Source organism: Hemitrygon akajei, chromosome 16, assembly GCF_048418815.1.
Source record: "Hemitrygon akajei chromosome 16, sHemAka1.3, whole genome shotgun sequence".
Lineage (NCBI taxonomy): Eukaryota > Metazoa > Chordata > Chondrichthyes > Myliobatiformes > Dasyatidae > Hemitrygon > Hemitrygon akajei.
The window spans coordinates 81,687,304-82,203,824 of NC_133139.1; the positions used below are offsets into that span (position 1 = coordinate 81,687,304).

A 516,521-nucleotide genomic window follows, 5' to 3' on the forward strand; every position below is an offset into this window, starting at 1 on the left:
AGATACAGGGCTGGAGAAGGGGGAGTCTGATAGGAGAGGATAGAAGGCCATGGAAGAAAGAAAAGGGGGAGGAGCACCAGAGGGAGGTGATAAGGTGAGGGAGGAAAATGGGAATGCAGAATGGTGAGGTGGTGGGGGGCATTACTGGAAGTTGGAGAAATTGATGTTCATGCCATCAGGCTGGAGTCTACCCAGATGGAATATAAGGTGTAGCTCCTCCAACCTGAGTATGGCCTCATTGTGACAGTAGAGGAGGCCAAGGGCAGACAAGTTAGAATGGAAATAGGAAATTGTATTAAAATGGGTGGCCATTGGGAGATCCCACTTTTTCTGGCGGATGGAGTGCAGGTACTTGGTGAAGCGGTCTCCCAGTCTGTGTTGGACCTCACCAATATACAGGCAGCCACATTGGGAGCACCGGATACAGTAGATGACCACAACAGACTCACAGGTGAAGTGTCGCCTCACTTGGAAGGACTGTTTGGGGCCCTGAATGGTAGTGAGGGAGGAGGTGTAGGGGCAGGTGTAGCACTTGTTCCGCTTGCAAGGATAAGTGCCAGGAGGGAGATCAGTGGGGAGGGACAAACAGACAAGGGAGTCGTGTAGGGAGTGATCCTTGTGGAAAGCAGAAAGCGGGGATGGCGGGGGGGGGGTGGGGCGGGAGAAGATGTGTTAGGCGATAGGATCCTACAGGAGACAACTACCTCACTAATTTGTAGTTTTATTTTTTGCACTACTCATTCAATTTAACTGCTGAAATATTTACTGTAATTCAGTTTATTTCTCTAATATTATGTACATTGTATTGCTGCTGCAAAATTGACAAATTTCACAACATGTGCCAGTGATACTAACTCTGATTCTGAACTTAGAGAAAGTACTATTTTTAAGGAGTGTTTTATAGTGGAAAAATTAAAGTAAGCATATCATAAAGGGCCTAAATTGGAGGAATTAGAAACCTTGAGGAAGTTCCATTGGTATGGAGGTTAGATACTGTGGTGAAATTTGTAATTTGGGTTGAAATTTGAAAGTTATGATATTGTCTAATTTAGCCATTATATATGAACATCAGAATTCTAAAGAAGCATGACATGGAAGTAGAAGTAGTCTATTCTTCCTTATGACAGTTGATCTGTGGACAACACTGGCACTCTTCCATTTTCCTTATTAAGCAATTTGTGTTGGAAAATAATTTCAAATTATTTTTAGCCTTGGATTCATTCAGCATGGAAAAAGACCATTCAATCCACCATAACTACAATGACCTCTGAACAACCATTGTTACTAATCCCATTTTCCTTGGCCTGGAGCCTTTAATGCCTAAATGACTCAAGTGCTCATCTAGACATCCCTTGAATGCTTTTGTGGTTCTGCTTCCATCACTCTCTTCAGCTATGCTTTCCAGATACTTACCATAGTATTTAATACAACATTTGTCTATATAATCTTTCTTTGTACTTTAAATTATGAGGGCACAAGTATAGTAATGGTACTGTAAATGTTCTTGGCATTCCTCCCAAGGCCAATGTATGCTTCCTAAGATGTGATACTTATATACAATGGCCCAACCAGTGATCTGTGTAACAGTAACAGAACTCCTGTCCTCTTGTTTTTTAGTTTTTTAAATAAGAGGGATAGAATTTCAGTAGTCTCATTATCTCTGAACCTTTCTGTGTCATTTTTAATGCTAATATACATGGGTCCTTCATTACCTTTGAGTCTTATTTGTTTAATGCTTTACAGCATTTAGTAGGTATTTTGTCCTACACATCTTAGGTTCAAAGGCTTGATCTCTCATTTATTTATTTTATTGTTAGTTTTCTGCAGTATTGCACAGTCATTTATACCTTATTTTTATGTTTCCTTCTACACTATTTGCAAAGCCGTTTAACTTTCTGTCTTCAACAATCTTAGACTAAATGGCTTTCTAACCCATCATTTACATCAGATAGACTCTTGACCTCACAATCTACCTTGTTGCGATCTTGCACTTTTATTGTTCATCTGCACTGCACATTTTCGGTCGCTTTTACACATTATTCTGCATTGTTATTGTTTTACCTTATTCGATCCCAATGCACTGTGTAATGGTTTGATCTTTCTGAACAGTAGGCAAGACAAGTTTTTCAATCTATCTTGATACATGTGACAATAGTGAATCAATAACCATTGAGTAAAATAATGGAAAGTTGACTTTGCTGGACACTGCTAGTTACATCCTAAAATTTAAGCATGTGCTCAATTCCTGCCTCCGTGGAACCAGTCAATTTCCTACCAAGTCACTAATTTGTCACTTGTGCAGTGAACTTCAACTTTTACTAATCATTTATATCTGACTTAATCAAATGCTTTCTGGAATGCTGGGTTTCTAATAAAACTGATATTTTCAAGTTGTTCAGTCACTCTTCTTGGTTGAATATTCTATTAATTGTCACTCTAATACTGTTATTAAATTAGTTGGTGTATGGTTGACTGATTATTGTCTCCATTTGTGTTAGACAGCAAACAAATATGTATAGTTTTCTAAACTGCAAGGATTGGTTATTGAATTAAAGTGTCATAGTTTCAGAGTCTTCAAAATTCTTGCATGCTTGTTTTAAAGCTCTGAGATAAAGAGCTGTGTGGATGAGAGTGGGGGCTGTAGGAAGGATGAGCATCCTAACTGTGGCACCGTGGTACAGGAAGCCATTCAAGAGGGGGCAGTGAAGAGAAATATAGTGGTAATTAGGGATAGTATAGTCAGGGCAATAAACAAAGTTCTCTGTCATGAGGATAGAGCATCCCAAAGGCTGTGTTGCCTGCCTGGTGCCCGGATTCAGGACATCTTATCTGAACTGCAGAGGAATTTGCAGTGGGAGGAGAAAGATCCAATTGTCATGGTCCATGTGGGTATCAATGACATAGGCAGAACGAAGAAAGAAGTTCTGCTGAGGGAATTTGAGCAGCCAGGGACTAAATTAAAAAAACAGATCGAAACAGGTGGTAATCTCTGGATTACTTCCTGAGCCACATGCAAATTGACACAAGGTTAAGAAGATTAAAGAGTTAAATTAAAGAGTCAAGGATTGGTGTGAGAGAAATGGGTTTGAATTCATGGTAAACTGGCACCAGTATTGGGGAAGGAGGGAACTGTTCCATAGGGGTAGGCTCCACTTGAACTGTGATGGGACCTGGATCCTGGCGAATTGCAAAACTAGGGTTGTGGATAGAACATTAAACTAAATAGCAGGGGGTGGGTTCAACAGATTGGAGAAGTATGGATAAAGTAAAAGAGAAAAGGAAAAGAGAAAAGTGTGGATAATGATAAAGTTAAAAAAGAGAAAATTAAGGATGGAGTGTAGAAAGTCAAGTGTATAAGAGACAAAGATTACTAGATTTTAAAAGCACAACTTTATCTGAATGCCCATAGTGTTTGTAACAAGGTCAGTGAACTTGTGTCACAAATCAGTATAAAGGAGTATGATTTAGTAGCCATTACAAAAACATGGTTGCAGTGTGGAGAGGATTGGGAATTAAATATCCAAGGATATCAGTTAATACGGAAAGATAGGCAGGGAGGTGGGGTAGCACTCTTAATTAAGGATGAGGTGGGGGCGATAGTAAGAGACAGTATAAGATCTAAGGAGCAGAATGTTAAATCCATCTGAGTCGAGATTATGAATAGTAAAGGGGAAAAAATCACTGGTGTGAGTTGTCTATCAGCCACCAAATACTGTAACAACATTACAGTGGCACAGGCAATAAACCAATAAATCAATAAATATCAGAGACATGTAAGAATGGAACAGCAGTTACCATGGGGGTCTTTAACTTGTACATAGATTGGATGAATCAAGTTGGTTGAGGTAGTCTTGAGGAGGACTTCATAGAATGCATCCATGATAGCTTTCTTGAACAGCATGTTACTGAATCTACAAGGGAACATGCTATCTTGCATCTGGTCCTGTGCAATGAGATATGTAAAATTAGCAATCTTGTAGCTAGGGATCCTCTTGGAAAGAGTGATCACAGTATGATTGTGTTTCTCGTACAAATGGAGGGTGCAATAGTTTGATCTAAAACTGGTTTATTATGCCTAAACAAGGGAGACTACAATGGGATGAAGGAGGAGTTGGATAGGATAAACTGGGAACGCAGGCTATATGGTGGAACAGTTGAGGAAAAATCAAAGAGATTTTTCACTGTGCTCAACAAAAGTATATTCCAGTTAAAAGCAGGGACAGTAAGGGTGGGGAGAGCCAGCCATGGAAATAAAGGAAGGCATCAAGCTAAAAGCTGGTGCATACAGTCGCCAAGAGTTGTGGGAAACTGGAAGACTGGGAAAACTTTGAAAAGTAACAAAGAACCACTAAGCGAGCAATAAAGAGAGGGAAGGTAGATTATGAAAATAAATTAGCACATAATATAAAAACAGATAGTAAAAGTTTTTATAACTATATAAAGTGGAAAATGGTGGCCAAAGTGAACATAGGTCCCTTGGAGGATGAAAAGGGGGAATTGATATTAGGTAATGAGGAAGTGGCCAAGGCTTTGAATATTCTTCTGATTCCTGGACTACCTACTACAGATATTTCAGGGTGCTGGAAAATACCACAGTTGGCTATGATGAACAGACCATATCATTTGCATGCCTGATGCTAAACTCCTAAAACAGATACTCACTTCCTAACTCTCATTGTAAGAAGGCTTCCAGATGGCAGAAGAACAATCAACAGTGTGAACAAAATATCCTTGAAGAAATATAACATCTTCACTGATTTATGGGAATCTCTGACTACTCACACAACTCAGAGTGGAGAAGGATCATAGGGTGTGGTAGTAAAAGTTTCAAGGCCATGTATCAGAGCACACACATGTTCTGTGTAAAAGGTAGAAGGGACACAGCATCTTGGAAACTACCTGCCAGGTACCCAATGGCCATCTTTTGTTCATCTTTGAAGTTCTCTGCAGTTCCTACACAGGGCTCATTAACCACCTCAGAACCCACAACATTTGAGTGAAGGCTCCAAATCATCCTCAATCTTAAATGACTGCCTAAGAAAAGAGAAGAGAAACATGAGAAAGTCTACAGATGCTGGAAGTTCAAAACAACACACATAAAATACTGGAGGTCAGGCAGCATCTATGAAAATGAAGAAACAATCAACATTACAGACCAATACAGACCTATATCAGGACTGAGAAGGAAGCGGGAACGGAGAAGATAGATTTTTGCCTATCGAAGGATGAAATCAGTGTCTAGTGACCAGAATCCATGGTGGGGAAATATGACAATGGATACGTTTCCCCCCCTGTTATTCTGTTGGAGAAAATATATATTTAATCACAATGAGAAGCTCGATGAGGTGTGCGTCACAAAGATGGAAAAAGGATGAAGAGTTGTGAGGATGGTGAGGAAGAACTGGGAGTTACATGTACACTTTGACTCTGATTTTGTGTTTTTTTCTGATAAGGTTCAATAAAAGAGATTACTTTGTAGATCTTTTGGGATACTGCAGAAGTACTGACTGAATTAGAGAGGGAGGCCATTACAAATGAATTTTCTGATTAACCATTCAAAGTATTAGGGAGCCACAACTTAAAAAAAAGCACAACAGAAGGAAACCAGAGATTGAGTACCATATAAATTTAGCAGGCAGACATGGTTGTCAAGATTAATCCTTTTAATTGACCCAAATAATGAAGATGAATGTACAGAATGATGTTGTGATACTTGGAGTTAGTACTGAGTTCCCATTGAGAAGGCAAATCCAAGCTATTTAAATTCAAACACTGTCCTCTGCAGACATTCAAGTGTTTGTTTCAATTTCATTAAAATGATTTCAAAAGCTTGCCACTTCTGAGATGAAACTTGATGAGCTTGTTTCAGCCTATCTCCTTCACCCTAGAGAGAACTTACACTTAATTTCAATTTTTTTTGTTAAGATTTTGCAGTCAAAATTGGATAAGCAAATCTAAGTGAGGAGATTTGTCCCTTGTGCCCTTTGGATGGAAAATTGGACCAAATTATGCGTCAGTCTTCTACAGATACTCTGGCCATTTAATGGACAATTTTATTTTGATTTCTCATTGCCCAGATGATCACAATTTGTTAATAAAAATCTTGAAAGAAACATTGTTTTAATCTTACCCCTGGTTTCAATAGCCTCATTGACTCTCAAAAATTTAACAGGTTGCATCACCGTCTGGTATGGGGGCGAGGGGGGTGCTACTACGCAAAATTGAAACAAACTTAGTCAGTTCCATCATGAGCATTAGCCTCCAGAGTATCCAGGACATCTTCAAGGAGCGATGTCTCAAAAACGACCCCCACCACCCAGGACATGTCCTCTTCTCATTGTTACCATCAGGAAGGAGGTACAGAAGCCTGAAGGCACACACTCAATGATTCAGGAATAGCTTCTTCCCCTCTGCCATTTGATTTCTGAATGGACACTGAATGATGAACACTACCTCACTAGTTTTTTATATATATTTTTGCACTACTTAATTAATGTAACTATTTAAAATACAGTGTATATGCTTGCTGTAATTCAGTTTTTTCTCAATTATTATTGTGCTGCTGCTACAAAGTCAACAAATTTCCAACAATATGCCAGTGATATTAAACCAGATTCCAATGCAATCCCGCAATTTAATCCTAGCCTAATCACGGGACAATTTACAATGACTAATTAACCTAGCAAACTTTGGACTGTGGGAGGAAACTGGAACACCTGGAGCAAACCCGGAGTACATTCACGGGGAGAATGTACAAACTCCTTATAGGCAGCGGCAGAGCTGAAACTGGGACGTCTGTGTTGTAAGGCATTGTACTAACCACTATACTACCAGGCTGCCAACCTGGGCTCCATTTCTGCCAGCTATGCATCTAAAGTTATTACTGCCAGAGATATATTTTCAGATTTAACTCATTGATTCAATTGATTTATGATAGTTTAGTTTGTTTAGCATTACAAAGTTCAAACGGGAAAATGGTCGTGGAAGAGCAAATGGCTATGTTGGACTCAGTTAAGCCATCTAGAAAATGACAGCTAAAGCTCTGCCACAAACAGGAGAAAATCTGCAGATGCTGGAAATCCAAGCAATACACATAAAATGCTGGAGGAACTCAGCAGGTCAGGCAGCATCTATGGAAAAAAGTACAGTTGATATTTCGGGCCGCGACCCCTCGGATTGGATTACTACATTGCAAAGTCTCTTCCAGGGATACCAATCCTGAAGGAGTTTAAATATTCCCTTCCAAAGGGTCTTGGCCCGAAATATCGACTGTACTTTTTTCCAATGATGCTGTCATTTTGTGTGTGTTGATAAAGCTCTGCCAAATGGTTTAATCATTTTACTTTGCCTTCTAGCTGATATTTCTGGAGTCACTAACTATGCCTGACCATACTATCATAACTATAGGGCATAGAACATAGAACACTTCTGCACAAAAATAGACCCTATGATCCACACTGTTTTCCTGAATGAATTAAACCAATTATCAAAAGCCTAACTAAATAGCTCCTTCTGCCTCACAAGTCCATATCCTTGTATTCATATGCTTATCTTGAGCCTCTTCAATGCCTCTATCATACTTAACTCCACTAGTACCACCAGTAGTGCATTCCAGGCATCTACTTGCCTCCTTCTCACATTTATTCACCTCCTCACTTTAAATGCATGCCTTCTAGTATTAGACATTTTGGTCCTGGTTAAAAGATACTGGCTGTCTATCTGTGCCCCTCATAACCTTATAAACTTCTATCAGTTCTCTCCCCAGTCTTTGCTGCTTCAGATAAAGCAGCCAAAATTCTTCATAGCACATGTCCTCTAATCCAGGCAGTATCTTCTTCAGCACGTTCTATTCTTCCTATAACAGGGTCATAAAATTGAGGGCCACTGAATCCTCACCTGCTCCTGGATTGCTTTTTTCATGTTAAGGCTATTTGTATGGGCTAGCTTTCACAGGCAGAAGTTGTTGCATAAAGTCTGTGCATTTCTTTGTCACGTAAGTAGGAAGACTACTTTCCTTAGAATAGAAGAATAAAACTACAATCACAATCTCACAAAGGGAACAATTTCTGAACCTTCTGAACTGGGTTTTACTTAAATTACAATCAAAATGTCCATTGCTACAATAGTCTCAATTGTGTTTTTCAAAAATTGAATTGTACAAACCTTATGAATTGATTTAGTGGGCTAGTATTTTTTCCTGACATTGTTGCTAACACTTCAGAACTCCTTTCAAATTTTTTTCTCCTTTTCTTTAGGTTATTTATTGTCACAAATCATTTCATAAACAAAGGAAGTGTGCCAATAGTCTGCCGTCTCTCTGTTTGAGGGTGCATTTGATTCGGTGGTTTAGAAATTGGTTTATGTCTGTGACATTAATCTCATTTCCTCATGATTCAGATCCAACTCTGAAAGATGGATAACATGACAGACGTTTTCAGTTTGGGCAATTTGATCTTTGCTAATTATGTGCTAATCACATTCTGTATTTTGATTGAAGGTTATGGAAAATAACCATAACCATTTATCTACGAGGAAGGGAAGAGCAAGTGATACTTTTGAATGAAGCATGACTTTAGTTGCTGCATTTATTTGTATTCACCAAGTCACACAGAGAAGACTGTTTACTTAGATTATTGAATCCATCAGTGTGCAAAACAATAAGGGAATGAGTCGTTGGCTTCTGCTGTATGATTAAAAAGAGCAGAATTTGGAGTTCAGAAAGTTACACAGTGTGTGAAGAGCAGAAGTCCAGACCTCTGGTTACAACTGTTAGAAGGATTTACCTAAAACAGTGGCGGTCGACCTCTTTGAGAGCATGTGCCCAAATTGACGAAGATACTCTGTAAAAGTTATTTTGTGTGCCATGGTAATTTTGAGCAGAGATTATCATTGACTAATGAAATAGAAAGAACCAATGGACTTTTTCCTTAAAAAAGGATGAATCTTGTTGCTTATTTATATGTATTCACTTTTTTTTTGCTATGAATGGAAGTATAACAGACAGACTGAAATAAATGATGCATTTTAGAATACCTGTTCAAAAATTATTACCTTTTCAAAAAGACAATTGAACAATAATATCATTTCTAAATAGTATTGTTATTTTACTTCATATGTGACATAAGAAATGTGAATATGAAATTATAAACTTTGGTACATGTTAATAAAAGATCAAGGAAAGAAAAATAAATACATTTTACTCTCAGTACGACTGGTTGTTGCACTAACAATGACAAATATTTTATATCTGGTTTGTATTTGGTTTCATCATACTCCTATAATTTGACTTGACCAAGTTCATCACTGAAAACATGAACATGTCAGTGAAAATACTGTTAACATTGCCAATGGGAGATTTTTCAGACAGTTAAAAATTTCAGTAAAGGAATTTCAGGATTATAGGTCTTAAAGTCAGAAGAATTTGCCTCCAAATTGAGCTGCTTCATAAATTAATCAATTGATTTCAAGATTATCCACTGATCAATCCATTGCAATGTTTTTAGAGTCATAGAAAAAAATATAGGATGAAAACAGGCCCTTCAGCCCATCTAGTCCATGCCAAACCATTTAAACTGCCTGCTTCCATCAACCTGCACTGGGACAATAGCCTTTCATACCCCAATCGTCCATGTATCTAAATTAAAAGATTAATTTTAAATTCAATTTGTCTAATGTTACACAGTCTGCAAACTTTATGAATTCTGCAGTTTCTTTAACTTACTAGATCTTAAAAGAAAATTGTTCAGTACACCACTCTGTCTGCAAACTTTATGAATTCTGCAGTTTCTTTACCTTACTAGATCTTAAAGGAAAATTGTTCAGTACACCTCTGCTGTTTCTCCCATCATTTGAACATGTTTATTTCTATGCTGGTGTAACTGACATTCTGAACAAGCTGAAAAAGATAAATACTGTTTTAACGTATCTCACTGAAAAACTTAAATAACATAGTTTTACTAATATAGATAAAACCTATTTATTGCAAAAAAATTCATGGTGGTGCTAAACTACACACAGTATTTACCATTATTATTACTGAATATCCAGTGTTCATTCATGAACGACAAGAAAAAAATAGAAGCAGAGCAAAGCCAATGCTACTGGCCCAACCATTTACAATCCGAACACTGATTTTACATCTGGTCTGTGAAGATTTCAAAACATATCTTCCAACGTTACTTGTTCTCACAACCATCTAGCTGCTGCCAAGCTGGCGTGAGACATTCCTGTGAAAACATCTCACTGCTCTCAGGTTGTAAAAGTTCATTCGCTGCTTCATTTGGCAGTAAAGATAATCATTATGTGTCTTTTTATTATGGGTTGAGTTTAAAGAATTGAGGGTGGCACTGCATACAGTGTGCCAGCAATATTTTTGTGTGCACCATCTTGGGTGTGTGTGCCATAGATTCACCACCCCTGCCCTATACCAATGTTCATGGGCACCCCTTGAACATGACAGTCTCCTGATCTATTTATTTTAATTATCATTTGCATCACTCATGACTCATATTTCTACTCAAAACACTTGAACACATCTGGCACAAAAATGGGTGCCCATCTATTTACAGTTCAATCTGTTTTCATGCCTGTTAAACAAACTTTCCTGCTAAAATCATTCCGTATAGAGAAAGCTTCCAGCTTCATTCATCTGCCTTTAAAAGGCTTGTTCACCTTCTTACTGTTCACCTTGCATTAACCCTAATGCTGTTTTTTTTCTGACATCATCCAGCAGTGGTCTTGTACCAAGTTTGGATCCTTTGAAAGTTCAGATAAGTCTCCAAGAAGATCCAGATTTGGAGGAAACGCTGATTACAGTTCAATGTTACTGGCCCTACAAAATAAATGTATACTCACTGTACATTGAACAGGGTAACAAAAAGAAAGGATAGAGAGAAGGGTGGAGGCTGACAGTAGACGATCAATGCAAACAGTCTGAACTATGAATTCCAGTTTCATTATCAACTCTGAAATAAATATTTTGTATATTACTGCAACATACACAAACTGCTGGAGGAAGTCAGCAGATCAGGCAGTGTCCATGGAAATGAATAAACAGTCAACATTTTGGGCCGCAACTCTTTCTCAGGGAGTCAGGAGACGTTAGAAACCTACAGCAGCACACCCAAGATGCTGGAGGAACTCAGCAGGCCAAATATCATCTATGAAAATGAATAAACACTTGACATTTTGGGGTGAGTCAATTCATGGATGAATAAACATCGACTGTATATTCATTTCCAAAGAATCTACTAAACCAGCTGAGTTCCTCCAGTTGAAGGATGAATGGATGAAGGGTCTCGGCCTGATACGTGGACTGTTTATTTATTTCCATAGATGCTGCTTGGCCTGTTGAGTTCCTTCAGCATTTTGCATATGTGTTTCTCAGGAAATACAGAGTGATAGCTGGCAGTGTCCAGCTGCTTTTCAGCTGTACGTTTCAGAAGAGAAAGGTAATCTTGCTTCCTGTGTCTTTCTAGATGGTGTTGGGTCCAGTCCCTGGGCTTTCGTATAATCTTTACCCTAAATCAATCCTATTCCTAACAATGAAATAGTTTTAAAGCAGCAATCAGATAGTTTTCAGGGAGTTGACTTCAAGGTTCATAAAATTTGAGGTAAATGCACAAAATACAAGACAATTTTTTCTCCTAATGTCGTCAGCTGTGTTTATGTGAATGGAAGGCACTGTCAAATGTGGAAAGGCTGACAAGACATTCCAGCTGTGGCTGCATAAAGGAAAAAAACCTCAGGGAGCAGCAAATTCAGTTTGAGTTCAGGAAGTTCGCAAGCAACAGATTTGGATAAGTACATGAGCGAACTGGAACTTAAGTTGCTCACATCATCTTGCATATATAAGAATATGCAATTTATTATTAAGCTAAACAATTAATAGGATTTTTTAGGAGTTGATGCATAGAACACAGAACATAGAACTGTACAGCACAATGCAGGCCCTCCGGGTGATGGTGTGCCGATCCTTTGACTCCACGATCAATCTAATCCTTTCCTCCCACAAAGCCTTCCATTTTTCTTTCATCCATGTGTCTAAGAGTCCCTTAAATGTTCCTAATGTATCTACCTCTGTCACCACCCCTTGCAGACTGTTCCATGCACCTACCGCTCTCTGTGTAAAAAAACCTGCCTCTGACATCTCTCCAATACTTTTCTCCCAACACCTTAAAGTTATGCCCCTTTGTATTAGCCGTTTCTGCTCTGGGAAAAAGTTTCTGGCTGTCCACTTGATCACTACCTCTTATCATCTCCATTAAGTCACCTCTCATCCCCCTTCTCGCCAAAGTGAAAAAACCTAGATCTGTCAACCTGTTTTCATAACACATGCTTTCTAATCGAGGAATAATCTTGGTAAATCTCCTCTGCACCCTCTTTAAAGCTTCTACAGCCTTCATATAATGAGGTGACCAGAACTGGACAAAGTATTCCAAATGTTTTCTAAACAGAGTTTTATGGACAGTTCTTGAACTCAGTCACCTAACTAAGGAAGTAGTTAAAAGATTGCTTTTCAGATTATCAGTATTCAATTTCCTGAGCTTCCAGCCTACTATCATGGTCAACTATTCGCCATTTGCTCCCACTTTAACTTCTCTACTTCTGGTCTCTTTCACTGTTCCATTGAAGTCCAGAGGGATCACGTATAATTAACAAATATTAATTTCCTTCAATTAGAAGGCATCAAAAGTAATTGTGTCACCTACACAACCTTTCTTTCCATCCTGTCATAACATTTCCTTTGTTCTCTCCGTTACACTCATCTCCGCAACTTAAAACACTTTTCCAGTTTTAATGAATCATTAACTCTGGTACTCTTTCTGCAGATCATGACTGACATGCTGAGAGTCCCTAGCGTTTTCTGCTTTTAGTAGTGAATCAGATGTACTTTTATGACAGCCTGGTAGTTTCATGGTTACTCTTAGTCTGCATATTTCTTTTAAACTTCCAGACTTATTTAATAACCTGAATTTAATTCTCACTGCCACCGTGGTGGGGTTTAAATTCATGTCTTTCAATCACTTGTTCTGTCTGCTTGTGCACTAATGTAACCTCTGCACCATACTACAGTTGGAGTTTGTTAGAACCCAATATGAATTCAAATATGACAGTAAATATAATTACATCGGATGCTGATTTCCAGCATTTGCAGCTTTTCTCTTGTTTGTGTTAGAATCAGCATGTGTATTGTAGACAATTCAGGTCACCATTCGATTTGAAGTTATTAACATCTTGAGAGGGAGTATACCAAAACTAAATACAGGATGCTGGAAATCTAAATAAAAAATCAAAGATGCAATATATATTACAAATATATATTTGCAAGTCCCATTACTGATATCTTTAGTATGCCACTGATCATTATGGCTTTGGTTATCTGTAGAGATAGAGGTCTAATTGATACAAAAACTGCAGATGCTAGGAATGTGAAACAAAAGCAGAATTGTGAAATTTCAGCAGATCAATCAGGCAGCATTTAGTGGGGAGAGAAACTAAGTTGTCCAGGGCCCTTCTAAGCTGGAAGAGAGAGGTCGACCATGGTTTCTGCAACTTAAAACATATTTTTCTTAACACATCTTTTTCAGTACTGATGAACGGTTGTTTCATTCAAAACTTTTACACTGTTTCTATCTCTGATGGTACTGAACTGGAAGATCTGGTGTGTTCTCCATAAAGCACAGAACATTTAAAAGATGTTTGATAGAAGTGTTGAAAATCATGAAAGAAAAAAAATAGGAAGAATTTTTTTTCATTGGGAGGCAGGAGGACATGAATTTGGAGGATTAAAAGAAGAAAAAGAGGAAGAATAAAGGGAAATTCTTTAGCAACAAATTGCTAAATCAGGATAAAATTTCCCTGATATACTTAGAGCATGTGATGATGCCATTACAAACTAACAAACTGATAGGTATTGTATCAAAGGGTTGTGAATTGTGACTGTTAAACAAGGATCAGATCAAATTAAAGTGACTCCACTGGAACACCTACTTTGTAAGCACACATTGACTTTGCAAGCATTACCCTTCGGAAGTTATAACAATTGTGGTAAGTGTTAGGCTCCACTTGGACCCCATCACAGTATTGTACAAAATTCCTAGGCACACACACACATGTATATAGCTAGGGAGCTTAAGAATTTTGCACAGTACTGTAGTAATTTTGCGTATTGCACTGTAATGCTGTCGCAAAGAAAAATTGTTGACATACATGAGTGATGATAAACCTGATTCTGATTTGGGTTTCTATTGTGGACTGAGAGTGGGAAGGGGGCAGGAAGTACCAGAGAGACACTCTGTAATAATCAATAAACCAATTGGAATCAAATGAGCTTGCCTGGTGTTTCAGGGCTGGGTGTGTCTGCACCTGCGTCACACCCTGCCCCGGCATTTCTTCTCTGCCAGCTGAACCGCATCCCTCCCACGGCACGTCCACTCTGCCATTCCCAATATCCTTTGCTGCTGCCTGATTTACAATCTTGCTGTCCGCTCTACATTAGCAAATGCAGTACCATGCAAAAGTCTTAGTTACCCTAGCTACATCGTGTGTGTGTGTGTGTTTTAAATATGTCCTTAAGACTTTTGCACAGTACTGTATTTAAACTTTTCTCCCAATTTCCCCTCTCTCTCCATTCTGCATCTTAGAATTTCCTTACACTCTATGACAGTGCATATGCATATGGCTGCCATGGAAAGAGCTATGTCATGTTGCTGACCTGCTTTTCAGCAGGAATCATGTGCTTGATACGGCAGATGTGAGCTAAGCCAGAAGCTGCTTTATGTGAACCTGTAGAGGGCAGGGATTTACTACTTCTAAAGGAAGAAACCGTAACAGCAATTTCTTGATATGTGGCCCAATTTTGTGGATGTTTGTTTGATGTGTGATGCTCCTTTATTTGTGCCCATCTAGTCACAACAGTCTTGTGAAGTTAAGCAAACTCAGTGTAAGCTTATATTTGCAGTGTATGAGCATCTATACCAAACGTCACTAATCATCTGAAGGAATAACTATTGATGGATTCAGTGGCCTTTCATGTGATTGCATATGAGCTTAGGTTTCACTTTCATGAAATTTTTTTGATCTGCTATTGAATGGCAGAGTGGGGGGGAGGTAATTATCTACTGGAAAAGTTCTGAAAATTTAGTTAACATAGAAACATAGAGCCCAGAGGGTTCATCGTAGGATAATTAAGCAAATCCCTCTGAACTGTAATTATTTCTTCATCAGTCTTAACACAACGTGGGAATAATAAGAGCAGGTATATTTTTGATTAAATCAGTTTACTGATGCAGACATACGAAGTAGGTTAACACATACAAAATGCTGGAGGAACTTAGCAGGTCCGGCAGCATCTGCAGCGTGGAATAAAGAGCTGATGTTTCGGTCCAAGCCAAGACCCTTCATCAGGACTAAGTAGATATTTGCTTTTAGTGCAAACACAAGAAAATCTCCAGATGCTGAAAATCCAAGCAACACACACAAAACTCAGCAGGTCTAAGGAAAAGAGTAAACAGTCAACGAATCAGTCCTGATGAAGGGTCTCAGCCCGAAATGTTGACTGTTCACTCTTTTCCATAGCTACTGTCTGACCTACTGAGTTCTTCCAGCATTTTGTGTGATTTGCTTTCAGTGTGTTATTCTACACTGGACTTAGTTGTCAGCCACAATTAATTGAAACAAGATAGGCAAGGTACTGGAATACAGGGAGAAATTCCTGTTGCAATGGTAAAGAAGTTGAAAATTTCATTTCTGCCAAAGGTAGGTGAAAAATAACGATAATATGAAAGATACAGAGCCTGATTTCTGGAGGGAAATACAGGCTCTTTTAACTCTAGGGATATATAGAAACATAGAAAACCTACAACACAATACAGGCCTTTCAGCTCACAATGCTGTGCTGAACATTTACTTACTTTAGAAATTACCTAGGTTACCCATAGCCCTCTATTTTTCTAAGCTCCATGTACCTATCCAAGCGTCTCTTAAAAGACCCTATCGTATCCGCCTCCACCACCGTCACCGGCAGCCCATGACACACACTCACCATTCTCTGCGTAAAAGACTTACCCCTGACATCTCCTCTGTACCTACTTTCAAGCACCTTAAAACTGTGTCCTCTCTGAAATGTTAGCCATTTCAGCCCTGGGAAAAGGCCTCTGACTATCCACACGATCAATGCCACTCATCATCTTATACACCTCTAATCAGGTCACCTCTCATCCTCTGTCACTCCAAAGAGAAAAGGCCAAGATATGAATAAATACTTTTTCCTTCAGCCTTATCTGAAATGATCCACTCATTGTTCTCTGTATTTGAACATATAAACTGTGAATCATTTGGCTCTGAAATCTTATGTAAGATACACGTCATCTAAGGTGAGAGTTTTTGGTGGCTGAATTGAAGTTCAGTGCGAAGATAAGTAAAGATCAGAGGCTTACCTCTCCACTTCAGCTGTTAGTGCTGACCTCACCTAGAAGAACAAAGGGCATTTATTAATAGAATCAGAATCACTGTCTTAAATGACATGACATTTGTTGAACTTTGAACATGAAATTTGTTGTTTTGCAGCAGCAGCCCAGTGTAAAGACATAAAATTACTCTAAATTACAAAATAACTAGAGCAAGAAAAGGAATACTGAGATAGTGTTCATGGTTCATGGACTGTTCAGAAATCTGATGGTGGAGGGAAGATGCAGTTTTTGAATCATTAATTGGGTCTTCAGGCTCCTTTATCTCCTCCCTGATGCTAGTAGCAAGAAGAGGCCATGTCCCTGAAGGCAAGGGCCCTCAGTGATGGTTGTCACCTCCTTGAAGTTGTCCTCGATGGTGGGGAGGTTTGTTTCCATGATGGAGCTGGCTGAATCTACAACCCTTTGCAGCCTCTTGCAAACCTGTGCATTGGATCATCTGTATCAGGCCATGATGCAACCAGTCCGAATGTTCTCCAAAGTATATCTGTGGAAATTTGCCAGAGCCTTTGGTAACATACCAAACTTCTAACAAAGAATTTCAATGATAAGGTTTAAGATAATGATTGGGAATAATAGTCATAGTAAAAGAATGGTAATAAAGCATCTCCAGAGATAGAAATTGATATTAGGAAGATAAACAGAATACAAGGGACCCAAATTTCTGAACAAGGTTAGTAATTGTACATTGGGAAGAAGACATAGCTGCATAAAGACCGTATAGTAATAAACAACTTGAGAGGAATATAGGAACAGAGGATAGGTAGAGATGGATGTCAACAGCATTCATGTGAAAAGTGATCCCAGAATTTCAATCATCTAGAATGCTACAAGGTTTATGTGCATATGACATAGAACAGTACAGCATAGGAATAGGCCCTTTGGCCCACAATGTTGGTGCCAAACCAATTAAATTAGTGATAATGAACTTGTTCTGTATTCTGAGATCATGATCTCTCATTTTAGATGCCATGGCTAGGAAAGGCATCTTTCCTTCATTTAGTTTGTTTAATTTTGACAGAATTCTGTAGGTTTCAATTCAATCCTCCACATTCTTCTAAACATTAGTCTGTCCTACTGTCCCTGGAATCTCACTGGTGTACCTTTGGCGGGCACGATCTAGGGAACGTATATTTTAGCTTAAGTGAGGAGACCAACCTTCTGTAGTACCCCACAGTTGGTCTCACCAAGGTCCTGCATATTTGAAGTAAGACATCTTGCTCCTGCTCTCAAATCTAACTATGATCTTTGGCATGTCATTGTTTCTTTTACTGCTTACTGCACCATTATGTTTGCTTTTAGAGACTGATATACAAGAACACTCAAGGCTTTTGGTACGCCACTATCTCCCAAACTAATACTATTCAAACAATGCTCCACATTTCTATTTTTCCAAATGCAGTGAATAATTGCTTATTTTCTACTTTGTATTACACCTACCAATCTATCTAAGTCTGGTTGAAGCCTCTTTGCATCCTCCTCACAGTTCACAATCTCACACCATTTAGTGTCACAAGAACTCTTTGAATTACCTCTTGTAATTCAAAGAGGTTGCGGTGCCACAACGATAGCCTCCTACTCAATGTCAGGAAGACCAAGAAGCGGATTATTGATTTCAGGAGGCGGAAACTGGAGCTCCATGAGCCAGTCATCATCAGGGTATCAGAGATGGAGAAAGTCAGCAACTTTAAATTTCTCGGTGTTATCATTTCTAAGGATCTGTCCTGAGCCTAGCAGTTAAGTGCAATTACGAAGAAAGCATGGCAGTGCCCCTACTTCCTTAGGAGTTTGCAAAGATTTGGCATGCCATCTAAAACTTTGACATTATTCTGTAGATGTGTGCTGGAGAGTATATTGACTGGCTGCATCACAGCCTGGTATGGAAATACCAATGCCCTTGAATTGAAAAATCCTACAAAAAGTAGTGGATGTGGCCCAACCCATCACAGTTAAAAGCCCTGCCCACCAATGAGCACATCTATATGGAGCATTATCGCTGGAAAGCACCATACATCATCAGGGATCCCCACAATCCAGGTCATGCTCTCCTCTCACTGCTGCATCAGGAAGATGGTTTAGCAGCTCAGGACTTATACTACCAGGTTCAGGAACAGTTATTACCCCTCAACCATCAGGTTCTTGAACAAGAGGGAATAGTTTCATTCTTCACTTGCCGCATCACTAAACAAGTCGCACAAGTTGAGACCTGGAAACACCAACTGTACTCTTCTCCATAGATGTTGCCTGGCCTGCTGAGTTCCTCCAGCATTTTGTGTGTGTTGTCAATATGATGCCTGCTCTGTCTCATTTTGTTAAATAAAGAGACAATAGACAATAGACAATAGGTGCAGAAGTAGACCATTCGGCCCTTCGAGCCTGCACCGCTAATTTGAGATCACGGCTGATCAACTACTATCAATACCCGGTTCCTGCCTTGTCCCCATATCCCTTGATTCCCCTATCCATAAGATATCTATCTAGCTCCTTCTTGAAAGCATCCAGAGAATTGGCCTCCACTACCTTCTGAGGCAGTGCATTCCAGACCCCCACAACTCTCTGGGAGAAGAAGTTTTTCCTTAACTCTGTCCTAAATGACCTACTCCTTATTCTCAAACCATGCCCTCTGGTACTGGACTCTCCCAGCATCTGGAACATATTTCCTGCCTCTATCTTGTCCAATCCCTTAATAATCTTATATGTTTCAATTAGATCCCCTCTCAATCTCCTTAATTCCAGCGTGTACAAGCCCAGTCTCTCTAACCTCTCTGCGTAAGACAGTCCAGACATCCCAGGAATTAACCTCGTGAATCTACGCTGCACTTCCTCTACAGCCAGGATGTCCTTCCTTAACCCTGGAGACCAAAACTGTACACAATACTCCAGGTGTGGTCTCACCAGGGCTCTGTACAAATGCAAGAGGATTTCCTTGCTCTTGTACTCAATTCCCTTTGTAATAAAGGCCAACATTCCATTAGCCTTCTTCACTGCCTGCTGCACTTGCTCATTCACCTTCAGTGACTGATGAACAAGGACTCCGAGATCTCTTTGTATTTCTCCCTTACCCAACTCTACACCGTTCAGATAATAATCTGCCTTCCTGTTCTTACTCCCAAAGTGGATAACCTCACACTTACTCACATTAAACGCCATCTGCCAAGTATCTGCCCACTCACCCAGCCTATCCAAGTCACCCTGAATTCTCCTAACATCCTCATCACATGTCACACTGCCACCCAGCTTAGTATCATCAGCAAATTTGCTGATGTTATTTTCTATGCCTTCATCCAAATCGTTAACGTAAATGGTAAACAGCTGTGGTCCCAATACCGAGCCCTGTGGCACCCCACTAGTCACCACCTGCCATTCCGAGAAACACACATTCACCACTACCCTTTGCTTTCTATCTGCCAACCAGTTTTCTATCCATGTCAATGCCTTCCCCCCGATGCCCTGAGCTTTGATTTTACCCCCAATCTTCTATGTGGGATCTTATCAAATGCCTTCTGAAAATCGAGGTACACTATATCCACTGGATCTCCCCCGTCTAACTTCCTGGTTACATCCTCAAAAAACTCCAACAGATTAGTCAAGCATGATTTACCCTTGGTAAATCCATGCTGGCTCGGCCCAGTCCTATCACTGCTATCTAGATATGCCACTATTTCATCCTTAATAATGGACTCTAGCATCTTTCCCACCACCAATGTCAGGCTGACAGGTCGATAGTTCTCTGTTTTCTCCCTCCCTCCTTTCTTAAAAAGTGGGATAACATTAGCCATTCTTCAATCCTCAGGAACTGATCCTGAATCTAAGGAACATTGGAAAATGATTACCAATGCATCCACAATTTCCAGGGCCACCTCCTTTAGTACCCTAAGGTGCAGACCATCTGGACCTGGGGATTAGTCAGCCTTCAGTCCCATCAGTCTTCTCATCACCGTTTCCTTCCGAATGTCAATCTGTTTCATTTCCTCTGTTACCCTATGTCCTTGGCCCATCCATACATCTGGGAGATTGCTTGTGTCTTCCTTAGTGAAAACAGATCTAAAGTACTCATTAAATTCTTCTGCCATTTCTCTGTTTCCCATAACAATTTCACCCAATTCATTCTTCAAGGGCCCAACATTGTTCTTAACTATCTTCTTTCTCTTCACATACCTAAAAAAGCTTTTGCTATCTTCCTTTATATTCCTGGCTAGCTTGCGTTCGTACCTCATTTTTTCTCCCCGTATTGTCTTTTTAGTTAAGTTCTGTTGTTCCTTAAAAACTTCCCAATCATCTGTCCTCCCACTCACCTTAGCTCTGTCATATTTCCTTTTTTTTAATGCTATGCAATCTCTGACTTCCTTTGTCAACCACTGTGGCCCCTTTCCCCCCTTTGAATCCTTCCTTCTCTGGGGGATGAACTGATTTTGCACCTTGTGCATTATTCCCAAGAATACCTGCCATTGCTGTTCCACTGTCTTTTCTGCTAGGCTATTCGTCCAGTCAACTTTGGCCAGCTCCTCCCTCATGGCTCCATAGTTTCCCCTGTTCATCTGCAACACTGACACCTCCGATTTGCCCTTATCATTCTCAAATTGCAGATAAAAGCTTATCATATTGCATTACTTCTGCCAGTACTTCTCTCCTGTGACTTTGTTCACATGACAACAATTATTATTTCTTTCATTTTGTATTTCTACAGTTTGTGGTCTTTTGTACATTGGTTCTCTGCCCTGTTGGTGTGGACTTTCAGTAATTCTTTTATAGTTATTGGATTTATTGAACATGGCTACAAGAAGATGAATCTCAGGTCTGCTGTATATGGTGACATATATGTACTTCGATAATAAATTTACTTTGAACTTTGAATTATTATATCTTATTCACTTCCGATCAAGGTGGCACCTGCATACAATGCTCCTTCAGTCGACATCTTCTGGAAAGATCATGAAACCATATATTTCACTTCTTTTACATTTGTTTTTCATCCTGGATGTGATTTTGGAATTGTTGGAGCCTGTGATTTGCCGTTTGGAGATCGTTTGGGTGTTTCAGTGCTCTGCAATCTCCAAGATTTTTCTGGGACACAGAGGCAGCATGCGCAAACCTCGTGGCAAGAAGATTGTGGGATGGGGTGTGAGCTGATGTTCAACTGATTTTTGCTGAGTAAAGCAACGAGGGAAACTGAAACTGAGGTGAATGTGGAAGGTGAGCGTTGGCTTCCTGCCTTTTGATTGCTGATGGGATCGCTGTGCTCCCAAAGAGGGGAGACTGCCTTTTGATTGCTGATGGGATTGCTCTGCTGCCGGAGAGGGGAGACTGCCTTTTGATTGCTGATGGGATCGCTCTGCTCCCAAAGAGGGGAGACTGCCTTTTGATTGCTGGGGGATCACTATGCTGTGGAGACTGCCTTTTGATCATTGGTGGGATCGCTTGCTACAGAAAGGGAAAAGCCTGCTGCTGTGCCCAGAGAATGTTACCCAGGTTTTCTGTGTTTTAGATATGGACTTGGACTATAGATGTTTTTCAGCCTTACAGTTTTTTATATTCTTTGAATTTTTTGCTAGGGCCAAACACTGATCCTTATGGTACCCCATGAGGTGTGTCAATTCATTATTCCCAAAACTCTGCCCTCTTAAGTAGGATTTTATCAGAGTATTTCTGAAAATCAAAGTACAATACATCACTGGTTTCCCCTCTTCTATTCTAACAGTTACTCCTTCAGACATTTCCAATAGGTTTGTCAAATGGCTTCTCACTTCCCAGTTACATTCTGTGAATTGTAGGGGAGGCTCACAGTCAACCCCTGGAAAATCCCTAAGGCAGTTTTCAAAGTAGGCTTGTTCCTTTTTTGGGAAAGACAGAAAGGAATTTCATTGGTTTTCTAAGCAATAAATGAAAATTCTCAGGAGATCTATGGGTATCTGTGATGAGAAAAACAGAGTTACTACCTCCCATTGATGTGTCCTAATGAAATCTGAAACATTTTCTCACCCCACAGATGCTTTGTAATCCACTGAACATTTCCAACATTTTTTGCTCTTAATTCAGATTTACAGCAACTATGGTATTTTTCTTCAGTGTATATATAGAGTTGATCACCTTAATCAAAGCAACTGCTGAACATGGAAGAATTCAAGCATTAAATTCTTGCTAAAAATAGTAGTGTTTAAATTTTAATATTCAGCCTTTTCCAGTTTCTGAAAATGCTAAAGAAGGAAGGAGGAAGGAACTGGTATTTCATAAGGCCGCGTCCTCAGCTCCCTATTTACTTCCCGATACACTCATGACTGTATGGCCAGATTGACCTTAATTCCATTTACAAGTTGCAAGTGACACCCTTGTAGTGGGCCAAATCTCAAATAATGATGAGTCAGAGTACAGGAAGGAGAAAGAGAAGCTCATGACATGGTGTCATGACAACAACCTTTCCCTCAACGTTTGCAAACACAGAGCTGGTCATTAATTTAGGAAGTGAAGGTGTGAAGCACATGCTCCCTTTGTAGTTGTTGAAAGGGTTGAAAGTTTTAACATCTTAGGAATGAACATTTCCTACATCCTGTCTTGGTCCTCCTGTGGACAAAGAAGCTCACCAGTGTCTCTACTTCCTCAGGAGGCTAAAGAAATTTAAAATGTCCCCTCTGTCTCTCACTTATTTTTATTGATGCAACGTAGCAATTGTCCAGATACATCATGGCATTGTTTGGCAGGTGCTCTGCCTGTGACTACAAGAAACTGCAACATAGAGGCATAGAAAAGTACAGCACAGAAACTGGCCCTTTGGCCCATCTAGTCCATGCTGAAACCATTTAAGCTGCCTACTCATATCAACCTGCACCAGGACTATAGCCCTCCATACACCTACTATCCATGTACCTATCCACATTTCACTTGTGTTGAAATTGAGCTTGCATGCGCTACTTATGCTGGCAGCTCATTCCACACTCTCATGACCTTTTGAGTGAAGAAATTTTCCCTAATGTTCCCCGTAAACTTTTCACCTTTCACCCTAACCCGTGACTTCTGGTTGTAGTCTGACTAACCTCAGGGAAAAAGCCTGCTTGTATTTACCCAACGTAACATTGGTGGCTCAACCAAGTGACACCGGAAGACAAAACATTCTCAAAGCTAGGACCCCACACTAAGCACTAAGGAACATCCACTTAAATAGTACAGGTGACCCAGAATACCTGGAGCTTATCAAAATAAACTAAACAAGGTTAAACAATTAATAATAGAATTTAAACAGCAATTAACCATTTAAGGGCTTTAGAAACCTCAGCGCCAAATGCTCTCCAGCTCCCCACACAGGCCTGGAGAGCTCATTACTGTACCTGTCCCCATCCCACGCCCCGCTGGCCAGCACCTGACAGCCCAGGGAGACCTGGAGAAGTCAAGATCCAGGGACTACTAGAGACAGACCTGGTGATCTCGAGACAGGAACTTGAGAAAGACCTAGTGATCCCAAGACAGGCCTAGGGAACTTGAGAAAGACCTGGTGATCCCAAGACAGTCCTGGTGAAATTGAGACCATAAATAAACTTAGGAAACATTGAATAAACCTCGGAAACATGAGGACCATGTGAGACTTAGTGAACCTTGTTGACCTGAAAACCTTGGAAAAGTCTTGAATGTAGACTGGAGAAGTTCGGAACGTGAGCTTAGAACATGGATTAGAGGAACTCAGAATGACGACTAGAGACATTCATAACGTAGACTTGAGAATAGATGGTATCCTTGCCTCCAGCCGACAGATGTCCAAGCCAGTATAAAACCTCCACAGGGTTCATTATATCACAGGGCCTGTCCATCACGGTGTGCACTGTCAATGGTGGAACCCAAGTGCAGAGGAAAGACGGACTTCCATGTAGAGACAGCGCTCTAGAAACCTCAGAGCCAAACACCCTCCAACTCGTTACACACATACTCCACACATTCTTTCCTTCCCCATCCCATCAAGCAGAACATACAAAAGCCTGAAAGCAAGTACCATCAAGCTCAAGGATAGCTTCGATACCACTATTTGAAGATGAATGAATGGTCTCCTCGTATTGTCTGTATGCACTTACAGGCCTGCACATACAGTCTCCCCCCAGTTTACACCCAGCTAACAGTTGTCACTTGTTTCCAACTCAGCTCCTGCAACCTATTAAATCCACGTCTCACTCACAATCCTTGTTCTCTCATCAAACCAGCCAGCCTCAACCAGTTCCTCCCAGCGTTCAGTTATCTTGTTGCCTTATCTTTTGTGGCCCCTCACAGCCCCTCATAGCTTATTATTTTGCAGTTTATTAGTAAAGTTATTGCTCACCGTTAAACTGTCTCTGCTGCTTTGCATTTGGGTCAAGCCTTTACAGTTCCTGACATGCACTGCACTTCCTATGTAACTTTATTCTGCTTTCTATTACTGTTTTTGTACTACCTCAATACACTGTTGAAATTAAATTAAATTCATGGATGGCATGCAAAACTATTTTTTTTCACTGTACCTCTGCACGTGACAATAATAAACCAATTTACTTAGAGGAATGTAAAGCTACAATAGAAAATGAGATTCCAGATACTGAAAATTAACAAACTTAAATTTGCTACTAGTGGTTGTGAGATGATCTTATAAAATTATCAACACATGGAAACCCTGGAAGCTGCTTTTAGTTTCTCAAAAACAAAGTACAGTGGATGCTGAACCATCCTCTAAGCCTGCTGTGTGTATGGAGACAGACAACATTAACATTTCAGAAAGATGACTTTTCATCACAACTGTACTTTTTCAGTTTATTTAATAACAGACATTTCTTGATTTAAGATTGATTGTAAGCTTCAAGGAATATTGAATGGTATCACACTGATATCACTGATATCCAGTGTGACAATATTAGGGGTGCATAAGATGTATTTCATCCAGTGTTTCACCCTTAATGATAAACCAGAAAACAAAATAAATATCTGTTTCAACCCTGGGTAGAGTTCCTGCCAATGGAACTGAATTTCAGAAATGGAGAATACCTTACAGGGAAATAAATGGGAAAATAGGTTTGACAGGAATGTTTTATTTGCAGGCATAGACTTATTATATGGAAAAATATAAAAATATGAACAACATATCACAAATAAACTCTTCTCGGGCTTACAACTGGGTACAGGCATCAATTATAACCAGCATTTTGATGACAAACTCCACCATCTTCATCAGGGATGATGCTGGGGCATGTCTAGTCCAGTGGTATTTATACCCCTGTAGTCCATCCCTCCTGATTGGTTATTCCTCATCCAATCAGGTTTCTGCTCTTCCACCTTGTTTACAATCGAATTCCAATTTTTCGATTGTTAAAGTTCCCACACCACCAGGTTTAAGGACAATTGTTATCCCTCAACCATTGTGCTTCTGAACCAGAGTGGATAACTTCACTCACCCTAACACTGAACTGATTTCACAACCTGTGAATTCACTTTCAAGGACTCTACAACTCATGTTCTCAATATTTATTTATCTATCTATTTATTCCGGTGGCCACCCGTTTCATTTCTACTTCCCACTCACATTCGGACATGTCAGTCCATGGTCTCTCATCTTATCTCCTTACCTGCCCATCACCTCCCTCTGGTGCTCCACCCTCTTCCCTTTCTTCCATGGCCTTCTATCCTCTCCTATCAGATTTTATCTTTTCCAGTCCTTTACCTCTTTCACCAATCACTTCCCAGCTCTTTACTTCACCTCCACCCCACCCCCCCCCCCACCTTCTTACTCTGACTTCTCATCTTTTTTTCCAGTCAAGATGAAGGGTTTTGGCCCAAAATGTTGACTGTTTACTCTTTCCACAGATGCTGCCTGGCCTGCTGAGCTCTTCCAGCACTTTGTGTGTATTACTTTGATTTCCAGCATCTGCAGATTTTCTCTTGTACATGATGGTATATATGTACTTTGATAATAAATTTACTTTGAACTTTGAACTAAAGTTAGATCCCATAGTACTATTTCAGAGAATAATAGGCGAATTTTCACTAGTATCCTGAATAGTATTTCCTCAGTATTAGAAAATTGAATTAACTGGTCATTATCAAATTACAGCCTGAGGATGCGAAGATTGGTTATATACGTTGCCACATATTTGACAATACAATAACAACCATAATTCGAAAGGACCTCAATAGTTGTAAAGACCTTCAGGGTGACCTGAGAGATGCCATATTTTGAATGTTTATCTTTTTTGAAGTATCATTGCCATCTACAATAATTTCCCATACTAATATCCTGTCATCTTCCCACCCTCACTCCATGTTGCTGGATATGAGCTCTGGCTGTATTTTCATGTTATATATGCATTTTATAAACACACCCCAAGATAAAAGCAAAGATTAAGTGGACATTTCCTCCCGGGCTTCTTCACATAGCTCCACTTTTGAGTGGCAGATGGAATGATGTACCAGAGACTTTAAGAAAAGTGAAGAATTTAATTACAGATATCCACTCAGTGGCCACTTTATTAGGTTGCTCCTCTACCTACTAAAGTGGCCACTGGGTGTATGTTCAATGGTCTTCTGCTGCTGTGGCCCATCCATTTCAAGGTTTGACCCATTGTGCATTCAGAGATGCTCTTCTACAAACCACTGTTGTAACATGTGATTATTTAAGTAACTGTTGCCTTCCTGTCAGTTTGAACCAGTCTGGCTTTTCTCCTTTGACCTTTCTCATTACCAAGGCATTTTTGCCCACAGAACTGCTGCTGATTGATTTTTTTTTTGTTTTTCGCATCATTCTCTATAAACTCTAGAGACTTTTGCATGAAAATCCCAGGAGGTGAACAGCTTCTGAGATACTCACACTATGCCCTCTGGCACCAACAATCATTTCACAGTCAAAGACCACTTAGTTCTTCTGATGTTTGACCTGAACAACAACTGAACCTCTTGACTATGTCTGCACGCTTTTATGCATTGAGTTGCTGCCTCATGATTGGCTGATAAGATATTTACATTATCGAGCAGGAGTACAGCTGTACCTATTGAATTGACCACTGAGAACATAATGACTTGCGTTAATAAATTCAGTGAACAATGGTGGATGGCTGCCTATGGGAAAATTAGTTGAGAAGTTTGCTCCTAATTCTGTGCCCCTATTTCAATGGAGTTATTATTTCATCATGACAAAGGAAGAGTATGCCTTCAGTTCCATCATTAGTTGAGGATTTTTAAACAAAAATGATTCAGTAGTGAAGTTATTTATTGCAGAACGAATATTAAGAAAAGAGTAACAATATAAGTTAGCACCATCACACTTCACCTCCTCCCTATCCAGCAAACAACTGTTTCATCAAAATTGATTTCAACATTATTATTAAGTTATCGATCTTACTGAGACAGTTGGGTAGGTGTGGTTCTTTGCTGAATTACTGAATTTTGCTGCTAAGCCTTTTTGCTGGGGAGTTGCTCGGAAAGCTATTATATTCTGGGCTGAAGTCCTATATAGGGTAGTTATAAACCTTACGCATGTTAAAGCAAATTCAGTAATTTCTCTCAAGATTTCCTGGTTTTTTTTTCAAATGACCATTCTTCATTTTGAAGTTTAGGTCGTGAACATCGTTGGGATATTCACCAAGGAACAGCATCTGAACTCGGTCCAAGCCTTGATCTACATGGAGCAGGTATTGCTGGGTAGAGATTAGGAACAGCAGCCCAGGCTTTCTTAAGATCACCTACAACAATCCACCATTGCCTGTGGGATATATTTGATGCATCATTTCCTTAACTGGATAAATCTAAGAACTACTGTCAATTACATAAGCCTTGCTCATTATGTTCGGAAAGATCATGTCTTCTTTGGTAATTAGGTGGCTAATTTCCAAAGGAGCAAGTGGTAATCTAAATGAGCATTTTCTTAAATTGATTTATATCTTTAGATATTTTATACATATGTTCTGAATGGATAGATGCGATGATGTAAATACTTCCTCATGGCTTCCCAGGTGAGCTCTCATGGGAAGTGACTCTATGAGGAGCACAGCAGGAACCTCTCTATGTAGTTAGACCATCTCCCCTAGACACAGACACACACACACAGACACACACAGACACAGACACACACAGACACAAAACACAGCTCTTTCTTTATTCACACCCCTACTTGATCTGCAGTCTTTCCTTGCTTCTGTCTTTTTTTTCTCTCTCTCTCTCCCCCTCCCTCTCTCTCTCTCTCCCCCTCCCTCTCCCTCTCTCTCTCTCTCTCTCTCTCTCTCTCTCTCTCTCTCTGTTTCTCTCTCTCTCTCTCTCTCTCTCTCTCTCTCTCTCTCTCTCTCTCTCTGTTTCTCTCTCTCTCTCTCTCTGCACACAGTGATTAACTGAGCTGTCACATCGTCAGGCTGCGCACGTTGATAAACAAAGAGAAGGTTCTGTGAATGGGGTTCTCCTGTGCGAGAGCTGGGGATTTTATTTTTGGACAATCTTTCCTTTATAGAATATCTCCTTGTAACAGACTGACCCATCTATTCTCAGTTATTATAAAGGTGAGCCTCGGTTTTATATAGCTACACGGTTTGTATTTGAATCTCATAGTGAGCTACTGCAGAGTCTGGCTGGATTTTAACCAATGATGTTGATTGTATGTTAGTCTTGTATGTTTATTTTAATCATAAATATTTTTCTGGTCTTTGCAACCTATTAATTTCTTGTGTGTCTCTTGTATATTTCAATCTATTTTTATTATGTATTTCACTGCAGCCACTGATTAGCTGTTTGAAAGTCATGTTGCAGTTTGAATATGAGGCAATAGGCAAGAGGTTTCACTGTGAAAAACTGTACGGTTCCTCCGTAGCCCATGGGGTGTGATAGCTGGTTGAGGAGGGTGAGGGGTGGTGGTTAACAAATTTTATAATGGACCACATTTTCTCTGTGGCTTCACTCTGTGTATGTTACATGCCAAATTCTGTATATAAAACAGCACTCAAATTGGGTAGAAATGTTCTTGTTTCTCCCTGATGGGTTATTTAATGAAATCAGTTGGTAATTGAATCATACAAACCAGGAACTCCTCAGATCTCTTTTCCAATCTCTGCTTAGTTAACTGATTGCAGTGAGAGCAGTGGAAGGGGTGATATAATCATTTACCTCAGAGGTAAGGTGGTTAAGTCATGTAGGGCGCTTTCTCCAGAACACTGTTCGGTGGCTCAGCCAAGCAGAGAGCTTGTGAAAGCAGTGTTGGGCTTGATCCCAATCTCTCCTGCACTTAAACAGCCTGTGGACATTTAATCAAGAGTAACCCGCATTTGGAGAAATAAATTATTTGCAGGTTCTGTAAACACTGTGTGAACAAGATTCTGTTTCTTCAAAGAGAAAATAAATGGATACAACTGACATTTGCAAAGAATGGACTCATATTCCACATATTTAACAAAACAGAAGTAACCGTAAATACCCTGAGCATCTGCAGTGCAAGGAAAATACCATCTAGCTATTATTGAGATATTAATGGGAAAACTCCGATGCGTGTACAGAATGCCTTTACTTACGGAGTTAGTAACCTTGTTAAAGGAAGTTGAACTATATGCATGGATCAATAGACAATAGATAGACAATAGACAGTAGGTGCAGGAGTAGGCCATTCGGCCCTTCTAGCCAGCACCGCCATTCACTGTGATCATGGCTGATCATACACAATCAGTACCCCGTTCCTGCCCTCTCCCCATATCCCTTGACCCCACTATCTATAAGAGCTCTATCTAACTCTCTCTTGAATGCATCCAGAGACTTGGCCTCCACTGCCTTCTGGGGCAGAGCATTCCACATATCCACCGGTCTCTGGGTGAAAAAGTTTTTCCGCATCTCTGTTCTAAATGACCTATCCCTTATTCTTAAACTGTGGCCTCCAGTTCTGGACTCACCCATCAGCGGGAACATGCTTCCTGCCTCCAGTGTGTCCAATCCCTTAATTATCTTATATGTCTCAATCAGATCCCCTCTCATCCTTTTAAATTCCAGTGTATACAAGCCCAGTCGCTCCAATCTTTCAACATATGACAGTCCCGCCATTCCGGAAATTAACCTTGTGAACCTACACTGCACTCCCTCAATAGCAAGAATGTCCTTCCTCAAATTTGGAGACCAAAACTGCACACAATACTCCAGGTGGGGTCTCACCAGGGCCCTGTACAGCTGCAGAAGGACCTCTTTACTCCTATACTCAATTCCTCTTGTTATAAAAGCCAGCATGCCATTAGCTTTCTTCACTGCCTGCTGTACCTGCATGCTTGCTTTCATTGACTGATGTACAAGAACACCTAGATCTTGTTGTACTCCCCCTTTTCCGAACTTGACTCCATTTAGATAGTAATCTGCCTTCCTGTTCTTGCTGCCAAAGTGGATAACCTCTCATTTATCCACATTAAACTGCATCTGCCATACATTTGCCCACTCACCCAACCTGTCCAAGTCACCCTGCATTCTCATAACATCCTCCTGACATTTCACACTGCCACCCAGCTTTGTGCCATCAGCAAATTTGCTAATGTTACTTTTAATCCCTTCATCTAAATCATTAATGTATATTGTAAACAGCTGCGATCCCAGCACCGAACCTTGCGGTACCCCACTGGTCACAGCCTGCCATTCCGAAAGGGACCCGTTAATCACTACTCTTTGTTTCCTGTCAGCCAGCCAATTTTCAATCCATGTCAGTACTCTGCCCCCAATACCATGTGCCCTAATTTTGCCCACTAATCTCCTATGTGGGACTTTATCAAAAGCTTTCTGGAAGTCCAGGTACACTACATCCATTGGCTCTCCCTTGTCCATTTTCATAGTTACATCCTCAAAAAGCTCCAGAAGATTAGTCAAGCATGATTTTCTCTTCATAAATCCATGCTGACTCGGACTGATCCTTCTACTGCTATCCAAATGTGTCGTAATTTCCTCTTTTATAATTGACTCCAGCATCTTTCCCACCACTGACTTCAGGCTAACCGGTCTATAATTCCCTGTTTTCTCTCTCCCTCCTTTCTTGAAAAGTGGGACAACATTAGCCACCCTCCAATCAGCAGGAACTGTTCCTGAATCTATAGAACATTGGAAAATGATTACCAATGCGTCCACAATTTCTAGAGCCACCTCTTTAAGTACCCTGGCATGCAGACCATCAGGTCCTGGGGACTTATCAGCCTTCAGACTCAACAGTCTATCCAACACCGTTTCTTGCCTAATATAAATTTCCTTCAGTTCATCCTTTACCCTAGTTCCTTTGGCCACTATTACATCTGGGAGATTGTTTGTGTCTTCCCTAGTGAAGACAGATCCAAAGTACTGTACAGTACAGTGTACAACACTGTACAGTAGCCACAGGCATATGATTAAGGAGCAATATTGATAAAGTCATTGGACTATGCAGGTAGCCTGACATCAGCAACTCAGCAGTGGTTGGAAAACAGACCTTGGGACTTTGTATCTTCCGACTTCTCAAAATGCATGAACTGTGTAATGGTGTGAGATTGGTGAAGAGGGGCTAGGTACCGGTGAGAGGGTGTAGAGGTGGGTCTTGACTTGAAGGAGCTGGCTAATTCTTAGAAATTCCTTTGCAAAGAATATCTAAAGCCATTAAAACAAGAAGGAGCGGAAAAAAATTAAACATGGGCCAACTGAAAAATCTGTAATTTGTAATGTTTTGCTGGTGTTAAGATTTGTTTAAGGCATGGTGTCTAGAAAGTGGATCGCATAATACTGTATTTTAATGTCCCACACACCCAATTTGGAAAAGAAAGATGAAACACGATCAAAAGTGTGACTTCACATGAGTTGTACAAAGTGGTTGATTTTCATTTAGAGTTCTCTATGGCCCTAAGATGGTGACATGTAGAGTACCTTTGAAATATATTGCAGTGTCCAAATGTGCACAATAAATGTCCAGATAGCTTTTGATATGTGGCCATTCGTGCAGGAGTGGGTTTTCACAGTACCTTGAGCGTTATCTCGCTGTTAGAGCACAAACAGGCTACCTGACTTAGGCAGGTCCTCTTTACTGTAGGTCCTTACTCAGCTCTCTTCCACATTCCCTCTGAAGTGACCCAACCCAGCCTCCCCTTGTTTGTGAGCCTTGCCTGATCTAACCACTCACTCCCTCCTCCGTATCCATCAGTCTAGATACCTCTAATTCCTTGGTACTCTGCCCCTGCAGCCACCATTGCCCTTGACAATCTGTATTCTACCCCCCCCAACCCCCCCACTGTGATTTTTGACCCTTTGGCTTCTAATCTTTTTTGCATACTTAGCAATGGCAGCACCTGGGAATTAGAGGCCTTTAAATGTGCACAGTCCTTCCATTGCAGATGAAGCTTTGAACTTCATGCAAAGCTGTTTCATGCAAATCAAAACAGAGCTGTTAGATTGCCAGCCTGTAAAGAAAACATCCACTAACAATTGGGCAGTTCTTTAAAGCATTGTCTAGTTCTCAGGCACAGGATTCTATCTTGCAGTGGATTTTACCACATTCAGTGTGAGCTTTTCTCTCTAGGCTACATCTGATCGCTTCATCTTATTAAGTTATGAAATAGGATAAATTCCCACCTTGCCTGAGGAAGGATATAACTTAAGAGGGTAATTGAGACCATATGATCATACTATACCTGATATATTCCAGATGCCAACAAATCCTGGAGCTTGCTACACTGACACCAAAGGTTTTCATTGGAAGTTGTGAGCTAACTCTGTCCTCAAAGTTCAAGGAGCTGGCTAAAAAATTCAGCCCTGAGTTTGACAGGAAAGGTTCTTTATCTGTTGGTCACTTAGGATCATTCTGAAAAAAATTAGTAGCTCTTATGCCCTGGTGATGAGCAGGTATGAGTTTGTCCATGTAACATCTCATTGGCTCAACATCTCATCTCATCTCAATAGCTATCTCATTGACACTTCAATTACCTGCATGAAGTTCTGCTAGCAGTTGCTTTGATTGATGTTCTGGATTAGAAATTCTGGATCTGACAGTTTGCAATAAGGCAGAAATCAGATTTGTTATACTAGTATGTACACATATGGACATCTAATATGACATGTAGATACATACAGTATACACAGGAAAATTAAGACTGGACTGTGTCGCCAGGCTTCTCAACCATGCACAGCCATTCATCATGATCATAGCTGATAACCACTGGCCTTAACTTCTCTTCTGTGACAATTGCCAATATCCTTCAATTCCTTAATTCTTCAAGTATTTATCACCAGCTTAAATGCAGTATGTCAAATGATCTGGCCTGCACAACCTTTGGGAGCAGAAAATTCCAGAAATTCACTGCCCTCTGAGAGATAAATTTCTATAGACTTCAGTTTTAAATGACTGGATTCCCAATTTGTAGCTATATCCCATTGCTTGTGACTCTCCCATCTATGAAGGCCCCTCTAAACCGTCAATTTGAGGTCACCCCTCATTCTTGTCATTCCTAAGAAATACAGATTCAGACTTCAGAGCCTCTCTTGACAGGAATTAGACTGGTGACTCTCATTTGGACTAGGACCAAAATTGTGCATAGTATTCCAAATGTGGCCTCAGCAACACTCTGTACAACGGCAATATAATAAAATTTCCCTGTTAAACTCAAAGCACTGCACAATAAAGACCAACATGCCATTTTTGCCTTCTTAGCTACATGTTGGACTTGCCTGCTAACTTTTTTGTGATTGTTGAACTAGAGCTTTCAAATCCATTTGAACTTCAGTCACTTGCATTCTCTGTTTAGATAATAATCTGTCATTTTTTCAAATCGTGAGTTCACAGTGTCCTACATTAAACACTACTTGCCAGGTTTTTGAACAATCACACAATTTACTTTTCAAGATTCAAGACTCAAATTTATTTGTCACGTGAACATCTAAGTATACAGTGAAATGTGCCATTTGCCTTAACAACGGACACACCTTTGGTTGTGCTGGGGCAACCTGCAAGTGTCACCACACATTTCTATGCCAACATAGAATGCCCACAATGCTCTGCAGAACAACACAGAACACAACAAGTGACATAACAGCAGCAAAACTAATCACTTTCTTCCTTCTGACCCAGTCCTCCAACCCCAGGACTGGCATCTTCAGCCTCCAACAGGCCTAGACTCAGGCTTGCCAACATTGGGCTTAGACTTCTGCAGCAGATTCGCAGAGATTTGCAGACCTGGGCTCTGGCCAATGGGCCTCGATTTCCAGACTTCTGCTTTGACCCTCAGGTCTTGATCTTCGGCAATGTACCCAGGATCTACTGAATTCTGGACTTGCTAATGACAAGACCCCAAATACTAGGCCTCAAACTCAGATCTCATCAATTTGTGTACCCAGCGAGTCATCAGATCTCATTCCTTCTGCCTGTGTGGAACTCAGATTCTGCAACTCGATGACCTGGGAGTGGGGTGGGGGGGGGGGGGGTGGGGGTGGTGTTGGGGAGAGGGTTGGCCACCAGCCCTCATTCACAGCCTGGTCTGCCTACGTAAATCTTGTTGCAGAATCACAGTTCCTCATCACAATATATCCGTCCACCTATTTTCGTATCATCTGCAAATTTGGAATCCTTACATTTTGTTCCCTTCTTCAGTTAATTAATGTAAATAGAAAACAATTAAGGGCCAAGAAATGATCCCTGGATACTCCATTAGTTACATCCCTACAGCCTTCAAAGGACCCGTTTAATTCAACTCTTTGCTTTCTGTGTGACAGACAGTTTTCAATCCATGTTAACACAATTCCTCCAATATTTTATGTGGTACCTTGTCAATGCTTTTTGCAAATATAAATACACATTACCCCATTATCAACTCTTCTTGTCAGATCCTAAAAAAATGCAAGTAAATTTGTCAAACATAATTTACCTTTCATAAAACATGTTGACTAGATTTGGTTATATTTAGTTTTCCTAAATGATTAGTTATACTTTTTGTTGGCGAGATGGTAGAGTGAAAGACCAACTAACTGTTAAACTAACTAGCCTAAAGATGCTTGCCTTCTATCTTACTCCTCCCTTTTTAAACAAGGCAGTTGCATTGCTTGTTTTCCAGTTGTCTAGGACCCTCCTAGAGTTTAGTGAGTTTTGAAAATGTTCAACTTAGTTCCTTTAAAACCCTTAGGTGTCAGTTTTCAGATGCCAGCAACCTGTCGGTCTTTAGTTCTATGAATTTCAGTAGTACTATATTCCATATGATTGGGATTTTTATGAGTTCTTACCTGTTATTTGAAATTAGCACATCTTGTCTTTGGGGTAATTGCAGTGTCCTCCAAGGTAAAGACTGATGCAAAACAAATTGATTCAACATATCTGTCTTTTCTATACTTCATGTTATTAATTCACCAGCCTGCCTTGTTCTCTAGAGATTCCACACGTTCCCTAGCTACTTTCTTCCTATTTATATATCCATAGAAACTCTTACAGTTTGTTTTGATATTTATACTCAGGTTTTTTTTGCAAAATCAATTTTCTTCCATCCTGTGAGATTTTTAGCTTTTTGCTGATCTTAAAATTTTTCCAGTTTATCTGGTTTATTGCTAGCCCTTGCTACTTCATATGTCCTCATTTTCAATTTAACATTATCTACAACCTCCTTTATTAACTATGGATTGTGCTTCACTTTCCCATGAATTCCCTCTTCCCAATTGGGACAACTTCCTGCTTTTTGAACATGTCACTGTATATCTACTGACTTGCCTCTAAGCTTATTTTCCTAGTTCACCTTAGTCAATTTCATATTCACACCATCATTATTGCCTTTATTTAAGATTACGTCAGCGGTTTTGCTCCTTTGGTGTTCGCCCTCAGACTGCATCTGGTATTCTATCAATTTGCGGCCGTTACTTCCAAGAGGATCTTTAACCACAGTATTAATCCTTTCTTATTACTCATGATCAAATGCAAACTAGACTGTTCCTGGGTGGATTCGAAGAAATAATTCCTGACACACTTCATAAATTCTTACACAGACCACACCCCAGTGTACACAGGGAGCAAGAACCTTGTATCAGGCAAGGGTGAGGTTTGGCAAGGTGTCTGCTACCTATTTTTGCAGTCATACCATCCTGTCCTTGAGCAATTGCCAATACAGAGATAGTTAATCTAAGGGGTGTTACTGCTTTCTGGAATACCACATCCAGGTTCCCACATGTTGCAACTACAATACAACACTCTCTGAACCACCTTTCCTAATTAATTAGTTTATCCATTCACCTAAATATGCACATGCATAAACATACGTATACAGACCTACACATGTAGTTAGAGAACATAGGTAAATGTGTACGACTATTGAAAGTTGTAGACATGCATCATACATACATGTACACACACACATAGAGAAATCTATATCCATTCATGTCTTAATATTTAGTCACTTGTATGTACATAAATGAGGGTTCATAAAAATATGCACAGATAGAAAAATGTTCAATTCTCTACAGCAACATCACCATCTGACTGTTGAAAATGCAAAGCATTTGTCATGTTATTTCGACAGGTAGGAAGCTAATTCTGTTGCATGTAGTGGGAATTAATAATTGTGACTGACTAGCCTTGACATAGTGATTTATAATCTATTTTAGGGCAGCAAAATATACCATAAGCTAAAATAGAAAACGATCTTTATGGTGTCAAGATGCAAGCCATTCATCTTAAAAGAGTGGGAGCATTTCTAATTTGCTGTTTGACCCTGATTTATATTTTCACTAGCACATCATTGATATTTTATGTATGACGTCAAAGCAGGAATTCCAGTGGGATGGTTGATGCGGGCAATTAGACCAAAACCTAGTCACATCTGTTTCTTGGTTCTGAAGGCAGCCCAAGCTGATTCAATCAATATGTCCACTCTCTAAAGTCTTCAAGGATACAAAACACTTTATCAGGCACATTGCTCCCACGCAGGTGTAATATTTCACCAAAGACATACTCCTCGGAGGCCGTCACTCCTCTGAAAGGAACTTGCAATTTGCTTAAATGCTGGTGTGCTTAAATCTTCTGCTCTCCCCATCACCCAGGACATGCCTTGTTCTCATTGCTACCATCAGGAAGGAGGTACAGAAGCCTGAAGCACACACACAACGATTCAGGAACAGATCCTTCCCCTCTGCCATCTGATTTCGGAAAGGACATTGAGCCCATGAACACTACCCCATTACTTTTATTTTTGCATAATTGGATACCACAGAAAATTACAATACACTGAGAGAACTTTTCTGAATGGAGGATTACTGGGACAGTAGAAAAGGAACTCTGTTTTTAACCTCTGCTTGGAAGGTTTGATGATATAGTATAGGTAGAGGTTTACCCATATATAACCTGTGTTGCAGCTGCTTTGGAAGCTCCTGATAGCACAATGTAGACATTTTAATTCTATATTTTCCCAGTGTAGCACCTACCCTGAAAATATTTGATGGTACAGTATTATACATGCAATGGCCACTTTATTAGGTACACCTGCTTGTTAATGCACATATCTAATCAGCCAATCATGTGGCAGCAACTCAATGCACAGAAGCCTTCAGACATGACCAAGAGGTTCAGATATTGTTCAGACCAAATAGCAGAATGGGAAAGCAATGCGATGTAAGTACCTTTGACCATGGAATGTTTGTTGGTGCCTGATGGAGTGGTTTGAGTATTTCAGAAAATGCTGATCTCTTGGGATTTTCACACACAGCAGTCTACATTGTTTCACACACAACAAATGAGTTTACAGAGAATGGTGCGAAAAACAAATAACATCCAGTGAGCAGCAGTCTGTGGGCAGAAAGCACCTTGCTAATGAGAGAGATCAGACAAGAATGGCCAGACTGGTTGAAACTGACAGGAAAGCAACAGGATCTCAATAATCATGTGTTACAACAGTGGTGTGCAGAAGAGCATCTCTGAATGCACAACATGTCGAACCCTGAAGTGGATAGGCTCCAGCAGTTGAAGACCTCAAACATACATACATTTGGTAGCCACTGTGTGTAGGTAGAACTTTGCTCAATATCTGACCTATGTTATAACTACTCTGAGAGAGTAAAGGGAGTGTTATTCTGTATTTAAGCTGTGCTGTTAATGTACTGGGAAAATCTAGTCCTACGTGGAGGAAGTTTTACTCTATATCTAACGAGCACTATGTCTGGTTAGAATAATTTGATGGGAAAGTGTGGAGGGAGCTTTACTCTGCATCAAGCCCATGGTTCAAATCAAACCAAGCCTCAAACCTCTCAAACCTCTCTGACGGTGGTGTCTGCAAAGAGGATGCTGTCCAAGTTGCATGCCATCTTGGACAATGTCTCCCATCCACTTCATAATGTACTGGTTAGGCACAGGAGTATGTTCAGCCAGAGACTCATTCCACCAAGATGCAACACTGAGCGTCATAGGAAGTCATTCCTGCCTGTGGCCATCAAACTTTACAACTCCTCCCTTGGAGTGTCAGACACCCTGAGCCAATAGGCTGGTTCTGGACTAATTTCCACTTGGCATGATTAACTTATTATAATTTAATAATTTATGGTTTTATATTGCTATATTTCTACACTATTCTTGGTTGGTGCGACTGTAACGAAACCCAATTTCCCTCGGGATCAATAAAGTATGTCTGTCTATCTGTCGAATTATCATTCAACCATACATGGATATAGCCGAACGAAACAACACTCTTCTGGGGCCAAAGGTGAAAAATATACACAGCACATTCAAAACAGCGAGCAAAAAAAAAATAGTCACACAAAAAAAAAACACATATGTAGTCCAAGGCCCTGAGCGACATGTTTTGCAAATTAATGGTACAGTCTCCCAGCAGTGTGCAGATGCACGCAATCCAGCCTGTCATTCTGTTGATTGAACACTGGAGGGCAGCACCAATGGGGAGACCAGCCTCCAACCGAGTACAGATGCCACACTGCACCATCTCTAGCGTCTGCACACCTGGACTGCAGCAGCAGGCAAGCCTGCAGCTAGTCCTAGCTACAAACGAGGCTATGCAGCTCCCACTCCACCTGTCTAGCCACCAACGAAGGGAAACATGCCTGCAGCATCTTACTTGTGCAGGAAGGCACAGAGTCGAATGTACTTCCTAAGAAGGTTGGCGTCATTCAATGTCTGCAGTGAGATGCTGAATATGTTCTATAGGTCAGTTGTGGAGAGCGCCCTCTTCTTTGTGGTGGCGTGTTGGGGAGGAAGCATTAAGAAGAGGGACGCCTCACGTCTTAATAAGCTGGTAAGGAAGGCGGGCTCTGTCGTGGGCAAAGGACTGGAGAGTTTAACATCGGTAGCTGAGCGAAGGGCGCTGAGTAGGCTACGGTCAATTATGGATAACTCTGAACATCCTCTACATAGCACCATCCAGAGACAGAGAAGCAGTTTCAGCGACAGGTTACTATCAATGCAATGCTCCTCAGACAGGATGAAGAGGTCAATTCTCCCCAATGCCATTAGGCTTTACAATTCAACCGCCAGGACTTAAGAACTTTTTAAAAGCTATTAATGCTTTTTGAGACGGTGATTTAGATGCATATCATATGTTTTTTTTTACTGAGTTAAGTATTGTATGTAATTAGTTTTGCTACAGCAAGTGTATGGGACATTGGAAAAAAAAAGTTGAATTTCCCCATGGGGATGAATAAAGTATCTATCTATCTATCTATCTATCATTATCAATGCCCAACAGGGTCTTGCGATTGCAAGAGGAACTTCCAAGGTATTCGTTCATGGTTACACTGATCGCGCCTTTGCATACTAACTCCGATGCCTTTGAGTAGCAGGCAGCTCCTCCAACCAAACCCAGTCTGGCCAGCTCCATCAACATGTCAGCTGGCTCCTTGGAAACCCTGGATAGATACTCCGATCAGCAAGCAGCTCACTGATGCAGTAGACCTGCTGTATCTGAAGTTCTTTGAGCCCAGTATAGTCTTGCAAGCATAAAAAAAACACATTTAACAAAGGAAAAAAACATCTTTGGTTGGCCCCAAGAGGCCGCCATCTTACTGGAAGTTATTATTTCTTCAGTAGTGTTTGATTGGATGTGATGGAGGGAGGTTTACTCTATTTTTAACCTGTGCATTATTTGAATTTTGAATGTTTGATGGAACCATATCAGTTAATATGTAACAACTCAAGATTCAGATGTGAGGTGAGAGTGATTGCCCTAGACAAAAGGGGCAGCACTTGAATGAATGGGGATTATGGAATCCTGGTAAAATTAAATGTAGTAGATCATTAAGGGAAAATACTCAAATAGTTGGGAGTCATACCTCCCTCAAAATTAGACGTTATAGTTGGTGGAAATCAATCATTTTAGGCCTAAGGCGCCATTGCAAGAGTTCAGGTTTAGGATTAGTATTATTAACACTGACATATGTCATGAAATTTGTTATGCTAGCAGCAGCAGTACGATGCAATGCATGATAATATAGAAAGAAAAAAATAAGTAAATCAATTACGGTGAGTATAAAATTAAAATAATATATAGTAAAAATAGTGAGATAGTGTTCATGGTTTCAATATCCACTGGAATTGTTGGGCAGAGGGCAAGAAGCCTCTTCAGGGCAGTACCCTGGACTCAGCCACCTTCAGAGAGTTCACTAATAATTTTATATTTGGTCAGAGGTGGAAATGTTCATTCGTGATTACACAGTATTCAATTCTAATTCCAGCTCCCCAGAAAATGCAACTGTCCATACCTGTATACAGATAGATCTAAAATAAGAAAACAGTATGAATGCTAGAAATCTTAATCAAAACCGGAAAATGATGGAAACACAGGAGAGGCAGCATCCATGGATGAAAAAATAATTAACATCTTGGGTCTGGAATCCTACAGTGAAGCATTAACTGTTTCTCTTTCTGTAGTAGATACTACTTAACTGATAGAGTACCACAGGCCAGAAATTCAACTGGACCAGACTTAGGAACATGAGAAAATAGGAGCAGGAATAGGTCACTTGGGCTTCAAACATGCACCACCATTCAATCTGATCATAGCTGAATTTACCCAGGTTCCATGTCCTCTTTAGTGCTGTTTCTCTATGGCCCTCAATTCCCTGATCTTTCAAATAATTATTTATTTCCCCTTTTAATATCCCAATAACCTACCCTTAACAACTTTCTGGGGGTGAAGAATTCCCAAGATTTATGACTCTTTGCTGGAACTCTGTGGCTTCAAGGGCAGGTCAGAGGTTTGATAATATCAGAATCAGGTAAAATATCACTGACATACAGTATGCTGTGAAATTAGTTGTTTAGTAGCAGCAGTACAGTGCAATAATTTTTTTTAAACTAAAAATTAGAATTTTATATATATATAAATTTAAATAAGTAGTGCAAGAATACAGCAAAAGTAATGAGGTAGTGTTCATGGATTGGTTCATTGTCTGTTCAGAGGCTGAGGAGACGAAAAGTTAAGCATTGATTGTCAGGCTCCTGTACCTCCTCTCTGATGGTAGTAATAAAACGAGAGTATGTCCTTAATGATGGATGCTGCCTTTTTGAGGAATTGCCTTTTGAAGATGGCCCTGATGCTGGGAGGCTAGTGGCCACGATGGAGCTGGCTGAGTTTGCAATCCTCTGCAGCCGTTTCTGAGTCTATGCCAGGCAGTGATGCAACTCGCTGTAATGCTTTCCACATACATCTGTAGAAATTTGGTGACACACTGAATCTCTTCAAACTGCTAATGAAATATAGCCACTGATGTTCCTTCTTCATAATTAGATCAATGTGTTGGGCCCAGGATACAGTAGATCTTCAGGGATGTTTGAAGCTGCTCACCTTTCCACTACTGACCGACCCCTCAATTAAACCTTCTTGAAGTCCACAGTCAGTTCCTTGGTCTTACTGATGTTGAGTGCAAGAATGTTATTGTGACATCACTCAACCAGCTGATCTGTCTCACTCCTGTACACCCCCTTGTTACCATCTGAGATTCTGCCAATGACAGTTGTGTCATTGGCAACTTTATATAGTGTTTGAGCTGTAGCTAACCATACAGTCATGGGTGTAGAGAGAATAGAGCGGCAGGCTAAGCACACAACCTTGAGGTGTGACAGTGTTTATTGTCAGTGAGGAGGAGATGTTCTGCAACAACTCTTGATTTTACAGTCTTTCCACCATTGAGAAGGCCCAGCAGGAATTTGATGGAACATTCTTCACACCTGGTTATAGCAGTCTGCTTGATTGGCATCCCATCAACCACCCCAATCATTCATTCCCTTTGTCACAGTGTATTGTGGCTGCAATGTGTACCATCTTCAAAATGCACTGCAATTACATATCTCAAATAACCTCCCAAATCTATAGTCATTAACACTAAAGAAGATATTGGCAATAGGCACCAGGGGGCCAGCAACACTCGAAGATCTCCTTCACAGTCACACTGATTTAGAAATGATCCTTCATTATACAGGGTGTCACGGTAGCATAGCGGTAATGAGATGACTGCATCAGTGCTGCTTCCTGCACTCATGGTGAGCTTGTCAATTTCGTCAACTTTGCCTCCAACTTCCACCCTGCCCTCAAATTTACTTCCTACATTTCCAACTCCTCCCTCTGTTTTCTCGATCTCTTTGTCTCCATCTCTGGAGACAGTCTATCTACTGATATCTTTTATAAACTCACTGACTCTCACAGCTACCTGGACTATACCTCTTCTTCCCACCCTGTCACTTGTAAAAATACCATCCCTTTTTTTCAGTTTCTGCAGCTGCACCACATCTGCTCTCAGGATGAGGCTTTTCATTCCGGAACTAATGAGATATCCTCCTTCTTCAAAGAAAAGGGCTTACCTTCCTCCAACATCAACAGCTGCCCTCACCTGCAATTCTTCCATTTTGTGCACATATGCTCTAACCCTATCCTCCCGCCACCACACCAGGGATAGGGCTCCTCTTGTCCTCACCTACCACCCCACCAGCCTCCGTGTCTAGCACATAATTCTGTGTAACTTCTGCCATCTCCAACGGGATCCCATCAACAAGCACATTTTTCCCTCTTCCCACTTTCCACTTTCTGCAGGGATCAGTACCTACGCAACTCCCTTGTCCACTCATCCCTGGCCATTGATCTCCCTTGCAAGCGGAACAAGTGCCACACCTGCCCATATACCTCCTCCCTCTCTACCATTCAGGACCCCAAAATGTCCTTCCAGGTGAGGTGACCCTTCACCTGCAAGTCTATTGGGGTTATCTACTATATCTGGTGCACCCGGTGTGGCCTCCTGTATATTGGCGAGACCCAGCATAGATTGGGAGACTGCTTCACTGAGCACCTTTGCTCCATCCACCACAAAAAACGGGACCTCCTGGTGGCCATCTATTTCAATGTACTTACCATTCCCATTCCAACATGTCAATCAATGGCCTCAGGTTGGAGGAGCAACGTCTTATATTCCGACTGGGTAGCTTTCAACCTAATGGCATGGACATCAACTTCTTGAACTTTTGATAATTGCTCTTCCTTCCCTTCACCATTCCTCATTCATGTTTCCTCCCCTCACCTTATCTCCTTACCTGTCCATCAGCTCCCTCTTCTCCCGTCCCTTTCTTCCATGGTCTTGTCCTTTCCTATCAGATTCCCCCTTCTACCTTTATCTCTTTCACTAATTTACTTCCCAGCTCTTTACTTCACCCCTTCCCTCTCTCCTGGTTTCACCTATCACCTACCACCTTGTATTTCCTCATCGCCTCCCCCACCTTCTTAATCTGACTTCTGCCCTTGCTTTCCAGTCCTGAAGAAAGGTCTCAGCCTGGAATGTTGACTGTTCTCTCTTTTCCATAGATGCCACTGGGCCTGCTAATTTCCTCCTGCATTTTGTGCGTGTTGCTTTGAATTCCCAACATCTGCAGATTTTATCATGTCTGTGCATCTACTGCCAGTCTTTGGCTCCACTCACAAAGCCAATGTGTAAACCAATTTACTGCCTCATCTTGAATGCTGAGTGACTGAACGTTATTGACCTACCTCCCATGCAGGACCTTGTCAAATTCCTTGCTAAAGTCCATGTAACAACATCTACTGTCTTGCCTTCATCAACTTTCCTGATCAGTTCCTCGAAAAGCTCTGCAAGATTGGTTAAACACAAAGCCATGCTGACTATCCCTAATCAGTCCATGTTTATCCAAATACTGATATATCTGGCCTCTTAGAATTCCAACAACATTTCTACTACTGATGTCAGGCTCACTGACCTATCATTTCCCAGTTTACTTTTTGAGCATTTCTTAAACAGCAGAGCAACATTAGCTATTTCCCAATCCTCTGGTACCTCACCTGTCACTAAGCATGATTTAAATAACTCTGCTAGGGTCCCTGCAATTTCTGCATTTGCATCCTACACTGCCCAAGGAAACACCTTGTCTAGCCATGGGGATTTATAGACCCTAATTTGCCTCAAGACAGCAAACACTTTTGTGTATGCTGCTTTGGATTTCTAGCATCTGCAGACTTTCTCGTCTTTATGCGTTTCTAATGTTCTGTTGACCTCAACATAGTTTTTGAATCATAACTCATTAATTAATAGGACGTCAATTCATCGGCAAAACAAATGATTATTTTAATATAAAGTAATCGACCAGTGTGTTTAATCTACTAATGTGAAGGGACAGATGTAGAGGTACGACAGCTAACTTAGACCCTCCGTTTCATTCGTCAGGGTTTCCATTCCTGAAACATGCCAGAAAATGCATACCTGCAAGTTCATATAAACAATAATATGATTATCAAATTAGTCATTTATTAGAGAATGGATCAAGGCATCAGAGAGATCTTTAATAAGTGCCATTAACACAAAAGATGTTAAGTACAACCTCATCTGAAAGATGTCATCTTATTCTTGTGGCTGTTTCTTAATATTACCCTTCAATGCTGCAGTACTTCCCTATTACTACCCAGCTTAGAGTGTAGTATTGTCCTTTCATAATTCCCTCTGTACTTTACATTTTCCATCTCCCCTCCCAACTTCTCATTTCATGCCCAGTCCTCCCTCTACCTACCTTCCCCCTCACCTGGCTTCAGCTGGATCTCCTTCCCCTTCCCCCTCCTTCTTATTCTGGCTTCTTCCTCCCTCCTTTCCAGTCTTGATGAAGGGTCTCAGCCTGAATGTTGACTATTCCTTTCCTGACCTGCTGAGTTCTTCCAGCATTGTGCCTGTGTTGTTCCCTCATTACAGTTTCCCAGACAATGTTCTATTTCTTCAGCATGACTCTTCTGACAGTGCAACATTTCCTTGTACAACGCGGTGTGTACAACGCAGGAGCGCCAGTGTAGATTTTTGTGTTCAAGTTGCTGGAGCAAGACTTGAATCTATGATCTAATGAGCAACGAATAATAATGTGACCAAGGCTCTATGAAAGATGGCACTCACAGGCGGTTTCATTGAGTATTACAGGAACAGGACTACAGCCATGATCAACAACTCCACAAGATGAAAGGAGAAAATCAAGTGAATTTGATTTATTAAAAATGGCAACATCTCAGCTAAATAGAAATCTCCCTGCTAACAAAAATAGGTGCCTTTGGCATAGCAGTGGTTACTTGAGCATGCATATGAATCACTATTCATAATAATCTCTTGGAGTATCAGCATTTTACAGGTGAAGGGAGTTTATGGGTTTATTTTTGTAAAATTGACTTAGTTTGGCAGTGGTTTCTAACTTCTACTGAAAAAGCAGAGAAGAGACCTGAAATTTCACTTCTTTCAGAGCCTCAGAACTGAAGATTAACTCTTTCAGCATCATTCCAGCAATATGGTGGAGATATGTTGTTTTTCGGAAAGGTCTGAAAAGAGCTGATACACTGCTGCAGAGATAAAAGATGTGTGGATGAGTGCTTTCATGTGTTCTCATGGCAGTGTTTGCAGGCGTGCATAGCAGAGCAAATTTATACACTTTTCCTTTCAATTTATCCCTCATATCTTCTGAAATTCAGATATTTTTACATGTACTCTCTGCTGACCTGTACCATTTTATGCTAATCTATTTAATTGAAAGGACACTGTGGCCCCACAAATATATTGCATCTCTCATTTCCTTATGTACTGCTAATGAATTGTCTTTGAAACAACTCACTCATTTCTTCACATTGTCCAAAGATTCAAAGTACATTTTTTATCAAAGTATGTATGCAGTATACAACCGTAAGATTCATCTTCCCACAGACAGCCACAAAACAAAGAAAACCTTGGAACCTGGTCAAAGAAAATGATCAAACCCCCAACATGCAACAAAAGACCAAATTGTGCAAACATCAAAAAAAAGAGCAAAAATACCCTACAGAATATAGCATCAAACCACTAATTGAAAAAGTCTAGGAATATTTAGATCATTTCATTTCAGTTCAATCTAGTGCTGTGTTGTTCGTTGATTGCAGACCGCAGAGCCAGTCTGCCCTGATCAGAAACGCACAAAATAGCAACAAAAAAGAAGTAATCAGAAACTAGAAACGGACCATAATGTGAACTATAGAGTCCGATCCACAAACTGTTTCGATTAAATCGTGCCCAAGACCCAAGAGAGAGAGACCAATCAATTGCAGGCACCTTCATCCAGGAGCAGTGAATGAGAAAGAGACCGGACACTTGCAGGCAGATGGTGCCGAACACCAGCTCATCTTCCGCTCTTGTCCTCGTTGACTTCACTATTCATCGATGCTTTAATCAGTAAGCTCAGCAAGAAATGGAGTCGATCATGGGCTCACATACCCATCTTCAGGCTTCTTGGCCTCCAGGCCTCTCACTTTGGTTGAAGCCTCACCAAACTCCGTCAAAGTGCCAGATCGCTCAATTGATCTGAACACAGACCATCAAAATGTAGATCACAGGGTCCAATAGTAGCAGAATCATATTTGAAAGAAGAAGTGAAAGGAGTAGTTTCATGAACTGTCAGAAAGGTGCCATCTTCTATGTTGCTATCCCTGTACCTCCATGCCATCATACTCATATAGTCAGATCAACCCTATTCTATGTCTTATCTATATACCTTCAGAATTGTACAATATGCACACAAATGCTCATTTTCTCAATCTTTGCACATGAACTCACTCTCATTCTCTTTCCTCTCTCTCTCTCTCCCACTCACACACACATGCACATTTCATTATGAGGGTTGAACTGGCTCTAATCTGTTCCCTGCCTCTGTCCCTTTCAGCGAGTTGCTTTCTTTAATGAAACACGTTGTTAGTTTAATTTACTAGCTGTGCTCCAATATCTTTGGAAATGATTTTGATATGTTGTCCCTATCCTCATTTGCATTCCCATTCCATCCTCATTCCATTCTGCCATATGTGTTAATCCTCATTCCCATCTCTCTCCCCGTCTTCATCCACCATCTCTTCACATAAATCTGCCTTGTCTAACACACATCCTCTTTCTGACTAAACATACTGCTCTCCACAATTTTAACTTTACCAGGACATTATGAATTTCATGAACTCACACATCCTGTGGTTACACATGGAGACCATAGCTGAGAGAATGTAGCAAATTTCAGATTGCACTTCCATGTGAGAGGAAATACTTCTGTGGGAAATGTTCATAAAAGCACAAGGAGCACTGTACTGAGGGAACATTCTGCTTCTCATTGTACAAGCTGAAGGATTTTACCATGCCTTTCAGAAGTAAATTGAAATCATTGTTTCTGTGCTTGGGTGCTTAGATCCGCTATCTCTCCAGCTGTGTGATTCAAGGAGCTGAGTGAATCATTGCTTCAATGGATTTCCGACGATTATTGCAAAAATTCTTTATATTCAATGACACAAGCGAATGGGTGGATTGAAGCTTGTGTCGGTAAAGTGTTGGCAACAGATACAACATGTTGGTCTGGCTGGAGTGGGTTAATTCGTCAGCTGGATTCTGCTGCTTCCCCTTTTGTTGATACAATTTTGATGCTGGTAACTGCAGTCTGTAGCTCAGAGATATCTCAGGTTTAAGAGTTTAAATGCAATTTTTTTGACAGGCGGAATGTCAATAAGATTTTCTTGGTCACCCTCTCGTGAACATGGGTGCCACTAACAAATAGTCGTCAGTGTCACTGCTTTGTTTTGCTTTAATTTTTTTTACCTTAGCGCTCAGCCAGTTATTAAAAGAATGCCAAGTCTCAAAGACCCTGAAAGAGGAATTCCTTCTCCTGTGTACTTCCATCTGCGTATCATCCCTCCTTTATCTGGTTCCACCATTTATCCACTAGGCTCTGCTTCACTCTTCCCTACACTTCTACAACCATACACAAAATGCTGGAGGAAATCAGTAGGTAAAGGCAGTATCTAGGGAAATGAATAGATAGTCAACATTTTAGGCTGAGATCCTTCTTCGGGACCCTTCTTCTATATACTGGCTGTTTTCCCTCTAAACTCCTGACCAAAAATGTCAACCATCACCTTGCTTTCACCAATGTTACTTGAATTTTTTTTCACACGGTTTGTTTTTCTATTGTTCCAGATTCCAGCACCTGCAGTCACCCTGTGTCTCAATGCAGTGGAGCAGTGCCAAAGCTAGTCTCAGCAGTCTAGAAGGATTCCAGACTCCAGGGCACATGGTCTCTTGGTAATTTACATAGACAACCAATGCTTATTACCAGGAGTCACATATGAATAGGATAAACAGTAGTAGCTAGCCTGGAAGGTTGGTCCTAGTAAGGACTCAGTAATTTAAGGAAGTGAATTTAAGGAGAGGATTGACAAAAGAAATGGAAGGTGGTATAAAAATAGAATGTGGAAATACTCAGCATCAATCAACATCTGTGAAGAGAGAAACAGTGTTAGCATTAACATGTCAGTTCTTGTGAAAAGTCAGTGGCCTGAAAGATTAACTTGATTCTCTGTGCACAAACCTGCCTGACTTAGTAAGTGTTTCTGGATTTTGTTTTGTTTTTGTTTTTTATTTCAGATTATTGACATTTGTAATTTTTTTTGCTTTCAAAATGAATTAAATATGTTAAAAGATGAAGCAGTGTTTTGATACGGTGCACATTGTGCAAGACTGCTGTTTGCTGTAGCTGACTAATTACAACCATCAGGAAGAAATCTGTGTGCTTTTTACAGCTGAGATGGTACTCCAAGAATCCCATCCACTCTGGGTAAGAGTAATCAACACATTAGAGAAGACCTCCCAGGAATTTTATGTTCTGTTCATCGGTCCAATAAATACCACATGCTACTTCAATCTGTTTGTTTAGCCAATGAAAACCTAACTACTGCAGTTGCTGGAAGTATGAATGATTTCTGTTTTTGTTTCAACATCTTCCATTTCCAGCATTTTCTGTAGTTCAGCCAATCTTGTCCTTACTACTGCACTCTGGTATAATGTATTGATGGGTTAATCCTGGATCAATGTTAGGTGCAGTTGCATCTAATGCAAAAGGATCTGAATTCAAGCTTCATTTCAGCATGTTACCTAGATTGATGTGTGTAGTTCTGAGGGAATTATCTTCTGTTTGAAGGAGAACAACAAAGCAGAGGGAACTCGATGCTCTTTCTAGGAGAGCGAGCCGCCAATGTCAGTGGCTGACGTGTGGTCAAGAAGCATTAAAAACTGGATGACAGGAGACAGCTTGAGGAAAATGAAGATATGTGTTTGAAGAGGGATTGTGAAAAGAAGGGAGTGAATTATGTGGGAACATTTGGGCAGAGGAGGCAAAAGGAAACCTATAAATGAAGTAATTCTTTGCTAGGCTTGGCTTTTGTGCTTTGGTAAGTTTTGCTCTTCAGGACAATCAACACCATTCATGTACAGTACATAAGTCAGCTTACCTCAAATCAGCCCATGTTGTCGCCACCATCTTGGCTTCACCTGATTGACATTCAGCCAGCAATTAAGATCAGATTCTGATGATATCATCAAATGATGATGTAACCAAGAGGAAATTGTGACTTGAATGACAGGATAGTAGTATAGTCAAAGGGAACAAGTAGATGAAGCATAAGGCAATGTGAGAGATGCAATTTATGCAAAAAGTTGTGTTGTTGAATGTGCTGCTTGATCATGCAGCAGAAGCATTTTCAGTAGAAGGGAACTGGACAATAGTTGAAGAGGATTTTTTTCCTTGGCTATGGAAAAACAGGTAAGAAAAATGAAATATTTAATTTGAAGAGCTGGCAAGGGCACAATGAGTCAAATGACCTCCTGTGCTTTGGGTCCATATTCTGTGATTCCATATTATAATTTATTCTGTTTAAATTTCTTCTCGTGGCACTACCCAGGCTTCCTCCTGGTTGACGAGAGTTGAACATGAACCTAATGACACTTTGACATGTGAACTTACTTTCACAGTAAAGCCTATTCAAGGGAAAGGCAGTTCTTCCCAGTGTTTTCCTCTATACTCACTTTCAAAGACTCCACAACTCGTTAGTCTACGACTTATGTTCTTAGTATTATTTATTCTTTCATTTGCACAGTTTGTCTTCTTTTGTACATTGGTTGGTTGTCAGTCTCTGTTTATGTATAGTTTTTCATAAATTCTTTAGCATTTTTATATTTTCCTGTAAATACTTGCAGGAAAAGGAATCTCAAGGTAGTACACGGTAACATATACAGTACATACTTTGACAATGAATTTACTTTGACTTTAAGTTATTCTTCCACCGTCAACAGAAAAAAACATAATCTGGTCATTATAGCAATATGCTTAGTGAAAATCCACTAGACAATTTGGCTTCTGTTTTCACAATATTAAAGAAATGACTTCAAATGTAGTTCATTGCTTTTGAAATACCTTGGTATGTCTGAGGTCTTGAGGTACCCCAAGGTTCAGAGGTTAATTAGAAACACAAGAGATTCTGCAAAAGCTGGAAATCTAGAGTAACACATGCAAAATGCTGGAAGAATTCAGCAGGTCAGGCAGCATCTATGGAAAATTATAAGTACAGTAGTCAATTTTTTGGGCAACCTAATACTTATCCCTGAAAGTGGAAGAAGTGCTACACCTGCCCATTCACCTCCTCCCTCACTTCCATTCAGAGCCCCAAGCAGTCCTTCTTGGTGAATCTTCACCAGTGAATCTGTTGTTAATTCTTTAAAATTTCCATGAGGCTTAAGATGAACTCAGTTCAAAATTCAAGGCTGAAGATGTACTGCTGGTGCTTACAACAAATTTCATGACATATACCAGTGATATTAAACCTGATTCTGATTCTGATATATGTGAGGAAGGTGTATTCCTAAACCTAACCCTAGTACATCAAACATTCTACCTGCTGTTATTATTTCTTCCAAATACTGTATTGTCAAACTGAACTCTTCATTTTATTTATTAATGCCTCTTTCATACAGATTGAGTTTTGTTCACGTATATTACAGGATTTGGTCACTAAAAGCTTGAATCCAATCATGTGAATAATCCCTGAGGAATGAAGTTCTTGGCAGTGTTCCAAACATTTTGTCTTTGCACTAATCTCAGAATTGTTGATGTCTTCTTTTAATACCTGCAATAGATTTTTTTTTACATTTTGTGTTATCTTCTTTTCAAAACTCTCTGCACTGAGGCATATTTTGTACTATTTCAGTAAGTCCACCAGGAGGGTTGAGTGGATCCTCCTTTAAGCAGTGCAGTCTTCACTAGATTACACTGGGGTGTGGCCATTTGACTCCTTCAAGTAAAACAGATGGATTGAGCAAGCAGTGCCTTCTGTTGCCCTCAAAGATTCAAATTCCAGTCCACTCTAAAACCATTCTTTGTTTTCTTTTATTTTCATGCCCTACTGGTTCTGCTTACACAGCTACAAATCAGAATTTTTTTGATCTTCTGTTGTTGTTCTCCATGATATCCCTGTCCTCTCTCAACTTCAGACAAACCACTTTTCCAGTGTAGCATTCTTCTTTAATGGTGTATTGAGCTTTGAACTAGGCTTGCAGAATCATTTATCTTCCTAGTGTGCAGCCTCTGTTTTGCTCTGTAGAGAATAGTTTATCCCTGGTTTCTAGTGTTATAAGATCTCTGTCCTATTTAGTTACAGGCAGTAACTCTGTTCATCATGCACCTTTCTGTCTGTTTCATAACTACATAAGTCAAGACTCATTGTTCTATCTCCTGTTTCAGTCAGCCTTTCCTGAATATATTGCTCTCGGCTTTCTCTTCCAAGTTCAAAAACAAGCTTACCATCAGCTAACATGATTTGCTGAACTGCCACATTTTCTTCTACTGGTTTCTTGGTATCTAGCGGAATAGCTCTGGAACTTCCCCTGGGTTCCTCAACAACAAGGAAAGAAACCTTATAAATAGTTGATACACATGCAGCTAGAATAAGGATGTTATATTTAATCAAAAATGATGTCTATCTATATTGAAGGTATTATATAAAAATTGATCAGAAAGTTGGCTTTTAAGGAGCATTTCGAAACATTTGCTCCCATTTTGTGCTTTCTGTTGTATAATAACTTTGTAGTACTACAGTATGATCTGTAAGCATCAATCAAAGTTCATGCTTCCAGTGAGGTCTTTTGAGCTCTAGGCTATCAAAGCTTTCATCCCCTGGCTGAAAGTGTAACCTTGCCAACCAGTTAATTTTAATATACTTGCAGTTATTACAGAGTGTTTCATTTGGGGCATCTCTTTCTTACAACTGGGATGCCACAACCAGAGAAGCAGGTCTTTGAATTAACTCTCTTGACATCTTCATGTCATTAAGTTGCTGCTTTTCATTTTGCAACTGTTTGACTAGATGATTTCTAAAATTGCAGTTGTGGCAATTTTCAATCTTGTCTGGCATTTGCTGCCTGTGTCCAGTTTGATGAGAGAAGCAAAGCTCCATTCCTACAAATGGGAGGCAAAACGTTGGATAATGCAGGAAGTCAAACCCAGGGTCTCACATTTCATTTCCAGTCTACATGCGTAGAACTAGAACTAGAATCTGAGAAGAAGGATTATAGAGTATTTTGAGTGCAGCTGTAAGCTTCCTTGCTCATCTGCTCCTGATGTTTCTGTGCTACATGAACCTTTTCTTCATACTTCTTCATGTTAGTATTCATTGTGTTTATCTTTCCTTCCTTTAATTTGTAATACTATCCACCACAATTCCAAATCTCTCGGTGATGAGGTTTCTCCAGAATTCCCTATGGGAGTTGCTAGTAACTAAATTTACCAGAGTTCTTGCTTTTCTATTGTATCTGATGAGACCTGATAGGATGTACAAGTAGGGTAGATGAAAGCAGATCTGGACTCAGGTGAAATACCCTTTTATCAAATAGCCTGTTGTCAACCAATATTTGCACTGCACATCTGTACTTTGAGATAGCTGAGACAATAAGCCTTCGTAAGGACATTCTGAAGACATCATGTTTTATTCACATCATCTGACTTGTGTACTTTTTATTTGGATTCTTGACGGATTTCTCTGCAGCTTTTTAATATTTGAGCTCCTGGAAATAAGTTTTCTTTTGCAAGAATTAGTAAGGAATCTGACAATATTTAAAGGGTTGTGATGAAGTTCTTAACATTTTGTGCTTTTCTAATCCTGCTTTGAAAGATATTCAGCAACACACACAAAATGTTGGGGAACTCTTCATGGCAGGCAGCATCTGTAGAAAAGAGTAAGCAGTTGACGTTTTGGGCCGAGACCCTTCTTCTATCCTGAGGAAAGATCTTGGCCAGAAATGTTGACTGCTTTTTTCTTTTCAGTACATGCTGCCTGGCCTGCTGAGTTCCTCCAGCATTCTGTGTGTGTTGCTTTGGATTTCCAGCATCTGCAGATTTTCTTGTGTTTTTGAAAGATATTAGTCTCTGTTTGCCATACAAGTCAAGAGGAGAGAAGAGTAAAAGAAGTAAAATTGCAGTTCTGTGGCCCTCCTTGTAAACCAGGAAACAATGGTTCATTTTTCACCAGGCCAGGTGGCGATCTATTGCTCAGATTTTATTGAAGAAAGATATTTGTATTGAGGCCATGGTAACTCAATACAATTTCTAAAGAACAGACGCTCCCATTCAGGCAATGAAAAAATATTTAAATGAATTTGATTAATGTGTGAGAGTAAAACAAGAGTCTGGCACTTGGCCTTGTGTTTATTAGATGTCAGGTTTTGTGCTACCTTTGGAGCACATGTTTTTACTGTTCTGACTCTAATTAAAACTCTTACCCACATATGATCATTTCAAACACGTAACTTTGCTTCAGTATCAAATGGCAATCAACAATAATCTTTATCACTTAACATCTGCAGAATATTTCATATCTCCAACCAAGTGGAAAATATCCTCCAATGCAATATCCATTAATTATACAATCAATACTGTACGAAGATTATCAACAGCTAGTCAAGAAAGATTTCTAGATCTGTTTTCCCTAAAAGATCCTTTCAAATGGATTTATTCTCAGACCATAAGAAATAGGAGCAGAATTAGGCCATTTTGCACATTGTGTCTGCTTTGCCATTCCATCATGGCTGATTTATAACCATATAACCATATAACAATCACAGCACGGAAACAGGCCATTCCGGCCCTCCTAGTCCGTGCCGAACTCTTAATCTCACCTAGTCCCACCTACCCGCACTCAGCCCATAACCCTCCACTCCTTTCCTGTCCATATACCTATCCAATTTTACCTTAAATGACACAACTGAACTGGCCTCTACTACTTCTACAGGAAGCTCATTCCACACAGCTATCACTCTCTGAGTAAAGAAATACCCCCTCGTGTTTCCCTTAAACTTTTGCCCCCTAACTCTCAAATCATGTCCTCTCGTTTGAATCTCCCCTACTCTCAATGGAAACAGCCTATTCACGTCAACTCTATCTATCCCTCTCAACATTTTAAATACCTCGATCAAATCCCCCCTCAACCTTCTACGCTCCAATGAATAGAGACCTAACTTGTTCAACCTTTCTCTGTAACTTAAGTGCTGAAACCCAGGTAACATCCTAGTAAATCGTCTCTGCACTCTCTCTAATTTATTGATATCTTTCCTATAATTCGGTGACCAGAACTGTACACAATATTCCAAATTTGGCCTTACCAATGCCTTGTACAATTTTAACATTACATCCCAACTTCTGTACTCAATGCTCTGATTTATAAAGGCCAGCGTTCCAAAAGCCTTCTTCACCACCCTATCTACATGAGACTCCACCTTCAGGGAACTATGCACTGTTATTCCTAGATCTCTCTGTTCCACTGCATTCCTCAATGCCCTACCATTTACCCTGTATGTTCTATTTGGATTATTCCTGCCAAAATGTAGAACCTCACACTTCTCAGCATTAAACTCCATCTGCCAACGTTCAGCCCATTCTTCTAACCGGCATAAATCTCCCTGCAAGCTTTGAAAACCCACCTCATTATCCACAACACCTCCTACCTTAGTATCATCAGCATACTTACTAATCCAATTTACCACCCCATCATCCAGATCATTTATGTATATTACAAACAACATTGGGCCCAAAACAGATCCCTGAGGCACCCCGCTAGTCACCGGCCTCCATCCCGATAAACAATTATCCACCACTACTCTCTGGCATCTCCCATCTAGCCACTGTTGAATCCATTTTATTACTCCAGCATTAATACCTAACGACTGAACCTTCTTAACTAACCTTCCATGTGGAACTTTGTCAAAGGCCTTGCTGAAGTCCATATAGACTACATCCACTGCCTTATCCTCGTCAACATTCCTCGTAACTACTTCAAAAAATTCAATAAGGTTTGTCAAACATGACCTTCCACGCACAAATCCATGCTGGCTACTCCTAATCAGATCCTGTCTATCCAGATAATTATAAATACTATCTCTAAGAATACTTTCCATTAATTTACCCACCACTGATGTCAAACTGACAGGTCTATAATTGCCAGGCTTACTTCTAGAACCCTTTTTAAACAATGGAACCACTTGAGCAATACGCCAATCCTCCGGCACAATCCCCGTTTCTAATGACATCTGAAAGATCTCCGTCAGAGCTCCTGCTATCTCTACACAAACTTCCCTCAAGGTCCTGGGGAATATCCGGTCAGGACCCGGAGATTTATCCACTTTTAAATTTCTTAAAAGCGCCAGTACTTCCACCTCTTTAATTGTCATAGGTTCCATAACTTCCTTACTTGTTTCCCACACTTAAACCATTCAATATCCTTCTCCTTAGTGAATACTGAAGAGAAGAAATCGTTCAAAATCTCTCCCATCTCCCTCGGCTCCACACATAGCTGACCACCCTGATTCTCTAAGGGACCAATTTTATCCCTCACTATCCTCTTGCTTTTAATATAACTGTAGAAGCCTTTCGGATTTACTTCCACCTTATTTGCCAAACCAAACTCGTAACTTCTTTTAGCTTTTCTAATCTCTTTCTTAAGTTTCCTTTTACATTCTTTATATTGCTCGAGCAATTCCTTTACTCCATGCTGCCTATATCTATTGTAGACATCCCTCTTTTTTCGAACCAAGTTTCTAATATCCCTTGAAAACCATGGCGCTTTCAAACCTTTAACCTTTCCTTTCAACCGAACAGGAACATAAAGATTCTGTACCCTCATAATTTCACCCTTAAATGACCTCCATTTCTCTATTACATCCTTCCCATAAAACAACTTGACCCAATCCACTCTCTCTAAATCCCTGCGCATCTCCTCAAAGTTAGCCTTTCTCCAATCAAAAATCTCAACTCTAGGTCCAGTCCTGTCCTTCTCCATAATTATATTGAAGCTAATGCTATTGTGTTCACTGGACCCGAAGTGCTCCCCAACACATACATCTGTCAGCTGACCTATCGCATTCCCTAACAGGAGATCCAACACTGCCCCATCTCTAGTCGGTACATAATAATATCTCTAGTATTATCCCTCTTAACCCCATTCTCCTACTTTCTACCCACTTTAAATATAGCCAATGATTTGAGCTGTCTGTGCAACTCTCTGGCTAAAGTAATTCCTCTTCATCTCTGTTATGAAGGGACATCCTTCTGTTCTGAGGCTGTGCCCTCTGGTCCTAGATTCCCCCATTGTAGAATATATCCTCTCCATATCTATGCTATCTAGGCCTTTCAATATTCAATAGCTTTCCATGGGATCATCCCTCTCCCCATTCTTTTAATCTCCAAGTACAGGCCCAGAGCCATCAAGTTAATCTACATTAACCATTTCATTCTGGGATCATTCTCATGAACCTCCTCTGGATTGTCTCCTATGCCAACAGATCCTTTCTTAGAACAGGGGCCCAAATCTAAATGTACTGTAATGAATGCTTCATAAAGCTGTCCTGTCCGTTATTTCCTCAAAGAATTCCAACAGATTTGTCAGGCAAGATTTCCCCTGATACTGACTTTGTCCTAATATATCACATGCCTTCAAGTAACCCTCATCCTTTATAATGGATTCCAACAGTTTCTTATCCATTTATGTTAGGCTAATTGGCCTATAATTTCCTTTATTTTGCTTCCCTTCTTTAAGTAGTGAAGTGACATTTGTAATTTTTTAGTACTCTAGAACCATTACAGAATCTAATGATGCCTCCATAATCTTTTCAGTTACCTCTTTCAGAACCATGAGGTGTAGTCCATCTAGTCCAGGAGATTTTGTCTACCTTTGTACCTTTCAGCTTCCCAAGCACCTTTTCCTTAGTAGTAGTAACTACATTCACTTTTACCCTGACACTTGAAATTCTGGCCTACTTCTGGTGCCTTTCACAGTGAAGACTGACACAAGATACTTATTGAGTTCATCTGCCATTTCTTTGTCTCTTTTTACTACCTCTCCGGTGTAATTTTCTAGCTTTCTGAATTTCACTCTTGCCTCTGTTTTACACTTTATATGTCTGAAAAAACTTTTGGTATCCTTTTTGATATTATTGGCTAGCTTACATTCATATTTCTCCTTTCCGTATTGATTTTGTAGTTGCCTTCTGTTGGTTCTTAAAAGCTTCCCAATCCTCTTACTTTCCCATGAATTTTTGCTGTATTATATATTCATAGAAACATAGCAAACATACAGCACAATACAGGCCCTTCAGCCCTCAAAGCTGTACTGAACATGTTCGGCTTTACCCATAGCCCTCTATTTTTCTAAGCTCCATGTACCCATCCAGGAGTCTCTTAAAAGACCCTATCATTTCCGCCTCCACCACTGCCAGCAGCCCATTCCACGCACTCACCACTCTCTGTATAAAAAACTTACCCCTGACATCTCCTCTGTACCTACTAGCAGGTCACCTCTCATCTTCCTTCACTCCAAGGAGAAAAGGCTGAGTTCATTCAACCTATTCTCATAAGGCATGCTCCCCAATCCAGGCAACATCCTTGTAAATCTCCTCTGCACCCTTTCTATGGTTTCCACATCCTTCCTATAGTGAGACAACTAGAATTGAGCACAGTACTCCAGTGGGGTCTGACCAGGGTCCTATATAGCTGCAACATTACCTCTCAGCTCTTAAACTCAATTGCACGATTGATGAAGGCCAATGCACTGTATGCATTCTTAATCATAGAGTCAACCTGTGTAGCAGATTTGAGTGTCCTATGGACTCAGACCCCAAGATCCCTCTGATCCTCCACACTGCCAAGAGTTACCATTAATGCTATATTGTCATCATATTTGACCTACCAAAATGAACTGCCTCACACTTATCTGGGTTGAACTCCATCTGCCACATCTCAGCCCAGTTTGCATCCTATCAATGTCCCGTTGTAACCTCTGACAGCCCTCCACACTATGCACAACACACCCAACTTTTGTGTCATCAGCAAACTTACTAACCCATCCCTCCACTTCCTCATCCAGGTCAGTTATAAAAATCACGAAGAGTAGGGGTCCCAGAACAGATCCCTGAGGCACACTGGTGACCAAACTCCATGCAGAATATGACCCGTCTACAACCACTCTTTGCCTTTGGTGGGCAAGCCAGTTCTGGATCCACAAAGCAATGTCCCCTTGCATCCCATGCCTCCTTACTTTCTCAATAAGCCTTGCATGGGTTATCTTATCAAATGCCTTGCTAAAATCCATATACACTACATCTACTGCTCTTCCTTCATCAATGTGTTTAGTCACATCCTCAAAAAATTCAATCAGGCTCGTTCTTTTCTTTTGTGCTGTTTTTGACTTCGCTTGTCAGTGACATTTGCTTTATTCTCCCTTATAGAATCCTCCATCTTCTTTGGGACATATCTATCTTGCGCCTTCTGAATTCTAGAAACTCCACCTATTGCCGTCATCCCTGCTAGTGTCCCCTTCCAATAAACTTCGGCCAGCTCCTCTCTCATGCCTTTCCTGCACTATAATAATGATACATCTGATTTTAGCTTCCTGCTCTCAAACTGCAGGGTGAATTTTGTCATATTATGATCACTGGCTCCTGAGACTTCCTTTACGGATTGAATGGCTTGTCACGTGAGGAGTGTTTGATGGCCTGGGCCTGTATTCTCTGGAATTCAGGAGAAAAGGAGTGACCTGATTGAATCCTATTGAATGGTGAAAACTCTTGATTGAGTGGATGTGGAGAAGATGTGTTCTATGGTGGGAGAGTCTAGGACCAGAGGACACAGCCTCAGAATAGAGGGAAGTCCTTTTAGAACAAAGATGAGCAGGAATTTCTTTAGCCACAGAGTGATGAATCTGGAATCCATTACCACAGGCAGCTGTGGAGGCCAAGTCTTTACAAATATTTAAGATAGAGTTTGATAGATTCTTGATTGGTCAAGGCTTGAAGGGATAAGGGGAGAAGACAGGAGATTGGGGCTGAGAGAATAATGGATTAGCCATGGTAAAATGGTAGAGTAGACTCAATGGGCCAAATGGCCTAATTCTGCTCCTATTTCTTCTGAGCTTATGGTCTTGTGGTCTTACCCTAAGTGTCCTGATCAAACCTGGTTCATTACATAAATCCCAATCCAGGATTACCTTCTGTCTAGTGGGTTCAACCACAAGATGCTTTTAAAAGCCATCTTGTAGGCATTCTGCAAATTCCTTCTCTTGGGATCTTGCACTAACCTGATTTTTCTATTCTACCTGCATATTGAAATCTCCTGTGACTCTCATAACATTGTCTTTTTACATGCCTTTTCTAAGTCCCATTGTAATTTGTCTCCCACATCCTGCTACTTTTCAGAGGGCTGTATAAAACACCCTTCAGGGTCTTTTTACCCATGCAGTTTCTTAACTCTATCCACAAGGATTCTACATCTTCTGATCCTATGTCATCTCTTTCTGTGGATTTCATTTTTTACCAACAGAGCTTATGTTTCCTGTAAGCTGTGTGCGTGTGCGCATGCACACATTTCTCAACCAGCACACAAAGGAAATTAATGTGCGCATAAAAGGTTAGTTACCTAACATAATGTAGTAATTAATAATTATACTTATCGAAAATAATCTTTTAGTGAAATGTTTCTGTTAACTAGTTAATCGGTTTTTCAAATACCACAATGCACGTCACTAATGTATGTCACCTCACCTTTCCTGTTCTGATTTGTACAGCTGCATCACGGCGGCAGCCGTCTTTGGTGGACAGTGTTTGTATCGTAAAGTTTACAAAGATCTGTTTCAAATCGTGTAGATAGCTTACTGAGGTTTTATTGAAAAAATATTGATGCACTATGTCGAATTCAAAAGAAGCAAAGGGCGTGAAGCGCAAAAGAACTGCAAATTTGTTTAAAGCTGAATGGCTTAACAAAATAGTAGAAACTGCTACGCCAAAAGCTCATGAGGTCATGAACGTGCAGCTAACAACTCAATCAACTCAAAAACAAGCTGAGAAACCGTTTAGATGAATGTCATTTGGATATGTTAATGAGAATCAAAAGCAATCAATTGGATGGAAGTTCTATTAGTCTAGATAGAGTTTACAAAGAATGGGTAAATGCCAAAGACAGGAGAGAGAAAAAATAACTGAGTGACTAAAATATGTATATTATTTTGTTATTCTGTGCAGTTTTATGTCAAATATTTTGTAAACTTAGGTTATCTGTGCCATGTGTGCATGTTAAGCTCCCAGCTGTAATCTTCTTTCAGCCACGATTAACTGACGTCTACAACTTCAGTCCAGCCAATTTCTAACTGCATTATAAAACCGTCTACTTTATTCTGTATACCATGTGCATCTAAATATAATATTTTCAGTCCTGTATTAATCACCCCTTTTAACTTTGCCTCCACATTATCGGAAGTTAAAATCTTATTATTTTCTAAACGTTTTGTCTTTTTATTTATTCTGGAGACATTTGTAATCTGTCCTGCACTCTCATACCTTTTATCCTCACTTTTTCAAGTTGTTGAACTGTTGAATATGTTATTTAATTTAAAGATATACTTCAGCCCTTTATCACATCAAGGATCCAGAAAGCAAGCCAGGCACTTGGAAGGCTCCGGGTCAAAGTTCTGCAGCACAAAGACATTCGCCTCTCCACTAAACTAAAGGTTTACAATGCTGTTGTGGTCTGATCACTTCTATATGGCTGTGAAACCTGGACACTGTATCGCAGACATGTCAAACAGCTTGAACAATTCCACAATCGCAATCTGCGATCAATCATGCAAATCCGCTGGCAAGACCGTATCTCCAACCTGACAGTCCTGGACCGAACCAATTCCACAAGCATTGAAGCCAAGGTTTTGAAGGTTCAGCTCAGATGGACCGGCCATGTGATCCACATGGATGAGTCCAGAATGCCGTGTCAGTTGTTCTACGGAGAACTGGAGCAGGGCAACCATGCCCAAGGTTGCCCAAGGAAGAGGTACAAGGACAACCTCAAGTCAAGCCTTAAGTGAGCCAAACTCCAGCCCCGCGATCTCGAACACACTGCTGCTGATCGGTCCAAGTGGTGCAATCTATGCTTCAAGGCAGCAAACAACTTCCAAGCCAACTGGCGCATGCAGCGCCTCAAGGCGAGTCAAGAAAGACACAGGAAGGCGTCCGCTCCTGCCCCAACAGGTGGTGCTCCTTGCCCCATCTGCAACCGTATCTGTGCTTCGGACTTCAGCCTCAGCGTGCCCACAGACGTTGACTGCGCAACGCATTCGACTTCCTCGGACTTTGAGAGACTACTACTACTATACTTCAGCCCATCCCACTGACTGCACTTTTGCTCTATCATCTCTTATCCTTCCTCATAGTCTCACTATGTGCTGCATCTACTTGTATACCAACTGCTCCGTTCTCTTCTGTATCACTCTGGATCCCATCCACTTGCCAAATTAGATTAAACCCTCTCGAACAGCTCTAGCAAAACTGCATGCCAGGATATTGGTCCCCATCAAGTTTAATTGTCCTTTTTGTACAGGTCATACTTTTCCCAGAAGAGATCCCAAAGATGCAGAAATCTGAAAGCCTGCTCCTTGCACAAGTTCCTTAGCCAAGCATTCATCTGCCAAATCATTTATTCTTACTCTCATTAGTATGTGGCACTGGCAGCAATACAGATGAGACTACTCTTGAGGTCCTGTTTTTCAGCTGTCTAGCTCCCTATATTCTCTCTTAAGGACTTCATCCCTTTTCCTATATATGTCATTGGTGCCAATATGTACATGACTTCTGGCAGCTCATCCTCCTCCTTTAGAATGCTGTAGACCAGATCCAAGATGTCCCTGACCATGGCACTTGGGAAGCCCCTTCGTTTGAAGAAGGAGGACATCTTAGTCTTCAGAATCCTCCTTTAAAAGAGAGGGGCTTCCCTTCCTCCACCATCAATGCTGCCTTCGAATTGTATTGAATTGACTTTATTTCTTACATCCTTCACATACATGAGGAGCAATAATCTTTACGTTATGTCTATGTCTAAATGTACAATTATAGTAATTCATGATAATTTATCATAAATAGAACAGTCAGTGTAACAGAAGTACACTCAAATCAGTGTGAATTAATCCGTCTGATGGCCTGGTGGAAGAAGCTGTCCCAGAGCCTGTTGATCCTGGCTATTATGCTGCGGTACCGTTTCCCGGATGGTAGCAGCTGGAATAGATTGTGGTTGGGGTGACTCAGGTCTCCAATGATCCTTTGGGCCCTTTTTTCACACCTGTCTTTGTGAATGTCCTGAATCATAGGAAGTTCACAACTACAGATGTGCTGGGCTGTCCGCACCACTCTCTGCAGAATCCTACAATTAAAGGAGGTAAAGCTCTCATACTAGGCAGTGATGCAGCCTGTCAGGATGCTCTCAGTTGTGCCCCTGTAGAATGTTCTTAGGATTTAGGGGCCCATACCAAACTTACTCAACTGCCTGAGGTGAGAGAGACACTGTTGTGCCTTCTTACCACACAGCTGGTGTGGTAAAAACAGACCACATAAGGTCCTTGGTGATGGGGATGCTGAGGAACTTAAAACCATTTACCCTCTCAACCCCAGATCCATTGATGTCAAAGGGGTTAGCCCGTCTCCATTCCTCCTGTAATCCACAGCCATCTCCTTTGTTTTTGCAACATTGAGGGAGAGGTTATTTTCTTGACACCACTGTGTCAGAGAGTTGACTTCTTCCCTGTAAGCCACTTAGTTATTGTTTGAGATTAGGCCAATCAATGTAGTGTCATTGGCAAATTTAATTAGCAGATTGGAGCTGTGGGTGGCAACACAGTCATGGGTATACACCCCCACCTCTTCCATTTCGCGCACATCTACCCTCACCCCATCCTCCCACCGCCACACTAGGGATAGTGTTCCTCTTGTCCTCACCTACCACCTCACTAGCCTCCACTTCCAGCACATAACTCTCCATAACTTCCATCATCTCCAATAGGATGCCACCACCAAGCTCATCTTTCCCTCTCCCCAACTTCCTGCTTTCCACAGGGATCGTTCCCCATGAGACTCCCTTGTCCACTCATTCCTCCCTACTGATCTCCTTCCTGGTACTTAGCCTTGCAACTGGAACAAGTGCCACATCTGCCTTACACCTCCTCTCTCATTACCATTCAGGGCCCTAAATATTCAAGGTGACACTTCACCTGCAAGTCTGTTGGGGTTATCTGCTGCATCCTGTGCTTCCAGTGTGAATGTGAAGGTATGAACATCCTATCTCGAACTTACGGTAATTGCCTACCACCTTCCTCTCCTTCACCATTCCCCTTATGGTTTCTCTCTCACACCTTCTCTTCTTACCTGCCCATTACCTCCCTCTGGTGTACCTCCTCATTCCCTTTCTTCCATGGTCTTCTGTGCTCTTCTCCAGCCCTTTATCTCTTTCGCCAATCAACTTCCCAGAACTTAACTTCACCCCTCCCATTCTCCCAGTTTCACCTATCACCTGCCACCTTGTACTTCTTCCTCCCCACTCCTCCTTATTCTTCCCCTTTCCTTTCCAGTCTTGATGAAGGGTCTCAGTCTGCAATGTCAACTGTTTACTCTTTTCCATAGATGCTGCCTGGCCTGCTGTCCCTCCAGCATTTTGTAGGTGTTGCTTTGGAAATCCAGAGCAACACACACGAAATAGTGGAGGAATTCAGCAGGTCAGGAAGCATGTATGGAGAGGAATAAAAAGTCAACATTTAGGACTGAAACACCAACATCCCTCAGCTCTATTCTGGACTATCAGCCTGTATTTATGTGCTATAGTCTCTGGAGTGGGGCTTGATCCCATAACCTCCTTGACAGAAGCAAATGTATTGCATACTGAGCCAATAGGAAACAAGGAATTCTCTAGGATCTAGAAGGCCCCAGGATTCTCCCTTTTTTCTGTTGTCTTTATTGCTGTCCTGTTACATGTTGGTCGCAGTTTGATGAAGGAAAGCAGATCAAGCATATGATTGTAGGAAGTAAGCTAGCAGGTGAACCCAAAGAGGTTTATTAGTATAGCTTTAAATGAATAATGTTTTTTTTCATACCTGAGGACCGAAAGAGGAAAGTGATGCTTGTTTGTTAAATTAGTCAAAGAACTTATTAATCAGCAAAAAGCAGTTACTTACAGTGACTAATGGTTATTTCAGATTTCCTTCAATGCTTCCAATCTAGTGATGCTACAATGGTACACAATAATTTAGTCCAGTTTTCCACTAACACAGCACAGCACTGAAGTAAACTGTATACAATGGTTTATAATGTCTTTATTTCTCGTTGCACTCATCTGTTATTGGGACAGTATATATAGGGGGCAATTATTCAATTTGCTTGATTTGTGATTTTATCTGCAATGTAATTTTCTCTAACCCATTTACATTATGTACACACAACTGAATTTTGATGACTGAGCCTATCTGCTAAAAGAATGACTGAACGCGGTGTATGATGTGGAGATAAATTAAATGAATGTGTCTGCAGCCTCAAATGCTATATTAATTGTGTCCTTTGGTCTGGAAATACAAAAGGATCTGATTTATGTAATTATATGCTGACATTTGATCAATTTCTTGACTATTGATTCCACATTCAGCAAAATCTGGGAATTACTGTGAAAGATGCAAGGAATACAAGGCTTTGTCCTGCTATCATCTTATTTCCATAGATGCCCTCTTTCCACTAATTAAGCATGCTTAAAAAAGCCTTTACTGTCCAACTACCTAATTGGATACAGGGCCATTTGTTAAAAGTAATTGGAGACACGGTCTTAAATCATTCAAGATTGGAACAGTTTGGATAAGAAGAGTTGCTCATTTCTTCTGAGGCAGTGTGATGCCTGTGGGTTTTCTGATCTTCAGAGAACATAAACTACATTATATGGAACACAAGTAGCTTAAAAGTTAACATCAACCTGGTGGTCCATGTACTGTAATTTTGATTGCCTCCAGTATTTCTTCAGACTTCCTTTTGTTAACCCTGTATTATTTTTGCCTTTCCAGGAGCCTGCTTGGCTGTGGCAAGTAGGAAGTCAAGCATATTGAATGGTGGGGTTTTAGCCAAAATAACAGCAACACACACAAAATGCTGGAGGAACTCAGCAGGCCAGGCAGCATCTATGGAAAAGAATAAACAGTTGATGTTTCAGGCCAAAACCCTTCATCGGGAGTGGAAAAGAAGAGGAGAGGTTAGAGTAAGAAGATGGGGAGAGGGGAGGAAGAAATACAAGGTGATAGGTGAAACCAGGAGAGAGGGAGGGGATGAAGTAAAGAGCTGAGAAATTGATTGGTGAAAGAGATAAAGGGCTGGAGAAGGGGTATCTGATAGGAGACAACAGAAAACCATGGAAGAAAGGGAAGAGGAAGAATACCAAAGGGAGGTGAAGGGTAGGTAAAGAGATAAGATGAGAGGGGGAAATAGGAATGGGGAATGGTGAAGAAAGGGGGGGGCAATTACCAGAAGTTCAAGAAATCAATGTTCATGCCATCAATTTGGGGGCCACCCAGACAGAATATAAGATGTTGCTCCTCCAACCTGAATGTGGCCTCACCACGGCAGTACAGGAGGCCATGGACTGGCATGTCGGAAGGTGAATGGGAAGTGGAATTGAAATGGGTGGCACCAGAAGATCCTGCTTTTCGTGGCAGATGGATTGAAGGTACTCAATGAAGCGATCTCCCAATCTGCATTGGGTCTCACTGATATACAGGAGGCCAAACAGGACCACCGGATACAGTAGATGACCACAACAGACTTGCAGGTGAAGTGTTGCCTCACCTGGAAGGACTGTTTAGGGCTCTGATTGGTAGTGAGGGAGGAGGTGTAGGGGGCAGGTGTGGCATTTGTTCTGCTTACAAGGATAAGTACCAGGAGGGAGATCAGTGGGAGGGATGAGTGGACAAGGAAGTTGTGTAGGAAGCAATCCCTGCAGAAAGTGGAAAGTTGGGGTGTGGAGGGAAGGATGTGCTTGGGATGGAATCCTGTTGAAGATGGCAAAAGTTACAGAGAATTATGTGCTGGATGTGGACACATGTAGGGTGGTAGGTGCGGACAAGAGGAACCCTATACTTGGTGGGGTGGTTTCCAGCATCTGCAGGATCTCTCGTGACTTCCTGAGGTGCCGTATTTTGGATAAAATGTTAAACCCAGACACCCTTTTTCCTCTCAATGGAAAAGGAGAATCACCCTGAGTATACAGTACTGATCAATATTTACCTTTTCAGCAAACCAGATTAAAATTATTACTAATGATAAAATTGTCACCTAACTAGATCTAATTTCACTAGCAAACACAAGGAAATCTGCAGATGCTGGAAATTCAAACAACACACACAAATGCTGGTGGAACACAGCAGGCCAGGGAGCATCTATAAGGAGAAGCACTGTCGACGTTTCAAGCCGAGACCCTTCGTCGGGACTAACTGAAAGGAGAGATACTAAGAGATCTGAAAGTAGTGGGGGGAGGGGGAAATGCGAAATTATAGGAGAAGACCGGAGGGGGTGGGATCCCGTCCCATGATCCTTTCCCTTCTCCAGCTCGGTATCACTTTCGCCAATCACCTTTCCAGCTCTTAGCTTCATCCCACCCCCTCCAGTCTTCTCCTATCATTTTGCATTTCCCCCTCTCCCCACTACTTTCAGATCTCTTAGTATCTCTCCTTTCAGTTAGTCCCGACGAAGGGTCTCGGCCCGAAACGTCAACAGTGCTTCTCCTTATAGATGCTGCCTGGCCTGCTGTGTTCCACCAGCATTTTGTGTGTGTTGTTCTAATTTCACTAGTACTGTTCTGTTTTTTTATTGTCATGGTAATACATTCTGTAACAAGGTAGATTAAATAATATGATAAATGAAAATAATTAAGTATTATCTAATAGAGATTGCAACATGAATAGAGAAAGGCAATATGTTGAGGATGAGTGCACATTTTAATAAAGATCGTTGTAGAGCAGGGGTACCCATCCTGGGGTCCACAGACTCCTTACTTAATGGTATTGCTGCATAGCATAAACAAGTCTGGAAATTGCTGTTATAGAGACAATAGAGAGAAAGGAGCTTAGCTAGAAAACTCAAGAAACAACATAAGGTTACAGAAGGCTAAAAACTTAAAGAAACACCGCTAAGATTTTTATAGTTTTAAACATTTCATGTTCCTCTAATTTTCCTCTTTGATGTTATATCATTACCCCTCTTTGGGGGCCTATAGATAGCTCTCATTAATGTTTTCTTCCCCTTGGTGTTACTTAGCTCCATTCATGCAGATTCCAAATTATGATTTTCTTTTAGTTTTCTGCATATTGATTTCTTTGTGTACTAACACCACCCCTCTTCCTTTTCCTTTTTGCCTATGTATTGAACACCTCTGAATTTTCATTTCCCATGCTTACTTACCCTTGAGTCATGTATCTGTAATAACATTATCACAACCATTTATTTCTATATTCTGCTAATATTTTTACCTCATTACTAATGCTCTGTGCATGAAAATACAATGTCATTTATCTTATTCTTTTTAACATTAGCCCTCATTTTTTCTCTTGGTACTATGGCATTTTTTTGTCTGTAGCTCTTGTTTCCTCCACTTTGTATTTTCACCACGTTTTATTGAATTAAATCTTTCTTTCACTCTTATCTCCTACTCAAGATCCACTCCCCTTCAAGTCTAGGTCAATGAATTGGATGAGGGAACTAAATATACCATATCCATTTTGCAGATGACACAATGTTTGGGACAATTTGAGCTGTTTGGTGGATGCAGAGAGTCTCCAATGGGCTTTAGACAAATTGGATATTGTATTACGTAGATAAGTGTCAGGTCATCCACTGTAATTCTATAAACCGAGCAGATTATTATTTGAATGGTCATGGACTGGGAAAGAACGATGTGCCACGAGACCTGGTACCTGAAGCTTGAGTTTTGAAAAGTATGCAGGTAGGAAGGCAAATAGCATGTTAGCCTCCAATGCAAGAGGACTTGAAAATAGGACAAAGTAAATCCTTCTACAGTTCTGAGAAACCATTAGAAGTTTTGTGTCAGCGTTGCTCTCTTTATTTGTGGAAAGATCTTGGGATGGAAGGAGTGCTGTTAAGGTTTACTTCATAAGGAGGGCAGGACTTACAGTATGTATGTGGAGCGTTGGATCAATTGCACCTATACTCAGAGAAATCAGTAAAATTCTCACAGGAATAGACATAATGCATGGAGGATGTTCCCAGTGGTGGGAAAACAAGACTAGGTTGTTAACCTCAGGATAAAGTGTATGCCATTTGGAGTCAAGATCAGGAAAAAATTATGCACTCAAATGGTGGTGAAATTTTCATCTTGTGCAGATCAAGTTACTAAATATATTCAAAAGAGGATACATGTTTCTTAATGTAAAAAGGATTGAGGGGTGTGAGGATAAAGTGGGATAAGGTAGATGAAATGGATGAAATAGAACAGTTGATCAACTACGATCATATTGAATAGTGCATTAGGGATGAAAGGTTAAACATTCTACTGCTGCTCCTATTTTCTAAGTTTCAATTCTAGTTGCATCCTAAGGGCTTCAAACAAGTGGCAAAGAATAGTGGTCATTAATTTTCAAATATTAAAGATTCAACAATAATTTGCATTGACGAGAAGGTGATAAATGTAACCCCAACCTAAAAAAGGAGGGAGAACTACAATGAAGAACTTCAGATCAGAGTTAAATGCAAGGGGTAGGGATAATGCTACAAGGAAGTCAAACAGGTCACCAATGAAAGTGCTGAACTTGGACTTTTCAAAAGGCACTTAGAAGATGCACAGGAGGTTAATAAACAAAAGGGACTGGGCTCATATAATGATGTTAGTTAAATATTAGTTAATAGATGGAAAGTAGAGCATTGGTACAAACAAATCATTACAGGCTGTGACTAGCAGATTGTTGCTGGAACTTCAGTTCATCACATTGTATATCAACAATTTGGACAAGAGAATCAAGCATAATATATTCAAGTTCTCTGATTAAAGTAATTTGGGATGTGTAAAGGATACAGAGAGGTCCCATTGCAATATTGGTGTGTTAGGTGTATGAGTGAGGATATGGCAGGATCCTCTCTGCCCATTCATGATCCATATTTCTTATAGCTTCTTTGTTCTATTGCTGTCTGCAACAGGGGAATTATGAGGCTATCAGGCAGGAAATTGGAGGCTTAAATTGGAAACAGATGTTCTCAGGGAAAAGTATGGAAGAAATGTGGCAAATATTCAGGGGATATTTGTGTAGAGCTCTGTATAGGTAAGTTCCAATGAGACAGGGAAGTTATGGTAGGGTACAGGAACCGTGGTGTACAAAGGCTGTAATAAATCTAGTCAAGAAGAAAAGAAAAGCTTACAAAAGGTTCAGAGAGCTAGGTAATGTTAGAGATCTAGAAGATTATAAGGCTAATAGGAAGGAGCTTAAGAAGGAAATCAGGAGAGCCAGAAGGGACCATGAGAAGGCCTGGTGGACAGAATTAAGGAAAACCCCAAGGCATTCTACAAGTTTGTGAAGAGCAAGAGGATAAGATGTGAAAGAATAGGACCTATCAAATGTGACAGTGGGAAAGTGTGTATGGAACCGGAGGAATTAGCAAAGGTACTTAATGAATACTTGACTTCAGTATTCACTATGGAAAAGGACCTTGGTGATTGTAGTGATAACTTGCAGCAGACTGAAAAGCTTGAGCATGCAAATATTAAGAAAGAGGATGTGCTGGAGCTTTTGGAAAGCATCAAGTTGGATAAGTCGCCAAGACCGGATGAAATGTACCCCAGTCTACTGTGGGAGGCAAGGGAGGAGATTGCTGAGCCTCTGGCAATGATCTTTGCATCATCAATGGGGATGGGAGAGGTTCCCGAAGATTGGAGGATTGTGGATGATGTTCCTTTATTCAAGAAAGGGAGTGGAGATAGCCCATGAAATTATAGACCAGTGAGTCTTACCTCAGTGGTTGGTAAGTTGATGGAGAAGATCCTGAGAGGCAGGATTTATGAACATTTGGAGAGGTATAATATGATTAGGAGTAGTCAGCATGGCTTTGTAAAGGGCAAGTCATGCCTTACGAGCCTGATTGATTTTTTTGAGGATGTGACTAAATGCATTGATGAAAGAAGAGCAGTAGATGTAGTGTATATGGATTTCAGCAAGGTATTTGATAAGGTACCCCATATGCAAGGCTTACTGAGAAAGTAAGGAGGCGTGGGATCCAAGGAGACATTGCTTTGTGGATCCAGAACTGGCTTGCCCACAGAAGGCAAAGAGTGGTTGTAGACGGGTCATATTCTGCATGGAGGTCGGTTACCAGATCCTCAAGGAGCTGTTCTGGGACCCTTACTCTTAGTGATTTTTATAAATGACCTGGATGAGGAAGTGGAGGGATGTGTTAGTAAGTTTACTGATGACGCAAAGGTTGGAGGTGTTGTGGATGGTGTGGAAGGCTGTCAGAGGTTATAGCGGATCATTGATAGGATACAAAACTGAGCTGAGAAGTGGCAGATGGAGTTCAACCCAGTTAAGTGTGAAGTGGTTCACTTTGGTAGGTCAAATATGATGGCAGAATATAGTATTAATGGTTAGACTCTTGGCAGTGTGGAGGATCAGAGGGATCTTGGGGTCTGAGTCCATAGGACGCTCAAAGCAGCTGCGCAGGTTGACTCTGTAGTTAAGAAGGCGTATGGTGTATTGGCCTTCATCAATCATGGAATTGAATTTAGGAGCCGAGAGGTAATGTTGCAGCTATATAGATCCCTGGTCAGACCCCACTTGGAGTACTGTGCTCAGTTCTGGTCACCTCACTACAGGAAGGATGTGGAAGCCATAGAAAGGGTGCAGAGGAGATTTACAAGGATGTTGCTTGGATTGCGGAGCATGCCTTATGAAGACAGGTTGAGTGAACTTGGCCTTTTCTCCTTGGAGCGACGGTGGATGAGAGGTGACCTGATAGAGGTGTACAAGATGATGAGAGGCATTGATCGTGTGGATAATCAGAGGCTTTTTCCCAGGGCTGAAGTGGTTGCCACAAGAGGACACAGGTTTAAGGTGCTGGGGAGTAGGTACAGAGGAGATGTCAGGGCTAAGTTTTTTACTCAGAGAGTGGTGAGTGCGTGGAATGGACTGCCGGCAACAGTAGTGGAGGTGGATATGATAGGGTCTTTTAAGAGGCTTTTAGATAGGTACATGGAGCTTAGTAAAGTAGAGGGCTATAGGTAAGCCTAGTAATTTCTAAGGTAGGGACGTGTTCAGCACAACGCTGTGGGCCAAAGGGCCTGTATTGTGCTGTAGGTTTTCTATGTTTGTATGTCAGCATTAGTCGCTGGCCCCATATTCCTACTCCTTTGACTCTATTCCTGGATAAGGAAATAATTCTGTATTTGCTCTCTGTATGCTCCTCTTCTTCTCAGTTTTCAGCCACACCACAATATATCTCTCACACAGTCTAGAAACTGATACAATTGCCTCATTGTTTACTGTTGTCTTTCCCTCAGGTGGCCAATTTCACAATTGAGGATTACTTAATAGACTGTTCATCTACTGTATGAGCTCAAAGTGATATGCTTTCTTCTTCATAATTGTGCATTCTTCACCCCCCCCCCCCATTTTGTTACAGCCAGAAATGAAATCAGTTTCAACTGCATTTCTTTCATTTAGGTATTGCTCTGTGAGCTGCAAACTAAAGCTCACTCTGCCTAACCCTGACAACATACCTCATGTATAACTATGCTTCACTGCTCTCCCTTGAGATATATTTGTTTCCTTTGTCTTCAAAATACCAACTGGGTGATGAATAGCAGAAAAATGGACTGTATTTTAACATGAGGTCATTCCCTCTCAAGCTAGATTGTGTAACTGCCTAAAACAGAAAATTGCATTTTGTTTCTGAACATGTAGATTACAGAATGAGGTTCTTTGGCCAACATGATTGCTCAGCTGAGCCGATGGCTGAACAGGTGTTTGTTTGAATCAATGGTGAATATTTTAATGCCAGGATATGAACTTTCTAATAGTTACATCCTATCTGTCAGCATTCTAGGGAATAACAATAATACTACCCTTCAAACAAAAAATAGATGACTTGGAACACCTATTCTTGACTATGCTTGTTTCCAGATATTTTACAATGTTGGGAAAGGGCTAGCTAGGGTGAAGTGGTGTGTATGGGGAGAAGATTCTACCCACCCATATATTGTGGTGTAATTACCAATGAGTGCCTGTTGAAATTTAGGTCAGGAACATGGAAAGTGAGTCACATTAGTTGAGAAACGGTAACTGTTCAATACAATGGGCAAACATATCATTTGTTTACATAATGCACCTCTGCTTGTTACACTGGACAACAAATTATTTCAAAAGTATTGATTCCTCAGAATTTTTCTTTTACTTTCTACTAGATCACTTGAAGCTCAACACAAATATAATTTCAGACTACTTGTATCATTTAGGAATTTGGAGAAAAAATAAATTAACTTTTATTGAATACAATACATTTTATTGCATAATGGTGTGATGCTTTGCAGTAGTACAACTGAGCTAAAAATGTTTTGTTAATGATTTTCATTTGTACTCAGTGTCTGAGGCTTCTCTCTTAAGTGTTCAACAATAATCAGCCAGTATTGATGGATTCCAGTTGCCCTGATACCGTTTCTCCATGACTGCAATGTCTGGTGAAACCTTACAGCATGCTCATCACTGACTGCACCAAGATTTGTAGGGAAGAAGTCTCGGTGGGAATGCAGGAGTTGAAGCTTTAGTGACATGTTGCACTTCATGGTTTTGTATGCTTGAAGCATGTTGTCAATCAGCTGCATGTAGTTTGGTGCTTGGTAGTTTCTAAGAAATTTTCAATAACATCCTTGCAATTTTCATGCAATTTTCTCCAGTCCCACTAGAAGTTTTTCAAATTGCCTGTTATTGATGACCTGTTTGATTGGCGGACCAACAAAAATGCCAAAAAGATTGGGCCTTCAGGCTCCTGTACCTCCTGTCTCATGGTAGCGATGAGAAGAGGTCATGTCCCAGATGGTGAGAGTCCTTAATGTTGGATGTTATTTTCTTGAAGCATTGCCTCTTGAAGATGTCCTTGATGATGGGGAGGGTTGTACCTGTATAGAGCTGGCTGAGTCCTACAACCCTTTGAAGCCTCTTTAGATTTATGGCATGGAGCCTTAATACTGAGTGGCGATGCAACCAGTCAGAATCCTCTCCATGATACAACTGTAAAAATTTGTAAGAATCTTTGCTGACATACCAAATTTCCTCAAACTCCAAATGAAATATAGTCAATGGTGTGCCTTCTTCATGAATGCATCCATGTGTTGGGCCCAGGATAAATTATCCGAAATGTTGATGCTCAGGAAGTTGAAGCTGCTCACTCTTTCAACATCTGACCCCTCAATGAAGCTTAGTAAGTGTTCTCTCAACTTCCCCATCCTGAGGTCCACAATCAATTCCTTGGTCTTATGACGTTGAGTGCAAGTATAAGGTCACTTAGTCAGCAGTCTATCTTGCTCCTGTATGCCTCCTTGTTGCCATCTGACATTCTGCCCGCAACAGTGGTGCCATTGGCGAATTATAGGTAACATTTGACCTGGTAATATAACAGGCTCTATTCCTGGTTTGTGTCAAGTTCATGATTTTGCTGATTTCCCTGGGAAAGTGAAGGAGAAATCAATTGGGGTTCATGTTCCTAATTGTTGTTTAGAATTTCCTGTTGGGATTTTATAGAGTATTGGGAGGGTCAGAGACAATTCCCAAAGACTCTGGATTCATAGATTAAAGAATGGCCTTTGAATTACTGGATAAGCCCAAGAGCTTAAGGCACAAACTAACGGAGATGGGAGTAGACTCTCACATGGTGGATTGGATAGTGGACTACTTGACAGATAGACCTCAGTATGTGCGGTTGGGAGACTGTAGGTCTGACACAGTGGTCAGCAGCACAGGAGCGCCGCAGGGAACCGTACTCTCTCCGGTCCTGTTCACCCTGTACACATCAGACTTCCAATATAACTCGGAGTCCTGCCATGTGCAGAAGTTCGCTGATGACACTGCCATAGTGGGGTGTGTCAGGAATGGACAGGAGGAGGAGTATAGGAAACTGATACAGGACTTTGTGATATGGTGCAACTCAAACTACCTGCGTCTCAATATCACCAAGACCAAGGAGATGGTGGTGGATTTTAGGAGATCTAGGCCTCATATGGAGCCAGTGATCATTAATGGAGAATGTGTGGAGCAGGTTAAGACCTACAAGTATCTGGGAGTACAGTTAGACGAGAAGCTAGACTGGACTGCCAACACAGATGCCTTGTGCAGGAAGGCACAGAGTCGACTGTACTTCCTTAGAAGGTTGGCATCATTCAATGTCTGTAGTGAGATGCTGAAGATGTTCTATAGGTCAGTTGTGGAGAGCGCCCTCTTCTTTGTGGTGGCATGTTGGGGAGGAAGCATTAAGAAGAGGGACGCCTCACGTCTTAATAAGCTGGTAAGGAAGGCGGGCTCTGTCGTGGGCAAAGTACTGGAGAGTTTAACATCGGTAGCTGAGCGAAGGGCGCTGAGTAGGCTACGGTCAATTATGGAAAACTCTGAACATCCTCTACATAGCACCATCCAGAGACAGAGAAGCAGTTTCAGCGACAGGTTACTATCGATGCAATGCTCCTCAGACAGGATGAAGAGGTCAATACTCCCCAATGCCATTAGGCTTTACAATTCAACCGCCAGGACTTAAGAACTTTTTTAAAGCTATTATTAATGCTTTTTGAGATAGTGATTTAGATGCATATCATATTTTTTTTACTGAGTTAAGTATTGTATGTTATTTGTTTTGCTACAACAAGTGTATGGGACATTGGAAAAAAAGTTGAATTTCCCCATGGGGATGAATTAAGTATCTATCTATCTATCTATCTATCTATCTATCTATCTATCTAGTCCTACTCCCTTCAGAAAGCGTGAAAAGGAGTCTGCCCCAAATCTTTCAGAAAGAAAGAGAGCATTGAAACAAAAAAAGAATCAAAAATTAGAACAAGGCAAGAGAAACAAAGAACATCCAGAATGGAATGGGTTAATACCTTTGTCATGAACATATTGTTTTGCCAGTTTCTTTCTGGGCTGAACAGGTGTTGTAGCTTTAATCCACATTGGAAGAAATCTCCCTCCCTGCTGGTCAGACTGCAGTGAAGCAGGCCCCATACTCAACCTGACAGATTGTTCACATCTAAAGGGCAGTGTCATGGGCAGTTATTGATGTAACAATTCTCTGAAGTGGCATTATTGGAATCTGGTTCCGCTTGTAAACACACTACCCAAATTATTGAAAAGTTGGAGATGAGTTAGAGTACAGAACTCAAGGAAGTGAAATACATTTGCAGACTGCACCTGCCCTGCGGAGATGAGTATAGGAGCTCACATTGAGATGGGTTCTCTTATGAGTCATGTGAAGAGAGATGAAGTAGACTGGATCTTTAGTCACCTAAATTTGAACAAAAATAATTCCATTGAAATTTACAAAATTCTTACAGGGCCGTCAGGGTAGGTGTACCCACTGGCTGGAGTGTCTGAAACCAGAAGTCACTGTCTCAAAATAAGGGCATGGTTCTTAAAGACAGAAATAAGAAGAAATCTCTTCAAGCAAAGGAGAGTGAATCTTTGGAACTCTCTGGGCAAGAGGCCTGTGGAGGCTTAGTTACCAATTATACTGGAAGTAAAAGATTTCTAGATAATAGGACAGTCACGGAGTATGAAGTTATCCATGAAAGTGGTGTTGAGCAATGTTCTTACTGCATGACAAAGCAGACCATCTCTTCTTTCTATGCAACAACAAAACCATCTTCCTTTACTGAGATTGCCCTAAATTGAGTGTAAAATGAACAGGGTGGGAGATAGTATAAAAAAGTAGGAACATTTGCAAAGGACAAATTAAATGGGAACAGAGAAGGGAGGTATAAGGAACAGGAAGGGACCAATTAATGGAGAATAAAATATAAGGGGGAGAAGAAAGAAGTGAATCATCAAGGTAAATTGCTTTGGTGCCAGTGGACATTTTTTGAAATGTTTAGTTATTCTCGGTTCTTAATCATTGTATTTTCAGTTTCTTAGACAAAGGAGTAAAGACAGAAAATGTCTGTTTAGTCATTTTATTTCAGATTAGCTTTAGATGCCTGGTGAAGTGGAGGGATTTCCGTATCAGTCATATTCTTTGAGTATATACTACTGCATTCATACCAATCAAACATTGTGTTCACTATTCTCACTGTCATCACATCACAGTGTTGACAATCATTGGTCAGTGCTCCAAGTATGGACGATTAGGGTTGGTGGGAGAGAGGAACCTCAACCATCTTGATCTCCAGCAGATGGCCAAGCGGGATGATGTATGGGGTGGATAACTAGCAGCACTAGCTTTCACCCATTGTGCTGAACCCACACCAGCAAAGACCAGTAAAGTAGCCTCACCAGAACACGGTGCAACCATACAGCTTTTTGCCATCACTCACTTCCCCTGGTCCAGCATTCAGTGGGTGATCATATTACTTTACAAACTTTTTTTGGAAGAAATTTATGTCAGTAGAACATCTCTATCTTTGTCATACTTTTTCTGCTCAAGACACCAGCGTTTTGTCACCTTTCTTTGTGTAATTCTTTTCCCTGAACATTGCCCATATTGCTTTATCAACTGTTTACCATTTCTAAATATTGTAGCAAGTTTTAGAAGAAGGCAATGCCGTAATGAAATTTTACAGATGTAACCCATTTTGCTTGCATTCCTTAAAGGCTTCAAAATCAATGAAAAGCTCAAAGATTTATGCCCAATCTTATGCGTTAGATAAAATAGATGGATGATCTGCTTCAGAACTCTACCTGATGGATGGTCAAGTGATGTGAATGTTATCTTGTAGCAATGTTAACAACTCTCTTGATTCCTGTCAGGCTCTACCAACCATACAGTCAGATGGAGGGGAGACCAATTCTGCTCCGTGCAATTCATAGGAGATTCTTCGCTCTCTCCATACTTTTCTTTCTGCAGTTGCTATGGTTACATGACTTGAGGCAGTGTAAAAATTGTCTTGTTGTTTGTTTCTTCTCTTGAATCAATGAACATTTCTGGCGCGGTGTACAAGTCCACAAAGGAAGCCAACATTAGAGAGCAACAATTCATCTCTCCCCACCATTCATGTCCTGAATAATAATGAGAGATCTGTTTACTGGTGCCTATTCTGAATGAATCCATTCTCCATTTACACCACAGTCCTGCAGAGAATATTTACATTGATTTATAACAATGAAAGATAATAAATTCAAATAATAATTTGCACCTAAGCAACATCCAGCTCTCTCAGCTTATCCCTGCTGTGGTGAATTCTATTCAAAATCAAATGTAGGCTCACAAATGATTCTGATGTTTACTTACTTGCTATGGCAGTAGATCTGTTTATTGGCTGGAAGTGTAATCTCATCCCATGGGCTTGTTCAAATTGGAAGTAGCAGGTGCAGGGTATGGAGCATTTCAGCAGATGATGGTGAGAGGTGAGGAAAACATTTCAAATATTGTGAATCTTTAAACTGTAACATGCTGTTGTGCTCACCATTCTGCCTGCCTACAGAAATTGCAACTTCAAAACTCCTTAGGTGCTTCATCAATTTATTTTAAATTCTGTGAGACAGATAAACAGGCCACCAGAAACAGAGGCTAAATAACTGGTCTGTGGCAAGATGATCCAACTCAGCTTATGGGTGGTGGCAGTATCAAGACTGGACTCAGTGAGGAGAGAAAATAAGATAGCATGTCTACTTCTAAGGTATACTTGCAGACTTTGCTGAGAATGTTTCCCACTTCTCCCCCAGTGCACCCTCAGGTTGCACTTCCCACTTTCCTACCTCACCAAAACAGATAGGTAAAGCACTGCATAGCACAATGGAATTCTGTGCTAACTTTTTTTTATTGTTATTCATCTCCTTAAATCCTGCTTCTGTCCTTACCTCTACTGAAACCTGAGACCATTCGTGCTCTGTCACTGCTGCTTTTCCCCTTTCTATTTGCGTATGAAACCAAATCACCACCCCACCACCCCCGCCCACATAAAACCTGCACTCATTTTATCTGTGGCACTGTCATTGACATTCCTTGTCCCTGTTCCTACTAAGATGCTGACCAACCAGCATCCTTTCCTGCTACCCTGTACAAGGTGACATTATAAATGATTTCTTCTGCTGAGGTGCCGACTCCTTGCTTTCAAAATCATTGTCTTCTCAAAAAAAGATGACTGTCTGTGCCCCTACCTTGTCCATGTTGTCTGGAATATGCTGTTACTTCTCAAATCTGTGCTCACCTTAGCCTCAACAGATAGTTTGAAGAAATTTTTATCCAAGCAGCTGTAATACAATTTATGGCTTGACATGTTGTTACTCCACATTATCAAATCAGGCTTAATATCACCAGCATATGTTGTGATTTTTTTTTTTGCTAATCGGCAGCAGTACATTGCAATACATGATAATAAAAACTGTGAATTACAGTAAGAAGTTGGACTGGACCCAATCAGTGAATGGGAGCATGAGAAAAGAGCTACGTTTTTACTTAATTTCGCACTCAGGATTAAAAAGGCAGTGCTTTGTGACAGCTTTCAGAGTTAGACTGCACTCAATCATGAGAAAGGATGAATAAAAATAAGGCAGGGGCAAGCGGAGTGGCTATTGTGTGAGTGGGCTAGTGTTGGAGAGGCTTTGGCTCATTAGGCATCGGCAAGATCAGGCTTAGGCAAGGTAAGCATCTGGTAAGTTTCTTTTTCTTCTTTATTTGTCATTCCTCATCTGTTAGGGCACAGTTAGTGCAATGAGAATGGCTCCATGGCTATTGTTTTGTTCTGTGTGTGAGATGTGGGAATCCCAGATTACACTGAGCTACAACTCCTCAGAGAAGGTGTTAAGAACCTGGAGCTGCAGCTCAATCACCTTCAGCTTACACAGGAGACTGAAGGGAAATGGGAAGCCAGTGTGGAGTATCCTGTGGCTGTTCCCCTCAATCGTAAGTATCACTTTGGTTACAGTTGAAGGAGACGGCCTACTGGGGAAGGGGAGCCACAGTAATCGAGTCTCTAGCACGGAGTCTGGTGCTATACCTCAGAAGAGAAGAGAGGTGAATAGGACTGCAGCGATGATAGGAGATTTCATAGCTAGAGGAATAGAGACACCCGGATGGTATGTTGCCTCCCGGGTTCCAGGGTCAGGGAAGTTTCAGATCAGGTCCACAGCATTCTAAAGAGGGAGGGTGAGTAGCCAGAATTTTTGGTACATATTGTCACCAATGACGTAGGTAGACATGGTGAAGAGGTTCTGAAGAGAGATTTTAGTAAGGTAGAAAGTTCAAAAGCAAGACCTCCAGGGTAGTAATCTCTGGATTGCTGCCCATACCACATGCCTCTGAGAGTAAGAATAGGATGATTTGGAAGATGAATGCATGGCTGAGGTACTGGTACATGGGGCAGTGTTGCAGATTTCTGGATCATTGCGATTTGGTAACATCATCATTTGATAAGGTCCCACATAGGAGATTGGTGGGTAAAATCAGAGCTCATGGCATTGGGGGGAAGATATTGACATGGATAGAAAACTGGTTGGCAGATAGAAAGCAAAGGGTAATAGTGAATGGGTGTTTCTTGGAATGGCAGGTGGTGACTAGCGGGGTGCCACAGGGCTCGGTATTGGGACCACAGCTGTTTACGATTTACAGCAACGATTTAGATGAAGGCATTGAGAATAACATCAGCAAGTTTGCTGATGATTCTAAACTGGGTGGCAGTGTGACATGTGATGAGGATTTAGGAGAATTCAGGGTGACTTGGATAGGCTGGGTGAGTGGGCAGATACTTGGCAGATGACGTTTAATGTGAATAAGTGTGAGGTTATCCATTTTGGGAGTAAGAACAGGAAGGCAGATTATTATCTGAACGGTGTAGTGTTAGGTAAGGGAGATATACAAAGAGATCTAGGAGTCCTTGTTCATCAGTTACTGAAGGTGAATGAGCAAGTGCAGCAGGCAGTGAAGAAGGCTAATGGAATGTTGGCCTTTATTACAAAGGGAATTGAGTACAAGAGCAAGGAAATCCTTTTGCATTTGTGCAGGGCCCTGGTGAGACCACACCTGGAGTATTGCGTACAGTTTTGGTCTCCAGGGTTAAGGAAGGACATCCTGGCTGTAGAGGAAGTGCAGCGTAGATTCACAAGGTTAATTCCTAGGATGTCCAGACTGTCTTACGCAGAGAGGTTAGAGAGACTGGGCTTGTACACGTTGGAATTAAGGAGATTGAGAGGGGATCTGATTGCAACATATAAGATTATTCAGGGATTGGACAAGATCGAGGCAGGAAATATGTTCCAGATGCTGGGAGAGTCCAGTACCAGAGGGCATGGTTTGAGAATAAGGGGTAGGTCATTTAGGACAGAGTTAAGGAAAAACTTCTTCTCCCAGAGAGTTGTGGGGGTCTGGAATGCACTGCCTCGGAAGGCAGTGGAGGCCAATTCTCTGGATGCTTTCAAGAAGGAGCTAGATAGGTATCTTATGGATAGGGGAATCAAGGGATATGGGGACAAGGCAGGAACCGGGTATTGATAGTAGATGATCAGCCATGATCTCAGAATGGCGGTGCAGGCTCGAAGGGCTGAATGGTCTACTTCTGCACCTATTGTCTATTGTCTATTATCTCTTCTGGGTGAGGTATGACCTGTACAAAAGGGACAGGTTGCACCTGAACCCAAGGGGAACCAATATCCTTGTGGGCAGCTTTGCTAGAGCTGTTCGAGAAGGTTTAAACTAATTTGGCAGGGTATGGGAACCATACTGAAAGGGTTGAGGAAGGGGTAGTTGGTTTACAATCAGACAGTGGCTAGTGAGTCTGCGAATAAGGAGAGGCTGATGATAAGGCAAAATTGCAGTCAACGGGATAAGTTGCAATGTAAAAGGGAGACAGAATCAAAAAATTGTGATGAATGCAGGACTGAAGGTGTTATATTTGAATGCACGCAGTGTAGAAAATAAGGTAGATGATCTTGTTGCACAGTTACAGATTGCTTTGATGTTGAGGGCATCACTGAATTGTGGCTGAAAGAAGATTATAGCTGGGAGCTTAATGTCCAGGAATATACATTGTATCAAAAATTCAGGCAGGTAGGCAGAGGGGATGGAGTAGCTCTGCTGGTAAAAAATGAAATCTTAGAAAGAGGTGACATAGGATTGGAAGGTGTAGAATTATGTGTTGAGCTAGGAAACTGCAAGGGTAAAAAGACCCTGATGGGAGTTATACTTAGACCTCCAAGCAGTAGCAAAGATGTGGTTTACTGGAGATAGAAAGTGCATGTCAAAAGGGCAATGTTACGATAAACACGGGGGATTTCAATATGCAGGTACATTGGGAAAATTATGTTGGTGCTGGATCCCAAGAGGGGGAATGTGTAGAATGCCTACGAGCTGGCTTTTTAGAGCAGCTCATGGTAAAGCCCACTCATGATCAGCTATTCTCTATGGGATGTGTGCAACAAACCTGGAATTGATTAAAGAGCTGAAGGTAAAGGAACACTTAGGAGACAGTGATCATATTATGATATATTTATCCTGCAATTTGAGAAGGAAAAACCAAGGTCAGATGTATCAGTATTACAGTGGAGTAAAGGGAATTACAGAGGCACGAGTAAGGAGCTGGATAAAATTGATTGGACGGGAACATTAGCAGGGATGACAGTGGAGTAGCAATGGGTAGAGTTTCTGGGAGCAATTCAGGAGGTGCTGGACAGACACATCCCGAAGAAGAAGTACTATAAAGATAGGATGACGCAACCGTGGCTGACATGAGAAGTCAAAGTCAGCATAAAGGCCAAAGAAAGAGCAATAATTAGTGGGAATTCAGAGGATTGGGAAACTTCCAGAAACCAACAGAAGGCAACTAAAAAAGTCATAAAGAAGGAAAAGATGGAATATGAAGATAAGCTAGCCAATAATATTAAAGAGGATATTAAAAGTGTTTTCAGATATATAAAGTGTAAAAGAGAGATGAGAGTAGATACCGTACCACTGGAAATAATGCTGGAGAGCTAGTAATGGGGGACAAAGAAATGACAGACAAACTGAATAAATATTTTGCATCATTGTTCACTATAGAAGACACTAGCAGTATGGTGGAAGTTCAAGAGTCAGGGAGCAGAAGTGAGTGAAATTGCCATTATTAGAGGGAAGGTATCTGAGAAACTGAAAGGTATGAGATGGTCTACATGCCAGGGTTCTGAAGGAGGTAACTGAAGAGATAGGGGAGGCATTAGTAATGATCTGTCAAGGATCAATGGATTCTGGTATGGTTCTGGACTGGAAAATTGCAATGTCATTCCACTGTTTGAGAAGGGAGAGAGACAGAAGAAAGGAAACTATAGGCCAGTTCATCTTACCTCAGTGGTTGTGAAGATGTTGAGGTTGATTGTTAAGGATGTGGTTTCGGTGTCCTTGGAGTCATATGATAAAATAGTTCAAAGTCAACACGGTTTCCTTAAAGTAAAATCTTGTATGACAAATCTGTTGGAATTCTGTGAAGAAATAACAAGCAGAATAAACAAAGAAGAATCGGTCGATGTTTACTTGGAATTTCAGAAAGCCTTTCAGATGTCACATGAAGCTGCTTAACAAGATAAGAGCTCGTGGTATTAAAAGAAAGATACTAGCATGGATAAAGCAATGGCTGATTGGCAGATGGCAAAGGGTGAGAATAAAGGGAGCCTTTTCTGGTTGGCTGCCTGTGACCAGTGATGTTCCATAGGGGTCTGTGTTGGGACCGCTTATTTTTGCATTATATGTCAATGATTTGGATGAAGGACTTGATGGCCTTGTGGCCAGATTTGCGGATGATACGAAGATGTGGAGGGACAGTAGTGTTGAGGAAGGAGAGAAGCTACCAAAGAACTTAAACAGATTAAAAGAATGGGCAAAGAAGTGGCAAAGGGAATACAGTGTTGGGAAGTAAATGGTCATGTACTTCGGTAGAAGAAATAAAAGCATAGACTGTTTTATAAATGGAGAGAAAATTTTTAAAACTTTGAGGTGCAAAGGGACTTGGGAGTCCTTGTATAGTTTTCCCTAAAGGTTAATTTGCAGGTTGAGCCAGTAATGCGGAAGTCAAAGGCAATGTTAGAGTAGTAGAATATAAAAGCAAGTATGTAATTTAAGGCTCTATAAGGCTCCGACGCGGCCTCATTTGGAGTATTGTGAGCAGTTTTGCAAATGCTAATATTGGAGAAGTTAAAAGGAGGTTCACAAACATGATTCCAGGATTGAAAGACTGTGAGTCTTTGATATCTCTGGAATTTGGAAGAATGAGGGAGGCTCTGTGAATATTGAAAGGCCTCGATAGAGTAGGTTTGGAGAGGATGTTTCCTATGCTGGGAGAGTCTAAGACCAGAGGACACAGCCGCAGAACAGAGGGATGCCCATTTAGAACAGAGAAGAGGAGGAATCTCTTTAGCAAGAGAGTAGTGAATTTGTGGAATTCATTGCTATAGACAGCTGCAGAAGCCAGGTCATTGGGTATATGTAAGGCAGAGGTTGATTCATGATTAGTCAGGGCATTAAGGGTTGCAGGGAGAAGGCAGGAGATTGGGGCTGGGAGAGAAATAGATCAATCATGATGAGATGCAGATCAGTCTTGATGTACCAGATGGCCTAATTCTACTCCTATATCTTGCATCTTATTGTCTAAATATATAAAAGTTAAATAAGTAATGCAAAAAAGTAGTGAGGTAGTGTTCATGGATTCAATGTCCATTCAGAAATCTGATGGCAGAGGGGAAGAAGCAGTTCATGAATCATTGAGCATGTGCCTGCAAGCTCCTTTACCTCCTCCCTGATGGTAGCAATGAGAAGAGGGCATGCTTTGGGTGATGGAGGTCCTTCATGATGGCTCTGTAGTGAGAGTCCTTGACAAGGAAGGTTTGAACCCAAATGCTGGAGTATCAGAAGCAAGGGCCAAACCATGGTTCAATCTGGATTGAGAACTGAGCACAAACAATCACTAGTTGGGCTTACAATTGAGCACTGAACCTCAATTCAGATGCTCTTTCAATACACAATTCTTGGCGCCCAAAATATGATTTCCAATTACGGAATTGTTCTAACCCCTTAAAGGGACTGCACCAGGTTTCCATAGTCCAGAGACTTAGAGTGTCAAAATCCCAGAAGCTTGCATGGTGTGGAGCATTTCATAACAAGACCCCCTCCCTGATGGCCCTGGCTGCTTGGAGAGGTGGTGATGGCAGTTGTGGATGAGAGCAGGATTCAAGATTTCTCTTTCAGGCACCCAGCTCCTCTCCTCAAAGCTGCAAGGTGTAGGCCATCAGCCTTACTTTCCTCAGGACTTTGAAGGGTCCAATGAATTTGGGCACCAACTTTTTAGATTCCACCAGGAGAAGCAAATCATGAATTGACAGCTGGACCTGTTGACCAGGCTGTAAAGTGGGTCCCTTTCTTCTCCTTTGGTTTGCCTTGGTCTCTGATTTCCAGGTTGAGGTCAGCAAAATCTCTCTTACCCTAATCCATTTTTGGTTGCAGTGCTGGATGAGATCTTCAGTTACAGGGACCTCAACCTCAGCCTCCTGTTCCAGAAAGAGAGTTGGAGGATATCCAAACTGGCACTTAATTGGTGACATCCCATGTACCAAATCCTGTAATAAGTTGTGGGTGACCTCTGCCCACATTTAATGGTCACACACTCATCAGATCTTTGTAAGAACGTACCATCTTAAGGTGTGTTCTAAATCTTGGTTTATTCCGTCTGGCCATTGGACTGTGTGTGAAACACAGAGGAAAGGCTTTCTGTTGCCCCATCAGCTTACAGAATGCCCTGCAGAAATGTGATGCGAATTGTGGACCATGATCCGAGACAATATCCTGAAGATCTGGTACAAGGCAATTTCGGCCATCTCTGCCGCAGATGGTAGCTTCCCCAAGGCAATGAACTTGCAGGTTTTCAAAAACTGGTCAACAATTACCATGATGACCATCTTCCCCTTGGATGTTGAAAGACCCATGACAGAGTCTAGGGAGACATGTGCCAATGGTCTTTCTGGAACAGGTAGTGGTTGGAGGAGTTCTTGAGGTCAATTACAGGCTCTTTGTTCCTGGCACACACCTTGCATGTCTGCTTGTACTGCCAAACTTCCTTCGTCATTCAGAGCCACCAATAATTCCTCTTGATAAACTCGAGCATCCTGGCAATCTCTGGGTGAGTGGTCATTCTCGATGATTGTCCTCATTGGAGTACCTGGAACCAGAGAGACCTTGGGACAAACAACTGACCCAGAGGACTCTTCCTAGGAATCTCCCTTGTGCTTGGGCTTTGTGAACAAGAGTCTTGATTCTCCAATGAATTGGCGCTACCACCCTGGCTTGGGACAAAATTGTGGTAGGCTGCTCTCCTCCTTCTGGTTTATCACACTGATGGGACAAGGCATCTAGATTCTGGTTCTTTGACCAGGTCAGGATGAAATCAAAGTGGTTAAGGAACAAAGACCACCTGGCCTGTCTGGAATTCAGCCTGTCAGCTTCCTGAATATGAGCCAGGTTCTTCTGGTCAGTCCAAACGATAGAAGGGTTCTTGGCCCCTTCTGGCCAGTAACACAATTCCTCCAAAGCTAACTTAACTGCAAGGAGCTCCTGATTCCCGATTTCATAGTTTCTATCTGCTGGGGATAGCCGCCTAAAGACGAATGCACACGGGTGCAGTTTACTGTCTGAAGGTGACTGTTGTGACAACACTGCACATACGCCTGATGTCTCAGGTGTCCACCTCCACAATGAAGGGAAGGTCCGGATTAGGAGAGACCAAGATGGGAGCTGTTGTGAACCATTGTTTAAGCTCTGCAAAAACAGCCTTCTCTTCAGCAGTCCAGACAAAAGGGCCTGTGGATCTCTTTGTTAGCGCCATCAGCAGAGCTGCCCCTGAGCTGAAGTTCATGATGAACTTCTGGTAGAAGTTTGCAAATGCCAGGAATTGTTGGACTTGTTTGAAACTGGATGATGGTGGTCAGCCTGGGTGTTGGTAGGGTCCACCTTGAGATTGCCGTTGGAGATGATGAACCTCAAGAATGGAATAGTCATCAAGTGAAATTCAGACTTCTCCAACTTGACATAAAGTCTATGGTCTAGAAGCCTCTTTAAAATGTCCCTGACCTGAACGACATGCTCCTCCATGGACTTCGAGAAGATTAGGATATTTTCCAAGTAGATGAAGGCATACTTATGGAAAGTATCCTGGAGCACGTTGTTTATAAAGGCCTGGTCAATGGCTGGAGTATTAGTAAGGTCAAAGGGCACAGCCAGGTACTCGTGCCCTGTCGTTATTTTGAATGCAGTCTTCCACTCATCACCTTCCCTTATATGGACCAGATTGTATGCACTTCGTAGGTCTAGTTTTATGAAAACTCTCGCTCCTTGAAGCATCCCAAAGGCCATATTCGTGAGTGGAAGGGATTAACAATTCTTGGCCATTATGTGGTTTAATCCCCTATAGTCAATTCATTGCCACAGGCTCCCATCTTTCTTTTATATGATGAAAAAGTCTGCACCAGCAGGTGAGGTGAGGGCTAAGTGAAGCCCATGGCAAGAGCCTCCTTTATATACTCTTCTATTGCACTTCTCTCTGGGCTTGAAAGCAATCAACTCCACAGGGGACTAGTACCGGGTAGCTGGTTTATAGCACAATCGTAGGGTCAGTGTGGTGGAAGAGTCAAGGCCTCTGCCTTGCTGAAGACCTCCTCCAAGTCATTGTAGATGGAAAGGATTTCAACTGGTTTGGGTGTTGCTGTCTCCTCCAGACCTTCCTTTGAGGATGACTCCTGAGGCTTTTTACGTGGCAGGGGTGATTCAACAGACCTCAGAGTCCCCTAGGCTCACAAAACTCATTCGTAGAAACAGTGGCCAACTCAGAGTAAAAATCCCCATCTGTGTCCTCAGGCAATGGCAGCAAGACATTACAGATGGTCTTTGCAGCTCAGGAATAGGCTTCAAGGATCTGTGTAAAGGAGTCTTTCCCTTCTTCAAGACCTGGTGGATGGTTTCCTTAAGCTTAGTTGCAAGTTTTCCAGATGCTCGGGCTTGGTCCTTTCCTGAATCAGAGATTCCCTCTCTCTAGTTCCTTGGCAGACCCGATTAGTCAGTGTTGGGACTTGCACTGTCCTGTTTGCCAGAACTGGCTTGTCCATCCTTGAGTGCAGGACTAGGTCTCCAGGAGGTCTCAGATTACCTCGCATTGAAGGCTGCCCCCTTATTGGTTGTTGGTCACAGGAGAGTCTAAGTGTCAGAACACCATGCTGCAAACAAACCTTACAATGAATGGAGCAAGCAATGGTTCTCACCTTCCTCCAGTCCACAGTTGGGTTATGCTGGGACAGCCAAGGGTATCTGAGGATCAGAGGTATGAGTGAAGAGTCAATAATGTAGAAACTAATGTCTTCACTTGACCCCTATCCTCACCTGCAAAACCATGGTCTGTTGCTGGATCTGCCCGAACCTGGCGGACGGGCATGGACTGGCTCAACTCTCACAGCAGTATATCAAACTGATGGGCGGTTCCTAAATCCAGAAAACCACCCACTGCCCAGAGTCCACAAAAACCTTCACCTGCCTCAAGTTCTTACCCCAGGTGAACTCCTCCTGCAGCATGAAACTAGAATCCATGGGACTGGGTGTAGTGGCTCCTACTGTCACAGTCCTCCCAACACTGGATGGTCTTAGCAGCTTTCCAGGTGGCTGTAGCTTCAGCCGTTCAACCTGCAGGTGACGTTGTTTCAGCAGGTGACGTTGTAATAGCAGCAACCTTGATTTCAACGCCAGGACCTCTCATCGGTTGAGAGCCTCGTGTAATTGATTTGCATGGGCTGACAGAGTCCTGAGCAAGAGACAAGCTGGTCATGGTCCGAGGTTGGGACTGGAACTGTGATGCATTGAAAATGAGCTCGGACTGGCTCTCTTCAACATCCCTAAGTTGTCCCACTCTCGCTTTACCAGGCAATTATCAAGACAAATGGGCCGGTCAACCAGAACTTCTTAAGTTCTCTGCTGGCTTTCCCAAGGCAAGGACATTCTTCAGTTCATTTCAGAGTTCACGGAGTAGCAAAGGCCACCCTGTTCCAGTCACTCTCTTGAGCCAAGGTCTGAAATTCTATCACGTAGTTGGCCACTGACCATCTGCCCTGTCATATCTTCATCAGGTGGCCTGAGGCTCTGCTAGCTCCGGCGGGGTGGTGGAAACCCTTCCGCGTGGTGGCCATGAATTCCTCTGAATTCAAACAAATCTCTGACCTATGTTCCCAATGCACAGTGGCCCAGGCCAGGGCTCTTCCAATCAGATAATGAAGGCCTCCTTTTCACACTCTGAAAGAAACCAGGATGGCTGGAGTTCTTTACTAATGAACATTGAACTAATGAACTAATCTATCTGGAAATCTTATCACTGTGGCTGACCACAGCAGATGAAAGACTCTGATACCCCACTGGGTCCATACTGGCTCAATCGTACTGTGATGAAAGTCCTTGACTACAGTATCAAACTGGATCGAAAACTGAGCACAAAGCAAATGCTAGATGGTATCACTAGTAGGGCTTAAGATTGAGTACTGAACCTCATTTTAGATGCTCTTTAAGTACTCAGTTCACTGCACCCAAAACATGATTGCCAATTAGCGGGACCGTCCTGAACCCTTAAAGGGGCTGCACCAACTATCCATACTCCAGAGAGTTAGAGCATCTAAATTCCAGAAGCTGGCGTGGCCAGGAGTGCTTCGTAACATGCTCCCACCTTTTTGAGGCATTGCTCCTTGAAGATGTCCTGGATGTTGGGAAGGCTAGTGCCCTTGATGGAGCTGACTGAGTTTACAACTTTCTGCAGTTTATTTCAATCCTGCCCCTTCTCCCCATTCGAGATGGTGATGTAGCCAGTTAGAATGCTCTTCACAGTAAGTACATCAGTAGAAATTTGCAAGTGTCTTTGGTAATACATCAAATCTCCTCAAACTTCTAATGAAATACAGCCGCTGTTGTGCCTTCTTTGAAACCTCATTGATTTGCTGTACTCAGGATAGATCCTCAGAGATGTTGACACCCAGGAACTTGAAATTGCTCACCCTTTCACTTCTGATCCCTTTATGAAGACCGTTGCATGTTTCCCTCGTCTTACCCTTTCTCAAGTCCACAATCAATTCTTTGGTTGTACTGACATAGAGTATGAGGTTGCTGTGACTCCACTCAACTAGCTGACATATCTTGCTCCAGTACACCTTTTCATCACCATATGAAATTCTGCCAATAATTGTGTCATCAGCAAATTTAGAGATGACATTTGAGCTGTGCCTAGCCTCAGTCATGGGTATAGCAGTGGATTAAGCACACATCCTTGAGGATTATCAGTGAGGTGGAGATGTTATTTCCCATCTGCACAGACTGTGGTCTTCTGGTGGGAAAGTCGAGGATCCAGTTGTAGAGCTAGGTACAGCTTGAGGTTTTGGAGCTTTTTGATTATTCTGAGTGCATTTTGTTCTACTATTGCAGCTCCACTGTTATCCATAGTGGGCTGGCTCTTGCATGGTTCTGATCCTGCTCAGCTAAATATTTTCATGGTTTCTTTGGGAAAGCACTTTATCCCAACTGCACCACTTCCTTCTAATAATACTTCAAGGATCAGCCATAACTTCTTATAATTAAACTTCAGAAAGGTAATCGCCATCAATTTGATCTTCCACCAGAATTCTGAGACTGCTCTCTTCTCTGGTCGCTGTATTTTCTGAAGTAGAGTGTCATGGCCTCAGCATCACCGTTGTTGGTTCCTGAGTTGTTTTGATCCAGTGGTTCTTCAGGAGTCAAGAATGAGGTAGAAAACTTTGTGGTTATAGCTGTTTTATTAGGTTCTCATAACAAAGACTATAACCATAACCAACTATTTTAACGTAAAGAAGGGGAAGAACAAAGAAAGAAGAAAGAAAAGCTGAGAACAAAGAAGTCATGGTTGTCTTATACTAGCTAGACATTCCATGATAAGAAGTACCCATGAATTAGTTGGGCTACTTCTACACTCTAATCCAACACTATTAACCCCAGGGTCACCCCAAATCTTTCTGATCAAAACGGTCATTTGACTTCCATCACCTATGTCTAACTATGCCTCAGTCCATCTGCAAGTGAATTCCTCATCCAGTTATCACTTCTGTGCCCGATAACTTCAATTGCTGACAACATCCAATGCACCTGTACCCAGCTGCAGATATCAGATCATTTTTCTTCAGAAAACATCTGGCCCAGATGGAATCCCCAACCATGTCCTTTTCAATCCCAGTCTCAAATTACCTTAACCCACTGTAATTAGCCTACCACTGAAACAGGTCCACAGTAGATGCCAATTCCCCAGCTCTACACATTTCTCTGGAGCATCTGGATAGTAAAGATCCAACTATTTGTTGACTACAGCTATGCTCTCTATACCATAATTCTAAGCAAACCCACCTGCAAACTCCTAGAACTGGGACTCAATGCCTCCCTTTGCAACTGCATTCTTGACTTCCTGACTAACAGACTGCAATCAGTAAGGTTAGGTAGCACCTCCACCACAAATGTATTCAGCCCTATTGGTCCACAAGGATGCATCCTCAGCACCCCACTTTACTCCCTATATACTCACGACTCTGTATACACTTGCAGATGACACCACCATTGTGAACCAAATTCTGAATAATGATGAGTCAGAGTACAGGAAGGAGACAGAGTGCCTAATGGTGTGGGGTTAAGGGGAGAAATAAGCAATAATGCTAAAATGGCATTGGTGTTCTGAGTGACAGCTCAGATATGTGGTCCAAGTTCAGCTTGGCTGTAGATGGTCTGGTTTAGTCACAGGTAGTTGCCATGGAGAGATATGGTGTCAGTGTCTGGGGAACAAAGACTTCCTTGGCTGCACACTCAGGAGCTCCTTCTAAATCTCTTCATCCCTCCCACACCCTCTTAGATAGTATTTTGTTGGAGTGATCATCAATTCATTTCGAACATCAGCTGTAATTTGAATGACTTGCCGATGCTACAAATTGTAGGCATGAGAAAAGTTAAGTATCAAGCAATTCCAACTGATTAAGCTGCAGAAAGGTAGATGACACACTGCTATGTGAGAAGCAGTTTTGTACTGCCCTTCACACAGAAGGGAAGAGCATCTTCGGTGAGTTTATTTCTGTGCTGTTGTAGTAACAGACTGACACTGTCACTGTGAAAGTCTCAGGTGAAGTGGCTTTGCATCAAATGATTTAACCATTTGTTTCAGCTGTCTTAATGAAAATGTTACCAGCAGGCAAAAGAATTTTACATAAATATGAAACTGTTCATTGCTAATTTATCTATGTGTAATTTCAAAACAAAATTAAGAAATTTTAATATGCAGTGTTAATTATGCTGAGGCTCCCACATGGCACTTAACCCCACCTCTTTTCAAAGACCTGTTAAGTATTTCTCATTTACACGTTTTTTATTTCTGATTTTTGGCTTTTTCCTTCTGTCTCAGTTTCTTCAGTGAAAATTGGATAATTGGAATTTATGGAAGGTGGGAACTGCCAATAAGGATGATGTACACACTGTCTATAGATACTACAAATGTAGTTAAATGCATTTAAATCATGAGAATTGGGATGGGTGAAGTGAGGAGTATGGCAAACGCACATTAGCAATGGACTGGATATGCAAATTTGAGTGGCAATGAGGCAAGTCAGAATCAGGTTTAGTATCATTGGCATATGTCATGAAATTTGTTTTTACAGCTGCAGTACATTGCAATACATAATAATAAAAACTGTGAATTACAGTAAGTATAATTAAATTAATTAAGTTGTGCAAAAATGTAATGAGGTAGTGTTCATGGGTTCACTGTCCATTCAGAAATCGATTGGCAGAGAGGAGGAAGCTGTTCCTGAATTATTGAGTGTGTGCCTTCAGGCTCCTGTACCTCCTTCTGGATGTTGGCTGGCCAGTGAGAGTGTTGGAGTCAATGACAAAGATACAAAGTTATTTTGATCTGAATAAAATGTGTTGACATTGGTGTCCTGATTCATATCTGCTTTGGTAACCCTATTCTTCCTCCATATATTCTGCCTAACTTTCTGACGCTTTCCAGAATTTTCTGTGGTCATTTCAGATTTCTAGCATTTGCAGATTTTTTGCTTTTCTGTATCATAATGTTCATATGAGGTCATGACTTTGTTCAGACAAGCTAAATAGAGGATGCTGGTTGTGCCGGTTCAAGGACCTGACTGATCAGATTTAAAATCATTCACAGGTGTGAGGAAATAGCGTCTTGGCTCAATGAATCGCTGTGATCTGGAAATCATTGTGTATAAAAACAGAAGTAGGCTCAATCAGGCCTTTCATAAAGAAATGGTGCAGGTACTTGGGGGGGGGGAAGGTTAACACAGAACTCTGAAGAAACGTCAAGAAAGTGAGATTGAAAAGATTACACGACTTGGAGCTGGTACATACTTGATGGGCCAAGTGGCTTTATGAATCTGTTTTTATCATATCCCCTCTAAGGAGTGATGCCTGCAACTCTGCATTTAACCAAGGGGCAATATATAATGAGGGGAAATTGATTATACCTTGGGAGGCTGGAAATCTTCCATCAGAAGCTAGAATAGGAACAGTAAGTAGCAGTGGGAATTGCAGGAAAGAAAGGACTTTAGATGGAGCAATGAACAGGAGCAGAAGGAATCGGGTAGAGAGTGGGGTGAAAACAAAACAAAAACTGAAATTTTAAATAAAAGCTGAAAATGCAAATTCTTCGCTAGTCAGATATTTTCTTGGAAAGAGAAACAGTTAACTTTTCAAGTCAAAGATTTTTTGACAAGATAATAAAAGATAATCAGCCTGAAATGTTATCCCTTTTTCCATTTCCACAGATGCTGCTCGACTTGCTGTGTATTTCTAGCATTTACTGTTTTTAAATTTGCTGACAATGAGGTGCTTCATCATTTCTGGTGTTGTAGAGAGGTAAAAGGGGAATAAAACACCATGGTCATAGTTGCAGAGCACATTACTGGAGGCTAAGAGTAGCATCTTTACTTTACTTTATTGTCACCAAACAATTGATACTAGAGCGTACAATCATCACAGCGATATTTGATTCTGTGCTTTGCTCTCCCTGAAGTACAAATCCAAGAAAGTATAATAAAAATTTAAATTATAAATCATAATTAGAAAATAGAAAAGGGAAAGTAAGGTAGTGCAAGTCAGGTCCGGATATTTGGAAGGCACGGCCTAGATCCAGGTCAGGATCCGTTCAGCAGTCTTAGCATAGTTGGAAAGAAGCTGTTCACAAATCTGGCCATATGAATCTTCAAGCTCCTGAACCTTATCCCGGAAGGAAGAGGGACAAGAAGTGTGTTGGCTGGGTGGGTCGTGTCCTTGATTATCCTGGCAGCACTGCTCCGACAGCTTGATGGTGTATGTTGGACAACCTGGAGCATGGGAATAACAGTGTTATGATACAACTTCAGGAATTTTGATGCTCTTAACTCTCTGAAGTATGGATAGTTAGTGTGGCTTCTTTACGGATTCAGGACCATCCCACTGATTGGCTACTGTGTTTTAGTGCCAGGATTTCAGTACTCAAGGAACACCTAAATGGAGGGTCAGTGCTCAGTTGGATTATTGCTAGCATTTTGTTTTAGTTTAGCATCTTGTTTTACTCAGTTCTGGTCTCAGTCTCATATCATGCCTCAATCCTAGTCTCAGATTCTTTAGCACTTGGGTTCTAACCATCCTCATCTAGGTCTCTCATCACATTCGGGTGTGGATGAAATTCCACCAGAGGTGAAGACAAGATCAGAGGGCAAGGGAAGTTAGACATACCTTGTTGGTAGAAGTGGATGTAAAGAGGATAGCTCTTTCAGGTATCAGAGTACTGCAAACAATTCTCATCATTCCCAATCAAACACATGCACAACAGTGACTTCTATATTTTGTTTTTAATTTTCAGGAGGTGACTTTAATACTAGGCATAGCAGGCCAAGGGTGAAATTGATGGCCTGTAGCAGGGTACCAGAGAACAGAACATTGATGTAGTGGAGCCTGGACAAGCTCATCTTTGCAGCTCGTTGAATTTGTCACTGAACTGGCCAATTCTTACACAGTACCAACTTTTCTCCTGTTGGAGGACTTGGCCAAGCTTGCCACGCAATGAAGAAGAGCACCAGTGTCCTGGCAGTGAATGCAGAAGATGTAAGTGTTTCAAATGTTAGTCAATGAATGCTATTACATAAATGGATTCTGGCTGGAGCTGTGCTCTCACAAATGGTTCTATATTTAAAAACAGATTTTTTCCATTCACATTTTCTTCTTCCTCACCAGGGGACAGTGCTATCTTCACCTATTGTAAGTAAGGAGGGGAAAACTACATTTCCCTAGACTGCTTTCTACAGGTGGGATGAAAGGTGGAGATATGTCAGTCTTCAAAGTTGCTGCTGTTGGGAATATTAGGGAGGGAAAAAAACTCAAAAACATCTATAGATGTACAATGGAGAGCATTCTGACGGGCTGCATCACTGTCTGGTATGGGGGAGTGGGTGGCTACTGCACAGGACCAAAAGATCCTGCAGAGGATTGTAGATTTAGTCAGCTCCATCTTAGGTACTAGCCTACAACTTACCCAGGACATCTTCAAGGAGCGGTGTCACAGGAAGGTAGTGTCCATCATTAAAAACCTCCAGCACCCAGAGCATGCCCTTTTCTCACTGTTACCATCAGGTAAGAGGTACAGAAGCCTGAAGGCACTCACTCAGCAATTCAGGAACAGCTTCTTCCCCTCTGCCATCCAATTGCTAAACAGACATGGAACTTGTGAACACTACCTCACATTTTAAATATATATTTCTGTTCCTTGCAGGATTTTTAATCTATTCAATATACGTATGCTGTAATTTAGTTATTTACTTACTTATTTCTTCTTCTTCGATATTATGTCTTGCATTGAACTGCTGCTGCTAAATTAACAAATTTCATGACACGTGCCGGTGATAACAAACCTGATTCTGAAACAGAGAGACCCTGGGCTGTCCTCTCTCCCAGTGGTTAGAATGTGAGGTGGGAAATATTGGCTCGAACATTGAACCCAAATTCAGTCCATATTGTCTAGTTTGCATAATAGGCATCTTGAATGAAGACGGAGTTAAGGTGAATCCTCCCATCAACTGAGCACTTACAGAATTGGTGACAAGAAGTTGTGCTGAGTTTTCTGACCATGGTCCAGGACATTCAAGACAAATATGGCCTTGCTGCTTCCTTGCAGTATCTTTCATCCTCAGAACTTTAAATCCTACTTCCATCTGTTACTGAAGTTCTACCCCTTCTTTTTCACTTCTGTTGCTAAAGCATTCTTAAGTAAATCCATGATCTTATCATCCTCATCTGGGAAGAGGGGGATATACTGGTGCACCTCAGAGATGCCATAACCATTTGACCATTTTTAGAAAGGAGGAAAGTCTGACTCTGATAGCTGTAAAGAGATATCTCTGCTACCTGCCATAAGGAAATTCATTACTAGGATAATTTTTGTTCTCCTCTTTCTTTGTGTGTGTGTGTGTGTGTGTGTGTGTGTGTGTGTGTGTGTGTGTGTGTGTGTGTGTGTGTGTGTGTGTGTGTGTGTGTGTGTGTGTGTGTGTGTGTGTGTGTGTGTGTGTGTGTGTCTTCGTGTGACATTGCGCGTGTCTCAGTTTGTGTATTTGCATGTGTGTGTGTCTTTGTCTGTGTGTCTGTAAGTGACCGTGTCGGTGTCTGAAAAAAAGTATGGATTCTGTCTATCTAGAAGCTCAATGGGCATGATCTTCATTATGCGATAACTCCAAGAAAAATGCATGGAATAGCAATAACAAGTATAAGTGGCCTTTTCCTATCTCATCAAAACCTCACACCTCATCACTCTGGAGGGAAATAGAACATCTTCCACATTTTGGCTGACCACAGTAATTCATCTCCATCTTATCTTTGCTTTACAATGGCATGCAAGCCAACAGGTCTACAACAGAACCAATCTCAGTGAAGACCAGAACAAAACCAGGCTGCTTCATTATCCTACAGTCTTTCTAGCTCCACTGTTGCACCTCACCTCCATCACACTTCACTTGGAGTGTAAGAGAATGATTCCAGTCTTGCTAATCAAAAAGATCTCTTTGAGTTCTGAGGAAGGATCTCAGACCCAGAACATTAACTTTTTTTTGCCATAGATCTTGCCTGACCTTCTTAGTTTTCCAGCATTTTCTGTTTTATTTCAATTTTGTTACCTAGCCTTTCTCCTTTAATATCTGAAGCATTTTTCAGATTTCCAACCATGTGTTTCCTATGAGCCCACATAACTGCATTTGACCTCAACAATGTCTGTTATTGTGAGTGGTTCTGGTCACCTACGTACAGGAAATATATCACTAATGAGGGATTGAGACACAAAAGGTGAACAAACTTAAAGGTCAATGGGACGAGGCAGAATTACAGTTTGGCATGACTAGAGGGATCTTCTGTAGTGATCTGGGTTGTCCAACTTGCTTCCAGGATCTTTGACCTCCACCTTGTCAACTTCTGGGGTTTGAGATCTCACTTGTTTTGCTGTCTGGCATCCAATCTCAGTGCTCAATACCTTTAAGATAGCCAAAGCAGTTATGTGGGCACAGTCAATCTCTACAGTATTCTGTACTGTGATAATCTATTACTCAATGACTCAAACATTAACATGTCCTCAATGTTTCTCTGCTTCCATCCCTCACCCCATAATCTGCATTTCTTTCCACCATAAGTGAAGAAAAAATTCCTTCTACTTAAAGTCATTTCCTTATAGCAAGCATATATTTTCACTTGCCACCCCTTTCAACATTCACACCAGGACCACTAGATTCAAAAACAGTTACTTTCCCCAAGAGGTAAAGCTGATCGACACCTCCACCCACTAATGCACTCCTCCACAACCCCCACCACCACTACTTCATCATTTCCTGTCAAAGTTTCTTTATATACAGACACTCCCATGCTTAGTGTCACTTTATGGATATACAATCAATCCAAGTTAATAAGCTATCTTATGTATTTATATTTCTTTTGATTTTTTATTATGCATTTTATCTTTATGTTTTTTTTGTGCTGCATCGGATCTGGAGTAACAATTATTTTGAGTAACAGAGGATGAGAGGTGACCTGATAGAGGTTTATAAGATGATGAAGGGCATTGATTGTGTGGATAGCCAGAGGCTTTTTCCCAGGCCTGAAATGGCTAACATGAGGGGGTATAGGTTAAGGTACTTGGAAGAAGGTGTAGAGGGGATATCAGGGGTAAGTTTTTCACACAGAGAGTGGTGGGTGTGTGGAATGCACTGGTGGAGGCGGATACAATGGGGTCTTTTACAAGACTCTTAGATAGGTACATGGAACTTAGAAAAATAGAGGGCTATGTCTTAGGGTAATTCTAGGCAGTTTCTAGTGTAGGTTACATGGTTGACACAACATTGTGGGCGGAACGGCCTGTAATGTTCTATAGATTTTTATGTTCTTTGTTCCATTCAGTGTATGGCTCCCAATACATGGTTGTGATGTAATGCAGCATGAGGACTGTCTCAGCTCCCCAAACCTTTTAACACTTTTTGATGTTCTAAGACATTCACAGTCACTTGATACCTGTTAATGAATACGCATATAATGCTTGAAGATTATTTAGAGATGGCGCAATGGCGTAGTGATTAGCATAACACTATACTAACCACGGTTACCGAGTTCATTTCCACTTCTGTTTGTAAGGAATTTGCGCACTGTCCTCATGACCTTGTGGGTTTTCTCCGAATGCTTTTGTCATCAGGTTCGGACATGGCCGAAGTGTGGAGTGAGGACACTGAAGCAGGTTGATAGTTCACAGACTTTAATGCGAACAATGTTAAAGGGAAAAGAAAACAATAAACACTAGGCCAAACAGGGCCATTGACTAAAACTCTCAAATGGAAAACGAAGCCTACACTGCGGCTGAAAAGAACAACTAAGAATAAAACAAATACCGCTAGCCTTCAGAGTCAGTTGACATGACAGTCCAATTTCTCAGTCAAGGTGGAAGGCAGACAGTGAAGCGTAGCTGTGTCCAAGTCTTGACAAGTACTACAATGGAATGAATGGAGTTAAATACTATCACAGTGAAGTATAATTAGCTGACACGTGCATATTCATGAGTGCAACTGTCGTATCTGCTACGCTGCCAAATCCGTGGTTGTGACAGCATTGGTTTCCTCTCACATTCCGAAGACATTGGGGTTAGTAGGATAATTGATCAGATGGATATAACTGGGTGGCATGGGTTCACTGGGCCAGAAAGGCCTGTTTCCGTGCTGCATCTCTAAATAAAATAAAATATTCCTAAAAATTAAAAATAAACCACTAAAATATACATATGTCCTCTTAAAATAATTCAAAGCTGTTAAACTGACTTAATTAAATCAAATAATAAGCTCTATCCAGCTAATTTGTTCCATTTGTTTTAATAGAATCTCTGTAATTTCACCAGACTCAACGAGCAGATTTCCCAATCTAAGAGGTGTGGGCATTGCCATTGTCCATTTGGATTCCACATAGAACTTACTGGTATAGAGCTGTCCCCAGTAGAAGGCTGTACTTCAATCTATGGTTAGAAGACAGAAGGTGGGGTGTAATATCCAATTAAGGCAGATCCAGGCAGATTTTGGTGGAATATTTTTCTTCTTGTGTTCTGAAGATCTGTTTTGATCCTGCTATGCCCATCACTCCAGCTCTATGCTCCCCTGTCAACATTATCTTTGTCAGATTCTCAACTTTCCATTTTTGTGCCTTACCATTATTGACAGGTCTTTTGGACTTAAAATTCTTTTACACTCTTCTAAATCTTTCTGGTTCTTCTTTAAAATCTCATGCCTGAGATTTTGATGACACTTTGCATCCCAGTGTAATAGACTTAATGCTTGATCTCCTGGGTACTTTTGGCAAAGATACAACAAATTGTCAATTATTCATTCGAAATTGCTGTGCACCATGCACGAGTACTGGGTAGGATTCAGCATCAGACTATGAACAATCAGAACTATAGAGCAAGTACACCCTCTGCTGAAAGGAGAACTGAAATGCAGTGGCTTTGATTTGGACGTCTGTTACTAAATGTTTAAAGGGTACCAAATGATTAAAGCCCAAGTATGAAACTAAATTGGAATGAATACATTTATAGATTGTGTATTTGAAGAAATAATACATCTTAGCTTCATATAACATATTTGGATCCGTGAGTAGTTTTGTTGGTTTTGCTTTTATGAGGAAGGCATGTCCTGAATGATATGGCTGGCTTTGCATCCATTGTCTCTCCCCCATTGTCTGGTAAGTTAGTTCCGGTGAGTCTTTTGATAGATTGCTCATCATTTCTGCTTCTTGTTGACAGTATGTCGCTATATTTGTAATCAAATGATGCTCCTAGAATCTTGACTTATGCTCAACATACAGTGACACAGTCAGCAAAATCTAAAACTTTGAAGCATTCAGCTTTTTGGTTTGAAGCTAGTTGATGAAAGTATCCAGCCCAATCGCAATTCCCAGCTCCACTCAGCTCATAATCCATAAGGTTATAAATCAGGGGTGGCCAAACTTACTTAATGTAAGAGCCACATACAATTAACTTAAGATGTTTGAGAGCCGCAAGACATGAACAAAATTCACAGACACGTTTTTATTGTTACATTCACATTTTGTTACAAAAATTTTATATAAATGTTAAGAAATACATGTACGCAATAATATTTATTCATGCATGTAGTTTTTTAAACTGTTAATTTGTATTAGTTTCAGTCATCATAATGTACATATATACCAAATGTTTTCGAAATCTTGACTGATGATTGTTTTAACTATACTGAGCGTATTTAACACGGTAATGGACTACTGGAACATCTAAATGTAACACTTACCCAACAGGCTGGTATATGTCTAGGGGAAAAGGAGATCCAGCCACTCACCAACCCCACCTCCCGTACACGCAGGTGCTGTGAGAATCAAGTTTATGCCACACGTGCACACACAATATCAAACTCACACCAAATACCGTTATGGAATACACTTTAAAGATTTTACTAAAACTAAAAGAGTACTATGCAATACAGTATATATGAAGGAAAAGAAAATAAAGTAAAAGGTGCCAACTTAGTTTAGTGCACATCGTTGGAGCTCAACCATCGAACCATTCGACCCCTCGTCACTTTCCTCTGACCTCCACGTCCTCGCACCTGGGACCACCCCGGTGGTCGACCGAGCAGGGCAGTGCACGTCCACCTTCCTCGGCGTCTCCTTCCCGCCTCCCCTCAAAAGACCGCGAAACCCCCCAAGCTCCCAGCCCCAGAAGGCAAAATAACATTCCCCATTGGTTAAAACATGAATACAATCCCCATATCAGCAAGTCCAAAGCTAAACAACTGCGAGAGTAAACACTTATCAAACATAAAAGCATTCCTACTCTAGCAAACTAAAGAAGCCATTTTGATTAACATACACAGTACATTGTACATAAGAAAAATATGCAAATTTGCATTTCAGTAACATAAGATTAGACTGTCAAAAATAAAAATAAAAGAGAAAAAACTGAGATTAATGATATTTATTTGTCTAAGACTTAGATTCATCAAGAGCTAAGCTGAATGCAAAAGAATTCTTTACATCATTTTGCCTTTTGCCTGCAACATCGGCACTGATCTGGGAGACAGTCCTCTCTGTAGTGTGGCATGAAACTAGTGTTTGTGCTATTAGTCGCTGAAGTTTTGTGTTATTTGGATCTAACACTGCAACAACTTCAGCTATATTCTTCTTAACAAATTTGCCATCAGAATATGGGCGTTTAGCACGAGCAATATTCCATGACATAACGAAACTAGCTTCAGTCATACTGGCTTCCTTACTGAACATTCTCAATAGAGTCTGCTGGCTATTTAGAGATGATTTTAACACAGTTAATTTGTTTTTCTGTAATTCGGATTTACGTGGATAATCAGCTGAAAAATTTTTGTGATTTGTTTCATAGTGGCGTTTAAAATTACTGGCTTTGTAATGATTGAGTGACACATTACAGATAAGACACAAAAGTTTACCCCCTTTAACAGTGAATGCAAAATCTTCCTCCCACTGTGGCTTAAAATGTCTGTTTTCATCTTCATATTTTCGTTTCTTACAATTTGATGACGCCATCTTCCTTCACAAAATTTTCACAGACACTTGTAAACAGAACTTGTATCCGCAGTGTACCAACTAGGTCTGCACAATTCAGTCTTCAAGCTGTCTTCAACTCTGTCTTCAAGCTGTCTTCAGCGCCACATAGCGATTCTCACCAACTCTTGAGCGATGGAATTAAGTCTCAAGGGATTTCCTGTGATTCTATTTATCACCAAAATGCTTTCCCATTCATTTCTACGCAATGGCAGCATGTGGTAAAAAGGAGGTCAACCAACATATTTCCCTGAGCCACACATTGAATGCCAAAGAGCCGCATGTGGCTCCAAGCCGCGGTTTGGCCACCCCTGTTATAAATGATCAAACTCTCCAGGAAGTTTTTAACTGGTGAGAGCTCTGGTGTCCATCAGCCTTCAAGGCAGTGAATTCCTAATGCTAGCATTGCTTGGGTGAAATACTTCTCATCTTCTGATCCTCCTACTCTTCTTAAATAAAAACAAAAAAATGCCAGAACCACTCAGCAGGTTAGCCACCATCTAATCCTGCTATTTACCAAAGGAAATGGAGCTTTCCTATTTGCTTTAAATAAAATAAACATCACAGAAGAATCATCAGAATTCTTATGTCATGGGAGGAGGCTCTTCAGTCCATGCTGGCTGTAGATCTGGTGTTCACTAAGCAATTTAAAATATATCACCGTTGCTTAATAACCTTAAAGCAAATGATTGGAAGGAAGTCCAGGCTGTTTCACCTCCTTCAACTTTGCGCCTTGAAGTCTAACAGTGCTGCCAACACAAAGTGATTTAGTTATTACTGAGTTCCTCCAGCGGTTTGTTTGCTTCCTGCTTCAGTTTCTAGCATCTGTAGTTTTCCTTGTGTCTCCATAGTTATCATTCCTGTTTTATTTTATATTTACATCCTGCATGTTTTGTTTCTTCTTTAATCCCAAACTGTGTTTTGTCCCAAGTTTGGCCTTTTGTGCCCTCCCTGTAGTTCTCCGCAAAGTGACCAGCAGAGTTATCTTTCCTGCATTTTAGTATATCTTTTTATGGCACTGGTCTTAGTACCAAGTTCTGGTCCTGTGGTGCTTTTTCAAGCGTTTTCTTCAGAAGTTGCACTCTAATGGAAATAATTAATATACAGCACTCTCCAAGAATGGTCTTAAGCAGTACATTCACTGTAATAAAACCTCCATTGTACTGGGCAAGATTCAGGGGAGCATGAGGGAAGACTGAGGGGAGCTAAGGTTCTCGTGTGAGTCGGGGAAGAGCAGGACCCAGCAAGAAATATATATGCATGAACCTTAGTTTTACTGCAAATTACTATGTGGATAAATAAAGTTTGATAACGTAACCTCAGGATCAAAATTACTCTGAGTACTTCTGTAACATATAGTTGGGAAAATGCTTGAAGCTATCGTTAAAGAAGACATAGTGAGGCATCTGGAAAGAAATGGATCCATCATGCAGACACAGCATAGAGTCAGCAAAGGCAGGTCCTGTTTGACAAACTTACTGGAGTTCTTTGAGGATATAATGAGAGCAGTGGATAGAAGGAAACAGATGGATGTTATTTACTTGGATTTCCGGAAGGCTTTCGATAAGGTGCCACATAAAAGACTTTATCAATAAGATAAGGATGTATTAGCATGGATAGGGGATTGGTTTACTGATAGAAAGCAGAGAGTTGGGATAGATGGGTGTTACTCTGGTTGGCAATCAGTGGTGAGCGGTGTGCCGCAGGGGTCAGTGCTGGGCCCAGAACTGTTCACGATATACATTAACCATCTGGAAGAGGGGGCTGAGTGTAGTGTAGTTTGCTGATGAAACTAAATTGAGTGGGGAAGTAAATTGTGCAGAAGATGAGGGAGTCTGCAGAGAGATATAGATAGGTTAATTGATTGGGCAAGGATCTGGCAGATGAAATGTGGTGTTGGAAAATGCAAGGTCATCCAATTTTGAAGGGAAAAATGAAAGAGCAGATTATTATTTAAATGGTAAAAAAAATGCAGCATACTGCCTTGCAGAGGGACTTGGCAGTGCTTGTGCATGAATCACTAAAGGTTGGTTTGCAGGTGCAGCAGGCTATCAAGAAGGCAAATAGAATGTTGGCCTTCATTGCTAGAGGGATTGAATTTAAGAGCAGGAAATTTATGCTGCAACTGTACAGGGTACTGGTGAGGCCACACCTGGAATACTATGTACATTTCTGGTCTCCTTACTTGAGGAGAGATATACTAGCTTTGGAGGCGGTGCAGTAGAGGTTCACCAGATTGTTTCCAGAGATGAGTGGGTTAGAGGTATGAGGAGAGATTGAGTTTCCTAGGACTGTAGTCACTGGAATTCAGAAGAATGAGGGGAAATCTTAGAGAAACATATAAAATTATGAGAGAGATAGATAAGATAGAGGCAGGAAAGTTGTTTCCACTGATAGGTGAGTCTAGAACTAGGGGACATAGCCTTATGATTTGGAGGGATAGATTTAGGATGGAGATGAGGAGGAACTGCTTTTCCCAGAGAGTGGTGAATCGTGGAATTCTCTGCTCACTGAAGCAGTGGAGGCTACCTCAGTAAATATATTTAAGACAAGGTTGGATAGATTTTTGCATAGTAGGGGAATGAGGTGTTATGGGAAAAAGGCAGGCAGGTGGAGATAAATCTATGATCAGCCATGATCTTATTGAATGGCGGAGCAGGCTTGACGGGCCAGATGGCCGATTCCTGCTCCTATTTCTTATGTACATTACCTTCTCCCCAGAGGTATTTTTCCAATCTGGGAAGCATGTAGGCAATATGGGAGAGGTAGAAGTGTTCAGCTCCCTTCAAGTGTGAAAATGCTAGTGTATTGCTCCCTCTCCAGGGATAAAACTGGTTATTAATTGGGAGGGGGAGAATGTTGAGGTCAATGTGAATAATCAGTTCCTTCCAACAGAAATCTGTGCTTCCACACTAACCCTTCCCCATAGAAATGAGTGGTTGAAGAGAAGCTGTAAAGTATTAGAAAACTCCCTTAAAGCCGATGATATCTAACTTTTCTTTTTGTACTCAGGGGGTGAAGAATTTGATGTGAATGATTCATAATAGAGAACCTCATTAAAATCATTGAATTACATACTCATAGCTACTCTATCCCTACAAAGACTGCTGCTTGTACTTCCTATCTCTCTCCCAATGGACCTGAAAATGTAACGGACTGGCTATCCAGTGGCATATGTTTGAATCTCACTGTAAGATCTGGGAATTGAAATTCAGTTAACTATGTACATCTGGAACAAAATGAAAACTATTAGCAGTAATGGTGACCATAAGACTGTAAGATATAGGAGCAGAATTAGGCCATTTGGCCCATCATGACTGCTGCACCATTTCATCATGACTGATGCAATTGTCCACTCAGCCCCTATCTCCTGCCTTTTCTCTGTATCCCTTCATGCCCTGACCAGTCAAGAATTTATCAAACTCTGCCTCGAGTATACATAACGACTTTGCCTCCCCAGCTGCCTGTGGCATAGAATTCCACAGATTCACCAGTCTTTGGCTGAAGAAATTCCTCCTCATCTCTATTCTAAAAGACACCCTCTATTCCATGGCTCTATCCTCTGGTCTTAGATTCTCCCACCATTGGAAACATCCTTTCCACATCTACTCTATCGAGGCTGTTTACAATTTGATAGGTTTCACTGAGGTCACCCCTTGATAGAACAGAGAACACAGAATAGTACAGCACAGTACAGGCCCTTCGGCCCACAATGTTGTGCCTCTCATATAACCCCCCACCTTAAATTCCTCCGTATACCTGTCTAGTAGTCTCTTAAATTTCACTAGTGTATCTGCCTCCACCATTGACTCAGGCAGTGCATTCCACACACCAACCACTCAATGAGTAAAGATCTTCTGAATTCGAGTGAATACAAGCCCAGGGCCATTAAACACTCTTCATATGGCAAACCATTCAATCCCGGAATCATTTTCCTGAACCTCCTTTGAACTCTGAAATTTCAGCACATCCTTTCTAAGATAAGGGGCCCAAAACAGCTTACAATACTACAAGTGAGACCTCATCAGTGCTTGATAAAGTCTGAATATTACATCCTTGCTTTTATATTCTAGCCTTCTTGAAAAGAATGCTAACATTGCATTTGCCTTCCTCGCCACAGATTCAACCTGCAAATTAACCTTTAGGGAATCCTGCACAAGGACTCCCTTGGTGCCTCATTTTATTTGTATTTTCTTTCCATTTAAAAAAATAGTCAGCCTTTTAATTTCTTCTATTCAATGCATGACCATAAACTTCCCAACACTGTATCCCATCTGCCACTTCTTTGCCCATTCTCCTAATCTATCTAAGTCCTTCTGTAACCTCTCTACTACCTGCTTCTCTAACTATCTTCATATTATTGCAAACTTGGCCACAAAGCCATCAATTCCATCATCTAAATCATTGACATATACTGTAACGTAAAAATAATCAGTCTCAACACAGACCCCTGTGAGACACCTGTAGTCACTGGCAGCCAACCAGAAAAGGCTCCATTTATTCCCACTCTTTGCTTCCTGCTAATCAACCACTGCTTTATCCATACTAGACTCTTTCCTGTAATACCATGGGTTCATAGCTTGTTAAGCAGCCTTATGTGCGGCACCTTGTCAAAGGCCTTTAAATCCAAGTACCCAACATCAACTAATTCTCCTTTGTTTATCGTGCTTGGTATTTCTTCAAAGGATTCCAACAGATTTGTCGGGCAAAATTTTCCCTTGGGGAAACCATGCTGACTGTGGCCTATTTTATTATGTGCCTCCAAGTACCCTGAGACTTCATCCTTAACAATCAATGCCAGCATCTTCCCAACCACTAGGGTCAGCCCTGGCCTATAGTTTCCTTTCTTCTACCTCTCTTCCTTCTTGAAGAGTGGAGTGACATTTGCAATTGTCCAGTTTTCCAAAACCATTCCAGAATCTAGTGATCCTGAAAGATCATTACTAATGCCTCCATGATCTCTTCAGCCACCTCTTTCAGAACCCTGGGTGTACACCATCTGGTCCAGGTGACCTATCTACCTTCAGACTTTTCAATTTCCCAAGAACCTTGTCTCTATTTATGGTAACTTCACACACTTCATGACCGCTAACACCTGTAACTTCCACCATACTGCTAGTATCTAACACAGTGAAGACTGATGCAAGATAATTAGCAGTTCATCCACCATTTTCCTGTCCCCCATTACTACCTCTCCAGCATTGTTTTCCAGCAGTCCGATATCCACTCTCGCCTCTCTTTTACACTTTATGTATCTGAAGAAACCTTTGGTATTCTCTTTAATGTTTTTGGCTAGCTTACTTTCTTATTCCATCTTTACTTTCTTGATGACATTTTTAGTTGCTAATATTAACATGTATGTTCTCTTTCCGAGCTGGAGTCACACACCACAGGAGCAGGCCCTTCAGCCCACCATGTCCATGTTACCCATTTGGAAAACTATCTGGATCACATTCCTCATCAGCTCCCCCAGATCTACCATTTCCCTGCCTACACAATAGAGGAAATTTACAGTGGCCAATTAACCCGTTGACCTACACATCTTTCGGTTGTAGAGGAAACCGAAGCACCCATTGGATGCCCACATGGTGACAGGGAGAGCACGCAAACTCCACAAAATCAGCATCTGATATGAACCTGGGCATTGTGAAGCAGTGGTTCTACTATCTGCTCAGTTTAATCAACTATTGGCAACAGTTCTGATGAGATTCTTGAAATATTCTTGAATAGTATTTTTTCTCTTGAAGTTTCTGAAATGTAAAATCCTGTTTCCCTTTCCAAAAATGCAACCTTCCCTATTGAAAGTTCCTAGCATTTTCTGTTGTTTATACTATTGAGGAGCAAGTAGAAATAACAATAAATATAGGCTTTCATAATGATACACATATTCTGGGAATAAATTGAATAATCTTCCTATTTTAATCGCTAAAGATTGTAGCAACATTTACATTGTTTAAACTTTATGAAAAAGGAAGGTTGTATTCTCCTCTTCTTGGGAAATTCCTCTGGTGAAGATTACATACTTTCACCCCTGTTCTTTGATTCTCAGGAGATTGATGAAGCCATGGGGGGAACTGTAGACTTTTCTTCATTGGGACAGGAAGAAGCCAGTGGGCAAGAGATGTGTGTAATTTGTAAAATGGTGCACCTCTTAACACGTATGCAGTGGTCTTGTATGGAGGGTCTCAATCTCTAAGTAAGTCTAATCTCAAATGCTTCTTTTCTAGCAATCAAAGGTGATGCTGTAAATTTTCATGCAGCGCTTAGATACATCTTTGAATCATTTCCTTTATCCATCTGATAGTCTCTTCCCTTCAAAAATAAGATAAAATTGTAAGTTATTTGGTGTCAAGCCTGCAATTCACATCATAGTGGTACAGCACAGAAAAAGGTCTATTGGCCTGTGTCATCCAAGCCAGCCATCAAGTGCAGCCATCTATACTAATCCCATTTTTCCTCTCGTCTTTCCATTAACTCTGCTCCATCCTCAATTTTGCTGTAATCCACCTACAACGAGAGCAATTTACAATGACTGATTAACCTAGCAACCATCGTGTATTTGACATGTGCAAGGTTGCCAGAGCAGCTGGGGGAAAGCTGTGCAATCACAGAGAAATTGTGCACCTTCACACCTAGACAATTAAGTACTGGGGGTTAATGTTTGCGAGAGGATGCTTACACTGTTCATTTCACATCATCTAGTGAATTTGGAGGATATTCTGGAGACGTTAGTGGTATTTTACCAGTGGCTTGAGAGCCCGTGTTAATTTCCTTATTTTAAAAGTGGTATTCACCTTAGTTGTCATCTGAACACTTTATGGATAGCACATTGCAGTCTTGTGAAACTTATGGTCTCAGAATAACCTATTGCACCATTTGGACTAAGGAAGGAAATAAAATAAGACATGGTTCAGTGTGTGTGTGTGTGTGTGTGTGTGTGTGTGTGTGTGTGTGTGTGTGTGTGTGTGTGTGTGTGTGTGTGTGTGTGTGTGTGTGTGTGTGTGTGTGTGTGTGTGTGTGTGTGTGTGTGTGTGTGTGTGTGTGTGTGTGTGTGTGTGTGAGAGAGAGTGAGGGAGAGGGAGTGCAAAGGTTGATCAGTGTGCCTGTGTGATGGGTATCACTCACTGGATGAAAACAGTAAGGCACCAGCTCAAACTAACTCTTATTGCTGGGGCTCACACATGAAAAGTGGGTACATGAGAAACTGGAATTTAGAAGCCAGGATCAAAATATGTGTTCATTGAATTTCTCTGTGTTTCTGTAATAGTGATTCGGAATAACAGTAACAGCTGAAAAAACACCTGGATTGCGTAGTAGATCAAATAGGGTCAGTGGGAAAGAAGCACGATTTGGTGTTTCAAGTGAAGAAAGCTTCTTCAGAACTGGAAAAAAACATGAGAGCTGAATTTTTAACACATTGGTCTGTGCTGAAGAGTAGGAAGCATATGAGGAGATGAGCTGTCAAGTGACACTGCTGAACACATACCTGGGCATTCATTGAACTTGCTGGAGTTCAGTGGAGTGGGATTATGGATTATTTACATCCAGGGAGGTAAGTCAGGTGTTCATTGCTATTACACAACAGATTAACTTTCCAGTACATTCTCCAAGCCTTCAGCAACAAAACACATCGTGTAAATACACTAAGTCATCATGCAGACACCTTGTTGCCGAATAACCACTGTCATTTCCTTGCAGACATGGCACTCTATGTGGTCAGCAGAAAGTAGCAACACGGTGTTTGAGCTGTTTCTTGGCTATAAGGATGGGACCCTCAGCTCTAGGAGGAGGAGGCCTTGGTCCTCTGTCAAAGTCTGACAATTTGAAACCTGCCACCAACCTTCAGCCAAGAAATATTTTGGCTAGCTCTTGCCACGGTGTACCAGTACCACTGTTATGGGGCAGGCCAGTCAGTTTATTAAGTCCCAACTCCTTAGGTACTGGGAGATAGTTTTGCTCTGCAATCCTGGCATCAAAATAGGACTCAGAGTTCCTCAGGCTGTCTAGTCCATGACAAAATGTTACATCTAACGGTCAATTTGTCACAATATCTCCAGCCTCCTCATACAAAACACTCCGATATTGTCTGGGTTTCTAAGGCCAGTGGTTTTATTACTTTTAAAGAGCAGAATTAGTCACTGAGGTTATTACTTAAGTGCAGTGGCAAATGTCCAATATTGTCCTTTTCAGAGTCTATGAGCAAGGAAGCATCTTTATGGTTAGACTTTTGAAATGGAACAAAATGAAATGGATGAATTGGCTGGAATTCTGCCAACTAAAGCAATGTGAATAAACAGCTGGGAAAGAATCAGAGCCATCTCTAATTCATTTGTTACCTCAGCATTATTTTCTTTTTGAGGTCTACTCACTTTATCAAATTGTTTAAAAGTCAGGTTTAATTTTGTTGACAGTGTTGTTTCTCTATAATTTTTGCCAACAATAATTTGTGCTTACTATAGCACCGAAAGGACAGGTCTTGTCCAGTGGCTCTGAGCACACTACTGAAGCACTGTTGGTGATATTGTCGTGGAGTTGTACAACACAGAGTGGGCCCTTTGGCACATCTTGTCCATGCCAACTGTGATTTCTTTCGATACAAATCCCATTTTCGCACATTAGGCCTGTATTCTTCTACTGCACTCCTTTCCTATTCAAGTAGCTGTCCAAATGTTTTTTTTTAAATATTGTGGTCAACTTCCCTCCCCCCCCCCCCCCCAACTACAGGTATATCACTTTGGATACTGTTTAGGGGGAATGACCCAACAGAGGAAAGTCAGAACAGTCAGGTCTCTGGCACTGAGCTGGCTCTATGACTCAGAAGGGAGGGGGGAAGAAGAGGTGAGCTGTGATGAAAGGGGATTTGTTAGGGAACAGAAAGGAGGTTCTGTGGGCAAGAATGAGATTCCCAGTTGTTATGTTGCATTCTGAGTGCCAGGGTCCAGGACATTTTGGATCGAGACCTCAGCATTCTTAAGTGGGAAGACGAACAGCCAGAGATCGTGGTCTATGTAGGTACCAATGACATGGATAAAGTGACATGTTTCTGCAAAGAGAGTTCAGGGAGTTAGTTACTAAGTTAAAGGGCAGGACCTCCAGGGTTGTGATCTCAAGATGACTGCCCGTGCCACATGCTAGTGTGGCCAGAAACAGGAAAGTTATACAGTTTAACCTGAACTGGAAGGGGACTAATATCTGTGCGGGAAGGTTTGCTAATACTGCATGGTGGGGTTTAAACCATAGCTGCAGGGGGATGGGAGCCAGAATGCCAGAACAGTTAGTGGAGAGTTTGTGAAGACAGATTTCCTGGAAATAAAACTTCAGATAGTCAGGAATCAAAAGGTTGATCATGGTGCGACTGGTGTCCTGAACTGCATATTTTTCAATGCAAGATGTATCGTAGGAAAGGTGGATGAGCTCAGCGCATGGATCAACAGCTAGAATTATGACATTGTTACCATTAGTAAGACTTGGTTGCAGGAGGGGCAGGACTGGCAGCTCAATATTCAGTAGTTGAGTTGTTTTAAATGTGACAGATCGGGAGGGATTGAAGGAAGAGGGTGGTACTGGTCAGGGAAGGTATCATGGCAGTGCTCCATCAGGACTGACTGGAGAGCTCGTCTAGTGAAGTGTTATGGATGGAGCTGGGAAGTAAGAAAGCTATGACAACATTAAGGGGGCTATATTACACACCACCCAACATTCTGAAGAATTTAGAGGAGCAAACTTATAGAGAGATTGCAGACTGTTGAAAGAAACATAAAGGTTGTTATAGTAGGTGAGTTTAACTTGCCACATATTGACTGTGTCTCCCATAGTGTAAAAAGACTAGATGGGATAGTTTGTCAGATGTGTTCAGGAAAGTTGCCTTAATCAGTACGTAGAAGTTCTAACGAGACTGTATGATACTTCAGAAAATGAGACAGGGTAGGTGACAGAAGTTTGTGTAGGAGAACACTTTGAATCTAGTGACCACAATGCCATCAGTTTCAAAGTAATCATACAAAAAAAAGGTCTAGACCGTGAATTGAGATTCTAGATTGGAGAAAGGCCACTATTGATGGTGATGGTATCATAAATGATCTGACAAGTGTGGATTGGGACAGGCTATCTAGCAAAGTGTACATGGTAAGTGGGAGGCCTTCAAAAGTGAAATTTTGAGAGTACAAAGATTATATGTGCCTGTCAGAATAAAAGGTAAAGATGGCGAACTTTGGTTTTTAAGAGATATTGAGTCCCTGGTTAAGATTTTTTTTAAAAAAATGGTCCATAGAAGGTATCAGCAGGTAGGACCAAATGAGGTACTCATAGAGCATAAGAAGTGCAAAAGGACACTTAAGAAAGAAATCAGGAGGGCTGAAAGAAGGCATGAGGTTGCTATAGCAGACAAGATGAAGCAGAATCCTAAGGGATTATACAGATATGTTAAGGGCAAAAGAATTTCAAGGGACAAAATTGGCCCTCTGGATGATCAGAATGGTAATCCATGTATGGAGCCAAAAGAAATGGGGGAAATCTTAAATAATTTTTTTAGATCTGTATTTACTTAGGAGATGGATATAGAAGTGAGGCAAAGGGGCATCTGGATAAATCCCCAGGGCTTGACAAGGTGTTCCCTCAGACCCTATGGGAGGCAAGTGCAGAAATTTAAATCATCCTTAGCAATAGGAGAGGTACCAGAGGATTGAAGGATAGCTAGTGTTGTTTCATTGTTCAAGAAAAGCTCTAAATATAAATCAGAAAATTATATGCCAGTGAATCTGATATCAGTTTTGGGAAAGTTTTTGGAAGGTATTCTAAGAGACAGTCTTTGGATAGATGTGGACTGATTAGGGATAGTCAGCATGGCTTTGTGAGTAGTAGGTCATGTCTAACCAATCTCATAAAGTTTTTTGAGGAAGTTACAAGAAAAGTTGATGAAGGCAAGGCAGTGGATGTTGTCACCATGGACTTTAGCAAGACATTTGACAAGATCCGGTGTGGAAGGTTGGTTAATAAGGTTCAGTCGCTCAGCACTCAAGATGAGGTAGTAAATTGGATTAGACATTGGCTTTGTGGGAGAAGCCAGAGTGGTAGTGGATGGTTGCCTCTCTGACTGGAGGCCTATGACTAGTGGTTTACCGCAGGGATTAGTGCTGGACCCATTGTTGTTTGTCATCTATATTAACGATCTGGATAATATGTGGTTAACTGGATCAGCAAATTTGTAGATGACACCAAGACTGGGGGTGTACTGGGTAGTGTGGAAGGCTATCATGGTTTGCAGAGGAATTTGCATCAGTCTGGAAAAATGGGCTGAAAATGGCAGATGGAATTTAATGTAAAGAAGTGTGAGGTTTTGCACTTCGGTAGGACCAACCAGGGTAGGTTTTATACTGTGAATGGCAGGATTCTAAGGAGTGTGGTAGAACAAAGCGATCTGGAGATATGAGTCCATAATTTGTTGTAAGTGGTGTCACAGGTCATATAGAAAGCTTTTCACACATTGGCCTTCATAAATCAAAGAACTGAGTACAAGAGGTGGGATGTTATGCTGAAATTATATAAGACATTGGTGAGGCCTGATTTGGAGCATTGTGTGCTGTTTTGATCACTTACATGCAGGTAAGATATAAACAAGGTTGAAAGGGTACAAAGAAAATTTACCAGGGTGTTGTCAGGTCTAGGAGATGTGCGTTATAAGGAAATATTGAATAGGTTAGGACTTTATTCCTTGCAGTATGCTAAATTATGAAGGTTATAGACAGGGTAAATGCAAGCAGGCTTTTTCCACTGAGGTTGGTTGTGAGTACAACCAGAGGTCATGGGTTAATGGTGAAAGGTGAAAAGTTTAAGGGGAACATGAGAGGAAACTTATTCACTCAGAGGCTCGTGGGAGTGCGGAACGAGCTGCCAGCACAAGTAGTGCATGCAAGCTTGATTTCAACATTTAAGCGAAGTTTGGATAGGTAGATGGATAGTAGAGGTATGGAGGGCTATGGTTCGGGTGCAGGTTGATGGGCGTGGGCAATTTAAATAGTTTTGGCATGGACTAGATGGGCCAAAGGGCCTGTTTCTACGCTGTACTTCCCTATGATTCCATGAGATCTTTAAATTTCTCCCCTCTCAACTTAAACCTATGCCCACTAGTTTTAGACTTCCCCTCCCAGGGAAAAAGTCTACATATCCTATTTATGCTTGTAATGATTTTTATAAACCTCCACTATGTCACCCCTCAACATCCTACATTCCAAGGAGAATAAGAATAGTTTTTTTTTTCAAATTTATTTAGAGATATAGCATGGGTAACAGGCCCTTTTGGCCCAATGAGTTCTCACCATCTAAATATGCCCATGTAACCAATTAACCTACTGACTCCATACATCTCTGGAATGTGGGAGGAAACCAGGGCACCCATAGGAAACCCAAGCAGTCACAGGGTGAACATACAAACGCCTTATAAACAGCAGTGGAATTGAACCCAGGTCACTAGCACTGTAGTAGCATTAAGCTAATCACTAAGCTACCATACCACCCTATAAGTAAAGCTCTGCATTCCAAGCAACATTTGTGAATCTCTTCTGCATTTTTCCCAATGCAATCATGTCCTCCCTCTAGTGTAGCAACCATAACTATATGCAATACCCCAAGTATGGTCTAACCATTTTTTTGGTACAGCTGCAACACGCACCTCAACTTTTTAACAAGATCTTTGACTTTTGTCAGTGTAGACTTACTGGGTGGGGGGGGGGGGGGGAGGTGTAGTCGTGTGTAGAACTTTTGCCTCATAGTTCTAGCAACCCAAATCCAATACTGAACCCTACCCCCCACCACCACATGTCACCGTGGCGTTCTTGTGTTCTTGGTCCAATTGCATGGATTTCCTCCATGTCCTCCCACATATCAAAACTAGACATGGTGATGGGTTAATTATCCATGTACTGTACTTGTGTGTAGGTGAGTGGAAGAATGTGAAGAGAGTTGATGCCAACGTGGGAGAGTAAATCGGGAATAGTACAGGATAAATAAAACTAATATAGGCAGGTTGTATTAATATTTAATGGGCAGCATGGTAACGTAGTGATTAGAGTAACACTCCACTGTGACAGCAATCGGAAGATCAGGGTTCAGTTCCCGCAGCTATCTGTTAAGGAGCTTGTGTGTTCTTCTATGACCATGTGTGTTTCGTCCAGGTTCTCTGGTTTTCTCTAACATTCCAAATGATGTACCAATTAAGATTAATACATTGTGGGCATACTATAATGGTGCCGCAAGCATAGCGACAGTTGTGGGCTGCCCCCCCCCAGCGGAGTGTCAGATTGTGTTGGTGGTTGACACAAAACAATGTGTTTCGCTGTACATGTGACAAACGAAGCTAATCTTTGTCTAATTTATTTATTTTATTCACTTCTTCACGCAGCACAGAGTAGGCCCTACTGTTCCAACAACTCCCCCTCAACCCCATTTTAACCCTAGCCTAATCACAGGACAATTTACAATGACCAATTAACCAACCTAGTACGTCTTTGGACTGTGGGAGGAAACCTGAGCACCCAGACAAAACCAATGCATTCCATGGGGAGGATGTACAAACTCCTTACAGAGGATGCTGGAATTGAACTCGTAATTCCAATGCCCTGAACTGCCAGAGTGTCACACTAATTACTATGCTACTGTTAATTATAATCTTATATATGTAATAGACAAATAATTGAAAAATGTAAAAGCAGCAAGGTTGTTGTTGTGGGTTATTTTAAGTTCCCCAATATTAACTGGGACTTCCAGAGGCTTAGATGGAAGTTAGGTCCGTTCAGGAGGTGGGCTGGCAGCCATTCTTCCCATGGCTGTTTGCTCTCCCATCATAGCTGTTGCTGTTTATTTCAAAATTACAAACCATTCAGGTTGCGAGCAGTTCTCGATAATGGTGGTGTAAATGGTTGATGGATGGTAACAGCAGGATCAGTGGACAGAAGGGTCTGTTCTACGATGTATGACTCTCACAGTCTGGTGATTAATCTTTTATTCAATTGTGTGGAGCTGTGATTCTGGGTATTTTAATACTAAGCAGATCCAATCAATGCAGAGTGGCTTCTTGGAATGAATTTGTTGCTGACAAAGCAGACTGTTCTCATCCATCCAATTCATCCTGAGTGTAATGCTGTGACTAACTACTTCAGAGGGTGGGTAAAAAACAGGGAGACTGAAGTCATGAGAGGTCCAGACCAGGCTGGGTTTAAAACAGATCCATTTTTAGGAGGAATTAGTTTTATGTCAATCTGACAGCCTTGCGACACAATTCCTCAAGCATCCATAGTAGGATTTGTCAAGATCTCTAATAGAACAATATATGGACAAAACAGTAAGCCAAAAACTGCATGGTGTCCTTAATCTTGTTTAACAAATCTGTTTGAACTTTTTTGAGGAAATAACAGGCAGGATAGACAAAGGAGAGTCAGAGGATATTGCTTACTTAGATTTTCAGAAGACCTTTGACATGGTGCTGCACATGAGGCTGATTTACAAGTTAAGTGCCTGGTATTACAGGAAAGATACTAGCATGACTGGTGGGAGACAGAGAGTGGGAATAAAGGGGGTCTTTTCTTATTGGCTGCTGGTGACTAGTGGTGTTCCACAAGGGTCTATGTTGGGACTACTTCTTTTCACATTATATGTCACCGATTTGGATGATGTAATTGATGGCTTCGTGGGCAAGTTTGTGGACAATACAAAGATGGGTGGAGGGGCAGTTAGTGTTGAGGAAGAAAGACGTCTGCAAAAGTACAGACAGATTAGGAGAAGGGACAAAGAAGTGGCAGATGGACTATAGTGTAGGGGTGCATGGTCATGCACTTTGGTAGAAGGAATAAAGCTGTGGAATATTTTCTAAATAGGGAGAAAATTCAAAAGTCAAAGTTGTAAATAGATTTGAAATTCTTTGTGCAGGATTCCCAAAGGTTAATTTGCAGTTGAGTCAGTGGCAAGAGAGTCAAATACAATATTAGCATTCATTCCAAGAGGATTAAAATATAAAAGCACGGATGTTATGCCAAGGCTTCATTGGGCATTGGCAGACCACACTTGGAGTATCACAAGCAGTTTTTGTCTCCTTATCTAAAAAAGCACGTGCTGGCATTCGGGAGGATCCGGGGTGGTTTACAAGAATGATCCCGGGAATGAATGGGTTAATGTCGGACGAGCTTTTCACGACTCTGGGCTGGTACTCACGGGAGTTTAGAAGAATGGGGTGGGGAGGATTTCATTTGAAAACTATTGAACATTGAAAGGCCTGGATAGGTCAGATATGGAGAGGATGTTTCCTATAGTGGACAAATCTAGTACCAGAGGATACAGCCTCAGACTAGAGGGACATCCATTTAGAACAGAGATGGAGAGAAATTGCTTTGGCTAGAGGGTAGTGACTGTAAGGAATTCATTGCCACAGATGGCCGTGGAGTTTGTCGTTAGGTATATTTAAAGTTGATGTTGACAGGTTCTCGATAAGTAAGAGTGTCAAAGGTTATGGGGAGAAGGCAGGAGCTTGGCCTGCTGAGTTCCTCCAGCGTTTTGTGTGTGTTGCTTGGACTTTCAGCATCTGCAGATTTTCTTTTGTTGTTGATAATAAATCAGCCAAGATGGAATGGTGGAGCAGACTCAATGGGTTGAATTGCCTAATTCTACTCCAATGTCTTATGATACTATGATCTAATACATGATCGCTGATGACACGGCCATAGTGGGGTGTGTCAGGAATGGACAGGAGGAGGAGTATAGGAAACTGATATAGGACTTTGTGATATGGTGCAACTCAAACTACCTGCGTCTCAATATCACCAAGACCAAGGAGATGGTGGTGGACTTTAGGAGATCTAGGCCTCATATGGAGCCAGTGATCATTAATGGAGAATGTGTGGAGCAGGTTAAGACCTACAAGTATCTGGGAGTACAGTTAGACGAGAAGCTAGACTGGACTGCCAACACAGATGCCTTGTGCAGGAAGGCACAGAGTCGACTGTACTTCCTTAGAAGGTTGGCGTCATTCAATGTCTGTAGTGAGATGCTGAAGATGTTCTATAGGTCAGTTGTGGAGAGCGCCCTCTTCTTTGTGGTGGCGTGTTGGGGAGGAAGCATTAAGAAGAGGGACGCCTCACGTCTTAATAAGCTGGTAAGGAAGGCGGGCTCTGTCGTGGGCAAAGTACTGGAGAGTTTAACATCGGTAGCTGAGCGAAGGGCGCTGAGTAGGCTACGGTCAATTATGGAAAACTCTGAACATCCTCTACATAGCACCATCCAGAGACAGAGAAGCAGTTTCAGCGACAGGTTACTATCGATGCAATGCTCCTCAGACAGGATGAAGAGGTCAATACTCCCCAATGCCATTAGGCTTTACAATTCAACCGCCAGGACTTAAGAACTTTTTAAAAGCTATTATTAATGCTTTTTGAGATAGTGATTTAGATGCATATCATATTTTTTTACTGAGTTAAGTATTGTATGTTATTAGTTTTGCTACAACAAGTGTATGGGACATTGGAAAAAAGTTGAATTTCCCCATGGGGATGAATAAAGTATCTATCTATCTATCTATCTATGATTGTGAGATCAAATGGTGTGGTTCCTTTCCTGAGACCCTGAAGAAGGCCTGAAATGTCAACTATTTATTTATTTCTATAGATGCCAGCATTTGGTGTGTGTTGCTCTGAATCTCCATTGTCTGCAGAATCTCTTGTGTTTATTACTTGCTGAGAGGCAAGAAACATTCACTTTATAAAAATGCCAAGCAATGTGCATCTCTGAAAAGAGAAGATCTAACAACCTACCCTTCATATTTAACGACATTACCATTATAGAGTTCTCCACTGTAAACTTGAAGTTGAGAGCCATCCAGGATGAAGTATCACATGTGATTGGCATCCCACCCATCATTATAAAGATACAATCCTTTGTCTATGGTGCATAGTGTTGTCTGCAGTGTGCCCTACAGTTGTGTGCTTAAGCTACTCTGACTATACTGCACGATCCTTCACCCTCCACCCACATCATCTGCATTTGAGGGAACTTCATCAACTCCAGGTTCCCCTCCAATTCTCTAACTTGTAAATATTTTGGTGTTCCTTCATTGGTGGTGCTCTAAATCCCAGAACATCCTGCCCATAAATATGGTAGGAGGACAATCAGCAGATGGATTCCACTGAATAACAAGTTCTCTTTTCATCAGAGGTTCAAAATGTTCAAAGGTCGAATTTAATGTCAGAGAAATGTATACAATATACATCCTGAAATGCTTTTTCTTCACAAACATCCACAAAAACAGAGGAGTGCCCCAAAGAATGAACGACAGTTAAACACGAGAGCCCCAAAGTCCCCCCCAGTTCCCTCCTCCCGCGCGTAAGTGGCAGCAAGCAACGATCCCCCCTCCCTCCACCAGCAAACAAAAGCACATTGGTATCATCACCAAGCCCAAGCGTGTGCTAAGCAATAGCAAAAACACAGACCAAAGTGACCCCAAAGTCTTCGCATTTCATCTGACATTCAACAAACCACAGGTTCCCTCTCTCCCTGGTGAGGGAGAGGGAGGTGTCCCCCATTTTCACTGTGAGTGGGAGACATAACAACAACCCGCTGGTTTATGATGTTAAAAGTCCGTTTCGTTGCTTTTTTTGAGTTCTGTGTCTGAAGATCACAAAACCTCAGGTCTTCGGGCCCATAGTGAAAGACTTTCCGGCCTCCCCGATGACACACGAGACTCCTGCCGTGACACCAACCCTCGATCCGCTTGTCTCCAGAGCCCTGAGATCTTAGGCTTCCAATCGAGATTCTCAGGCCAAACCCTTGGCATGTCAAATAATGGCCAGTCGTGGAATGCCGAGAACAGGTCCCATTCCCGCAAAGAATTGTAGTCAGCGTGTAACTGCAGGTCAGGGTCTTCAAAAGAATCCTGAAAGGGAAAAATAGAGATATTAGAGGTGGAAATAGAGCTGTTTCCAAAGATGCAAGCAAAGGAGTTGCCGTTTGGCGCCATTATCCCTCTTTTTCAAAGGCAAAAGAGACAGATGATAGATGCTATCCTTCCCATGAACAAACACTTTCTGAAAATCTTATAGTAATTACAAGAGACTCACTCACCTCTACTCTTAAGAGTCAGAGTTAAGAGACCCCTTACCGGAAGAGGATCTGTAATGAGTGGAAATTTAATAAACTCTGGAAAACATAAATAAAAATAAACCAGGCATAAGAGGGCAGGTCAAGGGGTCTGAGTTTGAAACCAGTGAAAATCATTTCATTAGAAGAAAACTCTTCACAGTAAAGGCTATGCTCATGTGGATTGGGTCTCCAGCTGGAGTAATATTGTGTGTGTGTGTGTGTGTGTGTGTGTGTGTGTGTGTGTGTGTGTGTGTGTGTGTGTGTGTGTGTGTGTGTGTGTGTGTGTGTGTGTGTGTGTGTGTGTGTGTGTGTGTGTGTGTGTGTGTGTGTGTGTGTGTGTGTGTGTGTGTGTGTGTGTGTGTGTTCACGAATACTAACATGGTGAATCGGATCTTCTGGTCTTATTTTTTAATGTTATTTTCTGTCCTGTCTCCTTGACCTTTCTGCTCCTCCAGCCTGCCTTTACTCAATGTGACCTCTTCCATCCCTGTTTATACTCATCCTATTAATCATGATGTCATATATGAGAATGTTCAGCTCCAAGAGAATGCTGTTGGGCTGTATTTATGTCTGCCAATTTTCTTTCTCACAGTTTCATATTTTCACTTCCTACCTTCTCCTCCAGTTATCCTGCAACACCAAATGCCAAATTGTAGTACATGGACTATCTTTCATGCTTTTGGAAGTATTATTACAGTTTACCGCCTCACCCATTGCCCCGTCCTTTGCACCCTCTAACCTCTGGCACGTTGTCACTTTGATCACAACTCCAAGTGTGACATCTCTTGCTTGGCTTATAATTCTACAGCTATTCAATACTGTGTGTGGTAGAAATACTCAACCTATCAGGCAGCATGTGAAGAGATAGAATTAACATTTCAAAAGTCTGTGACTTTTTGACTGAAGATCTCTGTTTCTCTCTGCATAAAGACTGCCCAACCTGCTGAGCATTTCCAATATTTACTGATTTTATTCCAGAATTCCCGCACCTGCTGTATTTTGCTTTGGTTTGAATGTATTAAGTTTATTTATATGTATAATGTGCACCTATTTACCCTGTCCTAACAGAAGCATCAAATATAAATTCTATCATACATTCCTACTCTCAGCAGAAAACAAAACTAATTTGAGGGTAGGAGGGAGTTCATTGACAGGGAGGTGGGGGCTGTGCTGAATTTGTCCTTAACATTTCATTCTCCATCCTTAAAGCAGAACAATGAAACTGGTAACAGTCTGATCTTCTGAATGCTGGCCGCCTACAGAGTGAAAGGATCATAAATGAAATGCTGCATCCCCTTACCATCAGTGTTTTCAACATCTTTCAAAACCATTTATGACATGTCTGGCTGTTGCTATAGCAACATGGATCACAATGTAATGACCATGAACATGCAGTACTTTCAAATCTCATTTTAAATTATCTTTTAAAAATTTCCTCCAAGTTTCTTCTCTGCAGTTGTAGAACGGTGTTCTCTCTTACTGTCCAAAGCCATGAACTTTTCTCTGGCACTTTACCAAGGTACACACAGTAAGCTTGTTACCTGAGGCAATGCTTCTCCTCACTCAATATCCATTGGTTGAAGCTCAGTAGCAGAAATCCAGCTGACTTATCTCTTTCCTAGTTTTTAGCTAACAGTACAGACAAGGGAGGCACCCTGGCAGTGTTTGAGTCTCTGTCCCTCAGCTATATCCTCAGACTTTTGGTTGGTAATGCCATGCATCCTTTTTTTTGAACTCCACACAGATATCTGATGAAATTCAGTGTAGCCAACTTACTTTGTGATCGATTTATAAACAATTATCTCATTGCAACCATTCCAATTTTCAGCTTTCTTCTAACCTTTCAGCCACTAAAGGAAATTAGGAGAACCAATGCCTCTTTTCTCCACCCCTCTATCTCCCAAACAAAAAAATCTGCTTCCTGTCAACGGTGTGCTTGGTCTTTTCCAATTTGTGTAGTTTTGATGAGGCATTTCCACTGCAGCCCTCTCTCCTTCACTGTCTTTACCTTGTATCTAGCATGTTTCAGCAGGGATCTTCCAACCTCTTGCTTCAGTAGAAGCAGAGAAAAGCACTGTATTGGGAGGTAAGGTAACCCCAGCTTCCTTGCAAAAAGCTGAAGTATTTTATTAACAATGAAATATTCAACTAAAGCATCGTACAGGAACTTTTCATTTGGTATTAAGTGGGGAAAACATCTAGCTTCACCCAGCATCTGCATACATTAAATGGAAAATTCAGTGGTACACTGCTGTGTCCCATCACCAGGAATGTCAGAACAGCAGGATACATTCAGTCTGCAAAGCCTCTTATTTAATAAAACTTTGGTTGATCTTTGGTCCATCATTCCCACAAGCCTGATTGAGAAGTTACAGAACCTGGGCCTCTGTACCTCCCTCTGCAATTGGATCTTCAACTTCCTAACCTGTGCAGATCGGTGATAACATCTCCTCCTCACTGACGATCAACCCTGGTGCACCTCTGGAGTGTGTGCTTAGCCTACTGCTCTATTCTTTCTATACCCACGACTGTGTGGCAAGGCATAGCTCAAATAGAAACATAGAAAATAGGTGCAGGAGTAGGCCATTCGGCCCTTCAAGCCTGCACCGCCATTCAGTATGATCATGGCTTATCATCCAATTCAGAACCCTGTACCTGCTTTCTCTCCATATCCCCTGATCCCTTTAGCCACAAGGGCAATATCTAACTTCCTCTTAAATATAGCCAATGATCCGGCCTCAACTGTTTCCTGTGGCAGAGAATTCCACAGATTCACCACTCTCTGTGTGAAGAAGTTTTTCCTCATCTCAGTCTTAAAAAGCTTCCTCTTTGTCCTTAAACTGTGACCCCTCGTTCTGGACTTCCCCAACATCGGAAACAATCTTCCTGCATCTAGCCTGTCCAATCCCTTTAGAATTTTATACGTTTCAATAAGATTCCCCCCTCAATCTTCTAAATTCCAGTGAGTATAAGCCTAGTCGATCCAGTCTTTCTTCATATGAAAGTCCTGCCATCCCAGGAATCAATCTGGTGAATCTTCTTTGTACTCCCTCTATGGCAAGACTGTCTTTCCTCAGATTAGGGGACCAAAACTGCACACAATACTCTAGGTGCGGTCTCACTAAGGCCTTGTACAACTGTAGTAGAACCTCCCTGCTCCTGTACTCAAATCCTTTTGCTATGAATGCCAACATACCATTTGCCTTTTTCACCGCCTGCTGTACCTGCATGCCCACCTTCAATGACAGGTGTACAATGACACCCAGGTCTCGTTGCACCTCCCCTTTTCCTAATCAGCCACCATTCAGATAATAATCTGTTTTCCTGTTCTTGCAACCAAAGCGGATAACCTCACATTTATCCACATTAAATTGCATCTGCCATGAATTTTCCCACTCACCTAACCTATCCAAGTCACCCTGCATCCTCTTAGCATCCTCCTCACAGCTAACGCTGCCACCCAGCTGCGTGTCATCTGCAAACTTGGAGATGCTGCATTTAATTCCCTCGTCTAAATCATTAATATATATTGTAAACAACAAAGATACTATCTATAAATTTGCTGATGATACAACTATTGTTGCTAGAATCTCAGATGGTGACGAGAGGGCATACAGTAGTGAAATATGCCAACTAGTGGAGCCGTGTCGCAGCAACAACCTGGCACTGAACATCAGTAAGACAAAAGAGCTGATTGTGGGTAAGACGAAGAAACACATACCAATCCTCATAGAGGGATCAGAAATGGAGAGAGTGAGCACATTTTCAAGTTCCTGCATGTCATGATTTCTGAGGACCTAACCTGGTCCCAACATATCGATGCAGTTATAAAGCAAGCAAGAGAGTGGCTATACTTCATTAGGAGTTTGAAGAGATTTGGTATGTCAACAAATACACTCAAAAACTTCTATAGATGTACCATGGAGAGTATTCTGACAGGCAGCATCACGCTCTGGTGTTGGGGGGGGGGGGTGCAGTGGGAGGTTACTGCACAGGACTGAAAGAAGCTACAGAGGGTTGTAAATTTAGTCAGCTTCATCCTGGGCACTAGCTTACAAAGTACACAGGACATCTTCAAGGAGCGGTGTCTCAGAAAGGCAGTGTCCATTATTAAGGACCTCCAGCATCCAGGGCATGCTCTTTTCTCACTGTTACCATCAGGAAGGAGGTACAGAAGCCTAAGGGCACACACTCAGCGATTCAGGAACAGCTTCTTCCCCTCTGTCATCCGACTCCTAAATGGACATTGAACCTGTGAACACTACCTCACTTTTTTGATACATATTTCTGTTTTTGCTTGATTTTTATCTATTCAATATACATATGCTGTAATTTATTTATTAATTATTTTTTCTTCTTCTCCTTCTTCTGTATTATTATTGTATTGAACTGCTGCTGCTAAGTTAACAAATTTCACAACACTTGCTGGTGATAATAAACCTGATTCTGATTCTGACATAATTCTATTCAACCTGCACTTCTCTACTTTTCTCTGAAAAATTAATCTCTTTGGTTAACAACAAACCACAAGTCCATGCTCTAAAATTTGTAGAACAAGCTCTTTTGCCCAACTTGTTTATGCTAATCAAGTTACCCAGCTAGTACCAATATCGACCTAAATCTTTTTGACCTATATACTTATGCTAATGTCTTTTAAATGTTATTATTGAATATTGCCTCAACTACTTGTTCCACCCTCTGCATGAAGAAATTTCTCCTCAGGCCCCTTTTAATTCTTTCCTTTTTCACCTTAAACCTATGCCCTCTAATTTTTGGTTCCCTTTCCCTGGGGAAAAAAGATGTGCAGCCACTTCATGATTTTACACATCTCTATAAGATCAGTTGGATCCTGGCACAGATTTCTGTGGGTCTGGAAGCTACAACTATCAACCCCTCTCATTGTTTACAGTATAAGTTTGGAATTCTCATGGCACAAGGAAGACCCGGATCAGCAGACACTTCCAAGGATTCTTAGAAGCATCATGTATTTGACAAAATCCTAAATGACTGGTGAAGCAAGTAAAAGCCTGTGGGATCCAAGTGGAAGCAGAGAACTGAAATGAAGAGTAACTGAGAGACAGTAAAGGATATTAGTCAATGGAAGCTACAGTGACTGGTAACATATACACAGTTGTGTTTGCAGAAATACTGGCCCCTTTGATTTTCATAATTCAAATTTAGTTATATAGGGACCAAGGTTAAGAAGTCTGTCAGCAATATTAAAATTGACAATGTGATTACAATTGACAAAGTGCCAGACTTTAGGATGATTACAGTGGGCTGGTTATATGAGCACAAAAGAAGCAAGTAGAATTTATCAAGCAAAGTGTAAACTAGGGGTTCCCAACCTTATTTATGCCATGGACCCATGGACCGAGGGGGTCTGTGGACCCCAGGTTGGAAACTCTGGTTAAGGCAATGCATTTGAGAAAAGCAAATGAGATCCAGGATTATGTAATTAATATAGTGAATCCCAGGAAGTGTACAGGAACAAATGTGGTGTCAAGAGTTCAAAGTCTGCATTTCCTGTTAGGGTGAGGAACAAGGCTGGCGGGTTTCAGACACCCTGGATGATGAGAAATATTGTGCGACCCTGTACTATTTAAGTTACATTGTCGCTCAGTCTTGAATTAGCCTTTCCATAGTGATGCTCATTCCAAGTGACCTGTGCATCCTCATTGATTCTTCTGTGAATAAACTGTCGTCAGCATTTCATATTCGAGTCCCCAGTTACTCTGCACTTGGGTTCACTAGCCTGAATTCATTGTTAAACCTCCTCTGGACTCTCTCAGATGCCAGCACACCCTTTCTTAGGTAAGGGGTCCAAAACTGCTCACAATCTTCCAAGTGCGGTCTGAGCAATGCCTTATAAAGCCTAGGCATTGCACCCTTGCCTTTATATTCTAGTCCACTCGGACTGAATGCTAACATAGCAATTGCCTTCCTCCCCACTGTCTCAACCTGCAAGTTAACCTTTATGGAATCCATCACGAGGACTCTCAAGTACCTTTACAGCTCTAATTTCTGAATTTGCACCCTGTTTAGAAAATAGGCATGGTCAGTAAGTTTGCAGATGATAATAAAATAGCTGTAGGTAGTGTAGAAGGTTACGAAAATTTTCAGGTGGATCTTGATGTGTCCTGAGTGTTGGCAAGTGGCTTTCAATCTAGATAAAAATGAGATATTGCATATTGGGGGTTCAAGCTGGATAAGACTTGCACAGTGAATAGTGGGGCCCTGGGGAGTGTTATGGAAGAGAGACCTAGGAGAGCTGAAAGCAGTGTCACAGGTAGGTAGGATGGTGAAGAAGGGCTTTACTGCTGGCCTTCTTAAGCCAGGCATTGAACATAGGAGTTGGGAAGTGTTGTTACAGTGCCTATGCAAAGTATTCACCCCCATTGGAAGTTTTCATGTTTTATTGTTTTGCAACATTGAATCACAGTGGATTTAATTTGGTTTTTTTTGTCACTGATCAACAGAAAAAGACTCTTTCATGTCAAAGTGAAAACAGAGAAGGTAGTGGGGAGGAGAGAAGACTAAAATTCAGAATAGAAGTAGACATGAACCTCAAAAATATTTTTACCCAAGTTTTGTTCAATTTCTCTACTTTTAGATTTTGATGAATATAGTTTGGTTTAAAGCATTTTAATCATTAAGCACTCATTTTCAATTAATATGATAATGGCTTTGAATTTCAAACATCTGTGGAAAGAGAAAAGCATTAATTCAATTCAGTAAGGAGATTAGGACTCACATAAATGGTGAATAAGTTAAAAACAGCATCATCTTAATCTAAGTTAAATAAGGCAGGGTGATTCATCCCCCTGGAGACTCTCCTTATTGAATGGTTGATGAAATAGAGGATAAAAATAAATATAATAATTTAATGCAGTGAAGCTAAGAAATTACCCTGTGTTCCTATTAAGATTCTCTGTCCCAAACTTCGCAGTATTCAGCCAAGGCTGAGGGTTCAGTATCTCTGTTGATGGCAGATGACTGTGCTCAGTGAAGTCTTTACATCCCAGGAGACCAAGGTTAAAAATGAAGGACACAGGAATAAGAGGAAGTGAAGCATAATTTTTCCAAACTTTATTCTCTTGTGGAAATGTTTCTAGGAAGGGCTCTGATGTTGGCTCAAGGGAGATCTAGAAGAAACTTTTTCTGGAAAGAAAGGGAACTACTACCAAGCTGGGAAGGTGAGACTGAGATTTGCACATCAGGATGAGTGACTGACGCTATTAGTTGCCATTCTTACTTGTTATGTGAATATATCTTTTATTGTTTTTGTTAGGCATCTAGTTCTTTGCCACCTTCCTGCCTGACAGTGCTGGATGGTGGTTCCTCAGGTCCACAGTATATTCTGGTAGCAAATATGAGTACTGTTTAGTAAAGGAGCGGAGAGAAAACAGGGATCTTTTGACACGTTAGCTGAATATCTAGTGGAGTAAGTGCTGGAATGTAGGATATATTCGAGGAACGGTGCCTCAAAAAGGTGACATCTATCATTAAGGACCCCCATCACCTAGGACATGTCCTCTTCTCATTGCTACCATCAGGAAGGAGGTACAGAAGCCTGAAGATACACACTCAGCAACAGCCTCTTCCCATCTGCCATTGCTTTCAATATGGGCATGAACATGACCTCACTACTTTTTTTTTTGCACTACTTTGTAACTGGTGGAATAGATCAGGGGAACTGGTAGATGTGGTGTATTTGGATTCTCAGTAGGCTTGGGATAAAGTTCCAAAGACAAATTTGGTCAACAAGTTCAGAGAACATGGAATGGGGAAATTATGCTGACATGGATTGAAAATTGGTAATTGGGTTATTGTTGTTACATGTACTGAGATACAGTAGAAAATAACTTTGTTTTGCATGCCAAACTTACAAATAATTTCAAAACATTAGTACATCAAGATAGTACAAAGTAAAAAGCAGTAACAGTACGATAATATAGAGTTAGAGTTACAGAGAAGGTGCAGTGCAGGTAGGTAATAAGGGCCACAGCAAAGTGGATTGTGAGATTAGTTCATCTTAATCATAGAAAAAAATCATTTAAGCCTCTTGCAATAGCAGGATAAAAGCTTGCATGAGGCTGGTGGTGTGTGTTTTCAAGCTTTTGTGTGTTCTGCCTAATGGATAGAGGAAGAAGAGAGAATGACTATACTGGGGGTGAGGGGAGATGGTCTTTGATTACATTAGCTGCTTTCCCAATGCAGCAAGAAGGATATACAAGGTTGATGGAGGGGAGGCTGGTTTACACAATGGACTCAGCTATGTCCACAACTCTGTAATTTCTTGCAGGCTTACACAGAGCAGTTGCCAAAAAAGTGATGTGGCAGACTTTTAACACCATAAATCAACGAGTGTCTTTTTTTGGTCTTTAGTCTCCCCTCTTACTGTGTGACACCTCTTTGTCCCTTTATTAGGGGAGAGAGAGAGAGCCTGTGGTATGTCGAGTTGTTGCATGAACAATTAGCTTTTCTTGTACTACAGATCATGATCTTTCTTAGGGGCTTAGCTACTGCCTACTTGGTGGGTGGAGGGTGCTGATACTTTTTTGTTGAAATAAGTGGTGGGAGGAGGGAGGATCGGTGCTTTGCTGCTGCTTGTGCGTGGGGGGGTAGGGGGGCTTTGGGGTTCTAACATTTTTACTGTCACTCATTCTTTAGAGCATTCTTCTGTTTACATGGATGTCTGCAAAGAACAAGAATTTCAGGTTGTATATTGTATACATCCTCTGATGTTAAATGGAACCATTGAACTATTGATGCATCAGGATTGTTGAAAATTAAAATTGGTGAAGGAAGGACAAAGACTTGTAGAAAAATCAAAGAATGAGAATAAACAAATAGTTCTTAGGGAGTTAAACTATGGCTAGTGTGGTGCTGCATGGATCAGTGCTTTTATTCCAGCTGTTCACAATCAGAATCTACAATTTGTTGAAGGAATCAAATGTCTATTTCCTTGTTTGCTGATGATACAAAGCTAGGTGGGATTGTATTTATAGAAGAAAATCTAAAAAGGTTTCAAAGGAATATACTGTACATATGAATAGAATAGGGTATAATGTAATAATGAAGATGTAGAAAAATGTGAAAATATCTACTTCGTTGTTCTAAACAGAAAAACAAAGTATAGACTTTAAATGATGAGAATTGAACAATGTTGATGTTCTAAGAAACCTTTGAAGAAGGTAAGGCCAAAATGCAAGAGCAGCAAGTGACTGGGAAGGAAAATAGTATTTTACCTTTAAGGTGGGATTTAAGTAGAGAAGTAAAGGAGTAAAGATGCCTTACTGCAGTTGTATAGGGCTTTAATGAGACCATTACTGCACAGTTTTGATCTCATTACCAAGAAAAGGGTATACTTAATCACAGAGGGAGTGCATGTAGGCAGGATGAGAATGTAGGCAGGATGAGAATAAACAGTAGTTCTTTGGTAATTAAGATATGACTAGTGAGATTTCCAGCTTAGATTCCAACTATTCAGAATTGTTACTGAACCTAGTACTATATTTCCATGTTTGTTGGTAATACATGTTTCACATGGTCGAGGAATCTAGAACTAGGATTCACAGTCTCAGAAGAAGGTTTACACTATTTTGGATTAAGATGAGGAAGCATTTCCTCACACAGATGGTAGTGAATCTTTGGAATTCTCTACCCTGGGGAGCTCCAGGTGCTCAGTCAGTGATTCATTCAAAACAAACAATTTCTGAATCAAGAGACTCAAAAGGATCTGGGAAAAGTGCCAGAAAATGATATTGAGGTAGGAGATCCACCATGATCTTGGTGAATGATGATCAAGCAAATGGTCTACTCCTGTCCCTATTTCTTATGTTTGTACGTTCCTAATTTTAAAATAGATGCCAAGAACAAAATGATAAATGATTGACTTCTAGTGCTATTGTGGGAGGGTAAACAAACTATGAACAAGAATGTTTATAGGAAAGGGATTAAATAGAAACAATGATTTATAGTTTCATGGCAGCAACTCATCCTTAGGAATCTAGTAATGACCTGGTAGAGCTTGATGGGGTTGTTAGTGAGTTGATGTTTTCTCTAATGGCATAATCTAGACTTGGGAGTGTAGTTTCAGAAAAGAAATTTCTACCTGGTTTGTTGTGGAGGATGAGTCAGTAAATATGTTCAAAGTTGAGATAGAATTTTGGACTGTAGGAGGAACATGGTAACCTGCCTCAATGACGATCATCCAGTAGCACTCAGATCCACGGTGGTGAAGTGTTTTGAGAGGTTGGTGATGAAACATATCAACTCCCTGTCTGAGAAGTGACTTGGGTCTTTTCCAGTTCTCCTACCAGCACAACAGGTCCACAGCAGATGCCATCTCATTGGCTCTTCACTCAACTCTGGAACATCTGGACAGCAAAGATGCATACATCCGAATGCTCTTTATTGACTACAGCTCAGCATCCAATACTACCATCACCTCAAAAATAACCAATAAGCTTCTAAACTGGGTTATTTCTTCAGCGGTTTGATCGGGGCATGACTGTGCAAGCGTGTGGATGTCAGCCAGTGAGAACAGCAAGAAGAGTTTAAAAGGAGACACCTTATAGACCGGGTGTCGGAGGAGCAGGCGACGGAGTAAAGGTAGACAGAGTAGAAAGGCTTTGGCTCAACAGGGCTTTGGCAATAACAAGTCGAGGTAGGGTGCCTGTGTAGAATACAATCAGGAAGAATGTGTATGAGGCCAGTGTTCTGTGCTCAGTGTCACATGTGGAAAGTCCAGGAGACTTCCAGCCTCCCGGATGGCCACATCTGCACCAGGTGCGTTGACCTGCAGCTCCTTAGGGACCATGTTAGGGAACTGGAGATACAGCTCGATGACCTTTGTTTGGCCAGGGAAAGTGAGGAAGTGTTAGGAGCTATAGGCAGGTATTCACACCGGGGCCTAGGGAGACAGCTAAGTGGATAATAGTCAGGAGAGGAAGGGCAGGAGTCAGACGCTAGAGAGCACCCCTGTGGCTGTACCCCTTGACAATAAGAACTCCTGCTTGAGTACTGTTGGGGGGACGGTCTACCTGGGGGAAGCAACAGTGGTCACATCTCTGGCACAGAGTCCGGCCCTGTGGCTCAGAAGGTCAGGAAAAGGAAGAGGATGGCAGCAGTGATAGGGGACTCTATAGTTAGGGGGTCAAACAGGCGATTCTGTGGACACAGGAAAGAAGCATGGATGGTAGTTTGCCTCCCAGGTGCCAGGGTCTGGGATGTGTCTGATCGTGTCCACGATATCCTGAAGTGGGAAGGAGAACAGCCAGAGGTCGTGATACATATTGGTACCGATGACATAGGTAGGAAAAGGGAGGAAGTCCTGAAAGCAGACTACAGGGAGTTAGGAAGGAAGTTGAGAAGCAGGACTGCAAAGGTAATCATCTCGGGATTACTGCCTGTGCCACATGACAGTGAGTTTAGGAATTGAGTGAGGTGGAGGATAAATGCATGGCTGAGGGATTGGAGCAGGGGGCAGGGATTCAGATTTCTGGATCATTGGGACCTCTTTGGGGGCAGGAGTGACCTGTACAAACTGAAGAGATGGAGGAAGAGGCAGTTGGCTCACGAATAGAGAAAGCTTGGAGACAGTGCGAGAGGGAGGATAGGCAGGTGATGGAGAAGGGACACACTCAGACCTATGTTTTGAGATGTGTCTATTTTAATGCAAGGAGTATTATGAACAAAGCTGATGAGCTTAGAGCGTGGATCAATACTTGGAGCTATGATGTTGTGGCCATCACATAGATTTGGATAGCTCAGGGGCAGGAGTGATTACTTCGAGTGCCAGGCTTTAGAAGTTTCAGAAAGGATAGGCAAGGAGGCAAAAGAGGTGGGGGCGTGGCACTGTTGATCAGAGATAGTGTCACGGCCATAGAAAAGGAGGAAGACATGGAGGGATTGTCTACGGAGTCTGTGTGGATGGAAGTTAGGAACAGGAAGGGGTCAATAACTCCACTGGGTGTTTTTTATACACCATCCAATAGTAACAGGGACATCGGGGAGCAGATAGGGAGACAGATTCTGGAAAGGTGTAATAATAACTGGGTTGTTGTGGTGGTTGAGTTTAACTTCCAAAATATCGATTGGTATGTCCTTAGAGCAAGGGGTTCAGATGGGGTGGAGTTTGTTGGGTGTGTTCAAGAAGTTAAGCCTACAAGAGGAGAGGCTGTACTTGATCTGGTATTTCGAAATGAACCAGTTAGATCTCTCAGTGGAAGAGCATTTTGGAGATAGTGATCACAATTCTATCTCCTTTACCATAGCATTGGAGAGGGATAGGAACAGACAAGTTAGGAAAGTGTTTAATTGGAGTAAGGGGAGATGTAAGGCTATCAGGCAAGAACTTGGAAGCATAAATTGGGAACTGATGTTCTCAGGGAAATGTATGGAAGAAATGTGGCAAATGTTCAGGGGATACTTGCGTGGAGTTCTGCATAGGTATGTTCCAATGAGACAGGGAAAGGATGGTAGGGTACAGGAACCATGGTGTACAAAGGCTGTTGTAAATCTAGTCAAGAAGAAAAGAAGAGCTTACAAAAGGTTCAAAAAATTAGGTAATGATAGAGATCTAGAAAATTATAAGGCTAGCAGGAAGGAGCTTAAGAAAGAAATTAGGAGACCCAGAAGGGGCCATGAGAAGGCCTTGGTAGAGAGGATTAAGGAAAACCCCAAGGCATTCTACAAGTATGTGAAGAGCAAGAGGATAAGATGTGAGAGGATTGGACCAATCAACTGTGACAGTAGAAAAGTGTGTAAGGAACCAGAGGAGAGAGCAGAGGTACTTAATGAGTACTTTGCTTCAGTATTCACTATGGAAAAGGATCTTGGCGATTGTAGGGAAGACTTACAGTAGACTAAAAAGCTTGAGCATGTAGATATTAAGAAAGAGGATGTGCTGGAGCTTTTGGAAAACATCAAGTTGGATACGTCACTGGGACAGGATGAGATGGACCCCAGGCTACTGTGGGAAACAAGGGAGGAGATTGCTGAGCCTCTGGCGATGATCTTTGCATCATCAATGAGAATGGAAGAGGTTCCAGAGGATTGGAGGGTTGCAGATGTTGTTCCAGTATTCAAGAAAGGGAGTAGAGATAGCCCAAGAAATTAAAGACCAGTGAGTCTTACTTCAGTGGTTGGTAAGTTGATGGAGAAGATCCTGAGAGGCAGGATTAATGAACATTTGGAGAGGCATAATATGATTAGGAGTAGTCAACATGGCTTTGTGAAAGGCAGGTCATGCCTTATGAGCCTGATTGAATTTTTTGAGGATGTGACTCAACACATTGATGAAGGTAGAGCAGTAGATATAGTGTATATGGATTTCAACAAGGCATTTGATAAGGCACCCCATGGAAGGCTTATTGAGAAAGTAAGGAAGCATAGGATCTAAGGGGACATTGCTTTGTGGATACAGAAATAGCTTGCCCACAGAAGGCAAAGATTGGTTGTAGACAGGTCATATTCTGCATGGAGGTCAGTGACCAGTGGTATGCCTCAGGGATCTGTTCTGGGACCCCTATTCTTTGTGATTTTTATGAATGAAGTAATATAAATTACTTCCATATCTGGATGAGGAAGTAGAGCGATGGGTGAGTAAATTTGCTGATGACACAAAGGTTGGAGGTGTTGTGGATAGTGTGGAGGGCTGTCAGAAGTTACAGCGGGACATTGATAGGATGCAAAACTGGGCAGAGAAGTGGCGGATGGAGTTCAACCCAGATAAGTGTGAGTTGATTCATTTTGGTAGGTCAAATATGATGACACAATATAGCATTAATGGTAAGACTCTTGGCAGTGTGGAGAATCAGAGGGATCTTGGGGTCCGAGTCCATAGGACACTCAAATCTACTGCGCAGGTTGATTCTGTGGTTTAGAAAGCATACGGTGCTTTGGCCTTCATCAATTGTGGGATTGAGTTTAGGAGCCGATAGGTAATGTTGCAGCTATATAGGACCCTGGTCAGACCCCACTTGAAGTACTGTGCTCAGTTCTGGTCGCCTCACAACAGGAAGGATGTGGAAACCATAGAAAGGGTGCAGAGGAGATTTACAAGGATGTTGCCTGGATTGGGGAGCATGACTTATAAGAATAGGTTGAGTGAACACAGCCTTCTTTCCTTGGAGTGACAGAGGTTGAGAGGTGACCTGATAAAGGTTATATGATGATGAGAGGCATTGATTGTGTGGATAGTCAGAGGCTTTTTCCCAGGGCTGAAATGGCTAGCACAAGAGGACACAGTTTTAAGGTGCTTGGAAGTAGGTACAGAGGAGATGTCAGGGGTAGGTTTTTTACGCAGAGAGTGGTGAGTGCGTGGAATGGGCTGTCGGCAAAGGTGGTGGAGGTGGACACGATAGGGTATTTTAAGAGACTCCTGCACAGGTTCATGGAGCTCAGAAAAATAGAGGGCTATGGGTAACCCTAGGTAACTTCTAAGGTAAGGACATGTTCGGCACAGCGTTGTGGGCCAAAGGGCTGTATTGTGCTGTAGGTTTTCTATGTTTCTGTGTTTCTAAACTTGGCATCAATACCTCCTCATGTAATTGGATCCTCAATTTCCTCATTTGCAGACTCCAGCCTGTTCAGATTGGCAGTAGCATGTTCTCCACAATCTCCATCAGCAGAACATAAGAACATAAGAAATAGGGGCAGGAGTAGGCCATCTGGCCCATTGAGCCTGACCCACCATTCAATACGATCATGGCTGATCTGTCCGTAAACTCAGCTCCATCTACCTGCCTTTTCCCCATAACCCTTAATTCCCCTACTATGTAAAAATCTATCTAACTGTATCTTAAATACATTTAGTGAAGAAGCTTCAGCTGCTTCCTTGGGCAGAGAATTCCCCATATTCACCACTCTCGGGGAAAAACAGTTTCTCCTCACCTCCATCCTAAATCTTATTCCCTGAATCTTGAGGCAATGTCCCCTAGTTCTCGCCTCACCTACTAATGGAAACAACTTTCCTACGTCAATCTTATCTATCCCTTTTAAAATTTTGTATGTTTCTATAAGATCCCCTCTCATTCTTCTGACTTCCAGAGAGTACAGTCCCAGGGGACTCAATCTGTCCTCATAGGTTAACCCCTTCATCTCTGGAATCAACCTGCTGAACCTCTTCTGCACTGCCTCCAAAGCCAGTAGATCCTTCCTCACGTATGGAGACCAGAACTGCACACAGTACTCCAGGTGCGGCCTCACCAGTACCATGTATAGTTGCAGCACGACCTCCATGCTCTTATGAAGGCAAACATTCCGTTTGCCTTCTTAATAACCTGTTGTACCTGCAAGCCAACTTTTTGCGATTCAAGAACAAGCACTCCCAAGTCCCTCTGCACATCAGCATGCTGCAATCTTTCACCATTTAAATAATAATCTGCCCTTCTATTATTCCTTCCCAAGTGGATGATCTCACATTTACCAATGATTTTCCATCTGCCAGACCTTGGCCCACTCACTTAACCCATCTATATCCCTCTGCAGACTCTCCATATCCTCTGTACAATTTGCTTTTCCACTCAGTTTAGTGTCATCAGCAAATTATGCTACGCGACACTCAGTCCCTGTTCCAAATCATCAATGTAAATGGTAAACAGCTGTGGGCCCAGCACCAACCCCTGTGGCACCCCATTCACCACTGACTGCCAACCGGAGAAACACCCATTTATATCAACTCTCTGCCTTCTGTTGGTTAAACAATCCGCTATCCATGCCAATACACTTCCTCTGACTCCATGCATCCGTATCTTATTTATACATCTCTTGTGCACCACCTTATCGAACGCCTTCTGGAAATCCAAGTGTATGACATCCACCTGTTCCCCTCTATCCACTTCACTCATTATGTCCTGAAAGAACTCCAGTAAGTTTGTCAAACAGGACCTGCCCTTTCTGAATCCATGTTGCGTGTCTAATGGAACCACTCCTTTCTAAATGTTTCACTATTTCTTCCTTAATGACAGCTTCAAGCATTTTCCTGACTACAGATGTTAAGCTAACTGGTCTATAGTTGCCTGTCTTTTGCCTACATCCTTTTTTAAAGAGTGGCGTGACATTTGCTGTCTTCCAATCTGCCGGGACCTGCCCAGAGTCTAGAGAATTTTGGTAAATGATTACCAGCGTGTCTACTATAACCTCTGCCAATTCCTTCAGCACCCTAGGATGAATCCCATCAGGACCAGGGGACTTATCTACCTTAAGGGCCTCTAGTTTACTCATCACTATCTCTTTAGTGACAGTGATCTTATTGAGGTTGTCACCTCCCATTTCATCCATAACATCATTCAGAGGTGCACCACAAGGCTGTGTGCTTAGTCCCCTGCTCTACTCACTTTACACTTTTCACTGTGTGGCTAAGCACAGCCCCAATGCCATATTTAAGTTTGCTGACAACACCACATAGGCTGAATCAAAGGTGGTGACAAATCAGCATGTAAGAGGAAGATTGAAAACCTGGCTTGCTGGTGCCACAACAACAACTTCTCACTTGATGTCAGCAAGACCAGGGAACTGATTATTTGCTTCAGGGGGAGGAGACCGGAGGTCCGTGAGCCAGTCCTCAATGGGGATCAGAGGTAGAGAGTGTCAGCAACTTTAAACTGCTTGATGTTATCATCTCAGAGGACCTGTCATGGGCCCAGCACATAAGTGCAATTACAAAGAAAGCACAACAGCACCTCTGTGAAGACTCAGCAAGACTCCAAAACTTTGACAAACCTCTGTAGATACAGTATGTGGTGGAGAGTATATTGACTGGCTGCATCACAGCCTGGTATGGAAATACCAATGCCCCTGAATAGAACATCCTACAAAAAGTAGTGGATATGCCCAGGCCATCACAGGAAAACAGCATCCATCACCAATGGGCCCTCCCCCAACACCCAGGTCATGCTCTCTTCTCACTGCTGCCATCAGGAAGGCACAGGAGCCTCAGGACCCACACTACCATGTTCAGGAACAGTTATTACCCCTCAACCATCAGGGTCCTGAACTAATGGGGGTAACTTCACCCAACTTTACTGACTCACTTTCAATGACTCTTCTCATGTTCTCAATATTTATAGCTAATTTATTTATTATTATATTTTTCTCTTGTATTTGCACAGTTTGTTGTCTTTTGTACACTGGTTGTCTGCCACATTGGTGTGGTCTTTCGTTGATTCTGTTATGGCTATCGGATTTACTGAGTATGCCCGCAAGAAAATGAATCTCAGGGTTGTATATGTACTTTGGTAATAAATTTACTTTGAACTTGAATAAGGATTGTGGGGCACAGATGGAAAAATGGAACTGAGGTCAAGATCTCATTAAAAGGTGGAGCTGACTTAAGTGGCCGTATGGTTTACTACTTCTGTTTCCTAGTATAATAAATATTGTTAATTTCTTGAAGAGGTTACAGTTTGGGCATTGAGGCAAGATGATGAATGTTATTTATGCTTCCCTCTGAAAGGCTCCAGCACTCCCCCTTCTTTCTAATTAAAGCCTTTCAGAAATAAGCAAAGATAACATGGTTTCAGTGCAATGTGTTTCGCTGAAATAGAACCTGGCAGACTTTGTAGCCCTGCTAATTAGGAGGTGAATGAATGTTATGGAGGGCTTTCCAGCAGTTCTGGTTAGCTTTTTACAATGTTTAAAAAATAAATGTTTTTATTTAAATTTTTAGTGGTTTAGCACAATGTCTGTGGAGGAACATGAAAGGAAATGCTTGCAGCCGGTAATGTAATAGATCAAACTTAAGACAGAGAGTTGTAAGGTTATGGGATCTGAAGTGGGTTAGGATTGTGCAGAATATTTGCAGTTGGCATGTGCACACTGAGTTGCAATAGCATAATCCAGGGAAACATAAAACACCGCAGATGCTAGATTCTGGAGCAATAAATAATCTACTGGATGAACTCAGCCGTTTAAGCAACATCCGAGCAGGGAAGGAATCGTCAGCATTGGGGCCTAAAATCCTGCATCAGGACTAAGAGTGGAAAGATAGGATATAAAGTATAAAGAGAAGAGGAGGAGTGGTGAGACAGGGTCCATGGGTGATTGGTGAACTGAGGAGGGGTGAAGGATGAAGGACAACTCAAGGCAGATAAGAACTGGGGAGAGGTGGAGTTGGGAGACATGGACAGATGGATGAGAGGCGAAGGCAGATGGAACCAAGTTGGGTGCAAGGGGAGGGAGGAGCTGGGGAGCGATAAGCAGGAACACAAAGGCTACAAATGCTGGAATTTAGTAAGTAAAGGTAAGAATAACTATAGTAGATAGATTGGATGTTCAGATCACATACCAAATGAAAGAAACCATTGTGTGGTTAGATCTGAATAGAGTCACTGAGAGACCTCAGACTCAGAAAAGAGCCATTAGTCCCTTAAATATTGGTACCATGCTGTTTATCCGGGAGAGAGATGAATAGCGAACACGTCACAGATAAATTATTGGAAATATCACTTTGCAGAATGAAGTAGAAATAGCCTGTATGTAAGACACGTTTGCGCATCTCAGCATGAAATTGAATACTGGAGTTCATATTGATGAGTTAATGTTTTTTTCTGTACTGTACTCCTACACACACACGAACCAAGGCTTTCCCGTTATTTCATAATGTTTGCAGTGCACCATCCCTCATCACCTCAACACATTCTCAAATTGTTCATTATTTTTGCCAGTGATTCACTGTATTTATTATGTTGCATTAATGAAGGACCTACACTGCGTGACGCTCAATTCTCATGTTGTAGCTTTTATGATAGAAATTATTCCTCTACACCAGGGGTTCCCAACCTTTTTTAACTGAGGGGTCCATGGAACCCAGGTTGGGAACCTCTGCTCTACATTGACACATCAGCCACTAATGTGACAACACACTGAGACTGCTACAGCACCTTATACTTTGGCAAACTGAAGCTGCTGGGTCTGCCAGGACTGTGTTTTGCTTTGACCCACAACAGCGAGAGTGAATAGTTTTTATTTTAATTCCGACTCTATCCTAGACTTTGACCCGTAGCACCTCCAGGCTGAGATTTTATGCACTGAAGCTGGAACCCTAGTCTCCCCTTCCCTCACCACCAGCATTCTGCAATCCTGTGTCTCTTAGGTCCCACCATCAGTTCTTGGGTCCTCGGAGACTGCATCTTCCCCTCACCCCACCTTCCCTGAACACTCCAACCCTCCCCTCGCCTCAGACACTACCAGCCATCTTCCCCGCTCTGATCCCAGCTCTCATCCATGTTGCAACTGAAGCCTCAGTGACAATTTTGTTTCGAGTAGCATGATGTGGGGAGGATGTTTCCTCTGGCGGGAGCATCCAGAACGAGAGGGCACAGCCTCAAATTAAGGGGCGACCCTTTAGAACAGAGGTTTGGAGGAATTTTTTTTTAGTCAGAGTGTGGTAAATCTCCACACTTCAACCTTCCAACCTCCAACCTCCAACCTTCAAGCTCCAACCTTCCCCTCGCTGAGGCATAATATTCTGTTCTCCGTAAGCACCCCACCTTTACTTGTGCCCGCACCTCAGTGAGTTCTGCAGCCGCCACGACACTGAGCTCTTTTTCTGCTGCCTCTATCTCTGTGCCTACTTCTTTGGAGAGGATTCTCCAGTTGACACCAATAACCCCTTCTCTTGTCTTCAACCCTCCTCTCCTTCCTGGACACCCCATTCTGGTCATCTGTCTGCTCTGGAGCTTTTTATTGCTAACTGCCAATGAGAAATCAACTATCTCAACTTTAACACTCCTCTCTCCAATTCTAACTTCACTGCTTCCGAATGTGCTGCCTCTATTCTCTCCTCTCTAATCCCAACCTCACCATCAAATCCATCAAATCAAATAAGGGGAGTGCTGTAGTAGTCAGGCAGTCTAACCTCTACCTAACTGAGGCCAGGCAACAACTGTCAGGTCTCCCACATCATCACTGACCTATCAACTCTGGGGATCTCCCATCCATGGCCACCAACCTCATAGTTCCCTTACCTCACATCTCCCATTTCTACCTCTTATCCAAGACCCATAAACCTGCTTGTTTCTGCTCGTTCCTGTCTCACCAAACTTGTATCTATACCCCTCAACTCTGTTTTATGCCCCAAGTTCAGATCCTTCCTTACCTACATCCATGACACTTCTCACACTCTTGATCTTTTCAATAATTTCAAGTTCCCTGGCGCAATTGTCTCATTTTCAGTATGGATGTCCAATCCCTACACACCTCCATACCCCACCCGCTTCTTTCTGGACAACAGACCCAACCAGTTCCCCTAAACCACCACTCTCCTCTGTCTGGTGGAACTGGTCCTCACTCTCAATAATTTCTCCTTTGGCTCCTCCCACTTCCTTCAAACCAAAGGTGTAGCCAGGGCACTTACATGGGTCTCAGCTATGCCTGCCTTTTTCTTGGCTATGTGGAACAGTCCATGTTCCAAGCCTACTCCGGTATCGCTTGTCAACTTTTCCTATGCTACATTGTCAACTGCTTTGGTTCTGCTTTCTGCACCTTTGCTGAGCTTGTCAATTTCATCAACCTTGCCTCCAACCTCCTCCCTCTCTTTTTTTGAACTCTCTGGAAACAGCCTACTCCTACCATAGTCACGCCAGGGATAGGGTTCTTCTTGTCCTCACCTACCTCCCCTCCAGCCTCCATCTCCAGCACATAATTCTCCATAACTTCTGCCATCTCCAATGGGATCCCACAACCAAGCACATCTTTCCCTCCCCAACTTTCTGCTTTTTGCAGGGATTGTTCCCTACGCATCTCCCTTGTCCACTTGTCCCTCCCAACTGATCTCCCTCCTGGTACTTATCCTTGCAAGTAGAACATCTGCCCCTACACCTCCTCCCTCTCTACCATTCAGGGCCCTAAACAATATTTCCAGGTGAGGTGACACTTCACCTGTGGGTCTGTTGGGATCATTTACTGTATCCGGCACTCCCAGTGTGGTCTCCTGTATATTGTGAGACCTGACGTAGAATGGGAGACCGCTTTGCCAAGTACCTATGCTCTGTATGTCTGAAACAGCAGGACTTCCCAATAGTCAACCATTTCAATTCTACTTCCCATTCCCATTCTGACACGTCAGTCTATGGCCTCCTCTACTGCTGCAATGAGGCCACACTTAGGTTGGAGAAGCAACATCTTATATTCCGTCTGGGTAGCCTCCAAACTGATGGCATGAACATCGATTCTCAAACATCTGCTATTTGCCCTCCCTCTTCACTATTCTCCCATTTCTGTTTCTTTCTATCATCTTACCTCCTTACCTACCCATTACTTTGCTTTAGTGCTCCTCCCCCTTCTCTTTCTTCCATGGCCTTCTGCCCTCTCGTCTCAGATTCTCTTTTATCCAGTCCTTTATCTCTTTTACCAATCAACTTTCCAGCTCTTTACTTCACCCACTCCCCCTCTCCTGGCTTCACCTATCACCTACCACCATGTACTTCTTCCTCCCCTACCCCCACCTTCTTACTCTGACCTCTCATCTTTTTTTCCAATCCTGATGAAGGGTCTTGCCCCGAACGTCAACATAGAGGCTGCCTGCCCTCTGTGTTCCTCCAATATTTGTGTATGTTAGAAGCATAGAAACATAGAAAACCTACAGCACAATACAGGCCCTTTGGCCCACAAAGCTGTGCCGAACATGTCCTTACCTTAGAAACTGCCTAGGGTTACCCATAGCCCTCTACTTTTCTGAGCTCCATGTACCTGCCCAGGAGTCTCTTAAAAGACCCTATCGTATCCACCTCCACCACCGTCACTGGCAGCCCATTCACACACTCACCACTGCGTAAATAATTTACCCCTGACATCTCCTCTGTATCTGCTTCCAAGAATCTTAAAACTGTGCCCTCTTGTGCTAGCATTTCAGCCCTGGGAAAAAGTCTCTGACTATCCACACGATCAATGCCTCTCATCATCTTATACACCTCTATCAGGTTGCTTTTCATCCTCTGTTGCTCCAAGGAAAAAAGGCCAAGTTCACTCAACCTATTCTCACAAGGCATGCTCCCCAATCCAGGCAACATCCTTGAAAGTCTCCTCTGCACCCTTCCTATAGTGTGGCGACCAGTACTGAGCACAGTACTCCAAGTGGGGTCTGACCAGAGTCCTATATAGCTGCAACATTATCTCTCAGCTCCTAAGCTCAGTCCCACGATTAATGAAGGCCAATGCACTGTATGCTTTCTTAACCACAGTCAACCCGCACAGCAGCTTTGAGTGTATTATGGACTCAGACCCCGAGATCCCTCTGATCCTCCACACTGCCAAGAGTCTTACCACTAATACTATATTCTGCCATCGTATTTGACCTTCCAAAATGAACCACCTCACACTTACCTGGGTTAACTCCATCTGTTGCTTTGAATTTCCAGCTTCTGCAGATTTTCTTCTGATTGGAATAGTTTTTATTATTGGAACAACATAGGGAAATTCAGTTTAAAGCTGCTTAAAGCCCAATGCATTCCTTTACAACAAGATAATGAAAACTTTGGAGCTAAAATTCTTCTGTACTGGAAAAAATGTTTTAAAATGCCTCTCTGGGAAGGGGAAAGTAGAAGGGATAGCCCAGCAACAAAATTCTGTTGTGTTTGAGGGACATAGTGATATGCAGCCTTACACATTCTGTTGCAAAGAAAAGATTTTCCTCTACTTGTTTGCAGAATTAGCAGAGCTTGACAGACAGTCTAAAGATTAGGACATGCCTTGAGAAATGGAAAGTATTGGGTTGGTGTATAGTGATGAGCGGGTTTTGGAGGATTGAATCAGAAGTCAGGGTATCGGTGGAAGAGGGATTCAAGCAGCAGGGATGAAGCACTGAGATGGAACAAGTGAGGAAGGAGTTACGGACTCCGTGAAATGGCAGATCCTGGTACATACAGTATGACAACATTACACCTTAGAATAAGAAGTAATGCACACAAAATACTGGAGGAACTCAGCAGACCAGGCAGCATCTATGGAAAAGAGTACAGTCAACATTTCAGGCTGAGACACTTCATCAGGTCTTGGCCCGAAATGTCAACTACATCCTTTTCTATAGATGCTGCCTGGCCTGTTGAGTTCCTCCAGCATTTTGTTTGCATTGTTTGGATTTCCAGCATCTGCAGATTTTCTCTTGTTTGTAGTTGACCTCAGAATAAGATACTGGATGATATTTTTTTCAAATCATTTACACCAACTTCCTTTGGTAATTCAGCTGTGTAGATGACATGGTGTCTCAGAGCCTCTGAGTCAATCTCCTAATGAATCCTCATGCTTGGGATGATGCAATGGGATATACATCTTTCCATTAAAACATAAGCTCATCTTTGCAGAATCAGAGACAGTACTGTCAGGGGCAAAGCTAATGTGTCCCTAGGTCTTTAACCTTCTAGAATTGTACAGGTTCACTACAGAATATTGTTAACCTCTTCATTAGCCATTAATCCAGGGGAACCTGACCTAAGTAAAGCAGAAAATGTCTGCAAACACACCAGGTTGGGCAGCGTCTGCAGAATTCATGTTTCAGATCAGAAACCCTTCATCAGACAGTTCTAACAAGGTCTCTTGCCTCAAAATGTTAACTCTTGTTTCCTTTTCCATTGATGCTGCCTAATCAGCTGAAGTTTCCAGCGTTTTCTGTTTTTATTTCAGACTTCCAGTGTCCACAGATTTTTGATATCAGACCCTATCAGATGGATAGAAGGTTCATTTTTAGCAACATCCCACCTTGAAAGGTACTATCATTTTGAAAACCCTAGAATGGCCTCTTGCGGCTTCCATCAGGAAGAAGGTATAGGAGATGCAGGGTCCACACCAACAGGTTTAGAAACAGTTATTACCCCTCAACTATCAGGCTCCTGAACCAGAGGGGATAACTTCATTCAATTTCAGTTGCCCAATCACTGAACTGTTCCCACAACCTATGGACTTAGATACAAACAACATTTCCTCTAATTTTTTTTTACATCTCTGCGAACCAACCATTGCTCTGAGCAGAAAATTTTACACAGCCTGAAAACTGCATGGACTTTAAATGTTTTTTTTTGTAATATGCATACTACGAATACCTAAAATAAAAATTGAAAAATCACATACTTTTGATTTTATTTATTAATTGAAGGGTCAAATGAAATGCAGTGCAGCAAAGAAAATCTTTAACTTTTTGTAAACTTTTTCTCAACTCTCTTTATTACAAATGCATTGTCGATAAACACTGTCCAGACTAATTTCATATCCAGATGAAAGATGCATCTTAATTCTCATGTTCCACTTTTAGTCTGTTTCTGGATTTATATTTGATTGAACTCATATGAATCCATGTTTGCAGTCAGCACTAGAAGCTTTAAATGTTTCAATGAATTCAACGAGAATCGACAGATCTTCAAATTCTTCATTTTTTAAGCACGTAGTTCACCGTATCAGTGAACATCTTAATTGAACCAGTCTTAGTTTTCTCAGAAATGACAAATTTGTAATCACAGTATTGCTACAATTTTTTTTTGAGGCAATGCTTTCATTGTACGTAAAGGAAAATTCCATCTGTGCAGGAGCATTTCAGTTACTGTGTGGCTGTGCACCCGCACAGCTTAGAGGGAACAGTGCTTTCAAGGACTCTTCAGCTTATGTTCTCAATATTTATTATTATTATGTTTTTTCTCTTTAGCATTTCACAGTTTTGTTGTCTTTTTTCATATTGGATGTTTGCCCATGTTGTTGGATGCGGTCTTTCATTGATTCTATTGTGTTTCTTGGATTTACTGTGTACTTTCGCAAGAAAACTAATTTCAGGCTTGTAAGTGATGACATATATGTACTCTGATATAAAATTTACTTGAATTTACAAAATTTCAACTTAGAACTTTAGAATGCTAATTGGTCTTCAGATATTCAACAAATGTTTCTTCTATTCATTCCTGGGATAAGGGCCTCACTGACAAAACTAGCATTTATTGCTCATTCCCTTCTACACTTGACCTGTTGTCCTTGTGGTGAAGGTACCTCCATGGTATTTAAACCAGACTACTGTGAGTCTAGAGTCACACATTGCACAGACCAGAAATAAATGGTAGACTTCTTCCCTTAAGGTCATTAGAGGACCAGAGGGAGGTTTCTGACACGTGGCAATTAGTTTTATCACCATTAGTAACACCTGCTTTTTCGTTCAGAATATTCAATTTACTGAAATATAATTCCCCAGTTACCATAGTAATGGGAATTAGCTGTGGCTATCTCTCCAGGCCTCTGGATTACAGGTCCATCATATAAAAGTGTGCCACCATTGTGGTAGGCATGAATTCAGAACATAAAGTGTGTACTTTGTCACAGTGTTGCTGATTACAGCATAAATATGCAACAACTCATTGAATAATGGAACTACCAGACATATGAGGGTATGCTAACCAGTAATATACAAGAGGATACCAAAAGTTATTTCAGATATTTGAAGAATAAAAGAGAGGCAAGAGTGAAAATTGGACTGCTGGAAAATGCCAGTGGAAAAGTAGTTATGGAGACCAAAAAATGATGGACAAGCTTAATGTATTTTGTGTCTGTCTTCACGCTGGAACACACCAGCTGTATGCCAGAAATTTGAGAGTGCAGGGGCAGAAGTTAGTGTAGTTGCTATTATTAAGGAAAGGTGCTTGGGAAGCTGAAAGGTCTGAAAGTAGTGAGTCACCTGGACCAGATGGTCAATGGCCCAGTGTTCCGAAAGAGATTGTGGAGGCATTAGTAGTGACCTTTCAAGGATCACTAGATTTTGGAATGGTTCCAAAGGACTGAAAAATTGCAAATGCCACTCAACTCTTAAAGAAAGAAGGGAGGGAAAAGACAGGACGTTATAGGCCAATTAGCCTTACTTCAGTGGTTGGTAAGATGTTGGGAGTCCATTTTTAAGGATGAGGTTTCAGGGTACTTGGATGCATATGATAAAATAGACCAAAATCGGCATGGTTTTCTCAAGATGTAATCTTGGCTGACAAATCCATTGGAATCTTTTGAGGGAATAACAAGGCTGATAGACAAAGGAAAGTCAGTGGATGTTGTTTATTTGGATTTTTAGAAAGCCTTTGACAAGATGCCACACAAGCTATGAGTCCATGGTATTACAGGAAAGATACTAGCATGGATAGAAGATTGGCTGGCTGGCAGGAAGCAAAGAGTGGGAATAAAGGGGACCTTTTCTGGTAGGCTGTTGGTGTGCCACAGGGGTTAGTGTTAGGAACGATTCTTTTCACGTTGTAGGTCAATGAATTGGATGAAGGAATTGATGGCTTAGTGTCCAAATTTGCGGACAATACGAAGATAGATGGAGGAGCAGGTAGTGTTGAGGAAGCAGGGTTTTACGGGAGGACTTAGATAAATTGAAGGAATGAGTAAAGAAGTGGCAGTCAGAATATAATGTCGGGAATTGCATGGTTATGCACTTTGCCACAAGGAATAAATGTAAGGACAATGTAAGAAAATTCAAAAATCTGAGATTGAGGGGGATTTGGAAGACCTTGTGTAGGATTGCCTAAAGGTTAACTTGCAGGTTGAGTTGGTGGTAAGGATGCAAATGCAATGTTAGTGTTCATTTCAAGGGGACTAGAATATAAACACAGGATTTATAAGGCATCGGTCAGACCGCACTTGGAGTACTCTGAGCAGTTTTGGGCATTGGAGAGGGTCCAGAGGAACTTCACAAGAATGATCCAAGGAATGAAAGGAGTAAAATATGAAGAGCGTTTGATGGCTCTGGGCCTGTGCTTGCTGGGGTTTAGAAGAATGAGGGGGAGTCTCATTGAAACCTATGAGATATTGAAGGGTCTGGATAAAGTGGATGTGGAGAAGATGTTTACTGTAGTGGGGGAAGCTAGGACCAGAGTGCATAGCCTCAGAGTTTAGGAATGTCTATTTACGACAGAGATGAGGAAAAGTTTCTTTAGCCAGAGGATGATGAATCTGTGGAATTCATTGTTACAGATGTCCAAGTCATTGGGTATACTTAAAGTGGAGGTTGATAAGTTCTTCATTAATGAGAGTGTCAATGCTTACAGGGAGAAGGCAGGAGAATGGGGTTGAGAGGAATAATAAATCAGCCATGATGGAATGGCGGAGCAGCCTAATTCTGCTCCTATGTCTTATATTCAGAAATAGGACCCTATGGTATTACAGGAAGTAACCAGCATGGATAAGAAGATTAAAAGGGAGTTTGCAGAAGGACTTATACAGAATAGGAGAATGGGCAATAAAGTGACAGATGGAATATAGTGGAGGGATATTTATGGTCATGCACTTTGGTAGAAGGAGTAAAGGCATAGACTATTTTGTAAACTGGGAAGAAATTCAAGAATCAGAGGTGCAAAGGGACTTTGGAGTTCTTGTGTAAGACAGTCACTTCAAGAGGACTAGAATTTAAAAGCAAGAATGCAATGCTGAGGCTTTGTATGGCATCAATTAGATTACACTTGGAGTGTTGTGAGCAGTTTTGGGCCCCTTATTTATGAAAAGATGTGCTCCAATTGGAAAGGGTCCAGAGAAAGTTCACAATGATCCCAGCAATGAAAGGGTTAACATATGAGGACTGTTTGATGGCACTGGGCCTGTACTCGCTGGAGTTGAAAAGAATAAGGGGTATCTCACTGAAACCCATCGAATATTGAAAGGCTTAAATACAGTGAACATGGAGAGGATATTTCCTATAGTGGGGGAGTCTAGGACCAGAGGGTACAGCCTCAGAATACAAGGACGTACCTTCAGAAGAGAGATAAGAGGGTTATCTTTAGCCAGAGGGTGGTGAACCTGTGGAATTCATTGCCACGGACGGCTGTGGAGGCCAAGTCACTGGGTATATTTAAATCACAAACAAGAGAAAATATGCAGTTGCTGGAAATCTGAGCAACACACATAAAATGCTGAAGGAACTCAGCAGGCCAGACAGCATCTATGGAAAAGAGTACAGTCGAAGGGTTTTGGTCCAAAACGTCGACTCTACTTTTTTCCATAGATGCTGCCTGGCTTGCTGAGTTCCTCCAGCATTTTGTGTGTGTCACTCAGGTATACTTAAAGCAGAGGTTGATAGGTTCTTGATTAGTAATGGTGTCAAAAGTTATGGGGAAAAGGTAGAAGAATGGGGTTGGCATGATGGAGTGGCAAAGCGGACATAATGGGCCGAATGGCCTAATTCCATTGCTATGTCTTATGGTCTTATCTCAGTCCTTGCCATGAATGTGATTGATGGTGCAATGCAGTGAGAGCTTTATTTGGATATAACCATTTATGAATTTGCACTGGGAATGCAACGTGGCACAGTGTTAAAGGATTTTTATTCTGTCTCTGACTCAGTGTATCTAATTTTACACGTATGCATAAACATGCAAACAAATGAAATGTCATCATGCATAACAATGAGTTTTGGGACAAGGTGGCAGGATGCTGGATTGACTGGTCGTTCGATTCACTGCAAAGCAGGTGAAAGAAGGTGACTTTTGGTGAAATGGTTGAAACCCTGGCTCATCCTGTCTGTTTCTTTTCTAGAAAAATAAGGAGACTTTGGATTCAGGGTGTTGCAGTCGATCGTACACCTCCAGCAGTACACTGGGCATGGACGCACGCCGGGGTCGCCGCACTTTCTCTGGCACTCTTCAAGTACCACAGTGGAGAACAAGGTCCAGGTCACCAGAGGTGGACAGGTTCCAGAGGCCAACCACTCTGCCACTGCTCATCCCTCCCCGCATAGCTATCACACACCCAGACCAAGAGACCAGGTATGAGCCAGGGGGTTATAGCTTGCAACTGGGTGCATTGTGTCAGTTGGTGCAGTGGTAGTTGGCACTGGACTTGCTTCCAGAAACGGGCATCAAAATGGAAATGAAAGGGTGGTATCTGAGTGCAGCCCTGGGACTGGCATTTTAATGTGTCCAAAGCACAGTGCAGACCAGTTGTGATTGAAGTATTCAATGAATGTACGTACATCTTCAGGCTCAGGCAAGGATTTGTTCATTTTTTAGGTTCACTGTAGTTAAGCCACTCCTGAGTTAGGTCAATTTTTAATAACACGCCAGTTTCAGAAGAGTTGACGGAAAGCATCTGGCAGTTAAAATTGACCAGGGCCTTCCCAATAGCTCTAGTAGATCAGGTGCAGAATGGATGCTGTTAACCAACTTCCAAAGCATTAACTTCAGACTGATGGCTGTGTGACTGAACAGGAGGCAACCTGTTCACTGAACAGCAGTGACTCGATTGCACCTGTTGGCTGAAGTCAGAACAGTCTCTATCACATCTGTTGATAAAATGCATCATCACAACATTTCATGCACTTGATGTTGAACACTGTGTTATATCTCATTCACATAAATGCACACTAATAAATCTAATGCGTGTTTTGGTTGTACACAGTGTAGTACTTAGTGCATCTGTTTGCAAAATGCCTGCTGTATCTGATGCACCTGTTGATTGAACATAGCATTGTACCCAAAGTAGCTGTTGCTGTCCAAAGCAATTGTTCAAATACAACACTCAACAGACACGCATACTGATCACTTTTAGAATTGTGTTTGACTAATAGATGGATATTAATTGTAATTTGTGACAGTGCATTTTGCAGTCTTGGATATGTAACTGTTAATGGGAATGTGTTATTTTGACCATTTCTGTATCCTCACCAAATTTACATATACATGTATATAAAACACAATTTCTCATTGTCAATAGGTCAGACATGGTACAACAAATGGATAAGTTATTTTTGCATTATCTAATCTGTTGTTGATTTGTCAGGAGCTATTTACTACATGCAAGTGTGGTTGGACACTTGCTATATTCCTGAACAGAGTATTGCAATTAATGCACCTTTTGACTGGACATAGTACTGTAGCAAACGCAACTGCTGATGGTATCAAATGCCTGTTAGTTGAATGCAACTCCCTCAAATATATGAGCTAGTTGAAGGCTCGGATCCTCATCTAATGCACCTGTTGGTTGAAAGTAGTGCAGTACCTTGCACGTCTATTGTTTGAATTCAGCAGTCTATCTGAAGTACCTGTTGTTTGACCATAGTGTTATAAATACCACACCTGGCAGTTGAACAGAGCAGTGTAGTTAATGCACTGTTTGAATTAACTCAACACTCTCTAATACACCTTAATTAAACACAGGGCTCTAACTAATACATGGGTTATTTGGGTACCATGTTTTGTCTAGCATATCTATTGGTTTATAAAGTGTGTTTAACACATCATTACAGCTAACACATCTGTTGTTTGACCATATCACTGTGCCTAAAACACAATGTAGTTAAAGTGTTTGTTGGTTAAATGCAGCCTGTTATGTAATGTACCTGATGGTATAACACAATGCTGTAACTATTGCAGTTAGCAGTGTCAAACATAACTTGTTTCGCAGCACACCTGTTGGTTGAACACCATTCCAGATCTAATGCTCTTCTTTGTTGAACACAGTATATTTTGCAACACATCTTGTGGTCGAACATGACTCCTTATGTAAGGATGATATAATTTGCTGCATGACTTGGTTGATGATGGCACTATCACTGACTCGCCTCTTTTATGAACACAATTCAATTGGTTGAACACAGCTTATAATGAGATGCAACTGTTGGTTCAGCAATCGGCCCACCTAATGCACCTTTGCAGTCCTGGAACACAACAATGGTTGGTTGAAAGTAGTCCTCTTCAGCTGAAACAGCCAAAGCAAATGCTAATTGAATACAGGTGCTATTGAACTTGTCTATTGCTTGAACTAGTGAGGAAACAAAATTGATTAGAAAGAAGGATATCCAACTTGAAATATGTCTTTAAATCTTCCCAATCTATCTAGAAACACATCGATCCTTGCAACCTACCCCCAGGCACCCCAAAACAAAGGGACAGGGACAAGGACTAGGCAGACGTGGATCCAAAAAACGGGGTTCATTTTCCCTGATTCCTATACAATTTCCTGAACATGGCTGGAGTGATTCTTCATCGCATTCTCTGTAAGTAGCTATGCCCATCTCTCTTACAATCTACAAACAATCTCATTAAAAACAAACTGCTCTTCACACCACAAAGAGCTGGCCAAATATACTAGCCAAGCAAGGTATATCTAGCACAACAAGGTGTTCAGCCAAGAATTGCATTGGATAACACATGAGAAATGTATTAGATCCTGTGATGCGTATAACCAACAGGTATGTTAGATAGAGATGAGGAAGTTTACAGATGCTGGAAATCCGAAGTAACACGCACAAAATGCTGAAGGAACTCAGCAGGTCAGGCAGCATCAATGGAATTGAATAGATCGTTGATATTTTAGGCCAAGACCCTTCTTCAGGACTGAGAAGGAAGGGGAAGATACCAAAATAAAAAGGTGGTGGGGAGGGGAAGAGATTAGCTGGAAGGTGATAGATGAAGCCAAGTGGGTGGGAAAGGCCAAAGGCAGGGAAGAAAGAATCTGATACGAGAGGAGAGAAATGAAAGGAGGTGGGGACCCAGGGAAAGTAATAGGCAGGTGAGAAAGGTTCAGAGGTTCATTTTAATATCAGAGAGTATACAACCTGAAATTCTTACTCTTCGCAGACAATCCACAAAACAAGAAACCCCATAGGGTGAATGATAGAAATATCAAAGCCCCAAAGCCCCCTCCATCCTCCCTCCCTCTGTACAAGCAACAGCGGAAGCATTGACCCCCCCTCCCCCTTTTGCACTAGCAGAAGCACCAACCCTCCACTCCCCACCATGTAAGCAACAGCAAAAGTCCACTCCCCAGAAGTTAAAGGTCAGCGTGGGGATTAGATGAGGGGGGTGTAATTTGTTTACCGGGGAGAAATCAATATTCATGCCATTGGGTTGGAGGGTACTCATTCGGAATATAGGGTCCTCCACCCTAATACAGAGGACTGAATGCACTTCTCAATGTTAGGTAGAGAATATCATTCAAACAACATATTGTGGAGTATATAACTAGCTGGTGCTTTAGATTAGAGGATTGTATGCATTTGGATATTGTGGTGTTTACAACCAACAGGTGTGTTTAGATAGAGGGTAGTGTTCAATCTATTGATGGTGCATCAAATCAAAAATCGAATTAGTAGAGCACTTTGTTCAACCAAAAGCTATGTTGGATAACAAGATGTGTTCATCCAAGGTATATATTTGATACAGCATTATGTTTACCGAACAGATGCATCTAACACACCTATTGGTTGTAAACAGTGCTGTAACCACCAAACCTGTTGGTTGATCAGAGCACCATAACTAGCATCTCCCTTTAACCCACCCTCCCACAGCCCCCATCACCACTACTTGATCATTTCAAAGGTTTCAAAGGTACACTTAATGTCAGAGAAATGTATACAATATACATCCTGAAATTCTTTTCCTTTCAGTCACTTTATGTACAGACATTCCTGTACCCAGCATCACTATGGACCGTACAATCAATCTATGTATATAAGCTATCTTATGTATTTATATTTATTGTGCTTTTTTATTATTGTGCTCTTTATCTCATTGTGTTTATATTTTGTGCTGCATTGGACCCAGAGTAACAATTATTTCGTTCTCCTTTGCACTTGTGTGCTGGAAATAACATTAAACAATCTTGAACCTTGAATCAACACAGTGCTGTGGTCGAATATACTCGTGTTTTCTCTAACACACCTGCTAAAATAAAATGGTTTAATTGCATCTGTTAATTGAACGTGATGCGAAAACTATTGTACCTGTTGGTAGACTACATCATTGTATCTAAAGCCCTGTTATATGAACTTCGCAATACATCAGTTGTTTGTATAGTCCTTGTGTGCAATTCATCTTTTTAGTCAAACACAACAATGAATCTTGTGGCTGAACGTGGTGCCATATCTAATGCATTCCATGGATGAACAATGCTTGTTATACAACACAGTTGATAGTCGTACATAATGCTATATTAATTCATTATTTTGTTGAATGCAGCACTGGAGCTAGCACACCACCAATAGATTTAACACAGCCTTCTATTTAAATTCAGCCTCGTACTTAACACACATAGCTTGTACACATCATGAAATCTTATGCACCTGTTGGTACAACTTTTGGTTGTAAACACCTCAGTGTCAAATGCATGAGACGTGTTACCTACTGTGTTTCTTGGCTGAATAGTTTGTTGTGTTTAACACACCCTGCTTGGTTTGCTCTTTGTAGTGTGGAGAGCTGTCTAATTTTAATGGTGTACTTCCTATATTATGACATAAGTGGACAGAGCAGGTGATGAAGAATTACTCCTGATATGATCCCAAGTTGCTCCTGAGCTAAGGAGTATAAGCTCCATTTTTTGAATTCCTCTCTCCCTAGTCCTCATCTCCTTGTTGGGAGTGTCAATTGGTGAGAGGAACTGTATGTTTTATGATAGATTCAGAAGAAGTCTTCCTGTTTTCTAACTGGTCTCACTTCCTCAGTGGTTTTGAATGTCACTGGTGATTGAGTACTAGCTGCCCCAGCACCTACCTTTAGTGAATGCTCCTTAAAACCACAATGTGGCAGCAACGAGCTACTTTATTGCGTGCCTGGCAGAGTTGAGTTCAGCCAGGAGTACAGTAAGAGTCAGTAGAGAGCTAGCTGTCAGATCGGTGATCCCTCGGTTTTCTGATCAATTCCAAATGATTCACATAGTCTCTGCTGCTTTTGTCCCTTACAGTGCTCAGTGCATATCTGAGCTCTCCTCTTAATGCATGTTCCAACCTAAATGCTCCACCTCCTCGCACATTGGCACTATATTGAAATTAAGACTGACTCCTACTCAGAATAATTTCTTCTCAATTTGTCAAGGCTGAGGAATGCTTTATCTCACTTCAGCTTAAAAATCTGCTTTAAGAGTGGTTATCCTTCCATATTTACCTGATCTCTTTTACTCTTAGCTGCAATAAATTCAGCCTCTCACTTTTTCAAGTAAAAATAATTTCATCAACAAACTTGATAGTTTCTCTTGAGGTCAGGCAGTCAGTTTGATTTTAATTTTTAGATTGTGGCATCACTGACAAATCCAGATTTTATTGCCCATCCCTAATTACCCCTGAGCAGAGAGGCACCTTCAGAGTACATCTTTACTAACCAAAGGCACACGAGTGAATCTGCAGTTGCTGGAAATAAATAAAAACACAAAATGCTGGCAGAACTCAGCAGGCCAGACAGCATCTATGGGAGGAGGTAGTGACGACGTTTCGGGCCGAAACCCTTCATCAGGAGTGAAGTAACATGGGATGGTGGAGAGGGGATAAGAAGTGGGGGGAGGGATGAAGTAGAGAGCTGGGAAGTGATAGGCTGAAGGGAAATGGGCTAGGGGGAAGGTGGAGAATTATGGGAAATAAAAGAGAAAGACAGGTAGGGCTGGGGGGAGATTATAGTGAAGGGGGAAAAAAGAGAGAGAAAGAGAACCAGATTAAAATAATAGATAGGGATGGGGGTAAGGGGGGGGCAGGGGTATCAACGGAGGTCTGTGAGTTGGAACCTCCTCCCATAGATGCTGTCTGGCCTGCTGAGTTTTGCCAGCATTTTGTGTTTTTTTTTCCTTTACTAACCAACTACACTTTTGTGAATCTGCAGTCACATCTCGGCCAGACTGGGTTAGAAAGGCAGATTTCCTACCCTGAAGGACATTAGTGAACCAGATGGGCTTTTATGACTATCCAGTCACCGTTATTAATGCAAGCTGTATTTTTTTTTTTGAAAAGCCGGATTATTAACTGAATTTAAATTCCACAGTTGCCATGGTGTGGATTGAACTCTGGGTCTCCTGATTGTTAGTCAAGGCCTCCAAATTACTGGCTCAGTAACTTAACCAATGTGCCTACAGTGTCACAACACTGCAGTTGTTAACATTATCCTTGCAGCAGCATCTCTGCTATACTGTCTCCAGTGTTATTTGCTACATGACCTGTTTGTGGTTTGGAAGTGTTGTTTGGTGAGCGCTGAAAGTATATGGCTTACCCCCAGATCTGGAGCAGGGCCTGGGAAAGCCAGTGCAAAATCGTACAATTACAGAGAGGCCTAGAAGCCGAGGTAACCTCACTTCCCCTTTAACCGTGGCTGTGAGTATTGTGCTTCTTCGGAGCTATTCTACCAGTTTCTTGGAATCTCTTGGATCTCATGTTCCAGCCAGACAGATGAAATATTAAAGGAGCAAGTCCACAAATAAAAAGAATCGTGTAAAATTGAATGAGTTGAGTAGATTTTTCTCCACTATGCAAGAGTGGGTGGCCTCCACTTGTTAATTGGCACTGACTTAGTTGATGTTAAGAGTTCTGTTATGAAGTGGGTGACTGGTTTCCTCAGTACTGGAACTGAATCTGGGACTTTCTGGCATGTCGAAGCAAAGCTTTAACATTCTGTTGGTGGAGGCAACAGACTGCAAGCACCAAACCTGGATCAGATGGTGGGTGCTCGCTTGTCCCTGGGAAGGTTGCTGCCACAGAATGGGGACATAGCAGGGGTCAGATTGGGCGTGATGGCTGATCACTGATGAGGTGAATAGGTGTGCTAGGACAACTCCAAATTCAACAATGGCTATAGACTGCACCCAGAGTTGATCTCACAATGTAGCTGATGCTGTAAAATTAATCTAAACTTGTGACCTCGCTATAGTAACATTTGTAGTGAAATTAATGATGAAATGAATCTGACTTCTCTTGGGATGATGAAAGAACCAAGAAAGCGTCACATTCTGGTAATTTATTTTCTCACATTTGGTGGGTTGTGCTCAGGAGATTCCACTGGGAACCAACCACAAAAATTAATCCATCAAAAAAAAAGATGATAAGCACAAGGGATTTTCAGAAGCTGTCAATTTCAGTCAATGACCTGACTTGGTCTAACCAAGCAGAGTCCACTGCCAAGAAGGCCCACCAGCACCTTTACTCCCTGAGAAAGCTGAAGAAATTTGGCCTGTCCCCTAAACCCCTCACTAATTTTTATAGATGCACTGTAGAAAACATTCTTCTAGGGTGCATCACAACCTGGTATGGAAGTTGTCCTGTCCAAGACTGGAAGAAACTGCAGAAGATCGTGAACATAGCCCAGCACATCACACAAACCAATCTTCCATCCTTGGACTCACTGTAAACCGCATGCTGTTGGAGCAGTGCTGCCAGGATAATCAAGGACACGACTGATGCACCATCAATAACTCTCGGAGACGTGAGTCGAGATAGGCTTTTATTAGCTGGAAGAAAGCACCGTCAGCATCAAGAGACCATCACACAACATCCTGGAGACCGAGGGAGGAACAGTGCCTCTAATCGCCTTTATACAGGGGTCTGTGGGAGGAGCCACAGGAGCAGTCAGCGGGGGGGGGGGGGGGGGCGTGTCCAGACAGGTATATGTAGTTCACCACAACGACCCACCCAGGCAACACACTTTTTGTCCCTCTTCCCTCTGGGAGAAGGTTCAGAAGCTTGAAGATTTGTATGGCCAGATTTGGGAACAGCTTCTTTCCAACTGTGATAAGACTGCTGAACAGATCCTGACCTGGATCTGGGCCGTACCTTCCAAATATCTGGACCTGACTTGCACTACCTTACTTTCCCTTTTCTATTTTCTAATTATGATTTATAATTAAAATTTTTATTATATTTACTTCGATTTGTACTCCAGGGAGCACGAAGCGCAGAAACAAATATCACTGTGATGATTGTACGCTCTAGTATCAATTGTTTGGTGACAATAAAGTAAAGTAATTTCCAAAATGCTGGAGGAACTCATCAGGTCAGGAATAGGCAGTTGACTTTTTGGGCAGAGACCATTCCTCAGGACTGGAAAGGAAGAGGAAGGAACATAGAAACATAGAAAATCTACAGCACAATACAGGCCCTTCGGCCCACAAAGTTGTGCCTCAGAGATTAATGCATTGTAATAGTTCTGGTGTTTTTCATTCGGGCTAAGGAGGATGTTTAGGTTGTGGTTTATTTGCTGTTCTTGGGGGAGAGAGGTTTGGGACAATTACATCAAGAGACAATGTGATTTAGAACAGTGGTTTAGGTGATAGTGACTCTACAGATGGAGGCTCTGGTGGAACTTAAAATGCAGTTTGGCTGATTCGTAAATAATGTCCAGCATTTAGCTCAAAGCTAAATCTCCCAACTTCAAGTTTGGTGGAATCACTTACCCTTTTATAACATAGTATAAACTTCTGTTGTAGTACACACAAAGTGCTGGAGGAACTCAGCAGGCTAGGCAGCATCTATGGAAAAGAGTACAGTCGATATTTCAGGCCGAGACCCTCCATCAGGACCAGAGAGAAAAGATGAGGTTAGCGTAAGAAGGTGGGGGGAGTACAAGGTGTTAGGTAATATGTGAAACCAAGAGAGGGGAGGGGTGAAGTAAAGAGCTGGGAAGTCGATTGGTGGAAGAGATAAAGGGCTGGAGAAGGGGAAATCTGATAGGATAGAACAGAAGACCATGGAAGAAAGGGAAGGGGGAGGAGCACTAGAGGGAGGCAATGAGCAGGTAGGTAGATAAGGTGAGAGAGAGAAAAGAGAATGGTGAAGGGCATGAGCCATTAACGTAAGTTCAAAAAACCAGAGTTTATGCCATCAGGTTGGAGGCTACCTAGATGGAATATAAGGCGTTGCTCTACAACCTGCCTCCACATCCAGCACATAATTCTCCATAATTTCCACCATCTCCAATTGAATCCCACCACCGTGCACATCTTTCCTCCCCCACTTCCTGCTTTCCACAGGGACTGCTCCCTATGCGACTCCCTTGTCCATTTGTCCCTCCCCACTGATCTCCCTCCCGGCACTTATCTTTGCAAGCAGAACCAGCGCTACACCTGCCTCTACACCTCTCCCTCACTACCATTCAGGGCCCCAAACAGTGCTTCCAGGTGAGGTGACACTTCACCTGCAAGTCTGTTGGGGTCATCTACTGTATCCGGTGCTCTTGATGTGGCCTCCTGTACATCAGCAAGACCAAACATAGATTGGGAGACTGCTTCACTGATCACCTGCACTCTGTCTGCCAGGAAACGTGGAATCTTTGGAATGGAATTTGAATTCCATTTCCCATTCCCATTCCAAAATGTCAGTCCACGGCCTCCTCTACTGTCACAATGAGGACACACTTAGGTTGGAGGAGTAACACCTTATATTCCATATGGGTAGCCTCCAACCTGATGGCATGAACATTGATTTCTCAAACTTCTGGTAATGCCCCACCCCCTCTCCTTCACCACTCGCCATTCCTATTTCCCTCTCTCACCTTATCTCCTTACCTGCCCATCATCCCCCTCTGGTGCTCCTCCCTTTTCTTTCTTCCATGGCCTTCTGTCTTCTCTTATTCCCCCTTCTCCATCCCTGTATCACCAATCAACTTGCCAGCTCTTTACTTCACCCCTCCCCACTCCCTCCCAGTTTCACCAATCACCTTGTGTTTCTTCCTCCCCTCCCCTTCCACCTTCTTACACTGACTCCCCATCTTCTTTCTCTCTCCAGTCCTGATGAAGGGTCTCAGCCTGAAACATCAACTGTACTCCCTTCCATAGATGCTGCATTCCTCCAGCATTTTGTGTGTGTGTATGTTGCTTGGATTTCCAGCATCTCCAGATTTTCTCTTGTTTATGATTGGCTTCTGTTGCTAGGGTCACTAAACTAAACTTGCCTGATTCACTAAGGACAACAGACGGGCACCAGGGCTGGTAGAGCACAATATCACCTCAGTCTAATTGGTTGACCCAGAAGTGAAAAGCAAAATGCAGTTACCTACAGATATCAATTAATTAATTTTTGCATCAAAACATCTGTCTGAAAACTATTTACGTGTGTGTGTGTGCCTGCGTTCACATATCTATGCAACATAACAGTACGTATAGACATGATTTAGTTTTCATTTTGATAAAATTAAATTTATAGGTGCTGGGTTTAGAAGGCAAATACTTTTTATTTTACATAATTTTTCGGTCAGAAGCTTCAGATGACAGCTATATGCAAAATAATTTAAATATGCTGAATGATTATAGTTTTTAAATTCTCCAGCCTTCTTGTTTCTCAAACTCAATGTGGAATGTTTGTATAAAATGTTGTTTTGTGGCCATTAATCTATCAGCCTATTCAAGTTCAGTTTCCCTGTGGTGATTAGAGACAAAAGCAGAGGCAGACACCAAGTAAAAGCTAGTGCTTAAGGGCAGAGTTGAGGGATGCAGAGACTTCTAAACAGTGCCTCAGAAAAATTGGGCTTGAGCCTGTTTGCATTTAGTTTTTAATAAAAACACTATGTTCTATAATTGCTGCTATTGGTGATACAATTCCAAATATTGAGTTCAGCTTATTTGAAAATATATAATTTAAATTCAATCATGAGCAGAGTGCAGTATCTGTTTTGTATGTTGCCGGGCAGGGCTATACAATTTGCTGATCTATATAGTCTGAATTTTCCTCTCTGCATTTGGCTGATTTTGATTGTTTAGCAGTGGAGGTACAACCACAACTTCTGTAATAACAAAATAAGCAACACGAATACTGCAGAAAATATTTTTATTAGCTCACAGCATGGAAGCAGTCTGTGTTGTGTGAAAGTACAGGGCCAGTTGGAAATGGTCTCGCAGATTACCTGATGGAATGTTAGTTAGAAGACCTATTATCTAGCATTTGGGGCACTTCAACAATATGTGGCACAACAGGAAAATGCAATCCTAGCCTCAGTAATATCCATGGAAGGATTGCTTCACATACCACAACTTCCTATACTAGTAGTCAATGCTTTCTGTTATTCTGATTCTGTTTGGGATCAGTTTGGACAAAACAGACCAAGAAAGGAATCAGACCTTCTGATTGTTGTTCTTTCCTACAGGGGGTATAAATTTATCTACTGAATTAACAGGGTAACCTGCCAACCAGTTACTCAGAGGTCTTTCAGTACTCATCTACTTTTTACCAAATGGAGATGAGTTTAATTCTGTGCCTGTTGCCCCCTGCACAGCCTCCAGAAGCAATGAAAGCACAAATAATTGCAAGGGTCCAACGCATGAAAAATGGACAAATGAGCAGCAAACAACCAGGCTGGATAAGTTAAACCTCGCACTACAATTCCACAAATTAATCAGATCATCATAAATCTATTTATTCCCCTATTTTTCTATCCCTTTGATGTTGTATTCCAGCACAAACCTATCAGTTTCAGTTTTGAAAATTTCAATTGATGCTCAGTATGTGTGGAAGAAATTTCCAGATTCCATTAGTCTCTGTGTGAAATAAGCTTCCAGATTTTCCACTTCAATAACCTAGCTGTAATGTAAAAATTGCAAAAGAAAAAGAGTGGAATCCCAACCTTGAGCTACAGTATCTTTCTTATTGATAAGTTTAATTCTGTGGAGTTGACTGATACCTCAGGAGGCACATTTCAGTCTATCATTTCTTCCTCTAGTCCAGAGGCAAAGAATGATATACAGAACACTAAGTTTAGTGCAATGAAATTACTCCTGAGGGTGATGAAAGGTTTGGAATTTAGCCTGATGTATTTCACAATGCACCTTCAGCCTTTGGATATAAAGGGTTAAGTTCAAACTAATTACTTCAGAACAATCCATTTTTTTGAGAAATTTATTGCTTAGTTTATAAAGACATTTTCCATTAACTGTACAATGTTTTGATACATTTTCTGTGGTTGGAAAACACTCCCCAAAGCCTGGTGTCATTGGAGAAAATTATCAATCATTAACTCTTATTTGTATCTTCACTCCCATAATGTTCCACATGGGTTTAAGTTCTAATTTAGTATTTTCTTAGTCATCTACTGGAAGTTACTAAAACAGGTCTCTAAGTTCTGGTTCTTGTTCAGTTTCAAAGAACTTCCAGTTAAGTACAGTTCACCACATTTGCTACAGGCAACTACCTTCTAGATCACCAAGTAGATATCTACAAGCTAGTATTCTCTTCCTGTGGAGTACAAAATACTAAATATTAGTCTTGTAAAATAAGTAATCAAACTGCTTGATCTAAGAGAGCAGTGAGGAAAGGTTGAATTTTGTGACTAGAAATTTTGTTCTTTTCTAATGACTTTTGGGGTAAAGGCCATATTGGCTAGGACCAGAAGAATGTGAAAAACAGGAAAAGTTGTAGGTCTTAGGGTCTCTAAACCTACACCATCTTTTGATAAAGTTTGCAAATTAGTCACCAAGAGAGGATCTTGTGGCTTCAGTGTAGAGCACTCCAAAGATTCTCAGTACCAGCAGTAAAGAAATCATTCCTTCTATTAGTCCTAAGTGGCTGCAGTTTATCCTGACAGTTCCCTTGTTTTTGATTGTCCAGGCTGAAGAAGAAACTTACCAGACGTTTGAGTATTTCAGTGCAATTACTTCTTATTCTTCAAAATGTAAAGGCCATTCTTACTTAATCTCTCCTCAGACCACTGGAGTCTTTCCAGGAATCAATCTAATGAATAATAAATACCCCAAGGTGAATAGAGCTTTCCTTAAGTATGAATGCCAGACCTACATGCCCCTGGTAGCTGTGTGGCGATTTGTGCCTGCTTTAATGTTTTTTGGCTTGGATCTGCTGACACCAAAGGGATTTTGGGTTTTGAATGTTTGGTATATCTCAGTTGACAACTAACCAGTGTACTGACATTCTCAGCCACAAACAAGAGAAAATCTGCAGATGCTGGAAGTCCAATCCCAGCAAGCCAGGCAGCATCTATGGAAATGAATACAGTGACGTTTCAGGCCAAGACCCTTCAACAGGACTGGAGAAAAAAAGATGAGGCATTGAGTTAAAAGGTGGGGGGAGGGGAGGGAGAAACATAAGGTGATAGGTGAAACTGGGAGGGGGAGGAGTGAAATAAAGAGATTGCAAATTGATTGGTGTAAGAGATATAGGGCTGGAGAAGGGGGAATCTAATAGGAGAGGACAAAAGACCATGGAAGAAAGAATAGGGGGCTGGAGCACCAGAGGGAAACGATGGGCAGGTAAGGAGATAAGGTGAGAGAGGGAAAGGGAGATGGGGGAGGCACCATTACAGGAAGTCAAGAAATTGGTGTTATTGCCATCAGATTGGAGGCTACCCAGATGGAATATAAGGCATCGTTCCTCCAACCTAAGTGTGACAGTGGAGGAGGCCATGGATAGACATATGGGAATGGGAATGGGAAGTGGAATTAAAAAGGGTGGCCACTGAGAGATCTCACTTTTTCTGGCAGGCAGAGTGTAGGTGATCAGCGAAGTGGTCTCCCAATCTATGTCAGATCTCACCGATATACAGAAAGCCACAATGGATACTGTATACTGCATCTACTGGATCCAGTAGATGACCCCAACAGACTCACAAGTGAAGTGTTGCCTCACCTGGAAGGACTGTTTGGGGCCCTGAATGGTAGAGAGGGAGGAGGTGTCAGGGCAAGTGTAGAACTTGTTCCGCCTGCAAGGATAAGTGCCAGGAGGGAGATCAGTGGGGAGGGATGAATGGACAAGGGAGTCGCGTGGGGAGTGATCCCTGCGGAGAGCAGAAGGTGGGGGAGGGAAAAGTGTGTTTGGTGGTAGGATCCTATTGGAGATGGCAGAAGTTGCAGAGAATTATGTGCTGGACGTGAAGGTTGGTGGAGTGGTAGGTGAAGAGAAGAGGAATCCTATCCCTGGTAGGGTGGCGGGAAGATGGGTAAGAGCAGACATGCATGAAATCTAAGAGAAGCGGTTGAGGGCAGCGCTGATGGTGGATGATGGGAAGCCTCTTTCTTTGAAGAAGGATGACATCTCCTTCATTCTGGAATGAAAAGCCTCATCCTGAGAACAGATTTGGTAGAGACAGAGGAATTGAGAGGGGGTGGTATTTTTACAGGTAACATGGTGGGAAGATGTATAGTCCTGGAAGCTGTGAGAGTCTGTGGGTTTATAATAGACATCAGTAGATAAGCTGTCTCCAGTGATAGAGGCAAAGGGCTCAAGAAAAGGGAGGGAGGTTTCAGAAATGGACCAGGTAAATTTGAGGGCAGGGTGGAAGTTGGAGGCAAAGTGGGTGAAATTGACAAGCTCTGCATGGGTGCCGAAAGCAGCACCAATGCAGTCGTCAATGTAGCATAGGTAAGTGGGGACAGCCACCATTGTAGGCTTGGAACATATTCTGTTCCACATAGCCAACAAAAAAGGCAGGCATGGCTACACCTCTTGTTTGAAGGAAATTCATCTAAAGGAGAAATTATTAAGAGTGAGGACAAGTTCCACTAGATGGAGCAGACTGGTGGTGGAGGAGAACTGCTGGGGTCTGGTGCCAGAAAGAAACAAAGCTTTGAGACCTTCCTGGTGGGGGATGGAGGTGTATTGGGACTGGACATCCATAGTGAAAATAAGATGATGAGGGCCAGGGAACCTGAAATCACTGAAAAGATCCAGAGCGTGTGAAGTGTCCTGGATGTAGGTAGGAAGGGACCGAACCAGGGGGATAAAACAGAGTCAAGGTATTGGTTCAGTGAGGCAGGAACAAGCTGAAACAATGAGTTTATCTGGACAAGCAGGTTTGTGGATCTTGGGTAGAAGGTAGAAACAGGAGGTACGGGGTGCGGGAACTATGAAGTTGGTGGCCATGATGGGAGAATGATGAGAACATGCTCAGCCATCTGTTCTTTAAATAATTGGACACTGTTATAGTGCTAAAGTCCTTACGTATGACCCAAAGCCTGGTTCTGGCAAAGTTGCTGCTTTCAACATTTCAGACTCCAGACTGAGTGGAAACTGAACAATTCTGATTCACATACTGATAGGCAGCTCAGATTAATAGTGACTTTTGCTTTGTTCTTCTGTCGAAACAGTGCATTGCCCTCCTGTAAATCACTATCTTACTAGAAATTATTTTATTTCAGTTCAAATCATTCAAAGCAAAGTTAAACAGTGTCACGTTTCGTTAATATTAGATTTAGTCACTACCTCTGCCCTATTTCAATGGATTAAAATGGTAGCTGTCAGCTCAATACCCTCAAGTTGTCCCCCCAGAGTAAGAGTTTTCCTGGAAACGCCACACTTAGTTAGCTTCCAACACACACAGAATACTCTTTACCCAATAGCCGTATTCATTCTGCACCACAGTAACACGGTATTCAGTCAAATTCCGCATGGAATGCATTGAAATCCAGAGGCATTAGGAACAAAGGCAACAGCTGATGGTCAGCAAAAAAAAAGGAGTAAAATGCTGAGAATGTACAGACGATCAGCAATTCCTAATATTTCTTCTTACTTTTAATTAGTGCACTCTGTGGAATATGGATTCACAAATGTCAGGAAATAGGGTGCCTAAGCAGAAACTCCAGTTCAGCCACACTAAGTGCACTATGCTGTACTGGCCTATATTTTAGGAAAGATGTGGGAGCACTGCAGAGGGCACCAGGGTGACTTGTTTCCTTTGGTACCTAGGAGACCAAGGGAGAGATTTATTTGAGGTGTATAAGATTATGAGAGGCCTAGGTAAGGCAATCAGTGATGATCTATCTGTCTTTGCAAAGAGGTCAATGATGAGAGAACATAAATTTAAGTTGGCAGAAAGATCAGAAGGAAATTGAAAGAAGTGTTTCACTCGATTAATATAGGGAGTTTGGAACTTGTTGGGAGCAGAAAAGTTCACCACACTTAGAAGACATACCTGGATGAGCATTTGAAGATCCACAATCTGCAGGGCTGTTGACCAAGAACTGTGAAGTAGGATTAACATAAAGTCCAGTTTTGTGCTGGCATCGACAAAATGGACAGAATAGTCTTCTCTGCTATGAATATGTGTGATTTCCAAGATTCCATGAAGCTGTCACATCTTTTTGTCTGCTTACACTGCACTTTCTCTGTAACGCCAACCTGTTATTGGTGCAAGGGGGCGTTGGGAGCGAAGGAAGCAGACCCAAGTGCAGGACACAGGCACGGAGACTTGAGACGGAGATGGACTTGGACTGGACTGGAACTCGGAGCCCTGACTGAACTGGAACTCAGAGCCCTGACTGGAACTGGAACTCAGAGCCCTGACTGGAACTGGAATTCGGAGCCCTGACTGGAACTCGGAGCCCTGACTGGACTGGAACTCGGAGCCCTGACTGGACTGGAACTGGAACTCAGAGCCCTGACTGGAACTCGGAGCCCTGACTGGACTGGAACTCAGAGCCCTGACTGGACTGGGACTCGGAGCCCTGACAGGAACTCAGAGCCCTGACTGGACTGGAACTCGGAGCCCTGACTGGACTGGAACTGGAACTCAGAGCCTTGACTGGTACTCGGAGCACTGACTGGACTGGAACTCAGAGCCCTGACTGGACTGGAACTCGGAGCCCTGACTGGACTGGAACTCAGAGCCCTGACCGGAATGGAACTCGGAGCCCTGACCGGACTGGAACTCGGAGCCCTGACCGGACTGGAACTCGGAGCCCTGACTGGACTGGAACTCAGAGCCCTGACTGGACTGGGACTCGGAGCCCTGACTGGACTGGAACTCGGAGCCCTGACTGGACTGGATCTGGAACGCAGAGCCCTGACTGGAACTCGGAGCCCTGACCTGACTGGAACTGGAACTCAGAGCCCTGACTGGACTGGAACTCGGAGCCCTGACTGGACTGGAACTGGAACTCAGAGCCCTGACTGGAACTCGGAGCCCTGACTGGACTGGAACTCAAAGCCCTGACTGGACTGGAACTGGAACTCAGAGCCCTGACTGGACTGGAACTCGTAGCCCTGACTGGACTGGAACTCGGAGCAATGACTGGACTGGAATGGAACTGGAACTCAGAGCCCTGACTGGACTGGAACTGGAACTCGGAGCCCTGACTGGACTGGAACTCGGAGCCCTGACTGGACTGGAACTGGAACTCAGAGCCCTGACTGGACTGGAACTGGAACTCAGAGCCCTGACTGGACTGGAACTCGGAGCCCTGACTGGACTGGAACTCAGAGCCCTGACTGGACTGGAACTTGGAGCCCTGACTGGACTGGAACTGGAACTCAGAGCCCTGACTGGAACTTGGAGCCCTGACTGGACTGGAACTGGAACTCAGAGCCCTGACTGGACTGGAACTGGAACTCAGAGCCCTGACTGGAACTTGGAGCCCTGACTGGACTGGAACTGGAACTCAGAGCCCTGACTGGAACTTGGAGCCCTGACTGGACTGGAACTGGAACTCAGAGCCCTGACTGGACTGGAACTGGAACTCGGAGCCCTGACTGGACTGGAACTGGAACTCAGAGCCCTGACTGGAACTCGGAGCCCTGACTGGACTGGAACTGGAACTCAGAGCCCTGACTGGAACTCGGAGCCCTGACTGGACTGGAACTGGAACTCAGAGCCCTGACTGGACTGGAACTGGAACTCAGAGCCCTGACTGGAACTTGGAGCCCTGACTGGACTGGAACTGGAACTCAGAGCCCTGACTGGAACTCGGAGCCCTGACTGGACTGGAACTGGAACTCAGAGCCCTGACTGGAACTCGGAGCCCTGACTGGACTGGAACTGGAACTCAGAGCCCTGACTGGAACTCGGAGCCCTGACTGGACTGGAACTGGAACTCAGAGCCCTGACTGGAACTTGGAGCCCTGACTGGACTGGAACTGGAACTCAGAGCCCTGACTGGAACTTGGAGCCCTGACTGGACTGGAACTGGAACTCAGAGCCCTGACTGGAACTTGGAGCCCTGACTGGACTGGAACTGGAACTTAGAGCCCTGACTGGACTGGAACTGGAACTCAGAGCCCTGACTGGAACTCGGAGCCCTGACTGGACTGGAACTGGAACTCAGAGCCCTGACTGGACTGGAACTGGAACTCAGAGCCCTGACTGGAACTTGGAGCCCTGACTGGACTGGAACTGGAACTCAGAGCCCTGACTGGAACTCGGAGCCCTGACTGGACTGGAACTGGAACTCAGAGCCCTGACTGGAACTCGGAGCCCTGACTGGACTGGAACTGGAACTCAGAGCCCTGACTGGAACTCGGAGCCCTGACTGGACTGGAACTGGAACTCAGAGCCCTGACTGGAACTTGGAGCCCTGACTGGACTGGAACTGGAACTCAGAGCCCTGACTGGAACTTGGAGCCCTGACTGGACTGGAACTGGAACTCAGAGCCCTGACTGGAACTTGGAGCCCTGACTGGACTGGAACTGGAACTTAGAGCCCTGACTGGACTGGAACTGGAACTCAGAGCCCTGACTGGACTGGAACTGGAACTCAGAGCCCTGACTGGACTGGAACTGGAACTCGGAGCCCTGACTGGACTGGAACTGGAACTCAGAGCCCTGACTGGAACTCGGAGCCCTGAATGGACTGGAACTGGAACTCAGAGCCCTGACTGGAACTCGGAGCCCTGACTGGACTGGAACTGGAACTCAGAGCCCTGACTGGACTGGAACTGGAACTCAGAGCCCTGACTGGAACTTGGAGCCCTGACTGGACTGGAACTGGAACTCAGAGCCCTGACTGGAACGGAACTGGAACTCAGAGCCCTGACTGGAACTTGGAGCCCTGACTGGACTGGAACTGGAACTTAGAGCCCTGACTGGACTGGAACTGGAACTCAGAGCCCTGACTGGAACTTGGAGCCCTGACTGGACTGAACTCGGAGCCTTGACTGGACTGGAACTGGAACTCAGAGCCCTGACTGGACTGGAACTGGAACTCAGAGCCCTGACTGGACTGGAACTGGAACTCAGAGCCCTGACTGGACTGGAACTGGAACTCAGAGCCCTGACTGGAACTTGGAGCCCTGACTGGACTGGAACTGGAACTCAGAGCCCTGACTGGAACTTGGAGCCCTGACTGGACTGGAACTGGAACTCAGAGCCCTGACTGGAACTCAGAGCCCTGACTGGACTGGAACTGGAACTCAGAGCCCTGACTGGAACTTGGAGCCCTGACTGGACTGGAACTGGAACTTAGAGCCCTGACTGGACTGGAACTGGAACTCAGAGCCCTGACTGGAACTTGGAGCTCTGACTGGACTGAACTCGGAGCCTTGACTGGACTGGAACTCGGAGCCCAGACTGGAACTGGACTGAACTCGGAGCCTTGACTGGACTGGAACTGGAACTTAGAGCCCTGACTGGACTGGAACTGGAACTCAGAGCCCTGACTGGAACTTAGAGCCCTGACTGGACTGGAACTGGAACTCAGAGCCCTGACTGGAACTTGGAGCCTTGACTGGACTGGAACTGGAACTCAGAGCCCTGACTGGAACTCGGAGCCCTGACTGGACTGGAACTGGAACTCAGAGCCCTGACTGGAACTCGGAGCCCTGACTGGACTGGAACTGGAACTCAGAGCCCTGACTGGACTGGAACTGGAACTCAGAGCCCTGACTGGAACTTGGAGCCCTGACTGGACTGGAACTGGAACTCAGAGCCCTGACTGGAACTCGGAGCCCTGACTGGACTGGAACTGGAACTCAGAGCCCTGACTGGAACTCGGAGCCCTGACTGGACTGGAACTGGAACTCAGAGCCCTGACTGGAACTCGGAGCCCTGACTGGACTGGAACTGGAACTCAGAGCCCTGACTGGAACTTGGAGCCCTGACTGGACTGGAACTGGAACTCAGAGCCCTGACTGGAACTTGGAGCCCTGACTGGACTGGAACTGGAACTCAGAGCCCTGACTGGAACTTGGTGCCCTGACTGGACTGGAACTGGAACTCAGAGCCCTGACTGGAACTTGGAGCCCTGACTGGACTGGAACTGGAACTTAGAGCCCTGACTGGACTGGAACTGGAACTCAGAGCCCTGACTGGAACTCGGAGCCCTGAATGGACTGGAACTGGAACTCAGAGCCCTGACTGGAACTCGGAGCCCTGACTGGACTGGAACTGGAACTCAGAGCCCTGACTGGACTGGAACTGGAACTCAGAGCCCTGACTGGAACTTGGAGCCCTGACTGGACTGGAACTGGAACTCAGAGCCCTGACTGGAACTTGGAGCCCTGACTGGACTGGAACTGGAACTCAGAGCCCTGACTGGAACCTGGAGCCCTGACTGGACTGGAACTGGAACTCAGAGCCCTGACTGGAACTTGGAGCCCTGACTGGACTGGAACTGGAACTTAGAGCCCTGACTGGACTGGAACTGGAACTCAGAGCCCTGACTGGAACTTGGAGCCCTGACTGGACTGAACTCGGAGCCTTGACTGGACTGGAACTCGGAGCCCAGACTGGAACTGGACTGAACTCGGAGCCTTGACTGGACTGGAACTGGAACTCAGAGCCCTGACTGGAACTTGGAGCCCTGACTGGACTGGAACTGGAACTCAGAGCCCTGACTGGAACTTAGAGCCCTGACTGGACTGGAACTGGAACTCAGAGCCCTGACTGGAACTTGGAGCCTTGACTGGACTGGAACTGGAACTCAGAGCCCTGACTGGACTGGACTGGAACTCGGAGCCCTGACTGGACTGAACTCGGAGCCTTGACTGGACTGGAACTCAGAGCCCAGACTGGAACTGGACTGAACTCGGAGCCTTGACTGGACTGAACTCGGAGCCTTGACTGGACTGGAACTCGGAGCCCAGACTGGAACTGGACTGAACTCGGAGCCTTGACTGGACTGGAACTGGAACTTAGAGCCCTGACTGGACTGGAACTGGAACTCAGAGCCCTGACTGGAACTTAGAGCCCTGACTGGACTGGAACTGGAACTCAGAGCCCTGACTGGACTGGAACTGGAACTCGGAGCCCTGACTGGACTGAACTCGGAGCCTTGACTGGACTGGAACTCAGAGCCCAGACTGGAACTGGACTGAACTCGGAGCCTTGACTGGACTGAACTCGGAGCCTTGACTGGACTGGAACTCGGAGCCCAGACTGGAACTGGAACGCGGAGATGACAACATTAAACAAGACAGACAATTCATATCTTGCTCGGAGTTGCGGCAAACAGCCGGACCTACTCAGCTGGGAATGAGACGACTAAACCAACCAATGACTGACAATACGAATCTTGACACAGAGGAGCTCATGAAGACGGTCCCTAATTCTCGGCTGCTTGGAACTTGCATAGCCGCTCTGCTGAGGTGATGAACCAGCAGCGAGTAGATGAAAGCGGGAGTTTATATGCTGCCAGTTTGAATGAGGATCAGGTGCCCTAATCAAGGAGCCCAGTGGAACACGGGGAAAAGTAAATTAACTGAAATGAGTAATTATCGGACCGGACCATGACAGTTATTCTGCAATATTAATGCTTTACATTTGTGCTAGCTACAAGGTAATAGGGGTCTAAGAGCCTGTACTGTTCTGTGTTTTAGCTCGGTGCACTGACATGATAAATAAACTGTAAAACTGGCATACAAAACCGGTTTTTTTACTGTAGTACATGTGATAATAGTCATTTACCAGTGTAAGAAGAATGAACAGAGCCACTGAGATTGGTAGAAGATTCAGAAGGGATATGAAATGCATTTTTCTTTTGCATGGCAAGTTGTGACCTGGAACATGTTGCCTGATATGGTAGAAATTAATACATTGGAGACTTTCAAAAGGAAACTGGATAAACACTTGAGTATGAGGAAGGATGAAATTCGATAAAGTATTTTCAATTCATTCACGTTAATCAGTTATATATTTTTTCATGCAATTCCATTCATAAGTATTGATTTAATTATGAGAAAAAACAACACTAAAAAGGCTGTTAGATAATTTTGGTGGGGGATATGAAGCAATTTATTTGCATGGTATTAATTAAACTAATGAACACAGTTATACAGGAGACAAATGCATCGTTTAATTTACAAGCAGATAACAACACGTGACATAACAACACTACCTCATTCAAATTCTATTCATGACCAGATTGCTTAATTTTCCCTTTTTCATTTGTTGTGAATCTTTAATATTAGATACATCTAATACGAAAAAAATTTCTTCATTCATCTGTGGGATTAGGGTATTGCTTCACCACTCATCATCTGTATTTCTGATTACCTTTCTTTGTTTGCTTTTGTGATTGTGAACCATCTTTTTGAATCGTTGCACTCCGTTCTGAAGGAACTCCCACAGCACAGCTAAGCAAGGGATTCCAGGGTATTGATTCAGTGGAACTGACGGAATGGTGATCATTTCCAAGTCAGAATGACATGCAATAGAGAAGAAATAGTAGGTAGCGGCATTCCCATGCAACTACCCTTGTCCTTGGTGGTAATGGCCACATCTTTGTGAGATGCTATGGAAGAAGTTGCTGTCATAGATCTTGGATGCCTTGTAGTAGCCATGGGTGTGGAGGAAGTGGTAAAAAAGGCTATAATATTGATGCACTTTTGTAAAATTCAAATTTCATCGCTCTCCCCATCTCATGTAGACTCTGCCTGTGGTACAGTTCCCTTTGCTGAGGGTGTTGACCCTCCTGGACTACTAGCCTATGCTGATTTCCTTTAAGTACCTTGCCCAAGAGGCTGCTCTTCATGTGCAACCCTAGACCAGTAAGGATACCTTCTCGATCAAGTGATCTAGTGGAAGTCACCGCATTTCTACAGAAAACAGATTTCTAGCTGGGTTTGCTCTCCCAATACCAGGAATCTGAGGAAACAAATCTGTCAAATTTGAAATGCTTAATTTGTAAGATAGGTTTTGGGATCTTATAAAAGCTCTAGAAAGGGAAGGGCTGCAGCGATGTAAAACTTAAGTTGAGCTAGTCAGCCACTAGATTGATAAGAGATGAAACCCAGATGGCAGACAATGGAGAGAAACGTATCAGTGGAGAATCTAAGATATCACATTGGGAGATGCAGAAGGAGTAGCCACAGTGGTGTGAGTGTGAATCCTGGAGCATGTCATCTGTCCTCTTCTGCTGGAGTGTAGTCTGACTGTTTGTGTGTTGGTGTTGGATCAGAAGCTATCCTGACTTGCCGCATGAAGAGAGGGGAGAGGGAAAGAAAGACAGAAACAGAGATGGGATTCATCATAGGATTAAGTAGAATAAATATTGGAAAGAAGAGAGATATCAGAATTGCCCTTGCCCTCTGAACAACTCTACAGCTCCACCTAGGCACAATGTACTGGGGTCCTGCCCAACATATGCTGATTTCCTCAGCACAGGTAACTCACTGGTCGTCAGATGATGCAACTTCCCTTCTTTGTATTCTGAGACTCCTTCTGTCACTTAGTCACTCCCCAGTTTGTGGAATTTCTTTCTGCAGCGACCCTCACCCTCAGGCGGCAGGACTATCTGACCAAAGGACTCCCTGTCTCCCTTAGCTTGTGGACATGTCTTCCTCACTTTATAGAAACTACTTCTCCCTCAGATCATGGGACTCTAGCCTCTTGATCTGTAGAAATCATGCCTTCCTCAGATCATGGATCCCTCCCCCCCCCCTCTCAGACTGAAATCCCTAACGTTTCTGTGGGACCCTCCTGCTGCAACTTGGTGGATCTCCCCTCCCTCTGTCTGTAAGATTTGGATTCCTCTCCCGACACTGGCACTTCTTCACCCTCTCAAAGAAAGGGTAGCACTCCATCAGCCTGCGGGTCTCTCCCCTCCTTTTGATCGTGAGACAACCCCTCCATAGGACCATGGGATTTCCATTATCTGTTTCTGGGACAATTTCATTTTGCACACCTTTCTCTCCATCACCCTCTGGAACTCTCCCTCCATCCCCTCCTGTCTGGGAATGTCTCCCTCCTTCCTCCCTGTCTCAGATGGTGGGATTTCTCCTTTTATCAGTGGAACCCGTTCCTCCTTCAGTTGAGTCTACCTGCCTTCAGTGCTCTCCCCACCCCCCACCAATTTGCTGACTTTCTTCTTCAACCCTCCCTGGGCCACTCCCTCCCCGTCTGTGAACCCTCTTGTGGAACTCTTCCCACATCAATCCTTAGACAATTGTCCTTCCGGTACTAAGATTTCTCGACCCTCGGTTTGTGAGATTCCTCTCCTTCAAACTGTGACTTCCTCCGTCAATCTGTTGGTCTCCTCCAGTCTGCGGAAATCACCCCTCCTCCCAAACCTCTTTCGGACTTCTCACTCCAGACCTCTCTCCCTCAGCCTCCATCTACTCTCGCTCAGATTTCGGACCCCTTCACACCCTTGCTGCGGGACTATTGATTGATCATATTTCTTTCCATGATATTCTATTGAATTACGCATCCTTACTTCGCTCGAAAATAAACATCAATTGCACCAAAAAAAATCCTCTCCTCTCTCAAAGTCTTTACGTGAACAGAAACAGCGAACTCCAAGAAGGAAGAATATTACTCATCCCTCCTCGGTCCTGGCTCGGGCACGTCTGCGCTGTGCTGGGATCTTCACCCTGGACGAGAGCAATGAAAATAACTGGGTTGGGCTGAGGGGAAGGGAGCAGAGAGAGAGAGAGAGAGAGAGAAGCAGGTAGAGAAGGCGGCGATGGCAGGGGATTGGGAGAAGCAGTTGTGGGCTCTGAGAATGGGTGACAGAGAGCGCTCGCGAGTACTTCTCATCCACCGAGGCTGATCTTCAGTGTGTGAGGGAGAGGGAAGGTGTAGGACTGAGGCAAGCTGAGCTCGGCAGCATTGGGCGCCCAAGGCGAGCGCCAGCAGGAGAGTAACGCGCAGCGAGTTTGGCGACAGGAGGCGGATTTTATTCGCTACAGCGCAGGGATGGGGACCCGGTGCTGGTGAAGAGCCGCTAGAAGTTTATCGGCGATACGCAGAATCCGCGGGCAGGACGGGGTTCGAGAGAAATGGGGCTAACACGTCGACTAGACTGAGCACAGCAAGAGCCCAAGCCAGCGAGTGCCGGCGCAGAGGGACAGGATTGGCTGCTGACTGACTCGGGATTACAAACACAAGATGCAGCCAAGAGGAAGGGCAGAGGCGGCTTCAAGAATCTGATCAACACGGGGTACCGTGACAGATATAAAGGTTAGAGCGGATCGTGGAAGAAAGGCGAAGTAAGGGGAGAGCGGGCGGGATCTCAGAGGAAAGGTTGGAAAACCAAGAGGGCACGTACTGTGGGTGAAGAGTGCGCATCTGCGCTCCTAAGCCTGGTCCAAGTGAGATGTGATTGCTCCGGGTGCGTGGATAAGGGAGGGAGTCACCTGCAGAGTGCGAGCTGGAGCAAAACGGTGGGCTGATGAGGTGACCCGACCTCCCTCTGGTCTGTAGTTCCCACCCGTTCCACCTCGACCCTGATCTTCTGTCCGTCCCGGGTGGAATTCCGCCGGGACTGCCCGGCGCTGGGATCTGCTGAAAGCTGTCGCTGAGCGGTCCACTCACTCGTCTCTGCGAAAATGGATCCTCCGTCGTGCTCGCTGAACACTCTGAAACCCCCTCAGCACTTGTGGAGACAGCCCCGGACCCCAATCAAAATCAAACACCGCGGCTACTCGGACACCGACCGGCATGTGCACCGACAGATGGAGCGTTCCAACGCCGTGGATACGAGCGACAGGCCCGGCCTGAATAAATCTCGCATGTCGTGGCCTTCTTCCTTCCAAGGAACCCCCCGGCGGTAAGAAATAACTCAATTTCCTGATCGCGAAATTTCGGTTTAGCGCGAGTCGCGCTGACAGGGTTCGCTCTGGAGGTGAGCTATGGCAGTGTTTATAGATCCTAAACCCTCCGGAGTTAGCACAAAGGCACGGCGTTAAAGTTTTCCCAAAGTTTTTTTAAACCGTTTATTAAAATGTGGAGTGTTATATTAGTCCATCCAAGGGTACAGGGAGTGCTCATCGTGACGGGGCAGCGTGAGGGCAACTGGGATAACGTCTATCCAATGGGTGCAACATTCTACCCAGGGTCTGTGCGGACAGGACAGGGCGCGAGTGTAGGGGCCGGTATCCAGTGAGTGCTGTGGCTGCAGGTTATAATCAGCGAGGCAGTGCGGAGAGTGTTCAGTAGTGCGGAGTTTGGTGAGCTTTTGCTATGGTTGCTCGTTGCTTGCGGATATGATTTCGTGATATTCATGGGTGAAATTGCTATTACATCATTTGCATGAGCTACCAAAACACACACAGCAGATTCCCTTCTCCACGCTGCCTGCCTACAACACACGTATCAAATATGCTTGCGTTTTAAAGCCTTTTTTTTAAATGATAGTTCTAGCCTCCTCCCCGCAACTTATTAGGGTGATGTAGCACGGAAATCTTGTGGCGCCAAGTTCCAAGTGGCCACGCACCATGTGTGAAGCTGGCATTTGAATGGTGTCCCGGCCAATACCACACGTTTACTTTCTGAGATTCACCTCCCTCTCTCAGGTCCCACAGGCCAGTTGATAATGAAGTCAGCCCAGAATAGGAATACCACCCCCCCCACCCCCAGCCTTTGATGTATACAGTCCCAGCAGATCCATCTGAGTTTCTGCTGCTTGTGATCTCCAGCCTCATCAATATCTATACATATTCAAAACGGTCATCTGTTACTCAAAAATCCATTTCCAATATTACCCGAGTCTATTTTCAGGTACTAACTCGTTCAGGTGTGACTGGCATCTGATCTTCCAGAGATATGGTAGTTAATTCTAATCAGATCCTACCTCCCCAAGTAATGGTGCAAAATGATCAAACTTTATTTAAATATTTTTCATTGAATTTTGTTCAAATTAGCTGTGGTTCCTAATTTACCACTCATTTATTAAAGTTGCATATTACGTAATAAGGTGATTCAGTATATAACCGATTTCTTTTTTTAATGTCTTTTATGGTTAAATTGAAGCTTTTACTTGGACCCCTATGCATATTTCCAAGGTATGAAATTGTATGGGGATGCTTTTAATTAGATCTTTTGCATCTTGATTGCTTTGCTTTATTGAGCCAAGAGTTATAGGCTATGTAGACTGCCGTCAACCTGTGAGAATTTTACAGTCTCTTCATTTTTATCAAAATGCTGGAGGTTGAATTCCAGTATTTCAGGTAATACAAGTTTATATAAATTTATTACACTGTGCGTTACTGTTGTAGGTTTCTGACAGAAATACTGAATGTGAACAGGAACACCTTTTATCTTGTAGGTACTGGAGCAAGCCGTGGCAATAACATTTGCTGCTAGAGCTTTTAAATTGATGATTGGAAAGAAAGCAAGCTCTTTCTGGAGAAATATTTTTAAACTCATTTATTGCTTTTCATTCTTCAAAATTCTCTTGAATTGGTTTAGATATTTAACAATTTTTTAATAAAACTATCTGAAAATTGCATGTATGAATATGTTATTGAGTAATTTGAGGTTTTTTTTAGCTATTGAGTTCTTTTGGCTAATACTCTATTGTAGATATCAGGAAATTATGCAATTCAGTATGATTTTAACAAATGTCATGTATGGTACTGTGCAAAACTCTCAGGCACACATATAGTGTGTGTGTGTGTGTGTGTGTGTGTGTGTGTGTGTGTGTGTGTGTGTGTGTGTGTGTGTGTGTGTGTGTGTGTGTGTGTGTGTGTGTGTGTGTGTGTGTGTGTGTGTGTGTGTGTGTGTGTGTGTGTGTGTGTGTATAGAGCTCGGCTGCCAAAGACCCTTGCTCATTACTGTAGTAATTCTAGGTATTGCACTGTACCACTCCTGCAAAAAAAAACAAATTTCATGACATATGTGAGTGATGATAAACCTAATTCTGCTGTATGCCTCTATTGTGGACTGAGAGTAGAAAGAGGCAGGGAGAGGGAAATTATGGTTGGGAAAAGGGGAAGGGAGAGGAGAGAAGTGGGAAGCACCAGAGAGACATCCTGTAATGATCAATAAACCTTGCCTGGTTTCTCAGGGCTGGGTGTATCCTGCACCCGCATCACCCACACACCCCCCCCCCCATCTCTGGCACCCCTCTTCCACCTGTGTCACACGCCTCCCGCAGAGCTCCATCCTCGCCATTCCCAACATCCTCTGTTCCAGCCGGATTTACAAACTCACTCTTTGCTCCACATGGCCAAGTACAGTACCCTGCAAAAGTCTTGGGCTTCTTGGCCGTACATTTATGCCTAAGACTTTTGCGCAGTACTGTACATATGTGGTGAAAGGCAAGGGTAGATGGTTTGGATGAACTGAAGGTGGGGGAGATACCTAATATCTTCCAATACATAGTCTGAGAGATGCCAGTTAAAGTTTGAGTTCATTCAACTGTGCTTCCTTTATAATGTTTTTTTTCCAGATTCTATCAATCCCTAATGTGGGACCTCAGCATTTATCTCCAGAGTTGTCTTCCTACTCAACTTCAGATTATACCTCCCTTTTCATAGTAACAAAACATAGGATCACATTCCCAATACCTTTTAATACCTCTGACTCACTGCTGTGGGAGACCTAATTAATGCACTTAATTTATTTTAAAAATGTAATATTTTCACCATTCTACAGAAAGATAACTTTTTTCCACACTATATGCCTACATGTGCAACAAGGTTCACTGTATGAGAGGACTATACTTGAATAATTTTCCTTTCTCAACAGAAATTGTATGTACAGTTGGCTCTTCCTAGGATTCCTTTTGAGAAGGTGGTATAGAACATGAATTTTTGAGGATATTTTATTTACCATTAGCTCAGTAATCTGAAGCAGCATCATTTTCACTCGAGCTACAATATTACCATACTCATTCAACTTCAGTTGATTTGGAAAGTTAAAGATACACAGGAGTTAGTTGCCCTCCAGAACTCCAATCAGGTCCCTATCCTTTACCTTAGTAAATGATATGAGACTTTAGGAGTGAATGCCACAGTTCATTATTCAGAATATGTATATGTTACATAAAGGGATGACTGCATGAAGCCACCCAAGAAGTTTACTGATTTCATACCAATCTTCGAGTACTTACCTACTGCCCGTTATGTCACTGGCTTTTCCAGCATCAGTGAAGGTCCTCCTTCTCTGTCTGTCCTTAGCTGTGCACAGATGTACAAGCATTCTTCATTGCTGTTTCTGTAACAGTTTTGTTTGTCTGAGTTATTAGTCCTGTGCTGAACCTACTGATCCTAGAGGACCAGTGGACCACACTTAGTCTGTCCTCTACCCTTCAACCTGTTTGGCATGGGTGACCCTACCAAGGGCCAAGTGTAAATCCCTGACTCCAGCCAACATAGCTCTCCGGATCATGAAAGCTTGCAAGCCTCCAGACCATTACAGGGCTGTGGTCCTCTTCGAGGAATCTTCAGATATAACAAGCAAATTAGAAGCAGGGCACAGCAGTGGTCATCAGGGTCCCGAATGAAGATCAATGGTCAGCAGAGGTAGAGGAGTTGTTTGAGAGAACAGCTGTGGTTAACAGACTCACTCACTGATTTTGTTTTGTTGATATTATGATATTTGGAGTTCAGCAAGGGGGTCTTTTTTCCCCCAGGTAGTGGGCTGCATATTGGGAATAGCTTGTTTCGTGCTTCTGATTCTACACGGACCTCACTGTGTTCTGTTGTTGTTTTACTTACTCAGCCAATCAGTATGTTCTACCTAGGCTCCCTTCTGCACTGGAATAGGACTGTTGTACCAATTTACCTACTTTTCTTCTTTGAACAAGACATACAGTTTGATGATAGTTTAGGAAATTACCCCTTGCCAAGTTTGGGGAGTCTCATGGAAAATGTCATCTTTAAATATTTATTGTACATTAAACTGCTGGACCATTTCCCTCCTCTCCTATTCCAACAGTGTAGCAAGCAGAAGGTTTCAGACAGACATGTAAACAGGCATAGAAGTTAGTGGTGTAGACCACGAGCAGGCAGATCTGTAGTTTAAATTGACGCACATAACAGTCAGTTCAAATGCCATGAGCTGAAGGGCCTCTTCCTGTTCTATGTTGTAAGAACAATTCTGTTTTGAACAACCAATATCGCATCAAACACTCCCACGGCAGGGTCAGCATGAGTCAGACAGAAAGCAAATCTTTTGTTACATTCTTCTACCAAACACTCACAGGTCAGGAAAAGCATGCATTATTTGCAGAGTAAAGATCCCTCAACAGTGTGCCATCAAATACTCCCAGGATAGGGACAGAATGGGTTAGATGCACAGTGTAGATAAACCAACAATCGAGCAATTTCAGCCAGGACCAATGCAGATTAACAAAAGGAATGGGTGTAGATGATGTATACATTAGAAACTAGCCTTGATTTGTTCCAACACTGCCCATAAAGTTGACTTAAATATATTTGAAGATTAACCATTGGAGATAGAATATCTTTCATTCATCAGTCTCTAATAAAAATCCTGCAGCAGCATCACAGACACATGACATCATATAATCAGCATTCACAAGAAAAGCATAAATTATACACACTTTTTACAAGAAAACTCAAAAAAAGTCCCATTTTAGTACAAGGAGGTCAAAGTGGTCGTAGTGTTGCTAAATCGAATAGGGTTTTGCCAGTTGTTTCAAGAACCAAATACTTGAAGGGAAGTAACTGTGCTTGAATCTTGGTGGCGTGGGACTTCAGGCTTCTGTATCTCAGCCCAATGGTAACTGCAAAAAAGATGGCATGGCCCAGATGGTAGGGATCTTTGATGATAGATGTTGCCTTCTTGAGGCAGTGCTTCTTGTAGTTACCGCTGATGGGGGAGAGATATGTGCACGTGAAGATATTCATGTTATTAGTGGTTTCAAATATTTCTGGCCTTTTAATTTTTTTCCATGAACATAATGTCTAATATACATGATAGTAAGTAGCTAAAGTTTACAAATCAAACTCAGGGAATGGTAAAGAGGAAGTATGTATAAACTCATAAAATTCTATTCTGTTAGACTTGCTTCCACTTCAGCAGCTGTGCCAAGAGATTGTATGAAAGTGTTAGCTGTTATTGATGGCAATGGAGTCAAATTGCAGCTCAATACCCAGGGAAGCAGAAATAGTCCTTATCCCATCATCACAATATTTGATGCACTTCGCACGTGGCTTATGTTTGGAGTGTACTGGTGGATCTGTGAGAACTGGCTGTAGTTATAATCTGAGTATTAAAAAGAGAGAGGTAAGTATGAGCAAATTTTATCCCAACCTAATTCATATTGACTTTGACAAGATACTTATAACTTTGTGGATTTGGTCAGAACCAAGGCTATCTCAAGTAATTGGTTTTGAAATGATTTAGCATTGAACGCTTGTAGAGTACTGCTGACATCTGCTCTTTGAGTGTATTACGGAATTTGTACTACACAGTCCCTTCAACAGAGGACAGCGAGACGTTTTCAGCCTCTACCCTAACCCAGTTGAGCCAGTGATAATCATAGCAAGGATCAAACATCTTACAGGTAAATATTTACTGAAGTAAGCTCCCTCTGTGTAATAAAATGTGCCTTGGTTCTTACTCTAAAGTGCACCCACAATGTATGTGCTCAGAATTGGAGTTCACCCTCTTTTGGTGTAGCACACACATATATGAAAAGCCATTTAGCACATTTAAGTAAAAATAACCTGTACTTCCCACTTTGTCAGTCACATCTTGCTTCATCTGTAGAAGAATCTGCAGTTTCCACACTGTCTTTAGCATCATGAAACCTCTCAAAAATGGAGTGGAAGAAGGTCATCCTCAGTTCTGTAGGAATGCAAAAGAAAGAAAAACAAAACATAACAGAAACTGCTGGGGAGTACTTAGTCAAGCAGCATAGAGTAAGTAGTGAACATTGCAGTTAACGGACCATTCCTCATTTTCTCAGTCCAACTGGGTGATTCACGTAAAATTGGCAAAAGACAGTTCTAAGGGTGATCTTCACTCTGAATCATGAAGTAAAAGTTTCCTTGTGCTGGTCCCAAACTGTGTTACCGACAGGGATCATAGCTGTTTCAATGCTGCTGCTGTGAAGCAAGTGAAAGCTGTAATCAACTACATGCATCAGCCATTTACATCAAAAATAATGTGCGAAGAGGAAGGGCATTTGTTTTTAATACATCCCACTGTAATTGTCCATATAGATTGAGTCAAATGCCTCAACTAGCCCCATGACACATTGAGGCATGACCTTATTATCTTGGCAGAGATTGCAACACATACAAGACCATAAGAGATAGGAGGAGAATTGGCCATTTGGCCCTTCAAATCTGCTCTGCCATTTCATCATGGCTGATCCATTTTTTCTCTCAGCCCCATTCTCTTGCCTTCTCCCCGTAACCTTTCACGCACGGACTAATCTAGAACCTATCACGCTCTGGCTTAAATGTACGCAATGACCTGGCCTCCATTGGCTATGAAGCCAATGAATTCCACAGATTCACCACCCTCTGGCGAAAGATATTCCTCCTCAACTCTGTTCTAAATGGATGTCCCTGTATTTTGAGCCTGTACCCTCTGGTCTAGACTCACCCACTACAGGAAACATTCTCTCCATATCCCCACTATCTAGGCATTTCAACACTTAAAAAAGAAAATCTGCTGATGCTGAAATCAGCAACACACACAAAATGCTGAAGGAACTCAGTGGGCCAGGCAGCATCTATGGAAAAGAGTACAGTCAACATTTTGGGCCGAGACCCTTCGGCAGGACTCAACATTTCAACACTTAATAGGTTTCAAAGAGACTCCCCCTGATTCTTCTAAATTCCAGTGAATACAGGTCTAGAGGCATCAAACGCTCCTTGTACAATGACCATTTCATTCCTGGAATCATTCTTGTGAATCTCCTCTGAAACCTTGTGTGGCCAAGTGGTTAAGGCTTTGGGCTAATGATCTGTAGGTCGTTAGTTCAAGCCTCAAGCAATGCAGCGTGTGTGTCCTTGAGCAAGGCACTTAACCACACTCTGCTCCTGCACATTTATAGCCCAGTGGTGGCAGTTGGTGCAATATGGACAAGACAAGACAATGTCAGCACATCCTTTTTTAGATAAAAGGCCAAAAACTGCTCACGATACTTCAAGTGAAGCCTCGCCCAGTGCCTTATAATGCCTCAGCTTTACGTCCTTATTTCTATATTTACATCCTGCCTTAGAATAATTTTTTGAGATGTATCCCCTGCGCCTTCTGAATTGCTCCCAGAAACTCCGGCCATTGCCATTCTGCGTCAACCTTGCTAGAGTTCCCTTCCCATCAGCTTTGTCCAGCTCCTCTCTCATGCCTCTGTGATTCCCTTTACTTCACTATAATACTGATACATGTGACTTCAGCTTCTCCCTCTCAAGTTGCCTGGTGGATTCGATCATATTGTGATCATTGCGTACTGAGGGTTCCTTACCCTAAGCTGCCTGATCAGATCCAGTTTATTACTGTGGTGAACTACATATACCTGTCTGGACACGCCCCCCCGCTGACTGCTCCTGTGGCTCCTCCCACGGACCCCAGTATAAAGGCGATTTGGGACACCGCCCCGGCCTCAGTCTCCAGGATGCAGTGTGGTGGTCACTTGCTGCTTGTTCTTTCTTCCAGCCAATAAAAGCCTATATCTCACCTCACATCTCCAAGAGTTATTGATGGTGCATCAATTACAAAACACCCAATCCAGAACAGCTGATCCCCTAGTGTGCTCAATCATAAGCTACCCTAAAAAGCCATCTTACAAACTCTCTCTCTTCAGATCCAGTACCAACCTGATTTTCCCAATCCACCTACATATTGAAATCCTCCATGACTATCGTAACATTGTCCTTTTGTTTTCTATCTCCTGTTGTAATTTGTAGGCCACATCCTGGCTGCTGCTTGGAGGCTTGTTTATAACTCCCATCAGGGTCATTTGCCCTTGCAGTTTCTCAGCTATACCCATGACGATTCAGCACCTTCTTACCCTATGTCACCTCTTTCTAAGGATTTGATTTCCTTTTTTTTTACCAACAAAGCCATCTCATCCCCTCTGCCTACCTGCCTGTCCTTTCAATGCAATCTGTAACCTTGGACGTTAGGCTCCCAGCTATGACCTTCTTTCCATGATACGCAAAGCGTCATACCTACAATCTCTAACTGTGCTACAAGATCACCTACCTTATTCCGTATACTGTGTGCATTCACATAAAACACCTTCACCCTTTTCAATTTTGTCACCGTGTTACACTGCAACTCATCCCACTACCTGCAAATTTGCCCTACCACCTGACAGTCTCATTACACACTGCTTCTAGTTGAATGGGAACTGCCCAATCACTCTTGGTTTCTATCGTCCTCAAATTAGTTTAAACCTGCCCCCCAAGGATATTGGTCCCTCTCAGGTACAGGTGTAACCCATCCCTTTTGTACAAGTCATACCTTCCTCAAAAGGGATCACAATGATCCAGAATTCTAAAGCCCTGCCTTCCCCCTGCAGCAGTTCCTCTGCCACGTGTTCATCTGCCATATCATCCTTTCCTTATCCGCACTAGCGCATGGCACAGGCAGCAATTTGGAGATCACTACGCTGGAGGTCCTGCTTTTCAACTTTCTACCTAACTCCCAAACTAAGTTCTCTCTTCAAGACCTCCATTTTCCTGCCTATGTCATTGGTACCAAATGTAACAAGACTTCTGGCAGCTCACCCTTCTCCTTTAGTATGCCGTAGACCTGAACTGAGACGTCCCTGATCCTGGCATCTGGGAAGCAACATACCATCCGGGTGTCTCTTTCACATCCACAGAATCTCATGTCTACTCCTTTGACTATAGAATCCCCAGTCACTACTTCAGCCCTCTTCTCCCATCTTCCCTTATGAGCCATAGCACTAGAGTCAGTGCCAGAGACCCGGTTGCTGCAGATCCCCCCACCCCCGTAGGTCACTCCCACCCTCCCCAACAGTACCAAAGCAGTGTACTTATTATTGAGGGGAACGGCCACAGTGGTACTCTGTACTGGCTGCCCAATTCATTTCCCTCTCCTGACAGTCACCCAAGTAACTGCCTCCAGTAACTTAGGGGTGACTACCTCTCTAGCTCCTATATATCACTTCCTCAGTGTCCCTTTGGTGCCAAAGATACAGCCACAGCTCCTTAACTCAGTCTCTGAGGAGCTGCAGTTTGCTGCACTTTGCACAGATGTGGTTATCCATTATCCATATCTCTGTGTGCATTGGCGTGAAAAGTAATGGAGACTGAGCAGTGGCGACTGAAGTATTCTGAGCAACGAAAAGAGCTTGACAAGTGCAGGGAACAAAACATCGACAACTGTGTGGGGACACAAAGTCTTAGTTCCTTGCTGTCCTGTTGCAGGGGTTCTGTTTGCTCCTTTTTGTGAGTCACTGTATGAACATAGGTTAAGGGTTGCACCTTTAACAGTTAACTTCTATTGGTTACTTTGCACCTGATGATGTCATCAGATGCGTCTCAGTTTCAAGATGGCTGCTACTTGACCTGGAAATAATATTGCAATCTGATATATGCAAAGTAGCTTTACTGCAAAATTATGCATAAGTAGATTCAATTTCTAGCCACCTTGTAGGCAGCAAATGATTTGGGACCAGCGCCTGACAGAGTTGCTTTGAGACACCCCATTATATTCAGCAGAATAAAATGGTGATTTCAGTGCATCACCCCCATCCCCCTCTTCTGCTTGGAGTTTTACTTAGTTTTCATAAATAACTGACCTACGTCTAATGAACCCTCAGCACCACCTATGCCATTTGTCAAATTTCAAAGTTCAGATTTATTATCAAAGTATGTATACCACATACAGTCTTGAGATTCACCTTGCAGGCCCACGCTAAACAAAGAAACACAACAGAATTCACTAAAAAAACCGCAACAAGACCACCACGTATCCGATTTGCAACACAGGACAAATAGCACAGATATTAAGAAAAGTAAACAAAAACACAAGGAACATGAACTGCAGGGTCCCCGAAAGTGAGTCAGTTCGATGTTTGGGTGAGTGAAGCCCGTCCAGGAGGCCAACGTCTGCTTCCCGACCAGACGGTGTGGGACCCAAGACTCCTGCACCTCCCACCTGAAGGTCATAGCCAGAAGTGAGGGAGACTGGTCAATCACAGGCAGACAGCGTTAAGCACCCGTTTGTTTGCTGCATTTGTTCTCGACAAAGTCTTGCTCAATGCTTTAATTAACAGAGTAATGGAGCTGACCATGGGTGTATCTTCCACTCTCAAGCCTGGATCCAGCGTCCATTCCCAGTGTTTGCCGCCCCAGCTGTATCTATGCTCTTGAGGGTCTAGTTCGCTGAATCTGCCAGGAGATTGCAAAATCACTAGATTGTTTAGTCAGTTCAAAAGTATGTCCTTAAAAGGGAAGTTACAGGCTGCAGACTGTGGCGACTGTAGTTCAGAAGAAGTATATCTACTAGAATATCTAGTAGTTTTGTGAGCTGTCTGCAAAACGCAGGCAACATCTTTGTCAGATACAGAAGATCTGGAGATGCAATAGACTGTTCAAAGAAGCACAAGAGGATAAAACATATTGTCTGAGCTTTGCACTTTGTTAGTTGTGAGAGTTTGCTATAGCAATGTTTTGGGGCTCAGGCTAGATTTATATTTGAACCCAGGTCCCACTTCAGAGTCATGAATGTCACAAACCTCTTGAGACTCAGCACCCCAACAGGCGGTGATTTTTCCCTTTTGCACCATTGAAGAATACCTGGCCAGCTTGTCTTTTCTTCCCTTCTATCCTCTCGTGTTATAACTTGTTTTCAGGCATCTACAGTCTATTTTGTCTCCAGATTCCAGCATCTGCAGTCCCTTGTGTTTTGGATCTTCCTGATCCTAGCCACTTTAATTCTCCTTCTCAAACACACATTGACACATCTGTCCTCAGCCCCTTCCACTTCCAAGTTGTGGCTAAATGCAAACTAGAGCATGTCAACCGGAAGGGTTCATATTCTGGAACACTTCCTATTCCACCTGGTCACATGAACAGTGAATTCTCCAACTTCTAATCTTGGTTCTCTGACCTTTTTCTCTCTCATTCTGATCCAGCTATTCTCCTCACCATACCTCTTCCCCTTTCTACCTTCTCCAACTGTCCATCACCAACACACTCCACCTATGGGTTCCCCTCCCCCATTATTCCCATTTATGGTCCACCACCGGTGTATTTGTTTGTTTGTTTGTTGGGCCCTTCCAGATCTTCGAGTTGTGCAACCCCTGATTTAATCCGAGCCTAACCACAGGACACAATGGCCAAGTAACCGGTGTGTCTTTGGACGGTGGGAGGAAACCGGAACACCCAGAGGAACCTCGCGTGATCATGGGGAGAACGTTCAAACTCCTTAACTGGCAGCGGCGGGAATTGAACTCAGGTTGCCAATATCAACCCATCTTCTAACACAACTCCCACTCTCCTCTCCTCCATCTATGTATTACTACCCCTGGATCCCTTCTACCTGCCAGCTCATCCTGCCCCCTTTTCTTCCACATTTTTAATCCGGCTATCTCCCCTCATCTTTCAGTCCAGATGAAGGATCTCAACCCGAAGCATTAACTGTCCACTTCTCAGCACTGAAGCAGTTTGACCCACTTGATTCCGCCAGCATTTTGTGTCTTGCTCCAGACTCCAACATCTACAGTTTCTTGTGTCTCCTTGTCCTCCTGCTATAGTCTGCTGCTGTTCAGTAACGCATTTGATTAAGGATGACTTGTCATTAAGGGTTGGCTTCCATTTCAAGGATGATAAAAGAATTATTGTCTCCTCAGTAAGAAGCCTCCCTTAAGTAGTCTGAAATTAAGAGTATGGGCAATGTTCCAGTATGTCATGAAACTACCAAATTGGTGATTGACGAATGCAATCCATGGTGCAGCCACCACACCTTACAAGGATTTTGCTTCCATTTTTATTCTAGTTGTCAGCTCACTGCATTGTCATTGTCAGTCCGAGCCCTCCATTACACACAGTGATGCTACCTCATACCCCTTCACTTGCCAGAGGCTTGTTAACATAGGCTGGATTTGTACACAGGAGTTTCATGAGCTAGCCCAACCCCCCTCAACTGTTTATCCGGCCCAGGTAAGCAGCCATTCATTCATCCCTTCCCCATTATCTCTGCATCCAACTCTAAAAGTTTTTCTTTGTATGGCTGTTTGCATTGAGTCCACCATAACCAGACTTGCAGGCATTGTCATCCCATCAGCCAGCCTGCTTTAAACCCATGAGTCACATTTGAGGTCCATATTGCAGACCTTTCTGTGTTAAGTGTTGTGAGGTGATTATACTTTGTACAGTGATTATTTTGCCCCTGAGATAAGTGTTAGTGCAGTTTGGGATCCCATTTCATTAGTACAGAGATGATTAGGTATAATTTAATGGAAATTGTGTGGGATCTATTTAAATGAGCTGAATAAACAAGAAGGAATTACAGCCAATTAGCATAGTTTAATCGATTTTTGTTCTGAAAGCTGGAAGTTGAGTGTTAAATATCACCAAACAGATTTTTTTCTGCTTTTTTGAGTTTCGGGTAGAGGGAATATGCTGAAAAATATCAATGTAGTAACATTGTAATTAAGTGACCTAAACCATTGATCCAGAGACTTGAGTTTGAATCCCACCATAGCAGCTGGGGAATTTAAATTCAAGCAATTCAACAAATCTGTAACAAAAATACATCTCAGTAATGGTGACCATAAAATTACCAGATCATCCCAACCACCCATCTGGTTCACAAACATCCTTCAGGTTGGGAAATCTGCTCCATCATGGGCACCGGCCTCCGTGGTATTCAGGACATCTTCAAGGAGTGACACCTCAAAAAGGCGGTGTAAATCATTAAGGACCCCCGTCACCCAGGACAAGCCCTCTTCTCATTGCAACCATCAAGGAGGTGGTACAGAAGCCTGAAGACAAAAACTCAGTGATTCAGGAACAGCTTCTTTCCCTCTGCCATCTCATTTCTGAATGGACGTTATCTTACTACTTTTCCTTATTTTTATTTTTTGCTCTACTTATTTAGTTTAACTATTTTATATAATTCCAAGAAAGGAATAGGTTTCAATTTTCTGTAAAAAATTACAAACCTTGTAATGGGTGACAAGAAATCCAATTTCACTTTATAAGCAGAAGGTTAAGGTTTCTATATTTCTAGTTTAGGCATGTGTACAGTTGAAACTGTTGACTTAGTAAAATGAGTGGAGCTAATCACAATCTGGTTGAATGTCACCTTGTCTCAAATTTATACCTGTAGGTGAAGTTCGACAGCCTCTGTGCCCAGCAGAATCTGACAAGGGGTGAGAGGAAGGGGAGGCGTGCTCTTTTGGGGCAGGGGAGTAGTTTCCACAATTGATGTCTCTCTGATTTGGTTGTCCCTGTATTTAATGAACAGTCAATCCTGTGGTAGATCACGTAGGGTGATTTGATGAGGATCCTGAGTAGGAGAAGTGTACCTTAAAGGATCCACAGGATGCACACCTATGTTGGGATAATGGAGGATTCTCCTGCCCCAGGCTTACCTTGGTACCCCCATATCAGCACAACAGTCTCAGAAGTAGCCAACACCTACCCCATCCCCACTCCTCATTCAAGTCCAGCATACAACCCCTCCAGCTTCTGCCTTGTTGCTGGTTTTGAAGGCCATTCTAGTGGCTACACAGCCTCCAACCTCTCTTTTCTCCCTGATTTGTTCCTATTGTATTAATCTACTGCCCCAGCCAGACCCAGCGCATCTTTCTTTTAAAATGAAGTTCGGCCATGATAGGATTTTTCTCACAGTCCAGTCAGTCCCTCGTCTTCCAGAGTGCTGGATTTCCACACCCTTCAAAGGAGAGCGTGGTCTTGGAATGCAGTTTAGAATTTTCCAAGGCTAAATGTTGCCTCCAAGCCAGGTAAAATGGCAGTAGGAAGCCAGGAGGTAAGAGGAGAAGGGAAGAGGTGGCTCCACTTTGCCAGAATCATAACGTCACTGAGACTGTGTGCTTGGATTCCATATATAAGTAGTCTCTATCAGGATGGACTTTGGAGCAGCTCACAACAGCACTCTGCTTTTTATTGCCTATCTATGTAAGCGTGTCTTGAGATAGCGTTTTTAAGGCAGATGTTCTAGTCTATCGTTGCGTAGTTATGGAGTAATGGGTAGGTAAGAAGGATAAAGCTGATCAAATCATTAAGACCTCTTTGCGATACCAGTGCATTTTTGGAACTGATAAGAAGCTGAGCTAATGTAAATGTGTTCTGGTGACTCAGTGTTATGATACCGTCACTGCTTCCCTCCCACCCACAGTTATATTTCTGACTGTTGTTTTCTAATAATCAACACTCATTAGCAATATCTTCCCAGTGCTCCCCTACTCACCACCTTTCTACCATGAGGGTGTTGGTTTACATTTGCAAATATTTCAATAGCTCTTTGCTGCTTCACTTTAGTCATTGTTCATGAGAATCAGGAATGGAATGGTAGAAACTATTGCAGAAACAAGAGAGGGTACAGTCCTTACCCGGTCAGGTGTCCACACAGTCAGACACAGGGATCTTAACTTCTCCTTCAGTTTGCCATGACCAAGGCTCCTAATGTCAATTATTCCACTGTAATGCACTGTAGCTGACTGGAGCCACTGGAACAAAGCTAATGGATCACTCTATACATTGCACTTAACACAATTGACCACACCGTCATCATTATCATTATGTGCCGCGTCATATGACGTGGGTGATCATGGTCTATGACTTTGATTGTTCTTGGCAGATTTTTCTATAGATGGTATTTACTGTTGCTTTCTTCTGGGCAGTATCTTTACAAGACGGGTGACCCCAGCCATTACCAATACTCTTCAGAGATTGTCTGCCTGGCATCAGTGGTTGCATTACCAGAACCTGTGTAATGCACCAGCTGCTCACATGACCATCCTACACTTGCTCTGATGGCTTCATGTTACCCTTGATCGGTGGGAAGGGGCTAAGAAGTTGCTGCAGCTTGCAGAAGGACTGATCTGCAGGCTAGCTGAGGGAAGGAGTAACTTACCCCTCCTTTGGTAGAGATGTATTTTCACCACCTCCACACCATTTTCTTCAAATGTGCCTCTTGCGTTGTAAAGCTGCTTGAATCTGAATTTATTGGTGCCCCACTCTTAAGTCAAAGCCAGGATCAACAATTCCAGACTAGTTTTCGATATCTTGAAGAAAGTGTGGACATCCAGAATCCTATCAAGGAAAACCAAAATCAGACTCTTTATCTCAAATGTTAAAACAGTGCTCCTATATGGCTGTGAAACTTGGAGAACAACAAAGAAGACATTACAAAAACTGCAGGCTTTCATCAACTAGTGCCTGAGAAGGATCCTAAACATTAGATGAACCGACAAAGTACCGAGCCAGACACTGTGGGAAAACACCAACCAGGAATCCGTAGAGTACACAAAGTACACTGCAGATGCTGTGGTCAAATCAAGACGTACAAACAAGCTGGATGAACTGATGCTGCCCGACCTGCTGAGTTCATCCAGCTTGTTTGTACATCTTGATTTGACCACAGCATCTGCAGTGTACTTTGTGTTTACTATTCGTTACTCCGCTGCGAAGTCTCTTCGAGGTATGCCTACCTTGAAGAAGTTTAAATCTTCTCTTCGACGGGAGTTCAGTGAGACCCTTTCTCACTGCTCACCTTCTGTGATCTCCGCCTCTCTTCGACTCTTTGATCATGTCCTAACACAGACACGGTACCACAGCCATGTCTCGTTTTTGGGAATGTGTTTCCACCGCCATCTCATACCGCAGGGATTACAGTTCGGGTTCCAGGCCTCCAAGTTCGGGCCTAGCGAGGATCCCTGGTACCACCGTTTTATTGACCATTGCTCCCTCCGCTGCTCGCGCCAGATTCTCCGATCCACTCTCACCGCCATGCGGAGATACTTGCGGACCCCGTCTTTCTCTCTCTGCCACCACTGTGGGCCTCGCTCTCCACCGTCTGCCATGGACCTCTCCTACACTTCATTCTCCACTGGATTCACGCCTCCAACCACCGTTTCTTCTCCTTCCTCACGTCCAAGAAGGATCACAAGCTCGCCCGCCTGCAGCCCACGATGACCGCCTCCAGCCCGGACCCCGACCTCTCAGACTTCGACTTCTCAGGCCTCCGGCAGGCCGCAGACCCATCCACCGCTGACTGGAACCACGGCCTCTCGGACATGGGCATCAGCCCCCGGCGTGCCATGGACTCACTCGCTTCTGATTCGGACCTCAGTTCTGGCACCCTGCAGGCCACAGACTCCGACACCCATAGCTCTAGATCCAGCTCGAACCGAGATCCTGACCCTATCCAGACCAGGACCGCTCTCACTGCTGCTGGGTTCTACCGCTCATCTTATTCCTCTACTACCCGCTATCCTCCCCGCGACTCCCAACCCTCCCTCCACCCCTTATCTCCTCTCCATTCCTCTGATCCCTCATCCTCCCCTCAGCCTGCTCTCCTTAAACATCCCAACACTTCTCTCCCTCCTGAGACCTCCCACTCTTTACCCTCCTTTGACCCCAGCCCCAACCCTTGCCATGTCTTCACCATCCCCTCTGACCTTCCCCTCTCTGAGGCAGAGCATTCTGTGCTCAGCAAGGGCCTCACTTTTGTCCCCTGCCATCCACACCTCAGTGAGTTCCGTGCCCGGCATGACACTGAACTCTTCTTCTGTCGCTTACGTCTCCGAGCCTACTACTTTAACAAGGATTCCCCTCCCCCTATTGATGACCCCCTTCTCCCGTCTTCAACCCTCCTCTTCCTCCTGGACACCCCCACTGGGCCTTCTACCTGCACTCGATCTTTTCATCTCCAACTGTCACCGAGACATCAACCGTCTCAACTTCACCACTCCTCTTTCCTGTTCCAACCTCACTCCCTCTGAACACACTGCCTTCCACTCTCCCCACACTAATCCTAACCTCACCATCAAACGCGCAGACAAAGGTGGTGCCATAGTGGTCTGGCGGACAGACCTCTACCTCAGTGAGGCCAAACGGCAGCTCTCTGACACCTCCTCTTACTTACCCCTGGAACAGGACCCAACCAAAAAACATCAAACCAATGTCTCCCGTACTATCACTGTCCTTATCAACGCCGGAGACCTTCCATCCTCAGCCAAAAAACTCATAATTCCCACACCCCGCACTGCTCGCTTTTACCTCCTCCCCAAGATCCATAAGCTTGACTGTCCTGGTAGGCCTGTAGTTTCGGCCTGCTCCTGTCCCACCGAATTTGTATCTGCCTACCTCGACTCCATTTTGTCACCCATAGTTCAGTCCCTCCCTACCTACATCCGGGATACATCCCATGCCCTCCACGTCTTCAATAACTTCCAGTTCCCTGGTCCTGACTGCTTCATTTTCACAATGGATGTCCAATCCTTATACACTTCAATTCCCCATCAAGAAGGCCTCAAAGCCCTCCGCTACTTTCTGGACAATAGACCTCACCAGTTTCCCAACACCACCACACTCCTCAGGTTGGCGGAACTGGTACTCACACTTAATAACTTCTCTTTCAGCTCTTCCCACTTTCTCGGTGTAGCTATGGGCACTCGCATGGGCCCTAGCTATGCCTGCCTCTTCGTGGGTTATGTGGAACAGGCTGTGCTCCAAATCTATACTGGTACTGCTCCCCAACTTTTCCTTCGATACATTGACGAGTACATTGGTGCTGCTTCCTGCACCCATGCTGAGCACGTCAATTTCATTGATTTTTCCTCTAACTTTCACCCAGCCCTCAAATTCACTTGGTCCATCTCGGACACTTCTCTCCCCTTTCTTGATCTCTCGGTCTCTGTGTCTGGAGATAGACTGTCCACTGACATCTTCTATAAACCCACTGACTCTCATAACTACCTTGATTATACCTCTTCCCACCCTGCCAAATGCAAAAATTCTATTCCCTATTCCCAGTTTCCTCCGTCTCCACCGCATCTGCTCCAAGGATGAGGCTTTCCATTCCAGGACATCCCAAATGTCCTCTTTCTTTAAGAATCGTGGTTTCCCTTCTGCTGTCATCAATGATGCCCTCACCCGCATCTCCTCCATTTCCCGCACTTCAGCCCTCACCCCATCCTCCTGTCACCACAACAGGGACCGTGTCCCCCTTGTCCTCACCTATCACCCCACCAGCCTCTAGATCCAGCATATTATCCTCCGCAACTTCCACCACCTTCAACAGGACCCCACCACTAAGGACATCTTTCCCTCTCTACCCCTCTCTGCTTTTCGCAGGGATCATTCCCTCTGCGACTGCCTGGTCCACACGTCCCTCCCCACAGATCTCCCACCTGGCACTTATCCCTGCAAGCGTAAGTGCTACACCTGTCCCTACACCTCATCTCTTACCACCATTCAGGGCCCCAAACAGTCCTTCCAGGTGAGGCAACACTTCACTTGTGAGTCTATTGGGGTAATCTGTTGCATCCAGTGCTCCCGGTGCGACCTCCTCTACATCGGCGAGACCCGACGCAGATTGGGGAACGCTTCGTCAAGCACCTACGCTCTATCCGCCACAACAGACAGGATCTCCCAGTTGCCACTCACTTCAACTTTCCTTCACATTCCCATTCGGATATGTCCATACATGGCCTCCTCTACTGCCATGATGAGGCCAAACTTCGGTTGGAGGAACAACCTCTCATATATCGTCTGGGTAGTCTCCAGCCTCTTGGTATGAACATCGAATTCTCCAACTTCCGGTAATTCCCTCCCTCTCCCTTCCCCCATCCCACCTTCACTCTGTCTCCTCTTCTAGCTGCCTATCACCTCTCATGACTCTGCCTTCTTCTACTACCCATAGTGCTTTTCCCTTAGATTCCTTCTTCACCTCTCCTGCCCATCCCCTCCCTGCTTCCTCTCCCCCACTCCTTGATCTTTCCTCTGATTGGTTTTCCACCCTCCCCCCCCCACCTTCTTTATAGGGCCCCTGCCCCCTCCTTCTTTAGTCCTGATGAAGGGTCTCGACCCGAAACGTTGACTGCTTCTTTCAATGGATGCTGCCAGACCTGCTGAGTTCATCCAGCTTGTTTGTATGTCAGGAATCCAGAGAACTGAAATGGAGGTGGGTTGGCCACACCCTGAGGAAGCCACCCAACAACACCAGCAGGCAGTCATTAAAATGGAATCCCCAAGGAAAGAGGAAAAGGGGACATCCAAAGAACATGGAGGAGAAAAGAGGAAAAGGGGGTATCCAAATAACATGGAGGAGAGTCGTTGAGGCCAAAATTAGACAATGGGTCTCTCCTGGAGATGGGAGGTCATTGAAGGCCTATGCTCCACTGGAAAGCTAAGGGCCAGAAGAAGAAGAGGACTCTAAGTCTGCACCTTTCACTCAAAAAACAATACCTAGTGTTATGGTTATATAACAAAAGAAAACAGGTCCTATAGTCTAACCTGTTCATGCTGATAAAGTTATCTATCCCATTTGCCTGGATTTGTCCCATATCCTAACGTGTAATCTGCCTGTCCTTCTAAACTGCAGTATCTCCCTTTTTCAAACTCTTCTTCTCCAAAATCTTTGAACATATTATACCTTACCATTTTCAAGCCAGTTCCACAGATAGCAGCTTGCTTGAATTCTTGAAATCAGATTTCTGTCCCAGCTATAGTACTTGTACAACTCTTATCAAAATCACCTGTGATGTCCAGTTTGATCTCTTTGAACATAATATTCAGACTGGCATATACACAACAGCTTTATGACTGCCTACATGACATCATATCCCCCCACCACCACCAGTGTGAGCTCATCGGCTGCAGACACAAATCATGCCTTTACCTCATCTTGACTCTTAAAGCAAACCTTTAGCCATCATGTTTTTCCACTTTCTGTGAGCAAAATCATTAAAACTCTATTATCTATGGGCTAGCTTAGTCCAAGAACCATTCATTCACCCATCATCTTCGAGATGAAGGCTGAGATAGAGCATGGATCCGTATGTTGGAGAGAGAGAGAGAGAGTATGGCTTTGTTTATTTAAATGCAAAGATAGGTATGGCACTACTGGAGCAGGTAACTACAACTGATTTACATAGCCTTCTGTAGTTGTAAGCTTTAGATTGGAAATTTCTGTGGAAATTAAAATCTAAGCAGTTAATTGTTCCTGAAAATGAAATAATACTGATTTCTTCAAATCAATGCCATGAACGCGACATAAATATATCAAATTCAGTCTCAGAGCTTCTCCCTCTCACGGGCAGTAAACAAATAGGCTGTTTTAAATAAGTGCATTGTTATTTTTGAATAGTGGTTTTGGCTTCTCCAGGTACTGTAAGTGTGTGGGAGGTGCAGTATTCCTGAAAGTGAAAAGTCTTGCTTGTCAGTCAGAAGCAGTCAATCATTTCCACAGCAAATACTTTTTGCTCCATGCTTTTCTCATGTGCAATGTTTAAGGCCCAGATTTTGGGATGTTAGGACAGCAGAAATGCATACTCAGGTTACACACATCCAAACTGTCCATGTGGATGAAATTAGACTCACATTTTGTTGCTCTTCATGCCATCAAACATCAGACTATAGCTACCTATTGCCTGTCACGCCACTGACATTTAGGGCAACAATGAAGGTCTGCATCTCCTACGATGTTCAGGGCTTCCTTCATCATGTCAGTAACTTTCTCTTGGTATTCACTACTGTCAGTCATGCAAGTCCCAGGTGGAGACTCAAGAAAACCATTGCACTCAGATGTAGAAGAATTCTTTATTGCTGTTTCTGTAACAATTTGTTTTACTGCTCAGAGTTGTTAGCCCTGAACTGGAGGACTGGTGGACCACTCTTCATCTGGCCTCTACCCTTTGACCTATTTTGGCATGTGTGACCCTACCAAAAGCCAAAGCATAAAGCCCTAACTCTAGCCAGCTTAGCTCTCCAGGTCATTGAGGCACGCAATCCTCCAAACCCTATGACAAGGTTGCGGTCCTCTTGGAGGATCAAACTATGGCTAGCTCCCATAAAATAGATATTTAGTTGTTATAATTGCAGGAATGGCAATAATCTGCTGAACTTCCCAGAGTGCTTTGCTTCAGAAAGTGCAAGGGCAGGTAGTTAAAAGTTTTGTCTTGAAAGTAAGTTTTAAAGAGCATTGTTAAGAAAATGTGAGGTAGAAAAAAAGTTTAGGAAAGAATTCCAGTTAAAATCTCAGCAAATGAGGCTTTATGTCAAAAGTGAAGCAATTAAATTCAGGGATGATCATGTGGCCAGAACCGGAGAAACATCAGCGTCAGGTTTAATTGACTGGAACACTCCAGAACTTCCTGTCATCTATCACGAAGATGTTAGATGATAGCAGGCAGGAGAGTCTGGACAGCCACCGATCCTAGAGGAGCTGACTGGCTCCATTTGTTCCTTTGAGTCAAATAAAACTCCTGAGAGCAACAACTTACAGGCTGTTGGTCCCAGACTGGGGCTGGATGGTCCCAGACTGGGGCTGGATGGTCCCAGACCTGCTGCAAGTGTACAAAGCTTCTAGCTGGCAGCATGTCGGACTCCATGAGGAAGGGCATCATTACCCTCATCTACAAGCAGAAAGAGGAAATTTTGCTCTTGAGTGTAGATTATGAGATCCTGTCCAAAGCCATTGCCAACAGAGTCAAGTGTGTTCTGGGACAGATGATCCACCCAGACCAAACCTGTGACCACCTTTACAGGTTGTGCATGGACCTGAAATATATGAGCACCAAGTACCACTGGGCACCAAGGTTCTATCTGTCCCTGTTGTTATGATGGATGGGTCAGGCCCTGTTACCGCGCAACGACCCAGTCAGCTGGACGTTGCCACACTACCTGTCCTTCATGGAGAAGTTCTTCCAGACCAGCACCTTTGACCACAAGGCCATCAGGCAGTGGTCAGCACAGAATATCCTGCAGACACTGCAGAAGTTGGGATAGTTTCCTGGACAGACTGTCCAGACCATTTAGTAGAATGCCTTGTCGCCAGACCTCACCAAGCCCTTGCCTGGCTGGTGGTGATAGGGGCCCTCCCAGTCAGACCCTTCCTCCATGCCTGGGGCATCATCCCCACAACCCGCTGCCTGCAGGATGACTGTAATGGGATGAGATGGTTGCTCATCTCTTTCCAGACTGTGGGTTTGCACAGGGGGTATGGAGAAAGTTCATCCAGAGCAGCTGTGTGACAGAGGAGTCTCCAATCTGCGAGGTGTTTCCAGGAGCACACACAGAGATAAGCATCAAGTGCTGCTGATGGATCATCAGCTCAGTGAAATGGTCGGTCCAAAATGTGTTAGTCTGCCAGCATGTCGAGATGTGCGTGGAGGAACACTGCCAACTGGTGCATTCCAGACTGCGGGAGTATGTGCTGAGAGATGCATTGAAGCTTGGTACAGACACTGCTAGGGGTTGGTGGGGGAAGACCACAGTGTAAGGTTCTTCTCCCACTAGAGACAGAGGGGACGGGTTAAGTGAGGAAGCCCATCATTATTGTAGAAGTGTATCACCCCAAGGATCTACATGAGTGGCAATAGTCCCACTGGTTTTAATGTAAGAATGAAAAGACATTGCGTGGTTTATTTATGTCATTTTTAAACTATGAATTAAGTTTACCTTGATATAAAAAATAACTCCAATCTGCTGCTCAGGGATACTATTGCCTACATGCAGGTCAGGCTGGTAGATGCCTACCTGGTCGGCTTGGACCAGGAGAAAGCCTTTGACAGGATATCACACATGTATGTGATAGACATGCTCTCCAAATTTGGCTTTGGGGAGGGGATCAGGAATCAGATCCAACTGCCCCACACAGAAACCTGTAGTGGAGTCCCAATCAATGGGTGGGAAGCTGGTAGTCAGGCAGGGTTGCCCACTCTCCCCTGACTTGGTCATGTGCTGCATAGAATCCTTTGCTGAAGTCATCAAGAATAGTGATAGCTTGAGAGGGGTGCATTGCTGGGCATTGAAGGATCGCAGATGAATATCTCCCAGTACGTAGATGACGTCACTGTCTTTTGCTCGGATCTGAGGTCAGTTCACAGACTGAGCAGCATCTGCAAACAGATTGAGTTATTATCATGGGCCAAAGTTAACTGTCCAGCTTTTGTTTGATGAGGAATGTGCCCTAACCCTCCTTAGACATTAGCTTACATCTTTACCTTGTACAAAAGGCTCTTCAAATGAAGAACATCAGAAAGTTTATAACTTCTGTTTGTGCCTTGACCAAAACATTTTGTTGCTGTTAAGCTTAAGACAAGTGAGGCTTTTTAGAGTAATAGAAGCATTGTTGAGTCTGGTTCAAAGTAAATTCAGACAGCAGCAGTCCTGTCAGTATGTATTGAACATGCACCCTGGTGCCCAGAGAACATGGTACAGTGAGATGCCTTGTGTCCAAACGATTGAAAACAGTCTAGTGTGAGACTGAGCAGATGAAGTAATTATTTTTTTAAATCAGAGATACAATAAATAGAGTATAAATTGTCCAGCAATATGATATTTTGATCACTTTATATTCTGTACATGTCATGAACTCAATTTGGAAATTCAGATGTAAATCGAAGCTGCTTGTTTAAAACTGTGGGACATTAGTTGCGTGATTGGTCCAGTAATAAACTTGTTTAATGACTTTATTTGCAAATAAAACAATGGCATGGAAGTAAGATATATTATTAAAGGTCCGTATGTGGTCATAGCATGGTGCATTAATGGCTATTTGATCATAGTTCTGCTGTTCAAATTACAACAGTGTCCAAAGCTCAAGGCATTAAACTTTTTCTCTTCGGTTGGGGAGAACATTAGCCAGACTGGTGGAGAGTTGAATGTGCAAAGGGATTGAGGGCTGGTACCATTAGTTGGATCATAGATATTCAGATGATCAATGGGATGGGGGAGGGGTTGTGGAGTCTAAAGGATAGAAGCAGAGTATGGGACTTAAATCCAACTCCAGCAATGGCCAATTAAACACTGTCCTTGGACTTACAGTGAAACACCAGGAAATGCAGATTGAATTTCTGCAGCAATGCAAAATGACCGAGAAATGACTATTATTGCTGACATTACTGAAATTAAAACCTCTATATCATTGAACTTCTCATTGCGAGTAATCCTGTGTGTCTATTAATCATTGGCTTTGTTTACATTTACAGTTAGTGGTGTCTCCAATTATGTAATGAGAGAGGCCTTAATATCTTCATATTTAACTATTTAAAAAGTCAAATTATTTAATCTTATTAGAGGAATTTATTATAATGTTTTTGTACTAAATGAACTTATAATTGTGTTTTGGATACTAAGTGAGAGATGTTGGGTTTGAGGAGGAAGAACATTGCGGTCAAGAGTCAGACCTGATCATTTCAATTGGCAGAGCAGTCTCTGAAACCTGTGTTGAATTCCTGTCCCATTTATGCTCTTGCTTAGTAGCTGGCTGTGCTACAGTAGAATTTGAGAGGGGTTGGCATCCCCAGAGAACCAGACAGCACACAGAGTGACAGTGTACACTTCTGGAGCTGGCCAACTTTAGAGTGTGTGGCCTGCCTTCACTGGAGTTAATCAGATGCAGTTCAAAGTTCAACATAAATTTATTATCGAAGTACCTATATAGCATCATATACAACCCTGGGATTCATTTTCTTGTGAGCATACTCAATAAATCCAATAACCATATTAGAAACAAAGAAAGACCACACCAACAGGGCAGACAAACCAGTGTGCAAAAAACAACACTGCAAAATGAAAGAAAAAAAAAGAAATAATTATAACAATAAATAAGTAAGCAATAAATATTGAACATGAGATGAAGAGTCCTTGAAAGTGAGTTCATAGGTTGTGAGAACAGTTCAGTGATGGGATGAGTGAAGTTGAGTGAAGCTATCCTCTCTGGTCTGAGCTTGATAATTGAGGGGTAGTAACTGTTTCTAAACCTGCTGGTGTAATTTCTGAGGCTCCTGTACCTTCTTCATGATGGTAGCAATGAGAAGAGAGCATGACCTGGGTGGTGGGGAATCCTCTCCAATCAGATTCCCCTTTCTCCAGTCCTTTATCTCTTTCACCTATCAGCTTTTCGGATCCTTACTAAACCCTCCTTCTCTCCTGATTTCACCTATCATCTACCACCTTGCACTTCTTCCTCCCCCCAACCACCTTGCTCTGTCTTAGCTTTTCTTCCAGTCTTGATGAAGGGTCTCGTCCCAAAAAGTCGACTGTTTTCTCTTTTTTCCATAGATGCTGCCTGACCTGCTGAGTTCCTCTGGTATTTTGTGTATGCTGTTTTGGATTTCCAGCATTTGCAGATTTTCTCATGTCAGTTATAGACAGGCCAGGTTTATATTTTATTAGCTACAAAAGGGAGTAAAATCTCAAAGATTAAAGGATTGAAAGTACATTGATTATAAAACTATGTATGCAGTATACAACCTTGAGATTCGTCTTGCCACAGACAGCCACAAAACAAAGAAAAACCATGGGACCTGTTCAAAGAAAAAAAATCAAATCCCCAATGTGCAAAAAAAAAACATGAGCAAAAAAACTTAGAATATAAAACATCATACCAGAAAGCCAATGAAACAGTCCAGGAACGTTCAGTTTCAGCCCAGTTCAGTTTAGCACTGTGTTGTTTGTTAACTGCAGGTCACAGAACTCATCTCCCCCAACCAAAATCTCCCAAGATAGCAATGAGAAAGGGAGCAGCTAGAAACAGACACAAAGCATTACATGAACTACAGAGTTTAGAACATAAACCGTGTCAATTAAACCTTGCCCAAGACCCAAGATTCCAGCAGCAACAAGTGAGAGGGGGGAAAGAGAGAGAGAGACCAATGGAATGCAGGCATCTTTCTCCGGGAGTAGCAAGCAAGAGAGAGGTCAGTCACTCGCAGGCCGACGGTGCTGAATGCCTGATTGCCCTCCACTTTCGTCTTCACTGACTTCAATCTTCTCAATGCTTTAATCAGCAAGATTGGCGGGAAATGGATTCGGTCATGGGCTCACTCCCTGGGCTTTGTGGCCTTCAGCCCACACACTTCACTCAAAACCTCACCAAATTCCCCTGGAGTGTCAGTCCGCTCTATTGGCCCGAAAACACTATCAATCTGTAGATCACAGGCTCCAGTAGTAGCAGAATCATTTTTGAAAGAAGAAGTAAAGGAAGTAAAAAACTAATTTTGTGAACTATCTGAAGCATGTCGCCATTGGACATGTTGTTTGTAGGCATCATCTAAAAAGTAAACAAGTAATCCTCTAGATATTTCAAGTCAAGTCAAGTCTATTGTCATTTTGACCATACACTGCTGGTACAGTACACAGTAAAAACAAAACAACATTCCTCCAGGACCCTGGTGCTACATGAAACAACACAAAACTACACTAGACTATGTGAGACAGCACAAGGCCACACCAGACTATGTAAAACAACATAAAAACTGCTGTAGGCTACAGACCTGCACAGGACTACATAAAGTGCACAAAACCATGCAGGGCAGTACAATAATTAATAAACAAGACAAAAGGCACAGTAGAGGACAAATTACAATATAATAATAAATAATGTAGATATCAGTCTAGACTGAGTATTGAGGAGTCTGATGACTTGGGGGAAGAAACTGTTGCATAGTCTGGTCGTGAGAGCCGGAATGCTTTGGTATCTTTTGCCAGATGGCAGGAGGGAGAAGAGTTTGTATGAGGGGTGCGTGGCGTCCTTCACAATACTGTTAACTTTGCGGGTGCAGTGTGTGGTGTAAATGTCTGTAATAGCAGGAACAGAGACTCCGATGATCTTCTCAGCTGACCTCACTATCCGCTGCAGGGTCTTGCGATCTGAGACGGTGTAATTCCCGAATCAGGCAGTGATGCAGCTGCTCAAGATGTTCTCGATACAACCCCTGTAGAATGTGATGAGGATGGGGGGGGGGGGGGGTGGGAGATGGACTTTTCTCAGCCTTCGCAGAAAGTAGAGACGCTGCTGTGAATTTTCTGCACTCTTTTGGAAAATATGTCATAAGATTCAGAAGCTGGCATGGAGGGAGAATGGGAGCGAGGATATATGTTGACTTTAATTAAGTTTTGGGTTCTGTGCTGACTTTTGTATTAGCATAGGTCATGGGAAACTGGAAATGTTAGTTACTCAGAAATGACGCCTGTCTCAATTTGAACGAACTGGGTGGTACTCTTGCATGAGAGCTCTCTGAGCAGATCGAGAAGGGAGTGAAACAGTATGATAGCAAAATAAAGATATCTTCTGATGAATGCTTTGCGTCTTGCACTTTTAAATTCAGCACAATTTTTGTGGGGTGCGATCTTCTTCAAGCCTTTCCAAGTTTGCTGAATTTAAAGTGTAAATTTGCTGTACTGTTGAGAGGAAGGTGAGAGTTGTTAGAGGAAATGAAATAAAAGTTCAAAGTAAATTTATTATCTAAGTTCATATATACAACCCTGAGATACATTGTCTTGTGGGCATTCTCAATAAATCCATAATAGAATAATAACCTCAGTAGATTAAATAAAAGACCACACCAACCTGAGTGCAAAGTACACAAATTATGCAAATGTAAAAATAAAGAAATAATAATAAATAAATAAGCAATAAATGTCAAGAATCGAAGAGTCCATAGGTTACGGTAATATTTCAGTGTGAAGTGGAATGAAGTTATCCCCTTTGATTCAAGTGCCTGATGTTCCTAAAGCTGGTGGTGTGAGTCCGGAAGCTCCTGTACCTTTTTTTTTTGAAAACTTTTTTTTTATTGCGTTTTTAAGTGATTACAAAGAATGGAAAAAAGATGTATATATCCCTTCCCCCCTCCCCTTAACCCCTCCCCCCTAACTTCCCTATAAAAAAAAGAGAAAGAAAGAAAGAAAAAAAAAGAAAGAGTGCCTGGTTGTTGGAAGATCTCCACATGCTCCATGGAGTTCTTAATAACTTTAGTATATATATTTATTTCTTTCCCCAAGTAACCAATTGTTTCATCTTCAGAGCACCTATATATTTAGTCCTGTCTTTTGTAAATAAGGGCACCAAATTTTCAGAAATGTTTCATATTTATCTCTTAAATTATAAGTAATTTTTTCTAATGGAATACAGCCATAAATTTCTTTCTTCCAACAATCTATACTTAAATATGTATCCGATTTCCAAGTAACTGCAATAGCCTTTTTGGCTACTGCCAGTGCAATTTTTATGAATTCTTTCTGGTATTTATTTAGTTTGAGTTTCGGTTTTATCCCTTCAATATCACCTAATAAGAGTAATATTGGATTATGAGGAAGTTGTATTCCTGTAATTTGTTCCAGTAAAAGTCTTAAATTTGTCCAAAAAGGTTGAATTTTAGAACAAGACCATGTAGAATGTAAAAAAGTACCAGTTTCTTGGTTACATCGGAAACACTGATCAGATAAACTTGAATTTAATTTATTTATTTTTTGTGGTGTAATATATAACTGATGTAGAAAATTATATTGCACTAATCTTAACCGAACATTTATTGTATTTGTCATACTATCAAGACATAGTCTTGACCAATTTGTTTCTTCAATTTTAATATTCAAATCACTTTCCCATTTTTGTCTTGACTTATGGACTCCTTGTTTAATTGCCTGTTTCCTGTACCTTCTTCCTGATGGCAGCAGTGAGAAGAGAGCATGTCCGGGGGATGGGGGGGAGGGTCCCTAATGATGGATGCTGCTTTCCAGTGACAACATTATGTATAGATGTGTTCAATGGCGGGGACACCTTTACCTGTGTGTTGAGCTGGATATGCTCAATCAACTAACTATGGTTTCAACAACTCTTGCGACCTCTGTTCAGGTATCAACATTCAGGTAGCATACAGCACAGCCTAAAAGGGACTCCTCGATTCTTACAGCAGGAGAAAGGGAGACCCATTTTTTTTGCAGGGGCAAATCCTGCAGACAAGGGAGCATTAATGTAAAAGATAGCTAAGTAATTGAAAAAAAGGGTAATTGTTTTATTATCGAAGCAGCCATCTAAATTTTATTACTGTGTATTTAATGTTCATTTTCCATGGGTGAAGATCATGGTGTTTAATTGATTCTCATACCCTTTCTTGGAAGTGTTTTAATTGGAATCTTATGCAAATTGACATGACTGGAACAAATTGTTCTGATGGCACTGTTACCCCAGTGTGTTGTAGCTACAGTTTGCTCACGTAGCTGGGAACAATAGAACACACTGTGCTCTTTGATAGGTAAGATATTTACATTGATAAGTGGCTGAACCACATTGGTCAGGAGGACTCCAATGGCCATTCACAAGTTAACTGATAGGAGGCTCACTCTACCAATAGGAGTCAAAACCTTGACTGGTGTTTAGTTCTCCCAGAGACTCGGCACACGGCAGGATTGTTACATCTCCTATGGTTAAGTAATCATCTGACCCATGTCACCTTGGGTCAACTGGAGTGACTTCCCAGCAAGTTTAGGGGAGGATTATGTTGGTGTAAGAGTTTTATTGAGATTGATGACAATACTGTAATACAACTCAAGTCAAGTCAAGTCGCTTTTATTGTCATTTCAGCCATAACTGCTGGTACAGTACACAGTAAAAATGAAACAACTTTCCTCCAGGACCCTGGTGCTACATGAAACAACACAAAACCAGAACTTCAGACTGACACCGGACTATATAAAGTGCACAAAACAGTGCAAGACAGTACAATAATTAATAAACAAGACAATAGGCACAGTAAAGGGCAAATTACAATATAATAATAAATGATGTAAATGTAAACAATGTTTTAGAAGGAATCGAGAAAGAAATGAGCAAAAATTGCAAAGGGACTGGAGAGGTGTGTGTGTGTGTGTGTGTGTGTGTGTGTGTGTGTGTGTGTGTGTGTGTGTGTGTGTGTGTGTGTGTGTGTGTGTGTGTGTGTGTGTGTGTGTGTGTGTGTGTGTGTGTGTGTGTGTGTGTGTGTGTGTGTGTGTGTGTGTGTGTGTGTGTGTAAGTAATTTGGTGTCAAACTAGACTCTGGGAATTGAGTTTAATGGCTTAGGGGAAGAAACTGGTATACAGTCTGGTCATGAGAGCCCGAATGCTTTGGTACCTTTTGCTATATGGCAGGAGGGAGAAGAGTTTGTCTGAGGGGACTGAAAACTAGTCTGTCCTCTGCTTGCAAGAATCCATGAGGAGAGTCTAGGAGACTTCTCAAGGCCCTCAGCTTTCTGTCTGTTGATATATTCATGTGCTTATCAGGTCAATTACTGGACATTAATAAAGGATGTTTGGTCCACTCTTGTCTTTTGGGAAGGTAGACCAGCTTTCAGAGGAATGTGCCATTGATTTTCAGAGATTACCACTGGAAATTGTTAGACCCTGGGCGAAGGCCAACTCTCACTGGACAAATGAAACACAAAATTCTCATCTCATCTTTGATACATGACTCAGGCTTGGGTATTGTTCCATTGCTACATGTTGTCTCCAGCGTTAACAAGGCAAGATATTCATCTATGAAGGGGATTATGCCTGGTCCCTAAGCTTAGTTATATTTTTCAAGAACTGCAGCATTAGAAATGGGAGTTTCAGGGTTGCTGTCATGTCATGGTGGGCTTCATAATAACCCTAGTTGAAAGAAATAATGAATGTCAGTTTAGAGGTGGGGCAAAGAAAAGCTTTTCTCACCCATAGGGTGGTAAATGTCAGCAACATTCTGCTGGAAAGAGTGGCAGAGGCAGAGACCCCCATCACATTTAAACAGTCTCAAATTAGTATTTGGAATGCTGTGAGTTTTAGGGCCATGGGTCAAAGTTTGGAATATGGGATTAAGTTCCACTTTCCCTTACAATGTAGGACGAGGTCATACATTCATCAAGTCTGTGCTGGCTGTCAGAATAATACCATTCCTTCACTAACTTACCCTTTACGCTATGCTCCCAAAATGGTTATTTGGATATCAATCTCACTACTCAGCAGTGGGGAACCAGTTTACCAATCTGCTTGACTTTGAGATGTACAGGAAAACTGGAGCACCTGGAGGAAACCCATATGGTCATAGGCAGAACAGGCAAACTCCACACAGGCAACGCTGGAAGTCAAGATACAACCCGAAGGTTACTGACAATAAGATGCTTGGCAACTCTCTCGTTGTAGTGGATAGAACATGGGGTGCCAGATGGCGTAGTGGTGAGCAGAGTGCTATCACTGCTCGGTGTGTTCCAGAGTCTTCAATTCCAACGCAGTCTGTAATGTGTCTGTACGTCCTCCGCGTGCTCTGGTGTCCTCCCACAATCCAAAGACATATCAGTTAGTTGGTTAAATGGTCGTTGTAAGTTTTCCTGTGAGTAAGCTAGTGTTAAGAAGGTGGGTTGCTAGGAGGTGTGGCTCGTTGGGCCAGAAGAGTCTGTTCTGCGCTGTATTGTTAAATTTTACAAAAGTACAGCAGTACTCTGCTCGATGTTATCACTGTTTATACCCTGACAAAAGAATGGCTGGTTATCTTACAATAATTCCCATTACTGCTGGTGAAGTCTAGGCGTTTCTTCCAGATGGTCATGTACCTGCATCATTTATACAGGTCGATGTTCCAACCAAGCCAGTGGAAAATTGGACACCAGGTCCAGACTCTTGATTGAAATTGCAAAAGATGTTAACCTCACATTATCTTCAGTAAATGTACAGATGGAGCACTTAGGACAACTTTTTGAGATAAGCTAGGTTACTCCACTCCTGGGTAGACTTCCTTTTATGCTGTCAGTCAGATCCACCTTCTTCTGTGAGCACTGCCTCCTGCTGGCTGAAGGAAGACCAGAAGTTTGGCATGGGGATATGGAAGCTGAACAAGGAACAGTTGACATAAGGGGGATTCTGCAGGTCTATCCATTCGTCTGAAAAGAATTTAACTCCTGGAAGTCATAACTTCCCAGCTAAATTGTACTTAATCCCAATTAAGTACTGGACTGGATTGGCCAGATCCGCTGGAAATGTACACCTTATGCTTGTAGTAACAGTCAGAGTTCAAGAGTGAGGGCATTATCACCCTAAGCCACACAGATCTTGCCCTCCAGCTGCACAGCTTAGAACAAAGCAGCTAGCTGAGGTATTGCCCTAATCAATTCTAGATGTCCTACTAGATGGCCACAAATGAAGGCCGCTTCAGGATTGAACTGTTTAGAGTGTTGATACACCATCAACAACTCTCGGAGACGTAAGGCGAGATATAGGCTTTTATTGACTGGAAGAAAGAACAAGCAGCAATTGACCACCACACTACATCCTGGAGACTGAGGCTGGGGCTCAGTCTCCAATCGCCTTTATACCGGGGGCCGTGGGAGGAGCCACGGTCAGTGGGAGGAGCCACAGGAGCAGTCAGCAGGGGGGGCATGTCCAGACAGGTATATATAGTTCACCACAAGTGTTGAGCAGCCACAACATAGTTCCAGCGTCAGAGTGGTTTTATATGAGGGTCAAAGTGGTGTCATGTGACATTCAGAGTGGTGTCATGTGATAGAGTGGTGTCATGTGACATTCAGGTTAAATTCCAGCAGCAAGAGTGGAACTGTATCAAAGTCCCAACAGCAAGACATCGTTTCTTACATAGTATCACATTTGACTGTAATTAGCCTCACTGCAACTAACTAAATCATTTTGGATAGGCTTTCCCTCCAAGTATGTCGAAGTCCCATAAGGGCTAGTCTTTAATTACTTTCTTTTTGATGCCTATAAATCTACAGGGGAAAACATACCTGCTTGGGCAGGCTGCTTTGGCAACATAAACTCCAGTAAATATACTTTTCTAATTTGACTTCAATCCTTTGATAATGTGGCCATCAACATTAATCTTAATGATCTAATCTATAAAACACTTCCCTGAAAAGCAAACTCAGGCTGTACACATTGATCGTACCTTTATTAACTGCTCGTTGTTATTTCAGTATATATTGTACTGTGATAAATATATCCAGTCGCAGACAGACCTCCCCAGTTGATTAGCTTAGAGTACAATGTGTCAGCTCCCCATTCCTCTACAAAACCCATGAGCAGTGTATACAGGCATGTTCCTTCACAAGCCAAAGGTGTAATAGTGAGCCTGGCTCACTGCATGAACCCCCAAAAGAAGGGGTTGGTAAATCAACTGTGGGAAAACAGGCATTTTCCCCTCTACTGCCCTTTCATGCGTACCATCAACTGTTTACTGTATTTCTGGCTGTGTTCAGTAAGGTCCTGGGAACACATTATCCACCTAGTTTGTTGAGCTGAGTTGCACATCCTAAACTACATTGGCAGCCAAACCATGCATCCCTTTGTATGTCAAAGACAATAAATTATGAGAGGCCTGGATAGTGAGCATTTTGTTTGGCAGAGTCATTTTCAAGGGGATTTTTAAGGCAACTCTTTGAAGCATTAGGGAAGAGTTGAGAAATCGTTACTCAAGGAATGGTAAGCAGCTGGAACTTACTGTCTGAAAAGGTAGTGGAGGCAGAGGCACTTTTCATATATGAAGAATACCTGGACAAACATTGGATCACCTTTAAGGCTAAAAGCGAGAGCGAGGGAGTCGACTGACTGTATAGCTCTTTTTCTGGAGGCATGGATATAATGGCCCAAATAGCATCCTTTTGTGCTATTTGCTTCAGTGAATGCATAAAGTGTTTCAGAGTTGGGGTTACAAGATAGTGTAATTTTGTAATTATGCCAGCTAATTGCAGGTCTAATTTTGAACGGTACGTTCTCAGGAACATATGTAGAAAATGCAGAATGAGCTTCTAACTGCTGAAGCATGAAGACATCCATTACACTGACAGTTCCGCTTCCATTGCCTAATCTGATTTTGAAACCTAATTGCTCCACGTCCCCATGCTATATTCCCTTGTTTAAAGGTCACGTTTGCTTATCTTGCCTTGGTTATTGGCCATTCCCCCCCCCCCCCCCAACCAGACTGTTTTTGGAAAGAATTCAATCAGATAAATGTGTCAGGTAATTCGGGTCCTTGTGTGCTCCCAGCAACCATCAACAGAAGGATCGGCCTGGTTACAGAAACCCCCAGCTGCGGGTTACAGTGTTGTCAACAGGATGGAACAGTTTGAGCTGCACCATTTCCAGATGTGACTTGTACAGATGAGGGCTCGGCTCTTATGAGACAGAGGTGAGGGTCGTCGCAGGTGAAGTGGTGTGGTCTACTCTGTTTACATTACTGTATTGAGGGAAGGGTGACACCAAAGCCACACAGTAATAGAGTAATGTAGCACAAAAACAGACTCTGAGGCCCACTACATCCATGTTGACCTTTTTGGCCAGCCACACTAATCCCATTAGTTGTGCATCCATCTATCTCATTTGCCCATTTTGCTCCACAGAAGCTGCCTGGCCTACTGAGTTCCTCCAGCAATTTGCTTTTTGCACTGCTTCCAGCATCTGCAATCTTCTGTATCATTTGCCTTGCCTGCTCAAGTGCCTGTCTAAATCTCTCTCAAACATAATAATTGTACCTGATTCCAATTCTGCACCATACCTGGCCTTATTTCCCATGTGTCCTGCTGTGACTTTCCATTAGTGAGGAGATGATTATCAGCAGCTTCTGAGCTTGTTGAATATCATCACTGCCCAGCTAAATATTAACTGGGTAGTGTGGCTCCATTGAAATGACCGCAAGTGAACAACAGATCCGAGAATTCCAGTTTCCCCATGTTACTAATAAACACAGACTGTGCATAGGTAAGGATTTATACTTTCACAGCTGTACACTTGAAGCAGCTCACATTATAATGGCTCATTCGAGATGGCAGAGTTTGTTCCGAGAGGAAGATGGCTACCCTAAACAGAGAACTGTTCTGCTCGGTTGTTGCATCACCCAGTGTTGACTTAGCCTTAGTTTAGTTCTAAAATCAACAGATTGCATCCTGGTGCACTGAATTTGTATTAAGCTTTCATCAGCCACAGATTTGGTTGAGTACTTGGAAAGTATCCAGGCCTCCCAATGCAACAAACTTTATTTTAGAACAGACGTGCAAAATATGTCAAAAAGCTTAAAATAGTAGGCTCACAGTGTACTGTTACTGGGTGGGGAACATGCCCTGGGTGAAACTACACAGTAATAGGCATTTAGCATATATACTGTGTGCATCATCAACACTATCCGCTTGTCCGTGCACAAACATTGCACAATTCTCACAATCACTGAGTTACCTTAGGAGAAGTTCACTTCTGTGCTCACTAACCTACCGGTTAAGCAATGATTTAATATTAAATTCTCATCTTTGTTTTCAGGTCACTCCATGGCCTCACATTGCACTAACCCCGCTACAACCCAAAGCTCCCATGTTTTTTTGTCACCTCCACCAGTCTACAAACATTTCAAGATCTCTGTGGCGTTCTTGATCTCCAGCTTCTTGGTCACACTTGAATTTAATGGCGCTTTGGTCAGCTATGCCTTCAGCAGTTGAGGCTTCAAACTCTGGAATTTCCATTTTACATATCTCAGCCTTGCTCATACACTCTTCATATCTTATCCCTTAAGACCAACTTCTTTGGCCAAATTTTAAGTATCATATACTTTGCATAACATTTTGGCATATTTACATACAGTAGCTAGGGTAACTATGGTACAGTTCCTAGGGTAGCTAGTTGCACAGTTTTGTAGTAATTGTACGTATTCCACTGTACTGCTACTGTAAAAAAAAATTACTTTCAATACATATGTGAGTGATGATAAACCTGATTCTGATATGGGTCTCTATTGTGGACTGAGAGTGAGAAGGGGACAGGGAGAGGGGAATCATGGTTGGGAAAAGGGGAAAGGAGAGGAGAGGGAGCAGGAAGCACCAGAGAGATATTTCCACCTCTGACACTCCTTCTCTGCCACTTGTCCCACAGCACTCCCGTGATGGTCCACCCTCGCCATTTCCAACATCCTTTGTTCCCGCCAGATTTACAAACTTGCTCTCTGCTCCACATTCACAAATGCAGTACCATGCAAAAGTCTTTGGCACCCTAGCTATCAATGTGCGCCTAAGACTTCTTGCACAGTACTGTACTATAGCATCTTTAGCCAGAGAGTGGTGAATCTGTGGGATTCTTTGCCACAGGCAGCTGTGGAGGCCAGGTCTTTATGTATATTTAAGGCAGGGGCTGATCAATTCTTGATTAGTCAGGGCATGAAGGGATACGGGGAGAAGGCAGGAGATTGGGGCTAAGAGGAAAATTGGATCAGCCATGATGAAATGGCAGAGCAGACTCAATGAGCCAAATGGTCTGATTTCACTCCTACATCTTATGGTCTATGTTTTAGATGTCAGTTTTTTGTTTGATTTCACCCGTAAGTTGTTTTACTGCATTTCCTAAATTCAAGAAGTTTTTGAATCCCAGGCAATGAGCAGAATGGACCAATGCACAGCTTGATCACTGCACGGTGAGAGGATTAAGGGAATGTGGGCATGTAAGTGCCTCTGAGGGATATAAGATCCTTAATGAAGTGGATGAAGGATCATGTGGCTGGATAATGACCTGTGGAATAGAATGCACTTCAAATTAAGCCTTTTAACATAAATTTGGATATGAAATAAATACTTGCCATTTAACGTTTGATACCCATTAAGTGGCAATTAGCTCTTGATGCAGGAGGAAAGTGACAAGCCATGTTGTCAATAACTAGAACTGAAGAAGTTAGCCATTGTTAGTAATGGACTTCCGACGAAGTTGTTGAAATGCATTCCAATCTCCAGTGGTTAGAATGTACATTAATAAACACTTGGAGTACTGCAGACAGTTTTGATCACCTTGTTAGAGGAAAGATGTGGTTAACCTGGCGAGAGTGCAGAAAAGCACTTGTGGGGTGACATGATGGTGTAGCGGTTAGCACAACGCTCTACGGTACCAATGACCCAGGTTCAATTCCCTCCTCTGCCTGTAAGGAGTTTTATAATTTCTCTCCGTGACCACATGCGTTTCTTCCGGGTGCTCTGGTTTCCTCCCACGGTCCAAAGACGTACTGGTTGGTAGGTTAATTGGTCATTTTAAATTGTCCCATGATTAGGCCAAGATTAAATTACAGGATTTCTGGGCAGTGAGGCTCAAAGGGCCGAAAGGGCCTATTCTGAGCTGTATCTCAATGAATAAATAAACAAATACATAATTAAATAAATATTAATGAGGATACTTCCAGGACTAGAGGCCTGAATTATAGGGAGATTGGCCAGGCTTGGTCTCTATTCCTTAGAATGTGGGAGAGTGAGGGGCAAACTTATAGAAATGTTTAAAATTATGAGAAGTATAGATCAGGTGGTCAGTCACAATGTTTGCCCAAATAGTGGAGTCCAAACTGAGGGCATAGATTGAGGATGAGAGGAGAAACATTTAAAAGGAATCTGAGGGGCAACTTTTAACACAGAGGATGGTGAGTATATGGAATGAGGTGCCAGAGGAAGTGGTTGAGTTAGGTGCAATGATATCATCTAAGAAGCACTTGGATAGGTACAGTACATGGTCTCAGAGGGATATGGGCTGAATGCAGCAAATTGTGACCAACTGGTTCAGCATGGACTTGTTGGGTGAAAGGGCCTGTATCTGTGCTGTATTGCTGTAGGACTCTATAACAAAATTCCAGATCTTTGCCTAAATGTCCCTAGAAACATTGCAACACTAGAGAAAGTTGGAGCAGACATTCTGGAGGCCAGCTCTTCGACGACTGAAAGTTGTTTACCAGAAATATAAAAGTCTCCTCCAGGGAACAACCTGGTCTTTTGTTAAACCCTGAACAATTTCAATTGCTTCTCAATGTCATGTTTTGTGCAGGCAGTTACATGAAAAAAAATCCATTAAGAGACATTTGATCTGGTGAAAAACGTTGGTTATTTCTTACACTTTGTCAAAGCAGTCTGACCAATTCCCCCTCCCATTTCCTCACTGTATCTGCAGATTGCATTGGGAGAGTGGAAGGCACTTTACTGTGTATTCTCTCATTTGATTAGTGAAGCGTTGGTTCCATAGACACTGATCAGCTCAGCCAGATGACTGCTTTAATTGCATTAATGTATGCATTGCCCACTGATACTTGCATTTAACAAGTAATATGAATGATCTAACTGAGAAACTAAGCCACTTTCCATAAATGAATGATCCATCTGAGGCCACTACATCATTGCTGCCCCAGCTCTGGAAGAAAGCTTGGAGAAATTTGAAATAAACGCTGTTGTCTGGAAGTTTTTAACATGTCATTTGTGGAACACAAGCAGAATTAATAATGACTTTTCGTTAAAAAGTTTGACAAAATATGTAAACAAGGGAGGGTGATGTTTGGATATGTATAGAATAAGAATAAACAGATTGACCACTGTGGATTATTCAGCACAAAATCCTGGCAGGCATCTTGGCACGATAGTCAGGAAGACAGAAAGACTGCTCTAGGGGGATGTGCTGCACTGTTAGTAGGGGAGTAGTGAGAGAACTCTGAACTGTTGGAGGGAAGTACTGTAAAGTTGGAGGTCAGTATTGAGGAAGTAATGTACTGTTGGAGGGACAGAGTTGAGGAAGTGCTGTCCTATTGAAGGCACAGGACTGTCACGTACAGCAGTGTCAGAGAGGAAATACAATTGGGCCTTCCTTCAAATGCCTTGACTTGATTGCTTGCTGGTCCCTTTGGTGAATGTAAAAGATCCTGTGGTATGACGTGTGGACTCACACAAAAGGGTGGCGGAACTCAGCAGCTCCTCTCGATGGAGGAAAATGAGCACTCGATGTTTCAGGCTGAGACCCTCATGAGGATTGGAAGGGGAGAGGGCAGAAGCCAGAATAAAAAAGGCTGAGGAGGAAGAGGAGCACTAAATTGTAGGTGATCGACGAGTCCAGGTCAGAGAGGGAAGATAAGTGAAGCAGGAGGGATGAAAGACAAGCGAGGTCAGCAGCAATGAGGTGAAGGGCTGAAGAAAAAGAAATCTAGTAGGAGTGGAAAGAAGACCATAGAATAAAGGGAAGGATGCGAGGAACCAGAGGGAAGTGGTGGGAGAACTGGAAGTTAGAAAAATCGATATTGATGCCTTCAGGTTGGACATTGCCTGGATGTTGTCCATCCAACTTGCATCTGGCCTCAGTGTGGCAGTAGAGGAGGCCCTAGACAGACACGTTGGAATGGGAATGAAAAATTGAATTGGACCTCATGCCGGAGCCATGAGGGAGGAGCTGGCCAAGGTTGACTGGACGGATATCCTAGCAGAAAAGACAGTAGAACAGCAATGGCAGGAATTCTTGGGAATAATGCACAAGGTGCAAAATCAGTTCATCCCCCGGAGAAGGAAGGATTCAAAGGGGGGAAAGGGGCCACAGTGGTTGACAAAGGAAGTCAGAGATTGCATAGCATTAAAAAAAAGGAAGTATGACAGAGCTAAGGTGAGTGGGAGGACAGATGATTGGGAGGTTTTTAAGGAACGACAGAACTTAACTAAAAAGGCAATACGGGGAGAAAAAATGAGGTACGAACGCAAGCTAGTCAGGAATATAAAGGAGGATAGCAAAAGCTTTTTTAGGTATGTGAAGAGAAAGAAGATAGCTAGGAACAATGTTGGGCCCTTGAAGAATGAATTGGGTGAAATTGTTATGGGACCAGAGAAATGGCAGAAGAATTTAATAAGTACTTTAGATCTGTCTTCACTAAGGAAGACACAAGCAATCTCCCAGATGTATGGATGGGCCAAGGACATAGGGTAACAGAGGAAATGAAACAGATTGACATTCGGAAGGAAACGGTGATGAGAAGACTGATGGGACTGAAGGCTGACAAATCCCCAGGTCCAGATGGTCTGCATCCTAGGGTACTAAAGGAGGTGGCCCTGGAAATTGCGGATGCATTGGTAATCATTTTCCAATGTTCCTTAGATTCAGGATCAGTTCCTAAGGATTGGAGAATGGCTAATGTTATCCCACTTTTTAAGAAAGGAGGGAGGGAGAAAACAGAGAACTATCGACCTGTCAGCCTGACATCGGTGGTAGGGAAGATGCTAGAGTCCATTATTAAAGATGAAATAGTGGCATATCTAGATAGCAGTGATAGGATTGGGCCGAGCCAGCATGGATTTACCAAGGGTAAATCATGCTTGGCTAATCTGTTGGAGTTTTTTGAGGATGTAACCAAGAAGTTAGACGGGGGAGATCCAGTGGATGTAGTGTACCTCGATTTTCAGAAGGCATTTGATAAGGTCCCACATAGGAGATTGGTGGGTAAAATCAGAGCTCATGGCATTGGGGGGAAGATATTGACATGGATAGAAAACTGGTTGGCAGATAGAAAGCAAAGGGTAGCGGTGAATGGGTGTTTCTCGGAATGGCAGGTGGTGACTAGCGGGGTGCCACAGGGCTCGGTATTGGGACCACAGCTGTTTACGATTTACAGCAACGATTTAGATGAAGGCATTGAGAATAACATCAGCAAATTTGCTGATGATACTAAGCTGGGTGGCAGTGTGACATGTGATGAGGATGTTAGGAGAATTCAGGGTGACTTGGATAGGCTGGGTGAGTGGGCAGATACATGGCAGATGACGTTTAATGTGAATAAGTGTGAGGTTATCCACTTTGTGAGTAAGAACAGGAAGGCAGATTATTATCTGAACGATGTAGAGTTAGGTAAGGGAGAAATGCAAAGAGATCTAGGAGTCCTTGTTCATCAGTCACTGAAGGTGAATGAGCAAGTGCAGCAGGCAGTGAAGAAGGCTAATGGAATGTTGGCCTTTATTAGAAAGGGAATTGAGTACAAGAGCAAGGAAATCCTCTTGCATTTGTACAGAGCCCTGGTGAGACCACACCTGGAGTATTGTGTACAGTTTTGGTCTCCAGGGTTAAGGAAGGACATCCTGGCTGTAGAGGAAGTGCAGCGTAGATTCACGAGGTTAATTCCTGGGATGTCTGGACTGTCTTACGCAGAGAGGTTAGAGAGACTGGGCTTGTACACGCTGGAATTAAGGAGATTGAGAGGGGATCTGATTGAAACATATAAGATTATTAAGGGATTGGACAAGATAGAGGCAGGAAATATGTTCCAGATGCTGGGAGAGTCCAGTACCAGAGGGCATGGTTTGAGAATAAGGGGTAGGTCATTTAGGACAGAGTTAAGGAAAAACTTCTTCTCCCAGAGAGTTGTGGGGGTCTGGAATGCACTGCCTCGGAAGATAGTGGAGGCCAATTCTCTGAATGCTTTCAGGAAGGAGCTAGATAGGTATCATGGATAGGGGAATCAAGGGATATGGGGACAAGGCAGGAACCGGGTATTGATAGTAGATGATCAGCCATGATCTCAAAATGGTGGTGCAGGCTCGAAGGGCCGAATGGTCTACTTCTGCACCTATTGTCTATTGACTTCATGGCCACCAGGATGTCCGGGCTGTTTCTGTGGGTGGAGTGAAGATGCTCAGTGGATTAGTCCCCTAGTCTACACCAGGTCTCTTCGGTGTGGAGGAGGCTGCACCAGGAGCACTGGCTGCAGAAAAGGACACTGACAGACTTGCAAATGAAGCAAACCATTTAGCACCCTGATCGTTGTTGAAAGAGGAGGCGTAGGAGCAGACGTAGTGCCCAGATGGTGATTGGTGGGGAGGGATGAACAGACAAGGGAGTCATAGAGAGATCAATTCCTGCAGAAAGCAGAGAGTAGAGGGAAAGATCTGCCTGGTGGTAGGATCCTCTTGAAGATGGAAAAGTTTGCTGAGGATAAGCTGTTGAAAGTGCAGGCTTGTGGGTGGTAGGTGAAGACAAGGGGAATCTTATCCTTGTAATGTCATGGGGAGATGGAGTGAAGACGGATGTGTGGGAAACTCCTTCTCTTCCCTTTACTTTATTGTCACCAAATAATTGATACTAGAGTGTACAATCATCACAGCGATATTTGATTCTGCGCTTCGCACTCCCTGAAGTACAAATTGAATTAAATATAATAAAAATTTAAATTATAAATCATAATTAGAAAATAGAAAAGGGAAAGTAAGGTAGTGCAAGTCAGGTCCGGATATTTGGAAGGTACGGCCCAGATCCGGGTCAGGATCTGTTCAGCAGTCTTATCACAGTTCGAAAGAAGCTGTTCCCAAATCTGGCCGTACGAATCTTCATGCTCCTGAACCTTCTCCCGGAGGGAAGAGGGACAAAAAGTGTGTTGGCTGGGTGGGTCGTGTCCTCGATTATCCTGGCAGCACTGCTCCAATAGCGTGCGGTGTAAAGTGGGTCCAAGGATGGAAGATTGGTTTGTGTGATGTGCTGGGCTATGTTCACGATCTTCTGCAGCTTCTTCCGGTCTTGGACAGGACAACTTCCGTACCAGGTTGTGATGCACCCTAGAAGAATGCTTTCTACAGTGCACCTATAAAAATTAGTGAGGGTTTTAGGGGACAGGCCAAATTTCTTCAGCTTTCTCAGGGAGTAAAGGTGCTGGTGGGCCTTCTTGGCAGTGGACTCTGCTTGGTTAGACCAAGTCAGGTCATTTGTGATATTCACCCCGAGGAACTTAAAGCTTTTGACCTGTTCCACCTCCGCTCCACCGATGATGTAGATGGGGTCGTGCGGTCCGTTACTCCTTCTGACATTGAGGGATAGGTTATTGTCTTCACACCATGCCACCAGGTTCTTAATTTCCTCTCTGTACTCAGACTCATCATTACCCAAGATGTGGCCTACCCCTGACCTCATGACCTGCCATCACCTCCTCCTTTTTACTCCTTTGTCTCCTGTCCTCTCCCAGCAGATTCCTTCTTTCTCTTTCACCTAACACCTCCTGGCTTCTCACATTGTTCTATTTCATCACCCCCCCCCCCCCCCCCCCACCCACCTACCTCCCCTCTCTCACCTGGACTCATCTTGTCATCTGCCAACTTGTGCTCCTCGTCCTCCTCTCCCTAACCTTTTTATATTCCACTTTCTGCCCTCTTCCCTTCCAGTCCTGAAGAAGGGCTTCAGCCCAAAATGTCGACTTACCTTTCCCCTGATCCAAGTTCCTCCAGCACTTTATGTGTGTGTTGCTCAATATTTCCAGCATCTGCAGGATCTCTTGTATAATTTGCAGACAAGCTGGTGAATTTTTCCCAGTGTTCAGCCATGGATTAAACCACTAATAATCAATTACCTGGGCACTTATCACAGTGATAATTGCTGTGTTTCCTTATGATGAAGCGGCGACTTCACTTGAAAAAGATTAACTGTTAGTCACTTTAGGAAGTTTGTCTCTTGTCAGAATTGCATTTCTCTCCTAGAAATGATTGCTGTCCCTGTCTAATTTATCTTGGATGTGATATTTAGCAGTGAGCCAATGCCCTGGCCACCCTGGACCTTTAGAGCCCACGATTTTGTGTGCACCAACTCTGTACCTCTAACATTTCACTTGTAACGTTGATATATCATTGTTATCTCGATATGCTCACTTGCTGATGGTAAAAGTAGGAACTCCATTTCCCAAGGATGAATTGGTGGGAGCTGGTTTAATAGTGATAACAAGCTTAAATTCACATTTAGCCTCTATGGGATTATCATTTGATCCTCTAATAGAGAGAAAAAACTGTTAATAGTTCCATTGATACTTCTGCTATTTCAGCTCAAAAGTTTCCCAGCACTCCTAACCTCAACAAGCACCCAGTCCCATCAAGGGTCAGTATGCGACCTGAATTCTGGCAAATCTCAAAGAAAAATGCATTTCCAGTTCCTCTGTGTCTTAAGACTGAGTGCAGCCCAGCACTGGGCTTGCATGACAGTCCCATTCTCTCATCAGCAGGGATGCTTTTAAGTGCTTCTGCCCACTGAAATAATTTTACAACCTCTTCACATGCACTAGAGGTCTTTAAACAGTGATTCTGCAGATTGGAGTACCAATCTTAAGAAACCTCTCTCAGCAATTCAAGGATTCTAGCAGACAGTTCCTAGGAAGGGAACTTTGTTGAAATTGTACACAGTGTTGGTGAGGCTTCACTTGGAATACTGTGTGCAGTTATGATCCCTTATCAGAGTATACGATGGATTCTGGTTAATTGGGACTCATTGGGACCAGTATTGTGTGCAGTTTTGGTCATGGAATTACAGGAAGGATATTAATAAGGTAGAAAGAGTGCAGAGAAGGTTTACAAGGATGTTGCCAGGACTTGAGAAACTGAGTTACAGAGAAAGGCTGAATAGGTTAAGACTTTATTCCCTGGAGCGTAGTAGAATGAGGGGAGATTTGATAGAGGGATATAAAATTATGATGGGTATAGATAGAGTGAATGCGAGCAGGCTTTTTCCACTGAGGCTAGGGCAGGAAAAAAACCAGAGGACATGGGTTAAGGGTGAAGGGAGAAAAGTTTAAAGGGAACGTTAGGGGAGGGTTTCTTCACACAGAGAATGGTGGGAGTGTGGAATGAGCTGCCAGATGAAGTGGTAAATGTAGGCTCACTTTTAACACTTAAAATCTTGGACAGGTCCATGGATGAGAGGTGTATGGAGGGATATGGGCAGGTGCAGGTCAGTGGGACTAGGCAGAATAATGGTTCGGCACAGCCAATAAGGGCCAAAAGGCCTGTTTCTGTACTGTAATGTTCTATGGTTCTAGTGCACTTTGGCCTAATTAAGCGACTGTCCCAATTAGCTGAAGTTAAGTGGAAATAGTTACTGCCATTTAACTGTGTAACAAATTGTTGTTTATATAAAATACTGAACAAATTAGAACACTCCCAAATCCAATGCAGTACCAAAAGACTATTTATTAGTACCCAGAGTGAATTCATCTGCTGGTTCTTATGATTGAATGTAAATGATTAAGATCAGTGCAGATAATGGGCTGCTCGGGCTGCCTTCATACAATGCCTTAGATGCTTGCATCCTCCAAATCTTTATTTTCATTGCAATATTCAAGATACCTTCAAATTCTTAATTCCTAATTTGTTGAAATATTAAAATCATTTCATTTTCACTCCCGGCAGTTTTTGACATTTATATATTTATTTATTGACATCCAGTGTGGAGTTAGCCTAATCACAGGACAATTTACAATGACCAATTAACTTACCAACCTGGTACATCTTTGGACTGTGGGAAGAAATTGGAGAATCCGGAGGAAACCCACGCAGTCACGGGGAGAACGTACGAACTCCTTACAGGCAGTGGCCAGAACATCTCCAAGCCTGAATGCTTAAAACCATAGTGAACAAAACATCCTTACTGCTTCCTTGTCATCAACTTTCAGTGATAACTCTATTTAAAAATTCAAGCTCAGTGTAGAGTCTAATGGCCATGGAAGTGCATGCGTCCAGTTAGAAACTGTTCAGCAGTCTCCTGTCGTGATTAAGCAGCATAATGTCCCAAATAAACAAACGGAATCCTGGCAATTTTTTTCAGTTTAGTTTTTGTTCTTTAAGGGTTGTCCCAAATAAGCACCTACCCCGATTAACTGGTATCTCCTGTATATAACAACATTGATAGCAGTACAAAAGAGATTCATCAGGCTAATTTCTGGGGTGAGAAGTTGTTTTATCAAGGGGGAATAAATTCTTCAGGCCTATATTCCTTGGAGTTCGGAGAATGAGGAATGACCTCATTCAAACATATTAGATCCCAAGGGTAGATGTTGAGATGCTTTCACTAGTGGGAGAGTCTGAAACAAGGGGTCATAACTACAAGATAAAGGTCCAGTCATTTAAAACTGACGTACATAGATATTAGATATTTCTTATCGCAGGGATTGGTGAATTCCTTGTCTCAGTAATTGGTGGAAGCTAGATCTTTAGGGTAGCACGGTAGTATAGTGGTTAGCACAACACTTTACCATACAGGAGATCGGGGCTCAATTCCCACCTCTGCTTGTAAGGAGTTTGTACATTCTCCCCATGACTGCGTGGCTTTCCACCCACAGTCCAAAGATGTATCAGTTGATAGGTTAATTGGTCATTGTACATTATCTCGTGATTAAGCTGGGGTATGCTGGGCAGTGCGGCTCAAAAGGGCTGAAAGAGCCTATTCCACAGTATCTCGATCAATCAGTAAATGGATATTTATCATGGACGTGGGTAAGTATTTGATAGATTGAGGACTAGAGCGATATAGAGAAATGGCACACAAGGAGTTAAGGCCAGCATGGATAGACTATGATCATATTGAATGGTATGAATAGGCTCATGGCCCATTCCTGCTCCTATTTTCTGGTATCCTGGTGAGTGAACAGGATTGTGATCTCAAACCCAGTGAGCAGGGAACCTCAGGAGGCAATAACCATATGGCATCCCAGAAAAGACTAGTCCAGACCTGCGGTTGGACTAAGTTGCTAGTTTCTAGGCTGTAAGTCCTATATATTGCTCTCTCATAACATTGGAAACAATTTTTTTTTTTAAATGTTGCTTCCTTAGAATTCTTTTATTTATGATAGATCACTTGAAGCTGACTACAAGTATAATTTCAGATTACATGTATTTCATAACAATTTAGAAAAACAAGAAATTAACTTTTATTGAATACAATGTGTTTAATTGCAAAATGCTGATGACACTTTGCAATAGTTCAACTAAGCTAAAAATACACACACACTGACCCTCACTGGGGGACGGTCCTACACACACACTGACCCTCACTGGGGGACAGTCCCACACACACACTGACCCTCACTGGGGGACAGTCCCACACACACACTGATCCCACACACATACACTGACCCTCACTGGGGGACAGTCCTACACACACACTGACCCTCACTGGGGGACAGTCCCACACACACACTGACCCTCACTGGGGGACAGTCCCACACACACACTGATCCCACACACATACACTGACCCTCACTGGGGAACGGTCCCACACACACACACTGACCCTCACTGGGGAATGGTCCCACACACACACACTGACCCTCACTGGGGGACAGTCCCACACACACACTGCCCCTCACTGGGGGACGATCCCACACACATACACTGACCCTCACTGGGGGACAGTCCCACACACACACTGACCCTCACTGGGGGACAATCCCACACACACACTGATCCCACACACATACACTGACCCTCACTGGGGGACAGTCCCACACACACACTGACTCTCACTGGGGGACGGTCCCACACACACACTGACCCTCACTGGGGGATTTTCGTATAAATTTTCGTTTATACTCAGAGTCTGAGGCTTCTCACTTAAGTGTCCAACAATAATCAGCCAGCACTGATGGATTCCAGTTGCTCTGGTATCATTTCTCCATGATCGCAATATCTTGGTGAAACCTCATGCTCGTCACTGACAGCACCAGGATTTGCAGGGAAGAAGCCTAAATGCAAATTCAGAAAATTAATCTTTTAGTGACATGTTGCACTTCATGGATTTTTGTGCTTGAAGCATGTTGCTAACCAGCTGCACATAGTTTGGTGCTCTGTAGTTGCCAAGAAAATTTTCAACAACACCTTGGATACCTTCCATGCGATTTTCTCCGGTCCCACTAGAAGTTCTTTGAATTGCCTGTCATTGATGACCTGTTTGATTTATAGATCACCAACATGCCTTTCTTAATCTTGGCATCAGTTATTCTGACTTGAATTATTAATTGAAATTTTAAAAAATATAGACGATTTTTTAAAAATGATGTGATGGGGAGATTTCATGATGACTTTCATGATCAGCAGCCCAAAGTCCATACCATAAGATTCAGTCAAAAGTATTCAAAAAGCAAAATCTTTGTTATCCAGTGTAATGCATGGGTTTACGCCAGACATACACAAGCACTCATGTGCCTTCATAGATAAGGTTACATATGCACCACTACATGGGCACACAGTACATACTCACTGATGTAAAGGCAGAGACATACTGTATGTTTCAAGCATTTCTCATTCACTTTCGCTTATTAAAAGCGATGTTGAATCAAGCTCCCCAAGCCAAAATGTCTTCTTTTCTGTTCTATTTTTATACCCCATCACATCCCCTCCACTACCACGCACATAATGATACGAGGAAATTACATGTCAGAATAATTGCTGCTTAGCATCCTTGATCTCAATGGTTGGCACAATCGACTCTGAGCGTTGCAAACATCTGTCACGCCTAAAAGGCTAAAATTATCTCAAAGTCTGAGCAAATGCCGGCTCCTGTGTCGCCAGGATGCCACACATTGCACACTGAGTCATTGAATATTGCATAAATGATAGGATTTCTTCATTCATAAAACACAGCACTGACAGGCTGTGCACTGCACATCTTAAACCCTTCTTCCTGGTTGGAGCCCTGAGGAGCAGTCATTATTCACTGAAACCAAATGCAAATCAAATCACAAATTCAAACCAGTCTGGTAGCTAATTCAGTGCACACTTCAGTGTTTCTAAAAAGGAAAGCTTAAACTATTTCCTCAAATCTGGCCTGACACGTGCAAGGACCAGGGGGACATCAGTCAACCTCTTGCATCTGCCCAACTGTTCAGAGGTCATTGCTGATCTGTGCCTTACCTCAATCTATAACCTGTTTTTTTTCCATATCCCACAATACATGTAACCAGCTATGTAGCTGCAGTACTGAAATAGAATCAGATCCAAGATATTCTGGTCCACCCTTTTCACAAGGAAGATACAGAACTTTCTTCCTGGATTTAGAGTAAGGTTATGAATAAAACATATAAGAAAACTAAATAAGATATTGCCTTGTATTATGACAATTAGATAGTAGTGAAAGAAAACTTCACTATTGTATCAGTTATTAGTTGGATCCCCGGGTATTAGTTCGAGGAACTATGTGAAGGGTCATATTTTCTGGTCTCCTAACTAGCCTCCTTTTATATTCAGGTGTGTAAAGTGATCCCCCTTGTGTCCATCCTCCTGCAGGGAAACCATTGGAGAGGCTTGTTCTGGAGCAGGGTTCCCAAACTGGAGTCCGTGGACCCCATTGTTTAATGGGAAGGGTCCATGGCATAAAAAGATTTGGGGACCTCTTTTCTAGAGAGAGTGACTGCAGAGATATGGACAATATCATCCCTTTTGTCAATTAATCATGCGTGCATTACATTCCATCTCAAACTTGCCCTTTCATATTCTTGCCCTGCTATATTTTTCTGCCCCTTGCTCAACACTTCCCAGATCTGATCAAAGGCATTTCCTATGACATTACCTCTGCATCTACAGGTGCTGACAGATCTGCTGAGGATATGAAGCATTTTCTGGTTTTATTTCAACTTTTCAGCACTGCAGTATTCTGCTTTTATTTAATTGGAAATTAGCCAAAATGTAAAGTAAGTCTTTCTACATACTAATGGCAAGGGTTTTGGCAGGGGACAGTGTTTACTGGGGATATAATATCTATAAGATCATCAAAAGTATAATTTCAGATAAAAACCAAAACATCTGAACTGCCACGCCAAAGAAAGCAAAGCATCATCTGTTATAGCAATGAATGTAACAGAAAATCAAATGGAACAGCAGACCATGACAGCTTTCAAATAAACTGAGCTGCTGTTGTAGACCAGATGTAAGTTCTGATGAAGGATCTTCAATATGAACTACTAACTGTTTTTCTTTCCATTGTAGCCAATGATCTACTAATTCTTCCAGCATTCTTTGGTTCACAAGAACGTGTTTAGACCAAATTTGAGGGTTCTAGGAAAAGTTGCAAAACAAGAGCTCTGGAAACCAGCTTGTTTTCATCAAAGGAGAAATAAACAGATTGTACCAAGAGAAGGGGATTTTGCAGTATGAATCATTCCCCGGTGCTATCCACTCCAGTTCTTCTCTGATCCAGTCAGTCCTGTGCTGGTCCAGCCCTAGCCCTGCCATCACCTGATCCAGACCCAATCCAGCCCTAACACACTTCACCTCAACCCAGTCCTATCCCAAACCTGCAACCAGCCCTCTCCCAGCACAGCTCTGCACTAAACCTTTCCTGTCTCTGTACAAGCTCAGTCCAGTCTCACTCTAACCCAGCCTGTTCAGGACCAGTTGCTCCTCTTAATGTTGATTCATAAATTTCAGAAAGTTTTCACCATTTCACTTCTTAATCAAACTTCTTCACTTTTATCTCATCTCCTAGGATTTAAAGCATATGCCATAGTCTGATTTCTTTCATTATTTTCGAGACTACTGGAATGTGTCTTGTTTTGCAAAAGAAAACATATTTCCACAGGCATTTCTAATAATAACATAAATTTTTCAAAACCAAAATAATCTTTGATGCCTGTCTGCAACCCAGCAATTTCTTCACTTTGATTCATTGGCAGGTTGGTAGAAAATATCCTTGGTAGGGTTCCCAATGCAGGACTAAAACATTTTACCACTGGTATCTTCAGGATTCAAGAGATTTTATTGTTATTCCTCAGTACACGAGTGTAAAGGACAATGAAATGATTGTTACTTTGGATTTGATGTAGCATTAAAAAAACACATAAGCATAGAAACATAGAAAGCCTACAGCACAATACAGGCCCTTCGGCCCACAAAGCTGTGCCGAACATGTCCTTACCTGAGAAATTATCTAGGGTTACCAATAGTCCTCTGTTTTTCTAAGCTCCATGTACCTGTCCAGGAGTCTCTTAAATGACCCTATCATATCCACCTCCACCACTGTCGCGAGCAGCCCAACATCTCCTCTGTACCTACTTCCAAGCACCTTAAAACTGTGCCTTCTCATGCTAGCCATTCCACCATTCCAGCCCTGGGGAAAAAGCCTCTGACTATCCACACGATCAATGCCTCTCATCATCTTATACATCTCTAGCAGGTCACCTCTCATCCTTCGTCACTCCAAGGAGAAAAGGCCGAGTTCACCCAACTTATTCTCATAAGGCATACTCCCCAGTCCAGGCATCATCCTTGTAAATCTCCTCTGCACCCTTTCTTTGGCTTCCACGTCCTTCCTGTAGTGAGGTGACCAGAACTGAGCACAGTATTCCAAGTGGGGTCTGACCAGGGTCCTGAATAGCTGTAACATTACCTCTCAGCTCCTAAACTCAATCCCACGACTGATGAAGGCCAATGCACCGTATGCCTTCTTAACCACCAGCAAAAAGAATACAAAAAAAATCCTCAAAGTCAGGAACCAAAAGGTTGAGCATGGGGGCGACTAATGTCCTGAGCTGTATATATTTCAATGCAAGAAGTACTGTAGGAAAGGCATATGAGCTCAGGGCATGGATCAGCACCTGGAATTATAATACTGTAGCCATTACTGCAACTAAGTTGCAGGAGGGGCTGGATTGGCAGCTCAGTATTCCGGGGTTCCAGTGTTTTAGATGTAGCAGAACAAGAGGGATTAAAGGAGGAGGGATGTCATTACCAGACAGGGAAAATGTCACAGCAGTGCTCAGTCAGGATAGACTGGAGAACTCATCTAGTGAGGCGTTATGGGTGGGATTGGGAAATAAGAAAGGTATGACCACATTAATGGGGCTATATTACAGACCCTCCAACAGTCTGGAAGATTTAGAGGAGCAAATTTGCAGATAGATCACAGACTGTTGCAAGAAACATAAGGTTGTTATAGTAATTGATTTTAACTTCCCACATATTGACTGGGACTCCCATCCTGTAAAAGGACCAGATGGGATAGAGTGTCTCAAATGTGTTCAGGGAAGTTTCCTTATTCAGTAGGTAGAAATCCCAATGGGAGAGTGTGCGATACTTGATCTGCTGTTAGGGAATGAAACAGGGCTGGTGACTGAAGTTGTGAAGGGGAACACTTTGCATCTAGTGATCACAATGATATTAATTTCAAAAGTAAATATGCAAAAAGATAGGTCAGGTCTGTTGGTTGAAACTCTAACTTGGAGAAAGGCCGATTTTGATGGTATCAGAAAGGATCTGGTAAGTGTGGACTGGGACAGGAGGCTTGCTGACGAATGTGCACTTGTAAGTGGGAGGCCCTCAATAATGAAGTTTTGAGAGTACAAAGCTTGTATGCGCCTGCCAGAGTAAAAGGTAAAGATAACAAGTGTAGGGAACCTTGGTTTTCAAAAGATATTGAGGCCCTCGTTAAGAAAAACAGGAGGTGCATAGCAGGTAATGACAGGCAGGAACAAATGGGGTGATTATGGAGTATAAGAAGTGCAAGGGAATGCTTAAGAAAAAAATTGGGAGTACTGGAAAGAAGTCATGAGGTGGCTTTAGCCGACAAGGTGAAGGAGAATCCCAAGGGATTTTACAGATCTGTTAAAAGCAAAAGGATTGTAAGGGATGCTATTGGTCCACTGGAAGATCAGAATGGTAATTCATATGTGGAGCCAAAGAGATGGGGGAGATCTTAAATAATTTTTTGCATCTGTATTTACTCAGGAGACAGACACAGAGTCTATAGATGTGCGGCAAAGTGGCATCAACTTCATGGACCTTATACAGATGACAGAGGAGGAGGTGTTTGCTGTTCAGAGGCAAATCCCCAGGGCATGGCGATGTGTTTCCTCAGACCCTGAGGGAGGCAAGTGCAGAAATTGCCGGGTCCCTAGCAGAAATATTTAAATCATTGTAGGTGACAGGTGAGGTACTTGAGGATTGGAGGATAGCTGATATTGATCCTCTGTTCAAGAAAGGCTGTAAAAATAAACCAGGAAATTATAAGCTGGAGAGCCTGATATCAGTAGTGGGAAGGTTATTGGAAGGTTATTCTGAAGGACCAGATATCTAAGTATTTGGGTAGATATGGACTGATTAGGAAAAGTCAGCATGACTTTGTGCAAGGTAGGTCATGTCTAACCAACCTTATAGAGTTTTTTGAGGAAACTACCAGGAAAGTTGATGCAGGCACGGCAGTGGATGTTCTCTACATGGACTTCAGTAAGGCTCTTGACAAGATGCCGCATGGGAGGTTGGTCAAGATTCAAGATGAGGTAGTTAATTGGATTAGACATTGGCTTTGTGGGAGAAGCCAGAGATTGGTAGTAGATGGTTGCCTCTGACTGGAGGCCTGTGACTAGTGGAGTGCTGTAGCAATTGGTGTTGGGTCCATTGTTGTTTATCATCCATATCAACCATCTTGAGGTGGTTAACTAGAACAGCAAATTTGCAGATCACACCAAGATTTGGGGTGTAGTGGACAGTGAAGAAGGCTATTAAGGCTTGCAGCAGCATCTGGACCAGATGGAAAAATGGGAGATGGAATTTAATGCAGACAAGTACAAGGTGTTGCACTTCGGTAGGACCAATCAGGTGAGGTCTTACACAGTGTAAGGTAGAGCACTGAGGAGTTTGGCAGAACAAAGGGATTTGGGTATAATTCGTTGAAAGTGGCAATCACAGTAGCCTAAGAAAGTTTTTGATATTTTGGTACACTGGCCTTCATAAATCAAAATATTGAGTGCAGGAGATGGGATGTTATGTTGACACTGTATAAGATGTTGGTGAGGCCTAATTTGGAGTATTGTCTGCAGTTTTGGTCACCTACCTACAGGAAAGATGTAAAACAAGGTTGAAAGAGTACAGAGAAAAATTTACAAGGGTGTTGCCAGGGTCTGGAAGACCTGAGTTATAAGAAAAGATTGAATAGGTTAGGACTTTATTCTTTGAAATGTAGCAAATTAAGGGGAGAGTTAATAGGGGTATACAAAATTATGAGGGGTATAGATAGGGTAAATGCAAGCTGGTTTTCTTCCACTGAGATTGTGTGAGGCTACAACTAGAGGTCATGGATAAGGGTGAAAGGTGAAAAGCTTAAGGGGAACATGAGGGGAAACTTCTTCACTCAGAGGGTCGTGAGAGTGTGGAAGCAACTGCCAGCATAAATGGTGCATGCAAGCTCAATTTCAGTGTATAAGAGAAGTTGGATATTTACATCAATTTTCAGGGTGTGGAGGGCTTTGGTCCTGGTGCCGATCGATGGGAGTAGGCAGTTTAAATGTCTAGGCATAGATTAGATGGACCGAAGGGCCTGTTTCTGTCTGTACTTCTCTATTACTCAATGACTCTTCACCCTCTCAATGCAATCAATATTGTATTGGTCCATTCATTGTAAACCTGACACAAAATCTGGGAAGAATGATCATTTTTGTAGCACTTTTATATTCTGGCAATGTTCCAAATTGCATTTAACGAAGTACAGGTGAAGAATTGCAGCTGTCACAAATTGGAAACAACAGCAGCACAGAAATTCCCAAAAAAAAAACAGCTGCCCCAGGACATAAACATAATGAAATGCAGAAGAACCTGTTGCTGGCATGAGTATATTAATCTATTAATAATTTATTGTTGTTTTGCCCTGCATTATAACATCTTTAAATCACATGGCTTTGAATCATGAAGAACTGGAGGCATTGTGGAAATGCAGGGTGTAAAGCACGGGTGAAGTTAATTTGGAAGTTGGAAATATTGTTTGGACTGCACGAATTACCTCTCACAGTGGAGATCAGGTTGTGAGTACTGCCTCTGTTGTGTGTGTTTAAAACTTGGTCTGTGAAAAATCACAGCTAGATGTAGAGCTTTGACTGGAACATCCTAGGTGCACCATGGTTGGGATGTGGCCCAAGTGTGGAGTGAGAGACTCTGAAGCAGGTTGATGGCTCACAGACCTTAATGTGAACAATGTTAAAGGGAAAAGAAAACAATAAACGCTGGGCCAAACAGGGCCATTGACTAAAACTCTCAAATGGACAACGAAGCCTACACTGCTGCTGAAAAGAAACAACTAAATATTGGAGAAATATGGGCGAAGAGGGAGCTTCGTTCAGTTTCTGATGTGCATACCTATCCCGAAAGTGGGGAGCAGCTGAAATAAAATATCTGGAATGAAAGTTTTAGAGATTCAGGTGTGGAAATCATTCATCTAAAGACTTGCTGGGAGTGTGTGCAATGTTCACCATTGATCAAGTAGCCTGAAGCGATTGCTATGTTAACCTTGACTAGTCTGGGATTCCCCCTGTAAAACACAAGAGCAAAAGCTTCAGTTTTCAAAGGGTCCTGGGCTTGTTACCCTGCTGTCAGCATGAATGACATTATAAGCAACTGGCACAGTTCACAGAAAGGATCAACAGAGCCCATTTTCAGGACACAAGCTGCTCATTGAGTAGATGCCTGGATCCTGGTGACGGTGACTAAATGTGGAGTCAGGTGAAGAATGGAGTGAGGATGAGAGCAGCAGCTTGGGAAAACCCTGAACCTCCTGAGAATAGCGATAATTGGGTGCGGTTCCAAAATGTGAGCACATCTCGATCAGACATGAGAAGGAGATCAGAAAGCAGTGAAGGTGAACAAGCTAAATGAAACAAGCTGAAGTCCTGCCTGGGAGATCTGAACTTCTTCAAGGTAGGTTTTCCTGGAAAAGAAGTGGGAATGCATTAAATACTTGGTGGTCCAGGTTAAATCCCAGTTCTGTGAATCACTAGCATCCATTTGAGGGAACAGAGGATTAAGATCTCACTTGCAGAGCGTGTGTGAGCCGTGCAGTTAGTTGCTGCAACAGTCATGTAAACCAAGGAGAGATATTCCACAATCACAAGATCAACTTTCTTGGCAGGCAGCTAAGATGCCGTGCAATCCAAGGCTGATTAAGTGAAAATCTGCAGACCTAGGAATTTTGTCCAAACCTTGTGTATAAGCTCACATTCCAGTGGACATTGATCAATATGAGGAAAGATGATGGGTTCGGGGTAATTAATAATTTCTTGTGAAACACCAGCAATGTCTGAAATCTAGCAGATGAGGGCATGTTCTTCAAATGTAGTGTGCTCTAATAAGCAAAACATCTGGACTCCAAGTTCACAGCAGATGTCCACACACACTATTTCCATCAGGATAGCAACCAGGAGCTTTGAATGAGGCCAGCTGTATGTCCCTTATACCAAGGATGAACGCTGAAGCCAAGGTAAAGCATGGCCCAATGACCCAGAAACTAGCGCCGCTGGGAACTGAATCACAGAGCCCAGGTCACAGGCAGCAGAGGGAGATCTCTGAATCATTTCAATATCCTAAATGTTGGAGGTGGAAGAGAGCACTGAATCACTGAGGTCTGGAGTCAACAGGAAGTGAAAGGACAAGTAAGACATGTGGGACTTCAATAGCCTCAAGTGTTGCATTGTCTTGGAATTAATTTAAAACTATTTTCAAAGTTGAAATACTGACTGCTAACTGAACACTGGTAACAGGGTGGTTGGGGAAGAACTCATTTTGTTACCTCTGAGGCAAACACGAGGAAATCTGCAGATGCTGGAAATTCAAGCAACACACACAAAGTGCTAGTGGAACACAGCAGGCCTGGCAGCATCTATAAGAAGAGGTACAGTCAACGTTTCAGGCTGAGACCCTTCATCAGGACCAAACAAGTACCGCTAGTCTTCAAACTCAGTTGACTCGACAGTCCAATTTCTCAGACAAGGCGGAATGCAGATAACAAAGTGTAGCTATGTCCCAGTTTCAACAAATACTACGACGGAATGAATAGAGTTAAATACTATCGCAATGAAATAATAATTAACTGACACATGCATATTCACAAATGCAATTGCGGAATCTGCTGTGCTGCCGTATCTGTGGTTGTGACATGTAGATTTTGTAGTTTGTTTATCAGCTCTGAGTGTAGAGCCTGGAAGAGTGTGAATCTCTTGTTGGTGTGGAAATTGAACTGTGAATCTCTTCTTGATGTCAAGCTCAGTCTGTGAATTGCCTATTAAGATAGGACTCAGACTGTGTGAATCGGCTATGGATCCTCTGTTTTTAATTCAGTCAGTGCTATTCATGATAGATTTCAAACTGTGCGAATGATTTTTGGGTATAGAGACCACATTAATCACCACTTGGTGTACAGCTCGGACTGAGTGAATCAGCTACAGTTGTAGAATTTGGACTGTTCTCAGTGCTGATCCCAAAACGCTCTGGACACCTCTGAGTGAAGTGTTTTCGATGCTGTGAATTGCCTGTAGGTGTGGGTGTAGGGTCCAGACTGTGTGAAGTTTGACTGTTCATGAGTTGGACTGAGTGAAATCTGGGTGTACTGTTGGACTGTGTGCATTATTATAGTACAGACTGAGGATCTACTCCACAGCTTGGACAATGTACACCAACTGAGTTATTCAGTTTCTGGTGCGGGGCTCAGAATATACAAGTCTAATTTCGCTGCAAAGCTCAGCTTGGAGTCAGTGAATTGCCTCAGAGTATAGAGATTGGATTGCGGGCTTTATTGCTCAGGCTTTATGAACAAGCTTCAGGGTTTGTAAATCACCTCTGTGTGAATTACCTCTCTATGAAGAGAATTGCCTTTTGGTGCAGCGGGAATTTGCCTTTGTGGGAATTGAGCTGTGTATAGAATTCAACGTAACACTCTGTGGCCACTTTATTAGGTACACCTGCTTATCAGTACAAATACCTAATCAGCCAATCATGCCGCTGAAACTCGATGCGTAAAAGCATGCAGCCATGGTCAAGGGGTTCATTTGGGCCCATGAAGCACAGTGATCCTGTTGCGACTGTGTGGATTCGGATTGAGGGTTTCAGTCGAGGATTGTGGGGTAGAGGTGTCAGGAAGCGATGAGGAAGATGGAGGCAGTGAATGAGAGGTGGTACTAGGTGATAGGAGTTGTGCGGAGGAAGGCAAATGGCAGGTTTCTGAGGAACAGAAAAATAAGGGGAGAATTGAGGATTGTAGTGGCTTATCGACTAGTGACGAAGGCAGTAGACAGGGTTTAAATAAAAGAAAGAAGGAAAAGTTTAAGGTTTTGTTGAGTTTTGCATGTGGACCTGTTTCTGATGTCAGTCCAATTAGATTAACTAAAGATTTGGGGGAAAAAAGGATTGGGAGATATTGTGGGCACAAAACCTTTGAAGAGTTGATGTGCCCTCGATGTTTTGTAAAGATAGTAATCAACACGAGAAAGCTTTAGGGTTAAAAGCTGTGGAAAGAAAGAAAGTAAATACTATGGAAGTATATTGAACAACAGTGGCTTTTGGGGGTAATTATAGGAGAGCCACTAGATCAGGAGTTCCCAGTCTGGGGTCCACGGACCCCTCGATTAATGGTAGGGGCCCATAGCATAAAAAAGGTTGTGAACCCTGCCCCCCACTCTAGATGTATTCATGCACTGTGCTAAAAATTATTTAGTCGGGGAAAAAGTTGTAGATGCTAACTGTTTAAAAAGGTTTTGTGGTTGTGTAAGAACAGATAGCTTGTTGGTGTTGATCGCATTTGATGGAAAAAAAATTGCTGGTTAGGGTTAATTTAGGTTATATGAGTTATATGGTTCGAATCTGTGTGCCACCCCCTCTGAGATACTTACAGTGCCAGAAGTTTGGTCATGTGGCAGAGTGCAGCGGTTAAAAGCAGTGTGGTAGATGTGGTGGAGAACATGATTATGATCATTGTGGAGAAGGCATTAGGCCAAAATGTAGTAAATGTGAAGGGAAACATTCAGTGGCTCTGCTAATGCAGGGTGTCCTGTATATAAGAATGTTATGGATGTGTATTGTTTGGGTAAAAATGGACATTTCATATGCAGAGGCTCTTCAGAAAGTACAGAAGACAGTGTCAATGGGAGCTAATAATATCCAGAGTATGTATTGATTAAAGTCAGTATGTAAAGGCATGATTTTATAACAAAGGATTTATTGATTTTGATAAAATAAAATTTATTTCATAGCAAATGTGGTAAATTGTATAGCACAAAAAGTAGGACAGAAAAAATAAAATTAGAAGCTGCAGAAAAATATGTTGAGATAAAAGGCTTAACTCTAGAAATTATTAATGTTGCTTTATAATGGGGGGTAAATAATATTCAGACCTCAAAGAAGGGTTATGAATGTTTTTTCTTTTTTACAATGGAATGCTAGGTGTGTTAGCTAATGTTCAGAGAAGGGTTATTAATGTTTTTTTTTCTCTTTTCTTTTTTCTTCTTTTTTAAAATCCTACAATGAAATGTTAGAAGTTTGCTACCTAAAGGTCAGGGGATTTTAATGTTCGTAGTACTATGTGACACAAATGTGAAAGGGTTAATGAAGGAAGAATTTCTGGAAGGAAAGCACTTGGTGTGCTTGAACGATGCTCAGTAAGTGGCTGTAATACACCTTGTGTTGGTCTGCCAACCACCATTAAACAATACTAGAAGTAAAGGCTGAGTTGGTGCTTGGACCAAACATTAGAATGGGGAAGTAATGCAATCTAAATGACTTTGATGGTGGAGTGATTGTTGGTGCCAGATGAGATGTTTTGAGTATCTTAGAAACTGCTGGTCTCTTGAGATTTACATGCACAACAGTCCAGAATTTACAGAAAAACAAAAAAAAAATTCAGTGAGTGACAGTTCTGTGGGCAGAAACACCTTGTCCTTTAAACGAGGGAGGTCGGGGAGGATGGCTAGGTTGGTTCAAGCTGACAGGAAGGTGCCAGTAATTCAAATAGCCACCTGTTACAATTGTGGTGTGCAGAAGAGCATCTCTGCATTACGCATTGGACCTTGAAGTAGATGGACTACAGCTGCAGAAGTGGGTGGCCACTTTATTAGGTACCTCCTGTACTTAATAAAGTGGCCTCTGAGTTTATGTGAACCACTGCCGATCTATAGGCTAAGTTGTTGAAATTGTTTCTGGGTGTGGAGCCTGGCAATATGTGAATCAGCTTTGGGTATAGGGCTGAGACTTTGTAAACCTGTTCATGGTAGAACAAGGGCTGGACTCTGTGCACAGGCACTGATTGCTTTGTGTTGAAAATTCACATTGGTGAAGATTTTTTGAATTGCCTCTGCATAACTTCATCCCTGCCACGGGTCGTCCCAAGCCCAGCTACAAAAGGAGGAGTGTTAGGCATGGACTAACAACCCCATCCTGAAAAAATTCAGATCTGCAGAAACGCCAACAAAGGCTCCGAAGACGTCATCCCTGGAAAAGGAAGGATTTTCACCAGAAGATGGGCTACATTTGGGGACAATTTGAAAGACCGGCCCAGGACAGTCAGGGGTCTATGCCCCTTAAGAGTTAAAGGCTTAAACAAAAACTGACTGTCTTCCTAAATCTCAGGAACAACCTCTCAGCAAAGGAGAAAAGGTAGACATAGAAGGATAGAATGGTTACATTGAGGTAGCTACTTGTTCTATCATGTCCATGCCCCTCTTGACCACAACAACTCGCAAGATGCTTTCAACAATCCTTTCTTGTAGCCTTCATCCTAATTGCATGAATATTGATTTCTCCATTTGGTAAAATTTACTTTTTTTCTCCCTTTGTCTTCCCTCTTCTAGTCCCTTCTCTGACCCCTTATCTCTTCTTCTCACTTGCTTATCATCTCCCCCTGCTGCCCCTCCTTCTTCCCTTTCTCCATGGTCCACTCTCCTCTCCTATCAGATTTCTTTTTCTCCAGCCCTTTACCTTTCCCACCCACCTGGCTTTGCATATCACCTTCTAGCTATTCTTCCCCTTCCCCCACCTTTTTATTCTGTCATTTTCCCCCTTCCTTTCCATTCCTGAGGAAGGGCCTTGGTCCGAAATGTCGACTGTTTATTCATTTCCATAGATGCTGCCTGACCTGTTGAGTTCCTCCAGCATTTTGTGTTGTTGCTGTGGATTTCCAGCATCTGCAGAATCTCTTGTGTTTATCCTTTCTCGTAGCCTTGCAAACTCTTCTCTCTCATACACTTATCCAGTTCCCTCTTGGAGGCCATGTTGTGCTTTAATATTCTACAACACTGTCGACAAAGTCCAGCATTCTTAATGTGTTACTTATCATCTTCTCAACCTGACCAGCCACTTCTTGAACTTGTGCACACATACCCCTAGGTTCCTATGCACCTGTCCCCTATTTATTGCCTCCCCTTCATCTACCTACCAAAATACATCATCTTTCACATTTCTCCGTATTCTGCCACTCCACCATAAACATTCACCATAACCTCCTGCTGATTATTACATAGACAAGGCGGCAGGGTTGCGTAGTGGTTAACACAACGCTTTACAGAACAGGCTCTGTGGCTCAAAGAGCCTATTCTGCACTTAAAAAAAATTAATTTTCAAAAATCTGCACTATCTACGCCCCTTTTATGGCATGCTTCAAAATGTCTAATATCCCCTATGACAGCTTATCAAAAGCCTTCTGTAAGTCCATACCAAGATTCGGGGTGTCAAGGACAGTGAGGAAGACTTATCATGACTTTCAGGGATCCAAACCAGCATTTGGTTTTTAAGATGGTGCTGTCGAAGATGTGTGGCAGCTTACTTGTGGTTCGAAAACAAAGGAAGTCAGATAAAAGCATTATGAATAACACTTTTTTTTGAAGTACATTGTGGTAAACTATCACTGCAAACAATGAAGAGGTAAGTGAGGACAAAGCAAACTCGCAAGATGTGCTCTACTGGAGCGCTGCAGAATCGACACACTTAGAGTTGGAGCCGTGCTGGTTGGAATGGATGATTTGGCGGGGAGAAGATGGGACAGAGGAGTTCTAATGTCCATCCAGTGTCTAATTTGGTGAGGTCGAGAATGACTTCTTTGGCAGTGGGAACCAGGTCCAATGCAAATCACTGGGCAGCATGTCCTAGGCCCAGAGCAATTCGCCGTGGCGAGGCACAGATCCTAATACAAGATACAATACACTGTTTGGACTGGAACAGCAGGGTGTTGAGAGTCAGGTGAGATTTGGAGAGTTTGAGAATGGCTTCTCTGGCAGCGATATCTAGGCCCAGAGCAATTTGCTGCAGGGGGCCTGATTCCTAGTGCAAGGTTCGGACTATTTAAACTTCAGCCCAGATAGTCTGGGGCCCCTCTCTCTCCATGATACTCAGGCTGTGAGACCGCCCCAGGCTGCTGTGCTTCGTGTGTGCAAACTTTGCGGCGACTTGCCCCGCTATATGTTGAACTGAATATTGAGGCTTTGGGCCTACTCCGAGCTGCTCTGGGGAGTTGGATCTAAGGGCTCAGTTTGGTTCAGAGTGCTGTTGTTGCTCGCTTCTATTGTTTGCATGATTTGTTTCATTTTTTATCTTTCTCTGGGGCACTGGGAGTTGGTCTTTTTTTAAAAATCGGGTTCTTTTGGGTTCCTCGCTTTGCCTCTTAAGCAAACAAATCCCAAGGTTGTATAATTTGTACTTTCATTGATAATAAATGCATTTTGAAACTTTGAAAAATAGGCTGAAAAATGTCAGATGGAATTTAATGCAGACAAGAGCAAGGTATTGCACTTCAGTAGGACCAGCCAATGAACAGTAGGGCACTGAGGAATGCAGTGGAAGAAAGGGATCTGGGATTGCAGGTCCATAATTCATTGAAAGTGCTGTCAGAGATAGGGTCATAAAGTAAGCTTTTGGCACACTGGCCTTCATAAATCAAAGTATTGAGTACAGGAGATGGGATGTTATGTTTACGTTGAATAAGACATTGCTGAGACCTAATTTGAAGTATTGTGTCCAATTTTGCTCACCTACCTACAGGAAAGATGTAAACAAGGTTGAAAGAGTACAGAGAAAAAACAGGAGAACCTGGGTTATAAAGGAAGATTTAATAGGATCTTATTCTTTAGAATGTAGAAGGTTGAGAGTAGACTTGATAGAGGTATACAAAATAATGAGAGGTATAGACAGGGTAAATGCAAGCAAGCTTTTTCCACTGAGGTTGGGTGGGACCACAACCAGAGGTGGTGGGTTAAGGTGAAAGGTTTAAGGGGAACATGAGCAGAAACTTCTTCAGTCAACGGGTCATCAGAGTATGGAACAAACTGCCAGCATTAGTGGTGCATACAAGCTCGATTCCAACATTTTAGAGAAGTTTGGATAGGTACATGGATAGTAGGGGTATGGAGGGCTATGGGCCCAGAGCAGATTGATGGAAGTAAGCAATGGTTTAGTATGAACTAGATTGGCCAAAGGGCCTTTTTCTGAGCTGTACTTATTTATGACTCTGTGACACACCACCACCCTTGTCAACTCTGTTACCTCATCAGATAATTCTACTAAAATGCCGAAAGATGTCTCATGAGGGAAGGTTGGGCGAGCCAGGGCTTTTCTCTTTGGAGCAAAGAAGGACGGGAGGAAACTTGAAAGGGGTGTATCAGATGATAAGAGGCATAGGTAGAGAAGGTAGCCTGAGACTTTTCCCAGGGCAGCAATGGCCAATATGGGAGGGCATACATTTGAACTAATTTGAGGAAAGTACAGTTTGGGGGGATTGGGGAGGTGTCATAGCTAACTGCATGGAGTGCACTGCTGGGGTTTGGTGGTAGAGGTAGATACATTAGGGACAGATAGGCTCATGGATGAAAGATATTGGAAAGGTTAGATTGATCTTGGAGTAGGTTAAAAGGTCAGCACAACATCATGGGCTGAAGGGTCTGTACTGTACTGTTCTATGTTCTCTGTAAACATAATTTTCCATTAATAAATAACATGCTGGTTTGTTTTAATTAATCTCGATTCCTCCAGGTGACTATTAATCCTGTCCCAGATTAATGTACTGAAAAATGTTCCCAAGTCTAAGGTTAAACTGGCCTGTAGTTCTTGGGCTTATCTTCATTCCGTTATTTGAAAACGGGAGTAACATTTGCTACTCTTCAGTCCTCTGCCAGCAACACAGTATCTATTCAATTCTGATTCTAGTGCATTTCTTTGATTAACTGTGAATGCCTGCAAGAAAATGAATCTCAGGATAGTATATGTTGACATACAGATACTTTGACAATAAATTTACTTTGAGCTTTCAGAAAGCATTGGAAGATAATGGTCATTATCCTCACAGTTTCTGCACATTCTTCCCTCAAAATCCAAGGGTGTGTTACATCCCTCCTCGTGAGTAACCTCTTTTAGGTTCCCACCTTAAGTTCATCAGCGTACCAGGACATCTACTGGTTGATTGAAGAAAGGGATGGTTGAAGATCGGGATGTTAAATTTCACTTAAAACTCATGCCTACAGTCCTGCTCCCTTTCTGAAACCTGTATTTCCTACAATGTGCACGTCAAGGTCTGGAAAAATAGCACTAATAATGTCCCCACAAAATCCTTCAAAGTCACAGGAAGAATAATTAAACCAATGTCGAACAATATCCTTAGCTTTAAGGCAACACGAGTGAATCTGCAGATGCTGGAAATAAATAAAAAACAAAAAACACAAAATGCTGGCAGAACTCAGCAGGCCAGACAACTGTCTGGCCTGCTGAGTTCTGCCAGCATTTTGTGTTTTTGTTCCTTAGCTTTAAGGCTTGTTTGGTTATGTTGGGCAGGCCACATTATTTGCTTGTCTATTTTGCACTCTATTCTGAATTCAGTAATAGGAAGAGACTACTGAGAATGAAGGGCAAAATGGAGGTAACATTTTAAGGATGTGCTCCTAGCTTCCACTGACTCCTGGGAAGCATTAGTTTGTGACCACTCGTTGTAAAGAAGAAGCATTTGAGATGGAATTAAAACCTAGTGTACATCCTTTGGGAGTGCAGTGAATCCCTATGCAGGTGGTGGAAGGGGCAGACCTCAGTCACCCCCGGCCTCTTCTGTGGAATAGTGTCCAGTTCCCATACTGGCTTCATCAACCAACTCAGAACCCATCATCCTAAAATGGAACAAGTTGGACTGAGTTAATTCTGTAATGCCTAGAATGTCCTTGAGTGTAGATTTCAAAATGTTTGAGTCCACTTTCGATGTAACATTCGGACAGAACATGCCCTGTGAAGCTTGACCTTCACAGGATGTTGAACCACCCATTTGGTTCACACATCCTGGCCTGTGTCAACCAGCTGAGTGCAGAGCTTAGAACAAATCTCCTTTGATTTTAAACTCAAACTGGGTTTCCTATGAGTGTGATTTGGCCTGTGTGAATTGCCTCTGAGTGCAGAATCCACCTCTGGGAATCCGCCGTGGGTGTAGGACTTAATCTGTGTGAATCTCCTCTCGCTGTAGAGCTTACATAATGCAGATGCCACCTGCCGTCCCTCTTTCCTGGTCTTACCTATCACCTGCCATCTTGTGCTCGTCCATGCTCTCACCATCCTTTTTTTTCTGGCTTCAACCCTCTTCTTTTCCAGTACTAATGAAGGGTCTCCACCTGAAATGTGGACTGATTATTCCCCCCCATAGACTTGCTGAAATCCTCCAGCATTTTGGGTGTATTGCATTATGTAGATGATCTCTAGCTGTAGAGACTGGACTGTGTTAATCACCACTGAGTGTGTGCAGAAACAAATTGTCTCTGATTATAGTGGTCAAGCTGTGTGAATTGCCTCTGGGTTTGAACCGCTCTTGGTTTATAGTTCAAACTTGCTGAATCCCCTTTGGGTGTGGATCTTCATGTGCAGGATTTACTTTACATTGCAGTGTTTAAACTACATGAGCTGTATCTGGTGTCGAGCACTGACTGTGAAGTAATTCTGTTCTTACAGTTCAGATTCCAGATGAATCAACTCATAGAGCATAGAACACGTACCTATTCCGCACTTACAGCTCAGAATCTGTGCACTCACTGAACGTGGAGCATGGAGTGTGTGAATCACTTCTGGGTGTAGAGCTCACACTTTGAACTCGTTTACTGTACAGAAACACTCAAAAATTTCTACAGATGTACCTTGGAGAGTATTCTGACTGGCTGCATCACCACCTGGTAGGGAGGCTACTCCACAGGATCGGAGTAAGCTGCAGAGAGTTGTAAAATTAGTCAGCTCCATCATGGGTCCTCGCCTCCGTAATATCCAGGACATCTTCCTGGAGTGATGCCTCAAAAAGGAGGTGTCCATCATTAAAGACCTCCATCACCCAGGACATGCCCTCTTTCTCATTGCTACCATCAGGAAGGAGGTACAGAAGCCTGAATGCACAAACTCAGCGATTCAGGAACTGCTTCTTCCCTTCTGCCATCTGATTTCTGAATGGACGTTGAACCCATGAACACTACCTCACTGCTTTTTATTTGTTTTTGCACTACTTAGTTAACTTAACCTTTTGATATATATATATATATTTACTGTAATTCAGTTTTTAAAATTTCTATCATGTATTGCATTGTACTGCTGCTGCAGAGTTAACGAATTTCACGACATATACTGGTGATATTTAACCTGATTCTAATTCTGATTCTTACAGCTCAGTTTATACACTTGGAGGATGCTTCATTATGTAACTTCTGCTGCTGCTGTAGCCCATCCACTTCAAGGTTCAACAAATTTTGCATTCAGACATGCTCTTCTGCACACCACTATTGTAATGTGTGATTACGATGGCCTTTCTGTCAGCTTGAGCCGGTCTGACCATTCTCCTTTGACCTCTTTCATTAGCAAGGCCTTTTCGCCTATAGAACTGTCACTCAGTGGATTTTTTGTTTGCTTTTTGCACCATTCTCTGTACACTGTACAGACTGTTTTGCATGAAAATCAGTAGTATCTGAGATACTCAAACCACCCCATCTGGCACCAGCAATCATTTCACTGTCAAAGTTACTTTGATCACATTTGTCCCTCATTCTGATGTTTTGTCTGAACAACAACGGAACCTCTTGACCATGTCTGTATGCTCTTATGCATTGAGTTACTGCCTTGTGATTGGCTGATTAGATTTTTTTTGCATTAGTGAGCAGTACAGGTGTACCTAATAAAGTAGTTGCTGAGCATATAGCTCAAGTTATGTGTACTGACTAACTGTAGAACGTCAAGTGTGTGAATCAACAGTGTCCGTAGGTTGGATCATGTGAATCGCCCCTGGGTGCAGAGCTCCAAAGATGTCAGACACATCTGTGTGTAGAGATCGTGCTGTGCTAATGAGTCCTTATTGTGGAGTTTAATCTATCTGAGTCACATCTGGAATCATCAGTCTGTGCAAATCTGCTGAGTGTGGAACGCAGGCTGAATGAACTCTCGGCTTTTAAATCTGACTCTGTCACAGGCTTACTGTATAGCGCAGACTGTGTTTATAGCTCAGACGTCGTGAGTCGCTTCTGGGTAGCAATCACACCATGAATATTCTCTCATTGCAGAACTTGGACTGCGCGAATCACATCTGCATGTAGAGTTCAGACTGTGCAAATTCCTTCTCGTTATGCAGATCGGACTATGTCAATCACCCCTGGATGTAGAGCTTGCATCTGTCTGAATTGCCTCATGGAGCTTGGTTTCTATGAATTGCCTCACAACACAGAGCAGGGTTTGTAGAACAGTTATTTTTAAAGCGCAGACTCAGACTATTGCATAAAATGTATGAGTCACCCCTGTGTCCATAGCTCAGGCTGTTTTAAGTGACAATGTAGAACTCCAACTGTGTGAATCAGAATCGAGATGTTCAATATCACTGGCATATGTCGTGAAATTTGTTGTTTAGCAGTAGCAGTACAAAGCAATAAACTACAAATTACAGTAAGGAAATATATTTTTTTTAAATGAAATAGGTAGTGCAAAAAGAGAGGAAAAATTAGTGAGGTAGTCTACACGGGTTCATTATACATTTAGAAATATGATGGCAGAGGGGAAGAAGCTGTTCCTAAAATGTTGAGTGTGATTCTTCAGGTTCCTGTAGCACCTTCTTAATGGTAATAATGAGAAGAGGGCATGTCCTGGGTGATGGGGGTCCTTAATGATGAATGCCGCCCACTGAGGCTTCACCTTTTGAAGATCAGAGTCAGAATCAGGTTTATTATCACTGGCATGTGATGTGAAATTTGTTAACTTAGAAGCAGCAGTTCAATGTAATATGTAATCTAGCAGAGAGAAAACATAATAATAAATAAACAAGTAAATCAATTATGTATATTGAATAGATTTCTATTAATGTGCAAAAACAGGAATACTGCATATTTTTTTAAAAAGTGAGGTAGTGTCCAAAGCAATGTCCATTTAGGAATCGGATGGCAGAGGGGAAGAAGCTGTTCCTGAATCAATGTGTGTGTGCCTTCAGGCTTCTGTACCTCCTATCTGATGGTAATAGTGAGAAAAGGGCATGCCCTGGGTGCTGAAGGTCCTTAATAATGGGTGCTGCCTTTCTGAGACACCGCTCCATAAAGATGTCCTGGGTACTTTGTAGGCTGGTACCTAAGATGGAACTGACTAGATTTATAACCTTCTGCAGTTTCTTTTGGTCCTGTGCAGTAGCCCCTCTATACCAGACGGTGATGCAGCCTGTCAGAATGCTGTCCACGGTATACCTATAGAAGTTTTTGAGTGTATTTGTTGACATGCCAATTCTCTTCAAACTCCTAATAAAATATACCTGCTGTCTTGCCTTCTTTATAACTACATCGATATGTTGGGACCATGTTAGATCCTCAGAGATCTTGACACCCAGGAACTTGAAGTTGCTCACTCTCTCCTCTTCTGATCCCTCTATGAGGATTGGTACGTGTTCCTTCGTCTTACCTTTCCTGAAGTCCACAATCAGCTCTTTCATCTTACTGACATTGAGTGCCATGTTGTTGCTGCGGCACCACTCCACTAGTTGACCTATCTCACTCCTGTACGCCCTCTCGTCATCACCTGAGATTCTACCAACAATGTTCTCGAACCTGAGAGGCTAGTGCCTATAATGGAGATGGCTGAGTATACAACTTTTTCCAGTCCTGTACATACAAGACGGTTGAGATCTCGGTGTAGGTTTGTCTATGATTGTAGAACTCAAATTGTGTCGGTTTGGAGATTGGCCTTATGGCCTCTCACCATAGAGCTTGCACTGCATGAACTGTCTGAGGGTGTAGAGTTCAGAAGGTGTGAAATACATGGAGTTGCACTTGCTCTGTATAAATCCCTGCAGTGTAGACAATTGACTGTAAATCTACTCTGTGTTTGTAGCTCAGCCTATGTACACAATGGCTGAGTGTGAATCATTGGCTGTCAACTGCTTCACAATGTAGAGCTTGTACTGTGTGAATCTCCACTGAGTGGACTGTGTTGGAGTCGGGGTGTGTGTAAGCCACTTCTGGATGTATGGCTTGGACTGTGTGGTCATCAATCTCAGACACTGTAAATCACTCCACTGTGAAGCTCAGAATCAGCATTCTAATCATACCTGAAACTGTGTGAACTAGCCAAGTGCAGAGCATGGGCTGTGTGGGTTACCTCAGGAAGTAAAGGTTGAACTGTGTCAATTGTCTCTTGGTGGAGAGCTCAAAGAGTGTGAATACATTTTGGGTGTAATGTTCAGATTGTGTGAATTGTCATTGTTTTTTAGTGCTTGTAGTCTTTAATTAGCCTTCTACTGTAGAGCACAGAACCTGTTAATTGTCTCTGGGTTTAGAGATCAAACTGCATTAATCACCTGTGAGTCAGAGCTCCAAGAAAGCCAATCATCTCTGGGTTTAGACAATAGACAATAGACAGTAGGTGCAGGAGTAGGCCAATCAGCCCTTCTAGCCAGCACCGCCATTCACTGTAATCATGGCTGATCATACACAATCAGTACCCTGTTCCTGCCCTCTCCCCATATCCCTTGACCCCGCTATCTATAAGAGCTCTATCTAACTCTCTCTTGAATGCATCCAGAGACTTGGCCTCCACTGCCTTCTGAGGCAGAGCACTCCACATATCCACCACTCTCTGGGTGAAAAAGTTTTTCTGCATCTCTGTTCCAAATGGCCTACCCCTTATTCTTAAACTGTGGCATCTAGTTCTGAACTCACCAATCAGTGGGAACATGCTTCCTGCCTCCAGTGTGTCCAATCCCTTAATAATCTTATATGTTTCAATCAGATCCCCTCTCATCCTTCTAAATTCCAGTGTATACAAGCCCAGTCGCTCCAATCTTTCAACATATGACAGTCTCGCCATTCCGGGAATTAACCTTGTGAACTTACGCTGCACTCCCTCAATAGCAAGAATGTCCTTCCTCAAATTTGGAGACCAAAACTGCACATAATACTCCAGGTGGGGTCTCACCAGGGCCCTGTACAGCTGCAGAAGGACCTCTTTACTCCTATACTCAATTCCTCTTGTTATAAAAGCCAGCATGCCATTAGCTTTCTTCACTGCCTGCTGTACCTGCATGCTTGCTTTCATTGACTGATGTACAAGAACAGCTAGATCTCGTTGTACTTCCCCTTTTCCTAACTTGACTCCATTTAGTTAGTAATCTGCCTTCCTGTTCTTGCCACCAAAGTGGATAACCTCACATTTATCCACATTAAACTGCATCTGTCATGCATTTGCCCACTCACCCAACCTGTCCAAGTCACCCTGCATTCTCATAACATCCTCCTGACATTTCACCCAGCTTTGTGTCATCAGCAAATTTGCTAATGTTACTTTTAATCCCTTCATCTAAATCATTAATGTATATTGTAAACAGCTGCGGTCCCAGCACCGAACCTTGCGGTACCCCACTGGTCACAGCCTGCCATTCCAAAAGGGACCCGTTAATCACTACTCTTTGTTTCCTGTCAGCCAGCCAATTTTCAATCCATGTCAGTACTCTGCCCCCAATATCATGTGCCCTAATTTTGCCCACTAATCTCCTATATGGGACTTTATCAAAAGCTTTCTGGAAGTCCAGGTACACTACATCCACTGGCTCTCCCTTGTCCATTTTCATAGTTACATCCTCAAAAAACTCCAGAAGATTAGTCAAGCATGATTTTCCCTTCATAAATCCATGCTGACTCGGACTGATCCTTCTACTGCTATCCAAATGTGTCGTAATTTCCTCTTTTATAATTGACTCCAGCATCTTTCCCACCACTGATGTCAGGCTAACCGGTCTATAATTCCCTGTTTTTTCTCTCTCCCTCCTTTCTTGAAAAGTGGGACAACATTAGCCACCCTCCAATCAGCAGGAACTGTTCCTAAATCTATAGAACATTGGAAAATGATTACCAATGCGTCCACGATTTCTAGAGCCACCTCTTTACGTACCCTGGCATGCAGACCATCAGGTCCCGGGGACTTATCAGCCTTCAGACTCAACAGTCTATCTAACACAGAGCAGAGCAGAGTGTGAAGTGCCTCAGGATGTAGAATTCAGATTGGGTAAATCACACGTTTGTTACAACTCTGATTACATGGCTTCTGGTTTTCGGGCTCATATTTTGAGAGTCTCCTCTCTGTAAAGCAGAGTTTGAATCTGCCCTGGTTCCATAGCTCAGAGTATGTAAGCAGGTTGGCAGCAGAGCTCAGACTTTGCAAATCTCCACACCACAAAGAGCTCAGATTATGTGAATGACCCCTCCATAAAAGTCTCAGACTGTACAAATCATTTCTCTGTATAGTGCCCAGACTGAATTGTTTCTGCGCGTAACTTTCAGATTGTGTGAATCTACTCTGCCTGTGTGAATCACCACAGTGTGGACCGTGGTGTGTTGTCATTTTAGTATACAGGGTTTGGACTGTGAAGATCACCTCTAGATGTACAGCTTGGATGACATTGATAATTTCTGGTCATATAGCACAGATTGCACAAATAAGTCCAGTGTTGCTTACTACATTTGTGTGAAAATTGGAGATTACAATATTTAAATCGTGTGTGGAGCAACTACTTATGGTTTGGTCAGGATTTAGAGTTGAGAAGCTGTGGGGGCAAAATTCTGATTATATGATTTTTCTCTTGTGCAGACGGTGTAAATCATTTCCTGGTATAAAGTTTGGTCTGTGTTCATCTGCTCTGGGTGTGGAAATTAAACAGTGTGAATTGTCTCTGAGCCTTGTGTATTCCTTTGGGAGCAGGTTGGAACTTAATCCAGTGGAATAATAATGGGAATGGGACGTTATCAGAAGGCACTATTAACTGAGTGAATTTCCTTTTTGTGTACAGTTCGGCTGTGTAAATTGCTTCCAGTAAATGACCTGTCAATTTAGAGCCCTGAATGAACTCTTCACTAGTGCTGGTGACAGTGCATGGACTATGTGAATTGACTTATTGTAGTGCTTGGACTCCGTGAATCACCACTTCATTTTCTACCTGGAGTTGAAGAATTGATTTAATATAGAGGTCAGGACTTATTATCCAGAGACCGAAATTCAAATCCCGCCATTACAGCTATGGAATTAAATCTTGGACTCTGGTAAGAACCACAAGTAGTTTATGATGATGAGCACAAAACTAGTTGGAAACCTGCCAAAGGCACTCAGCCGGAAACGTCAGCTGTACTTTTTTCCATAGATGCCGCCTGGCCTGCTGAGTTCCTCCAGCATTTTGTGTGTGTTTCTTGGATTATTTAAAAACTCATCTGTTTATTGATGCTCTTCAAGAAATCTACTATCCCTACTCAAGCCTACATAAGATCCCAAACCAGCACCGCATGATTGATTTTTAAGGATTCCCTGAAGCAGTCAATCAAGCCAATCAGTTGTACCATCATTGCCATGTTCAAACAGGGAAAGAATAAAACTGTGCAAACTATCTGACATGAACCTAGGCTCTGAATTTGTACGTGGCATATCTGCTCCTGGCACAAATGATCATGTAACGTTCCTAACAAGACCTCGCAACTTCCCAATGAATGTGTCAGTTGAAGCCTACCATATTTGTTCACAAACTTGTACAATTTATGAGCCAATGGAAAGAGGAGAAAATACCCCAATCCTCCAAGGAGGTGGAAGTCAATGCATGAACTTTAAAGACAAAGTTGAGGCGTTCACAATCACGTACTGGCAGAATTTCAAATAAATAATTCGATTGAGCTTCCTCTTGAGATCCCCACCATTGCAAGAGTCAACTTTCAGTCAGATTGATTGTCTCTATATGACATCAACGGCTAAAATGCACGGGATACAGCAGAGGCTGTGGGATCGGGTAATGATCCGTTGTAGGTTTGAAGACCTGCAAGACCTGTATCCTAGATTGACCCGTATCTTAATGCAAGCTGTTCCAGTATAGTTACAATACTGGCCATAATCCAGTCTGGTTAATTATCATGCAGACTTCAGTAAAACAGTGCTTTCAAGAGTTACTTATTGACCAATAATTTATCCACCAATGCCCAGAATAGATTTTGCCAGGACTACTCTACTGCAGTCCTCATCACAACCTTAGTTCAAAGTTCACAGTACATTCATTATCAAAGTATGTATCCATTATACAGCTCTGAGTTCCGTCTCCTTACAGGCAGCCACAAAACAAGAAATCCAAAAGAACCGATTTTTAAAAAAGACCAACAAACACCCATTGTGTAGAGGGAGAAAAAAACATAGCCCGAAGAGTTGAATCCCAGAGGTATGGTTAGAGTAACTGCCCTTGTACACAAGACAAGATTTGACAGAGGATGTCTTCAAGGAGCTCAAGTTAAAACTGAAGTCTATTGTGAAAGGCAAAACACTCTAGTTATTGGAGTCACACCTGCCATAAAGGAAAATAGTTGTGATTGCTGGAGATCAGTCATTCCAGCTCCAGGGGTATCACTGCAATTCCTTGGTTCATCCATTTTCAGCTACTTCATCCACGGCCTTCATTACATCTCAGGTTCAGAAGTGGTGATGGCCACTGATGATTGCACAACGTTCAGTCCCATTTGCAGCTAATCAGTAAAAATGTCAACTGCTCCTGGCTGCAGTGAGATCCAGGTAACATTAAGCTTGGGCCAATAGCTTACAGGCAACATTTGTCCCACAGAATTGCCAGGAAATTATATTTCCAATGAAAGAGAGTCTACCTCCTACACTTCTCATTCATTGGCATTACCATTGGTGAATCAGTGTCCTGGAGGTCACCATGGTTACAGAAGCAAGTGAGAGGCTGCATAATCTGTGGCGAGGAGCCAGCGCCCTGACATCCCAAGATACTTTGACCATCTGCAAGGTACATATCAGAAGCACACTCTCTTCTTGCGTAATTTCTTTATATATATTCTCAATGCAATTTATGGTCACCTTTGTGTATTCCACTGTACTGCTGCCGCAAACCAACAAACTTCACAACATGTCAGTGGTAATAAACCTGATGTTGATTCAAGAATCATGACACTATCCAGGACAGAACAGTCCCTATAATGCCCCCCCTCACAAGCACCCTCCAGCACTGGTGTGCACTGCAGTTACTTGGCCAGGCTACTTCAACAACACATCCCACCCCCCACATTTGTACCAGTGAGAATGACATGGGTGGCAGGCACACGGAAGCACACAACCTGCAGATTCTCCTCCAATCTGCAAACCATATTGAAGTCCTTCACCTCGGTCTAAATTCTGTCGGGCAAAAGATACCACAGCTGATAACTGTCAGACTGGTAACAGCTTCTTTCCTCGTGCTGCTGAAGTTTCACGTATTTGTATGACTGCTTGTTTTTATTATAACAGTACCATTGTACTGTCTTATATAAGCATACACCTCACACTTTATGTCAATCTGTCAATGTCCAGGCCGTGCCACTCAGGGACGTGCCAATTTTATTTTGTTACTGTATGTGCAGGACCGTAACTATATGCACTGTGTGTGACTGTATCCCCAGGGGGACAATGTTTCATTTAACTGTATACACATGTCTGGTTAATGACAACAAACTTGAACCCCTTGCTGCGGGACAATAAAGCTGCTCAGCACCATCTTCTCGAGGACTGAGGATGGGCAATAAACACTAACTTTGCCAGCAGCACCCAGATCAAAACAATGAATAAACAAATAAATAAAAAAAAACTTGTATGCCTATAGCTCGACTGTGTTCAGTAGCTCTGGGCATACAGCTTGGACTTTTTAATTCAGCTCTAAGAGTGGTGTTTAGTCTGTGTGAATCGCCTACGTGTATAATGTTCAGACTGTCTGATAGAGCAATCAATTTCTACAAATGATTTCACAGTGTGCGATTTCTCTTGCATCTGTACACAAATTGTGCAGTACTTTTGATTTCTTATGTCACGGTTCGGTTCAATTTTGAACTCCCTTGAAAAAATGTGGAAGCTACTTTTAATTAGATAAAGGAAGAATATTTCACCAAGCAGGTAGCTTCATATGTTAACTACTTTGTCATGAGATTTAACTCTGGGTCACTTGAACATTTCTCACTTTCTAAGCTCAGGGAATTCCCTTTATCTAAAGTACAGCCACACCTTCTCTGTAAGATTGTGAAAACATAAGAAAGTTTTGTTATTGACCCCTAGCTCACCCTCAACAAATTCAGCCTGTATTGCCTAACATATTGCTCAGTGGGGAGATTTATCTTGTACTGTCATCTGTGCTTTATAGTGGTTAATACAATTGATGAGGCACTTATGGTTCAATTCTGTTAAATTCTGGGCTATTTCTCAAATTTCCCCCATACGTTGGGAGCCTTGCCTCTTGTCTCTATTTTCGTCGGGCTCTGATGACTGCTGTAGCACTGGTTATTACCAGAAATACAGTCTGCTTCTAGTTACAATAGTGCAGCAGTCTCTCTTTCAGCTTCCTCACAAAAATAATCTTAGCTAGACCCGGCTTCTGTGAAAGGTTATCCCTTCAAGCTTTTGTTTTTCATTTGCACTTTTTATCACATGCCCCAGACTTTATTGAAACTTGAAAGGTTAATTTTGTCACTGTGATTAAATTAAGTGTTACTGATTGATCAGGCACTGGAATCCTATTATCCTTCAACAAAACAGGAAAATGTTTCTCTAAGGTTGAAATTGAGAGGACCTCAGAAGGGGTTTGTTTTCACAAAGTGCCTTATGGTTGTAGGTGTAGTGGTGAGAGAGAATTGCACTTTTGAATGGCAGAATGGAAGTACTGAAGGAATAGAACATAGAACAGTACAGCACAGGAACAGGCCATTCAGCCCACAATGTTGTGCCCATCCAACTAAAAAGTAAAGCAAAAACACGCAAAAAACTAATCCTTCCTACCTACACAATGTCCATATCCCTCCATCTTCCTCACATTCATGTGCCAATCTAAACATCTCATAATAGCCTCTAATGTATTTGCCTCTACCACCCTACCAGGCGGCGCATTCCAACCATCCACCACTCTCTGTGGAAAAAAACTTACCCCTCACTTTCCCCTTGAACCTTTCCCCTCTCATAATCAATGGTATTAGACATTTCTATCCTGGGTAACAGATACTCCCTGTCTACTCCATCTATGCCTCTCACAATCTTATAAACCTCTATCAGATCTCCCCTCAGCCTCCAGCGCACCAGAGAAAACAGCCCAAGTCTGTCCAGCCTCTTGCAATAGCACATCCCTCTAAACCAGGCAGCATCCTGGTAAGCCTCTTCTGCTTCCTCAGCTGAATGCAATACTCCAGCTGTGGCCTACCAGTGTTTAATAAAGTTGCAACATAACCTCTTGACTTTTGAGCTCAGTACCTTGACAAATAAAAGCAAGCATTCCATAAACCTCTTAACCACCCTATCGACCTATGTAAACACTTTCAAGGAGTTATGAACTTGAATCCCACGATCTCTCTCTGCTCAGCAACACTGTTAAGGATCTTGCCATTAACAGTGCACTGTCGCCTAGCATTTGCACTACCAAGATGCAACACCTCACAATTATCTGGGTTAAATAGTACGCTATCAGAGTGCAACTCTTGGGGCATGTGGCGTTGTCAGAGGTGTAGCATTTAGGGAAGCTATGTTGTTGGAGGAACACTACTGAAGAAGCTTTCTGTGATGCCATCAGGGAAATGTTTCTTAAGCTATGACTGCCTGCTCTTGTATAGGTTAATGTTAAAGGTACAAGGGCAGTATCTCAAAAGTCATATGTCGGTATGGGGAGTGAGTAGTGGCATGTTTATCCGCGTGTACAAAGGACACGGTTGACTCATGACTTGCCACTCAGATGATGTCCTGCACAGACAAATATCCAGCTATTTGCTTCAGTACTTTTGTACCGCTGGTTACACTGAAACCTTTGGATGGCTGATTCACATAGCCACAATTAATAAATTGAATTGATTTATATCATACTGTTCTTAACTTCATTGCAGGATTTTCATTAGTGAATGATCTGAATTACCATCTGAAGGAAAATTCAACCATGCTGGCATATGTTGCTGTCATTAAGTGACACTAGTTTGAAGATGGATGGGATATTAATCTGCTGAGCACTACAAATTTCTGCCTGAGTCTGGAAAGTGTACTAAAGGGATTTTCTTAAAACCATTTCCCACCTAATTCATTTGATGATTTCAAGGAACAGTCTGATAGAGCTCTAAGGTACCAATTTATTTTTTCCAAGATAATATATCTCAGGTGGAAAAGAACCAAACACTTTATAATTTCAGCAGTGTTGCAGGGCAAAGCACCTCCGGTAAGGTATAATGTGAGTTCTATACATATTCATCATCATGGCTTGGCTTCGCGAATGAAGATTTAGGAAGGGGGCTGCCCACGTCTGCTGCAGGCTCACTGGTGGCTGATGAGGCCAATACGGGACAGGCAGACCCGGCCACAGCAGGTGCAAGGGAAAATCTGTTCTGGGTTTGGTGCTGCTGTGTCACGGTTCTTCCTCCTTCTCCTTTGGTCCTCAAGGCCAGCCCTGCATGCATTCTCGAAGGAGGAGACAGACTGGTGAATGGTGTGTCGCCAGACCTCGCGATCGGAGGCTAGAGTAGACCACTGGCGATGGTCAATGTGACAGGCGCCAAGGGATTTCTTCAGAGAGTCCTTGTACCTCTTCTTCGGTGCCCCCCGTCATGGTGGCCAGTGGAGAGTTTGCCATACAGCACAATCCTGGGCAGGCGATGATCCTCCATCCTGGAGACGTGCCCTGCCCAGCACAGCTGCGTCTTCAACAGCAAGGCCTCGATGCTGGTGACCTCCCCTGTTCAAGGACTTCGATGTTGGTGACGAAGTCACTCCAGTGGATGCTGAGGATGGTGCAGAGGCAGCGCTGGTGGAAATGCTGAAGGAGTCATAGGTGGTGACGGTCGGTGACCCATGACTCGGAGCCGTACAGGAGGGTGGTCAGTACAATGGCTCTGTACACTCTGATCTTTGTGCCTTTCTTCAGATGCTTGTTGTTCCAGACTCTTTTGTACAGCCTGCCAAACGCGCTGTTTGCCTTTGCCAGTCTGTTGTCAATCTCTTTGTCGATCTTGGCATCTGACGAGATGGTGACCCCAGGTAACTGAACTGGTGGTCTGCCTTCAGCTCTGCCTTGCCGACAATGATGAGGGGAGGGTGGTAATCTTCCTGAGGTGTGATGGAGAACTTCTGTCTTCTTCAAGGTGACTTCCAGTCCGAAGAGCTCGGCAGCCACTGCAGGATGTTATACGCTGCAGGGCTGTCTCTGTGTGGGCAACAAGGGCAGCGTTGTCGGCGAAGAGGAACTCTCGGATGAGTTGCTCCATATACATATCACCACAACCTAAACCCACCAGCTTCTGCTGCATGAATAAAGCTGCTTTTGATCTACCTACTACCATGTTTTGATGCAACCAGCCCACACTCCCATACCCTTAGGTGGATCAAGTTGAGACTGGCACTTGGGAGAATGAAAGGTAATCTGATTCTCCAAGAGAATGATGGAATCTGCAGCTCATTCTAGCAATGGTCCCAGTGCACCGTTCTTCAGCCTCCCCAGAGAGCCTAACTACCACAGAAGAGCACTATGACCGACTGCCATCTGGCTACATTGGGCTGTTGAGAATCAAGCTTGCATTCTTACCCTGGGGCAGCCAGGATGTAGTCATACATCCACTAGTATAGGAAATCTCAGCCACAGTCCTTACATCAGCTCAGTATCAGTAATGAAACACGGTTATATATGGTGACATATATGTACATTGGTAATAAAATTTACTTTGAACTTTGAAGTGTTTATAATATCATGAGTACATTGAATGGGATGAGTAGAACAAATACATTTCCCTTTGTGGTAGCGACATTAGAGTGGAGCCCAGCAGAATTTGTTTTCAGGTTCAAGACAGTGGAGGCTTGGATCCCATTGCCTGAAAGGTTAGTGAAGGTGGAATATATTTTAAGTATGAAATGAAGAATTTCTGTGCCCTAACTAAAGGCCAATAGCTAGCGAGTTGGATGAGGCTGAACTGGACATTTTCATCCAGTACCAATAACATGGGCTGAACAGCCTCTTTCTGTGTGATGTACTTTCAGTATAATTCTATGAATGACGCTGAAGAATTCTAGTAAACATGGGATGATGATGGGTTATGCTCAGTTGTAGCGCCCTGTAATCTGTGTGGGCTTAAGAATTGTAATTGCAAGGCCATGTGGCAGGAGAGGAGAGAGTGTGTGGAGAATATTAAACAGGTTGTAATTAAACGCAGGCTGAGTGATGTCATAGGATGAAAATTACAGGCTTAGTCCATGTTCTGACGTAGACGGCAAGATTGATATTGGTAGTTCCTTTTAAAGGGGTGAAGTGAAGGTCATGCGAATGGTCCAGGATCTATATCAGGGGTTCCCAAACCCTCGGTTAATGGTAGACCTCCATGGCATAAAAAAGTGGGGAACCCCTGATCTATAGGAACATAAGGATGTAAGAAAGAGGAGCACAGGAAAACTATTTCATGACTACATCACCATTCATCAAAATCAATGGCTAAATATCTACCTCAGTTCTGTTTTCCTGCTCTATCCAATTTCCATTGATTCCATCAATATACAGAAATCTATTGATCTCAATTTTGAATGAAAGCAATAAGTGAGCCTCCACTACCCTGCAGGGTAGAGAATTTCAGAGATTCACCATCCTCAGTTGAGAAGGTTCACCTTATTTGACTTATAAGTGTCCTGGCCTTTATTCTGAGACCATAAACCCTGCTGCTCGGCTCCAAAGCCAGAGGAAGCATCTTCCCTGCTTCACGCCTGTCAAGCTCTGTATGAATTTTGTAAGCTTCAGCAAAATAACTATCATTCTTCCAAGCAGTGGAAAATACAGACCTAGTCTATCCAGTCTCTCCTCATACAGCAAATCCGCTGTCCTTGGAAACAGCCTCGTGAATCGTCATCACACAATCTCTATGGCAAGGTTATCCGTTTTAGTGATAACATAGGTACAGTCATGCACACATACAGATACAGTGGATCCTGGTTAACTGGGACACATCAGGCCAGTACATTTTGCCAAATTAAGTGACTGCCCCAATTAGCTGAAGTTTCATGGAAATATATAAAAGGTATAAAAAAGAGAAATGGAGTAACAAAGAACTACAGAACAAATTAGAACACTACCAATTGTACTACAGTATTATAAAACTGTGCATTAGTTCCTAATAGTTAGTGATGGAGGAATTCATCCAGTGCAGGCAATAAACAAAATCAGCGCAGACACCTATTGCAGATAATGGACTGCTTTCACACAATGCTCTGGATGACCACATCCTCCAAATCTTCATTTTCATTGTAAAGTTCAAAATGATTGTTGATACCTTCAAATTCTTCGTAGGTTTCAACTTGTTGAAGTAGTGAAATAGTTTCATTTTAACTGCTGGCATTTCTGGCATCTTCAAGCCTCAGTGAGCAAAGTTGTTCTGGATTGTCTTGCTGCTTATTTCTCAACTACTATTAGTGACAAAAATCATTATTTTTTTGAATACAAGCACATACAACTGCCTCTATTTAAAAACTGTTCACTCTAAGCACAGTGCAGCGCCTAATGGCCACACAATTACGCACAACTGATGCTAATTAGAACCAGTTCTGTAAGTCTCCTGCCCCAATTAAACTGCATAGTGACCCCAATAAACAAAGGAAATCCTGGCAATTTCTTGATTTGTTTTTATTCATTAAGAGTTGTCCTAAGTAAGCGCCCTGATTAACCAGTGGCACAATCCACTGTAGTTCGGTTAAGCAAATGATCAGAATTTTGAGAGGTTGAGTATAATGTAGAGATATGTAAGGGTATTCACTTTGTTAGGAAGATTAGAAAAGCAGAACATTGTACAGTGAGGTGGTGCAGGAGGATCTGTATTATATCTGCATTCATAGAGCATGCAAACATGCCCTTGGTTTCACAGACTCCCCATTTGAACATCAAGCACCCATTTGCACTAATCCTGCATTAAACTGTTGTTATTCTTTACACATTCTTTGGGTGTTTATTGACGTGAAGTAAAACAATTTGGCCCCCAGGTATAGCAGGTAAAGATGAATATTATTAAAATGTTGGCTTTTAATGCAGAGGGCTAGAGAACAAATGTCCTGATATATGGCTTTAGTGAGAATACAAAGATTCAAAATACATTTATTGCTGAAGTATGTATAAGTTATACAACTTTGAAATTTGTCTGCTTCCAGGCAGCCACAAAGCAAGAAACCCAAAAGAACCAAATTTTTAAAAAAAGACCAACACCCAATGTATGTAGAGAGAGAAAAAAAACACAAATCATGCCAACAGTAAAGCAGCATCATCTTTCAGAACGAAATTGAGTCCATAAACCCAATGCCCAGAGCAGCTGGAATAGGTCCATCATCTCAGCCTCAGTATAGTACACAAAGGGGCAAATCGCCACAAAGCTGGCAGGCACTAAGCCCAGAGCATGGCACAGCCTCAGTGCCGAGGATAGTGGAATAAAATGTTTGCATTGCAGAATTGACCCCGACCCTCACCTCTGGTCCTGACTGTGACTCTGTCTCAAACATGCCCCGACAGCTGGATTAGTCTGTATTGTTGAGGTGTCTTTCTTACTTAAGAGACTTTTAAAGAGTTTTCTCATGAAGCACAATGGTACAGCATTTATATATATTTTTTGCGTGACTTTATTTTGCTCTCTATTTTGATTTATGTGCTGTGTATGTTTCACACCCTGGCCCCAGAGGAACGCTGTTTCGTTCGGCTGAATTCATGTACGGTTGAATGATAATTAAACTTGAATTTGATTTAGTGACCTCGGTTTAATCCTAACTTGGATGCTTTCCTGCTCTCCCTGTGTGAGTGTGTGGGTTTCTATCAAAGGTTTGCAGATTAGATTAATTGGCTGCTGTTAATTACCTCTTCTGCAGCTGGCAAGAGAATTGGTGGTAGAGAGCGGGCAGCGGAAGGAGGTGTGAGAGAGAAAGATAGGGACTTGAAGTACAGTACATACTGTAGATGGGTATTTAATGACTGGTACAGACAAGGTGGACAGAGAGACCTGTTCCTTTGCTGTTTGACTTAATGACTCGGTGATCATACTCAGTCATTTAAGTCGGCAGGGGGTTTTAACTAGAATAGATGTTGAGAATATCTTTTAACCCTTGTTGGAGGAAGGGGAAGAGACCCGAGGGTTAAGTGGCAGTGTTTCAGAAAGAGTTCCCTATTTATGATGGAGATGTGAAAGAATTCCTTCTGTCATTGAATTCTCAAACCCTGAAGAGCTGTGGTAAATCAGTCATTGAATAAATTGCAGGGAATTTTGATCTACAGCGCAGGCAAGGATAAAGGGGAACAGTTCAGTAGATCCAAGGCCAAAATCAGCCACAATATTTTGTGACTGACAGAAGAGGCTTGAGAAACCATGTGTACTATCCCTATTCCTATTTCTTATGGTCTGATGCTTCCTCAATACTGCACCTCTATAACAATGTAGTACACCTCCTGACATCACAGGGCAACCCCTCCAACCACCCCTTCCCTCCACTCCCGCCCGTAGAGTGCTCACGAGCAGCTATACCGTTAGGTGACAGCAACCTGAGAGTAAATGACAGCTCCGGAATATTTTGGGAATCCATTTGTGAGTCACAGGCAGTTTAGTACATGTTCTGACTTCAGGTCAATTTTGGTGCTAATTGATTGGGAAGTCTTCAATCTAGACCGCTGTCGAACTTCGGCGTCAATGACATTTCCAATCCCCGAAGGGAACTTGGAATCCAAAAGTGCATTGTAGCCCCACCTAGAGGCAGTAAGCTGTCATTACAGAAATCACTCGAGCGTGGGGAGATTGCAGGCCGACTCGGGTGCGAGAGCTGGAGCATTCACAGACATCGGAATAAAATCTGTAAAAGTGGTAAGTTAACTGAAGGGTAACAAAATGGATATACGACACAGTTGAAAACAATGATAGCAGTTTCCCTGCCCCGATGGAGTGTATAGTGGCAGTACCGGGACTCTTCCTCTCACGGAAATACACATTCCCCCTCTCCCCTCACATTCTCAAACTGACCATCTTACCCTCACCTCATCTCCAAACCTCTCCTCAACACTTTACCCTTCCCAGATAGTTGTCCTTCTGACACTCTCACTCCTCCAAGAACCCCACTTTCTTCACTGATAGACCCACCCCCCACCTTCTTACCTCATGAACATTACCCTACCCCCACTAATCTAACACTTGCTCTCCTGTTGCCTCTCTGGCCTCTTCTCTCCATGACCTCCCCATCCCATGCAACTCCTCTTCCCCACTTTAACACCACATCTCTCCACGCTCAGATGCCCCACCCACAACATCCATTGGCAGTACCATCTCCACATTCTGGCTTCTTGTTCCATCCCTCCCAGTGATGTCCTAGATAAAACAAACTGCAGATTTTGGAAATCTGAAATATGAACAGAAAGTGTTGGAACCATTCAGCACATGAGGCAGCACCTGGAACAGGAACAGGAAATGGAGTTATCACTTCATGTCAGAGTCCCTTCCACAGATCATCTTTCATGTTAATTTCAGTACCCCAGGATTTATGGAATACACTACCTCAGAGACAAATAAATGGCTTAATGCTGTAAAATTATCTCTGTTATTGTCACATAAAAGGATTTGCACCCCTCCTCCTCTCCCCACAAACTCCATATCTACCTGTGCACATGCTCTACCATTCAATGAGGTCACTGCTGAGCTTTTACCTCAGTGCCGTTTTCCTACGCTTACCCCACATCACTTGATTTCCTTTACATCTAGGACTCTGATTCCACCTTGAATGAGCTTCTGTGGTCCACTCACCCTCTGGATGAAGACATCTCTTGTCACTTAGTTCCCGAAGAGCCAACCTCTAATACTGAGACTGATTCTAGACACTCCAGCTAGTGGAAACGACGCCTGTGCATCTCCTCTCTGAAGCATCTTAATAATTTAGTACATTTCAACTCAAGGACCTTTCATTTTTTTTAAACTCAAGAGTATAGGCCAAGTCTGTTTAAGCTCTTGTCATATATCAACCTCTCCATCCAAGGAATCTGGTAAATCTTTACAGCACTCTTTTGGCACATTGGTATAGCTTCCTCAGAACTCCAGTAATCCAGGTTAAACTTGACCTCCAGAGTGTCCATGGATAGTTTGCATATTTTCCCTGTGACTGTGTGGGTTTCCTCTGAATGCTCTGGCTTCCTCCCACATCCCAAAGATCTGCAAGGAGGTAGCTTAATTGGCAACTGTAAGTTGTTGAGCAGGTCCATACTGTATGACTCTATGCCAAATGCTCTCTCTATTCCAAGTATATCCATCGTTAGCTAAGGAGAACAGAGCTATGTGAAATATTCCAGCTCTAGTGTCAGTTGGATGATTTGTAATTTCAGAAAAATATCCATACTTTTGTACTGAGATCCTTTTGTGTGTGTGTGTGTGTGGGGGGGGGGGGGGATGTACTATTGCCTTTGTAACTGTGTGCTGTACATTCACAATGATTTGTGTAGAAGGGCATCCAATTCTTTATGATTCACCACTATTAATTCCTTGCTATTTAAAAAGTACTCTATTTTTCTATTTTCAACTAAAGTTGATTATCTCTTATTTTTCCGCATGATCTTCCATCGGATATTTGTCCACATAATATTCCACCATGACATTGCTATTGGCTCAGTCTGTCTATATTGGATCTATTCTGCAGCTTCCTCATTACTCACATTGTTGTACAGCTTTGTATCAACAGCAAGGACATTTCTCATCCAAAAGCATATTTCATTCATAAAATATGCAGCAACATAATAAGGTGCTGTCATTGTCTTCATTCACTCTTTCAGGCAATGCAATGCAATGCAATCCATTCCATGTCAATTTGCTAATACTTTACCATTAAACTTTGCATGAATGAAGCACTTGAGAGGTTATTATTTAGGGCTGAGACCCTCACTGTCCAGTGATCTTTGCCAAGGTTCATCTGAAGCAGGATCCTAGACTGCGGTTCCTTTCCTGTGAAATTTCTGCAAAGGCGCACAAAACATTCAGTGCAATTCTGCACCTTGGAATGTGCCAGTAGGCATTATTTGCTTGTGACCATCTTCTTACCCAGTAAGGCCAATAGGTCTGGGCAAGCAGAGTGGATCTTTCACCAAACTGATGATCTTCCAGCAGCAATTGATATCAGTCTCAGGATGTGTCCCTGGAAACAGCCTATATAGGCTGTGTACATAGGAACAAACTTCACAAGAGTCACTGCAGCCCTTTTCAGATCTATCAATAAGCCCTCAAGGAGGTGGATCCTATCATATCCACACTGCAACCACCTTGGCGGCCGCATGCTGTGGGTTTGAGGATAGTGTGTGCCATTCTCACCACCAGTCAAGCAAGGATTTGCTGCTTGTTCTGAAGTTCTGCTGTGGGTGACTGACCACCATATCCCTTCCTCGCAGGGTTGTCAGGACATTTCTTGCAAGGTGCTACCTAGATGAATTGTGATCTGGATGAAAAGCACCCTTTTCTTCCTCATGGCACAGTCCTGTGGTGGTGAGCATAACACTATTACAGCACCAATGACCTAATTTCAAATCCACTGAGTATGTAAGGAGTCTGTACATTCCCCCTTTGACCATGGGTGTTCCAGTTTCCTCCCACGTTCCAAAGAAGTGTGTGTTAGTGAGTTACTTGGTCAATTGAGTGGCATGGACTCCTTAGGCAGGAAGGGCCTGTTATTGTGTTGCATCTCTAAATAAAAATAAAAAATTTTTAAATGCAGGAATGGAACAGTCTGTAGCAGTGAAGCCAGGTGTATCCTTCAGCAGGTAGAGCCAGAGTGCATAGTGACACTGGGTGGTTGTATATCCAGGATCTACCCACAGCAAGATGCAACCAATCGCAGAAGTACAATGCTCTATCAAAGGCCTCTCTTGAGCTAAGATGACTAGGCAAGTGTCCACCTCCCATCCCACTTGTGGGCTCCTTTGGATGTTTCTCACCCCCCCCCCCCCCCCATTTTCTGGAGACCAGTACTCATGTCCCTATGGATTTGATCCATTTTGTATCTGGAAGACAGCTTCAGTGCAGAATCAGACAGTGTGAAACAACAATGAGAGCAGGTCATACCAAACGATCAGATTCTTCCTTGCTGCTCTCGCACTCTCAATTTGTGTTTCATCTTGGTTACCAGCTCCAACCAGTTCTTGCCACATCGTCAGATTCCCTGTGCCTTTAGGTAATCAGACTTGATAGTGAAGGGAACAGAGATTTAGCCAGATTTACTGTTTTTTTTCTGACCCACTCCTGAGGCCAGTTCAAACTGTAGAAACTGCTTGATCTGCATGTTGACAGCAGAAGATAGTGGCAATGCCCATTTACAGGAAGACCTTAACGTGAGATCCCCTTTGCCTGACATTGTCGCTTCCATTAAAGGGTAAAAAATACTGCACAAACACGATGAAGGAGAGAGGGCAGCCTTGCTTCATTCCAGATTTGATTCAGAAACTTTACATTTCTCTGTAAGGCATTTGAGTCCAATTACAGTTCTCCTTCCCTGACCCATTTAGGAAAGAACATCAGTCATGACCTGCGCAGTATTCTGGCCTGCCCTGCACATAGGCAAATGTCCCGGAGCACCACAAGCAGTTAGAGATCATTCTGCTTCGGACTCTGTGAATCACCTGCCCCACAGCACACTTAGTCCAATTGGAGATTGTCTTGGACAAAATCCACATTTAATAGTGAACTTCTGATCTCCTCCCTATCCCCTGTTTGCTCTTAGGTAAGGGTGATGATGCTCTAAGTTATAGATTCTGACATGTTGACAACTAGAAACATAGTGTTCTACATTTCCAGCAGGTTTGGACCCATCTTGTCCCACAGAGCCAAATACAACTCAGCTGATTAGGTATCATTTCTTGGAGTTTTATTTGACACAAAGTACTTGGTAGAGTTTGTGAGCTTCTCCAGGGTCAATAGTCTATCTAGGCTCTCCAGTTTGCTGACATCTAAAGCTTCAGAGTTCTGGGAGGCTGGTTTGCTTGTGGATTTCTAATGGTACAGGCTGACACAGAAGGATTTCCATTTTCTCGATACAAGTCCTCTCTAGCTTATGACAGAACTCACAAGTCAGAAATGTGGCTACCCAGCAATGCAGGTCTTCCTGCAGGTAGGGGGCAGTGCTGAGAGAAGAACACAGTTGTAATGTCAGTGAATTTGACTGTGAGCACTCTGGACACAGAGGAAGTCCACCTGTGACCAGAATGAGCTATTTGGTCTCAATCTGCTTGACATCCTTTACTGTTTCTATCAGGGCTCTGCTCTTCACCCTGCCAGACTAATTTTGGCTAGAACAACTGTCCGGGATGTTGCCAGCAGTGGTGAGAACTGGTGAAAGATGGCCTGTCTCTTGCTCTTCTGAGCCAGAGGGTAGGTATTGATTAGCCGGAATGGACTGTTTCTCTGGGTTATATATTTTATAAGGAAACATCTATCAACCACTTCTTTGCCTTCGAAGATGGTGAAGTTGCCTCCTTGGAGTGGCAATGGTTGCCTTTACACCATATCCATTGCCTATGGTAGCCCCACTGCAGCTACTGCGGATAGTGATATTGGTGTGGTAAGTTGCGCTCATGGAAAATCAGCAGGTTAGCCTTGACATTTGCAAGGTAGTGGAGGTCACAATACATTTTGCAATGTACTCTTTATACACTGTGCATTGATTAATGTGATCCTTAAAATCATTGATTCTTTTAAATTTAAGATCCAGTTACTCTCTACCAACTAGCCCAAGGCTTTGCATTCACTGTTACATAGCTCTGCACTGAAGCATTGACGCTGGTTCCCCTCCCCCCGATGGTATTCATTATGGTGCAGTGGCCAGTGTTGCTGAGGGGTGAGCAGTCTGGTTCTCCACTATCTACCTCCAGTCTTCCACCCTCCCAGAGCTGGTGTCCACCAGACACTGCATTGTTGCTGCTCGCCCAGAGCTGTAGGAAAATTGCCCCACTTCTCTCCCTCACAATCTTCTGGCTGGGGCTTCTTTTCCTCCCTTCCTTTCCCATTGACATTTACATCTGCAGCACCAACCTGTCCACAAGCCATTTTCCTAGGATGAGGAGTCGTTGCTGACATTTGCCAGAGGTACCTGTAGCTTTTTTCCCCGCTTATCCTGCTTTTGGAGAAATCAGCTTTCTTCGGAAGATCACTTCCTTTCTTGGTTTATCTTTACCACCTGCCATTACGTTTTTCCCTTATTGGGGAAGAGGCTGGGGACTGACAAGCGGGGCTTTTCAATTTGAAGAGATCAGGCCTGCCTACCTGTGTCTGGCTTTTGTCCCAGCAGGGGCCATGGTAGGGAGAGAGGGGAGGAATTCTCCTTACCAGGAACTTGTTGCCAGCTCCCCACTCTTGTTGGCTATGTATAGCCGAAGGAATGTTTGTAGGGGGTCACGTTGAGGTGGCCTGTTCCCCCCCCCCCCACCCAACACAAGTTGAGGTACTTGCTTTCCTTGCTGGCTTTGGTCTCATAGTCTTCCTGTTTGACTTTTGAAAGATGGGTGCATTGATTTGGTTTGCTAAATGTCCAGGTTGGTTGCAGATATGGCATACTCTGGGTTGTCCTGCATAAACCATGTTAACCACCAATCTCCTTTAGGCATAACTTTAACTTAATACCTTGTTTGTCCAACTCCTGAGATCTTGTTAATGTTGATAAAAGTTTTGTGCTCCCTCAACTGAACTCAAAAGGAACATCAGCACAGGCACAGCAGAGTCATGGCTGTTGAATATGTGTTATGTCAGCAACAAGTCTTTCTGCGTCAGGTGGATGAAGGGTTGCTGGTGCTTTCCTCCTCTTCTCCCCAGAGGCTTGCAGCAGCTACTGGTGTTCCACAGCATTCCCAATTACCCATTCCCTGGGAAATCCTGCGGACAGAAGTCTGTGGCTTCCAACCTGCAGAATTCCAGCAGAACTTTCATTACAATAAAAAGTACACAGCTCATAGGTTTCCTTCTGTCATGTTCTTCACTGCAACAAAGTGAAGAAGTACAAGGTATTTCTTCCATGGTCTTCTCTCCTCTCCTATCAGATTCCCCTTTCTCCAGCCCTTTATCTCTTTCACTATCAACTCCTCAGCTCTTTATGTCATCCTTCTGCCCATCCGGTTTCACCTATCTCCTGCCATCTTGTACTACTTCTTCCCCTGTCCCCACCTTCTTCTGTTTCTTTCCAGTCCTGAAGAAGGGTCTCAGCCTGAAACGCCGACTGTTTACTCTTTTCCATAGATGCTGCCTGGCCTGCTGAGTTCCTCCAGCGTTTTGTGTGCATTGCCTTGTAAAAGGGCAAACTCCATATGGTGATAATGTGCCCTAGGCCAATCCCCGATCAGCATGTAAATCCATGTGCCGCAACTAATGGAGCTGCTGCTTCTTAGTCCCAGTGATCTGGGTTCAGTCCTAACCTTTGGTGCTTCCTGCATGGAGTTTACATGCTCTCCCAGTGATACTAGGTCTCCAGTCTTCTTCCACATCCCAAAGATGTGAAGGCTAGTAAATTAATTGGGCCCTATAAATCGCACCAAGTGTATAGAATCTGTGGAGAGTTGAGGGGGTGTGGCAAGAATAAAATGGGAATGGTTTTGGATTACTGTAAATGGGTACTTGGCGATCAACTCACATGGTTTCCATGCTGCAAGATTCTATGACTGTCAGTAACAAATATCCAATCCCCAGCTCTCTGCACCTACCCACAGGCTACAAAAAACAAGCTTATTTCTCAAGATTATATGATCTTAAGCCTTTATTTTCTCATTCATATCATTGGTATGGATGAAAAACAGCTGGGGTCCCAGCACTGACCTCTGCAGCACTCCTGGTCATAGCCTCCCAACCTGAAGTAGCCTTCTCTCTCCCTCAAACAATCCTCATTCGCACTACCTGGATAACACTACCTGGGTCTCGTCTCTCTATTTTCAGTCTTAATGACTCCTCAGAGGACTGTTGAGTAGTTATTAGCATATGACATGAACATATCCAAGGAGCAGTCAGATTGACCTCAATCACTGTTCTGTACTGTGCAGATATCACTCCCTATTCCTCCAAATCCCACCAGTAACTGGGCCACAGCTCAGAAACTCCATTATTTTATCACAAGAGATCAGATATTTGATGTTAAAAATCTTAGCTCTCGAGAAGCTAGCCAAGGCTGAAATGACAGTTCTATATGCTTCTTTCAAGACTGATAACTAATTCTAAAGGTTACAATGTTTTTGAAATGCCAAGTAATGTACAAATGAACTGCAACATTCAGAAGGCTGGAGTTTAACAAATGCTAAAACTGTAGCTACATGAAATCCTAAACAAACACACAAAATGCTGGAAGTATTCAGCATATCAAGTAGCATTATCACGTAGAGAAGAATCAAATAAACTTTATCAAAGTAGTCCCTAATAGAGACATAAATTCCTTCAGGTTAATTGCATCCAACTCGTGTAATCTTTAGCCTTCCACTGACATTTTAATATCCCATAAATACATTTAACTGGAGCAATTACTGAAACAATCAGATTAGGCAATTTCTCATCGCAATTGTACCAGTGCTTTGAAAGTTTAAGGCACTAACTTGTTTTTCTGAGCCATATCAATATGTCACAGTGTCCAAACTCATTATTCAGTGTAACTTCGCCGCATGCATTACCACATGCTAGTTATAACATGTAGCTGATTATACTTATTTATTAAGATACATTTCTGCCCCTTCGAGTTGTGCCACCCAGCAACTCCCTGTTTAACCCCAGCCTAATCACAGGACAATTTACAATGACCAATTAACCTACAAACCAGTACGTCTTTGGACAGTGGAAGAAACGCCCAGAGAAAATCCATACATTCTACGGGGAGGACATACAGACTCTTTACATATATAGGGCAGCACAATAGCATAGTGGTTAACACAACGCTTTACAGTACCGGTGACCTGGGTTCAATTCCCGCCGCTGCCTGTAAGGAGTTTGTATGTTCTCTCCGTGACCATGTGGGATTCCTCTGGATGCTCCAGTTTCATCCCACAGTCTAAAGACGTACGAGTTAGTAGGTTAATTGGTCATTGTAAATTGTCCTGTGATTGGGACAGAATTAAATTGGGGGATTGCTGGGTGGTACAACTTGAAGGGGCAGAAGGGCCTGTTCCACACTGTATCTCAATTTAAAAAAATAAATAAACAATGGTGTCAGAATTGAACTCCCAACTCCGAAACCCCAAGCTGTAGCACCATCGCGCAAATCACGGCGCCCAAATTTGCACACATGAGTGTCTCAGTCTAGAGTTGTATAAAACATCACTTAGTTTCTAAGTGATCTTTCTAATTGATATTCTGGAGACATTTGCTGACCTTGTCTGCTTGACTGTCAGGTTGTGTACGGACTATCTAACAGAGTTCTTTTAATGTAGAAATGTTCAGAAGAAGAGTTCACAGCATTTCCAAGAGAAAGTTGCCAGCTAACTTCTTTTAGTTACACGTTCCTGAAGCTTTTTAAAATGTATTTGTTTGTGCATTGGCACATCTTCCACTTCGCAGATAGTGATTCTAAATTCCATTAAATTGCTTTATTTTTCAGCCTCATTAATACCCTTCATCACACGGAAACTACTTTTTCAGGAGCCTTGGAAGATCTCTGATACAGTACTTTGTTAGTCTGTGTATTAAGGACCTCCTTTAATCAGCTTTGAAGTTGTCTCTAATGAACTCTTGAAGTCTGTTTTTTTTGAACTTCTGTACAAGTTGCTTGCTTTGAGCATCCTTTATTCCCAGAGCCTGCTGGTACTTTAAATTTTGGTCCTATATGCTGATTGCTGGCAGGTTGGCAGCCAGCACAATCCACTCCCGGTAATCAGAAACAGGAGCTGCACTAATGCTTTCTGTCATAATTTAAAACCACTGAGACCTAACCCGCCTGTCTCTCTGTCCTAGCCTAGATTGACCGGCTCTTCTCACTTTACTGTCCAGTTTGTTCATCTCCATATACAGCACACTTTTGATTTAATCTCAGGTTGAAATTCACAAGGCAGGAGGGCAGCTTACAATGAAAAAAGAGAGGCTAGCAAAGTCAGAATCAAGTTTATTGTCACTGGCGTATAGTAAGCCATGAAATTCATTGTTCTGTAGGCCGCAGTCCAGTGATAGCATAACGACTTGCTATAAATCACATAAAAAAATAAATAAATAGCTGAAAAGAAGAATAGCAAAGTAGTGCTCGTAAATCTGATGGTGAGGAGAAGAAGCTGTTCGTAAAACATTGAGTGTGGGTCTTCAGGCTCCTGTACCTCCTCCTCCTCCTCTCTGATGGTGATAATGAGAATCTCGTCCACAATCTCCATCTGTGCAGGAACACCACAGGGATGTGTACTTAGCCCCCCGCTTTACGCCTATGACTGTGTGGCTAAGTACAGCTCCAACACCATATACAAGTTTGCTGATGAGACCACCGTTGAGGGCCTTATCAACGGTGGTGATGAATCAGCATATGGAGGGAAACTGAAAATTTGGCTGAGAGGTGTCATAGCAACAACCTCTCACTCAATGTCAGCAAGACCAAGGAACTGATTGTAAACGTGAAGAGAGGGAAACCAGAGGTCCATTAGTCAGGCCTCATCAGAGGATCAGAGTTGGAGAGGGTCAGTAATTTTAAATTCTGGGTATTACTATCTCAGAAGACCTGTCCTGGACCCATCATATAAATGTAATTGCAAAGAAAGCACAGCAGCACCTCTACTTTCTTAGGAGATTTGGCATGATATCGAAAACTTTGACAAACTTCTACAGATGTGAAGCGGAAAGTGTATCAACTGGCTGCATGACGCCCTGGTATGGGAACACCAATGCCTTTGAATGGAAAATCCTATAAAAGGTAGTGGATTCAGCCCTATAGATCACGGGTAAAGTCCTCCCAACCATTGAGCACATCTACTTCAAATATTGTCATAGAAAAGCAGCATCCTTCATCAAAGATCCTCACCACCCAGGCCGTGCTCTTTTCAGGTAAAAGGTACAAGTGACTCAGGACTCGCACCACCAGGTTCAAGAACAGTTACTATCCCTCAACCATCAGGCTCTTGAACAAGAGGATAACTATACTCATTTATTGAGATGTTCCCATAACCAATGATTTCACTTTAAGGACTCTTGGTATTTCATGCTCTCATTATTTATTGCTATTTACTTAATATTTGCATTTGCACAGTTTGTTGTCTTCTACGCTCTACTTGATCTTTTGTTGATCCTGTTACAGTTGCTATTCTGTAGATTTGCTGAGTGTGCCCACAGGAAAAAGGGTTGTATGTGGTGGCATGTATGTACTCTAATAATACATTTTACTTGCAACTTTGAGAAGAGAGTGGCGAGGGTCCTTAATGATTGATGCTGCCTTGTTAAGGCACCACCTTTTTATAGATGTCCTTGTTGGTAGGAAGGCTTATGCCCATGGTGGAGCTGTCTGAAGCTACAACCATCTGAAGCTTCTTGTGATCGTGTATACTGGCGTTTCTATACCAGGTGGGGATGCAACCAGTCAGAATGCTCCCCCGGTACATGGTAGAAATTTACTAGAGTCTTTGGTGACATACCAAATTTCTGAAAGCTCATAATAAAGGGTGTGTGAAAAGTGAAGCAGGTATACATTACAGATCTTAGCTGGCATTTTCCAGTGTGCACCAATGAACTCATGGTGATTCACTTCCCAAGTTCGAGACACCTGGGTGTCACAGGGCTTTATGAAATGGGTTATTTGGGCTATTAAGACAGATGGATACCAGCAACAGAGAGAGAAAATGCTGCAGTGCTACAGCAGATCCTGGCATCCAACCAACCCAATTATTCCTTGCTTAGAAAGAAAGATCGTGGCAGAATGCTGCAAGTGAGGGGGTTACAACATGGATTCATTGAAATTAGAGCAGGTAGTGCTTATTTTTTTGTGCTAAAACTCAATTTTTAGGGAAGTTTAAAAAAGTTGGATCCATTTTCAGTTGAAGCCCTGCTCGCAGTGAAGCTGGATCAGACTATTCTGGCCAAGGATTGTTTTTGCAAGGCTGATAACTTCCTGTTGCCATTTATGAAGGTGAAGATGTCATGAATGTGCATGACACTTGTTTGAGCCATTCTGACAGAAATTGGATTAAGAAATCATGACTTACGATCATTTCAATTCCGCGTAAAACCGAAGTCAAGACCTGCAGGCAGTCATCAAAAAGACAGGAATTAAGAAGTCCCTCTTGGGAATGTCTCTATCTGGGTCACAGCCTTCTGCAGTTTGTTGTGTGGTCCATAGACAAATATGGAATCTTGCGTAACTGTATGATCATAAGCTGTATTAGTTTTATTGCCACTGACTTACATGACATGGTATGTGTTGTTTTGCCACATCAGTCCAGTGCAAAAATATAAAATAGCTATGTTACAGAATAAATAATACCAAAAAAAAGGAAAATGAAGTGGAAAAGATGGAACAGGGACCAAAGCATGAACAAGTTTACTCATTTCAGCTTTCATTGTGTGACTGGATTTGAAAGCCTGGATTATTAAACAACAGACGGGCTTTGCTGTGTGAGCTCCCTGCCTTTGCATACTCAGAATGTTGCATTGAATGGATGAGTCATCAGTGCAGAGGAGTGAAGGTTTGTGGGGTTAGAGGGGGGTGTAGCTGGGAGGCAAGGTGGCTGATGGAAGGTAGGAATCTGTTGTCAGTGACCACTGCCCATATTGGCAGAGCTGCTGCTCTCTTCTCAGCGGGCAGTGGGTTGAAATACTATTATAGATCGATTGCGTTTAGCAAAACTAATTATAAAACAGATGAATGAAATAGTTCTGGTTAAAACCTCATTTTGTTTCCCATTAACTGGCAGAACTCTTCTGAGTCCTTGATATCAGCCTCTCCCTGCTGGGACAAAGAAGCTTTGGGGTTTTATTTTCATACAAATTCAACTGTCAGATGTTAAAATATTCATGGATTGATATATGGGGAAATGATTATCTGAGTTGTTTCAATCTTACAGGAGCCAGAGCTATAACTTTCATACCAGTGAAAGGGTCTTGATGCAGTGATGTTAGCTTACATTATTTAATTGATGTAAGTGATATGTCCACAGCTGGCAAGGCTAGAAGTGCCCATCCCTGACTGCCCTTAAAAGATGGTACTGTGTCACCACCTTGATTTGCTGCACTCTACCTGGTGAAAGGAGTCCCACCGTGTTGTACTTAGATGGGTCAGTTGGTCTGAGGTCCCCTCCCACCTTCACTCATACGAAACCCACCCGGCTCAACCTTACGCCAAAGCTTTGAAGCCTTTCGGGCTAATGGCTTTGTTCTTCATAACTATCGCTCTCACCCCTCACAGCACCCTCTCCTCTGTAAATCAGCCTCGGCAGGAAAGTTGCTGACAGAGGAATGCAGAAGAAAACAAACTGTGCAAATGCAAAAATAAGGAACAATAATAGAAACAAATAAGCAATAAGTATTGAGAACATGAAATGAAAAGTCCTTGAAAGTGAGGGAACATTTCAATGATAGGGTGAGCGAAGTTGAATGAAGTTATTATTCAAGAGCCTGATAGTTGAGGGTTAGTAACTATTCCCAAAACTGATGGTGCAAATCCTAAGGCTCTTGTACCTTCCTTCTGATGGCAGCAGTGAGAAGAGAGCATGTCTTGGGTGGTCGGGGTCCATAATGATGGATGCTGTTTTCCTGCGACAGTTTCTTGTAACTATGCTCAGTGGTTGGGATGAACTGGTCTGAATCCACTACTTAGAAACATAGAAAACCTACCGCACAATACAGGCCCTTCAGCCCACAAAGCTGTGCTGAATATGTCCTTACCTTAGAAATTACCTAGGGTTACCCATAGCCCTCTATTTTACTGAGCTCCATGTACCTGTCCAAGAGTCTCTTAAAAGACCCTATCGTATCCGCCTCCACCACTGTTGCTGGCAGCCCATTCCACACACTTACAACTGCGTAAATAACTTACCCCTGACATCTCCTCTGTACCTACTTCCATGCACTTTAAAACTGTGCCCTCTCGTGCTAGCCATTTCAACCCTGGGAAAAAGTCTCTGACTATCCACATGGTCAATGCCTCTCATTATCTGATACACCTCTATCAGGTCACCTCTCAACCTCTGTCACTCCAAGGAAAAAAGGCTGAGTTCACTCAACCTATTCTAAGGCATGCTCCCCAATCCAGGCTACATCCTTGTAAATCTCCTCTGCACCCTTTCTATGGCTTCCACAACCTTCCTATAGTGAGGTGACCAGAACTGAGCACAGTACTCCAAGTGGGGTCTGACCAGGGTCCTGAATAGCTGTAACATTACCTCTCAGCTCCTAAACTCAATCCCACAAGTGATGAAGGTCAATGCACAGTATGCCTTCTTAATCATAGAGTCAACCTGTGCAGCAACTTTAACTGTCCTATAGACTCAGACCCAAGATCCCTCTGATCCTTCACACTGCCAAGAGTCTTACCATTAATACTGTATTCTGCCATCATATTTGACCTACCAAAATGAACCGCCTCACACTTATCTGGGTTGAACTCCATCTGACGCTTCTCAGCCCAGTTTTGCATCCCATCAATGTCCCGCTGTAACCTCTGACAGCCCTCCACACTATCCACAACACCTCCAACCTTTGTGTCATCAGCAAATTTACTAACCCATTCCTCCACTTCCTCATCCTGGTCATTTATAAAAATCACAAAGAGTAGGGATCCCAGAACAGACTTCTTGTAGAATTTTCCATTCGGGGATAAAATGCTGGAGGTACTCAGCAAGTCGGACCATCTCAGCGAAGAGAGATGGCCAGTCAGTTTCTCCTGGACTGATAGCCAATATAAATAAATGAAGAAAAAGGTGGAGCTGGAGCTGGCAGGCGAGGGAGAGGGCAGGGTGAAGAGTTACATCTGGTCCGGTAGGATGGAGTGGTCATTGCTGCTGGAGGAGGGAGTGATGTCAGTTCAAGGGTGGGATTTGCAGATGTGATGTTAGGCAGTTATTTCCATCAGAGGAGGGAGCCACTGAGTTCCTTCAACATTGTGTATGCTGCTCCAGATTCCAGCAGTCTCGTGTCTCTGATCGGAAACATGAACACTGATTCCTCCCCAACAGATGCTACCCGACCTGCAGTTCTTTTTTTTATATTTCCAGCACCTGTAGCTTTTTGTATTTCAAAGATTCTGTGAGAATTTGACCAGGTATATGCGGAGAGACTACTTCCTTAGGTTTGCTGTCTAGTACTGGGGCTGAAGGGTGCAGAATTTCAGGGTATGTTCGGAGGCAAGGACAAAATTCCCCACTCAGCAAGCCTTTTGTACCATGTGCACTGTGGATTCTCATATTTGGAGTATTTTTAATAGATTTTCGGGCATTAAGGAACCTGGAGGACATATAGCTCAAACAGGAAAGTAGAGGTTGGAAGGAAGCAGCCATGATCTTATTGAATGAAGGAGTAGAGTCATAAGGTAAAGCGGCCTACTCTTTCTCGACCCTTTCAGGTACTTACATGGATTTTGCTGCCTGTCCTGTAGATATAAACACGAGGTTCCAGCAGATGCTGGAGATCTTGGATCAACTCACACAAAACGGTCTTTTTGTGTGTGGGGGGAGGGGCTGGGTTTGCTGTTTCTCTCTGAACTGACTTCCATGGTTCCTCTTTGTTTGGTGGCTATCTGGAGAAGAAGAATGTCAGAGTTGTATACTGCATACATACTTTGACAATAAATGAACCGTTGAACAAAATGCTGGAGGAACTCAGCAAGTCAGGCAGCATCTATGGCGAGGAATAAACAGCCGACATTTCAGTCTGAGACCCTACAACATGAAAGGAAGGGGAATGAAGTCAGAATAAGAAATGGGGGAGGAAAGGAAGTTGTATGGGCTGGTAGGTGATTGGAGAAATGAGTTGAGGGCTAAGCTGGGTTGGAGGGGGTGATGTGAGAAGCTGGCAGCTGATAGGTGGAAGAGGTAAAGGCTTAAGAAGAATGAATCTGATAGGAGACATTGGACCATGGGAGAAAGGGTGGAAGGAGGGGCACCAGAAAGAGATGATGGGCAGGTGAGAATAAGTGTAGGGGTAAGAGGGGGACCAAAATGGGGAATGGAAAGAGAGAGAGAAGGAGAAGGGGGGAGAAGTTACCAGAAGTTAGAGGAATCAGTGTTTGTGCCATCAGGTTACAGGCAACCTAGATGGACTATGAGGTATTGCTCCTCCAACCTAATTGTGGCCTTATCATGACTGTAAAGGAGGCCATGATCTGACATGTTAGAATATGAGTGGGAAGTAGAAGTGAAATGTGTGGCAAATGGGAAATCCCACCTTTTTAATAGACAAAGTGAAAATGTTCAACAAAGTGGTCCCCTAATCTATATGCGGTCTCCCCGATACGTGACCGAGAATATGGTCAAGAGCGGTATGAGCCACGGAACTATTTCCATCCTCATTTCAACAAACCCAGTGCTTGGTATGGTCCAGACTGGCACCACATGGTCATTTTTGTTTTCCAGGACCACCTGGAAATTGGCAGTGAAGAGAGCTGAATTCCAAACAACATATTGTCAGTGTGAAGCTTCTTGGAGGAAGTGTGAATCTGCCATTGAACAGAGCAATTTAGTACTTGTATATACAAGATCCCCACCTTCCCTCCCACAAGCACACAGCAGCCAGCCAGCCAGCGAGATAAATCTTTGAACCAACACCACCTGCCCGCTATTCAAGCAATGTCAGACCAGACAGCAGCTGTCAACAAACACATGAAAAGCAATGCTTAGTAAATGTTTCATCAATGGGATTCTGAGTAGGAAGAAATGAGTGACAGCTACTACAGTCAGAGGTTAGAACACTTACCACATAATACCTTCTGGAGCATTTTATTAAATTGACATATCCATTTTTCATTGGGGTAGTTTATAGACTCTGCACCTGTTTCCCAAACTCAATTGAGAAGAGCTTTATTGTCAGAGCATTTCAAATAACAGAAGCAAATTAATTAGATGCTGCTTCAATATGAAACTATTGGTACAATCCTTCCTGGGTGACCTAAATCCCATACTCCCTCTCAGTCCCAACCTCTGCCCCTTGCTCAGTTAGCTACATGCTATCTCTCATTTCCTTGCAGTCTCATCCTGTTAGTCTGTCCCTATCCTTTTATGATCCCAGCATGTGCTGGGAAGCATTTGCAACCATATTGAGTATGAAGGGTTGAATGGATAATCTATTGTATCTTCCTTCTGAGATCCTCACCTTCACAGAAACTGGTATCCAGTCAATTTGATTCACTCCATGTGATATCAAAAAACATCTGAAAACACCGGATATAGAAAACGCCAACAAAGGCTACAGAACTAAATTCTGACTCCCTCAGTCTCACCTAGTTTTTCACATTCACCCCATCCCAGTCCCATCCAATTTATCTCACTCCTATTCAGTCTCTACAGTCTCACCCAGTGTCACCTCATATCTTCTCTGTCCCACCAGTTCCTCTCAATTGCACAGATTTCACAGTCCCATCTAGTCCCTCTCAGTCTTGTCCAGTATGATTTACCACCTCTCAGTCCCAGCTGTCTCACACGGTTTCCGTTTGAGCTTGGAGGTGCCGGAGTTCCTTCCAACATCAGTTGGGAAACCGGAGTCGTTTCTGACCTGAGATTTCCTACCACATCTCATTCTAAGCACTTACCTGATTCCTAAGGATTTCCCTCAGGACTTTAGCAGCACCTGCTTAAAATCTCAATTCTGATTAGGCATTGGACTGAAAGTTGGTTTCTGGTGAATCCAGGTGGGATGGTGAGGGCAGTGGAAATAAGATTAAGTACCATGAATACCATGTACTACACTTAGACACACACAGAAGCTTTGAGTCACAGTGTTGGAATGGAAATAGTCTTTTTGCCCAACTTGCCCACGCTAATCAAGGTATCTTCCTGAGCTAGTAGTACTTGCCTGCGTTTGCCCCAAATTAATGGTAAGGGCCCATGGCATAATAAAGGTGGGGAATCCCTGTGTTAAACCTTTCCTATGCATGTATCTGAAATTTTGGACACAACATCAGGGCCCCCCCCCCCCCCCACACACACACACACACATACAGTGTTAAATTTTTTAGTGCACTATTCAAATGATTTCTTTATTTCTTGTCTTGACAATTTATGCATTTTGAGGGAGCCTTATAGATTAAATATTAAACTTTAGAATTGGTGAAAGCACCTCCGGAGCCTTCCCTATTCATCAATAAATAATTTCTTTTGTGCTGCTTACCACGTCTTGTCCACAATTTACAGACTCTTAAGTCTCTTTGCGTTCATCTCCTATATTTGTCTTTATTTGAGACCCACATTTGTGGAAGATGGATGAGGGCAGTGATCAAAACCAGGTGCTGCTACCTCTATTATTAGATGTTCTTAAGCATCTCTGTGTATAACTATCACATTTCCACTCAATATTTTCCATTAACAAGTTCATGAGTATAAACAGATCCTGCAGAACTTACATCCAAGCCATTGAGTTCAACTCACAATAGCAGCTTGATGACCAAATTCTACTATTGTAATACTAATTTCAAAGTGATTGCATATTAAAAGCTCTTACATTGCAGGATAATTATAATTACCAGCATTGGTACTAACACTAGGATGATAACTAGTAAGGGGATAGATAACCCCCACGCCAGCAACTAACTATTAACTCCCTCCCCTCCCCACCCCCATATTAATACTGTGGGCTCTCAGTTAGGTAATCAGCTTGGAGTGGAGGATCGGAATGGTGTTCAGTGAAAGACAAGAAGGAACTTCGGTGATTCTAATTGTAGCGCAGCCTCTGAATTACTTTTGAGCTATTGTAATGAGAACCAGCAGACAATCTTCATTCAGTCCAATCTCACATACAGCAGCAGTAAGATATGTGAGCAATTAGTTCATTTTGGAGGTTTGGAGTGTTGCGTGCTCTCTAACTTTTTTCTATTTGCCCCAAGAGTTCCCATATAATCATAGTGGTTGGAAAAAGCTACTTTTGTTTTCTCCAAAAGACTTTACTTGCACCCAAGTAGTACTCACTCTCCCTCCCCTAGGGAATCAACCCAGCCTGAGTGTTCAAATCCCTGGAACAGGTCTTGAACCAGTGGTTTTCTGATAAAGAGAGTTCCATGACTATTGACACAGATTGAACAGTACAGCTTTAACACTATCAATGGCACTGATTAGCTCCCAGTGGCTGAATCTTGCGTGGGAAGATCTATTTTTAGAAAATGTAATTGAGATTGAATGGATGTACATACTGACCTTTGGGCATTCTGTGAATAATGAGGCCTATTCCTGAGAGATTATTCCTGTATATGGCATGTGGGTTCTCTTTTCAAGGAAGCTTTATAAATAAATTTAAAATTTGAATTCTCGGTATCTTTGATAATCTTTGTATGGTCTGAAAAGGAATTCCGGCTTTCCCTTGCCTCATACTAAGGATTGGGGTATGTGACAGCCTATTTCAGATTGAGCTGATAGTTCAATATTTCACTGAAGGGTACATCAAGGTAACCAAAAAGTACTCTCCTGTTATCAGTGTGGGGTTCTACAAAATTACCATTCCCTCACAGGAGTATACAAGAATTCTGATTTTCCCACTCTATCTTTCAGTAATACTTCATCTGTTCATCAGATTGTGGATGTCGGACTGTTCTGCTATATCTCCACTATGAAGTATCGTATTACCGCTATCTTATTACTTGTACTGAACCGACAATGTGCTCTTCTTTCAAGATTCTGAGCCCTGGATGTTCACCTGGGCCATTTTTTGGTGTGAAATCAGCATTACTAATTAGTCTAATAATGTTTTTAAGATGCAGTGAACAGAAAACCGCAAACTGTGTCATATTTTAGTTAAGAATGCAAAGGCAAGCTTTTTGAGAGCAGAGGTGGTCTTGGTTTTGAGTTTGAAAGTCATACAGGCATTGGGCTTGCTTAAGATTTGCCTATGATCTCTGATAACACTGGACCACAAATTTTTTTGAAAGTGTTGCTTCCTCATATTTTTTTTGGTTTATGATAGACCGCTTGAAGCTGAATACAAATATAATTTCAGATTATATGAATTACGTAACAACTTAGAGAAACAAGAAATTAACTTTCATTGGATGCAATGTATTTAATTGCAAAATGCTGATGACACTTTGCAATAGTTCAAGCTAAAAATGTTTTGTTGATGATTTTCATTTGTGAGTGAGGCTTCTCGCTTAAGTGTCCAACAATGATCAGCCAGCGCTGATGGATTCCGGTTGCTCTGATACTGTTTCTCAGTGACCGCAATGTCCTGAAGAAATTTTTCACCATGCTCGTCACTGACAGCACCAAGACTTGCAGGGAAGAAGTCTAAATGGGAATGCAGAAAATGAATCTTTAGTGACATGTTGCACTTCATGGTTTTGTATGCTTGAAGCATGTTGTCAACCAGCTGCGTGTATTTGCTGCTCTGTAGTTGCCAAGAAAATTTTCAACAATATCCTTGGATACCCTCCTTGTGATTTTCTCTCGTCCCACTAGAAGTTCTTCTCGTTGCCTGTCACTGAAGACCTGTTTGATTCATGTACCAACAAAAATGCCTTCCTTAATCTTGGAATCAGTTATTCTGACTTGAATTATGAATTGAAATAACAAATGTTGGTGATTTTTATTTTTAAAAATGGTGCCCGATAGGGAAATTTCATGGTGATTTTCATGATCGGCAGCCCAAAATCCATAAGATACACTCAAAGATACATTCAGGAAGCAAAATCTTTGTTGTCCAGTGTAACCACCAATGCCATCTCTCACAAGTGCAGAAGTGAAAAAATAAATTCTACTACCAGAGTAGGAAGCCTTTGAATTTTTAACAGTGTGAATCTAGATTTCATATCAGGTAAGGTTATTTGATTGCATAGTGAATCTCGTGAAAATTCAGAAATTCATTGAGGACACTTGTGCATTTGTAGACTCTTCCCTGGCAATTCCCTGCCTTAAGGGAATTTTGCACAAGTAACTTGGTTCAAACCTGCACCATTTTCAGTAGCCTGTGTATGTTTTACAAACCTTCTGCTATCTCCATTATATCATTCCAGTAAAGAAATATGTTGAGTGTGATCACATAAGGGCTATTTCCTGAAGGCAGAGCTGTGAAGAGGTGAAGGTTTCTAATACCACTCCCCTCATTGGATAATACAAGGATGAGGCGGACGTCAATTGCTGCTGGAAAAATATAATGTGGTGAAAGAAGTCTACCCAGTACTTGCTATTCTTCCAGTGTAAGGCATTGTCCACAAACAGGGTCCACTAAGGGATGAGCTTAAGCTCGGTGCATGAGAAAAGACCACAGTTATGGGCCCTCCAACCATTTATCCTTGAGATGCTGGAATCCATGTTAAAAGAAAAAGATTTTGCTTGTGAAAAATTGATAGCTTGGAATAACATGGCTTGTACTGAGAAAGGTGACATAGAATATTCTGTATAATATTCATTTAAATTTTATGAATAAAGCAATACCTTTGAATTAATAAGAGTTGTGCAACTTCCAGTTTATGACTACAGGAGAAATACGCCTGACCTTTTAAACAACATTCATTTAAAGCCTTTGACATTATTAAAAGCTGGTCGTGTATGTCAGCAGTACAGGTCATAATTCAGACCATTAATGCTGAAAATCTTGCTTGAGGTGAAGACTGGGCTTTGCACTTGTTTCACCTGAAGCAAGATGGACAAGTTAGTCTCACTTGGGCAAGCTAGATGGCAGAAAGACCATGCTAGGCTTCTTAAGAATTATACACCAAAAATGTCAATATTTGTGGTAAATGGGATAATGCTACATTAACAGGATTCTAAGGCAGGGTTTCTGAGTAGTGTACAGACTGACTACTTCAAAGTTCAAAGTATATTTATTATCAAAGTATGTATAAATTATACATCCTTTAGATTTGTCTCCTTATAGGCAGCCACAAAACAAGAAACCCAAAAGAACCCTTTTTAAAAAAGATTAACAAACAGTGTACAGAGAGAGTGAATAAAATACAATTCGTGCAAACAATAATAGCGAGCAACAGCATTCAGAACGAAAGTGAATCCATCGAGATGAGGCCTGGAGCAGGCCCACAGCCTCAGCCCCGGTTCAGCACATGGTGGAACAAATTGTCGCAGAGCAGAGCTCGCAGATGTGAAGTCCGGAGCAGCCAGTGCTGGCTCACAGTCTCAGCCTCTGTGCTGTGGAGAGCGGAGTAAATGTCACAGAGTAGCGAGCAGAACCAGCCCGATCCTGTCCTCCAACCCCAACACCCTGCCTTTTCAATCCATCTGGCCCGGCTTTTAAATCATCCAAACATCAGGTTGTCCCTTGCACCAGACAATGCAGGACAGGCTCCCTAAGTCTAGGGCCATGCTGTATCGATACTCTCAGGGCCTGCATCTAGACCGCGCCACCACATTCCTGCCCGTACCCAAACTTACGAAATCGATCAGACCATACTTTCAGTTAAGGTGGATGGGCTCCGAACTCCTCTGCTCTGTTGTTTTCTCCACTTCGCGGGCCACAACTCTGTCTCGACCTTCCTCCGATCACTTCGCCTCAAACATGCCTTGTCCTGGTTCCACTTTGCATTGCACCCTCATACCTCAGCCCTCGAGTCGGCCTGCCTTTGCTCACCTCTGTGTTGTTTACCACAGTTTTTCCACAGAAAAAGCATTATTAATAAAGTATTTAGTTGTATTTCTTGCTCATGAACCGACAGTAAGTCGTCACCTGTCTTCAGTAGCACCATTTTAAAGTGGAAGATGGGTTTTGTGCATCAATACCATGACCACAAGAATGGGCAGAAACTTTACATTCTGTGATGTTACTGATCCACACGCTCCAACACACAGAACCACAGTAACACTGATCAAGCTCTTCCAGGGTTATGGACTACAACAGAAGTCTACAACTTCAGGAAACCATGGAACTCTCCTGTGTGGGTTTATTCTGAAATTTTTAAAAAAGAGGTGCAAATGTTCCAGGTGGAGTCTTTATTCAACAATTCATGGTAATGAAGTAGACCCTCACTTAGCCATGGAACTTCTAAGAAGGGTCGGTGTTGAAGAGCAGGAACAAGGGTTATCCAAACAGAATCATTAAGATCTTCACCCATTAAATTATGGAACTATTGCTTAGGATAGCTCCTGCATTGTCATGTGGTACAGAGTAGAAACATAGAAAAATAGAAAACTCACAGCACAATACAGGGCCTTTGGCCCACAAAGCTGTGCTGAACATGTCCTTACCTGAGAAATTACCTAGGGTTATCCTTAGCTCTCTATTTTTCTGAGCTCTATGTATCTGTCCAGGAATCTCTTAAAAGACCCTATCGTATCCCTATCGCCTCCACCACTGTCGCTGGCAGCCCATTCCACTCACTCACCACTCTCTGCGTAAAAAAAACTTACCCCTAACATCTCCTCTGTACCTACTTCCAAGCACCTTAAAACTGTGGCCTCTTGTGCTAGCCATTTCAGCCCTGGAAAAAGCCTCTGTCTATCCACACGATCAATGCCTCTCATCATCTTATACATCTCTATCAGGGCACCTCTCATCCTCTGTCGCTTCAAGGAAAAAAGGCCAAGTTCACTCAACCATTTCTCATAAGGCATGCCTCCCAATCCAGGCAACATCCTTGTAAATCTCCTCTGTACCTTTTCTATGGTTTCCACATCTCAGATCCTCACTTCACAAAGTACCAGTGAGTAGTATTATATTAAGGGTGTGATTACGACGTGACCTGTTAAAACACACTAGTTCATCAACATCTAGCAGAGGCAGACTACCCAACACTGTGATGTGTGGTAAAGGTTTGTTATTTTTCTGAGTTGCCTTCCCAGATTTTGTGTTCTGTCCTTTTAACATGTGCAAATCCAGGAGCCTGCCTTACATTATTTTGTTTTCAATTCTCAAGAAATAAAGATGCTATAAAAATGCTGAACCATTTAGCAATTCAAGAAATTGAGCTTACGGTGTTTGCTAATTTGCTTGGCCCTAGTGGTTAAAAGATTTACCAAGAAGTTGGGTATATTGGACTTAATTTAGAAAACCTCATTGGGAACTAAATGCTCACCACAACAAAGACCTTTGATAGTCTTGACCTTGCAGCCACCTTCTTACTTCCAACTCAATTCCCCATTCCTCTTTTAATCGCAGTGGCACCCTGCCATCTCCACTGCTCTCCCAGTTACACTCTGGCATCCTCCACTGCTCTCCCAGTTACACTCTGGCATCCTCCACTGCTCCCCCAGCTACACACTGGCATCCTCCGCTGCTCCCCCAGTTACACACTGGCATCCTCCACTGCTCTCCCAGTTACACTCTGGCATCCTCCACTGCTCTCCCAGTTACACTCTGGCATCCTCCACTGCTCCCCCAGTTACACTCTGGCATCCTCCACTGCTCCCCCAGTTACACACTGGCATCCTCCACTGCTCCCCCAGTTACACACTGGCATCCTCCACTGCTCACCCAGTTACACACTGGCATCCTCCACTGCTCTCCCAGTTACACACTGGCATCCTCCACTGCTCCCCCAGTTACACACTGCCGATCTGTTTTGTTCTCTGCTCTCCCAGCTGGCTATCTGAGTACCATCTCCATAACTCAAAACCTTCTGAGACTCTGCTAAACATGCCTTTTATTGCACCACTCAATATCTCTTACCTTGTTTCTCCAGTCTGCTCCCATTCCCCCAGTGTAGTGGTAATTGGCAATTGCCACCTCTACCTTTAAGGAGTCTGTGCATTCTCCCCGTGACCATGTGGGTTTCCTTTGGGCCCTCTGCATTCAATCCACATTCCAATGCCATATGGATTAGGGTTAGTAAGTTGTGGGCATGCTTTGTAGGCCCCAGAAGCATAGCAAAACTTGCAGGCTGCCCCCACCACATCCTCGAACTGTTGACGCAAATGACACATCTCACTGTGTGTTTCAAATAAAACTAATCTTCTTCTTCTCCTCACTTTTTACGGCGAATGGCGGTCCAGCTTAAAGGTGCATTCCTGCCGCCAACTGGATTGGAGTGTGGCGCAGAGGAAAAACTAATGTTTAATTTCCAGTTATAATGTTGCCATCTAGGTGTTTAAATACCTGTGAGCTCTACGTCCTTGTGCTGTAACCTGTACTTCACCTCCACTCAATTTTGACTTGTATGCCTCTCACCTTTTAGCCTCCTGGCATCCGAACTCTCTTGAGGATTGCACTCCACTTCTTCACCTTAACTTCCCCCTCAACCCTCGCGCTATCACCCAATTCCTGTCCATGCCTCCAATGTAGCATTCCAGCTCTCTCCTGATCCCAAGGAGCCCCACGGGTTGTTCCTTGGGAAGTCAATGAATCGATAACTATTGTGACTATTGTTGGCCCATTCTTCTGCAAGACAAAACCTTCAAAAGAGCACGTTTAAATGTTCATAGTGATCATATCTACAAATAAAGTAACAAGAATTCTCTGAGCTGCATATGTTATTAATGCTCGGTACTGGCAAAGGGTTAATGTTTGGTGAAAACTAATATTCGGTATTTGTAAAGGATTGATTCTGTGTGCTGGTGCAGGATTAGTGTTCAATACCGGTGAAGGTAAATGCTAAGAATTCATATTCATATACTGCTTGTGAAAGTTAATGTTTGATGCTGCAGAAGAATTAATCCTCAGTATTGATAAAGAGTCACAACACTGTGCTAGCAAAGGTGTAATATTTGAAGATGGTAAAAGTTTAAGGGTGACATGGTGGAGTAGCAGATAGCATGACACTTCACAGTACGGGCGACCTTGGTTCAATTCCCGCCACTGTGGAATTTGTACAATCTCACCGTAACTGCTTGGGTTTCCTCCGGGTGCTCCGGTTTCCTCCCACAGTCCAAAGATGTACCAGCTGGTAGGTTAATTGGTCATTGTAAACTGTCCCGTGATTAGGTTAGGGTTAAATTGGGGGACTGCTGGGCGGTACAGCTCAAAGGGCTGGAAGGGCCTATTCCACGCTGTGTCTCAATAAATAAATACATAAATAAAAGTGCAGAGGGAAGATTAATTCTACATGTGAAAACTGAATGGCTGATGCTACACTCAACTCCCCTCACCACCCCCCTTGCCTGCCCCCCAACTAACTGTACTGGTGAAGGTTTACCACTTAGGACTGGTTAATACTTGGTGATGCTGAGGACGTTCCACGAGTCTGTGGTGGCCAGTGCTATCATGTTTGCTGTTGTGTGCTGGGGCAGCAGGCTGAGGGTAGCAGACACCAACAGAATCATCAAACTCATTCGTAAGGCCGGTGATGTTGTGGGGGTGGAACTGGACTCTCTGACGGTGGTGTCTGAAAAGAGGATGCTGTCCAAGTTGCATGCCATCTTGGACAATGTCTCCCATCCACTCCATAATGTACTGGTTAGGCACAGGAGTACGTTCAGCCAGAGACTCATTCCACCGAGATGCAACACTGAGCGTCATAGGAAGTCATTCCTGCCTGTGGCCATCAAACTTTACAACTCCTCCCTTGGAGTGTCAGACACCCTGAGCCAATAGGCTGGTCCTGGACTTATTTCCACTTAGCATAATTTACTTATTATTATTTAATTATTTATGGTTTTATATTGCTATATTTCTACACTATTCTTGGTTGGTGCGACTGTAACGAAACCCAATTTCCCTCGGGATCAATAAAGTTTGTCTGTCTTACTGTCTGTCAATGAGGAGATAATGCAATGGTTAAATTGTGGGCATTAACCTTTCACCATAAGCACTACCCTTTCTTGCCTGAAAGGCAGTATTTAGTATTGTTGAAGGGTTAATGCTTACAGCTAGAGAAGATTTAAGAAGGTGCTGATCAACTGTTTATGAGAGGCATAGATAGACAGGAAGTATCTGTTTCTCAGGGCTGAAGTGCCTAATACCAGAGGGCATGCACTGAATGTGAGAAGGGGGTAGATTCAAAGGGGATGTGAAGGGTAAGTTTTTAACTTAGAGAGGGGTGGATTCCTGGAATGTGCTGCCTGATATGGTGATAGAGGCAAATACATTAGAGGCTTGTAAGAGACGTTTAGATAGACACATTGATGTAAGGAAAATGGAGGGGTATGGACATGGGGTAGGTAGGAGGGGTTAATGTTTGGGTGTTTTTGATTTGCTTTTTTTTAAACATTTTTTATTAGTTTTTCAAAACATTTTACAAATTAAAAACCCCAAATCCCAATGAGGAGCATTAATACAGTGCAAAATTAAGCGTACAATAACAATATGCTACAAAGGAAGAGAATTTAACAAAAAAGCACCTAAGTTAAAGACAGGTAAGCTTAGTGTCCTCCCCAAGCCCCAAAACACAAGATAAAAAACAACAACAGCTCCAGACCGACCACAACACAGTATAAAGAGTATAGGTCAGGACAGTCAAACTCCCAGACTGTGAATACACTTAGCAGCAGAGGATAATAATGCCTACTACCAGAAAAAAAAGGGAGCTGAAAGCAAGGGACCGAAAAGAAGAAAAAAAAACCCTAGTCAGGAGGAAGGTTATGAAAGTACTCGATAAAAGGTCCCCAGACCTTATGGAACTTTAGATCCGAATTAAGAACTGAATAATGAATTTTTACGAGGTCCAAGCAGGCCATAATGTCATTAAGCCATTGCGCATGAGTGGGCGGGGCAACATCTCTCCATCTAAGGAGGATCAAGCGTCTAGCCAGGAGAGAGGCAATGGATAGTATTCGGCATTTGGTCGGACCCAGACATAAATCTGTCTCGCCCCAAAAACCGAACAGAGCAATTAAGGGGTTTGGTTCTAGGTGCTGATTCAGAATACCCGATAATGTAGTGAAGACATCTTTCCAGAATTTCTCCAAGCTAGGACAGAGCCAGTACATATGGATGAGAGAGGCAACGCCCCTCTTGCATTTATCACAGAGCGGGCTGATGCCAGGGTAGAATCGAGATAGTTTAGATTTAGACATATGGGCTCTGTGAACAATCTTAAACTGTAAAAGGCAATGGCGAGCACAAAGAGAGGTTGAGTTAACCGATTTGAGAACTGAGTCCCAGCTCTCCTCGGATAAGGAGATAGTTAAATCCTGCTCCCAGGCCATTTTAATTTTATCCACAGGGGCCCATCGTAAGGCTGCTAGTTTATCTCGGATAATTGATATTAAACCTTTACCTAGTGGATTAATGGAAAGAAATAGGTCCATAGCATTTTTCGCAGGCATTTCAGGAAAGTTAGGAATTAAAGGAGCAATAAAGTGTCGGATTTGGAGATATCTGAAAAAGTGAGCGTTAGGCAGGTTGAACTTAACAGAGAGCTGTTGAAAAGAAGCGAAGCGATTATCGATGAAAAGATCTTCAAAATGTCTAATGCCCTTCCTATACCAAATATGGAATGCTGAATCATACGTAGTAGGTAAAAAAAGGTGATTGTGTGCGACAGGGCTAGAAACGGAAAACCCCTGGAAACCATAGCATTTCCTAAACTGAGCCCATATACGCAAAGTGTGTCTAACAAGAGGATTAGCTATTGATCTGGGCAGACTGCTAGGGAGTGCAGAGCCAAGAAGTGCAGATATAGATAATTCTTTAGTGGAGCTCAACTCCATTGCCACCCAGTTAGGGCACTCGGGTTGGCCGTGGAAGAAAGACCAGAAGGTAGCACAACGTATATTAGCTGCCCAATAATATAAGCGGAAGTTAGGTAATGATTTGCTTTTTAGCAAATGTGGGCCGAATGGCCTGTTCCTGTGCTGTACTGTTCTATGTTCTATGTGCAGATGATGGATTAATGCTCTGTGCTTAAGTTAATGTTCTGTGCTGATGAAAGATGATTTCTCACTGTTGAAGGGTTAATGCTCATTTCTGTTTAAGTGTTAAATTTCAGGACAGATAAATTATTAATGCTGGGTGCTGCCAAAAGATTTGTACTTGTTGTTGATGAAACATTAATTCTCATTTCTGGTGAAGGGTTAATTTTCAGTATTGCTGAAGAGTTAATGCGCCGTACTATGTTCCACTGTGGTGAATGGTTAATTCTCATTGCTAATGAAGATGTAATGGTTGGACATTGTTGAAGCATCAGTTATCAGTGTGGTGAAGGGTTAATGCTGGGATGTGCTGCCAAGCCCCGGATGACTTGAGCTGCCTGCCTACACAGAGAGGGATTCACATCACTGGGCTCCACACAGGGATCACTGCCCTTCACCAACAATCGCAGTGTCAGGCAACTGGAGGCCTGACGAGCTCAACGCAAATGAGGCATCGTAATTATTCTGGCCAAATGTTCAATCATGACTGTAACTTAATTGCAGCAGTGTTTCTGAGACCCATAAAAACAGATCATCTGATGGAACTAAATAATGAGAAATGGGCACGGGAGCCAAAAACGAAGAGAAGATGGAGGAGCACCTGTACTCAGAGAGCAAGGAAATAAGCGGATTCCTGTTAGTTACATCTGCTACTTGTTGGCGGAACAGCACAGATGTCACGCTGTAATTAATCTGACTATTGAACAAGGAAGGTAGTGGTTACTATCAATATAAAAGCTAATGAGGTGAACACATCATGATGGATGTGGTTCAGTGCCATGTTGCAGTGTGCAATAGTCCATTACCTCAGTGCTCACTCTCTCATTACATGGGTACAAGGAATAAAAGTATATTAAGGAAACGAAAGTGACAATGATTGGGTCAAAACGCCTATCCCACTCCAGAGCTGGAGAACAATGTAGTTTAATTCACCTCACATTGTGTGTCCCTGGGCTGCTCAGTTCCCTTACCCCGTTTGTGTCACTGATTTAACAACCTTTAATAAAAGTGCCCCAGGCTAGGAGGGTGTGGGAAGCCTGGCACTGCGTGTGAAGAGATTGACTCGTCCAGTTCCATAGAAGCAAGCCTAGAGGCTCTCACTTTTCGGGGCTAAATCACAGTGCAACAGGCCATTCAGCCCCTTTTGATGCAACTCATTAAATAGATAAGGGCAAAGGAGTTGATCCTCCAAGAGGACTGCATCCTTGTCACTGTTTGGAGGTTTGTGTGCCTCAGTGACCCAGAGAGCTGCGTCGGCTGGAGTCTGGGCTTTATTGTTGGCCCTTGGTAGGGTCACCCATGCCAAACAGGTCAAAGGGTAGAGGCCAGATTAAGAATGGGCCTCCGGTCCTGCAGGTTCGTGGGCTCAGCTGAGGGGTAACAGCCCTGACGGGTCAAACAAAACTGTTACGGAAACAGCAATGAAGAATCCTTCTACTTTGGAATGGCCAAGAACAGACAGAGATGGAGGAACTTCATTGCTGCCCTAAGCACCGGCAGTGTAACAAGCATAACAAAAAAAACCGTGTTGATGAGGTGTATTTGGATTCTCAGAAATCCTTTCATACGGTGCTAAACAAATTAGATTAGTAAATAAAACTATAACATATGATATTGGAAGTAATATTGTACATAGGGATCACAGTCTATATCAGTGATTTAAAGGCAATATCTTCAATTTTGCTGATAATACAAAGTTGGATGATTGCGTGAACTGTAGAAAGGTCATACAGAAGCTTTAGGACAATATAGACAGACCAAATGAATAGCAAAGATGTGATGGATGAAATAAAAAGTTGAAAAATTTAAGGTCATCCACTCTGGTAGAAAAATGTAGAAAAGCAATGTGTGAGAGTTAGGAAGATGTTAGTGTTCAGAGGGCAAGGGAGTCCAAATAGGGCAAGGATATTAGAAAGGGAAAGAGCAATTTATTGCAAGAGGCTCGGAGTACAAGAGTAGAAGCATCTTGTTCGGATTATATAGGGCTCTGGAGAGAATGCATATGCAATATTATAAGCAAGCTTGACCTCTCAGTCTAATGAATGATAAATAGAACAATCGAAGGGATCACTCAACGTTTACCAAAACGATTTCTCGGATGTCGGGCTTGCGGCAGAAGCAGAGCTGAAGCATGAAGAGGCTTGATGACCGGTGCAGCATCAAGCAGCCCACTTCTGTTCTGAGTGTTCTTATCAGCTGGAAATGTAGGTGAAGGGACAGATTTATCGGAGCCATGAGAAAAGGCCGCTCAATCAGGTTGGCTGGATTATTATTTTTTATAGTTTTTAAAAATTTATTTAGAGGTACAGCACGGTAACAGACCCTTCTGACCTAACAAGCCCTCACTGCCCATTTACAGTCATGTGACTAATTAACCTACTAACCTGTAGGTCTTTGGAACGGGGGGAGGAAACCCATGCGGTCATGTAGAGAACACACTGTACAAATTCCGTATAGACAGTGGCGGGAATTGAACCCAGGTCGCTGGCGCTGTTAATAGTGTTATGCTACTGTACAACTCCAATATAGTCTTACACAAAGCCAATATGTGCATAGAGAGCCAAATGGTACAACCATTCCTCAATCCTGTGAAGGCATTCAGCAACATTATATATGATTTATTTTAGGATATTTATTAATTCCTGAAGGTCTGTGTCGTGCTCAGTTTCCAGAGTCAAACCTGAAAATGTTCAGCTGACTGGTTTTCCCTGAATGAAGTCTTCCCTTTCATCAATTCAAGACCCAAAAATAGAAATATTGTGATTGAGTGGTACTGACAAAGGTCAGGTAAAAATAGTCTGATGCTGCAGTCATTTGCTGATGTCATGCTGGTTGGTGGCAGTGATTGGATAAGCCTGGTTAAAGTGTAGGAGTAGATTGCACACTTGCCTGTTTCTCTGCTGTTCTTTGATCTTCGACTATATCGTTCATCTTGCACTCCTCAGTGAGTTTTGCTGTCTTTAAACATCACAGGGCAGCTGTGAACTTTTCTCAGCCTTGTTATCTCCCTCATACCCCCCCCCCCCACCCAATGACCACCACAGGTGGTCCCATAGAGACCAAGGGGCTCCAAGTGAGGTGGACAGAGGAGAATTCGAAAAGATTGCTATAAGTTCCGATACTGGCAACTTGCAGCACCGCAAGATCTAGAAGTTGGGACATCCTGAGTATTATTGTCAGTTGTAGCTCACTGAGCCACACTCTTGCCCCAAAGACAGACACCAGTAGATTCACCAGAGATGAACTAGGAAGTCTAGGCCAAAATTCACATGATCCACTGTCAGAGAGGCCATGCTAAGTGGGCACCGGACTGTGAAAGAGGCAGTGCTGAGGAAATAATGCACTGACAGAGAGACAGACTGGGGGAGAGTTCCACTATCAAAGGGACTGTACTGAGGGATAGCTATAGACATAGGACAGTATAGCACAGGAACAGTCCCTTCAGCCCACAATCTTGTACCCAACAAGCTAAAAGTAAATTAACAAAAACCTAGTCCCTCCTACCTACACAATGTCCATATCCCTCCATCTTCCTTGCATCCATGTGCCTGTCCAAATGTCTCTTAAAAGCCTCTAATGTATTTGCCTCTCCCACCATACCAGGCAGTGCATTCCAGGCATCCACCCCTCTCTGAGTAAAAAACTTACCCCTCTCATCACCTTCAAACCCGCCCCCTCTCACCTTCAGTGCTTGCCCCCTAGTATTAGACATTTCTGCTGTCACAGCATGATCAAATCACTATGAGAGGAAGAGCACAGAGGGAACCCCATGTTGTCTGAGGGACCTGCATTGGCAGAGGATATCTGTTTAGAGAAGAACGCAACATCAGTGTAGCTGCACTGCATTGTAGGTGGGGCAGAACTGACGGTGTAGGGGAATGTAATTGCTGGAAACATACATAATTCACAACCACTGACTTTGAGTTGGGGTTCACTTTTAAGAGGCTGGTCTGACGTGATGACTTAAAGTATTTTGACCGCACTTTGTTTTCAGTGTTTGGAGTACAATAAATGAGCTGCTGCAGTTTTTCTCAAACATAAAACACCTCCACCGTTTTATTTGCAAAAACTTTCATCGGAGACCCCGATGCTCCAGGATAATTCCAGAGTTATTGAACATGTCAGCTAACACAGTCACTTTGAAACTGCTGGAGTTTTGGAAGCAAAATGCCATTGCTGAATTTGTACATGCTGAGGCCCTATTCTATGCTGTAACTCAGTAAATCAAAACAAAATAGAACAGTTGGGGCTCAAGAACATCTCCCTTTGCTACCCCACTGACTGGAGCTGTGAGAAATCTCCAGCAACAAATAACTCTGTGTGCTAGTGTTGCTCAGTAACTCCATGGCTGCAAGAGTGGTGAGTCTACTAGAACACCCGGCTGAACACGATTGATACCTCCACTATTTTAATTTGTGAAAACCTACAATGGAATGCCACAGGCTTTTCCTAAAGGAGGTCAACATACAATTTACCTTCCTGCACCTGCATGTTGGCCTTTAGTCACTTGCCAGTAGAGACATGTAGGCCCCTTTGAGCATCAATATTACCTAAACTCTCATTTAAAGAATACATTGTTTTATATGCCAAAACTGACAGTTTCACATTCTTCCAATCTGTATTCCATCTGCCATGTCCTTGCCTACTCACCCAGCTTGTCCAAATCCCTTGAAACCACTTCACACCTTTCTCTGTACTCACACTCCCACTTACAGCTTATTTGGAATGATAACCACGTGATCCCCTCTTGCAAATCAATGCTGTCGATTGTTCCTGTCCATAAGGAGTTTGTACGTTCTCCCCATGACCACATGGGTTTCCTCCGAGTACTCCAGTTTCCTTCCACAGTCCAAAGACATACTGTTTGGTAAGTTAATTGGTCATTGTAAATTGTCCTGTGAATTAGGCTGGGGTTAAATCAGGGGATGCTGGGCAGCGTGACTCGCAGGACAGGAAGGGCCTATTCTGCATGGTATCGCAATAAATAAATTAAAATAGAATAGTTGGGACTCGAGAACCTATCCCTTTGACTGGAGCCTGCAGCTTGAGATTCTTTCATTCCCAGTCTTTGCTTTCGGTCTGGTAACCAAGCAGAATTTCGTGGAAGTTGGAGGCAGCAATGAGCCAACAAGATTCGGTGGTACCACTCCCACTCCGATATGTCTGTCCATGGCCTCCTCTACCGTCAAGATGAGGCCACACGCAGGTTGATGGAGCAACACCTTATCTCCCGCCTAGGTAGCCTCCTACCTGCCGGCATGAACATTCAACTCACAGACCTCCGTTGATACCCCTGCCCCCCTCTTACCCCATCCCTATCTATAATTTTAGTCTGGTTCTCTTTCTCTCTCTTTTCCCCCCCTCACTATAATCTCCCCCCAGCCCTACCTTTCTTTCTCTTTTATTTACCATAATTCTCCACCTTCCCCCTAGCCTATTTCCCTCCAGCCTATCACTTCCCAGCTCCCTACTCCATCCCTCCCCCTACTTCTTATCCCCCCTCAACCATCCCATGTTACTTCACTCCTGATGAAGGGTTTCGGCCCGAAATGTCGTCACTACCTCCTCCCATAGATGCTGTCTGGCCTGCTGAGTTCTGCCAGCATTTTGTGTTTTTATTAATTTCCAGCATCTGCAGATTCACTCGTGGTATTTCACAATTGGGTTTGTAATGTGAATGCTTTCTGGTTTGGGGCTGTGTATATACTCATATACAAGGACTTAGATCTGGGGACTGTGTGCTTGGTCAAGTTTAGGCCTGCACACACATAAATGGGTCTGCATACAATCTCTGATTTGGGACTACCTCACGTTAAGGTCAAAGGTGATCTGGAATTTCAAATGTTCATTTATTATCAAAGCACGTATCCAACTCTGAAATTTGTCTTCTCCAGGTAGACTCAAAACAAAGAATCAACATGTCGTTCAGAGAGAGGCTTCAAGCCAACCACCACCCCCACCCAGCCCCGCACAGGAAAGAACGGCACCCCAATCATTAACCCTCTAAATCTCTCTTTCCCTGCACAAAACAGAACAGGAACATCAACCCCCAAAAACCCTTCCCCATCACAAAAAACTAACAGAACATGAACCCCCCCCCCCCAACACCCTCCCCTCGCACAACAAAATGGATAAGGAATGGGTGATAAAAAACACAGAATAAAGAAAACATAGGTCTGAAAAGGTCCACAGTCCATAACTGTGATTGTCTAATCCATAAACACAGAACCATGATGCCATCCTATGATATCACCAACATTCTTCGAAAGAGAGGGACACCACACAAGGCAGAGGCCTACCCGCCTGCCAAAACAAGCTACATAGCGACTGGCTGCTCTGACAGTGACCAAAAGGCAGGCAGTCGGCGTTGAACTCTTGCTTGCCTTCCTCATTCGCCTCGATGTCTCAATCTTCCTCGAAGCTTTAATCGGCGAATAGTGGATCTTAAAGTATATGCATCTTCCCTGATTCTTGTCTGTCCTTTAGCAACCATGTAACTTGTTTGTCATAATTGGATAACTAGTTCCTTTAGCACAGATATATTCTCATTATAGAGTTATTGATCTTATATCTTGCATCTCTGTGTAGGTCACAGTGAATTAGATGCTCCTGAGATACTGAACCATATAATTGGAGAAGGATGGAGAAGAATTATTGGTCACCGTAGCATTGATTAAAATAAAATGTGACGGTCCCTTGATAGCATTGCAAATGTGCTGCCTGAAGTGCCACGTTCACAGATTACCAACCAGCAGTGCGCCTTCAATGGCTGTAAAGTTCTTTAAAACCTCTGAGGCTTTTGAAGATTCCACAGAAATACTTTCTTTTTCAGCAGCTCCTAATCACCTTGAACAGGAGAGATTAAAGTCACTTCTCTCACTATTTTTTCCTTTTCCACCAAATTAATTTTTCATGGAAGAAGATTTTTGGAAAACTGTCCTCAAACAGCCATCAGGTTAAACTTCCTGCAAAGTTTAACATTCTTTTCCCCTCACTAATTCAAATGTTACATGTCCAGAACCCTGGAATACATGCCGATTTCTTTAAGGAAAGCTCTTCAGGAGTATGTTTATAGATCAGTCTGAGGCAGTTTAATCAGGTCCAAATTCCAGTCCATTAGAACCAAAGCAAAATACAACCTTAAAGTGTGATTTGAACTGTGAAATTGCGATATCATTAAAGCAATTAAGGGGCCTGAGCAAGTCAGCAGAAAGAAACCATGTGAAATGTTCCAGAACAAAAGGGCGGTACCTTAAAATTAGAGCCAGACCTCTGGAATAATCTTCTCACAGAGGGCGGTGGACATCTGGAGACCTCTTCACTAAAAAGCTGCACCTGCATGGGACAATTGATGTTTGTTGGCCGAGCATTTTAAAGTGGAATAAATAGATTATATTATATTATTTTATTGTCATGTATGCCGGGTGGCCATAAAATTCCCTGTTAACATGAAGTTCACAGAGTAAACAGTATACGTGGTAATAATAAAGTAAATATAGATATAACAATAAATACAGTGATGGCAGAGAACAACAGAATGCTTTGAAGAGTGTAAGGGAAATGCTGAAATGACGATAATGGAAAATTTTGAGAGCAGTAGAGTTAAAGGCATGAGAACTTGGTAGCACCAGCAGGAACGGAGTGGGTCAGAGGTGATTAGTTCAGGAGTCTGATAGCAATGGAGGAGAAGTTGTCCGTAAGTCTAAATGTCCAGGCTTTCAAGCTCCTATATCTTCTCCCAGAAGGCAGAAGAGAGAAAAGGGAATGACCAGGGTGGCAGACATCTTTGATCAAACTATTAACCTTCCTGAAGCATCACACTCTCCTAGTTCTTATACACTTAAGATAGGAAGAAGTGACACCCCTGAGATGGACTGAGCCACATTCACCACTCTCTGCAGGTCCCATCAAGAGTAGAGCTGAGATGCGACCCATCAAAATACTCTCTGTAGCACACCTGGAGAAGTTCAAGAGAATCATCATGGATATGCTGGTCTTCTCAGATGCCTAAGAAAGTAGATACACTGATGCACTTTCTTGATCACCTCATCTGTGTGAACTGGCCTTGTGAGGTTGCTGTTGGTGTGAATGCTGACTGTCAATTATCTCTGTTGATAAGGACAGGGTTTGAGTTTGTATTGCAGCTACGCCCAACAGTGTGAGAGACGAGCACTGATCTGTTAACTTGATGCATGCTTGTGAGCAAACAGAGTGATTAATATCAGTAAATTGCCTGATTAAATTAGCACCAGTCAATTACAATCTTGCCAGCCAGCGTCAAATTGCGAGTTCTCACTGACTCTGAAGGTCAAAGTTACTCCTGTGAGGAAAAATGATAGGCTTTCGCAGACTGACAGCTCAAAGAAATTGTCACAGGAATCCAGATTGCAATATTGATTAGAATAAAGAGGTATGAGTAAGATCTGTCTGACTGGAAATCTATTGAACTCAACCTGGCATCAAATACTGTCCATTTTTTGCAATTGCACAGCAGGGCAGCAGTGAGCAAGGTCATTCTTTGGGGGTATCCTCAGGGGAATTCTCTTTACCAGACCTACTGACACATTGAAATCAACATTGCTGCAGTGGCAATCGATCCAAGTCCTTACACAACCTTTGTGAATGCCAGTCTGTGCCCTCCGCTCCTGAAGTACTGACTCTTCCCTCAGCTACATCTCCATTAGTCACTTTTCATCTCTCGTCTTCAGGTGACAGTCTGGATAAGTTCAATCCTCTCTCTCTCTCTCTCTCTCTCTCTCTCTCTCCCTCTCTCTCTCCCCTCTCCTCTCTCTCTTTCTCACTTTCACACACTCTCTCCCACTTTCTCTCTCTCACTCTCCATCACATACTCTCTCACTCTCTCACACACACACACAAAGCAACATCAACCCTTCCACACCTAGTGTAGTTAACAATGTAACCAATGCTGATATCCTGTAAAAATCCAGTTCATTGCCTTAAGCTCCTGAGATACTATAGAACCATAGAACATTACAGCACAGAAACAGACCTTTTGGCTCTTCTTGGCTGTGCCGAACCATTTTTCTGCCTAGTCCCACTGACCTGCATCTGGCCCATATCCCTCCATACACCTCTCATCCATGGATCTGTCCAAGTTTTTCTTAAATGTTAAAAGTGAGCCCGCATTTACCACTTCATCTGGCAGCTCATTCCACACTCCCACCACTCTCTGTGTGAAGCAGCCCCCCCGCCAATGTTCCCTTTAAACTTTTCCCCCTTCACCCTTAATCCATGTCCTCTGGTTTTTTTCTCCCCCTAGCCTCAGTTGAAAAAGCCTGCTTGCATTCAGTCTATCTATACCCATCATAATTTTATATACCTCTATCAAGTCTCCCCTCATTCTTCTATGCTCCAAGGAGTAAAGTCCTAACCTATTCAACCTTTCTCTGTAACTCAGTTTCTCAAGTCCTGGCAACATCCTTGTAAACCTTCTCTGCACTCTTTCAACCTTATTAATATCCTTCCTGTAATTCGGTGACCAAAACTGCACACAATACTCCAAATTCGACCTCACCAATGCCTTATACAACTTCACCATAACATTCCAAATCTTATACTCAATACTTTGATTTATGTACCAAAAGCTCTCTTTACGACCCTATCTACCTGTGACATCACTTTGAGGAAATTTTGTATCTGTATTCATAGATCCTTCCATTCAGCATCTAAACTTTAATCCTTCCTTATCTGATTAAATGCCTTTTCCTTGAATTATTTCATTTTGTTGGTGTCCTGGTCCCAGTGTCGTTGCTCACTGTTGGACCATCATCAACAGAGTTGATTTGATGTGACTCTTCTGGCCACAGCAGTTGGAATATTTTCTGTTTGATGTTACCAGGGTATGCTGCCACACTTCATACTGTGAGTGTGAAAATGCACAGTGACTTCATGTTCAGTGTTAGACACAACAGTCACTCCAGGTGGCCCTGCAAACACTGGTTCTCTGATGATATGCACCATGCATTCAAGCAACACAGTGTCTGCTCTGAGAGAATGCACATCCAAATGCAATGAGAAGTGTGTCTGCTTACTGCACGGCAACGCTTTGTATGACATAAGGATGTGGTCTTGATTCATATCATTTCTCCACCAGACACTCTTTGGGTTCAGATAACTGCACAGTTACTTTTGAACTGCAGAGAATGCAGCAAACAGTGATACTGAAAATAAAAAAAAAACTAACAACATTCAGATCAATAGCAGTTAAGATAGTATTGATGTTCTTGGCTGAGAGAACATTGGATATTCGTGCTGTTCAATATTATTTTCTACTTCAGCAAGCAGATCATCAGTGCTTCTTCAAGGCAGGTCCTCCAGTAGTGCTAAACTGCCTCATGGCTTCCCTTCCCCCAGGGCATCACCTCCTCGGTGCTGCCTCTCTGACAATGGGGTGCTCGCTCTGTAGCTCCTCTTTGACAATGGGGCGCTCCCTCAGTACTGTCTCTCTCACGGGGCAGCACCTCCCTGGTACTTCCCGTCTACCTTCAGACAATGGAGTGCATCCTCAATGGCTTCCCTCGGTGTTGACAATCGGACAGATTCAGCCCCTTCAACAGTGCATTACCCCACTTTCTGACTACTCCCCTCAGTATTCCCTTGGCAATAGAACATCTTTACCTTAGGTTGACACTCTAGTGTTGTACTAGGTGTTTCTGCTCAAGTGTTTGGAATCCATCTTGAACCCAACCTTCCTCATCAGGGCTGCCTCTGTCTTCTTATGTTTGGCAGTTTTTCTTTTATTGTGTTGTTTAATTCAAGGTTGAATAACTAGCCTCCACCTTCACTTTTTTAATTGTTTGTGTCACTCTGTACAGAGTAACATGGCCAAAGCTTTGGCTGATGTTGATTTTGTGATATCTCGTGCCTTAGCAGTGACTGAAGAGGTAGAGATACTGGATTAGCAATGAAAAATTTGAAGGGAAAGTCTGTTGGCCTCCAAGTCGGGGAATTCAGACAAGCGAAGTGGCAGACTGTAACATCAAAACCCAACGAGCTGTTGGCCTCCCCTCTCGCTGTTGCAGGAGTGAATATCTCTCTCCTTCCCTCGCAAGTGAGAGAGAGTGCCCATCTGAGATGCCAGTGGTTTTGGATGGGATCTAGATCGTGGTCTCTGGGGACTTTGCTATTGCTTCATGGTGGGTAGGGGTGGGGGGGTTGATGCTTTGGCTGGAGCAAATGGGGGGAAGGAAAGGGAGAGTGTTGATGCTTTTTCCTGCTGCCTGTGCATGGGAGGACAGCGGCTTCGGGATTCCGACATTTCCTGTCATTCAATCCTCGGGTTTTTTTCTGTTTTGTCGATGTCTGTGAAGAGTAGGCATGTCAGGTTGTATACTGTATACATTCTCCGGTATTAAATTGGGCCATTGAAAGATAATTTGGAAAAATGATCAGTTGAAAATGGATCCATTAATATCTGCAGGATATATGACAGGCACATCTTGCTTCTTTTAATACTGCTTCTAGACAGTGCCTAAAAATAAATGGCTCAGACGAAAATTGCTGTGTTTGGTTCACATGTGACAATAGTAAACCACTTTATCAGTTTAATATACTAATTTCATAATATTTGGAACGTGGCTCTGTTGTTGTATGAGAGGACACATTTTTCGATTGAAGAGTGGAGTATGCACAGTTAGTGAAGACATCAGGGACCATGCAAGACAATTTTAACAGTGATTGGAAAAAAAATATAAACACACAATTGCTCTCAAGTCTGCTGAATTTCCTTTGACTTTCCCCTGCTTCTTTCTCTATCAATTTCCTCTCGAAGTAATATAAATATTTTTAAGATAGATGTTCCCTTTTTCAGAATTACTAATTGTTCTTGCAGTTGAATTTTGTGAATGAATCTTTCTGTGTGTGGATAGATCATTGCCTAAAAATGTGATGCATCTTTATTTATTTCAGTGCAGGCAATAATGGCTCCTACCTTTATGTATCAAAGAAACCTGAGCATGCATCTACTGGTGTAACTAACAACTAGTGGGATTTTTGCGTTGGACATGATGTCAAGTGATACTGTTTCTGGATGCAGTTGACTAACAGCCCCTCTGCCTCTGAGCCCTGTATCTGGTACCAGTTTCAGTGCTTTCCTCTGAGCATCTATGTTGGAGATGCAGTGTTTAGGCATTTGATGTAGTTGCCCCATTCTCCTATTCCTGAATTATTCATGTGCCATCACTGAATTGTGCTTGGCTGTTGGCCCATAAGCATTCTACTGAGACAAGAGCCCTGCTTTGAGTCAATAAGTTGTCTACTTTCATAAACTTTATGAACAGAGACTTTAAAATTAGTTAGTAGATTCTGTCCAGACTTAAAGGTGTGACTCATTTTCTGACTGAATGTGAATACTTAAAATAGATGTCCAGTTTGGGAACATGCAGTTCAAGCTGTCAATTCAGGCATCCATTTTAGTATTCATGCTTAGACAGTCTTGGTGCTTGTATTTCCATCTATCTCTTGTGGGCTATGATACTGTGAGTCAAGGGTTTGAAGTCCTAACCCACCAGTCTATCTCCATCACGTAAAGTACCAACTAATCAAACGGCTGTGCCTTTCTTCAAAGAAATCGCTAGCTAGTGTATTGGTGGGAAGTGCACCCTTTGGTGTGCACACTGCAAACTGACCAAGCAAATTATTGGGCAATCAGGTATCTGCTGGGCACAGTAACCATCTCTCAGAAGGTCAAGAAACATTTCAGATTTTAGATAAGCTCCCCCTGCCCCCCCCCCATCCCACTCTGGATCATTAATCAGTATTGCTTATTAAGCTGCCAGCTATTTTACATCAAGAGCTAAATCTCAAAAAAATAAAGTATGTGTGGCTCATGTTGATTGATCCTTGCTACACTTTACAGACTGAGCCACGATGAAGATTCAGGTTTAAAAAGAAATATACTGTACACCAGACTCTCCGGTTCGGATATATCAAATTGTTCTGTCCCTCTTCATATATATGTTATTAGCAACAGATACAATGTGCTGTTCAGCTGTTCTCTCTATCTCTCTTTATTATTATTTTCAATTCTCTCCCTCTATTTTCCTTTCTCTTTCAATCTACTGTCCCCATTTCTCTCTGTCTCTCTGTCCTTGTTACCCTTTTCACCTCATTTCTGATTTTTTTCTCCTTCTCCCACCTTCCTCTCTTTATCTCAATTATTCTGTTTATTATTCTTCTTGTGTCACTTTTTTTCCTCTCTCTCCCTTCTCTCTGTTTCTCTCTGTCTGCCCCTTTCTCTCTTGCTGTCTGTTACTCTTTTTTTATTGTTATCCCCCTTACTTTCTCTCTCGCTCTCTATTTTTGTCCTTTAATGTTTGGCACAGAAAATATCGAGCCCCATGTTGGACCAGCAGACCTCTCAACCAAAAGTGTCTCCATATGATGTCTGCTGTACCTTGTTTTGTCGAACAAGAAGCTGCTTTGTATCTACCAGTAATTTTCTCTGGCGATTTCATTCACACAACAGCGGCCACATAAATAGGGTGGTAAAGAATGCATTTGACATACTTGTCTTTGTTGGTCGGGGAGGTAGATAAGATTTCAGTGCAGGCAATAATGGCTCCTACCTTTCTGTATCAAAGAAACCTGACCATGCATCTACTGGTGTAACTAACAACTAGTGGGATTTTTGCGTTGGACATGATATCAAGTGATACTTTTACGGGGGGGAGGGTAAAAATAAGGAAGTCATGTTGTCGCTGTATCGAACTTCAGTTAGGCCATATTTGGAGTAATGTGTGCAGTTCTGGCTGCCACATCACAGAATAGATGTGAGCACTTTAGAGAGGATGCAGGATGTTGCTTGGATAGAGAGCATTAGCTAAAAGGAGGGGTTGGACAGTCAGTTCCTCTGGAGTGTTGGAGGCTGAGAGGAAACCCAATGGAAGTATATAAAATTATGAGAGACATAGATAGCAAAGTAGTCCTGGTCTTTTTTCCCAGGGTGGAAATGTTAAATAACTTTAAAGCGAGCGGGGGAAAGCTTAAATGGGACAAGCAAGCATTTTTTTTACACATAGTACTGTAGTTAGCTGGAACATGCTGACAAGGGAGCTGGTGGAAACACACAGAAGAGTGGATTTTCAGAGGCAATTAGATGGTCAGGGAATGGAGAGAAACACACCATGTGCAGGCAAAGGGGATTAATTTAAACTGGTATCATGCTTGGTGCAGATACTCTGGACTGAAGGGCCTGCTCCTGTGTAGTTTTGCTCAGTATTCAATCATTACAGGGAACATAAAACCGTATTATAGCATGCAGGCTATTCAGTCCATGATATTGTGCCGATTTGATGCCAATTTATATTAAATATCCTTCTCCTGTGTGTCATCCATATCTCTCCATTCCCTTCATATTCAAGTGTCTACTAAAAGCCTTTTAAATTGCTTCCACTACTACCCCTTGTAATCCATTCCAGGCCCCTACCACTCTCTAAAAAAAATACTCGCCCTCATGTAGCCTTGAATCTTCCACCCTCTAACCTTAACAGCATGTCCTCTGGTGTTTGATATTTCTAACCTGGGGAGAAGATGTCAACTGTCTACCCTATCTATGTCCCTCAATTTTAAGAAATGTTATTAGGTCTCCTTCAGCTTCCAAGAACAACCCAAGTCTGCCCAAGCTTTCATCGTAACTCATATCCTCTAATCCAGGCAGCGTCCTGGCAAACTGCTTTGTCTCCCTTTCCACCATCTCCACATCCTCGCTATCGTTGGACAGCCAGAACTGCACACCATACTCCGAGTAGCTGCAGCATACTCAGCAGCCCTACCCAAAGAAGAGAGGCGCATTCTTTACCAGCTTATTCACCTGCATGGCCACTTCGAGTGAACTATCAACCGACCCCTCCCCACCCCCAAGAAGCCTTTGTACTATTCAGGGGCCTACCTTTAACTATATATTTCCTCCTATCGTTTGACCTCCCTCGAGGAGCAACACCTCACATTTGCCTAGATTAAGTTGCCTGGACTGCAGTTTTATATAGCTTCCTTATTTTTCCACTGCATTCTTTGATAGTCCTTCACACCGTCCACAAATCCACCAATCCTGGTGTCGTCTGCAACTTGCTATTCCGCCCCTTTACATTTACATCCAAATCATGGGTATGTATTACAAACAACCGAGCTCCCAGACTGGTCCTTGCGGCACACCGCTGGTCATTGTCAGCTGCTGTGGAAAATTATTTGCATGATTTAAGAGTGAATGTAACTGGGCATGGTGAAATATGCCTTTTCATTCAAGGATTAGTTTCGGGCATTTCGTGACTTTGTGAAACATTTTTGACAAATTGCAGCATCAAGGCAAATCAAAGCAATTATTCCTGTAAATCAAAAGCGATGTCATGAACGTGGAGGTGAATCCAAGGAGCACATCTCTCGCTGAGAGAGAGAGAAAACTCAGACACTCTGACACATTAATCCTTGTCATGGTGGCAGCCTGCAGATGGGGCTTTTCTCTCCGGAGGTCATCAGAGTTCCCAGTACCTCAGACTACCTGTAATTCCAGGCAGGAAAATGACAGCAGGAAATTGAACTAGGTCAGGATCACAACTGGCAACAAAGTACAGATCATGGAATGAGAACAGAAAGTGTAGCAAAAATCAGCAGGTCAGACAGTGTTTGTGGAGAGGAAAAAACATATCCGAATCAAGACCAGAGTAAAGGGAGGATCCAGCACATATTAAATTCCTGAGAAGGGAGGTGGTTGGGGAGAACCAAAGGAATATATGTGATAAGAGTGTGTCAAGTCTGCTGACTGTGTGCAGTAAGATGGGTGTGCAGTGTGATTTGCCCAGTCAGATCTAATGGGTGCATTTGTTGTGCCTGATATGTCAGATTGTGATGGACGTAAACTTTGTGTAGGATGCGGTGAGCATGTGGGGTAGGTTAGGTGCTTGAGGTGTGCTGGGTGTTCAGAATGTGTTTGTGGTGAGTGTGAAGTGTGCTGGGTATGTGATGTGTGTTGGGTATGTGGGATATACTGGGAGTGAGAGGTGTTGAATATTCAGAGTGTGTTGGGTGTGTGAGGGGTTGAGTGTGTGAGGTGTGTAAGGTTTATTGAAAGATAAAAGAGTCAGAGGGGGGCTTAACAATTAGGATGCTGGGGGAACATTTCCTCTCCCCTGGTACAGAGTCTAGAATCAAATTCTCAGGTTAAAGATTTATCAATTTCTAACTGAGATGCAGAAGAATTTCTTCTCTCAGAGATTTGTGAACCTTTGGAATTTGGAAATCTGGAAGTAATGAATTATGAACCAAGGCTGAGAAGATATTTAAGTGTTAATCACATCAAGGGTTATAGACAATCAGGCAAAATATGGAGATAACAATCATAATGATGGAGCAGGCTCAAGGAACCATACGAAATATTCCTGTCATACTTCATTATGTGTCTTTTTCACCCTTGGTGGGCCAGGTCAGAGTCTTTACTGCACTTTTAGCCCCTCTACAGACCATTTTTGCTAGCTTTTTGTCCTCCCAAACCAGCTGCCCTATACAGCTCTCACAAAGACCAATATGCTGAGCTATAAACTACAGAGGCTAGAATCCTGATCTCAAGTTTTATTGAGAAGTAGAGCTTATCCAGTTGGGATGCATGTACTTGAATGTTATCTGCCCCTAGAAACAGACGCTGCTCTCTGTAACGTGTGGAGGAAGTGTGACCTGGCAACTTCTCATGTTTCCCTTTTCACTGGCAAGAGCTAAGTAGCATTAACATTTACAAAAAGATAAAGATTAGCTTTATTTGCCAGATCAGTGAGGCTTGTGCAGGGGGCAACCCACAAAGTGTCAGCATATTTCTGGCACCAACATAGCATGCCCACAATTTACTAATCCTAACAATAAGCATGCATCTTTGGAATGTGGGAGGAAACCAGAGCCACCCTGAGGAGACCAACATGGTCACTGGAAGAACATACAAACTCCTTACAGCTAGTAGCGGGAATTGAACCCCGATCAGTGACCGCTACACTACCGTGCCCCCCTCAAACTCAAACACTGCTCAAAGGGATGGCAAATAGGGCCAGTCAGTCCTGGGAAAGGGTGCTCAGCTCTGCCTTTGTAAGAAGGGAACTGAGTCAGTTGCTGGGAGTGACACGTTTCTGCTTCAGCTGGGGAGTGGAGTCCAAAGAACACAATCTATGACAGCAACCAGCTGTCAAGAGCTAATGCAATCCTTCTGAACTGAGACACCCAAGTCCAAGACCAAGACATGTGGGCAGCAGGGTTAGTTTAAATGGGTATCTGCTGGTCAGCGTGGATCCAGTAGGTAAAAGGCTTTTCACTGGGCTGGGAGTCTATTATGAATAGTGTATCAGGCAAATCCATGCTCTTTGGTGTTTTGATTTGGTAATCTTCAAAGGTGATGATTGATTCTTTATGCTCAGTCAGTTAACTGGCTAATAAAGAACATAAGAACTTAATTTTTTTGAACTAATTTTAATCTATCTGAAAATCAAAAGCAACAAAAAAGGTTAGCACACACAAAATGCTGGCGGAGCTCAGGAGGCCAGGCAGCATCTATGGAAATGAATAGACAGTTGACGTCTCAGGCCGAGACCCTTCTTTAGAATTTGAGTTATTGGTGTTTATACCCTGCCTGATTATTTTTTAAAACTGTTTCTGACATTAAGTACAGAAAAAGGGGAGATGTTGAGAATCTACACCTCCTCTCTTACCACCATTCAGGGCCCCAACCAGTCCTTCCAGGTGAGGCAACACTTCACCTGTGAGTCTGTTGGGGTAATCTATTGCATCTGGTGCTCCCGGTGCAGCCTCCACTACGTCAGTGAGACCCGACGCAGATTGGGGGACCGCTTCGTCCAGCACCTTTGCTCTGTCCATCACAACAGACGGGATCTCCCGGTTGCCACCCACTTCAACTCTGCTTCACATTCCCATTCAGATATGTCCATACATGGCCTCCTCTACTGCCATGATGAGGCCAAACTCAGGTTGGAGGAGCAACACCTCATATACCATCTGGGTAGTCTCCAGCCCCTTGGTATGAACATCGAATTCTCCAACTTCCGGTAATTCCCTCCCCCTCCCCACTTTCACTCTGCCTCTTCTTCCAGCTGCCTATCACCTTTCTCATGATCAGCCTTCTTCTACTACCCATAGTGCTTTCCCCTTACATTCCTTCTTCACCTTTCCTACCTATCCCCTCCCTGCTTCCCCTCCCCCACCCCTTGATCTTTCCTCTGATTGGTTTTTCACATGGCACCTACCAGCCTTCTCCTTCCCACCCTCACCCCACCTTCTTTATGGGGCCCCTGCCCCCTCCTTCGAGACGAAGGGTCTCGGCCCAAAACGTTGACTGCTCGTTTCCACTGATGCTGCCCGACCTGCTGAGTTCCTCCAGCTTGTTGTACGTGTTGTGTTGATCACAGCATCTGCAGTGTACTTTGTGTTTAATGTTGAGAATCAAACTCTATTGAATTTGCTTCTGCACAAGTATACAAGTCCTTCTGCTTGGCAGGATAATGAACGCCCCATGTGCTGCCACTTGCAACTCCAAACCAGCAGGTTATTCAGGCATAATAACCCCCTGTGTGGGATTTGGCTGCCAGATTTGCTCTTTTACAATGGTGGTTGCACCAGAATCAATTTACTGACCTCCTGAGGTTTGTGTACTCTCTAGTTCTGGGCTCGTGTCCATTTTCAGAATTGTTTTATCTGCCCAGTAGCAGCCGGCTTCCTTCAGAATTCTCGTTCTCAATCTCTTTGTCACTTCCTCTTATCTTCTGTGAATCTGTGTCTATTGTTGTCTGATAATTCCCCTGTTAGGTCAGTGGTACACTACATCTGGTCAACTAGGTACCTCATGTTGACCTAGTCAGAAACCTGCAACACAGCTGCAAGGACCCAGTCAATCCTGAAGCATTTCTCCCTCCAGCAAGACAGTTCGGGCTAAGTTGTTTTGTGACCCTACTTATGCAATGCCAGTAACTGCTCAACTGATGTAAGTTGCTTGGTTAGGCTCGAGCTACACCTTGTCCATACTTAACAATCACTAATTGTTTTGTCAGGACTTCTGATGAAGGGTCTCGGTCCAAAACATCAACTGTTTACTCTTTTCTATAGATGCTGCCGGGCCTGCTGAGTTCCTCCAGCATTTTGTGTGTATTAATTAGAATGGGGAAGAAATGTGATCGAAGTGACTTTGACCGTGGGATGATTGTTTGAGCATCTCAGAAACTGCTGATATCCTGGGATTTTCATGCATAATAGTTTCTAGAGTTTGCAGAGAATGGTGTGAGAAACAAAAAAAAATCCAGTGAGCAGCACCTTGTTAATAAGAGAGGTCAGAGGAGAATAGAAAGACTGGTTCAAGCTGACAGGAAGGTGACATTAACTCAAATAACCACACATGACAACAGTGGTGTACAAAAGAGTACCTCTGAACGTACAACATGTCGAAGCTGGAAGACCACACCGGGTTCCGCCCCTGTATCGAATAATGTACTCTCAGTCCCAGCTCTAGCCACATTCCTGGCACTGGTGTTATGGACCCCAGTCTTACACCGTCCACACCCAGCGCTCACAGTTCATATCACAGTCTTGGCCACACTCTGGAACAGGGGTTCCCAACCTTGTTTTTTAATGCCATGTACAAGTACAATTAAGCGAGAGACCCATGGACCCTAGGTTGGGAACCACTGCTCTGGAACCTCAGTCCAACAACACTCTGACCACTGGACTTATTTATTTATTGAGACGGTGCGGAAGAGGCCCTCCTGGCCCTTCGAGGAAACCGGAGCACCCAGAGGAAACCCATGTGGTCATGGGGAGAACGTGCAAACTCCTCACAGGCAGCGTGGGAATTGAACCTGGGTCGCCTGTACTGTAATGTGTTGAGCTAACCACTCTGCTACCATGCCACTCTGGTGAGCAAGCCAGAGCAATAGGAAGTCAGAACAATTGACGCTAGATTGGAATTTTACTTCAAATTCAGAAATATAATTCTCATTACTAATATCACCCTGAGTGCTATAAATAACATACCCATAAACTTATGCTACTGATTGCAAATTTTATATAGTAATAAGAGAAAGAAAGGAGTTAATTTCTTGTTCGATGTTTTAAAGTTCTGTAGCCACTTGAGAAGATGAGAATATTTTTCTAATTGGTAATTGGAAATAAGTGGAACAGTCTTCCACAAAAGGAAGTTAATTTGATCTCAGATGATGATTTGGTTGACAATTTAGTGAAGGACAAACATGAATACGAGTGGCTAAATACAATTTGGAGAGGGGGTAAGGAGAAAAAAACTGGAGGATTAAAAAAATGAAAGTAAACAAAACCATCCTGATAGGTATACTTTGTCGAGGAGTGTTTAATTTGTGAACATTGAATATTTTGAAATCAATAATGAAATGCTGGTTGGACAAAAACACCAGACTGTTAATGACTTTCTGGGTTAGGTAATGGCTTTAAAAATAATTTCAAGCAAATTATGTTGTGAAACACTTAAAAATCACCAGCCATAATTCCCTGCATTTTAAACACAAAGCCATTATTGGCTTCTTGTTGTTTAGAAGCAAGTTGAACACAAATTAGGATATTGATAAACATTATCATTTGCGTCGTCATTTATATCAGTATCATTACCTGGCTATCCTACAGAAGTTGCATAACACTTCTCCAAGATAATTTACTGTGTTAAAAGTGCTTATAATTCATTTATTTTAAGATGCTTTGATCCAGAGATAGGGTGTAACCACTTTTGAAATTCTTCTACTGAGATTAACACGGTAGTGCAGTGGCTAACATCACACTTTACGGTCCCAGCGATCAGTTTTCAATGCCCATCGGTGTTGGTACTGGAGTTTGTACCTTCTCTCTGTGAGTGGATGAGGTTTCTCCGGGTGCTCCAGTTACCGTCCACATTCCAAAGACGTACAGGTTAGTCAGCTGTGGGCACACTATGCTGGCACTGGAAAGCCTGGTGACGCTTACAGGCTGCTCCCAGCGCATCCTCGGACTGTGCTGGCCATTGACACAAGCGCTGATTTTCACTGTTTAGATGTATGTGTGCCGTGGATGCTACTTTGACCTCAGCAATCAATTCAGACCCACTGAACCAGAGTGGAAGCAACCCATCCTCCTTCCTGAGGGATTATATGAGGAGAAGAAGAAGAAGAAGAATATCTGCACACTAACAGCCAGGACTGCAGAAACTGAAAAGTGCATTGATCCAGAACAGGTCCCAGCAAGATATTTCCTTGAAAAAGCTGATGTAGCTCCCAAAGGGGCAAGTCTTATCTGACAGTTAGAGAGACAGATAGCAGCAGCAGATGTTATCTCCAGACAGCTTCTGAGAGTTGGTGGCATTCTATCTCCAGAATGTGACAGTAAACATGAAGTCTGTGCTTGTGTGGTGTTGATGTGACCTTTGAAGCAAGACAAGCAATAAATGTTGATCTGATCTTTCAACATTTTGAATGAAGAGCATCAAGCAGTTGAGTTTAATATGTTCTGTCACCATGTCACCTTTCATTGGTGGGATTCAAACTTTGCAGATGACATCATATTCACACATACCCAGCAGCGACAGTATTTCCAACTTCCTCTGAAATCAGAACTGTTTTCAATCCAAAGGTTCAAACGTTCATCGAAGTATGTATGCAGTATACAACTGAGATTTGCCTTCTCCAGATTGCCACTTAAGGAAACCATGGAAGTCATTCAAGGAAAAACATCAACCCCCGCACAAAAAACTAACAAATCATGCCAACCAACAACAAGAAAGAACGGCAACACCATCTTCAAACCCCTCCCCCAAGCAGAAAAACTAATTGTGTAACCTGTAAGAACATCAAACCCCCAACTTCCCCCAACCCCGCACAAAAAAACTTACAAATCGCGCCGTTAAACGGCAACAAAGAACAGGCAAAAACACAGAATATAAAAGGCATAATGAGTCTTGTCTAAACCATATTTTGCAGAACTTCGGTAACATCTTCCATAAAATAAAAAAAAATCTTCCAACAGCCTCAAGGGAGAGAGAGACCATTTGAATGCAGAGGCAGAACAGTGAGAGAGCCAGGCCATCACACACAGGTATCTTATCCCTTTCTCCCTGGATGGTCATGCCATTGAAAAGCTAGCAGTTACTGCTCTTCCCTAATTGCTCTTGAGAAGGTGATCGTGAACTGCCATCTTAAACTTCTGCAGTCCTTTGGTGATGCTAGGAGGATTTTCCAGAATTTAGACCCAGTGACATTGAAGGAGTACGTTTCTAAGACACGTGTGGCCTGTTGTGGTAATGTTCTCACAACCAGCTACGTGGTGATAGAGACTCTGGGTTAAAGTGTTTTGAAGAAGGTTTTGGAGAGTTGCTGTAACCCCTTCAGGAGAGGTTGCATTTTGTAGCTATGGTAACAGGTAATGGGGGTGGGGGCTGAATGCTTAGGGTGGTGACTAACTAAACCGAACCAATAATGTCTAATATTATGAGTGTTAATCCACTTTGCTCTGGGTGTTGGAGCTGTATTCATCCTCCTTCCACAGATGCTGCCTGACTTGCTGAGTTTTCCCAACCCTTTCTGGTTCTATTTTGTATATTCAAGCTTTTGACGAAGCAGTGGCTCTCACAGACAGGATTAGATTATTGATGCAAACAAGAAGAGTACAGCGCAGATCGATATCATATCAAGCACGTAGTCACCAAACAGTGATGCACTGCTACTTGGCAATGCCACCTTCCTGCTCTAACCTCTGTTTTCTTACCACAACACATGTATGGCAGGTAGTGTGGTTGGGGTAGGTGGGGATTACGGAGCTCTGTTTACTCTCTATGGTCTGTCTACCCACTGCATCCTCCAAACCTGCTTTCATCTGTTAGAATATCATTGACATTAATGGTGCCTACGTTGGGCTGTGTGGTTGATCTGCCTGTGGCTCCCTTCCAGCCTTAGCTGTTTATTTCAAGAGTGAAAAAACATTGACCAGACTTCAGATGGAGTGCTGCATGCAGTTGTGGTTGCCGCACTATCGGAAGGATGTACAGAGGAAATTCGCCAGGATGGTGGATGGGCTGGACCATTTCAGTTTAGAGGAGAGCCTGGAGAGGCTTGCTTCTCTCTGCAGTGGAGGGTATTAAGAGAGGACTTCACTTACGTACATAAAATTATGAGGGGTATAGATAGGGTAGACTGTAGGGAATCGTTTCCCACATCAGAAATGAATGAAACTAGAGGACATGGATTTAGGAAAAGAGGTAAGAAATTTGCAGCAACACAAAATGCTGGCAGGAACTCATCAGGCCAGGCAGCACCCACGGGAAAGAGTGAATAGTCGACATTTCAGAGGAGGAATCAAAGGAAGAAGGTGGGGGGAGGGGAGGAAGAAGTACAAGGCGGTAGGTGATAGGTGAAACTGGGAGGGGGAGGGGATGAAGTAAAGAGCTGGGAATTTGATTGGTGAAAGAGATCAAGGGCTGAAGAAGGGGGAATTGGAGAGGAGAGGACTGAAGACCATGTAAGGAAGTGAAGAGGGGAGGAGCGCCAGAGGGAGGTGATGGGCAGGTAAGGAGATAAGGTAAGAGAGGGAAACAAGAATGGGGAATGGTGAAAGTGGGTGGTGGGTTGTCATTACCAGAAGTTCAAGAATGAATGAATGATCTTTATTGTCATTATACATAGGTACAATGAAACTCTGTTTGGCTTCCTCTCAGGCAGTCAAATAAAGTGGTAGATAAAAACAAGACAGTAATAGAAAAACAGTATTAAATAGAGAAGTAGCAGAAAATAAGTTGCAGCAGCACCAGAATATCACAGTAATGCACAAAGTGCTGTTAGTACAATTATTTGAGTCCTTGTGTGTGCATGTGTGTGCTCACAGTTTCAGTCATTGTTCTGTGGGAGTGGTGTGATGGAGGCCACAGCTCTGGGGTAGAAGCTGTTCCTCAGTCTATTTGTTCTGACTTTTAGTGTCCTGAAACTTTTGCTGGACGGAAGCGGGTCAATCAGGGAGTAGCCGGGGTGTGTGGTGTCTCTGGTTATGTTGATTGCTTTCCTCCTGAGTCTGCTGGAATAGATGGTGTCCAGTCCTGGGAGCTCTATCTTGACAATTCGCTGGGCCACCTTCACCACACGATGCAGGTCTTGTCGCTCAGCGGCTGTGCAGCTGGCATACCACACTGTGGCACTGTTGATCAGGATGGTTTCAATTGTGCTTCTGTAGAAGTTAAGCAACAGCTTTTGTGGGAGTTTGGCCTGTTTCAGCTTTCTGAGGAAGAAGAGTCTTTGTTGTGCCTTTTTTTTTTACAAGCAATGAGGTGTTGGTGGTCCATGTCAGCTGTTTTGACAACATAACTCCAAGGAACTTTAGGTTTTCCACACTTTCCACTACTTCTCCATGTATATGGGGGGGGGGGGTGGGGTGTACTCTATCTTTTGATCTCCTGAAGTCAATGATCATCTCTTTTGTTTTAGAAGTGTTAAGGACCAAGTCATTGTCCTTACACCACTCCATCAGATGATCCACCTCGACCCTGTAGGCTGTTTCATCCTCGTTCGAGATCAGGCCAACCACTGTGGTATCGTCTGCAAATTTAATTATGGATTTGGAGTTGTAGCTGGGGGTGCAGTCATGTGTGAAGAGTGTGTAGAGCATAGGGCTCAGCATACAGCCCTGCGGGCTGCCTGTTTTTAAGATGAGGGTGGTGGAGGTGTGCTTACCAACTCTGGCTTGCTGTGGTCAGTCTGTGAGAAAGTCCATGACACATGAGCACAGGGAGGAACCAAGGCCAAGAGTGTTCAGTTTGCTGACCAGTTCATGAGGGATGACTGTGTTAAATGCAGAACTGATGTCCACAAATAGCACCCTCTAAATGAGTCAGAGCAATATTGTGTGTTGAGGCTGTTGTGACTACATCCTCTGTGGAGTGGTTTGCCCGGTAGGCAAACTGGTGTTTGTCCAGATCAGGTGGGATTATAGCCTTAATGTGTTAGAGCACAAGTCTCTCAAAGCACTTCATGTCTATAGGTGTCAGTGCTACAGGGCGATAGTCATTCAGGCACTTCACAGCTGATTTTTTGGGCACTGGGATGATGGTGGAGGTTTTAAGGCATGTTGGAACAGCAGCTTGTTGCAGTGAGAGGTTAACTATACTTGTAAACACCTCAGCAAGCTGGTCGGCACATGCTTTCAGTACCCGGCCGGGCACTCCGTCTGAGCCAGCTGCCTTACTCGCATTCACCTTCCTCAGGGTGGATCTCATCTGATGTTGCTTAAGGACCAGTGTGGACTCATCGTCAGGTAGGTTGATGAGTGGAGCAGCCTCCTCCCTCTGGGCATCAGTGCGGGCAAAGAACTGGTTTAAGACATCAGGCAGTATGGTGTCAACATTTGGCAGCAGATTATTGGTTTTGTAGTCTGTCAGCGCCTTGGTGCCTTTCCACATACTGCAGGGGTTATTGTTGTCAGACTGATTTTCAAGGCGCAATTGATGTTCATGCCATCAGGTTGGAAGCTACCCAGATGTAATATAAGGTGTTGTTCCTTGGACTTGTGTGTGGCCCCATCACGGCAGTAAAGGCGGCCATGGAAACTTAGAGATCTGAGGGACATCTTTTTACCCAGAGAGCATTCAGTACCAGCAGAGGGTAGTGGAGGCAGAATCCAGATGACCACCTGAATTGTTTAGACATTGAAGGTAAGAGCGAAATGCTGGAGGGTGGAATTAATACCGATGGGTGTGCAGCTGGCGTGCAGACCAAGGGGTCTGTTTTCATGCTATTTGACTCCGTGACTCTACAGTATGATAAACTCTCACCCATGCATTGCTGGCTCACAAGCGAAGATTGCAACTAGGGGTTGAATTGTTGGACCACAGATACTGAAATGCAAGTAATTCAACAGTGTTTCTAGGGACGGGGAATGCACCAGAAAACAGATAGAATCAGCTGGCTAGCACAGATGACAGGCTGAATATCCTAGTCTTTTAGGAGGATTGCTGTCCTCACACCCATGTTCATTCAGGGGCTGGGCATTTACTAGCTTGCACCTCGCTGGGGTGAACTGAATCCCCAAACAATGCAGGATTGGCTGGATATCCCTGGAAAAGGCAGTGCAAGAAACCCTTGGACTCGGGACCAGAGGAAAACATGGCCAGCCCAACTCTGGTGATGTGTAATATAAGGAGTGGGTTTGGTGCAAGAGTGAATAGGAGAAAACACCAGAGAGGAAATGATCAATTTGCATCAGAGCACTGTGGTTTCAGCTCAGACTTCAGCCCTCTACAAGCTCTCTTTGAGCTCAGACAAGGAATAGACAATTTGGGTTTCTTGGTTTACTGCTGAATGCACATACTCACTCCGCTCTCACTTCACAGTGTCTGCTGGGTAACAGAGTGACTTATCCAGTGAGTTCATTCCCTGATGCATATTCGAATAAGGAGCAAATGCTGGAGAAAACATTGCTTAGAATGATCAAGATATTTGGAATAACAAAGATTAATAATTTAAACATTTATATATATTTTATAACATATTCATTTTCAAATCAAACAGTTCCACGAGTGGAATGAAAGAATTTTAATATTGCATGCTTTATGCTTTCTCTTGAAAAGCATTTGAAACTTTTTTTTTGCAAAAAGGCAATTAACTTGTCCTTTGTGTCTCCACTTGGTGTTTATTTTACCTTTCATGAAGGATTTGAGATAGGGCAACCCAGTAGTATCACACAAGTGTGAGTTAGACAATACCCAATAGTTCCAACAACTACCTGTATTGTCACTTCTGTGACATCAGATTGCATATGGATAATGCAACAAGCACAGTTTTTGGGGGGCCCAGGAAAGCTACATTAGCTGCTCAACTGTCTTCTTTAAGTTTCTCCAAGGATCGCCACCTCGTAATGGTGGAGAGGTTTGTGAGTTTGGAATGCAGACAAGTGCAAAGTGTTGCGCTTCGGCAGGACCAACCAGGGTCGGCCTTACACAGTGAATGACAGGGCACTGAGGAGTGTGGTAGAACAAAGGGATCTGAGAATTCAGGTCCATAATTCATTGAAAGTGGTGTCACAAGTAGATAGGGTCATAAAGAAAGCTTTTGATACTTTGGCCTTCATAGATCAATGCATTGAGTAAAGGAGATGGGATGTTGTGTTGAAGTTGTAAAAGATGTTGGTCAGGCATAATTAGGAGTATTGTGTGCAGTTTTAGTCACCTATCTACAGTAAAGATGAAAATAGGATTGAAATTGTAAAGAGAAAATTTACAAGGATGGTGCTGGATCTGGAGAACATGAATTGTAAGGGAAGATAGAGTAGGTTACGACTTTATTCCTTAAAACATAGAAGATTGAGAGCAGGATTGATAGAGATACACAAAATTATGAAAGATATAGACAGGGTAAATGCAAGCAGGCTTCTTCCATTGCAGTTGTGTGGGACTTCAGCCAGAGGTCATGGGTTAAGGGTGAAAGGTGAAAAGTTTAAGGGTAACTTGAGGGGAAATTGCGTGCCATGGGAGATGGAAGATCTAAGGCTGTGTGCCCAGAGACCCAAGATCTTCGGGTACAGAGCTCGGGAAAAGCAACACAATGGACTTTTAACATCGTAAACCAGTGAGTTGTTTGTTATGTCTCCCTTCTTGCTGTGAAATGGAGACATCTCTTTCTCCCTTATTAGGGAAAGAGAGAGAGCCTGTGGTATGTTGAATACCTGGTGAACACGTAGTCTTTGGGGTAACTGCAAGTCTGTGTCTTTGCTGTTGCTTTGCTCACACTTGAGTGCTTGGTGGTGGGTGCCGATGCTTTTTTTTGCTGGTGGGGGGGAGGGGGGATTGTTGCTCGCTGCCACTTACGTGCAGGAGGGAGGGGAGCTGGGAGGGGACTTTGGGGTTCTAGCATTTAACTGTCATTCATTTTTTTGGGGGCACTCCTCTGTTTTTGTGGGTGGTTGCGAAGAAAAAGCATTTCAGGATGTGTATTGTATACATTTCTCTGACATTAAATGTACCTTTGAAACCTTTGAACTCCTTCACTCGGAGGGTCTTGTGAGTGTGGAACGAGCTGCCAGCACAAATTGTGCACGTGAGCTCGATTTCAATGTTTAAGAGAAGTTTGGATAGGTACGTAAATGGGAGGGATGTGGAGGGCTATGGTCCCGGTGCAGGTTGATGGCAGTTTAAATGGTTCGGCATGGACTAGATGGGCCAAAGGGCCTGTTTCTGTGCTGTACCTTTCTATGACTCTATCCCAAGAGCGGGATATCTGGACCTTAGCGTCTGGTAGGATCAATCATGGTGGTAAGATCAAGGGGGTGTTTTCAAACTGACCTCAATGGTGGAGTTGGTGGAAGATGAAAATACATCACAATGGCAGTGGAAGGCTGCAGAGTAAAGGGTCCTTTGTCTCCTTGGATGCCATCCTATTAGACCCTGACCTAGATCTGTCAAATAAAGTCTTGCACAGCCATTGTCCTTGAAGGGAATCACCCCTTGGGAGAACATAATGCTCAATTTGAGTGATTGCACTATATTATACCTGCTTTAGGAATAGATAAGGTGATGGGAGTACAATACAATCCTTCAAGCCTATGACAATTAGGCTGTGACAATTACAGTAGCTTCATTTACCTGCCTTTGTTTCCCGGTCCATAATAATACGTCAAAGTTATTCTCGAGATTTCTAAATAGTACAGCATGCTTTTACCCAGGAATAATTCTTAAGAGGGTGATCTAATAGTTTCACTACCTCTCCAGGTAAAGCCTATAACACTGGAATTTTATCTTGTCTCCATCCACCAATATGGTCTTTATGGTTTCAAGGTATCCTGCTTCAACATAATTTCTTAACAGGTGCTCCAAAATACAAGAGACCTGCTGATGCTCCTCCAGAGCAACTCTGGAAAAGTCTACAAATTGTTGTAACATGGTGAAATCAAGACGTACAAACAAGCTGGAGGAACTCAGCAGGTCAGGCAGCATCTGTGGAAATGAACAGTCAACGTTTTGGGCCGAGACCCTTCGTCAAGAAGGAGGGGGCAGGGGCCCTATAAAGAAGGTGGGGGGAGGGTGGAAGGTGCCAGTTGAAAAACCAATCAGAGGAAAGATCAAGGGGTGGGGGAGGGGAAACAGGGAGGGGATAATGGATAGTGGACCTGCTGAGTTCCTCCAGCTTGTTTGTACGTGTTGATTTGACCACAGCATCTGCAGTGTACTTGGTGTTGTAACATGGTGATCAGTCAAGCAGCTGACGCAGTTACTTAGAGATAGTTATCTTAAGTAACGATTACCCTCTGAAAAGTGATGCTGCACATATTTCAATCTGAGCCACTTTGCCACAGAGTTTGGGCAGGATCAGGCCAAGACAATGCCATGCCAGTGGACTTAATATATTTCATCCAGGCTGATCCTTTAATTCCAGTTTGTCATTTCAAAGATCTCAGGCATCTTTGCAAGAAAGTTCCAAATTTTTATTGTGTAGGATGAAGTAATTCCTGAAATCAGCTATTATTGGCCTAACTTTAATTCTGGACTCTCCCATAGAAAAAAATATTTCCTTTCACTCTCCTTTCAAATCTGATTATCTTCGAAAGAGCCTCAATCAGATCACCTTTTAATCTTCTAAATCTAGAAATAGTGGAATTCCAAACACAAGAACTCCCCCTTCAAGAGTTGTCTTCAGGAGCAAGGATACTGAGGAGTTTCAAAGTTCAAAATTCCAAATAAAATTTATTATCAATGTTACCTTGAGATTCATTTTCTTAAAGGCATTTACAGAGATTTTATGAAGAACTATACACAAATAGATGAAGACTGATGAACACCAATCAGCAAAAGAAGACAGGCTGCACAAATAAAAATAATACTGAGAGAACATGAGTTCTACAGAGTCCTTGAAAGTGAGTCTGTAGTTTGTAGAATCCGTTCAGAGTAGTGTGAATAAAGTTATCTGCTCTGGTTCAGGGAGCATGATAGATAGATAGATAGATAGATAGATACTTTATTCATCCCCATGGGGAAATTCAACTTTTTTCCAATGTCCCATACACTTGTTGTAGCAAAACTAATTACATACAATACTTAACTCAGCAAAAAATATGATATGCATCTAAATCACTATCTCAAAAAGCATTAATAATAGCTTTTAAAAAGTTCTTAAGCTCTGATAGCTCCAGGGTAATAATTATTCCTGTTGGTGTGGGACCCAAGCCTTCTCTATCTCCAGCCCAAATGGTAGTAGCAAGAAGAGAGCATGGCCTGGATGGTGGTGGTCTTTTATTTTGAATGCTGGATTTTTGTGGCAGCATTCCTTGTAAATGTGCTCCGTGGTGGGGAGGGCTTTGCTTGTGATGGACTGGGCTGCATCCACCACTTCCACAGTCTGTTCTGGCTTGTAAGATAGTGTCCTTCTTCTGTCACTAACGTAGACCCTTTGTATATGGCCTCAAGGTTCTTGGGCCCACCCTGAATGCTGCTTCTCCACCTGGAGCAGTCATGGGTGAGTGATTACCAGGAGTCAGCGAGCATGTTGTTTTTCTTCAGAGAGGCTCTAAGCACATCCTTGAATGTTTTCCTCTCTCCACTTGGTAACGGATTGTTAATGACAGAGCTTGAAATAAGGTATCCATATCAGAAATCTTTGTGTTGAGTTGGTGGCAGAGCCTGGAATGTAAGACTGATGGTAGACACTGATACTGGTCCACTTATCCTTTCAATGAACTCAGAGGATCTTGTGGAGACAGCTTTGTTTCTATTTCTTCAGGACTTTAATATATCTGTTGCAAATCATCGAGATCTCAAGTACACATAGAGAGATGGGGATCGCTGCTTCTTTGTCAGCCATGAATTTGTGATGGGCCTGAGGTCTTGATCTGTAAATAGAGTGGATTAATTGGAGCAGCTGCTTATTTGGGACAACTCTTAAAGAACAAAAATTGATCGAGAAAATAGCCAGGAGTCCCTTCGTTTGTTTGGGGCCACTTAATTGAGACAGGAGACTGTTGCCAAACTATTTCTAACTAGCATCAATTGCATGCATTTGTGTGGCTGTTAGTGCTGTGTGCTTAGAGCAATTTCACTATTTCAGTAAGTTAGAAACTATAAAGAATCTGAAGTTATTGACAATCATATTAAATGTTACAATGGAAATGAAAATTTGAAGGATGCAGTTGTCAATGACATTATATGAAGGTGGTCCATTATTTGCACTAAGTGTCTGCGCTGATTTTGTTCATTCACGGTCAATCAAAAGAACACGGCAGCATTCGCTAGATTAATTTCTCCATCAATAACTATTACAAACTAAATCATAGTTTTATAGTACTCTTGTAGTTTTAGTAGTTCTAATTTGTTCTGTATTTCATTTAAATACATAATTTGTTACTCAGTTAAATGGTAGCTTGTCTTTTTTATAGCTTTTTAACTATTTCCATGAAACTTCAGCTAACTGGGGCAGCCGGTTAATTAGGACAAAATGTACTGGTCCCAATTTGTCCTAATTAATCGGAATCCAATGTATCCTTTTTCTGCAAACAACAAAAAGCTGGGCTGTGTATTGAAGGTAGTGGTGAATTTCATTTTTAATGTTAGTTTTTTTTTTACCAAGAATTGGCCCCCATTATGGAAAGTGGTCCTTGTTTTAAAGAGTCCTTTTTTTGTCAAAGAACAGTCTGATTTCACAGGTAACTCATTATTAAGAATGGGATAAAAGGGCTCTTAGAAGATTGCAATAGGAAAAGAGAGAGTCAGCATGATTGCTTGAAGGGAAAATAATGTAAGAATGAGAGAACTGGGTTTAATATCATTGGTAAATAACATGAAACTTGTTTTGCAGCAGCAGTACAGTGCAAGGCATAAAAATTATTATAAATTAGAAAATAAATAAATAGTGCAAAAAATAAGGAATAATGAAGTGGTATTCATGGGTTCATGGACCATTCAGAAATCTGTTGACAGGGTGGAAGAAGCTGTTCCTAAGTCAGTGAGTGTGGGTCTTCAGTTTTTCAAAAGGCAATTAAAGGACTATGATTGGATGGTTGATGGCTTTGGTGGTAACACATCAAAACAAACGTTTGTTAGTGGTAGGAAACAGAGTTTAGCAATTACTGTAAATGTGAACTGAGTCACGGAAGCTGGTTATTAGAAGTCTTTATTCATCATGACAAGCCGGCATTCTCTTGAAGATCCTCTCATCTGAGTCTCTCCAACTCGAAGTACATCAAGTTTTTATACTTTTGAGAACAAAGGTAATGACAAGTAATTGAATACAATTTCAGTGGCTAGGATGGTATCGCTTAGTTCACTATTTCGAGCCTGACGGTGGTTCAATTGAGTTACGTGTCTATAGTGGGAGACACCTCTGAACGTTGAAAACATATTCACAGGAATGGTCTGAAAGCTTCTGAGGACAGGGAACCCAGACACTCAAAATTAATCTTGTAAGGGTTGTTGGGTACACAGATATCCCAACTATTAATTGATGATCAAACATGTATTTAACACTTTTAATGCACTGGGTGACAGCATCTGATCTCTAAGCTTCCTTGAACTCCGTCACAATGATGCAAAATAACTTAGCGAGAGTTGCCTTTTTATAATGTAGACCAATTGACATACCTCTATTGCCTTATGTTTGGCTGAAGCACATAAGGACATCTCATAATCACATCACTTTGCATACCATATCTCTTGATCAACCAGTCCCCCGCTGTGGATCAGTTGTCTGTACTGTTTAGAAAGGATGGTTTGTTTACAAAGCTGCCTTTTTCAAACTGCTTGCAATTTACATTAAGAATTGAAGAATGGTTCTCGGTTGAATTAATGTCTGTTGTAATCAGCCATAACTTCTGAATCTCTAGCAGGAATGAATAGATTTTTTTTTTACAAACTGTTGCTATTGGGGTAGCACAAGAAACAGTTTGCGTGCTGAGCCATTCACATACTACATTAATGACTGATGGAAAGATAGAATATAACATACATTGGGTTTCTGGTGACTTGGAAGCTTAATATTCTGCGGGCAGAACAGAAGTCTGCAGAAGGATATAGATCAGTTAAGCAAGTAAACAGGTTGGAGGCAGATGTAGTTGCTTTTCTGAGGTTCTTCACTTGACAGAAAAACAGAACAAAGTAATTGTGAAATAGTGAGAATATAATTAATATGGGGAAGGATTTAGGTTTGCTGGTTATAAAATGCAGGAAGTTAGCATGTAGATAGAGTAAGCAATTGGAACACATGTGGTGTGTTGGCCTTTATTGGTAGGAGGTTGCAGAAGAATGGTAAGGAAGATTTGCTACAGGTGTACAAGGCATTGATGGGACTATACGTGGAGGAATTTGTGTAGTTCTGATCTTTACACTTCAGAATAGCTTACACTGGTGTCAGTGCAGCTTAGGCTCCCCAGTTTGGAAGAAGGAAAGAGGTTGTGTAAACACAAGAGATTCTAAAGATGCTGAAAATCTTCAGCAACATGCACAAAATGCTGGAGAAACTCAGCAAGTCAGGCAACACCTCTGGAGGAGAACAACCAGTTGACATTTCAGGCCAAGACCTTTCCACCAGTCCTGATGGAGGGTCTCAGCTCGAAACATTGACTGCTTAGTCCCCTACCTAACTTGCTGAGTTCCTCAAGCGATCTGTACTCACTAGAGCTTTTGAGAACAAAGTGACTCACTGAGTCTATAAGGTTTTGAAAGAAATTGACAAGATGGCTGTTGTGAGGAACTCACCCCATAACTAGGAGGCACTGTCTCAGATTCCTTTGTGCAAAAGATTTGAATAAAATCAAACTCCAATTATCAGGCACCCTTGGGGCTGAGGGGGTGGTGAGTGTTAATAAACCAGTGGATTTTCTAGACCACACTCCGTGGCTACTTTATTAGATACATATTAGATACCTGCTCGTTAAGGCAAATATCTAATTAACCACTCAGTGCATAGAAGTATTTAGACATGGTCAAGAGGTTCAGTTGTTGTTCAGATCCATGGATGACCGCGGAGTTGCGTGCACTGCTGAGGACCCGCGACTCCGCCTTCAGAGCAGGCGACAAGGCAGCTCTAACAACAGCAAGGGCCAAACTGTCCCGAGCCAACAGAAGGGCAAAGTGTGCACACGCCCAGCTAATCCACAGCCACTTCCAGAACAGCGGCGACACGCGGCGCATGTGGAAGGGCATCCAGGACATTACCAATTACAGGACAACATCACCTGACTGTGCAGGTGATGCCTCCCTCCCAGATGTGCTGAATAACTTCTATGCCCGGTTTGAGGCGGAAAATGATGTGGCGGCGAGGAAGTCCACCCCTCCTACAAATGACCAGGTGCTGTGTCTCACTGTGGCCGATGTGAGAAGAACCCTGTGCAGGGTCAACCCACGGAAGGCTACTGGACCAGACAACATCCCTGGTAGAGTGCTCAGAGGATGTGCAGACCAGCTAGTAGATGTTCTCACTGACATCTTCAACATCTCCCTGAGCAGCGCCACCATTCCAACGTGCTTCAAGGCTGCCACCATCGTCCCTGTGCCGAAGAAGTCTTCAATGTCCTGCCTAAATGACTACCATCCCGTTGCACTTGCATCCATCATCATGAAGTGTTTCGAGAGGCTTGTCATGAGGCATTCAAGACCCTGCTGCCCCCCTCACTGGACTCCCTGCAGTTTGCATACCGTCCCAACCGCTCAACAGAGTATGCTAATGCCACCACCCTCCACCTGGCCCTAACCCACCTGGACAAAAAAGACACATACGTTCGGATGCTGTTCATAGACTTCAGTTCAGCATTCAACACAATCATCCCTCAGAAACTGATTGGAAAGCTGAGCCTACTGGGCCTGAACACCTCCCTCTGCAACTGGATCCTAGATTTCCTGACTGGGAGACCTCAGTCAGTCGGGATCAGGAGCAGCATCTCCAAAACCATCACACTGAGCACGGGGGCCCCCCAGGACTGTGTGCTCAGTCCACTGCTGTTCACTTTGCTGACCCACGACTGTGCTGCAACACACAGCTTGAACCATATCATCAAGTTCGCTGATGACACAATGGGTCTCATCAGCAAGAACGACGAGTCAGCTTACAGAGAGGAGGTGCAGCAGCTAATGGACTGGTGCAGAGACAACAACCTGTCTCTTAATGTGAATAAAACAAAAGAGATGGTTGTTGACTTCAGGAGGGCATGGAGCAACTACTCCCCGCTGAACATCGACAGCTCCTCGGTAGAGATCATTAAGAGCAGCAAATTTCTTGGTGTTCACCTGGCAGAGAATCTCACCTGGTCCCTCAACACCAGTTCCATAGCAAAGAAAGTCCAGCAGCATCTCTACTTTCTGCAAAGGCTGTGAGGAAAGTCCATCTCCCACCCCCCATCCTCATGACATTCTACAGGGGTTGTATTGAGAGCATCCTGAGCAGCTGCATCACTGCCTGGTTCGGAAATTGCACTATCTCGGATCACAAGACCCTGCAGTGGATAGTGAGGTCAGCTGAGAAGATCATCGGGGTCTCTCTTCCCGCCATCACGGACATTTACACTACACGCTGCATCCACAAAGCAAACAGCATTACAAAGGATCCCACGCACCCCTCATACAAACTCTTCTCCCTCCTGCCGTCTGGGAAAAGTCTCCGAAGTATTCAGGCTGTCACGACCAGACTATGTAACAGTTTCTTCCCCCAAGCTATCAGACTCCTCAATACCCGAAGCCTGGACTGACACCTTGCCCTATTGTCCTGTTTATTATTTATTGTAATGCCTGCACTGTTTTTGTGCACTTTACACGGTCCTGTGTAGGTCTGTAGTCTAGTGTAGCTTTCTCTGTGTTGTTTTTTTTAAGTAATTCAGTCTAGTTTTTGTACTGTGTCATGTAACACCATGGTCCTGAAAAACATTGTCTCATTTTTACTGTGTACTGTACCAGTTATGGTTGAAATGACAATAAAAGTGACTTGACTTGAGATCAAATGGGGAAGAAATGTCATCTAGGCAACCTTAGCCATGGAGTGATTGTTGGTGCCAGACGGGGTGGTTTGAGTATCTCAACAGCTGCTGATCTGCTGGGACTTCCATGCACAACTGTCTCTAGAGTTTACAGAGAATGGTGTGAAAAACAAAAAAAAACATCCAGAGAGTGGCAGTTCTGTGGGCAAAAATGCCTTGTTGATGAGAGAGGTCAGAGGAGAACGGCCAGACTGGTTCAACATCACCGAGAGAGACAATAACACAAATAACCATGTATTACAACAGCAGTGTGCAGAAGAGCATCTCTAAATGCACAACATTTTGAGTCTTGAAGTGGATGGGTTACACAGCAGAAGACATGAACCTACACTGTGGCAACTTAAACCGTAAGACCATAAAATATAGGAGCAGAATTTGGCCATTTGGCCCATCGAGTCTGCTCTGCTATTTCATCATGGCTGATCCATTTTCCCTCTCAGCTCCAATCTCCTGCCTTCACCCCATAACCCTTCATGCCTAGACTAAACAAGAATCTATCAACCTCTGCCTTAAATAAACTTGAAGACTTGGCTTTCATAGCTGCCTGTTGTAACAAACTCCACTGATTCACCACTCTCTGGCTAAAGAAATTTCTCCTCATCTCCATTCTAAAAGGACATACCTCTATTCTCAGGCAGAGTCCTCTGGTCTTATACTCTCCCACTAAAGGAAACATCCACTTTATCAAGGCCTTTCAACATTCAATAGGCTTCAAGACGTTACCTCTCATTCTTCCGACTTCTAGTGAATACAGGCCCAGAGCCATCAAACGCTTTTTATATGACAAGCCATTCAATCCTGGAATCATTTTTGAGAGCCTCGTTTGAAACCTCTCCAGTGTCAGCACATACCCAAAACTGCTCACAGTACTCCAAGTGAAGCCTCACCAGTGCCTTATAAAGCCTCAACATTACATACTTGCTTTTATATTTTATTCCTCTTGAAATGAATGCTAACATTGCATTTGTCTTCCTCACCACTGACTCAACTTGCACATTAACCTTTAGGGAATCCTGCACAAGGACTCCCAAGTCCCTTTGTGCCTCAGATTCCATTTAGAAAATAGTCTGTCCTTTTATTTTTTCTAACCAGTGTGCATGACCATACACTTTCTGACACTGTGTTCCATCTTCCACTTCTTTACCCATTCTCCTAATCTGTCTAAGTTCTTCTGCAGCCTCTCTACTTCCTCAAAACTACCTGACCTTCCACCTATCTTTGTATTGTCTGAAACTTTGCCACAAAGCCATCAATTTTGTCATCAAAGTCATTGACATACAATGTAAAAAGAAGCAGTCGCAACACAGACCCTACTCAGTGGCCACTTTATTAGGGTACCTCCTGTAACTTACATGAGGTACTTAATAAAATGGCCACTGAGTGTACTTGCTGTATCTCAGGTGCTATATTAAAGGAGGCTGTTGTGAGGCTCATTCTTCACTCACAGTATGGGTTGTGACACAGCGTGTGCAATGAATGTGTGAGATCCAGCCTGCATTTTCACCCCTCGTCCGAATCCCATGTGGTGAAGCAGCATTGCCCCATGGGAAGTAAGGCCAAGGATGAATCCAGGTGCAGGGCAGAGTGAGGTGCAGGACAGCAAGAGGACCAGGTCACAGCAGAACAGAAAAAGGACTGAGAGCAGTGAATTCCACGCAGAGTGAAATTTAGACAGAGGAGCCCTGGCAAAGAGTGAGGCAGGGAATTCCAGAGAACTGGGTCTAGAGCAAGAGATCATCAGCCTGGAGGGAAAAATCAGCCAGAGAGTGTACCCCTATAATGTAAAGAACAGCTACATTGCCTTCATTTCAAAATTTCTTTTTCATTGCCTTCTCCAGTTCTACGTTTGTGAAACGCAGCGAGGGACTGCAGCTAGATTCTGTCTGATTGTAACTATTTAGTCCTTGTTTCATGGAAGGACCTCTAGAAAAGATCAGTCATTGAAAGAGTTTAATTACTGACTCCTAAAATTATTGGGCACAGTGCAAACAGTTCCTGTTCTTGTTTGTGCTGACTTTTGTAGGCTTTTATCAAGTGCCCCTTCCCTGACCCTCCTACCTCTGCTGACTTGGATTCCCCAGAGAAACCCTAATGTGTGGTCAGAACCCAGGGAACAGTTCCAGCGCAAACATCTGGCCTTTGGATGCGTTGACGGACAACCCCATTTCTACAGAATTACTTAATGTTTTATTCAGTCACAACCCAGTCTAAATAAAATACTGCCATGAAACTGTGTTGTGATGTAGGATATATGATTCATAAGCAATATGTAAATTCTCCTAATATTACAACAATATTTCAGGTGTTTAATCAAATAAATATTACAATATGAATACTCTCCTATAATGAGTTCTCTTAATGTCGCTGTCTCCCTGTGATTTACTTGTTTGTAAGACTTATATGTCTTTCTCCATTTTCTATCTCTCTCTCACACACACTCTCTCTCTCACTCACATCCTCTGTATCTCTCACGCATACACACATTCTCTCTCTCTCTCACACACACACACACTATTTTATCTCTCTCCCTTTCTCATCTTTCTCTTTTGAAATTTTGCTACCCAGTACTGTCTCTGTCCACTTTGTGTGAATTATCTCTCTTGATCCTAATCCCCCTTTCCCCTCAGATACTCATTTCTCTCTTTCCTTCTCACTCCTTCTGCCTCTCTTTTTTCTGTTCCTTTCGTTCCCTCCATCACAGTCTCTTTTTTTTTCAATTAGCAAGTTCCCGGCATCTCTTCACTCACACACACACACACACACACACACAATCAACACATTTTTCTCTTCCTCACTCTCTCTACGTCTTTGTTTCTATATTTACCTTACCCTCTCCCCATTTGTGTTTGCTCACCACCTTTCAATGCATACCTCACTCTTGCTGCTTCTCCATTTTTTTCTGTTGCCCCAACTCTTCTCTACCTCCATAGTTTTTATTTTCCTCCCATGCCTTCTGTACCTGCCACTATATCTCTCCCTCTCTCTATTTTCCATTTTCCCTGTCCTTTCTCTCCTCCTACCAAGTGCATTTCTCTGCCTCCACCTCTCTGTCTGCTAACATCCCTCATATTTCTCTTGCTCTCTTTCTCTCTCTTCCCCCACCGTCTTTTTTTTCGCTTGAATGAATTAAACATTAATTAGTTTTGACCTTCAAGGACCCTCAGCTGAGGAAGTTGTTAATGTGGGTGACTAATGGTGCGGGCTTGCTGTCAGATGCTCACTTCTGCTAATCTGCACTCCTGCCCCACTCTCTGCCACAACTAATCAACCGGCAGATCCACCAAATCGTTATATAATAAACACATGAAGCCAAGCCACTTTTATGTATTTATTGAAATCCCTGCCACATTTCTTAATTGACGTAATTTACTGACACAGTACACATTCTGAAAAAGCAGTTTGTGGAAAAAAACAGGTTAGATTGTAGCACAGTACAATGATTGCCCTGCTTTATGGCTCACTGCACTCTGGGGCCACCTCTCCTTTGGAGTTTACTGCTGCTGACATTGTCTTGGCCTTGCTTTCACTTTGGACTCACTACCTTCTGGGTCTTGCTCTACCTTACCGTTACCTCATTTTCACCATTAGGCTGTCACTTCTCATCAGCCATTCAATCATGGCCGATTTATTTTCCCTCTCAACCTCATTCTCCTTCCTTCACCCTGTAAATGTCTGCTTTAATTATACCCAGTGACTGTGGCCTCCATAGTCTCCTGTGGCAATGAATTCCATAGATTCACCACCCTCTAGCTAAAGAATTCCTCCTCAACTCTGTCCTAAGAGGCCATTCTTCTAATCTGAGGCTCTGGTCCTAGACTCTCCCACTGTTTGGAAACATCCAATATATCTATGTCTTTAAATATTCAGTAGGTTTCAATGAGATAGCCCCTAATTTTTCTAAACTTCATTGAGTACAGACACAGAGCCATCAAACACTTATATGACACTCATTCATTCCTGGTATCAATCTTGTAAACCTCTTCTGGACCCTCTCCAATGCCAGCACATCCTTTCTCAAATAAGGGCCCAAAACTGCTCACAGTACAGTATCCAAATGCAATCTGATCAAAACCTTATAAAGCCTTAACATTACAACCTTGATTTCATATTTTAGCCCTCTCAAAATGAATGCTAACGCTAAAAGTCCTTTGCAGACTTCCTGCTCCCTCAACACTGCCTCCCATCAACATATCTTTGCATTATCTTTGTTTCTCTCTGAACATAGCTCCGCCTGTTCCTTGGTTAACTCTCGAAATTACATTTGGCCTCCTTACTACAGACTAAACCTGCAAGTTAACATTTAGGGAATCCTGCACTAGGACTCCCAAGTCCCTTTGCAACTCCGATTTCTGAATTTACTTCCCATTTATAAATTAGTCAATGCCTTTATTCTTTCTACCAAAGTGCATGACTATGCATATCCTTCACTACATTCCATCTGCCACCTCTCTGCCCATTCTCCTGATGTATCCAAGTCCTTCTGCAAACTCCCAGCATCCTCAATAACACCTGCCCTTCCACCTATCCAGGCACAGCTCAAACGCCTTCTAAAAATTTACTGATGATTCAACCATTGTTGCAGAATCTCAGATGAAGATGAGAAGGCATACAGGAGTGAGATATACCAGCTGGTTGAGTGGTGTTGCAGCAACAACCTTGCACTCAACGTCATAAGACCAAAGAGCTGATTGTGGACTTCAGGAAGGGCAAGACAAGGGAATATGAACGAAGCCTCATAGAGGGATCAGAAGTAGAGAGAGTGAGCAATTTCAAGTTCCTGGGTGTTAAGATCTGAGGATCTAACCTGGTCCCAATATATTGATGCAACTACAAAGAAGGCAAGACAAATATATTTCATTTGGAGTTTGAGAAGATTTAGTTTGTCACCTAAAACACTTGAATCCTCCTACAGATGTACCATGGAGAGCATTCTGACAGGATGTCTGGTATAGGGGCAGCAATTGCACAGGATCGAGAGAAGCCACAGAAAATTGTAAAATTAGTCACCTCCATCTTGGATACTAGCCTCCAAACTACACAAGACATCTTGAAGGAGCGATGTGTCAGAAAGGTGGCCTCCATTATTAAGGATCTCCATCACCCAGAACATACCCTCTTCTCATTGTTACTGTCAGGAATGAGGTACAGAAGCCTGAAGGCACACACTCAGCAATTCCGGAACAGCTTCTTCCTCTCTACCATCAGATTCCTAAATGGAATTGGACCCATGAACAGCACCTCACTTTTGTATATATTATTTCTGTTTCTGCACTATTTTAATCTAACTATGTAATAGACATATATATACTTATTGTAATTGAATGACTATCATTTTTTTTCAGTATTATCATTTTTGCCTTGTACTGCTACCACTAAGATAACAAATCTCATAATATATGCAAGTAATATTAAACTTGATTCTCTTGTATCATCTTTGTGGCTTGTTTTTCTTTGAACAGTGTTCCACTTGTTCCTTAATTCACTCTGGAGCTCACTGCTCTGTAGATCTTGCTCCATCCTGGGCCTTTCTCTGTCCTAGTTCTCCCTACTCTGTAGATTTTGCTCCATTCTGGAGCTCACTGCTCTGTAGATTTTGCTCCATCCTGGGCCTTGCTCCATTCTGGAGCTCACTGCTCTGTAGATCTTGCTCCATCCTGGGCCTTGCTCTATCCTGGGTCTCACTGCTGTGTAGATGGATGTGTGTATGTATGTAGAATCCTGGGCAAGCTCAGAAAGTAAGAAGCAGAAATCTCTTCCCTTATCCTTTAGATTCACTCAAACTCTATCTCACATTCTTTCAGCCATACATTTTCACTTACCCCAACTCTTTTACAGTCCCTCACACACACTTACCCTCACCCTCCCTCACATCATTTAATTCATTCCCACGTTTCACATATTCTTACCCAGACACACATCCACTTGCTCGGACCAATTTCCATACATACCCTTAGACATCCACTCTTACTCAGATAACTATATTCACTTGGCCACATTCACTAAAGCACAGACACATATTCTCACTCTCGGGGACCCTTGCACATTCTTGCATACATGTTTGGATTCTCTCACCCACTCATAATCATCGGACCCAGTCTAACACAGCTCTAGAGCACTGCCTGGTAGAATGGAAAATGTGTTGTGATTTGATCTCAGTATTCTTTTAAGCAGGTATTGTGAGGATGACAGGGGCCGCGCACAGTCACCATTGAAAAACGACAGGCGTTCAGGTTAAATCACCTCAATCAAAATACATTAGATATATCCTTTCTGCATTGTCCATTGAGTTGTTTGTGATTCCAAGGTTCCTGCAAAGATTTTTGAAGGACGGCATTTTTCTCTGAGAGATTTATTTTATCTATTGATGGATGAGTCATCATGTTGCAGGCTCCATCTGGGCTCGGGAGTGCTGCAAGGGACGAGGTGCTTCATTTAATGCTGAATCAAAGGGATTGCAAAGGATGTGATTGTTGCTGAGGACCAAGGACGCCAGGACCTTTGTTGAAGGATGGTGGGAGTGGGAGGCGAGAGGGAAGGAGAGAGGTAGGAATTTCTTATTCTTTTCTAAGGTTGAGAGTTGCAGGCACAGCCAGCATTCATCACCATAACTAATTGTCAACAAGGCTTGTTAGTCACGGGTAGAGCCCCGTTTGATGTGTGGGGTCCTCCTGGAATAATTTTGCCTCCCCTCCAATCACTCAACCTCGCAGAAATCCACAGCCAGTGTTAACCAGTGATCACAGAAACGATGGTTGAATATGTTCGCTGTCAGTCATTGCAAGCCCTTGTAATTGCACTCCAGAAATTTGACTACTCCATTAAGTCAACTATACCACCCCCCCCCCCCCCCGGGGTGTAGGGAAAAGTGGGAATTTGACAGGTTTAGCATCCACTTATCTCATAGTCATAGAGAAGCAGAGCACAGAAACAGGCCCTTTGGCCCATCTAGTCCATGACAAAGCCATTTAAACTGCCTACTCCTATCGACCTACACCGGGCCCATAGCCCTCCATACCCCTACCATCCATGTACCTATCCAAGCTTTGCTTAAATGTTGAAATTGAGCTCGTGAGCACCTCTTGTGCTGGTAGCTCGTTCCTCACCCTAATGACCCTCCGAGTGAAGATGGTTCCCCTCATGTTCCCCTTAAACTTTTCACCTTTCACCCTTAGCCCATGACCTCTGGCTGTAGTCCCACCCAACCTCAGTGGAAAAAGCCTGCTTGCATTTACCCTATCTATACCCCTCATAACTTTGTATACCCTTATCAAATCCCCCCTCAATCTTCTACGATCTAAAGAATGAAGTTCTAACCTATTGAATCTTTCCTTATAACTCAGGTCTTTCAGACCCGGCTACATCTTTGTAAATTTTCTCTGTACTTTTTTCAACCTTGTTTACATCTTTCCTGTTGGTAGGTGACCAGAACTGCACACAATACTCCAAATTAGGCCTCACCGCCATTTTATACAACTTCAACATAACGTCCCATCTCCTGTACTGTACTCATAAATTGATTTATGAAGGCCATTGTGCCCAAAGCTTTGTTTATGACCCCATCAACATTTGACACCATTTTCAATGAATTATGGACCTGTATTCCCAGATCTCTTTGTTCTACCACACTCCTTAGTACCCTACTGTTCACTGGGTAAGACCTACCCTGACTGGTCCTACCAAAATGCAGGACCTTGCACTTGTCTGCATTAAATTCCATCCGTCATTTTTCAGCCCATTTTTCCAGCTGATGCAGATCCCTCTACAAGCCATGATAGACTTCCTTTCTGTCTACTACATCCCAGTCTTGGTGTCATCTGCAAATTTGCTGATCCAGTTAACTACATTATCATCCAGATTTTTGATACAGATGACAAACGACAAAGGATTCAGCACTGATTCCTGTGATACACCACTACTCACAGGCCTCCAGTCAGTGAGGCAACCGTTTACTACCACTCTCTGGATTCTTAATGGAAATTTATACACTAGTAATATATTAGTTGTTTCTATGCCAAAACCTAGGCTGGTGAGGTATCCACAATACCCGCCAAAAGAACATCGGCAGGTATCCTGACCTCTGCAAGAGACTGGCAGCTGTTGGTGGACCTCGAAAGGCAGCTGAGGTTCCCCGACCATATCGCAGCCACCACCCTGCGACCACACGTTGTCCTTGTGTCTGAGTTTACAAAGCAGGTGGTGATGCTGGAGCTGACAGTCCCATGGGAAGATCACTTGGAAGAGGCCTTTGAAAGGAAGCTCTCTAAGTATGCAGGGCTGGTCAGCAACTGCCAGCAGGCTGGATGGAGAGCGAGGTGTCTCCCAGTGGAAGTTGGTTGTAGGGGATTCGCAGCCCGTTCCTTAGCCAGAGCCTACAGCAATTTGGGCATCGAGGGAGAGAGGAAGAGAAGAGCCATCCGCAGTACCACTGATGCGGAAGAGAGGGCCTCAAGGTGGCTGTGGCTCAAGAGAGGGGAGCCATGGAGTCATGTGTAGCTAGCCATCTGGACACAGGCTGGGGTCTGATCAGCCCCGGCTGGGTCACCTGGAGAAGGGTGTACGATGTTGAAAGACCCAAAACACCCGATGATTCCTGGAACATCACTGATGATGTGTCCAGAAGCATCAGTAGATGTATGCACACAGCTGTGCTCATGCTAGGAACTGTTCCAGAATTGGGGCACTACTAGTACCTGGCTCTGAGTGAGACCAATCCTGCCCAGGAGGATGTGTGAGTATCTAGAACCAAGGGCATGGTTTCAGTATAAAGGGTCACCAGGTAGGACAGAGATGAATAACTACTGCTCTCAGAGAGTGGTAAATCACTGCAATGCTCCGCCCAAGTGCGCTGTGCCCGTATGGTTAAGATCTTCCAGCACACCTGTCAAAATGCGAAAAAATGGCTTGGTAACAAGATGGCTGCAAAGAATTTAATTGCTCAGAATCATTTTTGGAAACAAGCATTGCTGGATTTGGTTTCTAGGCATAAGCTGCACCAGATGTCAGTGGAAAAATCCTTGAGGGACAGTAGCAATCGTGTCATCAAGTTTAATTTTACAGAGAAGGACTGAGAACAATCATAAGGGTATTTTTAATTGGAGGGGTGAACTTCATTGGAACGAGAGGTGGGTCCCTGTATTCGTAGCTAGAAATGCAACAGAATGATGAGATACATTTCAGGTAAAACCCTGGGCACGTTCCAATGAGGGGAAAAGGCAGGGAACCAACATCAGCGTTCCACGGGTGACAGGCAAGAGAAACAATGTGATGACAGACAAGAGTGTATGTATGACACGTGTCGGGTGACTAATTCCACTGAGAACCAGGCTGAATATAGTTAGCTGAGAGGGAAAGTGTGAGGGAGATTAAGGCAGAGTATGGGGATCAAAACTAATATAATATAAAACATTAACATAAAGAGTAACCCAAAAATATCCCCCAGGCATGTGAATATTAGGCAGATAATTAGAAGAGTCATGGGACCAATTAGGAACAGCCACAGTAATTTATGCTTCAGACCCCTGAGTGCTGATGAACTGCCATGGTGTTGATTAAAGTGGAAGAAGCAGAATTTAATGGATGTGCTGAAGATTTATGAGGAATATCTATTAGAAAGGCCGGCCTTGCCTAAACTAAATAAGTCATGTGATCGGGATAGGACGCATCCCAGCTTGTTGAAGGAAGCAGAATGGAGATTGGAGGAGTTGCCATGTTCTTTCACTCTTAGTCGAGTTTGAGGAGATGCCAGAGGTCGGGTAAATGTCACGCCCTTTTTAGAAAGAGGTGTCAGAATATGCCTTAGAAATTACAGGCCAGTCTGTGGTGGCAAAGAATCTAAATATTATCATGGGCGCCATGGTGGCGTAGCAGTTAACACAACACTATCAGGGTGTCAGAGTTCCGAGTTCAGTTCTGACATAATCTGTAAGGAGTTTGTACGTCCTCCCTGTGGAATGTGTGTATTTTCTCCCGGTGCTCCGGTTTCCTCCCATAGTCCAAAGGCACACCGGCTAGCGGGTTAATTGGTCATTGTAAATTGTCTTACTGCCCCTTACACCACTGGTGTTTAGGGCAGCAGTGAAAGTCCTCCATCTCTGCCGGTGTTCAGGGCTTCCTTCATCATATCGGTAGCTTCCTCTCGGTTTTCACTACTGTCAGTCACACACAAGTCCCGGGACGAGACTCAGGAATACCGTCGCATTCAGATGCAGAAGGATTCTTCACTGCTGTCTCTGTAACAGTTTTGTTTCACCAGTGAAGGTTGTTACCCCTGAGATGAACCCCTGAACCTGGAGGATCAGTGGACCTCTCTTAGTCTGGCCTCTACTCTTTGACCTGCTAGGTGTGGGCAACCCTACCAAGAGCCAAAGCATAAAGCCCTGACTCCAGCCAACACAGCTGTCCAGGTCATTGAGGCACGCAAGCCTCCAAACCCTACAACAAGGTTGTGGTTCTCTCGGAGGGTACCATGATTAGGCTAGGGTGAAATCAGGGGTTGCTGGGTGGGGTGGCACAAAGGGTCAGAAGGGCCTGTTACACACTGCATCTCAATCAATAAATAATGAAATAAGATCACAGAGTGAAAAGATAAACACTTGGAATAGTTTGAGCTAATCAATGAGAAGCAGTGTGGATTAATGCAGATGTGAATTTGCTGAAGGGGTTAATATTGTGCATGACTGACTATACTGCAAAGGGCAGAATTAGATGATGTTGTACTTGAGTGTGTCTAATGATTGTTGTGACGAGTCTGGTGTGGTAGTGTAGTGGGTAGTGCTTGTTGCTCTTTCAGTTTCTACCACTGGGTAGCTGTCTCACAAAAAGGAGAACTGAGTGTGTAAGTTTTCCCTGCCAGTACATAGCCTCACCAACATCAAGCCTCGCAGTGCCTCCTCCCTGGGAACGGAACTCCTTTTGGAATCAGGCTGATCTACAGAGGATGGAGAGGAGGCCTGTCCCCTGCACACGTAGCACGCAGGCTCATCGGTGTGAGGACACACCCTGCTGTTCGTGCACCAGCTCCCCAGCTGTGGATAAGTAGCCCCACTGCCTTGTGGGCAGCCTCAGGAGAGGCAAAGGGTACAGGAGTAAACCCAGACACAAGATCTGGACTGGAGCCCCTAAGGTGGCCGGTCATCATTGAGCATTGCTCCGGTAGCTCCCGCGGCCAAGCTGGTGCCAAACGTACTGCTTTGCTTTCCTTTGGCCTACACCAGAGAGGCCGAGAGGGGGATCTTGACAACTGGGCATCCCAGGACCTCCATGCCTTGTCTCCCAGGCTTTCCATTGTCCTTCGAGACAGACGAATGCCACCGGCACTTGAGATAGTACATTGTGATTTTAAAAAAACACAAAAGAATGAATGTCCCACAAAAAGGGAAAATATACCACAAAGTGAGTACACGGCAGAAAAGTGAACATGTATTGACAGATGATATATGGTACTGAGGGCGACTATGCAACAGGAGAACACCGTACAATGAACATTGTGCAGGAGAATGAACATGAGGTACAGGTAAATCTATGGCTAGCATGCTGGATGTGTTTCAGGTAGGAGAATATACAGTGGAAGATTGGATATACTGCAGAGAGCTGGATTGAGCTGTAAGAGGCTGAATGTACTACTAACAGTAAATGTGGTGCAGGGAGAGTGAACATACTGCCAGGGGGTTAAAATATAGTGGAGACAGAATGTAGAACACGGAAATCTACAGCACATTGCAGGCCTTTTGGCCCACAGTGTTGTGCCGGCTGTGTAAACTAGTGTATATTCTGCAGGCAGATCAACCTTCTGCATGGAGGGGGCATTGGGAACAGATGGATGAACATACCACAGGATGAGAGGTCTTGACCCCAAAACATCGTGTGTCCATTTCCCTCCACAGATGCTGCCTGACCCACTCTTAGCAGTAATGTTGTTTATAATGCAAAACAAATGACATATTGAATGGAGTTTGAATAAGCTTGATATGCTGCAGGATAGAGCCTTAGACAGGTGGAGAATATTTATAATGCAGGGAGGATAAAACTACTGAAAGTGACTGCCCATGACTCAGTGTGGCATTTGAGTTTGACACAAAGAACTCCAGTGAAGCTGAAGTTATTGTTTATCAATGCACCATTAGTGGATGTCACTTCTATTTCCACCATCTGTGATATTCTGCCTTTCATAGTTCCAAAATCTACTTTTGCTTCTTTCTTTAACTGCCCTTATTCATGTTCCTTGACCCCACCAAAATCAGCAAAGTTATCAGGACAATCTGGGTCCCCACCCTAGCACTGCTGTTGCCATACTTTTAATATTACACATGCACTATTTTACACGTGACTCAGCATTGCATGGGCAACAGTGAGAAAGCCACCTTCAGTAAGCAGCACGTGTCTAGGGTTGTATGATTTGGGTTGAGCCAAACGGGAAAGTTGGGATGTTCTGATAAGGGAATGGAGATTATGGTGACTACTGTGCAAATGCTGCCCCATGCAAAGTTATCACTCACCAGGATATAACAGACCTTACACTGGCATAAAATTGAAGTGGAAGTATATTTTAGATATTTCAAATTTAACAAACAGTTAATGGACAAAAGAAAAAGCGCCCATTACAGTTAAACCAGTCTAAATGTGCACATGAACGTTGGAGCGCATTTCTGGAGTGGCCAGGATGTGTCACTTTGATTACTTGTGCGCTGAACCCACGTTCTGCATGTAGGGGAACCAACCACAGTTTGAACTTCTCTCGAAGACCATCTCGAACGAACTGGCTAACTCAGGAGTATTGGCATTCCCTCCTTGGAGCCATTGATCTGTACGAAGCACTTCTTACAACGGCGCCTGTCCTTCGAGCGGCATTCAGCAAGTGTCTTCCCTTGTGCTCCGCTTTGTACCTCCTGACAACAAAGAACCAAAACCAGCCCACTGTCCTTCAGAAATTTGATCCTGCCCAGCTCTCCCAAATTGTTCCATGACATCACACTGGAATGAATGTTACAGCACATTACCATGATAAACCCACTCAGCTGACACAACATTCCAAAGCTGAGCAAACGGCTTAGAAACCAAAACACTGGTCTATGAAGCTTAATTAATAGAACACACTGTGTTTAGCAGAAAAGTAGCTGAAACAAAATACCTACCAGCATAGCAGTAGGAATACAATAAAGCATGTTCTTAACAAGGACATTACACATGTACCAAGATAAACTCAGTGGCTGTTGTGCATTTCAGTAGTATTTGAGAAATCTTGTAAGTATATTGTTTGATTGAGCATTCCTGTTTGTTTAAATAATTCATTACAGGTTAATATGTAAAAATAAATGAACTGCATACGTCAGACGCTACCATGTCATATATGCGCTTCTCGCTAAAAGTAAAAATGAAGTACATGACTTATCTCCCAGCAGTTAGTTTTTATGTTTTGGAGCTACAGTGGCCATTTTGCTAGGTACACTTTCTCATTAATGTAAATATCTAATCAGCCAATTAGGTAGCAAAAACTCGATGCATAAAAGCATGCAAACACGGTCAAGGGGTTCATTTGGGCCCACGAAGCACAGTGATCCTGTTGCGACTGTGTGGATTCGGATAGAGGGTTTCAGTCAAGGATTGTGGGTAGAGGTGTCTGGAAGCGAAGAGGAAGATGGAGGCAGTGAATGGGAGGTGGTACTGGGTGATAAGAGTTGTGTGGAGGAAGGCGAATGGCAGGTTTCTGAGGAACGGTAAAATAAGGGGAGAATTGAGGATTGTAGTGGCTTGTCAACCAGTGACAAAGGCAGTAGACAGAGTTCAGTTGTTGTTCAGACCAAACATCAGAATGGGGAAGCGACAATAGCCATGGATTGTTTATTGCAGACCGGGTTGTTTGACCGCTGATCTCCTGGGATTTTCATGCTCAATGGTCTCCAGGGTTTACAGAGAATGGAGTAAAGGCAAAGACATCCAGAGAGCGGTAGTTCTGTGGGCGAAAATGCCTGTTGATTAGAGAGGTCAGGGAGATTGCTCAGACTGATTCAAGCCGGCAGTAACTCAGCTCACCGTGCGTTACAATGGTGATGTGCAGAAGAGCATCTCTGAACACACAACACATTGAATCCTGAAGTGGATGAGCCACAGGAGCGGAAAGGCCACACCAGGTTCCACTGCATTACCTAATAAAGTGGCTACTGAGCGTACAGTGAAAAACTTGTCTTACATACCATTTATAGAGATCAGATCGTTACACAGTGCACTGAGGTTAAAGTAAGGTTAAAACAATACAGAATAAAGTGTAAAATCTACCATAAAAGTGCAGTGTCGTGCAGGTAAACAAATGGACCTGGCCTCACAATCTACCTTGGTCCATCTTATCGTACAACAGTGGGATAGAAAATATCTTTGAGCCTGGGTGCTACGTGCTTTCAGGTTTTCACTTCCTCTGCCCAATGGGACAGGAGACAAGGGAGAATGTCTGAGGTGGGTGGAGTCTTTGATTATGCTGGCTGCTTTATTGAGGCAACGAGAAAGGTAGAGAGAGTTTGTAGAGGGGAGGCTAGTTCATGTGTCGTGCTGGTTGTTGAACCTTTTTCTCTCTCCACACATGCTGCCTGACCTGAGTATTTTCAGCATAGTCAGAATAGTTATGTGGTCAGATAGCATCTGCAGAAAGAGATGCAGATAATGTTTCAGGTCAGGGACCTTATCCGAATCTCCTGGCAGTTTCCGTCTTTGTTTAAAATTCTCAGCCTTGTTTTCAGAATCCTTCATAGTGTCATGCTCTTTGTCTCTGTAATCTCTTTCAACTCTATAATCCTCTGAATTCTCTGAGGTTCTCTTGCTTATCCTGAAATTTAAAGACTCCAGCACTGGTGACAGTGCCTTCAGCTGCTAAGGTCTAACCTCCCTGAACCCCTCTGTCACACCATCTTCCATTAAGGCATGTTCTAAAACCTACTGCTCATTCTAATGTCTTATAGACCAATAACTGTACATGGAGCAGTAGAGACATTATACAATATTAGATATACTTTACACTTACAAGTAATTGTTTATTTACCTGTTTTAGAATCGATTTGACAATATCAAATACCTGCTTGTGAGTTAAAAGTCAAGAGTGAAACGGAGATATAGAATGCTGCAGATGCTGGAATCTGGAATGAAAAACAAGCTGCTGAAAGCCCTAATCCTGAAGCACAGTCCTCACTCAAAACATCAGCCATCTCTTCCCCTCCACAGATGCTGCTTGACTCAGTGAGTTTGCCCAGCAGTTTGTTTTCAGCTTTAAAAAAAATCGATAATATTATTTGCAGGGATGACATTTCCCGGTGTGAAGATGTGTAACAGGGCTAAAACTGACTGTAGGGTCCAGGATTTGTAGAAATATACCCAAGTAAGTCAGAGCAAATCCAGCTGCTGTCGTTCTGCTGTAGGTTTACAGTGATTAAATGTTTACAAATCCTATTTATTCTGATCAACAAAGGAAATACTGTAAACTCAAACTTTGCTGAAATCTGCTTTGAAGAGGGTGCAGAAGGGGCTCATCAGGATGCTGCCTGGTTTAGAGGGCATGTGCTATCACGAGAGGCTAAATTGCAAACATCAGGAGCTGTAATCTGTAAACAAACTGTGCAAATGCAGATAATAAATAAATGTCAGGCATGAAATAACAAGATAAAAGTGTCCTTATCCCCTTTTATTCAAGAGTCTGATGGTTGAGGGGTAGGAACTGCTCTTGGAGCCGGTGATGTGAGTCCTGAGGCCCCTGTACTTCTACCTGACGGCAGCAGCACCCTGTTTACAGTTACTGTTCTACAGATTTGCTGAGTATGGCTGCAGATAAAGAATCCCAGGTTGTGTGTGGTGACACATATGTACCCTGTTAATAAATTTTACTTTGAACTTTGGGTTGCTTTCTCTGGAGCGCCGGAGCCTGAGAGGGGATCTGCTAAAGGTTTATAAGATTACGAGAGGCTTAGATAGAGTAGGCAGGGAGTATCTTTCTCCCAGGGTGGAAGTGTCTAATACCAGAGGGCATGCATTGAAGATGAGAGGGGAAGGGTTCAAGGGCAATGTGAGGGGTAAGTTTTTCTTACTCAGAGAGTGGTGGACATCTGGAATGCACTGCCTGGTATGGTGGGAGAGGCAAATACATTAGAGGCTTTGAAGAGACATTTAGATAGGCACATTGGATACAAGGGAGATGGAAGGGTATGGACCTTGTGTAGGTAGGAGGTTTTAGTGATTGAGTGTTTTTGATTTGCCTTTTAGCTGGTTTGGCACAACATTGTGGGCCGAATGGCCTGTTCCTGTGCTGTACTCTGTGTTCTGTGATACAGAGAAGCCTAGGCTGTCACCCATCGAAAGTATTGCAGTGTTTCTGACTACTTTACACGAGTCTGAACAATAACGGAGCCTTTGCACACAGTGTTACTATTAAAAGAGCCTTTGCCATTTGCATCCGTTAATGTTAAGGAGTTGCTCTTCAATATTGCCTCATCAGTGCAATGCCTCAGACATATTTCAGACCAGACTATCCAATTATCGCTGAGTAATGAGCGGATTAAAAATCCCGCAAATGTCTTCCCAAGAACAGCTCAGTAACCTCTGCAGCCTTACAAGAAGAGAATCTTTTTAATTGCCCACGGACGTCCATTTTCACTAGTGGGAATAACAAGCAATTACTGAATGACCCAGAGCATATTTAAACAGCAGGGCTAGCGGGCTGAACCCCAGCCATTCTCGTCTTCCTCTGCAAGGTGGAGAGGAGTCTTGCTGTTATTGGGGTTCCGCGAATCATGCTGATAATAGCGAGATCCTCTCCAACTCACTTTGAGCCAAACCTCCCATGGTTTGTATTTTGAATTCAGAGAGTCACCACCTCACCTGACCAGGAAGTTGGAACTGGTCGGCCGGTTTGCCGGAGTGCCCAGTGCACCTTAATGCTGCGCGTTTCCCTTCAGTGAGTTTACCTGTCTTGGAGAGGGCCGAGTCTGGCCAACCAGCGAGCGGCTGGTCCAGTCCAGACACCACGTTCTGGGAAACGAACTGAGCATCAGGGTGCTGGCTTCCTTCCAGAGCTAGTTAGGGTAGTAAACAACTCCCATTCTTGTCCTTGACCCTCAGTCTCCCAGTCTGAGTTATGCTGCCGCAAGTTAACAGGAACCTCCGCTCAGAACCACATTTAACTCTTTCACACCAGAAATAAACGCCTGGCCTTTCTCCGAAATAAAACACAGCCAAGTGCTTAAAAATCCCAAATCCGTTTGTGTCAAGATATCCATAGGCGAAGTGTAGGCACCCTTGAACCATCGTGGAAGTGTAAAGAGAACTTGCTTGATAGCTTTAAAAATGGCCGGTCCTCAAAGAGTTAAATGATAGTAGTTTTTTAAAATCAGATTACTCAGTAATGTTCATCGTTTATTTGTTCACCAGAATCCTTCGGTTTTTTTTTTGATGCAATGCTTTGACCAGTTATGGGTTATTGGGAGTAAACTGTGACTTACGGACTATTTATGATGTGAACTCAAACTGGAGATTTGCGCATTCTGGACTTTAAGAGTTGGACAAACATCAAGGGGAAGTTTCACTTCCTGATGGCACTTACATAGAAAGAGGGTGGTTCGGAGATTGTTGCCGAGTGCAGTGTGTTCGGGGGGGGGAAGTGAGTTTTCCTCCTAGGGCAGATTGCAGAAGGGTCTGGGAGACTTCAACTGCCCTCAGCTCTGGGCAATGAAAATACTTCTGATCACGGTGTTCGCGGAAGAGTGCGACGCGTGTCCCCATCTCCTGCGAGCACCTGGGAAGCTGAGCAGGAACCTCGCTCACTCACGGCGGGACGGCATTTTGAGGGAAAGCCGGTGAGACCGACTCTGCGTGAGGCGAGTTGACATCCGGAAGCCGGGAGGCTGATGTTTCACGGTACAGAATGCCCAGGTGGACGTCATTCTGCGGGCTCTCGGTTGCTTAACACTGTGAATATGGGATTGTATGAGTTGGAACATCAACCGGGTACCCTTTTGCCTGTCTGACTGCAACCATAACAGAGGAACTTAGATATATGGGAAAGAGAGAGAGAGAGAAATTCTGAAGATTTCAAAGAACCCCATATACTACAGTCGAATACTTCTGCTTTTGGTGATCAAAATCAATACAAAATAGAAAGGACTGTGTGATTAGCGAGCCCCTGCATTCAAGTCACAGCGTGCGGTTTCCCCCACACTGTGCCATTTGCTCGTAGCAGATCCTTGCTATCCTGACTGAATGGAAGGGACTTTAAGACCACAGCGCTCCCTGGCAGAGCCCCCTCTCCCACAGGTCCAGTTCCAGAGCCGTTTGGGGGTCACAGAGGCTCGGAAAGAGGTCGAGGGTGAGGCATTTTTCCCCAGTTCCTCAGACTTGTCCAACTGGGATCCGTTCCGCCCGAGGCTGTATGGAATCGGGCCCCTGTCTCCACGATGCTCCCCACGGAATTCACCTCGGCTTTTCCGCAAATTGCGCCTGAATAAGAACATTCGAGAACACCGTCGGCACTCCAGCGTCCAGTCTTGGTAAGGGTATCATGCGCTGACCGCCAAGTGTGAGCTCTGAACCTGGCTTCAGTTGCTTCCTCCGCCTCTTGTGGTGTTGGTGAGGTTGAACCCGCAGGTTTCCCCTACTGTATGTACATTCCCTTCCCCAGCTAGCAGCCACTTCAACATGGGAACCTGCTCCTGCCTCTAGCCAGTATTTGCCCTTCCTTCAAAGAGTGAGTGACCTGAGTGATGAGGAAAGGTTGAACAGAGGAGGAGCTGACCTCTGCAATTGAAAGGGGCTGCCACACACAGGATCTGATTATGGGCCACACACAAAATGCTGGAGGAATCCATCAACTCAGGCAGCCTCTAGGAAAAGGAATAAACAGTCAACATTTCAAGCCAAGACCCTTCATTAAGACTTGCCTGAAACGTCAACTGTTTATTCGCCTCCATAGATGCAGGCCTGACATGCCGAGTTCCTCCAGCGTTTTGTGTATGTTGCTCAAAATTTCCAGCATCTGCAGAATCTCTTTTGTTTATCCATTGTGAGCCCAAACTGCTGGCTGGCTGTACCCTCTGAAATTGTGGTTTTAGAGAGAGAAACAGTTTTAACACTTCAGGGTTACTTTTTGTGATTGAACATGTATCAAAATTTCAAATGGAAAGCTTTCAAAGAACGAAAGGAATTAATTATATCTGCTGCAGGTCCAGTATCTGAACAGCTTATATCGGGTACAGGTTCAGCACCAGTAACGCAGAGGGGAAAATTCAAGTGTTCCTGCCTCACTAAAAGATACCAGAACATATGGTATGGCAAAGAAAATTTGCTGCTTGGTGGCCTCAGAGCAGTATTCCAGAGTTTGGGACAATGATGGGCAACATTCCTACATTTAAGGCAGTATTCCAGACACTAGGGCAGAGATGGACAATATTCCCATCTGTGCAATGGTAAGAGATATTCCACAGTCTGGGACAGTGACGGATAATATTCCTGAGGCTGCTGCCATAATAGTCGATCTTCAGGACCTACAGCGGTAACAGGATATCTGGGGCTGTAACACTGATATTCCAGAGATGAGTGCTGCATTGGACAATGTACCAGAGCAATTAACAGGTGATGTTCTAGTGCAGGGGTGCCTAACCTAGGATCTATGGACCCCTTGGTCAAAGGTAGGGGTCCATGGCATGAACAAGGTTAGGAACCCCTGCAGTGTGGGGTAGGGATAGATAATATTCTAGTGTCTGGGGTATGGATAGGTAATGTTCTGTAGTCTGAGCAATGATAGTTGATATTGGGGTGATATCCAGAGACAGGCTGATGGAGAGAGGAGGTGGGACCTGACTCTTCACTCATGCTCAACGTCTGTATCTTTGACCAGGGATAGAACTCTGTCGGCACCGAGGGTAGAGCAGACTGAGGCCGATGCCATCAGACTTTCTGCTGATTAACTGGAGGTCACTGGGAAGTGGAGGAAGAAGAGGAGGGTTGTCGGTGCAAGTGAGGAATGGATCTGGGTGTCCTCAGCATACCTGTAAAAGCTGACGGGCAGCATGCAGTATGTGTGTGAGGTGATCATTGAAGCTACAAATCAATTTATTTTACTTACTTACAGCCTGTTATGCTGCTGGCGTTTAAGGCAGCAATGAAAGTCCTCCATCCCTGTCTGTGTACAAGGATTCTTCATTGCTGTTTCTATAACAATTGTTTTCTGACCAGTCAGGGTTGTTAGCTCTGAGCTGAACCCCTGAACCTAGAGGACTGGTGGCCACTCAAAGTCTGGTCTCTACCCTTTGACCTGATTGGCATGAGTGACCCTACCAGAAGCCAAAGCACAAGGCCCTCACACCGGCCAACGTAGCTCTACGGGTCATTGAAGCACACAAGCCTCCAAACCCTATGGCAAGGTTGTGGTGCTCTTAGAGTAAAGTGATTAATCACAAGGGGAAGAATTTTCAACCTGCTTTCCCAGAGAGTCATACAGTAGAGAAACAGGTCCTTCGGCCCATCATATTCATGCTCACCATCAATTACCCATCTCACCAGGTTTAATATCACCAGCATGTGTCATGAAATTTGTTAACTCTGTAGCAACAGCACAATGCAATACATAATAATAGAGAAAAACTATGAATCACTTTACTATATATAGTTAAATTAAATAAGTAATATAGAAATAAAAAAGTAGAGAGGTAGTGTTTATGGTTTCAATGTCCATTCAGAAATCAGATGGCAGAGAGGAAGAAGCTGATCCTGAATTGTTGAGTTGTCTTCACACTTCTGTACCTCCTTTCTGATGGTAGCAATGAGAACAAGGCATGACCTGGGTGATGGGGGAGTCTTTAATGATGGACGCCGCCTTTTTGAGGCATCACTCCTTGAAGATGTCCTGGACACAATGGAGGCTAGTGCCCATAATGGAACTCACTAAGTTTACAACTCTCTGCAGCTTACTTCAATCCTTGGAATCTATATTAATTCCAAGAGATGACGAGGGAGCTACAGACAGCATTAAATATATTCCTCACTGAGTACATTACTGGAAGAATATCACTCTGTCAGAAGGACAGTAACAAGAGAGCATCTCTCTCTCAAAACCATTAGTGAGTGCATTGTGCTGTGTTGGAGGTTGTACAGAGGGAATACCAGTATTAGCGTAGTTGACAAAGGGACGCAGTAGGCAGAACTGTTACTGTATAGCTCCAGTGACCCAAGTTCAATCTTGATTTCCAGCGCTCTGTGTGTGTATAATTTCCATGTTTTCCCTGTGGCAGTATTGGTCTCTCCAGCTGCTCCAGTCCCCTCCCTCATCCCAAAGACGTGCTGTTAAGTTAATTAGCCATTGTAAGTTACTCCCAGTGCAGGTGAATGATAGAAGAGTCATAAGACCATAAGATATGGGAGCAGAATTAGGCCATTTTACCCATCGAGTCTACTCCACCATTTCATCGTGGCTGATCCATTCTCCCACTCAGCCCCAATCTCCTGCTTTCTCCCTGTATCCCTTCATGCCCTAACTAATCAAGAACTATCAATCTCTGACTTAAACATACCCAGTGGCTTGGCTTCCACGGCCACCTGTGGCAATGAATTCCACAGATTTACCACTCTCTGGCTAAAGAAACTCCTCCTCATCTCTGTTCTAAAAGAACACCGCTCTACTCTGAGGCTTAGACTCCCCCACCATAGGAAACGTGCTCTCCACATCCACATCAGGAGGAAGATGTTGGGAATATAAAGGGAAAAGGTCACAGGGAAATTCGTGGGGAATTGGACTGTGATTAGATTGCTCTAGGACTCATTGGGGTATGTACTTGAGGCAATACTGATGGAGCATTGTTCTGGTGGAAGAGATTATCAAAGAAATTCTTCTCTGTCAAAGGCAGTTTTGAGAGTTTCAGCAATACTGTTGACGTGCCTCTCTCCTGGAGGAAGTACTGAGGAGAACCCCCATGGTGGAGTGACACCAAGGAAACACTGGCTCAGTCGCTTTACAACACAGTGATCACCGGTCAGAGTTCGATTCCTGCCACAGTCTGTAAGAAGTTTGTACATTCTCCTGGTGACTGCGTGGGTTTCCTCCGGGTGCTCCGGTTTCCTCCCACAGTCCAGAAAGGTGCGCGGTTAGGGCTAGTGAGTCGCAGGCATTTTGTGTTGGCGTGATGACGCTTGCAGGCTGCCCCAGCACAATCCTCGGACTCGGTCTGTGACATAAAAGGTTTCATTTCGATGCATGCTTTGATGTCCGCGTGACAAATAAAGCTATTCTAATCTTTAAAATTAGAGGAACACGCACAAAATGCTGCAGGAACTCAGCAAGTCAGGCAGCTTCTGCGGAAAGGAATAAACAATTGACATTTCAGACCGAGACCCTTCATCAGGACTGGAAAAGAAGGGGGGAGATGCCGGGGAGGTGAAGGAGGTCAAGCTAGAAGGTGATAGGTGAAGCTAGTTGGGTGGGGAAGGGGCAAATTAAGAAGCTGGAAGGTAATTGGTGGAAAAAGCAAAAGGGCTGGAGAAGAAAGACGTACAAAAAAGCTGGATGAACTCAGCAGGTCAGGCAGCATCCGTTGAAAGAAGCAGTCAACGTTTTGGGTCGAGACCCTTCGTCAGGATTAAAGAAGGAGGGGGCAGGGGCCCTATAAAGAAGGTGGGGGGAGGGTGGAAAATGTCCTCTTTCTTTAAAAATCGTTGTTTCCCTTCTGCTGTCATCAATGATGCCCTCACCCGCATCTCCTCCATTTCCTGCACTTTGGCCCTCACCCCATCCTTCCGTCACCACAACAGGGACCATGTCCCCCTTGTCCTCACCTATCGCTCCACCAGCCTCTGGATCCAGCATACTATCCTCTGCAACTTCCGCCACCTTCAACAGGACCCCACCACTAAGGACATCTTTCCCTCTCTACCCCTCTCTGCTTTTCGCAGGGATCGTTCCCTCCGCGACTGCCTGGTCCACACGTCCCTCCCCACAGATCTCCCACCTGGCACTTATCCCTGCAAGCGTAAGTGCTACACCTGTCCCTACACCTCCTCTCTTACCACCATTCAGGGCCCGAAACAGTCCTTCCAGGTGAGGTAACACTTCACTTGTGAGTCTGTTGTGTAATCTATTGCATCCAGTGCTCCCGGTGCAGCCTCCTCTACATCGGCGAGACCCGACACAGATTGGGGAATCGCTTCGTCGAGCACCTACAGACAGGATCTCTTGGTTGCCACTCACTTCAACTCTGCTTCACATTCCCATTCGGATATGTCCATACATGGCCTCCTCTACGGCCATGATGAGGCCAAACTTCGGTTGGAGGAACAACATCTCATATACCGTCTGGGTGGTCTCCAGCCCCTTGTATGAACATCGAATTCTCCAACTTCCAGTAATTCCCTCTGTCTCCCTTCCCCCATCCCAGCTTCACTCTGTCTCCTCTTCTAGCTGCCTATCACCTCTCATGACTCTGCCTTCTTCTACTACCCAAAGTGCTTTTCCCTTAGATTCCTTCTTCACCTCTCCTGCCTATCCCCTCCCTGCTTCCCCTCCCCCACCCCTTGATCTTTCCTCTGACTGGTTTTCCACCCTCCCCCCCACCTTCTTTATAGGGCCCCTGCCCCCTCCTTCTTTAGTCCTGACGAAGGGTCTCGACCCGAAACGTTGACTGCTTCTTTAAACGGATGCTGCCTGACCTGCTGAGTTCATCCAGCTGTTCTGTACATCTTGATTTGACCACAGCATCTGCAGTGTACTTTGTGTTTACTTGGAGAAGAAAGAATCTGCTAAGAGGAGTGTTGACCATAGGAGAATGGGAAGGAGGAGGGGCACCAGGGAGGTAGTTGATAGGCGGGTGAGAAGAAGAGGTAAGAGGCTAGAGCAAGGAATTGAAAAAGAGGGAAGGAGTTTGGGGAAAACAAAATTACTGGGAGTTGGAGAAATCAATGTTCATGCCATCAGGTTGGAGGCTGCCTTGATGGAAAATGAGGTGTGCTGAGACTAGTCTGGTTGTGGCAGAAGGCAGAGGTTAAAATCAAAGGTTTTGTGCTCTAGATGGGATCTTGTCCCAAATGCATCTGCTCTTCCAAGTGTAAATGATCCCAGCGTGTTTCTGTTATGCCTGTACCCAGACCAGGAGAAAGTAATTCACTGGACATTCAGGTTCCGGCTCTGCACAAACTGCAGACTGCACTGAATATTTTTTCCAGGATGTTTGAGCAGTTTCTGGTGATTTAATTTGGAACCACTGCTGCAGCAGTCCATGTTTCATCCTTATTTGTAGATTTGTTCCGCACTGACTGAATAGGATCTCTGGTCAGTCTAAATCCTGAGCTTCCAACTGTAAATATACTGAGAACAGACCTAAATCATTTTGATGAGTCACAGGACTCAGTAACACTGGGTCTGAGAGCTTCTCTCACTCTCACGTCAGACAGAAGAGACTGTGAATTACTCACTCCCATACACGAGAGACTTAAAAACAGTTTATTTTACCCCAAAAAGCAGGAGAACACAGAACATTGGGAAGAGCAGATCGGCTGTTGGGGTTCTGTGCTCAGCAAATCGTGTGCTCCATCTCTTTCTCTCTCTCATTGGCGGGGGAGAGTTTGCTGCTGATTCACGAGTTGGAGAACTCGGGGGTGGGGGGGAGTAGTGATGCGGCAGACTTTAACACCGCGATTCAGCGAGTTGTTTTGCTATGTCTCCCCTCTTGCTTGTGAAAGGGTGACACCTCTGTCTGTTGGGAAGAGAGAGAGAGAGCCTGTGGTATGTCAAATTGTCAGGTGAACGATTAGATTACAGATCATGGTCTTTCTTGGGGCTTTGCTAGTGCTTGCTTGGTGGGTGGAGGGTGCTGATGCTTTTATTTTTGCGGAAGGAGGGTCATTGCTGCTGTTTGTGCGTGGGAGAGTTAGCAGGGGGATTTGGGTTTCTAGCGTTTTTACTGTCACTCATTCTTTGGGGCAGTATCTGTTTTTGTGGATGTCTGCGAAGAACAAGAATTTCAGGATGTATATTGTATACATTTCTCTAATATTAACTGGAACCATTGAACGGGGGAATTAGACTACATCTCTCAGACCGAAGGGCCTGAGGTTGATTCCCTCTACCAAACAGGAAGGACTGAGAGTATGTCTCACTCTAGGTGGGAGGTACAAAGAATGACTCCCATTCCACACTGGTGAGGCTTAGTGACTCCCACTCCACAAGCAGAGACTGGGAGCGATTGCTACTCCTAATGAGGAGAGACAGAGAGTGACTCCCACTTCAGTAGGGACTGAGATCAACAGTGATTACCAAAGCCGCATCTCCAGGCAAGTGAGCATCTTGTGTCCAGCACAGGTGCTGGGGAACCCTTGCATTGATCTTCACAGTGACCCTCGATATAGAGGATATCACAGCCTCCTGCTCCTTCCTTCACACAGATCCTCAGGTCTGAGCTTATCATTCCACAAACCCCATCGTCATCCATTTACCAACTAATTCCTGTCACCTTCATGAATCATAAGACCATTAGACATAGAAGTAGAATTAGGCCACTGCCTATCATGTCGGCTCTGCCATTCCATCATGGCTGATTTATTTTCCCTCTCAACCCCATTCTCCTGCCTTCTCCCCATATCTTTTGATGCACTTATTAATCAGCAACTTATCAACCTCCAGTTTAAATATAACCAATGACTTGGCCTCCACAGACCTCTGTGGCAATGAATTCCACAGATTCACCACCCCCTGCTGAATAGATTCCTACTCATCTCTGTTCTAAAGGGACGTTCTTCTATTTAGAGGCTGTGCCCTCTGGCCCTGAACTCTGCAACTGTGGACATCCTATCCATGTCCACTCCATCTACATCTTTCAATATTCAGTGGGTTTCAATGAGATCCCCCCACAGTCATTTTTCTAAACTTCAGGGAGTACAAGCCCAGAGCCATCAGAAGCCCCTCATATATTAACCTTTTCATTATATTAACCTGCCCTGGTCTCTCTTCAATGTCAGCATATCCTTTCTTAGATATGAGGCCCAAAACATCCCAAATCTCACTGAGAAGATAAGTAGCTTCAACCCATCTCCTCCAAAGCCACTCTCTCCACCATAGCCCCACCTCACCCTAATGCACCTTCCTCCCTGTGATTGTGTAGTCCGTGTGAGTGTGTAGGACAGGTAATGCCAAGGGAGGGGAACTGGACTTTCCAGATATTTGTGACCCGTCACCTGAGGCACACAATCAATAATCTTACAACTCAGGAATCTTGCCCTACTAGCAAATCAATCCCACCCTTGGGCACTCGGATCTGGTAAATTTATAAAATGTTTGTTGTGTATACCAACTTACAGTGAAAATTTTTGTTTTTCATGCCATATATACAGATAATTTCATCACATCTTTAAGGTAGGAAAAGCATAACAGAGTGCAGAGTAAAATGTTACAGTTACAGAGAAAGTGCAGACAATAAAGGACAAGGCCATAATGAAGTAGATTGTGATGTCAAGAATCCATCTGGGGTACCATTCAGTAGTCTTACAACAGTGGGACAGAAGCTGAGCTTCAGCCTGAATGTATCAACTTTCAGGCTTTACATGTTCTGCCTGATAGGAGGGAGGGAAAGAGAGAATGTCGGGGATAGATAGGAGGGATGATTGCGTTGGCTGCTTTGCTGAGGCAAGAGTCTATGGAGGGGAGTCCGAGTTCTGTGCTGTGCTGTGTCTACAACTCCCTGCAGTTTCTTGTGGCCTTGGCAGAGCAGTTGCCATACCAAGCCGTTAGGCATCCAGAGGGCACGCTTTCTCTGCTGCATCTGTTAAAACTGGTGAGAGTCAAAGGAGATGGGCCAAATTTCTTTAGCTTCCTGAGCAAGTCGAGGCACAGGCCCACTTTCTTGGCCTTTGTGTCCACGACAGGCTCACTGCCAGGAACTCGAAGCTCGCAACGGTCTTGACCTCAGCTCTGTTGATGTAAACAGGAGCATGGGCACTGCACCTCTTCCTCAGGTCAAAAAGCAGTCTTCTTTTGTTTTGCTGACAAAGATTGTTGTCATGACACCATGCTACTGGGCTCCCTATCTCCCTCCTGTACTCTGACTCATTGTTATTAGAGATTCGGCCCACTACAGCAGCATGCTTGCAGATGGAGTCAGAGCAGAATCTATCCACGCAGTCATGAATGACAATTGAGGTGCTACTACCTCTCCTTACTGACTGCTGTCTGTTGGTCAGGAAGTCAAGGGAAGAATTTGCATATAGTTGGAATTTCAGTATTGAAGGCAGAGCTGTAAGTAAATACAGTAACTTCTTAATAGTAAGTATACCATTTTGGACACTGTTGTGGGGGATGACCTCCCAGGGGGATGCCACAGGGTCCGGGTTACTGGCACTGAGCACGGGTCCATGGTGCAGAAGGGAAAGAGGGAGAAGAGGAGAACAGTAGTGATAGGGGACTCAATAGTCAGAGGAACAGACAGGAGATTCTGTGCACATGAATGGGACACCTGGATGGTATGTTGTCTCCCAGGAACCAGGGTCAGGGGTGTCTCGGACTGCATCAATAGCATTTTGGAGAGCGGGGGGAGAGTAGCTAGATGACTTGGTACATATTGGTACCAATGACATAGGAAGGAAAAGCAAAGAGGTCCTGAAGAGAGAGTTTAGAGAGTTAGGCAGAAAGCTGAGAAGCAGGACCTCCTGTGTAGTAATTTCTGGATGTTACCTCTGCCACATGCTAGTGAAGGTAGAAACAGGATGATTTAGCAGATAAATGCATGGCTGAGAACTTGGTGCAGGGGGCAGGGCTTCAGGTTCTTGGATCATTGGAATCTCTTCTGGGGGAGGTATGACCTGTACTAAAGGGACCAGTTGCACCTGAACCTGAGGGGACCAATATTCTCATGGGAAGGTTTGTTAGAGCTGTCAGGGAGGGGTTGAACTAATTTGACAGGGATGGGAACCAGAGTGAAGGGACTTGGGATAGGACGGATGGTAAAAAAGCATATAGTCAGACTGTCAGGAAGGGCAGGCAGATGATAGGACAACATTGCAGCCAGCAGGGTGACTATCAGTGCATTAGGGATGCAGAGTCAAAAAGGGTAGCAAATACAGCACTCAAAGTGTTATATCTCAATGTATGAAGTATAAGAAATAAGGTGGATGATCTTGTTGCACTTATACAGATTGTCGGGTATGATGTTGTGGCCATCACTGAATCTTGGCTTAAGGATGGTTGTAGTTGGGAGCTGAATGTCCAAGATTACACATTGTATTGGAGGGATAGGAAGGTAGGCAGAAGGGGTGGTGTGGCTCTGCTGGTAAAGATGGCATCAAATCAGTAGAAAGATGTGACATAGGATCGGAAGATGTTGAATCCTTGTGAGTTGAGTTAGAAGGGTAAAAGGATCCTTCTGGCAGTTACAGTATATACAGGCCTCCAAACAATGGCTGGGATGTTAACTACAGATTACAATGGGAAATAGAAAAGGTGTGTCAAAAGGGCAATGTTATGATAGTCATAGGAGATTTTAACATTCAGGTAGATTGGGAAAATCATGTTGGTAATGGATCTCTAAGAGTGAATTTGTTGAATGCCTACAAGAGCAGTTTGTTGTTGAGGCTACTAGGGAATCAGCTACACTGGATTGGGTGTTATGTGGTGGACCAGAGGTGATTAGGGAGCTTAAGGTAAAGGAGCCCTCAGGAGACAGTGATCACAGTATGATTGAGTTTACCTTTGAAATTTGATAGGGAGAAAGTAAAGTCTGATGCAGCAGTATTTCAGTGGAGTAAAGGAAGTTACAGTGGTACGAGAGAGGAATAGGCCAAAGTAAATTCGAAGGAGCTGCTGACAGGAATGATAGCAGAGCAGCAGTGGTGTGAGTTTCTGGGAAAAATGAGGAAGGGGCAGGATCAATGTATTCCAAAAACAAAGACATACTCAGATAGCAAAATAGTACAACTGTGGCTGATAAGGGAAGTCAAAACTAATGTAAAAGCAAATGAGAGGGCATATAGCAAAGCAAAAATTAGTGAGAAGATAGAGGAATAGGAAGCTTTTAAAAACCTACAGAGAGCAACTAAAAGAATCATTAGGAGGTAAAAACAAATAAGAAAATCTGTAGATCCTGAAAATCTGAGCAACACACACAAAATGCTGGAGAAACTCAGCAGGCCAGGCAGCATCTATGGAAAAGAGTACAGTGGATGTTTTGGGCCAAAACCGTTTGGCAGTCCTGGTTTTGGCCTGAAACATCGACTGTACTCTTTTCCATAGATGCTGCCTGGCCTGCTGAGTTCCTCCAGCATTTTGTGTGTGTCATTAGGAGGTAAAAGATAAAATATGAAAGCAGGCTAGCAAGCAATATAACAGTGGATAGAAAAAGTGTTTTCAAGTACATAAAAAATAAAGGAGAGATGAAAGTAGATATAGGACCACTAGAAAACGAGGCTGGAGTAATAATAACAGGGGACAAAGAGATGACAAATGCATTAAATGGATATTTTGCATCAGTTTTCACTGTGGGAGACACTAGCAGTGTGACAGATGTTGAAGGGTACAAGGAAAGAGAAATGAGTGCAGTTACCATTACAAGGGAGAAGATGCTCAAAAAGCTGGAAGACCTAAGGGTACACAAATCACCCGGACCAGATGAACTGCACCCCAGAGTTCCGAGAGGGGTAGCTGTAGAGATTGTGGAGGCATTAGTAATGATTGGACTCAGGCATAGTGCCAGAGGACTGGAAAATTGCAAATGTCACTCCACTTTTTAAGAAAGGAGGAAGACAGCAGAAAAGAAGTTACAGACCAGTTAGCCTGACCCCAGTGGACTGCAAGATGTTGGAGTCAATTGTTAAGGATGAGGTGATGGAGTACTTGGTGAGATAGGACAAGTTAGGACAAAGTTAGTATGGTTTCCTTAATGGAAAATCTTGCCTGACACACTTGTTGGAATTCTTTGAGGAGATTACAAGTAGGATAAATAAAGGTGATGTAGTGGATGTTGTATATTTGGACTTTCAGAAGGCCTTTAACAAGCTGCTACACATGAGGCTGTTTACCAAGTTAAGAGCCCATGGGATTACAGGAAAGTTACTGGCATAATTAGAGCATTGGCTGATTGGTAGGAGGCAGAAAGTGGGAATAAAAGGATCCTTTTCTGGTTGGCTGCCAGTGACTAGTAGTGTTCTTCAGGGGTTGGTGTTGGGGCCACTTCTTATGCTGTATGTCAGTGATTTACGTGATGGAGTAGATGGCTTTGTTGCTAAGTTTGCAGATGATATGAAGATTGGTGGAGGGGCAGATAGTGTTGAGGAAACAGAAAGGCTGCAGAAGGATTTAGACAAGAAAGTGGCAAATGAAATACAATGTTAGAAAATGCATGGCCATGCACTTTGGTAGAAGAAATAAGTGTGCAGACTATTTTCTAAATGGGGAGAAAATAAAAAAATCTGAGATGCCAATCTTGGGAGTCCTTGTGCAGAATACCCTAAAGGTTAACTTGTAGGTTGTTGTTGGTGATGAAGAAGGTAAATGCAATGTTGGCATTCATTTCAAGAGATCCAGAATACAAGAGCAGGGATGTGATGCTGAGGCTTTATAAGGCACTGGTGAGGCCTTACCTGTGTACAGTTTTGGGTTCCTTGTGTGAGAAAAGATGTGCTGGCATTGGATAGGGTTCAGAGGAAGTTCACAAGGATGATTCTGGGAGTGAAAGGGTTATCATATGAGGAACGTTTGATGGTGCTGGGGGATTGCAGTGAAACCTTTCGAATGTTGAAAGGCCTAGACGGAGTAGATCTGGAAAGGATGTTTAGGGAGTCTAGGACAAGAGGGCTGAGCCTCAGGATAGTGGGGCGTCCATTTAAAACAGAGATGCGGAGAAATTTCTTTAGCCAGAGGGTTGTGAATTTGTGGAATTTGTTACCCCAAGTAGCTGTGGAGGCCAGGTCGTTGAGTGTATTTGAGGTGGAGATTGAGAGATTCTTGATTGGCCACGCCGTCAAAGGTTACGGGGAGAAGGCCGAGGAGTGAGGCTGATGAGGGGAAAAAAAGTTCAGCCATGATTGAATGGCGGAGCAGACTCGATGGGCCAAATGGTCTAGTTCTGCTCCTACGTCTTGTGGACTAAATAAGTAGTGGTCTAATGTAGGTGAGTTTACTAAACAGATGGTCCAGAGAGGAGTTGTAAACCTGAGATGGCATCTATTGTGGCCCTGTTTCAGCCATAGTCCAAAGCAGTAATGCATAGGTGATAGAAATAATCCCTTCATCATTCATCCTTGTCTGTTCCTTGGGGCACTAATACTTTAGGATGGATATCTACTCTGTAATCAACAAACTCGGCAAACTGTTACCCCACATCATCTTGTGTCCTACTAGTTTTAAGTTTTAATGACCAATGTGTTCTAGCAAAGAATTAACCATTTGCATCCCACCAGAAATCTCAGTTCCTGATTTGTGAAAGAACTTTTTTTTATAACACTATTGACCTAGGGGAAGATGTCCCAGCCCAGTGGAAATAACAATCGCACTCTCCACCAGTGGGTATTTAAGAGCCAACAGATTTGAATGTCATGGCCCAAGGTCACCGATAGTCTGAGCACGTGAGAGAGGGGAAAATTCTGCTGATGTAGAATTACCCCTGGTTCCAGAAGTCAGAATGTCCTTAATACATAATGGAATTTGAGTATCCATGAGAAGACTGAATGGATTACCTTTTTCTCATTGCCCTTGACTTCCGAGGCCACGTCAAAGGGCATTTCAGAGTCAGATTTAATATCACCAGCATACGCTGTGAAAGTTGTTTTTCGGTAATACACAATGTGATACATAATAATAAAAACTGTAAATTACAGTAAGTATAAAGTGTTAATAAGCAGTGCAAAAAAGCAGTGAGGTAGTGTTCATGGGTTCAATGTCCATTCAGCAATTGGATGGCAGAGGGTGAGAAGCTGCTCCTGATTCGTTGAGTGTGTGCCTTCAGGCTCCTGTACCTCCTCTCTGGTGGTAATAATGAGAAGAGGGCATGTCCTGGGTGTTGGGGCATGATGGATGTCACCTTTTTGAGGCATCACTCCTGGAAGATGTCCTGGATACCACAGAGGCTAGTGCCCATGGTGGGTGGCTGAGTTTATAACTTTCTGCAACTTGCTTTGATCCTGTGCAGTAGCACGCCCACCCCCCAAACTCCCCTCCATACCAGATGGTGATGCAGTCAGAACACACTCCACAGTACGTCTGTAGAAATTTGCGAGTGTTTCTGGTGACAAACGACATCTCCTCAAACACCTAATGAAATACAGCCACTGCCCTGCCTGCTTTGTAGCTGCGTCGATACGCTGGGCCCAGGATAGATCCTCAGAGATGTTGACACCCAGGAACTTGAAACTGCTTACTCTGTCCACTTATCGAGTGTGTATTCCCTCATCTTACCAACCTCATTTGTGGATCTGGAGTCACACATAGGCCAGAGTGGAAAGGACGGGACATTTCCTTTCTGAGGGTACTGTTGATCCAGAGTATTTATCATTGCTGGTACATTCTTTTTCTTCAGGATTATTTAATTATCTGGATAGTGGGATAATTCTCAGGGTAGTGGGATTTTTTGAACTTTGTGCATTAATACTCTGGAATGTGTCTGTTTTGTTGTCGTACTAGTCAAGATGGGAGTTGGGGAGGGCACGTTTACAGGGAGGGAGGATGCTGTCTGCTCTGGGTAAAGAGGGGTGGAAGGAAAGCACCTGCCGTGTCCGAAGAAAGCTTCATGAGCTGAATGTGATGGAATTTGCTGCCATTGTCGTGCTTGCTTAGCTGTCTGGAGCAATGGCCCTGTTGCCATGGAAACCCTGACATCAGCAGAGCAGCCAGTGTTCACTCTGTAAAATCACGGTGCTGGTCACACTCCCCTCCCCTCACAACCACCTCCACCCTCACACTCTTCCTCCCCTCACAACCACCTCTACCCTCAGACTCACACCCAAATTCATACACGTTCACACTTACCCCACACCGCCCTCAAATTCACCCTCACACTCCCCTCACTCTCTCTCTCTCGCACTGACCCTCACACTTCCCCAAACTTCACTCTCATCCCCGTCCACATTCAGAGTCAGCTTCACATTCACTCTCACACTTACCTCACACCCACTTCATTCACCTCACACTCACCCTGACATTCACCTTACTCTCACCCTCACACTCACTTCATTCACCTCACACTCACCCTCACACTCACCTCTCATTCTCCTCACACTTCCCCATACTTCATACTCATCCTCACATTCAACTTACTCTCACCTCACACTTTCCCATATTTCATACTCATCCTTGTACTCCCCTCACACTCACAGCCAACTTCACACTCCATTCGCACACATCCTTGCACTGTCCTTCACACTCACACGCACCCTCAGAAACTGTCACGCTCACGTTTCACACTTATTTCACACTCTGACCTTCACGCGGACACACCAACATTCAAACAGACCCTCGTACACAGCAGCACACTTACCCTCATCCTGACAGTCTGCTCGCAATGACTGCCACACGTTCTCACATTTAACTAAGCTCACACAGATATTCATGCTCTCTCCATCATTGCCTTATCCCCTACCGATCCCCACAGACACTTGCATTTACTCTCAATCTCACTCTCACAATGACGCTCACAATGCCCCAATTCCCTCTCACACAGACCGTCGTGCAACTTAACACAAACTCTTAGCCTCACACCCCTCCCATGGTCTAGCAGGCCATACCCTCACCTCCGCCAATACAGACTGACATGCTGACTCTCACATAGACCTGGGTATTGACCTTTCCATTGACTCTGACTCAGGCAGCCAGTGCCTTTTCCTGGGATGAAGTGGCTAATATAAGAGAGGACTATTTGGGAGGTAAAAGGTTAGATTAATCTTGGAGTAGGTTAAAAGGTCAGCACAACATTGTGGGCTGAAGGGCCTGTATGGTGCTGTAGTGTTCTGTGTTCTATATGCCCCCACCATCCCACACAAGGACCCTTGCGCAGAACCTCACAGTGATCCTCATACAGAGCATTGCACAGCCTCTCTACTCCATCCTTCACACAAACCATCCCTCTAACCCTAGAGCCGTCTGGATGACCGTCTCCTTCTGACATATTAAAAAATGTTAACTTTAAAGTTGAGTCCTGTGGTGTTAAAGGTCATAGGCTTTGAAGCCAGGCTGTGAAACTTAGATATTTCCATAGCTTTCTGTCCAGGACTACAGTAGTGTTTTCCATCTTGCGTTTTCTCCCTGCCTATGACAGCCATCAACAGCAGAGGGCAGTACAGGACAGGCTATGGAATGAGGCTACTTCGATGCTCATTGAGAAGTTTTTTATTTCGAGAGAGAATAGGCCTTCCGGCCCTTTGAGCCACGCTACCCAGAAACCCCCGATTTAACCCTAGCCTAATCACGGGACAATTTACAACGACCAATTAACCTGTTGGCTGGTACATCTATGATCTGTGGGAGGATACCAGAGCACCCAGACAAAAGCCCACGCATTCCACGGGAAGGACGTATAGAGTCCTTACAGAAGACATTGGAATTGAACTCTGAACTCCAAAGCTCTGAGCTGTAATAGTGTCATAGAACTATAGAACACTACGGTACAGAAACAGGCTTGGCCCTTCTTGGCTGTGCCGAACCATTTTTCTGCCTAGTCCCACTGACCTGCACCTGGCCCATATCCTTCCATACACCTCTCATCCATGGATCTGTCCAAGTTTTTCTTAAATGTTAAAAGTGAGCCCGCATTTACCACTTCATCTGGCAGCTCATTCCACACTCCCACCACTCTCTGTGTGAAGAAGCCCTCCCCTAACATTCTCTTTAAACTTTTCCCCCTTCACCCTTAACCCACATCCTCAGGTTTTTGTCTCCTCTAGCCTCAGTGGAAAAAGCCTGCTTGCATTCACTCTATCTATACCCATCATAATTTTATGTACCTCTATCAAGTCTCCCTTCATTCTTCTACACTCCAGGGAATAAAGTCCTAACCTATTCAACCTTTCTCTGTAACTCAGTTTCTCAAGTCCTGGCAACATCCTTGTAAACCTTCTCTGCACTCTTTCAACCTTATCAATATCCTTCCTGTAATTTGGTGACCAAAACTGCGCACAATACTCCAAATTCAGCCTCACTGATGCCTTATACAACCTCACCATAACATTCCAACTCTTATACTCAATACTTTGATTTATAAAGGCCAATGTACCAAAAGCTCTCTTTACTACCATATCTACCTGTGACGCCACTTTTAGGGAATTTTGTATCTGTATTCCCAGATCCCTCTGTTCACGATAACCGCTGCTGTCCCGTGGCAGCCTTCTCTCCACTAACAGTGCTGATCACAACTGTAACCGCAATTCCTGTACATAGAATCCCCGAAACTGTCACATCTGTATGTCATTTTACAGAGCTCTTTGAAAACACGTTAATTGATAGTTTCAGTTCAACTTCCATTAAATGGGTTTATGACAGATTTAAGAGTTGTAATTCACTTTCTAAGTCTGGCAGCGGCTGAAGCAGCTCTGATGTGATCTGCTAATTGTTTCTTAAGATGTTTGGGAAAGCCATCTGTGAGTTCAGTTGGAGCACAGTGCTTTATAAAATAATGGGGGTTTAACAGCACCGGTTGATATTGGTGATTGAAAACCTGGCTGAGTGGTGCCACAAAGACAACATCAATAAAACAAAACTGATTATTGACTACAGGAGGGAGAAGCTGGAGGTCCATAAACCGGACATCATTTGGAGAATGGAGCTTGAAAGGGTCAGTAGCTTTTTTAAGTTCCTTGGTGTTAACAGATCAGACAACCTGTCCTGGGACCATCACATAAATGCCATCACAAAGAAGACACCACAGTGCCTCAACTTTCTTAAAAGTTTTTATAAATTCAACACGTCATTGAAAACCTTGACAGCCTTGTATTAATGCACACCCTAAATGGATGCATCACCACCTGCTGTCGAAATAGCAATGCCCAGGAACAGAAAAGTCTAAAGAAAGTAATGGCTACAGCCCAGTCCCTCACAGGCAGAGCCGCCTCCACCACTGGACGCATTTACATGGAGCAGTGCCACATCCGTCATCTAAGACCCCCACCATCCAGGCCCTTCCCTCTTCTTACCACTACCATTGATCAGGAGCCCAAGGTCCCATGCTCCCCGGTTCAAGAACAGTTATTACCCTACAACCATCAGGCTCCTGAACCAGCCTGGATAACTTCACTCACCACTACTCTGAACAGATTCCACAGACACACTTTCAAAGACCCTTTATAACTCATGTTCTCAGTGTTATTTTTTATTGAAACAATTGGTCTTTGCCACATTGGTTGGTTGTCAGTCTTTGTTTATATATAGTTATTTTCATAAATGGTAATGTAGTTCTTTTTCCTGTAAATACCTGCATGAAAACGGATCTCAAGGTAGTGAAGGGTAATATACAGTGGAAAGTTGCAGCTATATAGGACCCTGGTCAGACCCCACTTGGAGTACTGTGCTTAGTTCTAGTCGCCTCACTACAAGAGGATGTGGAAGCTATAGAAAGGGTGCAGACGAGATTTCCAAGGATGTTGCCTGGATTGGGGAGCATGCCTTATGAGAATAGGTTGAGTGAACTCGGCCTTTTCTCCTTGGAGCGACAGGATGAGAGGTGATCTGATAGAGGTGTATAAGATGAGAGAGGCATTGATCGTGTGGATAGTCAGAGGCTTTTTCCCAGGGCTGAAATGGTTGCCACAAGAGGACACAGGTTTAAGATGCTGGTGAGTAGGTACAGAGGAGATGTCAGGGTTAAGTTTTTTACTCAGAGAGTATTGAGTATGTGGAATGGGCTGCCGGCAACGGTGGTGCAGGCGGATACAATAGGGTCTTTTAAGAAACTTTTAGATAGGTACATGGAGCTTAGTAAAATAGAGGGCTATAGGTAAGCCTAGTAATTTCTAAGGTAGGGACTTTGTGGGCCGAAGGGCCTGTCTTGTGCTGTGGGTTTTCTATGTTTCTAAGTTTGTGTACCCTGTAGAATTTTCTCTATTTCTATACAAGTATGACCTAAAATGTGATAAGATCTTCACACAAGTCCTAAAACAAGGTAAAGAGAACCCAATTAAATAAATAAGACAAAAACATTATACTTGTTCATTTATTTATTGAGAAAAATTGATCCAATATTTCATGTATTTGATGGAAAATGTATGTGAACCTCTGGGGTAATGTCTTCTACAAAGGGTATTTGGAGTCAGGTGTTCCAATCAATGAGATGAGATTGAAGGTGTGGGTTGTAGAGATGCTCTGCCTATAAAAAGGACACACAAAATCAGGTTACTGACAGAACCTGCTCTTCTCAAGAAAGACCTGTTTATGTGCACCATGCCTCGATTAAAGTAACTGTCAGAGAACCTTAGAAGAATTGTAGAGATGTATGAAGCTGGAAAAGGCTACAAAAGTATTTCTGAAGACCCGAGTGTTCATCAGTCCACAGTAAGAGAAGTTGTCTATAAATGGAGGGATCTCAGTACTGTTGCTACTCTCCCTACGAATGGGCATCCTGCAAAGATTACACCAACAGCATACGTGCAGTACTGAAGGAGGTGGAAAAGAACCCCATGGGTAACAGCAAAAAACCTGTAGAAATCTCTAGAACTTGCCTATGTTTCTGTTCATGTGTCCATTAAAAAGAAGAACACTAAACAAGAAAGGTGTTCATGGAAGAAGACCACAGAAGAACCCACTGCTGTCCAAAAACAAACATTGTTGCACATTTCAAGCTTGCAAAAGACCACCTGGATGTTCTACAATGCTTCTCAGACAATGTTCTATGGATAGATAACACAAAAGTTCAACTTTTTGGCAGAAATGCACATTGCTATATCTGAAGAAAAATGGACACTGCACACCAACACCAAAACCTCATCCCAACTGTGAAGCATGGTGGAAGGAGCATCATGGTTTGGGGCTGCTTTGCTGCCTCAGGGCCTGAACAGCTTGCAGTCGTTGAGGGAACGATGAATTCAAAAATGTATCAAAACATTTTGCAGGAGAATGTCAGGGTAGCAGTCTGTCACCTGGGAAGCTTAATGTTGGATAATGCAACAAGACAATGATTCGAAAGACAAGAGTAAATCAACGCCTGAATGGTTGAAAAAGAAGAAAATTTGTGTTTTGGATGGCCAAGTCAAAGTAATGACCTTAATTCTATAGAGATGTTATGGAAGGACCTGAAGCAAGCAGTTCATGCAAGGAAGCCGACCAACATCCCAGAGTTGAAGCCTAAATTTTCTCCAAGCCAATGTGCAGGACAGATCAACAGTTACTGGAAATGTTTGGTTGAAGTTATTGCTGTACAAGAGGGTCACACCACTTACAGAAAGCAAAGGTTCATATACTTTTTCTAACAAATACATGCAATATTAGATTATTTTTCTCAATAAATAAATCAACATGTATAATGTTTTTTTTTATTTAATTGGGTTCTCTGTAGTTTTAGGACTTACATAAAGATCTGATCACATTTTAGGTCATATTTATGCAGAAACAGAGAAAATTCTACAGGGTTCGTAAACTTTCTAGCACCACTGTATTTGGATAATAAATTTACTTTGGACTTTGAAATATCTTGGTACCATTTTGCCCAGGGATCCTTGACCCAGAAGAAGCTCCTCTATAGGGGGTATTCCAGCATCTCTCCTAGGGGTATTCCATTCCCTCTAGGGTTATTCCACCCTCTGCTGCATGGGGTATTCCATTCCCTCCTCCTACTGGGGAAGTGGCTGCATAGAGGGAACAAGAGTTCATTTAGCCACAGTCTGTGGGGAGGGGCAGAGGCAATGGGGATATATATGGGTGAGGGTGGCAGAGCTGGGTCAAAGGAAGAGACTTAGGGGATGTGTGGAGAAGGGAGGAGGGAAGAGTTGAGCGGGGGTAAGGGGAGAGAGGCATTTGTAGAAGGGGAAGGGTAGGTGGGCAGGATTAGAAGGTGTGAAAGGAGAGAAGAAATGAGGAAGAGATGGGGAGAGGTAGGGAGGAGCTTGTGGAGGAGGTGCTGAGGGGTCAGAAGGGATAAGGTGAAAGGCAGGGGAGAAGGTACAGGTGTCGAGAAGGGAGGGTATGGGTGGAGAGAAGAGGGGGAGGGGCTTGAGAGGTTGAGTTGGGTTTGGGGTGTGGAAGGGAAGTTCAGGGAAGGGAGAGGGCATGAGAATGAGTGGGATAGAAGTGAGAGGCAGGGGATTGGGGATGGGTGAGAGAGGGAGTGATGAATTAGGGAGTGTGAGAGTAGAGGTGGCAATGAGGGGGAGGGAGTGGCAGAGAGATGGAAAGGTGGGGACAAGGGGGTGAGGAGAGAAGTACTAGAGGAGGAAGAAGACAAAAGGAGAGTGGAGAGGGCAGAGAGGTGATTGGTAGGGATGGTGGTGGGTGAGCGGAATGAAGTGTGGGGAAAAAGTGAGGATATGGAGTGTATAGCTTAGAGGTTGCAGGAAGGAGCTGAGGCAAGCAGTCAGAAGAGAGAAAGCTGTAGTTGGTTGGGGAGAGTAGGAGGGTAGAAAGAGGTGAGGGCTGAGGAGAGAGAGGTGCAAATTGGGAATTGGAGTGTGTGGAAGAGGGAGTGGCTGAAGGATAAAGCATGGGTGAGAAAGAGGGGTTGGGAGAGGAAGGGGAAGACTTGAAGTGACAGAACGGTGAGGGAGGGAGTGAATGGGAGGTGGTGTGAATGAGGGAGGTTCACCCGTTGATCTCCCCATCACCGACCCACACCCGTCTTCAATTACTCAACCCCCTCTCCCTCCTCCTGCACCCACTGATCTCTCCCACTACCAACCCTCACCCCTCTACTCAATCCCCCCCCCCCTCCTCCCACCCCCCTATTTGTCAGCCCTCAGCACCGGTTCTGGGAATGGCTGGAGGTACCTCAGACCCAGAACACCAGCTGAAGGGAAGCTGTGAGTGTACAAGGGCTGGCATTGCCCCGGAGAATGTGACGTCTTTCCTCACCGTAAACTCCGTCTTATCTGTGCATTCACGTCAAGACAGTTCCCCTCCCCACTGACCTCACCACATCCTGTGAACTTTGCGCACAATGTCTCACTCAACCTGCTACCATGAATCCAGTCCCTCTCTCTCTCTCGTATATCATCACAGGCTGTCCCTCCACCCTCCTGTCTGGGGATTCAGCAGCTCTGCTGTTGGTAAAGTTGGGCTGGGGTTTACGGTGTCCCGTCCCCTCTCTGTCCCCACTTCGAACACTGTAGCCGTACTTGCATCCTACACAGCCTCAGGATGTCCTACTGGTAATTGCATTGGTTTATTATTGTCAACTGTACCAAGACACAGTGAAAAGTTTCTTACTCACTGTTTGTAGAGATTAGATCATTACACAGTGCATTCAGCTAGAATAAGGTAAAACAGGAACAATGCAGAATAAAGTGTAAAAGCTACAGAGAAAGTGCAGAGCAGGTAAACAGTAAAGTGCAGATCATAATGAGGTTGATTGTGAGGTTTATTGTACAAGAGTCTGATAACAGTCCTTGAGCCTGGTGGTAAGTGCTTTCAGGCTTTTTATCTTCTGCCCGAAGAGAGAGAGGATAATGGACAGTGAGTGGGGTGGGTGGGGCTTTTGTTTATGCTAGCTGACTCACTGAGGCAGCAAAAAGTGTTTTCAGAGTCCATGGAGGGGAGCCTGTTTTCTGTGATGTGCTGAGCTGTGTCCACAACTCTCTGTGGTTTTTTGCCATCACGTGCCGAGCAAATGCCTTGTCAAGCCATCGTGCATCCAGACAGAATGGTTTCTACGCTGCATCGAACGGTGAGAGTCGACGTGGACGTGCCAAAGCTTTTTTTTTAATGCTCCCAAGGAAGCGGTGGCGTTGGTGAGCTTCCTTGGCTGTGACACCAATATGGCTGGAACAGGACAGGTGATGTTCACACCTAGCAACTTGAAGCTCTCACGCATTTCAACTTCAGCATCGGAGAAGGTGCAACATGGAGAAACAGCAGCCAGCTCTCATGTAGCAAGATCCCACAGACAACAGTGAATGATGGTCGATACCCTGTAGTAGCAACGTCATTCAGTGACTGGCCCTGGTATACCCTCTGCCCTTCCTCAAAATAGTGTCTATGGGGTCACTGTATTAATTTTACAAAAATTCAAAGTAAATTTATTACCAAAGTACAGTTATGTCACCATATACAACCCTGAGATTAATGTTCTTGTGGCACACACAAGAAACACAATAGAATCAATGAAGACTGCACCCAACAGGATGGACAAACAACTAACATGCAAATACAAAAGAAAAAGATAAGAAATATTGATAATCTGAAATGAAGAGGACTTGAAAGTAAGTCCATAGGTTGTGGGAACAGTTCTGTGTAGTTATCCCCTCTGGTTCAGGAGCCTGATGATTGAGGGGTAATAACTGTTCTTGAACCTGGTGGTGTGAGTCCTGAGGCTCCTGTACCACCTTCCTGATGGCACCAGCAAGAAGAGAGTGTGGTTGAGTTGATGGGGGTCCCTGATGATGGATGCTACTTTCCTGCAACAATGCTCCATGTAGACATGCTCAATAGTGGGGAGGGCTTTGCCCGTGATGGACCAGGCCACATCCACTGCTACTTGTAGGATTTTCCATTCAAAAGCTATTAAAAACAGCTGGGGCCTACATTTTAGCTGTTCCTATGCCGCGATTCTTGGTCAGCTACAATAGTGGATTCCCCAACTACTGGGATTGTTGTAGATCTGCCTCCTTTGAATCAGCTGCTCTTGGATTTTCTTGTGCCAACTTCCAGATATGTAGGAATCTATGCCAAGATATAATTGACTTATTTGTTTATATATTGAGATACAGCATGGAATAGGCCCTTCGATCGCCATCGTGCAATCTCCAATTTAACCCTAGTCTAATCATTGGAACAACTTCCAATTAATCCACCAGCTGGTACGTCTTTGGACTATGGGAGGAAACTGGAGCACCTGGATTTTAAATAGGGATGTATAAAATCGTGAGGGACATAGATAGAGTGAATGCACACCATCACTTTCCCAGGGAATCAAAAACTAGAGGGCACTGGGTTAAGGTGAGGTGGGAAAGATTTAAAAGGGGACCGAGGGGCAGCTTCTTCATGCAGATGGTGGAACTGAAATGGAATGAACTGCCAGAAGCAGGTACAATAACAACATTTAAGAAATATTTGAACAGATAGGAAAGATAAAGTGGGGTAAGGGTCAAATTTAGGCAGCATGATCAAATTGGTTTGAGTTGCCTCTTTCTACGCTGTACTACTTCATAACTCTATGATGTGGTCATCATCATCACCACATATGCCGTTGGCATTTCAGGAAGCCTATGATGCGGTGCACTCACTAAAACCCATTTTCCACAACCGTATCGTAAATGTATCCCTTGAAACAACATGCAATAAAGTTTAAAAAAAAAGTCTCCACCAATAACTATCATTTGAAAACACATGTGGAATACTTCACAGCAACATGGCCACTCCACGTCTCCGTAGGATCTTGCTTGCCACAATAAGCAGAGATGAGAGACGACAGATGCTGAAAATCCGGATCGCCACACGCAAAGTGCTGGTGGAACTCAGCGGGTCAGGCAGCGTCGATGAAAGAAAATGAAGAGTTGATGTTTCAGGCTGAGGCTGCAAAGGGAGAGGGCAATCTGCCTTCTGTCCCCTTCTTTTCCAGTCCTGGTGAAGAGCCTTGGCCCGAAATGTCTGTTCATTTTCCACAGTAGATACTGCCTGAGCCACTGAGTTCCTCCAGCAGTTTGTACACAATAACAGCTGGCCTTGCCAGCAATACCCATGTCTCAAACAGTGAATAAATAAAATGACATACAGTACATTCTTGCCCAGTTCCCACGTCTCTGCTTTCCAAAAGGATCCAGCTCAGATATACAGTATAATCCCTGTATTAAATATCATATAAATATTTCCACCCTGAACGCTTAAAACACCCTCTCATTCATCTTACAATTTCTGATGTCATAAGTTGATGACAGTCCCAATCTGTATCTTTCCCTTCTCTGCAGAAGTCATGGGTACGCAAGTTTAAAAACAACAGCAATGTCAGTGAGAAAGCTAACAATTTTATAGCTCTATTGTTAAATTTTCAACAATCCTATGGTGTAATCCATCCACAACATGCATTCATATTATTCCATTCACAAACAAGAGAAAATCTGCAGATGCTGGAAATCCAAAGCAACAGACACAAAATGCTGGAGGAACTCAGCTGGCCAGGCAGCATCTATGGGAAAAGAGATCAATCCTGATGAAGGGTTTTGGTCGGAAGCGTCGACTGTACTCTTTTCCATAGATGTCGCCTGGCTTGCTGAGTTCCTCCAGCATTTTGTGTCTGTTGCATATTATTCCATTGTTGCTTTTCCCCTAGTCACACATAACAAGAAAGCAGTGTTGAAACATCTGAGATGCTATGACAGATTCGATGTCAAGATATTTCCACTAATGGAGAGTATCTTCAACAAGGGGGTATAGGTTATCTTACTTGTTTATTTATCAACACAGAGCTCTGAATAGGCCTTTACTGCCCAGCTGTACCCAACTTAATCCTAGCCTGATCACAGGACAGTTTACAATGACCGATTAACCTCCCAACTGCTGCGTCATTGGACTGTGGGAGGAAACCAGAGCACCCGGGGGAAACACACGTAGTCGTGGGATAAGCTTATGTGGCCTAATGGTATACTCTTTCTCTTATTTTCTTATGTGGCAATCAGAATTATCTAAGCACCAAGGCCTTGCATTAATCAGAAATACAGAAACATTTGTTTATGTAATAATCTGAATTTGAGATGCTGGGAACATCTCCTCCTTACTGGGAGAATGGACAGCACAGTAGCGCGGTGGTTAGCACAGCATTTTACAGAACAGGCGACCTGGGTTCAATTCCTACTGCTGCCTGTAAGGAGTTTGTACGTTTTCCCCGTGACCACAGGGGTTTCCTCCAGATGCTCCAGTTTACTCCCACAGTCCAAGGACCTACCAGTTGGTAGGTTTATTGGTCATTGCTGGGTGATATGGCTGGAAGGACCAGAAGGGCCTACTCTGCACTGTATGTAAAAAAAATAACCCCTCCTCCTGGCCTTATGTTCTTCCACGATTACAACTAACAGATGGTCATAGTGGCTGCAATTGAACTAAGGACTTCCAAATTTAATTGGTCAATTAGCCCCAATAGCTCACATAAAACTCAGTGGGATATATTTTATTAACAAAACAGTATTTGAGAAAAAGATAAAATAAGAGAAAAGTCAAAAATAGGATCACTTTTCCATTTCATAGCCTTCTAGAAAGAAGGAGGAAAGTTTTGGTTTCACAGTGAAATCAAAGCTTCAACGTTCCTGTACAGGCGCGGCGGTAGAATAGCGGTTAGCGTGATGTTATTGCAGCTCAGGGCGTTTCGGAGTTCAGTTCCGATGCTGCCTGTACACTCCCTGTGGAATGCATGTTTTGTTTTCTTGGGTGCTCCGATTTGCTCCCACAGCCCAGGGGCATATCGGGTGGGTTAATTGGTCATTGTAAGTTGTCCTGTGATTAGGTTAGGATTATTCAGGTTTGTCGGGGGCTGTTGGGGCGCCGTGGCTCAAAGGGCCTATTCTGCTCTGTATCGCTAAATAATAATAATAAAAAAAGAATTATGTGGTAGCATGAGGGATCCAGAATATTCAAACCCTGTGATGAAGGCAAATGAATTCTGTGAGAAAGGAATAAATTCATTGCCTCCCTCAACACAACTGACAAATCCTAACGAAAATTGAAAAGAAAACTGCGGATGCTGGAAATGCTGAGGCTTTATATGGCACTAGTCAGACCGTACTTGGTGCATTATGAGTAGTTTTGGGCCCCTTCTCTAAGAAAGAATGTGCTGGAATTGGAGAGGGTCCAGAGGAGGTTCACCAGAATGATTCCGAGATTGAAACTGTTAATGTATGAGGAGCATTTAATGCCTCAGGGTCTGTACCTGCTGGTGTTTAGAAGAATGAGGGAGATCTCATTGAAACCTATCGAATTTTGAAGGGCCTAGGCAGAGTATATGAGAGGATGTTTCCTATGATGCCAAGTATAGGGCCAGAGGGCACAGTCTCAGAATACAGAGATGTCCATTTAGAACAGAGGGGAGGAGGAATTTCTTTATCCAGAGGGTGTGGAATTCATTGCTATAGATGGCTGTGGAGGCCACGTACAGGTGTCCCCCGCTTTACGAAAGTTCGCTTTACGTCACTTCGCTTTTCCGAAAGACCTACATTAGTACCTGTTTTCACTAACCGAAAGAAATCTGAAGAGGATTTTGAAGGCGCCTGCTTTAAGCTTGTGTCTACCCCGAGAAAGACTACCATGACCGTGAAGCCTTGCGCGGGCAGGTATGTGCACATGCGTGTACGTGCCGTTTTTTAGGTTTTATGTGTTATTTGGTATGATTTGGTAAGTTATTTTTTGGGTCTGGGAACGTTCAAAAATTTTTCCCATATAAATGAGTGATAATTACTTCGCTTTACGCCATTTTGGCTTACAAATGGTTTCATAGGAACGCTCTACTTTCGGATAGCGGGGGAAGCCTGTATTCGGGATATTTAAAGCAAAGGTTGATAGGTTCTTGATTAATCAGGTTGTCAAAGGTTATGGGGAGAAAGTTGAGAGAAATAATAGGTCAGCTTTGATGGAGTGGTAGAGCAGACTCAATGAGCCAATTGGCCTATTTTTGCTCCGATGTCTTATGGTCTTATCTGAAGTAACACCAGAAATGCACACCAGGTTGCACAGGATCTGGGGTTTTTAACCTGAAATGTTAACTTGGTTTCTCTTTCTAGAGATAATGAGTGTTTGCAGAATTTTCTGTTACAGTTTCTGATCACTTATTTAAGATGCCGGGAAAGGAAACATTTTGTAATAACCCTAGAAAAATAATTCCAAATAAGACGATGTATATGAATAAACACACGAGTCCTGGTGAAGGCTTTTGGCCCAAATTGTCAACTCTTATTCTTTTCCATAGAGGCTGCCTGACCTGCTGACTTCTTGGGTGTTTGGGTGTTACCCTGTATATGAATTCAAACTATGGAAGGTAAAAGCAATTAAAATACTGCAAAAGGATCAGTGGATTTAAAATATATTCTACAATCACGATTCTTTCTTGAAACAAACATTGTGGTTCTTTACGCAAGTCTTCTTTAGGCACAGAAGTCCACGCCAGCAGTTTATATTTAAAACACTGCAAAGGTTACCTGACACAAGGAAGTCTGCAGATGCTGGAAAGTCAAGCAACACACACAAAATGCTGGTGGAACGCAGCAGGCCAGGCAGCATCCAGAGGAAGAAGTTAGTCTTGACGAAGGGTCTCGGCCCGAAAGGTCGACTTCTTCCTATAGATGCTGCCTGGCCTGCTGCGTTCCACCGGCATTTTGTGTGTGTTGAAAGGTTGCCTGAATTGTGGGTACTGGCCACCTGTATTACTGAGCTGATTTAAGCCAGCTATTTGTCAACCACTTACTGAATATTGAGTGAGAGGTCTAAACAGATGGTTTAAATCAGCTCAGTAACGTAACCCAAATTTCTCAGAAATAATACACACATTAAAAATAACACCCAAAGCATTCCTTAGAATATGTTAATTAAAAGGCTTCAAACTATAAAGACAGTGGACAAAGCTACAAAGGATTAACACTGGAGGGTGCTGGCCGCAGAAGCTACAAACCTAACACTGACACTTGTTCTAAGACTGATAGCTCTCATCACAGGACAAAGATTTGCTCTCATTTATTCATTCCCTGAAAGATTGAACCAAAATACCATGGCCTTTTCATTTTCAAAATACATGTAAATGCAAAACCACTTTAGACTGCTGTTTCTCTCAAAAAGGTTACCTTTAGTTGTCAATTATTCTAAGAAATTTAAAGAATTTTTAGAGGAATTGTTTTGTACTTTGATTTTCAGTGGAGATCTTAATACAACAATATAGCAGATTCCCAGAGCCACCATGTCAACAGTGTGGTCCTCCCTCACTATTGTCTCTCCAACAGTGCAGAGCTCCCTCACCGCTGCCCCTTCAAACCTGTAGCATTCCTTCAGTACTGCCCCTCCGATGGTTTAGTACTCCTTCACCGCTGGATTTCAAACAGTGCCTCAGTACTGTCCATCTGAAAAGCACTTCCTCACTGACAGGGCTCCACTCCATGTGCATTCTCCCTCTGAGAGCATGACACTCCCTGATCATTGCTCTCCACCACAAACATAGTACAGGCCCTTCAGCCCATGATGTTATACTGACCTTTTAACTTACTCCACAACCAATATAACTCTATCCTCCTATCTGGCCCATAATCCTCCATTGTCCTTTCATCCATGAGCTTACCCTGCTGGTCTCCTAAATGCCCCTGTTGTATCAGCCTCTGACTCCACTCCTGACGATGCTGTCCAGGCACTGTGTGAGAAACCTAGCTCTGTCAGAGGTCTGACATCTGACAGGGGAGCTTTGCAGCAGAGTTCTTTTGTTCTGCATTAATCTATGACCACTGCAGTTTCATCTGCTCAGCTTCCAGCTTCTTAGCTCTTCAATCGCTTGCTCGCATCTAAATATCCGTGAAGACTCGTGTCTCCGGGATTTACCGTGCGCCCTGCCCGGTGAGCGATGGTGCTCACTGCGTGACACTGCTGTGGCGTCTCTCTGCCAGGATTCTCCTGCTGGCATCCTGCTTGCTTCATCACACATCACAGCACCTCCATCTGTCTCTGAGGAACACTCCTGTACCTGCTCTCCTTGTGGCAACGCTCCTTAATGGGACCTGGGCCAACAAGGCATCTGCGATCGTACTTTTCAGCTCATTCTGCGGTCACAGGTTGATGCACCATCAATAACTCACTCTGAGACGTAAGAAGCGAGATATCTGCTTTTATTGACTGGAAGAATGAACAACACTACATCCTGGAGAATGAGGCCTGGCTCAGGCCTCAATCGCCTTTATACAGGGGTCTGTGGGAGGAGCCACAGGAGCAGTCCAGACAGGTATATGTAGTTCACCACACAGGTTGAAGCAAGGAGTCGGCAGTGTGTGTGTGCAGACAGCTAAACTCATATTTCAACTTGATCACAGAGTCATTGCAGCACAGGGAAGACCATTTGGCCTAATCCAGCCAGTCCCACTCTCCTGCCCTTGCCCTATAACCCTGCAGGTTTTGCCTTCCTCTTCATTTGCCCTTACATGTCCTGACTGAATGCTCTCACTGACAATGCGTTCTAGATTTCAAAGGTTCATCTAAAAGGAGGTGGCTAGCACAGTGGTGGTTACACAAGGCTTTACAGTACAGATGACCTGGGTTCAATTCCCACCACTGCCTGTAAGGAGCTTGGAATTTTCCTCCAGGTGCTCGGGTTTCTTCCCACAGTCCAAAGGCGTGCTGGTTGGTAGGTTAATTGGTCATTGTAAATTGTCCCATGATTAGACTAGCGTTATAATCAGAAGATTGCTGGATGGCGCGACTAGAAACTATCTCTCAATCAGTCAATATCAGAGAATTTATACAGTATACAACCTGAAATTCTTCCTCTTCACAGACATCCCATAGAAATAACGATAGAAACATCGAAGCCTCAAAAACCCCCTTCCCCCTCCCTTCACACAAGCAGTAGCAAAAGCATTGACCCCACACCTTCCCTCCCCACTCGCACCAGTAGAAGCAACCCCCACCACCACGCAAGCAACAGCAGCAGCTCCCAAAGAGACTGTGATCCAGGGTCTATCAAAACTACAGTCCTTAACCCAGAACATCGGTATCTCATTTTAATCTAGGTTCGTTTGCCAGTTATTTTCCCCTATTTCTGAATCGGCTGTAAAGAGAAAGTTTACAGTACCCTTTAATGCCATGATATTCACAAACATCGCACAGTGACCTGGATTGCAGTCCTGATTCACTTGTCCTAGCTTCTGTCCTCTTTCAGTCTAATCCCTTGCCTGAAATCTCCTTCCTATAGCTTAGAGTCATAGAAAAGTACAGCACAGAAACAGGCCCTTCTAGTCTGCACCAAACTATTCAAAATGCCAACTGCCTTCGACCAGCACCGGAAACACAGCCCTCCACCTACCAAGCCAAACTTCTCTTAAACGGTGAAATCGAGCACCACTTGAGTTGGCATCTCATCCCACATTCTCACAGCCCTCTGAGTGGAGGAACTTCCCCTCATGTTCCCCTTATGCTTTTCACCTTTCCCTGTTAACCCTTGATCTCCAGTAGTAGTCCCACCCAACCTCAGTGGAAAAAGCTTGCTTGCATTTACCCTATCTATACCCCTCATAATGTTGTATACCTCCATCAAATCTCACTCAATCTTCTACATTTCAAGCAATAAAATCCTAACCTATTCAGCCTTCCCTTACATCTCAGATCTTCCAGACCTGGTAACATCCTTGTAAATGTTTCCCTCAAGAATATGCTTCCTGTGCTCTCTGGACTCCAGCTGTCTAACCTGGTAACCTTCTACACTAACTGATACTGTAAGACCCTACAAAGGATCACGAGGACTGCTGGGAGGATCATCAGGGTCTCTCTTCCACCCATTAGAGATATATATCAGGAGTGCTGTATAAGCAGGACCCTTAGCATTGTCAGTGATCCCTCTCATCTGTTCAACAATCTCTTTGACCCGCTACCATCAGGCAAGATGTACCGTAGCATTAGGACAAGGACTGTTAGGATCAGAAACAACTTCTTCCCCCCGGCTGTAAGATTACAGAACTCCCTGACACCGTCCAGATCTCATCATCTCATCAGTGTGAAATGTCAGGAGGATGTTATGAGAATGCAGGGTGACTTGGACAGGTTGGGTGAGTGGGCAAATATATGGCAGGTGCAGTTTAATGTGGATAAATGTGAGGTTATCCACTTTGGCGGCAAGAACAGGAAGGCAGATTACTATCTAAATGGAGTCAAATTAGGAAAAGGGGAAGTACAATGAGATCTAGGTGTTCTTGTACATCGGTCAATGAAAGCAAGCGTGCAGGTACAGCAGGCAGTGAAGAAAGCTAATGGCATGCTGGCTTTTATAACAAGAGGAATTGAGTATAGGAATAAAGAGGTCCTTCTGCAGCTGTACAGGGCCCTGGTGAGACCCCACCTGGAGTATTGTGTGCAGTTTTGGTCTCCAAATTTGTGGAAGGACATTCTTGCTATTGAGGGAGTGCAGCGTAGGTTCACAAGGTTAATTCCCGGAATGGCGGGACTGTCATATGTTGAAAGATTGGAGCGACTGGGCTTGTATACACTGGAATTTAGAAGGATGAGAGCGGATCTGATTGAAATATATAAGATTATATATGGAGGCAGGAAGCATGTTCCCGCTGATGGGTGAGTCCAGAACTAGAGGCCACAGTTTAAGAATAAGGGGTAGGCCATTTAGAACAGAGATGCGGAAAAACTTTTTCACCCAGAGAGTGGTGGATATGTGGAATGCTCTGCCCCAGAAGGCAGTGGAGGCCAAGTCTCTGGATGCATTCAAGAGAGCGTTAGATAGAGCTCTTATAGGTAGCGGGGTCAAGGGATATGTGGAGAGGGCAGGAACGGGGTACTGATTGTGTGTGATCAGCCGTGATCACAGTGAATGGCGGTGCTGGCTAGAAGGGCCGAATGGCCTACTCCTGCACCTACTGTCTATTGTCTATTGAAGCGCCAGTAGTGTTATACTGTTTGTTTTAATTTGTATTATATGCATACATTATTATCTGTTGATTGATTTGTGGTTATATTACATTATGTGTTTTGCGTATGAGTTATATGTACTGACTTGTTCACTTTGGTCTGGACCGGGGATTCCCAGCCTGGGGTTCACAGACCCCTCGGTTGATGGTAGGGGTCCATGGTTGGGAACTCTGAGGAACATTGTCTCATTTGGCAGTATACATGTGTACAATTGAATGACAATAAACTTGAACTTGAAGAGAATCTGGCCTCCTGACTCAGCCCAGTGCAACCTAACTAAATATGTTGGGCCTAGTTGGCTGGTTATATATTCTGATAAAACATTGGTGTCTGGTTCAGCCTGGGCCACGTTTCATTGAGGTCAGGATGATTTGCTTAGTATTTGTGCATGTGCTTTTGTATTAATTAATGTCTTTCCGGTATGTCATTCTTAATCCCATCAATAACACATTGGAGATTTTACTGGTAGTGATGGTTGGATCTGGTATAGAAAAATTATTAGTATCTGGGTCAGACTGGATTCAGGTTGGACATGGCCAGGCTAGGCTTTAATTTTATTCCTTAACTGATTAATTCTTCCTCTCCATGTTAATGACTTCTTGTTTTCCAAGTCACTCACTCACACGGTCAGAGACCCATCCTCAGCCATACAAACACCTCTGAATCTCTAACCTTGAGTATGCGGTCAGCTCCCAAATTTTTACTGTAAATTTGGGAGATTAACAGTAAATCAAATAATCCCCCCTCCTGCTCTCTGATCTGCAGCCAGTGTCACAGTTGACTGCATTATCTCCAAATCCGTGTGCTGCCGTTCACTCTCATTCGCTCACACACTGGCTCTTCTTCCAGCAGCATTTGTAAATTCTCATCGTTGTTTTCAAACCTCCCACGGCCGCACCCCCTTCCGTCCTGCAAGCAACCCCCGTCTTCCTCCTCCCCCACCCCAAGTATCTGTGCATTTCCAATTTGGACCTTACCAGGGGACACAGCCTCAGAATAGAGGGTGTCCTTTTAGAACGGAAATGAGGAGGAATTTCTTTAGCCAGAGGGTGGTGAATCTGTGGAATTCATTGCCGCAGGCAGCTGTGGAGGCCAAGTCTTTATGTATATTTAAGGCAGAGGATGATAGATTTTGGATTGGTTGGGGCATGAAGGGATGCAGGGAGGAAGGCAGGAGACTGTAGCTGAGAGAGAAAATGGATCAGCTATGATGAAACGGCAGAGCAGACTCGATGGGCCAAATGGACTAATTCAGCTCCTATATCTTATGGTCTTATGATTGTTCTCAAATGTAATCACTCCACAACTTTCTGACATACCTTTAGCTCTCTGGGCCCTGAAATCTGGAATTCCCTCCTTGGGCAGCACCACGATCGAGCTTTTCAATCCTGGTGTGTCAGAGTTGTATATCTGGTGGAGCCGCTGCCTTACGTTTCCAGCAGCCCAGCTTCAATCCGGTACTGTCTGGGTAAAAGTTGCATCTTCTGTCTATGACCGAAGAGACATGTAGTGGGTTAATTGTGTAAGTGAGTGATAGAATCCAATGAGAGTTGACAGGAATGTAGGGAGAATAATGTAGGATTAATGTAAGTGGGTGCTTGCTGGTTAGTATGTATTCAGTGGGTCAGAGGGACTGTTTCTGTGCTCTACAACTACGTTTCTCTCTCTGGCCTTTCATTCTCTATTCATTTTTGCCCCATTCTGTTTCTGTGAGGTTTGTTCCTAACAAGAGCAATGGGAGTTATTCGTCCCCAACTGCGAGAGAACTTCCCAGTGGCCAGACCTTTTAGTTCCAATTGTCAGTCCCATTCCAACATGTCAGTCCATGGCTTCCTCTTGTGCCAAGATGAGTCCACCCTTTGGATGGAGGGGCAACACCTTATATTACATCTGGGCAGTCTCCAACCTGATGGCATGAAATTCGATTTCTCATTCTGGAGAACAAGTTCACCCCTTTCCTCTATTTCCCACTCTGACCTTTTATCTCTTCTCACCTGCACATCACCTCCCACAGGTCCCCTGCTCCTTCCCTTTCTCCTATGGTCCACTCTCCTCTCCTATCAGATTCTTTCCTCTCCAGCCCTTGACCTTTCCCACCCACCAGGGTTCAGCTATCACCTTCCAGCTAGCCTCCTTCCCCTCCCCCCCACCTTTCCAGCTCTGAAGAAGGGTCTCAGCCCGAAAAAGTGACTGTTTACTCTTTTCCAGAGATGCTGCCTGACCTGCTGAGTTCCTCCAGCATTTTGTGTGTGTTGCTCTGGATTTCCAGCAGAATGTGGACTGTCTTGTGTTTTATGATTTACTTCAGACTGTGCTTGGTGACTCCTTCCAAAAACAAGATGACCTGTACTGGTCTTAGAGTTGCCAAAGTCTAGGGTCTACTTGACCTACCCAGAAGTCATCTGTAGTGATCGGACTAGCCTTGGTTCAGCCTAGTCCAACCTGTGACTAGCCAAACAGGTCCAAGGTAGCTGTGGATCTTGAGCAACTGCTGAAACTTCTCCATGTTTACATTCCCCATGTGAAACTAAGGGAGGGTCAGGTTTGCACGTGGCCGGAAGAGCAGGAGGTTATCATCCAGATTGGTCAGGATGCCTGCTGTCTTTCCAGTTCTGACTGATAGTGTTATTTCCTGCCTGATGCCTCTGCCAGGTCCCTGCTCACTTGTCAGAGGGGTATGAGACTTTGACTCCTTTGCCCCGGAGGACAGTGAGTGTTCAGTGAACTTGTTCAAGCTCCCAGGACTCTTGAGAGATGTGCAGCTTCCACTTAACTGCCTTAATTCTTCAGAACCAGTCACTGGAACTCAGCCGGGCTGTAGATGGAAGTTGGGACCGGGGGCAGATCAGCATCATCAGATTGAAATGCAGGCCGGGCTTGAGGGTTCAACTGACTGACTCAAGATTCGGGATTGCTTATTGTCAATCTTCAGTACTTGAGTGTAATGGAGAAGAAAAAGATTGTTACTCCGGACCCGATGCCGCATTTTTTTAAAAACACAAGTGTAAATATAAAAACAATCCTGTAAAACACAATGTGAAAGTTACATAAAGTGACACTGGGTATGTAGGATGGGTTAATGGATGGAGGTGTTGATCAGCCTGACGGATTGGGAGAATTAACTGTTTCTGGTCCTGGCCGTGGATGCTCCGTAGCCTCCTCCCTGGTGGAAGCGGGACGAACTTCCAGGTGGGTGGGATCCTTCATGATGTCCCTGGCACCTTTCTATGTATATGTCCCTGCTGGCGCATGGACTGGACAGGTGATGGGTTGGGCAGTTTTGACCACTCGACGCCGCGGCGCGGTTTCCACACCAGGCAGTGATGCAGCATGTCAGGATGCTCTCCACTGTGCCCTTAAAACTGGTGCAAGAGATTGGGGAAATTTGAGTGCAAATCCGGACCGGTGTATAGCAATCAAACTTGGCACAGGTTTTCATAAGAAGTCTGATTTAAACAAACGTTTCTCTCTAACTCGTGCTCTCTATCTCTAAGTAAATAAAATTACTAACAAATGGCCAATGAACCAACTGAAATTCACCGACAGTCTAAATGAAATTGGCAATTCCCCCCCCCCCCCCCATCAAGGAATGCATCGTGTTTTAAAAGACTACTTTAAATTCATTTTTCGCTGCTTCTATCATTACCAGGAAAATTCTCAGGGCAAAATTAAACTTCTACAACAATCACTTTCTGCAACAATGCCCCATGGTACCGCGGATTTTATATCTGCCCGCGAGAATTAAAAGGAATTGAGTGGAAATTTGAGGAAATAAAGTCCGGTTGACTATCCCTCTGCCTCCTCAGGTGCTGCTCGGTCCATTCATTTCCTCCGGTAGTTTGAGGAAAATAAAGCAATTCTTAAAACGAGATGTTTTAACACAGTTGGGCGTGTGGTGAGGTGGGATATTGGGGAATTGACAGCCACACGTCTAACTGTAGCTGGCGTTGCTCCGACTTCTGGCCTTGCGCCAAGCTCTTAGCTGGAAATGAATGGTTCTGTCGTCAGAGCTAAACAGAAGGGGCTGGGACAGATTGGCGTCACTGTTTCAATACACACCCTCCCAAGACTGCTGCTAATATACGGAGCCAGGCTTAGCGTATACTGCCAGTGACTGGGTTCCTGCTAAAACCTGGCAGGAGCTTGTGTGAGAAATGGATTCAGGCTTTGCGCGGGTTACCACTGGATGGCATTTCACCATTCTAAGCTTCACGCCCAATTCCCAACAAGGGTCCTCCCGGAGGATGACCTCAGGCCAGGACAGACCACACAGTGCACCATTTCAGCAGGTTTGTCCTGCATATATTACCTAGAGGACACCAATGCCACATTCACTGTGTTAGGCTGTCAGCTGCTCAAGTCTATTTCCAGTAGAAGAAAGTAATGAAGTAATATAGTGCCCTTTGGCCCATCAAATCCATGCTAACCATTATCTTTCTTTCGGGGCAAGAAACATCCTCTGCACAGCGACTCTATCTGGGAGTTTCATTATTCAATAGGTTTCAATGAGATCAATACACCTCCATCCATCAACGTGCCCTCTACTACAATCCCTTTCACCATTAACAGTCTCTGTGTATATAACTTCCAATTTCCGACCACTCTATTGGTAAAAAAGTAATGGATTTAACGTTAAGATTTGGGTGAGGATTAAGAATGGGGTTAGCTGGAAAATGGGTGAAGAATAAGGAACATTAGGATGATGTTGAGGTTAGTGCTAGTGTTCTCCTCAGGGCAGAGACATTAGTTAATGAAAGATGGCCCTTGTGATGGCAAAGGGTTTACCTGATGAATATTTCACAAAATATTTGAAGGTATTGGGTGGAATGAGGAAAGCATTGAATGTGGAGTTTGGATTCACAGTCACTGATATCTCACCAGAGTTGTATGATCAGGATTTACTAGATGAGATATTGACAAAAGATATGGTCCAACCAAGAGCAATTCACACAGCAGTACAACACAAAAGGAGACCAATTGGTCTATTGACCTATGCTGGTTCTCAGCAATCCCACCAATGCTGTTTCCCACTAATTTTACCTGCAAAGTATCCTCACACACACATCCGTCGATACCTCCGTTAATACCTCAGCACTCACCTACACTCAGTAACGAAACAACTTGCCCACCTATTTGTCTTGTGGGATATGGAGATAAGCTGGAGGACCTGAGGAAACCACATTTAGTCAGTGTGAGAATGTGCAGGTTCCACACAGTCATATCCGGGTTACTGGAACTGAGAGGCAGCAACACGATCCACTGTAATGCTGTACGACCTAGGGGACAAAGCAATGGTCACTCATTGTCTGAAGCTCCTTATAAAGCCTAACCATTCAAACAGTACAGGCTCTGCTAGGAATCTTAGGAGAAATCAGAAAAAAGGTTGAGACTAAGACAGTGTCTCACTGTCAGAGGGACAGTACTGAGGGAAGTGTCTCACTGTTGGAAGGACAGTACTGAGGGAGTGTCTCACTGTCAGAGGGACAGTACTGAGGGAGTGTCTCACTGTCGGAGGGTCAGTGCTGAGGGAGTGTCTCACTGTCAGAGGGACAGTACTGAGGGAGTGTCTCACTGTCGGAGGGTCAGTGCTGAGGGAGTGTCACACTGTCAGAGGGACAGTACTGAGGGAGTGTCACACTGTCATGGGCAGAGTATTGGGGGAGTGTCACACTGTCAGAGGGGCAGTATTGAGGGAGTGTCACACTCTCAGAGGGACAATACTGAGAGAGTGTCACACTGTCGGACGGTACTGAGGGAGTGTCACACTGAGGGACGATACTGAGGGAGTGTCGCAGTGTCAGAGGGACAGTACTGAGGGAGTGTCACACTGTCGGAGGGTCAGTGCTGAGGGAGTGTCACACTGAGGGACGATGCTGAGGGAGTGTCACACTGAGGGACGATACTGAGGGAGTGTCACACTGTCGGAGGGACAGTACTGAGGGAGTGTCACACTGTCATGGGGAGAGTATTGGGGGAGTGTCACACTGTCAGAGGGGCAGTACTGAGGGAGTGTCACACTCTCAGAGGGACAATACTGAGAGAGTGTCACACTGTTGGACAGCACTGAAGGAGTGTCACACTCTCAGAGGGATAATACTGAGAGAGTGTCATACTGTCGGATGGTACTGAGGGAGTGTCTCACTGTCGGAGGGTCAGTGCTGAGGGAGTGTCTCACTGTCAGAGGGACAGTACTGAGGGAGTGTCTCACTGTCGGAGGGTCAGTGCTGAGGGAGTGTCACACTGTCAGAGGGACAGTACTGAGGGAGTGTCACACTGTCAGAGGGACAGTACTGAGGGAGTGTCACACTGTCATGGGCAGAGTATTGGGGGAGTGTCACACTGTCAGAGGGGCAGTATTGAGGGAGTGTCACACTCTCAGAGGGACAATACTGAGAGAGTGTCACACTGTCGGACGGTACTGAGGGAGTGTCACACTGAGGGACGATACTGAGGGAGTGTCGCAGTGTCAGAGGGACAGTACTGAGGGAGTGTCACACTGTCGGAGGGTCAGTGCTGAGGGAGTGTCACACTGAGGGACGATGCTGAGGGAGTGTCACACTGTCGGAGGGACAGTACTGAGGGAGTGTCACACTGTCATGGGGAGAGTATTGGGGGAGTGTCACACTGTCAGAGGGGCAGTACTGAGGGAGTGTCACACTCTCAGAGGGACAATACTGAGAGAGTGTCACACTGTTGGACAGCACTGAAGGAGTGTCACACTCTCAGAGGGATAATACTGAGAGAGTGTCATACTGTCGGACGGTACTGAAGGAGTGTCTCACTGTCAGAGGGGCAGTGCTGAGGGAATGTCTCACTGTCAGAGGGACAGTACTGAGGGAGTGTCACACTGAGGGACGATACTGAGGGAGTGTCTCACTATCTGAGGAAGTGTCACAGTGTCAGAGGGACAGTACTGAGGGAATGTCTCACTATCAGAAGGACAGTACTGAGGGAATGTCTCACTATCAGAGGGACAGTACTGAAGGAGTGTCTCACTGTCAGAGGGTCAATGCTGAGGGAGTGTCACACTGAGGGATGATGCTGAGGGAGTGTCACAGTGTCAGAGGGACAGTACTGAGGGAGTGTCTCACTGTCGGAGGGGCAGTGCTGAGGGAATGTCTCACTGTCAGAGGGACAGTGCTGAGGGAGTGTCTCTGTCGGAGGGACAGTACTGAGGGAGTATCTCTGTCAGAGGGACAGTACTGAGGGAGTGTCTCACTGTCGGAGGGGCAGTGCTGAGGGAATGTCTCACTGTCAGAGGGACAGTACTGAGGGAGTGTCTCGGTCGGAGGGACAGTACTGAGGGAGTATCTCTGTCAGAGGGACAGTATTGAGGGAGTGTCACACTGTCGGAGGGACAGTACTGAGGGAGTGTCTCTGTCGGAGGGACAGTACTGAGGGAGTATCTCTGTCAGAGGGACAGTATTGAGGGAGTGTCACACTGTCGGAGGGACAGTACTGAGGGAGTGTCTCACTGTCGGAGGGGCAGTGCTGAGGGAATGTCTCACAGTCAGAGGGACAGTACTGAGGGAGTGTCTCTGTCGGAGGGACAGTACTGAGGGAGTATCTCTGTCAGAGGGACAGTATTGAGGGAGTGTCACACTGTCGGAGGGGCAGTGCTGAGGGAGTGTCGCACTGTCAGAGGGGCAGTACCAATGGATTGCTGAATATTTGGAGGTGTGGGACTGTACGAATATTCCACTGTTGGAGGGGTGATACTGGGAGAGTGCTGCACTGTCAGAAGGGCACAGTTAGGGAGTACGGGACTGTCAGGTGGGCAATGTCACAAAGGACCTTAGAACGTACTGCACTGCCAGAGGGCTGGTCCTGAGGGAAACATATTTTCAAAGGGACAGGATTGAGGAAGTGCGACACTGCTGAAAGCGCAGTCGTGGGAGTGTGTAGGATTGACAAAGCTGCGGAAATATTACAACATCAGGACGGCGGCATTGCAGAAACTCTGCACAGAGATGGCCTTGAGCTGCTGAGGAACAATACTGAGGGGGTGCTACATTGTGTGAGAGGCAACACTAAGGTTGCTATCACAAGTACAAAACTCATCTCAGAGCTATTGAGTCTGCCACAGATATCCCAGAGATGTTATCCCAGTTGCTTCTGCCCATTATTGTTATTCTGCAGATGCTGGAAATCAACAACAACACACACAAAGTGCTGGAGGAACTCGGCAGTGAATAAGCAGTCCAAGTTTCAGGCCAAGACTATTTATCGGGTTATCTGATATCTGGTTATCTGGTTGTTTCTTTACAACAGTAACGACACATACACCATTTGGCTCTACTGCCTTTTGTGGTAGTTGAAGTGTCCAACATCTCTGTGGAGCCACAGTAAAACCAGAAAATGCTGGAGATACAAAGCAGGTCAGGCAGGATCTGTGGAGAGAGAAACAACGTTAACTCTTCACTTCTGGTGATAGGTCATCAATCTGAAATCTTGTCTGTTCCTCTCTTCCCTGATGCTGTCCGATGAGCTGATCATTTCCAGCATCTCCCAGTTTTGTATCAGATTTTCACCCTCCGCGGGATATGACTTTGCTCAGAAGATGTACAGAACCCTATCACGGTCTTTGCTCTCCGGGGATAGGCTGTTCTACTGGCACTCCCTGACATCAGGACTGGGCTGCATTGTACGCTGGGTGAGCCCAGTCCTCACTCACCACCTTCCTGTGCTAATGATCACAGCAGTAATTCTAAATTCATTCCTCTGCTGGCTGGAACACCAGAAAATAGAGGCAGGAGTTGGCCACTTGCTCCCCCTATTCGACATGACCAAGACTGTTCAGTCCCAGGCCTCATCTCCTCTCTGTACCAGTTCCCCAGAGCAAAAATTTCTCTGATCTGTCAAAAGTGTATCTATATCCTCTTTAACTACCTCCATTGCTTTAACCTCCCCAATCCTGACAGAAAATTCGAGAGGTTCATCACCATAGGGACATACAGTAAAAACCTAAAAAACAGGATCAGTGCAATCACAAACAAGAGAAAATCTGCAGAGGCTGGAAATTCAGAGCAATACACACAATGTGCTGGAGGAACTCAACAGGTCAGGCAGCGTCTGTGGAAAAGAGTACGGTCGATGTTTTGGGCCGAGACTGTTCATCGGGACTGGAGAAAATTCTGAGTTCCTCCAGTATTTTGTGTGTGAAACATGAGCAGGACTGGTCCCTCTAACCTGTTGCACCACATGATAAGATTGCGGCTGATCACTCTCCCCCATGCTCTGACGTCTTGTAGTTCAAGTATCTGCAGCTTCTGCCTTGAATATATTCAGCCACTCTGCTGCTCTCTAGGGTAGAGAATTCCAAAGAATTCTTTGACAGAGAAAATCCCCCCTCATTCCAAACTCAGATGTGCAACCCTTATTCTGCAATTAGCAACCCCCCCATATAACCCACCAACAGAAACCCTCACAATGCCATATCTGATCCAGAATATTGTCTTTCATTCCTCAACATCCCAAAAGGTTACAGATCCAACCCAATCTAAACTTCTCTACACTGCCTCCATAAGACAGAGAAGCAGAATAAGGCCATTCGGCCCATTGAGTCTGCTCTACCATTCCATCATGGCTGATTTATTAATCTGCTCAAACCCATTCTCCGGCCTTCTCCCTGTAATCTTTGACACCCTGACTAACCAGGAACCTGGCAACCTCTGCTTTAAATTACTCAATGATCTGGCCTCCAAAGCCGTCCGTGACGATGAATTCCACAGATTCACCACTAAAGAACTTCTTTCTCATCTGTTCTTCCCTCTATTCTGAGGCTGTGCCCTCTGGTCCTAGACTCACCCACTACAGGAAGCATCCTCTCCACATCCATTCTCTTTAGGGTTTTCAATGTCTGATAGTTTTCAATGAAATCCCCCCCCCCCATTCTTCTAAACTCCAGTAAGTACAGGCCCAAAGCCATCAGACGCTCCTCATACGTAAACACTATCATACCCAGAATCATTCTCGTGAACCTCCTATGGATCCTTGTCAATGCCAGCACATCTTTTCTCAGATAAAGGGGGCCCCACAATCTCCAACTGTAGTCTGACCAATGCCTTACAAACCATCATTGCTCTTACATTCTAGTCCTCTCGAAATTAATGCTAACATTGCATTTACCTTCCTTACCACAGACTCAACCTGCAAGTCACCATTTACAGAATCCTGCACAACGCCTCCCAAGTCCCTTTGCACATCTGATTTTTGAATTTTCTCCTGTTTAAAAAATAGTTCATGTCTTCATTCCTTCTAAGGTACATGACCACCCTATATTCCACCTGCCACTTCTTTGCCCATTCTGTACAATCATTCTGCAGATGCTCTGCTACCTCAGCGCCACCCGCCCTAACACCTATCTTTGCGTCATCTGCAAACTTGACCAAAAAACCCTCAATTCCAACATCCAAATCATTGATTATACAGCACATCGTGAAGAGAAGTGGTACAAGATTGTATCTCCAGCACAAGAAGACCGCGAACCGTTCATTGACTCTAAACTAAGAGCGGCGATGCAGCCATCCATTCTCTCTGCCGTAAAGGTAGTCTGACGTATTTTTAAATTGAAATGCAGCCCGGTCCGGTCCTGAGTAATATCCCCGTCTCCGGGTTTTCAAGGCTGCCGTGCTACCTCTCGTATCTCGGGACAGAGAGAAGTAAGTGCTGGGGGAAGTTGAATGGTGGAAGTTCTTTTGGCGTTTTCTGTCTGTGGGTCTCGGATGTAACCGAGGAAAGGACTTAAGCTCTTGGAGGACGGTGTTATGCATTTCTCCTTCAGTGAGGAAGACATTAAGAAACAACGGTTCACCAGGACTCTTAGGTTGGTGGTCTTAAACGGCAATTCAGGGAAGAAGGGGCGATGAAAAATAGCACCAGACATCAGCTCCATCCCGTAGCCACAAGCGCCCTAACATCGGCTGCATCCTGCCACCGCAAGCGTTCGAATGCCAGCTCCGTCCTGGAGCCGCGAGCGTTCGAATGCCAGCTCCGTCCTGGAGCCGCAAGCGTTCGAATGCCAGCTCCGTCCTGGAGCCGCGAGCGTTCGAATGCCAGCTCCGTCCTGGAGCCGCGAGCGTTCGGACGCCAGCTCCGTCCTGGAGCCGCGAGCGTTCGGACGCCAGCTCCGTCCTGGAGCCGCGAGCGTTCGGACGCCAGCTCCGTCCTGGAGCCGCGAGCGTTCGAATGCCAGCTCCGTCCTGGAGCCGCGAGCGTTCGAACGCCAGCTCCGTCCTGGAGTCTCTGAGCTTAGACAGCAGCTCCAAACCCGGGGCTACAAATGCTCAACGAGCAGCTCCATCCCGGGGCTACAAAGGCTCAAACGTTAGTCGCACGCAGGGCCACACGGGCTCAAATTGCAACTCCATCCCGGGGTCAAGAGATCTCATCTAGGGGCTCCATCCAGGGGCCACAAGGGCTCAAACAGCAGTTCCATTTTGGGTATACGTACAAAGAATTACAGAACCATTACAGTTGGAAGGAGCCCATCAAGTCTGTTGTTTCTTTGTAGAACGATCCAGCCCGTTTCAAATTCTTAGACATCAGCCCACCCCAAGAGGAAGAGGGAAAGGACTCAAGTAGGGACTGCCAGCAGTCGTGGTGGCATTGGGATTGAGTTTAGTCAGCTGAGGGCTGTGTGTGTGGCTGAAGGTTGCCTTCCCTTCTCTGTATGGACCAGTATGGTCTAGGCACGTTGTGTATCCGTGCCAAGCAAACATCCTATCAAGGAGCAAGTGAACCAAATCCACTTATTAAAACCAGGAAATAGCCACACAGCTCCTGGAATCCTAACAATTGATGTAATTCTTCCAGCTAGCCACACCATTTTTGATCTGGATTAATATCGGGATCAGGCTTAATATCACCGGCGCATGTCATGAAATTTGTTGTCCAGACCCAGATTTGTCGTCTGGGCCCTATCAATGTCCTGCTCCTGTTCAATAACTCTCTGTTGAATGATCAGTATCCAGCTCCAGGTCAGAATCGGAATGGGGTTTAAAATCACCGGCGTAGGTTGTGAAATTCGTTAACTTTGCGGCACCTGTACAATGCAATACATAATAACAGAGAAAAAGAAAACTGTGAATTACAGTAAGTATATTAATATTAAATAGTTAAATTAAATAAGTAGTGCAAAAAAAAATGGGGAAAAAAAGTAGAGAGTTAGTGTTCACGGGTTCAACATCCATTCAGAAATCCGATGGCAGAGGGGAAGAAGCTGTTCCTGAATCACTGAGTGTGTGCCTTCAGGCTCCTGTACCTCCTTCCCAATGGTAGCAATGAGAAGAGGGCATGCCCTGGGTGATGAAGGTCTGCAGTTTATTTCGATCCTGTGTAGCAGCCGCCCACTCCATCCCCCCCATATCGGATGGTGATGCAGCCACTTGGAATGCTCTTCACGGTACACTAATAGATATTTGGAAGTGTTTTAGGTGACATAGCAAATCCCCTCAAACTCCCAATGAAGTATAGCCACTGTCATGCCTTCTTTATAGCTGCAGGGATATGTTGGGCCCAGGATAGATCCTCAGAGATATTGACCCCCAGAAACTTGAAATTGCTCATTCTTTCCACTTCTGATCCCTCTGTGAGGATTGGTGTGTGTTCCCTCGTTTTACCCTTTCTGAAGTAATCCATAATCCATTCCTGATCAATAATCATCACAAGAATAGCAATTTCTGATGAATAACTTGCTTTTGATTGGTAATAACTCTTTCCAGATGATAAACCTTTCTCTGTGTGTGTGTGTGTGTGTGTGAGAGAGAGAGAGAGAGAGAGAAGTTTAGGTGTATTTTCCTCTGAATGATGTGTTTGTTCTCTGATGTGTACAAGTACAGGAAAGAAATGAAGTAATGTCTTGGTGTATATTGGAAATAGATAAGATCGTATATGTGAGTTAAATGTCTATGCAGTTCAGGAGCAACAGTTGAATGCAGGGCCGAAAAGTTATCAGAGGAATGTGTAGGAGTAGGTTTTGTTTAATCAGAGCGGAGGGTGCAGGGGAACGGGGTGTGGATACAGGACAGGCTGTTTAATACTGGGGTGTGTGGAGAATGGTAAGGGCTTTAGGGCAGGTTGATATGTTTGCAGTCCAGTGTCTATAGTGGGACACAGTGATGAGGAGAGGGCAATGGGTAAAATAGACATTGGACTGCAAACATATCATCACTGAAGCTTCTGCTAACGCTAAGCCAGTGCTTGTGATGATTTGTTGGGTTTTTGGTTTGGAGAATCATGCTTTTCTTCAGTCAGCTCATGTTCTTATCTGTGACACTTGTTGTCTGTACTTGAAGATATTGTTGAGGATCTGGTCCAGGCTGGCAACGATCCCAGATGCCATTGTATTCTGGCACAATATGCAGTAGATTGTAAAGTTACATACGCAAAGTTGTAATTATACATACTCTACTGATTCCAATAATTCTGTTTTCATTTGTCATTCATATGTCATCAGTATGGCGATCTGTGACTTCTGGCCCCTCTTAGCCACTCTTCCACTAATAGAGAACTTTGGGCATGACTTATGTCCTCTGACCCTAGGAGTCATATTGCTGGGTTTCCTGAATGTTTTTTTAAATGTGTTTTGTGAAAAGGAAGCCCCTTTGTAACGGGTCAGGAAAGATTTCATAGCTGTTGTTTCTAGGAAGTGAGAAAATTTACGCCCTTGTTTCTCCAAGTCTTAAAAATATTCAGACACTTTGCTTCTACTACCCTGTGAGGAAGGTAATTGCAACATTCAGGATCCTCTGAGAGGAAGAACGGAATTAACTCCTGTCTTTAGTGGGCAAAGCCTTATTTGAAACGAAGACCCCTATTTCTTACAGAAGAGGAAATATCCTCCTCACATCCACCCTGCTGCCAAACAGTATTTGATTGCAATATCAGTTCCTCTCTCCTCAGATGCTGCCTAACATGTTATCTATTTCCAGAATTTATTTTATTTCAGATTTGTAAAAAGTGTTTTGCTTTTGTAATCCGAATTTGTTGGGAGGGAGAATTGGACATTTCTAATGTGTAAGCCGCATTCAGAATCTGAGAGAAATTAATGTTATTTTCATCATTAAGAATGACCTACATTTATGTTGCACCTTTCACATTCATCTCAGGATGTCTCATAACGAGTAAACTACTTTTGAGGTGTAATCATGTTGCAATGTAGGAACCGCGGCTGCTAACTGTACATAACAAGCTCCCACAAATAACAACATGATAATCTGCTTTAGTGAGGTTGATTCAGATGCAAATTATAGTTGCAGTACACAAGCAGTAGTTTATTTGGTCTCCCAAAGTCCTGGCTCATTCAATAAGAATGCAGTTAATTAGATTGTACTTTAATTCTGATTCCCTGTCTCAGCCTCCATTACCTTTTGATTTCCCCACAACCTGAAGGCTATTCGACCTCTGTCTCAAAATTATTCAGCCTGCACAAACCGCAGAGAATTCTGAAGTTTTACTACCTTTGAAAAAAGGAATTCCTCCTCATCTTAAACTGAAGACTCCAGTTTTAGATTTTCCCTGGAACAGAAATAACTTTGTGACATCCACCTTGTCTGGCCCCTTCAAAATCTTACATGCTTCAATAAAACCCTCATTCTTCTGAATTACATCAATTGATTTGGTGATCTCATTGAGATCCAGGAGTCGCTTCATTTTGAAAAGCTGTGATCCATTACAGAAAGAGCTACAACCTTATGGAGAAGGTGGTTCCTTGTGCCTACCCCAGATTCACTGGTGTTCAGACAGATGAGAACGTATTGCTGATTTACTATCTGTGGAGAGATTTTAAATGTTTTGTGATTGAGTGAAAACAGCTTCATTGATTTTCCAATTTAGTCATTTGGACTTCTAACTTACATCCTACACAATCTGATAATCTGGCCCCTGTGTTAATTCAGGGAGCAAGTACAGTAATGGGGCTTTTCTTCAAACTCTGAACAGCACCTCATCATCTCATATCACAAGCATAAACTCCTACAGGGTTGAAAATCAAAAATAAAACTGCAGATGCTACAAACAGAGACAGAAAATGCCAGGATCGGTCGATCAGGCAGCATTGGTGGAGTTAATGTTTCAGGTAGAAAACAATCAGAAGCAAGAAAAAGAAGTAAAAGGAAATTTTAACTTGTAGACAAGACGGTGAGTGGGATGGATGGATCAAAGTGAGCACATCACCATAAGCAAATAGAAGCAAGATAAGGCCACTCAGCCCCTCAAATCAATGAGATCATGGCTGATCTACCTTAGGCCTCATCTCCTGTAAAATGGGTGATTTGGGGCTTTTTAGAGAAAGCGTCTGTGTGAGGAATGCATGAAATGCTCTTTGTTGACCTTCGGAATATTTGTTCAAACAACAGCTCGAAATTTCCCTATTTCGTCATATCCATTGCCAAGTTGGTGCAAGCATTCAAGGCATCATAGTTTAGATTTAATTGGTAAATTGGTTTATTGTTATCACATACCATGGTACAGTGAAAAACGTTGTTTGGCATGCAAATCATTTCACCTCATCAATACATTGGAAAATACAATGGAAAACCGTAATGAAGTACAGGACTGGGTGAAAGAGTGTAGAAAAAGTGCAGTGCGGACAGGGAATGCCATAACAAAGTAAATTGTGAGGCCAAGAGTTCATTAAGGGGACTATTCAATATCCTTATATCAGCCCGACAGAAGCTGACCTTGAGCCTGGTGGTACATGCTTTCAGACTTTTGTTTCTTCTTCCCAGTAGGACAGAATCAGAATCAGTTTAATATCACCGGCATGTGACATGAAATTTGTTAACTTAGCAGCAGCAGTTCAATGCAATACATGATCTTGCAGAGAAAAATAAAAATAATAAATAAAATTAAAATAATAATAAACAAGTAAATCAATTACGTATATTGAATAAATTAAAAAAATGTGCAAAAAACAGAAATACTGTGTATTAAAAAAAATGAGGTAGTGTCCAAAGATTCAATGTCCATTTAGAAATTGGATGGCAGAGGGGAAGAAGCTGTTCCTGAATCGCTGAGTGAGTCCCTTCAGGCTTCTGTACCTCCTACATGATGGTAACAGTGAGAGAAGGGCATGCCCTGGGTGCTGGAGGTCCTTAATAATGGACTCTGCCTTTCTGAGACACCGCTCCCTAAAGATAGAAACATAGAAAACCAACAGCACAATATCAGGCCCTTCGGCCCACAAAGCTGTGCCGAACATGTCCTTACCTGAGCAATTACCTAGAGTTACCCATCGCTCTCTATTTTTCTGAGCTCCATATACCTGTCCAGGAATCTCTTAAAAGGCCTTATCGTATTCACCTCCAACACCGTCACTGGCAGCTCATTCCATGCACTTACCATTCTCTGCGTAAAAAAACTTACCCCTGCCATCTCTTCTGTACCTACTTCCAAGAACCTTAAAACTGTGCCCTCCCATGCTAGCCATTTCAGCCCTGGGAAAAAGCCTCTGACTATCCACACGATCGATGCCTCTCATCATCTTATACACCTCTATCAGATCACCTCTCATCCTTCGTCGCTCCAGAGTGAAAAGGCCGAGTTCACTCAACCTATTCTCATAAGGCACACTCCCCAATCCAGGCAACATCCTTGTAAATCTTCTCTGCACCCTTTCTACACCCTTCCTATAGTGAGATGACCAGATGTCCTGGGTACTTTGTAGGCTAGTACCCAAGATGGAGTTGACTGGATTTACAACCTTCTGAAGCTTCATTCGGTCCTGTGCAGTAGCCCCTCCATACCAGACAGTAATGCAGCCTGTCAGAATGGTACAACTATAGAAATTTTTGAGTGTATTTGTTGACATGCCAAATCTCTTCAAACTTCTAATGAAGTAAGCCGCTGTCTTGCCTTCTTTATAACTACATCAGTATGTTGGGAGGTGGGAGAAGGAGAATGTCCTGGGTAGATCGGATCTTTAGATCCTACCCGTAGATGCTGCCTGACCTGCTGAGTTCCTCCAGCATTTTGTGTGCCTTACTTTGATCTCCAGCATCTGCGGATGTTCTCTTGTTTGAGATAGGATCGTTGACTACGTTGGATGCTTTACGGAGGTGGTGAGAAGTGCAGGCAGAGTTCTCAGTAGTGAGTCTGGTTTTGGGATGTGCTGAGATCTATCCACAGCTCTCTGCAGTTCCTTGCCATTTTAGTCAAAGCACTTGTTGTTCCAAACCTTAATGCATCTGGATAGGATGGTTTCTACGGTGCATCGATAAAATTTAGTAAAGGTCAATGGGGATGTGCTGAATTTCTGTAGCCTCCTGAGGAAGTAGAAGCGCTTCTCGGCCATAGTTTCTACATGATTGGACCAGGACAAGCTATTGGTGGTGTTCACTCGTAGGAACTTAAGGCTTTCAACGTCAACGCTGTGATGTAAATGGGAGCATGTATACCACACCCCTTCCTGAACTCAATGACCATTTCAATTGTTTTGCTGACATTGAGGGAAAGGTTCTTATTTGATCCTTTGATGAAGGCAGAGATAGAAAAGCATGTGAGGCAATTACACTCCCAATATCAGAGCAAAATGTGAAGTCGTTTAAAATGCTTCTGAAATTAAGAGACTGTGTTTGTAATAGTAATGTGGATAAATACCAGATGCCAGATATCTTGTTTTTTTGGATTTGATAGAACTTCACTTCACCAGCAGCAGGTCTTTGCCCAGTTATTCAAGGTCTCATTGCCTTATGCCTCTTCTTCAAGAAAACAGGGTGATGATGAAGAGTGGATAGAAGAATTGGGGTCTTTGGGATTGTTAGTTTATTATGGGGTGCCAATGCTGAGTGTCAGGTGTAATGGGAAAGTAGGGCTGAATGCTGTGTATTTTGAAATGGCAAGGAGAGTAGAGAGGGAATGAGTTTGATTGGCCAGTTATGAAATTACAGAGCTGGTCAACTATAATTGGATGTCAAAGTTGACTTTTGGTAGCTTTGGGATGACAAGGCAGAGACTTGGGAATTAAGGGATAGTAGGTTTGAATCTGGCTACTCCAAGCTTAAAAAAGGCCTAGGCCACATCACAGAGGAATCAATCTGATCCTTCTGGGTGACTTCAGTGCCGGGTCAAGAAAAAATGCAGAGCCCAGGAGGAGGATGATTGGCAGTTTTGGAGTAGGAGAAGTGATAAGTCTATCCTCCTGATAAAATGGTCGGGGCAGGTTCTTGTCAAAACCAAGACCTTCTTTTGCCAGGTAGTTTCCGGCAGTGTTCAAACAAGAGACTCAGAGGTCCACGTCAGCTGTAAGTAAATGAATGTTGAACATCTTGAAGACCACATAAAGATGGCTCTCCTCAGACTATTATGTCACAGACAACCTGATGCCTCCAGGCCACCGAAGATGCAGAGCCACCCCAAGGTCTAGTCCACACGGGTCCACCATGAAGAGCTCCAGTGAAGAGCTTCTTGGCTTCGCTTCCAGAAAACACCCACAACTAGTTTACTGAAGATAATCAGGAGCTAATTAATCAGGAGCTAATCTTGGATTGGAAACTCCACCGCACTTTTCCACTAAGGAAAAGAATCAGATCTGCAGATAGCTGGAGCCCGGAATCTAACAGGAAGCCATAGTAAGTGGTGATGGATGAAAATAATTCAGAAAATCTTGCCACTTTCTGGTAATCATGGTGTTCAGACTATTTTTATGTCAAGGCCATCAGAAGTTCAAATACTCAAAGACCCAGACCATTGAGACACAAATGTGGAGGCAAATTTGTCAAGAACAGAGAAGATGTAGAGACATCTGCAAGGAGTACTTCAAAGATCTCCTCAAATCTGCCTCTGTACTTGATGTGAGCACTTTTCAGTCCATCTCACCACAAATATCCAGTACAAACCTCGCTGCTGGTCCTGACTGACAAGAAGCCAGAATGTCTTATTGGAAATTGGAGAACAGAATGTCCTTGGAACCAGATATTAGCCCTGCTGGCTTTCTAATGTTTGTTGGAGAGGAACTTCTGCTACAGATTCACTATGTTGCCTTCTCAATTTGGGACGGCTGCCAACACCAGATGTGGGAAGAAGAGGGCTTGTCAGGAGACATTGAAGATGGCGTAATTTTGCCTTGTTCAAGAATGGAGGCAAATTTAACTGCAGTGTCCACAGAGGGGTGTCCCTGCTGTCTGCCACACCAAAAGTCTTTAATTTCCTTCTCTGAGATGCTAAAGAGCTGCTCCTCAAATAGTATTGCAGATGCTGTCTTCAGGAAGAGCGAACAGGACATTATGAATTCAAGGCCACTTATAATGGTCGAGGCTGCTCCCTACAGAAAGATACAGGGAGCCGCAATAAATGTAATACATGGGATTTCCTGTCTTCATGCGGCCTTCTTTACACTCTGTCCGTGGAGAAGGATTGACAAACATCAAATTTTACCTTCAGAAATCTGTCTCCACCTTATGAAATCTTCATGATGGCAGATAAGCCAAGATCCCAAGCAGTGTGTCCAAAGTTTGTGAAGACTCTTTATCAAGCAAGGCTGCCTTATCATTCCAACACTTTTCCCAGTTTTTTTTAATACCGCAGTGTTGCCCTTCAGGTCCAACAAGCTACGTGTTGAAGGAGGGCCAACCTGTAGGACAGATGGGAACCATTACCTCTGTTCCGGAGCAAGGTCATCCAGCTATTTGTAGATAAGTTCAAAGTTCAATGATTGTATATGCCCAAGTGTGGAGCTCTTTATCAAGTCATTGTCGATGCCATAAGACATAGGAGCAGAATGAGGCCATTTAGCCTATCATGGCTGCTCTGCCATTCAATTACAGATGATTTATTTTCCCTCTCAACCCCATTCTCCTGCCTTCTCCCCCTAATGAAGTACTGATCAACCTCCACTTTAAATACACAATGGCCCCAGTAATCTTCTGTAGCAATGAATTTCACAGATTCATCACCCTCTGGCTGAAAACAAAAAATCCTCCTCATCTCTGTTCTAAGATGCCTACGCTGACTGCTGTGGGAACTGCACACCCTGCCACGGGTGGGGTAGGAGGTTGGGGGGTTACTGGTATGTAGCTTGGGAGACTGCGTATTCTTTCTATCATTGGTACTGGGCTACAGTCTGCTCCCAACCAATGGATCAAGCTTCTCAGCACCATCCTGAATGTTCCTACTCCACTTTCAGCAGTCAGGGACCAGGGACTCCCAGAAGGTGGGGATGTTACATTGTTCAAAGGGGCTCAAAGTACATTTCTGAATCTTTTTCTCAGTCCAGCTGGCAATAGTGTGTCTTGACAGAGCCCAGAACAGATTGACTGTTTTAGGAGTCTGGTGATAGTCATAGAAATGATGTGGCTCACACAGTGACACTGACTGAGTATGACTAGAGCCTCAGTGCCGGGGTTGGTGGCCAGGGAGAAGATGTTGACAATGGTTTTGTATGAAGGCCATTTGATGACTCTAGGCCTGTTTTCACTGGAGTTTAGAAGAATGACTGGGCATCTCATTGAAACCTACTGAATGTTGAAAGGCCTAAACAGAGTGGACATGGCGAGGATGTTTCCAATAGGTGGAGGAGTCTAGGACCAGATGTCACAGCTCAGGAATACAAAGATGTCCCTTTAGAATAGGGATGAGGAGGAATTTATTTAGCCAGAGGGTGGTGAATCTGTGGAATTCATTGCCACAGACAGCTGTGGAGGTGAAGACTTTGGGTATATTTAAAATGGAAGTTGATAGGTTCTTGACTGTCGAAGGGTATCGGAAGAAGGCAGGAGAATGGTGTTGAGAGAGAAAATAAATCAGCCAGCAGGCTTGATGGGCCAGATGTCCAAATTCTGCTCCTATTTCTTATTGTTTTGTTAGCCTTCCAATTAATTTGGAATATTTTGGCAGTAACTCTGCAGTACCTTGAGATTCCTGTAGTAGTTTGGGTCCCAAAAGCATTTAGAAGGCAGACCATGAGCTGTGCAATAGTTTGCATCTTCAAACACCCATATCTTCAGATGGCTGTGGGCTGTTCTGTAACGTTGAAGGTGATAGGGAATGTCAGCATCAATGTCTGTCTCTGCTGGGAAAGTACATAATAAAGGCTGGAGGCAGGCATTGGTGGCACATGTACCAGGAAACTATCAGATTGTTGGGGTGTCAGCGATCATGGGATTGGTTGAATAAAGTGTCACGAATTCAGAATCAGAATCATATTATTGTCGCTGACGTTAGTCTGAAATTTGTTGTGTTGTGGCAGCAGATCTGTGCAGGCATAGCAAATTACCACAGACTGCATTAGAAATAAGGAAACGAATGGTGTGAAAGGGGAATAGCAAGCATTCCTGGACCATTCAGAAATCTGATGCCAGTGGGGAAGAAGCTGTCTTTAAACGCTGAGTGTGGGTCTTCAGGCTCCTCGCTGATGGCAGTGATGAGAAGAGAGCGTATCCCGTAGGGTGAGGGACCTTAAGGATGGATTGTGTGGGATTTCATGGAGAACTGTGGGAATGGATGTTAAAAGACAGTGGAACTAAAGAAGGTTTCGGGCACAATGTAACTGAAAGCCAACTGGCCAGCTTGCAATTTAGATGTGGAGACCCATGCTCGTATGTTTTATTCTTTAAGAAGTGAAAATTCTGAGTCAGGCTGGGGTCTCTTGTCTCCTTCCTAAGCTCATCACCCCTACTGGGGCTTCGCCGCCAACAGCAACTTGCCAGAGTCCTCAGTCCTGGGTGAAGGTTGATCGGCCCTGTGGCTTCCATTTTCGCCACAAGATTTCATACGTCTTCTCAGCGAAGATCCTTCCTCACCCAGGGATAAGGTTCTGTTGCCTTTTCTGTGGTACTGGGCTTTTACAGGATGGGGTTGCTAGCCGCATGCCTGGCCTTCCTCCTTTCACAACTGGGCTAGAGACTGTGCATGGCAGAGTTCTTCTCTCTTGTGCTTCAAAATAACCTGTCATCCCAAGTGCTGCAGTTAGGCACCCAGGCAGGAGAGCCCTGAGACATTGGATCAGACAGACTGATGTGCCTCAGTTCAGCTTAGGCACTTTAAGATAAAGGAGACAGTGATCATAATATGATAGAATTCACCCTGCGGTTTGAGAGGGAGAAGGTAAAGTCAGATATATCACTATTATGGTGGAGTACAGGGAATTACAGAGGCATGAGAGTGGAGCTGGCCAAAGTTGATTGGAAGGGGACACTAGCAGGGGTGATGGCAGAATAGCAATCGCTGGAGTTCCTGGGGGCAATTTGGAAGGCACAAGATGGATAAATCCCAAAGATGAAGAGGTATTCTAAAGGGAGGATGAGGCAACTGTAGCTGACAAGGGAACTCAAACTTAGCAAAAAAGGAAAAAAAAAGAATGCACATAATGTAGCAAAATTTAGTGGGAAGTTAAAGGATTGGGAAGCTTTTAAAAACCTACAAAAGGCATCTAATAAAGTCATAGGGAGAGAAAAGATGAAATATGAAGATAAGCTAGCCATTAATATAAAAGAGGATACCAAACCATTTTTTTTCCAGATTTATAAAGAGTAAAAGAGAGACAAGAGTGAATATCAGACTGCTGGAGAATGACTCTGGAGAGGTAGTACTGAGGGACAAAGAGATGATGAGAGAAACTTAATAAATATTTTACGTCAGTCTACACTGGAAGACACTAGCAGTGTGCCAGAAATTCGGGAGTGTTGGGGGCAGAAGTGAGTGTAGTCGCTATTTAATAAGGAGAGAAGGTGCTTGAGAAACTTAAAAGTCTGAAGGTAGGTAAGTCACCTAAACCAGATGGAGTACACCTCATGGTTCTGGAAGAAGTAATTGAAGAGATTATGGAGGCGTTTGTAATGATCTATCAAGAATCACTAGATTCTGGAATAGTTCTGGAAGACTGGAAAATTGCAAATATCACTCCACTCTTTAAGAACAGAGTAAGGCAGAAGAATGGAAGTTATAGGTTAATTAACTTGACTTCGATGCTTGGGAAGTTGTTGGAGTCCATTATTAAGGATGAGGTTTTGAGGTACTTGGAGGCATATGATAAAGTAGGCAAAGTAAGATTTCTTCCTTCTCCAGTTCTTTACCTTTCCTACCAATCAGGTTTAACCTTTAACTTTCCAGCTAGCCCTCTTTCCCCTCCCTCCACCTTTTTTACTTCGGCAGCTTCCCCCTTCCTTTCCAGTCCAGAAGAAAGGTCTTGGCCCAAAACATCGGCTATTTATTCATTTCCATAGATGCTGCCTGACCTGCTGAGTTCCTCCAGCATTTTGTGGGTGATGCCAAAGTCATCTTGGTTTCCTTAAGGGAAAATCTTGCCTGACAAATCTGTAGGAATTCTTTGAGGAAATAACGGGCGGAGTAGAAAAAGGAGAGTCAGTGGATGTTGTTTACTTCGATTTTCAGAATCGAAAATTCACCTTTGACATGTGAGGCTCTTTAACCTCTATGAAAAACCTGTGGTTTTACAGGATTATAGTAGTAGTAGGATTATAGTAGATTGGCTGACCATTAACATTACCATTAACCGAGGAGTCCATTGACCACTGTTATATGTTAATAATTGGGGTAATGGAATTAACGGCTTTGTGGCCAAGTTTGTGGATGATATGAAGGTAGATGGAGGAGTGGGTAGTGTTGAAGAAGGGTAGGCCTCCGTTAGTCTTGATAGACCATGGATTTGCACCTTGGAAAGTTTCCAGGGCGCAAGCCTGGCCAAGTCTCCTCTCTCCAATCAATGTTGTCCAAGGGAAGGGCATTAGGATCCATACAGCTTGGCACAGCATCGCATCGTGGTTAAGTGCCTTGCTCAAGGTCACACACGCAAGCCTCAGCCAAGGCTCGAACTAGCGACCTTCAGGTCACTAGACAAACACCTTAACCACTTGGCCACGCGCCAACACAAGTAGAGAGTCTGCAGAATGACTTAGACAGATTGGGCGAATGAGTAAAGAAGTGGAAGATGGAATATAGTGCAGGGAAATGCACAGTTAAAGATTCTGGTAAAAGAAATAAAGGAGTAGAGTATTCTCTAAATCAGAATCAGGTTTATTATCACTGGCATTTGTCGTGAAATTTGTTAACATAGCAGCAGCAGTTCAATGCAATACATAATATAGAAGAAAAAAGCAAAGTAAAATAATAATAAGTAAATCAATTACAGTATATGTGTATTGATTAAATTAAAAATCATGCAAAAGAACAGATGATATATATTTTAAGAGGTGAGGTGATGTCCAAGGATTCAATGTCCATTTAGGAATTGGATGGCAGAGGGGAAGCAGCTGTTCCTGAATCACTGAGTGTGTGCCTTCAGGCTTCTGTACCTCCTCCCTGGTGGAAACAGTGAGAAAATTGCATGCCCTGGTTGCTTCCAGGGCGCCTGGGGCAACTCGAGTAGCAGTAGAGCTCTCAATGGATACGATTAAGTATTCTCGTTTCAGCCTGATACAGCTTTAAAAAAAAACAGGAGGTGAGCAAGAAGGCAGGAAAACTGGAGGCCTCAGCGTGAAGCAATGATACAGTTCCTGGAAAACACCAGGCCAAACATACTGACAGGTTGGAGGTGGTGGACTACTAATATCCCTGGAAAAGCACAATCAAGTGAACACTTGGAAAATTCAAAAAATCAGAGGTGCAAGAGGACTTGGAAGTCCATGTGCAGGATTTGCTAAAGATTAACTTGTAGGTTTGTCAGTAGTAAGGAAGGCAAATGTAACGTTAGCATTTATTTTATGAGGAACAGAATACAAGAGTAAGGATGCGATGCTGAGGCTTTTTAAGGCATTGGTCAGACTGTACTTGGAGTATTGCGAGTACTTTTGGGTCCCTTATCGCAGAAAAGAGATGCTGGCATTGCAGAGGGTTGAGAGGAGGTTCACAAGAATGATTCTGGGAATGAAAGGGTTAACATATGAGGAGCATTTGATGACTCTGGGCCTGTACTCACTGGAGTTGAGAAGAATGGGGGGAGGGTGGAATTTCACTGAAACCTACCAAATATTAAAAGGCCTAGACAGAGTGGATGTCAAGAGGTTGTTTCCTATGGTGCGGGAGTCTAGGACCAGAGGACACAGCTTCAGAATAGAGGGTCGCGCACGTAGAACAGAGATAAGGAGGAATTTCTTTAGCCAGAGGGTGGTGAATCTGTGGAATTCATTCCCACAGACTGCTATGGAGGCCTAATCATTTAGTGTATTTAAAGCAAAGGTTGATATTTCTTGATTAGTCATGACCTCAAAGTTTATGGGTGATGCACCATCAATAACTCACTCTGAGACGTAAGAAGCGAGATATCGGCTTTTATTGACTGGAAGAATGAACAACACTACATCCTGGAGAATGAGGCCGGGCTCAGGCCTCAATCACCTTTATACAGGGGTCTGTGGGAGGAGCCACAGGAGCAGTCCAGACAGGTATATGTAGTTCACCACAATGGGGAAAAGGCAGGAAAATGGGATTGAGAGGGATGATAAATCAGCCATGATGGAATGTCAGAACAGATTTGATCGCTGAATGGCCTAATTCTGCTCCTATGTTTTATGGTCTTAACATGAGAGTGAAGCCAATTTGTGTTAGAATGCTTGTGCAGACAGTTTTTGGAAATTGCTGCTTACAGATGCTGATTATCAATTGCAGGAATGTGAATTGTGGCACAGTCACAGTATGACAAGGCCCGTCACTTGGCGGTGAACCCTCAGAGTTACAGGTTCTGAAGCCTTTTGAAAGAAAGAGCTTGGAATGAGGAGAATGCTGGATTAATTTATGCTTCTGATGGAATACTCTGCCTCTGGCTCACGAGAGCCAGTGTTAACACAGAAAGCGCAACAAGACAGCATGACGCCTTTCACTGTTATAGGCACCATATAAATGCAAGTGGTTGCTGTATTTTTTGGAGGCCTGTGTTATTATTAACCTGGACGGACGTCACATGAGCTGAACTGCTTTGATTGCCACGTTTTCTGCTTTTGTGCGGCCAATGGGGATATTGAGTTTGCTGATTCCTGGAGCATGAGGACCCCAAAATCAGACGCAGCTTAGTGCTGTCTCTGTGACTGCCAAAGCAGTGGGGTGAGGAGATGAGGAGGGTAACACTCAGGATGAGCGGAACGATGAGGAGTTTGGGGGTTAAAGCTGCTGCAGCTCCAAGTGATCCTGGAGAAAAGCACAAGGCTGGAAGCTCCACCTCGTCCATTCAGCGTGGGCAGAAATTCAAGGGACAGCCAAGTACAGGGACTCTGATGATTAACGTGCTGAGAAGTTCAAGAGTACAAGTCGCAGTGTGTCGTGGAAAGGGGAAACAGCTACATGGCCCCTTAAGCTCATCTTGTCACTGACTGACACCATTTACATTGCTTTTCTGCCCTTCCCTTCCCTCATATCCTTCAACATCTTTGGCTAATAAAAGCTTTATTGATCTATAATTTAAAACTAACTGGTGACTTGGCAGCAATTGCCCTCTGCTAAAGAACGTGTCAAGCCTTGACCATCATCTTGTCTACAGTCTCTCTTAACTTCACTCCTGCCCTCTTCTCCTTGCTACCATCAGGAAGGAGGTACAGAAGCCTGAAGGCACACACTTAGTGAATCAGGAACAGCTTCTTCCCCTCTCTGCCTTTGCCGGTGGCGTAGTGCCATTTACACCAGACTGCGGAGCGAGAGGTCTCGGGTTCAAATCCGGCTGGCTCCTTGCACAAGTTCTACTTGAGCTGAGTTGAGCATCGAGCTAACAACTCTGCCTCACAAAACAGACACATGCTAAAAACAAAAATGGCAAGGTTGCTGCCCGATACGCCCAATTTAGAACTTTCTTCCCCTCTGTCATCTGATTTCTGAATGGATATAGAACCCATGAACACTACCTCACTACCCTTTTACTTCTATTTTTTACCTACTTATTAAATTTAACTATTTAATATATATATTTACTGTAAATTGCAGTTTTCTCTCTCTCTCTTATTATGTATTATTATCATACGGCTGCTGCAAAGTTAACAATTTTCACGACATGTGCCAGTGATAGTAAACCTGATTCTGAAAAACCACAACCAAACTCTCTAATCACATAACCACCAACCGGTAGAAGTGGTTCTCCCCATTCACCAATCTGTTTCGATCAATATCTGCAAGTTTTGATTGATTGGCTGTAAACTCCAGGGAATTCAACCCTGGTTTTGTGTAATCTGTCCTCCTAGTTGTTTTAGTGAATTCTGCACCGTTCTTCCTCCAGGGTTAATATATCGTTACCAATGTATGCTGCCCAGAAATGCTCAATAAATGCCAGAGTATAGCATCAGCATAACTTCCATCTCCTTGTGCTCCAGTCCCCTGCGACAGAGGTGGTAGGTCAACCACAGGGAGGCTCTCTTTAAGAGAGGGAAAGGAATGACAAAATATAAAAAGGAATCCATTAATTTTCCAAGTTCTTAATCACTGGTCTGGAAATCTTGGTGACTAACAACCTTGTCCTCTCTGTTGCACAGTTTTGATGTTGAGAATGGCCCGTCTCCAGCTCGGAGTCCAATGGATGCACAAGCAAGTCCAGGACTGGTTCTTCACCCAACTTTCCCCCAGAGCCAGCGCCGGGAGTCATTCCTGTACCGGTCGGATAGTGACTATGACATATCACCAAAAACAATGTCACGAAATTCCTCCGTAACCAGTGATGTGTGAGTATATGTTTCTAAAGTTACATGTTACGTTATTTATTTCGCTCTCCGAACCTCCTCTCTCTCTCTCATCCCGCCCACTCTTCCACCTTCTCTCAATTCCTCACTCTTCCCCCAGTTCATAAGAGCTTCATCAGCTCTACATCCCTTTTGTTACTCGCTCTTTCAATCTCTCCATTGATCTCTTTCTTCATCCCTCTAACCCTTCCTCGTCTAATACAATCTGCAGAATGTGCTGGAGGAGCTCAGCAGGTCAGGCAGCATCTATGGAGGGGAATAAACAGTCGACATTTCAGACCGAGACCCTGAATCAGGACTGGAAAGGAAGGGGGAAGAAATCAGGGTAAGAAGGTGGGCAGAGGGGAGGGAGATGGCAGATGATAGGTGAAACCTGTAGAGGGGAAGGGTGTGAAGTAAAGACCTGGGAAGTTGATTGGTGAAAGAGGTAAAGGGCTGGAGACAGGATAATTTGATAGAGACCGGAAGACCATGGAAGAAAGGGAAAGGGGAGGAGCACCAGAGGGAGATGATGGGCAAGTAAGAAAAGGTGTGAGAGGGAAACAAGAATGGGGCATGGTGAAGCAGAGGGGTGTTCATTACCGGAAGTTTGAGAAATCGTGTTCATGCCATTAGGTTGGAGGCAACCCAGACTAGCTCCTGATCTTCTGTTCTCTATCCCGCTCAATCTCTGCTTTACATTAACAAGTACCTCCTTTCAATAGAGTTGTATTCTTTACAAAAATCTTGTGTTCTAGATACTGGAAATTGATAAAAACCAAAAAGTGCTGGAAAATCTCAGATGTAAACCGATGTACATGGAGAGAGAGACATTTTCAGTTGTGATCCTCCATCGGGTCACAGGCCTGAAATGTTTACTTTTCTTTTACCGCAGATACTGCTGATGCTTACTTCTTGTCTACTTTCCATCCTAACTTCAGAATAATTTTTCCTGTTCTGAGATGTGTCCAGCTTTCTACATGGGTAAACTGTGCCACGCGTTGAGTTCCAAATGCACTTACCTGCCCTAGTACAAATACTCACAAAGTTCAAAATACATTTATTATCAAAGCAAGTAGATGCCACCATATACTACCTTGAGATTAATTTTCTTGCAAGCATTCACAGTAGAACAAGGAAATATAGAATCAATGGAAAACTACACATAAAGAAAGACTGACAACCAATGTACAAAAGAAGACAAACTGTGCAAATGCAAAAAAAAAGATTAATTCATTAATTAATGTGGATAGCATGAGTCCTTGAAAGTGAGTCCATGGGTTGAGGAATCAGTTCGGTGTTGACTTATCCACGCCGGTTCAGGAGCTTGATGGTTGAAGAGTAATAACTGGTCAATAGCAGTGATGATGTGATATTCTGAAGCATAAGTCGTGCTTAAACTGCCTGAAAAATGTCTCATTCCATAAAAGCGAGCATTCCAAAGGCTGCAGCCCGAGTGCTGGTAAACGGGATTAATGTGTGTACCGTAGGTAGTTTGAAAGTCAGTGTTTATTGTCAGGTGCATATGTACGTGTGTGCAGAGGTGCAATGAAGAACTTCCTTGCAACACTATCACAGGCACGTACCGGCAGATAAGTAGTATTCACATAAACTTGCATGAATGATCCATGTTTTTTTACAAGAAAGAACACAAGAATACTCACTTTCAAGCATTCTTCATCTCATCCCCTCGATATTTATTGCTTATCTATTGTTGGTTCCTTTTGCATTTGCACAGTTTGTTGTCTTCCTCACTCTGGTTGACTGCCCTTGGTGGGTGGTCTTTCATTGATCCTGTTAGTTATTTATCTGCCTGAAATGTATTTATTTATCGATTGACTGATTGTGCAGAATAGACCCTTCCCAACCTTTGAGCCGCACTGCTGCTCAATCCCCCCGATTTAATCCTAACCTAATTACAGGAGAATTTATCGTGACCAATTAACCTACCACCAGTGCATCTTTGGACTGTGGGAGGAAACCGGAGCACCCGGAGGAAACCCACGCAGTCACGGGGAGAATGGATGAACTCCTTATAGGCAGAGGCTGGAACTGAACCCTGTTGCCTGCACTCTAAAGTGCTGTGCTGACCGCTATACTATGGTGCCGCCCTATTACTATAAATTATTACTATTTCACAGATTTACTGTGAACTTCCACAGGAAAATGAATCTCAGGGTTGTATATGGTTATGTATATGTACTTTGATAATAAATTTACATTGACTTTGAACTTTTAACAAGTAGAAAGGGGGCAAAAAGTCAATTTTAGTGCACAAAATGGTCATAGTATTGTTATTGCGGTCATTCGGGCTGTGTCGGTTGGGTCAAGAACTGAGTGACTGAGGGGAAGTCACTGTCTGGAATCTCGTGGTGTGGGACTTCAGACTTCTGTATCTTCTGTCTGATGGGAGCGGCGTGAAGATGGCATGGCCCAGATAATGGCATCTTTGATGGTAGACGTTGCCGGCTTGAGGTAGCACCTCATGTAGATAATACTAATTATGATATCCATATGTGGACTTCATGGCCAGCATGGACACGATGGATCGAAAGGCCTGTTTCTGTACTGCACAAGGCAGGATCCGTGATATTTATGGGATTAAATTGAATCTGCACTGTTATCTGAGTCAGACCAATGGCTTCTCACAAACCAAACCAAATGTTTAAACATTCTCTACCACAGAAACCAAAATAATTTGAACTAGAAGAAACACAGGAGGTTGTTTTTGCAGCCCAGATTTGATAATTAGCTGTGGTATCCATCAATTAATTTGAAGTAATCGTAAGAGGTTTGTGAGCAATTATAGTATCCAAGAGAGATGTAAAATCAGGGAGAAACGTTTCGCAATCGAGGCACTGTTCAACCAGGAAGAATGGGTGAGGAGGCGTGGTGCAGGCAGAGGAGTTTTGGATACTCTCAAGGGTATGGAGAAGAGAATAAAGGATACAAAGGCATGGATGAGGATTTCCAGCAGAAGATGAGGTGAGAGTGGCAACGATGATCTTTGTGACAACATTGAGGTGTGGTAGTCACCGAGTCAACTTTAGCATCAAGACTGCAATTTAGACATCAAGGAATTACCAGGGGGAAGATGGAGTGTGTGGGAAACAGAGTTTGTGCCAGGGACCAGGGCGGTGTTTTGGTCTTCCCTAACGTGAGTAGGGAATTTCTTCTGATCTAGCACAGATTCATCAGTGGTCACTGCCATTTTATTCACTTTTTGAGATCTGGACATCAGTTGCAAGACTAGGGTTTGTTTCTCCTTCCAAATTAGCCTCGAGAAGTGGCAGTGAATTGCTTTTTGTTTTTACAACCACTGTTGTCCATCTGGTGAAGATTCTTCCGTTATGCTGTAAGGCAAGGTGCTTGGGGATTATGACCCAGCAACATCAAAGGATTGCCAGTGTATTTCCAAATCAGGATGTTGTGTGAATTGGAAGGGAATCTGTGGGCATTGCTGCTCCCGTGCTCCTGCTTCTCATCGTTTTTAGCAAATGTCACAAGTTTGGAAAGTGACTGGATAGACAGGCACAAGAGATTCTGCAGATGTTGGAAATCCAGAGGAACACATACAGATTGCTGGAGCAACTCAGCAGGTCAGGCAGCATTTTTGGAAAAGCCAATGTTTTGGGCTGAGACCCTTCTTCAGGACTGGAAAAGAAGGGGGAGGAGGGGTGAAGTAACTGAATATGGCAGATTGTATCACATATTGTATTAGAGGGTTAAGGGATTTGGGGAGAAGCCTGAACATTGAATTTAGATGATAAGCCATTATTACAAACGTATATTCAACGGCAGGATGGACTCGAGGAGCCAATAGCTTACTCCTGGTCTCTGTTTCCCTATCTTGGCATGCTGTTGTATAGCAGAGGCAGTGGATGTTTAGGGTGGTGGGTTAGAAAGCAAGTGGTCTGCGTGGTCCTTGATGGTAGTGAGAGCTGTTGTCAGTGCTGTTACCCAAGACAGTGAAGTCTTGTGCCTTGCAGACAGGCCTCACAGCCTCTGAGCAGTGTTCTCTGAGGATATTGACAAAAGAACCAACCAATTTCCCTCCACCTCCACCCTCCTCCATCTGGCGGAATGGTCCTCACCCTGGACAATTTTTCCTTCAGCTTCTCCCACTTTCTCCAAACCCAAGGGGCAGCCATGGGCCTCTTCATTGGCTACATAAAACATTCCATGTTCCCCCGCTACATTGACAACTGCATTGGTGCTGTTTCATGCACCCAAGCTGAGCTTGTCAATTTTACCAACTGGCATCTGGCATCTATTCTAGCATCCTCCCCCTTCCTTCTCAGTCCTGAAGAAGGGTCTCAGCTCGAAACATTTCCCTAGATGCTGCCTGTCTTGGTGAGTTCCTCCACGTTTTGAGTGTGCTGAACAAGAAATTAGGAGCAGGAGTAAGCGGCCAGGCCCCTCAACACTGCCTGCCATTCACTATGCCCATTGCCATCAGCCCCTCCTTTGTGCCAGTTCCCCAAAGTCTGTTCAGAAATCCTCCATCTTTCAAATAATTATCTATCTCTCCCCCACTCCCCCACTCCCCCTGCACTCCTGCACTCGCCCTCCCTTCTTCCTCTTCCTCTCCCTCTCCCGCCCCCTCACATTTCTCACCCTCCCCTCCCCGCCCTCACCCTCTCCCGCCCTCCCTGCCCTTTCCTTCTCCCTCGCCTTCCCTCGCCCTCGCCTTTCTCACCCTTCCCTCTCCCTCCTCCCCCTGCCTCCACATTTCTCCGTCGTTAGCGCTGTAGAGTTTTACTGCGAGGAAACAGGCCCTTTGGCCCGGCTCATCTCTGCCGATCCCAAGTTGCAAGCTCTATTTGCATGTGTTGATATGTATCGCTCTGCTATCTCTCCAAATGTCTTGTAAACTTAATTGTTTCCACCTCTGTCATTTCCTCTGGCAGTTTGTTACTCTCTACGTCAGAATCAGTCACATTCATTATCAGTGACATGGGTTGTGAAATGTGTTGTTTTGTGGTAGCAATACAGTTCAATGCATAAAAACTACTATAAATTACAATAAGAAATAGATTTTAAAAAGAGCAAAGATAAAGCAAATCGTGAGGTAGTGGTCATGGTTCATGGACCGTTCAGAAATCTGATGGCAGAGGGGAAGAAGCTGCTCCTAAAATATTGAGTGTGGGTCCAGTACCTTGGCGGTTGTACCGAGAAGGGGGCATGTCCCTGGCTGGGGTGGGTCTTTAATGATGGATGCCGTCGCCTTTAAAGATGTGCTCAATGGCGGGGGAGGTTGTGCCCATGATGGAGCCGGCTGGGTCCACAACCTTCTGCGGTATTTTCCGATCCTGTTCATTGGAGCCTCTGTACAAAGCAGCAACACAACCGGTCAGGGTGCTCTCCATGGTATAGCTGTAGAGATAGGTAACAAAACAAAAATGGTGCCAGAGAGTGGGTGTCTCCTTGTGCATAGCTCCACGTGAAAACTTGCCCTTCACATCTTTACTGTCTTACCCTAAACTCTCGTATCCTGGGGAAACGGCCTCTTGACTATCAATGCCTCTTGTGATTTTATAAACCTCTCTATGGCCACCCCCTCATTCTCCTCCTCCTCTCCTGGGAAAGTGATCCCAGCCTATCCAATCTCTCCTCTTAACTCAAGCCCTCCAGTCCTGACAACAATCATGTGAATCTTATCTCCATCCTATTTAGCTTAATCCCATTATTCCAACATCATGGCGACTGGAACTGAACTCAGTACTCCAGGTGGGGCCTAACCAACGATTTGTAGAATTGTAACTTGAAATTCCAAAACTTGTGCTCGTTGTCACTGCCTTTGAGGTTGGGCATGCTGTATGTGTTCTTCATTACCCTGCCTTCCTGTGTTGCCACTTTCAGGAAGCAATGTTCTTGTCACACCAAGTCTCGCTGTTCAACCACATTCCTAGGGCCCTGCCACTCAATGTGTATGTCCTGCCCTGGTTTAACTTGCCAAAAAGTCACACTTCACATATATCTAGCTGTTCCATCTGAAATGTTTTCACTAGTGGGAGAGTCATGAATAAGGGGACATAATTACCAGGTAAGTTGCTGGTCTTTCCTCCACCCAGTTTCTTAGTTAATCTAGATTAGTGGTTTCCAATCTCTTTTTTATGCCCTGGACCAATACCATTAGGCAAGGAGTCCATGGACCTCAGGTTGGGAACCTCTGATTTAGATCCTGACATGGCGTTAGTGTGGTGAACTAGATATACCTGTCTGACTGCTCCTGTGGCTCCTCCCACAGACCCTGCTGACTGCTCCTGTGGCTCCTCCCACAGACCCCTGTATAAAGGCGACTGTGGGCTGCTGCTCTCCCTCATTTTCCCCAGGATGTAGTGTTGTTTATTCTTCCAGTCAATAAAAGCCGAAATCTCGTTTCCTAAGTCTCAGCGTGAGTTATTGATGGTGCATCAGTTAGACAGCTGCCTTCACTGTCCACTGTACTACCAATTTTTATGTGCTAAGCAAATTTGCAAATCATGCCATCTGATTCTTATCCAAACCTATAATATTACAGCCAGGGGAGTGAGCATTAATCCTATGACCTGCCATTGGTCACAAGCCTCCAATTTGAAAAGTAACTCTCTACTACCACCTGCCTTCTACCACCAAGTCAATTTCATATCCACTTGGGTATCTCACCTGGATCCTGTTAGCTCTAACCTTCTGGACTAATCAACCATGAGGAACCTTGTTAAAAGCCTTGCTAAAGTCCATGTAGGTGACCTTTACCACCGCTCCCCCTCATCATTCCTCACAGTCACCTCAAAAAAAAACTCCGTCACATTCTTGAGACATGATTTCCTGTGCACAAAGCCAAAATATCCTAGCAGATGACAACTTGCCTCTATGTCTGTGAATTCTTCCAAGCTGCTTTAGAAAAGCATTTATCTGTCTCTTACTTGCATCTCTACTTCTGCCCTATCCATAATGTAGCACCTTTTCACTCATTACCTCTTATTCACCCGTAGAAGCCTCTGGTGGTCACGGTAGAACTGAGTTCCTTGGGAATACCGGATTGAGGAGGCGTTTGAATGTAAGAAAGCCAGATATCAGGAGTTGGTAGACAAGTGCCAGAGACAGTGGTGGAGGGCACAATGTGAGCCCGTAGAGCTGGCGTGTAGAGGTTTTGCTGGCTGCCCACTGTGTAGAACCTACTCTCTCCTTGGCATTATGGGGACTGCAAAGAAAAAAGCCATCAGGACCGTCACAGAAGCTGCTGAGCGAGCCTTCAAATGGCAAAGGTTTGAGAGGTGTGACATGTGGACCAATACTGCTGGGACACAAGCCAGTGCCTGATCAACCCTGGCTGGGTCACCTGGGTGAGAGTGTCTGATGTTGAAAGACCCGAAGCCCCCGGTGACCCCTCAGGTGACATCACTGATGATGTGTCCCAGTGTACCTAAGATGTATCTCAGCATCTTGAGATATATTGGTAGATATGTTTCTGGGCCTGTTACCAATGTCGTTCCATGTTGTCAATTCCTGTGTTTTTTCTTCCTTTCAGTCATACCGAGGACCTTATCGTCACGCCTTTTGCTCAGGTGAGTTGAAGGTTAAACACGTTGTTCTAGTCTGTCTTTTCCCACATTCTCTCTCCACAACTCTCCAGTTCCCTCATAAATCCCACTCCGCAATAATTTGCTGTGGAAAGGGTTGGAAATCAGATCTTTTCTTTATGATATGAGGGTCGATATATTTCTGTGCTGAATATACGGATCACTGGTAGAGTGAGTCATTCTTATTCAACTAGATTTGGGGATTGGAATGACAAGTATAACAAGAGCCTGTCATGTCTATGAGTCTATGAGTCTTCAACAGGCCTCAAACAATTCGTTGGGGGAACCTCATTGGCCAAAGTAGGGTTATGTGTACGGGGATGGGGGAAGGAACTGTCAACTGGCTGAGTTCCTCCTGCGATTGTTTTGTTGTTTCAGTTCAAAGATGTGCAGTCTTTTGTGTCTCCATTCAATGACCTCAGATTGGCTGGTGAGGGAGATGGGAATTTACAGTTCAAAAGGAGCCATCCAGTTAGGATGAATCCCAACTATCTCCTCCTCTGCCGTAACAGGGACATCAGCTTCGCCGGACCTGTTTGCTCTTTGGGAAAAACTCCCCAACTCTCCCTTTTTTCTCAAGGGTTTCCTGTTCTTTATTGAATCTGCTTCAGCCACCATTCCTGGTTGCAACAGCTCAGTGAGTGAAATGAAAACTCCTCACTCCCCCGGGGAACTTCAGCATCTATTTATTATCTTCAGCCTATGTTCTTGGGTATCTACCACTGAGAACAGTCTCTCCGTGTTGATTCTGTCAGAACTGCTCTGTAAACCCTCCACTTAAGCTTTACTCTCAGGTTGGGGAACTGTGTCACCTCACAAAATGGGCCGTCACGGTAAATTAGCTCCCCTTGCCTCTGATATCCTTCCCAAAATGGAGTGACCACAATGAGTCACAAAACTGCACTGAGGGCAACCAGTGTTTAAGTAATATCTCTCCCAAATCTTTTTTATCTTTGTCCTCGCTTCTCTGTGGCCAAATTTTGTGTAACTCTGCCCTACTTTCCCTCAGAAGCTTGGGTTGGATCCCAACTATCCTCCCCCCGCCTTAACAGGAACATCAGCTTCACAAGAGGAGGCAAAGACAACATCCTCATTCAGTGTTTCAGCCAAGCCCACTGCCTCCACAAATACATTTAATTTCTTCCCTAATCACCACTGGCTCCCTTTCACACTGCTTGTTGACAGAAAATTAGTCTTCCATTCTATCTTCCCACGAATCTTTCTCTCATGTTGTGAACTTCTGGTGTCCTTCTTAAGTTTTTTTCTCTATGTTTCAATTCTGTACATTTTTAACCTAATATCAGCCGACTTGTCCATTTTATTTTAACCTTAGTTTCACTGGTCCTTCATCAGGATTGGGTGACGTATTTGTTTGGTTTAACAATTCTCCGATTAGTTTAACAATTCTCAACTTAACCTTTTAGCTCCACGCCATTCCCCAGGTCACTGTTCCATCACCCCTGTAACTGTACACATCACGTTTGAAGTAAATCTTCCTATTTGGGCGCCACGGTAGAGTAGCGCATAGCTCGATGCTACAGGGGCGTTGGAGTTCGTAGTTTAATTCCAGTGCCCTCTATAAGGACATTCTCCCTGTGGTCATGTGAATTTCCTCCGGGAGCTCTGGTTTCCTCCCACAGTCCAAAGACATAGCAGTTAGTAAGTTGTGATGTGTTGAATAAACTGGGTGCTGGGCAGCAGAACCTGTTCCGCGCTGTATCTGATTGATTGGTTTATTGGTTTTTCCTTCACTGATTGTATCTCTTCACACATCTCGGTATTAAATTTCACCCACTCTGTATCAGCTCAGTTTGTCCTGACATTGACCTCCACACTGCTTGCTATCTTTTGTGTTGTCTGCAGAGCAGCAGTTGTATCTGACCCCTGGGGAACTCCGTGAGGATTTCCCCTGCATCTGAAAAATAGCTGCCAGCCCTCTGCTTTCAGTATTATAGCCAGCTCACCACATCCCCTTTAATCCCAGGGGCTTCAACTCTCTCAATAAACCTACAGGGTAGTAATTTCTCAACGGTGTTTTGAAAGTCCCCAAAAGTTGACTGGCTGGCATTAGCTAACTTATATTTTCCCAAGTGCTAGTTAAACTTAGTCTCAGATCATTGTTTCTTATATTTCCCCGTTACTGATATGGAAGGCTGACTGGCCTGTGGTGACAGATTTAATCCGCTACACAGCATCACGACTAGTAGAGCCGCAGCTTCACTTCTCCAGCAGCCCCAGTTCATTTCTGACCTCAGGTGCTGTCTGTGTGGAGCTCGCACGTTCTTCCTGTGAACATGTGGGTTTCCTCTGGGTGTTTGATTTACTTTTCACACTCCAAGCTGTGCAGGATGGTAAGCTGAACGACTATTGTAAATTAATTTCAATATGAAGATGAGTCGTAGAGTCTTAGGGGTGGGGGTGGGGAACAGTTAACAGGAATGTGGGGAGAACAAATTGGGGGTGGTGAAGGTTTAATGTAAATTGGTGGTTGATTTGTCAGGATGGATCTGATGGGCCGATGGGCCTGTTACCATGGCCACCCTGACAGTCCGTGACCCTCTAACTTCTTTTAAATGGTTTTACCATCTTGTGGCCCTCTGTCATGTCCAAGTGGGTTGTGAAGATTGTGGTCGGAGTATCTACCTTTCCCCAGAAACCTGGGGTGACTCTCGTCTGTCCCTCCTCTTCTGCTGTGCGAATACCAATATCTTCACCAGTGAAGGCAAGTGCAAAGTCTTCAGTAACTGCCTCAGCTGCGCCCTCTTCCTGCACAGGAAAATCTTTTGTTTCCTTATTAGCCCCTTGTTCTCCATCACTCCCTAATTTACAATTTCTAGTGCTCCATTTTATCTTACAATTTTTTTTGATTCTTTGTCCCTTTTTCTAACCTTGTTAAGCTGTTTGCACTTTCTGAATTCTTTTTATGTTGCGCCTGCTCTTCCATTTTATTTTAAATTTAATTCAAAGTTCAAAGTAGATATTATCAAAGTACATATGTCACCATATGCAACCCTGTGATTCATTTTCTTGTGGGCATACTCAAGTCTATAGAACAGTAACTATAACAGAATCAATGACGGACCGCCCAAGTAGGGCATTCAAACAGTGCAGAAGACAAGAAACTATGCGAATGCAAAAAGAAGAAAGAATAATATAAATAAATAACCAATAGATATCAAGAACTTGAGGTGAAGAGTCCTTGGAAATGAGTTCATAGGTTGTGGGAACAGTTTGGTGATGAAGGAAGTGAAGATGAGTGAAATTATTCCCTCAGGTTCAAGAGCCTGATGGTTGAGGGGTAATAACTGTTCCTGAACCTGGTAGTGTAAGCCCTGAGGCTCCTGTATCTTCTTCCTGATGGCAGCAGTGAGAAGAGAGCATGGCCTGGGTGGTGAGAGTCCCTGATGGCGGATACTGCTTTCCTGTGACAGTGTTTCATGTAGATGTGCTCACTGGTTGGGAGGGCTTTACCTATGGTGGGCTGGACCATATCCGCTACTTTTTTGCAGAATTTCGTTCAAATTTATCATTTGATCCTTTTGGTTTCCCTCCATTTCCAGTGGTTTCGCCCGTATTGAACCCCTCTCCTATTTTTAGGCTTTCCATTCCTCATGCTAGTCTTTGCCTCCCTCCCCCCACCAGAAACACATTCCTCTTCAATTCATCCTACCACCAATTCATTCTCTCCTCTTTTGTTTCCTCCTTTTCTCAGCTCATTTTATTGTACGCGCAAGGGGTTCTGCAGATGCTGGGAATCCGGAGCAACACACACAGAATGCTGGAGGCCTTTTATCAGGACTGGAAAGGAAGGGGGAAGAATCTAGAATAAGGTGGTGGGGCAGGAGGAGGTAGAAGGTGATAGGTGAAGACAGTGGGTGGGGGAGGGGTAAAGTAAGAAGCTGGGAGGTGATGTGGAAAAGGTAAAGGGCTGGAGAAGAAGGAATCGATAGGAGTGGAGAGGGAGGTTATGAAAAGCCAAGAGATAAGAAGGTCACCAGAGTGAGGAATTGAAGAAGGTGGGGGGGGGGGCGGGTGGAATCAGCAGATGTTGGAGAAATCTATGATCATGCCACCAGGTTGGAAGCTGCCCAGACGGAATATGAGATATTGCTCCTCCAACCTGAGAGTGGCCACATCAAGGCCGTAGAGGAGGCAGTGATCTGAGATGTTGGAATGGGAATGGGGATTGGAATTAAAATGGTTGGCCACTGGGGAAATCCTGGTTTTTGCGGATGGAGTGAAAGTGCGTCGAGTCTCGTCAGTGTAGAGGAGGCTCCATGAGGTACAGTAGATGACCCCGACAGATTAGTTGGTGAAATGCTGTCTCACCTGAAAGGACTGTTTAGGGACCTGAATGGAGGTGAAGGAGAAGATGGACGGGGGGGTGTGTGGTACTTCTGCATGCAGGGATAAGTGCTAGGAGAGAGATTAGTAGGGAGGGATGAACACACAAGGAGATCATGAAGGGAGCGATCCCTGTGGTAAATGGGGTGGGGGGGGAGGTAAAGATGTGTTTGCTGGTAGGGTCCTGCTGAAGGTGTCAGAAGTTGTGGAGAATGATGCACTAGATGTGGAAGCTCATGGGGTGGTAGGTGAGGACAAGAGGAGCCCTATCCCTGTTAAGGGGGCAGAAGATGAGGTGAGGGCACATGTCCAAGAAATGGAGGAGATGCTGGTGAGGGCAGCATGAATGGTGGAGGGGAATAAACCCCATTCTTTGAAGGAGGAGGACATCTCTGGTGCAATGGAAGTGAAAGTCTGGGAACAGATGCAGAAGATCATTTTATTGTGATCACTCTTGCTAAAAGCTCCCTACTGAAATCTGCCTCTCGCCTCAAAATTCATTCCACAGGTCCCAACCCCTTGCTACTGCCTTCCTTGTGGATCAACTTATCAGAATAATATCTAAACCGCCTGCTCTCTGGACTCCTTTGTATTTATTTTTCCATTCTACGTTAAGGTGTTCAAAGCCTCTTTTACTCAAAGTATTGTTTCACAGTTGGGAAATTTCCCACTAATTAAGATATTGAGGCTGAGGTGTGTTTTAAGGAGAATGCTGAGGGGGCTTTAAGCCAGTTTACACTATCCCTGCCTGCAAGTGTTTGATGGGATCACACGGGTGGGGGGTGCGGGGTGGAACGATCTGTACACTGTACGATCACACTGATCACTTGATCATCCTGATCACACTGTACGATCTGTATTGGACTGCTCGGTATTTATTGATTGCTCTCTTCTCAGATTTTGGCGAGTTTGCGCAGTGTGAGGAACAATTTCACTGTCCTGGCCAACACTCAAGGGCCTCCAAACAAGTGAGTATCAGGGCACCCAGCTCGGGGGCCGTCCTAAAGATGTGAAGCACGGGAGCAGATTCTGAGTCTGCACCAACCATCGTCCACCCATTTACACACTAACCTTCTAACCCACTTTATCCTCCCCGAGATCTCATTGACACACCCCAGATTTTGCCACTCACCTACACCCCAAGGACAATTTGCTGTTGCGAATTCAGCTTCCAGCGTCCACGAGTTTGGGGATGTGGGAGGAAACAGGATTGCCCATGTTGTGACACAGTAATGCAGACAGCAGCCGAGGTTCCTGGAGGGGTGAGGTCAAAGTCAGAGTAAACTTCAAGTCGAAGTTCTACTTGCTGTGCCAGTGTGGTGCCAATTACATTGTGGTAAATACCTCCCTAATCAGATTTGTGGAGACGAATCTTTTCCCAGGCGTCCTGGAATTGCCTTGGCCCTAACATGCAGAGAATGGCCATTCGGCCATCCCAGTTCCTGCTGGTCCATGCAAGCACCTCTCGCTTTGGTGATCTTTCTCCTGATCCTTTCTCACACATCACCCCCTCCTTCAGTGCATCTGAATATCACACCGCTGATTGCACGTCGGAAGGAGTCCGTCACAAAGCCATTTTGCCTCCGTTAAGCAGCTTCCTCCGGAATCTGTTATTTGAAATGTTTATGGCTATCTTGAGCTTATGCCCCCTCCCCTTTGCTCTGGACTCTTTCACATTCTCCATCTTCTTCAAACCGTCCATTTGACCTCCAGTGCCACTTTACTTCCTCGAGTCCCTGGCTGGTTCAGATGGTGATTCAGAACAGCTTGACAGAAAATAGAGTTGGTGACTCCCAATTCCTGTGGTGTGCACTCTTGCACTCACTCTGTTTATTGCAGAATTCCAATGCATTGATGGCGAAGACTTTGGAATGCTAGGTGGGTCCCAGCTGATTTCTTGAAAGATCCTATCTGATCCTACCTGGAATTCCTGGTTAATTCACTGCTGGGAGGTACCAGGTCCCCAAGTAGATAACCTTGGCAGGTCTATTGCCGGAGAAGAGCATCCCAGCAAATTCTATGACCAAAAATCCAGTTGGATTCCTGACAAAGGATCTTGGCGCTCTCCTTGCCAGAAGAACCCAGCTGGTCCAATGTAGGCCTCCCTGTTGGAGAAAAGTGCCTGTTCTCCTGGCTTTTTCCAGGCAGGCTGCATGAACCCATGGTTTTGATAACAAGGGACACTGCTGCATTCAGGTTGAAGTCACCGAGGGAGGAGGCTAAAGGTGTTGTCAGCAGCCCTTTAGGGACCTGAGATACTCCGTCTCACAAGGTGTGTTTGTATGTGAAATTTTGTCTGTGTGTATAGCTACGTATGCGAAAATGTACGTGTGTGTATAACTGAGTGTATGGGAAGATGTGTTTGTATGTATATGAAAATGTCTGTATGTTCTATAACTCTGCACGTATGTGTGTGTAAAAATATCTGTATGCCTGTATAGCTCCTTGTGTGTGTGTAGTGTGCAAAATATGTGTGTGTGTGAAAATATCTGTATGCCTGTATAGCTCCGTGTGTGTGTGTAGTGTGCAAAATATGTGTGTGTGTGTGTGTGTGTGTGTGTGTGTGAAAATATCTGTATGCCTGTATAGCTCCGTGTGTGTGTGTAGTGTGCAAAATATGTGTGTGTGTGTGTGTGTGTGTGTGTGTGAAAATATCTGTATGCCTGTATAGCTCCGTGTGTGTGTGTAGTGTGCAAAATATGTGTGTGTGTGTGTGTGTGTGTGTGTGAAAATATCTGTATGCCTGTATAGCTCCGTGTGTGTGTGTGTGTAGTGTGCAAAATATTTGTGTGTGTGTGTATATGTATCCCTTACAACTTGCTAAAGGCAGGAGCTGGCTTTCCACTCTGTGTCGATGGCCTTGGCTTGTGCTGAAATACATGTGATTGTCTCCAGAGGGCAGTAGTGAGCAGCTGCAGGGCCGACTCTCGACTTAGTGGGCAGCAGTTGGAGAGGGTTTCTCAGGCTGGGAAGCTGCAGTGTCTGAGTGACTCACAATGAAAAAAGCACTCTAATAATAAAGTCAATCCAACATCAGACAAGGCAGTAGAATCGCCACAGTCTGTGATTTATTCTGAGTTAGTTACTGTATTGGTGTGTCCTTTTCTGTGGCTTGAGTCCGATTCCTTGTATTCTGTGTGCTCTCTGTGAGTTTTGTCTCTGCCTGTGCTGTGCCAGGGTGTGTGTGTGTATTAGCTCACTGTGTCATGATGAGTGTTCCCACACAATATGTCTGTGTTTAATTATCATGAATCATAAGACCATAAGATATAGGAGCAGAATTAGGCCATTTGGCCCATTGAGCCTGCTCCATCATTTCATCATGGCTGATCCATTTTCCCGCTCAGCCCCAATCTCCTGCCTGCTCCCTATATCCCTCCATGTCCTGACTAATCAAGAATCTATCAACCTCTGCCTTACATATTCTTGATGACTTATCCACAGCTGCCTGTGGCAACGAAGTCACCACTCCCTGGCTAAAGAAATTCCTCCTCGTCTCATTTATAAAAGGCTGTGTCCTCTGGCCATCCTCTCCACATCCACTCTCTCGAGGCCTTTCAACACTCAATAGGTTTCAAAGAGAGTTCCTCTCATTCTTCTGAATTCCAATGAGTAGAGGCACAGAACCATCAAACGTTTCTCATGTGACAAACCTTTCAATCCTGGGATCATTTTTGTGAAACCTCCTTTGAACCCTCTCCAATGACAGCACATTCCTTCTTAGATTAAGGGACCCAAGACTGCTCACAATACTCCAAGTGAGGACTCACCAGTGTCACGTAAACCCTCAGCATTACATCATTGTATGCATGTCTGAACAAGTTATGTCTGTACTGTATGTCTGTTTCTGTCATGATGTATGATGCCTGTGTGTGTTCAACCTGTACATGTCATGCATGTTCCTGTGTAAATCATGGTTGTGTACAGTGGCCCCATGCGGTGCTGGCATGTCTTACACCTTTCTATTCGCAAAAAAACTAACTGGGCATACGGCAACAAGAAAGAGTGTATTGTGCCTGCGTACTCACTGAACATTACTCTGTCTACACCTGTCAACGTTTATTCTATCTTCGTGTTGTCCACATCTTTGATTTCTCTATGTGTATCATGTCTGTTGTTTGCATGTTTCATATCAGCTTGCCAACTGTAATCAGCACATACAATATATCCTGTTCGTATCTCGTCTGCGTGGTTCCCTAAGCACGTCAGTGTGGTCAGTGTGCTGCCTGTGCGTTTCATGGCCTTCGTGTGCTGCAAGTGACACTAATCAGTCGTCTGCTTTCCTTCACAGGAGATCACCGATAGCACCTCAGCCTGCACTCTGCACCCTGTCAGGTAACGAATCTTCTTCTGCCTAGTAATTCCTATACCCGTTCTCCTGGCGAATGGGAGTAAACTGGTTTGTGGTCTATGGAACAACAGGTCGGGGCAGGAACCCTTTAATATTTCCGCGCCCCTCTAATTCCAGTGTGTTGCTCCCGTCCAGAGTTAATTACTGCTCTGCAGCCATACTTTTCAACTACAGTATTTGATCCTAACTATTCGAATTCCCTCCCTGCCAAAGTCCACAATCAGACTTTGGTTGTTGTTCTCACACCAGTCTGCCAGCCGCTCCTCTTCCTCTCTTTGCTCTGACTCATCATCGTTGTTGAGGCCGACCACTGTGGTGTCATCACAGGCTTGATGACACGATTTGAGATGAATCCTGCGACCCGGTCAGGTGTCAGCAGTGTGAACAGCGGTGGGCTGTGCACACAACCCTGGGGAGCACACTGCTCAGCGTAATGGGACTAGAGACACTGCTGTCCACATGGACTGCCCATCCCTCATCCCTTCCCTCTCCCTTTCTTAACCATCCCCTTCACACACCCTTCTCCTATCTCTGTCCACCCCATTTCCTAGCGTCTACTTTCCAACTACTCAACTCCCCAATTGCCCCTTCCCTCCAAAAGTACAGACACAGTCTTTGTAGGGTGTAGAACCCTGTCAAGCTGAGGATGTCATACAGATGGACAAAGATCCACCAACTCCCACTCCCCTGGTCAATTCCACACTTGGAAACCAATGACCAAATTCACTTCCCAACACGGAGCGGCCAGTTTGAGTAAGGATCTCTGTGAGAGAGAACGCGTGCTAAAGCTCTGTATGACGATACCAGCTATGCTTACATCCATTAGAGTGTAGAAGAGGGTCAGGCAATGTGAGCAGCCTTGAGAGGCGAATGTGCAGAGAATACGTTTATTCTGTGGGAGAGTAGAACTTCAATTGTCTGTTTAAAAACAAAGAGTCGCTGTCCGATGATTTAAAACGTAGAGTGGTACAGCCCAGCGCAGACCCTTCAGGCCTCAATACTGTGCCGATCTTTTAACCTACTCTAAGATCCATCCCTCCTACATCGCCCTCATTTTTTCTATCATCCATCTGCCCATCTAAGAGCTTCTTCAAAAGCCCTAATATATCTGCCTCTACCACCACCCCTGGCAGTGTGTTCCGCACACCCACTACTCACTCTGTGAAAGCACTTACCTCTGACACCCCCCCCCCCCCATACATTACTCCAATCATCCTAAAATTACGCTCCCTTGTATTAGCCATTTACACCCTAGAAAAAAGTCTCTGGCTATCCACTTGATTTGAATTCAATAGACTTTATTTTTTACATCCTTCACATACATGAGGAGTAAAAATCTTTACATTACGTCTCCATCTGAGTGTACAATGTGCAACTTATAGTAATTTGTAATAAATACTATGTACAACAGTCAATATAGCATAGAATTACAATTGTATCAGCGTGAATTAATCAGTCTGATGGCCTGGTGGAAGAAGCTGTTGGTCCTGGCTTTAAGGCTGTAGTACTGTTTCCCAGGTGGTAGCAGCTGGAACAGTTTGTGGTTGGGGTGACTTGCATCCCCAAAGATCCTTTGGGCCCTTTTTATGCACCTGTCTCTGTAAATGTCCTGAATAGTGGGAAGTTCACAGATACGTTGGGCTGTCCACACCACTCTCTGCAGAGTCCTTTGATTGAGGGAAGTACAGTCCCCATACCAGGCAGTGATGCAGCCAGCCAGGATGCTCTCAATTGTGCCCCTAAGAAAGTACTTAGGATTTGGGGACTCGAGCTGAAATTCTTCAACTGTCTGAGGTGAAAGAGGCGCTGTTGTGTTTTTTTCCACCACACAGCCGATATGTACAGACCTCGTGAGATCCTTGGTGATGTGTATGCCGAGGAATAGTGGTGAGCCTGTCTCCATTCTTCCTGTAATCCACAACCAGCTCCTTTGTTTTTGCGACATTGAGGGAGAGGTTGTTTTCTTGACACCACTGTGTCAGGATGATGACTTCTTTTCTGTAGGCTACCTCATTATTATTTGAGATAAGGCCAATCAATGTAATATCGTCAGCAAATTGGAGCTGTGGGTGGATTTATGTCTCCTTATCACCTTTTACACCTCCATCAGGTCACCTCTCATCCTCCATCACTCCAAAGAGAAAAGCCCCAGCTCACTCTACTCTTCCTCATAAGACATGCTCTCTAATCCAGGCAGCAAATCTCCTCTGCACCCTCTCTAAAGCTTCTACATCCTTCCTATATTGACCAGAACAACACAATATATGAGTCTAGAACTTTGGTTTGCTATTTAAAAATATGGAGTCACTGTCCTATGATTATGAGGTTTTTTTTGTAAGAAGGCATTTGCGTACTGTCTTAAGGGGAGGTTGGAAGAGCAATCCTTCAAATGTTTTTAAGACTGGGCTAGATAGATTATTGATAGGCAGTGAGGACAAGAGAGAATGTGATGAGGTTGTGGTTGGATCAATAATGAGATTGAATGATGGAGCAGATTGGAAGGGCGGAGTGGCCACCTCATGTTTCTAATTTGTATTATTGAGTTGTGGGTGTGTTTGTGAGGGACTGGGAGTGATGGGCCATGCACATGATAGGATCTGAATGGCGGTGTGGCAAAGGGACGGGCTGCTCAGAAACGCTCAACCGTGGCTGCTTCACTTCAACAACCGACTGTGAATCTTTGCCTTCAGATGAAACATACCAGCAGCTGGCAAAGGAAACGCTGGAGGAACTGGACTGGTGCCTGGACCAGCTGGAAACCATCCAGACCTACCGGTCTGTCAGCGAAATGGCCTCGAACAAGGTAGGAGAACCTTGGGGGAGAGGATTGGCGGGCGGGCAGGAGCATCTGGAAGGGCTGGACCTGAGGAGGCTGATGGCCGGTTGAGTGGAGGAACTGGAGAAGGACAGGGTGTGAGGTTGACAAAGGGCTGGAGTTTGGGTTGTTGGTCGAGAGTGACTAGACAGGGCAGGGTGTGCCCGGGTTCCAGATGGCTTGAGGGGTGAAATGAATTTGGAATGGCCTGTGTATGGAGTGTCTGGGAGAATGATGGAGGAGTGGGCTGTGGGGCTGGGCCGGGGTGAGGGGAATGACAATGGTGGGACGGAACGAGCTTGGGAGCATCATTGGGAAAGGTTGGACGGTGTGGGGTAGATGGGGATGGGGTGGGGGTAAGAGCTGTGGTTGTGGGGTTTAAGGAGGGTAGCTGAAGGAGGAAGGAGGCTTCTGTGGAACTGCACATCCTCCTAGATGGAGGTAGGTGGTCGGGCTTGGGGTGAGGGTGTGCCAGGAGCCACAGTGAAGCCACTGCAGTGTTGGTGCCTGAGGTCAAGAGTTAAAGTAGGGGTGGGGGCCAAGGCCAACTGGCTGGAGTTGGGGTGGTGAACTTTGGAGATCAGGGGTTAAAGGAAAGGTTCTAGGGTTGGGGTCAGTAAAGGTTCTAGGGCCAGAGGGACGTTTCTGGGTTTGGGAGGTCAGAGTGAGGGTCAGGTCAGGTCAGAGGGAGGATCTTGGAGCCAGAGAGTGGGTTCTGGTGTCTGGGGTCAGTGAGGGTTCTGGGTCAGAGTCAGAGGTGAGGAGTGAAAGTTCCAGGGGCATGTGTCCAGGATAGAGGTCTGGTCTTGATGGCTGGGATAAGTGTCATGGCGCCTGAGGTTCAGGATGTGGAGTGGGGTTTCTGAAGTCGGAGCTGGGAGTGAGATCCACATGAGCAGCTCCTCCTGACTGGAAATGGATGATGTACACATTCACCCATTGATGACCTGTCGTGGTTGTAGTGGGTAACAATGAGAGCCAGTATTACATTTGATACATTGTGACATACTGTGTTTACATTGATGTGTATCAGTCTCTGTGGCTTGTCAGTGATGCCCCACGTATCGGGTGTATCAGTCTCTGTGGCTTGTCAGTGATGCCCCACGTATCGGGTGTATCAGTCTCTGTGGGTTGTCAGTGATGCCCCACGTATCGGGTGTATCAGTCTCTGTGGGTTGTCAGTGATGCCCCACGTATCGGGTGTATCAGTCTCTGTGGGTTGGTGTGTGTGTGTGACATTTCTATCCCTGCTGAACAAGCTGAGAGCAGCTCAGTCGCTGCGTGCTTTAGGACTGAGCCAAAGCAGTCCACTCAACAGCATAACCCTGGATAGGTTTCCCAAGTCCAGACCCCAGGAGTCAAACGCAAAGTTATTATCAAAGTATTTATGTCAAATACAACTGTGAGATGCATCTTCTTGCAGACTCTCAAACAAAGAAGCACAATAGAATTCACAAAAAAAATACACCCACAACAAGACCACCTTGCATCCAATCTGCAAAGGAGGACTAATTGTGCAAATAGTAAAAATAAAGTCAGCAAAAACAGATGGAACGTGAACTGCAAGAGCCCCCGAAACTGAACCACAACTGCGGAGTCAGTTCAGCACAAGGCGAGTGAAACTTGACTAGGAGTCCCATGGCTGTAGGGCAACATCTCCCACCTGACAGTGGTAGCAAGAAGAGAGGGAGACTACTCAAATGCAGGCAGACATCACTGAATGCCTGTTTGGTTTCCGCTGTCGTCCTCAACGATTTTAATCTAGCTCGACACTTTAATTGGCATGGAGAAATAGAACCAACTATGGGATTATCTTCCATTAGCAGGCCTTGACGCAGCATCCACACCATCCAAGGGTCGCCTCAGCCATACCTGCATGCTGGAGAGTCTAGTTTGTCGAAACTCCCAAGAGATCGCAAAAGCACCAGATCATTTAGTCACTTCAAAAGTACGTCCTTAAAAGGGAAATTACAGGCTGCAGCGATCGCAGTTCAGAAGTATATTAGTATATCTAGTATATCCACTAATGTATCTAGTAGCTTTGTGAGCTGTCTGCACAACACCAAGGCATCTTGCTGAGCTCCTGACAATGAGAGAATCGCTTTGTGCTCAGGAACTCTAAAGCTTCTGCAGACACACTGCCGAGCGTTTAGCGCCAGTGAGAAGCTGGCATCGAGTCGCCATCTTAAACCGCGGCACATTCCAAACTCTTGACCCAGTGATGCTGAAAGGATGGTGATAACGATCAAGACAGGGTGGTTTCGTGCTGTGCTTGCTGCTGCCAGTCCTGTCTGGTGATAGAGATTGTTGGTTTGGGAGGTGCTGTCAGATGAACCTGGGTGTACTATAATTGTACTGCATTTATACATGGCTCACATTACTCCACGGTGGTGGACGGAGACAGTCTATAAACTGATTGATGAGGTGTCAGTCAATCGAATTCGTTTACCTTGAATGGTTTTGCATTTCTTTGGCATCATTGGGGCCTCCCTCATCCGGGCAAGCGATAGTATCAGACGTAGGTTCTGATTGGTGGAGAGACATTGTCAGTCAGGGCAGTGTCTCTCCACCAATCAGATAAAAGGGGATAACTATACTCATTCCATTTATGGTGTTCCCACATCTGATGGTATCACTTTAAAGATTCTTTAACTTGTTATTTCACGCTCATTATTTGTTGGTATTTATTTATATTTGCATTTGCACGGTTTGTAGTTCAGTGATCCTCTTCACAGTTACTGATCTATAGATTTGCTAAGTACGCCCACAGGAAAAAGGATCTTGGTGTCGTATGTGGTGACATGCACCTACTCTGATAATAAATTTTAATTTGAACTTTGAAGTGAGTCATTGACATCAGACACCCAGCCTTTGACCTGTGTTTATGTTCAAGGTAAATGCAATGTAAATTTATTATCAAAGTACTTATATGTCACCATAAACAACCCTGGGACTCATTTGCTTGTGGGCATGCTTAGTAAATCCAAGAAGCACAATAGAATCAATGAAAGACTGCACCAGCAAGGCAGACAACCAGCCAACGTGCAAAAGACAGCAAACTGTGCAAACACAAGAGAAAAAATATAATAAATAAATCAGCAGTAAATGTCGAGAACATGAGAGGAGAGTCCTTGAAAGTGAGTCCATTGGTTGTGGGATCAGAACAGGGTGAGTGTTACCCCCCTCAGCTTCAGAAGCCTGTTGGCTGAGGGGTAATAACAGATCCTGAACCTGGTGAGTCCTGAGGCTCCTGTACCTCCTTCCTGATGACAGCAACAAGGAGAGAGCATGTCCTGGGTAGTACAGTCCTAGATGATGGATGCTACTTTCCCGCTACTGTGCTTCATGTAGATGTGCTTAATGGTGGGGGGGGGGGGGTTTCAGGGGCATTACCTGTGACGGACTGGGCCGTATCCACCTTGTCTACTGGAGTTTCTGTCAACGTTGACCCCAGGATGTCAAGGACAGATGGTTAGGTGCTGTCTTGGTAATAGTCTCTGCTTGATACTTGGATGTTACAAGCACTACTGGCCACTTCTCAGCCCCTGCCTGAGTGCTGTCGCGGTCTTGCTGAATGCATGCATGACCTGCTTCACGTCCTAAAGGATTTCAGACACAGCATCCGCCTGGAGGCTGCACTAACCAGTTGCGGTCCCTCCATAGAGTGGCCGAGATTTTGAAGCATGACGTTTGAATCAGGGAGGGAATTCCAGAACTTCATCAGCTGATGGAACTGTTACGCGCAGGCATGATTAACGAACTGCACTGGAAGGTTTCAGAGTTCTCAGATGGTTACAGGGCTGCAGGCGATTATCGATACAGGGTTCTGGTGAGGTAGAAAAACCACAAAGGGATTTGTAAACCTGGAAAGGAATTTTTAAGTTGTAGCATTGCCTCCCTGTGAAACGGTGTAGATTAAGCAGAGTCTGGGATGATCAATAGACATAGGATGCTAAAGATAGTGTTATTAAAAACCGGTCTGGTTTTTTAATGCATACAAATCGTTTGGTCCCAATTTGTAAGGATTTGCACCTTCTTGTAATGGAGGACTCTGTGTACTGAGAATTGGACCTTCCATTCCCTCACTTAGTTCACCCTAGTCTTGACGTCCATTTCCTCTTCTGTTTCATCAATGTATGTAACGCATGTACCAGTAGAAAATGGATTGACAGGAGTTGACTCGCCATCTTCATATTTTGCTCATTGTCGAATTCGGACCAGACTGGATGTCAAGATCTTGTGATTTAAAGCCCACTAGTTTATTGAGCCGTATGGCCCCTGGCATTGATATGCACATGCTGCCTTTTTAGTACTGACTGAGATCGCAACCCTCCTTCAGTGGATACTGTTATGGTTCCTAGGATACTATAGCAGGGGCCAATTGCACAGCTCCCTAGAGGGCGAGGCCCCATTGCCCAGTCATGTGGTGCATCGCACTGCCCTTCAATTTCCCTTTTCCCCACCCAAGTTGCCTCCTTTCCCATTCCCCTCCTGCAACCCCAACTTTTCCTTACCTCCTTGGCATCCCATATAGCTGACCTGCTTCTCAGTGGGCAGTGTGCCAGTGAGACACCAGCTTCCATCTATTTACACAGAGATCATCCTCTAATTCTTGGGAATTGGGGAGAAACCACAAGTGATTTCCTGAAGTAAGGATGTCTGCTTTTGAGATTTTCTTTAGTGGCTGCCAATTTAGCGTGGTCCAAATTGGAGCACTCTTCAAGCGTTCCAAAAAATCAATTTCTAAGCAGGACAGTTTTCGATGAGCACTTGCTTGCATGCAGTTCATGAGGTCGTAGTTGGCCAGGACTGTGCTGGCTAACTACAACAGCAAATAGTTTAATTAGAACATAGAACATTACAGGCGTTTCAGCCCATAAGGTTGTAGTGTCCTTTTAACCTACTCCAAGATCACTCTAACCTTTCTATCCCACATTACCCTCCATTTTTCTTTCACCCATGTACCTATCTTAGAGTCTTCTAAATGTCCCTAAATTATCTACTTCTACCACCACTCCCTGTTGTGAGTTCCAAGCACTTTACACTCTGTGTGAAAACCTACCCCTGTACTTTCCTCCAACTGCCGTCGAAGTATGTCCTTTCATATTAGCTATTGCTGCCATGGGAGGTAAACTCAATCTGTCCAATCTATGCTCTTTATCATTTAATACACCTCTATCAAGTCGTCTCTCATCCTCCTTCACTCCAAGTAGAGAAGCCCTGCCTCTCCTCATGAGACATGCTCTCTAATCCAGGTAGCATCCTGGTAAACCCCTGCCCCCTCTCTAAAGCTTCCACCGCCTTCCTGTAATGAGGCGACCAGAACTGGACGCAATACTCCAAGTGCAGTCCAACCAGAGTTTTATAGAGCTGCAACTGCGCTTCACAGCTCTTGGACTCAATCCTCCCGACTAATGCAGGCCCACGATCTCCCTATTCCTCCACGCTACTAAGAATTCTTCCATTCACCTTGTACTCTGCCTTTGAATTTGAACTTCCAAAGTGTATCACTTCATCCTTTGCAGGGTTGAACTCCATCTGCCACTTCTCAGCCTAGCTCAGCGTCCTGTGATTGTCCTGTTGTAACCCATGACGACCATTATGTCACCTTGGTCCAGGCATTGTGCTTCAAGCTCCTGACTAAACCTTGGAGGAGTCATAAAGCTGAATTGTGACCTCAGAGTCGGTGGTGATGCGGCAGTCGGGCTGCTGCCTAGGACCCAGATGCCTATCACGTGCACGAGCACACTGAGGTTCAGCTACAATGAAAGCATTGCTTGCAAATAGACTCAGACAATGCTCAGAACATAACTATGCAAGACAGTGGGGAAAAAAAAGACTTTGCAACAGAAGATGTCTGTGCAAGAACCAAGTCGAAGAGTTGGTCCGCAATGTTGTAATGCTGAGGTGGGCTTATGGTTGTGCAGGTCGTTTCAAGAATTCGATGTGTGTAAGAGTAGCTTGCACTGGGCCTCAAAAAAAGGGTCTCGACCCGAAACGTCGCCTGTTATTCATTTCCATTGATGCTGCTCTACCTGCTGAGTCCCTCCAGCACTTTGTGTGTATTGCCCCTGAGCCTTGCAGTATGGGACATCTGGCCTCTGTACCTCCTGCCCGACAGTAGCAGTGAGAAGAAGGCGTGGCCTGGATGATGGGACTCCTCGACGATAGATGTGAGCTTCTTGAGGAAGCACCTCACGTAGTTGCTTTCCTCGGTGGGGAAGGCCGTGCCCATGATGGAGCAGGCTGAGTCAACTTCTCCCTGCAGCCTCTTCACAGAGTTCGAATCCTGTCAGGGCCGCAGTGGAAGTCCAGTTGATAATCTGGAATTTAGAAAAAAAACCAGCGATAAGTAGTATCTAGTTGATAATGACCATGTAAACCCGGTTCATTAATGCTATTTGAGGCTGTCATGTTTACTTGATCTGGTTCATATATGAGACTAGACCTGCCCCATGTGCTGACTCCTAAAGCGTACTCTGAAATGACCTAACAAGCCAATTAGTAATCACCATCAACTTCTCAATGACAATTATGGGTCAATGTTGCATTTGTACAGAGCCCTGGTGAGACCACACCTGGAGTATTGTGTACAGTTTTGGTCTCCAGGGTTAAGGAAGGACATCCTGGCTGTAGAGGAAGTGCAGCGTAGATTCACGAGGTTAATTCCTGGGATGTCTGGACTGTCTTACGCAGAGAGGTTAGAGAGACTGGGCTTGTACACGCTGGAATTAAGGAGATTGAGAGGGGATCTGATTGAAACATATAAGATTATTAAGGGATTGGACAAGATAGAGGCAGGAAATATGTTCCAGATGCTGGGAGAGTCCAGTACCAGAGGGCATAGTTTGAGAATAAGGGGTAGGTCATTTAGGACAGAGTTAAGGAAAAACTTCTTCTCCCAGAGAGTTGTAGGGGTCTGGAATGCACTGCCTCGGAAGGTAGTGGAGGCCAATTCTCTGGATGCTTTCAAGAAGGAGCTAGATAGGTATCTTATGGATAGGGGAATCAAGGGATATGGGGACAAGGCAGGAACCGGGTATTGATAGTAGTTGATCAGCCATGATCTCAAAATCGTGGTGCAGGTTCGAAGGGCCGAATGGTCTACTTCTGCACCTATTGTCTATTATCCCAAGAAATGAACGTGTCCTTCTTGGCCCCAGTCATCTTCGGTCACCAAGACTGATAGTTCCTTCTGTGACTTGCTCACTTTGATAACACAGGGATACTTCACAATGTTAGAAGGCAAGAAAAAGATTAAAATAAAAGCAAAGAACTGCAGACACTCAGCAAGCTGTAGTGTGTATGGATTTCAGCAAGGCGTTCGACAAGATTCCCCATGATGCCTACATTCAGGAGGCATGGGATCCTGAAAAATTTGGCTGCATGCATTCAGAATTGGCTTCTCGAAGCAAGCAGAGAGTGTTAGTATATGGAGCACATTCTGCCTGATTTAAGGTGATTGGGGGAAAGTATAAGGGGGATGTCAGGGGTTTTTTTTAACACAGAGAGTGGTGGGTGTATGGGTTACATTGCCGGGTTGGTGGTAGAGTAAGGTACATTAGGGACATTTAAGAGACTGTTAGATAGGCATGTGGGTGAAAGAAAAGTGGAGGGTTATGCAGGGAGGAGTTGTTAAATTGATCTTGCAGTAGGTTAAAAGGTCTGTACAGCATTGTGGGCTGAAGGGCCTGTATTCTATGTTATGTGTTCCCTGACAAGTAGCATCTGTGCAGATTGAAAGAGATGCCCTTCTTTGCAACTCCTGCATAACTGGATCTGGTCCAGCTAAAGGCGGTGCTCTTTTAGAAGTAAAGACAATTTTATATTCCGATGTCAGCTGCTTCATTCTGGACCACCTTCACACAGACTACAAAAGGTTTGGGGCATTAATTCTTTTAGACAACCAACTGGGACTTTTCCTTAAATCCCATAGGACCCTGCAAAGAACAGCAAGGTGAATGGCTAACTAATCTAGTTCTGCTGGCAAGGAAGTGAGTTTGGGGGGAGGGGGAAGAGAGAGAAAGAGTGGGAGGGGTTGGTCAGAGAGAGGTGAGGACCTCTTCTGGAACTCAGTAGCACTTGCTAGGCCACGCCACAGGGATGTAAGGATCAACTACATATTGTAAAGCTGGAGGTGATTCAGCGAAAGTGTAGGTACATTCCCATGAGAGAGAAGTGATGGGCAATGAAAACAGGAACTGCATGGATGACCTAAGTTAGAACAGAGCAGAAGCTGCATATAGAAAATGCCAGGTTGCTAATACAAGTGAAAACAGTATCATTTCATTTTAAACTTCCCTTTTGAAGTTCCTGTAATGGGAGGCAAACAGGGGCCTGGGGAAAAAATACTGTCAGCAAACTTAAAAGGTGTTCAAAAGTATTTGATGGGCTTGTGAAGCAATGGCAGCATCCATCATTAAGGACCCCCATCACCCAGGGCATGCCTCGTTCTCATTGCTACCATCAGGAAGGAGGTACAAATCACTCCTTCCTGGGTGCCTGAGTGTGCAGACTCAGTGATTCAGGGGACAACTTCTTCCCCATGCCATCTGATTTCTGAATGGACATTGAACCCATGAACACCACCTTGTTACTTTTTATTTCTATTTTTGCACTACATATTTAACTACTTTAGATACTGTAATTCAGTTTTTTTCCCTAGTATTATGTTTGTGTATATATCACAATAAATATATCACACATAATAGTGAAAAAAACTGAATTACAGTGAGTGTTGTGTGTGTGCACACACACACACATATTTACTGTAATTCAATTGTTTTTCTATTATCATGTATTGCATTGTGCTGCTGCTGCAAAGGGAACGAATTTCATGACATATGCCAGTGATATTAAACCTGATTCTCATTCTGAAATGGGTAAGGCATTAGGAGAGTCACGGAGCTGATTGGAAACTAAAAAGGAGATTTGCTCATTGGTACTGAATGAGTAATATGCCATTCTTCACCACAGAAGAAGATGCTGCAAAGGGAGATGTATTTGACACTCTCCATGGGTTAGAATTGGTAAAGGAAGAGGTGCTAGAAAGGGCTGACTACCTTAGGTGCTATGTACGTGGAATTTGCATGTTCTGCCAGTGATGATGTGAGTTTCCTCTGGGTGCTCCAGTTTCCTCTCACATCCCAAAAACATGCCAGTTGGTGGTTAGTTGACTGCTGGTGTGCCAGTGAGTGAGAGAATCTGTGAATGTTGATGGGAACATAAAGGCAATAAAATGGGAACTGAGGAGAGAAATGCGATACTAGCATTCATTTCAAGAAGACTAGAATATAAGAGCAAGGAGACAAGATTGAGTCTTTACAAGGCACTGGTAAGGCCTCATATGGAGTATCGTGAGCAGTTTTGGGCCCCTTATCTCAGAAAGGATATGTTGCTGTTGGAGTGGCTCAAAGTCATGAAAATGATTCCGTGATTAAAAGCAACGCGCACAAATTGCTGGAGGAACTCGGCAGGCCAGGCAGCATCTATGAAAAGGGTACAATCGATGTTTCCGGCCAAAACCCTTCGGCAGGAAGGGTTTCTCTTGTTTTCTGGGATTAAAAGGCTTGTCATATGAAGAGAATCAGGGCCTATATTCACTGGAATTCAGAAGAATGGAGGTGGGGTAGTGGCCTCATTAAAAACCTACCAAATATTGAAAAGCCTTGATAGAGCAGATGTGGAGAGGATGTTTCCCAAAGTAGGGGAGTCTAAGTCTAGAGGACACAGCCTCAGTATAGAGGGATGTCCTTTTAGAACATGAGAGGGTGGTGAATCTGTGGATTTCATTGCCACAGGCAGCTGTGGGGGCCAAGTCACTGGGTATAGTTAAGGCAGAGGTTGGTACATTCTTGATTAGCCAGGGCATGGAGGGATAAGGGGAGAAGGCAGGAGATTGGGTCTGAGAGGGAAAATGGACCAGCCATGATGAAGTGACAGAGAAGACTCGATGGGCCAAGTGGGCTAATTCTGCTACACGTATCTCCTATAGTTTAGAATGGGTGCTTGGTGTTAGTGCAAGCACAGTGGGCTGAAGGACTGTTTTTGAGCTCTGCTCAAGTAAGTCGGATTGCATTGATGGAAAAGACAGCATTACTGGTTCGGGTTAGAGAGGCTTTGTCAGAAGTGGAAAAGAGCGAATAGTTTAACATTGCAGAGAAGGTACAGACGTGGACAAAGTGATGCATTTTGAAACTTCCATTTTCAGATGGGCGACAGCTTATTGGCAGTTTATAAAGCAAGAAATATAAATGAATACTTATTATACTTTTTCTGTGAAATTTGTGGTAAACAATAAAGAGGCGAGAGAAAGTGAGGCTGACTCGAGGGCCGGGGTGTGTGCAGGTGCAATGCAGAGTCGGAGTGAGGTTGAGCACGGTCAAGGGGAAGTGGTTGGAGTGAGGTCGAGACAGAGCTGGGGTGTGCGAAGCAGAGGAAAGTCAGAGATTAGGAGTTTCAGAGCCCGAATACCTAAATCAAGAGCGAAGTTGGATTGATCTAAGGGTTGAGCCGATTTGGAATGGTCGGGTATGGGCCAGAACGTGGCGGTGGGGTCCAGGCCCAGAGTATATCAGTGGAACGGGGCCTGGGTCTTAGAGCAAGGAATGACCCGATGTTTGGACAATTTAAACACCGTGCTAGATGGATTGAAAAGGTTCGCTGCTCTGCAGCGTCTACTCTGCTCTCCACGGCACTAAACCTGAGCTGTGGCCTGCACCACCTGCTCCTGACTGCATGTCTGCAACCTCGATTTTGCTCCGCTGTGTGATGAACTGAGGTTAAGGCTGTGGCCTGCTCTGTCTGCTCCGGGCTTCGTGTCTATCGACTCACTTTAGTTCTGAATGCTGTTGCTTGCTTTTATTGTTTGCACGACTTGAGTTTTCTTCTCTCTCTCTGAACATTGGGTGTTTGTTGGTCTTTTTTTAAATGGTATTTTTCAGGTTTCTTGTTTTGTGGCTGCCTGTAAGCAGACATATTTCAAGGTTGTATATTTTATACATACTTTGTTATTAAATGTACTTTGAACTTCGGTGGAAAATTGAGAAAAGGCAATAGAAAACAGGCACAGTTCCAAAAGGGCACAAGAATGGAGAGATCTAGGGGCTAACATGCGTAGTTGAAACTCACAGGATGGATTAAGAAAGTATAAATATCTTGTTCAAAAATATGACGTTCAAGAGAATGGGCATCCTGATTACTTACTTCCCATTATGCCGCTGGCATTTAAGGCAGCAATGATGGTCCTCCACCTCTGTCTCTGTTCAGGGCTTCCTTCAAGTCATAGCTCCCTCACAGTTTTCACTACTGTCAGTCATGCAAGTCCCAGGTGGAGACTCAGGAATACCATCGCACTCAGATGTAGAAGGGTTCTTCGTTGTTGTTTCTGTTACAGTTTTGTTTGACCAGTCAGAGTCGTTAGCCCTGAAGTGAACCCCCGAACCTGGAAGACCGGTAGACCACTCTTGGTCTGTCCTGATTGACCCTTAATAAGCTGTGGGCTTGGCCATAACTGTTGTATCTAGTTTTGGGTGCTGCCTTTACAAAGATGTGAAGGCTTGGGAGAGCAGCACAGAAGAGATTTACCAAAAGGATTGCATGGATGAGGGACTTCATTCTGTGGGCAGACTGGAGAAGCTGGAACACAACGAGCTTGCAAGGGGATCTGGTGGAAGTATTTAAAACATGAAGCTCATTGACAGAGTAATGGAGTAAGACTTTTCTCATTGGAGGACAGTTGAAAACTATTGTTCAAAGAGTCGAGAGCAAAAAGCAGATAATTTTTTTTACGCATCAAGCAGATAAACCTGCAATGCACTGCCTAATAGTTGAGGAGGCAGATTCAATTATAGTGTTTAAAAGGGAGTTGGATAAACATCTGAAAGAAAATAGTTTGCAGGTTTATGGGATAGGATAGGATGTTGAGGCAGAATTACTCTTGTGTATAGTCAGTATAGAATACTTGGGCCACCTTTCATGCTGCAACCATTCTGTAATTAGGAGGCATACTGTATGTCAGCCCTGGCCGGACCAGTGAAGATGTTCCCTGTACTGAACGATACTAATGGAACAACAATCTGTCAACATGATGCTCGTTTCGTGGCTGACAGTTCGTTAATTGAGTTACATCTCTCACTAGAGGGGTGCTTGGACGTGCAACCCTTCGATTATAAATGAGGCATTGTGACCTGTAAGTGTGTCTGCTGACTTTTGGTCTCCTGGCCCCCTTTGCCCAGTTCCCAGCATGGGTTTTAGTGATACTCTATGTAGATTATCTACACTCCATCTTGTAACTTCCAAGTTTTGTGTGTTCTGAGCATTAAGAAGATAAAAAGCACTACTCTACTGTGCAGGGTCTACTTGTAATACGTGCTTGCTTGAGTGAAGCATGTCTAGATGTTAAAGAGTGACAATGCATGGGTGCTCTCCCTACCCATCCCTTTCCCTCTCAGGTACATCCAGAAAAGTCATTCTCTTCAGGAGACTCCAGTAAATCTCTCTTAGAACTCCCACAACATTTTACTGGACTGAGGTCAGAGATTGCAAAGGTCAGTGTCCATATTCTGCCAAGACATTACCAGCAGTGTTGTCAATTGGCACCAATTGCCTAAACAGGCTCCAAGGAACCAAATCCCAGAGGTGGGGCACGATTGTCTTCCCTCAGCATTTGTGCAGGTGTGGCAAAGAGGAGCCCTGGTAAAACTGAAATCAGTGGAAATCAAGGGGAAAAAGCTCCAGTGGCACGAATAATCCAACATGGAAACAGGCTATTCTACCCAGCTGGTACATGCTGACTGCAATGCTAGTCCCAGTAACTTTGATAATAGATTTAATATAACTGAGTTATAAGGAAAGGCTGAATAGGTTAAGACTTTGTTCCTTGGAATGTAGAAGATTGAGAGAAGATTTGATGGAAGTGTACAAAATTATTAGGGTAAATGCAAACAGGCTTTTTCCACTGAGGTTAGGTGGGACTACAACTAGAGGTCATGGTTTAAAGGTGAAATGTTTAAGAGAAACATGAGGGAAACTTCCTTCACTTAGAGGGTCATGAGAGTGTGGAATAGCTTCCAGCTGAGGTGGTGCTTATGATCTTGATTTCAGTGTTTAAGAGAAGTTTGGATAGGTACATGGATGGGACAGGTATGGAGGGCTATGGTCCCGGTGCTGGTCACTGGGAGTAACCAGTTTAAATAGTTCGGCATGGATTAGATGAGCCAAGGAGCCAGTTTCTGTGCAGTACTTTTTTATGACTCTATTTACTTTGAACTTTGAATAATTTGGCATTGCTAGTGGAGGTTTCAATTTTCCTAGTATTGACTGGGCCACCCAGAGCCCAAAGGACCCAGATGGGGCAGAATTTGTGTGGAGTGTCCAAGGCAGTTTCCTCACACAATATGTAGAGTGAGCAGTATTCTTTTTTGGGAGCAGCAATGCTGGACCTTCTCGTAGGAAACAAAGAGAGCCAGGAAACTGGGTCCAGTGACCACAGTTCTATTGGCTTTAAAATAGTTACAGAATAAGATAGAACAGGTCTTGAGCTTCACCTGGGCCAATGTTGAAGGCATTGGGCAGGATCTAGCTGGAGCCAACTGGGCGACTTTATCTAAAGACACGACACAGTCGGCAACTGGGAGGCTTTTAAAAGGGGCTTATCAAGAGTCCAGCGACATCATCTTCTTGTTGGGGTGAAGGGTTGACATATTTGCTTCATCTACCCTTCATACCAAATTCAGGAGAGTCTGGATGACAAGAGATCTGGTAAGGAAATAGAAAAAAATGTCTAGTCCAAGCCAAATCATTTGAACTGCCTACTCCTATTGACCTGTACTGGACCGTAGCCCATCATACCCCAACCATCCACATACCTCTCCAAACTTCTCTTAAACAATGAGGTTCTGGTAAGGAAAAGGGAGGAAAGGTACATTGTGACTAGGCAGTTGAGTATGAAAGAATCCCTCAACAGCAGTGTATCATGTTTCTTAAAGAAAATAAGGGTATTAATGAGGCTTTATAAAGCACCAGTGAGGCCTCACTTGGAGTATTGTGAGCAGTTCTGGGCTCCTTATCTAACAAAGGATGTGCTGACATTGGAGAGGGTTCATGAAAATGATTCCAGGATTGAAAGGCTTGTCTTGTGAAGAGTGTCAGGGCCTGTATTCACTGGAATTCAGAAGAACAAAGGATGACCTCATTGAAACCTATCGAATGTTGAAAGACCTCAAGAGAGTGGATATGGAGAGGATATTTCTTAAGATGGGGGAGTATAAAACTAGACACTGAATCAGAATAGAGGGGCGCCCTTTTAGAATGGAGATGAGGAATTTCTTTAGCCAGAGAGTGGTGAATCTGTGGAATCTGTTGCCACAGGCAGCTGTGAAGGTCAAGTCATTGAGTATATTCAGAGGTTGATAGATTCTTGATTAGTCAGGGCATGAAGGGATATGGGGAGAAGGCAGGAAATAGGGGCTGAGCGGGAAAATGGATCAGCCATGATGAAATGGTAGCCCAGACCCAATGGGCGAAATGCCTCATTCTGCTCCTAAATCTTATGGTCTTATAAGTAGTGAGTCTTGGATCATTTGCTTATTATGGGGAAGGAAGTATTTGTTGTTCTAAAGTGTATTAAAGTGGGTAAATCCCCAGGCCCTGACCAAGTGCACGCCAGACATTATGGGAGGCCAGAGCAGATACTGCAGGGACTTCTGTAGAGATATTTGCTTCTTTGTTAACCGCAGGTGAAGGTTCAGAAGACTGCAGGCTGGCTCATGTTTCTTTATTGTTCCACAAAATTGAAATCTCCACCGGCAGTGCCCTACTGACATCACCAACATATGTCATGAAATTTGTTGTCTTTGTGTCAGCAGTACAATGCAATACATAATAATAGAGAAAGAAAAACAGAATTACAGTGGGTTTATGCAGTGAATATATAACAGTTAAATAAATAGTGCAAAAAAATTGTAGTGAGGTAGTGTTCATGGGTTCAACGCCCATTCAGAAATCTGACACAGAAGGGAAATCTAGCTTCAATCTGAAGCTGTTCCTGAATTGCCGAGTGTGTCTTCAGGCTTCTGCCCCTCCTTCCTGATGGTAGCAATGAGACGAGGGCATGTCCTGAGTATTGGGGGTCCTTAATGATGGACGCTGCCTTTATGAGGCATCGCTCTTAGAAGATGCCCCGGATACTACGGAGGCCAGTGCTTATGATGGAACTGAATAAGTTTACAACTTTCGATCCTGTGCAATAGCCCCACCCCCATTATTAGACTGTGATGCAGCCAGTTAGAATGCGCCCTATGGGGCATCTGTAAAAGGTTTCCAGTGTTTCTGGAGACATAACAAATCTTCCCAAACTCCAAATGAAGTGTAGTCGCTATCTTGCCTTCTTTGTAGCTGCATCGATAGGTTGGGTGCAGGTAGGTCCTCAGAGATATTGACACCCCAGGTGCTTGAAATTGGCCTGCCATTCTATAAGGGTGTTTTGGAATCGGTTTATTATTGTCACATGTACAAAAATAAAAGAGATTTGCTTTACTTGTCGCAGACATTGAAACATAGAGCGAAATAAATTACCAGTGGAATCTGAGGGGTACAATGGGCAGCCTGCAAGTGTTGTCATGCTTCTGGCGCGAACTTAGTATGCCCTCAACTTATTAACCCCGTCAGTATGTCTTTGGAGTATGGGTGAGACCAGAGCTGCTGGACGAAACCCCCGGGGTCACGGGGAAATCCCTCACAGACAGCGGCAGGAATTGAACCCCAGTTTCTGGCACTGTATGCATTACACTAACCACAACACCATGCTGCCATTATACACTGAAACGCTTGGCTTGCACACTATTCATACAGATCAGATCCTTACAAAATGTATTGGGCTAGGTTTAGGTAAAACAGTAACAATGCAGAATAAAGTGCAAGAGCTACAGAGGAAGTGTGGTGCAGGTAAATGGTAAAGTGCAGATCATAATGAGGTTGATTGTGAGGTCAAGTGTCCATGTTTTTATACAAGGGGTCTGTCCAGGAGTCTGAGGACAGTGTCTGGAGTACATGGTTTCAGTCTTTTGATCTTCTTCCCTGTGGAAGAGGGCAGAGGAGAGAAATCTGGACTGGGTGGGGTCTTTGATTTTGCTGGCTGCCTTACTGAGACAGTGAGAAGTGTAGACAGACTCTATAGAAGGGAGGCTGGTTCCTGTGATGTGCTGAGCTGTGTCCACAACTCTCTGCAGTTTCTTGTGATCACGAGCAAAGCAGTTGCCGTGCCAAGCCGTTACGTATCCAGGTAGGATGCTTCCTATGGCGCATCGACAAAGATTGGTAAGGATCGTTGGGGACATACTGAATTTGTTTAGGCTCCTGAGGAAGTAGAGGCATTGCTGAGCTCCGCTGGCAGTAGTGACAGTGCATGGTTGGACCAGGACAGGCTATCGATGATGTTCACACCTAGGGAACTTGACACTCTCAACTTCAGCACCACTGATGTAGGTAGGATCATGTACAGTGCGTACACACCCCCTTTCTGAAGTCAGTGGTCAGCTCTTTCGTTGACGTTGAGAGAAAGTTTGTTGTCATGATGATATCATGTCACTAAGGTGTCGATCTCCTCCCTGGATGCTGAACCATCGATATTTGAGATAGGCCCATCACAGTGGGATCGTCTGCAAGCTTGTAGATGAAGTTCGAGCAAAATCTTGCCTCGCATTTGAGAGTGTACCGGGAATGGGGTCAGGGGCTGAGGATACAACCTTGTAGAGCACCAGTGTTTAGAATAATCGTGGCAGAGGTGTTACTGCCTATCCTTATCGAGTGTGGCTGACCTTTCACCTCCTCGTCACTTCTTTCGTACTGATCTCCAGACACTTGATTCCTTTATATCTCAGAAAGGGAACAGAAGCCAGTCATTGCGAACTTGAACCCAAGTCCATCAGCAATAGTCGTCAAACAATGAGGCACTCGTTCAGTGTTGTTCCTACTGGCTGTACGGTACTTACTTGCCCTTTGTCAGTTCATTGGGCTCTCAAGGCAGTGCTGCCTGCAATGTTGCATTCCATTAAGACCACCCTCTGAGAAAATGGTAAGAGAAAAAGGGATCAAGGGGCTAGGGAGAGTGGGGGGGGGGGGATGAGAAAGAGAATCAGAGACATTAGATATTGATAGTGAGTCATATAGTTAAATCGAGGGAGAAAGAGAGAGGGAAACAAACATTGGTTAATGGGTCAGATAGTTATAGAGAGAGAAACAGACATTGGTTATGGATAATGGGTCAGATAGTTAGAGAGAGAGAAACAGACATTGGTTATGGATAATGGGTCAGATAGTTAGAGAGAGAGAAACAGACATTGATTGTTGGTAACGGGTCAGATAGTTAAGTAGAGAGAGAGAGAAACAGATACATTGGTTATGGATAATGGGTCAGATAATTAGATAGATGAAAGAAAGAGAGAAACAGACATTGGTTATGGATAATGGGTAAGATAGTTTCAGAGAGAGAGAGAGAGAGAGAGTGTGTGTGAATGAGGAGAATGAGCCAAAGGATGTCAGTGGGGGGAGGGGGAGGGGAAGGAGGCAGTGAGAGAGGTAGATCATGAGATGAAATCAATTTTGTACCATCGAGGTATCAGGCAGGCAGCAGCAGAGATTAATCTGCTCCTGGGATTGGCCCATTTAATGAATGTTTTCTGCTCCTCCCACTGATTGCCTGTAATTTCAAAGGGGTTTCAAGAAAGCGGGTGTGGGGTTATTAAAGTTCACCCGTGGCTGTTAGTGCATGCAGTGTGTGTGTGTGTGTGTGTGTTTTTGTGTGCGTGTGTGTGTGCGCGCGTGTGTGTGTCTCCCCAGTGTGATGCTGCTGCTGATGCACACCTCCCCAACCCCCTCCTTTACATCACTGACTGCAGCAAGGATACACAGGAACAGCTTGCAAAGCTCTGCCGGTGCTGGGGTGACAGAGAAGGCTGTAAACACTCTGCATTCCAGACATCCGAGGGAGAGCGGGAGAGGCTGGGAAGCAGTGGAAGGCCTCGAGCACTGCGCAAGATCATCAATAAGGTTAAGACACGGTGACTCCTGTGTCCTCGAGGATTGTCTAAGAGTGGTACCCAATATAGAGAGAGAGAGAGGCTCCATTTTACAGTGCTGTCTCCCTGGATTGAACGTGACAACCTTTGTGCTTCACCTTGCTGAGTGCTGAGGATTCCCATGCTGCCAGCTACGAGCACAACGGGTGCGGACAACGTGAGCAGGGGAGCCTGATGCAGCCTCACTTCTCGCCTCCATACTGCAGTGTACAGTGGGGAGCCAGAGTCTGCACTGCAGGGAGACATCTTGTCACCGGCTGCTTGCTTTGGCCTGTATCAGCTGGGACCTCCGGTGGCTTGCTCTCGCTGCATCGAGCACCCAGCGTCATCAGAGAGAGGGTGCGGGTAGCCAGGCCGGTGATCCATCCCTGAGGGCTCGGGTCCTGGCTCCTGCGTTCTGGCTCAGACAACATGCCAGGAGGATGCCCGTCCCCTGAGGTCACTCCGGATTAAAGTGCACTGAATGAGCTCTGCAAGCTCGGAGCCCCCTCTCTCGACTCAGACGTGGTCTCAGGAAGCCAGAGGGCAGCGCTGGGAAGGGGCTCCCCGGATTATCGGTGCGGAATTCCGCGTTGGAGCGGGCATTCTCCAGGATCAACTGCCGGCACCCGACAGAAGATGCCTCTCGTTGACTTTTTTTGTGAGACCTGCTCCAAGCCCTGGCTGGTCGCCTGGTGGGGTCAGGTAGGACCTTGCTAATCTGCTCTCCTCTTGTGTAGCACCACTGAAGGCCTCTGCCTGACTCAGGGCCGGTGGCTGGTTTCCCACACCTGTGTAATTCGCTTACCTACCCACTCGGTGTGTGTATATGAGGAATCTGGTCTTGGGGCAGGACTGAAGCTCCCCTGCTGTAATTGGGTAACGGTTTGTTTGTGTGGGACAGGGGAGTGCTGAAGGAAGGGGCTCCCTTTCCTGATACCATGGTGTTACAGTTATGCCTCCTGTTTTCCCCCTAAAAGCCACCGAGGAGGCTTAACGGAGGCCGAGACAAACACCCAGGAAGTGGGAACTGGAAAGACATTGTTTGCCTTCTGGACTGACCTCTAGCTTGTTCCCACGCTCTGCCATCCATAAAACGTACAAGCAGAATTAGGCCATTTGGCCCATTGGGTCTGTTCTATCATTTCATCATGGCTGATTTATTATCCCTCCATCCCATTTATCTGCCTTCTCCCCACAACCTTTGACACCCTTACTAATCAAGAAACTGTAAACATACCCTAAGAGTTGACCTCCAAAGCCACCTTGGGCAATGAATTCCACAGATTTGCCACCCTCTGGCGAATGAAATCCTGGCAGGTGACAAACTGAGGGTAGTGGTCCACTGGCATCCCGTACCCCTGTCAGTATTGTGAACACAGGGTAAATGGATTGGAGCCAGAGCGACACTCTTTCATCCCTTTGGCCAAGCCCAGTCTCTGCCCACCACGGTTCCAGAAGCGACTACAATCCTCTGAACCACCCAGGGATCTTTTCCTGTGTGAGGGGCACAATGTAAGCACAGGAGGTTATTCAGATGCTGGAAATCCAGAGTAACACACAAAAAGTGCCAGAGGAACTCAGCCGGTCAGACAGCATCTATGGAGAGGAATAAAGAATTTTTGTTACAGACCGGGACCTTTCACCGAAGGGTGGAAGGGTCTCGGCCTGTAACGTTGACTCGTTATTCCTCTCCATAGATGCTGCCTGACCTCCTGAGTTCCTCTGGCATTTTAAAGGTAAATGCAGATTCTCCATGTAAACGGTGGACGGGTGGAGCATCTGAACCGGTGCAAATGTGAAGCCCTCGTGGTCCAGTAGCCTGTTCAGAGTTTGGGCTCATGTTCCTATGGTAACCAGATGCTGGTGCAGTGGGGTGTTTGCTTTCAAGATGGCTGGTGAGGAGAGGGAAATGGAACTTAGATTTATAAAGATATATGGTGTAGCTAATGTTCATGTTTAGTGTTTCAATCATTGTCATATTTGCAAATTCCTGTGATCAGTTTGTAAAGGTCTTCAGGGAGATGGTTGTTTGTGACTCATCGGCCTGAATATGGCGGAGGGGTAGGTTGCTTGGATTGAGTGCATGCAGATACAGTGGGACTGAACAAAACATGCAGATGGAAGTATGATCCCATGAGGATCTGTGTAGCAAGCTGGACAATAAGCTGCAGTCATCTGTGATCCAGCATTAACCAGAAGTATTTTCAATGCAGAGTTACTAGCCTGCAAGTGACAGCAATATGGATGTTACACAGCAAGAGGCCACTCCGCTCCTGAAGCACACCCCTGCTCTTTAAAACAACTCTCCAACTAATCTCACTCCCCCCACTCTTTTCCCACAACCCCACACTTTGAAGTATTTTTTCCCGATTTCCTTTTAAAAGTTGCTGTTAAATCTGTTTTTAGGCAGCACATTCCAGATCACAGTCACGGCACAGCAACGTTTCCCCTAATCGCTTGCCAAATCCTTTCCATCTGTATCCGGCTGTCGCTGATGCTGCTGTCAGTGGGAACACTCTCTCCCTGTCCATTCAATCAAAGCTGTACAGCTGACGTCAGGAAGGACAGATTTTGAGGCCCAGATGTGATAGCAGGTTGCACAGAACTGTATCGTACAACCAGTAAAACCTTGTGTGCTCTGCTTAAAACCACCACCAATCCTTTGGTCCTAATCACCTTTTTCTATACTCGGCGGCCACATTATTAGGTATATATGCCTTGTTCCTAATAACGTGGCCACTGAGTGTATAGTATGTTTGTAGTCTTCTGAGCCGTTGCCCATCCACTTCATGGTTCAATGTGTTGTGTGTTCAGAAATGCCCATCTGCAAGGCCTGGTTATTTGAGTTTCTGTCAGCTTCCTGTCAACGTGAACTGGCCTGTCCATTTTCTGCTGAACTCTCATTAACAAGGCAATTTTGCCTCCAGAACTGCCGCTCCTATATATATATATATATATATATTTTGTTTTTCACACCATTCTCTGTGAACTCTAGAGACTGTTGTAAGTGAGAATCCCAGAACAGCAATTTCTGAAATACTCAAGCCACCCTGCCTGGGACCAACAATTGTTCCACAGCCAACAAAACATGAGAAAATTTGCAGGTGCTGGAAATCCAGAGCAACACACACAAAATCCTGGAGGAACTCAGCAGGCCAGGCAGCATCTGTGGAAAAGAGTAAACAGTTGATGTTTCTTCAGTACATAATCAACTATACACACACACACACACACACACACACATCAACTACACACACACACACACACACACACACACACACACACACACTCACACACACACACACACACACACACACACACACACACACACACACACACACACACACACATTAATCACAGTCAAATCATTTGGGTCATATTTCTTCCCCATTCTGATGTTTGGTCTGAATAATAGCTGAACCGCTTGACCACGGGGAAGAAATGTGATCTCGGTGACTTTGACCATGAACTGATTGTTGGTGCCAGATAGGGTGGTTTGAGTATCTCAGAAACTGCTGATTTCCAAAGATTTTCATGTACAACAGTCTCTAGGGTTTACAGAGAATGGTGCAAGAAACAAAAGAAAGCATCCAGTGAGTGGCAGTTCTGTGGGTGAAAATGCATTGTTAATGAGAGAGATCAGAGGAGAATGGCCAGACTGGTTCAAGTTGACAGGAAGGCGACAGTAACTCAAATAGCCATGCAATACAAGAGTGATATCCATAAGTGCATCTCTGAGTGCATGACACGACAAACCTTGAAGTGGATGGGCTACAGCAGCAGGAGACCATGAACATACACTCAGCGGGTGCAAGAGATGCCTAACAAAATGGCCACCGAGTGTAGTCACCTCCTCAGACTGAGCGTAGGACTGGCTAATGACATGGATCTAACATCCTTTTGCAGCACTAGTCAATGCAAGGTATCATCAACACTCGGTGACGTTTTAGGTGACCAGAGTAGAATCTCATTTCACTGGACTAAGACTAACAAATGCTGCTGTTCAGAGAGATCTGAATATCCATATATAGAAACAAGTAAAATTATCACCCACGTATTTTAAGGCATTGGGGAAGTAAATGGAGGCTCGGCCTTCAGAATCAGTTTTACTGTCACTGATGTGTGTGAGGTTTGTTATTTTTGCAGTAGCAGTACAATAACGATAGTTTTCCTTGTTTTGTGGTTGTCTGTGGGAAGACAAATCTCAGGGTTGTATACTTCATACATAGTTAGATAATAAACATACTTTAAATTGTGCAAGAGTGCAAACTAGTGAGGTAGTGTTCATGGACCATTCATAAATTTGATGGCGGTGGGGAAGAAGCTGTCCTTAAGTCATTGCACATGCACCTTCAGGCTACTGTACTTCCCCCTAGAAGACAGTAATGAGAAGATTTCAATTTCAACTACACGTTTATTGTTCAATGACATGCAACCAAATGAAGCAGTGTTCCTCCGGACCACGGTGCTCCCACAAAACATGTATCACACACAGCACAGAGAGCAAAATATTGCCATAAATAAGTTAATAAAATGTCATTCAAAGTGCATGAGGTACGCAGCGCAGCGAAACAAAACAGAAAGCAGCTCACTGTCCTAGTGACGAGATCTCAGTGGTGGCAGGGTATTTATCAGACTCAGCCCAGGGGAAGAAGCTATAATACAGTGTGGCAGTCCTGACCTCCTTCCTGACACTAGTGGGTCAGAGGAGATTATGGGGTGAGTGGTAGGGATCCTCAACAATGCTTTGAGCCCTTCACCTACAATGCTCCCTGTAAATGTCACAGATAGGGGGAGGGAGAGCCCGGTGGTCCTCTTGGAGGACATGCCTTAGGTGGTAAGGGCCCTTCATGATGGATACCATGTCCTTGAGACGTGGCCTTTCGAAGATGTCGTCGATGGTGGGTTAGTTAGTGCCCATGATGGAGCTGGTTGGGTTTATGATACACTGCAACTTTTTCCAATTCCTGTACTATGGCACCTCCGTACCAAAAGATGATGCAGCCTGTCAAGAAGTTCTCCACAGTATATCTGGAGAGTCTAGATCCTTTACATCCCTAAGTATAAGCGTAGCTCCATGAATACTGGTGTACTTAGTGTTCCTAGAGCTGGTGATGTGACCCTTTGCTCTTATGCTCCAAACATCTGGAATACCCTACCGACTGAGATATTCCCGGCTTGTACTGTGGAACGTTTCAAAACACTTATAAAAATCTACTTATAGGATTACTTAATGCCTATTGATGATGATTATATTTCTATAATTTGGTTTATTCAATTACTTTTTATTCCATATAATGTTTATTGTTACTTAAACTTTTAATTTTGCCTTGCTTTTATGACTATATTGATTTATCTTTACAAACTACATAAACTACATTAAGCCTGCATATTAATGTATGAAGGGTGCTACATAAATAAAGCAATTATTATTTGCAACAGTCTCTGGTGACGTACCAAATCTCCTCAAACTCCTGAAGGAATATACGTAGTTACTGGCATGGCTTCTTCATGATTGCCTCAATATGTTGGGCTCAGAACAGAACTTCTAAGAGGTTGACACTTAGGAACTCACCCTTTCCACTGTCAGCTCCTTGATCAGGTCTGCTGTGTCTTCCCTTGGCTTTCCCTTCCCGAAGTCTGCAATAAATTCCTTGGTCTTAGTGATGTTCCGTGCCAGGTTGTTACTGCAACCCCACACAACCAGCCAATTTATCTCATTCTGGTACCACCACCTCATCACCATCTGAGATTATGCCAACAACAATTGTGTCATCAGCAAATTCATAGGTGGCATTATGAGCTGTACCTAGCCACACAGTCATGAATGTATAGAGAGCAGAGCGCTGGGCTAAGCACCCATCCTTGAGCTGTTCCAGTGTTGACCATCAGCGAAGAGGAGATGTTGTTTCAGATCTGTACAGCCTGTGGTCTCCTGGTGAGGAAGTCAAGGATCTGGTGCAGAACAAGGCACAGAGGCTCAGGTTTTGGAGTTAGTTGAGGAGGAGATGATGGTGCTGAACACCGAGCTGCAGGTATGTAGTTATTAGGTGATCCCAGGCGAGTGGGGAGCCAATGAGACAGTATTTACTGTGGATCTGTTGTAGCAGTAGGCAAACTGCAGCTGGTCTAGGTCCTTGCTGAGACATGCCCAACCACTTGGCATGATTAACTTATTATTATTTAATTGTTTATGGTTTTATATTGCTATATTTCTTCACTACTCTTGGTTGGTGCGGCTGTAACGAAACCCAATTTCCGTCGGGATCAATAAAGTATGTCTGTCTGTCTGAAAACTCTTCATCACAATAGATGTACCTGCTATTAGATGATAGTTGCTGAGCCACTTCCGAATGATTGATGCCCTTTTGAAGTAGATGGGAACCTTTGACAGCAGCAGTGAGAGATTGTTTGGTAGAGGCTTTCAGTGCCCTGCTAGGTACATCATTGGAGTCTGACGCCTTGAGAGGGCTCACCCTCTTGAAAGATACAGCGCCTATAAAAAGTATTCACCCCCCCCCCGAAAGTTTTCATGTGTTATTGTTTTACAACATTGAATCACAGTGGATTGAACTTGGCTTTTTTTGAGACTGATCGACAAAGACTCTTTAGTGTCAAAGTGAAAACAGATCGCTACCAGGTGACCTAAATTAATTACAAATATAAATCACAAAATAATTGATCGCATAAGTATTCACCCCCTTCAAGTCAGTATTTAGTAGATCCACCTTTGGCAGCAATTACAGCCTTGAGTCTGTGTGGATAGGTCTCTATCAGCTTTGCACATCTGGACACTGCAATTTTTCCCCATTCCTTCTTACGAAACTGCTCAGGCTCTGTCAGATTGCATTGAGATCGTGAGTGAACAGCCCTTTTCAAGTCCAGCCACAAATTCTCAACTGGATTGAGGTCTGGACTCTGACTTGGCCAATCCAGGACATTAACTTTGTTGTTTTTAATCCATTCCTGTGTAGCTTTGACTTTACGATTGGGGTCATTATCTTGCTGGAAAACAAATCTTCTTCCAAGTTGCAGTTCTCTTGCAGACTGCATCAGGTTTTCCTCCAGGATTTCCCTGTATTTTGTTGCATTCATTATACCCTCTACCTTCACAAGCCTTGCAGGGCCTGCTTCAGTGAAGCATCCCCACAGCATGATGCAGTCACCACCGTGCTTTACGGTAGGGTTGGTGTGTTTGAGATGTGCAGTGTTTGGCTTATCTGATGGCCATAAAGTTCAATTTCAGTTTCATCAGACCATAGAACCTTCTTCCAACTGACTTCATAGTCTCCTACATGCCTTACGGCAAACTCTAGCTGAGATTTCATGTGAGTTTTTTTCAATAGTGGCTTTCTCTTTGCCTCTCCCCCATAAAGCTGCGACTGGTGAAGCACCCGGGCAACAGTTGTATGCTTAGTCTCCACCATCGCAGCCATTGAAGCTTGTAACTCCTCCAGAGTTGTCATCGGTCTCTTGGTGGCCTCCCTCACTAGTCCCCTTGCACGGTCACTCAGTTTTTGAGGACAACCTGCTCTAGGCAGATTTATATCTTGCCGTATTCTTTCCATTTTTTGATGGTTGACTTAACTGTAGTCCAAGGGATTTTCTTGTATCCATATCTTGACTAGTGCTTCTCAATAACCTTTTCACAGAGCTGCTTGGAGTGTTCCTTTGTCTTCATGGTATAGTTTTTGCCAGGATACTGACTCACCAGCAGATGGATTCCAGATACAGGTGTATTTTTACTACAATCAATTGAAACACCTTGACTGCACACAGGTCTCCAAAATCAGATCTTCATTTAACTAATTATGTGACTTCTAAAAACCAATGATGATTTGGTGTGTGATATTAAAAAGGGTGAATGCTTATGCAATCAATTATTTTGTGTTTTATATTTATAATTAATTTAGATCACTTTGTTTTCACTTTGACACGAAATAATCTTTTTTTTTCTGTTGATCAGTTTCAAAAAATGCCAGATTAAATCCACTGTGATTCAATGTTGTAAAACAATAAAACATGAAAATCTCCGGGGGGGGGGGGGAATACTTTTTATAGGCGCTGTATTCTGGCATCAGCCTCTGAAAGAGATCTTACAAGCCTTCATTGTAAGGGAAATGGAGTGTGAATGTAGAGATGTTTTGATACAAATCCACTTTGGTTGCAAGAACAGGAAAACAGATTATTATCTGAATGGTGGCCGATTAGGAAAAGGGGAGATGCAACGAGACCTGGGTGTCATTGTACACCAGTCATTGAAGGTGGGCATGCAGGTACAGCAGGCGGTGAAAAAGGCAAATGGTATGTTGGCATTCATAGCAAAAGGATTTGAGTACAGGAGCAGGGAGGTTCTACTGCAGTTGTACAAGGCCTTGGTGAGACCGCACCTAGAGTATTGTGTGCAGTTTTGGTCCCCTAATCTGAGGAGAGACATTCTTGCCATAGAAGGAGTACAAAGAAGGTTCACCAGATTGATTCCTGAGATGGCAGGACTTTCATATGAAGAAAGACAGGATCGACTAGGCTTGTACTCACTGGAATTTAGAAGATTGAGGGGGATCTTATTGAAATGTATAAAATTCTAAAGGGATTGGACAGGCTAGATACAGGAAGATTGCTTCCAATGTTGGGGAAGTCCAGAATGAGGGGTCACAGTTTAAGGATAAAGGGGAAGCCTTTTAGGACCGAGATGAGGAAAAACTTCTTCACACAGAGAGTGGTGAATCTGTGGAATTCTCTGCCACAGGAAACAGTTGAGGCCGGTTCATTGGCTATATTTAGGAGAAAGTTAGATATGGCCCTTGTGGCTAAAGGGATCAGGGGGTATGGAGAGAAAGCAGGTACAGGGTTCTGAGTTGGATGATCAGCCATGATCATACTGAATGGCGGTGCAGGCTCAAAGGGCCGAATGGCCTACTCCTGCACCTATTTTCTATGTTTCTAAATATACTGGGCTTTTATTGTGAATACACCAGGAGGCCTATGTACAGCTTACGTTAACTTGTTGAAGGAAGGATGTATTTGACTTGAAAGAAATGGCTTGGCTTCATGGTTTGAGGGGATTGTCTTGTGAGATAGGATTGAGTAGATTAGAGCTAAACTCTGGAAAGAGAAATATGTGAGGTGCTGTTATTGAAAGAGAGAACATTGAGCGGGAAGGCAGAGGGAGAAGATTCTGTGAGGGTAGTGACTGGGAACAGAAACCTTGTGTAGAATCCACAGTACTGCACTCTCTGAGGTAAAGCTCTTCACAACAGGCTTTGAGCATCCTGTCAGTCTTGTCTTCTAAATGCCAGCCTGCTCCTGTTAGGGACTGCACCTCGGCCTAGCTCATACCCACTTGTTGGTCTGGGAACTTCCTGTGGTCCCCAATTATCGCTGCTGATCATGAGCGGAGCACTCTACTGCAGTGTGTTTCTGCAGCTCTACGTGGGCCACCATGGAAATGCTGTGAATGAGACTGCACCTGACCCGGAAGTGCTTCCTCCGATCACCTGAACCCTTCACCCTTAGCTTTAATCTTCGCACCGAGATAAACGTGATGATTTTAAGTGCAAAATCTTTCAGAATATATTCTTTTAGAAATAGATATGTTCCTGGTTTTGAGGAATTGAGAAACGAGCTGTTACCATAGCGACATCTCACATCCTTCAGTGTGATGTAGCTCTAGATTAGTACTCCACCCCCCCACCCTTAGTCCTCATACAGGGCATCGACACCAAATATCAACGATTCTTCCCCACCCCACCTCTCCCTCAACACGCACACAGATGCTGCTTGACCCTCTGTGTTTCTCCTGCAGATTTTTTGTCGCTGTAGCTTAGTACTTTCCTGATTTTAGGCCCCAAACAGGGGGAAATTAAAATGAGAGGCGATGGGTTTTGGGAAGGCAGACAAGGGAAATGTGTGTACGGTAAATGCTGTGGCCCTCGGGAGTGCTGAAGAACAAAGTGACCTTGTTTGTCCTTGGGGCAAGTCCGTAGATCCTGGAATATGTAACACAGGTGGGTAAGGAGGGGAAGAAGGCAGAGAGGATGTTTGTCTGAATTGATGATTGGCAGCGAACAGGTTGTTTTGTGCTCTGTCACTTCCCTCTGTGTATTGTGCACAGTGTGCATGCAGTCAGATGGCTACACAGGTAAACAAGGACAGATACGTGCAGAGACACGAGTATATGTACTGTACACTGAAACATACTGGTATACTCTCTCCCTCTCACCCTTTCACCCTCTACCTTCCTCCCTTCACCCTCTCCCTCACCCCTCATCACTCTCTCTTTCTGTACCTCCCTCCCCTCTCCCCTCTCCCTCTCCCTCACCCCTTGCCACCCCTCCCTCCCTTGCCTCCCCCTCTCCCTCGCCACCCCTCCCACCCTTCCCTCTCCCCCTCGCCCTCTCCCTCACCCCTCACCACCTCTCCCCCTTTCCCTCTCTCTCTTGCCCTCTCCCTCACTCCCTGCCACCCCCTTCCCTCACTACCTCTCCTCATCCCCTCGCTCTCTCCCTCACCCCTCACCACCCCTCCCTCTTTCCCTTTCTCCTTCCCTCTCTCTCCTCTGTTTCTCTCTCACATTCCTACACATGAATCAGAGGGGAAGTAATAATTATCCCATGCTATTTGCTGTATTATGAGCCTCTCTGCTAAAGGTGTTAACCCATTTCCCATTTCCTTTGCTGATTCTCTGGGGTATTAGTGACGTTGATCAAGCCTCTTAAGATCTGTTTGTGTAGTTGGGAAACACACTTTAGCAGCTGTGTTTCAGTGTCTTTGGACGCACTGTACTTTCCACTGGCTAATGGGAAGTTATTGGCTGTTCGGTGTGGGGAAGTGGGAGCTGGAGTGTGGGGAGGGCCGGGGCAGATTGAGCCGGGATAGGACAGAGGGCATGGAGAGATAGTGAGTGCCACGTCCTGCTGCTTCTGCAGGCTGCCATCCACACTGACTCCATTCTTTCCCTGGTGTCTCACGAAGGCTCAGCTCTGTCACTGGTTCTCAAGCAGACCCCAGAAACTCGGAACTGCTGAGGCTGCTTTAAGTTCAACTAGTGGGCAATACTGACAGACACTTCTGTAATCCCCCACCACCAGGACCACTCCCCAGCCACCTGGTACCTTCAAGCTCTGTCAGTGTGTTCATAAGCCACCGCATGCATGAACCACAACAGCTGTTGAACTCGCTCTACTAGGGAGTGTAAATGCTCATCAAATCACATCCTGTACTGAGTGTTGCGTCTCCTGGGACTTCCGCCTTCTGAATCCACTCCTATGTGATCCTGACCCAGCTGAATGCTAATTTTCTCCCCTTGCCCTCTCATGATCCAACCTCCAAGTGGCATCGGGGATGCTCTGCTACCCATAGAAGGGGCTGATAGAGTCATGGCTGAATCCAACCCACCCTCATTCACATCCTACAGACATTGGACACAGTGTCACTGACCCAGTACTGGTTATGGTCTGACATATTCCATACACAGACAGAATCTTGGGATCATTCATTCAATTCATTCCCTTCCAAGCAAGACGGATAATGACATGGGATGTGGGATAGCTTTTATGGAGAGTCTGGATAACTGGGGATGTTCTCCTGCGAGTAAAGAAGGGAAGTCTGGAGAGAGGCTTCCAAATCAGGAAGGATGTTCAATAGGGTATATCAGGCGGAGCGATTTCAGGTTCTGGGGAGAGGAGGCAGTGACTGGAGGTTCACGGATTGGAAAAGAGGTGCTGAGGAGAGACGAGACTTGCTGAGGGAACCTGGAGCAAACATGAGGAAATCTGCAGATGCTGGAAATTCAAACAACAACACACACAAAATGCTGGTGGAACACAGCAGGCCAGGCAGCATCTATAGGGAGAAGCACTGTCGACGTTTCGGGGCGAGACCCTTCGACCCTTCGTGAGGGAACCTGGAATGTGTTTCCTGAGAGAGTGCTAGAAGCAGATTAAATTTGAAACTGATTTACAGTCACTGACGTTAAATTTGCTATTTTGCGACAGCAATACAGCTCAAACATAAAGTCACTATGATTTACAAAAATAAAAAGGAATAACTTTCATGGGCTGTTGGACTGTTTGGAAATCTGATGGCGGGGGGGGAAGAAGCTGTTCCTGAAAAGAGACTGGATAGATAATGGAAGAAGGAGGACTAGTGGGAAAGGAACATGGGGATGGGACTTTGGAGAGCTCCGAGAGCCAGCGTCAGTGTGCCTCCAACTACCTCGTCCTTCATCGCAATTCGCACCCACGTTAGTGAGGCAACCCCTGTACTGGAAACCTCAGCAACACAGGGAATCGGAGTCAGAATCGGGTTTAAAATCAGAATCAGGTTTATTATCACCAGCATATGTTGTGAAAGCAGTGCAAAGAACAGAAATAAGAAAAGTAGTGAGGTGGCGTTGGTGGGTTCGATATTCAGGAATCAGATGGCAGAGGGGAAGAAGCTGTTCCTGAATCACTGAGTGTGTGCCTTCAGGCTTCTGTTCCTCCTCCCTGATGGTAGCTATGAGAAGAGGGCATGTCCCGGGTGGGGAGGGGTGGTCCTTAATGATGGATGCTTCCTTTTTGAGGCATCGCTCCTTGAAGATATCTTGGATGCTATGGAGGATCGAACCCATGATGGAGCTGACTAAGTTTACAACTCTGCAGCTTGTTTTGATTCTGTGTGGTGGCCCCCTCCCCCCATTCCAGACGGTGATGCAGCCTGTTAAAATGTTCTCCAGGGTACATCTGTAGAAATTCTCAGTGTTTTAGATGACATACCAAATCTCAAACTCCTAATGAAAAATAGCCACTGTCTTCCCTTCCCTATCGCTGCATCATGTTGGGAGCAGGTTAGATCCTCAGATCTTGACACCTGGGAACTTGAAGCTGCTCACTCTCTCCACTTCTGATCCCTCTATGTGGGCTGGTGTGCTCCCTCGTCTTACCCTTTCTGAAGGCCACAATCAGCTCTTTGGTCTTACTAACGCTGAGTGCCAGGTTGTTGCTGCGACACCACACCACTAGCTGGTATATCTCCCTCCTGTACGCCCTCTTGTCTCCATCTGAGATTCTGCCAACAATGGGTGTATCATCAGCAAATTTAAAGTTGCTGTTTGAGCTGTGCCTGGCCACACAGTCATGGGTGTAGAGACAGTAGAGTAGTGGGCCAAGCACACACCCCTGAGGTGCGCCCGTGTTGATTGTCAGCGAGGTGGAATTTCTAATCCATACAGATTGTGGTCTTCCGGTTAGGAGGTCGAGGGTTGAGTTGCTGAGGGAAGCACTGAGGCTCCAGGTTCTGTAGCTTTTCGATCAGAACTGTTGAAATGGTGGTGTTAAACGCTGAGCTGTGGTCAGTGAACAGCATCCTGATGTGGGGTGTTGTATAGTCCAGGTGATCCAAGGCCACGTGGAGAGCCAGTGAGATTGCATCCTCCGTAGACCTATTGACAGGATGGGCAAATCACACTGGGTCCAGGTCCTTGCTGAGGCAGTTGATTCTAGCCATGACCAACCTCTCTAAGCATTTCATCACCGTGGATATGAGTGCTACTGGGCGATAGTCATTAAGGCAGCTCACAGTATTCTTGGGCATTGGTATAATTATTGCCCTTTTGAAGCAGGTTATCCTGTCAGTGGCTGGCATGATCTCTCGCTTCAAATCTCTGTTTGGGTTTTGAATTCACTGGTGTATCCAAGTACGGTCTGGGTCCAGTAAGACAGTACATCAGGGCCCAGAGAAGCTCAGATACCCCCTCCCCCCCCCGAGGCTGTACCGCACCTCAGATGGGAATACCACCCTAGGACGTGAAATCCAACCACCACACTAATGGTGCAGTAACTATCTGCTTAGCTCAGTATGTAGACTGTGTAGCTGCAGACAGGGCACCAGAACAGGCCTGGAGGTAACCCCTTTGTGAGGATGTAACTGAAGTAACCCAGGGCCCAATACACAGGAGTGAAGCGGGATTTAAAGGGTTCTACTGTAAACTAGGCAGAGCTGCTTTGACCAGACACATGTGGCCTTTTTTCCCACAGACTGCTACATTTTTAGACGTTAATGACGAACTTTCAGAGTCTAAACATATTTCCATATGGAAATGGTTATTTCTGACTGTCACTGGGCTCAGTCACTGAGCACAATTTCCTTAAAGCAACACAACCAAACATTGGTAGTCACACCAGAGTCCTCTCCGGCTGAGGCCAAGACCACCTTCTGAGTCCTGGGACACCTACTGGCCATGCAGCCCCTCCTGCCTCTGCCCCAGCGTGGCTCTCTGATCCAAAGGTTCTTGGGACACCACCCAATTGATCCTTCCAATCCAATATCCGACCCAGATTGTTCCCTCTCTATGGATATTAACCCTCTGCACGTCTGTCAATCCCTCTCTCACACATCCACACCATACACAGGAGCTCCTGCTCCCGACAGATCAGCACGACCCCGACAGATCCGACCCAGCCCGCAGATGCATACCTCCCACGGAGAGACCCCACACCCACGGAGAGACCCCACACCCACGGACAGACCGCACACCCACGGAGAGACCCCACACCCACGGACAGACCCCACACCCACAGAGAGACCCCACACCCACGGACAGACTCCACACCCACGGAGAGACCCCACACCCACGGAGAGACCCCACATCCACGGAGAGACCCCACATCCACGGACAGACCCCACACCCACGGAGAGACCCCACACCCACGGACAGACTCCACACCCACGGAGAGACCCCACACCCACGGAGAGACCCCACACCCACGGACAGACCCCACACCCACAGAGAGACCCCACACCCACGGACAGACTCCACACCCACGGAGAGACCCCACACCCACGGAGAGACCCCACATCCACGGACAGACCCCACACCCACGGAGAGACCCCACACCCACGGACAGACTCCACACCCACGGAGAGACCCCACACCCACGGACAGACCCCACACCCACGGAGAGACCCCACACCCACGGACGGACCCCCACACCCACGGTCAGACCCCCACACCCACGGACAGACCCCACACCCACGGAGAGACCCCACACCCACGGATGGACCCCCACACCCACGGACAGACCCCACACCCACGGAGAGACCCCACACCCACGGACGGACCCCACACCCACAGAGAGACCCCACACCCATGGAGAGACCCCACACCCACAAATAGACCCCAGGCCACAGGGAGAGACCCCACACTACACAGATAGATCTCACATCCATGGTAAAAACCCACAGACTTGGATAATCCCTCTACCAGAAATAAATTCCCCCCAAGTGGTCAGGTCCCTCACTATCAATAAAGCCTACACCCATTGACGAATCCGTTCCCATGGATACATCCATCTTCCCTTTCCGTGGATCGATCTTGGACTCCCATGCTGTGAGTCGATGGCAGTGGGCGGACTGTGGCTGACATGGGCAGATACCTGAGTTACTCTGGGGCTGCTGGCAGTGAGTGATATCCTCTGGAACCAACCACCTGACTGAGACAGACTGGGACACCTCACATTGTCCCTGTCCTCACCAGGGACCTGACAATAAAGAATTGTGGCTCCAGGATGGGGTGAGCTGTATAGTCTCCTTACTGAGAGGCCAGTGCAATGCAATACTACCCTCTGACAGTGACACTCCCTCGGTACCGTCCCTCCGACAGTGAGACACTCCCTCAGTACTGTCCCTCCGACAGTGTGACACTCCCTCGGTACTGTCCCTCCGACAGTGAGACACTCCCTCAGTACTGTCCCTCTGACAGTGAGACACTCCCTCAGTACTGTCCCTCTGACAGTGAGACACTCCCTCAGTACTGTCCCTCTGACAGTGACACTCCCTCAGTACTGTCCCTCCGACAGTGAGACACTCCCTCAGTACTGTCCCTCCGACAGTGTGACACTCCCTCAGTACTGTCCCTCTGACAGTGAGACACTCCCTCAGTACCGTCCCTCTGACAGTGAGACACTCCCTCAGTACTGTCCCTCCGACAGTGTGACACTCCCTCAGTACTGTCCCTCTGACAGTGTGACACTCCCTCAGTACTGTCCCTCTGACAGTGTGACACTCCCTCTGTACCGTCCCTCTGACAGTGAGACACTCCCTCAGTACTGTCCCTCTGACAGTGAGACACTCCCTCAGTACTGTCCCTCTGACAGTGAGACACTCCCTCAGTACCGTCCCTCTGACAGTGAGACACTCCCTCGGTACTGTCCCTCCGACAGTGTGACACTCCCTCAGTACCGTCCCTCTGACAGTGAGACACTCCCTCGGTACTGTCCCTCCGACAGTGTGACACTCCCTCAGTACCGTCCCTCTGACAGTGAGACACTCCCTCGGTACTGTCCCTCTGACAGTGTGACACTCCCTCAGTACTGTCCCTCCGACAGTGTGACACTCCCTCAGTACTGTCCCTCTGACAGTGAGACACTCCCTCGGTACTGTCCCTCTGACAGTGTGACACTCCCTCAGTACTGTCCCTCCGACAGTGTGACATTCCCTCAGTACTGTCCCTCTGACAGTGTGACACTCCCTCAGTACTGTCCCTCCGACAGTGTGACATTCCCTCAGTACTGTCCCTCCGACAGTGAGACACTCCCTCAGTACCGTCCCTCTGACAGTGAGACACTCCCTCAGTACTGTCCCTCCGACAGTGTGACACTCCCTCAGTACTGTCCCTCCGACAGTGTGACACTCCCTCAGTACTGTCCCTCTGACAGTGAGACACTCCCTCAGTACTGTCCCTCCGACAGTGTGACACTCCCTCAGTACTGTCCCTCTGACAGTGAGACACTCCCTCAGTACTGTCCCTCTGACAGTGAGACACTCCCTCAGTACTGTCCCTCCGACAGTGAGACACTCCCTCAGTACTGTCCCTCCGACAGTGAGACACTCCCTCAGTACTGTCCCTCCGACAGTGTGACACTCCCTCAGTACTGTCCCTCCGACAGTGAGACACTCCCTCAGTACTGTCCCTCTGACAGTGACACTCCCTCAGTACTGTCCCTCTGACAGTGAGACACTCCCTCAGTACTGTCCCTCCGACAGTGTGACACTCCCTCAGTACTGTCCCTCTGACAGTGTGACACTCCCTCAGTACTGTCCCTCCGACAGTGAGACACTCCCTCAGTACTGTCCCTCTGACAGTGACACTCCCTCAGTACTGTCCCTCTGACAGTGAGACACTCCCTCAGTACTGTCCCTCCGACAGTGTGACACTCCCTCAGTACTGTCCCTCTGACAGTGTGACACTCCCTCAGTACTGTCCCTCCGACAGTGACACTCCCTCAGTACTGTCCCTCCGACAGTGTGACACTCCCTCAGTACTGTCCCTCTGACAGTGAGACACTCCCTCAGTACTGTCCCTCTGACAGTGAGACACTCCCTCAGTACTGTCCCTCTGACAGTGAGACACTCCCTCAGTACTGTCCCTCCGACAGTGAGACACTCCCTCAGTACTGTCCCTCTGAAGGTGAGACACTCCCTCAGTACTGTCCCTCCGACAGTGAGACACTCCCTCAGTACTGTCCCTCCGACAGTGTGACACTCCCTCAGTACTGTCCCTCCGACAGTGAGACACTCCCTCAGTACTGTCCCTCTGACAGTGACACTCCCTCAGTACTGTCCCTCTGACAGTGAGACACTCCCTCAGTACTGTCCCTCCGACAGTGTGACACTCCCTCAGTACTGTCCCTCTGACAGTGTGACACTCCCTCAGTACTGTCCCTCCGACAGTGAGACACTCCCTCAGTACTGTCCCTCTGACAGTGACACTCCCTCAGTACTGTCCCTCTGACAGTGAGACACTCCCTCAGTACTGTCCCTCCGACAGTGTGACACTCCCTCAGTACTGTCCCTCTGACAGTGTGACACTCCCTCAGTACTGTCCCTCCGACAGTGACACTCCCTCAGTACTGTCCCTCCGACAGTGTGACACTCCCTCAGTACCGTCCCTCTGACAGTGAGACACTCCCTCAGTACTGTCCCTCTGACAGAGTGACCCTCCCTCAGTACTGTCCCTCTGACAGTGTGACACTCCCTCAGTACTGTCCCTCCGACAGTGTGACACTCCCTCAGTACTGTCCCTCTGACAGTGAGACATTCCCTCAGTACTGTCCCTCTGACAGTGAGACACTCCCTCAGTACTGTCCCTCTGACAGTGAGACACTCCCTCAGTACTGTCCCTCTGACAGTGAGACACTCCCTCAGTACTGTCCCTCCGACAGTGAGACACTCCCTCAGTACTGTCCCTCCGACAGTGACACTCCCTCAGTACTGTCCCTCTGACAGTGACACTCCCTCAGTACTGTCCCTCCGACAGTGTGACACTCCCTCAGTACTGTCCCTCTGACAGTGTGACACTCCCTCAGTACTGTCCCTCCGACAGTGACACTCCCTCAGTACTGTCCCTCCGACAGTGTGACACTCCCTCAGTACTGTCCCTCCGACAGTGTGACATTCCCTCAGTACCGTCCCTCTGACAGTGAGACACTCCCTCGGTACCGTCCCTCTGACAGTGTGACACTCCCTCAGTACCGTCCCTCCGACAGTGACACTCCCTCAGTACCGTCCCTCTGACAGTGAGACACTCCCTCGGTACCGTCCCTCTGACAGTGACATTCCCTCGGTACCGTCCCTCTGACAGTGAGACGCTCCCTCGGTACCGTCCCTCTGACAGTGTGACACTCCCTCGGTACCGTCTCTCTGACAGTGAGACGCTCCCTCGGTACCGTCCCTCAGACAGTGCGACACTCCCTCGGTACTGTCCCTCAGACAGTGTGACACTCCCTCAGTACCGTCCCTCTGACAGTGAGACACTCCCTCAGTACTGTGTCTCCGACAGTGTGGCACTCCCACAGTACTGTCCCTCCGACAGTGTGACACTCCCTCAATGCTGTCCCTCTGACAGCGACACTCCCTCAGTACTGTCCCTCTGACAGTGACACTCCCTCAGTACTGTCCCTCTCTGGGTTGCTCACAGAGTTAATTCCTGACTTTCCCAGGCATCAAGAGCCCTGGGATTTGGCCAGAGTCCCACGGTTTGGCGATGGCAGTACAGTCAGCATTCCAAGCATTTGAGTTCCATTTCGGCTTCTGAATTCAGCACTCCCTTTCTTCGAACTGGTCCTCTGTAATTTCGTCCGATCTGCAAGTGCATGGAAGCTGACAGATAATTCAGGGAAAAAGTCGTGGGGTGCCATTGCAACGTCATTGAGAAGGGCAACAAAAAAGAGAGTTCCTTCGAACCCCCGTGAATTCCCGGTCATATCTGTTGGCGCTGTTTGTTGCCTGTGTCTACACTGCAGGCAGCCCAGTCTCTGACTATCTCCCGACCCACTGCAGTCTGAGCTCCTGCAGCAGAGCCACCATGCCAGATTACCTGTTCTCAGTGTGTTGGAGCTACATTAAGGTGAGGGCTGATCGTCAGGGACTGTGTGAGGCGGGTGGGAGGGTGGGTGTTGGTGTTTAGAATGAGGACAGTGAACAGACTCATCAGAGTCAGCAGCAAATAGATCACGGTTAAAATTTGAGAACGATAGCCAGAGTCAGAGGTATCATTAGTGGCTAATATGATGTGAAATGTGTTTTGCTGCAGCCATACATAAAAATTGCTATACGTTGTAAAAAAAAATGCGAACAAAAGGAATAACAGGATGGTGTTCATGAACCATTCTGAAATCTAATGGTGGAGGGGAAGCAGCTGTTGATCTGTGATTGAGTTTGGGTACAGGGATGAAAGAGAGGCAGTTTTGGGGGGCTTTATATTAGATGTGAATGTTGGGAGGATCAGGGGAATTTCAGACTTGAGGGACACAGGAGTTAGGGCTTGGAGTAAAGCAGAAATGAAAGTACTGAGGGCTAGTCCAAGACTGAGAGGCTGAGTGGCCTCTTTCTGCTGCTGTTCCCTTGTGCCTGTTGAGTTCCTTTGGCTCAGGGTCGGCTCCTGTAGTAGGTGGCCACGTTTTCCACCCTGGGGCGTCGTTGCCTCAACTGGTCGCTCCTGGATGAGTCTGCACCCATAGGTCCGGCCCGGGGGGTGGGGAGGCTACGCGGAGAGTCGCTCTACAGTGGGTGAGGTCCTATGGACTTGGGGGATTGTTGCCCATGGACTACAGAGCAACCCTCCCAGCTCTGAGGCAGCGTCCGTCACAGGCACCATGTGTTGTTGGAAGTTGTGTGCATCGGTGGGTTTGGGGAACAGCCTGAGCGAGGTGGCAGGGTGCACCCGACTGACATCCCTTCCTCTGTTTTGTCTGCAGTTTAAGAGGATGTTAAACCGGGAGCTGACGCACCTCTCGGAGATGAGTCGGTCTGGCAACCAGGTGTCTGAGTACATTGCCAGCACCTTTCTTGGTGAGTGTGGAGCCTTCGCTCGGAGAGACGGGGAATGAGGAAGCGCCTTGGCGAGCCGGGGAGGGAGGGAACACCTTAGGGAGGTGGGGAGGGAGGGAGAGGCACCTTGGGGAAAAGGGGTAGGGGGAGCATCCTGAGGAAACAGTGAGGGACAGAGCACTCTGACAAGATGGGGAGGGAGACACAGAGGGATAGGCATCCCTGGGAGACAGAGAGGGAGCACTCAGTGGAGATTCAGGGAGAGAGAGCTATATGGTGGGAGGGAGGGAAGCTGGCACTGTGGCGTGAGGGAGCACCAAATGAGATTGAGGAAGAGAGCACCCTCGGAAGATGGAGAGGGAGGGAGTAATTCTTGGAAGATGGGTTCACCCTTGAAGGGCATCTTGTCTTCAGGATGATTCCAATGATGGAGAAATCTACATTAAGAGTAACTTGGGAAAAGAGACGTCCATTTAAGACCGAAATGAGTTGGGATTTTTCTTTCTTTTACGGAACTGTAAATCTTTGCAGATCCTAACCCCAGAGAGATCTTGTCCATAGTTACTGACAAAGCAGCAAAAGAGGTTTGAATCACAGTGTGGTGGGATGCAATTGGAGCTGAGGTCAGCTGGAAAGCAGCTGAACCTGGCAGGCCAAGTGGCTTCCTGCTGTCCCTCTGACAGAGGGAGGGCCAGTGGGGACGGGCAGGCTGTGGTTGAAGGACTTGGGGAGACAGAGAGGAGCAGCTGGAGTGCAGCAACAATGGAAAGACACCGGGAGCAGGGTGAGGCTGCAGGGGAGACTGGTCCTACTTTCTGGGAGGTCATTTTAAGAAGGTTTGACATTTACCCGAGCGTAAGTGGACTCCTGTGCTTGCATTTATATGTGTGTGTGTGGGTTTGATGTGTTATATACGAATTTCCGAAAAGATCAGAATCAGAAACAGGTTTAATATCATGGGCATGTGTAGTGAAATTTGTTAACTTTGCGGCAGCAGTAAAATGCAATTCATGATAATAGAGAGAGAAAATCTGTGAATTACAGTAAATATATACAGTGTGTGTATATATATATAGTGCAAAAAAAAAGGAAATAAAAAAGTAGTGAGGTTGTGTCCAAGGGTTCAATGCCCATTCAGAAATTGGATGGCAGAGGGGAGGAAGCTGTTCCTGATTTGCTGAGAGTGTGGCTTCAGGCTTCTGTACCTCCTTCCTGATGGTAACAGTGAGAACAGGGCACGTCCTGTGGGGTGGGGGTCCTTAATGATGGATGCCGCCTTTCTGAGGTAGTTAATGAAGAGCCACATACTGGAGAGAAAAACAAAAATGTGGTGGAAGAAAAGTAAAACCTACAAGGTGTCGAAATCCAAAATTAAAACAGCCCAGTATCTGTGGTTAGAAAAACTCCCCAGGTTATAGCAGATCAGTGGAGATAATTCTAGTCAGAAGCTGCCTGATCCATAGAAACGTAGAAAACCTACAGCGCAATACAGGCCCTTTGGCCCACAAAGCTGTGCCGAACATGTCCTTAGCTTGAAATTACCTAACGTTACCCATAGCCCTCTACTTTTCTAAGCTGCATGTACCCATCCAGGAGTCTCTTAAAAGACGCTATCGTATTCGCCTCCACCACCGTTGCCGGCAGCATTCCACGCACTTGCCACTCTCTGCTTTAAAAAACTTACCCCTGACATCTCCTCTGTAACTACTTCCAAGCACCTTAAAACTGTGCCCTCTCATGCTAGCCATTTCTGCCTTGGAAAAAACTCTCTGACTATCCCCACAATCAATGCCTCTCATCATCTTGTACACCTCTCTCAGGTCACCTCTCATCCTCTGTCTCTCCAAGGAGAAAAGGCCGAGTTCACTCAACTTATTCTCATAAGGCGTGCTCCCCAGTCTGACCTCTCCTGAAGTCTACAATTGCACAAGAGGTATTGAGACCCAGGTCTTGGAGTTTACTGATTAGTTTAGAGGGGCTGATAGTGGTAAATGCCTAGTTGTAATCGATAAAGAGCATCCTGATGTAATGCATCTTTGCATCAGTTGTAGACCCGTTGCTTCAGTAGGCAAGTTGGAGCAGATCCAAGTTGCTACTCAGACAGGTGCTGACAAGCTTCAACACCAGCCTCTCAAAACACTTAATCACTGGGTGATCGTCATTGAGACAGGTTACCACGCTCTTCTTGGGCACTGGTACGACTGAAGCCTGCATGAAGCAGGTGGGTACCACACACTGCTGGAGCAAGGGGTTGAAGAGATCTGTGACTACACCAGCACAGGTCTTCGGTACTCGGCCAGGTACTCTGTCCACCGGATGCTTTCCTTGGATTCACTCTCTTGAAAGCAGCCTGCACGTCATCTTCAGATACTGAGACCAAAGGACCTTCGGGAGACGTGGGGTATGTGATGATTCCTCCCTGTTGTGGTGATCAAAGCAAGCATAGATGGCATTGAGCTCATCCGGAAGTGAAGCTCTGCTGTCCCCTGTGTTGCAAGATTTAACTTTGTAGGAGGTTATGGCGTTGAAACCCTGGCACAGCAGTCGAGCATCCCTCCTTGATTCCAGTCTAGTCCAGAATCTCCACTTTGCCCGAGAGCTGGCTATCCGCAGATCACACCTCTTGTAGCATTCTTCATCTCCAGACTTGAATGCCTCTGATCTGGCTCTGGGCAGGTTCCGGGTGACATTGTTCATCCTGGGCTTCTGATTGGGGTACACCCTGAATGATTTTGTGGGGAACACACTCATCCACAGCTGTTTTAATAAAGCCTGTAACCTGGACATTCTATAGAGAGCGTGCAGAGGAGATTTACAAGGATGTTGCCTGGATTGGGGAGCATGCCTTATGAGAATAGGTTGAGTGAACTTGGCCTTTTCTCCTTGGAGTGTCAGAGGATGAGAGGTGACCTGATAGAGGTGTACAAGATGATGAGAGGCATTGATCGTGTGGATAGTCAGAGGCTTTTTCCCCAGGGCTGAAATGGTTGCCACAAGAGGACACAGGTTTAGGGTGCTGGGGAGTAGGTACGGAGGAGTTGTCAGGAGTAAGTTTTTTACTCATAGAGAGTGGTGAGTGCGTGGAATGGGCTGCCGGCAACAGTGGTGGAGGTGGATACGATAGGGTCTTTTAAGAGACTCCTTTTACGTGGAGCTTAATAAAATAGAGGGCTATAGGTAAGCCTAGTAATTTCTAAGGTAGGGACATGTTCAGCACAACTTTGTGGGCCGAAGGGCCTGAATTGTGCTGTAGGTTTTCTGTGTTTCTATGTAACATCGTGCACTTTCACAAGTGCTTGCTTATAATTGGCATGTAAACTGTGGCCAATTACAAGCAAGTATTCGTGAATCTGCACGACGTTGTCTGTCAACAGGATCAGGATCACGGATAAGAAACCTCGAGGCAAATAGAATGGTCTACATTTAATCGTGAGTTGTTCTCGGTCCCAGGAACAAGAAGTCAAAATGATCCCAACATACCTGCACCAGTGAGAACGGACTAAAAACGTGGAGGCCACGTCATCGGTTATATTTAAAGCGGAGTTTGATAGGTTTTTGATTAGTAAAGGTGTCAAAGGTTATGAGGAGAAGCCAGGAGAATGAGTTTGAGATGGATAATACATCAGCTATGATGGAATTGTAGAGCAGAATTCAGCTCTAATAGAAAAGAAGAAAGAAATTGCCTTTCAACTCACGAGAGAGCATAGGCCATCAACCTTTTAGCTGTTGATGTTTCTGTAGCAGGCAATTTCTTTTTTACGAGGTTGAGTTGCTAGCTCGATGCTCAATGGATGGAAAGCGTGCACAGGAGCCGACTGGATTCGATCTCAGAACCTTCCGTCCCAAAGTCGAGCACTGATGCCACTACACCACCAGCCAGCTCAGCTCTTGTAGCTTGTAGTCTTATTTAAAGGGAGAGAAAGCATTCAGTACCCTAGGTTTTATAAATGGAGGCATACAGTATAAGAGCAAAGCTCTCCTGAAGATCCTTTTTATAAAGCACCAACTTGAGCACAACCAGAATACTGTGTCCAGTTCTGGTTGGAGGTCTTTAGGACACGTGTAAAGGCTTAGGAGCTCATGCAGAAGAAATTTACCAAATCATTCTGGGGGAATGGCTTTAGTTCTGGTGATAGGATAGAGATGTTGTGGTTCTTTTGAATGAAGTTCACAGAAGTCAGTCGTGGGGGGTGGATAGAAAGTCAGAAGAGGGCAACTGTTTGTTTTGGGGAAGGGATGAAGATGCGACAAAAGATCCAAAAGTTATGCTAGTCAACTTTTTTTACACAGTGAGCGATGAGGATCTTGAACAGGCAGTTTCAGTTGTACCATTCAGACAGGAACTGATTAAATGCCCACAGGAATGATTCTGCAGAACATTTGAAGAGGGCAGATGAGAAACTCCTGCACTTTGTGGAACTTGTCCATTCTGTTACCTTTGTGCTAACTTCCACTCTGATCTCAAATGCCCTTGGACCATATCCAATCTCTTTCGGCATTTGTAACACATGCAAAGTGCCAGAGGAACTCGGCAGGTCAGGAGGGGAATAAACAGTTGAGGCTTCAGACCCTGAGACCTTTCATGAGGACTGCCTTTTCTGGATCTGTCTGTTAGGAAACAAGTTATCCACCAACACTTACAATAAACTCAGTGACTCCCTCAGCTTCCCAGACTTCACTTCTCACCCCCTCTGTCTCTTGTATAAACACTACCCCTTTCTGCCAGTTTCAGTGTCTCTGACACATCCCAGTTTATTTGAAATGTCCTTTTTAGGAATCAAGCTTCCCCTCTACTCTGGTTGATGGGAAACCCCCTCAAGTTTCCTCTGTTTCCTAGTCTCCTACTCCCACCCACCCTCCCTCCAGAGAGAATAGAGTTCCTTTAGTCCTCACCTTTCAGTCTAGTAACTTCCACTTCCTGCACATCATCCTTCATCACCTCCACCAGCTGTAATGAGATCTCACATCTTCTCATCTCCACCCCTTTCTACCTACTGCAAGACCACTCTTTCAGTATCTCTCATCTCTCCACTGACCCAGGGCACTTTCCCCTTACACCTCCTCTCTCAGCACCGTCCAGGGACCCAAACAGTCCCTCCAGATGAGGTAACCACTCACAGGCACCTCCTCCAACCATGTCTGCTGCATGTGGCCTCCTCTAATTCTATAAGACTAGGCGATAGCTTTCCAGAGCACCTGTGCTCCGTCCACATTGACCATCACGAGCTCTTAGCTACAGCCCATTTCAGTTCCCACTTCAATTCCTACATCAACCTTTCCATCCTTGGCTTTCTCCAAGGATGAGAGAGAGACCCAACACGAATGCCTCATATTTCACCTGGGTAGTCTGCAAAATTAATTGTTTTCAATTTCAGTGGAACCTTATCTCTTCTGTCCACTTCTCTTATGATCTATGTATGGCCCTCCCATTTGAATTCCCTTTCCCATTGTCCCCCTCTGCCCCACCATCATCTCTTTCCATTCTCCTGCCCCTCGTGATTCCATTCACCTATTTCCCACACACTTCCCTCACCTGCCCTTCGTCTCTTCATTAAATGTCTCCCATTGTCACCTACCCTACTCAGAATCCAGCACTCATGGTCTTTGTATTCCCACTCACCTTCTGCCTCCACCTTCACCCTCCCCTCGCCTGAAGTTATTTGTCTATATTTTTTCTCTCTCTCCCTCTTGATTGCCTGCATCTATCATCCACCCACCTCTGTCAGCCAATTCTACCTTTGCCTCTCTTCTCAACTGGCTCCTCCAGCCTAAAATCCTTCACCCCTCCTTGGTCCACCAGTCACTTACTGGCCCCTGTCGTCTTTATACTGACCACCTTTCCTCTCTACTCTTCTCTCTTAAGCAGGATCTCAACCCGTAATGTTAACAGCTCCTTCCCCCCACAGATGCTGCTCGACCCACAGAGGTATCGCAGCAGTTCTTCTTTGGTCCGGATAAGGGCACTAGTGAGATTGCTGTAGTGTAGATCTACACAGACTGTCAGGCTGAAGCGTTCCCTAACACAACGTGTGTACGTGTTTGCACACATCCTGTATGTTTGTGTTCTTTATGTATGTGTTCTGCATGTTTTTGCATGTGTCTGAATGAATATGTTCTGTGTTTTCATGTAAGTTTGGCTTACATGTATGTGTGTTTATGTTTGGTGTCCAAAGTCCCTCCCTTTCTGTCTGCACAGTAAGAACACGTAGTTTCAATTTTCCTTCCCTCTAGTGGTGTCATTTCACACGTCATTGTTTGGGGTTTAATTTAATATCCCACACACCGTATTTTCAGACAAGCAGAACGAGGTGGAGATCCCGCCACCCACGCCGAAGGAGCGGGAGAAGAAATCAAAGCAGCCCATGTGTCAGATCAGCGGAGTGAAGAAACTGACCCACGGCTCGAACCTCAGCGTCACCAACTCCTCGATCCCTAGGTTCGGAGTGAAGACCCAGCAGGAAGATGCACTGACCAAGGTAAGGGCAGCGAACGGGTCCTGAGTACTGGGCACACGAGTCTGCCATCCCAGAGGCAGGCTGACCCTCTGTGAGTGATAAACACAAGAGATTCTGCAGATGCCGAAACTCTGAGCATCACACAAACCGCTGGGGGAGCTCAGCAGGTCAGGCAACATCAATGGCCCGAAATGTCGACTCCATAGATGCTGGCTGACTTAAAGCTCAAAGTCAGACTACATTTATCATCAGAGTATGTACACAGTACTCATCCCCGAGGTTCATCTCGTCCGCAGACAGCCACGAAACAAAGAAAACCATCAACCCTCTCCCACCCATACGAGAAACAAAACGGCAACAAGAAAGGACGAGCGAAAGCACAGAATATAAAACACAATCAAAGAGTCCCTATTTAGTTCAGCTCAGTGTTCATTACCTGCAGGCCTTCCCAATTCAAAAGTCACCCAAAATAGCAACAGACAAAGGAGCAGCCTTAGACCGGGAAACACGTCGTAATGTGAACTGCAGTCCAATCCACAAACCACGTCGATCTCGCCTTCAGCATTTTGTATGCGCTCCCTGCAACACTGGGGGAATGGCTGGCCCTCTCTGGTACCGAGGCTCCCGAGCTTACGCCCCTGTCTGGTCCTTGCCAGGAGCCCACCAGCTTCTTCCCTTCCAAGTCACATCGGCAACACGCACGGCCCACAGTCGTGTGGATGTGGTGTGTGGGCAGGGGATGATGACCAGAAACAAACACAGCAACGACAGTGCGATATATAAGCTATGGGGAAGGTCACCACCATCAGGGGAGAGTTGGTGGAAGGATTACAAATGGCTTGCATTGGTGGATCAGGTACTGATATGTAGTTTGGGGCCGAGAGGGAAAATGGATCTGCCGTGATGAACTGGCAGAGCTGACTCGATAGGCCAAATGACCTAATTCTGCTTTTGTGTCTCATGATATAATATTGGTTCTTGGTTTTTACAATGTTGTCCTATTTTGTTTACAGGAACTCGATGACTTGAATAAATGGGGCCTTAACATTTTCCGGGTATCTGAGTTCTCAAACAACAGGCCACTCAGCTGCATAATGTACGCCATCTTCCAGGTACTGACTCAACGATCACTCATTTATGCTCCTTAGTCCCTCTTTATGGTGATGATTACACACTGAGTTATTGTACAGTCTCCGGTTTTTCAGGGTAGGGATCATTCAGTGGATGACTGTAGAGGTACTTCTTATTTGAGGGAAGAATTGCCCTCTGAATTACACGTGGTCACTGTTTATGGAGGTGGGTGCTTAATCTCTGGGTAACTTAATAGCTCAATTATATTTGCAAATATATAACAGCACATTTTCTTGCCGTCATTCATGGCACAAGATATAATTTTCCGTTTATTTCCAAGATATACATTACATCAGAATCAGATTTGGGTTTATTTTCACTGGCAGTAGGTCGTCAGCTTGCTGCTCTGTAAGCTATACAATCTTGCAGGAAGCTGAAACATCGAGACAGCAGGTTCTGTACGCTGCTGTCGAAAGAAGACCCCTGCACTCATGCGATATCTCTCCCTACCCCTCCCGTTCCCCACTCCCCCACTCCCACCTCATTGGTCCTCGGGTTGAGAACTCGGACAAGCAATGCGGCAGATTGTCACATCGAAACGGCGAGCTGCTGATCTCCCCTGTCACTGTTGCAGGAGCGATATCGAGAGAGGGAGAGGGAGAGCCTGTCTAAGATATTGAAGTGTTGGGATGGACTGTAGTTTTTGATGGACTCTAGATCATTGTCTCTGGGGGGGCTTTGCTATTGATTGTATGGAGGGTGGAGGGAGGTTGATGCAAGTGGGGGGAAGGAAAGAGGGAGGGGGGAGTGTTGATGCTTCTGTCGCTGCTCATGTGTGGGGGTGGGTGCTTTAGGATTCTAACGTTTTCTGTCATTCATTCTTTGGGGTTTTTTTTTCTGTTTTGTGGCTGTCTGTGAAGAGTAAGAATTTCAGGTTGTATACTGTATACATTCTCTGATATGAAATGGACCCATTGAACTATTGAAGTAGCAATAAAAAATTAAATAAGTAGTGCCAAATAGGAACAGTGAGGTAATGTTCAGGAGCTCCTGGGCTGTCGGCAGAGGGGAAGAAATATTCCGAGAATGTTGATCGTGGGTCGGCGGGCTCTTGTCCCTCCTTCCTCATGGTAGCAATGAGGACAGTAACTATGAAAGCCGAGCTGAGGGCGATGCTGGAGGGAAGCATGACGTTGGAGTAGGTTGGAAGGTGGGCACAGTTTGGCTGTGTTTCGGGGTGGAGTGAGTTTCTGGTTACTGTAGTCACTGTGTTGAGGATGGGATTTCTCGGGTAACTGTTGTAGAGTCACCGCGTACTGTGGGGAGGGTTTTCACTCTGTGTACACGTAAATGATCACCCTACATTCGGAGTGTTGCTCTGTTTCAGGAGAGAGATCTGTTAAAGACCTTCCGGATCCCGGTCGACACGTTCCTCACTTACATCATGACGCTGGAGGACCATTACCACGCTGACGTCGCCTACCACAACAGCCTGCACGCGGCTGACGTGATGCAGTCCACTCACGTGCTGCTCTCCACGCCAGCCCTCGACGTGAGTACTCCCTCCGCACACTCCTGATCAGTAGGTGAAGGTAGGAGGGAGGCCCCATGCCCCGTTACTGGAGTGAGAGTGAACCCCCCCCCCCTCCACCCTACTACTCTCCAGAAGGACAGAACAACACACGCAAAATGCTGGAGGAACTCAGCAAGCTAGACAGCATCAACGGAAAAGAGTAGACAGTCAACGGCCCAAAACCTCATCTGTCTGGTATTTTCCAGAGATGCTGCCTGACCTGCTGAGTTTCTCCAGCATTTTGAGTGTGTTGCTCGGGATTTCCAGCATCTGCAGATCAGAATCAGGATTTTTATCACTGGCATGTGACATGTAAGTTGTTAACTTAGCAGCAGCAGTTCAATGCAATACATAATATAGATGAGAGGAAAAAAAAATCAGTTACAGTTTACGTATATTGAATAGGTTAAAAAAACATGCAAAAAACAGAAATACTGTATATTAAAAAAGGTGAGGTATTCAAGGGTTCAATGTCCATTTAGGAATCGGATGGCAGAAGGGAAGAAGCTGTTCCTGAATCACTGAGTGTGTGCCTTCAGGCTACTGTACTTCCTACCTGATGGTAACCTGAGTGCTGGAGGTCCTTAATAATGACAGCTGCCTTTCTGAGACCACTGCTCCTTGATGGAGCTGACTAGATTTACAACCCTCTGCAGCTTCTTTCAGTCCTATGCAGTAACCCCCCACCCCTATACCAGATAGTGATGCAGCCTGTCAGAATGCTCCCCACGGTACATCTATAGAAGTTTTTGAGTGTACTTGTTAACACGCCAAAGCTCTTCAATCTCCTAATGAAGTATAGTCACTGTCTTGCCTTTTTTATTACTACATCGATATGTTGGGACCAGCTTAGATCCTCAGAGATCTTGAAATTGCTTGAAGCAGGAGATTTTCTCTTGTTTCACGTCACCAGGCATTGGCATTACAGAATCGCAGGGTGGTTGCAGTTGGAATAAAGGCTATTTGGCCCGCTGAGTCCATGTAGGTCCTTTGTAAGACCAATCCAGCCAACCCTCAAACTCATGGCCCTTCAACCCCCTTCCCTTTTGGGTACTTACCTGTATGAACGTGGCTATTGAATATGCCTCTGCTGTTCTCCTTGTCAATGGGCTCCGGATCACCAGTGCCTTAAAAACCCAGCTGACCGGTCGGGTGGCTGCTGCTGTAGCATGTGGCACAGAGCTTGCTTTCCCGCTCAGCGGCAGTTAGCAGAGTGTGGGGCGTGCGTCTGACTGCCTGTCTCCACCGTCTATTACAGGCTGTCTTCACCGACCTAGAAACCCTGGCTGCACTCTTCGCCGCAGCCATTCACGATGTGGATCATCCGGGAGTTTCCAATCAGTTCCTCATCAACACCAGTGAGTATCTGATCTGGGACGGAGAGTAGGTTTCACCTGTTTGTGGTTTCTGGGTATTTATTCCTGCCCCTGGTTGCTCCGGGGAGGCGGTGAGGCCGTGCAGTGAAGGAAAGAGGCTCAGTACTGTTAGCTGGGTTGCTACTCCAGCCCTCTAGAGAAGATGAAAATACTAGAAAGAACAGGTCATGCTGAACCTGAAATATTAACTGTTTCTCTGCCCACAGATGCTGCCTGACCTGCCGAGTGTTTCTAGAATTTTCAGTTTTTATTTCAGGTTTTCAGCATCTGAAGTTTATTCACTTAACCATCTAAGTTAGCAGTCCAGTTATGTAATCTCTCCATTGGTGTCCTGCCTGGCATCTGAATGGAGGTTTTGTCCAGCAGGAGCTTATGTTCCGCTGGAGGGAGTCACCTTTCTCCTCGAGAGCCCCAATCCTTGCGTGGGCAGCTGCTGCCTCACAGAACCAGCAGTCTGTGCTCAGCCCTGACCTCGGGTGTTGTCTGTGTGGAGTTGGCATGTTCTCCCCATGACAGCAAGAGCTTCTTCCCCTGTACATGTGGGTTGGGAGGTTAATTAGCTGCTGTAAATGCTCCCCCGCCCTTGTGTGGGTGAGTGACAGAATCTGGACAGCTAATGGGAATATGAGAGAGAGGAAAGATTTGTGGTATAAGGGATTGCTCAGTATGCTGTCATAGACTTGATGGGTCAAATGGCTTCCTTTTATGGCATGAGGAAACACTGTGCACCCCCTGAGGGGTTGTTCCCAGAAAACTAGCATTACCGTGATTTCCCAGAATGTGAACCCTTGACAGAAACTGACAGAACTTTCTTCCTTTGTTAATTTAAAGTTTTTTTGCCTCTCAAGTAAATTCTGGAAGAACTATTTTTATTATTTGCTTATTTATTTATTGAGGTGCAGTTCTTTGAGCCACACTGCTCAGCAATCCTCTGATTTAACCCGAGCCTAATCATGGGACAATTTACAATGACCAATTAACCTCCCAACCGGTGACTGTGGGAGGAAACCAGGGCACCCGGAGGAAACCCATGTGGTCACGGGAAGAATGTACAAACTCTTTACAGGCAGTGGCCTGTAGCAATCTCCAACTTTTGACAGTGACTTGTGTATTTGTTAAGGGCGAATTTCCTTTACCTGAACTGCTGAAACACTGGGTACACTATCATTTGAAAAGAGGGAGTTGACCAGGAGGAGTCATTTCCCTCTGCGCTTCCGGCTGAGTGTACAACTGCAGATGGGGAAAGTCTTTCTAACAGGTCCCATTTGACCCTGTCCTTATGACCGATACTGACCAGGCACAGCAGCTTCATGATGTCGCAGAGCAGGGGTCGAACCGATGGCTTGCTCGGAGTTCCCAGGTGAACTCGGTTCAACTGCTGCTGTTGGTCTCGGGTCAGAGCTGGGGGTGGGGGAGAGGGGTGCAGGCTTCTCCACACCCTCTCCTCCGTGCCTGCCCTGGACTCACAGTTCTGTTGTCCCTCAGACTCCGAGCTGGCTCTGATGTACAACGATGAGTCTGTGCTGGAGAACCACCACCTGGCCGTGGGCTTCAAACTCCTCCAGGAGGAAAACTGCGACATCTTCCAGAACCTTCCCAAACGGCAGAGGCAGAGTCTCCGCAAAATGGTCATCGACATGGTGAGTGCCTGCAGTGCTCGGTTTGGCAACAGATACCCCTCCTCCTCCACCACTGTACAGAGCTGTCCCGGGGTCACAGCCCAAGAAATGGCCCCTCATACAGTACCAAGGGAACTCTGCACTCTGGGGTGGGGGAGTCCTGAGAGAGCTCCACACTGCAGAGGGTGGGAAGTAGTGAGTGAGAAAGGATTTAGTGTTTTCTGTGTGTATATGACATATAAACTCTTTCTGGGCTTCCAGCGAGCCCAAGTGTCGATTTTGACCGACATTTCGATGACAAACTCTGCCATCTTCATCAGGGATGATGCCTGGCCATGTCTAGTCTGGTGGATTTTATACCCTTGTCGTTCATCCCTCCTGATTGGTTAGTCACTCAACCAATCAGGTTTCTGCTGTCCCATCTTGTTTACAATTGTGTAAGAACTGGAATACAATTTAAAACAAGGTGGCAGAGCAGAAACCCGATTGGTTGAGGACTAACCAATCAGGAGGGGTGGACGACCGGGGTGGGGGGGGGGGTGTATAAATGCCACCAGACTGGACATGCGTAGGCGTCATCCCTGACGAAGATGGCAAAACTTGTCATTGAAATGTTGGTTACAAGTGATACTTGTACCTGGCTGGAAGCCTGAGAAGAGTTTGAGTACAGAGGGATCTTCACGCTATGGGAGGGGAAGTACTGAGGGAGCTTTGCACTGTGGGAGGGGGAGTACTGAGGGCTTCTCACTGCGGGAGGGGGAGTACTGAGGGAGCTCCACATTACAGGAGTGGAAGTACTGAGGGAGCTTCTCACTGTGGGAGAGGGAGTACTGAGGAAGCTTCACACTGTGGGAGGGGAAGTACTGAGGGAGCTTTGCACTGTGGGAGGGGGAGTACTGAGGGCTTCTCACTGCAGGAGGGGGAGTACTGAGGGAGCTCCACATTACAGGAGTGAGAGTACTGAGGGAGCTTCTCACTGTGGGGGGGGGTGTACTGAGGGAACTTCTCACTGTGGGAGAGGGAGTACTGAGGGAGCTTCTCACTGCGGGAGGGGGAGTACTGAGGGAACTTCTCACTGTGGGAGAGGGAGTACTGAGGGAGCTTCACACTGTGGGAGGGGGAGTACTGAGGGAGCTTCACACTGTGGGAGGGGGAGTACTGAGGGAGCTACAGGACTGGGAGTACTGAGGGAGGTTCTCACTGTGGGAGGGGGTGTACTGAGGGAGCTTCACACTGTGGGAGGGGGAGTACTGAGGGAGCTACAGGACTGGGAGTACTGAGGGAGCTTCACACTGTGGGAGGGGGAGTACTGAGGGAGCTCCACACTACAGGGCTGGGAGTACTGAGGGAGCTCCACACTACAGTGCTGGGAGTACTGAGGGAGCTTCTCACTGTGGGAGAGGGAGTACTGAGGGAACTTCTCACTGTGGGAGAGGGAGTACTGAGGGAGCTTCACACTGTGGGAGGGGGAGTACTGAGGGAGCTACAGGACTGGGAGTACTGAGGGAGGTTCTCACTGTGGGAGGGGGTGTACTGAGGGAGCTTCACACTGTGGGAGGGGGAGTACTGAGGGAGCTACAGGACTGGGAGTACTGAGGGAGCTTCACACTGTGGGAGGGGGAGTACTGAGGGAGCTCCACACTACAGGGCTGGGAGTACTGAGGGAGCTCCACACTACAGTGCTGGGAGTACTGAGGGAGCTTCTCACTGCGGGAGGGGGAGTACTGAGGGAGCTACAGGACTGGGAGTACTGAGGGAGGTTCTCACTGTGGGAGGGGGTGTACTGAGGGAGCTTCACACTGTGGGAGGGGGAGTACTGAGGGAGCTACAGGACTGGGAGTACTGAGGGAGCTTCACACTGTGGGAGGGGGAGTACTGAGGGAGCTCCACACTACAGGGCTGGGAGTACTGAGGGAGCTCCACACTACAGTGCTGGGAGTACTGAGGGAGCTTCTCACTGCGGGAGGGGGAGTACTGAGGGAGCTTCTCACTGCGGGAGGGGGAGTACTGAGGGCTTCTCACTGCAGGAGGGGGAGTACTGAGGGAGCTCCACATTACAGGAGTGAGAGTACTGAGGGAGCTTCTCACTGTGGGGGGGGGTGTACTGAGGGAACTTCTCACTGTGGGAGAGGGAGTACTGAGGGAGCTTCTCACTGCGGGAGGGGGAGTACTGAGGGAACTTCTCACTGTGGGAGAGGGAGTACTGAGGGAGCTTCACACTGTGGGAGGGGGAGTACTGAGGGAGCTTCACACTGTGGGAGGGGGAGTACTGAGGGAGCTACAGGACTGGGAGTACTGAGGGAGGTTCTCACTGTGGGAGGGGGTGTACTGAGGGAGCTTCACACTGTGGGAGGGGGAGTACTGAGGGAGCTACAGGACTGGGAGTACTGAGGGAGCTTCACACTGTGGGAGGGGGAGTACTGAGGGAGCTCCACACTACAGGGCTGGGAGTACTGAGGGAGCTCCACACTACAGTGCTGGGAGTACTGAGGGAGCTTCTCACTGCGGGAGGGGGAGTACTGAGGGAGCTTCTCACTGCGGGAGGGGGAGTACTGAGGGAGCTTCTCACTGTGGGAGAGGGAGTACTGAGGGAACTTCTCACTGTGGGAGAGGGAGTACTGAGGGAGCTTCACACTGTGGGAGGGGGAGTACTGAGGGAGCTACAGGACTGGGAGTACTGAGGGAGGTTCTCACTGTGGGAGGGGGTGTACTGAGGGAGCTTCACACTGTGGGAGGGGGAGTACTGAGGGAGCTACAGGACTGGGAGTACTGAGGGAGCTTCACACTGTGGGAGGGGGAGTACTGAGGGAGCTCCACACTACAGGGCTGGGAGTACTGAGGGAGCTCCACACTACAGTGCTGGGAGTACTGAGGGAGCTTCTCACTGCGGGAGGGGGAGTACTGAGGGAGCTACAGGACTGGGAGTACTGAGGGAGGTTCTCACTGTGGGAGGGGGTGTACTGAGGGAGCTTCACACTGTGGGAGGGGGAGTACTGAGGGAGCTACAGGACTGGGAGTACTGAGGGAGCTTCACACTGTGGGAGGGGGAGTACTGAGGGAGCTCCACACTACAGGGCTGGGAGTACTGAGGGAGCTCCACACTACAGTGCTGGGAGTACTGAGGGAGCTTCTCACTGCGGGAGGGGGAGTACTGAGGGAGCTTCTCACTGTGGGAGGGGGTGTACTGAGTGAAATTAGTTCTATGTAGGGGGTGGTGCTGAGGAAGCTCCACACTGCGTAAGATCACAGTGTCTCGGGGACTGGGTACAGCAAGTGATCCACCATGGGAATCACATCCACAGCAGAGGCTGGACTGGGATATCATCGCAGTACTGGTGGAGTGCTGCACTCTGAGATGAGTTTTACCGAAGGGGTATCCCTGCACAGTCAGTTGGCTGTATCGGGCACACCGTACCGTGAGGTGGGCAGTGCTGACCTCTCTGCTGCAGATGCAGAACTCAAGGAGCAGTGTGTCCTCTGGTGCCAGCTTTCACGTAGACTCAAAGCCTCACTGGAGTAAATTTCCTGATGGTATTGCTGTGGGTTGGAAGCCGTCCAGAGCAGGGGTCCACAGTCCCCTCGGTTAATGGTAGGGGTCCATGGCACGGAAGCCAGGATGTTATGACGTTTGGGTGAAAGTTGAAGTGACTGAGCTGTGGGTGCTTGTGTGTCCTGTGTGCAGGTCCTGGCGACGGACATGTCCAAACACATGACTCTCCTCGCAGACCTGAAGACCATGGTGGAGACAAAGAAGGTCACCAGCTCGGGGGTGCTGCTGCTTGATAACTACACGGACAGGATCCAGGTATTGACTGTGTCAGGAGACTCTGGGTGGGTTTGGGGGAGGCGTGAGAGAGAGAGAGACGACGTGGGGGAAAGACAAAGGCGTGTGGACCATTCTGGAGTAGTGACTAGCAACTCTGTTTGGAGACAGAGGGAATAATCTTGTCAGAGAAAGTGACATGACCTGAGAGTGGGCACTCACTGGAACTGCGTCTTGCTGGAGAATGGGGAAATGGGAGCAGGGAGTGTCGCTGCATTTCTTAAAGCTGAAACTGTTTTTGAGAAGTGGCTCTAGCTGGGATGGGTGGGTGGGTTAGTAGCTCAGTCAATGTAGGACTGATAGATACAAGCTCGCTCAGCCCACTATGTCCATGCTAGCCCTCTGGGAACATTTCCACTCTGTTGTCTTGCTGCACAGTGAAATAGCTGTTGTGTTATATCTCCATCCATGAGCTTTCAAGCCACTTGCCCTCCATTTTCACAAGACTTTCTCAACAAGGCTTTCCACTCTTAAGGGAGGTATTTAAATTTCCAGAAGTTCAAAGTAAATTTGATTATCAAAGTACCTATGTGTCACCATAGACAACCCTGAGATTCATTTTCTTGTGGGCATACTCAGCAAATCTGTAGAATAGTAACTATAACAGGATCAATGAAAGATCAGAGTGCAGAAGACAACAAATTGTGCAAATGCAAATATGAATAAATAGCAATAAATAACGAGAACATGAGATAACAAGGTAAAGAGTCCTTGAAGTGAGATCATTGCTTGTGGCAACATCTCAATGGATGGGCAAGATGTAGTTATCCACTTTTATTCAAAAGCCTGATGGCTGAGGGGAAGTAACTGTTCCTGAAGCTGGTGGTGCAAGTCCTGAGGCTCTTGTACCTTTTACCTGATAGCTGGCACCTCGTTCCACACCCTCACCACCCTCTGAATGAAGATGTTGCTCTCATGTCCCCCTTCAATATTTTATCCTTCATCCCTAACCCATGACCTCTAGTTCAAGTCTCATCCAACTTCAATGGAAAGCAATCTGCTTGCATTTACCCTATCAACACTCCTCAGAATTTTGCATAATTCTATCAAATCTCCCTTCATTCTCCTACGCTCTAGGGAATAAAGTCCTGACCTCTGTTGAGGAGATCACGCCTGATATGTCAACACCAACACAACTGAAGCTTCCTCTGATCTTTCCCGAGGCATTTGCATTTTTCCTGAACTGTGAGCGAGGACGTGGGTTGCGTACAGAAAAAAGCTCCCTTTACCCCTGTCCTAACATGCGTCACCAAGAGACGGATGTTGTTTGGAGCTTGGCTTCTTCTAGAGGGGGCAGGGGCAGCGCCATTATTGATGGTGAGGGCTTCGTGCACCAGTCGACACCACTATCTGCATTTTCCCCTGCAAGTGACCAACAACCCTGACTTGTTCGCCCTGGACCAGCCTCACCCCACGTCACCTTCACCGTAGGACCATCTCAAGGGCAACACATTCTGTTCAGGCAACAGCATCGACAGTGGTGGCAAAGCTCAGGTCTGTATCGTGAGATGTGGCAGTATTGAGGATTTACCAGTGTCTGGAAGAGTTCAGCATTGGGGGTGGGGGTTCTTTCCATAACCATTACAGACTGTGGCAGGGTGGGGGCTAAGAATGGACCAAGCTGACATTGTCTGGCCTGCACGATGTGCCCTGGTAACCTGGTATTGATGTGTCTCTGTTGCCAGGTAATGAGGAACATGGTCCACTGCGCTGACCTCAGTAACCCCACCAAACCTCTGGAGCTGTACCGGCAGTGGACTGACCGAATCCTGGAGGAATTCTTCCGCCAGGGTGACAGGGAGCGGGAGCGCGGGATGGAGATCAGCCCGATGTGCGATAAACACACTGCATCGGTAGAGAAGTCCCAGGTATGTGGCTCCCACTGTCCTTTGAATCCATTGGTATGGTGTAAGACTGTTAGGGCATAAGACATAGGAGCAGAATTAAGCTATTTATTCCTTCAAGTTTGCTCCACCATTCCTTAAATGTTGATTTATTATCCCTCTCACACCCATTCTCCTGCCTTCTCTTTGTAACCATTGAACCTCCATTTTAAATATTCTCAATGACTTGGCCTTCACAGCCATCCACTGCAATGAATTCCACAGATTCACCATCCTCTGGCTAAATATTCACCCCTGTCTCTGTTCTAATTCTATATCCTTCCGTTCTGAGGCTGTGTCCTCTGTTGCGAGGCTCTTGCACTATAGGAAACATTCACACCTACTCTATCTAGGCCTTTCAATATTCAATAACTTTTAGTCAAATTCACCCCCCACAATCTTCTAAACACCAGTGAGTACAGGCCCAGAGCCATCAAGCGCTCTTCATATGTTAACCTTTTCAGTCCCAGCATCATTATTGTAATCCTCCTCTAAACCGTCTCCAATGGCAGCACATCTTCTCTTAGATAAGGGCCTGAAACTGCTCACAATACTCCGTGCTGTCTGACTAATGCCTTTTGTCCTTTCCTCCTAAAGCAGTAAACCTTCTTTGAACTGTAGTGCCTGGAAATTCACCTTTAAATGAGGAGAATAACAAAGTAAAGTTTTCCAGATGCGATCTCACCAGTGCTCCATTCAACCGAAGCATGAACTTACTTTTGTATTCAATTTCACTGCCAATAAATATTCTGTTTGCTTCCCTCAGTACATGCTGCACCTTCTGTGAACCATTTACTAGAACACCAGATCCCTCTGTGATTCAGAGCTCTGCAATTTATAAAACACGTTTTGTTTTTATCTTTTTGCCAAAATGGACCATTTCACTCTTTATACTCTACTTGACAGATATTTGCTGAGCTAAGCTGTCAGAGTAACCCAGCAGTGTTCCGTTTGAATTTCCTGTCATCACTTAACTTTGTGTTCAGCAACTGTACGTCTGGTGCCTTCATTTATAGCTTGTGCTGCTGGGGAGGCTTTGAACTAATATGTCGGGGGGGAGGGGAACCCACACAAAAACGAAGAGGGAAGTGATGCAGAGACCAAAGCTAGAGTTAGTGAAGTAAGAGTAGAGTGCATAAAATTAAAAAGCAAAAATCGCATAGGTCACAAGATTCTAAAAGGACAATTAGTATAGGAGCACTTTATCTAAATGCCCGTAGTATTAGAAACAAGTTTAGGGAACTTGTGGCACAGATCAGTACCAAGCCATATGATTTAGTGGCCATTACAGAAACTTGGTTGCAAGGTAGAGATGACTGGGAATTAAATATCCAAGGGTATCAGGTAATACGGAAAGATAGGCGGGAAGGCAGAGGAGGTGGGGTGCCGCTCTTGATTAGGGATGAGATCAGGGCGACTGTGAGAGATGATATAAGATCTACGGAGTAGAATGTTGAGTCCATCTGGGTAGAGATTAAGAATAGTAAAGGGAAAAAAAAATCACTGGTGGGTGTTGTTTATGGGCCACCTAATAAAAATATTGCAGTGGCAGAGGCGATTAACCAAGAAATAACTGAGGCTTGAAAGAACGAAACAACAGTTGTCATGGGGGATTTTAACTTCCACATAGATTGGGTGAATCAGGTTGGTCAAGGAAGTCTTGAGGAGGACTTCATAGAATGCATCCGTGATGGCTTTCTCGAGCAGCATGTTAGTGAACCTACAAGGGAAAATACCATCTTAGATCTAGTCCTGTGCAATCAGACAGGTAAGATTAACGATCTTGTAGTCAGGGATCCTCTTGGAAAGAGTGATCATAGTATGACTGAATTTCGCATTCAGATGGAGGATGAAATAATTAGATCTAAAACTAGTCTATTATGCTTGAACAAGGGAGACTACAACAGGATGAGGGAGGAGATGGCTAATGTGGATTGGGAGCACAGGCTATTTGGTAGGACAGTTGAGGAACACTGCAATACTTTCAAAGAGATCTTTCACAGTGCTCAACAAAAGTATATTCCAGTCAAAAGCAAGGACAGTAAGTGTGGGGAGAGCCAGCCTTGGATAACTAAAGAAATAAAAGATAGTATCAAATTAAAAGCTCATGTGTACAAAGTCGCAAAGAGTAGTGGGAGACTGGAGGATTGGGAAAACTTTAAAAAACAACAGAGAACAACTAAACAAGAAATAAGGAAAGGGAAGATAGAGTATGAAAGTAAATTAGCACAAAGTATAAAAACAGATAGCAAAAGTTTTTATAAATATATAAAGCGGGAGAGAGTAGTTAAAGTCAACGTAGGTCCCTTGGAAGATGAGAAGGGGAAATTGATATTGGGTGATAAGGAAATGGCTGAGGCATTGAACGACTTTCTTGTGTTGGTCTTCACGGTGGAGGACACGTCTAATATGCTAAAGAAGGATGTTATGGACAAAATTGGAGGTGAGGACCTCGATAAAATCACTGTCACTAAAGAGATAATGATGAGCAAACTAGAGGGCCTGAAGGTAGATAAGTCCCCTGGTCCTGATGGGATGCATCCCAGGGTGCTGAAGGAATTGGTGGAGGTTATAGTAGACGTGTTGATAATCATTTATCAAAATTCTCTAGACTCTGGGCACATCCCGGCGGATTGGAAGACAGCAAATGTCACACCACTCTTTAAAAAAGGATGTAGGCAAAAGACAGGCAACTATAGGCCAGTTAGCTTAACATCTGTAGTCAGGAAAATGCTTGAAGCTGTCAATAAGGAAGAAATAGTGAAACATTTAGAAAGGAGTGGTTCCATTAGACAGACGCAGCATGGATTCAGAAAGGACAGATCCTATCTGACAAACTTACTGGAGTTCTTTCAGGACATAATGACTGTGGATAGAGGGGAACAGGTGGATGTCGTATACTTGGACTTCCAGAAGACGTTCGACAAGGTGCCGCACAAGAGACTTATAAATAAGATACGGATGCATGGAGTCAGAGGAAGTGTATTGGCATGGATAGTGGACTGGTTAACCGACTGAAGGCAGAGAGTTGGTATAAATGGGTGTTTCTCTGGTTGGCAGTCAGTGGTGAATGTTGTGCCACAGGGGTCGGAAGAGGGGACTGAGTGTAGCGTAACAAAATTTGCTGATGACACTAAACTGAGTGGAAAAGCAAATTGTACAGAAGATATGGAGAGTCTGCAGAGAGATATAGATAGGTTAAGTATGTGGGCCAAGGTCTGGCAGATCGAATACAACAACAGGGAGATCCCGCCACTGCTGGAGGACTGAGCGCCGGTGTTCGGCGAAACGGTCTCCCAGTCTGCGGCGGGTCTCCCCAATGTATAAATGGCCACATCGGGAGCACCGGATACAGTATATCACCCCAGTTGACTCGCAGGTGAAGTGGTGCCTCACCTGAAAGGACTGTCTGGGGCCTAGGATGGTGGTGAGGGAAGAAGTGTGGGGGCAGGTGTAGCACTTCTTCCGTTTGCAGGGATAAGTGCCTGGAGGGAGGTCGGTGGGGAGGGATGGGGGGATAATCTCCCTGTGGCCACACACTTCAACTCCACAGACCACTCCCACTCTGATATGTCTGTCCACGGCCTCCTCTACTGTCAAGATGAGGCCACACGCAGGTTGATGGAGCAACACCTTATCTCCCGCCTAGGTAGCCTCCTACCTGCCGGCATGAACATTCAACTCACAGACCTCCGTTAATACCCCTGCCCCCACCCTTACCCCATCCCTATCTATAATTTTAGTCTGGTCCTCTTTCTCTCTCTTTTCCCCCCTCACTATAATCTCCCCCCAGCCCTACCTGTCTTTCTCTTTTATTTCCCATAATTCTCCACCTTCCCCCTAGCCCATTTCCCTTCAGCCTGTCACTTCCCAGCTCACTTCTTCATCCCTCCCCCCACTTCTTATCTCCCCTCGACCATCCAATGTTACTTCACTCCTGATGAAGGGTTTCGGCCCGAAACGTCGTCACTACCTCCTCCCATAGAAGCTGTCTGGCCTGCTGAGTTCTGCCAGCATTTTGTGTTTTTATTTATTTCCAGCATGTGCAGATTCACTCGTGTTGCCTTGAGGAAGGGTATACTGGTTTTGGAGGCAGTGCAGAGGAGGTTCACCAGGTTGATTCCAGAGATGAAGGGGTTAACCTATGAGCAGAGATTGAGTCCCCTGGGAGTATACTCTCAGGAAGTCAGAGGAAAGAGAGGGGATCTTATAGAAACATACAAAATTTTGAAAGGGATAGATAAGATAGAAGTAAGAAAGTTGTTTCCATTGGTAGGTGAGACTAGAACCAGGGGACATTGCCTCAAGATTCAGGGGAGAAGATTTAGGATGGAGATGAGGAGAAGTTGTTTTTCCCAGAGAGTGGTGAATCTGTGGAATTTTCTGCTCAGGGAAGCAATTGAGGCTTCTTCACTAAATATATTTAAGAAACGTTAGATAGATTTTTACATAGTAAGGGAATTAAGGGTTATGGGGAAAAGGTAGGTAGATGGAGCTGAGTTTACAGACAGATGAGCCATGATCTTATTGAATGGCGGGGCAGGCTCAATGGACCAATGGCCTACTCCTGTTCCTATTTCTTATGTTCTTATTTAAACAGCAGAAAGCAAAGCTCCCAGCATCACAAGTTCAGTAGAACATCACTCTTTACATCCTGACAACCTGCCAGAAGACCTGTTATTTATTTATTTATTGGGATACTGCGCCGAACGAGGCCCTTCGAGCTACTCCACATAGCAAGCCCCGAGTTAACTCTAGCATAATCACAATGACAACTTACAATAACAAGTTAACCTGCCAACCGCAGCGCCCAGAGAAAATCCCCACATTCCACGGGGAAGATGTACAGACACCTTACAGATGATGTTGGAATTGAACTCTGAACTCTTGGCACCCTGAGCTGCAATAGCATTGCTAGACTTGAGTGGAGCACTAACACTTGAGTGGAGCTGTGTACAAGAGGGGCCAGGGTCGCCTCTACTTCCTGAGGAGACTGAGCTCCCTTGGAGTATGCAGGTCTCTCCTTCACGTGTTCTACCAGTCTGTTGTTGCCGGTGGTGTGCTGGGGCAATGGCATCAACACGGGTGATGCCAACAGGCTCAATAAACTGATTAGAAAGGCTGGCTTTGTTACAGGAGTCAAATTGGACGCACTGGAGGCTGTGGTAGAACAAAGGACCCTATGGAAAATCCTGGCAATTCTGGACAATCTTTCTCACTCTCTGCTTGCCACCTTGGCTGAGCAGAGGAGCACTTTCGGTAATAGACTAAGACAAATGCGCTGCTCCAAAGAGTGCTGTATGAGGTCATTCTTACCCTGGGCTCTATAATGAGTCAACCTATAGCAGGAGAAATGATGACCCCCCCCCCCCCCCCCCGTTAGACTGTTTGTGGTAACTTTTTTTTAATTCTTTCTATTTAACTTCTAATATTTATATCTGTGTACTGTAATGCTACTGTGACACTAATTTCCTTTGGGATCTATCTATCTATCTGCTGCATTACCATGTCGCTTGTGTATAGTTTCCTGATAGGCAGCCAGTTCTCTGTCCTGCTCCCCTACATCATGACCTATTTATTTTCCCCAAAAGCCTGTCTCCATTTAAGGGACAACGTGGAATTCTCTCCAAACTCTGAAATTCCAATCCATGTTGCACTCAGGACAGGAAGCTGGAAGTACAGGAACCCCTCACACACACCCTGACTCACACTGAGGTGATGAGGGACAAGAGGCAGACAGGGGCTGGAGCTTTTGCAGGCCTTCCTCAGAGTATCCCACAGCATTGTAATGTTGAAAGAAATGCACTCTATTCGCACACAAGGCTTCATAAAAAACAGTGACAATGACCAGTAAGATGCTGAAGGATGTAGAAGGATTAATTTTAGAGGATGTGCTTTATCATTTCTACATAAGTTACAAGATCAGACTGCCTCACTTTAACATCTGGAATGTGCACTTGTAAATAGTCCAGCTGTCCCTCAGTACTACCCTTCTAACAGAATGGTGCTCCCTCAGTACTGCAGGCTCAGCAATGTGACACTCCCTCAGTACCGTCCCTCTGACAGTGAGACACTCCCTCAGTACTGTCCCTCTGACAGGGAAACACTCCCTCAGTACTGTCCCTCTGACAGTGAGACACTCCCTCGGTACTGTCCCTCTGACAGTGAGACACTCCCTCGGTACTGTCCCTCTGACAGTGAGACACTCCCTCAGTACTGTCCCTCTGACAGGGAGACACTCCCTCAGTACTGTCCCTCTGACAGTGTGACATTCCCTCAGTACTGTCCCTCTGACAGTGTGACACTCCCTCAGTACTGTCCCTCCGACAGTGACACTCCCTCAGTACCGTCCCTCTGACAGTGAGACACTCCCTCGGTACCGTCCCTCCGACAGTGTGACATTCCCTCGGTACCGTCCCTCCGACAGTGTGACACTCCCTCGGTACCGTCCCTCCGACAGTGAGACACTCCCTCGGTACCGTCCCTCTGACAGGGAGACACTCCCTCAGTACTGTCCCTCTGACAGTGTGACATTCCCTCAGTACTGTCCCTCTGACAGTGTGACACTCCCTCAGTACTGTCCCTCCGACAGTGACACTCCCTCAGTACCGTCCCTCTGACAGTGAGACACTCCCTCGGTACCGTCCCTCCGACAGTGTGACATTCCCTCGGTACCGTCCCTCCGACAGTGTGACACTCCCTCGGTACCGTCCCTCCGACAGTGAGACACTCCCTCGGTACCGTCCCTCTGACAGTGTGACACTCCCTCGGTACCGTCTCTCCGACAGTGTGACACTCCCTCGGTACCGTCCCTCTGACAGGGAGACACTCCCTCGGTACTGTCTCTCCGACAGTGTGACATTCCCTCGGTACCGTCCCTCTGACAGGGAGACACTCCCTCAGTACCGTCCCTCTGACAGGGAGACACTCCCTCGGTACCGTCTCTCCGACAGTGTGACATTCCCTCGGTACCGTCCTTCTGACAGTGAGACACTCCCTCGGTACCGTCTCTCCGACAGTGTGACATTCCCTCGGTACCGTCCTTCTGACAGTGAGACACTCCCTCGGTACCGTCTCTCCGACAGTGTGACATTCCCTCGGTACCGTCCCTCTGACAGTGAGACACTCCCTCGGTACTGTCCCTCTGACAGGGAGACACTCCCTCGGTACCGTCCCTCTGACAGTGAGACACTCCCTCGGTACTGTCCCTCTGACAGTGAGACACTCCCTCGGTACTGTCCCTCTGACAGTGAGACACTCCCTCGGTACTGTCCCTCTGACAGGGAGACACTCCCTCAGTACTGTCCCTCTGACAGTGTGACATTCCCTCAGTACTGTCCCTCCGACAGTGACACTCCCTCAGTACCGTCCCTCTGACAGTGAGACACTCCCTCGGTACCGTCCCTCTGACAGTGTGACATTCCCTCGGTACCGTCCCTCTGACAGTGTGACACTCCCTCGGTACCGTCCCTCCGACAGTGTGACACTCCCTCGGTACCGTCCCTCTGACAGTGTGACACTCCCTCGGTACCGTCCCTCTGACAGTGAGACACTCCCTCGGTACCGTCCCTCCGACAGGGAGACACTCCCTCGGTACCGTCCCTCCGACAGTGAGACACTCCCTTGGAACCGTCCCTCTGACAGGGAGACACTCCCTCGGTACCGTCCCTCTGACAGTGTGACACTCCCTCGGTACCGTCTCTCCGACAGTGTGACACTCCCTCGGTACCGTCCCTCTGACAGGGAGACACTCCCTCGGTACCGTCTCTCCGACAGTGTGACATTCCCTCGGTACCGTCCCTCTGACAGGGAGACACTCCCTCGGTACTGTCTCTCCGACAGTGTGACATTCCCTCGGTACCGTCCCTCTGACAGTGAGACACTCCCTCGGTACTGTCTCTCCGACAGTGTGACATTCCCTCGGTACCGTCCCTCTGACAGTGAGACACTCCCTCGGTACTGTCCCTCTGACAGTGAGACACTCCCTCGGTACTGTCCCTCCGAACTGTGAACTCCTGAAGGGGTGCACAGGAAGGGTTTGTGAGAAGATGTTGATTGGGGCAGTGAAGGGAGGGGATGACGGAGTTGTGCTTTGGGGTGAGGGGATGGCAGTGTGGGAAACTTAATTGACTTTTTCCTCCTATTCCCACAGGTGGGCTTCATTGATTACATTGTGCACCCGCTGTGGGAGACGTGGGCTGACCTAGTCCACCCCGATGCCCAGGACATCCTGGATACGCTGGAAGACAACCGATATTGGTACCAGGGTATGATCCCCCAGAGCCCCTCACCTCCACTGGATGATCCCAGCCAGGGAGAAGAGGTCTGCATGGACAAGTTCCAGTTCGAGCTGACTCTGGAGGAGGAGGACGATTCCGAGCCATCGGACAAGGAGAGAAGCAGCACGGGGGAAGAGGACGCCAACTGTATTAATTCGGAAGTGTCTGTGGCTGACGCCCCAGGGACACAGGAGGAGAGGGAGTTAGGTCCCAGGTGCACGGACTCTTCCCCTGCGGAATCGTAGACCAGGAAGCTGGTGGGACGGACCATGCGGATGAAGTTTGTCTTTTTCTGGAGACGTGCGAGTCAACTGTAGATTGGAATCCAGGCCCACGGGCCGGGTTCTGCCATCAGTGTGCCCCCAACACTCAGGAAACTCCGAGCGGGAACAGGCCAGAGATGGAAGCCATTCTTTGCCCGCCTTGGACCTCAGCACGGGTAATGGGGCGAGAGAAGGGGGCTTCAGAACAGCATTTATGTTCCACACTCTCGCCCCTCAACCCCTCCCCACCCCACGACCACCTCCCCACAAACCAACATACTGAAAGAGAAGGTGGAGGGGGTGGAGTTTCACTGGGAGTCACTTTCTCTCCAATACCAGGATTCTGAAGAGGGTGCCCGATCTGGGGAGTGCCTTTCCTAGATTTACCTACAAGCTTTGTCTTCGTAGTTAAGTCAAGCAATGAGTTATTTTATTTTTAATGTTATATTTTATGTAGTCTTACTTCTAATTTATTCTGCAGAGTTAGATCAATGGGTCGTAGCCTGGGGCTTTGAGTGGACCCAGTTTAACACTAAACTCTGCTCCTCAGTTTGTGAAGTCTTCCTTCAATCTTCATTTGCACAATACCGCAATATCTTTGGGACTTTTAATAATTTATGTTTTGAGGTTCTGGGATGTGTTTGTCTGGCATAGGAAGGGAAGTGCCTCCCACCCCTTTTCTGTGTCCCAGGAACTCGCTGCATTTTCACGTCCAGGACAGGCTGGAAATCAGGTTTGGTCCAGGGTCCAGTTGTTCCACCGGGACAGTCGCTGGACCCTTTCACCCTTCCTGTGGGGTGAGAGCTCTCACTGAGGTCAGCTCCAGCACCTGGTCCTCACCCTCACTGCTGCAAACTTTCTAACCAATGGGTATCTCAGCCAAATGCACAGGTGACTTTATCCCTTGTGTGTGCACATATCTGAACACACATGCATGGACATAAACACATGTACACACAGGGACACATGCAGCGACACGCATGCACGCAGATACACACGCAAATGCATACGTGCATAGGCGCGTGTTTGCATTAACACAAGACACAAATGCGTACCACACAGACTGAAATACCTATGCATCTGTACAGGCCTGAAGTCTAACATACAAACAGACGTGAACTCATATGTGGGCACATGGGAAGTCACGTGTGTCTGCTCATGTATGACAGAATTGCCAGTGTTTGTTCCCATTGCTGGGATCAAGGTGAGCTCTGGACTCCCTTTCAGCTCCTATTTCGTCCAGTCATTAAATTCCAGACATGAAATTGCTGCTTTCCTGGTTTGCTACTTAAAAAGGTCAGGATCAATCAGATTTTTTTTTTGCCTTAATCTTGGTTTGCGTCGCCTGCAGCCGGCCTCAGCCATGCAGGAGGTGAGACTGCAGCTGGTGCCGTGGTGATTACTGGCTGTGCTGCTGGAGCCTGCCCAGATTGTTGGGAACTCTGGCACTTTGTGGCCCACTGAGTGTAGACTGGGAGGTGGACTCCATTGGTGCTGAGTCAAGGACCTTTGCCCTCTGGAAACAGGGTGTGAGGAGGAGGTCAATGGAAGGGTAAGCTATTCCAGTGTGGCCATGTTCTCAGGCACCTCGCTGTCCCTGCAGGTTCCTGGCACTGCTCCAAAGACCATCATTCCCGTGGGCTGGGATCCCTGCACCGCAGTCACCATTTCTCCCAGGACCATTTATGCAGGGTAGTGTGGGAGTGGGAGTCAGGTTTGAGTGAGGTCAGCCTGTCTACAAAGAGTGTTTAACCTCTGCAGGGTCCTGGGAACTCGTGCAGTGTTCAGACTTGACCACAGCATCTTGACAAGCTCCATAGCCAGTATGCCTTCCAGTGGCAATTATTACAGAACCTCCCAAAAAGATGGGATTGAGAATCCAGGGAACAGTCAGAGGAGGGTTAATTCACCAGAGAAAGAAATGGAGTTAGCCTTTCAGGTCAAATTCTGTACAGCCCGAGGAAGAGTCTTTGACCTGCAACTTTAACGATTTTTCTCTTTCCCAGCAGGTTCTGCTTTTAATTCCGATTTTCAGTTTCTACAGGGGTTTTTTTTAAACTATTTATCGTGGGGTGCTCACTCCCTTGCAAGAGGAGCTGGGAAGGAATCCCAATTCCAGTGGAGGGAGTTGTTTCCTTGGGATGGGGAAGGGATGGAGGGACACGCCCTGGGAGGGTAGAAGAGTGTCAGGGATGGAGTCACATTCCACAGGGCATATAGAGGTCCCTTTGGATCGGAGTCCACCTTGAGTCTGCATGCTCTCCAGGGAAGTTGGGCTTGTCACCCACCTGATCTCCATTGTTCCTTTCGATTCTGGTGCTGGATCCTTGCTCCTGATCTTGGAAGAGCCTCTCTCTAGGAACAGAGAGACCTTAGCTGGCGAGGTTTGGCCACTGGGGATGGTCCCACAGCAGAGGCTCAGGACGAGCTTGTACAGTTTTTTGAGTTCATTATTCATAGTTTTATTCTGTTTAATTCTGATTGATATTTGTACATAATGTAATGTTTGTAAATGGTTCATTCCAAAACTGTTGCTATGAGAGGACCAAGAGGTGATCGTGGTGAGGTCAGAAGTTGTGAGTCCAGATAACGTGCCCCAGCAAATGCAAACTGTTACCCTGGGGAGGAAGAATGCCAACAAACAGGGCTGGCAAATGTGCAGCAAATGCACACACTCACACTCATTCATTCTCTCTCTCTCTCTCTCTCTCTCACACACACACACACACACACACTCCCTCTCTCTCTCTAACACACTACCTCTCACTCTCTCTCATACAGACACACACACTTCCTCTCTCTCTCTCTCTCACACACACACATACTCCCTCTCTCTCTCTAACACACTACCTCTCACTCTCTCTCATGCAGACACACACACTTCCTCTCTCTCTCCCCCTCTCACACACACTTCCTCTCTCTCTCTCTCCCTCCCCCCTCTCGCACACACTTCCTCTCTCTGTCACGTGCACACACACACACACACACACACACACACACACACACACACACACACACACACACACACACACACACACACACACACACACACACACACACACACACACTGCACACTTTGCAGTCTGTCCTGTTCCAGATCCAGGATGCTGGCTACCGGCTCAGGAAGTACAGTTAAGGATATGGCACTTTCAACGCCCAGCCCTCCACATTCAGCCTCGGGATCTGGTGTAAATTGTAGTATCAAATCTCACAAATATGTTGAAAAGGTATTAAAAATCAGTTGAAATTACTGATTGTAATCTTTGTACATTTGTAATGCTCATGTGTAAACTGTTTCTAAACTCATGGCCCAGATTCACGTTCTAGCTATGCCACACTGTTTGTTGTACGAGACAGTACCTCTCTATCCCTGTTTGTCCATCAGTGTACAGTGTGTTCACAAATTTACCATCAATATATGGGACTTAAATATGACAAACATCAAAAATCAATAAACAAATAAAAAAGCACGGATAACAGTTGTTTAAAGTGTGAATATTTTATTTCAAAACAAAATTATCCCCGTGGCCACTCTCTCCTAGAGCCCTGTATCAATCCATAACTAATCTCACTCTTCCCTGTGTCCCTGCTTGATCCCCAATCCCACTCTTCCATGTCCCTGCTTGATCCCCAATCCCACTCTTTCCCATGTGTCTGATTGATCCCTAAATAATACCTCTCTTCCCCATGTCCCTGTATCAATCCTAAACTAATCCCACTCTTTCCCATGTCTCTGTATTAATCCTGAACTAATCCCACTTTTCCCTGTGTCCCTGTATCAATCCCTAATCCCACTCTTCCCCATTTCCTTGTATCGATCCATAACAAATCCCATTCTTTCCCCATCTCCCTGTTTGGATGCATAACTAATCCCATTCTTTCTAGTGTCCCTGTATCGATCCCTAATCACACTCTTCCGTGTCCCTGTATCAATCCCAAACTAATCCCGCTCTTTCCCATATCCTTCTATTGATCCCTGACTAATCCCAATCTCATGACCCCTGTATCGATCCTATAGCTTTACCCTCACTCCTCCATCCTATCTCAATTCCACACTCAATCCCGATAATCCTATCCTACTGCCACAATCTTTTCCCATGTTCCAGGATCAAATTAATGTCATTGTTCTAATGTATCCCTGGGTTGATCTCAAACTAATCCATAGCGATACCAATCAAACGCTGAACTGTTCCACATCAGAACCATAGCTCTCTTTCCACTTCTCTCCATTATCGTTGACAATAGTGGTGCCACGACAGCATCGCGGTTAGCACAACAGCTCGAGGCACTGGAATTTGGAATTGAATTCCCGAGTCCTCTGTAAGCAGGTTTGTATGTTCCTCCCATGACCACGTGGGTTTCCTCCCACATTCCAAACATAGACCAGTTATTAGGTTAATTGGTCATTGTAAATTTGTCGGTGATTAGGCTAGGGTTTGATTAATAGGACTGGATGTTACAATCGTTAATGTTTCTGCACTGCACTTGACTTGAGTGGAAGTAGTTCTTAAAGATGGCCACTAGATGGTGTTACTACCATTACGACTCATCTTCAGTTGTGTACATCGAGATCACTGGGTGTTTCGGCCTCTTATCACAAGACACCCTCAGCCGAGGCAGGCCCACCACAGGCTGGTCAGACCTGGGTGTGTGTCACATGGTTAGTCTCTAGACGGTCACTTGGCAGCCCAGACAGCATCCCTTCTTTTCAGCCATAGCCAGTGGCTGCTCATTTCCACGGCATTAGCAAGTGCTTTGATTGCCTTCCTATGGGCCTGCCTCTGACTCCTACTTCCCTCTGTTCCATGCTGTACCTCAAAATAAATAATCCCCAACTGATTTAGCACTTAATCAGTCTCAGATTAATCATGTTACTCCAAACCAGTGCTGTGTACCCCTGTAAGAATGCAAACTAATCCCAGTGCACAATTCCAACCTCTTCCTACTTTCTCTCCACATTTTCTGATAATGATTGTACAATGTACTGTGTATGTAAGTTGTTGGGTAAGTGTTACATGATTATAACAATTCTAACTTCATTTCCTCAAGTTCCCCACAACCCAGTATCAAACCCACGACAATCCTTCTGCTCCACACACTCCTGAAGTCCACAATTGTTCCTGAACTATTGGGGAGGTGGGAACAAGGGTGTTCTGTTTTGCCTGAGGGACAGTACTACTGAATTACCGCACTTGGCCAAAGGTGCAATTTCTCAGATGAACAATTGAACTACCTGCACTCATAGGATTCCGGGTGTTATTTAAGAATTGGCACTCCGATGTGTCTGGTCAATACTGATGTTTAAAAGAACCACTAATTCAGTGACCTGGCCATCAATGCATTGACCCTCAACAGTTACTCTTGCATTTCAACGGTGACAGCTCTTCAGAAGTGCTTCTTTTCATTTCCCACTGCCGTGCCATTACTCATACCTGCCCGTGGCTATGCGTGTGGATCTGGAGATTCTGCTCTTGTCTACATCAGCCATTCTTTTTGCTCAGAATCTTTCTTTCGCAGTGATTCCTCTGGCATGTTCTCACACATAAAAGGAGTCCATTTGACCTGCCAGTCTCAGAGGAATCCCATGAAAGGTATAGGAAGCAGAACAGGACTATCAAGTCCACCATTCAATTGTGGCTGATTTTTTTTTCATCTTTATTCTCCCACCTCCCTTTAACCCCTAACCTCCTCACCAATCAAGAACCTACGAATCTGTCTTAAATACACCTGGATTTCTTTTCCACAGCCCTCTGTGGCAATGAATTTCACAGATTCACAGCTCTGACTGGAGAAATCCCCTCCTCATCTCGGTTTGAAATCCCTTTATTCTGACGTGGTGCCTCAGATCCTAGACTTCTACTAATGAAATGTCCTTGCCACATCCACCCTATCCAGGCCTTTCATTATCCAGTAGATTTCAATGAGATCTCCCCTTACCCGTATGAACTCTATCTAGTGCAGGCCCAGAGATATCAAACATTCCTGTTAAGCCTTTCATTGCTGGGATTATTCTTGTAAACCTCCTCTGCACCATATCTGGGACCAGCACATCTTTCCTTAGATGTGTTCCAAAATTGCTCAGAATATTCCAAATGATAGCTGATCAGGGCCTTATAAAGCGTCAGCAGTACATCCTTGCTTTTCTAGTCGAGTCCTCATAAAATGAATACAAACATTGCTTTTGCGTTCTTTCCTACTGACTCAACCTTCAGGGGATCCTGAACTAGGGTTCCCATATCCCTTTGCACCTCTGATTTTGAATTCTCTCCCCATTTATGAAATAGGCTACAACTTTATTCTTCCTACCAAAGTGTGCAACCCCACACCTCCCGATACTGAATTTCATCTAACACTTCTATCCCCATTCTTCCAACCTGTCCAAGTCCTTCTGCAGCCTCTCTGCCTCGGCGACACTACCTCTTCCTCATCTATCTTCACATCCACTGCAAGCCAGGCAAAATGCCATCACTTCCTTCATCCAATCACAAACAAGAGAAAATTTGCAGATGCTGGAAATCTGAGTGACACGCGCAAAACGCTGGAGGAACTCAGCAGGCCAGACAGCATCTGTGGAGAAGAGTACAGTCAACTTTTCGGGCCAAAACCCTTCAGCAATTCCTTCATCCAGATCATTAATGTAGCAATGTGAGAAGTTGCAGTCCCCAACTTGACCCCTGCGGAATGCCACTAGTCACCAAAAGCCTCCTGAGAGAGGCTCCCTTATCCCCATTTTCTGACTTCTGCCAGTCAGCCAATTGTCTATCCTTGCTACTACTGTACCTCACTACTGAAATCTGCTCACTACTCGCCCCAAGGCTGATCAACACTTCCACCCAATAATCACCCCTCCACACCCCCCACCACCTCTACTTTATCATTTCCTGTCAGTCACTTTATGTACAGACACTCCTGTGCCAGGCGTCACTTTATGGACATACAAACATATATCAGAATCTGAATCAGGTTTAATGTCACTAGTATATATCGTGAGATTTGTTGATTTGCATCAGGAGTACATTGCAATAAATAACATTAAAAAACTATAAGAAGAATTATAAATATATAAATAATTTAAATTAGTAATGCAAAACATATGCAAGCTATCTTATGTATTTATATTTGAGTTTTTTTTACTGTGTTCTTTATCTTACGTTTATTGTGCTGCATTAGATCTGGAGTAACAATTATTCATTCTCTTTACACTTGTATACTGGAAATGACATTAAACAATCTTGAAACTTAAATCTTGTTACCTTTTCAAAAGAGATAGATTTGTCAGGCAATGTCTCCCCTTAAAGAAACTGTGCTGACTTTGCCCTGTCTTATTGTGTCCTTCCAAATGTTACAAAATGTACATGGTATTACAGGGAAGTTACTGACGTGGCCGGAGCATTGGCTGATTGGTAGGAGGCAGCGAGTGGGAATAAAAGGATCCTTTTCTGGTTGGCTGCCCGTGACTAGTGGTGTTCTGCAGGGGTCAGTGTTGGGACCACTTCTTTTTATGCTATATATCAATGGTTTAGATGATGGAATAAATGGCTTGGTTGTCAAGTTTGCAGATGATACGAAGATTGGTGGAGAGGTAGGTAGTGTTGAAGAAACAGAAAAGCCACAGAAGGACTTAGACAGGTTAGGAGAAGGGGGCAAGAGAGTGGCCATATTGGAAAATGTATGGTTGTGCACTTTGGTAGAAGAAATAAATGTGCAGACTATTTTCTAAATGGGGAGAAAATCTAAAAATCTGAGATGCAAAGGAACTTGGGAGTCTTTATGCAGAACACCCTAAAGGTTAACTTGCACGTAGAGTCGGTGGTGAGGAAGGCAAATGCAATGTTAGCATTCATTTCAAGTGGTCTAGAATACAACAGCAGAGATGTGATGCTGAGGCTTTATTAGGCATTGGTGAGGCTTCACCTTGAGCACTGTGAACAGTTTTGGGCTCCTCATCTAAGAAAAGATGGACAGGGTTCAGAGGAGGTTCACAAGGATGATTCTGAGAATGAAAATGTTATCATACGAGGAACGTTTGATAGCTCTGGGTCTGTACTCACTGGAATTTAGAAGGATGAGGGGGATCTCATTGAAATCTTTTGAATGTAGAAAGGCCTAGACAGAGTAGATGAGGAAAGGATGTTTCACATGGTGGGAGGGCACAGCCTCAGGATAGAGGGGCATCCATTTGAAACAGAGAAATTTCTTTAGCCAGAGGGGTTGAATTTGTGATAATTTATTACCATAGGCAGCTATGGAGGCCAGGTTGTTGGCAGAGCTTGATAGGTCATGGCATCAAATGTGACGGGGAGAAGGCCGGGGAGATGGGCTGAGGAGGGGATAAAAGATCAGCCATGATTGAATAGCAGAGCAGACTCGATGGGCCAAATGGCCTAATTCTGATCCTATGTCTTATAGTCTTATGGTCTCATGTCATTGTCAATACATCACTCCCATTTCCAACCCCATCATTTCCTCGTCATCTAGTCTCACCAAAAGTGGCCAATTACCCTACGAAACTAAACACCTTCGGAATATAGGAGGAAACCAGATCAACTCCAAGGCATACAGGAGACCGTGCAAACTCCACACAGACAGCACCTGAGTCAGGGTTATACAAGACTGATACAGACTATTTGGCCCAGAATCCACATCAATCATCAACCTCCCATTAACACTAATCCCATGTTAGTTTAACTCTCTCTCCAGAGTCTACCTCGTACCTACACACAAGGTATTATCCAATTAGCCTACCAAGCCGCACGTCTTTGGAATGTGGGCGGAAACCAGAGCACCCAAGTCACAGGGAGAACTTGCAAACTGCATGCAGACAGCACGGGCCACAGGGTTGAAGGTGGCATTCTGAAAGGGGGGGCTCAACAAACTGGGGCTGAGACAGATAAATTTCTAGATGCAGAAAACATCAAGAATTAAGGGCTGTGACAGATGATCCGCCATGATTTTACTGAATGACAGAGTACACTCAAAAGGCCAAATGGCATATTCCTGCTCCTTCACAGCAACAACACACTGACATTATATGCAATACCGGAATTAGCCACTGAACGGCAGCAGAGAGCCACATCTCGGGTCACCGCGACTTCTCAAACTTACACTGAGCCGAAGCAATCTTTAATAACGAATCCAAAAGACCCACTCACAGGATCCAAATCACTTAACTGTGAAACATAGCACCCAAAACTTCGAACCTGAAATACCGACCTCAAATCGCGGACCTTAAAACTCAAACCTTCAGGCATAAACGCCACATCACTCACCACTAAACATCATTACCAACACAGGATTTGCAAAACACTGACCTCAAGTCAGGCCCTAAACACCCACCTGAAGCACAGAAGAGAGAGCAGTGGTGCCAGGACTCCAACACAATAAAGCCCTCAAAACACTAACCAAGAGATAGCAACCCAAAAGCGGAGCAAAACCACTGATTTCAAACTGCGTCGCCAGTACACCATTCCTGACTAAAGGGTTTCGTTTGTTTATTGTCATTCAACTGTACACGTGTATACCACCAAACTTGACAACGTTCCTCCAAACCAAGGTGCACAACACAGTACATATACCAGCAATTTGCCTATCACCGCAATAGGTTTACGTGGGTGCAATCTCATTGGCTCTTCACATGGCCTTGTTCCATCTGCACAATACAAACACCTGTCAGGATGCTGTCAGAGTTTAACACCATCATTCCTACAGTTCTGATCAAAAAGCTACGGAACCTGGGCCTCTCTGCAATTGGACCCTCAACTTCCTAACTGGAAGACCACAATCTGTGTGGATTGGAAATAACATCTCCAGCTTGCTGACAATCAACACTGGTGCTCCACTGGGATGTGTGCTTAGCCCACTGCTCTATTCTCTCTGCACCCATGACTGTGGGGCTAGGCACAGCCTGAATGCCATCTATAAGCTTATGATACAATCGTTGTTGGCAGAATCTCAGATAGTGATGAGAGGACGTACAGGAGCAAGATATACCAGCTGGTGGAGTGGTGTTGTAGCAACAACCTTGTACTCAACGTCAGTAAGACCAAAGAACTGATTGTGGACTTCAGAAAGGGTAAGATGAGGGAAAACACACCAGTCCTTATAGAGGGATCAGAAGGGGAGAGTGTTCCTGGGTGTCAGCATCTCTGATGATCTATCCTGGATCCAACATATTGATACAGCTACAAAGACAGTGGCTATACTTCATTCGGAGTTTGAGGAGACTTTGAATGTCACCAAAAACACTGGCAGATTTCTACAGAGGTACCATGGAGAGCATTCTAACTGGCTGGATCACTGTCTGGTATGCACAGGACTGAAGTAAGCTGCAGAGAGCTGTAAAATCAGTCAGCTCCATCATGGGCACTAGCCTCTGTAGTATCCAGGTCATCTTCAAGGAGCAGTGCCTCTGAAAGCAGCGTCTATCATTAAGGAGCCCCACCACCCAGGACATGCCCTCTTCTCATTGCTACCATCAGGAAGGAGGTGGAACGGAAGCCTGAAGACACACACTCAGCGATTCTGGGACAGCTTCTTCCCCTCTGCCATCTGATTCCTGAAAGGTTATTGAACCCATGAACACTACTTCACTACTTTTTAATTTCTGTTTTTGCACTAATTATTTAATGTATATATACTTACTGTAATTCAGGGTTTTCCTGTTATCATGTATTGTATTGTACTGCTGCCGCAAAGTTAACAAATTTCATGACATATGCCAGTGATATTAAACCTGATTCTGATAACTCACACACGACACATGAAGTAATATCACCAAAAGTAAATTAACAAAGGATAAGGTGCATATACAATGCAAGCTAAAAAGTAAGACTATTGGTGCTTCAGATGTGGTGAGACCTGGGTTATTGCAGGGAGTTCAATAGTTTCACAGGCAGATTCCCAACAGTCCTTGTCCTAATGCTATGGTACATCCTGCCTGATGGTAAGGGGTCAAAGAGATTGCTGGATGGATGAGAGGGATCACTGACAATGCTAAGGGCCCCACGTATGCAGCACTCCTGATAAATATCTCTCACGGGTAGAAGAGAGACCCCAGTGAATTTCTCAGCAGTCTGCACAGTCCTTTGTAGGGACTTGCAGTCAGATGCCTTTGAATTCCCATACAAAGGGGTTAACATATGAGGAGCATTTGGCAGCTTTGGGCTCATACTCACTGGAAATTAGAAGGGTGCAGGGGATCTCATTGAAACCTACCGAATGTTGAAAGGACTAGATAGGGTGGATGGGGAGAGGATGTTTCCTATGGTGAGAGTATCCAGAGGCACAGCCTCAAAATTGAGGGGTGACCCTTTAGAACAGAGGTAAGGAGGAAAATTTTTAGCCAGAGAGTAGCAAATCTGTGGAATGTTCTGCCACAGATCTCAGTGGAGGCCAAGTCCAAGCATATATTTAAGGCAGAAGTTGATCATTTCCTGGTCAGTCAGTGCTTCAAAGGATATGGCAAGAAGACAGGTGTATGGGGTTGAGTGGGATCCAGGATCAGCCATGATGGAATGGCAGAGCAAACTCTATGGGCTGAGTGGCCTAATTCTGCTCCTATGTCTTATGGTCTTATAAGATGGTGATGCAGCAGGTCAGGACGCTCACAATGGTACTCCTGTAAAAATTGGGGTGGCTGGGGGAAATCCCAAACAGAGCACCTCTCTGCACAAACCATAACTCGATGACCATAAAACCAAACCAAAACCATTGATCTTAAAAGTGTTGTTCTTAAAAGATTGGCTCTGAACAATAGTGCTGAATTACTGACCACAAAGCACCCGAAATGCAGTGCCCACAAACTGCCCCCAAAATACTGATAGCTCAAACCTGAACATCCAAATCTGAAAAGGTGACCCCATACTCAAGTCCCAAAACAAAACTCCAGTCTCAAAACATTGAGCTCAAGATACCAACTCCCAAAACTCTGACCTGTTTTAGGACAGTGTGAATGTTGGGCCCAAGTAACTGATCCTATAAAACTGACATCAAACACTAACTTCAAAATGCCAACCCCAAAAGGGAAACCCCAAGCACTTGGCTAGATGCACCACGGCCACAACGCTCTTGGGACAGACAACAGTCCCTGTGCGTGCAGTACTTTTAAGAATTGGTTTGTACCACACAGGAAGATGTGACAATTTTTAGGCTGTTCCACAGGATAAATGATGATTTATTACCATTCAGGTTTTGTAGGTGCTGATGAGACCGATGTGGGAACCACAGAGTCACAGAGGGTGCAGGAGGTGGGTGCTCCCTCCACCACTGGCCGGATTTCCCGGTGGGCAAATATTTTAATTCTGATTCCCATTCCCATTCCAATGTGTCAATCCATGGCCTCCTCGTGCCAGGGTGGAGGAGCAACACCTTATATTTTGTCTGGGTACCCTCCGAACTGATGGCATAAATATCGATTTTTCCTTCTGGTGAACAAAAATTTCCCCCACCCTTCTTCTATTCCCTACTCCTAACGCTATGGTACATCCTGCCTGATGGTAAGGGGTCAAAGAGATTGCTGGATGGATGAGAGGGATCACTGACAATGCTAAGGGCCCCACGTATGCAGCACTCCTGTCACTCCAGGGTTAAGTAAGGACATCCTGGCTGTAGAGGAAGTGCAGCGTAGATTCACGAGGTTAATTCCTGGGATGTCTGGACTGTCTTACGCAGAGAGGTTAGAGAGACTGGGCTTGTACATGCTGGAATTAAGGAGATTGAGAGGGGATCTGATTGAAACATATAAGATTATTAAGGGATTGGACAAGATAGAGGCAGGAAATATGTTCCAGATGCTGGGAGAGTCCAGTACCAGAGGGCATGGTTTGAGAATAAGGGGTAGGTCATTTAGGACAGATTTAAGGAAAAACTTCTTCTCCCAGAGAGTTGTGGGGGTCTGGAATGTACTGCCTCGGAAGGTAGTGGAGGCCAATTCTCTGGATGCTTTCAAGAAGGAGCTAGATAGGTATCTTATGGATAAGGGAATCAAGGGATATGGGGACAAGACAGGAACTGGGTATTGATAGTAGTTGATCAGCCATGATCTCAAAATGGCGGTGCAGGCTCGAAGGGCCGAATGGTCTACTTCTGCACCTATTGTCCATTGTCTATTGTCCTTCTCACCTGCCCATTACTTCCCCACGGGTCCCCTCCTCCTTCCCTTTCTCCTATTGTCAATTCTGCTCTCCTATCAGAGTCTTTCTTCTCCAGCCCTTGACCTTTCCCACCCAAATGGCGTCCAGCAAGCCTCTTCCCCTCCCCCACCTCTTAATTCAGGCATCTCCCCACTTCCCTCTCAGTCCAGAAGAAGAGTCTCTGCCTGAAACATCGACTGTTTACTCTTTTCCATAGATGCTGGCTGACCTGCTGAATTCCTCCAGCATTTTGTGTGTGCTGCTTTGTGCCCTTGGGAGTTTTGGAAGGTGAAACACTCATTCTCTTCAAGGCCTGTGCGTGTACCTGATAAGTGGCCTCAGGGTTCTCAATACTGTACTATCCCGAATGGTCCTTTCACAAACAAGAGAAAATCTGCAGATGCTGGAAATCCAAAGCAAGTCAAATAAAATGCTGGAGGATCTCAGCAGGCCAGGCAGTATCTATGGAAAAGAGTACAGTCGACGTTTCAGGCCAAGAGTCAGGACTGTACTCTTTTCCATTGATGCTGCCTGGCCTGCTGCGTTCGTCCAGCATTTTGTGTGTGTTGCCCGAATGCTCCTTCTCCAGTTTGTGTGGACATGTGTTAGCAACTCCCAGAAGTCAGTGGAGACTTCCACAAGATGACTTTGACCTCGTGCTGAGGGTTTATAAAGCATCGGTCAGGCCACATTTGGAGCGTTGTGAGCAATTTTGCAGCCCCATATCTAAGAAAGGGTGCATTGCCATTGGCGGGGAGGTCAAAGAATGAAAGGGTTAATGTATAAGGGGGTGACATTGGTGCTGCACTCATTGGAGTTTAGAAGAAGCTTCCAATAGTCAAACGTCCTTGAATCTTTTGCACTGCCTGCTGGTGACACAGCTCGGAACTGGCAGACTGCAGTTGGGAATGTGAGTGAAGTGGCCTGCACGAGGTAGACATTTGTGTGTAAGCAGATTGTTACTGATAGGAAGCTGGTGTGGAAAAGAATGCCAGTGTTGTCCTTCCAGTGAACCTGTAAGGTCTTGGTGCCTGAGGAAGCCATGTTTGTTCATCACTTGTTCTCAAGTAAGACCATGATGTCTAGTTTATGTTGTTACAGTGTGCATGGAGATGGCTGATTGGACCAGCCAGGGCTTACACCTTCATTAAACATGGGTGACAGAGGTGTCGGGGCACTGTGACACCAGCGGTCCTCGATGATCAGGATTCCCTGTCGCTTTTTGCTTCCTCACCTGAGCAAGCACTGCGTTTTATGTGGGTCCAACAAACAGGACGATCCAATGCTTGTTCCCAGTGGGAGGTATCGATGTTGAAACTCTGTAGGAATGTTCTAAGAAACTGTTTGAATCACTTTTCCTGTCCACCACGTGATCATTTTCCCTCAGTCAGCTCTCCAAGGACACGGATGTCTATTTTGTCATCAGACACACCTTGCCCTCTTGTTCTGTGATTCTTTCAGTAATATGTAGATGCCAGGGAGGCTTGCTTGGGACAAGAAACAAAATGCTGGAGGAATCAGTGGGTCAGGCAGCGTCTGTGGAGAGAAATGAACAGGTAACATTTCAAGTCAAGACCCTTTATCTGAACATCAACAGCTCTCTAAAGTAAGTCTTGAAGATGGTGTTGCCCACCCAGTGCAAGGCTTGAGAATAAACCCTCAGAGCTGGAGAGGAACTTGGAACAGAAGGGAGATGGTCCAGAGGTTGTGGTCCACCTGGGAGCCAACAAAACAGACAGAACTAAGGAGGGATTTCTATGAAGAATCTAAATTAAGAAGCAGGACTGCAAAAGATTATTATTTGAGCCAAGTCCATTGGTAGAGCCTCAGTAAGACCAGGGAGCTAAATGTGCATCTGAAAGGCTGGTGTGGGTTCCAATTCAAGAGGCAGCAAGCAGCAGTATTGGAAAAGGAGGGAGCTGTTCCATTGGGATGGTCTTCACTTGAATCAGGCTGCAACCTGCTCCTCACCAATTAAAATAACTCGGACACTGGCTGAGGATTTACCCTAACTAACAGAGGGCTGGGTTTCAATAACGGAATGCTTAGAAAGTTGAGGAGGTTATAGTGAAGGGTTGAAGGGTAGTGAAATTGACAACAATAAGCAGACTGGCAGGAAGGGATAGAGTAAGCAGACATAGGGACATACTTCCAATTTGTGTCAGAGAATTAAAAAGTAATATTGACAAAACTGTAGACAAGAGAAAATCTGCAGATGACCTGTGGCTATTTAAATGCATGTCCATGAATTAACGGCATGATGCACCATCAATAACTCTCGGGAGGTGAACGATAGGCTTTTATTAGCAGCAAAAGGGAGCACGGCATCTCAGAGACTGAGGGAGGAGCAGTGCCTCAATCGCCTTTATACAGGGGTCTGTGGGAGGAGCCACAGGAGCAGACAGCAGAGGGGCGTGTCCAGACAGGTATACATAGTTTACCACATGGCACAAAGAAAATTAAACGGGTACAACCAAGAAATCATTAGAGAGACACACAAGAGATTGCAAATGCTGGAACTGCAGCAAGACACAAAAAGCTGGAGGAACTCAACAGATCAGGAAGCATCTATGGAGGACGATGGACTGTCAATATTTCAGCCTGTGACTCTTCATCTGGACTGGAAAGAAAGTGAGGAGATATCCAGAGATTAGAGAGCGAGCTAACCAGTTATTGCAAGCTGACCAAGTCTGGGAACTAAATATTCCAGAACAGTTAACTTTTTAAAGAGAAAAGAAAAATGAAAAATTAAAAATTGAGATAAAGGCAGATATAAGCTGGGAAAATTACATATAATTAGTTTGCAGTGGAGGTAAGAATCAGCAACAGACAGAAAACATTGGAAGGAGATCATAAACACAAGGAAATATGCAGATGCTGGAAATCCAAAGCAACACACACAAAATGCTGGAGGAACTCAGCAGGTCAGGCAGCATCTATGGAAAAAAGTAACAGTCGACCTTCAGCAGGTTTGGGCCGAGGCATCGACTGTTTACTCTTTTCCATAGACGCTGCCTGGCCTGCTGAGTTCCTCCAGCATTTTGTGTGTGTTGCTCTGGATTTCCAGCATCTGCAGATTCTCTTGTCAATGTTTGACACTCCCTGTTAACAATGCCCGACTAGTTGGGTGGTTGTCAAGATTCTTCGCCATAAAGTAATACTGGCTGGCTCCCAGAAATCCTCAAAAAATGCATTGGGTATTAGAATTCCTAAATCTTATGTTGGCTTAGGATCGTGGAACATTGCATTTGTTGAGTGTGGAAGCTGAGGAATTGAGATGGAAGACTGGGATTGTGGATTGTGTGTTCAAAATGTGTACTGTAGACAGAAGGTAAGATTCAAAGGTATGTATTACACAGGAGATAGAGTTCATGGAGCCAAACGGTAAGACCATATGATCAAAAGACCAGAATCGAATCAGAATCAGGTTTATCATCACCAGCATATGTCATGAAATTTGTTAACTTAGTGGCAGCAGTACATTGCAATATGTACATGATAAATATAGAAAAGGATAAATCAATTACAGTAAGTATATATAAAATAATTACATTTAAAATAGTGCAAAAACAGGAAAAATAGTGAGGTAGTATTCATGGTGGATCATGGTGGGGGAGGAAGCTGTTCCTGAGTCACTGAGTGTGTGCCTTCAGGCTTCTGTACCTCCTTCACAAAGCTAACAATGAGAAGAAGGTATGTCCTAGGTAATGGAGGCCCTTCATAATTGACGCCACCTTTCTGATGCACTGCTCATTGAAGATGTCTTGGATACTATGGAGGCTATTACCCATGATGGAGCTGACTAATTTTACAACTTTCTGGAGTTTCTTACAATCCTGTGCACTAGTGCACCCCCCCCCCCCACCCCCACCGCATACTAGAGGTGATGCAGTCTGTCAGAATGCTCTCCACGGTACATCTGTAGAAGTTTTCATGTGTTTTAGGTGACAAGTCAAATCTTTTCAAACTCCTAATGAAGTATAGCCACTGTCTTGCCTTCTTTAAACCTGGATCGATATGTTGGGACCAGGTCAGATCCTCAGAGATCTTGACACCCAGGAACTTGAAATTGCTCACTCTAACCACATCTGATCCCTGTGTGAGGAGTGGTTCGTGTTCCCTCGTCTTACCCTTCCTGACGTCCATAATCAGCTCTTGGGTCTTACTGACGCTGAGTGCCAGGTCGTTGGAATAGAAATAAGCCATACAGCTGAATTATTATACCTCTGAACTCCATTATCCTGCCTTCTCCCTGTAACATTTGACACCTTACTAATCGAGAACCTATCCACCTCTGCTTTAAATACACCCAATGACTTGACTTCCACAGCCATCTGTGGCAATGAATTCCACAGACTCCCCACCCTCTCGTGAAAGAAATTCCTCCTCATCTGTGTTCTAAAGGGACATATTCTGAGGCTGTGTCCTCTGGTCAGAGACTCTCCCACTGTAGGAAACTCCTCTCTGTGTCCACTCTATTGAGGTCTTTCAATATTCAATAGGTTTCAAGATCCCTCTTCATTCTTTCAAACTACAGCAAGTACAGGCCCAGAACCATCAAACACTCCTCTTACGTTAACTCTTTCATTTCCAGGATCATCTCATGAGCCTCCTCCAGACCCATTCCAATGCCAGCACATTCTTTCTTGGACAAGGGACCCAGAACTGCTCACAATATTCCAAGTGTGGTCTTTCCAAATCTGTCAGCAACACATTTTTAAAAATTCATTTATGTGATGTGGGTCCCGCCAGCTAAGCTAGCATTTATTGCCCATCTCTAGTTGCCCTTGAGAAGGTGGTGATGAGCTGCCTTCTTCAACCGCTGCGGTCTCTGAGGTGTAGGTACACCCACAGTGCTGTTAGGGAGGGAATTCCATGATTTTGACCCAGTGTCAATGAAGGAACAGCGATATGTTTCCAAGTCAGGATGGGGAGTGACCCGGAGGGGGATTTCCAAGTGGTGCTGTTCCCAGGTATCTGCTGCCCTCGTCCTTCCAGATGGTGGTGGCCGTGGGTCTGGAAGGTGCTACCTTAGGAACTTCGGTGCGTTGTTGCAGTGCATCTTGAGGATGGTACACACTGCTGCAACTATTCATCACCGTGGAAGGACTGGATGCTGGTGGAAGGGGTACCAATCAATTGGGCTGCCTTGATGGTGTCAAGCTTCTTGAGTGTTGATGGGGCTGCACTCATCCAGGCGAGTGGCGAGTATTCCATTGCACTCCTGACCTGAGCCTTGTAGATGGTGGACAGGCTTTGGGGAGTCAGGAGGTGAGTTACGTGCCTCAGGGTTCCTAGCCTTTGACCTGCTCTGGTAGCCGTGGTGTTTATATGGCCAGACCAGTTCAGTTTCCTGTCAATGGTAACCCCCAGGATGTTGATCGTAGGGGATTCAGTGATGGTGATGCCACTGAATGTCAAGGGACGATGTAAGAGCCTCTCTTGTTGGAGATGGTCATTGCCTGGCACTTGTGTGGCTGGAATGTTACTTGCCTCTGCTCAGCCCAAGCCTAGATATTGTCCAAGTCCTGCTGCGTTTATTCACATTCATGTACAAGCACAGTAACCAAACTTCGCTGTATCTTTTCCATTTTCACTGACCACAGTAAGCAAGTACATACACTGACCTAATCTGATGTGAACTGTCTTCCCATATATCTTTCCATTTATTTGCCATTAATTTTACCTCATCAATTATCCTGCCTGCAGTCCTATTTTTTGGTGCACTCTTACGCTGGTACATTCTGCCCATTCCTGAGACATGCTGGCTGTCACTGTCCCCCAGTATTTCCGTTTCTGTATGCATACCGTCCCAACCGCTCAACAGATGACGCCATTGCCATCACCCTCCACCTGGCCCTAACCCACCTGAACATAAAAGACACATACGTTTGGATGCTGTTCATAGACTTCAGTTCAGCGTTCAACACAATCATCCCTCAGAAACTGATTGGAAAGCTGAGCCTACTGGGCCTGAACACCTCCCTCTGCAACTGGATCCTAGACTTCCTGACTGGGAGACCTCAGTCAGTCCGGATCGGGAGCAGCATCTCCAACACCATCACCCTGAGCACGGGGGCCCCCAGCGCTGTGTGCTCAGTCCACTGCTGTTCACTCTGCTGACCCACGACTGTGCTGCAACAAACAGCTTGAACCACATCATCTAGTTCGCCGATGACACGACCGTGGTGGATCTCATCAGCAAGAACGATGAATCAGCATACAGAAAGGAGGTGCAGCGGTTAACGGACTGGTGCAGAGCCAACAACCTGTCTCTGAATGTGAACAAAACAAAAGAGATGGTTGTTGACTTCAGGAGGGCACGGAGCGACCACTCCCTGCTGAACAGCAACGGCTCCTCGGTAGAGATCGTTAAGAGGACCAAATTTCTTGGGTGTTCACCTGGCAGAGAATCTCACCTGGTCCCTCAACACCAGCTCCATAGCAAAGAAAGCCCAGCAGAGTCTCTATTTTCTGTGAAGGCTGAGGAAAGTCCATCTCCCAGCCCCCATCCTCATCACATTCTACAGGGGTTGTATTGAGAGCGTCCTGAGCAGCTGCATCACTGCCTGGTTCAGAAATTGCACCATCTCGGATCGTAAGACCCTGCAGCGGATAGTGAGGTCAGCTGAGAAGATCATCGGGGTCTCTCTTCCAGCCATCATGGACATTTACACTACACGCTGCATCTGCAAAGCAAACAGCATTATGAAGGACCCCATGCACCCCTCATACAAACTCTTCTCCCTCCTGCCGTCTGGGAAAAGGCACCGAAAAATTCGAGGTCTCACGACTGTACTATGTAACAGTTTCTTTCCCCCAAGCTATCAGACTCCTCAATACCCAGAGCCTGGACTGACAGCTTACTGCTCTTTGTCTTGTTTATTATTTATTGTAATGCCTGCACTGTTTTGTGCACTTTATGCAGTCCTGGGTAGGTCTGTAGTCTAGTGTAGTTGGGTTTTTTTCGCTGTGTTGTTTTTTACATAGTTCAGTCTAGTTTTTTGTACTGTGTCATGTAAAACCATGGTCCGGAAAAACATTGTCTCATTTTTAATATGTACTGTACATAGCAGTTATGGTCAAAATGACAATAAAAGTTTTGACTTGACTTGACTTCCTGTCTGAATTTCCCCTCACTTGAACCCCATCCTTCTGTTCTCAACAACACCAAAAAATGCTGGAGGAACTCAGCAGACCAGGCAACATCTGTGGAAAAGAGTACAGTCGACATTTTGGGCCGAAACATCAGTTGTACTCTTTTCCACAGATGCTGCCTGACCTGGTGAGTTCCTCCAGCACTTTGTGTGTGCTGCCTGGATTTCCAGCATCGGCAGGTTTTCTCTCTTCTGTTCTCAGCTCAGCTTTGCTCTTCTTATACCCTTGCAGTTCCTCCCTTGCCAAAGCAACGTAAGTCTCTCCAACAGCTTGAGCAATCGTCCTTGTGAAGTGCAGTCCACCTGGGTTATAGAGGTCCCCTTTTGCCCACTAAAGCACTCCTCCACTATCTCTCCATCTCATCTCCCTCATCTTCCTATGTTGCTGCCACATACCACCGATAGCAGACTGGAGATTACTACCTTTGGGTTTTTGCTTTTTAACCCCTTTCCTACCCTAAGCTCTGCCTGAAGGACCTCATTCCTCTTGCTACCTATGTCATTGATACCGATATGAACCACAGCCAATCATCATCTCACTTCATGGTGCACGTTAGCTGTCCAGTGACATCCTTCACCCTGGCACTGTGGAGGTAACTTGCCATCCAGAATAATGGGCACATTAATTCTAACTAATCAAACTTTTATTCCAATACAGTTCTCCCTCCAGACCTGTGCAGCCACGCTCCCGAATCTAGCTGCCATCACCTCCAACAGTTTCCAGAGGGGAAGATTTATTAGAGAGCGAGATTAGCGCAGGGAACTCCTGCACCGACTACCGACCTTGGCTAGTTTGGCTGGTGAATGCCCATTCTCTCTCTGCCTGCCCACCATTCAGCTGCAGTGAGACTACCTCCCCAAACCTGCTGTTTACAAAGATCTCAACCTCATATATGCACCACGGCAAATGTAAACCACAGGGCCCAGTATGCTGTACCTGCAGACACTTCGTGCCAGAAATTAATGTGGCTTTCCCATGAAACCCACTTGTCAAATCCGTCCTAATTATAAATTGTGTAGTCTGCAGACTGCTGTGCAGGAACCACCCTGTGGCTTCTGAGTCTCACTTTTTAAACTTAACAGCAGCGTCAGCTGAATCAGCTAACTGTACAGTCTCATTTTAAAGGGTTTAAAATATACAAACTTGAAGAGTACCTCTAAGAAATATTTTGTATAACATGATATGACATTGTATGAGTCTCATTTTATGATTATACACAAGCACTACCGTACAAACAACTAGAAGGAGCCCATAGGAACTGTGCTGACATTTGTTGAAAGACAGGAAATGGCTGTCAAGTTTTGTTGAGATGCATGATTCTGTATTCACCTCCTGCACTTCAATGTTCTAACAGCAGAAAAAACAGAAGCCAGATTGGCCATTTGGCCCTTCATGCCTGCTCTGCCATTTAATGATTATCGCTAATCTTTTAATCCAGTGCCTCTCTCCTGTACCAACTCCATATGCTTTGCTCTCCTGACTATTGAAGAGCCCACCGATTTCTGTCTGGAACATACTCAGTGACCAAGCCCTAGCAAATCTCATTTCCCTTTCTAAACAGTTTCTTTATTGTGCTTTACGGAAATCTGAAATTTTCCCAGATCCATTCTTCCTGTTCTTTTTGACAACATTAAAAGCCTTTTCATCAGATCCACTGGGCTTTTGTGTTTAAAAGAGACAAAGTTATATTTAACTATTATTAAAATATTAAATGTGATCCACTGCTCATTCAGTGTCACACCTTTCAGTTTCCCAGTGCACCCAGTGCAATGTATTGTATGATTTAGTTTGTTTTAGACTTAACACTGTGGTTTCAGATTAAACTAAATCACTTGTAATATTCACAAAAAATTGCCATATTATTCTGTACTTTAACTCAGTTCATGTCCTGTCTCCATAACTACAAGCTGAGAGCTAGTCTCCTTTATTCTATCATTGCTCTTATTAAACGGCAGAGCAGGTTCGAAGGACCAAATAGTCTATCTTCTGTCTCCTATATTCTAACACAGCTCTCCCATGTCCTGTTCTCCAGTATGGCTCACACGCTAACCCTAACCCACATGGGTCACTCTTCATTCTGTAAAGTAAACAAATGCCAGAAGGAAACAAAATTGTGTATAGCCTTCTGCTTGACTCTGTCCTTTCCGAGATTAATTTTCCTGTGGGCATACTCAGCAAATCTATTGATTATCTATAGATAACGGGATCAATGAATGATCAACCAGAGTGACAAAAACAAACTGTGCAAATGCAAATATAAATAAATAGCAATAAATAACAAGATAAGGAGCCCTTAAAGTCAGATCATTGGCTGTGGGAACATCTCAGTAGACGAGTGTAGTTATCCACTTTGTTCTAGAGTCTGATGGCTGAGGGTTAATGACTGTTCTTGAACCTGGTGGTGCGAGTCCTGAGGCACTTGTACCTTCTACCTGAAGGCAACAGCAAGGAAAGAGCATGACCTGGGTGGTGGGGATCTCTGTTGATGGATGCTGCTTTCCTATGACAGCGTTTCATGTAGATGTGCTCAATGGTTGGGGGGGGGGCTTTACCCATAATGTTAGTTTTCAGCGGCAGAGAACTTGGGAGAGGTACGGGACAAAGGGAATATCTCTAATAGGATGGGGCCAAATAGATCCACAGGGGAACAGTAAGAGTAGCAATGATCCATATTTTGCACTTTTTCCTCTGTACTTAGACCAAATAACAATGGGCTGATAGAAAGAGTTGATTATCTGAAGCTAGAAAATTCAGTCTTAAGTCTGGAGGGCTACAACGTGCCCAGATGAAAGATGAAGTGTCATTCCTCAAGTTTACACTTGACCTCATTGTATGAAACTCTGTCTTTCCCAATGTCAAACTTATGGGTTAATGATTACAAACAGAAATCTCTCTGGAATATGGACTGGCAATTTTGCTGAACTCTTTTTAAAGGGCTCCTTGGCGGGTTTGGGGAACCAGAGAAATTTCAATTCCTCAGAGAAGTGTGACAAATGTTATCACTTCCCGAAGGTTCATGTTATCGTGCATCTGGCAGTGAAATTGTACATTTTTCTTGGTAAAGTGAACACTAAAGGGCTTCTTGTCCACAAAGCATGAGGATCTACAATGGACACCATAAAACAGGCGCAATATAAGGATGAGTCTGTAGAGTCAAAGAGTTACAAGGAATCCTTGGATCTGTGGAGATTAATTGAAAAGATGACATTTTCAGAGCCACAGCTTTGGAATATGGAATATTCTCACGCTGATGTGTTGGACCTTCCTGAAGCAAATTGTATGGGTCACCAGTGAAATCAAGGGCAGAATCATAGAGACTTTGGCAAATCAAACAAAATCAAAGATTTATTATAGCAAACTAACAAGAGCTCCAGCAAACTATACAGAATCTTAACAAACTGAAATTGCTCCTGATACACAGAAGAACTCGGTCTCAGTTTCACATGACAAGGAACCGCAATAGCTGAACAAAGAGGGGTTGGCACGTCCTCCTGAGATACATGCAGGAGCATGTAGGAATTCATGACCAATGAGACAACATGAGACAACAGATGAAGCGAAAATCCCCAAATGACTACAATACAAGACGTTGAAAATCCTGTGCTAATTCAATTACCCCAAACTGAATAAAAGTGATAAATACAAAGAGAGTTTAACAATCCCCATGATCCCAAATGAGAATCCCGCAACACAAAGTGAAACCCAGAGCCAGTCCAAAGACAAACAGTTTGACATAAAAAGTAAACAATCCAAGGAACACTGCAAACTCACAAGGTGACACCAAGAAAATACAATCCACACACTAACAGGCAAAAAAAATCTCTAAAAAAAAACGACCTCTGGTTGTGACATAAATAGTTAGCATAATACAGCCACTTTTAATTAAAGATTTACTTTCATGTTATCTCAAAAGGGCATTTGTTAAATGTCATTTTACTTGTTGGCTTTAATCTTATTTTTATCTTGGGTACATGGATCAGTTATCAATTTCTCTTTCCTACTGAACAACAGAATGACATTTTGCTCAGTCATAACACAAATGTCACAAAGCAGCAACTCTGAACAAGTGATAAAGACCTAGGGTTGAATATAGCTACCCAATACATTCAGTACTGAGATTTTCTTGCAGCTTGTTCTTCACACCTCCTGAAATACTGCTGCAAACTAAGGGAAGTTTAGGAGTGGAACTGTGCCCCAGAGAGGGTCAAACCTTTGGAAGAGAGAACTGCATCCCAGGAAGAGACCGCACTTTCAAGAGAGGGAATTGTAGCTCAGAGAGAGTAAACACCTCAGGATCAATTTTCTGAGAGGTACCAACCCTCATAGATCATTCATTGCTCCCCCTTTGAAGGTGTGTAATTAAAAATTGGGCACCCAATTAATATGAAAAATCCTTTTGTTAAGCCTGAAATGTTGATAATAATATGATTGCACTACTAAGTAGAGCAGATGTCAAAATATTACAGCAAAGCTAGGGAGTTTGAACAAGTTATCAGAGTTCACAATAGGAGTCACAGACCCTCATCTGCACTCCAACGGTATCTGAAAGGGAAAGGGCTATATAGAGTGGTTCTGCAGAGATAATATGAAGTCTAAAACCAGAGGCCATGGCCTCAGAATACAGGGTACAGAGATGAGGAGGAATTTCTTCAGCCAGACGGAGCGAATCTGTGCAATTCATTGCCACAGACAGCTGTGGAGGCCAGGAAGCCAAGTCATTGGATTTATTTAAAGTGAAGGTTGGTAAGGTTCCTGATTAGTCAGGGCACCAAAAGGAGACAGGAAATTGGGGTTGAGAGGAATAATATATCGGCCATGATGGAATAACAGAGCAGACTCAATAGCCGAAAGGCCTTCTACTTCTCCTTTATCGTGTGGTTGTATGGATGCATTTCTGTTCTCATGTTGAATCTTAAAACTCTAGGACATAGTGTTACTCTGTCAACCGAGCCAACTGCCAACTTTCCCTCACTGGACCAGCAGTGCCTACCTCCAGTAAACAGTAAACAGCAGTGCGACAGAGTTTAGAGTTGTATCCTGTGTCCTACATGTGAGAGAGGAAAATGTGTGTGTGTGTGTGTGTGTGTGTGTGTGTGTGAATGTGAGTGTATGTTTATGTCTGTGTGTGTGTTTGTTTGTGTGAGTCTGTGTGTGTTTGTGTCTGTATGCTTGTCTGTGAGTGTGTGTGTATGAGCCTGTGTATGTTTGTGTGTGTGACTGTATATGCTTGTATGTGGATGTTTCTGTGTGTATATGTTTGTGTGTAAGTCTGCGCCTGTGTGTGTATGTGTGTGAGTGTGTGTACGTGATTGTGTGTGTTTGTGTGACTGTGTATGTTTGCGTGTGAGTGTGTATCAGAATGTGTGTGTATGTTTGTGAGTGTGTGACTGTGTATGTGTATGACTCTGTATTTGCATGTTTGTGAGTGAGTGTGTGTGTGACTGTGTATTTGTGTGTGAGAATGTTTGTATGTTTGTGACTGTGTGTTTGAGTGTGTGTGAGAATGTGTGTATGTTTGTGAGTGAGTGTGTGTTTGAGTGTGTGTGAGAATGTGTGTATGTTTGTGAGTATGTGACTGTGTGTGTGAGAATGTGTGTATGTTTGTTACCGTGTGTTTGAGTTTGTGTGTGTGTGTGTGACTTCCCCCAAGCTCTCTCTCCATCCTAATGTTTTATGAAAGTTCCAGCACGTGCTCTTTCTTAACATCGACACGTTAACCTCACTTTCAAGGTCCCTCTCACTGGTGAGTACTGAAGCAAAATATTTATTAAGGATCTCTCCTACTTCCTATGAGACCAGGCCCATTCTTTCTCTTTTATCTCTGATCGACCCTACTCTCGCTCCAGTTATCCCTGATCAACCCTACTCTCACTCGTTCCCCTCCTGCTCTTCAGTTGCATGTAGAACGCCTTGGTTTTTCATTAGTTCTACTTGCCAAACTTTATTATGTCCTCTTCTAGCTCTCCTGTCCTTTCTTAAGCTCATTCCTGGCTACCTTATAACTCTCAACATTCCTGTCTAATCCTTAAGTGACTTTCTTCCGCTTAACTAGATGTTCCACATCTCTCATCAACCATGGCTCCTTCATCCTTCCCCTGCCTCAATGAGACAGACCTATCCAGAACCCCAAGCAAGTTTCTCTGAACAACCTCCACGCTTCCATTGTGCTTTTCCCCTGAGGTTGAACTGGATCACACACCGCCTTTTGCTGGCTGCCTGTCAGTTGCTCCCTGTATGCTTGTTGCTCACTCCCTGTCAGTCACCAACACTTGATAAGCTTTAAGTGACTTAGGCGCCAACTGCTTCTGCACTGACCACTCCTTGCAGAGTTGTGGTGGGCGTGACTTGCAGACATTGGGGTTTCCGGGGACATAAGGATGATTGTCAGGGATAAGAGGAGAATGAACCACCCAGAAAGCCTAAATAACCACTGATGCCATCAACTGGTCAATGGCCAATAAGGTGAACTCACTGCCTGTTCCCCTACTCACCATCTGTCAGCTTGTAGCTCACTGCCTGTTCCCCTACTCACCATCTGTCAGCTTGTAGCTCACTGCCTGTTCCCCTACTCACCATCTGTCAGCTCGTAGCTCACTGCCTGTTCCCCTACTCACCATCTGTCAGCTCATAGCTCACTGCCTGTTCCCTACTCACCATCTGTCAGCTCGTAGCTCACTGCCTGTTCCCTACTCACCATCTGTCAGCTTGTAGCTCACTGCCTGTTCCCCTACTCACCATCTGTCAGCTCGTAGCCCATTGCCTGTTCCCTCACTCACCATCTGTCAGCTCGTAGCCCACTGCCTGTTCCCTCACTCACCATCTGTCAGCTCGTAGCTCACTGCCTGTTCCCCTACTCACCATCTGTCAGCTTGTAGCTCACTGCCTGTTCCCCTACTCACCATCTGTCAGCTTGTACTCACTGCCTGTTCCCTACTCATCATCTGTCAGCTCGTAGCTCACTGCCTGTTCCCTACTCACCATCTGTCAGCTTGTAGCTCACTGCCTGTTCCCTACTCATCATCTGTCAGCTCGTAGCTCACTGCCTGTTCCCTACTCACCATCTGTCAGCTTGTAGCTCACTGCCTGTTCCCTACTCATCATCTGTCAGCTCGTAGCTCACTGCCTGTTCCCTACTCACCATCTGTCAGCTCATAGCCCACTGCCTGTTCCCTCACTCACCATCTGTCAGCTCGTAGCTCACTGCCTGTTCCCCCACTCACCATCTGTCAGCTCATAGCTCACTGCCTGTTCCCCCACTCACCATCTGTCAGCTCGTAGCTCACTGCCTGTTCCCCCACTCACCATCTGTCAGCTCATAGCTCACTGCCTGTTCCCCAACTCACCATCTGTCAGCTCGTAGCCCACTGCCTGTTCCCTCACTTACCATCTGTCAGCTTGTAGCTCACTGCCTGTTCCCCTACTCACCATCTCTCAGCTCATAGCTCACTGCCTGTTCCCTACTCACCATCTGTCAGCTCATAGCTCACTGCCTGTTCTCACTCACCATCTGTCAGCTCATAGCTCACTGCCTGTTCTCACTCATCATCTGTCAGCTCGTAGCTCACTGCCTGTTCTCACTCATCATCTGTCAGCTCATAGCTCACTGCCTGTTCTCACTCATCATCTGTCAGCTCGTAGCTCACTGCCTGTTCCCCTACTCACCATCTGTCAGCTTGTAGCTCACTGCCTGTTCCCTACTCATCATCTGTCAGCTCGTAGCTCACTGCCTGTTCCCTACTCACCATCTGTCAGCTTGTAGCTCACTGCCTGTTCCCTACTCATCATCTGTCAGCTCGTAGCTCACTGCCTGTTCCCTACTCACCATCTGTCAGCTTGTAGCTCACTGCCTGTTCCCTACTCATCATCTGTCAGCTCGTAGCTCACTGCCTGTTCCCTACTCACCATCTGTCAGCTCATAGCCCACTGCCTGTTCCCTCACTCACCATTTGTCAGCTCGTAGCTCACTGCCTGTTCCCCCACTCACCATCTGTCAGCTCATAGCTCACTGCCTGTTCCCCCACTCACCATCTGTCAGCTCGTAGCTCACTGCCTGTTCCCCCACTCACCATCTGTCAGCTCATAGCTCACTGCCTGTTCCCCAACTCACCATCTGTCAGCTCGTAGCCCACTGCCTGTTCCCTCACTTACCATCTGTCAGCTTGTAGCTCACTGCCTGTTCCCCTACTCACCATCTGTCAGCTCATAGCTCACTGCCTGTTCCCTACTCACCATCTGTCAGCTCATAGCTCACTGCCTGTTCTCACTCACCATCTGTCAGCTCATAGCTCACTGCCTGTTCTCACTCATCATCTGTCAGCTCGTAGCTCACTGCCTGTTCTCACTCATCATCTGTCAGCTCATAGCTCACTGCCTGTTCTCACTCACCATCTGTCAGCTCGTAGCTCACTGCCTGTTCCCCCACTCACCATCTGTCAGCTCGTAGCCCACTGCCTGTTCCCTACTCACCATCTGTCAGCTCGTAGCTCACTGCCTGTTCTCACTCATCATCTGTCAGCTCATAGCTCACTGCCTGTTCCCTCACTCACCATCTGTCAGCTCGTAGCTCACTGCCTGTTCCCTACTCACCGTCTGTCAGCTCGTAGCTCACTGCCTGTTTCCCTACTCACCATCTGTCAGCTTGTAGCTCACTGCCTGTTCTCACTCACCATCTGTCAGCTCGTAGCTCACTGCCTGTTTCCCTACTCACCATCTGTCAGCTCGTAACTCACTGCCTGTTTCCCTACTCACCATCTGTCAGCTTGTAGCTCACTGCCTGTTTCCCTACTCACCATCTGTCAGCTTGTAGCTCACTGCCTGTTCCCCTACTCACCATCTGTCAGCTCGTAGCTCACTGCCTGTTCCCCTACTCACCATCTGTCAGCTCATAGCTCACTGCCTGTTCCCTACTCACCATCTGTCAGCTCGTAGCTCACTGCCTGTTCCCTACTCACCATCTGTCAGCTCATAGCTCACTGCCTGTTCCCCTACTCACCATCTGTCAGCTCGTAGCCCATTGCCTGTTCCCTCACTCACCATCTGTCAGCTCGTAGCCCACTGCCTGTTCCCTCACTCACCATCTGTCAGCTCGTAGCTCACAGCCTGTTCCCCTACTCACCATCTGTCAGCTTGTAGCTCACTGCCTGTTCCCCTACTCACCATCTGTCAGCTTGTAGCTCACTGCCTGTTCCCTACTCATCATCTGTCAGCTCGTAGCTCACTGCCTGTTCCCTACTCACCATCTGTCAGCTTGTAGCTCACTGCCTGTTCCCTACTCATCATCTGTCAGCTCGTAGCTCACTGCCTGTTCCCTACTCACCATCTGTCAGCTTGTAGCTCACTGCCTGTTCCCTACTCATCATCTGTCAGCTTGTAGCTCACTGCCTGTTCCCTACTCACCATCTGTCAGCTCATAGCCCACTGCCTGTTCCCTCACTCACCATCTGTCAGCTCGTAGCTCACTGCCTATTCCCCCACTCACCATCTGTCAGCTCGTAGCTCACTGCCTGTTCCCCCACTCACCATCTGTCAGCTCATAGCTCACTGCCTGTTCCCCAACTCACCATTTGTCAGCTCGTAGCCCACTGCCTGTTCCCTCACTTACCATCTGTCAGCTTGTAGCTCACTGCCTGTTCCCCTACTCACCATCTGTCAGCTCATAGCTCACTGCCTGTTCCCTACTCACCATCTGTCAGCTCATAGCTCACTGCCTGTTCTCACTCACCATCTGTCAGCTCATAGCTCACTGCCTGTTCTCACTCATCATCTGTCAGCTCGTAGCTCACTGCCTGTTCTCACTCATCATCTGTCAGCTCATAGCTCACTGCCTGTTCTCACCCACCATCTGTCAGCTCGTAGCTCACTGCCTGTTCCCTACTCACCATCTGTCAGCTCGTAGCTCACTGCCTGTTCCCTCACTCACCATCTGTCAGCTCGTAGCTCACTGCCTGTTCCCTACTCACCGTCTGTCAGCTCGTAGCTCACTGCCTGTTTCCCTACTCACCATCTGTCAGCTCGTAACTCACTGCCTGTTTCCCTACTCACCATCTGTCAGCTCGTAGCTCACTGCCTGTTCCCCCACTCACCATCTGTCAGCTTGTAGCTCACTGCCTGTTTCCCTACTCACCATCTGTCAGCTTGTAGCTCACTGCCTGTTCCCTCACTCACCATCTGTCAGCTCGTAGCTCACTGCCTGTTCCCCCACTCACCATCTGTCAGCTCGTAGCTCACTGCCTGTTCCCTCACTCACCATCTGTCAGCTTGTAGCTCACTGCCTGTTCCCTCACTCACCATCTGTCAGCTCGTAGCTCACTGCCTGTTCCCTCACTCACCATCTGTCAGCTCGTAACTCACTGCCTGCTTCCCTACTCACCATCTGTCAGCTCGTAGCTCACTGCCTGTTCCCCTACTCACCATCTGTCAGCTCGTAGCTCACTGCCTGTTCCCCCACTCACCATCTGTCAGCTTGTAGCTCACTGCCTGTTCCCTACTCACCATCTGTCAGCTTGTAGCTCACTGCCTGTTCCCCCACTCACCATCTGTCAGCTTGTAGCTCACTGCCTGTTCCCCCACTCACCATCTGTCAGCTCGTAGCTCACTGCCTGTTCCCCTACTCACCATCTGTCAGCTCGTAGCCCACTGCCTGTTCCCTACTCACCATCTGTCAGCTTGTAGCTCACTGCCTGTTCCCCTACTCATCATCTGTCAGCTTGTAGCTCACTGCCTGTTCCCTACTCACCATCTGTCAGCTCGTAACTCACTGCCTGTTCTCACTCACCATCTGTCAGCTCGTAACTCACTGCCTGTTCCCCCACTCACCATCTGTCAGCTCGTAGCTCACTGCCTGTTCCCCTACTCACCATCTGTCAGCTCGTAGCTCACTGCCTGTTCTCACTCACCATCTGTCAGCTTGTAGCTCACTGCCTGTTACCTACTCACCATCTGTCAGCTTGTAGCTCACTGCCTGTTTCCCTACTCACCATCTGTCAGCTCGTAGCTCACTGCCTGTTCCCCTACTCACCATCTGTCAGCTCATAGCTCACTACCTGTTCCCTACTCACCATCTGTCAGCTCGTAGCTCACTGCCTGTTCCCTACTCACCATCTGTCAGCTCGTAGCTCACTGCCTGTTCTCACTCACCATCTGTCAGCTCGTAGCTCACTGCCTGTTCCCCAACTCACCGTCTGTCAGCTCGTAGCTCACTGCCTGTTCCCCAACTCACCATCTGTCAGCTCGTAGCTCACTGCCTGTTCCCTACTCACCATCTGTCAGCTCGTAACTCACTGCCTGTTCTCACTCACCATCTGTCAGCTCGTAGCTCACTGCCTGTTCACTACTCACCATCTGTCAGCTCGTAGCTCACTGCCTGTTCCCTACTCACCGTCTGTCAGCTCGTAGCTCACTGCCTGTTCCCTACTCACCGTCTGTCAGCTCGTAACTCACTGCCTGTTCCCTACTCACCATCTGTCAGCTCATAGCTCACTGCCTGTTCCCCAACTCACCGTCTGTCAGCTCGTAGCTCACTGCCTGTTCCCTACTCACCATCTGTCAGCTCATAGCTCACTGCCTGTTCCCTACTCACCATCTGTCAGCTCGTAGCTCACTGCCTGTTCCCCTACTCACCATCTGTCAGCTCATAGCTCACTACCTGTTCCCTACTCACCATCTGTCAGCTCGTAGCTCACTGCCTGTTCCCTCACTCACCATCTGTCAGCTCGTAGCTCACTGCCTGTTCCCTCACTCACCATCTGTCAGCTCGTAGCTCACTACCTGTTCTCACTCACCATCTGTCAGCTCGTAGCTCACTGCCTGTTCTCACTCATCATCTGTCAGCTCGTAGCTCACTGCCTGTTCCCTACTCAACATCTGTCAGCTCGTAACTCACTGCCTGTTCTCACTCACCATCTGTCAGCTCGTAACTCACTGCCTGTTCCCCCACTCACCATCTGTCAGCTCGTAGCTCACTGCCTGTTCCCCCACTCACCATCTGTCAGCTCGTAGCTCACTGCCTGTTCCCTCACTCACCATCTGTCAGCTCATAGCCCACTGCCTGTTCCCTACTCACCATCTGTCAGCTCGTAACTCACTGCCTGTTCTCACTCACCATCTGTCAGCTCGTAGCTCAATGCCTGTTCCCCAACTCACCGTCTGTCAGCTTGTAGCTCACTGCCTGTTCCCTACTCACCATCTGTCAGCTCATAGCTCACTGCCTGTTCCCTACTCACCATCTGTCAGCTCGTAGCTCACTGCCTGTTCCCCTACTCACCATCTGTCAGCTCATAGCTCACTACCTGTTCCCTACTCACCATCTGTCAGCTCGTAGCTCACTGCCTGTTCCCTCACTCACCATCTGTCAGCTCGTAGCTCACTGCCTGTTCCCTCACTCACCATCTGTCAGCTCGTAGCTCACTACCTGTTCTCACTCACCATCTGTCAGCTCGTAGCTCACTGCCTGTTTCCCTACTCACCATCTGTCAGCTTGTAGCTCACTGCCTGTTCCCTCACTCACCATCTGTCAGCTCGTAGCTCACTGCCTGTTCCCCCACTCACCATCTGTCAGCTCGTAGCTCACTGCCTGTTCCCTACTCACCATCTGTCAGCTCGTAGCTCACTGCCTGTTCCCTACTCACCATCTGTCAGCTCATAGTTCACTGCCTGTTCCCCCACTCACCATCTGTCAGCTTGTAGCTCACAGCCTGTTTCCCTACTCACCATCTG

General features: G+C 44.2%; 1 protein-coding gene and 1 long non-coding RNA gene across 11 annotated transcripts; one reads left to right on the forward strand and one right to left on the reverse strand.

Moving 5' to 3' along the window:
- Nucleotides 1–28,825: 28,825 nt before the first annotated feature.
- LOC140740224 (3',5'-cyclic-AMP phosphodiesterase 4B-like) lies at nucleotides 28,826–486,996 on the forward strand. Of its 10 annotated transcripts, XM_073069300.1 has the most exons (17): nucleotides 28,826–28,954; nucleotides 95,110–95,351; nucleotides 148,974–149,203; nucleotides 399,551–399,736; nucleotides 407,247–407,283; nucleotides 412,540–412,610; nucleotides 415,934–415,977; nucleotides 418,684–418,796; nucleotides 457,105–457,198; nucleotides 463,472–463,653; nucleotides 464,646–464,744; nucleotides 466,091–466,255; nucleotides 467,535–467,634; nucleotides 469,138–469,292; nucleotides 472,954–473,076; nucleotides 474,780–474,962; nucleotides 483,130–486,996. In XM_073069300.1, exons 2-17 carry the CDS (start codon nucleotides 95,310–95,312, stop codon nucleotides 483,499–483,501), a joined length of 2,196 nt encoding a protein of 731 aa, XP_072925401.1. In that variant the 5' UTR covers nucleotides 28,826–28,954; nucleotides 95,110–95,309; the 3' UTR covers nucleotides 483,502–486,996. The 10 variants fall into 10 exon arrangements, with proteins under 10 accessions (XP_072925401.1, XP_072925399.1, XP_072925402.1 ...); XM_073069298.1 differs by lacking the exon at nucleotides 95,110–95,351 and having other exon boundaries at nucleotides 28,834–28,954; XM_073069301.1 differs by lacking the exons at nucleotides 28,826–28,954; nucleotides 95,110–95,351; nucleotides 148,974–149,203 and adding an exon at nucleotides 173,719–174,818.
- LOC140740226 (uncharacterized) lies at nucleotides 315,221–335,644 on the reverse strand. Its single transcript, XR_012101813.1, has 3 exons — nucleotides 334,122–335,644; nucleotides 318,063–318,173; nucleotides 315,221–316,318 (listed from the first exon to the last, which is right to left on the reverse strand). It is a non-coding gene; the product is annotated as an uncharacterized lncRNA (long non-coding RNA).
- Nucleotides 486,997–516,521: the final 29,525 nt, after the last annotated feature.

What these genes read in the sequence shown, in the direction of transcription:
- LOC140740224 (XM_073069298.1), top strand. Translation starts at nt 28,847, where the DNA reads ATGGGGTTCTCCTGTGCGAGAGCTGGGGATTTTATTTTTGGACAATCT. An exon ending in CATTGCCAGCACCTTTCTTG is followed by an intron (nt 457,199 to 463,471) that starts GTGAGTGTGGAG and finishes CCGTATTTTCAG; the next exon opens with ACAAGCAGAACGAGGTGGAG. An exon ending in GCAAAATGGTCATCGACATG is followed by an intron (nt 469,293 to 472,953) that starts GTGAGTGCCTGC and finishes TCCTGTGTGCAG; the next exon opens with GTCCTGGCGACGGACATGTC.